The following is a 575049-nucleotide window of genomic DNA, read 5'->3' on the forward strand; positions in this document are numbered from 1 at the left end:
AATCTTAATTTCTGTTTATAAGTGAATTATTATTACAACCTGTCCATAAAAATCTTGAAGAATAAGTAAATGCTATTGATCATTTTTTTTTTTTTTTTTAAATTTATTCTCTCACAACTATTTTTCAATTCCATTATAACTATATTGATCGTAACTTTCTCATTCATATTTATCCATCAATCAATCATAAATGACAAATCTATTTGAAAAAAAAAAATTTATAAAATGTTCTTTTCCATTCAAAATTAAACGATTTCTCACAAAATTTACTTGAAACCTATTAATTTAGAAAATTCCAACAAAAAGTATACAAGAGCACGAGATATAACGTGTTACTCATGAACGTTGCTTGAATTATTTTTATAATTCACTCAAATTGAAAATTCTTTGTGATATTAGACATATATGTTACAAATACACCAAGTTTTGCATTCTCCTGGAAATTTTTTTATTTCCTTCATATCTTACACTCCAACTGATGCCTCTTTGCGTCTTGAATGCATGTCTTTCATGACAGAAGTTTTATTTCCGGAATAAATGCCATCCTTTCGTCTTTTGCCACATCCTCGCACTACCCGTGCATGCACGGGAAGAGCCCGTTGGGCGCGATCTCTCCCGGCTCACTGAATAAATTACACAATTTCCTCACTCGACCCCTCGCACACGATTCTTTTCTCCATCTCTTTCTTCCATTCTCCCTTCATTCTTCTTCCTTCGTTACGCATTGTGTCACAATCTCTATAGGGGATTCCGCGTGAATGCTAACCTACACTTTATTCCGCTGGTATACTCCGATAGAGAAACGGGAAATCTTTTTATTTCTTATTTTCTTTATCTCTCCTCAAGTACAGCAAGTCCGGCATTATACAAACGATTTAAACATGCTTGTTTATTCTGATAAACCTCATACATTATCATACTTTTTATTAATTACCAGTTTTTCTTTCTCATCAGATTATTACATATCAATTATTCAGCTTTCAAAAAGTCTTTTCAATATGCAATGACCTAATTTATTGACTGTTACTTTTGTTTTGTTGTGAAATTAAACGTATCATTGATAATTTCACACTAGCAAATGAACAAAAAATTTATTGTAATTAGGCAAAGAAAAGCAATCAAGTGCTTATTAAATGTTGTTATCTCTAATGGAAGTAAATGATAGTACTTTAGCAGGTTGTTGTCTAGTAAATCAAGACATAATGAACACTTGTCTAAAAATAAATCTAAACTTTAACTTGTTAACTGTTTTGATTCTGTTTGTGTTATTTTTAATGTTTCTACAAAATATAATTAATCCACTGGAATATGATGCTAATTATTTACTTCGTAAAAAATCGTTATCTAATTTTTATGAAGTAATAATGATTATAATATAATTATCGAAATTATCTATTCAACTTTTAGACTTTTTTCCCCTCGAATGTTTTTTCTGACAATTTTCAGAGCTTCATGGATCAATGGATCAATTCATCATTAACGCATGAATATCATCAATGAAGAATAGTCTTGTTTTTAGTAAAATCTGACTAATGAAGCAAAATACTATGTAAAATATGACTTTAGGCTTCATTATATAACGTATTAAACCTGCTTTTTAACATAAATTTTTATTTGATATAAATTTAAAAAAAAGTATCTAAAATAGTTGTTGATAAATTGCATTATAATCTATAGACTGTGATTTTTCCTGAAGTAAGATTGAAATGAATCCAATTTATCGTCAAACTATTTTTATTCGTATGGCACTATTGTTACGTCTTTTTTATCAAATAAAAATTTATGTATAAAACGCACAAGGTAAAAATATTGAATCTCCGATTTTTTTTCGTTTAATACAATTTATCTGACTCGCCACATGATAGAAAAAATACATCATTGACACGGGTAATTGTCTGTCAGCTTTCAAAAATAAAAAAGTATAAAAAAAGTTCCGATCAAATCGAATGTGGTTATATAAAGACCTGTATGGTAAAATGAATGTGAGAAATAGAGTATCGATCATATCTATAGATATTATTTAGAGTATACTCTAGTGAAAATCAATTGGAAAATAAAATTGACATTGTGTTTTATAAATAAATTAATTAATTCAAAACAATATAACAAAATTTAAACAATCAATTGTATTCAATAACTTAATTTAATAAAATTTAACCATCAAAAAAAATTGTATAAAAATATGATAAATAAAAAGCTAAAATTTATATTAAAATGATTTTCTGAATAATATTTTTCCATCCCAAAAACTGAACATTACTTCCTTTCCTGAGACTCAATTGTCTAAAATCCTTCAAATCGTTTTTCCTCTAGAAAATCATGTATGTCAACCGAGTCTCTATTTTTCTAAAAAAATATGTATTTTCCCAAACTCTATAAGTTGTTGGACGAAAAAAAAAAAAATTCATTGGAATTCCCAATCTGTTGTCATTTTTCTAGCAAAACCAATATTTTTCCTATCACGAAAGTGATGAGAAGTAAAACTAAAATGAATGAATCTTTGATTAAAAAATGAAAGCAAAAAAGAAAGGATAAAATGGAATATTCTCGCGGTATTAGAGACGAACAATTGAGCTGATAATCGTTCAAATGAATTTGACTCGTATATAGAACATCTATACACGAGTACTCTCGGGAACGGGAACAGACAACGACGCGCTGATATGCCGGAGAGCATCGTGAGATATCGATTAGCTTCATATAGATATATACATATATACGCAAACCGCTGAAGGTCCTGTGTGCATCAATGTTCAAGCTGAAATATGTAAATGATGCACACTGTAATCATTAATATATGTTTCAATTCTGCATACCAGTCTTTACTAATAATATATCTATTACAGAGATTTTTAATACTTTTATTTATTTTATTCCTTGTCATGGCTTAATGACACATGAAAAGCCGTAAGTTTCGATATGGTGAATAAAGTGAATGAAAAAAATTTCAATTATACTAATTGGCTTTATAAGTAAGTTACAGGTTACTAGAACATGGAGATTCTCCAAGAGTGAGAATATAGTAGAGGTAAAGTGATCGATGAGAATTCCTAACCTAGCCACACGCCGACATAGATCGTAGTTAACTTGAAGCAACTATTATGCAAACTAGGGAGAGACACGATTACTGCGAATAAGCTTGTGGTCTAGCTTCTATTCACAACTGACCTTCCTCATGTATATACCACCATAACAGACAAATGTGTCATTTCCCTTCCAAGGCTATATAATGATTATTTTAACATAATATACAACTCATATTGCAATCATTATTTGTGATAAGAGTTTATGTTGTTATAATGAAGGGATAGATGTTATTCATAGAAATACAAAAATAATTTTGTTGAGCTCCAAAATCAGACATCTTTCAAAAATATGTCAAATTTTATCATTTTTAAATAACAGTATTTTTCTGAAAGAAGTTATCGGATTTCGATAAATCATGATGCATTTCAAAGTTTTATTCTCTCTATTTGAATACAATATTTTGAAAACATTTTAATCAACTATTATTCTTTAATAATAAATTGTAAAAAATAGAAAAGAACTAATTGTTGATTTTTTTTATATCAATGTTTGAAAAAAACATTACAATAAAAAAAGAGCATTATTCATCTATTTTAATAATAATAATAATAACAATAACGATAATTATAGGAATATTTTTATGATATTTTATATTCCTGCGTGAAAATATTTTTATCAAAGTTTTTAGAATGAAATAAATGGGTTTGAATTACATTTTTATTAATCATAATCCGATTACTTCCATTCAATAATAACATTAATATTTCTACTTTCAAAATAATTTCCAAACCAAACTCCAACGCATATACCATCCATTACTCAAGTTATTAACCATCGGATGAATCTCATAAATATTTAATCTCATTGATTACGTATAAATCTAGTCATATATAAGCAATCGTGATGAAGACTTATTAAAAATGAAAAGTCCAAGTTCATCAACTTTCACACAACTTTCATCAACCGTTCGACTGATTTATCGTCATAGACTCGAGAGAAATAGTCAGCGAGCGAGAGAAGGTTAAATGAAAATAAAAAAACAAAAATTGAGGTCACACTTGAAGACTTTTCTTTTAAATGATGGGCACCAAGTGAATAAGCTTTGTGTATGTGTCACTTGTCTATTTTCGATCTTTCGACATTTTCAACTCCAAGTTTCAAAATAGTCGAGAGGTAACAAGTAGATTCAACGACATTGCACTTCTGTGCATCAAGGCTTCGTTTATATACGGCTCTGTTCGGGAAGTTTACGATAGAAGTTTGCTTGCCTTCAGGAGTTCTACGATCTTTTCGCTGTGCTCTACGCGACAAAAGTTTCTTCCTCGTACTTTTCCTTTTAACTAAAGTAGATTCTTGGATTCTATCGGATCCTTTTATTATATGAATAATTAAACGGAGATCATTTATTTTATTTTAATAATTATATTATATTATCAGTGAATTGATTATAGCTGTTGTTATTTATGTTTATATTGCAAATGAAATCAAGTTTATTAGAAAATGATATAATTGGTTTAATTACGTAAAAATTGAGTTCATTTGTTAGAATGGTAAAATAGAGTATTGAAAATTATTGATGCTCTGTAACTGATTGGTGTGACTGAAGGTATGACTGTCACAATAAGTATGATGTATGGATTATGGGAAATTCTCCAATAACTCTTCGAACAATCGAGGATCAACAAATGGAGTCGCTTGAATTGAATTATGTTGATGACTCCTTGCAATATATGTGACTATAATTATTCCTTGGATGTAATTAATGAGCTAGGAAGTTCTAGATAATACTAGAAGCATATATTATCTTGTAATAAATAAAATTATTTGAATCTATACATATATATGTATCAATGGGCGTTACATTTTTTCTGATAATTGTAATTTTATCTATTGGAGTAATTCATAAATAGTAATTCTAACAAATGACTGCTTTAAAACACATTTTGGAGTGACAAATTTCAGGAAAAAATTTTAAGATTGAGTTTTGAAGTAAATTGAGTGGAAAATATTTGTGATTAATTTCATCTTAAAAATATTCATGTTGAAAAATTATAATCATGAGTAAGACTGAAAGGGTGATCACGAGGTAGACAATGAAAAAGACTACGGGAGAGATCATGGAAGTGATTATGAAAGAGACTTGAAGAGAGGGAAAGAGAGACCATAAGTGAGACTACAAATCTCCCACGTAGTCTTTCTCGTTGTTCTACCTCTCAATTTTACTTGCGACCATATTTGAAAATAATAATTTCAAAAAGAAAACAATTAAAATATCTTAACTTTTGTACTCGTATAGAAATAAAAAAGAAAAATTTTTAAATAAAAATAAAAATGTTCAAATAAATTTTCTTTTAATTTATCCATCTATTTTTATCGAGTGAGTCATAATATAGAATGAACATTTTTTAAATTAGATTTTATATTCAGTTTAACTAGTGTTTATTCATTTGATATAAACATATCAATTATACTCAAATCGTAATTTATTTATTTATTTGTTTGATGATCGAAAAATGCATATCCTATTCCAAAAAATCAATCTAATATTTTTATTTTAACTTAAAAATTGCAGTCAAACTATTGTTTCATATTTTCAATTAATAAATATTTAACTTTTAGTTTTATTCGTTTTATCAAGCTGCTTTAATGAATTATGGAAATGTAAATTTGTGATGGAAAGCTGCTGACTTACATTATAATTGAGTCCATAAACGACAATTGAAGCATTTAATCATGCTATTATCCTTCTTAAATAAAAGTTTTTAGATTATTTACAAACTTGAATATTTTATCTTTTATAAAAAATCATTACTTCTTTACTTTTTTCGAAAAATATTTACATAAGCACTTTTACATATGCATTCGATCAAGACCTCAAAAAATATTGTGTATATGATTACATTGCATAATAATGTCTGCGTGAGCTACATTAAGATAAGTTTAAGTGGTGATGTAAAAAGCAAAAATTAAACAAGATATGTTTACAATTACAGTAAGAAAAAAATTTTCACTACTTTTTGTTAAAAAAAAAAAAAACTGAAAGTTAATTATTTTAATAAAATAATTAATAAAATTAGTTAAAATTACAATAATTTCATTACTGTAATTAGTTTTTATTACTTAAATCCAAATGTAATCAATAGCATCGTGTCTTCATTGATTGGAGTATTTTAAAGTCATCCTACTATTGATTCCTTTCTAAATCTGAATGCTTTGAATAATTTATAAATAAAATTATTAATACTTTCGCTGTGATCAAATGTTTTAATGGATTTTACGAATATTATATTTAATGGATTACAATTTTAAAAATAAAAGATCGAAATATTTCCAATATAAATGAAAAAAATGGAATTAATGTTCTAGCGATAATTAAATTATTTCCGAAGCTTTGTTGCGGCTATAAATGAATTTTGTGATTATATTTATTTTTTTCTACTTTACACTTGTGTATACAACGATAAAATATTACTTCTAAATTTCTTTGAACTTTCTTAGTAGCTCAGTAGGTGTGTTTGAATGGAGCTTGAAGTAGATAATAAAATAACAAAAATGTTTGAAAACTAAAAAATTATCAAATCAAATACTTGGATCAAAAAGAGCACTTCCGTGCACCAGTCTCATGAGCCGGATCTTCTATTTCTCGAATTGAGTCCAAGGCTGATACTTTCGCGCGTCAGCTAGAAGCCCCTCTCCAGTGAAACATGAAAAGAGATAGCACATTTTCTGGAGGACCGACAAGACGTTTTTCTCTTGGTACATTGGAGCAGAAAAGTGGCTATACTACTGCATCGCTTCTCAAGCAATAAACTGGGTTATCAGGGTATAAACACAAGTGTATACAAAACTATCGAATACTGTAGATCGGTCATCAATTGCAATACTAAACTTTATTCTTCGGAAAAAAATAAAGTTCAATACCCGGAAGCATTTTATTTCAGCTCTTATTATTTTTCTATTTATGTTTTTATCGACTTTGTATATTTCCAGGTATTTGGAAATAACCATTTAACGCACGCTAAGCGCCATCTTGTGTTTATATTGAAAAATAAAATTACATTTTCACAGTTGATAATAATTCAAAATGAAATTTTTTTTTTAGTTTCAAAAGAATTTATACGAATTCGTTCGATTCAATTCTATCAATTTCTGGGAACATTGAAACAAAGATAATATTTGCTTCAGTGCTAACACTTATTCCACGAAATGTTCTCAAAGTTATTTCTAATGTATGTCTCAACTGACATACAATAAGAAGACTCCGTGTATTTACGAAAATTAATATTGATGAAGATAAGAGCTGTCTATTTACACATCCTCAAGCATGTTTACAGGTACTATACCAATACAACATGATATAAGGAAATTTCTAACTAATTAATAATAATATTACAAAAAAATGGTATTTACCGGTAAGATTATTCTTAAATGACAATCTGCTCCATTATGATACTGCTTCTGATAATCCAATTAAAATAACTCATTGACACTAATTATGCACTTATCATAGATAATAACACTTTTTTTACAATACAAACTGACAAAACAAATTGCATAAAATATCATTCACTATCGGCGATCAGCCACCCCTCCATTTTTTTTTAATTAAATGCAAATGCATTGTGAACAACAAATAGCATTTAAAGCACTCTTATTATTTGATACACTTAAAAAACATACTAAATATAATCAATATATATTGATACATCTGATCAAATGAACTTTTTTATAATTAGATCATTTCAAATATGTAAAAATGGCATGGCGTCCCTCCGATGAACGCTTTGTTACTATTCATTTTAAACACTAAGTCTGAAATTTTTTATGAAAAAACACATCAATTTTCCCTTATATTATTTAGAAATATTTTGCTAATATTGGCAAATTACAATATCATTACTGACACTTATTTTTATCATGAAAACAACAATAATGCGATCGATAACAAACAATATATCCATTCACTCCGAAATCCCCGGCAAAACTGGAACGATCGAGAAGAAGCAACGTGACTATTTTTAATTCCCCACTCTCTATGCGCAAGACGATGCGCAGTGACAAAAGGACAATTATTCAAAATTACTAACTGTAATCATACTTAGTTATTTCGACAAATAATTAAAAGCACATTTAAAACAATCGAATATTTTAAATAAATTATTTCTATTGGCGAGTATTTAAATTATGGAGGAATTTAATACTAACGCTTGGATTAAAATGTCGATAGATCACCTACTGTTGAAAAACGTATAGCAAGTTTACATCTCTCGTTGCACGTTTTATAAAATATTTAAATACATGCATGTACTATTTATGTTGCAGTAATTACATTAGCTGATAAATTTAACTTTACATTCAATAAAGTTTTTACGAAAAAAAAACTAAAATTGATACCAGAATGCCAATGTAAACCGTAAAAAAAATATTTTTTTTAATTATACTGACTAAAAAAGGTGTTTTTCATATATAATTAATGAATTATGATAGATTATACAAAATTTTTAAATATTAAAATCTATTTTAAGATATATTATATATTAAATAAATTCTATTTATCTTATCTTATAGATAAAAAAAGCCGTAGTTCTTCGTTGCAGACCTACTTCAGAGGTAAAATCTCAACTTGGTTCATTGTAATAGTAGACCCAATTTCCTGCAATAATCTAATAAGGTGAACAGATGACAATGATTATCCATTAAAAGCCAAGAGTGCCATAGATAAAATCCAAAACACTTGCGAAAATGAGTAGGAATAAAATTATTATTACTGGTGTATACTTGTATTAATATGTACAACAAGTATTGGACCGATAGTATGAGACTTTCACTGCTCGAAAGTGGAAGGTGAAAAAGGAAAACTGGGGTATTAATGGATAACTCTCAAGCAAAAGATTTTAAAGGACTTTTACCATGTCGTTTACTTTCAATTGAAGGTTACTTAGAGATTAGCTTTACAACAACATCAAGTTCATGCGAAAATTACTAATCGCATTTCATACAAGAGTTATTGTCGTGCGGGAGTTGAAATGCACGACAGCGGGGATCACGTGTGGATTAGATACACGCGAGCACAATTGTGAACTGTTACTAAAGTTATTTTATCGGAAAGATAATGGCTTAATATTGTCTAGTGACGTGGTGTTCTATTTAAATGTTTGCGAATGAATTTATAAAAAAATAATTTTATTAAAATTTTATACGATCATTTTATTTTCTTTTTATTGTTATGCATAAAACATATGCCAAAAGTAGTTTGAAAGTTGTATCTTTATTTTGTGTATGAAGATCATATAATTATCGGTAAATAATGTTGAAGTGCATTAATTATTTAATGAGAAAAAAATAAAATTTGAATACTGGTATTGAACGTATAATAATAGTTTAATTATATTCCTTATTCTTGTTTTTAGAAGAAAAATTTTTTATAGGTGAATGATGAATGATTTTAATTACAAGATAACATTAGACGGTTTTTATTATAAACGTTAAAAATTGTTGAAAAATTACGATTAAAAAAGCATAAAAAAGACCGTTAGTTTCACCACATACTTTTTGTACAAAAGTTGTTGATCTTATGATAATCTTGATCTTTGTAATAATTTATGATTTTAGATTTGCCAAATTTAATAAACAAGTACGATCAAATACTGACACTATTAATATTTGAATAGACTTGAAGCTATACATTAATATTTTTTTCTCTCTTTTTTTTTAATCCGTAGCTCAAGTTTTTTGCTTCAAAGAGGAATGAAAGGATTTTTTTGTCTTTTCTTCACTAATCTTCTGAATTAATAATAATAAATGATAAACAATAATTGTAAAAAATATCAAAAATAACAAGCTTCAGAATAAAGTTTCATTGTCAATATTTCAGCAACAATAAATTTTATTTTGTCGAGTTAATTTCAAAAAATACTTTCCATCGTGTATGATCAAATAAAGTGAATTGTTTAAACTCAAGTACTCATTACTCTAATAAAAACAATTTAGACATTAACTGAATGTCTACTTCAAAGCTGTCAACGTTCGTGCTGAATGAATATAATGGATGATTGAAATAAGAATTATTTTCGCGACTATTCACAACGTATTTGCATATTCATAGTTGATTATATAACATAAATTTGTTTGTTGATGCGTTTCGATAAAATTTATAAAGAATGACGACTGTACATTTCGTAAAGAATATAATCATGTGCACGTGTTACAATCATTTGTGATGTTCTTATATAAACTACAGTAGCGTTGAGATTGAAGAGAGGGAAAAAATCGACAGATAAGGTCGGTGGAATATAAACATTCACTCCCTGAGAGTATTGCAGAAACGATTCGAACAGTTTGCCACACAGTCCGTTACATACTTTGTGCACAATAATGGATTTGCAAACATTTTTTTTCACTTTTACAACTTTGTCTATTATTTCATTGGTTCTGTTTCATTATTATGTTCATGGAAGTAGACGAGGACGTTTAGTTGATAAAATTTCCGGACCAAAATGGTATCCTATTATTGGAAATGCTCTGGATATTTTAGTACCATTAGGTAAATATCAAACTTTACTAATTATTTCGACATTTGAAGCTAGATAATTTATAACAAATTTGAGAACCATTAGTTACTATGATTAAAATTAAGAAAATAATTCTAGAGAAGCTGCTATGATAACATTTCGTGCTATTAAACGCAGCTAAAACAATCAATTTCATGATAGTTTTTTATTTTTTTCCAAAATCAATCTTTATTTCAATAACCTTGTTATCAATATTTAAATAGTTTCTTACTTTAATCATTTTTTTTCGTAAAAATTTCTACAAAGTAACTTTTCATAATTGAACAAGTAATGAATTAATAAGCTCTTTAATGCTGAGTCTTAATGGTTATGACTTCTTGAGAGTATTTATCCTCTATAAAACTGAAATAATTATTGTATTTAGAAATAAGAGTTTACATCGAAATAATTACGTACAATTATTTGTTCATTTTCAACGAAGCAGTCAATTATTATATTATATTTTTTAAAAATTCAATTAGCAATATACACTTCTTTTATTATTCCAAAAAATGAATTAAAGTAATATAATATGTCGAAAAACCTTAACTAATTATTGAAAAAGTTATTATAAATGTTCACTGTAGTAAAATAATTGTTAAAATGTAATTGCAGAAAATATATGGCACTTTCTACGTCGATCAGGTCGTGACTTCTATCCTATTTATAAATTTTGGATCGGCTCATTTCCACTCGTAAACATAATTCACCCAGATGACATTCAGGTAATTGTGTTTTTTAAAATAAAAAATAATTATAAAAATTAATAAATGCTTAAAAACAGTTTGTAAAATAATTAGATACTATTAAGCAGCAACAAAAATATTCGAAAGAGTATGTTTTATGACTTCTTGCATCCATGGTTGAAAGATGGACTTTTAACAAGTACAGGTATGTTAATTTGCATACACAAGTAATCATTAATGATCCTAATGATGTGCTATGTACAAAGATGCATATGTCTAATGAAACCCATGGAATTCATTTAATTAGGAGAAAAGTGGAGAACTAGAAGAAAAATTTTGACTCCTGCATTCCATTTGAATAATTTACAAGAATACACTGCATCCATTATTGAGCATACTAATCGATTAGTGAAGTCTCTAAAAGCTGAAGTTAAATCTGATGGTGTTGTTAAAGACCTTTCTCCGTTGATGACTAAATTTACTCTGGATACCATTTGTGGTAAGTTATATATTCATATCTTTACTTCCTCAAACTTTAAACCAAATATCTAACATTTAATTATCTCCAAAATAGCAACTTAAACTAACTTAGATTCTACTCATAATTAATTTTTAAGTTTCCTATCAACAATTTTTATTTTAGAATCTGCAATGGGAGTAACAGTATCAGAACAGAGTGAACAACAAAATAATTACAGAAAATCTGTCCATGATATAGGAAACATCTTTTATTACAGGTAACATACTGCTCTTTATTGACAGAACCTATATTTAAAATCGTCGCGTCAAATAGAAATATCAAAGTCAAACGTTAAATTATTATTAATTGTAGAGCAGTACGACCTTGGCTGATGCCTGATTGGATTTTTTCATTGACATCCAGAGGTGCTAATCAAGCAAAAGCATTAAAAACACTCCATGGGTTTTCTTCCAAAGTACTTTTTTTTCAAAACCAATCTTATCATCACACATAATTTACATCAATTTTATCTAATTCTATTTTCATTTAATAGATTATTAATGAACGTATGGAATATCATCAAGAATCCGGAGGCAAATATCTTCAAGATGTTTCATCTTCATCAAGCACTAATTCAACCAGTATTGAAGCCAATGGGAAATGTATGTTAATCATAATAGTTTAATGACAATAATCAAATAATTACCTACTTATCACATATACTATCATCAATTATTCTGTTTTGTTAAAAATAAACAGCTAAACGTCGACGATTAGCTTTCCTGGATCTATTGATAGCAGCATCAAAAAGTGGAATTGGAATTGATTCTCGAGGGATTCAAGAAGAAGTAGACACCTTCGTGTTTGAGGTAATTGAGAGTCAGAAGGTCAAGAGAAGTAAAAATAATCACTTGCTTCTAACGAAACAGAAGAACAAATATACCAAGTTAAATCAATTAATTGAAATAATATTTTCAGGGTCATGATACAACAGCAATGAGTTTAATTTTCACTATTCTTGTTTTAGCTGAACATAAAGAAATACAAGTAATGTTAAGACTGATAATTCATTAACTGATTAATGATCAAAGTATATTTTTTCTATCAAGATAATTAATTTTTAGGCACGTATAAGAGATGAAGTTGGTGATAAATTAAGAAAGAATGATGGAGAATGGTCAATGAGTGTTGTACAGCAATGTTCGTACTTAGAACAATGCATCAAAGAGTCACTTAGACTTTATCCAAGTGTTCCTGTGATAGGAAGGAAGATTGAAGAAGATTTACAATTAAGTATGTAATTTTGAAATTAATTCTTGACTTTAGATTCAATGTTAATTTTGCTTCAAACAAAATATTATTCTAAAATAATTAATTCTGAGAATTTCTCTTATTATTTACAAGATAATGAAGAAAAAATTAACTAGGGTGTAACCAAAATGTACCAATATTTATAGTAAATTACAATGTATTAAAAAATTAATTTATGAAAAAAGAAAAAATAGGTCAAGAGCATAGTTATGATAAGATCATAGATATGCACTGGTAGTTTAGCTATTTCATTATATATTAAAAAAATAAAAATGATAGCTAGAATTGTTTAATATGCAATTATAATAACTAAATTATTAACTCACTGAGCGTATAGAAAATTAATAAACTCAGGTTCAAAGTTACTTTCTTAACAGATGTATATTTACGACTATAGATAAGAATAATTAATGATTGATTGATGAAATATTTGCATTTTTTGAATTAAATTAGACTTACAATTATTTAATAAATCAAAAAGCATAAGTTCATGAAGTACAAATTTAAATAAAAACCAAGGAGAAAAAGATAATAAATCTTATTACTTGACAGAGCACGCTTTTGTACCAAAAGGATCAGTTGCAAACATTCATATATTTGATGTCCACCGTGATCCGAATTTCTGGCCAAGACCCAACGTTTTTGATCCGGATAGATTTCTCCCAGAAAATTGTGAATCTCGACATCCGTTTGCTTATGTTCCTTTCAGTGGTGGACCACGTAACTGCATTGGTAACATTTTTTTAAAATAATTACATATGAACATAATTACATCTTATCACCAATAACTGCAAATTATCTTTTTATGATAAATATGTCTACATGAGATTTCATTATTTTAGGTCAAAAGTTCGCGATGCTTGAGCTGAAAATACTAGTGGCAGGATTGTTACATAATTTCTATATCGAACCTGAAGAAGCTACTGCTGGTGTTCGTATTCTTCCAGATCTCGTCCTTAGATCCTCTCATCCAGTTTTTGCAAAATTTATACCAATTGCAACATAGAAAGTGCCCGTTAATATAAGTGTTGTTGTTATTCTCATTTAATGATTAATGTTTTTGAATTAATAATAAATTAATGACAATAAAAAAAAATTATTGATGGTGATGATGATCTGAAACTAAGTTTACAAAAACTAAATTCTTTTTAATATTTATGCTATTTAAATAAGTGTTTAACTAGATTCTAAGGTGTTTTTTTCTGCAGTGATTTCAATTAATCTTTCATATTTACATTTTACACTGTTCTATATTCATACCAATCGTGAACGAATGTTTACTCATAATCGAAGTATATCAGTTGATCTCGAAACATCAGTGTGTCAAGATTGAAGTGCTTCTGATGTATAATTGAAAACAATGTCAATAATAAATATTTTTATTTCTCTCATTTTGTTGCCTTTATTATATTTCATTTTTAAATATCTTCAAAATTTTCGAAGAATCGCTAAGCTAGTCGCTAAAGTACCTGGACCACCAGGATTACCAATTATTGGGAATACTTTGGATATTCTTCAACCTCCAGGTACATAAGAACAATTTAACGATACAAACTAGATTCAATAATATTGTTAATCTAATTAAATATGAATTTAGAGGAATTATGGCAGATGATGAGAAAATTAAGTAAAGAATATTATCCAATATACAAGCAGTGGATAGCCGATTATCCAGTTGTCCATCTTCGTCATCCAGATGATGCTGAAGTATTTAATCTGATATGCTAATTATTTTTTTATGAAGAACAATTTGATAAAAATAACAGTTTTTTAATTTTAATTTGTTATGTAGGTTTTGTTGTCAAGCCATAAAAATATAACAAAAAGTGTAGTTTATATATATTTACTTCCTTGGTTTGGGACTGGACTTTTGACAAGCTCTGGACAAAAATGGCAACACAGAAGGAAAATATTAACACCAGCTTTTCATTTTAATATTCTGAAAGAGTTTACTGATGTTTTTGATGAAGAGGGTCGTAGAATAGTGAAAGAATTAATGTCTAAAAATGATGACGTCACTGTGGACCTGATTTCATTTATTCCTAAATACACTTTGAATGCAATTTGTGGTATAATATTCAATCTTAATGAATTAATCATCAATATGAATAAGTAGATTATTATAATATATTTATTCTGATTTTTAGAAACTGCCATGGGTACATCACTAGCTAAAATGGAAAATACTAATAACAATTTCCACTCTGTTTATAGAAAAGCTGTCCATGACTTAGGAAATATCATCATCAAAAGGTAATGTTTACTTTGTATTTCTTTACTATTCTTTTCAATCATTTTTTATCGGTCATTATGAATCGCGTGTGAAACGTTGAATATTTTACAATACAAAAATCGCACATGATATAGACACAACGTCAATAATAAAGTAAGTGAAGATAGGGATACTTGAGAAAAAGAAAAGAATGATAAGATAATAAAATAAAAACAAACTAGATAACGATAAGAAAATTTCCCTTTTCAAACTTTTTAATTAAAATATGACATTTTATAGTTAATAATTAATGAATTTTTAAGAAAATTAAATGTTTCTAAAATGAAATAACAATTAATATTGATTAGAGGGAAAATTTGTTTTTTTACTACTGCCTGTTACTTGATGTATTCAATATTTATTTTGTATATAAAAAGAATTAGCATAAATTAATAATGTAGCGCAATTAAAATTAAAGAAATATTCTGAGTAAGTAATTAAATTAAAATTTCAGACTACAAAGGCCTTGGATGAGGTGGAATTTCATGTTTTATTTATTCTCAGAAGGACGATATCATGATAAATGTCTTGAAATCATTCGCAGTTTCTCGAAGAAAGTATGTAAAATATAAAAAAAATATTCACTTAAACTTTATTGAGCTTTGAAAACTTGAATAATACAATTTTCAGATCATTGGAGAACGTAAAAAGTTTCATGAAGAAACAAAAAATGTTCACCTGAATGAAGTTAACAAAATAAATTCTTATGATGAAGAAATATATTTCAAAGCATCGAAAAATAAATTAGCTATGCTTGATCTGCTTATTGCAGCAATGAAAAATGGTCACATTGATGATGACGGAATCTGGGAGGAAGTGGATACGTTCATGTTTGAGGTTTGTTTGAATCATCATTAATTGATACTTATTTTTGCTATCTAACGTTTCCACGTTATAGTGTGGTCATTATAGATTTTTTCTATTCTTATGTCACTACGTGACAGGAATTTTAAATATAATAACTTGTTTTTGCTGTATCATTAATATGATAATATTATTTTTTCTCTACATAGGGACATGATACTACTGGAATGGGTATTTGTTTTACGTTATTGCTTCTTGCAGAACATAAAGATATTCAAGTAAGTAAAAAATACTCTATTTGTCTAATTTTATTACTCATATTTTTTTAATATTGCAGTATACTTTTTATGAAGCATTTCTTAATAGACTTACTTATTGAAATAATCTATTAAATACAATGTATTTAATACAGGGCTTAAAAATTTTACTGCTCAGATATCTATGAGCACTAATAAGTTTTCTTTATTAGAATACTAATTAGTAAATAAAAAAAATAAATATGAGAAAATCATGAATGCAACTCATTTTTAATTTCTATTGATTGATAAAATTAAAAAAGATAACTCTATCGAACTTTTTCAGCAAAAAGCTAGAGAAGAAGTTGATGAAGTCTTAAACAAAACCAATGGTCATTTTGGTATATCAGAGCTCCAACAGCTCCCTTATCTCGAGCGATGTATCAAAGAAGCTTTACGGTTGTATCCAAGTGTACCACTTATCTCAAGAGCTATCACTGAAGATTTGCAACTAAGTTAGTCCAATTTCAAATAATACTAAAATATATTAATTTAAATGATAGAGTTCATTCATTATTTTTTTCATTACCTTTCAGAGAACTATTTAATTCCATCCGATGTGACGACACATTTACATATTTACGACTTGCATCGAGATCCTAATTTTTGGCCTAATCCACTGCGTTATGACCCCGACAGATTCTTGCCAGAAAATATTCAAGGTCGTCATCCTTTCTCATACATTCCATTTAGCGGAGGACCACGAAATTGCATTGGCCAGAAATTTGGCATGCTGGAGTTGAAAGCGATGATAGGACACTTGTTACATAATTTTTATTTTGAACCGGTGGATTTGGCAGCTCAGGTCAAGATCATTCCAGATTTGGTGTTGAGGCCTATGCATGGAGCTCGAATGAAATTTGTACCCCGACATTTCGAATGCACTAGACTTTAATTAAAATCATTATGGATCTTAAAAAAATTTAATCCAAGTATAAATAAAATCAGATACTGATTATCAAATTTGAAAGAAATCAATCTATAGTTTTAAAGTACTTGGAATTATTTAAAATAGTGGTGACTCGATTAAAAAATGTTAAACATGATGAAATAACTAATTAATAACTCAGTACATTATTTTCGACATATTACAGCTAATAAAAATTAAGTTTTTGAGAGCTTAGCCTATATGTAATTCAAAAAATGTAATTTCGCTCAATAAAAGTTATTTTAAATAACAACTTACTTCTTTTCATATTATATATTCTTTTTTAGTATATGCGAAATAATCTTTATTTAAAATTCATTTATTATAATCAGTTATAATAAAGAACGTCACATAAACAAGTTGAACTAGTTGATAGGTTTATGTCATTTACGTTAATTTCGTGAGAATTCATCATGGTACTAGTATAGAAATTGAAAAGTTTTTGAATTAAATATTTTTTTCTCAAAAAAACTATTATATAACATATATATAACAATTTGTTTAATCTTTTGATGAAAAAGTAAAAAGTATTTAAAGTTGAGACAGAAAATCTGCTTGTTAAAAAGTTAATCTTATAAATAATAAATCCTTTATTTCCTCGATAACCAACGAAGATAACATATAATGTGCTAAAGTCTTACAAGCTGATGTAAATTAAAACTTATTAATTATTCAATTTGTATAAATTACTACTTTTTACAATTTGATCAACATCTTGGTTATTCAAAACTTATGTTGATTCCAAAATAGACTAAATAATATTTATTTAATATTTATAATCGATAATAACAATTGAAAATACTTCTGCAAAATTTAAATTGGTCAATGAACAGACAAAATAATATTTATATTGATTAATTCAAATCTCATAATAAAATTAAATTTTTTTATACAATTATCTACCCATTAATTGTATCTAACTCTGCAATCGTAAACTTCATTAGTATTCAATCTGTGAGCAACTTTACACTTAATTAAAGTGTGCAATTCATATTTAAAGTTAATAAAAATATTCTATCAATCATTTACTGTGAATAATTTAAAAAATGTCACCATTAATTATTATATTGTTAACTTGTCTTTCGGCTGCAATTTTATATTATACAGTCTCGTTCATTTTACATCGATGCAGGTTGCAATTTTATATTGATAAAATTCCTGGACCACCATGTCTTCCAATTATCGGCAATACTTTGTTGATAATGGGTACAGCAGGTAATTAAAAAAGTTCATTATCGTTCATTTCAATTAAAATAAACCTATACCTTGAATTATTTAAAAATTAAATTACAACATTAAGCAATTAATCAGTTGATTAATTTTAATTGATGTTAGATCAACTATGGATTACTTGAAGAAGATTCAGCAAAGAATACCATCCTATTTATAGATTGTGGTTCACTAAATATGCAACTATTAATCTCTTTCATCCAAACGATGCTGAACTAATTGTTTGTGATAAATATATTCTGATTAATTAATTATTGTAGTTCATTATAAATTAACAATCTGTTTTTTAGGTTCTATTATCAAATAATCATAATATAACTAAAAATATGATTTATGAGCTTCTTCATTCTCGGTTTGGAACTGGACTATTTACAAGTACAAGTAAACTAATTTCATTACATAAAATATAAATTGTTTCTTCGTAAATTTAGAAAAATGCATGATAGTCAATAGTTTGATCGCATGTGTACTCAAGTGTATCTGAGTGGAAGTATATCATAAGGATTAAATCAATTAAATGAAATTGTAAATCAATAATAAATAATTTTAGGAAAAAAATGGCACACGAGAAGAAAAATTTTAACATCAGCATTTTAGTTAATTGGTGAACGGATCAAGTATCATCAAAAAACAAATGGTGTTCATTTGGAAGGACTCAGTGCAACTGATTTACATAATGATATATAAATCTTCAAGGCTTCCAAAAAAAAAGCTAGCTATGCTTGACCTTCTTATCAAAGCATTGAAGAATGATTATATCACTGATGATGGTGTTTGGGAAGAAGTGAATACTTTCATGTTTGAAGTGAGTTGAACTTCAATGACTATTAATTATATAATTGACTACATACAAAAGAAATAATGACATCCTTCACCTTTTAAAAGCCAACATTTATGTTCATACAAATTATAATATTTAGGGTCATGATACTACTTCAATCGGAATGTGTTTTAATCTTTTACTTTCGGCTGAACATCCAGAAATCCGAGTAAGTTATTATAATTTTCCTCATTTTTTCTGGTTTACTCATTTAAGTAAAAAAAATAATTTTAATTCTAATAAATTTGAGCATATTTGAAGAGTTATTGAACTCCCTTCCATGAAACTAATTACAGCAACGAGCTAGAGAAGAAGTGGATAAAATAATGAAGACCACTGATGATCACATGAGCATGAAAGAGCTCCAACAACTCTCTTACCTTGAACGATGCATTAAAGAAGATTTGCGGTTGTACCTAAGTGTACCTTTTATTTCACGAAAAGTCACAGAAGACATGCAACTGAGTACGTAAATTACACCACAATAACACCAACTGTTTAGAATGATCATTATCACACTAAATAAGAAACAACAATAGTAACAAATTTCCTTGGACTTTCAGAAAAATACTTGGTTCCAACTGGTTCAATAGTAAATCTACATATCTTCGACTTACATCGCAATCCAAATTTCTGGCCCGACCCAGATCGTTATGATCCTGATAGATTTCTGCCAAATAACATTCATGAACGACATCCTTACTCATATATTCCATTCAGTGGTGGACCACAAAATTGCATAGGTCAGAAGTTTGCAATGTTAGAGTTGAAAGCTATGATAGCACATCTGCTACATTATTTTTATTTCGAACCTGTAGACCGGACTACTAATGTTTGTCTCTAAGCAGATGTGGTATTAAGACCCAAACATCCCATTCGAATGAAATTCATACCTCGGAAAGGGTTATGATTTTTTTTCAGTACATTTAAATTCAATTTGATTTATCTTATCGATACAATTAACGATAATCATTGTTATTATTTTACAATAATTTTTCTAGGTGTCAATAATATTATTTATTCACTAACCAGTAAAACTTGACTGTAATCTATACTAACTGTTTATTTTTGTACAATCCTTTCCATTATTTAATAAATGATATTAAGTAATAAAGACAGCGAAACGTAAAAAACATTGATGAAGGTCACTTTAATATATTATACAGGCCGCCAAGCTCACATATTCCTAATTTGCATTGAACCCAAATTTTTGACCTTACTCACTCTTCGACATTCCACGATGTTCCATGATGTTTAAAAAAAAAATCCAAGGACAAAACTTTCGATGCCATGTACATTCTTTTCAGACCAGTGGGCTCTATAATTACATCGGACAAGAATTTAATTTCTGCAATTGAAAGCGGAATTAATAGACCACCTGTTGCATAATTTTTATCTTGGGTCTATAAAAACCACTAGGGAAATTCGTCTTTTGGTAAATTCGATAATAAAGTCAGTGAGCCCTGCAATAAAACTTTTATCTTCAAAACAACTGATAAACTACTTGACTTTTCATATTGACAATAATTATCAACTTATAATTAATAAATAGTATTAAATACTCAACTTGGTATGATGATAAAAAAAAAGTATTTTCACAACAGGGTTTGTATTTCGTACAATTCCTTTACATCAGATTATTATGTACCAATGTAATTAAAGTATTGGAAGCAATCATCATTATTATCAATAAAACGGTACATTCGTATTAATGTAATTGTTAGTAAAGCTAAAATAGCATCCATACTTGAGCCACGAAACGCTTTCCACAAAATAAAACACCCATGTAACAAAGATCGCTTACTGTCTATTTTCTAGCCGAATATTAATCATCAGCATTGGAAAATATCAGAAAATTTTTTTATGGCTTGTAAAATATTACAAAATTTGATTAAAAACCTTTAAATACAAAAGAATAAATAAAAAAATTTCGTTGAAAATACGATGGCAGTACGGATATTGATAATTCCTCGTTAAACTTAGAATCAATTGATAAATAAATAAAAACATGTGGAAACTAAAAAACGAGGATTAACAATATGGCTGTATCAAAAATAGAGAGCAAACGTTTAACAGTTCTGATATCTTTACATTTAACTTCCATCGTTTTAACTATACGAGTAAAACGCAAAAATATTTATCAAATATTTGGTTACAACGTATAGCAACGAGTATAACACGCAAACTTATCTTTGGTGACAACAGATTTTGGTATTCTTGCATAAGTTATTAGGTACTTTCAATATTATTATCATTTGTTCTTTTTTTAAATAATCTTCCTAACAAAAAGTCAATTTCGGTTGTTTTCGGCTTTTTTTTATTTAAAAATTAATTTATTCAATAATACTTTGATTTATAAAAGTAAGAATTCCGTAGAAAAATAAATCACATATCTAACTCTTTAAATATTCTATTGAATTAAAAAAAAGTATTCATAATGAACCAATATTGAAGTCTTTTTTACAAAAAATATTATAACTGCATGGAGAAAATAATTAATTTGAGTAAAAAATCATTTTCAGTCTGAAGAAATGATCAATCAGATTCTTCCTATCAAAACCGAAAATTTCCGAAATCTTTTTGGCAGACTTGGCATAAAAATGTTCCATATAAAAATTGTATGAATTGACTATTACAGAAGAATAATTTAAACAAAATGCAAGATTGTCATTGAAAATCACCTGATATGCAACATATATATCAAATTGACAAATAGAATAAAATTCTCATTACTTCTCATACATACAAATGAAATGTTACACTACAAAGCAACGATTAAAATTCAGTTGATCTATTCTATACTACATCACAATCAAAGAATTATTAATAAAACAGCTTATGATATAAATAGTATATATAACATCCTGCTAACCACTACAGCACTCTATTATTTTATTATTATTATTATAAATCATTATTATCAGCATCATCATTGTCATTGATTAACGAATTGTGTACCTATATCAGATATCACATATCTAACACAAGCACGAATAAATATTTATGATAATAATTATTATTATGACAATTATATTACTAGTCATTTGTATATGCACTTAGAATACATTTGTATAATATAGTAAGAAAAGGATCGACCTTTGGTGTGCAATGAATTATAAAATTAACCGCGTCGACTTAATTATCTGGTACAGTACAACGGGTGATTAAAATTCTCATTAAATTTTCACCACATTTTTTCATAATTAAATATCAAAGTGTATAATAAATCAAAACTCATAAAAAAAATTTATCATTAATTTAATAATTGTTGTTTTTTCATCAATATTTACTTTTTTCAGTCTTATGAAACCCTACGCTATATTAAAGATCATTATTATCATTAATACATATTTAATAAAATATGTATGAATATTATTTTTATTTTCAAAAGGCACTGAATTTTTTTTTAACAATTGTACTGACCAGTGTAAAAAGAAATTATTTGAAGGCACTGTCACCAGTAACTTTTATGAAAGAAGATAATTTTTTTTTTCTAAACAGAGACGCTGTTTTTTCGAAGAAACTTTGATACTTTGGTAATGACTAGTTTTTCCTAATTCTATGTTATTGTATATATTTGAGAAAATATCCACATAATGGCTTGTAAAATGGGAGGCCTAAAGAGAACACTTGTATCGATGAATTGATTTAACAAATCAGTATTAAAAAATACTATGATTGTTACTGTTATGGCGTGATAAAAATCAAGCGTACTAGAGCGAGACACCAATCTATTCTGAGATTCCAAATGATTATATTAATTACAAGGTTATATTTTATCCTCCAATAAATATATTATCTTTGACATCACATACTCGTCGTAAAGGGTTAAAATTGGATCCGGTAATTGCTAGGTCGTGGTATAGACCTTGCTTTAGTGGGTGGCAGTGAAGAGGTTGATGCTTCACTGCTGGCAGTACCACCAGAATCACGACCTCCACTTTTGCTACTGACTGTGCTGCCAGTACTGAGTCCACGAGAAATGCCAGATTGTTTTCTGAGTGTGGCTTTAGCATCACCATCACTGAGTCTTCCATATTCACCAATGCGACGTGATGGTGGTGGTATCAACGAACGTCCCTGCGTTTCTCGATGTTTGACATCACTAATTACAAGTTTTTTCCTTTCTATTTCACCTAGACGTTCATATTCTCCACTGGAAGGTTTTTTGAGAGTGTTATTTTGCACGAAACTGTCAGCAACTGATTTTTTCCTACGTTGACCCTTGGTGTCAAATCTTCCATACTCTAGAGTACAATTCCCTGAATCACGAGTTTTGATCCCACTATCAATAACAGGCCCTGGATCAGATTTCTTTCGAGCTTCTGTATCACTTAATCGACAATAACGAGAATTAGCAGATTTCAAAGCTCTTGGTGGACGTGGCAGAGAACTTGGTGGCAAAGAACCAGCCCTACGTGGTTGATCACCTTCCTGCATTCTTTGTCTTTGCGAAGTCCTTCCCTGTTTTTCTAATAGCATCATATCCTCCGGTTTACCATCAGACAATCGCGACACAGTACCTTTAAATCTCGCAGATGTACTAGTAAATTCGATAATTCCACCTGTAGCTTCTGCGGAGTCGTCCAACAGACGGCTCTTGCTGGAAGCAGTACTGGAACTACCTGTGCTATCTACACCCGCCAATAGTGGCTTGGATATTTTTCCTTTTCGCGACGCAGTGCCTGGATTAGAGAATCCTGGAAAACAGCAAAGTGCCCGCTGAAAAAAGAGAAAAATACCCACGTTGGATAGGACCAGGATCTGGAATAAGGTTAGTGCTCGCCACAACAGCTCATGCGCACTCGATGATTCAATTTCAGGATTGTAGGACTCATGATTCAAGGAATTAGTTGGATCACTCAAGTCAAAGAAAACGTATTAATTCACCTCAAATCAACTCTGATATCTACTCTATTATATTTCTTTAGCTAATCAACATAACAATAATTTATAAAAAAATTATGAAGATGAAATTTATTCAAGTCTACACCGTAGTTTAAAATATCAATCGAATGTTTAAAAATTTTTAGTTAAATTAAAAATTTTATTTACCTAATTTAAAAATAATTCAAGTAGATAATTCCTCGGCTTAATGAGGACTTTAATAATTAAATAAAATAATGATTAATTATGGATTCCATTATTAGAAAAAGTCTTTAAAAATTGTTATAGTGCATTCCTAATATAAAGAGTGCATTAAAAATCAAGCATTAGAATTGAGAGCAACTTAATGATAATAACAATATTATAATTGCTCTCAATCTATATAAATTTTATCACTCCACACATATGCTAAATACGATACCTTGTTATTTGACCGTTTTATTTCTCATCTGAAAAATCTAATTACCGTTGCATCTACCTATTTATCTACGAACATAACTTGCGGAGTGTTTTTTCATTATACTAGTCTACATATCTAAAAAGAAAATATCCTACTTTCGATGGCTTAATTTTTTAAACATAAAGCAACATTTAGCTTTATAAAAAATATTTATATACGATTGAAAATAATTTACAATTTTTCTTTCATGCTTTACAAATGCTCAATGCAGTGCTTTATAAATAAAAACCGTTCAATTATTTAACTATTAAAAATTCTAACTATCAATTTATTTATTCTGTATACGGAAGAAATTAACTAAAATTTTTAGTTATTGTTTAGCTACTGACACAATAAGATTGTTTTGTTTAAAAAATTATTTTCAGTTAACTTAATGGCTGAATTAATTTAAGCTTAAAATGACAATGAATTTAAAAGAATTTTATAAATAAAGATGTCGATAAAAATAAATAAGTAAATAAAAAATTAATTAAAATCCTTAAACTACTTGAATACACTACACTGTGGAGATTCTGCCTACCTTACTGAGGAGCTGGGAATCTAGTTCTTTCAGTTGATCATCAAGGCTTTTGTTGGTCTGCTCAAAACTACCTTGTTTTCGATACTTATAGTCCGTAACACCATACGTTCCTGTACTGCCATATCCACTTGTTCCACCCAATACACTGCTTACTGATGACATACGTGAAACTACCATAAGACAATGCAGATGCATCGATCGATTTCGTGTCATTAGAACAATACATACCTAATTCTGGGGTACTTGTCAAACCCGTATGATCGGCTGATGTACTTGAATGAGAGGAATGTACAGCCGGATAACTTCCCACTCCACTGCAGCTACTACTGTCTTTGTCGTATGTGTGTTTTTGGAGAACTCGGATCATTGCATCTCTTTCTGCAAGCTTTGACTCAAGATCTTTCATTCTAAAGAAAAGCATAAAATTCAATAATAAAAAAGACTCATCTTTTTATTGACGTTTATGTTTTCACATAAATACCGAGATTCAAGGTCAGCCAACTTCTTTTGAGCTGCATGAACTTCATCCATATGCCGCATTTTCTCTGATCGTGCTTCGGCAATTAACTTTTCGGCATCTTGGCTTGTCTTCTCCAAGGCTGCAATCTTGGCATCCCTGTGATTATGAGAGTAATAAATAAAAAATATTACATAATACATCAGTTATAAAAACTCAATGTTAATTCATGATAAATATTTTACTTTGGAAGACTGGCGGCATCAATAGCTGCTTGACGTAAGGCACTTTCTTCTAAATATCTCTGTTCCCATTTTGCTACATCACCTTCGAGTGACATTATTTTTTCATCTTTTTCACGTAATCGCCGTTTTAATTCGGTCAGTGTCTCGCCATTAACTGATTGCTCGTTACCATGAGCTCCATTTCCACCTTCACGTAATTCCCGTTCTAATTGACCTCGCAATTGTCGTTCAGTTTCTTCTCGTCGGTCGCTGGAAGCTTGAAGAGATGATAATGCTCGCTGTAATTGTGCAACTCGCTCTACGTACACTTGTTTTTTACGACACTAAAGAATATAAATAAAGTTGTTACGGAGGTGTGTTCTTACTTATTATGTAAAAAATGCAAATATTTTTATGAAATCATACTTCTTCTTCTAAACGAACGACGTTTCCTTGTGCATTCGTAAGCGCTGTATCCAGAATGTCAATATGTGTTCGTTGCTCTTGTAACGTTGCCCGTTGTGCAGCTAATTCGATTTCTTGTCTATCTTTAGCTGCTGCCAATTCTTTATCTATAAGCAATCAATAAAAAGTATATAAATATATTTCATTTTATTGTATCCTGTTAAAACTATTTTATCACCTACTTTGAGTAATAAGTTGTCCAATCAATAATTCTCGTTGTGTCAATTCTTTTCGCATCGATTCGGCAATTGGTGGATTGTCTGACCGTGAAGATAACAAATCAATTTGATCTCTTAATGCTCTATTCAATTCAGTCAATCTCCGACAGTCATTTTGAAGCCTTAGCCTGGCTGCTCTTTCGAGTTTTTCTCTTCTCTCACAAGAAGCAGCCAATTCCTCGTGCACACGGTGTACTTTTGATATCTCTTGTTCCAATTTTTGTGATTTTGCTACTTTATTATAACACCGCTCCAACTCAAGCTTTAACGCACTATTTTCTTGGATTAAAATTTGAACCATTTCAGATGGAGGCCATATTTCTCTTGTGCCTGTATCAATTTCTTCTCTACCTTTTGTTTGAGGTCTGCATTACAATAAAGTTTCATCAATAAATTTAATAAAAACAGATCAATTGATATTCTATAAATAAACATGAACTTATTCAAACAATTACCGGGGTGAAGTAGCAGGAGAGTCATAGCCATCATCGAGCTTTCCAATCCTAGATAAATCTGGCTGCGATCTTGACAAAGTCAATTTTTCAGTAGGTCCTAACAACCTGTGTTTACTCTTCACGGGCATCAGTATCGAATTATAAGACGTCGGCGAACGATCGTTAAAATCATTATTATTTTGTTTGCCTCGATCATTTTCTCTGACTCTGATTTCCAAATTATTTCCAGGACTGGGAATCTTACTACTATACGAAGGTTTAACTTCTTTTGCAAGATGTTTTAAAACCTGTTTAATAAATCAATTATACTGTAAGTTATATAAAAATTATTTATCATACAAATCACATTATGCATACCTGAGATTGATTAAGATAATCGTCGGGAATATCATTGATTTCTTGACATCCACCATTGTTCGATTGTTCATAAAATCTTTCATCATGAGGCAAACTCGATAGGGACTGCATTGTTGGACTATTTGAATGACCTTTGCCTCCACCTTCACAATACAAGTAACCCACGTCACCATGATCTCGTACAATACTCGATAGGCGGCCAGATGGTGACCAACCGTTTTCATCATTAGCATTATGAATAATAAGTGTATTATAAGAGCTCGTTGATATATCAAGACTACTACGATTTGAGCCTACGCTCGTTCGATTGCTTAAATTATCTTTCAAACTATTTCTGTTGGAGCCATTGATACTGTCTTTCAAACTATTTCGATTAGAGCCATTTAAGCTTTCCTTCAGGCTGTTTCTATTTGATCCATTCAAGCTATCTTTGAGACTATTCCGGTTAATCAAATTACCCTGAAAAGATCATTATCATTAAATTACATAAATACTGTTTTGAACCGAAAGAATAGCATGGTTCTCCAATTTTACTTGAATATTTGGTATATTTTCTTTATGACTGGAAGATCTTGATGGACTTTGCTGTTGATTTTCCTGACCTTGAGGTTCTTGTCTAGCAGTGTGTCTTATAACATACCTTTCTTCATTACTTAAATTTTCGTTTGATGTTGATACATCTGTATCACTGCCACTTAAACTTTGAGGTAAGCCTGTTGCAATAAAAAATCCATAATGGAAACATGATAAATAAAATATAAATTGATTTTCCAGTGTATAAAAAAAAGCATTAATCACCTTGTGTAGATAATTGTTTGCGTTGAATATTACTGCTATTATTCGTAAAAGGTAGAAATCTACCAGTTTGTTGAAGAGAGCTCATTTTATATATTCATTTGTATATTTCAATAATATCTGCAAATAATTTTGATAGTTTTTTAAATAGAACTAAAAAAACAATTACAGTAATTGTACTACAATCATAAATTTAAAATTTATGATCTTAATACTTTAAAGACAGTTTAATAGCATATAAAATAGTGTTATCAGTGTTATCACTACTAAATAAACATTCAAATACCAGAATAATCCGACATGAAATTTTTTAAATGCCTTTTCTTTCCTTTCTTTATTATCATACTAACACTATACTATGATTGATTGAACGCACGAATGAGATAAAATTCCACAGAGTAGACAAAAAAAAAGATAGAGACAGTTATATTATAAAATAGTGATGAAGCAGAAGACTCTGACAGAGGTGTCAACAGTCTGGAATTCGGATAAGCTCAAGTTATCATTATTTGATGATATTCATTTGCAGACTTGAAATTTATCAAAATAATTAATTAAGTCTTTCGAAATCATTGTTACGCAGCAAGTAAAAAAGATTTTCCGCGTAAGATTAGTATTTTTAAAACATCTAAAGTCGGGAAGTTACACAAACAAACAAAAGAGTAACATTGATGTTTCCTTAAAGTACTTCATAGATTATTTCCACTTTGAAATTAAACTAGATCACTTAAATACACTGTTTTTCACTTACTTATAATAATGTGGATGCGAATAATACGTCAAAATCCTTAATATTTTCATAAATTAGTACACTTTATCCCGTCGTGCACGAGAAATAAAAATGACTGGTTGGCACATTCCTCGTCAGAGAGCGACACATGTAAAAAGAGGGCACTCTCACGAGTCACGACGGCGACCACTGTCTTTTTTTATGTTTCACAAGATAAATTCTATCTTTTTTGTACTCAGATAAATTTGGATGTACAGAAAGAGAGGGAAAAGCAAGAACGATAAAGAAGAAAAAAACAATCACATCAATTCTACATTGTTTACACTCAATGAAAGTATTATCATAAGAATTGTAAATCTTTACAAAGTTGCTTAATATTTACATCAATTATTCATTACATTCATTCGGGCAATCTTTCATAAAATATTTTATCACTGACTTCTACTACGATGAATAATATAACCAATCGAGCTATTTATCGAATTGTTCAATTACGTGCACATTATACTTTGCCGTCCTTGAACAAATATCATAAAATTCATGGGAGATATTTGCACTTAAAAGATAACTTGTTTATCAAATATAAAACGTAAAGTGCATGAAATGTATATTCTTTATCTGTTTTTTTCACTGTTAATTTTTGTAGGCAGTAATTCACTAAATAATACACATTTGAAAGTTGAGTTTTCTACTGAACCGGATAAAATGCCAGGAGAAGGAGATCAAGCAGCTAATATTGATTTCCATAATCTTACTCAAGCTCAAAAAGATGATAGTGTTTTAATTATTGATGTCAGAGAACCATCAGAGATCAATGAAACTGGCCAGTTACCTGGAAGTATTAATATTCCTAGTAAGCTATTTAAATTATGTAAATAATTTTCTTCCATCTTGGAAATTTAATTAATCAGTTTCTCAATTATTTAATTAGTGGCTAATGTACTAACCACATTGAATTTATCAAATGAAGAATTCCAAAACCAATTTAAAAAACCTAAACCTGAAAAAAATACTAAAATTATACTTAGCTGTAGATCAGGTATGAGAAGTGGCAAAGTGCAAAAAGAATTGCAAAAAAATGGATACAATAAGTAAGAATATTTCTATATTTATATAAAAATTAGTTTATTGATTTTTTATATTATTAATGCTTATCTTTGTTTCTAGCACATTCAATTATGTTGGAGGATGGCTAGAATGGGAGAGTAAAACAAAGAAATAATCAACATCAGATTTATATAAAGATCAGAATGATTTATACAATTAATTTTCAAATTGTAAAATTCATCTATCAATTATATTTACATTTTGAAAAATTAAATAATAAAATAAAATACTTATAAATAATATATGAAAATATATACATGTGTACAGCCGTTGATTACTTTGATTGCTCTTGAGAAATTTTTTGATGCACCATCTCTCTAAACTGCCCCAATATAAGATTTTCTCTTTTTTGCCTTTCTTCTTTACTGAACATTGCCAATGCTCTCTTTTCATCAGCTGAGTAGATTTGATTTTCTTTACGAATACGTACAGCCTCCATTCGTCGATGCCTGATTAAACGAAATTTATATGAATTATTTATCAAGTTCGTTGATTTGAAAATTATCATTATAAAGATTAATGAAAAAAATATTAACCTGCTTCCACTCATTACATAACCAACAGACTCATAAGCAGCAATTTCTTCAGAAGTGAGACCAATTTCACCTCGACGTGGGATACGCTTGCCTTCGGCAATGTATGCAGCCATGGCTGCACCTTCTCCGGGTAATAATGCTTTACCAAAGTCTTTAGCAGATAGTGTGACATGCTGTTTCTGTACAGGCCCTACTACACTCTCATCTCCACTATCTTCTGATGATGATCCTTTTCTTTTTTTACTTTTTGTTGTGAAAGCAGTCTTTTCTACCCACTCGACTTTCTCTTCATCTGATGAATCATCACTGGAACTACTGTCTGACTTCTTCTTCTTCTTTTTTCTCTTTTTCTTCTCTTTTTTTGCTTTTTTCTCTTTCTTTAACTTTTTACTTTTCTGGAATGAAGTAAAAAAAATGTATTCTCATGTAATTACAATTTTTTTTTTCCATAATAAATTTAGATTTACTATTTTACCTTTTTCTTTTCCTTCTTTTTTCGTTTTCGTCCATCTGGAGAGGCTGGGACTCTAACAACTTCTTCATCATCATCTGAGCTATAAGTATAAAAACCATCATTAGAAATGATTAACAGCTTGCTCGTTAATTTTTTCGATATTTTTAGTCATATTTAATATTGTGTATAAATGTTATTAAGCTAAAGAATTTTGATATTTGAATAAAATATCCAAAATTGTTTTTAAAAATAAAAATTTATATTTATTATACGGTTTGCTACTAGAAGTGAGGTTAGTTAAATTATGTTGAATTCAGTTAGATTCTCGATGATGAAATATAATAACATATTCGGTATTAAACGTAAAAATATCTTACTCTTCAATTCTTGTTGGAGATTTTCCCCATACCCGTGGCACTCCAATAAATCCAATTTGTTCTCGTTCTCTTCGTCTTGCGTCCATTGTCATTTCATTTTTGGAGTTTGTCAACAATGTAACCGAATTGAACTTTGTCACGAAACCCGCAATCATCTGAAGTTGTCAATAACTACACTATAGCTTTGTTGCTGTTTCATGAAAACCGGAAATATAAATGGTCGTTCATGAAAATATGGCCTGACGACGATATTATGGCAGCGTTGTCGTAGTGCGAATGTACCCGGAAAAAATAGCCTGCGAGATAAGCAAATGTCTCGTGAGGAAGTAGTTTCCACTTTTTCAAGATCAAAATTAATTCCTAGATTATTTCAGTGTCGTAAAGGTTTAGATATTGAAAAATATTTAACTATTGAAGAAGAACATGTTGACGAAGACGATTCCGAATATCAGGTTACGAATCAGCGTCAAATATGTACGAATAATTATAAACCAAAGAAAAGAACTAAAAAAAATAAAACACGAATAAACCAAGTTTTAGATCTCACTGAAGACTCTTCAAAGTCTTGGGGCGGATATTGTCAATCTATTAATGGAATATATGAAATTCCGGTTACTAATAATGGCAACGACAAAAGTACAGATACTGAAACGGTGGAAGATATTGAGAAATGGTTAAAAACTCGGACTGAATCAATATCAAGCATCGAAATGGATCCAACAAAGTGTGAAGTGGACGAGGGTGTTGATAGATATTTAGAAGCTGAACTGTCACATTCATTTTTAGAAAAAGATCCAGATGGTTTGTCCATCGATATTGATTTATCTGATAAAAAATTAAGTTTAGGTTACGATCCTATTCTTCAAGAATTGCAAAGTGAAAAACTATTAGAAGTCTGTGAAAAAGATGGTTTTATACTCCCAGAATTTCAACTAGATCAACTGGATGGATTACCTATTGCACCCAATGATATGATGGTAGCTGGAGAAATTCTTCCATCCACCAGTAGTCAATCGAATTTAGCTATTAATAGCCATGCAGATATATATTCTGATAACGTAAAGAAGCATAGTAAATGTCTAGATACAGATAATATTGGTGATAAGTCTGATGATGTGAACGTTTATACTTTACCTGAAGAATTTATGAATTCTGAGATAAAACAATCTTCAAGTAATGAAAATCACGATAATTTGCATGATTTTGATGAGGAAACATCAAAAATACTTGAAGAAATAAATTCAGTCAATTCAACAGCTTCAATAATTGATTCTGAAGTTCAAAACTCATCAATCGTTGAAGAAGAATTAAAAGAAGCTCATAAATTTAAGCCCAGTATAATGAAGAAATGTCCAAAAGTACCTGAAGAAATGCATAATTTTAATAATACGGATGAAGAAATTCAAGAAGACTGCCAGAATGATGAAAAAAATAATGTTATGACTATCGTTGCTATATCCACTGATAAACGTTCAAACATGACTCAAATAGTTATTAATACAGATAAAGGAGAACAAATTTATAGAGGTAAAACATCAGAGCTGATGGAAGCCACTGGTTACTTTTCGAAGCTTCCTAAAAATAATATAACTTGGAATAATTTAACAACAAATAATGATATGAGCCCACCTTCAAGTAATCATGAAATAATTATATCAAATGCTTTAGAAGAGCTAGGATACACTGAGGATAGTTTGGTCTCTGTAATTCTTCCTGAAAATCGAAGAACGTGGATTTGTCCCAGAGAAGAATGTAGAAAAGAATTCAATAGATTGTATGCGCTTAAAAGTCATCTATTAGCTCATCATGGGATTCGTCCGTTCAAGGTTAGTTGTGTTTACTTAATTTATTAGTCATTATTTATTCATTAAAATTAATTAATTATAAATATTTTTTAGTGTGACTATGAAGGTTGTACTTGGGCATTTCATTCAGAATTCAAGTTGAAACGACACAAGGAGACGCATTTAAAACGCAAAGATTATGTTTGCCAAGTGCCAGATTGTAACAAGCGTTTTACAACAGTATACAATTTATGGACGCATGAAAAATTACATACAAGACCGAACAGAATAGTTTGCCAAGTTCCTGAATGTGACGAAAAATTTCAAACTAAACGAGCTCTTGAGTTACACATGAAAACTCATGATCAAAGTCATGCACCTTACGTATGCTTTCATGAAGGATGTGGCAAACGTTATTACAGCAGTAATGCTTTAACATCTCATCAAAGATGCCATAGTTATAAAGAAGTTGATATTAAATGTTCATGGCCAGGATGTGGAAAAATATTCGATAAGCCATGTAGATTAAAAGCACATTTGCGATCTCATACAGGATCTAAACCTTATCTCTGCGAGTTTCCAGGTTGTCCATGGGCTTTTACGTCATCTAGCAAATTGAAGAGACATGAAAAAAAACATACTAATGATCGGAAATTTGTGTGCGATGTTGATGGATGTAGCAAAGCTTTTATGCGTTCAGAGCATTTAAAAGAGCATAAATTAACACATACTGAAGGCCGTTATTTTCAATGTTATTTGTGTGATGCTCGATTTTCTGCTAAAAGTAGTCTCTATGTTCATATAAAAAAGCACCAGACAAGCAAAGAAGCTTTAGATAATGCAGCAGTACAGTCATTATTAGATGCTAAATTAAGTTTTGGAGAGAAAGACAATTTAGAAGATTTTTACAATGAATTACCAATTGAATTGGAAGCAGATCTTACTAATGAATCATCACAAGAAATATTACTGGTCAAAGCTAATGTTGAATCTACCAATGATATTTCTAATGATAATATAGGAGTTGATCACATAGCTACACCAAAATTAAAGTTTACTTGTCCTGTTGATACATGTTTACGATCCTACATGACAAAAGCATCTCTACGAACACACATGGTTAAATGTCATGGCGAACGAACAAAACAAGAAGCATCCCTAACACCACAAATGGATTACATGCTATTTACTGGTGAAGATAATGCTCAAATACCACAAATTGCTGTTGATTCTGAAATAGCTAATGTGTCGCTAGATACATCCTGTTTACCCGAGCCGAAACCACCACCGCAAAGTTCTGTGAAAAAATGCACAGTTGCTCATAGTGATATTGATCAAAAGGTTAAAAAGAATCATGGAGCAGCTAGAACAGGACTTGTTTATTCAGATATACGAAAAATGAAAAAAAATAATGCAACACTGAATTCTATTGTTGGACCATCAGATGTTGTTCTTGGTTCAGCCGATTTGGGAGAAGGTTTTTTCTTGCATGAAGAATTGACATCAATGTATTATGAAGATGATATGGTTGGAACTCCAATTTTATTGCTGGATTCAGCTGCACCAGAAACAGCCATGAATCTACGCGATCTTGAGTGACAATCGTTACTTTTATTTTAATATGTATATGTATATTAGTTAGATTTTTGACATTGCCTGTGATCAAACAATGGCATCATTTAGCCTGCATTCACATATAATCAGCTCATTATTAGTTTTAAATTGTTATTTTTTATTAATAAAACGTTGATATTTTTCCATAAATGTTGTTATTAATTTCTTTGTCAATTGATATATTTGTACATACCAATTACTTATATTAAATACATTTATACCTAAGTCTTTATTGAAAATTCATCATACTTATTTCCAAAGTCGAACACAAAAAATCAATATACTTTGGTAAATACATAATTTGTTTTTTTTAGAAAATATATAAAATTCAATCTTCTAATTAATTTTCACGGAAAATTATTATTTTTTGAATAAAAAAATACCCTAGTACCAAAAAAATTTCTTTCTAGTATAAATAACAAATAATAATACTTTCTTTGGGATTTATTCCTTCTTTGGAATGACGGAAATATTTTAACAGTAATGATATTAACATATAAATAAGTTTTAAAATTACTTATACATACAATCAACATACGACAAAATTATTCGTATCTTCACTCTATTATTATTCATGTTATTGATGTATCTATTAATTAATTATCTAATTATCATATTATAAAATGAGCATGGAAGATCTACAGAATTATTGATCAATTTCATACGATTTCTACATCTCTAGGTTTCTGTAATTGCTCATTAGTAGGTGACGTAGGTGAATTTTTCGTATATTTATTACCTTTCACAAGCATTCGATCCCATAAAGCTGCTAAATAACAAAGAAGGCAGTGAACAGCTATTAAAAAAAATATCCCACCTGCTGCAACTAAAAGAGTCATTCCTGGTTTTTTCCAGTCTAATACTTTATAAATGTAATGGTAGCCTCGTTTATCAAGGCCACCAGCCGCATAATAAATTACCGAAAAAACTAAATAAATAAGGACTATCACCACACACCACCAAAAATGTTTCAACTTAATAGGAACATTGGCAACACACAAGTCTGCTATCATCAGTAAACTATTACATACATGAAGCATAATATTAAGAGGATCTATATGATGAATCTTTGAATCATAGACAGCTGCCCAATAAGCGACAGTCACAGCGATTGCTAATGTTGAAGTAACTGTATATAAAAACCAATAAACTTTTGCTAACTTTGTCATTTCTAAATTAGTCGCATCAAATCCAACAGTCTTTTGAAGTTTCCATCGTTTAGTAACTAGAAATGCTCCAAATATTGATTGTGTGACACCAAACATCAAGTCCCAACTGGTGAGGTAAATTGCCCATTTGTGATTGTTGCCTTGAGGTTTGGCACTACCAAGTTCCCACAGGGAACAGATGACAATTGTAATCCATGAGAGACATATCATCCAGCGATATGAAAGGTACCAAGCTGCTACGTGCCTTTGACATCTTGGTTCAGAAAATGATCGTGCATGCACTACGTCTGATTTTGACTGCAGCCAAACTCGACTTATTTTTCGACATAAAATTTTGTTTACCATGGCTCGACGACCTGAAAGAGAAACCGAATTAATGACATTGAATAACATAAAAATCACTCAAATATGTTATATAATAAATTATTTAAATCACTTCACTAACAAAATCCTTGTTAACCGATTTATAAACTAATTTAACAGCTTCAATCAAATTAACTACTAAAGAGGAGTGTATAAAACGGATGAAGAAATTTCATAAATGAAATTACAACTGACTTCGAACGTGACAGGAAGTCAAGAGTTTTATTACCAGCCCGTATCATTGATACAACAATTATCATCAAAGAAAAAGATAAAACAACGTACAATTAGTATCTCTGACAATCTACAGCACAACTCAGAGTACAGTAAACTTACAAGTGCTCAGTTGGATCACCAATAGCCATAATTTCTTCAAGGACAATGGTCCTGATAATTTATAAATCATTTTGCTAAGAATTGTTCACATCAGTTTTATAGAAATATCAGTAAAAAGCCGACCAGACTAATCGATAAACAAAAAACACATTGAGATTCAGTGAAGCCCGAGTTTTATGTGATTATCAACATTCAAACAGCTGATCGCGCCTTATGCCTATGTTCATCTCCCTCTAGCACTAACCTATTATACGAAATGCATTGAGCAATAAATGGTTGAAACATTTTCATTTAATTTGTTTATGTAGGCAAAAAAATGTTTTATATTTGTAAAACTGAATTGAAAAGAATCAAAAGTGCACTTAGAATTAATAATAGATTGAAATAGAATCGTTTTTATTTGAAATATGTTGTTATGTGGGAAAATGCATCCGTTAAGGTTAGAATATTTTTTTTCAAGATATGTATTCTTGGTAATATGACGTTAACTGCGTGTCAGCAACGATAAAAAACGCGCGATTTGAAGCGTCTGTGTCATTCTTTAATCTTCAAAAACTGCATGCCGCCATTATTACGAAACTTGATTATTTCATGAATTAATTGAATCTGTCTAGCTTTCATTTGATTCTTCATATCACGTTTCTGAGTTTTTTTTAACAAAAAATGTTAATAATAGAATGAATGCCATTCGAATAAATGTAAATTCGCAACTTCTAAATGTTTTCTCAACGTCAATACACGTTTGCATTCTTAGAAATAAATCGATTCTGAAGATCAGAGAGCATTTTGAAGTGATAATATGTTTATTTCTTCGTTAGCCTAAAAAAACATATCGTTTCTTGAATGTGCACTTATATTTAGTAATTAAAAAACACCTCAATCATTCGTGATGATAATTATTAATTCAATGTTAAGTTTTTTATATAAAAAATTGTCATGATTATTTCAGATATGTCAATTGTTTTTTCGTCTTTTTTTCATATTAATAACAGTCAATACAAAGTCGATAAAGTATTCTATTTCATACAAAAGAGTTCCATAGAATTGTAATTGGAACCTGAATCAATTTTGAGTCATCAAGAAAAATTTAGCAATGATACAAAAAAACAATTATGCTGAAATATTTTAAGTAAAAGTTAAAAATTTGTCTAAGTAATCATATACAGAAATAAGATATTAAAGTGAACACAAAACGTTATTATTTTGTAAAGACTTTTCCGGAGGAAATGAATTAATAAAATGATGATAAATATCGAGTAATACTGAAATGATGCAGTGGCTACGGCTACTGTCAAAAGTAATTAACCCTGATGGTTTACGGTTGAGGTTCACACGACGAATGGCTCACGCTACCATCTGCAAAAGGTCGCGGTCATCCGGTCAATCAATCTATACTAATTTAACGTTAATTCGTAACAATCTTGTCCTATTATGTATTACCATTAAGCCGCGTGAACGCAGGTAATTCAGTAGTTCGTTAGTTTAAAAAAATTTTTAATCGAGTTCTTGTGACAATTTAGAATTATATATTTATATTTATTATCAAAATAGCATCATATCAGAGCTCCATTACTTGATAGCCCAAGCATCCATGATACAAGAAAACACCTGATCAAATTTAAAATTATCGATTTCAAAATCCTAGAAAAACATTTAAAAAACACGAATTGCCGTACTTGACTATTAATTTCTTAATATTTTTCATTTTTTAAAAATAAGTTTTACACTTTATTATAACGCAACATCATAATTATTTTATTTATTTATTTATTTTATTAATTTATTTAAATCAATGGACCCTGATTGGGACTGGTATTCAATACTTCCATTTTATTAAGAGTAATGTAAAGTTTAAATTAAATTTGATCATAAAAGTTGGTGCGTTTAAGAAGATATATTTTTTATTATAACACACTGAAATCTATGAACATTACAACAACCTTTTTTATTTTGTCTAATGATGGTCTATGACGCATTAAATAATGTAATTAATTTAAGGAAGTCATAATAAAGTTGAAGATTATTTTCATCTATCAATAAAATTTTTGCATTGAAGTAATTGTTTTTTTTTTGTTAAATAAATGAATGTTTTTATGTAGTATATAGACGCAAAGTTTAAACTATATCTTGATCGTAAAAATTGGTCTGTTTAATAGTATGTCTAAAAAAGTATTTATTACTATGATCAAACGAATGTTATTAAAGCTACAACGACATTTTTTATGCTCAACTATGACGCATGGATTGATCTTATTGATAAGTTAATTAAATAAAAATTTTTTCTCCTATTTTCACATAAAATTAAATATGTACATTTTGAAGAAGCATTTTTTTATGTCATGAAAGCTTGGATTTTTATCTTTATTATATGAATAAAGAATGGGTTTTTTAAATATACATTAATATGATTTTATGTCATTCAATAGAAGTATTCTATCGATTATAAATTTATATTTTATTAAATGATTGATTTTATTGATTGTGATAAAAAATTATATTGATAGTACATTATTAAATTAGTCAATACTTCCATTTAACACGTATTATTACTTGACTTTTGAACAATTGACACATTTACTTATTTTAGGAGTCATCATATATGACATGTGATTATTAGGATGAAGATCCACGATTTTTTGGTTAATTTAATTACTCCAAAAATGTTACCATCTTATACAACTACTCAGACTAATTCGTTTACTTGATTAATCACAAACAAAAAAATTCTATTCATTGTTTCAAACATCAAAGAATATCCACTTTTTAATGAACTATCAATATCACTTTTCAACGATTTTCAATTTTTCTAGAGAGTTAACTTTCTATACTTCTGTCTAAAAGTATCCGAAAGAACGAAAATATTGAAAATATTAACCTGATGAAATTTGGCAAAGCAAACTAACGGAAAAATAACTTTTGTTTCAGAACATACAAAAAAAACGTGCAAAACTGAGTATTTTTAATATATAAAAAATGATTTGAATGATTGATAACACCACAAACGCACCATAAAATGATTTAGAATTGCTAAAATCACTCTTCTTTTCAGCAGGAGTAATACACAACTGAATAGAACTAAACTCCGAAGCCTCAGTATTTCCAGGTGACATCTTACTGATGTAGTTGCCCTGCACGTAGACACTCCATAACTACCGGCCGGTCACAGGCTTAAGTACGAAACTTCGAACCATTAAACACATGGTCTCCACTCTACGTTAAAATCAATATCAATCCATATATTACCCCCGACATGGGTACGACCGTTGACACATGGCATCATCTCAATGCGTGTAGATTGATGTCTCATAGGTCGTCGTACTCTTGAACATGTCTACTCGTAAATTTGTAAGAATCCAGAATTTTGCATACTTTTTACCTTTTCTATCATTAAAATTTAACAATAACTTGTTTCATGACCGATAGCATTATAATTACGTATGAACTTATTTATAATGAATGATAATGTTTAATGAGCAAATTAAATGATATCAAAAACCATGTATTCTTTACAATATTATTGCTGGTCATGTTTATGCATGTTATATATACAAATAATTACTTAATTAACCTATTATTATAATTAACGATCGTTATAGTAATAATAACTTATGAACATTCAATAACACATATAATATTTAAAATCGACATATTTTCAAATTTCTCCATTTTTTCAAGGAAAAATCTAACCAAAAAATCACAACTTGAGAAAGTGAAATGATAAATTTAAAAAATTTCTTTTCTTATCTCTTAACAGAAAAAATATTATGAAATAATAATTGAAATCAAACAATCAGTCAATATAAGATTACGATATTTTCTAACAAGAATACATAAATACATACGATAAAATTTAAATTATTAGTTGTATCACTTTTGTTTACATTCTATTTCAATTATTTTTTTTCTTATGTACATACTACAAGGTCGTCTACGATCATGGTGTTTATATGACCTATAAATATTATATGAGCTATAAATAAATGAATAAATTTCAATTTTAAAAAATTCATCTTTTATTGTACAGAAAAAATATATTACAACATGTATTGCTGTTACAATAACCCAATATTGAGCGAACACGTGAAACTAGGATTTTATAAATATATCCACAGTAACCGACGTTCCGGCTTGTCTTGTGTACCAAAAATAATCAGATTTCGTTCGATGGCTGTAGCCGGTGCGGCATTAGCGAGTAGTAGAAGCAATGGAAATCATTTACAATCACACATAGTAACTTTTTGGATAAAACACGTGATATAACAGCCAGAAATAGTATTAATTAATAAATAGTTATGTGCTATCTTTCGTTAAGAATTTTGTTATTATTATTTATAGCCGGCGGGAGTCTTGCTCGAAATGGACAAATGTAAGTTTCTAATCGTCTATATTCTGACTTAATATTGATATAATTATGTACTACAAATAAACCTATTAAGAGAAATTAAAATTAAAGCCTGATTGAAATTTCTTTTGTTTCAGTGTTGATCGTTGGGCAGAGAATCTTGGTTCTGAATTATGGGAACTAGCTAATGCTGTAGCAAGACCTGATGAACTTAAAACTGTACGTATTGAATGCGTTTCAACTATTTTTACGAACAATAAGATTAAAAAGAAATTAGGGAAGATGACAAATTTCTAACTTAACTCGTTAGCTAATTCTTATAACAATTAGTTACATGATAAAATAAATAAGAAGTAAACAAAATACTTACATTCTCTGACTGACCTTAATAAAAATTGACTGAATCGTAACTTATTATAAATATGTACTGTAAAATTACCAGTTTTAACTGATTCATAGAAGACAATGTTTGAAATCATTTCTATCTATTACAATGTTGATCTTAATGGTAAATAATTTTAACAATACTGATAACAACCGTATAAAACTGACCATTTCAAGAATAAATTATCACTTATAATTTGTTGTCATTAAGTTTTCATTCATCATTTAGTCTCATTAAATCTTTTCTTCAATTTTAAAGAAATATAAACTTATGAATACTCGTGTGGAAGATAAATCTGGAGAAGAGCTTATTGACATAATAAGTGAAAGCGTAGGACGTATGCTAAGACGTAAAATGGATGCTGTGAAATGTATCCTTAAAGTAGCTGAAGAAGCTGCTGAAGAATGGAATTCTACAATTGTTACAAACATTACCTACTACTCAGGAAAGTATAGCACAGTGGTTGGAAAAAAACCTCCTACTTTACCAAAAAGTATAGAGAAAAATATGTATCGTTATAGGTAATTACGACTCTCTTTGTCATTTTTATCAGAACTTAACTCATATAATAAGAACAAAATTTACATGATTTGTTTTTAAATTAAATATTACATTTTTAATAAATCATCTAAATTGTTCAACTAATGCATATTTAAATTAAAACAAGAAAAATGTATTCTTACTTATTTTCAAGTGAAGATAATTAAATGTCATCTGAAGAAAAATGACAACTATTATATTATTCATGCTATTTTCATGTTTCCTTTTCAAACAGGCTTCACTGTTACATGTATTCATTAGAATATTAAAAGAGTATTGCAAATTTGACATGTTTAGATTGCATAAGTATCTTAAACAAATTAAATCAGAAGTTTCATTACAATTTAAGAACAACAGCCTGTCAAAATTCTTCAGAAGAAATAATTTGACGTTGATTGTCTTGCAAAACTCTATAAATCTATTTATAAAGTATTGTTACAAGGCTCTAGTAATGTTTGTATACTCCATAAACCAAAAATATGAATGAATAAATTATTAATTTTAGAGAAATGGAGCTAAACCCAGATTCTCACTTTTATAACATCCCAGTGAATACCAGCCACTCGTCGGTGCACATACCAACGAATGTTTATGATTTTGGCCCAGCAGTCGAAGAAGCTATTGGATGGTCAGAAGCATTGGATGATGTGTTTAGACAAAATTACCAGTCAGATCCAGCTTTATCCTGGCAATACTTTGGATCTATAACTGGAATGCTCCGTCAATATCCAGCAATGCAGTGGAAAACAGCCCAAAATCCTACTGATGATGCTGCTGACCTTTATGACTGTAGAATAAGAAGTTGGTTTATTGAAGCAGCAACTTGCAGCAAAGATATGATTATTCTTGTAGACTCTAGTGGCAGTATGACTGGGATGGGATACACTATTGGTAAGAATTCACTGTGTCATGCTATTTAATTCTTTAATATCTTGATGATTTGAGTGCTTATTCAGCACTCGTTGATTTTTCCGGAGTGCATCATTTTGATAATAAGCAATTTATCCAGGCTTTTCTTGCTAACATTTGATCATTTTCAAGCCAAAAGATATAAGAAATGAATTTTTTTATTGATAATAATTGAATAACTGATTTTTATTTTAGCTAAGGCAGTCGTTAACTCCATCTTAGACACGCTATCTAACAATGATTTTGTAACGGTTTTACAATACACCAATGAAACCGACGAGGTCGTACCCTGCTTCAAGGATAAATTAATTCAAGCTACTCCAGAAAATTTACAAACCTTCAGAAATATGATGGAAAAATTGGATCCATTAGAGGTCGCCAATTTGACTGATGCATTTACTAGAGCTTTTAGTATTTTAAAAACTTATAGAGAATCTAGAGGTTGTGGTCCAGATACTCCTTGTAATCAACTTATCATGTTAGTTACTGATGGAGTTGCTTCAAATATATCAGAGGTAAATTCAATTATTATAACTTTCGCTTTATTAAATTGAATTATCTAGCTGAAAAAAATATTCTACAAAAAATTCATAACGAAAATAAGTGACATTTTAGTTAAGAAATAAATGAAAACTCATCTTTAATAATATTAAATGAGCCTTACAAATGCTGCTGTGAAATTATTTACTCAAAGATTCTTTTTTTTTAATCCTAAAAGGCCTTAAGGGTAATTTAGTTAACATATTTTCTTTTTTGTAGATATTTTTCTCTAGTTATAATATTGTTCTTTTGCAAACATTTTATTATCTTCCCAGTGAGAAGTTATTTAAGAGTTAAATTATTTAAAATAATCTACATTAAAAATAATCATTTAAAAAATTAAATTTGACAAAAAAATAACTCAATTCAGTATGTAAATATTTGTCATTAACTGAACTGTAAAAATTAAAAACCTTCAAGTTTAGTTATTTGTAAACACGCAATGTTATCTAATAATTTAGTATTCACGTTAATTTAATATTCTCATTTCTCCAATAGGTTTTTGACGTGTGGAATAGACAAGAGAATGGCACAGCAATACCAGTGCGTGTCTTCACTTATCTTTTAGGTCGTGAAGTTACGAATGTCCGTGAAATTCAGCTGATGGCCTGTGAAAATCGGGGGTACTATACACATGTCCACACCCAGGAAGAAGCTCAAGAACAAGTACTCAAATATATTCCTGTTGTTGCTAGGCCTTTAGTTCTTCAAGGTTACTACCATCCAGTTGTGTGGACACACACATACACAGATGTTTCGGTAAGAAAAATGCGCTGATAAAGCGATAAAATAAACTGAAGAAATCATTTTGTCTTTTGGATCAAATGGCTTAAATTTCACATGCATAGAAGTTAAAAATCAACCATTATGAGAAGGTGTTTTATTTCAAGATATATTAATCCTTTAGCACAATGAAATTCTCTTCAAAATTAGTATTTCAATAAAGTTAACAAAATTAGCTAATGAGAGGAAAATAGTAAGAATAGGTGTAAATATTGTAGACTTAGTAATGTAAGACAAATAAATGAATCCTATTAGAACCCAGCACTTGCCTCATGGCTGTGGCTTGTGATGAACCACACAGAGCAAAAATCTCGTCTGGAGAAGTACTTTGAAGGCAAGAGTCAAGGAGTGAGAATGAATGAAGATGCTGTCTACATTAAGCAGGTTTACAATTCCCCAAAAATAATCTTTTTCTATACCCCTGTTGTATTCCTTGCATTTGTAGGTTCGCACGTTTGATGGATTAGTTTAGGTGGATTTAATTGCTAACTTTCTCGTTAGTTCCCTCTAACATTTATTTTCCTCAACCCTTGTCTTGATGTATTCATTATCTCAATTTACATATTACAATTGAGATTATTCATTGTTCATTAATCTCATTGGTCAGTTGAATTGAACGTCTGATTAATAATAATGTACTATTAAAATAAATTAATGAATATTTTGTTTCTTCTTTTACTCAGCTGGCGAAAGGCGAAGATGTACGTCAAGATCCAGGAATTTTTAATACAACTTCTTGGCAAGAATATAGACTTTTAACATCAGTGAGCATTCCAGCGTTTGACCGCAAAGGAAACCGTAATAACGAAACGAGACGTGCTAATCTCCTTGGAGTGGCTGGCACTGATGTACCCATAGAAGCTATAGAAAAGCTTACACTACCGTATAAACTTGGCGTCAACGGCTATGCATTTATTGTCTCTAACAACGGTTATGTCATCTTACATCCGGACTTACGTCCAGTTAGTGATGGAAAATTAAAACTTAATTATAATAGTGTTGATTTAACAGAAGTTGAAATATTAGATGATGGAAAAGGACCCAGGTAAACTTCAGTGTTTATAAATGTCGATGAAATACAAAATTAACTAATTTGTAAACAATAATGTAAATAAATTTTTGTATTTTATTTACAGAGATCCAGGACCAGAAGTTTTGGAATTGAGACAAGCTCTGGTAGATCATCAACATGGTAGTTTGAAAAATGTACCGGTTAAATTCCATTATGATGACAGTCGAAGAGTAATGCTAGAGAAACGAGATTATTATTATGCACCTCTTCCTGGAACTCCTTTTGGAATTGCTGTTGCTATTCCTAATTATGGAAAAACTTGGATAAAGGTAATCATTGAATCATTTATTGAAATATGTGTCTCTATATCAAAATTATTATACTATTATAAAGTGAAGTTATAAAATAACTTAATACAGTTAGTAAGAAAATAATGTATAATTTGAGATAAATTAGATTAAAACAAGTTGAGAATTAAAATAAGGATCAAATCACCTTCTAAAAATTAACTTACCATTTCTCATTTAAAAAAAACATTTTTTTCCAAGGTAACAAATGAAATAGAAAAAAACCGTCAAGCTGGAATAAACATCTCCGACTTTTTTTCCAATGACCGCTGGAGAGTCCACCCAGGCTGGGTTTATTGTAGATTTCATTACCTAGAAGGTCACGAGTTCCCAAATCCTGAAGCCGAAGTGCGTTATTTTCTTTGGAAACTCGGTCAACCTGATTGGAAATGGTCTGATCAATATATGGCATATGATATTAGTCTAGAAGATGAAGATGAACCAGACTGTGGAAGAACAGTTCTAGAACATGATGATTACTATTGCAATGAAGAATTGATGCAAGTGTTAGTTTTTGATGCTAAAGCAACAAATGAAAGTTTTGCTGGAGAGTTCAAGTATAAAGATGAATACACAGAAGGTCTTGCAAGTATCTACAAAGTTTTTCTAAGATTTGTTGCTACTCAAAGTGGATTTACTCGATGGCAATATATTGAATCTGATTTTTTGGAAGAAGTTAGAGAATCTATGGAATTTGGAGACCTTCATAGAAGAGCTGTCAATGAACCTTGGTATAAAGGAGCGATATTTCAACATCAAATTAATCCAGATAGTGTTTCATTAACTGGTAAATTTGTTCTCTTTAGAATAGTTTTATTACTTAATAGCTTATTAAATTTTTATAAGACCTAATTAGAGATAAAGAGAATACAAAGTCTCTTTAATCACATTAATAAATTATTTATTTATTTTAATTGAAAACAAGTAGAGGTCAATAGGCTTTATTGAAAACGTTAATATTATTCATTAACCAGTTAAGAGAAAAACATAAACTTTTCAGTACCCTGGAATGCTGGACCTGATGCCACAGTAACAGCTTCCATGGCGATATTCCCACGAGACGGAGGAAAAAATGCTTCAGCAGCAGTGGTTGGTTTCCAAATGCCTATGACTGCAGTTTATCAGCGATTTATTGATATTACTTCTGTAACCAGTAATCCAGAAATGGATTGTTCACACGCTTGGATGGATTGTTATTTAATTGATCAAAACGGTTTCGTGGTTTTATCAGAAGCTCACAACGACACTGGACAATTTTTAGGAACTGTTGAAGGTGCAGTAATGAAGTCAATGGTCCTTCAAGGGTATTTTAGTGCTGTAGAAATCTACGATTATCAAGGGCTGTGTAAAGATATTGTATGTATAGAACACTATATGAAGTTATTGATTAATCATTCTTAGTTAGATAAAAAAATAATTCGACAGTATTTTTAGGGGCTTGAAGGTAGTGCAAGTTTCCTTAGTACTCCCCTGCATCATCTAAAAAATTTATTTTTCTGGATCGTTGCACGGACTTTTTGGATTCTTTCACAGTTTGTGGATATTCCTGAAGTTTTATCAAGAGCACATTCAGATGATGACCTTCCAGAGAAACCTAAACCGCCAGAGGAAGTTGAAATCAGATTCGCATGTGATCAAAAAAGAACATTATATATTATGAATCAAACGATGGCGTTAAAACAAATAACTAATTCATCAATTCAATGTTCGAGGCCATTTTTTGCTCAACTAGTGAGTATATATTTATGTCAACGCTAGTATTATTTTATTTAATTCACTGATCACAAAAAAAAATCGGTAATATAGTTTTCTTTTGCAGCGATAATCGAAATTTATTGAAATTTCGATTATCGAAATTTCCAAATTTAAAATTAAATTTGAAGTATAAGCTCTGTTATCATCAATCATAATTATAAAAAACTTTATCTTGTCGCAATAAACTTATCAAGAATATTTTCAATATTTCGGAGAATTCTTAATTAGATTTTTAAAATATTTGTTTCTAAAGTTATTTTTAGATTAATTATCTAGTATATTTTTGTTCTAACGCTTAATTAATATGTTTAGCTTAAAAAAAAGTATATTCTATTTTCTTGAAGTGCTTTCAACATTGCTCCAAAAATATTTATAATATACTCTTTTGTTTAGGTACCCTACACCAATCTTCTTTTGGTCGTAGTAGATACTTTGTATCCAACATGTTATGAAAGATTAGAAGTATTACCTGTGGAAATAGATCCATCAGAGTATACTAATGATACCGAGTTAAAGCCCTGTCATAAAAAGAAATTAAATGATCTACCACGCAGACGTCTTGAAGAGTGTTTTACAGAACACCCGTTGGAAGATGAAATAGACGAATGTGGACGAGGAATAAGACTGCATAAATCAAATGCTTTATTATTTATTTTAGCAATTTTAAGGATTATTTTGTAAGCTCTAATGGTGAAATAATTATTTATACAACGTATACGACTGACTATTTAGAAATCTCCCCTTATTATCGTACATAAAAAGTATAATATATTTCCCTTTACCCCAAAACATTTGTTGTTACGTCTAAGTTGTCATCTGTGTCGTTGACGCATCAGCTGTGCACTCCAGGCCGATGGAATACGGAGCATCCTCAAAGTCTGGTGGCCAATGCGTCACGACACGCGCAAGCCCGAAAGCAACTTTGTGATCGATAATGGAGTTGGGGAGACCACATCGTGCTCATTCTATCACATCGTAGTTTTCAAGTTATATAAATATTCCAGTGATTTTTTCATCATTTAATTTATTTTATTCATTTTCGTCGTGTGCACAATAAGATTTAACTGAACGAACTTGTAGAGGGATGAAGCAATGCTTGTTATCTATTTTATTTGTTCTTGTTGTTCTTTCTACTCCAGGACAAACTAATGTCGTCTCTTATGCCACGTAAGTTTGATCTGACTTTTTTTTAGATAATGTAAAAACAAATATTTCGTTCCCATTAAGCTATAATTAAATTGTGAAAGAAATGAGTTTTTTAGTTGTAACTCAATTGACTTTTTCTTAAACCTTGTTATGAGTGAAAAAACTATAAGATTATACAACACGTGACTGGGGTGGTTTTTAAGCTGAAGATTAAAAATATCTCAATTTAACGTTTATATTACGATTTATCAGTAATTTCATGGATATTTAAATTCTTCTTAACTGATACATTTTTTTAGAAACATTTTGATTCTCTTCAAACTCAAATTTACTTTTCTTTTTCTCAATAGTGTCAAAACATGGGCACACAAACTTGGCTTCGAGCTATCACAGCTGGGAAAATACGTGACGAATGTGGAAAAATTCGAAGACAGTTACAAACAGGCCGAAGTAAAACCACGCGATGGAAGTGCTCTCGTTCACGAGATTGCCAAAGATATCAAAGCCATGATGGAATCTAAGATATCAGCCATCAAAGTAAGTACTTCAAATTGTCTAAAAAACTAATTTACTTAAATATTTTAATTATTTTTAGAGGATAATGGATATCGCAGAAACTTCAGCGTTATCAGCAAAAGACACAGTACCTGGACCAGACTTTTTGTATATTAATGCAAAAAACAATACAATTGATTTACAATTCAGTAGACATTTTGGGGGCGAAGTGAATCTCAATAAATCTGCTGTTCATGTACCAACAACAGTTTATGACCGTGCGCCGGATGTGATAAAAGCAATTAAATGGTCAGAAGAATTAGATCAAACGTTTATCAACAATTATGAACATGATCCTACGTTATCATGGCAATATTTCGGCAGTGCAACAGGATTTATGAGACAGTATCCAGCAACAACGTGGAATCCAAAGCCAGTTGATTTATTTGACTGTCGAACTCGTGGTTGGTACATTGAAGCTGCTACAAGTCCCAAGGACGTTCTTATTTTGATGGATATATCAGGCAGCATGACTGGAATGCGTAAAGAAATCGCTAGACATGTTGCTAATAATATTTTGGATACACTTGGGAATAATGATTTCGTCAATATTATAATGTTTGCAAATGAAACTCATGAAGTAGTTCCTTGCTTCAATGATACCCTTGTTCAAGCGAATCTTGCTAATGTCAGAGAATTGAAAGAGGCTATAGCAGAGATAAGCACTGACAGAATAGCTAATTTTTCTTTGGTTCTAACTCAAGCATTCAGACTTCTTGAACGTTTTCGTGTGAATAGAGAAGGTGCAGCATGCAATCAGGCAATAATGCTTATCACCGATGGAGTTCCGTATAATTACAAAGAAATATTTCAACAGTGGAATTGGAACAATACTGATGAGCCAGACAAGACTGATATGCCTGTGAGAGTGTTTACTTATCTGATTGGTCGTGAAGTAACTGATGTAAGAGAAGTTAAGTGGATGGCATGTGCTAATCGAGGATATTATGTACATTTATCGACTTTTGCTGAAGTTAGAGAACAGGTATGATCTGTTAGAAAATTATCAAGCTTTCAGAGTAATTGAAATGATAAAATGATGCTAAATAAACATCTTGTATTAATTTTAATTGATTTTTAAAGGTTCTCAATTATGTACCTGTGATGGCAAGACCTTTAGTCTTAGGGAGAACAGATCATCCCACAATCTGGACACCAGTTTATGCTGATGTAACAGATCCCAAAATGACGGACTGGTTATGGGAACAGAGAGAATGTGAAGAGCAAAAGGAAAGATTTCTTGCTTATCGTAGGGACAAGAATCTGTTTAATTCAAAAGATCAACGAGATAGACGATTTGTTCATAAACCTAAGAAGCATCATGATCATCATGATGATCTTCAAGAATATCAGTTAATGACTTCTGTCAGTATGCCTGTTTACGACAGGAGGGACAACGCGGTAAGCTCAATAAGAATTTTCAAATTTTTTTTTTATTATTTTTATTGAAGTAAGTTATGTGTGTGTAAAATCGTGGGTAGTTTTTATGTCAAATGATGCAAATGCAATCAGATAACGTTTAGTGTAAAGTTTAGAGAAGAGTGAGAGGAAATTGGAGATGGAGAGAAGAGAATGAAGATGAGAAAAATGATTATGAAGAAGTCGTTTTTGTTTGTAAGTGCGTATTTGTCCACAGAACATCACCGAGCAAGTGCTGATAAAGGAGGCCTACTGGGTGACTCAAACAAGAGAGGTTGGCTGCTAAACAAAATAAAAAGCAAGAAATAATTTTAAAAATGCATAGATTTCCCTGTCAAACCATTAAGATTTTTATTTTTCATAGCAATTTTGTGTAACCGACGAGCCTAGCTTCCAGTACATCATTTTATCATTAATTCATTTAGAAGACATTTTAAATAATAGCTATCATTTCAAAATTATTTTCTTTTAAACAAAAAAGGAATTCTGGATCGTCGGCTACTAGCGTTGGTTTTTAGGTCTACGCTCGTCTTTCTGCTATCTTTCTTATTAGTTTGTTAATTAGGTAGGTTTAGGTACGCGCTAGAAACCCTCTATCAACGTGTAGAAGGTCCTGCCCGTCTATAAATTGGATTGTGAAACAGCGAAACGCCTCGTAAAATAATTCAGAGCTCGAGCAGTGGTGACTGATAAAAAAAAAACTAAAAGCAACCAATAATAAAATATTAGAATAATTTGAATATTTATTTATTTAGTTTTTTTGATTATTATTGTTATCATTCTTATTATTATCTTAATTCTTATTATTCTGGTACTGATAAATAATCGTTGTAACTAAATAGATTATTTTTAAACAAATAGGATAGCGTGTATTGATAATTTAAATTTTTATATTGTAGTGAGTTAGCATTTATTTATGTAAATTTAGTGGATCAAGTATTTTTTTTAGCCATCATATACTGCGTCATATAATTTTGTTAATTAAACATTAGAAGTCAATTTTAGATTTCTTGTAAAAGTATTTGAATTCAAGTAGATTTGCTTTATAGCAATGGTACTTATTTATTTGGCTACAATCTTGTTAACATGTGTATATTTTTACAGACAAGAATAGCTGATCTACTTGGTGTTGCTGGGACAGATGTACCAGTACAAGAGATACAGAAACTTATGCTACCACACATGGTAAGTTTATTTATTAACAAACTTAGTGAACCAAAAAAATTTAGTTTTCTTTTAAATATTTGAATACACTTTAAACATATTTTTCAATGCGAATTCTTAGTGAAAGAAGCTTTGAGATAAACCAGAAAGTATTCAATATTCTTAAAGTAGACAAATTCTATCAAAATATTGAAAAAAACTATCTCGTATTGACAAAATATTTATCAATATATTTTTTTATCATATTTTCATGAAGCTTTATAATTCTAAATATTTCTAAAATAATCATTAATAAGATAATTATTTTTTATTTCTTAGCTGGGCGTTAATGGATATGCTTTTATTGTAACTAATAACGGCTATATCCTTACCCATCCTGACTTAAGACCAGTGGTATGAGTCGATCTAATTAATTAAATGCTATTTATAGACTATTAAAAGATACTAAAAGATATTTTTTTACAGTTTCAAGGTATTTTAAAACCATCATACAATGCTGTAGACATGGCAGAAGTAGAGTTAATGGACCTTGGAAGAGGTCCTAGAGATTTCGATGAAGGGATATTAACGGTAATGATAAACACCCTAGACCATCAGCTTAATTAAATGTAAATACATTATGTTCCATTTCTATTTTTTAGTTCAGGGATGAAGTAATTAATCAAGTTAATGGAAGTGTAATACTCCACACGAAATATCATTATGATGATATGGTAAGTTATGAATCATTAACTTCAATTTAAGCATCTACATTTAGAGTTAAAACTTTTCAACATCAATGAATAGCAAATGATTTGATAAACTCGTCAATATTAAACAACATAATATGTTGGCATTTAAAAACTGGAAATAAAATTTTAATACCTTGAACAAAGAGTAATTTAGTTTGAATTGAAATCAACGGTGAAATAGAATTTAAAAATATTACTCTCTAATGAAATAACGCTTTGATTGTTATTATTATGCTTTACTTTATTCCCTCGAATAGCTGCAATTTTATAAAGGTTTTACTGCATGCCATTGAAGAACATCATTAAAGGCTTTGTTTGAAGTTTGTTTTGTATTTTTTCAGAAACGAGTGGGAAGAGTAAAAAGAAAATATGATTACACTGGCATAGAAAACACGCCCTTTACGGTGGTAGTTTCGTTGCCTGAGCATGGTCACGGTAGTTACCGAGTCCATGCCACTGAAGAAATACATCGATCGCATGTTAATGGTTGGTTTAATTCAAATTTACGATCTATTCAAACGATACGAGTTATTTAAAGAATAAACATATATATTAATACTGATTAACAATGAATCGATTTAGTTAATGGAATTATTTAATACAGGTAAAAATGCGACAGACTACTTTGCAGATAGCAATTGGCGGGTACATCCTGATTGGACTTATTGCAAGTGAGTTTTATAGATAATATCGTATTATAGTTCGTTGCAATAAGTGGTTAAAAATATAATAAAATTTTCGTAGATATCATTACGAAGATGAGCATAAATTTAATTCCTCGGAAAAACAACTTTTGCATTTTTTGCAACGAACCCGTCAACCTGGCTGGTTTTGGAGCGATAAAAAGCTACCATCTCAGCCTCCAGAGTATTCTGTCTCTAATTCTGCCAGCGGAGGATCTCATTGTAAGTGTGATTCAATAAGATATACAATAATAAAAATATTTTAGATGTTCGAACTATATTTAGATGAGTAATAACTATCGATTGAATTTTTACTTTTCAGCAAACTCCAATACTTTGGATAAAGATTCATTTTATTGTGACAGATTACTATTTCAAAGTCTCGTTTATGATGCAAAGGTAACCGAATGGTTTGCAAACATCAATACGACCCGCGAAGAAAAAGGGTAAGAAATTAAATATTGACATTCGATTCCGTGTTGATGTCTAAAAAAATCTATAAGATTGCTTGTTTTATTTTTTAAACAAAAATTCACGTGCGTGCTTTGTTTAGATTCTAGATGTTTGATAATTTTAGTGTTTCAATAATATCATAAATACTCGTAAAAAAACACCAATTATCATCCGGAAGATTTGGAGAAGCAATCACTCGTGGATCAGCAAATAATGTAAAAAAAAACGTGCGCAAGACATAAATAGTTTATTAGATTATTTAAATAATGTTTAATGAAACATCACAAATACTGATGTCTCCTTTTTTTGTTTTTTTTTTTTTTTTTAAAGCATCACAATGTTAGCGCACGTGTCACACGCACGTTTGATGCTTTAATATGATTTTTTTATGATTCTTTTGAAATTTCCACAATCTTTACGTTTTGATGCACACTTAACAATTAACCATTACTACACCTGTTTATGTTTTACTAATATTTACCACTTTAACGCCATGCAGACTTTTAGCTAGGCTGATGAACCTCCTGCCCAGGTAACGCCATCACATCGCACCTTATGTTTTTTATATAAATAATTTTCTTATTATCTTCATCATTACCCTCTTTTAATATCCCCAATCCCCTTTTCTGACCTACTTTATTCACATATCTTCCAACCCTCTATTCTTTATTCCTCCATCCCCTATATTTTCTTATCTCTCGAGTACATGCGAATTTGCACTGAGCTTTTTAATGTTTTCGTAAATATCTCGAGATGTCGACAACAGGTTAAAGATTTATTTCTGGATTTATGATGAATATAAATCATTTTAAATGGGTTTAATTGTGGATTCTATGCTAACTTATTCAATTCAAAGACTTATCGAAGATCTACTATATATATTTCGTAATTGAAAGTTTTACAGCGAATAAGTGTTCAACTTACAAAACATAACAATATATCTACAGCATTTGATAAATATTATTTGTTACAACTAACATCAATCTAATAGATTTATTTTTGTAGGAAAGATTTTCAACAACGTTTTGGAGTTACTCTTGCATTTATGGCAACTCACAGTGGATTAACAAGGTGGCAAGACTTTCCTATTGATGATTCTCAAGAACCTATATCTCCAGAAGATCATTTTAGTAAATTATATCCACGGGCTATCGATGAAATTTGGTATAAACGTGCAGTAGAACAATATTATGTTCAACCAGAAAGCTTTGTATTCTCAGTACCTATTGATGATGAAGGAGCTGATAATGCTACTTTAGTTACTGCTAGTCGTGCTATTTTTATAGGTAAATTATTAATTATTTCAGATTATTTTATAGATTCATCAGACTAATTATTAATAGCTAATAATAAAATTGTAATGACCATAATAATTAATAATAAATTGAATTTTTGAAGGTAATGGAAAAGCTAAAGCACCAGCAGTAGTCGTTGGTTTTCAATTTCAGCATACAGCACTTCAAGGACTCTTTCAAAATATCACGTATAGTTGTGATAAAAATATCAACTGTTCGAGAGATTGTAGTGATGAATCTTTAGCTTGTTATTTGATTGACAACAATGGATATATTATTGCTGCCGAAAGTGAAATGGATGCTGGGAGATTCTTCGGTGAAGTCAGAGGCCCTGTGATGAGTAGTTTAGTTGAAGATGGGATTTATGATAAAATAAGGATATTTGACTATCAAGCGGTATGCTTTAAAAACGCCCATAGCACAAATGATGGCAGTATACTTTTTACAGTAAGTATTTTAACATGTTGACTCATCTTTTTACTATTACTAATGATATTTTAAGTATTGGTTGAATATTAAAATTAAAAATTCTTCGTAATATTTTTAGCCATGGAAAAGTATACAAAGTGCTGCTGCCTGGATTTTTACTAATTTAATGTGGACGTGGGCTAAGTTTGGACTTTGGCAGACTGATTACGCACAAGGATACGACTACTTCCCAAATGAAGAGGACGAAGGTCTTAGTGATTATCCTGATGAACGATCATTAGATGAGAAGGGAGAAAGGCTTTTTGATGATCGAGTACTAATCAACAAGACAAGACCACAATCTTGTGACCAAGAAGTAAATTCATTGCTCATCACATATCTTTTAAAATTCAAAGAAAGATTCAATATTTACTACTGATTATTATTTTCATTTACAGGTATACCTTTATTTATTGCAAAACGGTCCGTCAAAACTATATGATCGAGATTTCAATTCAAGTAAAGGATGTAATCGATCGTATGTCGTCCAACCAGTTGATTTCAGCAATATGTTATTGATCGTGGTCGATATAAATTGTCCTAACACAGCAGAACCTCCTTTGAGGGTCGAACCTGTGGAAGTAGTTAATCCGAATGCTTCTCTGGCTTGTCAGAAAGTCTATAGCAATCTCAGACGACGAAAGCCTCAATCTTGTATTCGATCACATCCTAGGGAAAGTGAAATAAAAGATCGATGCGGTATGGCATCGAGTATAGGACCTAATTCTGGTCTTCTTTTGCTACTTACTCTATTAATATGTACTATTCCAAGGCTATTACGTAACTGAATGGAATAACGAAAATAAAGTGTTTTCTCTACGACGATGGTTCAGAGCCGATGTCAAATTAACAATTTTTTATATCGTCAGAATAATTCTAACATTATTGCGTCGATCGCAGAACGAATATTAGTCGCAAAAGTTAGCTCTAAAGCTTTAAAAAAAAATATCATGATTAAAAACATAATTTATGATGTACAGTAAAATGTATAAGAATTCTCTAGTATAAAATTTATATCTTGTTGCACGTACCATGTAAAAATCTTGTGAGTACTGATTTAATTGTTAATTTTCGTACGAGAGTATATATTAAAGTAAATAATAAATTAACAAATTTTAAGTCTGTCGGATGTTAACCTGATGTTTTTGTTAAACAAAATACTATCATAATATTTAAAAAAAAAATTAATAAATAAATGAATTTTTTATCATATAGAAATTAAATGGACCATTTATGGATATTCAATGGATCAGTGTACAGAATGATTAACAAAAAGTGAACACAAATGAAAAAATAATCAGCAAATCTTATCATATGCTTATTATCAAATATTTCGACACACGATTTAATCCAAACAAATTCTTAATATTATATTAGATAGGATTTTATAACTTTATGAAAAAGACGAAAAACAAAATATACTTATTATATTCCTACGTTAATAATCTCGCTTTGTACATTATTCAACTTGAGATACTAAATTTAATATTTATAGAAAGTAAATAATGTTAATTTTGTAAATGAATGTATCATATTTAAGACAGTATGTAAGATGTGTGCCTTCCATTTAAATTATACGGCACGCAATTAAACGAAATCTTGTTGTATGTTTTTCAAATAAATTATTTAATCCTGTTATGGTCTCTTTTTTAATCAATTCAACATCCAATTTATTTTGACTTAATCAAGAACAGTAGTTGTAGAAGAAAAAATAATACTTCAAAATAACTTATTTTAATATCAATCAATAATTTATTATTCATCTTTTTTGCTGTATGTACAATATAATCATCTTTATATAACTTATTTACATTTTTCAATAGCTTCATGAAGTAGTTGTAACTGAAGTTTTTTTTGTAATCGTTCTTGTAAAATTTTTAACTCTTCACCTCCATCCAAAAAACCTTTTAAATTATGCATTGTCCCATCTGTCAATCTATGATCAGTAATTCGGTCTTGATTAAAATTATACGTTCTGATTTTTTCGTTTCTCTGACTCATTCCTCTTTGCTTTTTTTTCATAGAAGCAGTATTTTCTTTTTGATCTTTAAGTTCCATATCATAAAGCTTTGCACGAAGCTTTTGAAGTGCTAAACTCTTATTCTGTATTTGTGAACGTTGAGTTTGAGCTTCTATTGCTACGCCAGTAGGCAAATGTGTTACTCGAACAGCTGATTCTGTTTTGTTGACATTTTGACCACCTGGTGCAGATGATCTCATAGTTTCGATTTTAAGATCTTTGGGTGTAATATTAATTTCAATATCTGTAGGTTGAGGTAAAACTACTACAGAGACGGTGCTTGTATGAATTCTGCCAGATTTATCCGTAGTCGGATTCCTTTGTACTCGATGAACACCACCTTCATGTCTTAGTAATTCAAAAGCTCTTTCCCCAGAAACGAAAAAGCTAGCATGTCGAATTCCTCCTTCGCTATCTTCGTTTATTTCAGTTACATCATACGTAAAACCAATATATGAAAAATATCCTGCATACATTTTACATAGATCTGCAGTGAAAAGCATTGCTTCTTGACCACCAATGCCAGCAGTAATTTCAAAAATTATATCACGACATGGATCTCTGCCTAAATTGTCAGCTATAATTTCTAGTAACTCTTCATCAATTTTCTCTAATATATTACAGTATTCTGTATATTCTTCTTTACCTAATTTTTTCATTTCCTCATCTTGATTACCTGATAAAATAATATGAATAAATGTTAATATTCTCATAAAAATTTATTTCTATTATAATGTCAAATTAGTTGAATCGAAAATTTCTATATTCAACTGTGAAGAAAATAGTTTTAATTGTTCTAGTTACCAAGTTCTATCAAGTTGTTTATACTTTCTTCTACTTCACAGCGATGTCTCAAAAGATATGAAACTTCTTGAATTTCAATTATCGACGTGAATTCTGGGTTTTTCTTTTGAATTGTAGTTTTATATGCTTCACTGATTGATTGTATGTATTTTTTAATATTTTTATCTGGTAAAGAAAGCTCAGTCTGCGTACTATATTTACTCCAATTAAAATTATTAATATTACCTCGATTGAGGTTAACATTTGAACTCTTCCATAAATTATTTAACTCGACAATATCACGAAACCAATAATGATGGTTTTTTATCCGACGAATGAGAAAGAACATTATTTATGAATTTATTATCTTTACTAGCTTATAAATAAATAAAGAAAATTTCATTACCTAAAGAAAACAACTAGATAAGCTTGAAAGAATTGTATCAGTCTAACTTTTAACTGATTGATTTCATTTTTACTTCACTTCATCATATTCTTTATTTTTATTTTCAAATTTAAATAAATCTGTAATTACTACTCTAATTGTTTTCTGTAAAAATAAATCAAACAAGTTAGTATCAAATAAGTTTGATCTAACCACAACACATTCATATTTCAGTCCAATTCCTGCCTCCATTTTTAATTCCAAAACGCTTATTTCAGTTTTCTAAAAAGTTTACATTGCGCGCTTTTAGAATCACTTAAAAATGAAATCATCTTGATCTTTTAAATGGTTTTCATTTATCAATATAATTTTTTCAATTAATTTCTGAAATAATAAAGTATTAATAAACATATAAAACTATTCATTTATATTGTTGTATATAAAAATATCAGAAAAAAAATAATGTGTCTTTGTATCAGCTGCTACTTTGTTGCAAAATAAAGGAATCATGGAACTGAAATGGATTCAAACCTCGTTGCCGTTCGACTCACTGGTTTACAAGCGCAGAATAAATGCGCTGATCACTACAAGTGAGGTGTATAGAAAGTAAATGATAAGACAAAAACGTATTAGTGAATTTGTAGTGGATTGATCATATAACTTTTTTATTTTATAAATTTTTTGGAAATTGCCAACGATTTGTCACTTAACTCGACATTAATTAAAAAATAATAATACATATTCATTCATTTTAAATGAAAATGAAAATTGGTCCCTCTAAAATTCTTTGAGAAACAAGTTTATTCATTTGCGCTCGATGTGTATAGGTAGTGCACATAACGAAATATAATGGAACCGGGCACAAATCAAACGCAAGAGAAGATGCCTGAAGAAGGTAAGAGTGATTAAAAGTCTCTTCATTTCATAAAATTTCAATATTTATTGTTAAATTATTATATAATACCAAAATGAATTTGTTAATTCAACTTTTCGCCACTCAAATTTCTGTAACCTTGCGTTTGTAAATTATGTATAAGACTCGTTCAACTTTTGTCTGCATGATTTCGAAATTATTATGATTATTTTTTTTTTTATTAATCTCATCTAATTGGCTTTAATAAGTAGATCATGGAACGTTAATGTATAATTTATTTCTTACTCTACAATTTTATGAAGCATTTATTCATGAACAATTTTAATCATTAATAAATATATAGATATAAAAATACTTGCACTCCAAGTTCCTTTGTTTAATGAAACTTTTCTCGAAACTTTGTAGGCTTATTTCCCATCGAATAATGCATTTTACACAACGTAATATCCATGATATATTTCATTAACATTCTCAAATACTTAAATAACTCCAAAATTAATCATCAATAAAAGTTTGCATAATGAATAAATTTATTATCATAATTACCCTATAATTAATCAATTAATAAAAATTTCTAGATGATGAATTTGTTTGGCAAGATTATCTTGATGCAACAGAAAGCATCGAGGTTCCACAAATAATGTTTCCACATGTAGAATTAACACTTCAAAGTGAAATTGAAGTTGGAATGTCTCTCGAAGTTCTTACTTCAAAAACAAATCATGAGGATAACTCATATTGGATTGCTACAATTGTTGTGGCATGCGGACCTCTTTTAAGGCTTCGATATTTTGGAGGTGATAATAGATCACTGGAATTTTGGTTTAATTTAACAAAGGAAGATGCTCATGAATTGGGATGGTGTATGCGGAATAATAAAAAATTAGAGCCTCCTGAAGAAATTTTGAAACGATCTCCAGATTGTTTAGAAAAATTGCCAGCTTTTTTAATATCTGCTAAATCTATTCCACAACAGTTATTATCTGGAGTAAGTCTTTTTATAAATTTAATTTTAGCCTGATTTGTTTATTTATTTTTTCATTTATTTATTTATTTAATTTATAAACTTTTAGGAGGAATTAAGTATGAGTGACAGGATAAAAAGTGGGATTAAGGTGGAAATTAGTGATTCGCTGCATCCATACAAATTATGGATTGCTACGGTATGAAATATATTTAATAATATTAAATTAATCAATATGTAATAATTATAAATAATTAGTAATAATTAATAATTTATAGATATTAAAAAACGTGGGAGGAAGGCTTTTGTTAAGATATGATACTCCAAAAGCTTCAAAAACATTAGTTAAAGATTTTTGGATATTTTGCACCTCAGAATCCCTTCATCCTTATGGATTCTCCTCGAAATCATCAAATTCAAAGTGGTTTCTAGAACCACCAAGCTCAATCGTTGATACTCATCCTTATGAAGAATGGAGAGAACTAATCGAATCAGGAAAAAATGAAGTAACGTCATTAAATTTATTTAATCATAATGAAGATCATCCTTCACATAAATTCACGGTTGGCATGAAATTAGAAGCTGTTGTGCCATTTGATCGAACTAAAATATCACCAGCCACTGTAGTAAAAGTTTTTGATGAAATTTATTTTCTTGTTGAAATTGATGATATTAAATCTGAAAAACAAGATGATGATACTTTAACGTATATTTATGATGAAAAAACTACATGGCTTTGTACATCTAAGCATCCTTACATATTTCCAGTAGGTTGGACTGAAAAGAAAAACTTGAAACTGACTCCACCTAAGAGTTGGTCGCTCCAAAATGGAGAATTTAATTGGAAGTCATACTTACATGAAACAAACTCAAAAGCTGCTGATGAAGAATTGTTTTATGTTAGAGAATCAGCAACTGAAAGTGGGTTTGAAGTAGGCATGAGACTTGAAGCAGTTGATCCAAAGAATGAAAATATAATTTGTGCTGCTCATATTTCTAAGGTTGTTGATGATTTATTGTGGTTAATTTTAGATCATTATAAGAGTCGTCCTGAGCACATTGTTCATATGCACTCTTTAAAAATATTCCCTGTTGGCTGGTGTGAATCTAATCATTATCCTCTGAAGCCACCACGAGATTATGTAGAAGTCTGTAAAAAATTAGAGAAACCAGATAAAGATGATGTTAAAAAAAATATTTTAGATATTCCTATACCTGAACCTAGATCATCTCTCTGGTGTCCAAAAATATATTTTAATTACCGTTGTTTTACTGGACCAATGATCTCAAAAGGAAAATTGGCAACTTTACCAAAATCTGTTGGACCTGGACCAGTTACTTTAGTGATGAAAGAAGTACTTTCGATGATTGTATCTGTTGGCTACCGAAGTGCACGTATTTTAAAAGTACTTCAATGTGACTCAAAACCAGATCCTGGATACCACTTAGAAGTACTTAAAGCTAAGCATAAAAATAATACTTATCGTGCTAACGTAGCGGTTGTAACATCTGGAGATATGGTGGCTAATTTTTGTAGAAGTATATGTAAAAAGTTGATGGTTTGTCCTAATTTATTTGGTCCACTTCAAATTTCGGAAGAAGGATGCCCAGATAAGTGCTACAAAACAACTAAAACTAAATTCAGTAAGTATAATGCTTTATAAATTTTTTAAAATGTCTTAAAAATAACGAAGATTTTAGTTGTTAATTAATTTTTTATTTTTAGCTGCTCCTTTAAAAACAGGAAAACGAGGGAAGCCTAAAGGATACACAAGTATTTTAGTGCCAAAAACAAAACCTTGGGGTAAAAAACGTAGAAAGAAACGTGGCAAGTGGGCATCAACTCACAAAAATTGTCCTGTTGAATTTGACCAAGGTGAAGAGTCAGCTTATATACCATCAGTCATACCAAAGAATGAATCTGAAGAATTAGAAGATCAGAATGATCCATTTGAGGGTCGTGCACCACTTTCAGAAATTGATGTAATGATCGAGAAAGATATGCAAAAATCAGACAAATCAGATGATATTAAGAATGAAACTCCATCGAGTAATGGATCAGATGACTCTCGGAGTTCATTCAATGACCGAAAAAGCAAAGATAGTAGTCCTAATATTACAGAAAATAAAAACAACGGTACGTTTAATTCAAAGTCTATCATAAAGAAAAGAAAACGTGACAGAGAATGGGAAGACAGTGTAGAGTCTGATGGATCTGATGCTGATAGCTTAGAAAATCAAAAGAAGCAACGACGTCCGAAAACACGTAAACTTGAGTCAAATCCACTCTTCTGGTCGGTTGATGATGTATATCGATATCTTTCAAAAACTAATGATTGTAAAGATATAGCATATAGAATTAAGCAAGAGGTATAACATTTTTTAAAATTCCTAACTCATTTCCATTGATAATTATAAATAAATAACAAATAATTTTGTTTATATTTATAGGAAATTGATGGTTTGGCATTTTTATTATTAAATCTACCATCCATAACTGAACACATGAAACTACGTACAAGTATAGCATTGAGATTGTGTAGGCATGTGGAGCAAGTAAAGGTAACCTTTTTTTTGAAACACATCAATGAAGAGGAACCTGAAAAATGCTGAAAATAGTTAATTATTCAGTGATCTACTTACTCTGAAAGCAATATTTGAATTAATTTATATAAAATATTTTTTCAAAAATACTTGATCATTCCGTTATTATGTATAGAAAATGTATACATAGCTCAAAAAATACTTATCTATTTGAATTGGTTTATGTAGTATATTTATTTCGTTAACAGATATTTATTGGTTGTATACAGAATGTATATTATACTTTAGCAGATATTATCGATTGCTCACATTTATTTAGACTATACTACTACTTACAAATATTATAATTAAATTAAATTATTCCTACTGTCTATGAATTTTCAGTCATAGATGATGAATCAATGTAGATGTATTTGTGGATTGAGTTATTTATGTTTACAAAATTTGTAAATCACGATAAATAAATTTTTTAAAATGGCTTTAAAATCTTTTAATTCATCTTACAATTTTCATAGAATTTGAATGTGAATAAAATTATTGTGAAAAAATTATTGATTTTTTTTTTAAATTATTCACGAATTTAATTGGAGTATGTATTCTCATGTTTGAAGTTAAAAATTGTAGATTTATTTAAAATATATAAAAGAATTCATCAATTATTCAAAGTCTTTTATTTCTATGAATCAATGATTCTTTTATTCATAAATAAATACGTATAAAACATTCCCTCAAACCTTTGAATAAACAAGATAATTATGCATATTTCGATAAAATATTCAATCTCATGATTTATTACCATTTTTATTCAAATGCATTGTATTGTAATCTTTAAAAGTAAAAATAACTGACAAAAAAAAAAACTGAGCTGACCCAATTGATAAAAAACTTACGATATTTTCATAGAACCAGAAAAATCAGTAAAAATAATTCCAATAAAAAAATTACTCATTGAAATAAAGTAATGTTTTACGTTTAGTTCTGATGCTCCAAAAATAGAATAACAGTTCTAATTGTAAACAAGTCCCAAATTCCATGTAATAAAAAAACGCGGCAAAAAAATGACTTATTTAAAATGATTTTTTAACTTCCCACTAGAGGGATTTTATAGCGTCTAAAAAAACAAACTTCAGGGGTTAGGAGGGGCATCGCGTCTTCATGGCTGTTCATGGCGCGGCTTGAATTCTACGCATGTGTGCGTGACGGTAACGCGACTGTAGCAGTGAGGCATACAAGCCACCTATACATACTTTGTTCACACCGAACGGTACTGTTGAATGAAGACAGTGGTTTTTAACAATGACTTGGTGATAGACGGTTAATAATATTAAAAACAAAATTGATTAAAGATCGGTGAGTTTATAAAACATGTGATTAGTAATTATAATTGCCAAGTGATAAAAATAATTTTTTATTATCCGTTAATTCGGTAAATCATAGCAACTCATGACAGGATTCTCGATCAATGCTGTTCGTCGGGTGTGCCCGTTTGCCAAGCCTACTATATCACGCTCTAGAGTGTTTAATGTTGACGTAGATCAATGAAAGATAGAATTACCTGACTCCGTTATTAATATTACAGTGCTCAAATGATAAATTTCACAAATTTAGAAAAAAAAATACCAAAATAATTTAATTTATTAGTCATTTTATCCCAATGTTGTCATTTATTAACTCCAATCCCGTTTGGTGAGATCATCCAGCTACCTGTTTCAACGAATGCGCGTGCACAGCGTCAATTGCACAATCACAGCTATATATATAGACTCACTGCAGATCATCATTTCATTGCTACAAATGTGGAATAAACTATTTCCTTTAATTACTCATACATTTCTTAGAAATCATAAATCAAAAGTATCTCTTTAAATTAAAGTCATTTGAATGAATTCATCTCCACTAGCAACCAAGAGGTCGAAATAGTATTTGTAAATTAATATTAAATGTTTAATCGAAGCCGGGCTCAGTTATATAAAAGCACTCCAACAGGTCAGATATTTTGATACTCAATAATTTTTTTATTTTTTTTACAGTTTTTAAATAGAAAAGGACCATGAGGTGTTCATTATTTATTATATTGGCGTCCGCACTATGTGCGTCAGCTGTTGGTAAGCATCATTTATTCAATAATTGTTAAATTATTAAAATTAATTACATTAAAATAAATTCAATTTATACGTCTAATGCTAAGTAATCAATTTTATATGGATATTAAAATTATTTTTTCATTTATATATACTCTAAGTTTTTAGAAACATGATGTTAAATAATTTTTTTTGTTTTGGATTATAGTTCGAATACCGGGCTTAATACAAGGTGAAAGACAATTAATGACAGATGTAGATAAAGTTTTGGCTTTTAATCATCTAGATTCATTTAGAAATTGCTATAATGTCACATTAATTCAATCATATAAATGTAATCAAACCCTACGATATTAATCAAATCATGATAATCATTCAATTCATAGCTCTCCGTAATTATTATTATCATAATTATGTACTTTGTTTTTTATTAATAATCATTATCTAATTGTTACATGTGTTTCATACACTTTAATAACTAAATAAATTTTTTATAACAGTGTGGACTTGCCTTGCTGCATTATTGTCATCATCTTTATCACATTATGACATTATGAGTGTAGTTTTCAACCTTTAATCATTTGTTTAGTGGATTTTTATAGCTTTTATTCTAATTATAAATGACCGGAAATTATAAAGTTGATTATTTTACAGTTCAATCGCCACCATTAATAACGAAGCAACCACCTACAGATGAGCTCCTGTTCAAAGTGGCACAACCAGGATCTCATGAAAATGAAAAACCATTTTTAATTGAGTGTGAAGCAGAAGGCGAACCTTCAATTACGTATGTTATCATTCTATTGATTTAAGATGGTCTAGTTATTTTGAATAATAAGTTCTTAAATAAATGAGATGTGGCGAAAAATTTTAGAAGCATATGTCTTTACTATCATCAAATCTAGTATTTCAACATTTAACTTGAGTGCAGTAAAGCTCAAGTAACTGGTCTTAATCAGTTGGATGACCTCATAGTCTCGAGAGGCTATAAAATTACCACGCCCGAGTGAGAGTGAGTGAGACAAATGCTTGGTGGTTTGACCTCACTAAAATATATGACTAAAGTTTTTGTCTAATCAGCACTATCATATCCTTGTGAAAACTATTTTAATTAGCTAAAATTCTAAAATTTCTCAGCCACTTATATAGCATAGCATTTATTTAATATGTATGAAGGACAATCAATAACAGTTTCTTTTTTTCACAACAGTTATAGTTGGATTAAAAATGGAAAAGCATTTGACTATGTAGCATACGATGACCGTATCGCTCAACAACCAGGAAGAGGTACTTTGCTGATTACAAAGCCTCGCGATGAAGATTTAGGGCAATATCAATGTTTTGCTACAAATGAATGGGGCACAGCCACGTCCAATTCAGTATTTGTTAGAAAAGCAGAATTAAATGCTTTCAAAGATGAAGATCCTACACCAGTAACAGCTGAAGAAGGAAAGCCATTCAAGTTGACATGTCAACCACCTGATGGTTGGCCAAAACCTAATGTTTATTGGATGATCCAAGATACTCAAGGAATTATAAAATCTATTAATAATTCAAGAATGACACTAGATCCCGAGGGTAATTTATGGTTTAGTAATGTGACGAAAGCTGATGCGTCAGATGATTTTTACTATGCGTGTGCAGCAACTTCTTTATACAGACAAGAGTACAAAGTTGGTAATAGGAATCTGCTGAATGTGATTTCTGCAGGATCATCAACGAGTCAGAATAAGCATGAACCAGTTAAACAATATGTAAGTCGTAAAAACGAAGTAGCATTACGTGGAAAACAAATCGAATTATTTTGTATATATGGCGGGACGCCGCTGCCTGAAACGATATGGCGGAAAGATGGAGAACGAATAAAAACTTCAGATAGAGTTACACAAGGGAATTATGGTAAATCGCTGATAATAAAACATGTAAATTTTACTGACGAAGGTACTTATACTTGTGAGGTTTCAAACGGTGTTGGAAGTGCTGCCTCGCATTCAATTAATCTTAGAGTCATGGCAGTTCCTTACTTCGTTGTTGAACCGGAAATAGTTAATGCTGCTGAAGACGAGACCGCCGTAATAAAATGTGAAGCCACTGGTGAACCACAACCGGAAATTAAATGGATTCACAATGGCAAGCCAATTTCGGAATCTCCACCAAACCCGCGCCGAAAAGTTACTCTTAATACTATTACTATTGAGAAATTAAAAAAGACAGATACTGGCAATTACGGTTGTAACGCTACTAATTCTCTTGGATATGTCTACAAAGATGTTTATGTTAACGTATTAGCGTTAGAACCCGAAATAACCCAACGCCCTAATGACGAGGCAACGGTTGACGGGAAAACTATTATTATGACATGTAGAGTATTTGGTGCTCCAAAACCCGCTGTTAAATGGGTCAGAAATGGCCAAGAATTGACTGGTGGGCGTTATAGAACACTAGAATCCGGTGATTTAGAAATTAAAGATGTTACTTTCATGGATTCTGGTGTATACAGCTGTCATGCAACCAATAAGTTTGGTCAAGATAATGCAAATGCTACTCTTATCGTCAAAGAACGAACGAAAATTACTGATGGACCAGAAGATTACGAAGTTGCTGCAGGAAATACTGCAACATTCAGGTAAATTTTTTAGTTTAATTAAAATTTTTACAATGTGTTAATATGATAAACTTAATTTTATTTATATTTATTCGAAGTTTATTTTTTTTAATCAAGTTTAAGATAAAAATACGTATGTCGTTAACGTATTGAATTTCCATTATTTTAGATGTAACGCCATTGCTGACTCAACGCTGACGCTGACAATCGATTGGTGGAGGAATAACAAACCTCTTGACATTGATATCGAGCCCCGATTCGTTTTAAGCAGTGATTACTCGCTGTCTGTAACTAAGACAACTGAATTAGATTCCGGCACGTACACCTGTGTAGCAAGCACGGAATTGGATAGTGTTAATGCTTCAGCGACTTTGACTGTTCAAGATGTACCAAATTCTCCTCAATTACTTGAAACCAGATGTCATGCCGAGGAAGCACATATTCGTTGGACTCCTATGGGAGACAATCGAGCTCCCATTTTACATTATATTGTTCAGTATAATACAAGTTTTACACCTGATTCTTGGGAAGTTGTGAGCAGTAGTGTACCTGCGACAGAACAATCATATACTATCATGTTATCGCCGTGGGCTAATTATACCTTCCGTGTAATAGCTTTAAATAAAATCGGACAATCTATACCATCAGGTCACAGTGACGTTTGCACGACACTACCAGATGTTCCATACAAAAATCCATCAAATGTAATGGGGAACGGAACTGACCCTACAAATATCGTGATCTCGTGGACGACCATGCCACAAATAGAGCACAATGGTCCGAAATTCAAGTACCGTGTTTACTATAAACAAGATATACCTGGAAAACTTTGGGAGAAAGAGGACATTTCTAATTGGAAAATAAATCGTCTTCCTGTTTATAATCAGCCGACTTATCAAAGATATCAAATTAAAGTAGTGGCGATTAATGAAAAAGGTGAATCTCGAGCAGTGCCAGAAGTAGTTATTGGTTATTCTGGTGAAGATCAACCAACTCAAGCTCCTGGTAATTTCACGGTAGTTGCTGTCAAATCTAGTAGAAGTGCAATTCTCTCTTGGACACCTGTCCCACCTGAATCGGTCAGAGGGGAATTACGAGGGTATAAACTTCAAACGTGGACGGAAAAAGATGGAGAAGAAGGGATGAGAGAAATTACTATACCAGGTACTAATACGACTCAGGTGCAAGTTGATAAATTTATTCCATTCAGTACAAACGTCGTGAGAATTCTTGCCTATAATGGAAGATATAATGGTCCACCCTCTGACCGTCTGGTCTTTGAAACTCCTGAAGGAGTACCTGGAACTGTTTTGAGTTTAGATGCATATCCTATGGGATCAAGTGCTCTCTATTTGAAGTGGACCAAACCAGCCGAAGCGAACGGTATTCTCACGGGGTACAGAATTTATTATCAAGTAGTAGATGGAACATCTCTTGGTCCTTTATTAGAACGACAACCACATATAACGAACCCCGAAACTACTAGTGCTAAATTACCTCGGTTAGCTCCCAATACTAAATATCGTGTTCATATTCGTGCTACAACCAATGCCGGTGAAGGTGTTGATTTCTACATTGAAGAATCCACTCGTCATTCTCAACCACCGGATGTTCCTCAATTTAGATGGGAGATTGTCCCTAAAGAAAATGGATACGTCACTGTTAAAATAACCTGGCTACCTAATCCCAATGGATACCCAGGAAGTCACTTCTTTGCTAAATATATGTTAAAGGGAGAAACTATCTTCACTGAAACGGATCCAGAATTTCATAATGAGGACTTGGAGATTAGGGGATTATTGAGCGGAGAAGTTTATTTAGTGTCTGTTGTAGCTGTTGACGGAGATCATCTAACTGAGAGTGAACTTCAAGAGATTGAAACCAGTAGTGAAGGTCCTATTATACAACCAAAAGAAAATGTTGCTACTGCTGGATGGTTTATAGGTCAGTTATATTACAAATTTATTTAATGGTATTTATTTGATTGCAAATGAAATATTTATCAATTACAGTCAAATGTATTACTCTAAGATAGTATCGATAAAATGAAAACAAATTCATTTTAGAAATTAATATTAATCGAATAATATTTTCAGGTATGATGCTGGCAATTGCATTCCTCCTAATGGTACTAATAATCGTCTGCATAATTAAACGTAATCGCGGTGGCAAGTACGCCGTCCACGAGCGTGAACTAGCTGCAGGCCGAGTTGATTATCCAGATGAAGGTGGTTTTCATGAGTATTCTCAGCCATTAGATACCAAATCCGCTGGAGGACGTACTTCATTAGCATCATCTTCGCATCAGGATGGTAAACACCCAGAATCTGATACTGACTCTATGGCAGAGTACGGAGAAGGCGATACTGGTTAGTATCTAATCATCATCTATTTTAAACACTATGCTTCACATTAGGCTGTGATTTGAGCTTTTCTGGGTTTAGATATTTTTTTTACAATTAGTACAAGACAACATATCAAACCAAATCATTTATTTGTCATATTTTCCAATATTAATTTGAGTTCAATTCATTATCATCCCGTTTATGATTAAGTTTGCTAGAATTTTATGCACAACTAGCAGCATTCACATGATATTTATATTCTATGATTTTTCGGTACCATAATGCTCATTTTTATCCATCCATTTTTTTTGTTACGTTTCGTTGTAAAAACAGAGGGTATGAATGAAGATGGATCCTTCATTGGTCAATACGGCCGGCAAAGGAAACCTGAGCCAAACTCACAAGCATTTGCGACGTTAGTTTAAGGTAAGTATCAAAGGAAATGACCGTGTATACTAATATCGAATTTCGATGCTTCATACTAATTGGTGTGTTTTAAGTTAATTAGTATTCTTATAGCTATTAGGTTGAAACAAAAATCTTTGCACTAATTTCATACAAAATATTTCAACGTATTAAAGTAATAACCATTATCAATTAGCTTCAATAATTACCTTCAAAATCATCAATAAGTACGTTCACTTGACGTCAAAATTTTTTTATATTTTTCTATTGATAAATTCTTGCATTATTTTTTTTATCGAGATAAAAATAACTTCTTTATCTTAAATATCATAGAACATAAGGCAATAATTAGCAAAGATTTTAATAGCAACCTATAACTTGATATTTATGTATATTGATATAGGAACTGTGATATTTATAGGACGTTTCACAGAAGATGGATCTTTCATCGGTCAGTACGGACCTAAAGGTAGACCTGAAGAGACACCAACGATGCCAGCCGGTACAATGGCAACTTACGTTTAACCCTCGGGTTTGTTAACCTTCGTCGTGTGTTTTTAATTTAATCTATTAAATAATCGGAATCACATGGCCGGAAATCCTTGCCTGCCAATGCAGCTGCTAAATACACCTTGCGCCGGGCGCAACGTCCATTCTTTACTGCCAATTACACTTTTCATTTTGGGTTTTATAGGTCAACCGAGACACTGACTGATATAAAGGGAACTTTTAGTAAAGACGAGTATTTTTCCATCCAATAATTATAGAATTAGTAAATTATACAAATTAAATAGATCTTTTTATTAATTTTGAATCTCTAAATGATATTATTCTTTATTCTTATTCAATAAACATATTAATCAACGATGTATAACTGGTAAATACTTTTTTATACGGAGAATGATATTAATTATGTAGATTTAAATCCTTTCTTTATACTTAGTCATCATCATTGAACACATTGTCTCTCGTTAATTATAAAACCCAAAGGTGTTAGATTAAATTTTAGCCGGCAAAGCTATATTTACAGAGAAAAAAAAACATTACTGCTAATAATATTTAACCGGGCCAGATTGAAATGAATTGCCAGCTTTAAATAATGTATCGTTATTAACATCCGTTTTGTTAATATGAAATATGTATAATAATAATTAGTTACTCGGTTTAAAAAAATTTTACAGTATAAATAAGTTTAAAACTAAAACTATTTGTCATTGAATTAACTAAAATTTTTTCATTGATTTATATTATTGAAAGAGTTTAACAAATGGGCAAAGTTTGTAAGTTTAATGGTGGGATAATAATAATATATATCCCGTTAAACAGGGTACGTTCGTTGAATTATAATCATTTTTAAATGAATCTATTTAATAATGGAAAAAACATCTTCAGACTGCACTTATATTTTCAACGATGAAAGTATATTCGGATGGTGCATAAGTGCAATCTTGAAGATTAGGTTAAAAAATGAGTTGGCATCAAACAGTCTGGCCTAGACTGATAATAACTTTAACTGTCAGATCACAATAATTGTCATAATTCGTCGTAATTTTAATTGGTAAACAGTGTTGTGAATGAATTTACAAAAAAATTAATAGCTACGGAGGTTGTACTGTTCGTGCTGGTGATAAAAAAATGAAAAAAATTAATTTTTGAAGAAAAAATTTATTCAAAAATTGTTTTTATAAGAGCTATATTTGAAACTATGTTTACTTATTTTAAATAAATTTATGAATTTAAAATACAATAAATAGATTATAGAAAATAAAAAAATTTATAGTTTATATTTTTAGAAACTCAACGTTTAATTGTACAATAATCTTTATTATAAAACTTTTATAATACAATTTCTGTTAATAATATTTTTTCTGAATGAAATTAATTTTTTTCTACAGTATAGAAAAGAAATTTAAAAGGATAAATACACAGAGGATTAAGATATTGCTATAATATTAGAGAATATTTAAAAAGAAAATAAATTCTTCATATTCGTGATAAGTGAAGATAAAAAGGCCTCTAATTGTTGCTTTTTATATGTGAAACACGCTTTTGCTAAATTATAATGAAAAAATTAGCCTTCCTTAATTTTATTTTTATGTACGTATTTAAGTTATAATTAATTCCTCATTTGGCGCGCCATTTATAAATGTAGAGTAACGATATTGAAATATAAAAAATATATATAACTATTTAATATATTAAATCATTGAATATATAGAGATATTATATATTATTAGTTAGTGTTAGACTTTGAAAAGAAAATGATAACGAAAAGCAGCTATATTATATTTAAATTATTATCGCATTATCTCTGTACTATGAAATATTTGCGATGGAACTAAGTATATTAATTATATTTGCACCAAATGCACGTCCCTGTAGTTAATTATATTATGTTGCGGTACGTCTGTGTATAGAGGATATGACCGAAAAAAGGGTGCGAGTGAGTAAAATAATAATTATTGAAACTAATTAAAGCAGTGAATGACTCAATAAACGTGATTCATAGTCAATTCGCTTGAAATTCATCGAACTTAATATAATTCGTTGTAACGAGAGATACATTCAAATTCATTTATCAAAAGATACATCCTTAGAGAAAAACAAAAAGGATATTAAAGTTTATAATGATTAAAAAAAATAATAAAGACTTATTAAAAGCTTAAGATGAAAAATATGTCGGTACACATTTTTCGCAGTTTTTAGAATCAAAAAAGTTATAATAAATAAATCGACTTCCGAGACGTTCATTATTATCGGCATACGTATTTCCGTATATTTTTCTACCGTACTATTCTCGGAGAAAACGTAAAAAAGTAAAAAATCAAGTTTACCTTCGTCCCCGAACCTTGAATCTCAATTTAGATGAGTAATTTAGCAGTCTAAATATCCTCCGTGTAAACTTCCAGTATTTTTCTTACTTTTTGTGGGTTTTATAATTTGTAAGGCTTCCCCCTTTCTCTCTTGAAATTGTGTTGAGTACGATTACTTTACGTAATTAACAACAATATTAAAAATAATAACAACTTTGCCAATTACTTATTCTTTATTAATAACATATGCAAATGAAAATTTGCAAAATGATTTATATTACATTGTTCAATTACCGATTATTATCTTTCAGTGAGTAGAAAATTTAATGTACTCAATTTTGTAGCAATAATAATGACAGATAATTTTTTGCAATAGAGTAACTACTAAGTCTTGGAAAGTCAGGAAAAAAATGCTTAATGCTCTGTTGTAGTTAATGTAATTATTGTTTAATTAGCTTTTATATGGAGTATTGTCAAACGGCGAATGGCATACAAAATAATTTTATATTAAGTCATAAATGCAGTAACTTAATTCATTGATGGCAGTTTAAAACTAAAATATTGAAAATAAAAACATAAAAAGTGTATGCCTAATTCACCGTCAATGGTTCTCATTGTATACTGTATTAATAACAATAAGATGCAACACAAAAAAAATCTTTCACAATAATGCTTAAACGTATTTAAATTATTTATTTACGTTTATGCATTACAAGGAAATAACTGCACTAATTAGACAGTAATTTTTCTACAAAATAAACTGAATATTTGTTATCATCTTTTTTATAGATATAATTTCAGTATAACTTTATGATGAATTTGAGTACTGAAAAATAAATTTATTATTTTACTTTAGTTACGTAACGTTAAGAACAGATTTTTTATGTTTATTTTTAATTTTTTTTTTTGTCAATTTTTGTAACGCATTCCATTGTACGTCCATGTAACATCTCCCATGTGAAAAATAAAAAATGAAAACTCAATAATTATTTTTTTCATTTAATTTCATTATTAATATCATATTTTTAATTTAACTTAAAAGTTTTCATTTAAATATAATTTAAAAGAAAACAGTATTTTTATGAAAAATGATTGTAAAAGATTATTCCAAAATAAATATAATGGTCAGTTTTCATCAGAATACTGTAAATAAATTATCAAGTAACAAAAGTAGGTAGTATATATGTAAATCCTAAGTATCCAAACTAATATACATATAAGTGAGATTAATCATGAGGGTGTTGGCGTGGAAAAGGGATAACAAGGTGTCTACTGGAACCCCTGCGGTCTCCATAAGGATCTTGAATTCTGTATTGCCTTTCGAACGCAACTTCGCCTGGTCGAACAGGTCCAGAGAGTCTGGACAGAAGTCGTGCGAGATCTGACCGATAATGTAATTATGCGGGACAGGTTTTTTGTGGTGTACATGGGTCTTTGCAGCTCTTGATCTCACGGGGTTTCTCTCTCTTTAGGGCCCTTTCAACGGCAGACAAAGACAAAAATAGAAGGGAACTCGATGAGATAGAGATTAACGATGTGGATACAGAAACGTTTCTCGCGATTTGCACACATAAACTTCAACCTACAAATTAACGAAGACAACTTATTTTTAACTACTAATCGATTGACCACAATAAACAGCTATTATTCAAGCCACTTAAATCATTTGCTAGTTTTTTTGGGATATTAATATCAAAGTGGGTATTAAGTTGTTGCATAAGTTGAAGCATCATCTAGACTGTTTTACGTACAATCTGTTGGACGAGGAGACTGTAGGTGAATAGGATATTTAAAATGCTAATATGATTTATATAGGGATATCATGAAAGATTCAAAATGAGAGGAAGTGAGGAACAGAAAATTCGAAATATAACAATAAGCCATTTGTTAAGTAGTCCAACCCTTGATACTCTTAGTGAGCACAATGGACACTATTATCAACTATTCATCGAGTGTTCGTATAAACCTGTTGCTTGCGGGCGTACCCTGTGCATCATTTATTACTTCGTCTTTGATTTTTTTCAATGCTTTTTTTCACTGGTTCTGGCATGTTAATGTTTTCAAGATGAAGATATCTCTCGACTCTCCATTTCTTCGGGGTCAATAGGAGTTATTAAAAATAAATTGCGTCTCTGTGTTGTCGCTAATTGGATCGATTATTTTATTTCTTTCAAATGGTTTGAGTCTTCATACTCTTCAATGAGTAACGAACCGCCACAATTGATGAAGAGTGACTTTGCCAATTTTATTTGGTCCACGTGTGTCACCAATAGTTGTATATATGTGACCTGAAAATTATTTTTTTGCTAAGTAGCAGACTCTCACCTAATAATCGTATAGTGAACGAAGACATCGTGAGAAACAAGGTCGAGGGACTGCGATTTGTGTTGGTCGAGCAGTCTGCTCTTCCTACCGAATGCAAAGACGAAGGAGACCGAACCAAAGGTGACGTTAAAAACTGGTTCCCTCCTCTCGCATCGGTTGCTTCTCCAATAAATGCGTGAATCCACACTTCGCAATTCTGATTTTGCCGAAATCCTCTATTACACTGCTTATCTTTACCAGCCAACAGTTTAGCTGAATTTTATTTAAATTATCACGTCAAGCTTGAATTTTTTAACTAGAAACTCTTGTTTTCTCTCTTGCTGCAACCACTCCACGACTATCATAATAATCATAGTAATCATAATAATAGTATCAAAAATAAGAGTAATAAAAATGTCTTAGAGGATGGTGTGAAGCTGGAAAATTCTTGAAGAACCGCAGGTATAAATTTTTATCTCACGTGAAAAATAATGTCTCAACGTTCGACGAGGAAACTTGTCTATCTCGCGATTCAATCCTTCTGGGACAGCAGGAGTTTCGCCGGTGTGCAACGGTGTGCACACACCCTTATCCCGGTATTGGAGTTGGTAGATAGAGATCTCGCGCGGTGCGAGAGCTCGAAACAGCCTCCAGGCCTTTTCTCATTGAGTCAGTCAGTCAGTCAGTCAGTTACTTAGCCGCAGCGAACGTGTCGACACGCTCCCCATTCCTTTATCATCATCTCCTGTGGACATCTACTGTCTTATATCCCCTCCTCTGGTCATTTAACTCACGCCTCCTCGTTCACCAAGAAGTAAATAAAGCCGCCGTGTAATTTTTAATTCCACGGTAGTTGAGAGGGTCCAGGAAAAACGTTAAACAGGAGAACATCATTTAGTTGGTTCTGTAAATTACACCTGTTATCAAGAGATGCCGTGGCTTTCCCACGTCATTCTCGCGGTTGCAGCATTGTTGCTTGATCCTGTTTGGGTGACCGCAAGACATCACCGCTCTGGGAATTCTCACAAACCTGATGGTGATATTTCACTATGGATAGATCGTCAACAAATCAAAATGTTTAGTGGTATGTTTTTACTCCTTTTCTTCTATACTCCTTATCTACAAAAAATTTCAAGATGTATAAATCAGTGATGATAAACATGTTGACCTAAGTCTATAAATATTAGTGATTTTTATATCGATTTAACTGATTCAATTGTTACGGCTAATGGTTATAAACACATTCCTTTAGGTCTAGAGATGGAGATTTATGCAATCACTGAAGGAAGAGTCTTGTCTTATCTTCTCGATCCAGAATTGGAGAGTAAATTGCCAATCATACCAAGTGAAGTATCGCATGTCAATTTTACCTGGAAATCTGGGGTGAAAAAATATTATTACAACTTTTATCGATTAACATCTCTCAATGAATCGATTCTCAAGACCCCGTCAATTACGATCAAAACGCGAGGCAGAGTACCAAAAAGGCCTAAAGGTAATGAATCAACTTTTTCATGTCAATTAATTATTTTAAAAAGTTTTTACCGCTCAAGAATGTCAATTAATTTGCAGAGTTTAGCGTTTTGCTGCCTTGTTCTGGTAACAGTTCGGGGGTAGCACAATTTGGCATTGGCTTGATGATTGAAACACGCAAGGGGAAACCTTTAAACGGGACTCCCCTTCGACTTAACTTAAGAAAAGAATGCGCCGTGCGCGGTGAGTGCGTCAGTCGCGCCCAAGATCACCACTTCTCCACTCACACATACAGTTCTGTATCACCAGTAATCATCAACACCAATTCGATGCATGTTTTGATCAAAATTAACTTAGTATGATACAATGGAATAAAAAAAAATTTCTTAATTGAAAGAAATATACTAAATATTTACACACAAGTATAGTAGCACAACACGTTTATTAATTAGGCATCAATTATGCTAATAATGTTATTTATTTCAGAGTCAAATCCAGGACCATGTCCTGATGGCTATCTAGGTCCACCGCACTGTAAAAAAGCTCTTTGCTATCCGAATTGCATGAACGGCGGTAATTGTACTGCTCCAGGAGTCTGTTCTTGTCCACCAGGGTTTCAAGGACCTTACTGTGAAGGTGGTAAGTATTAAAAAAAATTTTAAACGGTTCTATACTTAAAGATATATTTTTATTATAAAGATTAATTTAATTAAAGCACTTAAAAAATACAAATTAATCCCTTCTATATACAGTCTCTTAAAGCATCATTATTGAATTAAGTCACACGACCTTAGATATTGCAATAGCGGTTTTACATCCTGTTTTGATAATGTTGGTCAATGCTTGATAAAGAGGTGCTTGTTCTGCTCCATGATCAATTCCTACATCATGATGTTCCTGCTCTTCATCACGAAATTGTTTGATAGTTTCCATTAATTCTTCATCAAAGCTTTCCTTATTCTCCATTAAAGCTCTCAACTGTTCATTGTAATGCTCGACAATTACAGTTTCTACTGCTACTGTACATGCCATCGCAGCTTTTTCTCCCAAGAGTGCGGAGCCAGCACCTAAAAGAAATCCTGCGACGTTCCAGACTGGAAGCATAGCGGTCGGCCTTGCACGATGCTTTCGAATCAACTCCTCAAATTTTTCTTTATGTTTCTTTTCTTGAGCCCACATGTGTTCGATTGTCGGCCCGACTGATGATTTACCTGTCAATAATTTATGCAAATAATTACTGACTTGTATCCCTTTATTTTCATTCAATCTTCATCTTTGTTACAACAAAGAATAAAAATATTTAATAGTAAATTATTTATGTAAAAATTGGAAGGCAACTTCAATTAAAAATTAATCATTCTTACCTAAAACTGCCATTTGACCGGCATATATTCTATCCGCTCCCAATTCTCCTGCATGATTTACGCGAATAATTGAGTCTAAAAGCTTCTTTGCTTGAGTATCACCAACTGCTGCCGATGCTGAACTGATAAACCTCACTCCACCTCTTCCTAAGTGTAGCATCTTTCCAATTCTGTAAAAGTCAATGATTCATTTATTATTAATAAATGTTTTTTTTCCAGGAATATGTACAGAAAAATGTTTGAATGGTGGTAAATGTATACAAAAAGATACTTGTGAGTGCCCCAAAGGATATTTTGGACTTCATTGTGAATTTTGTAAGTAAGAAAGTAAAATAATAAAATATTATCAATATTGCTTCATACTGTCTTTTGTGTTTACTTGCAGCAAAATGTGTGATTCCTTGCTTAAACGGTGGGAAATGTAAAGGAAATAATATATGCAGATGCCCGAATGGCTTCAAAGGTGATCATTGTGAAATTGGACGAAGATCTCCGCAAAGGTCAGCATGTACTAGAGCATGCAGAAATGGAACTTGTCAAGCAGATAATACATGTCTATGTGACTCTGGATGGTTTGGTAAATTGTGTAATAAAAATAAGCCTTGGGCTTAGCATTTTTAATAAATTAAGACGTCATAATGAACGAGAAAGACTCCAGTATTTTGTACCATCGTTTTTTTTACGAGTACAAGTAATACAGAAATTGATTATTGATGTATCTAATTTTTAATTGTTAAATTGTTGCGAGAGCAAACACACTTTTTGTGATGTTATCCTAATTCAGATGTGATATGTAAAGCTGTTTTACACAATTTAACTAATATTAAGATAAAATTATTATTCTTTTATATTGTTGAATGGATAGTTGTATAATAATAGTAGTAAAAATATTTTTGACGCAATAACTTTTTTTTAATAAGTTTATTCAGAAAATTATTATTTTATTTTTTTGTTATCATAAATTACTTTGCTAAATAAATAAATACATGAAAAAATCAATAGTTGACATTATTGTGAAAGTAATTAGATGTAAAAAAAAACTTGAAAATTGTTGACGTTTATAAATATTTGAATTGCACCATAAGTGAAATGTCGTTTTAGCGATGAATACGAAGATACAATACAAACGAATTTGAAGAATGTGAATACAATTAAATAATCAGAAATAAAAAATGCTTACTTTGGTAGTGAAAGAGTTATGGATAATATTTAAAAAGCTGCAAGACAAAACGTCCCCACATTGAGGTTTAGTCTGTATTTGGAACTAAGGTTAGGCTAGATGACTGATTAGTCAACGGCGTTCAAAGATGGCTCAAGTCTCGAGTCACGTGCTGAATAATCCAATGGGTATGCAGCTTTAAGTGACGCCATGACGCGTACCCCGATCATGTCAACCAATGAAATTATTCCAGGCCCGTATACATGTATATGGTGTTGGTGTTTCAGTGGTAGCTGGCTTATTTCTGCGCAATTCCATGAGAAATTGGTGAGTTCGTACAATTAATGTACATAAAAATAAGGAGAAAGTTGAGGTAATTGCGGTGAGTTATGACAAAAATACGAGAATAACGAGATAGGTAAGAATTTCATATGGTATGGTGGGTGTTCAACGCGCAGGCTCGCTCAAAATGGCTGACGTGCTGCCGCGTTTGTTGTGGTGGAGATGAAGGCCCGCGTAATCGATCGATACCGAAGCGGCTGGCGTAGGCAAACTGGCCATGGTGTCTGTTGTGCGCGTTGTGTCGAGAAGGTACGGCGATCCGCGTTGGAACGCGCGGTCGAGTGTTGTGGCGTGATCTTTCGCGGTGGTGTGCTGATTCTTACTTGCGAGAAATGCTCAAGACGCTGCGAACTCGTAGGGCGTGGTGAGAGAGCGCGTTGCCGCTCGCAGACGACGGCCTCTCCGCAGACGCAAACCCCCTGAGCCCTGATCGGTGTGACCACTCACGGACCACACAAGGTGCGTACGCAACTCCCGATTTACACTGGGCCTGCTCCATGGCTCCGCGGCTTCCTCGGTCATGAGCTTTGCGGCCCCCGCGATGGATCTCTTTTGCGTGTGCCCTGCGCATTTTCGTTGCCCCCCTTTCTTCGAATAAACGCGCCGTTTACTTCTACTGTGCGCGCGATCACCGTGCATCTTTTCTGCCACCAGACCGCCAACCTCCTTTGACAGCCGTCAAAACCATTCAGCACTTCAGCATTGAAGAATCATCATCATTGCTCCAATTCATCAGAACTCTATTTTCTTTCCTGCCAACAACTCTACCAGTTTATACCATCAACAGTGCTCCTTGTTAATATCCAGCATTCTCCAGTGTCTTTTATTCTTACTGTGAATTTTTCCTTACATCAGCTTCATCAGTCTCAAATCACCCTCATACCCACGCACCCTTCTATTCAACTCAACCCCTCGACTTCCTCTAATATCACTCTACCATCTTGTATTTTCGGCCTATTTTTCCCGATGGTTCATCGACCCTCACCCCCTCGATATCATCGCGTGCAGCTTTTCCTCAATCTCCCTGATATTACACTCATTCCAATATTTAGACTTCGATGCCCTTCATTCACATCCAAAACTCTATTTTTTTCAATTACCAATACTAAAACGTGATCATAATAGTATTTTTTACTATTTCATTTAGTTAATTACTCCAAAAAACATACATGCACCCCATAACTAAACAGTATCAAGTTAAAGGTACATAAAGGAGGGGTTTGCTTACCATTGGGCATATGTTAGGGGTTCTTAGAATGACTCAGAGAAACTATAGGTATCATGATTGAATACCATTAGCTTTAAATCCGTTGTAAAATTCTTTTAAAAATCAATATTTATTTCCGTTAATAATTTAGTATTGTTATTGTTATCATTTAAAAGCCAAAAACAATTGTATAACTTTATTTTTTCAAAACAGGGCCAGGTGATACAAGTTGCCAAACTTTTCTGCTGATATAAAGTTTGGTTGGGCATTGCAATATACAGGAAACGACTACGACGATATTCACAGAGAAGAAAACCATGGTCTCGTTACCAAGTACGGAGTCTGGGACAATGGAAAGAATGGATCGACTCTCAGATGACGATGATGATGAACCTAGCAGTGGATCAGAAACATATGAAGATGGAGATCTCCTTTCAGCTGCTATGGATGATGACGTGACGGCCCAGCTCGCCGCTGCAGGTTGGCAAATCAAATGCGCTAATGGTGATTTCCATTTTTTTGCTTTTTTCACCTATGATTTTTCACCTTTAATTCCGTCTAACTTGCAATCTTTGAAAATCATAGTTTGGCCATCCAAAACAATTTTACCAGGTTCCAGTTCAAAATCAGTTTGTAAACAAAATGGAAATGTTTACATTCATATTTCTTTCTATATTAATCACTAAACAATTTTTCATTTGTGTGCATTTTTAATATTTGTTTGCATATGTTGTCAAATATAATTTTTTCAAATTTTTTTAATTTAAAATTACACCTTATTATCACAAAGTTAATATTCGTTAATTATTTACAATTAGTAACATGTAATCGTGTGATATTTATTATTTCATTTGCATACAAAATTATTTCATTTTTTAATCTTACTTAAAAGAATGATTTAATTTGTAACATAATGTAATATATTAATTCAATGAATGTTTAAGCAGAAAATTTATTTTGATAATAAACAAATCGCGTGCACGTTCAACATCACTATTGCTTATGCTTTTTTATTTTCTCAAAATTATCGAGTGAAGTATTATTTTTTTTTTATTTTTGTTCACTATATTAGTGTACAAATTACTTTGTTACACTGATATATATCAAATTCAACACTATTAATAATTCATTTCCAAAAAATAACCTAGGACCTGTCGGTGTTGCTGCAGCAGCAGCTATTGTATCTGCCAAAAAACGGAAACGGCCACATAGTTTTGAAACAAATCCCAGTATCAGAAAACGTCAACAAAACAGACTATTGAGAAAGCTCAGAGTAAGAAATTTATTTTACTAATTAATTATTAATTAAAATAATTTATTAAATATTTCTATCGATTATCTAGCAAACCATAGATGAATTTGCAACACGGGTAGGTCAACAAGCAGTAGTGTTAGTTGCCACACCAGGAAAACCAAATAGTAGTTACAAAGTATTTGGAGCTAAGCCTCTTGAAGATGTAGTTAAAAATTTGAGAACAATGATTATGGAAGAATTGGAAAGTGCGTTGGCTCAACAAGCACCACCTCCTGTTCAAGATGATCCATCACTCTATGAATTACCACCACTAATTATTGATGGTATTCCAACGCCAGTGGAAAAAATGACTCAAGCTCAATTGAGGGCATTTATTCCACTTATGTTAAAGTATTCTACCGGAAGAGGAAAACCTGGATGGGGAAGAGAAAGTACACGGCCGCCCTGGTGGCCTAAAGAATTGCCTTGGGCTAATGTTCGAATGGATGCACGATCAGAAGATGAAAAACAAAAGGTGATAATTAAATTAGATTTATTTATGTAGCTAATTTAATTTGAAGAATATTATCATTATTGTTGATGATTGAATTAAATTGCAGATTTCTTGGACTCATGCATTGAGACAAATAGTTATAAATTGTTATAAATATCACGGAAGAGAAGATCTATTACCAGCGTTCAGTGAAGATGACGATAACAAACAAAATATTTTGATTCAACAACCTACACCTCATTCATCTCATACATCCTCAAGTCAAGGACAAAGTGGGCAATCACAGCAGCAACAGACGGTGGGAGTTGTTCGACTGAGCACCACGGGTTCATCTAAGGGAAACTCATCGCCACCTCAGATTATAGCCGCGTCGCCTACCGCTCTTGCCACTGCCACTCAGGTGCTAGTGGATAGAGTTAATAAATCATTCAATTCATTTTTATTGGATTTAGATTTACTCGAATTATCGGTTTAGCTTGTTTTATGTTCAAATGGTCTTTTTTTCTGAATTCAATTTTATAGTCGATCCGGTGTTTAGTTTCCCTTTCTTGAGTTTCGATAATTTATTTGTTATTTCAATTTGTCAAATTATTGACAAAGACGATGACTGTTCAATAAGTTTTACTTAAACTAATCTTGTTTTGTTGTAGATGACAACACAATACCCAACCACTGTCTTACAAACCATAACAAATCCTGATGGAACTGTTTCTATAATTCAAGTGGATCCAAGCAATCCAATTATTACATTACCAGACGGAACTACTGCGCAAGTTCAAGGCGTTGCTACCGTAAGTTATTTTTTTTTTAAATCTTCCATTCATTTATCGGCAATGAATTATTATTATTAACATAATATCGATCATTTTTAGATTCATACGAGTCAAGGAGATGTCCAAACACTCGCAGAAGTAACAGGAGGTGCAGAAGGAAGCGTTGCTGTTGACTTAAATAGTGTAACCGAAGCAACTCTCGGACAAGATGGCCAGATTATTCTCACTGGAGAAGATGGACATGGTAAAACTGTTTTCTATAGGCTCTGCACCGTCGCCGGTCAAGAACTACTTGAGCAGTGATTCACTTAAATTTGGTTCAGGACCCCTTATTATTTTGCATGCTGCCTGCAGCGCTCTATTTTAGAATGATTCAATTGATTTTCTTTTGTTACTTCGTCCGACGAAGTAATGAGTAGTCGATGTTTTTTTTTTGTACTGTATATACTACATCATAATGTTGAATTAGGAGTAAATTTTAATTTGATCTTTAAGAGTCCATTGAGTAATTAATATCCACAAGCCATCAAATGAAGAATTGATATTGTTTGAATTGTAAAATAATACCAACAGCTGGATGATACAGAAACCATTAGTAAAATTAGGATTTTATAATATTATTGAAAATATGAACTAGCATTTATTAATTTCTATCAACTTGTATATATAAATATACAATTATATAGTAAATAATTGTACTTTAATTCATAAATAAATGTTATCTGGCTTTTGTTAAGTTGCCAATAGTTTATAAATAGAACAATAAAGTATGTTATAATCAAAGTACAATAGGCTGTGGATAAATAAATGGATTCTTAAAACAATTTTACTTTTATCCAATAAAAATTAAATTGACGAAAGGAAGATATTTCGTAAGATGACAGATGGATCCTATCCTTTTCATAACATTTATTGGTAATTAATGAATGGTTACTTTTATCTGAAACAAGAGAAAAAAAAAATAAAACAGCTGTAAATAGAGTATTTTATCTTGAAGTTTTTATTTGTATTCTGATTAGTTTTTTGTAGTATGAATGATTTATTTTAATTGCATATGTTAAGGTACCAAAGAGTGTTCTAGATTACAATCAAAAATGGTTTGATTTTTTTGAAATTGATACAGCGATATTGCAACATATGAACCAAATATGATTTGGGTATACAAAATTTTTTCTCATTTGTGCATCACTTGGTTATATAATGCGTACTTTAATTTAATTAAATTTATTAATTACATATCTTTTATTTTTTTATTTTATCATTATCATTGTTATAATTATTCCTTTGTAAACTTTAATTTGATGCTCTCGCACTCAACATTGCTTATTATTATTTTATTTTCTCGTGTATTTTTTGTTTATCGGATAAATGATGTGAAATATTCATTATTATATTTAATCACGATTTTTTTTTTAATTATTGTAGACGTTTATACTATTTTTATTATTATTTTCGCATGATTTATTGTGATTACACGTCCCACACAACTGCATTTTTATTGTTTATATGGAAGACATCTCGCCTAAGCGCGCGTAAGACATAGGACGGTCATTTCGGTGTTTCAGGCTATCCAGTTTCTGTATCAGGAGTTATCACAGTACCCGTATCAGCTAGCATGTACCAAACGATGGTGGCGAATATCCAGAGTGATGGAACAATGCAAGTAGTTACACCAATGGTACAAGTACCTAAAGTTGAACCTGGAAATGGAGAGACTAGCATCGAGGCTGTTACTATTCAAGGTCATCCAATGACCATGATCAATGCTGCTGGTGAACATCAAGTTTTACAAGTTATTTCCTTGAAGGATGCCAATGCTTTGACTAAAGCCATTCAAGCTGAAGTTGTTAAAGATGAAGACAGCCAACAGCAACAACAACAACAAACCGTATCTAGCCCAGAATAAATTGAATTCGCGGATGTGTTTTAGAATAAAAATATTATTCTAGTCTGCCCAATTCAACATTGGGAATGTAAAGAAAATCACAGAAACAAAGTGAATATTGTTGAAATTTTAACAATATGAAATTTTATCGGATTGATAAAAAAAATTAGACAAAAATACATATAATTAATAAAAAAACTTTGATGAGTGTGTGGTACCGAGTGGTAGACTTTTGATCATATTATAATATTTAGAAAATGTATTATGTGTTTTAATGCTGAAAAAAAAGAATCCGAATGTTTATTACATTCGAGTAGTTTAAGATATTGTATTTTATCCATCGCTGTATTGAAAATTTTATTCTCTTTTTGTTTCGAAGACGTTTTTGGAAGTGATTGTAGTACGTTCCCAGTTATTGATAGATCATTTACTTACATAAAATAATTTGTTCTAGTCACAATTGGAACATGATACATGTGGAACATAATAACAAATATTTAGAGGCAGTGTGGAAATTAACATGAATTTCACGAATGCAGTTAATAGAGAATTCTTTCATAACATGTGGTTCAACTAAGACTAATTATAGATGACATAGGCCACTTCAATACAAGTGTATTTTACTTTAATTGAATTTTTTAACAAATTTTTTTAAGTCTCTCGATCCAGAGTACGTGAATGCCGGGAATATGTAGCAATTATTAGAATTTTCATGAGCATATAGTTACTCTGGATATAATAAATAAATTTGTTTTATTGTTTCACGTGACAGAACTTAGATTTCAATTTGAATAGTTAATAATAATAGAATAATTATAATAATTATGACATACATATTTTAGTTTACTTATAGATGAAAGATGTAACACAATTATAATGACATCTCAGTAATCTGTTTTATAGCACCGATAGGAAGACTAAGCATTTCTGACGGGTACAAATAGGATAAGATTCACTTAGTTCTCTGTTTAGAAACACATGAATCTGGAATTTTTGGTACAAATGGTTTTGTTGCTATTTATTAATGTATTTTTAATCATTTGACTGTTTTAACGGATTAAGATAATTCCTTACTATTTTGATAAAAAAATCATCGTGATTATTACGATGTTTATTTAGATTAAAATGGAACAAAAAACGTATTTTAAGGGTTTTATTCTGTGCAATCTTGTTTTTTATATTTTAAGCATCTTAGTTTGCAATTGTATGTGTCTACTAATCAATGAAACAACAACACTATTCCTTTATTAAAATGAAGGAATGAGTGTAAAACATAAATAAAATTAGATTAAATAACTTATAAATTTATTTATGATGATATAGTGAAATTTAAAGAACCTGTACATTTTAAACTATACCAAAAAAAAAAAAAACTTTTCAATAAATAGTATCCTGTGTCATTCACACTGAACATTTATATAAGAAACATTACGTATATATATATATGACTATAACTGTGTAATCTTGTAACGTAAATTGTAAATATTCGTGTGTCGCTCTTCTGCTTTCGTTATTTTTAATGTATAAATCATCATAATTATCTCAACTAAACCTTAATGAAGATATATATATCGATAGAACAGAAACAGCCAACTCAATCAATATACAGTAATTCGTTAATTTTGTCATTTTATCATCAATAATCAATGTAAAAGTAAAAGGATTATTGGAATTATTACTATATTCATACCTTCTTCACTGTATAAATTATTTTACTTATTTTTTTATTGAAATTTTAAACTCAGTGATTTTAACAAGGTACTTACATTGATTTATTTTTAATTAAACAAACTAGTTTATGATCACCAGTGCAATAATACACCGAATTTAAATAAGACTAATTATTATTTTGTTGTTTATTGAAATATTTAAGGTCTTTCAAGAGCCAATTCTGGTTTATCGTAACCCATTTCTTCTGGAGTCAGAATACCCAATTCATCCAAAGTAGGCTTTATCTCTTGTATAACATAAGGCCAGATAACTTTTGCATGTTCGCCTCCTTTGTACCTGACGACTTCGAGAAATCTGACGGCCAGTGCATAGTCATTCAATCGTCGACATGCCTTTAACGCAGCGATGATTATTCTAGGTTCTGGCACCAGATCAGAGGCTGAAAATAAGTGTTATTTTGAGTTTATTATTTTGTACATGAAATTTTTGACTGAAAAATTGTCATAATCTCTTCAAAGATAACCTCTATAAAAGAATTGATCGAAGCAAAACTTTATATGAATAACTTATATAATGATGATAAGAGTTGGAAATCATACCAGCCAAATCACCCATCGCTTTTCGGATTTCCCAATGATCAATATTTGGACGATTGAAATAATTTTCAAATCTTGCATCAAATTCCTCATCCGTCTCTTCTTTGTGTGAACTATTTCTTGCTTGAACACCAACAGTCGCAACTCTTGGAGTTGCGAGTCCGCGAACAGCTGATCCTACACGTCCTGCTACAAGCCGCAACATTTTGGAGTATTAACTTTTTATCGTTCACACAAAATTTTCTCAATTTTGCAAGATTTAGCACCGAAAAGCTCTACGGCCTATTGCGTCATAGATAGATCAGAGAGAAAACCAGGTTCTCAACTTTTCAATTTTAAGATGGGTGCGACACTATTTTAATAAATTTTCGAAGAACTACTTTGTGTAGAATTTATCGTATGTTGATAAAAAAACAAACATTGGTAGAGTTCTTCCTCTTATCTCATATATTTCCTAATTACAAGTTTTGGAGTGCCAACTGAAAAACAAAAAAACACTGATCTAGGACCCTGGATTCGAACTAAACATCAGCTTGTCTGCTTTGTGGTCTTCGAACCATCAGCAGTTTCCTCAGTTTACCAGTGTTGGTGTGTCGTTTGTAGAGGCTTCGATTGTTACGTTTAAGTTATCTTATAATCAAGTATATTTCCTGTTGATTTAAAGTCATTTTGTTTATTTTTTGTCTAATGATTAATTGTTAGTGTACAAAGTCAACAATTAGTGTTAAGTCAAATGAATATAACAAAAGGAATTTCGAACATTTTATAAACTTTTGAAACGTTGAATGGTTTAGATGAATTTGTTGTGTTTTTGATTGCCATCATCACTCAATAAAAATAGTGACACAATACTTGTTATCTAATTCAAATTACCTTTTTAATGGTTTTTTTTCGTCAAGGAAATATAATCCAGGGTTATGTTTGGTAAGATCTGAATTTTTAATTCTAATATATGCACATAATTTACTAATTATATTAATCTATTCCACACATTATACCGTATTATTATTATTAATATTAATTATTCAATTTACATCAATTAAATAACCCTTATTTAATTATTTAATTAAAATATTTAGTTGTTTTTCCATCTAATTTGATTGTCGGAAAATACATTTCGAGGCCTTGCAAGCTGTATCTTCCACGATCGATTTTTGCAGGAGCCTTAGAATCTTGTTCGTCTTATGAAACTAGTTCTAGTTAATAGTGATTACAAACTGGTTTCGGATCATTAACATTTCTGCTTCTATGGCTTGTGTAAGGGAAATATAGCCCTAAAATAAGCTTAATAACATATATAATGGCAGTTAACTCTTCTTGTATTCTAAGCAATCAAAGATCTTTTATTGCTAAAATTCTATAAATCTGTAATTATGTTGGTAAAATTTGTATTCATGTCCAGGTATCGTGTCCAAACAGCTTGCAATCACGTTGGAATATGCTCTAGAATCATTAAGAGTATCTAGAGAAATGGATAGTACAATTGGCAAAGTGCCAATTTCTCAATGGATATCTCGGAAAAGCTCGGCAAGCTTCGACTTGTCGTGTTATACAAAATTATTCCTGAAAGCTTAAAGGAAATGCCGCGCTCTTATGTACATCCTTGTCTTCCTTTTTGAAATTGTCAATGAAACGTGAGGCTGTCAGGTTTAATAGAACGTGATCAGTCTTTTTAGTACACTGGTCATGTAATTTAATATACAATTTAAAGCCGGAAAGTCTAAACAAAAGGGTCGCTAAGGGATTCGTGACAAAACAGAAAAGAAACAAGATCAAGTGAAGAGAGTCCTTGACTCGAAAGTTAAGTTAAGCCTATCGCATCTTCACTTCCCAGGTATTGATCCAACACCTGGTTTCTAACCAACAATAATTATTATTGCAAAGCTTGTTGGCTTAGTTAAAGACACAAAATGCCATAATAATAGTCGATCGATTCCACCAGTGCCACTCCCTCGTTGATCAATGTCGCCTCATGTTGCTAGCTATTCTGCTTTACTAACGACCCACGTTGTAAATCAACCTGGACCGTCGAACTGTTGGCCAGTTAAGAGAAATGGTCAGAGCTCATGGAGTGGACTGTAATGACGGTGACTCTTGCCACAGTGCCATGGTTCTCTCATCATGCATTGCCAAATACGGCGGCCTAAGGTTTTATTCTTAGACAGTCGAGTATCAGCGACGTTGTACGGACTTTGCCGAGCTCCTTGATTATATGTGTTTATAACGGTGGGTCTATAAAGAAAGGGAATTACACTTAACTTTTTGCTATCATCATATCATAATAAATTTCTTGACGAAGACAATAGACGAGCTTTTGAATGACTAAAGTGAATAAAATTTCTGGCAATTAAGTACTTTGACTTTTCTTCACTTTCTATATTCACATACATTGGTTATTGAATTCAGAATATTTATTTTATTATTAATATTAATTGCATTGATTTCGTAAGAATTTATTCTAAAGGTGGACAAGCCCACGTTACTTGCGAAAATCCATCTTATACGCTTGGAATGTCAATGAGATTTGTTGCCTTCTATGACATATATTTCTAGCGGACATTCATCCACCTACTGGTTAGTTCACTGCTCGACAATTCCATGCGCACGTGTATGAAAAAAAAAGAGTATGTAGTCCAGAAATAGGTTGCGCCCGGCCAAAGAGTTTCCTCGAGACTTGTACGAAAATACTAGCACGTGAAAATGTAGATATCTTACGCAAGATGAAGTTAGTTGTTTAGTATGAACAGAATTGAGAGAGATATTGATGGAGAAGTAGTGACTGATGATATAGGAATGGATATAATACTGCAGCTGCATCATTCTAATCACATGTTGGTTCACACGGTGCTTAAACGAATAGTTGAGTACTATTTTTAGTAGGCTCTCACATTCTAACGAGTAACATAAAGAAGGCAAAGAGGGGTAAATGAGAAGGAGGTAATGCATAGTAACAAAGTGTAATAAAACTTTTTATTATGTTGCAGATAATATGGTTGGAGATAGTAAAAATCCACGGACGATACGCAGATAGACAAGAGTGACAGTAGGCAGCTGAAAAAAAAATCGGACAATGAACGCGTCATTGTTGTTCACGCTGTCGTGGAGTAACTGGCGAGTATGTCAGTTGCTCGCTACTGTAAGTCCATATAGACATAAAGAGCTTGGAGGCCAAATTGAGTGTAATTGAAGTAAAATGGCAGCGACAGCTAAACATGAGTTAAGACAAAAGTTCCCGGGAGAGTCCTCGGGTGAAGAAGATATTGCAGCGATTGCTAAACAAATTAGTGATCATGCAGAAGCTATTTATCAAACTTGGAAAAGCCGTGGACTGGCGCCTACAGAAATATTAAATTGCCACAGCAATGCTACTGCCGCTGATAAATTTGGTAGTGCATTAACGCCTACGATGTCTCCAAACTCAAGTGCCAATGCCAAAAAGCTGGTTGAACCTCTTGAGAATATTTTGACTGTTGGTGGATCAGGACAAGCTTACAATCCACCTCCTCCACGATTGGATAATAACAATAGTCTAGAGAAACTTGTTAATAATTTTGTTGTTGAAGACAAAGCAAGACAAAGAACATCTTATTTGACAAAAAATCTTCCGTCTTCCATTCAATTTGCTTTGGAAAAGTTTGAACGTAATTCAGCACATGGACTTTCATCAAATGTTCAACAAAAACAACCGATAAGACCAAAAATAGCCACGAAATCAGCATTGTCATCGTCTCTGGCATCACCATCGTCATCACTTGGTGAAACTATTGAAAGTATTTTGCCAGCAGACTTGCCTGGATCTACTTCAAGCCAATCTAAACGCCCCCTCAGTGTTCTACTCAACACATCGTCAACTTCGCCGACCGGAGAATTGTCTAGGTCAACCCAAAGTTCGGGTTTAACGACCTGGCCTCTTAAAAATAAATTATTCACTGAGTCTTCTACCACTTCAACTCGGGTCAATGTTTCCAAGTCTAACGTAGCTTCTTCATATCTCGATGAAGTAGCTCGTGAAGAAGAAAGACTTATTAATGCTTTAAAAACAGGTGCAGTGATTGGCGAGGACACTAGTTCGCCTACGCCTGCCAAGCAAAAACCTGCAATTAAGAAGGAAAAACCTAAACTCGTAACTAATGTGTTGGAAAGAACATCACATTATTTTCAGCAAATTCAGCAAAGAGCTGAAGAATCAAAAAGTACTATTTCAGCAGAAAAAATTGAAAAGAAACAGGAAGCTGAAGAGGAACGTGAAGTTCAGGTTGTTAATTCCAAATGGGGTCCAAGAATTACTTCTCCAAGACCTAGAGTCGATCAAGTTCCTCATCCGGAACTTACAACTCAGCGAAAGCAACATATTCGTGCCACTGTAGCTGCTGTTAATGCTGCTGCTGCTACTGATACTTCTAGCACGACAGGAAGTAATATTAATCCTGTGAGACCATTTCTCACAAGAGGATCAGTTGCAGAACGAGTTTTAATTTTTGAAAAATGTCCAAGTGAACTTCTACTTGATAAACGTGGACTTCGGCAGCCTGTGAGTTTTGTTTCAAGGCTTGGCAATAACAGTGAGGGTTTTAAACCATTATCTTATGTAAAAGACAAAATTCAGGAACGACAGTCCAAAGATTTACTACCACATACTACTCTTCAGAGGCATGTAAAGGCTAATAAAAATGTTCGCATCCCAAGGTAATTTCTGAGTAATTTTTTCTGCTTCGTTATACATTTTTTCTTTAGGCTCTGTAGCTATTGTATATTCCAAGTAATTTAATATCTTCTTTCTTGCAGATTCTATTTCCCAGGAGGTAAACCTATTCCACCTACACAACGAGCGACTGTTATTGCGAAAATAAGTAAAGCCTTTGAGAGTCTCCCGGGACATCGTGCTTCACGTTCACAATTTCATATAATTGCTAAAGCTTGTGATTTACCTCTTTACTGGAAGATTCCGCTCTTCTTAGCTGCCGGTGGAGATAAAACAGCATGTATAGAAATGACTGCTTTCCTTGACTTTTGGAGAGAGTAAGTAAAATCAAATATTTAAACTTAATATTCTTCTAACGTCATTAGAAATATCCTTGAATGATGCAATCATTTTAAGAAGACTAAACAGTTATTCAATAGAAAAAAAATAATCCTATTCTGGTTAAACTTGTAAACAAATTTTTACGTAAAGACTTTAGTAATCGGATCATTGAATATAACGAGTATAATTATACTATCTTAAATTATCTTAATTTTACAATGAAAATAACTTCACTTTCAGGGCTACTAGAAATAATCATGATGCAGCCAGTACATTTATAAGGATAACAACTAGAGGATTAAGGAATTATATTCTACCTGAAGATCTCGTAGCATTGGTACAAGATGTTGTTGATACCCATCCAGGTTTGATATTTTTGAAAGAAGCAACAGAATTTCATTCTCGTTACGTTCACACTGTGATTGCAAGAATATTTTATTGTGTAAATCGAAGTTGGAGTGGAAAAATATCAATTACTGAGCTTCGAAGAAGCAACTTGTTGGAAGTTATTGGTATTCTAGAGCACGAAGAGGATATAAACCAGGTGACGTCCTACTTTAGCTATGAACACTTTTACGTTATATACTGCAAGTTCTGGGAACTGGATCGTGATCACGACTTATTTATTGACAAGATGGATCTAACTAGACACAATGATCGTGGTAGGATTATTATGATAAATTTACTGCTAATTAAACATTAAATGTTCTTCTACATTTCAAATATTTTTCTTTCAGCGTTGTCAACACGTTTGATAGAAAGAATATTCAGCGGTGCTGTAACTAGAGGCGGAGTTAAAAGTGGAGGAGTACATCAACATGAAAAAAAAATGAGCTACACTGAGTTCGTATGGTTTCTGCTCAGTGAAGAAGATAAAAATCATCCTACGGCTATTGAATATTGGTTCAGGTATAAACGCACTTTTTTATTAGGAAAAGTTTTTTTTAATATTATGACCTTCTAATAAAACTATTTTTGAATAATTAAATCAATTTGATTATCAGAGTATTATTTTTCAACAAATTTAATTTATTAATATACATATATTTCAATATATTTCAAAATATTTAATTGAATTAATTTCATGGCTGCATAAATATTATAAAATGATTCATTGATTTTTTTTCAACTTTTTCTATAGATGTATGGATTTAGATGGTGATGGATACCTTTCGATGTATGAACTAGAATACTTTTATGAAGAACAATTACATCGAATGGAGGCCATTGGATTGGAAACGTTACCATTCGAAGACTGTCTTTGTCAGGTAGATTATTATTTGTGATATTTTATGTTAGTCCTTGAATTAAAATAACTTTTTTGTTGTGAATTTATTTACATAATAATAAATTCGATGAAATGAACTATTACAGATGTTAGACATGATTAAACCAAAAATTCCTGGAAAAATATCTCTAAGTGATTTAAGAAAGTGCAAAATGACCTCAATATTTTTTGATACATTCTTCAACCTTGAAAAATACCTCGACCATGAACAAAGGGATCCATTTGCTTCAACTAGAGATCATGATGCCGAAGGCCATGAAGTAAGAATTGAAATTTTATTAATTTACCACAAAATTATCTTTGAAAATTACTTTCAGTAGACTGTACATTATTTATTTATTATTGCAGCTTTCTGATTGGGATCGATTTGCAGCTGATGAGTATGAATTATTAGTTGCGGAAGAGAGCGGAAATGAAGCAAATGATCAAATGTAAACTAAAGTTTTTTTATAATTTTATTAAGATATTTTTTATATGCTATAATTATTTGATAAGATATGGCAATGAAGTTATTTTGAATGAAATTATTAATGAATAAATTACAGCAATTAATGTAATGTTTATGTATTACAGGATGTACGATAACGGAATGGAGGAAGATTATTCCACAATAAATACCTTACCAGAAGAAACAAATGATAGTAGTAACAAAAAGGATTGCTATTCAAGAGATTATCAAGACTCTAGTGATCATCGTCGTGACCAAAAAGGTCAAAATTATGATAGTGGAGACAGCGACGATTATGCGGAGAGTGACAATTAGTTGAATGAAGATGGTATGATAATAATAGTGCCATTATTTCAAGTGCATCGTTTCGTGAAAATAAACTTGAACTCAGCATGTCTGTGTGCCATGAATAATGTTTATCGTAAAGATTTGCGGTATATAGGTAGGCTCCTCTGTCTATCATTTTGTAAATAGGATATATAAGATCGTCAATTTTTATTTTGTTTAATAATTAATTTAACTGTTAGATAAAATGAAAAAAATGCGAAAATGATGAATTAATTTATCAATTTTTAGGGTTTAGGTAATATCGAACGTGCCTCAAAATGGTGCAAAAAGGTAATGAGGCACATTTGTCAGTTGACATTATTTATTAATTATTAATTAATGGAAGTATATCAAGAGCGTCATAAAGCTCTATCATTTGTACGTGTACAATATACCATTTTAGAGTCATATATCAATTTAAAACGCCGATAACTTCTTTGCTTTTATGTATACATTATTTTTACTTATGTATACATAATTTTTCCACTTTGTTAGTCAACAATACACTGGAAAAAATTTTTCAAATATATAAATATCTCTCTTGAAGTTGTTTCATCTAATGCAAGTATTGTTAGCATGAAGTAATTAAATAAAAATCAACTTTATATTATAATTATTTTCATAAAAAAATTTTTCCAAGTGTATTGAGTTTTTTATCAGCTATTAATCAATTTTTTCAAGTTTACAAATACTATTCTAGTCTAATACGTGTTAATAACACGTATATTATCAAATCAATATATCAAATCCTGTTTATTTTTCATTAAACAGCTAAGTGGATCGAGTAAAAAAACTGTGGTTCCAATTATCGTCGCTTCTTGACAGCCAGTAATTCTGCAGTATAATCGCGTTTCATTATCTTTCCAAAGATGTAATTATAGTGCTAATATACAATACATGAGGCTTGTTATAATTTTTTCAATTAATTAATTAATTAATGCAAGTCATTGGACTTTACAATTAAGATGACTGGTGTTTTTTCACGCGAATGTTTCATTGTTGCATTTGATCGTATTTTAATTGTTATTCGTATGTATCCATTATTATATTTACGATAGATTTATTATTGTTCGAGCGTCGTTAAGTGCTATATAATGGAGTTACTTACATTTTAATGTCAATCATTAGAGCACAGTTATTAAAAAAAATTCTTTAGTGCGATCTTTTGGTTGATCTTAAAAATTATTCTCCTATTTTATCGTTATCGCCTGTCGTTGAATATTTAATATTTTTATCAGATTCTATCATTGAATTTTTGCTGTTTATTTATTTATCTAATGATATTCGCGTGTAGAAAATTGAATGAAAAATTTTCAAGTCAGTTCATAATATTTGAAATAAATTAATTATACTATTAATATAATTAAATAATCATTACAGAATAATTATTTATGATGTTCTGTTAGTTTAGATTGCATATTAAATAATTTTGTAAAAATAGTATGGTTACATTTTTCTACGAAAAATTTTATTTACGATCCCTGAAGAACGTCTGATATAACAAATTCTATTATTGTATTATTATATGATAAAAAAAAAATTTAGATCAATATTTTTATGAGGTGAATCTTTCATATATCATGTTTCAAATTAATTTAGGAAATAAATTATGATTATTATTAACTATTATATAATTATTATCAATAAATTAAATGTGCAAATAAATTATTGCGACGAAAATTGATACAGCAGCACAAACCTCTATGCGATAATAAATTCATGTTTTTGCATCATAATAATAAATATAATTACAAGAAATAATATTCATGCCCTAGTGTTTATCGATAATCCATAATTATTAAACATCTCATCTCCTTTGAAGCGAAAAAAAAGATAAACATCATAATTAAATAAAAGAAGAATAAAATTAATGTAACATGTATAAAATTGAGCAAAAAAAACAGAATTTTGAAAAATAAAACTTTAAAATTGGAAATTTTTTTAAAGATCATTGTAACATAATCCTCTTTCTTCGCTTCAATACACAAAATATATAAACTTCTCGTAAATTAGAATATTAATGAGTCTATGAATGCAAATCATTATTGATAATGTGTCACGTCAATTTTGATGATTCACAGCGATTCACTGATGCGTAAGTCAAGGTGAATGATCTTGTAGAGAAATAACGGTTCATTACATTCATTGGAATTCATAGTGCGAACCATTCGGCCGGCAATGCCAAGTTGAGTCTATTCAAGCACGTCCACTTAAAGAAAAGAGAATTTACACAGGTTCGCTTAAGTAAGAGGATCATCTGATCAGTCTTCCCCTCTTTCTCTCATCAATTCCTTCAATGATTATCCATCGTTCATCGGCTTCTCAGTAGGCGCGGCTTTACTTAGTCCTTCCACGTCTCCAAAGTCCGGTTTTAAATAAGCGGGCCAGTAGCGTATGTAAGCGACCTGACTTGGTTCTTTTCTACACATTCCATTAACACATTTTTATTCAAAATAACAGTCTTTATTTATTCTTTATATCATTTAATATATTTATTAAATTTAATATTGTTTAACACTTTTAAAATCTTCTTCTTCTTTATCTTCTGGGTCTTTCATTTTAAAACACCGGATATCTTTTCAGAATTTATCAGGCATCTAAGACGGAGTTATTGTTGTTAATAGTCTTACTATTATTTTTTTTCTGCCCTTCCCATACTCTCTTCTTCCTACTTTACTAGTTATCATTGCAATTTCCGCAAGGACCGTTACAAGTCGCATACGAAGTAATTCGTAGAGTAGAGAATTGAGCGTGGGAAATACGCGTCAGTGATCCTCGAGGATTGTTTGGGTCAAGAACCGCGTGATTATGGTAGAAAAAAGATAAGTAAATAAAATTACTCGACAAATACATAGTAACTCCAATTTGAGCAATGTTCCTTTCACAGAAAGGTGACATCGTTACATTTTTGATTTACTTTGCAGTAAATAATTATGAACATCATCATTATCATCATTAATCTTATGATTAAAATAAATATTTTTACAAGTTGGGTATTAATGGTGCTTCTGATGCTGTTATCATTGAATTCTTCGGTTTACAAACACATCCACTTTCTACGAGGACATAATCTTGGCCTGTTAGTGTAACCGGGCCCAATGGTATTACCAGAAATAAATAAGGAACATATGTTTGAGTACATTCCCCATGTACTACATCACACTCTTTGGACCTTAAAGTAAAAACGAATTTATGAGTGTCTTACTGAATACTCCATTTAAGTGGAGCATGAGCACACTTACTCGCAAACCTCGAAGACGACTTGCTGCAGTAGGTCGGGGAATTTTTGCACAATTGTAACTGGTTGCCCGCTGGTGAGACTGACCCCGTACATCGGTGCCGTGGTGTTATAGCGGGTTTTACAAAGTCTACTGGGTGATCCACAAGTCTCTTTCGAACTGAAACTTCGACCTGGAAGTATATAATACAATTATACTGTCATTAATTATCATTTAATCAGTTTACATAATTTTCTGCAACTTGTTAGTATACAGAAGCTAGAATCTATCAAGTTTTACATCCCGTTATGCCGCCAAGTAGCTGCAACAGTCGAGTTGATAACTGTATTGAATAACACTTGAGAGAACTGCTGCTTCGTGTGATCGAGCAGAGTTTACTTATGGGTTATTTGGCAATCCCGTTACGTAGAATCGAGTCATCTTGACATTGACTTACCGTTCCGGTCGTTGCTTAGAGTGTAATCATCCCGAGATACTTTATAATTATGTAAAAGGGTTTGTCTTGTCACTTCTGGATCTGTCACCCGGTTCTGAGAAAATGCCCTTCCTGTTCGACTATTTCCTGTCCATAAGCTTTTAAAGCTCCGGGTTATTGCAGCTCTGGAATTTTAATTCATCATTAATAATATAATTATCGAAAAGTAAATATTATTTTTTAATATGTGATCTAAGTAAATAAAACTTTAATTAAACTCACGAAGGATAAGGAATATTATTTGGTCCTATACAATCGCTGGAATCGGTTAGAGCATCTCCCCAAAGATATTTGAGTCCAACTCCATTTCCTTTGCATTTTTGAGAAGCTTTCACCAGATCTTGACTTATCAAAATAATCAAGAAAAAGCTAAATAAGCTTCTCACCTGTAAAAAAAAATATGATTATAAATTGAAATAACAAAAAAAACTTATATATAAATGAGTAAATAAATGTAAAGAATTAAGAAGGTAATAAAAAGTAAACACGGTAACTGATGAGCCGAGTTCTATTGAAGCGCATAGCAATAAAAGTGAAAAAACTTTTTTTCCAATAATCACGTGGTTGTAAGTAAAACGACTAACGGTACGATGCTATGCGATGATCTCGACTCGCATGAACGGTCAATGTGTTCAACTCTAACGGTATACCATCAAAAATATGTATTTTCTCATTCGTATTCATAGGCTATGGTATTTTTTCATATTGAAATGCATTTAGGTTGCATGAAAATTATTTCAAAAGAAAACCATCTTTTAATAAAAGTTTTCTGAGATTACAATACCAACTATCCCCCAAAGTCTCTGAAGAACTGATGATTCTTTTACCTTGGTATTCCCGGAATTCCCATAAACCGAAACTCAACAAGATAATTGATTTTTTTGCTATCTGATCCAAGAATTATCATAACTCAACTCAACTATTATTGTAGAAAAGAAGGTAATCATAAATATTGATAGCTGATTCAAATATTCTTTTGATAATTTAATATAGCAAAATCTTATAATTAATACATTAATAAACAAAACTCACCGTTGAATAAAGCAACATTTTGGTTAACTTATTTTGATACTTTTTATTTAAATAATTAATTAGTTAAAGTAGAACTTTACACGATAAAAAATATGTTTGAAAGATAAAAAGTGCCAAAAAAAGGCAAAAACACAAGATAAAAGTCACGAAATGCCGTTCATGTCACTACGCCGGATGCCGTGAGGTCGAGTACCTCCGTCCGTGCAGGTGGATGCTCAGAGGTTGACTGTAGGATCGGCCGTGAGTAAAAGAACACCACGGCTGGAAGCTTGGTATCTGGATAGTCGAGTGAGGGAAAAACTAAAGAGAATCCAGGTAAAAGAGGACAGATATATATCATATAGAAGGAGAATTAACAACCTTCCGTTCTTCAGCTTGGTTTGGCAGTATATAATTCCTTGTATCTTCTCCTTCATCCATTCTTAATTTATTTAGAAATCGTGTGTTTCAAATAATTAACGCGACTATTATGCGACCTGAATTGAAGGATCAACTCAGCTATTTTACTTCTGTATAAAGTAATTACACTATTAAGAATTTGAACTCAATGTTTAGAAAAAGGTGTTATTTAGAAACATTTTATAATTATAGTATTTCGGTCACTACACTTAAAAATAAATAGAGAAGGTATAATTGAAATAATCAAACACCAAATTGTGATAATATCTTATAATCTTTATTTAATGAATTGATATTTATTACCAAGGATTAAAACTTCGTTAATAAGATATTCATTCTTAAAAGTAATATTGAAATGAATGTAATTTACAATAATTGTAGTCAAACTAAGTCACACAAAAAACTTATTTTATACATTAAGAAGTAACGAAAAATACTCTCTTACTTTAAATATGTATAAAATACCTAATTAACTGCTAGCAAATATCTATATGTAATAAAACATATTTAAGTTCATCGAATTTATATTATAGATTATAAATATTTGATATTCAATAAATGAATAATTAATGCTTCATTTAAACATTATCAAAGACAATAACACTTACATATAGATGCTAAAGAAAAAATAGATTTACTATTGAGTCAAGTAAAGTGAATGATATAAAATACCGTCGGCAGTCATTTTCATTGATTAATTATTTATTATAATTAATTAATAAATATTTAAACAATTAATCTTCAAATTTAATAGAATTGACTGACATGTCAATCTGACCTCCACGATAACTACCGCGTTTCTTTTTCGTTTTTTCATGGCGAAAAGATTTGCCTCGGGTGAATTTCAAGTCTAAGTTTGCTTTTTCTCCCCATGAGCCTCTTGCACCTTTCTAAAAAATAGAATTACCAATTTAATTATATTAAAAATAATGAAATAATGTAAATATATAATTAGTGAACAATAACGAGAAAGAGTCTCAGTATTCTATCAAATATTCATGATATATTTTAGATAATTTTACCTAATTATCGAATTTGATTTTTTTATTTTGTGCTGGTGCTGAGTTAAATGAATTCTTATTATCTCCGCCTGCGAAGGAATGTCTACCACCACGGAATCCACCACCTCTACCTCCACGTTGATCACCACCAAAGGATTTTCTGAATCCACCGCCATCATTATTTCTATTATCAAAACCGCCTCGACCTCCTCTGAAACCTCCTCTACCACCACGTCCTCCTCTAAATCCTCCTCTATCACCACCACCATTCTCTCTGCGATCTCCATTAAATCCAAATCCTCCTCGTCTTCCTCTATTATTAAATCCTCCCCTTCCGCGACCACTATCATTGTGTCTTTTAAAAGTATTTGACTCTTCCTCGTTGTCCTAGAACAAAAGAGAAACAACAGGTCAATCCGTGCTATGAAAGCAAAACTTAAAGAGACAACGAATTTATTAATGTACTCATAAATATTTTTAATGAAAAAGCATTCATCGATTTTATTTTCGCTCTAATTGATGATCAATGACCTAGTAAATTACTTTCACGATGGAGTGACCTGCGTTCCTGCTTCTGTTCCTTTTCTGTTCATCTATTAAGCAAAAATTTTTTACCTTCGCTTCAAATGAATTATCAGCCAATTTAGGACTCAATAAGGAAACTTCTTCTTCACGTACTCGTCGAAAAGGTGTCTTTTTCCGAGACTAAAGAAGAGCGGAAATCAATGATCAATGCTTTCCCATGAATTGTTTGTAATTCTTTTTTTTTTTTTTTTTAATTTATCCTTACGAATATTCTTTAATCGATATATAATTTTTATCTTTTATACTACTTTTAAATTACTATTATTAAAAATAAATAAATAATCTTAATTTTGAAAGAAAATAATAAAAGGACAGATTAATGATTAAATCTATTGCTAATGGTCTGAAATTAAGATCGCTTACCTGATCATTGTTATCATTACTGGCTTTGACGAAATTATTGTAGTTTTCTGTCTTACGATTCTTTGCTGGCGTTTCTACATCATTTTTCTTATTTTTCTTGTTGTTACCATCCATTGCTTCATGTTTTCTTTTTTCAGCTTTACCAGTTACTTTAACGTTCACTTCTGGCTCTTTTTCTTCATCCGAGTCTTCTTCTGAACTAGATTTTTCTTTTTTAGCTGGTGTTTTCGTAACGGGTGTTTTAGGAGCTGGTTTTTGAGCTTCTTCTTCATCAGAAGATGACTCTTCACTTGACGATTTTTTCGCCTTAGTTGGTTTAGTCGGTTTTTTTACAATGAGTTGTTTTGGTGGTTCTTCCTCCGAATCATCTGAATCTTCACTAGATGATTTTTTAGCTGCTAATGGAGGTTTTACTGGAGGTTTTGCTATTTGTTTACTTTTCGGTTTCTCTTCTTCAGAACTATCTGAGTCTTCACTTGAAGATTTAGCCGGTTGTTTGGCTGGCTGTTTTGCTGCAGTTTTTGGAACAGGTTTGGCCTTAGTTTCTTCTTCAGAGTCATCTGAGTCTTCACTCGATGATTTAGCCGCTTTCGCTGGAGGTTTAGCTGGTGTAGCTTTCATCGGAGCAGCCTTTTTAGGTGCCTCTTCTTCACTACTACTATCTTCACTACTGCTAGGTGCTTTCGCCGGCTTTCCAGCAGGTTTCTTTTGTACAACAGGAGTAGCGGCTATTTTCTTTGTTGGTGGTTCTTCATCACTACTATCTTCACTTGATGATGACTCTTTTTTAGCTGGAGTTTTCACGAGTGCTACTTTACTTGGTGCTGGCTTAGGAGTTGGTTTTTCATCTTCTGATGAATCATCTGAATCACTAGACTCTTCTTTTTTCTTATTCGTTTGCGGTGCAACCGGCGTAATAGGCTTTTTCGGTACATTTTTGACAGGTACGTCTTCATCTTCACTGCTATCATCATCAGAACTGGACTCCTTTTTCACTTGTTTTTGTGCAGGAGTTGCTTTTGGAACTACGGCTTTTGTCTTTGATTCATTGTCATCAGAATCTGATTCAGAATCACTTGAAGATTCAGCTTTCTTTGCTGCAACTACTGGTTTAGTTTTCACGACTGCCGCTGGTTTATTTTTCGGTTTTTCATCTTCAGATGAACTTTCTTCAGAGCTTGACTGTTTCTTTGCGGGAGTTTTAGCAGGCGTAGGAGTTGGTTTTGCTGGTGTTGGAGCAGATTTTGCTTTTGGCTTTTCATCTTCATCGTCAGAGCTATCTTCTGAACTAGATTCTTTCTTGGGAGCAGTCTTAGCCGGAGCTTTTGCAGGTGTGGGAGTTGATTTTGCTGGTATTGGAGTAGATTTTGCTTTTGGCTTTTCATCTTCATCGTCAGAGCTATCTTCTGAACTGGATTCTTTCTTCGGAGCAGTCTTAGCCGGAGCTTTTGCAGGTGTGGGAGTTGATTTTGCTGGTATTGGAGTAGATTTTGCTTGTGGTTTTTCATCTTCATCGTCAGAGCTATCTTCTGAACTTGATTCGTTCTTCGGAGCAGCCTTGGCTGGAACTTTCGCAGGCGTGAGTGTTGGTTTTGCTGGTGTCGAAGTATTTTTTACTGGTTTCGACACTGGTTGATGAATTCTTGGTTTAGGTGTTTCCTCTTCATCTGAACTCGAATCCGATGATGACGAATCAGGTGTTTTGTTATTTTGTGGTTTAGGAGCTTTTCCATTCACTTGAGGTTTCTTTTCAGGCTCATTTTCACTATCTGAACTTGAATCTGATTTTGCCGTTTTTCCATTACTTTTTATACTGATCTTTTTTGGTGAATTTTTTTGAAAATGTTGCACAACATCAATTATTCGTGGAGACCCTTTCGGTAGTGGAACCTATATATAAAATATTGTTTATGTACAGGTTAAACACGGTTATTGAACACGTGGTGAATGTCAAGAATGATGTATCTAAAAAAAAAGGCGTTTTGTGTATTTAAAAAGTAAAAGCATCGATATTTATAATAAATAATATCATGAGCATCAAAAAAGAATAAATTGTTCGATATATACAAGTGAAAAAGTTTTTATATTATGAAATAATGCACTAACAACAACCACGTGGGAGTGAGAAAGTCGAGCGGCATTTTCGCGGTACTACTATCTTAAATACTGTTGCATAGTGATAAATATATAATTAAATTTATTTACATACCGCACTTGTTTTCTTCTGAAAAACTTTAGCAAGTCCAATGTCTTTCTTGAGTAAATAATCGTAAATTAGGGAAGAAACCATTAATTCGTCTGAAGATGCCATGATGGACGCGGTCAAAAGAACTCTGAAATTGTGTGAGGTTCACTGTGGCTCATGCGTAGGCTTTTAGTTATAATTCTCTCCGGTAGAGTCAAAAGTCTTCAATTCTTATCGATTGATGGTGATATTTTTGTTATAATTATCAACTGATGGTACATTACTGTCAATAGAATAACCTGCACTCTAACGACACAAGTTTCAACCATTACATCAATAAAAGCAGAGTATTTTATTGGTCGTCATTTTATTTGAAATCAGAGTTTGACGGTTTTCAAATTTAAACAGAGTCGTACATAACCTCAAAATTAATCCGTAAATAAGTCAGTAAAGCAGTATTTCCTTTTTAAGTTTTTCTTTATTTATTTTACTTGATTATTACTAAAAGTGAACAATTATCATGGAAACTCAACAAGTAGCAAAGTGTATAACCTTAAAAGGTAGTGCAGAAATTGTCAGAGAATATTTAGGTATGTACACCTCAATATAATGATGTCTACGTATTTATTTTCTTTTTTATCAGCTTTAAATAGGAGTTTAACGTATTAAACATTATTTTAATGCTATAATTTATATGAAAATTAGATTATGGAATCAATAGTATACTGTATCAACGAGGGATTTATCCCCCAGAAACATTTGAGCCTGTTGAACACTTTGGTTTGTTTATTTTGATGTCCACCGACAACAAAATCAAGGCTTTCTTAGATAAAATTCTTGGCCAAGTAGAAGAGTGGTTACTGCAGCAAAAAGTGGAGAAAATAGTTCTTGTAATTAGTAATGTTAATACTAGAGAGGTATTAGAGAAGTGGGATTTCAAGGTCGATTACGAAGGAAAGTTAAAGTCTGATGATGGCAGTAAAGCATCTGTTCTTCCTGAAGTTGGAACCAAGGACGTACAAACAATCCAAAAAGAAATACGTGAAGTCATCAGACAAATAACAGGTATAATAAGAAAAGGAATAAAATCATGTACTCATTTATTACACTTGGGATATTTTCAATATGTTTATTTATTTTATTTCGATTATAAATAGGCACTGTTAGCTTTCTACCACTTCTGGACTGTCCCTGCTCATTTGATATATTAACCTACACTGTACCAGACTGTGGAATACCACAAGAATGGGATGAAACTGAACCAGTTTTCATTGCAAACAGTCAAGAAGTGCAGTTAAGATCATTTTCAACGTCTCTACATAAAATGGATACAGTTGTGAGCTACAAAAGTACTTGAATGCACTATCATGAACTAATTATTTGATCGCTTGTACATTCTTATTCTATTAAGTGTGATTATTCATGATTATAAAATTTTTTTATACGAATATAATTTATATTTTAAATATGAATATTTTTTTATTGGATCAATTGATTGAATTTAAGGAATCTACTTGAAGCAATTTTTTCATATGCAATGGTGTTAATGGCCAAGAGGCTGGAGCCCTCGTAGTAACTGTCGGAAGTCTCGAATTACTTCGAACCATTAAGTTTATCTTGGCGCGGGCGAGAAATTCGTCGCCAAGTCTTACTTGCGGCGCCCGGCTGCTCGCCAATTTTCTTCAACAGCCCTTTGACGTCCAACCGTCCTGACAGTCTTCATCCTTTCTTCTATCTCTCTACAGTCATCCTTTTACTCTGACTCTGAAAGAAAGCATACTTTAATTTACAATTAGCCTTTTCGGCATTAAATCATTGCTGAACTTGTGACTTTTAATTTCAATAGATTAAAGCTATTAGAGTTGTAAAAAGACTAAGGCGTCGTATTTTATCGAGGTCGACGTCTTGACTCACGGTGCATCGTCCCCTTGCATGTATAATTATAACGTAACCAACTTACCTCGGTGGACTTCAACAGAGTCCGCCAACTCACTTGTAAAAGTAATGTACGAAAAATTAACATTAAAGTTATAATACTGGGCAACAGCGAAATATATATGGTCTGGAAATATTGATATTGTGTTGATAAGTAAAATTTCTTGTGATGAAAATTAAATTTCTAAGCTCCTAAAATAATCATTCATACAGATTGATTGATTAACGAAAATTGGATAGGTTTAAAAATAGTATATTAAAAATATTTTTGTGTCTATTCAATACTCGGAATGTATTTCATAGATTCATTCATTGAAATTCATTGCCAAGTTATTTCTTGGACATTGAAAAATTTACTTTTAGATTTGTCTGTAACTTATATGAGTAATTGGAGTATGACCATTGAAATCTAATCTTTGTTTTGTTGTAGTGTAAACTTTAAAAGACAAGATACATGTTAAAGAATAAACCCATGTGATTATAAAATATAGAAGCTTATTAAAACCAACTAATTTAAAACCGGACGAAGAAAAATGATTTCTATTGCTCAGTGCAATTTAATGACATGGTCATTTCAACAGTCACTGAAGCAAGAACATGCTCAACTCCTGGCAAGCTTCTTTCAATGCTCCTTCCAGCATAATACAATAAAATGACAAGCTACTAGCCATCTAAAAGCTCCATATTCTAGCTAATGTACGTATAATAAATTATTTGCTGATTCTAGAAAAATATATATTGAAATAAAATTGTTCATGAGCTCAAGCAAGTATTTAACTCACTTACAATATATAGTTCGCTATGCAAGAATTCCTGCCTAAGTGAATCAAGAGACGGCAGTAAGAGTCGCTTGAGGGCAAACGGTTTCAGTTCTATTTCCGACTCTCGTGAATCATCCGAGTTCACCTATCTTGTACGATTTTACCGTCACTGTCGTCGTTTGCCGTCAGCTGGACACAAGCATCAAAGATTGTACAAATGTATCTGTATGTGACTTGGTAGTATCTTTGAGTAATATTTTATGTAATAATTAAAGTACAATGCTGTCATAAATCATTGAGAAAATGATTTTTCAATAATATAAGCTCGCGTTCTCAATATCTTCGCGGGAGATGCTAAGTCAAAAATAGATTCAGTCGTCGAGGGACGAGCTTCAGTTGTTATTTGCACGCAATCGTCTGATCTAATAAAATTAAAACACATTAAAATTAATAATGGTAGTAGCATTAATTAAATAAAATGAAATTCAATTTAAAAATTCATTGTTACTAAGATAAAGATCATCTTTAATTACAAATTAATAAATTGATAGTTAATAATTAATAAATAAATTAAATAATTAATTTATACTTAGAAAAAAAAATTTTTTTTATAACAAAAATGAATTTTATGTGCCAATAATATCACTTATATAACATAAAAATTCATTTTTAAAAAAATCTATTGTCTCTTTTTTTTATATTCTATTTAAATATAATTTATTTATACATGTATGTTTTTAGTTCGTGAATGTATACATGTATTTACACGTAAAAATTAAATATAATGTAAAATAATAATTAAAATAGTCGTAATAGTAATAATAATTAATAACATAATAATGATAATAATAATAATAATGTATAAAACATAAATAGAATCCCGAGATAGATGTAGCCTGGCACTTTTACTCTCTCATGTTGTAGTCAAGTGGGCTGCCTTTTATTCTATTACACACTTTACTTTACGTTCGACTTCTCACGTCAACACGAACATCAAAAGCACTCAAGAACAAAAAGCAGTACATCAATTGCGAGATTAATAAAAAAAATTGGGCTGTCAATGAAATCATCGAGTTGCCCAATTATGTTTTCAGGCGAGTGGTAGTGTTTGGAAGACACTTCTTTGGTATAATTCATCGGCAAAAATAAAAAATTTATGTTATATTTATTAATTATCATTATTCTCTCTCTCTCTCTCTATATATATATATATATATATAAATAAGGAGTGTATATAACAAAAAAAAATATATTTATGCAAATTTTTTATCATTACAAAAAAAAGAAATTATGGAAATATAGGAGAGCAAGTGCCTAAAGGCTATCAACAATAATATTTAATTTAAAAAAAAATTGACAAAAAGCCAAATTGAAATTTTGATTAGATCATTTTATAATTGATGTTTACAAAATGTTTTTATAAATAAGAAAGTCATTTAAGCTTTTTGAAAACGATGTTAAAAGTTTATCCATTATAATTTTCATTTTGATTATCTTCTCCCAACTTAGTGTTAAGAGAAAAATAAATATATATTGAAGATCAAAGGAAAATTTATTAAAAATGGATGATTAAATTTTTCTCAGGTTCATCATGTTATTTAAAAATGAGTCTAACATTCTAAAAATAATTTTTGTTCAACAAAAATTATAAATAAAATATCAATTTAGCTCAAATGGCTTCTTCATCTTCGAAAACAATTTTTTCTCAGCATTCATTCAATTGCAAACATCGGGGCTAGGCATAATATTAATAGCAAATTATGTCGAAAATAGAAACAATAATAATAGTAGTGGAGAGATAAATAAAAAGGAGAAAAAGGAATAGAAAAAGTATGATGAATCGATGGAAAATATTAAAAATGGAAATAAACTGACATGAATTAAGAGATAACAACTAATTAAAATAATAATAATAATAATGATCTTAGTTGTAGTAATGAATAATTAATAATCGATAATTATAATAATTATAATAAAGATATTAATAAAGATAATAAAATATGACGTATAAAATAAGAGGGAACGCCAAAAGAAGTAGCAGCTACCAAATTGGGTTCCACGCCACTATCGTTAGCAGTAATACGAGGTCGAAAGACCCAACTTGCATGAAAATGGTGCTCTATGACGGTTGTACACACTTCCTGTGCTGATTACGTCCTTGGTCTCGCATCGTAGACCAGTAAAACCCTCGGCGCATCTGTAACACGTTTTATAATCACGTTATTATAAGATTATCAAGTGTATATATATATACGTTCATATATATTAATCAACAGGCTATGAGTTGCCTCACGAGTAGAGTCAACTCATCGGTCTCTTACGCTTACGAACAAGCTACGGAACTCGAGACGCTTCTCTGGAAAATAATTTGGTCGTTCTATTTATACTCTTTCGAAATGAGAGAGTCTCTTGGGTACGCGCGTGAGCGACGTCCTAGCATGCTAACGTTACGCCCAAGTCTCGGTAGATGTGTCGCGAAAATTTTAACATCTCTTTTTCTTGCCAATTTTACTGACTATTTTTCACGTTTTCTGCTTTATCTTGTTCCGCCATTTTCATTATGTACCAACTCTATACATGCACTTTGCTGGAATTCATCAATCCCTTTCTCTTCTGTTCTTTTTTACTTCATACTCCATTGATAGTCGACTTGTTTTCTTTCGGTCATGTTGCAGATTGATGATTTTAAAACTTAGACAACAATAATTAGAGTTTTCTTCTTAGTATTGTCATGTTGTTCTTTAGTATTGATATTATTAGAAAATGAAAACCGGTCAAGTGCAAGTGGGTACCAAAGAAAACATTTTGAAATTCTTTCTTTTTTTAGGAGGATAGAATTAGGTAGATATCTGAGAGTTTGGAATAAGTTGACTTCTTTAATATTTGAATGCAATCCTACATGCTAAGGTTGATAACTTTTTATTCCCTTTTTGATCTCCAAAAGCTCAATATCAATATTTTTATGTAAGATTTGAAGTCATTCATGTTTAAAAAAATATATAATTAAAAATAGAATTTGAATGAGTACTTTCTGAAGGATTTGAATAAACAGATGGAAAAATAATAATCCTTTGGAAATTATAAATATCAATAAACTTGGCAAGATGCCCAAAAAAATTCTACTGGTGATAATCACCAATACTCTGCTGACCCTGCCAGGTATCACTCTTGTGACTTTCTCGACATTCATCTCCAGCCGATGTTTTGACTACGTTTTGAATATTGTTGGCACATTACAAATATACTTTTATATATCTCATCACGTTGTGTATTTTGTACGATTCAATGTCGTCTAGATTATTCCAGACAAAACAATTTATTTTTTATATTTTAGTTTTTGAAAAGATTTAATATCCACCTGCATGCTGGTTCACCAACTGTCTCGAAGAAAAGACACGTTCCTCCGTTCATGCAAAAGTCACCCGCTATTGGACAGGGTTGTTCCTGCCTGGGCCATGCAACAGTTGCTGAAAAGTTCAGTACATTCATTAAAATGGAATTATCATTTGAAGCAAAAACAAGAATTTTTATTTAGTGAAAAAGGTAATTCGTTTGTGTATTTTATTTAGTAAAATGTAAATATTGATGTTTCAATCATTTATGCTTGTCATTAAAATTTAGTAGGTTTTTTATTTTTAAACAATTTATCTTTATTTATTTAGCATTAACATTCTCATAGATGGCTTAATAAGCTTATCTGTTTTGAGTTTCTGAAAAATTCTTTAAAGTAGAATAAAATAGATTCGTTCCGACACTCTACATACATAATCAATGTTTTTTTTTTTCTTGTAAGAACATGAATTGATATTTGCCATATGTGAATGATTTAACATTTCTACTGAATCGAATAAGTATAATAATATAAATAATTGTTATATTTATTGCATTAATATTTTTCAGGTCATGAAAAACTCACTTATATTTTTAGTATTAAATTGTGAATACATTTACAGTACTTCATGTTCTGAAAAAACATAAATTTGTGAGAAAAAAAATATTCATTTATTTTAAGAAAACATTCAACTATTTTCAATCTACTTTTCCAAAAGAAAATTGTTTTTTTTTCTTCTAAATTGTATTTACCCCGAACAAGTATATTTTTCACGTTTTATTGAGGAAGTGACAACTATTTTTATTATCCAAGGTTTTTAATATAAATTTTCATTTGTTGAAGAAATGTTATTTTTAAAAGTAATAATTCATGGTTTCATTAATTGGTAATTATGTTGTCATCTTCATTATAACAACTAGAATAAATCATAGTGGAAAGTGTTTGGAAACAAGTGACAGAGTTATTGTTAGATTGATGTTAGGAATTGCAAGGTTTCTCTTAATGACTTACTGGTTTCAGTAGCTTTAGTGTCATGTACGACTAGAAGTTGGGCTGCTAGAGAGGCCTGATAGCCAGAGGTACTTTGGGCAATGCATTCATACCGTCCACTGTCTTCGGGTCGTGCTGATGCGATTACCACTTTGGATCTTCTCCTGTAAATGATGGCACACGTGATATCATCATGACTTTAATACTTACAGTTAGTTATTATCTCCGCAAGTGCTTGTAGAGGCATCAGCGGAGACGTAACGAGATGAAAGGAAAGAGCGAAAAGCGGTCGAGTTGTATGAACGAGGTGGAATATATAAATAGAAATTCAAGATGAGCACGCGAGAAAGAGTGAGAGGGAGACCATGAGAGCCGAGAGTGCCGCTAGTCTAGACGGAGTGTCGATTTTTCCTCGACACCAAATTAGAAACTCTCCGACTGTCGACTGTGGTCGCCGCTTCCTTTCTTATTTTTTTCTCTCATCGCCTCTCATCTCTGCTACCTTCTCATTCTTTTACTCATTCCCCACACTTTTGCGGCGAAAAAAAAACACCAAAAAAATGTCTATAAATCCCTTAGATTCTCACCGTTTGTGCTGAATTCTCAGACCTCTCCGGGGATAAAGAGGCAGACCATCTTTCAGCCAATGGACTCGAGGTGGTGGCGATCCTCTAGTCCTACACACAAGTTTCACCCTTTCTCTCGTTCTTGCCACCGAGTCCCTGAGCTCCGATAACGTCACTTCTCGAACTGCAACAGGCATTAGTTATACTTTTTATCTTACTGTGAAATCTGCATTTTTTATTGTCAAGAAAAGACGAAGCAGAACGTGATGCTCTAGTAATTTAATTGAAATTAATTCTTTTTTCTCTTCTTTACTTAACAAAACACATTAATAACAAAAAATAATTAAACCTTGAAAGAGGAGATAATATTCTTAATGATTTTATGATGTTTTTGAAATGTTTTTTTTTTCTTTTAATGACAAAAAACTGTTGATTATGTTGAAATTGAGGTCGTAAGTTAAGGTAGGCATATTGAAAAGTAAAAATTCACACTTAATAGTACAGTGTGATATGGAGTGTCGTAGTCGTACCGATGCTGATCATCAAGCGCATCTCAGTGCTTCTATTTTCGTTTCTTGTAGATTACACACAAGTCATGGTGTGGCGTAAGTTATAATTAGACCTCGTCACTCGACGCCACCACCCTATTGTTTTAAATTCTATCAACTTGGAGTACACTCTGTCCATTTCACTTGATTAATTAAACTTTAATTACTGATTAAGGTCATGAAAATCATTAATAAGACAGTTAAATAATCACTTGGTTAATTGGGAATACAAATATACGGTATGTCGGACTGCATATCGACCATTACTACTTGGCAGCTATATTCTCTACAGTAACGAGATATATCCGACGCTTCTCGATGAATTATTTAAATAAGTAACATTGATCGCGACGCTCAGACAGATGGTGGAATTCTAGTGTGTATAGTAATGGATTTGAGAGAATTGTTATTAGAATAATGGGAAGCTGTATGGTAGCTGCAGTGATTCGACGTGGTGGGTAATCAAACACCGGATGGAAGAGCTGAGTCAAAACAAAAACGAGAGGAGAATGCCAGTTTAACTGAGAGAGAAATCATGAGCGATTGAAAGCGATATATTATGGAGGGACTTTGAGTAATTGATTATTTGTTACGATTGCTCATCGTTGCGGAATTTTCTCAGATGTAGGAGGTTTCAGAGATATTCTACCTAGTAGTAAAGTTAATTGTCATTCTAGGAGCACTTTTATAGAAGGAATAAAATAGCTCGAATTCAGACTTGTTTACTTGACTATGTAGAAAGCAATGAAATACGTCAATAGCATATACAAACTTGGAAATCTTTCACTTTGCTGTATTAATATTCATTTGAAATATATATATAGAGTTTCATCTGGTTTATAATACTTTGTTGAGCATGAAAAGAGATGAAAGTTGAACAGAATAAATCCATTTTCCTTTAGTTATTATTAATACAAAGTCATAATTGATTAAGAATTTTTCTTTCTTCATGAAAGAATTTATTTCTCAATTATTTGTGAAGACAAGTTTAAATTGATATATTTATTTTTTTCATCGTCGACATAAAAATAATTATACTTTATTTTATTGCAACGTTTTTATTATTTTTAATAATTTTTCTGGAGCTTTTTTTGAAATTAGGCCGAGAAAGTTTTTATGGTAATTGAGAGTTGCGAGTCAATTAAACTGAGACTTGTCAAGTTATCTTTTTTTCTCTCCTTCTCCTCTTTCGTCTCTCTTTTTTTTCTCATTTGTCTCATCTCGCTTGTGAAGATATAAATATAGAATTTCGAAATATAACCAATATTTTTGTCGTCGAGAAGTGAAATGAAATTCATCGGAGATAGTTATAAGTTAAGGTTTTAATATAAATTAACGATGATTAATCTAATCGGTTTAGATAAATGATGAAAGATAGATGAAAAAAAAAAAGAAAAAAAATAGTTAAAGGTGCAATGACGTCTGGCAAGCGATATGATAATTGTGCAGTTTGTTAACAATTTGTAAATTGTCACATTGGTTGGTGGGTAAAAATAAATGAACATTTGCCAGTAAGTTGTGCCAATAGTATGTTTGTTTTGACCAGGTTGAACTTACTGATAAGCGTGGCAATGTAATTTACACATGTTTCAACAAGTTTTAATGCATAAAGTGTAAGGGCTGGGTGTAGAGTGCAGTATGTATGAAGTGTATATATAGGTAAAGGAGAAATGCAACATAGTATGTAACTTAAAGAGACACTTCCGTAGTAGATGAAGCGACCAAATGAAATGGCAACACAGCGACATGATCGAGAGAGACGGAATCCCGCTGGTCATCGCCCAATCCGGCTGCTCGTTTTTCCCTTATACGATTCGGTACACCGTGAGTAAGCAGGCGAGCGTTTACTGCGTTTGCCGTTAAAGAAAGTAACGAGTTAAGCGGCTGGTAAATGCAAGCATGTGAGCGAGAAAAGGGGCATACAAGAATATGTGTAATATCAATGTGTGTATGTATATAGATTTTTTTTTTTTAAATTTTTTTTTATTTTTTCGTAATTTTTATTTTATTTAAAAATTTTTTTCTCTAAAGAAAAATCGTCATTCCAGTTGCACTTGTTCGTGTCCTTGAGTATTTCTCGAGTTCAGCTGACTATTCGCGGAGTGTTTCTCTCATATGTAGATATAAAAAAAATCGAAAAGCACGGCGCGTCTTGCTCGGAATGAATTTCGAGCGTAATACAAAGAGCAAAGCGGCGGTAAAGAGGGAGAGAAACGTCCATGATGCGAGAGATCGTGACCGGCATCTCGCATCGTGCGTCGCGAGTTCGCGGAAGAAACTTTCGAGGAAGAGAGCCGTCGGCGAGAATCCACGCTGTGGACATCAAACTCGGTTAATGTTGTTGCAAAAGATACCATCATCAATGCAAGAGATAACGACTGATAATTACACTTGCAACACTAATCCAAACATAGCTTATTTGTTATAATGATGATGGTATAAAATAAAATCGGTCAATGAGGATGATGTCGAGTATATCGTCCCATTTGCACGTCCAATAAGACGTTTAAACAGTCGCCGAGCAGTCTACTTGATCCCCTTGTCTCTCTTGCCAGTTGCTTTCGTCTCTCCCCACTTGCTTTTCGTCAATCCACACGAGTCATCTTGTCTTATCTCTGTCCTTAGGGAGCATAAGGAGCGCCGGTAGCCCGGCAACCAACACTGTGCACAATCCCAGTATGGTCACAGGCCGTACGTGCTCAGGGTACATACATGCGACTCCATATACTAGCATTAGTAGCACTGGCATTGCGTCCTCTTGGCCAACTAGATGCCGATGACAAGTGGATACGTTCTAGACGACAGACAAGAAAGTGGCAACGACTAACTTTTAACGATTAATCGCTTATTTGCCTCGATTAATTGTTCATTCTGATAATTCATCGGTACGCGACGATCATGAGCCAGAGACTCAACGAATGACGTCAGCCAATAAAGACGAGCGACGGGCCAGTGTTGATGATAATATCTTTCAGCAGAGTATGCTATGATACAATGATATGGTTGGAGTTTATTACTATTGAATAAAATTTATTTTCTGTTTCATGCATAAAACACACATCAAGTGTATCAAAAATAAAATAGAGTTGGTATTAGATATATAATGTAATGAGTATCTCGTTAGACTGACTCACCGTAATCGGGTCGAATGACCGCCTGTACCGCCTGTTCGTTTTTCTTGCTCCGTATCACCGGCTCACCCAAGATTGTAAAGTTTCTAGGTCCTACACGATTCACAAACACTAGGTACACTTTGCCACGCTTAATGTCGGCGCGCACCACTTTAGAATGATCACTCTGATGGAGTCCATACTGTTGATTCACACCAGTGTGTAACCGGTGATTCGTTGTCTGGCCGTCAGTGTCCTCGTTACGACACAATGAAGACCTTCCTCCACTGCCATTTCTCTTGTCTGATTTGTCGCGAAAATGCAGACGAACGCTGTCGTTTTTACGCAGTGGTTGGAAGCCAGCTTGACTCTTATAGACTTGCTTTACCTCAAAGGTCACTGCATAGTTGGATCCCGGTTTCCTTGACGAGGACATGCTGCGTACTTTGCCCTCAAATACCGTGGGTGCTAGGAAAGCACGATTACCAACATCCATATCAGGACACCAGTTTCTTCCTCTACAAACTCCACCTTTTTTTCGACGACAACGTTTTCGCTGTTCTCTCTTTGATTCGCTTCTTGTACGACCTCCGCCTTCACCTCCTCCACCACCACTGCCACTAGATCTACCAGCTCTAGACCTCACAGCAATTGACTGACCGGTTGCATCGTAGCCGGAAGATAACCAACCACCATGATGATGTCGTATTGACGTAGCAGCGAATGGAAACCACTTGCTCATTCGTGGATACAAATCTTCCGGTCCCTGAAGTTGTAAATTGGCTGGGGGTGCTGCTATTAGCGCGAGAGCGCACCACCAGCCGCTCAAAATTCCCAATAAAATAAAGGACGCCCGCATTATCCAACTTGCTACCCCTAAAACTCCTTCTCTCCAGCTTTTCGTCCGCGTCTCTCCTCTCCACCTCCACCACCACCACGTGGACACGAGGACGACGACGCTGACGTTTACTATGACGTTTCTCTTGACACTTGGATTCACCACTCGTATGTTGAAAACAATTACTAATCTAAATGTCCATCCCATCACCGATATTTACTCTTAGTCTTGTCTTACAGTCGCAGTCTTTATAATCCTGCGACAATTTGACTTGACTCAATTGACTTTTTTTCATTTTAACCACTCTTTTTTAACATCACATACACACATACACTTACACACTCATATAGACACACTTATCTCTTCAATCTGGGAGTCTCCGATTACTCCCAATCCGATGAGGGACTCCAAGAGTCCCCAATAGTCCTCGGATCCTTAATTTTGATCCTTTTATTATCTAAATTGTCGCAAAAAATAGCCATTCCTTTGTGATTATTTTCTTGAAGTAAATCAATTTGTTCATTTAACAAAACCAAAAAGATGCCGGTACACCATCAACAAGGTGAGCAGTAATCCAGCCTGATGAGACATTGATTCTACCAAGTTTCATTTTATCCTATTTCTGCCAAAGACACTTTTTTCCATTGCTGATAATAATAGATTCCAAGTGATGGGAATAAAGAAGGTGATGATTGTGTTGGGAATGACGTATGTATAGTTGCTTCTGAAAACAGGTGTAATCGAGTATCATCATTGTCTCATTGGTCGGTTCTCCAGACATCGATTTATAAACACAAGCGCGCACGTGGCGAGTTTCTCAGCGGCATTTCTACTTGTTCACACGCGTTTACTGTGTGCACACGCACAGTAAGATACGTTCACCAGTTTTACGATATTTTATTGAATTAACTTGATCATTTATGAAATATTATTTAGTGAATATACGTACAAAGTGGATGGAATTATATCATCCGAATTGTTATCAGTACGTCATTATTATAACATCCAAAGTAAGTTTTACATAAACGTTGAATAAATGAATTAATAAAATTCCAATTAATTGATGATAATAGTGAGTAAATATTAGTCTTTCTTGTTCTAATGTAGATTCAAATGAGCACTGAAAAGGTGAAATTCCAGAACGAGTAGAGAAGGCCTCGTGACGTTGGAGAGAGGTTCTGGGTGTCGCACAAACGCACGCGGCGGTTGAAATTAGACTGAGCAGGCTGCTCTCGCACCGCCGAGGTCGGTCACAGAGCCAGTGACTCCTCGTGGGCGCCGGTCGAGGCTCTGCGCGCGCACGTCTTGCTGGCTTTTCGCTCGCTTGCCGCGTCGCCTGTCGCGCCTGGCTTTCTTTCTCTCTCCTTTTCTATCTTGATCGTTTGGTAGTGTCTTTCTTCAACTCATATCCAGTCGGTATTAAACTACTGACTCGCCTATTCACGCGTTCCACACCCCTCTTTTGGAATCAAACTCAACCACCAAGTGTTTATGACACAGCATGAGAAGTCTGAGAAATTCCGGACGAATGAACGCCCTCGCATGCAACTGGGCCGAGTAGCATTGTGCAGTAAGCGCACCTGGCACGCGCCGTCTAGTCTACTGGCTCGGAAGAGTCGTTGGATAAGTAGAAGTGGTGGTGGAGGGCTGACCAGGCTCTCGTCTTCCGTATCGCGTGCATGCACGTGCCGTAGGCCCGCGTATTCCTTCCTCCCCACTCTGCACTTGGAGTCTTTTCTCCATAAGCTTTCGCACTTATTGGAATAATCACCAACACATTGACTCTACATGTATACAAGTGTGTACCAGTTGCAGAATTTGAAGAATAAAAGAAAAGAATATAACAACAGAGTGATCATCACCTCAACACAATGATAATGATGATGATAATAATAATAATGATGATGATGATGATGATGATGGTGGTGATGACAAGAGCAACGATCGAGTAGTTGGTCACTCTGGTTGGATGAGGGCTTGGTCCAAAATCTTTGTTTATCTTTATCTCTTTTCGTTTGGTTTGTCGGCTTGCGGCACGGCTGCACGTGATTACAGGGTAGCCGGCACTCACCTCGGAACTCGGGTGGTCCAAGGCAGGAGTTGCCTACCGCGATCGAGCAGGGACGGGGGACCACAGCCATACCGCTGTATATATGAGTACACTGGGACCAACCTCGAGTTTTTGGCGCGCGAACGTTACCCAACACACAGTCTGTGTGCAGTCTTACCAAGTTGCTGCGACGGCGGTCTGGTCTTCTGCTCCCTTGCCCCGCGGCTACTCTCTCGCACTAACTGCCTGTGTCTTATTAGCAATACAGTCCAGGCGAAAAGCTTGTCTGACTCAATCGAGTGATGAGTTAATCGTCCATCTCTACTCTCTCACCCTCTTATTTCAACCTACACGTATCTCTATACTCGATCCCCATCATGTCTGATTGTCATTCAACCGTGACAGAGTAACACTCCACTCATCGATTGTCCACTCTGTTACGCACTTTGACGCTCTATTCGCAATTCAACAACTATATGTACCACTCTCTCTTTTTAAACACATAACAAGTCATAATATAAATCCAACACACATGACTCAAATACATGTGTATACATAATACTTATCGTGGAAAATTTATTTATATTGTTGTTTGTGTATATCTATATGTATATATATATACCTTTTTATATAACACGATCAAAAGAGTCTTGGGAACTTTTAGGCAGTCGAGTAGCCGCATAAATTTATTTTGCTCCTCTTTCTCACTGAATATTTTTATCTTTTGCATTCAGGTAAAAGAGCGCCGTGTGCTGTTGCGACGGCGGCGTTCCAGTGTGGTATAGAAAGGTACGAAACGTGTAAATTCCTGCGTGTGGTCGAGAGACTCGCACGGCCCGATTTAAATATCAAAGGCGGCTTAAATCTGACCTATACCACGTTGAATCATGTTACCTGTATACTCGCGCTTCCACCAAGTCTCCTCTCTCTTTATATATACCCACACTTCATATATGTATACACCTATTTATAATAATAATATCTACCTATGTACATAATGTACCTTTAACTCACTTATAAATCCCTTTTCCTCTCTCCATCTCTTTTGTCTAGTGCATTAGACTAGATAAGCAAGCATTTAAATCATTTGAAATTAAAGAGCACGACCTTGGAATAGTAATCTGTCTATGAGACTTAGCAGCACACCACTAGCAAAAGGTCAAGTTCCCATGATTGAGCGCAAGTGCCACCTGACCTGTATATATAAACAGACACTTACTACTCGAGTGAAGGCTTTCACGACTTATAGCTCGTACTGTACCTTATTTGCCGATAATCATGAGCGGATTGGTCCTCGGGGGTAGTCAGCCCGATGGCTATTTTAGTGGGTGGAAAATTACATAGCGGCTTCCACAGGCTTTAAAATGGTTAACTCTCTCTCTCACTCTCGCCAGTTACCAACAAACTATTATAATCATTATGTTGAGAGCGCTTATATGTTATATACACTGCGAAGCTAAACGCTTCTTGTTCAGTCAACCAGTCAACATATTTACTGGCTCGTTAACGTGTCCTAGCATATCGTGCCAGCAAACGAGCGTGAGGGGCTTGGGGAAGAAAGAGCTGCAAACAAGAGAGAGGAAACAATAGTCCCAGAGAAGGCTTGTTCAGACCCTGAGAGTAAAAGACCCTCCGCGAATTTCGTTCGCTGATTTTTTACGTTTTACTTGCTTTTGATTGAGGCGCCTCGCCGGTGCGCCGTACAAGGGGATGAGAGCTATAAAGGTCTGCCGAAAAATAAAACCTACATCTTCGTATACTCTTATTTTTCTCTCATTCTTTACTTATTCTCTTCTTTTCCTTTAACGTATTGCATCTTCGTCGTCGCAGTCGTTGTCGCTCTATATATCACTATGTTACATACATACATATATGATGAGCATACACACGCGAAAAATTTTCTTTTCATTTTTATCAATTTATTAAAAAATTATACTCACATGAATTTATGCTTTCTCTCTCTTTCTCTCTTTAAGATAAAATAATGAAATAAAATTAAGCCGATGTATTTTAATTGAATATTTAAATTTTTCTTATCATAAATTAGTATCAATTTTTAGCATAAAATTATTCGTAGTAAATTTTATCAATATAATACAATAATACACATGTGTCATTATCACAGTGAGAGTGAGATAAAAAAATGTTGGAGAAAAAACATCCTGAAATAAAGTAAGAGAAAAAAAACGGGATAGAGAAGATTTTTTTGCATAATTTTTTTTTTTGAAAGATTCGAGAGAAAAAAGAAATTAAAGTAAGCGATAGAAGAGTTGACTACAAAACGGAGCAGCCAGTGTGTAATTTTGCGCCAGCTTAGGAAAACACGACGGCCACCCGCATGCCACTTGCGAATGCATTTAAAAATAGAAGTGCACGCCACAGACTGACTTGGCATTGGTATAAGAGAGATAGAAAAAGAAGAGAGACAACGTGAGATGCCCACACAGACCCTTGTATGATCGACTCATCAGTTTCATTATTCATTCGTCATTAAAACTTTATTTTCCAAGCTGTCTATACTATCCCGATAATTGATTTATAGCTTGAAACTGTTGTTCAATACCACAAAGAATAATTGAAGACTTGATAACTATAAAAAATAGTCACCTGCGGAATCTTGGGGTGGAATGTGTTCAACTCCAAAATGAGAGTTTTGTATGTGGTGTGGTGTCTCATATAATATCTATAGATAGTTAACACTACCCCGAAAGGATAAAAGTCGTGGGGGGGAACTGGCTGACAAGTGTGGAGAGCGTAGTTTGCTACCCTATACCAGTTTATGAAGCTTCTACGTGGTTTTGTCGAGTGTTTTCTTGGACACACTAGTACATCTCTCAAGAGACCTTAATATGGCGCGGGCGGGCTTAATAAGGAGGCGAATTTCGGCGTGGATCCAAGACCCGAAGGGGGATGCCAGAGGACAGGGAGGATCGTTGATACAGGAGGTCAAAAATGCACTCAAAAAATTGCCGCCAATTTGAATTGCTAATGCAGTCACTGGCGGCATTTGTGGCTCTGTTGGTCTTTCTCTGGGACTGCCACTGACACAGCTACTGCTCTGGTAGTTGCTTTTGGGTCTTCTGACGCACAACAATGGCCCTGTAGCAGTATGCTTCGTCGCAGTAGAGAGCACACCATATAAGTGGAAAGTTTCCCTGGCTTATTTACCCTCCGCCCGTCTCCGTCGACTTGACTTTTATTTTATTATTTGATGAATATACTGTCAACATGTCAAGATGAAATTCTCATAGTGGGAGTAATGAGAATGATATGAGGTATTGATGGTATACCAAACGAGTTAAGACGTGTGTACGTGGTTGCGGGCCCGCAAGGAGAAAAAGAGCGCGACATACCGAGAGCCTGCCTCTACAAGGGCTTACCTCCTTGGCGTGATCTCCGATCTGTTGTGCTGCATTTTGCGCACCAAACTTGCTAAAGAAGCTTTTCTTGTGCTCTCCAACCTATCTAACCATTTCATACCAGTCCCATGCGCTCTATATTTGTTTATCGATATTTTATTTATATATCTATATAACATGAAACTTTTTAGCCCTTTGAATATGCAATTGATGTCCTCTCTTTGCTACACAATGACGTGGACGAGAAACGTTTATAGAAAAGTTGATGCCATACTCGCTCGCGCCAGCAAGTTCAGACGCGCCTCTTCCGCCAATGGTATTGAGCCTTAAAAGGATATTTGTCCTGCTCGCTATATTGGGTAACTCGCGAGCCAACTTTGCCGGAGCAAGAAAGGGATAAAGTTACAGGGGGGGAATTAAATAAGAGAGATAGAGATTATAGAGAAAGACAAGAGTCTTTGCTACTCTTGATTCTCCTGACGCGCCGTTACGATTCCGCATGCCCTCGACTTCTGTCGCGCTGATTACCGAAGAAGAAATTGTTATCGCGACAATCAGAGTGTGGCGAATCAGTCGCACCCATCATCTACGCCCCAACATGTTATGTGGATCTAAATAAATATCTCTAGATATTCTCCAATTAGATATATACATATATATATAAAGTTCATTTATTTTGTGAGTGTACAATCTATGTGGATATATACGAGTCCACCTATAATACACTAGACAGCTATTCTCCCGCTAAACTTGCTTTGGACTTTTACGGGCGTCGGCGTCGCCGACGCGAAATCACGACGCCTGGCGTCGTCAACTCTCCGACGTCGTAAAGATTGCTGGCGCCGTCCGTTGCAATCGAGACTTTCCCAGGGGGAGAATAACTTATTTACCCTTCGAGAAAAAGCTCTCACAATGTATTACAACCCCTCCATCAACAACATCCAAGTGAAGAATAAATAAAAAATGTTTTTCTTATTTCTGTCTCATCGTTGAAAAAAGATCCATTTGATGGCTCCAATATCGTTTTCATCATTCTACAGATTCTTATTGGTTTCGAAGAAAATTTATTAAATTACCAACAAATTTCGAACTTATGTTGGTGAAATATTACAGTTAAATTGATCAAAAAATTTTATTATTATAATAAATAATAATTTTTATTTAAAAAAAATATTTGTGCTCCAAAAAACTTGATTATTTTTATAACGTGCATTCAGTTAAAAATTAAATAATTTTTTTTTCTTTTAATAAGATGAGCTCGATACGGAATGCATCTGCTCAAACGTTACGTATCTACTTTCATGAGTCAGACATGCGTATTCAACGAATCATTATTATTCTCCGCAAAAAAATACCTTCATTATAATTTACTTTCGATGCAATGATATTTTATTACACAATTGGGTTAATGGGGACTCAATATTATCATCATATTATACTCTGTTGATTGAAATGAAATTTATCATCAACCCAATAAACATTTTTTTGCTAAAAAAAAATTTTAATTAAAATTTGTCGAGTGTGATTGACAAAATAAAACTCATTTAAAATATGAAAATATTTTCTGTTTATTTCAAGGTTTAATGTTGAATTCACGACTGGTTCACCCATTGCCAGGTGTTTTTTTTTATCAACCTCAGTGACAGCCTAAACGGGAAAAGCCAAGACTTTCTTTCTCTCTCTTTCTCTCAACATGGATATTCTACCTCCTAATTGGGAAAAGAATATAAAGAGCCTACATATATATATACAAGCAACGTTTTTCCCTTATAAATGTCAAGTCAATGTATACATTCATTTCGCCCGCTGTTTTATTGTCTCTCTACTCGTACGAGATAACTTCGTGAACAACATTATCCGCAGTAGTACAAGTCAAGATTAAATGATAACTTTTTCTAGCTTGATAAATTTTCTTTTTCTCCACAGCTGTAAAGGACACTTATCTCCTTTCCTTACTCTATCAATAATTTTTTCTGCTGATTGAATTTAAAAATAAATTCATCTACTGCATGCTACAGTTTATTTTATGATGAAAAAAAATACTTTGGTCAGTGTTTCCATAAAATATCAAGCCGAATGTGAATGATGGACATCAAAGTCAAAGCTACTGTCTGATTGACCAAACGGAAATAGAGATATTTTCCCTCGTATTTCGTATTCACGTCCAATTGTATACATATGTAAATAGATTTTTTTGTTCTTTTATTTCTTGATGTGCGGTTTGATCATCGATATTGCGAGAATAATTTCCATCTTACAAAGTAAAAGAATCATTTATCAGCATATTTGATATGGTCTCGCGCACAGGCGTTATAAAAATGAAAGAATAAGTAAGCTTCATTCTTTCTTTCGGTTTATACTACTTTCTTTAGCCGCAAGGACCAACACCTCGCTTCTCGATCTCTCATCTTCCGTTCTTTCCATAGAAATAATATGCTAATCCTGTAGGGAAAGGCGGAGTTTAAAAAGTGCGCCGATAAATTCTCCAGACTTTTGACGTAATTTCACCCTCCTTCTTTCTATCTGCGAGGTAGTCAACTTTCAAAAGATTCTCCCTGCATGTCGGCAAGGAACTCCAATTCGTGACTTTCTCCGACATTAGAGTGCGAATTGGTGATATTTTATTAGTTTAATTTATCAACCTTATTCGTATAAAAGACTCGAGTCTTTTGAGTCATTCAATATTTTCATAAAGTCTTGGGGATTCGATAAGACGATGCTGGAAGATGGTTTATCGAATTTATGATTAAATTAATACATATATCACTAAACATACGTGCAAAATTTTATTAATGGAATAAAACTGTAGACATTTAAAAATTTTTTTATTTTTCTAAAAGACTATGAAGATTTTCAAGAAAAAGCAATAAAAACGAATTTCTGCACTAAAAAAAAAAATTCATACTGCTCCCTTTAGATTAACTATCTAATCTTCAACATTCATAGCAGAGCTACTGTAGCAATACTTCACTTGCTCATCCGGTCAAGATAGTTGTGGCAGCTGTCTAGATAATTATAATAGCTATCCAAATAATTAGAGTAAGCATAAGGATTGCTGTGACACCAATCTAATTCAACTATACATTGGATTGTTTCTATAACAATATTTTTTTTTAGTGACAGTTGAAAGTAAAACCCAAAAGTTTTTTATTTGCTCCAAAAATCAAAACAGTTTACCCCAACATCAATAGGTCTTTAAAATTGATGATTGTTTATTTTTAAAAATAAATTACAATTAATACTAATTAGTAAGAAGTGAATTTTCTAAAAATTTAATTTTGTTTTGTTTATAAAATTAAGCAGACTTGTTATGTAGTTGAAAAAAAAAATGTCAAGATAAAACAAAGATCGATAAATTTTTATCTTAGTGTAACAATGTATATTTAGAAGAAAGCATTGATTATATTATTATGTATATGGTTCCCCCTCGAAATATGTGGGTGACGCATACGATCATCTAGATATTTATATGCACCCACTCCAGCCACCTCAGCCTGAATGTTCTATTTGATATACATATAGATATATATATACAGTTGGGTATTATGATGAGTAAAGATGTGAGAAGGACTCGTTACATTTACTCATGGAATTCTGTCCACCCTAAACGTATTTTTTGCTTAAAGACATTGGCAAGTGGGAGTTGGCTACACATAACACTTGAACCTTCTACTCCACGTTCCTCTTTTGCCTGATTGCATCTGGCATTTGTGTCACGCTCTCAAGTGTCCAGCCGATATGCCACAACGAATAGCGAATTGGTATTCTGCACGAAATACTTCTGCTAGCCAGACGGATTTGCGAAGAAGACTATAAGACTTAAGTGGAAAAAGAGTACGGTTTAATCGTTTTCACGTTTTTATTCCAAATGAGAATATCAAGGGATTCCTTTTTCTTTGTTTATTACAAAAAAAATTTATGCTTACATAAATATTCCATTTTAAACATCAGATTTTTGTGAATTTCTGTTTATTATTTCCTGGAAAATGAAAATATGTTTAACAAATTTTGTTGGATATTTAACGTTATGGGAAAAATATTTATTTGTATGCTATAAATATGTTATTAATTACGAATAAATTTTATTTTAGTGGTTATAGTAAAATAAATATTTTACTATTATCGATAAATGTTGCCAGTCGGATGTACTCTAATAAATTACTTGACTAAATTATCGTTTATTTACAATTATTGCATTGAAAGAAAGGACATTTTTTTCAGCTTGATTGAATAAATATTTTTTTTTATGAAATTATAATATTTACATTTATACCTCTGGAAAACAAAGTAGCCCTGCAAAAACTCTAAAACATTTAAAAAAATTAATTTAATTAATTCTTTTTTATTTTATAAATAGAACACAACATGTTAGAACTCATCTGAAGGTTAGTCTCATTACTGGAATGATGGTGGAACAAATTTTGTTGGAGTCAATTTTATTTATACAAGTAATATAAGAGAACTTATCATTATAATGAATGAAGTAATATTATTTAATTCAAGTCTCAGATATCAACCCAGGAATAATAATTATAAATACCAAGGTTTCTTGGAAGGGAAGAAACCCTTGAAGACATTGAAATAACACTAGGATTAAAACGCTTCCTGCATTATAATCATCCTCCTTTTGACATTGCAATCTTATTGATATTTATCAAACAAAGATCAAGAATAATTATTTAAAACAACTTCTTTTGAAATAATAGTATATTTATAAAAAAACAAAAAAACAATGTTGAATTATTTTGCAAAGATGTCTACAAAGCTCTACACCATAATAAAACATCTACAAGTATACAAAAGTATTTGATAATTTTTTTTTTCTTCTCCAACGTCTTTATGTTCTTCGATTCTTGATGTAATTATTCCCCTGGTGAGCAAACGAGAGACAAATCACGAAACACTGAGATGGGCAAAATATAATTTTTGATTAGAGATGATTCGAGTTCGATCAGTTTTTATTGAATTGGTAGTTTTAATTGATAAAATAGTCGAGATGAGAGAAGATGATGAGGGACTAGAGTTGAAAGAGAAGTTAAGCGCAAGTCCGCACGGATTTCGGGGTTAATGGGGCTGAATCACAGATTGCGAGGTTGCTCTCACTACTGTTTTCGCTCTCCCTAACAATTTTAACAAACGACAAGCCTTTCGCGGGCGTTGGTAAACTCGTTGGGACACGCTGGTAACTGCCCCAGTAAAATAACGAATGTATATGTGAGACAAGCAGAGTGCCATTGTCTGTGCCGATAGTTATTATTATACCTACTACTTCGTAGGCGGAAGCAAAATGGCAAAATGTCCTGCTCGATCGTGTTCTGATAAATCCGCTCGCACGCCGGCGGATCTCGGGACGCAATAAATCAATTATAATATTCCACGGTTCGCTTGGGCTATCGGTTATTAGTAAAAGCCGTCGACGTCCCGGAAGGTGGTCATATATCCTGCGCTGAGTGTGTTTCTCTCGATTAGAAATTTATTACGTAGAGCCGCTGGTGCTATCAATCCCTACACACTTTTCTCCTATAGAGTAAGGTTGCCATCATTCCAAGCTTTTTTTATCTCAATAATTGATGTCTCAATAAGTTCCATCGCTAGAATCGATCCTCTCTATTAATTTATTCCACAGAGAAGTAGCATTCATTTACAGTATTCATTATTTCATCTAAAATGTTGTCTACCTGCAAAAAAATAAATTATTTATCAATAATTAGTTGCAATAAAATTTTTTTAACTTATAATTCATTAAAAGTATCATCGGAATATTTTTGGACAGTTTTAGAATTATCTTAGAGTTACCCAAAAATATTTTAATCAATAGTATTCTCATGATAAATCAATAATTGATGGATCATAGTTCCTACAAAATTCAGGTTCATTGATTATTGATCAGCCGATTATTTGTGTACAGACAACTGTCAAAGTTATTCTTCAAAATTTATAAAATTGTTATTAAGCTCTTGGGTATTAATTTAAATTCAACTCTATTCTGGTGTCCATCAACGTGGACCAGTTGATTTTTGAGATACCTAGTCTGATTCGGTACTTATGAGAATGAATTCAAGCTAAAAAAAAAGAAAATAAGGCCAAGATCATTGGGTAATGGGTAGTTTCATGTTAGTTATATTACTACCTCTTTACTACCCTTCAGCTACTCTATTACTACTATAAGGTAGTTGGAGATAGTGATAAAACTCATGAAGGAGCAAATTCAGGCCCAAAAAATGACGAAAAACCAGGACTATTTAATAATTATTTATGTAATGGGTAGTTCTATAGTAGCAATAGGGTAGTTTGGAATTATTATTATTAAATATTGGCCATATATCAGTGTTCCTCCAGCACATTTCAAACAGATGGTATAATATTTTTTATCTCAAATAATTAAATATTGCCACGACAAAATGAAATTGATTATAATGGGTATTCTCAAAAGCTACAACATGACAAGGATATATAAATCAATGTGAGATTGAAACGTTTAAAGTATGTGACCAAGATTGACCCCAAGCATCAGATGGTGACACTGACCCTAATCATGAATGCTTCAAAGAAAAAAAATAGCTTGGTTGAATCTAATCACATCTGACTGAGATCACTATTAAAAATCTCCAACTTGAATTGATTATTAGTTAAATAAACATAGATTTTTATGTTACTCTCTTCCAGAAGCATCACCCTGAATAGAATTAAAATCTTCTGCGTTGACAATATAAAAGAAAATACCATCTTATATTATATTTACTTTTATACCAACATAAGATGGGAATTTCTGTAAAAGTAGAGAAGCCTAGAAGTATACGATAGATTTGCATATTACGACGATTCGAATCGGCTCCCTGCTTGGCCGTTCCTCACCAAGCGTGACTCTCGAGTCTTTCCACCGTCTCCAATGCAAATTACAATATTCCCAGGTCGTTCTGTTCGAATATGAAAATATATGCAGCACTGCCGTCACGGCCGATAAAAATAAGCGCCAGTCTACTACTCTTCATGTCTCTCCTAGCTACCTTCCTCCTATCCCTCACCCACATCTCTTTCTCTCTTTCACGTCTATGATGCAGCTTACAGTCATTGCCAATTTTTTCTCTCATCATATTCACGTCTATACATACACCATCAAAACCTCTTTCTCCTAGCAATGTTACTCTTTCTCTTTTACTCTTTTCTCCACCTACTGTGCGATTTGCGCGTGTAAGCCGTGTATCAATTTCACGGAACAACGCCACCGCGTTGCTCTATCTCGCTAATCCCCATCGGCCCGCACGCCATCAACGTTATTGTCTCTTTTCTTCTGCATTATGACTCTGCACCACTTGCCTCGCTCTTGTCTCGCTCGATATAAAAAAACTTGCCGCAAAACGAGTACATACAATACACCATTACATTGTACTCTAGTACATAAACTTGCGCTTTTGTAAAAGTTTGTTGATGGGCGGCGCTCGCGAGCTTTCTTCCTCCATCTCTTTCACTCTTTGGATTTAGTTGGCCCCGTGGTTGGCGATCATGATTCGTGGGACAATGTTATTTTACGGCGCGATGCACTTGAGCCTCTTTCATCCGGAATACAGCTACGACGAGTGTTGATGGCGCTTGGTGTTGGGCCCAGTCCACTGTTCTTCGAAACGTTCCACTGCTGGAACCTTTAATCTCATCACTCGGCTCGGATTATTCCCCCTCTGGTTTCTCTCTTACTCTCGTTTAACCCCCCCTAACACTGTGACGGCCGCACCACAGCGTGTAAAACTGATGGATGAGGAGATCGTGGCAAAACCATTATCTGTGATTCTAATTCAATTAATACTTTTTGTAGCATCCTCTAGAGCGTTTATATGATGAATTTATATGCTCTAATATTTTTTTCCAGTGTCATTCAATGGCTCTAATGAGATTATATATATCTATTTATAAGGTTTTTTATTGCCTTTTATCACCTGTAACATCTGAATTCAATGATGGATGTGTAGAGAAAAGTGAAACCGTGAAAGATATATCGAATTGACTCGCTGGATGTCGTTGCGCATCAGTGTCTCTTTGCAATGCTGTCAAGGTCTGTCGCCCACATTTAGCTCCGAGCACTTTTTTACTTCATAACTGTCAAATGTTACATTTATTTTTCCTTTTTTATTATCTGCCCTCTTACCTTTCCTCCAAATCCATTCCATTTTCACGCTCTTGTTCATAAATGTTTCTCAAAAATATTATCATCTCAATCTGGTATTATATTTCAATGATTATTATGTTGTCAGACGAAAGTTATGTAGATTTTCCATTTTTAGCTGCTATTTTACTCGACTAAGAAGCAAGCTTTTGGGTTGATTTTGTCATGTATTTTATCGTACTCAATCTAGAGTCAACTTAAAATCAATTGGCACTGCAAAATTTTTTTCATCAGCCTACATATATGTATGTTGAAGAAACGATCAGAGAGCACTTGGTTTCCACAGCAGCTTAACTTGATTTCATGTTCCATCTGAGACTTGGAACGACATATAAGGAAAATGTCCCTCCGGTAAATAACGTCCGTCCACTTTGTCCGTCAATAAGGCAATCCGTCCGCCCGAACTGATCTATTGGTTCACGAAAGAATAGCTTTTGACGCCGGAGAAAATAAAATTTAGCGCCTCTTATATGTAAGATATATATTGCTGTATAATAAGGGGAAAGTGGTATAAGGACAGAAGGATATCTTTCGTGGGTATACATAATAAAAAAATGTGGGAATAAATGTCTAGTGTGTCACATGGGCAATTACAGATCACCTTCACGCACTATTTTTCTCTCACTTGCTTAACTGGAATTGACTGCGTTCAGGATTCTTATCTCACCATAAAACTAATCCCTTTGAAATCGCACAGGCGGCATCGTCAAGCCTGCCAGAGGGTCTAAAAAATATTTTATCGAGTGCTTATACGTTCGGACGGTCACCCCGACGGCCGCAAAAATTCAATCCAATTTTCGCGATAACATCTTTGCGCCTTAGCACTATATACTGTGACAGGACACTTCTCTGATCAGGTATTGAGTCTGGAATCCGCAAGTGTTCGATCTTCAAGCAATTTATGTATATTGGGATATTTCTTTTTTTTATGAATAAATTCCTACTATCATTTTTTCTCGTGCAATTGTATTTTATCCTGCTACAATACAGGCTTTTAACTTCTTACTTATCTCGAGCGACTTTGACAAATCAACTCTCGTGAGTGACAATGGTTTCCTTTTATTACAGTTATCCAGTCTTTATTTTTATCATAAAAATAATGTAATGAAACTAAAAGAAGACTACTTTATAATTTTCTTCCAAGTTATCTTTGTGATTAGACGATGATTAATAATAAATGTTATTTATTCTTTCAACAAAAAAAAGGTCATTTATCATTCAAGTATTCTTAAAAATATTTTCAATGTAGCATGAAAGATTTTTTGTTTTATTTAAATGAATTTTTTTCCTTCAGTATATCTTGCTGCAACATGAAGACGAACTTGAAGGTTCTCAGACTTGACTTGAAATTTACTTCAACGTCACCTTATCACTGTTCCGATTTTATTTCCACCGAGGATATTAGATTCACATATGATACATATAGAGTTGGAAGTTTTGGTAAAGTTATCAAGTTTGATTTATGTATGAATATATATAGGTGGTATGCAGGAATTCGTCGTTGCATGGATTTGGGAGGCTTTTAAATCGGCTTAACGTTCAGCCAGTGGCACTTTAAGCTGCCCAGTGAAATGATTATCGGAACTAGCCAGTCCGCGGGCCAGCTAGTTAAGTCATATAGAGACAAGGAGAACCTATAACACCTACGTGAACTATAGACAACGATGCGACTGTCGTCACTACAGTTGTTGATTAATTGTTATGCAATATGACGTCACCGGGTCCCTAGGATTAGAGCTCTATTCCTATTTCGTCCTGGGATGTATACTAGGGCGTCAAGTTTCTAGATAATCCTCGAATTTGCTCGAGCTGAACATAGGACGCTGATGAATATTGATACAGCTGGAGAAGGACGATCCTACTCGGTGAGAATCAGTGAGGATCTGCCTCTAGAATTTCCACATACTTCAACTCTATACTCATTCAGTGCTTTCGTATCTATGTACGATAATCTGGCTAATTCGACATACATCTAAAGTTTGAACAATCGAGATATTTAAATTCACACAGTTACATTTATTTGATTTTATTTGAAAATTTTACTATTAATTAAACTTAATTAGAAACGTACTCTATAAAAATGAATTAGTTATATAAAACAGTGTTCATTTAATTAATAAAAATAATTTGTTGTAATATTTGCAATAAAATGTTTTATTAAATATTAAGATTTATTTGGGATATTTGGTTCAAGATTAGGAAAAGTCTAAATACAAGTGGCATTAGATTAATTCTTACTTCCTGAGACACCAAAAAAAGGTCAATTTAATGAAACATTAGAATAAACCAATACTTAGATAATTTTATTTAAAATAATTGAACACATTAAGAATGTATTTTTTTAATGAATTATTTTTTTATTACCTCAAGTAGTCATCAGAACTGAATCTATAAAAATGTTACCATGTCAATTTCATACATTATTGAGTGACTATTCCAAATTTTGATTTCTTTAGTTGGAAAAATATCATTTGTCCACACAAAAGTTTTTTTCTCAGTGTGAAAATAATTGTATATTAGTGTATATTAACTAATTTACAGTCATAAAACCATCACTGTTTGAATTCATGCTATAATTATTACTGCAAATAGTTAATATTCATTGATCCAATTTTAAAGAGCGAAAAAAATATGTTATTAAATTAACAATTATGAGAATCACTACAATCAATTTTTTCATCTTGTAAAAAATTGATATTAAAATTTTTTGATGTGAAGTTAAAATAAAGTTATTGGATTTTTATGATATATAAAGTTTGTTATGATATTTAGACTTTTATGATCATTTTTCATCAACAACAAATTTCAGATCCAGTTGTAAATGACATAAAACCGTTAAAGCATTGAAAAATAAAATCTTCACCCTGGTTCTAAATCAGCGGAAATAATATTCTTTTATACCAATATTTTAATCAATTTTTGCCACATATGAAATATTTTTTTATCCATTCCACAAATGTATCAAATATCTGGATAAATAGTGTAGTGGTATAATTTTTATTTTATTCAAATTCAGACGTACCGAGAAAATTTATTTAAGAGATAGAATGGTTGAGTCTGTCGACTGGACAAGAGTATTATTTTGTAATTATTTAAAGAGCTTGAGGCACTCACTTCGTCAGCTATTCTATCGTAATAACCCCTGGCACCAGCCACATGCTAATACATAATGCCGATCAAACAACTGTTTAAGCAGCATCGAGTTAAGTGCACCCATTCTATTCCTTCGATGCTTCGACCGCGTTACCGCTACTCCCGCTTTATTGTGCCCCTAAATTCTAGGGGTTGCAGAAATCTTATTGTCCAATTCGTTATACTATTCTCAAAAAAAAATAGCCATCCTCATAAATTAATTTATACAGATAAAATTTTTATTTTCCTCAGATTATCAACGACATCCACTGGACTGATGATAAAAATTTTAATCTCACTGCTAAGAAGTTATTTAGGGGTAGATTAAGAAGTATAACGTATCAAGTATAGTGCTAACTTATGGTCAATAATTTTTCTCCATGCCCTAAACGTAAATCCCATTTTCGTGGCTCGCTGATTGAGGACAGATGCACGAGAAGCTGGGGCGAAGTGCACCACACAGTGTATATAGTGTATATATAGTGTGTGAGGGTACCTATACCCCAGTCATACAATGAACATTGCCACGACAATAGCTACGCACCGACTCGTCCTGTCTCACCCTCTTCTTTTTTCTTTCTTCACTACTTGTTGTCTCATTCTTCAACCCAATCTTCTTTTCTCTGTCTTATTTCATTTCTTCGTCATTTTAATTAATCTTCTTTAGACCTCGATGATGAATAATCATTAATTAAATGAATGTAAATTAATACCAATCTGAAATCTGTTTCAAGTATTGGGGAAAATGTTACGATTAAATGGTGGATTTAACAAACGAGATTAATTCAGGAGACGAGCTGATAATATCAAGTAGAATCGATGATGTACAGGAGTCAGCAGTGGATTATATGAAGAATTGCCAGCTGTTATATAAACATACACATTTTGTAATATTATCAATTAACTCAAAAATCTAAATTAATTAATAGAATAATTTTTTATAAATCTTTTAGCCATAAAAAGTTTTAAAAATTCATATCAAATAAAATAAAAAAAAAAGTTACATCGAAAAGCAAAAATAATTTCCTAGCAATTATTTTATGTCATAGCTTGGATAAAAAAAGCTTATTTCGATAACATGGACTCCCTTTTCATTGAAATCCAAAAGAATATTGAATTCATTGCTATTTAATTTAGATCCCAAACTTCAATAAAAATAAGCAATAAATCAGTATTCATGATACCAACTTTAGGATATTTTGAGGCCTAAATCTTGGTCAGGATCATACTCGTTAGCGGTGATGTCGTGGCATATGCGCGAACGGCAGACTCCATATGGGACAACTACACCAATATCTACCCCAACTAGTAGAAACACATATGCAATGTTTGATCGACTTCTCTCATCACCCTTCTCTTTTGTCATGTGTCTTGAACTAGTTCACCTGTATCTATTTCAATCTTGCTGCATCATCAATATAAACTAGCAACTTGCATCATCTCATTCAAACTTCCAGGATGTTCATAATACAATGAAGTACGTGACAAGTAAAGCTGTTAATTTATAAATAGCTTTTACATAGCAGTACCTCCATAACAGGTTGCTTTGTTAAAGTGTGGAGTTTTTGATACGCTTGGCGCTCTCACTGGATCAGCACAGATGGTCCGCTAATCTCATTGAAAACTCATGAGGACCTGGCTTCGATCACTGGGGACCAACGACCATATGTCCGACGTAGCCGCATGCCTTGTGTGTATACTATGAGTTTTTCACCCCATGCCTGTCTTTACAGATGATTCCATAGGGTTCTTTTGACCCAAATGAAAAGGAATAAGTTAAAAGAGAACTGAATAATAGCAGGTTAATTATTATTGTGTATCATGGCATGGGGTACTATCGACTGGATCACAAAGCAGGTGCACTTGTTTATTACGTAAGTCCAAGAAATAAATAGATACTTGGTTGATTACTGATGGTGTTGGCTTCTGTGATGGCTGGAGGGGCAGTGGGACATCGTCTTAATCGAGCCAACGTCTAGATATCTCCAGGGAACGCCGCAAAGAGAGAATCAAAGTCACATCTGCAACGGAAGACGTTCCAACTGAGAGAAAAGTATTCCCGATCGATTTACTTCAAGATTGATGACGACGCGAATCGAGTAGTCGTGATACGATTTCCAACGTCGCGACGTAAAAGAATCGTGTTAAGGGCATGAGAAATATTTTACTCTGTAGTCTCAGTATTAAAAAAATGATGCTCCAACATGTCTGTATTTTGATGGATCAATAGGAATGACTTTTTTTTTATTGATATAAAGAAATAGAAAATTATTTTTAAACAGAAAATATAATGGATCATTTCGAAGAATAATAAAAAAAGTTAACAGAATTTATTGATCACTTTGAACTGTTAAATTGCGGAATCATTTCAATAATGTTGTTGTTGAAATCGGATTAAAGAAAATAGTTTTTTTCCGGAATGGACTTGATATAAGTAAAGTTGTCTCGAGAGTTAATGCTCGCGGTCATGGTCGGTAAGACAAGAACACCAACGACATACACATAAAAGTGGTAGGGTGTTGCTCACCGGAGGAGAAAGATTCGCATTGCGAGCAGCCGGCATTTCGCGACGAGCGAGCTAAGTGCAGGATTATGCAAAGCACCGGCCATACAGTATAAAAATACGGAGCGACTCTACGCCATCTTTTCCGGGACATTCTAATAACTTGCAGACTCTCTCCAACCGAGGACTGAGGTTTTGGATTCTGTGTGTGAGTATACATATTTGTATTTTATACATAAAATCACTATCATCATTTCTCATATATGCCAAGTACTAAGTATTCAACTATTAATCGTTTCCATGTTCTTACGATATAACCACCAGTATGTGTGTACGTTTATATTACATTGTAATCACGCGCACGTGCCATTGCGCGTTCTCCCGTCTCGGATGCACGATTAGCTGTTACAAACCAGCTATTATGGTTCACGCAACGCATAATAATATATATCTACCACTCACAGAACAAAGATAAGATTTACCGCAACGTTCTTAATTCAACTTCCATCGTGAATATACATATTATTTAGGGTGAAGTATTCTACTTGATGAGAATTAGTAATTTCAGAAATATAATTGAAAGTCAAAAAAAATCTTAAACGAGTTATTTCTATTCAATCTGACATTTTTTTAATAAAAAATTAATTAAACAGTGATTAATGAAAGGTTTTTAAATTACAAAATGTGTTATTAATACAACTAAATAAATATATAAAGAGAAAAAAAAAATGGATAGTTATATTTTACGCGTTCAAGTCATTAAAAGTTTTTCTCTCGTTTTTCGAGACATTGATGTGTTTTCTATTCCCCAAAGAGATCGCTTTAGTCTCAGTGCTATCAAGAGAAAAAAGGAGAGAAGAAAAGTGGTCAGTGTGTTGTCTCTCTTGTGTGTGTACGCCACGAGTCAAAGTGATTGATTGGCATTAGAGTGAGATAGAAAGAGGGAAGAAGAAGGAGAGTGAATAAAGATCATCATCAGTGAAAGCTGCATTTAGTTATGCTATTAAACAGTCGATGATGACTGTAAATGTCAGTAGATTATATATAGAGAATAGCAAATACGATCGGGTTAATACGTGGTATGAAAAAAATTGGCTGGCTGGTTCAGGGTGGCTGGGAGCAACGATGAAAATATTCTCGATCGTTCGTCAGGATGAAATATGGGATCCGGCGAATGGGTACAAAACGAGAGTAAGAGAGAATTAGAAGGAGGGTTGAGAAGAATGAAGAACAAGTGAGATAGACTGAGAAATTGCCCAGTAGTTGTGTGTTTCATCGCCTAGCCGGAAGGCAGAATACGAGCGTTTCGTTGCGCAGTATAGAAAGCGCAATGAATTCCGCGAGCTGGTGGTTGCACATGTGTCGAACCTGAAATATGTAGGCGTGGTCTGCTGGAGCTAACAGACGCATCCCGACTGCTGAATATGTTCACCCCCCAACAATGCTCCACCCTCCAGTGGCTTCACTGAAGCTACTATTGGTCTAAGCCACCCTCGACCGCCTCCACCTGACGCTTCTCCAAAACCACTATCCGATGCCAAAGAGAAAGGGCCAAAGTCCCGGCTAAATACCAGCTGCGCCAGCGCGCTCCAGCATTCGAACGTGGTCCGCCCGCGACCAAACGTCGCGGAGATTTTGCGGAAGACCTTTAACTGTTACTACACGTTTTCGATCTGTCATCTTCCATCTGTTGACCCTCATCTGTTGATAACAAACAGGTAAATTCATTTTCTAATATTCATTTTATTTTTTTTTTTTCTTTTATTATATTTCTGGAATCATCAGAATAATTTATTTAATCATTTGAAATTGTTTGTGTCACAGGCCACGCATGTAACTTGTTATCACAAGTGTAGGCCTCACCATGACAATGGAAGATCGTTCGGGACCAAGCATCGATCGCGCAGACGGTGCAGCATCTGCTCACTCATGTACAACTCAAGTAAAAACTGCGACTGCTGATGGGATTCCTTCTGATGCATCTTATCCACTTCATCGGAATGGATCAAGTGCCAATAAACGTTCATTTGATGTTGCTTTTCTGGTTGCTCCAGATGAGAAACTTGCTAAACGTCAAAGTACTACATTGATTGATCAAGGAATTGAAAATCGTCAAAGTCCGGGATATAATATACCTGTATCACTTGCTGATCTTCGTCATCCAGTGATATCAATTAGTGATCGAACCAGTCCAAGTTCTCTATCAGCAAGTCCACCTGCACCAGCATTTCAAGGACTCCATCATCCATCACATCTTTCAGAACATCCCAGGCATCATATTAATCATCATCATGAAGATACACCACTTGGTCAGATTCCTAAAAGTGCTTTTACCAAAGTCAGCAGTATTAGTTTCGATGAGAATCAAGGAAGTACTCCAAGATCTTCAATATCACCTGATCGTCCAAATTATCGAAACAGTGTTAGTCCACCCAATGGACCACCAATTAAAACAGCATTAAGATATGGAACTTTTGCTGCTGCAGCGGCCGCCGCAGCTGCTGCTGTTTCAACTCCTTTTCCATTCCTCGTAAATTCTGGAAGTCCTGGAGAACCTGCAGTTCAACCAAGTATAACTACAACTGCACCTGGATTAGCAGAAAATTTAAAAATTGGACGCAAAATAAATAATGCTGCTGAATCAACAGGATTTAGAGCATCAAATGATCTTTCTCCAGCTGCTGCTGCTGCAGTGTATTCAAATCTTTCTTACTCACCGATTTCTGTGTTCCCCGCGCCAATGACTGAAGCCCTCGTGCGACCAAGACACTTTCTCGGTGTCACTGGAGTAACTGGTGTTGCTGGACTGCTACCACCATCATTCGCGTTGAGTCTACCGGCTCAGAATATTTGTGCAAAGTGCAATCTGTCATTTAGAATGACATCAGACTTGGTTTATCACATGAGATCACATCATAAAAATGAAAATTCAAGTGAAGCTGCTAGACGACGGCGAGAAGAAAAACTTAGATGTCCAGTTTGTGATGAAAGCTTTCGAGAAAGACATCATTTAACTAGGCATATGACTGCTCATCAAGACAAAGAGAGCGATGTTGTTGTTGATCAACAACAACAGCAACAAATTCCATTACCAACAATGAAGAGAACCTCCGGTGGACCGACGGTTGTTCATGGAACTGCCAAGTGACGACGTAGAGTCTCATCTTCGTTTTACATGAAACCCTAGATGACTGATCCTGAAAATAAATTTTAAAAATTTAATATCGATGGAAAATTGTATAATTCAAGTCGTATATATTATACGTTTAGTGCATAATAATTAATAGTTTTATGATGAACTGTTCCAAAGGAGCCAAACTCTCTCTCTAGTCAATATTAGATTAATAAGACTCAATAACAAATAAATACATCAAGACATAAAATAATGTAACACTTAAGATAATAATTAACTAAGTAATGGATAAGAATAATGTAATAGTCTATAATTATGAAAACAGCGAGAATCAATATATACAAAAGTCGTGTAAATTTTGAGCACCAAGTTTCCGGTGCACGCGCGCGGGACAAACTAAACAACGTAGTCGATAAATCGCTGATCGTAAAGCGTAACCGCGTCACACGTAAACCAGCCGAGCACGCATAATAGTAGGAAACAATGAATGCCATAATCGGAAACAGTGCCGGTTTGTTATCTGCCATTCGCACCCCATTTAACTTGAAACGTTGAATCGGTCGGCGCGCGCTACATTCTCGCTCTCGCGTTTTAAATACGTAGCGAAACCTCGACGACCCTGTTTGCTTGCCTGCACCCTCGCTCGTTGATCCTTTTCTCTCTCTCTTCCACTTCCAACCCTGCTGGCTATTCTCTCGACACACTCGACGTTGAGTTAATCGTGGTGGCCTATTACCTACCTAATTTATCACTTTATGTCTGTCTCTTTTCCGATCGCTGATCGCTTTGTCATCACCTCGACCAAATTATCAACATACAATCTATAATTATTGTAGCGTATGTATATTATTAAATTTTTCGTTAAATTGTTTTATATTTTATTTTATTTTTTTTTTAATGTACTATATTATGCTTAGCCACTTATTATTAATGTTAGTTATTTAAGTATTATTGTTTAGGAAAATTATTCATGAATTCCATGTAAATATTAACATTGTAAATAACCCACACTCTGTATATGTATGTAGAAATCCCATTGTTATTTAATTCAAATAAATTCAAATCTTAAAAAAAATGTTCAATGTCAATTTTTTACCTTTCATTTTTTTATTTGAAATTCTTGATGATTGTCAAAGTATTCTCTGTAAATAGCAATAAAATTTTTGTATTTTTAAATATAAACTAAAATAAACAGACTCAATTAAATATACATAGATAAATTTAAATATTTATTTTAAAGAATTTAATTAAAAAGTAAAGATAAAATAGTTATAAATTTGAACACCTTTGTTGTGCTCTAAATGATGAACATTTTTTATTGAATGTAAAATAAAATATGGCTCTAATCACAATTAAAAAGGAAGCCTGAAAAAAGATGGAGTCTAAAATCCTCCATTATTAATTAATTGTTGTACGTAACATAAATTGGATGACAAAAAAATCTTTAAAAAAAAGAAAAAATGATCTTCAACCTCAGATGGAGAGCTTGCCAAGAGAAGAAAACTACGGAAAACTCTTATACACTGTGACGACAGGTCTCTCACGAACCGTTAAATCACAAGAAATCCGATTACGTCCAAAGCAGATATTAATTTCTGACCACTCTCCATCTTCTTGGTGCCGTTTGTGGATTCTTGTCGACCTCTATAATAACAATGATATTAATAATAATAGTAGAGGAAAAAAATCTCAATCAACAATTGAAACATGGCGAGCAAAATGTGGTGAGAAAAGAGAGGAATGATAATCAATAAATTGTCACTGGAAGAGAGAATGATGATATCTCTGAATGAGGGACAAATATGAGGGTAAGAAAAGTGGTGTTAAAAAAATCCGCAAACGGATTTCACTAAACGGATATCTAATCTGGGAAGGAAAAGACCGCAACAAATGCTATAAGGATCCACCAATGTAGTACCTTTCAGTATGGAGTATATGGTCCACTTGAGCTATACTGTGGGGTAGTAAGCTTGAGCTTGGCCTCGGAGTAAGTATACTTACCCTCTGGCCGTGCTCCATAAAGATAAATAAGATCGAGTCGACCCCTCCAGTCTTTGCTACACACCCTGGCAACTGCTACTCGATGATGGCAAGTATGCTATAATAGCAGTTATATACATACATATATGTACAAACTAGCAGCAATGAGAAGAGAGCGAATTGACGACACTTTTTCCCACATCATCGTCTCTGTTGCCGACACGAACCGTATACTGGAGCGAATTGTCTCGAATCGCGCATGCTTCTTCTCTTGCCGAAATAATGACGATGTCACAGGGCCCGGCCTGGGATTTGCCACGGTCGCCTCTCAAGCCACGTGCTGAAGAGGATTGGATGCGGACATGCTAATATGGCGCCCGTTCCGAAACATTAACTTTCATACTGCACACCGTAAACTCTACAATTTGACTTTTACAAGCCAAAAACACTATTGTACATTCATGCATCTTCATGCTCCTACTCTCTATTTATATCAATCTCATCTATTTTAGGATATTTCAAATCTTCCCTTTGATATCATTTTTCATTTTAATTGCTACACTCTGTTTTAAGGTCGCTGCTCTACTGGATGGTAATACTTGATGGATCTTTACTATTAAGAATATGCTTTTTGATTTATCACTTCAGTCATTTTAATTATCATTTTGTTGATCTTTTGTTTTTTTTTTTTGTTACTTTAATTGATATTTAAAATAATAGTCAACATTATTTCAATCTCATGAGAATTGTCTTGTAATTTTTGAATATCAAAGTAACTGTGATTTAAAAAGGCGTGAAAAATTATTCAGTCACCCCTTGTAACAGAAAACTACCCCGATAGTTTTAAATGTTATTCTACTGTAAAGATATATCTTTTTTAATTTTTTTTGTTTCATGTAACATTTTTTTAAGAATAAATAAAAGAAAAAAAAAGGTTATACAAATTTATAAGATATTTTAATCCAGACAATAATTTATTGATTAAATATTCATTAAATAATGATATCAGTTAATAATTTTGTTAAAAATGATGAATCATGAAAAAAATAACTACATTTAATAAATTTAGTGTAAATAATTACAACTAGTAAACAAAATAAAAGAAATTTTATTTTTTAAAAAAGTTTAACTAATTATCACGAGATATATGCGAACGGTAACTTAATTACAAAAAGCATGTAATAATTTATGCTCATTTAGAGGTAATAATAAACTCTCGTAAAGGTGTGTAGCGACGTGCTGGTGAAGTGATTAAAAACGGAAGTGGTTGTCGCTTGCATTGGGGAGTGGACGGAAGAGCACACCTCTGCGGCAAGCACCTTGATTTACTGGACGATATTTCCTCGCTCTGTACGCGCCTGACAATGGGCTTGACGTTTCATTTCGTAGTAATATTTTGCGTGGTTATATTCCCTCACTCAGCATCATATCCCCAGTGCATTTGTTATGCCTTGAATTATTTTCATTTTCTTTTTGAATTCACGATTTTTACCAAAGACCAAAAGATTAATGAACAAATCGTAGGAGAGAGTAGTGCACGTCGTCGTGGTTGTCGTGTGAGAACTGAATATAGAGAATAACGGTCGTTGTATGACAAAAAGAGAAATACGGGCGTGAAACATCACAGGAGAGAGAAAGATAAATGAGACTGAAAAAAGCATAGAGTGAGTTTGAGCCTGCTCAAATATGTCCAACCGCGAAGGCAATAAAATACCTTTATCTTGCTCGTGCCATTACCCCTTGATTCGCCGTGAGAGGGGTGGGGGTGATGCGGTAAGAGTCATTCCAATTTACATTCCTATCGCGGGGGCTTTCGTAAAGATAAGTCCATTTAAATAAATTAGTAATGCTATCTCCGTACGCGCCTGCCATAGAAGAAGAGGGGGATTAAATGATATTTTATCAATTTTCACTGTGATTCGTTCACTTCGCCGATAAACATTGCACTTTGATTCACCTCTCAAAAATACCTCTACCTATTCCACCTCATATTTGTCTTATTTACGTTCTGAATAATGTCATTTGAGCTATAAATTTTTCACCAGAACAACAGACAATACCAACTTTAGACATTTTTATCACTGTGAATCGTAGTGTTTTATTTCGATACACTGGATGTGTTTTAAAATGACGTTACCCATTTGTTTAAAATTTTATTTACTTTGAATGCACTTAAAAGTGTTTAAGAAATAATTGTAATGTTAATTAAATAGGTGACACCATAATAAAACACATCAAGTGCATTGAAATAAAACATCTTTAAATTCAAGATTTTCAGTGTCATGTTCCTTTGTGATAAATATTGAAGAGTTTGCCATTTTTTTTGCAAAATTCATGCATATTATAACGTCCCCTGGTTTAGAATCTAAAATCTGAATCGATGTATACAGATAACCAATCTAAAATTTTTAAAAATCCCACAAAAAGTGAATAAAAGACTTGGGAGAAAAAACAATCTATTTTCCCCTTCTGAATCAGCTCGTATAAACTAGAGTGAGAGAATGGGACACGATATAATGGGGCATAACAACAGCGTTAACACGTTCCTCCTCTTCCCTCTTTAACCTCTAGACTGCTAAATAACTGCGCGGACACGAATTATACCTGCGTTCACTAATGGTCAGGTCTCTAGCATAATTAGCAGCTCAATAAGCCAGAATATCTCTATTACATGTATGTAAGAGAGATTAATAATTCATACCTGAGGCTTCAATTATTTTGTTTATTATATCATTCATTAATTATACTACATCAATAAATCCAACTAGTAAACATTAATTTCTTTCAAATAATAAAATAAAATATATAATTAGATTTATTTTTATAATCAATATAAAAAATTTTAAAAATCATTTTTTATGATTGCATATTATTTTATGTTTAAATGTAAATATTTGAATTATTTTGAGTTGTTTTCTTTCCTTTCACGACTACTTATTGAAAAGAAAAAGAATGAATAAGATTTATTTTAAATCCTTGATCAATAAAAATAGTTAATTAGTTCAATAGAGAATAATTATTTATCATGCTAAAAATGAAAAGTTAAATTAATATGCGCAGACTTTACAGAACAACAGAAAGCTGATAATTTTACGTTGAATGAGTTAAAAAATTGACGATTCCCGGTAGCAGGCGGCAAGCAAGCGGACAAGCGGTCGTGCACTCCTCCACTCCATCTCCTGCCTAATTCACATTACTTTAATTCATATGGTAATCGCGCTACAAAGGAGCGAGTTACGGGAAAACTTTGGGAACAATGCGAGGAAGCTTCGGGAAAGGAAAAGGTCTAGGGGATGAGAGGATAGACTCTCGAGTTTGGTTCTCCCTCTTTCATATGATACTTAGTCTTTGAAGAAGAAACAATGCTAGAGGCAGGACACAAGAACTATGTGTTCGAATGAGTGTGAACTGTATCGGATTTGGTTTCACGACGAATGTGCTTTTGCTTGCGTTATCGACAAATGTTCATGTCCACGGGACCGGAAGCAATTTCCACCAAAATGTCCCTTTCGTTTATATGTATACATATTAATATACATATATGTTCCATGAATATGCAGTATTGGACTGGAATAATCTTTTCATTTTATCTGGAAAAAAATATTTCAGCGATATTCATTTTTTTTGTATTTTTATCATTACTTTCAATGTGATTTTTGTAATAAATTACTTGAATGACAATGGATTAAGAAGACTGGAAAATTAATAATAGTATGTTAATAAATATTAACAGAAAAAATTAAACATACTGAATAAATTGATTCATTTATTTAAAAACAGCAGACTTAATGAGATAAAATCAAAATATATCAGATGATTGGGGCAATATAAATGAATCAAAATTCAATAAGAGATTTTTATAGCCTTTAATTAATAGAAAAAAATTAAATTCAAAACATAGAGAATTACTGTGTAGAGTATTCTGTCACTTTTTGGAGTACTCTATTGTACCCCGATGTCTCCTAAGTGATTAAAAAAATGTTACTTATTTTAAATAACAACATTTAAAGAATATATTAATGTCTAATTTTTAAAACAATCGCATTCATCAAAATCATTTATCGTCGTTTTAAAAGCATACATTTTTTGAAAATACATTAACATAAAATTATTGAAAATATTAAAAAAAGTTTGATTTTTTTTCTAAATAAGTCAATAGTAATTTTATAGAATTATCTAATCTATAATATTTCTAATAAATCTTTATAACATTGATAATAAAAATGATGCTAAAAGGAAAACTGTTCTCTATAATATACTCCCCTAGAAAACAATTTAAATATTGTCATTTTCACATACATTTTATCATGAAATAAGTACTGGGAATAATTCAAGTAAGACTAGTGATATTAACATGTATGAATATAAATATTTTATACTACTCGGAAGTCCTCTTGAATAATTTATAATTCATTATGAAATATTTATTAATTTTTTTCTGGCATATTGTATGATGGTATAATTATCTGAGACTGTTGAAATCTGTACCGACCACATATTTATCTTGACTGTAAAATTGACCATGCAGCCATATGCAGCTGCCGGAGATTCGTCGTCTCATGCCGGCACACAACAGCCGGACTATCTCCGCATTACAAATTTAATCTTACAAATGGATCCCGAAAACTTGGAAACAATGGAATATATATGTATATGATATTGATGTAGAAGCCAAGGCGCGTACGGCAATATTGTTATAGAACCGATCCATATTCTTGGCAAGGGGAAATAGAGCTGTGCCAGCTTAACGTAGAGCAGTACTACTAGCTGTAGAGTAAGTAGTAGTTTCAGTTCAAAACGACTGACGAAAAAGTTGTTAAGAGTAAGAGAGATATTCAATAGGGAGAACGAATAGAAATAAACTGTATTAGTATGAAAAATGAGGGTAGTGACGATTACGATTCTCATTTAGTCCTGACTATCATACTTATGACGCATATCTATACAGAGAGATATGTATCAATTATACATACACTGTATCATCGAACCCTGCAAATCTTTTCTGTCAAGTGTTTCGAGGTAATTGATTGCTATTACTCTTATACACTCTCGGAGGGATGTTTACCCAAAATTTATACCACATATTGATTCATGAGTAGATTTTCCAATTATTATTTATTGATTAAATCAATTATCATTATTATTGTATATTTTTTATATTTATTTTTCATTTAAAATTATACCAGTTAATTATAAAATTCCTTTTGAAAGTAAATCAATTAAATATACATTGTTTAATGATAAATATGAGAATGAAAATAATTATTTGTTTTAATTGAAACATTGAATACAACAAACTTTAAATTCAATAATAACTGATTAATCCATATGTCGATAATAAATTTTTATAACATGCTGAAATGCTGGATTAGATCATACAGTTTTTATTACTTTTTATTTTTAAAGACGATAAAATTTTGATAAACTGAAATTTTATGGGATTGGAAAAAATTACGGGTAATAATTTGAAGAAGATTTGAATATTGAGTTAAAATTTTTCTTCAAGATTTTGTGCTTCTAAATAGCAAGAAAAGACTATTAAATATTATTTCGCATCATTTTTTTGGATCTTATGTAATTTTTAATCATGCAATTTTTGATGAAGTTTGAGAATAATAAAAATTACCACCAAGGCTTGATTAAATTCCTGTTGCTAAATAAATAAGAGGTCAAATCTGACTTGGATCAAAGTATACTTGACAACCGAATAGATCTTTTGAAAAATTATTTTTGATATTAATAATAAATAATAGTTAGAAAATGAATAATGAATTGGTTTATTAATGGCATTGACTCGAGTTTGGTAATGATTATTACAGTAAAGGTGTAAAAGCTAATTGAAACTCTGGTGTCTTATCAGCAACTTCTACGCGATTGCATCGGTACCATTGGTGCAGCGAGCGCACTATGAATGGCTTATCAGTATACAAGAAGTTGTAGAAATCGACGCAGGTCAATGATTCTCGGAGTAAGAGAAATCTGTAGAGGAGAATAATCATTGGATTGTTTTCTCTTTCTCTCAATAGCATTTTCTCAGATTGAAAAGCTTTTGCTGTATGAAATATGGGTCAGAGATATGAGTAAAGCCAACCCTTCCTGCCGGTGGCTATAATGGAATTAGTATTTAATAGCTGAAGGGAGACTTGTGGATAGAAACGGAGAAGAGGGTTCTAAAAAGTAAGTGGATTCTCAGTCGATTTCACATTTTTTCATCAAACGATAAAACGATCTTTCTCTTGTAATAGTAATTGTAATAATAATAACAATAAAATTATAATAACAATCGTAATAATAAGGAATAATAATAATAGCATTATAACAATATGAATAAGAATGTTAATGATAAAATAAATAATTCCAGACGTGCAACGAGTCAAGTTGTCTCCAAGAGAGTCTGCGGCAAGCTTTACGTACTCCGGAGAGTCCGCAGGAAGCGTGTGCTTTGCTAACGATGACAAACGACGGCCGCTACACAGTGCAAGGCGGAGACGATATTTATGCTAATCTAGTCTCTCTCACACGACAAGCGACAAGCATGAGGCGCGTGCGCTTGTACCATTCTTATATATTTATCTGCCACTGTGCACACATATGAAGAAAACTATCGTCAACTTTTTATTATGCTGTGAATAATTATTCACCAAGTTAAAAGGCTATGTTTTAGATAGCCCAAGTGTCTTATTTATTTATATAAATTCCAAGAAAAGAGATAGAAATACTTGACATTTTTCATCTACATAAACATCTTAAATTAAAATTCTTCAATGAAGAAAAAAATTATATAAAAAATTAAAGCTGTTTTGGTTTGTTTGATTCTTAAACCAAAAAGTAAATCTTTGAGTTTGGATTAAATGAATTTTTTATCACACTACATGTACCCCTAAGTTAAACACATAACCAGATGTTAAGTTCTTTAGCGTCAATTGTGAACATCTCATTTGAATAAACGTTTGCTTCTGCTTATGAAAATTTCAACGATATAAATTATTTCGTTGATTTTTAATAAAAAAAATTATGTTAAGAAAATTGAAAATAAATATCAATTTATTTTTATAAAATGACAATCAGATACTTGAACTGTAAATATCTGGAGCTAGGGCTTATAGAATGTCGGAGAGATGATCGAGAGACAGGGAACAGAATAGATGGATTCAATCTCTAAAAGCCTTTAGAAGCGACGGTAGTCGTTGGTGGTAGCAACTCTTCTCTTCACTTCATCCTCTGTATCCTCAATATAATGGTTGAGTAGTACAGACAAGGTTTTAGTTATGGACATGTAGTTGGTAGCAGTCTCCAAGTAATGCCAATAATCGCAATAAAGTCATTTTCCGACGACGGCGATTTAGTATGAATCGCTTTACAACGATGCTTAGTGGTTATGACCGTGAGTTCACGATATGATACTCGACGCCACAAAACGAGCCGTGAAACTAGTTAGCCAAACTGCCTTCACTTTGAATAACGACTGCAGGCTTTATCATTTATTTTACAAGAGCTATATCAATCTACTTTGTTATTTTTCGTCGCTCGAGACAAATATCCCATTTTATATAACTTAAAAACAACATTCTTGACAAAAATCAACTCAAATGTTTTTCAAGCAATGTTTTTTCAATCAATGATGGATTAATATTAATTTTATTTGTGCACAGTGGCAATAAAAAATGTTTAATATCAATCAAATATTTAACTAAATAAAATAAATACACCAATAGATGAACAGTAAATAAAAAATTATTCTAAATAAAAGAAATATGTTTATGTAATGTGTTTCATATTTTTTAATTAACCAGATCTTACTTTAAAGGATAAAACATATGTTAGTACACTTTAATTTTGAATTATTATAGTTTCAACAATTTGTTCATCTTCTGGATGGTATTTATCTATTAGCCTATTTGCTCTAGTTGCAATTAATTTTTTTATTTCATTAGACTATTATTATTTAGCTAAAAATATTAGTTTTGAATATATTTAATCAGTGCAATAAAACTATTCTTAAGAAAATTTATTTAAAATTTGGTTTTACTGAAAAATATTTAGTTAAACAATTAAATAAAAAATTGATAAATAAATTTCTCTTTTAATCAATTGAATAATAAATTGTAACTCTTCAATGGAATATTATTACTGATATTCAATTATTATTTTCTGTCCGTCCAAGTTTTCTTCCTATTCACGATTCTCAATGTTGGATTTAATATCAATTATAGAAATCTGTTAATTAATTCATAGAATTCCCTATCATGATAAGTTTTAATTTATGAAATATTACAAAAAAGTAATCATCACTCAAAAAATGAAAAAATAATGTTGCATTGAGAAGCTTAGATAGAGAAAAGATTAAAAACAAGAAAAATTTAAATATTAATTAATACTAATTAAGACAATGAACAATTAAAAATAGTAATAGTATTTACAATTGTGTTAATAGTATTTATGTTTAATAATAATTCTATTTTTCTTTATAAATTAATAAAATAAAAATCATGAATTAAAATTATATTGCCAAATATGTGCACGTCTTTCGAACGAATAGATAATAATGTCATTCATAATACGAAGGTAAAGCAGATGACACGTTCACGTGAGTCAAGATAAGAAAGCCAATGAATATGGCCTCTTAAAGGAAGCTCTGAAGATGCAACCCGTTGGAATATTATACGAAACACGAAGGAGTAGTACAGCAATCGGGCTTTATGATCCAGCATGTGATACCAAGTAAAAGCACACTATACGCCAGACGCATAACAAGACAGAGTATCTCACTCGCGCTTGTAGAAACGTTACAAGTTTAATTAAACAGACTTGTTTCGTAATGAGTACCAAGACGCTCAAACTGCTTGTTTTGCTTCGAGCCCATGAGTTTTAATTATTTCTCATCAAGATCAAAGTCCTGATTTTTCCTTGCTATCAATTTTTATTCGCTTCGTTGTTTTTTTTCATTTTTTACTACCAAAAAACTTATGCAAACATTACGGAATATAATTTATGCATAAGTTTCTGATAATTATGATGTTCATGAAATCTTGTTTCAATTAACAATACATTTAATTTCTTACCGTTTTTATGTTTACAAAAATTCATTTAAACAGTCAAAATATGTTTAAAAAAAGAGAAATATTTTTTTCTATTTATCGAGTCGATTTTTTTACTTGAAATCAATTACAATGCAACGAAAATTAATTTTCAAAGATGAATGATTAGAATAAAATATTGCCAAGGCTTTTACAATATTTTAATATTTCTCAAGAGCCTAATACTCTGCTACACATCCATTAGCATGCAAAGTTTTCGCCTCTAGTGTAACCAAGCATTTATGGTGGCTTTTGATTTATCTATCGAATATGCCTGCATGGCGTTCAGCTCTTGCCAGAGGCAACCCTCTTTACATCACTTGTTATATAGGGCTAGTGAATCCCTCTTTTCTGTATTTACAGAAATAAAAAATAAAAAAATACAATTGTTAACATTATTTTGGTAATAGCTTACAAATAAAAATACCTGCATTAGTTTTGTATTCATGTCCACGGGTATACATAGAGTAATCATTTATACGTAATAGCCAATTTTCTTGCGGTTACGCCCGTGTTAAAATATGTATAGAGATTTTGAGTTAAACCAGCACCAACGTTGTTAATACAGCGGAAGCGCAATGCCCAGGAGGGGAAGCTGTTACTGAATCATTTGCATCGCATCGCGACAATTTCGTTAAACCTCGCAAATCTCCTCAACTCCCTCCTTCTAAATATTTCTATTTTTCTTCACACTTCAATTTTATTGTTGTTATTGATTTTTAGACAATCAAATTATATTTTAGTCATATTTTCATCATTTTTATGTAAATAATTATTTAAATTTTTAAATATTCACATCATTTTATCATTTACATTATAATGATTTAGTAAAATACTCTAAACTTGAAGCAATGATGAATATAGACAAACATGAAGAGAAAATTTTTTTTATTCAGATTTAAAAAAATTATTCAACTATCACAGAGGTTTATTTAATTGCATTGTATTGCTTCTATTGAATTTCCAGTTGCAATGTAAACTTACGTGCAAATAAATGTACACACAATAAGTACAGAAGTATTCAAATTTATCATTTTATTCGCGATAACTGACTGTCGATAATTGTAACATTATAGTTACCGACACAATCAATTTTCAGTTGGTAATTCATTCTTTTTTAATGGACCTAGGTTACCTACTGAGTTGATAATATAGATTTACATCGCATCATCACGCCACCTAGCATTCTATGAAATAAAAAAATTGAAAAAATAAAAAATGAATGAAATAAATATTTAATTCTGCAAATTAAATAAACAAGTTGGAATTTAACCAAATTATTCATTACATTTGTATGAAGTGATAAAAATAAAGGTTTTGTTATTTTTATAGTTAAGACCTTATTTTAAAAAACCATTATATGCATTCTCAATATCACTTTCTAACGTGTACATCTTCATAATTTAAAAGCTCACAATTCAAGCTCACAAATAATAAATAATGAATCGTGAGTAACAGTCATTATCTATGAATCGTAAGTAATTAACAATTACATTTATAATGATCAATAATCGTCTTAATTTTTAAAATATGTAATCTTACCTTCAGTTTTTATATTTTTCGGTTTTGGAGTAATTTTCAATATTTATCCAACATTCTTAAAAGTTGGATCCATCCATTAATATAAGAATGGTCGGAGCTTATGAAATCGATGAAGAAATAATTGAACAATTAACAAGAGGTTATGAGTCAAGTTCAATAATGTTACAAGCTATCAATTTTCGAAAAAAAATTCCATGATTGTGTAATAAATGAAAAATATATCGTTTTTGGTACGTTTTATTTATCAATATTATTTAAAATATCAATCAATAAACAGCTTTGATGTTAATAATTTATTTTCCGTTAGCTCAGCTGGAAAATCATCATATTAAAGATTTAAATCAAGTCAATAAATATGTAACGTTGCTTTAGGATTGCAACAAGTGTGATTCTGAAAATAAAACATTCCCAAGTTAATATAACTCACGAGCTGTGCTACTGGTTTAATAGATTTGGTATAAGGAATCGGTATTGTAGAATTTCAACGTGTAGTCAAAAACTAACTCATACTCATAGTTGCATCATCTATTTACTATGAAAATCTAGTAAATTGACATTTTAATTTGACGTCTGATTTAATCTGTTTGAAATTTGTTTTCTCACTGGAATAATTTTCATACAAGAAAAAAGAGAAGTTTTTGTGAAACACGACCAAAAAGTGGTGACAAAAGTGAACGTGTCAATTAGCAAGAGAAAGTTTTCAGTAATTTAAAAAATTACATACGGTATGAGGAAGTAATTCGTAAGTTGTCTGAATTAGATTAAACTGATTAAAATAAATTCAACTGATATCATTTAAATAAAATCACTAGTCTTCATTCTTTAATTTTTAGTTAGACTATACAATGCAATCATTGATTTTCATCTTTCCCCCACATGTATCTAAACATTTTATTTCTAATATGGATCGATATTTTAACTTGTGCCTTGACTGACATTTTCAGATTAAATTGGACTCTAGGCAATAAAATCTCTCAGTATTGATGTTACTGCTATATTGGAATATTTACAAATTTTGATTAGTGTTCATAAGATATACACAATGGATAACAATTTAAAATCCAACGAAATTGCTGCTGAAATAAAAAATAATATTATAAAGAAAGAACATGTTAATCAGTCAATCAGTGAAACAAATCAATCTAATGGCCATTCGAATGGCACATCAGTTCCAGATCGAAATGATAAAGTTAAAAAAACTGGAAAGTGTAATTGCAATTCATCATACGTAGAAGATAAACCTGAAGGAAGGGTTCTTGTGATTTATACTGGAGGAACAATTGGAATGATGAGGAATGAGCAAGGAGGTTAATATTTATAAATGTTGATTTTATTCTATGTTATTTATTAATTATTAATATTATCTAATCGAACTAAATTATTCTCTGTAGCTTTAGCTCCAATACCGAATAAATTTGTTAAAACACTAAAAACTTACCCACACATGCATGATCGGAATTATGCTGAAAAGAGATTTGGATTATTAGATTCATTAGTATTACCGTAAGTTTATAAATATCTTTTAATAAGTAATTAATTAGAACATTAATTTTTTACTTGAACGTCTTAACAGTACATTATTTATTCACAGAATGCGGAAAACAGATGGCAGGCGTATAATCTACAATGTTTTGGAATACTCGCCTCTTTTAGACTCTAGCAACATGACAATGGATGACTGGATTAAAATAGCTTCAGATATAAGGGTCAGTAAAATACCTTAACAATTCTATTATTATTCAATTGAGAAGAAAAAAACAGTAAATAAATTGTAATCAATTAACTAAATAATTAATGATTTTTCATAATTCTAAATAAATATAATTTTCTGACTCAACATATTCTATTTCCAGGAACACTATGAATTTTATGATGGTTTTGTTGTTCTTCATGGCACAGATACTTTGAGCTACACTGCGTCAGCACTTTCATTTATGCTTGAAGCTCTTGGTAAAACGGTGGTAATAACTGGATCCCAATTACCTATCTTTGACACAAGAAGCGATGGCCTTCATAACTTTTTAACATCTCTAGTAATTGCTGGCAATTACAATATTCCTGAGGTTTGTGTATTTTTTGACACTCATTTGATGCGTGGAAATCGAACCAGTAAAATGGCTGCTGCTTCATTTGATGCTTTTTCATCCCCTAACTGCCCACCATTAGCAATTGCAGGCATTCAAATTGAAGGTATTCTTTATGAGATAAGTTAATTGAATAAACTGTTGAAGATTTTTTTTGATTTCAGTAAATTATCAGTCAATCTTCCGACCATGTGCGTTAGAAAAATTTCATGTTCATAAAGTGTTAAATCGAAACGTGGGGCTATTAAGAATTTTTCCAAGCATCACAGCAGATTTAGTCAGAACATTTGTTCAGCCACCCATTGAAGGAGTCATTCTGCAGACATATGGAGCAGGAAATATACCAGCGAATCGTCAGGATATCTTAGATGTTCTACGTAGTGCTGCAGAACGTGGCGTTATCATTGTCAATATTACTCAATGTACAAAAGATGGTGTTACAGATATTTATGAACCAGGAAAATTACTCATCGATGCTGGTAATTTTATCATCATATAGTGTCTTTATTCAGTAATATAATTAATATTTATCGAAGGTATTGTGCAAGAATGATATAGATTTATATAGCAGTATTTTTTTAATCACATGAAATCGCTTTATAGGTGTTACTATTGGTTATGATTTAACTCCAGAAGCTGCCTTAACAAAACTAGCATATGTTTTATCTAAAACAGAATGGGATATTTGGACTAAACGAAAAATGATGAAAACTAATTTGCGAGGAGAATTAACAACAAATCATCAGGTAGATTTGCAAGATAAAGAATTATTAATGGGATGGCTTGGTCTTCATTCTGAAACTGAACTTCTTGCTTTGGCACCGACTATCTTCCCTGCATTAATGATGCAAGCTGTTTTATCTCGAGATTTAGCGAAAATTGTTTCATTAAAAAATAATGTATGTTTTTCACTTCTAAAATTTAGATGAATAATGAATTTATTAAATTAATTATAGTATTAACTTTAGGGTGCTGATGTTTCTCAATTGAATATTGATTCAAGAACAGTTTTACATATTGCTTGTTGTGAAGGTGATATCAATATGGTTAAAGCACTCTTAGAAATGGGTGCAAATGTACATATTAAAGATCGATTTGATCGCACTCCACTTACTGAGGCTGTAGAAAATGATTATCATGAGGTATATTTGAATTAAATATTCATCTTAAATTAGTAGAATATAGATATTGATAAAAAACGAATTAAATGTGTTTACATTTATATTTGTAGATAATAAAACTGTTACGGCAATGTGGTGCGCATCTTCACGAGGATCCTGTTATATTGGGTCAAAAATTATGTAATGCAGCAGCAAGTGGAAATCTTAAACGACTTCAGTCATTTCAAATTGCAGGAGCTAATCTTTCTCAAGCTGATTCTTCCGGCAGGACTGCTCTACATAATGCAGCACTTCATAATAGGCCTGGAATAGCAAGTTTCCTCTTAAAAAATGGAAGTGATGTAGAAAATATAGATTTATTGGGCCATACACCTCTTGTCCTAGCACAATTAATGAAATCAAAAGATGTTTTGAAAATTTTTGACAATTTCTACAGTAATTCAAAAATATTTGAGAATATTATCACTTAAAAGATGTATTGCGTAGATATTCAACTCTTCTAATTTAAAGTTAATGACAGGAGAAAGTAAAAATCTGACAACCCCCGATGCGTATCATGTGTTTTACATGATGGGACATTTTTTCATGCTGCGCGCATCTGGACAATGAAAGTCGATTGTCATGCTGGTTAAAAAGATTGCGAGAGTAGATGAAAAACTTAAGAATATACTGGAAACTGATGTAACAAGTTTAAAAGTAATAATAAAAATTTATTTATTTGTAAATTTCTTACAAACACTTTAGATAATTGTACAATTATTTCTTTCTTTTCTAATTTCGACCCAAAATTACAATCTCATTGTCATTGAGCAACTACAACTTATATTTTTTTAGAGTTAATAAATTCCAAGCTCATCCATTAAGGCTTGAAATACGTCTTCAGGTATTTTGCATCCTTTAAATACTATTGTGCAAGGTGCATGTTGTAGACGACCTACCTTAATAGCTTCTTCAATAGCAGTTCCATTCGTTGCACTTTTAAACCACCCTAGGCTGTCAAATAAATGTCATTATTTCATTTACTTACAAATGAACATATTCTTTATTATCTTAAAGTAGAATTATTTTAACAATAACTTAATTTATCATATAATAATTATCAAGTTTAAATAGAACGTCTTACTTTGTTAATCCGTCAATAATTTTATCACTACTCGTTGGATTTCGAAGTTTTTTAGCTTTGGCAGTCGCAATACAAACAAATTGTTGAAGACATGGAGTTATATGATTGTTTCCAAATAACAGTTCACTAATTGCTTGTCCAGCTTCTTGCAATCCCAAAACATCATCTCGGCCTGCGCTGATTTTCAATTGATCATATGCCGTTGTAACATATGAATTATTACACATTTTAAAGTCCACTATTAAATGAATTCACATAAACTTACGGTACCGATGTTCCATGTTATGAGATTTGAAAAGCAATGGAACAACAAATGTTGTAATTGCAGCTACAAGTCCTGCGACGGCAATTGATTTTAGATTAACATTTGCTAGAGGTTTTGGTCCTTCCTCTGAATCTTCTGAATTCAAAGGTATTGATATAAAAGGTACAGATAATTCCAAGTCAATCTACATTTAATAACGACAATTAATTTAGAAAAAAGTAATTTCTTTTATTTTAATTCCTTATTTAAATTACTTACGTCAATTTTACCATCTTTAGAATCAAATGAAAGAAATCGTTTGTCTCTCTTCAATATTGTAGAATGATTAGTTGAAGCAAAAACAAGCAAGATAGTTGAACTAAAGCAAACAATTGCTAATAATAGTGAATGCATAATGGTGAAATAAATTAACTTTGAGAAAGAAAATAATTCTCTAATTTGGATTTATATAAACTGGAGTATAAACTATTAATTGAATCAACAAGTTCTAAGAGCTGAAAGTGATATGAACTCTGCTAAAACTCATCAACGCTATCTATATTGCTAACACCCTCCTTCGAGACTAAGGAAATAAAACTTTTTTTGCAGAGAAAGGTGTCTGATTATTAACGACATTAACAGAATTCAAGCTGCAAAAAATTTCTATGTAATCGTAAAATGCGATTCATTAACACGAAAACCATCCTGTAAAGAATTTTCATTTCCGCTGCGATAAAGAATTCGTTTATGACTTTCATGACATTTTCTCAACCACCATGCAGAACAAATTCCTTGAAAAGTCTTGGTCGCAAATAATTTTTGCTTGTAACATTATCCAGTTTCCCTAGTTGTTTTAAATAAGTTAACAATGTTTACATTATATACAAATTGAATGATTTAAAAGAAAGTAAAAAATGCTAAAATAATATAGAAAAAGTTCATAAACAATTGAAAGTGTTAGTTATTCTAAATTAACATTAAATTAATATTATACTTTCATCTATTATTAGTCATTGCCAAGTAGGCTGGTGTCAACAATGCATGTGATTTCCATTTTTATAACTTTTACTATTCAACTTGATTGATACAATGTCTGGAGGATCTTTATTTTTTTTTTCATCAATTATTTCAATTAAATCATTATTTCATTTTCTTTCTAAAATTTTAAGTGGAATTGAAAAAAATAAAATTCTCAAATAAATTTCTATTATCTGAAATGAAACAATAGTTGTAAGATGACTTGAAAATAAAGAAACTTTTTAGGGAAAAATTAAAGATGACATGAAAGAATAGATAATAGTTTATTCAACAATTCTATTCAAGTTTTACGTAATGTATTTTGTTTTTCATTTAAACGTATTTCTATTAGCTAATTTTCTCAAACTTTCATCACTTAAAACTTTAATGCTTATGTGTTTAGAATCATCGAGAGGACGAGAGTAAAAGTCCCGGAGGGGGTGTCACGGACTACGAATCTGTTGCATGAAGATTCAACGACACGAAAGCGAAACCAAGAGCAATTATGTTTGACCGTCGTGATGACGGTGGTTCACCTATATATATATTTAGGAGTCACATAAGTCTTATCGTCTCAGTTCGAAAAGAGTTTTTCTTGGATAAACTACTTTGGAAATACTTGACTAACAGACAAGACAAAACAATCAAAGGTATAGACTAGTTGAATTCAAAATAATCTTATTCAACTAACCGGTTTACATTTTACTTTTTTTTAATAAATACAATTTTCAACATGCTTCAGATGATTCCTACAAGTGTAAAATTTGCTGTTGTGGTGGCAACGTTGATCATCAGTGTTGAGTGTGTTCCCAAATATGATATGGGAGGGTAAATATTAATTATTTTTTCACTTAAAAGTAAAGTTTTAAGTTAAAAAAAAAAATAATGATAACATCTAATTGATTGTTGAAATATTGTTTTTCAAGATTCGTTCCAAGTTCTGTAGATTATACAGACAAATCAAAAACACGTGACCAAATGGCAGTTCCATCGCAAGCTCAGCCTCATTTTAGGAATACCAATGAATCAGTTTCATCTAGAACTTCGGAATCAACTATCAGTGCTTCAGATCGCAGTCAAGAAGCTAGATTTGGATATTCTGGAGTTACTGGTGCTGGTTCTGTACGTATACTCATTTTATAAAATATAAATCATTTTTCGGAGTAACATATTTTTCTGATTACTGAAAATTTCTGATGTTGTTCAGTAATAACTAATAAATATTTAATTAAAAATACATTCAATATCTAAAATTGAATCTTAATAACATTTTCCATCTTCTAGGGCTATGGAATCTCCAGCTATGCTCCAACAAAAATGGATCTAGGTGGATTAGTTTTGGGCGCTGTTATTGGAGTTGGAACTATTTTGATCATCCCCAAGCTTCTGTACATCATTTCAGGATCTTATGGAGCATATGCAAGAAGTAAGTTTATTTACCATTAATTAATATTTGAATTAATAGTTTAAATGACATAAACTAATTATGATTGATTTGTAGGTGATGATGGAGGTTTTGTGAACTCAATGACAAAATTAGATGACATTCTCGCCCGTCACGGAATCGATACAACCACTTGTATGCAACGAGCAGTTTGTACATATGCTCAAAAAGCTTCTGAATCGATCCGTTCTGCCAATGATATTAATGATGAAGAAAAAGTATCATCATTTGATAGAATGATCGAATCGATTACAACGAATCAAGTTTTCCGAACAGCAATGCGTGGAACAGCCATTCAAGAAGCTGTGGAAGCAGGCAGGAAAGGTCAAAGTTGCATGAGAATGTATCGACAATGCGGTTTTTCAATGGAATCAATAGTTGGCCTTCTCTCCAATGTTCTTTCAACTGTAACAAACGCTGATGCACTTCCAACAGCACCTGCGGCACCACTATAAACTTCATATAATTTTATGAATAACATTATATATAGATTTTTATACTAAACAAAATGATAATTTTATCTTATCATATATTAGGATGAATAAGTGAAATCATAGAGAATGTTTCCTATGCCATTCATAGCCATCAAAAAAGTATCAAAGTATCAATAAATGCAGTGGAATATCATTTTCTTTGATTTTAATAAATTAATACATTTCCATTTTTATTATTTATCACTCAGGATGTTTTTAAACTCAGTATATTATTTTGAATTCAGTAATAAATAACAATTTATTTACGAACAATAAATATTTAAATACTACATTAATTAGTATCTAATATTCTCTATTATCTGAAAAATGTGCAAAATTTAAATTCTTTGTTACCCTTATAAAAGGTTTGCGTGTAAAATACAATGCTATAGAAAATAAAAATTTTTACAAAAGAACATTCAATTCAATAATTAATTTAGAAAGTAAATTGAGCTAATTAATTTGGAATGATTTTAATTACATTTTAATTCTATATTATTAAAATAGTTTCAACTTTTTGGAAAGTGAAAATTTAATTCAATGAAACCAGTAGAAGTAGATTTAATTATCATTTCAAACATTTAATGTTGAATTTTATTTTTTTTAAATAGTTGTAATTAATTTTACAATAAAATTTTTATTTATCTATTACTTTTTATTTCATAAATATATATATATAGATATATATACGTATGTCAATTTATATTGATTGAATTTATTTAACTCTTTAAGTAGTAAACGTACAAAAGTACGCTTTTCTTTTAAATAATGACGGTTGTAAAAATTCCAATTAGATAAGAATAAAATTCTATTCTTATGGAAGATTACAATTACTATCTATCATACTATGAGCATAAATTAATACTTTGTGCAAGTAAAATCTATGAAATATCAGTCATCACATCAACAAGTTTATTACACAAAGTGCACCATCATAATATCACACATTTTTTCAATACACAATACTGAAGAAGTCCGAGTGCGGTTATTCATCGAGTGCATGAAGAAACGAATCACTTAGATCACACTCTTGATCAAAGTCGCTGACGACAGGCGATGAGAATGCACGAATAGCTTCATCACAAGACTCATCCTCGTCGTCTAGCGAAGTCCGATACTATTTCATATGTTTACGTTTGGGCAAGAGTAATACAACACCAAAAGCCACGCAGACATGCCAGAAACTATGGACGATATGATAATTTCTTCGAGTCTGGAAGAAAGCATAGCATATGAGGCCTACGAAAACGAGGCACATACCAACTGGTAAATAAAAATTTCTGTATCTAGATGCAGGGTATCCAAAGTTTCGTTGTCTACGGCAACGAAGACCCCAGGAGAATCCAATGAGAATACATCCAGTAATAGCAGGTAATAGAAAGACCCAAAGTGCTGTACGATCAAGTTCAGCTCCAAGAGCGATAACTATAGCTCCAGATAACTGACAGAATGCTGTTAATCTTGGTCCAAACGATGCCATGGCTACCAATGTTACCCAAATTGATAGAAGGCCGTTGTAAAAATCACAGAATTGTAGGACATTTAATTTCATGATGCAAATACTCAAAACATCTTCACCTGCTTCACAAGCATGATAAAATGTTGAGAAGAACATGACGGCAGTATAAACAACAGCTTCTGTATAGTACTCTCTTCGGAAAGCCACAATTACTGATGCTAAAAAGGCCAAGTTACTTAGAGTGAGAAGTAGAAGTCGGACTAGTATTTGGCCTCCAGTAAGAACGTAAGTATCATCGGCACAATCAAATCCACGATATCCTCCAGTACAGTAACATGCAGAGAATACGAATCCACCGCTCATATAATGTAGACATCGTCCATTAGAGCTACAATGACTTTCAACACAGGGTGAAGATGAAATACTTGTTTCTACTTTTGTTGTTGTTTCGACCATGCAATTGCATGCTCTACATCCAGAAATTCTACAATTTTCTACACATTCGCATTTCGGTTTTATTTGAAATGCTCTCAGACTCAAGTGCCATGTACCAGGTTCCGGATAAGGGATGTGAATCATTGTTGGTTTTGTTTTATTGGCCCAAAGATCAGATGCAGTGATGGATATCTTTCGTACACAGCCACCACCTGAAGTAATGGTTGAATAATATCCTAAAAAAAATTTATATTTATATTAGTAAATTTGAAATAAATCAATCAAATATGATTGAAATTAAATGAAAGAAATAATAAATTATTTCCCAATGATTATAAATTGCGTGCATAACTGAAAATATCCAGTAAAATTAAATGAATTTGAAATCAATAAAACCGATCTATGTAATGGTGAATATTTTCGGTTTTTACTGGATTTAATTGGAATTAATGAAATGATTTTGATCAATCATGAATGATAAGGGAAATAAAATTTAAACAATTATATACCAACCTAATGAGATGCATCCAACAACGACAATATCAGTGGTTTTATTCACAAGCTTAAGTCCAACAGAAACCGTTCCTCCAACATCATAAACAGTTCCAACATGAAAGCTTAATACTGTTAGACTATCAATGGTAACATTAACTGGAGCGGGTTTACTAGAATTTCCAAGTAAATATTCATAGTCGAATAGAAAAAAATCTGGCAATGATTTTCTCCTCAAAGGAATTTTATTCATACTTAAAGAATTATCGTCAATAGATGAATTGTCTGATAGCATGAATGAAATATTAGTTGCATTTCCAGTTAAAAGACGAAGTGACAAAAAATGAAAATCGTTTGAGTATGGTTTGAATGATAATGTTGTGTCAGATTCATTTATCAACTGACTCTTTAGGACTTCTTTTGATATCACATTGGCAGCGATTTGACAATCTTCACCACAGGATGAAAAAAATAAAATATTTGCTGTTTGAAAAGTTTCAGGTACAAAAAATTGTATCATTGCTGTATCTAAAGTATTATTTAAAGATACTGTATAATTACTCGAAGTATCTACTAGCATAGATAATCCTACTCTCTCTACAAATAATTCTGCATCAAGTATTGTTTCACAACTTACTCCTAGGCCTGTAATAAATTATTAACAAATTAATAATTAATTTTTAAAAACTTTTTAAAAAGCTTACCTTGTTGAGTTATTTTTTCTGAGTCAGGATCAGTCCAAGAACGAAAAGCTATTGCATACCAATCACCAGCCACAGGTGTTGAAGTTCGTTTAATATATTGATTACCCCCGCTTGTGATTTCAATTTCATAAAATTTCCATCGATTTTTTAACAACTTAGCTCCGATTTTTGAACCATCTTGATTCACAAGAGGAATACTGCCCGGTTTTAAATATACAGAAACATTCCTTGGAGAACAATGACCTAAACCACCAGTCTTCTCTTCTTTTGCAGTAAATCTAAAAAAAAAATGAATTAATTTGAATTCTATTTACAAAATTGTCTTCTATTAGTGTTAAGAAACCTACTTAAAAATTGCAGTGACCACATTCTCTGGGACGTTGAAGTGGATAATAGAGATATGACGATAACCAAAGAAATCGTCGAGTATATTAGCCGGTTGCTGAGCAATTTTTTCCAGTTTATCAGAGAGAACATGATGAATAAATAATGACCAAATTAGAAAGATGATACGCTCACTTCTCAACATGATATGTCTTTAAATCCACCCACATAACAAACTGAAATATCAACACACATTAAATAAATGTTCACAGCGGCTATTTTAAATAGAGGATGTTAAATGTTATTACAAAAGTTTAATTTTTAAATTTAACTATTATACTGCAGGCTTACAAAAAGTTGTGCTGATGATTGTTACTTTAAAAATCGTGAGCCATGTACTATTTTGAATGTTAATAAAATAGACACAATAAATTCAGGCCTCTATTCATAAATTCCAGTGACTCATTCTTTACTTTTAAGAAACGTAAAGTTTTACAAACTTTTTTAGAACATTGACAGTTGTAGGTTCAATCAATCATGATAAAAATTTTCAACGATTTTTAATCAATAAATAAAATAAAAATTTATCATTTTCTCTAAATGATATGAAATTATACATGAGATTATTTTTTAACAAGATAAGAAGATAACTAAAAACTTGTTAAATATCAGAATATCTTATCAGGTGTTGAAAGAGAAAATTGTGATATTGAAGAGATAATTTCACTTCATCGGTAGGGTGTTGAATGTAAGCTATCAAGTTATGAAACTTGTGGTAGAATGAAGTTGAGTGGTTTAAAATCATACACAAATGATGTGATTATTGGCAATCAGGTGAGCAATAGTATTGTTGTTTTCATCACTGTACATGAATAATAATCAGTTATCAGTAACAGGCATATTGAACGTATCTCTTTATTCTTAATATAACGACTTGTAAAGCTTAAAATGGTTAATTAGCTCATCCGTTACGTCATAACTTGTACTTATTTAAGATATTTAGCACTTACAATCATTAAATACTCTATTTTGAAAGAAACAAATTGAAAAGATAACTTTGAATGTACATAAAAAAAAATTTTCTGATTTATTTTATATAAAAACTTATTTATATTGATAACTTATCTTGTTTTTAATCTATTTTGCCATTTCCTGATTTTTTAATTATTTCCGGCGATTATCATTCAGTGTCAATTTTTATCAAAGAAAAAACAACTCTATTTATTATTTAATCAACATAAAATATTTTAAAAATTAATACCTTTCTTAAATTCGTTGTAACACAATAAAAGTAATTGAAAAAATAATTAATCATAATGGCAAAGTTATGAACAAATGTACAGGTGAATGTCAGCTATTGATCTTATAAAACATCGCAATAAACGGGTATAAACTGGTTTACCTAAGTTAAACTGTCCCAAGCTACTTGAACATTTGTTTGATACAACACAGACTGTTTGATTGTCTACTTCTCACTGCAGCTAATATTCTTGCTGTCATTCTCTCCAGCTTCAACAAGCTTGTCGACTATCAATCAATTTTAACTCTAGTTAAACGTTCAACGGCCTTTCGTTTTATTACTTAAATTCGTGATTCAAATACTAGTATCATTGATATTTCAACGCTAACTACCAACAATATACAGCTGATCTTTCTTTGCACCTGCGCGTTTACGGATGACACTGAATGTGTTTATTTGCTGTAATATTCTATCAATCAATGAATGAAGAAGTATTTAGTTATCAATAAATGGTCATTAATATTAATTCAAAAACTGTGATAGAAGCTTAGATAACCTATGAAAATGATTGATTTCCTTTGAATTTAGAGTTGATTAAATAAATTTGCTATATGTCATTATCTAAATTCTCTAGATTTTATTTAAAAAATTATAAAATTTAAATATCTTATCAACATATATATATATATATATATATTTGTACGATTATCTAAAAGTCAAAAGTCTCATCGCCAATTTATTTAGAGTATTTAAACATTCCATCAAAATTCCCATGATTCAAGCCAGCGAAGAGAATGCATCGAACTCTCAGGATTTTCAGAAGTTGGACCATCCATTCCATAGGCCAATGGAGAAAATAAATAGAAGCTTAAAAAGAAATTAATTTATAAACATAAAATTATTAACTCCGTGGAGATTACATTAAAAATGTTTGAATATAAACCTGTAAATTGTGACAGACATGACAGTTCCAAGTATCACATGATAAAGAGTGTAGGCCAATTGTTTCGGACATAAGAAGAATATCACATCGACGATGAAGTTGAGAGTGATACCAGTAAGCATTGAATTATATAATAACGCAGGAAAATAGTGATGGAAATACAACACTCGACCCATAGCCCAAAACGGGACATAATGCAGGAGCCATCCTATAAATAGCCATCCTCCAGAGTTTTTTAGCTTTTCTTTCTTTTCAGAAATTTTAGGATCATCTTCACAACCTCTTTGTTCTCTTACTGAAGTGTATAAATATAGTAGAGCAAATATAAAAAGAAAAGCTATGTTTCCCCACCATATAATTGGATTACCAAGTAAATAAACTCTGTGATTGTTTGCTGAAAAGAATTGCCCCTGAAAGATTAATCAATAGTTTTATTAAATGATCCTTTTCTAAAATTTTAAATTAAAAAAAAATTAACATTAACGTACTCTGTAATTAATTGGCCATTGCCATGGTCTAGAAGTAATTTCTCCTTCTCTAACTTTTAATTCTGAATTTCCTTGTAACATGACAGCATGCGATTCAAAAAATCTTGCTAAAAATCCAGGTGCATATACTTGAAAACTAACATTAGGTAACTTGGAATATCTATTATCTTCAATATTCCACAAAGCATTTTTATCCCTTATATTAGGGTTACAAGATACTTCTTGCTGACTATATGCCCACTTGGGTAGAGTTTTTCCACTACACGTTAACACACAGTGATGTAAATAATGCACCAATTTCAATTTACTTGTAACTGTTTCTACTACATCTCCTTCTTTACCATTTGTAATTAAAACTTTCCAAACATCATTAGCATCACCAGTTCCATTTTCTCCATATCCTGTTACTTGATAGTGTTTTTTGGATACTGGAGCTATTTCTTTGTGCGAATGTAAATTACGACCAGTAATTACATGCTCCAGTCGAATTAAGTCTCCATGTTTAACTAATTCAGGCTCTGGAGGAATAACTTCAGTATCAAATTTTTTTACTAGCCATAAATTATTATCATCCTTATGGGAATAAGTTGTAACTTGTTGTTGACGTGCTCCAATGCCTTCAGGATATAAATGCCAATGTGAATGCAAATATCCACCACCAGTCCGATGATTTTTTAGCGTAATTGTTGCTCCATAGGCAAGTTGTCTAGGCATCGAAGCATTGTAGAGAGAATTTCCTTGAAGGAGAGATTGAAATTCGGAACTATAAAATCCGTCACCACTGCCACTTTTGTTTAGAACTTTGAGATGAATAAAGAAAAATATCATGTATAAAATAATTGGTAATATTATAAGGCACAGAACCCTTGCAAGTAGGTGTTTAATAACATTGAAGACAGGTTTGGATAAATCTCCTAGTTCTCTCCATAATTCATAAATTGTAAATAAACCAACAAGTAGGACAACAAAGAGACCTACAAATTTTACTCCTATGGTACAGGCTAGAGAAGCACCTGTAAATGCCAACCAACCCCACCATTGGTATGTGAACGGTTCATTCTTCAAAGCTTCTACTCGTGCCATTCCCCAGGTTGCACACATCATAAAACAAAGAAGAATTGGATCCAAGAGAATGTAGCGATTCAATGTTAACAAACCAACATCAAATAATATGAACATAGCAGCTAAAGCGGATGCTCGAGTTGACTTTGTTAGATCCCATACCGTGAGAAATGCTAGAGGAACTATTGTAGCTCCTAAGAATGTACAGAATATTCTCATTCCAGCATATTTGGTATCTCCAAATTTATCTCCGGGCTTTTCAAATGGAAAAGTTCCATTATATCCTGTTAAGTATCCTGAAAGAGCAATAAGCATCTGGAAAAATATAAATTATTAAGTGGATATGTTTTTACTTCACAATTAAAGTTTTTATTAATTTTCTTAATATGAAAGAATTATTATCTAAGAGTAGTTATGTAAGTACTTCATTTGCTTTGAATAAAGATATAATAAATATATAAGAACATAAACAGTGTCACTTACCTTTCCCAATGGTGGATGAACGTCAAAAAAAAAAGTTCTATTGATGTACCAACTACCCATTTTTCCAAAATGCGTTTCATCCCAGCTGTCATATTTATTTAAGTATTATTAATAAAAATCGTTAATACTATTAATTTTAAACTCTTTTTATAATTCTTACCACACATGTTGAGGTTCAGTGACATTATAGAATCTTGTAGCAAAAGTTAAAATGACAATAACTCCAAAAATACTCCACCAATTCCTACCCAATAGAATGACAACAATTGAACAAGTGTGAAATGATAATTGTAAATATTGAATTATTTGAAAACTTACACATTTTCAGACAGTTTAGAATCATTTTTCGATTGTTTCAGAGTATTTTCAGTTGTTTGTAATTTTTTGGAGCTAGTATTTGATGCAGTAGTGGTAGTCATTATGTTGTATTGACTAGTTAATTTTACAAATAGGCAAAACGAATCATTTATAATAGAATTTAGAAAACTCTAAAGACGATTTTTTTTATTCACGAAAAGATTTTCCATTTTAACGTACACACTACTACTAACGGTATATTAGGACTGGTTGAACCAATACGTGGAAGCCGCGGTTATACCAAAATACTCTGAAGTTGGCTACAGTTGACGATGACAAAAGTGAAATTGGCTTCATAATTCAAAATTAAATTATTAAATTATTGAATCGAAACTCGTTTATGATTTTTGAAAATTAAAAATTGAAATATAATTAAATGAAACTTAAAAAATAGACAATTGTTGATTAAATTACTCTTTAATATTGAAATATTTTACAAAAAGACTATAATCTCGATAATCTTTTATTCAATTCTAATTTTTAAATTTGTAAATTGTAAAATACTATTCGTACTTAAATATAAGTATCTCATGAGATTCAGAAGTTTTAGTTTAGATAGAAGTAAAAAATAATTATTTTTATACACTTTTTACAAAAAATAATATACATTACTAGTTTTCTCAAAATGTCAAATAACTTAATTTTCAATAAATAAATCGACTCACTCATTTGTGACTGAAAACTTCACAGCTCATCAAAAACTTTAAAAATTCTAATTGTTCTCTTTTCAGTCATTATTCAACTTAGACAGTATGGTTACCATGTAAAAATAGCATTTTATCAACAAGGTGAGAAGGTAAAGCTGCTCTTCGAGTGTCATAAAGAATCTGTGCCTCAGGAGAAATTCTTGAAGGTGGTGCACAACATGCTGGCACACAATTATATCGTCTGGCTAATTTACTTAAATTTGGACATTTTGCAGACATTTTAGCCCACCATTGAAGAGGACAAAAAGCTAATGGTGCTGTTGGTTCTGATTGATATTGGACCAATTCTAGATCTACCTTTTCTTCAGCAGGCATTGAATTTTTTGTTGGATAAAGACTACCCAAAAGTAATTCCATGCCTAAAAAATTTTATAATTTATTTAATAGTTAACAGATTTTTTTGTTTTTAAATTCAATTAAATAATTGTTATAGTGTTACCTGATAATCTAATTTTTTTACTAGGTTGTTCGTTTTCTTGTTTGATCTCTATAGGTTCGCAACCTTCTTCTTCAATTACTTTAACCAGCATTTCTTTTATAGGTTTTGAAGCCATATTTTTATCTTCATCTGTAGCATAAGGCAATTGTTTAAATCTGAAAAAGGAAATGATTTATTTATTTGAACATGTCAATTAATCCTCAAATGAAATAAACTTTTTCAAAGACTACAGTAAATATTGGAGTAATTATAGTTTTATGTTTTTTAATGTTAATATATGTACCTTGGATCTAAAGAAGTTGCAATCTGTAGTAATAAAGTAACAGAATGATCAGCATAACGTTCTACAAGCATATCTGACAATGATTCCTTAAAAGACCTTGCCAATTCACTATCTGAGTCTTTAGGTTTTAAATGAGAAGAAACAAGCTGCCACAGAAGAGGTTTTAAAAGAGAAATAATAGGTATTTTTTCTTCACTCAGAGTCATTATGGTTACTTTGAAAGGCTCAAGAACTGCAACAATATCTTCAATCATCTTCCAGTGGTCTGCATTTAGCTCTATACATTCATGATTTACTCCTTCAATAGAATCTATAACGGTGTTAATAATATTTTTTTTCAAGACCATTTGCTCTAGCATTCCATAAGTCGACATCCAAACCATAGGATAATCGATCATTAATACGCTTTCGTCCAGCTGTAAGTATAAATTAATTCTATTTAGTTTTTATTTACATGAATAAAATGATTTCAAAGTAAAGAGAGTAAGATTTTAAATTTTTACCTCCATCATCTGCTCTTGCATGATCAGAGTAGCAGCTGGTCCATTACCTGTGATAATTCCAACGATTGATCTACACTTAGCTAAAAGAGCAGAAACTTCAGGATTATCAAAACAAGCTTGAGCACAAACTTGTAATGTATATAATAAACAAGGAATCACTGTTAAACTTCTACTCGTCAAAGCATTTATTATTTCAGATCTTGCTGTTGCTACAACAACTGCAGTAATTTTTTCTATCCTTAAATCCCAATCTAATAATAAATTGTCAATTACACTTCCCCACTGATGTTCACCCCAATCAAGAGGTGCATGAATCGTGCTCAATATTTTTGTATCAAGAGTCGTTTCTCCAGGAATTTGATAATAAATAGAAATTGTGACAAAGTTTTCATCAGAATTAGATTTCCATTCTTCAATAGTCAACCCCATTTCAGTATTTATGCAACTTAAGTTTGTAGCGACTGATTCTCTAAATGTATCATAAACTTTAGGAATAATTTCTTCTTCTAATTTATGCTTGCTAGGAATTTCACAAGGAGATTTAAGAGTAGCTATCAATCTTTGAAACCCTCTCCCTTCGACTATTTCTGGTAATTGCATATCAATTATAATGAATTCTGTAATAGCATCTGAGACTGTTTTTTCATCGATACTTGTTTGTAAATTACTGTCATCCGTCATTACATAAGCAATCTGATTATCTTTACTAGACTCAGCTTTCGATGTTACTTTAATTGGTTGGTCTATGTTGATATCATCTTCTATGTTAGATAAACTCACATTTGGATCAGTGACGAATTGTAAATCACTGTCAATTTGAACAGTTCCATCAATATTCGTCGTATAAATATGGGAAGTAGCTTTGAGCAATTTCTTTGCTGCTCTTTTTTCCTTAGCATCTTGGGCAACATAGTCTTTTTTTGATGGCTTAGACGATTCTAATTCCATTAATTCTTGAGAATGTTTATTTTGTAAATGCATTCGTAAATTACTTGTATTTCTATTATAGGCGATTTGTGTTTTACAGAGAATGCAAACAATTTTTAGCCTAGTTAAAATATCACCATCATCAGTAGCCGGAAAACCAAAAAATTTCCAATAAATACTTCTCATAGACATTGGAACGACAAGTTTTTTATAAATATATGTATGTTTTTCCTCCATTATTTTGGATAATGATAAGTGGACATCATTTTTTTCTTCTGGTTCTTTACTTGTTGATATGATAGCTTTTAAAACGGGTGGCCTGTGACTATTCATGATTTATTATTTATCAAAATAAATTAAAATTCAAAGTAAATTGAATCAATTATTTAACCACTCGCAGAATTGTTCATAAAAATTTGATGATAAATTATACACTTGTGCATGTGAACAAAATGGAGGAATCTTGGAACATTGTTTGAAGTGCACTTATCTTAGGAACTTCATTGTCTTTATTTTTTATGGTCAACTTTAAATAAATATAATAATAATAAAAAACAAATTTTGCCGCTATTTGTTACCAGTAATCGACCCGGATCGAAGTATCTTCGATATCGAACTGCAATTCTCGTTTGAAAAACTATAATCAGTTAGTATCGACCATCAACTGACATTATTCTCGACGTCAAAGAATCGATCGGTGTCTGCTGAATACTAACCAATCAGAGAAATGGAAATTCTAGGGATTTTTTTTCACCGTATTTTGGAGTTGGACAGTTCAACAATATTGTAAACACTACACTCACTGGAAATGTGTGATTCTAACCTCCAAACTTTGAAAATTGAGATTGAACAATTATTAAGAAAATAATTCATAAAATAAGTCAATTAAAAAAATATCAATTATGAATTGTGTTACTACTTTTAATAATATGCTCCGACGAACAATTAATTCTTTATTAGTAATTCCTTCAGCTGTTCAAGTTCAACAAGCAAGGGTAAAGCTACAGTTTTTTTTATTTATTAATTTTTCGTTTAAGATTTATAATAATTATTCTGTTGTTATTTACATACAGAACACTTTCATATTGAAAAGAAGATATCCGCTTAGATCAATGAAACTGTACAGATTAAAAGATATTGCACACGAACAAGAATCTAAGATTTATGATTTAATAGAATTTAAAAGTTTAGCTGAAAATCAAAAACCAATTGATCTTATTTTAACGTCTTTTGTAGAAGAAGTAGGTGATGTTGGTGACAGAATTAGTGTACTCAGTTATGAGGCTTATGATAAATATCTCGTGCCTGGTTTAGCAGTTTATGCTACTCCAGAAAATATAAAAAAATATTCAGATTTGACTGAAACCAAATCGAAAGTAGAATATAGTTCACCTTATGTACCGAAAACTTTGAAATACTTACAAAATTATTTACTTCATGTTATTATGTCTAATGATAACCAGTGGACACTCGAAAATTGGCACATAAGGACAGCTTTTCGGATGAATAAAATTCATCTCGAGGATGACTGCATTACTTTGCCTGAACTTACGATTGCTGGACCAAATCCCGAAATGGAAAACAAAGAATTTTATGTTACTTTAACAATAAACCAACGCGAAAAAGTTAATGTACGATGTAGACTACATCTTTGGAGTGCTAACGCAAATAATAATTTAGTGGATAGTGAAACCTTTAATGATCCAGCCGAACCTTTGTATCCAGAATTCCAAGAAGTTTTAGATCAGCTACCTCTTCCTAAGGCTGTTGCTGAAAGGATGCAAACTAGAAATTAAAGTAAACCGTACTATTATTGTTTATATTAATATTTCAATAAAGTTTTGACAACTTATAACATTTTGTTCAATGTAGAATAGTTTTTTAAAAATATACTCACATTTTTTATTATTGTTATTCGCCATTATTGCTTAAGAAAAAGATGACAAACGAAGGGTTCTCAATAAGCTGGTACTTGTTGGTACAATCAATAGATAGCTACAACTTCAGCTAGTACAAATTCGGGAAATGTTAATTTTTTTTGTGATTTTTTATAAAAATTAATGATGTATTGTTTGCAATAATAGTGAAGTGAAAACTTTAAAAAATGACTATGGAGCTTAATCAAGAAAAATATTATGTTTGGGATGATTTTCATGAAAGATTGTCTGTATTAGGGTAATATAATTTGAATCAACTCTCATCGAATTTATATAACCCATTTTTTGAATAATTGTAATATAAAATTTATTTTAGAGCTGATGAAGAAGAAGAAAAGAAAATTAAAAGTCTCAAGAGAAGAAAAAAAATCAGAACTAAATCTCAGATCTATTGTCCCCATGCTTATTTAAATTTAAATTTCTTAGATATTCTAAATTCTAGTCAAAAAGTAAATGAAAAAATTCTTAAAAATATTTATTAATCTGTTACAACCATCATTCCGTTATTTTCAGATAAAATATCGAAAATATTATTATCGTAAAGTATCACCCAATGAACCTGACATTATTATTCTTCAAGACATAAAAAACCTAGTACTATATTTTCTAATAACTCCAGTTAGCCTTCAATTCATTAATTTTCTTCATCTTCCACTAGTGGATCGTTTACTTCGAGCCTTGATAATGTATTTTCAATTTTATTTACAAGTGTGGGAACAGGAAATAATGAAGAAAAAAGTAGCGACTGCAAAGAAAGCTTATAATCCACTTGCTATTGGTGCAAGATTAAAAAAAGCTCATGAACTAAAAGTTCTAAGATGTATCATAGCAAAAAAATATTGTTTACTACTACTTGGAAGTAAAGAAACTGCTAAATTTCATCATTTAATGGCTGGAATGGATTCAAAGTTAATAATTTCTCAGGGAGAAAAAGATCTTAGAATTTTTGAAACATTTATCCAAGTTGCTCATAGAATTGTTTGGATAGCTTTGGCCCGAAAGCAGTTCTCTTTAATAGGTAGTTATTTTATTTACTATTATTAAAATAAATTAACATGAGTATCAGACAACATGGACATAAAAGTAAGTAGAATTAGTCTTTTAAATAGAAAATTGATTTTTCCATAGAAGTAGAGCTTCATCGATTGTTCAGAACTGAAGCTTATAACATCGCTGACCGAAAAACGAATTACTCAATGAACCAAGGTCTTTCAGAAGAAGAATTATTGATTCTTCATGGTCCTAAAATGCCTCCAAAAAAGAAACTCTTAATGAATACTCCCCTTACTCATGAATTGCTTAATGAACCCTGTGATTACCGACTATTTATTTTAGGTATTCATGATTAATGTATAGTAGAAATTCTAACAATTTCTAATGAAATAAAATAATTTATTCAAACTGCTTTACTATAGAACTCCCTGATTTTAAATCAAAAGATCCAAGAATAAATTATCTAAAAAATGCTCTACTTGCTGATGAAGATGAATTGGAGCAACTAGGTATAAAAGTAGGAATTTTAGGTGAACCAAGAATCAATTATGATATAACACTAGTTCATATCACGATTAAAAAAGCTTCTGAGGAAGAAGAAGAAGTTGATAAAATCGTAGAACGTAGAAGACGTTCAGTATCTGAAAAAACAAAAAGATTTGTAAAGATTTTTATATTGTTTTTCGCCATGTTGAGAAAAATGAAATAATTATAAAATGTTTCAGAGCATAGAGAAACAATTTCTTGAGATGCCTTCATCTGGATCAGATTTAGAACTTCTAGAGACATTTCCTTTAAGAGAATCTCCAAGAAAACCAGGTAAATATGACAAATATCGAGAGGCTGCAAGGAAAAAATGGATATCAAGGGAATTAAATCGTAATACGTATATGGGAGACTTAAGTAATACGTATTCTGATACAATATCTCTGGCCACGAATATGGAAAATTAACGTTTAGTATTATCGTTATTATTTTCTTACAAAATTTGGATAATTAACATTTAAAGTGGCTAAAAATTGTACAATTTGTCAGGAGATCTTATATGAACTGGCTGTGGTGGGATAAATACAAGAGAGAGCACTAAAAGGCATGTAAAAAATATGCTTATTGTAATTATTACTACCTAAATATGAATAATAATTATAATCGTAATATTCATCGATTATAGTAAATAATAATTGTAATAATTAAAATGATAACTAAATAATAATAATTTATGATACAAGAACTTACAGGAAAATACAGCAATTCTATGATTTTTTTTTTATGACTTATTAGATTTTTAATTTTTTTTAATATTTCTAAATTAATTTCCCAATTTTAAAACCTATCACGTAACAAATAAAACTAGCAAACAAAATTATTTTCTCAATACAGTTTTGTGCCAGTAATTGAACAATAGTTTACAATTTTTAATTTTAATCAATTTTACATGAACAATTTCACAAGTTGCAAAATGTATCTCTAACAAATACAGTCAGTCAACATTTGGCTATTGAAAAAACTTATTAACCTTTTTTTGTGTAAAACTTACCCTCAAGACTACTAGATTACGTGTTAATATTCACAGAGTTTTTTTTTAATGCTATTTATATATTTTTTTGTATTTCTTTATATTTTTCTTCTTTTTTTTCTAATATTTCTAAGTATCTTGTTCCAAATATATAAACAGCCTAACGCAAAATTCTACACGAACGATAAAAAGTAATCGTTATCCATTCATTAATTAGATTATTAATTTAATTTACATATAATTATTGGTGATGTCTATCATCACCAGCATTATGTACAAAGCAACATTCAAATAGTTTTCAAACAAATAAAAAAAATCTATCTACGAATTTTTCAACGTCCCCTAATGAAAGAATAGTAAGAAATTTATTCTTAGTTTAATTTGATCTATTCCATACTTCTTCATCTCATCAAATAATTATTAATTGACGATGCTTCAGTTATATTTTTTACAGAAATTAAACTAGTTGATTGTTATAAACAGTCATTCTTTTCTTGCAGATTTTGTTTGATGATGTATAAATTATTATTCTATTGCATTTTTTTTACACGCTAATAAAAAATGTATGAATCCTCTCACATTCTCGTGATATTTTTTCACATGACGCAAACTTTGTTAAAATAATTACTGGATATTTTTCACTAATTACAACATCGCAAATAAAATAATAATTGGTGCTGTTAATATCTCTACGATAAATATACGAAGAAATTCTAACATTTCTATAGAAAAAAGATGAATATAAATTTCAAAGCAAACTATTTCTTATATAAGTATATATAAGAATTGCCAATTATTTTTAGACATTTTGTTTCAGTTATCATCATATTAATAAACCCATTAATATATTATTTATTATGTCTGGTATTCGATTCTTTTTTTCATTTGAAAATATTTTATGAATTATTTTGTTAAACATTACATTTATGCATTACGTCAACCAGTTCACTGTTGCATGCTGTTATTACGATCGGTAACGACTGAGGTATACATCCAAGTTATTTTCTTTGTCTATTCAAATATTATTCAACCTGATTTTACACGGTAAAATGTTTGAACCTATTCAGACAAAGGCTACGAAGCAATATCTGACATTAATTGGGCAAGAAGAGCTGGCTCTAATAGTCCATGTGTTTGGCCCATTCGTTCTAAATTTCGTACATCCTTGTCAACAGCTTCTAATGCGCGCTCTAATTCTTCTTCCTCTTCTCTTGATGGTTCATACTCGCCGTTACGACTCTCTACAATTAAATTCAATGTTACAATAATAAGTGTCATAAATAAATAAATGCTTGAACACAGATGAAAAACAATAAATCTACCTATGAATAGATCATTAAAAGCATCAGCAGGCAGAGTATTTAGAACATTTCCAAAGTCATGTTCATTTGGATCAAGTGCTGCAAAGACTTCATGATCTCCTAATTCAACTTTAAGACTACTTCCAAGTCCAAGAGATCCAAGTCCTAAGCCAAGACTTAAATTATTAGGATTGGAAGTACTCTGAGGTACAACATTGAGATTATTCAGTGTCTTTGTATCAGAATTATCATTCAATCCCATAATAGGACTTGAATAATGATTGTCTTCTTGAATAATTTTATTTTTAATTTCAACTGGTTTAACTGAAGGTGGTCGTTTTCGTTTTTTCGGCCTTGATTTGCTACTACTGCTATTACTCTTAGGTCTTGGAATGGTTGGAGATGCAGGTTTTTTACGAGTCTTTTTTGGTTTTGATTCCTGAGCTTTACGATGATAATTGTCTCGTTTACGTGCATGCTCTGGACAAAGTGGTAATTCATGAGCCACATCAAACACGGGTACACAACACTGAGTATTGTCGCTGAATTTGGCAGTGCAATGCTCAAAAAGTAATTGATCAGTGTTCATCATAATATGTCGAGAGCAATGTCGAGTGCATGGTAGAGACGTGTGACCACATCCTTCTGCAAGACAACGACCACCAACGAGAAGATGTCCATTAGATGATTTTCCATTGGTATTTGAATTATTCAAACGTCCATTTATTAATCGTTGACTTCTATAAGCAGCTTGCAAAAGACGTCTCGTACGTTTATAAAGCAATTCTTCGGCTTCTTTCCCACTTCTATGAAGTTGAATAAGACGCCTACGCAATTGTGATCTTTGTATCGACAGTTTGACTGCTCGTGGAACGTTACTAGTATCTCCTGTAAACCAATGACGTTGATAAACGCCAAGTTCATCACTACTAGAATCACTATCTGAAATTTCATCCCCTGCTCGAGGATAATAAAGTAGAGTATGATCTCTACTAGCTCGTCTAACAAGTTCTTGATTATTATTAGACTTTTCTTTACTGCGTATTCCACTATTATTGGGAACTCGCAACTCCAAGTTCTTCATGTTACCCATGTCTCCATCTATTCGTCTTGAATCTAATACAGAAATATTGTCAGGACACTTTATATGAGAATTTTCTGCTTTTATTCGTTTTTTGGAACATCTCGCTTTCGATCCACTAGTTTTCCCACTCATTAGAGAGCTCTTTGATGACTCCAAATGTTTACTTGCTGCACTGAATGGTTCAGGTTCACTGAATATATATGGATCAATGTCTTGACGTGCTTCTGTTTTAAGCAGTGCCTTCAGACGATCAGATATTTTCAGTTTATTGTCCATATTTGAATATTCCTGGACTGGGATCTTCATGGAGTGCAAACTTGATATTTTTCTTCACCTGTATCATAGAATTTTTTTAAATATTTCATTGTATAAGAGTTTATTGCTTTTATACTTAAACTTTGTCTGATAATGTAAATATTACCAGATAAATAACTTAAGAAAAATTTTTCATGTTCCAAAGCAATTATAATACATGAGAAAAATTCAAGAAAAAAGAAAATAATTCTTGCCTTGCCTAGCCATACATAGCTTCTCAATTCAATTAGTTTCTAATGTTAATCTTCTCATGTTATAAACGAAAAATTCAATAATCCTCTGATGTATGTATCCAAAAATTTCCATTAGGAACTATTTATTAGTTGACAAACACCAAGAGTTGATAAACTACGTTTTATGGTTATGTTTGCTTTGCATCCAACCTTTAAAATGTAAAATTCTCATTATAATCTCCTTGTTGAACCAATAAAATAATTGCTTAATGAAACCTTATCAATCAATGAATGTAAATGTTATCATTATTGTAGATATTATGGCAAATTTATGAAATAATTAAAAATAATTCTAAATTTTAGCTCACCAAACGAAGTCAAGTACAGAGGTTGGGTCAATTGTTTTCAGTCCACAATAATACACAAAGGCACATAGGCCGTATTAAACTTAATTTTTAGTGTATTTTATTATTTTTAATACTATTGTCTAACCTCTCGGGCCACATTAATTGTAAATAATTATTGATAATAACATTAGAAAGACATGTCAGTTGCTAAAAGCAGCAAGATGGCGGCCGCTACACACAACAATCCTTCACGCATGTAAACTAAACGTGTGACTAACACATTAACACTTGGATACTATATCAAACAAGATTTCAAGCAAGTAAATTTTATGATCACGCAATTCTTGTAAAAAATTTCTTTTATATTATCCTTCAAATACTTCAAATTACAATTAATAACTATATCCGTTTTATTATTTATATTTATAGTTCAAATTGACTCATTTTCAAGCTAACCTGTTTCAAATACATTTATACATAGTAGAAACACTTCCTCTGTTGCTTATTCCCACGCTTCAATTAACCCATGAAATACCTGGAAATTGAATCACTTTCTTTTGTTACTTAAAAACATTAATCATTTACAAATATAAAGATTATTTTAAAAAATGCAAAGAAGAATTTCAAACAATTACTGTGCTGTTTATCTTTTGTAAATGTTGAAATTGAATGAGAATTATCGAGAAAAAATACAGGAACTGTTTTTAAATTCATGCAAGTAATTGTTTGGAGCACGATTCCGTAAAAATTTCAGTTAACGGTTCGTTAAAGATGCAGACTTCTCAGGATTGTATAATAACAATTGTCTATTATTAAAAAATAAGATACGATTTTTAAGAAACATTTAATTCAGAAAAAGTATACTTTTCGCGCTTTTCATTTATTAAAAAATTATATTCAGCAATCCATTGTTCTCAACTATAGAATGAATCGGATCAATTTTTATGGCCTCAATAATTAATTTTTAAAATTAACAATTTTTGTGTTTATTAATATAAAATGAAATATAAATCGACATGAATATTTTCATTAATTATTTAAGTTTTTTTTAATTTTTGTTTTTCTATAAATATTCTATTCTAATGGAATCAGCTTTCATTTGTGAGTTAATTATTGTCAATGATTTAAATTTATCATTAAAATCATAACATATCATAATAATGTACCTTGATAAATAATTTCAATGAATAGAAATAATCAATCAGCTGATTTTGACATGTAGAACATAACCTATGAAAATTTGTTTTATATGAACTAATTTTTAAATTTTAATATTAAGTGCTTTCTATTTCAGAAATCAATATATTGAAAACTTTGAGTTACTCACATTTATATACATATACTTGTTTTCTATTTAATTAGCTAAGTAGATTGTATAAATAATAATTCTGCACTTAAACAAAATAATAATTAAATATGTACCTCAAAGGAAAGGTTGTATGATTAAATCAGAGTCTGAATTATTGTGAATATTTATCTTTCAACAAGACTCTAAACAACAAACTGTGTAAACAAACACTCTTACAAACTCACGATATGAGCATTTCACGAGTACAGAACCGTTCAAATGGTTAATTTTTATAAATTTTTTTTTTACATCAGATACAATTTTTGTGTAAAATTGAATTAAATAAAAAATCATTAATTGTATTTATTATTTATGAATTGAATTAATTGTATAAACATGCTTTTCAAGTATTGGTGGATTTTGCATTTGTTAATTATGATAGGATATAACACAATAATTGATTATCAATTATTAATTAATATTCAGTTCATATTTCTGTATGTAAAATAAGTATTGCTTTTACATTTTAGTATCAACATTAACTATTATGCACCACCTTTCAAAGCATACTAATCATCACTCCAATGTCGCGTTTGTCACAAACACTATTATTAGATGTACACAATAATTAGATTCAATGTAAAAAAATTTTTCCATTTTTGAAAATGAAATTTTGTTTAAACGTTATTCAGATTAATTCACGATTACTGTTATTGTATCGTTAATGTTACGTAGATACTTGCGAGAAACTTTTTTCTCAAACTATTTAATGTAGTCTAATGTCTATGAAAATTATTTATCTTTTCAATTTTTTTATTCTACGGACATATCCGGTTTTTTTTATTTTATTTGTAAAAAAAAAAGAAATCAGTATTCTGACGGTCTTACATTATTCTCTTTTAGTCCGTCATATTATTAGTCTCTTGTACACATTCATTTCGAGGCACACCTAGCGTTTTTATTTATTATTCCTTTTGACTTTATTTCATCACTTGAAGGGACGGTGGTTTTAATTATTAAAAAACGCCAGGAAATTGTGAATAAAGGTGCCAAGGGAGAAATGACAAAGTCTTGCCAAATATTTACATTTTAAACGGTCGTTCTTCTTTGTGGTTTTTGTCCTTTTACAACTGTCGGTCGGCCCTTGATATAGCCCTTCTTACGTTTGGCCGTCTGAAACATCAACCCCGGGCCCCCCATAATTTTAACTACGCTTGAAAGTCAGATCGTATGATCTTATTAATAACGAGAAACGATACGATAAAAACCATCAAATAAAAAAGAAAATTGTTGTAGAGAAAAATAGTGATTTTCAATCGTGATATATTGCTTAATAATAATGAAAAACATAAACTAACGAATTACTTGAAATTAAATTATTGAAAAAATTCTTCTACTCGAAACATTGTTAAAATCATGATAAATAGTTTATTTTCAATTAATATTTCTTCCTTCATTGACTATTATAACTACTTATAAATAATTTACATGAATGAATTATAATTTTCAATTCAAGAAGTTATAGCATTATTAATTTTGCACTATTTTTCTCTAATATTTTGCATTTTATATGAATTAAATACGAACCTTTTTACTGTGATAAGTATATGTTGGTCGAGTTATTGTTCGTTCAGATAATGGGATCCTGGGCCGATTAAACTCGTTTGGCTTCTTCACTCTGTAAATATTATTACGGATATTATTGGATGTGTTTTCTTTCACACTCTTATTGGATTAATAGTTAAATAATGCAGAACACAGTATACTACAATAGATAAACAATACGTCTACTAATCATTAAATCATTCATATTCTCGATCACTTTTTTAGAACAGAGACAGTATATGTAATTTCTATTAATGAAGTTAGGTTAAAATAACTTTGCTAATAAATAATTAATTATATATTAATATATGAATATATTACCTGTAAATTCTCACTAGCCAATGTTCTGTAGTATAGGCCTCCTCCAGGTACGTCAGTTTAAAATTTTTATTTCCTATTTCAGCGTGCCTTGTGCGATCAAATCCAGCAGGCATACGATAATCTAAAGCAACTTCACCGAAGCGGTAATAACTTAACTTATACATAAGACAGTTAAGAAGAGTTGGAGATCCTTCAGCATCAACTCTAAATTCTCCACGTTCAGTATAGTAATCACTCTCACGAATATCTTGAGGATGTTCTCCTTCAGCAATGCGTACCATCCACAAAAATTTATTAATATCATCACCAGTATAACCAATCATTCCTCCAAAAATCACAAGAACATAATCTACGTCTAACGAAGTCATAATTTCATACGCTTTAGGCTCAGTTGAGCTCATTGCTTTTCCTACCAGGGCAATATGTGAATTATTCCACGTATTATTATCGACTAGAGTTGTCCTAGAAAAATAAAAATATACAATATTAGATTAAATATTATATTAACTGTCATTATTTCATTTAGTTAAAGTTATTAAAAAAAATTATGTGTAGCAAACCTATTAGCCATTCCAGCAATCTGATATCCATAATCCCACCAACTCATCACTCGAGCATCTGTTGGAGTATTTTGTGCGAGCCAGTAATAAGCTTCACGGAAATCATCAAGAATACTTCTTCCTCCGTCATTAGTATACGATGCAAGGACGATGGACGGACTGGAGTAAGCATTACTAGTAACCCAGGTGCAGTGTATGGCGAACATCATAAGTAGTAAGAGTGTACCGATGACAACTCCACTACGTAGATTAGATCCAAGAGCATCACCATTACCCTTTGGTCTCTCATGTTTCATTCTTCTCAGTTTTCCTGCTTTATCATACAATCCACGGCCCGGACTACGTTCTCCTTCTGTTTCACTATCAGCTTCACTACTATCAGCATCTCTATCACCTGGTCCTCGATCGTCTTCCAACTTAAGATAAAGTTCTAAAAGACTGCTGAACGCCACTCCAGATAACATGCATACAACTGGTGTTAGTGTAAGCATTAGACGAACCATTACGCCAGCAAAGTAAACTGCACTTAGCGCGTACAAAATGATGAAAACACGTTCATCATTGATACGTTTAATGCAGTACCATAAGCCAACGGGGAAGGTAGACACAAGAATGTGTAAATCGAAGAAAAAGCTGAACCAGGTTGTTGGTTGATGTTCTGAGACAGAGGCAATTATAGGAATGTGGATTTTTGCATATCCTGCATCCCAAAGACTGTAAAATCTTCCACTCCAAGGTGCTACAACTCCTAGATTTGTCAAAATAATTAATGCTACTAAAAACACGGCTGCAATTACTGCAACAACACCTCCAAAATATTTCATTTCCGATTTGGTAAAAATTGTTCTTAAGTATCTGTAATAGCAAAAAATTCTTTTATTAGTATCAAATACTTAAACAATTTTAGAATAAAAAAAATGAACATTTTCTTACTTTAAAGTTCCTACAAAGATGAGAAGTGCAAAAACTCCTCCAGCTGCCATGTGTTCCGACGTTCTGATTGGTTGAAAACCAACAAAAGGAATTTGCATACTTAGTAAGAGTCCAAGAATATAGAAAATAGTGTAACTGACAAATAATCTGTTACTAAATCGATTCATTAGTAATAAAACAAAGACATGGAGAGGAATTAAGTTAATGATAAAAACATATCCTCCCCAAGCCGAAACCATGTAGAAGTATGAGAGGGCAGTCATTGCAGCCCAAAAAATTGATCCTTTTTTCACGGACTTCACCCATAAATAATAAGTAAATTGCAAAGCAAATATTGCTATACCCTCGTTGTCATAACTACCCGCCACTGATCTTGATATATAGCCAGGCACGATAGCGATAAAACATGCGGCAAAAAGTCCCGCGCCAGCACTCCATAATTCTTTTGTTAAGAAGTATGTGGAAATTGCTGTAAGGCCACTGAAAACTGGAGCAAGGAATACACATATGTCTCGTATGTGAACTGGAATATTCAGTGAGTGAAGAATGTAGTGGATGGACCCAGATGTTATCATAAGTCCAGGATACACAGTTCCACCAACAATTCGTCCTAATGGATACCAGGCTCGTTCGTCAAACCAGTTGAGAAAGTTATAAAATCCATGTTGAACCATATAAACAGTTGCTCGGTAGTTAAACCTGTTGAAGAAGTAAAAAATGATAAATGAAAAAAACCTCAATATAACTTGCATGCTTAGAACGAGAAATAAATCGAATTCTTACCATGGATCAAATTCATGAATTATACTTTCGAATCGGATAATAGCAAACAATCTTGAGGCAAATCCGGATATCCATGCGAGAAGAAGCACAGTAAATGTGATAAGAGAGCTGAGACCAGCAGCATTAGTCAACGTAGAAGATTTCATTTGTTTAGCGGAAGATTTTTTGTCAGGAAACATGACTTTTTTCGACCCCGTAGGATTTGCCTTGGATTGCATTTTTAATTTTTACGGGCCGAAGTAAGTATATTACCCAATTAGTTATTGTTGTAAATCATTTGCTGCACTTATGAATACCACTCATAACACCACGAGAGACACGTAGCAAATTTTATCACAACCACCACCGAACCTCCGTCGGCTGCACCAGCTAGGCTAGGACACGTCAAAAGCCGGCAAAGGCGAACTTCCTAAAGTAAAAGTCCCTAGGTTCTAGTACTTTATATTTTTTTCTTAGATTAGAAATAAATTATTTTTTAATTTGTAATGAGTTGTTTTAGGAAATGAGCTTTAATAATTGCCTTTTAATTCGTAGAATAATTAAAAATATTCACTTATAATTGTTAAAGATAAAAGAAAATATTTTTAGTTAAATTTTATAAAATGGCGCGCATTTCAAAATTACTAGTTACGACATCTATTACAAATTGGTCAATCGATCAAATTAAAATTTGAAAGTTGGAATTTAACTCATTAAGATTATCTATATAATTATTGATAAGAAATATATTTTCGAACATATTAAGAAACAGTGAAGTATTGAAAATAGAAGAATTTACATATAAATTTGATTTATTTCATAAATTAAAATACAAAATCTCCACAAAGTTATAGCTTCGATTATTTATATTAAATACAAAGTCCATTGTATACAAATTCCTTACACCTTAAATGTTTTAGCATATTTTGTAAGACATTAAATAAATTAATATCAAATAATCTAGTCGAGATTCACTGAAAAATTAATTATGATACATCTTTTTAGTAGAGACTGAAATACCCATTTGATAAGACTTAAAATAATACATACAATATCACAATTAATTTATTTTATAATCGAATATTTATACAAATTTTTGAATGGTTTCATGATTCTTGACTTTGTTTAATGATTTTAAATTATCCCACCAAACAGGCAATTCATGTGTAAGTATTAATTTGAACCATGGAGTAAGAGGAGAATTGCATTCATGGACGAATTTATTAATGTTTGCCCTAGATACCCATCTTATTTCGCTGACCTCGTCTGGATTGGGATCTAAAGTCACTTTATTTTTTTGTAAAAATAGAATATAATCTATTTCATGTTCACCCCATATATCATCATCGTTCAAAGCATGATAATGAATTCTAGTAATGTAGCAAAACTCATCAAGTTGAATTTCACTCGTAGGAATGCCAAGCTCATGTGCAAGCCTTCTACGTGCTGCACGTTTCACTCCAAGCGCATCACGTTCTTCAGCTTCACCAGGGACTTCCATTAAAGGATGGCTACAGCAAGTGTTTGTATAATAACCCGGGAACGTTATCTTCAAAATAAATAAATATCAGCTACTGTTATTTCTTCAAATGTCAATATTTTTTTTAGCTTGTTGACTTACCTTTGATTCAGATCGTTTTTGGAGTAATAAATCACCATGTTGATTAAATAAAAATACACTAAAAGCCCTGTGTAATGGAATATCTCTATCTACATTCACCTGATGACAATTTCTTTTTGATGCATAGCCTAGGGGTTTGTCAAATTCATCTACAAGAATACATCTTTCTTCTAAAGCAGCTTCTTGAACAGGAGCCACTTTCGGAGTAGCATTTCGACCAGCAGATAAAGTCAATGTTCTTACTGCACTTTTCACTCTTCCAGCAAATTTCAACATGTCTTGATTAATGTAAATTTCAATCTATTATTAACAAGATAGTAAACTTCAATGAATCTTCGGTTGAAGCTTTAAATAAACTTCTTGGCAATCTAAGTTTAAGTCTACTGAGTACAAAAAAGTTCACTATGTAGTTTGTTGTTTGAAGCTCTCAGCACATGATCCTAGTCACCTCTATCTCCATGACAATTCAGATGTTTTCAAAACACACTTGAAAGATGATGAATAACAAGTAGTATTTTTCAGAGATTAAATCCTTTTAGCTGTGAAAAAAGTATTACCAGATATTAGCGTAACAAAAAAACAATCTATTGAGTAAAAATTTCTTTTAAATACACTAAAGTTGTGCAAAAATATGCAATTCACCTTTAAGATAAGCAGTTCTAGCTGAATATTCGTCAAGGTTAGTTGATAATACGTCAGGTAACAAGGAATTTCGATGAGTGAAGGTTGTGGAATGTATGAGTATCAAGTGGGTCACAATGCTAGAATGACCAAAAGCTTATAAGCGTATCTATTTAAATCGTTTATATTGAGTTTGAAAGTAAGAGAAATTTTTTTTACACATCTTAAACCTATTAATGCATATGCACGTGAATACATGTAAATAATACGAGCCTATCAGACATGAGAATTGTTGTGATGTCACTCTTCAATCCCTCTCCATCTAACTAAAGCCATAATCATGAAACTGAGGTTATGTAGCGGAGCATTTTTTCGAAAAGTTTGTGATTATATCGTACTACATGGTTATGAGTAAACTTTTTTTAAAAAAAAAATGCAGAATTTAAACAAATTCTTAGCAAATAAATGAATGATATTTACTTGTCTATCAAGTGAAAGTGATTCGATAAATAAAATGGAGTTGTTTTATATTGAACTGTTATGTTGGATAACATAAGTGTCAAATGCGACTGTCTGTGATTGATATAATTGACACTTTTCCTGTTTGATTGTTATACATTATACCGCAGATTATCTGGGTAAGATAGTAAAATTGAAATTTTCAATGTAACTTAAGAGTTACATTCGCATTATTCACATCAGTTCTTTATGGGTAGTCAGTTGAAATAAATAACTAGGCCTTGATAATGAAAATGATCCAAGACTGGAATCGTTGGAGATAGTTTACATTTATTGTTCAGGTATGTTGATGAGTCATTTTTAAGCGAATGAGTCATGAACTTTATAATGAAGACAATTGTTTTACTAATCTAGGCTTAAATTACGCTAAAGAACAACTCGGAGATCATGTACGATACCTTCCTAGAGCAAGATGCCTGGTGTTACTGGGTTGTTTCCATAGCTGCTCTGTTATCTTTTGTTGGATTTATCGTAGCTTGTATTTGTAGCTGCAGACATAATGAAAACAAGTATGTAAAAATTATGACTAAATATCAACAATTAAAATTCGGTATTACATAATTTTATGAATCCATTGAGCGACTATTTTTTGCTATTCCAAGCATAATTATCAGTTTATTTTTTGTCATTTAAATTTTTATTTGTTACACTTTTCCTTGAATACCCTATAATTGCGTCCATTATGACGCTCTTAGTTGGACTTTATCTTTCTTCATTTATGTTTAAAAAAAAATACAAAATTATGGATTAACGTAAAGAGAAAAGCTGGATCAAGTTGATTACTATGACTCTGTAACAACAGGAGCGAGTTTCTGGGACTTGCGGGTATGGTAACAATCACCCGTGCTGAAAATGACGTTTTTGATGGACAACCAACGTTGGATATCGCCCAAGTTGTTACTCTGGATGCTGTGGATGGTGCAAAAAGGTGCCAAGCCCATGATCTGGCATGGCCGCATGACCCTTATGCCTGATGATACCATAACTAAAATCAATAACTTATTCAACATCCCTTATTAATAAATCATGAATGCTAATTAATATTTACGAATGGTCTTCGGAGACTGATCACTATTTTTCTTTTTTAACGCTTTTTCATATTTCTCTCAACTAATATTTTTAACCCAGCTCTTGTCCTTATTAACATCGACTATAATTTTGCCATCTATCACTATAAATCTTTTGTTTACCACCAATCAATATTAATTAAATAAAAATTTTTTTTTCTCAGAGCAAGTAGTGCAAACAGGAGCCTTCCAGACATTCCAAAGGATCGAAATGCTAGCGCTGATGAGAATGGCATTGGATCAGCATCGCAAGATATTATTTACGAAGCAGCAGAAATTATGGGAGATTCTTCAGAACTATATGCTACTGTTAGAGATAAAAACTCTAAACACGACAATCAACGTGCGACTCGCACAAGCTCCCAAGAAACTTCATCACTACAAGAAGATGATAGTGCTTCGCCTTACGCTAGGTTGAATTCCGTAAACTCTACGACAGATGAGCATCCTTATGCACAAGTTCAAAATGTTTCTAAATCTGAAATAAATCGACAAAACAGTTTTAGAAATGCTAGTCCACTGGATGTTAACCAGAATCCTTCAACAAGTCAAGTAAATAATCCAGTAGCTCCACCAAGAGCTCGTAGATCATCTTCGCATAATTCTTTGTTAAATATTGATGCATCAACTGGTGATATTCAAGCAGCAAATGCTATCACTGGAGGTGTTCAAGCGAATCAAGATTTACCCTATATGACACCACCAATACTGATGTCATTACCAAGACCACCACAACCTCAACATAGTGGTCCTCCTCAACATTTTAGTGGAGATTCTCAAGATTCTAAGGGATATACTAGTATCAGTGTTCGTGAACCACTTGCTAATATAATTGCACAAACTAAAGCAGCACATCAAAATCGACAAAATCCTCGACCTCCTACAGACTCACATTATGCTACAGTTTCTGATGATTCAGATGAAATGTATGCAGCAATTGATGAGCAAGAGAAAATTTATACCAGTGGTAGTGAAACTTATGCACAAATTCAGCCAATGATCAGTGAACAAAATAGACAAGTTCATGCAGAAGTTCAACCACAAGTTCATCAAGTTACTCCACGAATTAATCCTGAAGAATCATTTATATTCCCAGCTCCACAACCACCTAGTGTTGATAGTTTAAGACATGTCGCTCATGCACATTCTCGACAAGCTTCATCTTCAAGCGCTACAAGTTCAATAATTAATCCAGGATCTCCTAAACCTGAGAAACGTCAAGCCAATTCTCCTCTTCCACCTCCACCGCCTCCACTGCCACCACCGGAAGATAGCGGTGATGTTTATGCTCATGTTGATAAACATGCTAAAGTAGAGGAATATTCAAATCACCAAGGTCTTGCTTCTGGGAAGTCTGTTGAAGATATGTATGCAAAAGTAATGAAGAAAAAAAGAGATTCTGAAGAAGAATCCTGCCCTAGATCTTCTAATAACGTTCAAGGAGAAAATCCAAGCCAAGAGAAAAAAATGAATCTTGTTGAAATCAGTCGAGCATCGTGGTCTAGCCATGATTCAGTAGAAATCCATAAAAGAGAGCCTGAAGTGAACAGAACATCAAATGTTCCTATGGAAGTATTGAATACGGAATCTACTATTGAATTTAACGTTGTTGGAAGAAAATATGAGCTTGACCGTTTAACTCCTGAAGATATTTTTGAACCGATAAATAATCAGAGATCAATTGGTTCTATTGGAGCAAATGATCCAAATTATGAAATGCTACGACCGTTATTTTCAAGAGGAGAAGACTCTAAACCAATTACTCAACCAACTACAAGTATGAGAAATGGTATCGATGTCTTACCTTTTTACTCGGTGCCCTTTAAACATCGACAAGTAAGTAATGCCAGCAGTGAAGATCCAGGTTACGAGAAAGTTAGATTACGAAGACGCGTTGATCTTGATGCTGACACTGATTCCGAGCCGAATTACGAGAGCATGCCTCATGACCATGGAGAACCAAATTATGCTTCAGTTTGTCGTCCAGGGGATAGTGACACTGATCCAAATTATGAATCAGTCCACAATAGTGATCCCAATTATGAAAGTGTTCGATATATGAGCGTGACACACAAAACCAATTCAGATCCACCGTATGAGCAAGTTAATTCTTATAAGCATGATGATCAAAATATTGACGGGTATGAGAAAGTCAAACGGCAGAATGATGACTCTAATTATGAAAAAATCCAAGAAACGTCACGAGCTTTTACCGATAATACCGATACTGACGACGAACAGTATGTTCAAGTTTGAAGATTAAGATAAATATAAGGAACATGAATAGTACAAGACAACATTTAAGTTTTTGACTGCGTAATTTAAAAGATCAAAGATCAGAAAAAGTTATTGAAATAAATAAATAGATGTAATCTTGACGAAATTTTTATAGAGTATAATTATTAAATTAAATTCATTAATTTCAATAATAATTAAATTATTATTGAATAAAATAATTTATAAAAATATAACGATAATATAAAATATTCAAAAATATTTTTTAAAATATTTAATGGATATTATTTTATAAAAGTGAACATAAAATTTTTCACGTCTTCTTGTTATCTTTGCCATTTACATATAATTTCCATTAGATAAAAATACCTGGTAGAAAAAAAAAGCAAACAATAGTTTTCAGAGCATGCTACAATTTTTATAACAAATATTAATATAAGCTATAAACTATCAAAGTTTGTCATTGATTTAACCGTAATATAAAAATGGTAAAATAATGTATGCTAATAAATATAAGACTGATAAAGACTAGAAGTGAGAGAACAGCGCATCAAGTGTAAGATCAAATGCAAACAATGAACAGAAAAGAATCAATAATATAAAAAAACAATAACTAAAAACAATTGACTTTTTTGTAATAAAAAGAACTGACATTTGTAACAATACTGATTAATCAATATAATTTAAAAATGATTTATTTTTCCGTTCATCGAATTATGTAAATATATTCTTTTATCAAAGCGTATGTATACTATTTTGGTCGATAAGAAAAAGAACTAAATTATTATAACTATAATTATTTATTTATTTGAGCACGCATTCCATTTGAATACTTCAAAAAATAACATACTTCGATATTATAATGATTATTTTTTCATTTTTTTTTTTGTAAAAAAAACTTTTTATTTAAAATGCTTATACGAATTAATGAAAATTATATTATCCGATTTTTAATAAAAATAATTTTATAATAAATAAATGCTTATTAAAATTAATATAACATATATATTATATGTATAAGGCCATAAGAATTTTACAAGTGCAATCCTTTCAACGAAAAAAAAAAAAATTTTTTTTAATAATTAATATTATTTACTTATCAAATCTAACAATAATCGCGTGTATGTACAGAAGCGCATTATTTTATAAACTCATTTTGTACGTATGCAAATTATTGAGCATTTCATGAGTGTTATTATAATAAAATAATCACGATTAAAAAGTATGTGAATAAAATTTTTAAATAATAAATTTTGCAATTTTCATTAAAACTTAAAAATCATTTAAACATTGATGAAAAAATAGAAGAACAATACTTACATAACTTTCAATAAAAAGTTCATATCATAAGAACTTTATCCAGTTTTTTTTAATGAAATTGATTATTAAGATAATTACAATAAACGTCGTTATTTTAGTTAAATAATAAAAAGTGCGTATATGATCTCGTCTCGCATTTAGTTTATGTACACATACGTATGTATATATTGATAATATATACATATTACACGTAGTAAAATACGACTTATTAATATTCATTGTTACCCATTATTTAAATTATGAATTATTATTTAATTCATTAACGAACGTCGTTGTTATCGTACTATTCTTATTGAGGGCTAATAGAAAAAAACCGAGAGTCTCTTTTAGTAGACATATAAACGCCATTTACCTTTCATCATTTTTTTTTGTAAAATATTACATTGTTTAATTTTAATATGATTTTGCTGATTTGTGGTTTAGAGATTGATTTTTTCCATACATTTTACACTGTTATCTCTTTATCGTTGATACTTTACATGACGTTTTGCTTAAATTACAACGATATACTTGAATATGTATACACACATAGATTAGATAAATCTGTCCATTTTTTAGGGGTATGTTCATCTTTCTTTCTAAATTTTTTTTTTATTTACTGTATTTTCTTTTTTATTTATTTTAAGGCGCGGTGTGAGAAATATTGATTGGCATATCAGGGATGATAGGATGTAACTGTATACTTGTAAATTATAATCTTATCTTTATTTTTTCTTTTCTTTTACGATCGCAATTTTGTTAATTTTTTTCTACTACGGTCTTTTTAACATTTTGTTTTGGTTATTGATTAATTATTTGTTAATATATTTTTGTTTAAATTTGTTTTATTTTAATTCTCCACATATATAAATTGATTTCTGTAAGTGATATTTTTTGTAAATAAGTTGAAATTCGATGAACTTTTATGAGGATTTCGTTGAATTTTTCTTTTTCAATCTGAATGTTATTTATTGTCCCGCGTTTTAAAAATCTTTCGAATTGCTTAATACTGCGTGATAAAGAAATTTGTTTTTTAAATTATTTTTTATAATAATATTCACAGTGATAAATTTTTTAAATACGTGAGGCAGAATAATAAATAATTTTGAATACATACCATTTATAAATCAAACTTGAAAAAAAAAATTAAAATTAATAAATAAAACTCTTATTAACTGGGAGTACTGATACCAAGCAAATGCAATAAGGAACTGACAAAAGATCAATAAACTTTAATGTATAAGTATTCATTAAAATCGAATTTATCAGTAATATGTACATTAAGCGTGATTCATTCGGGATTATTTTTCTAATTAACTTTTTTATCATAAATAAATAATATGAAGTAACATTATGTATATTAATAAAGCTTTATCACGCAGTATAATTGATTTTTACAGATTTCTGATTATAATTAACATAAAGACGAATTCAAAAATCTATTTAATTATTTTTATTTCATCTCTTTGAGTCCACAAAAAATTTAAATAATTTTTCGCCAAACATCGACCGCCAATCTTCGAATTTAAATGTACAAAATTGCGATAGATTGTAGTTTCGCATATGTTTATTTTTTATATATTAATTACACTTGAGTTTCAATGATTTTCTTTCACTTACGTCAGTTTTAAAATTTTTTGTTTCCACTTGTTCACATAATATTATCATAACTTCACGGTCATAGTCATATGGTATTAGGAAGCACAAAATGTTATCAACAATGAGCTTCGCGGCAGTATTACGCGATGCTTAATTATCATGCCACGATTATTTTATTTTCCGTACGACTTATTTAAGAAAAAACTCGCAGAATATATAATAATATGTACAATTCGATACTTTTTCACACATCTGCTTTCCTCATATTTTTTAATAGTAATCTTATTTATTTCATCGCTGATAAGTTCATCTCATGGTGTTAATGATTTTTTTTTTTCATATTAAACCCTGTCTTTCATTAGACTCAATTTTTTAAAAACTTTGTTCGCTTTAATCTGAGCAATTGAAAAATAAAAAAATGAATAAATATTTTAAACAATTCATACTTTTTCTCATTCAGCCTAGTCGATTATTAAAATCAGCTACTCAAGCTCTATACACTTTTATTAATAATTTCTTATTGCATCAACTAATACACAACATCCACACTCACACCTCCTCCATGTTTTGCTATTTATACTAATATTACATTAAGTTATTAATATATTAATATACCTTAGATGTTGAAAAAATCGGCATCATTATATCCATTTTATGATTTTTTCTTTGTAGTTTTTTGACTTTGAATTGGTTGTTTTTTACAATCAATTTGATAAGAATCGTCACTTCTTCATAATCATTCCAGCCTCACCATTCATTTTTACAAAGAGATTTTCATCTTTTTTTTTTAAACTTCTTATCTCTCATTTTTTATAGTCCATTCACATCACAGATTAATAAAAATGCACCGCGTGATAATTGAAATGTTCATCATAGCACACTTCGATTCATTATCAAGCTTGAGACAAAAAAGCTTTGGCAAATTCGCACAGTGAGAGAACAAAAATAATAATGTAATTAGAATGTATTTAAATGACAGTTTTATAAGGAACAGTTGTGTTATACAGTTCGAATAATTGAAGTTTTTTAAAATGTCATTCAATCACACTTTAAACTCTTGAATATGTTTTTTCATGAAGAAATAGTGATGTAAGTTTTATCTATCATTCTATTTTTCATTACAGAAATTGGTTACTTGGACTGAAACATTTCTATAAAAAAATCGGAAGAATTACATAAAAACTGTAATGTTTGTGAATCTGTTATTTTTTTATTTTTACTTGAGTATGATTATCACATTATTTTTCTCTCATTCAGCAAAAAGTAATTGAACACAGTCGTTCGATATCAATAAGTCTTACTTGACAAACTGCTTGCAGCTATTTATTATATGAAGTTTTTTTTATTTTATTTCATTTATTTTTATTTAATCACTATTTCATGTTTGCTCTTTATTATTTATTAATAATTATTTAGTTTTCTTATTTAATTTCTTTTCTCTGAGTTACACTATAAAATGTGAAAATTTGCACTTAAGAAAAATGTTCAATGCGCAATGAGCAACAGATTCCAGCTTCCCCATTTTTAAATATCATACTCATAATCGTATCATTTATTTTCTGTTCTTTTAAACTGCAATAAACCTTATATCAGTCGTTAATGTTTATTCAAAATTCGTCAAATATTCAATCTTCATGGGCCCCACCAATATATATATTTTTTTATTTATCTTATAATTTCTATAAACTTATGAATTATGTTAACGTGCAAACCTACCCCTTTTACACGTTACATATTTATCGTTATTTTTAAATTTATTTATATTTTATTATTACTATTTATTTATGAATTATGCATTTTAATCTGTTTTTTCGTTTCTATATTCAGTGCGCATAAATGGTACGATTTTAATTATTTTATAGTTTAGAATATACTTTGGTATAGCTCCAATGGCAGCGATTAATGTGAAATATACATATACATACTCGAGGGTGTTATTACAGCAATATTTATCATTATTAATTATTAATAATGTTAATATTATTATTTATTAAATATTAATCATCATTGTTTTATAATTATTATTTAAATGTGTTTAATGCATTTATCTGACTTTAGAATTTAGAAGATTGGCAATCAATTTTCAATTTTACACTTTTTATCTTTTTACAAACATTTATTTGTTAATTAACTTCTTTGTCCTCTAGTATTATTGAATTTACTTATTTACGAACTGCAATAAAAATAATTGCATGACAAAGCGTAATAAATAAATGCTTTTTTATATAAATAAATTATTATTTCTAAAAAATTTTCTTCATTTAAATTCTTTTTCATGAGTATTTTTTTCAAGAGGACAATAAGAAGTATTGACAAATGCCGGTGCTTCAATTTTATTTCACCATTTCGATAAGAAAACTTCGATATCATGTACCTTAGCTGTACAAAATTGAAGATGTGCGCATTTCATACGATACTAAAATTTCAACTAAATTCCTCTACTCGTATCGCTGGAGTTTTTTTTTTAAACTTATTAATATATTCGGTCCTCAATTTTTTTCATTCAATATATCATTCCATATCAATTAATTATGAAAACTAATTATAATTATGAATAATGACTGGTCAGATGTCTGTAAATAGACCTCTTCTCTTCATTTATCTATACAAATTCTGGCTGACTATCGCCATGACAAAGTAATTCATTTCTTTAGACCCTTAACGTTAGACCAATTTATATATATTTTTTTTTACTCAATTTATTTCAATAAATGTGTCGTTTTCATCCACCATCGCGTTTATTTCTTACGTTTGCTCTGTTCCAACGCCATCGTTCAAATTTAACTACGATTAGTGGACCATTCATTCCGGATTTTTAATTTTTGATGATTTAAGGAATATATATCGCTTCGTCTTCGATTTTCTTATCATATAAAGTTTTGAAACAACGGTTTTTATCGTTCAATGTAAAATATACAGCATTTTTATTTTTTCATTTTTTTCAGTACAATGTATAAAAGGATTAAAGAACGCGTTGTTTCTACAATGATTCGCAGGTACCAGCCTACATATGAAATTCTTTTTAAAAATTGTGCAACTATTTTGTAACGTGGGCACTTAGAATGTCTTTCCTGATGTGAATAATCGAACAGTTTGTTTAGTATTTAAAGTCTGCTGCATTATATTTTATCTAAATTACGACGTTTTATATTAAAATTAATGTTATACCAAGTTTATCTACACTATATAACACATTCATGCTGAGAAATAATTTCACTTTGATCAAGAAAATATATTTGATGATGATTAACATTCCGTTAACTTTTTATACTTTTTTTTTATAATTCGACTAAAAAAATATAAATAATTTATTATTTTACAGTACTTGATAAGATTATCAATCTAAATTAGAGTTTGACTCTTAAAAAAATAAGAAAAAATACAAAATTAAGTTTTATGTAATGTTAGAATTTTTTTCCATCATTGAATCTACATATATTTCATTGATCCAACTCTGTGTTTAGTTTCGAATTGTTCCTCAGCATATTTGCACATTGATATCATAAGACCATATATAGGACACATACAAAATTTTAAAAAATGTTTAATCCAAGTCCCTGTCTGGTGTTCATCGTCGCCCACGTCCAATGATGATCCTTGAACAGGATGTAAGTGAGAACAATTTTTATTAGAAATATTGACAAAAACGATTTATTCCTTTTCATGACAATAAACTCTCCGTATGAATGGCTGTTGATGGCGTTGAATGAGCTGCTCGAATTATCATGAGCAACAATAACAACAACAATAACAGCAACAACAATTTTATTACACATTAGGCGCGATTCTATAGTCTGCGTTCCAAAGACACGCAATAACGCACATGATGCTGATCGACATAAAAGTCGATAGAGACAATGACACCAAGATGATGCTGATGATAGTCACGGGCTGTCAGGGCTATTTCTCCCTTCACCGCAAACATGCTCAATTTCACCATCACGTGGGCTCGACGGGCCCAAATGATAATGATCATTGTACTCTTCTGGAGGATTTCCTTGATCGTGAATGCTTGATGAACGAAGGTAGTAGCTATGTTGGAAAATATAATCCTCCAAATCTTCAGGCTCCGGATGATAATCATCGATATTCATCTCTTCGACGCGTCTTTTCATTTTACGATGACACAAAAGACAGATAATAAGAGCTAGAAGTACAGCTGCTGCTGCAGATCCCACTGGCACCGCGTAACTCACTGGAGGCACTGTGATTGTACCTGTAAATTACATTTTTATTATAATATTTTTTTAAAGGTTCCTCAACTTACCCAGCTTGAAAGAAATTATTTTTTTCATACACAAGTTTACAAAAATATTATTTGCTATAAAAAATATCATTATTAGAGTTAAATAAGTATTGGATTACTCTTATTTGAAAGATTAGTCATTCATATAAACTACATTATTATCTTGCAATGATTAATTAATTTATAAAATAATTTCTCCATTGGGTGATTTTTTTAAAATTATTTGTATTGAATTGATTAATTCGTGGACGTTCAATTAATTTCGCGAAATTGAATATTCCATCTTAAAATTCAATATTGCTGCTTTTATAAAATGATTAATACATCGTTATTATAAAAAAAAATGATCTAATGTCCACAATACATATTAATATTAATTGTGCAAATATGAAAAATTGTAAATGGAAGAAAAAAAAGTGAAAAGATAATTGAAAAACATTGAGATTTTGAACATGCATTATATGCTAAAAAGCAGATAAAATTTCAGTCTACAATCAGTATTTTCATGCATTCAGGTGTTTTTTGCTCAGCACATTTTGTATACCTACATCAAGAGAAAGTGATTATTCCCTTACTCCTTTCATAGAGATATTAAAATGCATAAAAAATATTATTTACGAGAGTAAATCGATTGAGAACGTCCTCGAGGTGAATAAAATCGGTGAAGTTTGTGAGTAGACTCACGTGATAAGGGAGTTCATAGCATGCCGGATCGTTTGAAGCCTCAGGAAGGCCTCAGATGGTCACGAACACAAAGCACAGAGAGAGAAGAAGCATGTCAGAGACTCCAGACAATGCTAGTGCCAGCGGGGCTGATGCTGTACCTGTGAGACACCATATAACCGGTCACCCACGCCCCAAAAAAAACCCGATTTCAAAAAACCCATCACCCTATCATTCGTTTGAGTCTTCTTTTTTATTATCAGATTCATAATTATCTCTCGTTTATCAATAAGCTATTACTATTGAAACACAGGTTGACATTTAAAGTTTAGTATTGTTTGGAAATTAAGTGTTGATTTGTTGCATAAAACTTTCCTAATTAAGGCAAAAGTATAAATTTAATTGTTAATTCAGATAATAAAGTATGCCGAATGTTAGCCTGTGCAATAGTAAGTTATAACTCTTTCTTTGGGTACCTGATGACTAATTAATGTTATTTCATGATAGCTCGGATTGTCGTGGCAATACATGCTTCGTGCAGTATCTGATCACTATACATTGATAATATAATGAAATTGTCGTTGATAGAAGATTAAAAGATTAAGATCTTTAACTTTTATCATAATACTACTTTTAATTATCTTCCTCCCTCTTTATTAATATCTCTTTCAACTTAGAATAATTTATTACCCATTTTTATGGAGAGCTTAATCATAATTAGTATTGAGTATAAAAAAAGAATTTTATTACTGAATAATATTGAATTAAGAAATGATTTATTATTAGACGAGGTGTTCACGATTTTTTTTAATACCAGAACATTTCATATCTTTAAAAAGAACATTTTAAATAATCATGACTATTGTAGGATTGTTCACAATCAAATTAAAGTTCTTAATCTATGAAAAGATAAAATGTTAGTTTATTCACATTCAATTATACAATCAATACTCATATCTTTCAGCTTTTCAAATAGCTCTATCTAATTATTTTCTTCATGTTTTCATAACTTGATACGACTTTTGTAAAACCAATTATTGTCTATTTTTTCCAAGTATTGTAGAGAATTCATTTAAAATCCTGAGTGATTGATGTGAACATTTGTGAGACTTTTTCTTAATATAGTAAAATTTTTCAATCCATGGTTGCATGAATCAGTCTCATTAAATTTATAGCCTCAACAAAGAGTATGGAAGAGTTAGTGACTGTTAGTTGACAGGAAAAAATATTTAAAAAATTCGAGAAGTGGAAAAGAGATTTATTCAAAGGCATGCTAAAGCTGCTATTCAAAAGCTCAAAGATATTTTTTTATTGAAAGTATATCCACAGTGTACTGAACGAATCATGTATTTCATATTCCAGACAAGCATGCGGTTCAGAATAAGAGATTATTATAGTGATCACACACGAAGGTAAACGAATAGTCAATCAAGGATTGAACCATTCGTCAATGAATATAAATGAAAAAAAAGGTGTGAGTAGAATAATATAAAATATATAAAATGGAAAGATTTTTAAGTTTATGCCAGATAGAGCGAAGATGTGATAGTTTCAGTGATAGTTTGGAAATGATTGGACAATTCAGTGAGACAATAAAATTCCATAGGGCGATAGAAGTTAATTAAAATATTTGTGGATGTATATATATATATATTTGATTATATATATATCATTTAGTTAAAGCTGATCTCACGATTATCAGGACTCACAGTTCTCCTCGTCAGTTGCATCTTCAGACCCACAATTCCTGACTTTGTTGCAACGTAATGTGTCTGCAATACAGTATCCTTTTTTACTGCATTGAAATTCATCTGGCTCACATTCGCTTGCCAAAGACACTTCAGTCCACACAGCTCGGAAGCCCGATTGTCCTACTGCTTTGTCAGAGGATATGAAGCTGCGATCAAGAATTTTTTTATTAATTTCTATTTTATCTGTTCTATTTACTCTTTATTTCAATTCTTTATTGCATTTTTTATAAATAACAGAAAAGTTTCTATTGGTTGACATAGTTGATTACTTGGTTTCATTTTTTTTTAGAGTAGATTTTAGGTCATTTAAACTCTGAGTTATTTACGATGATTTATTTATTGTATGTTATAATTTATTTTGAAATCCAACTACCTACAAGTGTTAAATTTTAAACGAAGCAATATACCTAAGTGCCAGAATGAAAGAGTAAAGTCAATATTTTATATTGAAAGTACAATAAAGTTTATGTCTTAACAAAGATATATTTTGTGTTATTTTATGTACTGTAAAAATGATAGCATTAAAGCTTTATTACACTTTGAAAAGATATAAAGAAGTATTGAAATGTTAAAAATAATAAAATTCTATTTATAATTTATTCATAGCCAATTATTATTTTTAAAATTGATGATAAAAATCAAATTTTATACTTTCTGACTTTTAATATAGTTTAAAAATACTATTCAATGCATGATTTAGAAAAATAAAAAAACAATGTAATAGAGAATTGATTTTACGTTGTTAAAAGATATAATTATTTTGTTTTACCTAAGCCGTATATTGTGATCATCTGACAAATAACTCCACGAAATATCGTTAGGTTTCCCACCGCACAATTCAATCGGCGTAGAGGTTTGTGAAAGCCACATCCTCAAAACGGCAGCTGGACATCCTCTGACTGAAAATTTTTTAGAAATATGGAATAAAAAAAAATCTCTTAGTAGATAATAATTCTTAAAACTTACCAGATTGTTCACCTTCCACAGAAAAATTAAAAAAATTCAATAATATCCTGTGGTAAGGACGCACACTTACAAACCAATTGCAAGTTTTGCTGGAAGCATTTCGAGATGGGCCGTCATATTTTTCAGGATAGTTTGGACTCGTTATTACTCCAGAATCGAGACTGCTAATATTTGAGCCACAATCTAGAACAACAAATTTTTCGTAAGCATCGTATCATCATCTTGAATAAATTTGATGACTATATATTTATCATCGAAACAATATAAAGGAGAAATAACAGAAGAATGTCACGGACCTCCGAAAATGGATTTAGCAACATCAAAAGTGTAACGAGCTTTAAAGCCACTATACACGTGTTCCGAGTCAGAGTGAAGAATGACTTTTAGACCAAGAGCACCGAGATTGGATTCCACAGGACCTGGCGCAGTCATTCCACAGTATCTTCCAATTAACTTCTCTGTACTATCTTGGTATATGTTGTAAATCTCTAACCAATCATCTTGGCAGGTGATTGGTCTGTTAATAAAAATTGATAGGTTTGAGCTTTCAAATGATAGTAACTCATCTAGGTACTGATTTATTACTATTAATCATATGATTTACCCATAAGATCCAACGGAATCGTTAGTCACACTCGTTCGAACTTTGAAATTATCAAAAACAAGAGTAACTTGTTCATTGCGCGTTCCCAAGAAGAGATAAGTGCAATTTGTATCGCTCGGATAATTACTTGGGTAACGTGGTGAGTTAAATTCCCCTTTTTTCCGTGAGGAACTTCGATAAGTGAATGTGCAGCTGCCGTCCGGTGCAGCGGTACCGGGTATTTTGTACTCGGTTTCAAAGCTATACCTATTGACAATTCAATTAAGAACCATTGAATTCATAGTATATATATAATACTGTTTTATTGGTTACATTGATCGATACTATAGAAACTATACTCACCTAGCTTTGAAACCCCGGCCTTGCTTGAGCTCCCCGCTGCTGAACACCATAACGAGACGAGGCCCGTCACTAACTATTTGGCTCGGATTCGTTTCATTACCGCAAAATTCATAGTCAAACTTGTCGTACGAGTCAGTTGCTTCTTGACCTTTCAGGTAGATTTTCAAGTATCCATCAGTACATGCGGATCTAGACAAAAAACATGTTATAATGAATTAAATAAAACAGCTTGTCTTTAATTGGTCGTTAAATTATGGCAATTTAGTTTTTAAAAAATTCTTGGTAACAAAACGAATATATAATTGATCACTAAATTGCAGCCATCAAGTCTTTTTAACCCTTTAAGAGTACATGAAGTGTATCATACTCCAGCTGTTTTTCATTTAAAATCGCTAATATTTCTTCAACAATTAGGGTTTAAGTACCTAACAATATTGAGGCACATCCTTTCTTTTCAACGAGGTCAATATGGATTCTCTAGTCTTTTTAGTTTACTTGTAATCGTCGCTCCAAGTAGAAGTAAAGTATAGACAATATTCAACATTTATCTTTCCCTTCTTATCCGTTAGAATCAATTTTTCAATTTAATAAATGATAAAAAAAAATTCATTTGACAGAAGGCATTTATTTATCAAGATAAAAGTCTCTCGTTTTTTTTTCTTGATCCCTCACATGCGAAAAGTTCTTCACTTTGTATGCCAAAATAAAGTTTTTCGAGAATCAATAATATTCAAGAATACTGCGTGAAAGCTCAAATCTTTATCTTTCTTGAGTGATGTGGGTTTTTTCGATATTGAATAAGAAAAGAATAAATTCGTTCATTTCACCAAATCACGAATAAAACGAATTTATTCTTCTCCTTAATCTGAAAAATAATCAAAAAGTACTCACTCTCCTTTGGCTTCTCCTTTAGATATTTCAAACATTAAGAACTCGAGTTTCACACGTTCAAGATGCTGAGAATCCTGCATACCGTAGATAAAGTAACGACACACAACCTTTGGTATGTAAGGATAAGGATAATTGGGACTGACAACAAATCCTGGCACACCTCCTTTCTTGCTCAAGATTTTCTGATCACACTCTGATCCTCGTATATGCATTCCTCCAGAATTATTTATAAAATCTAAAATAATCAACGACAGAAGATTGTTAACCTATTATCTCACTATAATTAGCTTAATTGAAATCAAAATCAAATATACCTAATTTTACAAAGCTTTCAGAAAATTCAAAAATTCCTTTAAATCCACGATTTTGTGTATTTGCAGTTCGCTGCAGTGTTACAAAGAGTACAGTAAGATTAGATTGTGAAGAATATAGCACCAAATTACGTTGCTGACCGCAATAAGTCCCAATTGTTGGGGCTGTATTATCCAATCCATCATAAACTTTTACATAGTCAAAAGGGCAGCTGTAGGTAAATTGGCAAAAAATATGGTGGTTTTAAAAATGATCGATGATAACGTGATACTTAAGTGGAAGCATCAATAACTCACTGAGGACCTCCATAAAAAAGGTCAAAGTCCCGAAACTCAAGTCGAATCCTCTGGCCAATCTTGCCGATAAACCGGTACGTACAAACAAGATCCTTCGGATAAGTCCCAGGATAAGTAGGCGATAGAATAGATCCAGTGCCTTTGACTGTTGAATTTACCAAGAAAGAACATGGTGTATAAGGCGCTGGTGTTCCGATTTCGTACTCAGCTGCAGTATTTATTAATCAATGATTAGTGACTTTAATATTGAAGAAGTGTAGCAAAAAGTTTCAGTACTTACAGGCGTTGATGAAAGCGTATCGACCGCTAAAGAGACTTGGTAACGTGATATTCTTGTCTGTATAGAAACTAAGTGCAATCCCGCGGTAGAGAGATACTCGTCTTCTCGGTGGAATAGGGCCGCAATATCGCCCACCGAAGGGTGTTTCTATCAGCTTGGTTGCATTTTCTGATCGTATCTCCGTGTAGACATCCATGTACTCATGAGCACAGCTGGAAATATCATGGAAAATTAATCAAGAGGAATATTATATTCATCACATGCCTGTCAAAGTCTTTGTGAATTATTAAAAGCTATTGGATCGATTCCAAGTTTTAAAATGGATTATTTTGGAGAACTTTGACGTGTAATTTGTAGAAAATATGGAATAATTCCAATACTAATTCACTTTTGGAGATCAGACAATTGATTGTTGTTTTTTGTAATAAATTTTGAAAGAATTTTAAGTTATGATATTCGACAAAAGAATATTTTTTCACTCTTGTTTCATGCACTACTACATCAATGTCAAACAAATTTAAACGTTTTTCCAATTGTGCATTCAAGGCTTTTCCAGTTTCCAATTTCATTCAGCTTCATGAATATTGAAACTTTCCATTTGGTCTTTTCTTCCCACTTATTTCTTTGCTGTGTTTCTCGGTGTGTAAGTAGAAAAAGTGTGATAAGATTGCATACAAGAGAGATTTCGTGATACTCACGCAGGTAATTCCCCAACAGCAGCTCCACTATGAAATTCCAAGCAGCAAACACAAATTACACATCACGTATTTACGATATTCAACACTCTTTTCACTCTTTTTTTTATGCACATAACAAATTGTTTTTTTTACCAACAACAATTTGAAGTAATGAATTAAATTCAACAAAAATCAATTCAAATATAATGATAACATAGGTGAAGCCTATTAACAAAATAAAATAGTAAATAATAATTTAAACTGAATTTCCAAAGAAAATTTAAATTCAGGATATAAAAAAATGCATTAATGCATGCGACATTGAAATGTATGGTAATATTATATGTCAACTGACTCTGGCGGAGTGCCGCGAAGGCCAAAAGTTGTAAAAACAACTTCCACCCGTTGATGAGGTGCTGCAAGGAAGGTATAGACACACTGCTGTGATTCACGTTTCGGATTAATCAAAGTAGGCGCATGAAATGTACCATTTTCCGGACCATCTTTGACACTGACAAATGTCTGGTCACACCCTGTCAAAAGAGAAACAAGACCATTGATAACAATTTTGGTTAATAGGATGAAAATATCAAAGGAACTTTGATCAGTCTAGAGTTAATATTTGTTGGCAAATAGTCAGCATCAGCAAAAAAATAACAAAAATTTGCGTAATAAATAGAACATAAAATTTACACAATAAATTATAATAATTTTTCTTGTTTTGTACGCATAAAAACGGTCCGTAGTATTTTATCACGAGAGAAAAATTTTATTTACTCCAACGGTTTTATAAAAAGTAAGTAATGTTGTGTTTTCGAAAGAAAACCACGTAACGAATTATTTTCTTTCTTCATGGGGATTCTTTTTTTAATTTAATTTGTTATGTGTAATAAGTTTCTTAGATCTTCATTGAAATTGAAAATGATTACAAAATGCAATTAGATTACATTTTCTGTTATAATGAGTTGATATTCAGTAAGTTTTTTACTATCTCAAACACCCATTCATTTAACTAAAACTATAAAACTTTGCAAATAAAAAAAATAAAAGTGAATATACTAACATTTTTCTCTATAGGATTGATAATTATTTTATAAAACAATACGGCTATTTTACATATATTAATTATTCTTAACAATATTCAACCATTTCTGTTATCTTTTTTACAAGTCAGACTCTAGATACCAATAAAATTGGAGAACAAATTGAAAAATCGTAAATTACTAGGGGAAATTTATTATTATGTTAGTCAATAACCAATAAAGTAACATTCTATAAAAACTTGAAAAAGAAATTGCCAACTTTTTTGAAACAACCAATTTATCACCTAACTAAGTTTAGCTTACTTTTGATAAAATAGACTGAAATCATTGTAATTTAGCTCGCTCTTGAATGAAATTAATTACTACCGTGCTCGCAATGTTATTTCAACAGTTTTTATAGAATATAATTATTCTAGAGCACTGATAAAAATGATAGAGTTTTTCTCGTGTATAGAGAGCAATTTACATTGATTTTTACTCCAAAGCATTGGTGGGCCGAACTGTTATCAAAGCTTCTAATCTTCATAGCTTTCTCATTTTGAAAATTGTAATCATTCACTAGCTTTCACATAACTATTTTTCAACAATGACAAGCTATGTGTAGTTTTTATCATATCAAGATTTCACAAATAAAAGCTATCTAAATTTAATTTGATAATTATCTCCATTACTTATAGTGTTATTTTTTTTCTCTTCTTTTTTAGACAATTAATAAATAATCCCATAAATGCATTGAAATATTTTTTTTCAATAAATAATTGTTGCAATATTGAATAGAAAAAATTTCAAGCGCTAACTGCTGATAACAAGGCAAAAGCAATCTACTGGTCTGACAGATCTGATAGGCCCAACTCAATTTTTCAGCACGTTACGGAATAAAGATTAAGTAAAGTCTCCAGCACGAAGAAAAATACGCTCTTTATTTATTAAAGGAGAATATTTACTAAAATTCGTCTTGCTTAAAAAATAAAACAATTTTATCAAGATTACTTATCGGGCCGTTTTTATTGCGTGACAACTTGGGCTGTTAAAAAAAAAATATAGCTCTTGTATTAACATTGAACGTGAAGATAATTAGATGTACTCACAAAGTCGAAGTTGGGCATAAAATACGTGTAATAAAATAATATAAAAAATACATAAATATATTGATAAAAATGTCAAAAGACGTACTTGGTGTTTTGGCAGTGGTGAAGGGTCCCGGTGGTGGTGGCGATAGGGATGGAACGAAGTCTTGCTGTGGCAGTGGCACATCAATTACCTCGCGGGCTGATGTTTCACGATCAAGTAGAGTCGAAGAGGTCAGAGTCGTGTGTTAAAAAGCAGAGAGAAGACACCAGGAAGAATAGTCCACCGCCACCGGGAACACACCGCACCACATTATATAATTACGTTCTTTTTTTTGTTTGTTTTTACTTAAAATAAAGTAAGGAAAAAGGAAGAGAGTTCATCAAAGATGATGACGTCCAAGCGATTGATTCGATTTGACGTCAATATTTGCATTATTTCCAACTCTCTCTATCCTTTGTCAGATTATTGACACTGACCTGTGATAGCACGTGGACAAAGTAGCAGAAAGAAGACGATGGCAGGCAAGACGAAACTACTCCCAGAGGCATGCCACAGTACCGAAGCCATACTGTGTCCTGAAATTATTATTTCAGTTTACTTTTAGAATTCAAATTAACTGATAAATTGTAAGGACTATCAATTCTCTTATCATGAATATTCGTAGAATATTGAATAACTTATGTTCGAGATCCATAAAAATTCATGAGTGTTTTAAGAAAATTATGATAGAAGAAAATGAATAATTTATATCGTCTGATGAAAATTTTGCTCTTGAACTTTTTTGCAAAGCAATGAGAACAGAATGACATCAATAATTGTTCATTAGTAATCAAACATTACACTAGAGAAAAGGGGTTGATCATAGTTGGTAATCATGTTTGCTTCAAGTTTCACCGATCAACAAATTTAACTTGTGATCAATGCATGAAATGAGTTATGCTAATTTTTGAAATTGAATTTTCAATATATTTTCTGGTGCTTAGATAGATGAAGAAAATTTTAGATTCCACTTTTTTCTATACCACTTATAATGATTAAATCCTACTGACTGATGTATTTTATTTAAGAAGGTTTTAAAATAAAATGTAAGTAAAAATATTGATGATTTGTGCTGTACTTATAGAGCTATCATTGGCTTCAGTTGCTCGACTATGGGTGCATTCACCTTAAATGATTTATTCAGTTGCATAAATCACAGATAACTGTTAATTTACTTCAGCTTTACCGAATTTATTGGAGAATTAAGAGACAATGTTTTTAATATCTAATAAAAATATGGTTATGTCAACTGAAGAAATATTAATTACATTTTTTACTTAGCTTAATAAAACTTTTTTAACTGTAATAAAAGACTTTTCTTTCAACTGTCAACAACTAAACTTCCGTCAGTTGCACAACGATGACTGAACTGTCAAAAAGTCCTTCGAATATTTGATTGCTTAGTTAATTGCATTAGCTAAGCTAATTAAAGGTTTACTATTTTCCTGTTACGAAAAGATAAATTTAATAACTACATATTGTCATACTTCACTTTGCAGGTTTCTAAATATTTTCTTCAACCACATTTCTAATGACCATAAATGAAAATTCTAATCACGTTATTTGCTAAATGAAATTTATCACTTTCTTTTTTAGAAAGTAAACAAGTCAGACAATTTATGGTATCATACATCACCTGTTATTTTGGAATAATTTTTTGTACAATTAAGGTGACTTAATTATAATATTAATTATTCTTTTAAAACAAGACGACCTTTACATTAAATGTGATTTATCATCTTGCTACTTTACCATATCGTCAGTGTCTATTCCAGGCCCAGGAAGCACGAGGAAAGTTGATCCAAGAGATCATCTAGAATACATGAATAATACTTGTTAGTATGCTAATTTAATTAAGTATAAAAAGTAACAAATAATTGATCATAGAGACTATCTTTGAATTAAATTCTTATCTCGTTAAAAAAGTATCTTAAAATAAAATCCAATTAAATTCTGATAGATAATGCCAAATATATTGCGCATATATAATCTATAAAAGTACGTGAACGTGAAGAAGAAAAAAACAACCCTTTTCAAAAACACTTAAGCCATGCATCGTAAGTTAGGGTGTAGGATTATAGAGTACCTTAACCCACCACGCCCTCCTCTGCTGTTTTATGCACGTTGTCTCTACTTGTAATCTTATCGTTAAGTACAAACACGACAAGTCACAGAGAAAATAATCTTAAACAAATATATTTTTTCACCATCTTAATATTTACTTTTAAATTTAGCATTATCTTCCTCTTTTACTTTCTTTATTATTTTCTTGATAAAATCAAGTTCTGTTGTATTGAAGTAACTATTAAATGGAAATAATTTTTTCACTTTGCACAACAAACATAATAGAGGAAATAACCTGCTTGCTACAATAATAGCAAATAATAGAAGCTAAGTCCTTACTTTAAATCAAAACGTTGTATCACAAAACAGTCAGCTTTTAAATTTACTTTGAAATGTCATATCTTGAATGTACATGAAAAAAGAATTGAATGGTTGATGAAATTTTTTTCATCTTTAACCAATTTAAAAATAAATTGCGATTTTGAGTTCAATAGACTAGTATAATTTCGCCACGCCCTAATTCTCAAAGTTCTATGATAAAATAAAATATAAAAATGAAACTTTCCAAGATAAATGGACTATTCTTCTGACTTCTTTCATTTTCTTTATAACCATTTTTCACAATTTTTTTTTTTATCAATTTGACATCTGGTTATCCCGTGGGTTCTTTCATTTTTCCAGTGACAGGAAAAACTCAGCAAAAGATATGAAAGGTAAGAAAAATCCTTGGTAAAATTTCTAGCCAACTATCAGATGGAAACATGGCCGATCCTATGGGATCACACGATGGATTGGACCATCTGTCAAGAATTCTCAACAAGTTTTGAGGTTTAAAAAAGCTCTGGGAGATGATGACGTTTGAGGTATCAAGAGACGAAAGCATGAGATAAGAAACGAAGTTATAGACGTCTGTATGTGTACAAGGATCTGCAAAGGGCGGGGTAATAGGATACGAACCGCGCCCATGCGCTTAACAAGGATGCTTTGGGATATTGGTCAATAGCTAACCATCTCTTAAAAATGTATTTAAATTCAATATAGTAATAGTTGAATCTTTTCAAAACAAATAAATATTGAATCTGTTTAAAAACAAATATTAAAATAAAAATAAAACGTACCGTGATAGTGTCCTAGGCATGTTTTTCCAAATCTTTCCTCTGCTGGAAAGAGATTGTTTTTCTAGAGCCTCGTGGTTGGTTTTTAGTCCACTGAGATATCTCGCGTGGCTGTTGTGTGTCTCACGACCACCACATTGCTACCCGTGTATTTCTGATCTGTTAATTCTCGTGCAAATTGGACAGCTTAAACCCCCAAAAATCCAAGCTAAACCATCTTGAATGCAGACGAGCGTTTGTTGGCTTGCGCACACTCCTTTCTTCTCTCTTCTACGTATCTCTCGTTTTCCCTTTTTCTGCTGCTTCCTACAACGCTAGTGAGCTGACCTCGTGTGATGATGCACTTCTTCGACTTCCGTATCCACATTCTTGACACAATAATGACGCCTCAAGGTACTCATTATTTAGTATTATTTTCAGTTATTTCAGCATCAATCTGATTGTTTTGATCATCGACTGCTGCTGCTGCTTGACACTTATTTCACCAAACGTTTGACCAAACCATCATCTATTCAAGTTGTTTATCATTATTCACTTGGCTTCTTATGGATTGTGTTGTTATTATTGAAATGTGTTCACTTTTGTTTTTGTATTTAATATACTCGTTTCAACGACTTTCCACGCAATAGATGACCTACAGAGAGAAAAAGCCCACGAACTCGTATCCACTTTGCACGTACTGGAGTCTCTCTCCCTTTAACGCAGCCTTCTTCCTTTCTGTCTCTCGAACGCGCGGGCGCTCGACTACCACCAACATGTTACATCCCCTTGCTAGAGGTCGCTAAAAACATGAGGGAGTAGAACGATCTTGAGAGTGGGAGAATCCAGCGGGAATGAGGTTCATGAACTGGGGTGGAATTTTCGTCATGGTCCACAAGGATGCAGGAATTCTTTGACTACATATTTTATTAAATTCTCTGCCAGCTACTTCAACAATTTTACTGATTTTCTTTGAATTTTATTCTTGATATATTTTGGAAAATTTTTTGACTTAAGTTACATTTTCTTTAATGCTACTAAAAGTTTAGTTATAGTAAATATTTTTTTAGAAGAATAAATGATCAAGTCTTTACAGTAAGTGGGACAGGGATGCGCAGATGATGATGCGTCTGACCACTCATTTTTCATCCTCAATACATATGCACTAATCGTGTCACAAGACTCTTTTCCTCCTTTTTATCCTTCTAACTTGATGGAGAAAATGAACTAGTGGAAGAAGACATTAATGGTAGGACAGATAATTTAAGACTTTGTTCAAATGAATGACTTTTTGATAAGGAATTTTATAAAATATTCGACTTTACACTTTTTAAAGTTTGTTTAGTGATCTCATTTTTTAAAAATTCTTTAGTCACATTTATAATAAATAGAATTTAAAATGTTCACTTAGTTACAACATGACGAAAATATATTTTTATACTTTGATCGAAAAATATTATCATTTTAATCTCTTCTCGAAGTTGACAGATTTGTCGTTGCTTTAAATGAGTTTTAGTTCAAACAAAAGCAATGTTATTAGGTCAAATTTATTTAATTATTCGAATAAAAAGTATGATGTCACTGTGGATTCTTATTATTAAAGTGCTTTTACGATAACTTCTTACATAGACTAGTTTTTTCCAAAATCAGACAACTAAATTATTTGAAAGAATTACTTGTATTAATTTTTTTCCAAGTACTGCATTATTTTTATAATGGGAGTCAATTTTTTTTTGCATAAAAAGATGCTTATAAGTTATGTGGCTTCATAAAACTTTTGTATGACTAAAGAAAGACTTTTTCTACTATAAATGTTACTTTCTTAGTGAATTGGTATATAAATTTAATGAGGGTGACTTATAATAAGATAGTGAACATCAATATATAATTAAAAAAGATAATTCACATACAACTGTTTATTGAGACATGTAGAATACATCTGGTTCATACACAAAATCTTTGACACTTTTTTTTCATTTAATTCAAGCATCTTCTAGCCCGGGACAAAAATGAAATGATGACAGGGAACGATTGTTAACAATTGTTAAATTTTATTTTGTATCTCATGTGTTTTATTATTTTTTAATATTTGACATTTTTATAATTAATATGTTTATTTTTAACTACTTCACACTAAAAATCAGAGACAACTTTTTCAATTAAATAAAAAAATTATATAAGATTGCGGCGAATTAAAAAAAGCAAAGCAATTGATATAGATGAATAATAATTAAAAGAATTAAAGAAGGAAAACAAAATATAAATTTGTGTTTAAATACAATTCATATATGCTATTATTTTCTGCGCGGAGGAATTTTAAAACATATAAGAAAAAATATTTTAGTTTAATTACGAAACTTATATAAGTTTTTTTCCTTTTTTTTTTTTAGATAATAAGAAAACATAAACTTAATAACAATATTAATATGATTATTATATATATATTGATATAAATGAGAAAATTTAATTAAATTTAATTGTAAAACTTGAGTAACGCGCATTAATTTTTTTCTAGTTTTTTATCTATCTTTATTTATCGCGAAAGAATTAACATCATGTTTCACAAAAAATGCATATTTGCAAGAATATAATATATAATATATTTATACATAATTAAAAAAACACCTCCGCCTTTTTTTTTCCTTTCCTTTCGTCCGCTCTCTTAAATTTGGGCCAAAGACTTTGATGTGTCACAATCGTTCCGACTCAATGACAACCGTTTTAATTATTTTACTTTACTAGCTCCAATTCAATAGATAGAAATTTCTTCCACAAAGATGTTCATTCTTTCAGAAATATGCCCACGCGACTTATGAAAGAGAAAGAAAGATAGGAAAAAAAAATTCATCATCTTATTAGTCTACTAATATATTATAGTATCCCAGCAGATGCGCTTGGTCGCGAGTAAATTAGGACATTTGCCAAAAATTAGAGAAAAACAATAAAGTAGAAAAAATAGAAAAGTAATAGGGCGCGCGGTCCGGGGCATCGCCAGTCACAGTGGTGCATTATCCTAAATGCGACCTTCGACCCCCTCAGGCGCTCCAAATGCTTGTATGAAATACAAATTTGTTTGCAACAAAATAGAGGACTTTGGAAGGATTCCAAGGAGGTAGGAATGATAAAGATTAAAAACTAAAAGGAACAAAGGAGGTGATTGAGGGTTGAGGTGAAAAAAAAAGAATGTAAGCATTCGAAGCGTCCGGGTTAACGGGCTAGGGTCAATATTATAACGCTAGTACCTAGATCAGTCTAAAGTCTCGTCACCGTGAGCTGCCTCAGCCTCTCGCCACTTGTGGTTTCCTTGCCCCCGCAAGTCGAACAATCTACATCATCAATAATAATTTTTAGATTTTTTTTCTATTACATTTTGCCTTTTACAATCCAACTATTAATATTTTTATACGTTTTTTTTTAGATCAATTACAATTGAATTTCTTAGTAAAGAAGGTATAATTTAATTTCAATTTTTTTTATTAATCCCTTATATGTTTGGTATCTCCTTAATTTACTGCATAAGGTATTTTTCCTCGCTTTTTTTATTTTTTAATATTGTTTATACGGAAATATTTATCATGTCACAAAAACCCACTCAGTATGATTAGCAATAGCATCCTTATTATATTGTTAATATTAATATTATTATATCCTCAATATTATGCTTTCATAAATAGGTAGGAAGGTAAAATAAAAAAAGGATTTTAGGACGTGGGTATAGTATTATTTTCACGGTCTTTTAGGTAAAATAGGTAATTATAATTAATTTAAATGAAAAAAAGAATAAATTTCACGACAATACAGATCTTGTACAATGATTATTGTTGTAAAATATGAGGCAAATAATAATTAATAAGGCAGGGATACAGGGAATTTCATTTCTTCCATCTTTGCGGGGGATTATTAATCAATCAATCATTAATATTATAATAACTAGTTGCGATCTAACCCCCTTCCATTTAATTTGATGGTATTTTTCATTATAACTTTCAATATAAAGTTAATCTATAATAATTGTGGTCGGGGGCAAACAAGATTATAATTAAGTAAAACATGAATAAAAAGTAACAAAACATGCTCATAAATAAAAAAGGGTTTGCGAGCGATTATTTTCGTTTTTTTTTTTTTAAACATTTATCGCCATATTTTTTCTTATGCTTGGATGTCAAATGCATCAATTTCTATCTACTCTTACGATGCAAATCCCATTAAGATTTAATTGTTCATTGTTAGATTATCCATGAATATTTATTAATATGTACTCAAAGTTAGTTTGATAGCCAATATTTATGATCATTATTTTTTTTTTGTTTTTTTTTTATTATTTTTTAATTTTTTTCTGTAAACTGTATACGTCCATAATTGTGCTGCATTCATTTACAAATTGTCTGATTGCATGGGGACACAAGACCAGTGAAAAGGGGGTTTCTTCATCTACTCTTTTTTTTCTTTAAACAGTTGTTAGTGCTCGGCAATTAAATTTGTTGTAAAAATAATTGATAATTAATTAATTATAATATAATAATAAACAGGGCTAATCGATTGTCAGTTGTTTCAACTCCATCTGCATTATTTTTTTGTTTTTTTTATGTTTATGTTAATTGATTGTTTTTTTTTTGTTGTCAATTTTTCTTTACATCTGAAAAATCAATTTCACTTCTCAGCGGGTGCGTGTGTCAGCGTTGCATTTTTTTTTTCTATTCCATTGATATTCCTAATATCCGTTAATTTTTTATTTTTTATTATTTTTATTTATTTAATTGCTGTCTTTCTTTTTCTCACGGCTATTATATCAGATTATCATGTAGATTAGTTTTGTATTCTTTTCGATATATTTTTTTTGTCATAATCGTTATTTTTGCATTTGCATATCCGTTTTTAGTTTGAAATATTTTTTTTGTTATCTCCAGAACAGGGGGGATGTTTGGGCTCCAGGGACAGGGACCAACTTACAACCCGCACTTACAACTCTTACTAATTAACTAACAGGCTAACAATAACAACGAGTCTCAACACTCAAAAAGTCGTGCGCTTGTATGTGTTTTTTTTTCCTTTTTTCTTAAGAATTTTTCTCATGCATAATTCCGTATACGCTTTTAAGCATCACTAATTTTTTCTCAATCTGTAACTATCATTATCAATTCGGTTGCCAGTCGAGTTCGAATTATAACAAATTCGAGACGCAATAGTCGCGCCTTTTTTTTTATCTCATTTAAAAAATATTTTGCCTTGGATTATATCCAATTTCCATCAGGCAATATTAAAAATTCATCTTAATTTTTTTATAAAAAGAAAACGCATTTTGTAAAAAAATGCGTTCAAATAAATACAGTATACAGAATATAATTTAGAGATGAATGATCTAAAAAATTTTTTTATCCATTTTTGAAATGGATACTGCCATTGAAATTCATTTTAAAATGTACAAATCACTTTTCTATATATCTCACAATTTTTTTTAGTCTCATCAATATGTGAGCAATACCATTTTTTTCTTCTCTCTTTCGCTCTCTCTCTCTTTCTTCCTTTCTCACTCTCTCTCTCCCTCTCGAACTCGAATTGATCACATCAATCGTGTATGAACTAATGTCATAATCACGATAATAAAAAATAAGAAAAAACAAAAGTTAAAGAACAATTCGCCAGTGCAAAAACATTGACAAACACTATATCGATTGTCAACGTTTTTGCAGCCGAAAACTTTCCTGACCCTTAATAATAATAGTTTCACTGACTGTACACATTATTATAGACCAACAATAGAAGGTCTAACGGCGCTTGGCGCGCACTCTTAATCTTTTTTACGACGCATACATGCACACATATCAGGGGGATGCCCTTTAATTTTTCTTATTATTCTAGACGCGCTCTTTTTTCTTGACTAACCACATATGCTTGTACAACAATTTTTCTTAGTCTTCCAAACGTCTGTTCACTAACACTCACTCATTCCTATAAATTTTAACGTTCGCTCTCTTTCACGCATTTTTACTAATCTTATCGTTCCAATCAACCCTCCCCTATCCATGCAATGAGTAGTCTTTTCTCTTTTTTGAAATAAAAAAAAAACAAACAAACAAAACATAACTCGAAAAACATTGCTACTACAACCACGAGCTATCACGCTTTTTTTTTATAACCGCTTAACTTAAATACGAACCATCACAATCCAAAATTGTTAACATATCTAATTATCACTTCAAAACATTTTTTTTCCAATTTCTTATGTTTTTCTTTTATCTCAATTAACATTTAAGCATATTTGCGCGTTTTTAATCATCCTAAATCACTCTCTCGCTTGGCAGTAAACAATGTGACAATGCAGTAGTGGTTACCTTACGATTACGATATTACAATTTATATTATTAATAATAGTACGGGGTGGGTGGGTGGTCACTCCGATGTAATAATAAAGTCCCAGTGGCACATCACTGTACATAAAAATCACAACAACTGCGCGCGGTGGACGACGGTGGTGTGGCATTTATTTTGACTCTAAATCATCTATAATTTTTTTATGTTTAAATTTTTTCGACCTCTCGCGCGCATTTACAACTCTTTTATCACCTAATATTACATTTTTACTTGACGTTTGAGAATCAAAAAGTTACATTTACAATTACTATATTAATCGCGAGATGAGAAGCAGCATCGTTGACGGATGGATGTTAAAAATTTGAAGAATCTTTTGCTCTCGCCCTTCTAAACAAAAAATTATCATTCTTTTAATTCTCTCTCTCCTTATGCAAATCTTGCGATCCTCTGAGCGAGAGGAAAACTCGCGAGTTCGGATATTAGTTTTTTTCTTTTTTTTTTTTTGAAACGATGGATCAGCGCTGTAACATATTTTTGTTCTCTATAAACATTTTTTTTATACTTTTTAAAATTTCTTTTTGTCTTTCATGAGTTTTTTGTTGCACGTAATTCGAGGCTCATTACAACGCCGGAATGCGTTAAATGTCCGTCTTTTTTTTTTTTTTTAAATTTATAATATTTAGTTTTATATTAAAATTTAATAATCAGTGTATTTCAATTCGATTAAATGAATTGGTTGCATCGCAGATAACCGGCGAAAGTTAGCTCCACGAGTTGGAAAAGTCTTGATACCACTCGTAATCATCACCGGCTGTAGCGCCTGTTGCTCCTGATCTATCCGTAAAACTGACGCCACTACCACCGCCACCGCCACCGTTTACACTCGCCAATCCGTACGTATTGCCCAGTGGTTGTTGGGCGAGGGGCTGGTTTCCCCAGCTGCTCTGGAAGCGACGTTTAGATTCCCCCTGGTTCTGGTGACCCCCGTCAAACTTTCGCTTACCTGCTATAAGAAAGAGAATAAAAAACATATGAAAACACGTTTCGTGAGAAATCACTTCAACATAACTATGCTTTACTTACTAAAGTACTAACGGTTTTAAAATGCGTACAAACTTCTTATTCTCTTTTGCTATTTATAGCTTATACCGAATTCTTCTGAGAACGGGTTGCTTTGTCATTATAATAACTAATTTATTTTGTTACTCAAATATTCAAATCTTCAACAAACTGTTCAGTCTGTCTAGAATGCTTTTATTTGGTTTTTATACATGACAGCGTCTAGACTTGATCAATTTAAAGAGACCAATGAAAAGCTAGTTTTTTAAAAGTTGCAAGTTTTTTTTAAAATGAATAATAATGAATTAGAGCAACTGTCAATGATAAAAATATTTATAGATATTTTTAAAATTGAATATACTTTAAATGAAATTCTCAATAAATTTGTTAAAGGTATTTCTTTTCAAAGGGTTATTAAGTTCAATAGTTGACGGTCCATGTTACTCTTTTTGATCTAAAGTTACTTGAATTGACTTCATTTTGATCTCTTGTAATTTAATAGCAGAAAAAATTTAATATCGATTAAAAGATTATGTTATTTACAATTAAAATACCTGGATTGTAATTTTAGCTTCTACTTTCATTTCTTCTCTTATTTTAATTTTTTTCTTTTTCAAATTTCTTCCAATAAAACTTTATTTAAATAAAAGAAATGAGCAAACAAAACTCAGTAATTCTGTTACTGAATTAGACTACTGAATTAAATAATATAAAAATAACTATATTAACAAAAGAAAACAGGATTATTGAGTTTCGTTTGTGATTATTCTTATTTAAGAATAAAAAAGTAACTCAAAATGACAATAAAAACTAGTATTTTATTCTAAACAACTGTACTTTAAATGAAACAATGACAGTAAAAGTGAACAAGAAGTTGGGGAAGATAACAAAAAAATTACAAACTAAGTGTGTGTTTCATCGTTTCTTGCCACGCAGTTCATTTGGGGTCGATGAGGAGTTTTGAAAGGGAAGTAGGAGAAGAAAGGCCGATGAAGAGGTAGAAAGTGATTTAGCATGTAAGGAAGATGACTGCTGGTCCAAGACTAAAATTATGTGTTAGGTTAATAAAAAATAGATTGTTTGAGATACAGACCATCCTCACCTGGTAAACTTCCCTTGGCGCGGACCCCCCCACGAGCGGCTGGCCGCTGGGCCCCACGGACCCCTGATGTTGCGGGGATGCGTCCCCCCCTGACTGGGCCACGGGTTTGGGGGCCACCGACCACTCGGCCACGGGCTACCGGTCCACGGCAACGGCCAGCCTATCCAAACACACCCAAATGTTACCCCATCTGCAGCTTACATATATATAATAAAACTCCTCTCATCCTTCTTTATTATTAAACCATACACAATATTGTATTTTATATCTAAATATTTTGTAAATGCTCTCTCAGTATCGTTTTATTTTATTTTTTATATGCAAAACTATGAAGAACCTTAAGCTTTCTACGCACATTGAGTTCTTCATTTTATTTTTTATTTATCTATTTATATTTAATTTATTTTAATCATTTAATATTAATAATATGTATATGTTTACTTGAATTTTAATTTAAACTCTAATGGCACGAATGAATGAATTTATTTATTTTTATTAATGATGTTAATGTCCTGTCGATTATTATTAATATGGATTAAGAAGTTTATTTGCGCGACCCATAAGCACATTTACATTGGTGGAGAATATAATAGAATAAGTAAGCAGCGGTGCGGAGAATTTGGCGCTAGGATAAAGCAAAAAATAATTAAATTACAAAAGTCATTAATAAAGCTTTAGCTTTGTAACTTCTAAACTTCTGTGATCAGTATTACTAATCGCATTAGACTTTAAGCAGGTGTTAAGCAATTTTTTTTGGTTCAATTATTAAATTATTTGGTTACTCATTTTTTCTTTGGCAAAAGCAGCGAGGATTAGTGTGTTATCCAACATGGATGACAAAATGATCAAAAGCGAGTTTATTTTGGCAGGTATTTAAGCATTACTTTCTACTGCATTGGCTGCTAAAACAAAATGTAAGTTGCGTTATAACAATAAAACAAAAAAAAAATAAATAAACAGTTAAACAAAAAAAAACAACAACAAAGCGGCACTTTAAGCAGATTTCATTTGCCAATCTATGCGCAATAAGCGTGATTATTTACTGCTGAAGCAAGCGAGAGAGCGTGGTGTGATTTGCGATTTTTTTTTGAATTAATATCCATGATATTTCCTATTTTTTACATCGCATGATTGTTCAACTCCTTTCTCATTCCTTTTTTGAAATTGTCTCCAAGTTGTACCTAATAATGTGAGTTAAAAGACTTTTCGTTAATAAAAACATCAAGGATTAATTAGTTGAAGTCTCCAAAAGATATGATAATCCCCAAGATCTTCAAGTGTTGAGCTAAATAAAATTATGAAAGACTTTTTCTGAGTCAATTTACAATAAAGACGATGAAAAAAGTTAGTTTGTAGATACATACTCATAAAGTTACTTTGTAAATAGTGAGATATTAATAAGGGAATAATGCTCAGGAAAAGTTTTTCATTTAGGGTTGAATATTAAAGACAAATACACGATGAAGCAGCTTTCTCTTGGTCATCAGGGATAATCTGAAACTTGAAACAAAAAGAGAAAGACGGAAAGAAAAAGAAAGAATAGTAGATGAAGAGTCAGTTTAAGTGCATCATATCCGAGCCACGAGACGCTCTTAATTACACTTGACTTCGTGCGTATTTAAATTAAACAAAGAAATTTAAGAGGATCTAATAATATCAATGAGATTATTTTAAATAATAAATAAATAGATTAAAAGCAAATACTTTTTAAAACTGTTAGTTAATATACCTGAGATATTCTACTCATTGTAGGATTCCAATACTTCATTTATGGGTTATAAAGCTTGATTGGAAGGATCGTAAACGGCTATTAAGCAGGTTGTGTGTATTAAGTAAGCTTCTGTTATATTTGAAGATCATATACGCAAATATGCACACATTAGGATTAAATGAAGTTCCTCTTCTGTCTAGATTTATTTCCCAAGCACAGGGAACAGCAAGATTTGAATGTTTTTAGAAGAGAGTTGCAGTCTAAATTTTCTCAGTCTCCCCTGCTTTTTTTATCTTATTTTTCTCTCGTTGAATTATTTTGTTATTAATTTTTCTTTAATATCACATTTCTTATTGCACTTCTTTTTTCCTTCTTATCATTTTCTTTTTTTGTTACTTGTTTTTCTCTAAAAGACTCTAAAGCTTTTCCCGGCTTTAATTTAGTGGACAAAATTTTGAAATGGGTCTAGAATGGCTCAGATATGATTCACGCAAGCAATTCAAAAGTGGCAGTGTGTTCGGGGGGATGTTTATTATTTTTTTTTTTGCTCTTTTAATTATGTAAGTACAGGAGACTTTGAACTGTGTATCAACTTAGTGCTTTATCGACAAAAAAACTTTTTTTTTTTAAAAATGTATGAAATTTAATTAAAAATGAATTTTAGTTAGTTAATGGAGCATTAGTTTAGCAAGGAATCGAAAAAGGAAATTTTTTAAAATATCTTCTTTCATTCTTAACTTATTTTTTCTCATTTGTTCTTAATTAAATTTTTTTTCTGCATTTGCAGATTAATTTAAATAATTCACGATTCACACAGTCTCTCTAGTTATTGTTGATATATACAATTGCATTTATTTACAGAAATTATGCGTGTAATAATTATTAATTTAAAAAAAAAAATGATTAATTAACACAAGGCGAGTGATGAGTCATCCAGCAAAATGAACAATAAAATGAATAGCATAGAATTTTATTAAGATTTAAATTAAATAATATAAAGTTATTAAACATTAATGTGTAGAATAAAATATAATACACATAAAAAATATAATTAATTAATTGAAAAATAAAAAATTAAAAAAAAAATTATTGGAAACATTTCACAATCCCTTGCGTTTTGTGTTAGTGGATTGCACGAAGCGAGCACAAATCGTTTAATTAGGCATTTTGTTAAATATTTTAATCGCGATTAAACAGGCGTGTCAGTTGTTAAATACGAAATAAGTAAGTGAATTGAAAATAGTAATAATGAAAGGAAGAAAATATGGGCGTATGAAGAGTAAAAAGTAAATAAGGATTCCGCGAACACTGTGCCACAATCAAACTACCGCTGAAGTAATTTTTAAAATTAAAAAAAAACAACAGTAATTATATCTCAAATAACAATTAATAAAAATTTTTGACTAATTTTTTGTTGTTTTTGTTGATAAAACTTGTTAAAAAAGGCGACCCACCGGTTGAGGCTGCCTGCCTCTCCCTCTGGCAGGCGGCGGAGGCGGCGCAAAATCGAAATAGTAATCTTCGTATCGATAATAGTCATCGTAATATGGATCACTGTAGCCACCTCGATAATCCCCATAACCGTAATAGTCGTAATCATAATCTATAAAAACACACATTACAAATAGACCCAAATTTAGCCACGACAGATTAATTCCAATTCAACAGGAGAAAGAAAAATAGAGATAATATAATAGTTATTACGCTCAATAATTAATTATTACTATTATTTAATTATATCAAAAATCACTTAATTTCAAACTAATAAAGATATATAATATATGTAATTAAAAACATATGCATGCCGGGAAAAGATAATTTAAATGTCGTTTAATACAATTGTAAGAAATAAATGAAGGAAAAATGAAAAAAAAATTTCTTTCGATGTTGCAAGTTATAATAAGATTTAAAAAAGAAAACGAGAGACTTTTCTTTATACATAATTTTTTACATAACAAAAGAATTTTTAAGTAACATTTTTTTTTCTCAACCTTTAACAGATAAAAATAAACGGAACAAATAATAAACCTATCACCAGTATTTAAAATGCAAGATGATTCAATTAGCATACAGATGAAATAGTAAAATATATATATATAATTTTTAGCAGAAAAATAAAATAAAATACTGGAGTAATGATTTATAGTTATATTGATGATAAAATAAATAAATAAATAGATAATGATTAATAATTAATAAATGATCTACAGCTTTGCATTCGTCAATCAATATTTGCCGCTTACCTATTTCCTTGAGAGCTGTAAAACAGATTTGTTGAATTGACGTCATATGATTTGTTTTTAATAGAATTCTAACAAAATTATCTACATACGCTCACATAAACAAAAATAAACTCAACAATAAAAACAAATAGGTAAGAAAATGAACTATTTTCATTATTCACACTACATTGAAATCCTCTCTTTTAATAAATTAATAATAATAAATGTACAAAAGGTCTATTATGTTTTCACCAAAAAAAAACCAAACATACAGGAAAAATTAAATGAAATTTACACATGCAACACTGAACCTCCGGTATTCATATAAATTATAAGACAAAGTTTATGGCCAGAAATTTTAAGTAGAGTGTAAAGTGTCAAGATGTTTTAGTGATATTGTGCTTAATCAAGACAAAAGTGCAAAGATTAATGAATTACATTTCTAAATGTTTTATCTTGATAAAAAAAAAAAGTAGAAAAAAATATTTAGAAAGAAAGTGTATTTATTTAACAGAAAATCTCGCCAATAAAAACATGAAAATGCTTTTACAGTTTTGATGATAAGTTGTGTATGGTGTGTAGTAATAAATAGATGATAAAATCTAGCCACAAAATTTTAAACTGCATAATTTAAACTTCGAACTGATTTTCCAAAGATTCGCACTTAAAAAAAAAAAGAGAAAAAAAATTCTTTCAATATTTTCATATAAAAATTAAAAAAAAAAAATTATTTGACATGCGCGAAAGCCAAAGGTTTGTAGTGAAGTAGTGAAGATTTCCCAAGAACATGCGGGATTTTAATGTTACATTAAAATTTAATCGAAAAAATTCTTTTTAAAAGAATTATTGTTAAATATATATATCATTTTCTCACTCAAATAAAATTAATTTAAAATAATGATGAAATTTTATAAATGATTATTTATGATATGTTGTTTAAAAAGCATTCACTAATCAAAAAATTTATAAAATAAATAACTAATAATATATTATGAACTGATAATAATCTCTAAATAATAATATTATAAAAAAATTCAACTTTTTTTTATGGTTCATCTTAAAAAATAAAAAATTATCACAATGATGAACTATTTAAAAACCGATACGAGAGTCTAATTGAAAACAATAACCGTTAAAAATAAAAAAATTATATCTGTAATAAATCTGTATTTAACTAATTGCCATTAATTATTCAATATAAATACCGAAAAACCATAAGGAATGCTGTACTTACTGTAATCACCGCGACCCATGGGTGGTCTCATGCTTCCGGCAGCTCCTCGAGGACCTTGACCAGATCCTCGAACTGGCATAGGTCCGCCAATCATGCTCGGATGTGATGGAGAACTTCTGTAATAAAAAGATTAACATCGTCATTGTCGTTGTTAATGAGGATTATGAAAAAAATTTACAACTAATCATGATTCGATTAATTTACCCGCCACGTCCTTGCAACATCTGCATCATTCTTCTTTCCCTTGCTCTCAGCATGTCTTCTTTTTTCTTTTTATCGAATGGTGGTTTTGCCAAAGCAACTTCTATGTGAGAGCCGCCAATTTCTTTTCCATGAAGTTCCCGCATTGCCTATCGAATTAAATTATTTTTATATTTCAATCAATTAACTAATCTTTTCTATACATCTTATTAAAAAGTCATAAAAGTTTTTTATTTACCTTAACAGCGTTATCTCTATCTTCAAAATGTACAAATGCATAATCTTTGATCTTCTTCACCCTGTCAATTTTTCCATACTGCTCGAAGCACTCCTTCAATTTTTCTTCTGAACAATCTTGTGTCAAATTTCTAACATAAAGCACTCTTACCTAAAGAAAATAATTTCATGAACATTAGTAAAACTTCTTGTTTTATTTTTGGGGTATTTTTGTTGTAGACCAAGTAAATTTAAAAGTAGTTTAAGATAGAACTTACTTTAGCCATAGTTTGTTCGTCGGGTTCCTCCTGAGGATCAGCCCAATCTACTATAATATCACAGCCCCAGACCTTGATACGACCTGTGCTGAGTCTTCTTTTCGCCAAAGAGGCTGCTTTATGAGATTCATATTCCAAAAAGCAAAATCCTCTGTTTTTCTTTTTATCATCAGGCGAACTGTAGATTATCACCTCGGTCAGGCCGGCTATATTTTGGGAAATCATAGAAAAAATATAAGCCATAGGGTTCTAAATTTTTTATAAAACGAAAAAAAATCCTGTCCTTTGATTTTTAATCTATTCATTACCACGATGCAACACGAAATAGAATTTTATACGCGGACAAAAATAATTGACTTATCTCATTCACGAATTTTTTTTTTTCAAAAACAAATTATTTTATAATTAAATAAACGAAATTGAATCATGAATAAATCATTAATTAGAGAATAGATTCTCATGACAATAATCCCGATTTTAACCAAAGCGAAAAAAATATTGAAGAATTCAATAAAAGTAGTTGAAATAAATTTGCAATTTCAAAATTAGTTTTCTTGACTTTTTAATTGATTCTAAAGTTAAATTGAGTTTGATTTCCCGTTAAAAAAAAATTGATTTCTTGTTCACTATCGACAATTCGTAGGTACACACGAGGCTGCAGAATAGCCAGGAGTTGCAAGCAGAAACGACGAGCTATTCGTCAGACAAATAAATTATTCATCAAAGTCTCAACTCAGCTAGAATCATGTTTGTAAAAAGAAAATACAAAAAACTGCTACAATAAAAGAAGCAGATCGTATGCATTTTTGCTTCGTCGTTTCTGTTTTCTTTCATCTCGTCTCTATACTGCGACTTTTGATATTCACCTCTCCTTCCTCTCAGTTTAAAAGCTATTTTGATGATTCGTCGTATCTAGTTCTTTATTCTTTATTTATTTATTTATAAATTTATATATTTCTTTACTATTTGTTTTTATTATTTAAAGTGCAACGGTTTTATCCTACTTTACTACTAACGTTCGAGTGAAGAGTAATCATATAAATGATACGAATAAGCTTCCACCAAGAAAACAAAAAAAAAAGAGGGAATAGAAAACAATCCCCGGAATAATTAACGGCTTTATGCCTGTCGTAGCAATCAAAATAACATTCTTGGCATTTCCCAAAGCTTGTTCTCTACAAAATGCACCCAAATCATTTTTGCAATCCTCATTTTGTACAAATTAAAATACTTTCTTTATACACACAGTGCACACTCCATTGTGAGAGACCAAGTGAAAAAGATATTCATAAAGTAAATATAATAAAATTGAAAAAAATAAAATTAAATAAAATCATTATAAGATAAAAAAAAACATTTTAATGACGTCCTCTCTGTGTCCAGACTCTGAGAGTTTCCATGCAAGAATAAATCCTATACATTTTAAATTACTTCGTTCGCGAACATTTCAAACTTTTAACTCTAAAATACTTGATATCATTACTAGAATAAATAATAATAAAAAAAAATTCACACTCCCAAGCAACTATTTTTTGAAAGTAACTAAAAGATAATGTGATAAATATAAAAAAAATGTCATACATTATTCTTAAGATTAAAAGAGAGTGTGTTGGAGAGAATAGAATTTGTATCAAGCAATTTTGAAGGATTAAAATTATTTACATTCAACAATTATATATTTATTCCTTTTGTTCTGAATATTAAAAGATTGATTAAGAGAAATAATTTATAAAAATGATTTTAAGAAAGTGAGAAAAGGCAAAAATGCATGTTACCACTCACGCCGGACTTGAGTAATATTTTCTACTTGGTTTTTCTTTGTAGTAAGTTTTGTTCTTGACAAAGTTATGATTATGACAAAATTTAGTAAAAGCTTCGTGTCAGATCAAAATTTTTTAGTAAAATAGATTAATATAGAAATAAAGAAAAAAAATCAATTGATGGATAAAAAATAACATATGAGGGCTGCGTGTTTTCGCCTGGCGCCCTCGTTTCCAACTGGATTTGGTTAATAAAAAAAAGCCCAATCGAAACCAAGGTCCAAGGCGAGTCTCTCTTTCATTTATCATTCATTCTTCGATCATCCTTGCTTTTTTATTCCATTTTTTTTTTCTTGCTCACAGTTGCATTCTCTTTCACCCATTTTGATTCACTCCAAGATTCATCAGCAAACACACTCAGATTTATATTCTTTCTCTCCTAAAACAATTACTTTTGCGCTCCGGTAAAACTCTCTGCCTGCAGATTTAAGGGCAATTTTCAACTTACGTGCGTGCTTTGTAAACTCTTCGAACAAGTCATCTCGGTCTCGATTCTTTGGAATATTTCCCACAAACAAGCGGTGATTGTTATAAGATACGGTAACACCAATCTTTTTGCCTTTCCGAATCTCATAATCATTCAGCTGTAAGAATAATGTGGAAGGAGAGTGCCAATTAAGCTTACTCTTTTATACTGATTCTCGCCTGCTTATTGGCTGACTCGAGCGTGTTTTTTTTTTACATTTTTTTTGTCTTTCTCATTTTCTTTTGGCAAAGGGGGGATCGCGTGAAGTGAATCTTCGAGGAATTTTTAAACTAATGAATTTGAAATGTCAGAAAGGTGGATTGAATTGTTAAGAGGCTTGTTGGAGGATCGGTAAATCCAAGATAAATAGACAACGATGGATTTGGGAATAAGAAAATTATTTAAAAGGTATTCCTTAATAATGATTATGGATATAAGAAGTGGATTTGAATTACTGACTATTAAGAATGTGAAAAAGGGTGGTTTTGGGAGTGCCTGTCCGTTTGTTAGCGAGCCACACGCCCCAGCGGTCCACACAGGTCTCCCGTACCCCCATGCTCGAGGCTTAAGTCATGAATCACATTTTTTCACATTGATTTTTTATTTTATTTTTAATTTAAACAAATTTTGGTTATTATTATGGCAGTAGCTCACGGACAATTTAAACGTATTCTCGACGAGAGGTTTTGTGATTTCTTTTTTTTTTTTCAAAAAAACTCGTATTTAATTTTTAGCATAAAAAAATAAAAGTTGTTATAAAAATAAATGGAAAATAATTATGTTTTAAAACCGGACCCATTCTCACATATCGTTATCCTATTTTTGATGTTGTTATTAATCAATATAGTAGATGAATAAATAGTAAGTCTTGCATTTATATGCAAGAAATGATACGGTAACACGAAAAGGAAATTGGTAGAAGTTAAGATTAAGTAGAATAAGTGAGTAATAATGTTGATTGTCAGAAAGAGACGAAATAAAGTAGTAGTAGCAGTAGTGAGAAGTAGTAATAGAAGGTAAAAGTCAGATCTGATAATAAATTGGTAATGATAGCTTACTAGGCATTGAATGAATAGCGCAATAGTGACAGATGTAACCGATATAAGTAAATAGCAGACCATGTAAGGAATAGAATAGTAGTGAATTAGCAGTAGTAATGGACATATCGCTAAGATAATATCCGGTTGACCGCAAGAAAATAAAATAGGTGTAAAGTTCTATAATAATAAATATAGACGAGCAATTTTTGCGTACATCGTGTAAAGCAAATAACTCATAACTCAACCTAAATATGAGAGGGAAAGAAGACTTGGACCAGAGAGGTGTTACTGTTCACTAATAAACCGAGAGGCAAGGAGGCTAACCAAGAATCGAAGGTGTCACAAATTCAATGCGATCGCGTGATCGCGTGAAGGCTCTCGATAGTTTGTTTTTTTTTTGTTCCATACCATCTACAACCACTACTTAAAAGCTACCACTCTTATATTACAACAAATGAAATAAAGTTTTTAAAAAAATAAAAATAAAAAAAAAAATAAAATAAAACAGGTAGACAGGTAGGTATAGGTAAGAGGTGTAGGTAGGTACACACGCCTCGAATTCACTTTACCTGTTAAATTACCAAATTCGTCCAAGATCTCCTCTTTGCCTTTTGACTTTGGTATGTTCCCGACGAAAAGTCGTAGATTAGGAACGCTAATGTTTACTTTCAGACTCTTGCCGGGTTTTATTTCGTAATTATCGAGCTGTGGGATGAAGAAAAACACACACATGCCTAATTTTGTTCCAATGAATGCGTTAAAATAAACAAAAACGTTGCGAATTAATTCGCGATTAATTTAGGAAAAATAAAAATTAAATAACAAAAAATTAAATTAAATTTCAAAATACGAAATTTTTAAGTATCAATTGGTTGTTACCCAGGCTCGTTTACTGGCTTTTGTATTGAGCCGGGCAAAACGTGGCATGCGATTTTGTCGCTCGATTCTTCACAATAAACCGGCATTCGCGTTTGGCATTCCTGTAAATAAATTTTTTTGCCTCCGCGAAATTTTGGTATACATTAAGTCACTGTCCAAATTGCGAACCAATTAGATTTTACCCTTAACCAATTATTATTTTTTTATTTAACTATTGCTGCCCTTTCTTAATTTTTTTTTTTTTACTCATTCTTTTTTCGTTCAGGAAGGTTCTCCACTCCCAATTTTGCCCACTGAGCAAAGAGGAGAGCTGGAAAAAGAAACTCATCCACAGGACATGATTAATAACATCTGTCACTGTTATCACGTATCTGGGAGTAATTGGAGATTGTCACTAAGTGTAATTCAAACATGAATGAATGTTTAAAAGGGAAATATGAATAGTCATGTGCAATCTATCTATATACATATTTACATTCTATGCATATAAATACAAAACACATGAATAAAAAAATATATGTGTATGTGCGTCGATTGTGTAATTTTTTGTCGATGGATCCATGGATATTGACGTTAATTACAAGTTCTAGTGTTATCAGTATTGATTAATTGAAAAATAAATTGAATAATATTTGTTTTTTGACATGGAACCATTAACAAAAGTTCATACATTCATTTCTTCGAATTGATTTCATTCAAAATTAATTTAATAAAAAGTATACTAAATTGGAAAGAATATTGATAATTATTTAAATGAATAAAATATCAAAGAAATGCATGAATGAATAATAATAATAACTTTATAATAATTATGATAAATTTTTTTGTACAACAGAAAAATAACTCAAGGATATCCAATTGGTCCGTTATGGCAATTTGTTAACTACAGGATTAAACGAAAGTTTGATAAAATGTTATGGATGAAACGTTATAAAATTAAAACCTATGGAAACTCTGATATGATAGAGGAAAGAAAGAACATACCTCTCTAACTGCTTGTTGTGCTGCTTCACGATTAGTAAAAGTAATAAAAGCATATCCTCTGTTGGTACCAGACATAGGATCCATCATAAGCCTCAAATCCCAGATTTTTCCACACTTTTCAAAAAGTGGAATTAATTCATCTTCATACATGTCTTTAGGTATTTTTCCACAGAATACCTTTTGCAAGTAGAAGAGACAAAAAATTAATTTACCATTTTTCCGTTAACTTAAAATTCATGCAATTTAAAAAAATTAGTGTGCTATTCTACCTCACAACCATTTCCAGGAGTAGGTCCTTCCCAATTTGGAGGCGGACCACCATATTTTCGTTGACCAGTGGTCACATCTAATGGGTAGCCGGTCCTTTCGAGTATCATCTATAACAAAGTAGTAAATGAGATATTTGATAATGATCCTGAAAACATATAATAGTAGAACGCATATAATTTACCTTAATTTTGTCTTCATCTGGAGCTTTGGGAGTTGTACTAGTTCCCGTACTCTGGCCTGCCCTACTTTTTTGTCTATAGGTCTTCATAACGCCACAAAGATACGCGGATTTATTTGACACATGTTCAAGATTGGATTCCAAAAACTGCGTGAGAACATGTAGCGCTCCATCAACAGGAAATTCTCTGAGGGCGTCCAGAGCTCTCTCGTCGAGGTCGACATGAGCAAGTTTACCAGTTTTATAAATTTCATCTAATTTAGCAGCCACTTTTTCGCCGAGTCCATACTGAATAAGCTTTGCGTAATCCTCCGTTCTTTCCACGTACTCCATTTCCTCCTTCGACTGCTTTTCTTCCATTTTGAGTTCCCCATTTCCTTCGGCCATAGCTATAACATACATTTTAAACGTAAAATTATTATTATTCATTCTATTTGTGTAAAAAACTGAACGTTTATCACTGGTACATTGTTATCAAAAGTAATAATTCACAACAAATAACAAGGAGATAAATAAAAAAGTGATTTAATTTCAGAAAAATATTTTAAATAAACTTTTTACTTCGTCTGACGGCAATCTGTTACTACTTTGTCTGTCGCAAATTATTAGATATGTCCGTAACTACTTTTTTTTCTCCGATGTCTCTTTTCTACTGTTAGATATTTCAACTTGTAGGTTATGGATGACTTTTTTATAATCTGAACGTCAATAGTAAATCGACGCACTTCAAGACCAAGTGCATTCACTTGCATTTTTCCGACTACAACCAACTAAATAATAATCCGATATATTTGACATCTTCACTCGATAGAAAATGAACGGAAAAACTAATACATTATTGATGTGAGATAATTCGATATTATTACAGGATGAAAATGGCTAATTATATGATTATTAGTAGCGAAAAAAAGATGTAAGTACCCCGTCGACGAACTGAGTATTTGTCTAGAGGATCGTAGACTCCCTTTCCCTCTTGCTCCTCCTTCCTTAGCTCGGACGAGCGTCACTTTTCCCGCGCTCGCGCTACGAAAGTGGGAAAAAAATCCGGTCAAACCGCGCGTCAACGAGAAAACTTAAACACACACGAGTTGGTCGGGCGCGGACTAACACCTTAACTAAACGATTATATTAAAATACATATATAGAGTAGATACGTTTAACAAAAAGCGCGATTATTGCACGACTTCAGACACTATCCCGAACAACGACGAAACATGAACAAAAAATATAACCACTATACTATTTTACCAACACACATTAAATTCAAGTATTCACGTTCGTTTTTGAAACTCACTTAAATTTAAACTAATGAAATAAATGATAAAATAAAAGTAAAAGCTCCGGACTTCTTTGTACATGCACGTTCTGTGCTTTGTTGGAATGCAATTGCACCGTGTGCACTCTCGTCTGTTGCCTCGTTGTTGCGTTTCACCTGCCTCGCCGCGCGAGCGCGTCTCCGCGAATTTCACCGGTCCTGTTGGTCTGTGAATCTGTCTGTCAATTTATCTATTGTACAAAAATTACTATATTAACGTGCAAATGTAACATAAAAAATAATAATCCCTATTACCTTAATAAACAATAAATTGCACAAATTTTACACTCCTCTCTCCGTCTCCTGCGCGGGGAAATGGCGACAGCGGAGAAGAGGAGAATGGCAACGAAGTAGATGGAGCAGAGGTGCGGCGACGTAACGGGAGAGACGTCAAAACGTGATCGCGAACTTCTACGGGGTCCACAAAACGACGCGCAAAGAGATACGCTCGAACCCAGAGGCCCCTACAGTCGACACAGCAGCCGTCGTCGCCGCCGGTTGGCCATTTTCATGTCGGCCTGCTGCCTCGTCAAGCACGCCTTCTCATTGGCCCGTGCGAAAACCCCAAGAAGAGTGCAAAAGTAAAAAAAGAGAATACTGAGCGCGTCGACCGAGCGAATATGACTGAGCAGGAGGGAACGAGGATAAAAAGAGATGAGAGTAAATTAACAGGCGCGCAACACATGCAGTCTGGGCTCTTTGCGAACAACGAACTGGGGACCCCGTCCGATGCACTCGAGGCCAAATTTCTTAGCGTATTGCATGCCGCGGTTGAACCTCTTTTTCTCTTTTCCCCTCATCCGCTTACTTCCCTTTTACCACCCTCTCACCCCCTCACGCGTCGAGACGTTTTAATGCACTTCTCTTTCTTTCTTACAACTAACCAAGCTTTGAAATTCGTTGCGTCTCTCGGGTGCAATGAAATTATCCACGATTATCACCCCGTGAGAACCAATCTCGACCTTAACGACTCTACTTTATAAAAATAAGCAAAAAAATTTTTCAAACATTTCTTAAGAAAGTGTTTCGTATTTTAATGGTAATTTTTTTTCTGAAACACAAGCTTTAATAATACTGATGTAAAAAAATTTTCAACTTTACAAGTAGTTGTTGATTTTTCGATCGCAGTACGTTGTGCTTTTTATACATAACGAACGAAAAATTATTTTAACAACAGAACTTTTATTATTTTCATTTTATTTTTATGAATTTTTCGAAATTATATGTAATGATAAAGTGCAATTTACAGAAAGTGAAAGTATTAAGTATAGATTGAAGGGTCTTGAAAGGCGAGTAAGCGTGTAGTTTAAAGCGTGCGTCGATAAACAAGAGAGTCTGAAGTAGAAAAAGACATAGCCAGACGGTGAGCGAGAAAAACGATTATTCACTCGCTCGCCGTCGTGTCGCTGACCGGACGTATTTGCACATAACCTTGCAAAAATTGCAGACGTTGGTAGGAACCGACTGTGCGAGTGAGAAAAGGAGAGGGTAAGCTAACGATAAGGATAAACGAATTCGCCAGACGGACCTCGCCACTTCTAAAATTAATGGTAAAGAATTTGTGCGCGCGCAAAAAAAAAAAATTATGCACTTTGTGTCACAAGTCAAAGTATTTAAAATAAATATACCTGATTCAGTGATAATTTATATTGCCAAAGTGGTTGAATTTTTTTTCCAGTTTTTAAAATTTTTTTTATTATTTTTGGCGGAACAAAGCACCCAAATCAACACACTGCAATGCACGATAATAGTCACGAAATTTCAAGTATTAACCGCGGTATGCGGTTCATATTAAAAACACGATCGACGATGCACTATATTTTTATATAATTTATAACTTCAAATAAACAAAAAAACTATAAACTTGAAATACTTTCAAACTTGTAGTCCTTTGGATTTTTTTCGTCCCAACTTCCTTTTTTCGTTTCCTTTGACGAATCACCAAAATAAAATGAACAAAAAAAAACACTGATTTTAACGTTGATTTATCCAGTTGACAAGTTCACTGGCACGTCGAAGAAATTAGTAAAAAAATCTTCTTATCGTTGAGTTAGAAGATGAGATGTAGTCCTCCTCTATGGTTGAACGATGTTTGATGATTTAAAACAAACTTTTGTCTAGAAGTAAAATATCCAGGCACTTGCAAAACGTCTTGATTGATAATATTGCAGTGAGTGAATGTGGCACAAAGTCCGGGGCACAGCAGTGGTGTTTTTGGGTAAATATCCTGCTCTTTCGTGTGGTGCCTACATAGCCGTGTGATGCATAAATTGGACTGTCGTCGAGAGAGCGGTGCAGCGATGCAAGCCCCCGCGAAACGAAACCAGTTTGCCCGCTTGGACTGCCACGACGAGGCCAGGAGTTGCGCCCCAATCCAATCCGATTCAACCGTTGCTTCTCTTTCGCGGTATATGCGACGAGCCCCGCCTTTGTCAGGGCCGTGCCAATCGCTTATTCGCACCTTTTAACCGCGAAAAATTCAGTCAGTCCAACCTCCTTACCCTTCCAACTTTCTTCCCTTATATCTACAACTAAAAACACTTTTTAAAAATTTCTATTGAACACTTCAAAAAATATATATTTCACTTCACACCAGGAGTTTCTTGAAAAATTTTCAACTTTTAAAACTGTGTATACTTTACTGACGATTAATAATTTGTTTAAAGGTTTTAAATAGTAGAGTAATTGGAAGAATAATATTTAGTATGAGATGATATATATTATTTGGAGTTAAAAATTGAATTTTAAGAATTATGATGTTGGGTTAAAAAAAAGAGAAAATAAAAGAGTTGAAGTGAGGAAGAGAGGGTGACGCGGAGAATTCCTGAGACAGTCTCTTTCTTTCTGTCTTTCTCTTTCTCTCTCACAGACGTGTGTACGATTCGCAGAAGCCTGACCTCGAGAATAAAAGGACCGCGTGCTCGTACTCAAACCCGCGTGTCGTTGTGTCGTCGTCGGTTAGTTCATTCCCTCTTTCATTTTTATTTCATTACATTGTTCTTGCCACGCATCCGCTTCTCGTCTCGACGGGGTTACAGAATCGCTTCTCTCATTTTAGGCAGCATACCATGTAAAATGGGTTCAAAAATCTTAGTTTTATGAATTATTGGTAAATTTTAAGCCAGCCGGTGAACGTAGAAGGGTGTAAATATGATCTACAATACGTAAGAAGGTAAAAGAAAGTCGATTGATAGCCAGACCAGGCTACAAGCGTGAGTAGTAAGAGAAACCTTAAGTAGTTACAGCCGGCGCATCTGCTCAGCCAAGACTCGAGTAAACGATACGGCCCTGGCCCCGGCCGTGAGTTTCGTCTGGTCGAGTGTGCACCCGCGTCCCTCAGAACCGAGCGTGAGAGGCGAGGAAAGAGAAAGATAGAAGGAGACCAGAAGGGGAAGAGAAAAGGAGTGGAGACCAGTGAGGAAAAGAAGTAGAAAAAGACGAAAGGAAAAGAAGTAGAAAAAGGGCGATGACGACGGCGGTGGTGCGAGCACGCTTGCAGAAACCTGTTCCCGTCTTTTCTGCTTTCCTCATGATTATTATCGCCCGTCGAATAACTCCTCCGCTGCAGCAATTTGGAGAATCGTCAAGAGTTTGGAATAGGTACTCTACTTTTATCAAAAAGTTCATATCAACACTAAAAGTGTTAGTAACTGCTGAATTTCAGATGATTCGCACGCTCACTATATGCAAACATGCATGACGCCCGGTACAATGCATTTTTTTTGCACCAAGTAAGTGCATTGTCGTGGGAGGCTGAAATTCAAACGGCCTCCAGAGCTCGAGGCTGTTTGATGCATTCTCTTTTACTATTGACTCGTTTATTCACTCTCTTTTCTCTCGTCTATTTCTCTTCACACTATAGTCAAAGTACTTGCTTAATCATTCGGCAAAATCTCTCTTGTTCTATAAAATTGTTTGATCCAACAAAGCCTAAAAAATAACTATTAAAAAGTGGAATGTTAGAGAGATGTACTGAAAATTCGGTTATGAAATTTTCAAAAAACTTACTTAGTCACACAATGAAATATGTTCTCAGAGTAAAGAATGATACAATAGTCAGATGATAAATAGTGCACGCTGGAAATTTCTTTTATCTTCTTTCTTTTCTTAGATCTCCAAAAGTAAAGAAAGCCTTTGGGAAATCATGCTCACACGGAATCGCAAAAGAATCAGCAACAGGTGTCAGTTAAGAGCACATACATAAAGAATTTAAAAGATCCGACGTGCTTCCGGCGGTAGGAGGGGTCAGTCCCCAGAGCGGGGGGCCGCACAAACTTCTACATGATAAAGAAACGCGGAGTACAGCTGTCCCCCGTATCCTCAAAAAACTCGTCTGAATTTTATACACGATGCAACGCACTGCGTTTCGTGTTACGCGTACTCTCATTCTCCCTTTTCCTTTTTCTTGGCTCTCGTCAAAATTCCCTTCTATCCGTCTGTCGAGTCGATGTGTGCGTGTGAAATTATTAAAAATAATACTTTTTAATGCCAAATTTAGTATCTAATGATCTTTTTTAGAAACTCCAAAATATCTTTAGCTAATTTAGACGTCCTCTATGCAGCCTTGTAATAAAAAGTCAAAGCTAAAAAAACAAAATAAATCAGAAAAAATAATTGTAATGAAAGAATCAATTGATTACTTACGTTTGTAATAACTGTCAAGAGATTACACAGGCGCCGTTAATCTTTTTGCGAGGCCATCGACACAAAGAAATATCTTTTCAAAAATAGATCTTCATGACGCGAATGTGTAGATTATTTCAAATTATACATTGCTATCTCTTTTACTTTCTTTTCAAATTGAATTTGATTTCGTGTTCTAATATAATTAATAGAAACGTATAGATAACATGATGGGAACTCACGTGAGAATCTGTCTCTAATTCGTATGATCTTGAAGAAAATATGGGGAGAGAGGATCGAATACATTTGTCTACAAATGCTGAAGAAATATCCGATTATATTTAAGCAAATGCACAAGAATAATATCTTCATGCCCACCTCCCAAAAGCTGTATGCCATCTGCACTTGTTTCCCACGTAAATATCATAACCCCTGAAGATACAGGAGAGACACAATGAGAGGACTTTTCTCAGGAGTTGGTGTTGTAGGCAACGGAATAATAAACAGGAACATTAGTGAAACTGGACAGACCCCCAGCAACTCGTCTCATCTTTGTTTCTTGGTTCTAAAGCTTTTTGTTGGTCACCAATATTATTGCTCTCTTTCTTGCAGGACATTCAGAACTTGTCTGTTATGTGGTGGCTATGAGAAAATTCTTCACTTCTCTTTTTTTTTTGTCTTGGTCACCTCTGGTAAACAGGGAGAGGCCATGAACCTGATGAACATCAGGAGGACAAAGGTCTGCTGCACCTCCTCCTTTTCCATAAAGGGTACGGGTGGACGATGATTATGTACATAAGAGCAAAAGAAAGATAAAAATAATAAAAAAAAATAGGGGGTTCTGATAAGGGGTCGCTAGACTAGGGTGCTATTCTCATCAGCATCACAATCACTGCTTAATGGTTATGTCCTTTCATATTAAGTCACTGCAATTATTTTCCTTTTCTTATTGTTTTTTCTTCTTCACACATCTTTGGGAACGTTTATCTACTTTTATGAGTGAAGTGTTTTAGTTTTCTTACTAGCTTTAAATATTTTTGTGGTTCGAAATAAACACGTACATGAATACTCGATTGTAAAACGAGTTCGTAGCATGTTTATAATAGGACTTCGACTTTTTTCAGTTTCCTAGGCGTAACAAAGTGTATATATTTTTCTTGTTATATTTTTTTTTGATGGATTTTAATTATACTGAAAATTACCTTTTCTATTTTAATAATTTGTAGATGTAAAATATCTATTTAATTGTGGCGGGAAATATTTATGTTAAGCATGTGTACTCAGACTAGGTTAGGTTAGACCGCCGCCACCAGTAAATAAATCGTTCAACAAATATAAGTAATTCATTGATATTGAAATACTACTCCAAAATTTATATTAACAAAAAAAATAATTTGGTTAATCATATTTAATGAGATTCATTTAAGTAATTTTGATTTTATTGATGACACATAATGAGTAATCATCAGAATTCGGGTGGGGCACTATCGACTTATCGTTCGACTAATCGAACGTTATATACTCGATTCGTAATAACTTATTAGTATTTTTCATGAATATTAATGATTTTGTAAATTAATTTAAATAAGAAAAAGTATTTTTTTATAATTCACATACTATTTTATGCATTAAAGAAATAAAATAATGATTAATTACTAAAAATTAAGTATTAAGTATATTGAATTGATTATAGTACGTTGTTGTGACCGATTACATTTTTTAGATTGATGATAGATCCACCAGGGCGTGTTTACTTGATGCGTCCACGTTCTAGTGACGCTCATATAAATATCAACAAGTGTATTTAATAAATATAAATATTTATATCAATAAATATGGTGCATAACTCAAAATGCTAGATTAATAAGTAAATATTAAAGTTAAATGTTCATTTAAACTAGGAAAAAGTGTCAAGAATTTTTAATTCCATTTAAACAATGGTGCGTTTAATTGTGACGGTAGCTTTTATCGTCACCTATTCCTGGTTGGGCGTTGTCGGACAATATGAGTGGCAAAGAAGAGATGCTTTTGATGAAATAAAAATGAAAATGGATAAAGTTACCATGGATAATTGTGAAATTCAACATCTGGAAGATCTTTTTTTGCCAGAAGATTCAGTATCTCATTTGCCTGACATTAAAGAAATCAATATCAATCCAGTGTTTCCCAATAGAACTGCTCTTCTTCATCTTCACAACATGGCTTTGAGTAGATCATTTTTTTGGAGTTATATACTTCAATCTAGATTTATCAGGCCAGCAATTAATGATACATATGATCCTGGAATGATGTACTATTTCTTGTCATCAGTAGCTGATGTGTCAGCTAATCAACATATTAATGCTTCAGCAACTTATTTTTCACCAAACATGTCTTATACTCCAAGTTATCGAGGATTCTTCAATAAAACCATGCCGAGGTTTGCACCAAGAGTTTTCAGAGCTGATGATTTTAATGATCCAGTGCATTTAGAAAGAATCTCAACAAGAAATACATTTTATATAAGAGATCTTGGTGCTTATCCTTCAGAAAGTTCTAATCAAGATTATACTCAAGAAAATTATCGAATCAACGAATGGTATTTATTTTTTTTTATATAAATAAATATAATGTTGAATGATAATTATCTACATTGATTGTTCTTAATATTTAACTTATTTCTAGGTATAGAGCTTGGTTACCAGATAATCCCAATAAAAGACATGACACTAAAACGACATATCAAGTAGAAATTCGCTATGCTAACAATACAAATGAAACATTTTCATTTCATGGACCTCCGGGTACTATAAATAAATTTTTTTACTGAAATAAAAGTATATTTAATTAGAATTGGTAGCTTTATAATTAATTATTTTAGGTGCTGATGAAATTCCTGGTCCTGTGAAATGGACAAAGCCTTATTTTGATTGCCATCGTTCGAACCGTTGGTTAGTAGCAGCAGTAGTACCTATTGCCGACATTTATCCTCGTCATACGGGTTTTCGACACATTGAGTATCCAACGTAAGTATCAATTTTTTGGGATTTTCTTTAGGGCTAGTTGTAAGCACCAGATGTTCGTTTGTCCGGGTGTGCTGGTAATGTTCTTCCCCAAGTCGAAATGAAAGATTTTTATTGCTCTGGATGTCGTTTATGTATATACGACACCGTCGTATTGATCATTCTTAATGAATTCACTGTGAAAGAGGTGGTTGCAGGGGGTCTTGTGATGGACCCTGTCTTCGCAATCCCAGTCAAACAGGTACAGGACAGACGAGTCTTTAGAGGGTAGTCAGTAAAGAGAATAAGAGATTTATAAAGAAAAGGAAGAAGGAAGAAAAAATGTCGACAGTGCGAATAATATGACTATGTGGATTAAATGCTAGGAAGGATTAAGATTTCAATGCTGATAGAAGCATTGATTATTCTTTTCGCGACTCAATTTCTTATGCCTGAAGAGCAGTCGAGTTAAATCCACTTCACTGAACCCACAAAATGAATTGACTTCAACTTTAAACCAGTTCTTGATTTTAAGCATCATTTTTGTGTCTAGATACACCGCTGTTACCGTGATGGAGATGGATTTCGAAAGAATTGATATTAATCAATGTCCGAAGGGTTTAGGAAATAGTGGTCCTAACCGTTTTGCTGGTACTGCGAAATGTAAAGAAGAAACAACTGAGGTAAACCTATTATATGCTTCTGAATATTCAATAAATTTTTTTACTGTTTTATTAATTGGAATAATTAATTTGTAGTGTGAACCAATTCATGGATGGGGTTATCGAAAAGGTGGTTATCAATGTAGGTGTAGACCAGGATTCAGATTACCTGGAGTTGTACGTCGACCTTATTTGGGTGAAATAATTGAAAGAGCTACTGAAGAACAATATTATAATGGATTTGATTGTACTAAAATAGGATGTAGGTTCTTGTGTTAACAAAAGTTAATTATTTTTTAAGGAAAAAAATTCTGAACATAACAACGAATAATTTGAATTTTTTTACTCTACATAGGGGTTCAAAAGTTACCTGTTCAATGGGAGAAAGCACCAGAATATATACGAGAAAAATATTTAGAAAGATATTATGAATATCGAAATTCTACAGAAGGTCCTGAATCTCTTCAATCTCAAAAAATAAATATTCACAACGTTATTAAGTTCATTCGAAGTGTTAATGCAAAGAATTGTGACCGGTAATTATAAAACTCTTAATTGTAATTATTTTTTATTGAACTATCAATTGTATAATGATTTTTTAATTATATATTCTAGTTATGAGAAACAACATTTGCAACTTCATGGAGATATTGGCTATGGAGCTCAGGAATTTTTCGAAAATGAAGCTAAGATGGCTGTGAGATTAGCTAATTTTATTAGTGCCTTTTTACAAATATCTGATCCTAATGAAGTTTACTCAGGTAAACGAGTACCTGATCGACCTCTTACAGAAGATCAAATGATTGGCGAAACATTAGCACTTTTATTTGGAGACACAAAAATTTGGGCAGCTGGTACTTATTGGGAGAGAAATAAGTTTACAAATAGAACATTCTTTGCTCCATATGCCTATAAGAAACAATTAAATACTAGGAAGTTTAAAGTAGAAGATCTTGCTCGTCTCAACAATACAGGTAGATTTTTTTTATTAATAATAAAAAAAAAGAAATAAAAGTAGATCCAGATGATGCAGCTAATTCATCATCACTATGATTAATTCAGGAACACTTCTTTTTTATTAAGATTTCATTAGATTTTATTAAATGCAAATGAGACAAAGATTGATCACTATCATAACTTAATATTTTGAACAGATAATTCTATGCTTTGACTCATTTACATTGTGTAAAACCTGATAAAATTTTAATAAAAAAAGAAAACATTTTTGAATTAGTCATAGTAGTGTTGAAGAGACTATAACATCAGGTTTTATTTTTTCTGATAATTTTTTATCAATGAAAAATATAAACATATATAACTTGTACTGCAATTCTAATTTTTCGTTTTAATGAAACAGATGAAGTTTATATAAATCAACCATGGTTCAAATTTTTGCAACAACGATGGGCAACCAACTTTGATGATCTTGAGAAATATTACTTGAAGCTCCACGTTCGTTTTAATGAGACAGGGGAACACAGCAAGAAATATGAACACTACCCGACTTCCTACAGGTGAGAAAAGGAAACGAAATAAAGAATAAAATAAAATTCTCAACCATTATCTCGGATATTACGAATCTTGAATACGTATAAAGAGATTATGGTTTCGAAGTAAGGGGATAGCTTTTACTTCTGTGCTGTAATTTATTTTAATGCGTTGGAACGGGCGGGTTGTCTCTGTTTAGGGCGGCAAACCTGAATCATGGACACTGGACCACTCCGTACTTTGATTGTAACGGTAAGGTGAATAACTGGGTAATTACCTATGCATCCCCATTTTTTGGCTGGGATACCTTGAAGGAGAAACTGGAATTCAAGTGAGTATTGCTATTCGTATTGGTATAAGTTGTGAGTATGATGCGTACTCGTATGTATGAAGTTGATGTGCCAGTAAATTGAGTGTGAGATAGTTTGTCGGAAACCAGTCTGCAGGGGGCATTTGAAGAAAAAATAATACAAAAACATATTTAATGCCTCGACACTTTACAGGGGCGTCGTTGCTGTAACTATGGACTTGCTTCAGTTAGATATCAACCAATGTGACGATGATTTTTACGTACCAAATGCATTCAAAAACACCCACAAATGCGATAAGAAAACATCTTATGTAAGAATTTTATCAGTCAATTTACCATAAATATGTTCTTACAATTCAAACTAATAATAAAATTTGATTATATTCATTTTCTACATCGTAAAGTTATTGTTATTAAATTGATAAAATTTTACAGTCTAATATTTTCTCATTTTTTCAGTGTGTTCCAATATTAGGAAGAGGATTTGAATCAGGTGGATACAAATGTGAGTGTAAACAGGGTTTTGAATATCAATTCGAGGATCCGATTACTTATTTTGATGGCCAAATAATGGAGTCAGAATTCATTAACGTAGTCAACAACAAAGAAACTAGGATTGATATGTTTAAATGCCGTTTAGCTGGTGCAGCTTCTATTCAATCAAGTTTGATACTCATCATTGCAGCTCTAGCATTTTTTTATCGTTATGTTCGACATTAATAATCTGAATAACAATGATCTTAAATTATAAATTTTTACTCAAAAATCCAACTCTTAAAAGAAAATTATTATGAGATTTAAAGTTGGTAAGCTTATAGCTTAAAAAAATAAGATAATTGTATATCTTACAATTTTATAATTAATATTTTCGATTTTATATTTTATATCAATATTCCGTCCATTAAGAAATAATAATTATTGTATACATTCCGACCAGTATAATTGATCTATACATGATCGAATTTGTATAGATATATTTTATAGAGTTGTACAAAATGGATCGCAATTATAACTAAGGAATCTCAACTAATGTGTCTTAAAATTATTCGTAAATAATATATAGATTTTATATTGTTTTTTTTTAAATTATAATAAAATACAATGGATAAAAAAATTTCTACAGATAGTTGAATATTTTAATATAACTTACCAATAACCCCATTTGGTGGATGATTTTCTAATTCTAATGCCATTCTTCTGAGATAATTAATTCTTGAAATTCTACTAAATTTGAAAAATATTTTCTAACTATTAAAGAAAACTGAACTTAATTATTTATTGAAGTAACTCTTTAACTTATATAGCATAAAGATTTCATTGAATCTGTTTGAGTTAATTGTCAAATAAATTTGTTGAAAAAACAAAAATAATCGTTGCTAGTCGTTTTCAGGATGTCTGACGATCATAGATATAGGACAGTATAATAAATAGTTATCTCGAAAATATATAAACCAATTAGACTCATTATTTTGAAGTGAGTATTTTAAATAAAAAAGAATTGATACAAAAATGATGTAAATGATAGAAAAAATACACGAGTAAAATAGTAAAAATCCAATCATGATTACACAATTTATGTTAATTGAACAATTTGACGGAAAATTTATGAAATCGATTGTTTGATTTTTGTTGATTTAATAAAAGAATATAGTTGACACATTTGTAATATCAGGCTAATTTTTAATCAACTCTTTTTTCGCATCATAGATAAAGATTAATGAAATAAATATAGATATGATAATGTACTATTATTCAAAACACTAACAGTTTCCAATATTTACAGTGAGATTAAATAAAACACAATTGAGTTATATCACATAATTCTAACAATTTTAGAACAGTAGATACAAAAAATATGTATCTGAATGGTGATTTGGTCGATTGGTAACAATTTGAGCATCGTAATAGCTAATTTTTTTACTCCGTTTTTGTCTTGTTATCATTTAAATAATGATAGTTGATAAATCTAAAACCTTGAACAAGTTGAGCACCTTCATTAGTGAAATGGCAAGAAAATAGAAGTAGATTTCTTGGCTGTACTTTTAGAGCAAATCGCATAAACATTGCTGAGTAGAGACAGAGAGCTGCAACATTAATTGTAAAATTTAAAAAAATTATCATTGAACTGTTTCTTAATAAGTCATAGCTTGATAAATAAATTATCAAAAATTTTTTCGCAAGTCATCTATGCAAATAAATTACAATAAACTAATGAGAGAATGAAATTTTTTTCAATAATGAGAACAAACCAAAAGTCATTTTCCCACTAATAAATTTAGGGTCTCGTTGAATATCAGCGATAGCAGCAATTGGAATTCCCCAATTTGCAATAGGTCCCCAAAAATGAGTACTAAAAATTAAAAGTCATTCATTTAATATAGTTTAAATATATTATTTTTGCATATAAATGAGTGAAAAATAATTATACTTACCTCATAAAGTACTCTCGAGTTTCTTTACTCGACAGTGATTTGATTATTTTATTCATTTTGTTGAGAATTTAGTTGGATCAATAAGTTATAGAAATAAAATATTTGTAATTGTTATCATTTATCCTATCATATAAATAAACATAAAGATTCAGGATAATATACAACGTATCCTGTCTTTTGGTATTTACAACTAATTAATTCATAAATAGAAATCAAGAGCAAGGTGTCTATTTTCATGAAATTTATCGCTCCGTTCGATCGTCATGACATCTGTAACGTCGTCTAGTCGTTCAAATATTTAAATTGATCGAACGGTGAAAAAATTTTTTGGTATGCAGAAAATGTATAAATTATTTATGTTAATTTAATGAACAATAAGCCCTTATAAAAGAATTCACTATTGTCAGCTACATCATTTTAAAAATTTATGTTAATGAGAAATATATCGTTAAGTATTGTTTGATAATAGTTTAAACCGAAGTTAATTTTTCCAGTTAAGAGTACTTTGATTTTATTATTACTGAATTTTTAGTTACAATAAAAAGTTTCATCCCGTTCTTGTTTTATAATTAGTAATTTTATCAACCAGTTATGTCTGAATAGATCCTGAATCGTTTAGTTGTTGAAATGATGCTGAGAGATTAATTGGTTAATGAGTAAGTGTTTTACTTATTTGATTGTACTTTTGATAATATATATTTTTAAATACTAAGTTGACCATCATACATTGTTAAATGTTGATAAAGGGAAAATATAATTTACAAAAAAAAGACATAAATAAGCATTAGAGATAGTTTAATTTAGAACACACATTCAAAAATATGTACATAAGATTTCTTTATATATAATAATATATTAAACCACCCTAAACTAGTTTATATTTTATGATTCTTTCATTTCATAAAATAATTACAAAGAGGGACGGGGAGCATAATAATAAAAGGAGTAAGAAGGGTAATAAAATAAACGATATAACAAAATGTACAAGTGTTAAATTTGAATTTGTCTATACATAATTCAATCAAGGGCACATAAAACTAAACAGATCTGCTTTTGCATTATAATATTTTTATCAACGTTATCATTATTCTTATTCGATAACCTGATTGTTAATTTAATTTTCTTATTCATCTATTGATTAATTGAGTATGACTTTGTCTAACTGAGCTGAGTTGATTTCTCAAATCTTGTTTAGATAAAGTAAAAAAAATGCATTGAATTCATTTAAATGAACTGATCTTAATTCATTCTCAAATCTTTAAATAATCCTTCTTTTTTGCATAGAATTAGAAATTTAAAAAAAAAAAACAATTATATAGCTGTTAAAAGATTAATTCTGATGAATGAATTGATACAGTTAATAAAAACAAAAAAGAATTAACTAAAATTCATACAAGATCATCTCATTAATTTTCTCCAGGAAAATCGTGCTAAATTCCTTTGGTACGAATGATCAATAAAAATGACAAAAAAAAGAAGAAAAAAAACAATTTAAAATGACTTTGACGTTGTTAAGTTTACAATTTATGTTGTAAATTTTTATCGACAAAATATTTGATGAATTGCATTTATTAAATATCTAAGTAATGCTTCATTAGAAAAAAAAAATCAGAAAAGTGAGAACAGATGTTAAGGCACTTTTCGTTTTATGATTTTGCACCGGTTTAACAATATATTACACACATACAACGGAAAATTTATAATAGTAGTAAGAATAGTAGTAGTGATAATAATTACGATAATAAAATAGTAATGATAATGATAATGATAGTAATAATAAAATAATAGCAATATTAATAATAAAATTATTATAATAATATTCATAATAATAATTTTAGTGACATTATTATTAATAATTATAGAAATACCAATAGTTAAACAAATACGTCTGTACATGGTACATACATTGCAATCCGTTTTATTATAAACTACCCTCAATATAATTCATTTTGATGAGCTAACGAACAAATTATGATATATGAACGCACATCAAAGATGAGTAATTGAGGTTTGTAAACTTTTAAAAAGCTTATTTTGCCTACTTCGAGGTAAAGGCACTTTATTACACATTACGAATCATTTTTCTGATCCTAGTAATTGAATCACACGTTTTGTACATGTTGAAAATATATATATATATATATATGTATGTATATATAAGTTTCGTTGTTTGCACAGGGCTTAAATAATTTTCTATAGAACACTAGTATTTTTATTATCATTAATCATTCATCATTTCATTAATCTCATCTTATATTTTTATTTAATGATTAGTTAATCATTTAATTAAGATTGTATTGCGCACTAATATTCCGCATTTGATTGTCAGTGTAGGCGGGTATTTAAATAAAATTCATATTGATGAGAGAGAAAACAAAAACCAGCTGAAAATCGATAATATTGTTTAAAAATAAATCGGTTATTACAAGTCGCGTAAAATCTAAAAAGCATGATAATTACGCGATGAACACATCACATTCATCCGAAAATAGAAAGATTCTATACAGTGATAATATTGTTCATATAATTAATGGATTGATTGACGAATGAACTATTTAATTAATTAATCGATTGAAATAATTAATAACAATAATTATACGCACATCGTTTGATATATAAAAAAAATTTAAATAAGAACCGAGTGTAATTTATAAGCCACATTATTCTAATTATCGGCAATATCACAGTACTCACTTAAACACACAAAACGCGCACTTTCTTCCTTCGATGTAATAATTCGTCTGTCCAATAATTGCTGATAAACTCACTATTCAATTTGTGTGTTTTCCACGTGCTTTTTCTTTATCCCTCAGTAATGTTTCGTTACCTCATTAAAATTACCTTTTTACTTCAACTTAATTAATTTTTTTATTTCACCACATTCTTTAACAGAGAAGTTTTCCCATTGTTTCTTCAATTTTTCTTCTTGTTTCACTTTGTCAGATGAACAAGAAGTTCATATGCGTTAAAGCAACGTGAGTAAAATTAACGTCAGAGAGACAGTAATCACTTTGTACCTACTTACAAACGATGTTATTCTTCATAGTAATTTACACATCGTTCATATATTTTTTAAGAGGGTAACTCTTAGAGCCAGTTTTAAGCCTAATGTCATACATAAACCGGGCCCTGATTATCATTGTCATCCAAACTTATTCGACTAGGATAAGGAGCTCCACCACCATCATCAAAAAATCGACGAAACGTAAATTCAAAGAACCCATGAAAAGGTTTTCCGTTGTCCAAAAGTTCATCAGATTTGTTCGAATCTGAAGTCTCGGAGTTTCGAAGTTTATCTGGATCCACGGGGTCAAAGTTACTTGTGTCTGTTGGATACTGAATGCGCGGTATGTGTGGCGCGACTTGACGACGTAAGCCCTTCTCAAAGTCAATGCTCTCGAAGAAGGGATGACTCTTCACCTCATCCGCATTCTTTCCAAGTCGACGGTCCGCACCTACACACAGCTTAAGGATTAAATCCTTGCCTTCAGGCGAAAGATTAGCCTGCTTTGGAATATGTAGAGTTGTTTCCCAATTTATAACCTACAAAATATCATTTAAAAATATCAATGCTTGATCTTCTGATAGATAATTTTTTTTTAATAGCTAACATACCTTATACTGCGTTTCAGCAGGAGAATTGGCAAGGAAAGGTGGCGATCCGACTAACATTTCATATAAAATTACCCCAACACTCCACCAATCACATAACTGAGTGTATCCCGTACGCTGCAACACTTCTGGAGCAATATAATTTGGAGTTCCAACTAAAGAATGTGCTAAACATCGTTGATGTTCTCTGTGTCGTCTTCGTTCTAAAGGTTTCAGTTGAATACAACGACACTCATTATTCCAATCATCAGCTGGGTCCATTGAATCCTGCTTACCATGACCTGTAAATAAAATTTATCAGAGGTATGATTAAAAATAATATTGTATATTTGAATCCCACTGACTAATTAATATAAAAGGAATTAAACTAACCATTTTGCTGGTAATACTTGGAATTGTGAGTCCAGCGGAATCCCGTGCACAGCCCAAAATCCGTAAGTTTAATGTGTCCATCACGATCAATAAGAATATTATCTGGTTTAATGTCTCGATGAATAAATCCCATTTTATGGACACTTTCGACAGCACAAGTAAGTTCGGCGATGTAAAACCTTGCTAACGGTTCTTTAAAAATACCATACTTGATGAGCAATGACATGAGATCACCACCTGGTATATAATCCATAACAAAATAGAGATTATCCTTGTCTTGAAATGAATAATAAAGCTTGACGACCCATTCATTGTCAGCTTCAGCGAGAATATCTCGTTCAGCTTTAACATGAGCCACTTGGTTACGATTAAGCACATCAGCTTTTCTTAATGTTTTCATAGCATAAAACTGATTAGTATCTAGTTTTCTAACTAGCGTCACTTCACCAAATGCACCAACACCAATCGGTTTTATTTTAGTAAACATTGTCTTGTCCATTTTTGCTCTTTTTAATCTAATATAATTCGATTCCTTCTGTGATAACATTTTCCTCATTTGACACTGTGCTTCAGCACTAAGGCCTATTTTCGCCATTTCCGTTTCTAACTGCAACCTCCTATAAAGTCGTTGTTTATGAGACTTGAGAACATTCTCCACGTGTTGCTCCATAAAAAATTTAAACGCTTGAGGAGAGTAATTTCGAACTTTACAATCTCTTCGCTCTTCCTCTTTCTCTTTACTCATATGCTTTCTCTCAGGAATAGGAGATTGATGCTTTATTTTATATGGTCCACCTTTGGCACTATCAGGAGACGGTGGATGATTATTATTGTTATTGTTACTATTATTATTATTGATATTATTATTGTTTCGATTAGACACTGATGTGGAAGCAGTTGGAGGAAGTGGTGGTGTATGATCTGAATGATGTTGTTGACAACTTTCCACGGGTGAGTACTTTCTTTGAAGTGGTGGATGATGAGCTACAGGGGATGATCTAGGAGCACTATTGCTTTCTACTGTTGATATCGACATAGCATCATCTGTTGGTGTTCCATATGGTGGTGGCGGAAGGGGATGATGCATACTGCGTTGAACCGCAAGAGCTTGCATTGTCGTCGCATAACTTGGAGGTTCTGTCGTAGGAACACCAACTGGTACACCCAAACCTATTGCTGTAGGATTGGCCGTAGTCGTTGGATTATTCACAGGAGGATATGCAGGTGGTAAAGGTTGTTGAGGTTGTTGTTGTTGTTGTTTTTGTTGAATCGATGAGGCATACGATGGAGGTGGTGGTGGAGACGTATTAGATGTAGAGATTGGTTGAGGAGAGGTAGGAGCAATAGCAGTTTGAAGAACAGGCTTTTGAACCTGGGTACTTTTAACAGACTGCATTATAATAGGAGGTTGAGTCTTCGCTTGTCTCGCTCCCCAAGCTTGAAGTGGTGTTGGTCTAGCCATAGATCCTTGGGTACTAGGTGGTACAGTTGATACTGTAATAGGGCTTGGTGATCCAGCGGATGTTGGCCCTGAATAAATACCTGAAGATGGACTTTTCCGATAATCTTGTGATTGAGTTGGACTTTGTCGATTTTGCATCGATGCACTGTATGAAGGTGGTTGAACTGTTCCAGCTGTCGACGATGGAACAATTGGATATGGCGGGGGAGGTTCAACTTGCGTGTTAGTTGTTGAATTATTTGACTGATAAATGCTTAATGCTTGTATTTGTTGACTTAATTGTTGTTGCACTTGTGGACCATTTTGAACAATCATAGGTTGTCTACCATTCGAAGTACTGCTAGCACTAGCAACAGGACTCGTACCACGTTGTGGAGGATTCACAGATCCTGTGACAGTAGTAGAATTTCCTGGTGTTGCTGCTGGAGCTCGAGATGGTACTACAGGTGCTGGTGACATTCGTTTGAGCATCTGTTGCATATTCGTAGGTACATTTGGTTGACTGTAAGGGGCATGCGGTGGAGGAGGTGGTGGTGGTGTCGAACTACATCTTGGTGGCGGTGGAGGTGGTGTTTCACGTTCAACAAAACTACTTGGTGAATATTGACGACTTAGTTGAGGATGTGGACTCAATTCAGTCAATCTTGGACTATCCGATCGAGAACTACCAGCGCCACTATCTAATGCTGGACTTCCTCGTTGAAGACTTAACTCTCTTTCGAGACTTGGTTTCCTTATTAACTTTGTATTAAGTTTTCCTAAACCGTTGAGAGGTTCACCTTGAGCTTGTTTTAAAACTTCTATAGCTGCATCTAAACGCCAGCCTGCTAATTTCAGGGCTCGCATCCCGATTTCCTAAAAAAATATTGAATGAAATTAATATAAAGCATATTGAAATAGTAACAATATAAATATTTTCAATGGATGATTTAACTGACCTCTGAATATCCCATTGCTAAAAGCTGAGCTAACGCTTGACGTTGTTCAGGTTTATCAACAAGAGATCCTGATGCTCCTGACAGTCCGCTAAGTCCTGAAGCTGAACTCACTCCACTAGTTGTAGAGAGAGTGGAAATTGTACTTGCGGCACTGGAACCTACTTCCCCCGTACCTCCGATATTAGCGAAAGGAAGTAGAGAATTACGAATCTCAGCTAAAGCTTTTTGGTGGTATCCAGAGCCGCGAGTGCTTGACTTGCTGACAGCAGATGGGTTCATAGTGGCCCATGCTAGGCCCTCTGGGACCTAGCTCCAATCCAACAGCAGCATTAACCTATCTGAGCCATCCATCAATCAATCAATTATTTTCATATTGTTTCAAGCAATTCATACAAAGAATAAAATGAAAATAATAACATAGCAGAATAGAAAAGATAGACATTATCAATGAAGGAATAACAAATACTTACAGAACAATTGAAATTGTTTTTTAGTCAAGCAAGCTTAGGTATTTTGAAGACATGTCTGTTTATTAATAAGTCTTTCTCTATTTCAATAATTTCAATTGTGTTTTTAACCAACAATTAAATTTATTTACAATTTCTTGTTGTTATTCTCAAGTTGATTGATTATTTTAAATTTATCATTTATTATATATCCAAGAGAATTTTTCCGACACTTTGAAGTATTCGTATAATCCATAAGTTTATGATGAAAAAATGAGTTGTGCTTTCTGTGAACAAAAAAAGAACAATTCCATGGATAAAATATTTTTAAAATGAGTCAGTTTATCATAAAAATTAGAACGAGTCATTAGAAACAAAGGTAAAAGTCTAAATACGTACAAACTATTAAGCACTATTGATGTCCCACAAAATTCACAGTCAAGAGAATAGGAATGCATTCACACATCTAACCTATTCACAGATAACTTGAATATCGAATAATTATGCTTAGAGTTGTCCAAAGTCATCGTTAAATTTAAAAATTAACTCAGATTAAGTAGAATCCACAGAATTGTGTATTATCGTGATAATATGTCCCTTTAAAGCCAAGGCGATGCCAGTGTATGGCACTCGAGCATATTCCGTTTTCACGTTTGCACAGCGGGTAAAAGACGTCCAAGTGGTTCCCATAGAACGCACCCTCCACTATTTTTCTCGTAGCAAAATTCCGCGTCTCGACGATCCTCGGCCGTAATTATACCCGCGACAACAAAGAAAGATACGGCCGTAAATTACTAAAGTAACTGGCAGCCATTTTGAAGTGCCACATTCCTACACCGACTTGACACTCTTTTTCGTAATTTACGGTGAGCATGAAACTCACCCCATCAACTAAGCTAATGGTATATCTGCAACCTCTAAATATTCTAATAATTTGACCTTTATTTACATCATTTATGAATCATATTTTATTTGTTATTCTTTTTTTTATGTTTTTCATGAGTGTTATTTTTTTAATTCAAATATATTTATGATGTCGTTTAAAGGAAAGGAGGTAACAATGTTTAACCTTCAATTATTTTTGGATTTTTTTTCTAAAAATGAAAAAAAGCTTTACATTTCCAATATTTGCTCATCAGTTTTTTTTTTTATTAATAAATACAAATTAAATTGAATTTAAAATAACAATAAAAATTTATCAACTTCAGAAGTGATTTCTACTTTGCCGACTGTTGGATAAAATTTTTTACAATAAATTTGAATTTGTTTTTTTCTTACATAAAATTATAATTTATAATATATTTGATAACGAGCAATAATACTGCGTGACATTATTTGTTCCAACTATTGAAAGTTTTTCTCCACTCATATGCATCGAAAGTTTGATGTTTCATATTCAAACTGATGCAAATCTTTCTGTTATGACCAGACAAACTAATAAGTCTGTTAAAACATCGTCAAATAGTCATCTGCATGAAGCGAGTGACAAGAATATTTTTGGTTTTATCTCCTAGCTCGAGTTTTATCGAGCTTTCAAAAATTTTTATTTTTTTCCTGGTTTGGTATTCCTTTTTGGTGGAGCACCCCATCGGAGTGCTGTTGAGTCCACAGTTAGCCGTGGTCTCTTGAATTGGTTGCTTTTTATATGTTCTTCAACTAATTTTGGCGTCACACAGATTACATGTTGGCCTTTCCAGTATTTTACCATGTTCATACTTTGTAGAGTTGATATGATATCCGTTTGTGAAATACTTGTCATTTGACTATAATAATAACCATAATTATTATTATTGAAAACTAATAATCATTATAAAAATGAGTATGTAAATGAGATGCTAAATAATATTTAAGTAAATATAATAACGTTCGTGAAAAATATTTTTATTAGACTGTTTTAATATTTACCTGAGATCTTTAATACTGAGAGTACCTCTAAAGTCTCTCAAAATTTCTAAAAGTATCCAACTCCAGTAGCTACGATAAGATAACTTTCCAAGGTCACTAAGTGGTTTTTCAGGGCTTCCAACTGTTTGTTCGATTCTACTTAATTCATAGCTAAAAGCGATAAGTAGTTTTCCATATCCTTGCCTTTGAAAAGGTGGAAGCGTTAAGATACAAGCAACATTATTACCATCAGGAGATTCTTTTTCCTGAAAGATAAAAATTTAATGATTCATCAAAACATATTTTACTATTAAAAATTTTAAAGAATAGAAATGTATATAAAAGTAAATAATTAACCTTTGAGAAATATCCAACTAAATGAGCCCCATGTTTATCAACTTCACAAAGAATGTAAAAAAGAAAGGGTTCTACATCGAAATATAATGTTTTGTGATCTAAGAATAATTTAGCCAGAAGACATAGATTTTGACAATAAATTTTATGCTCTCTTCCATCAACTTCCCATATCGACAAAGTTCCTTTACGATATATTTCTTTGCCAACTGGTTGTCTATGCGTACATTCACTCATATGATACCGATATGTTTTCTCCAATCGCATGTATTTAAGACAATATTCACATATCCATAACTTTGGCTGTTTGCCATATTCTTCAGGATACGGGCTAAAATACCATGTGTCAATTTCATATTTACCTGTGGAAAAACTTTGAAAATAATCAAATCCTTTTTGTGTCTTACAAAAGTTATATTCATATGGTAATTTGCGCTCACCTATTTGTATCCTATCAATATATTTAACTTTAGTGATAGCTTCGTGTTCTTTTTCAAGTGCTGCAGTAGTAGGATCCATTTCTGCGTATGTCTAGAATACAAATAATATTAGTAGTTTATTTTAAATCGATAATAATAATATACAATTAAATAGTTTTTGATAATTACTCACTTTTTGTATATGATTAATTTCATCGTGCCTTCTTTTTTGATTTCTTGTAATTTTTCTATCCGAGGAATCACTCAATAAGTCATTTGCTGGATTATGTTCACTGTTTTTCCATCGACTGTCACTCATATCAAATCGACTGGACATAATTCTATCTCTAGGAACCCATTCATCTAATCTCCTGTTATATCCTTCATAATGTACATAGTACTCATAATGTGCTTCTCCTTCATTAAATCGAGTTTGAATAATTTCTGCTGGATCTATAAACAATAATAATCATATTGTCATTCATCTTTTTCCCGCCTATTTTTTCTGAACCTTGTATGTTTTCAAGTTATTTTTCTGTTGTCTGTGGTTACAAATGCATTTATACTCTCAAAATATGATTTAAAAGCACAAAAATATCAAAATAAAGGAGATATTGATAAGGAAATGATTGTTTTATTATATGGTGTGGAAAAATAATTAAAAATATAACAAAGAACATTCTCAAGCTTAGATGTCTTGCAATAGTGACTAAACGTGGAACTTACGCCAAGAGTCATCAGATCGCCGAACAAGATAATGTTCTCCAATATCCAAAGGCATTTCTTCAAGACTGTCAGCATCATCTCCAGAACCTTTCCCACCATTTGTAAGTGTATTTTCTCTTTTTTCTTGTTTAACTGGAGTTTCTTTAGCATTTACAGAGTTATTATCTTTACTGCGTTGCTCCATTTCCGCCATCTTGAACTGATGCAAACTTCCTTGAACCCCGGAATCGAAATTGACAGCGCCACAAAAATGATGGACCACGCACTCTACTGTTGGAATTTCAAACTAAAATATTTACGATTAACGCCCTCTATTTAGATATGATTAAACTAAATAAAACTATTTTGCGAGGGAACGGTGAAAGATTGCAGCGATTATTTTTGCAAGAGCATAGTAACGAGTTTAATGTTGTTACTTACTTTATTTTGTTAATAACAATTAAAGGAAAGGTAAATACGATTTCTTTAATGTAGGAATTAATAATTTTTATTATTCAGTTTATAAACAAGACTAGTTATTGAAGGCTATTGTTTAAGTTAAAAGGAATTATGAAATTACGGTTAATTAAACAAAAAAAAACCGAATTTAGTTATTGAATCTTTATTGTATTTACAAACTTTATTCACATATTATCATTATAATATTAAGGAAAATTCACAACTATTTAATAAAAATCCATCTAGCGTTTCTCTGCATATATAATGACAATATTAGTCGTTATTAATTAATTTAATTACCAAATTCACTATTTTTGATAGTACTCTTTTTTCATTTGTTTTTAAATCTTAAATTACAGCAACTACACCACAAAACAATCATGTTTGACACTCTGAATTGACAGAATTATACAAAAAAGTGGAAAAAATATAATTAATTATGAAAAGTACTTGATCAAGAGACTATTTTTTCACCTAATGGCTGTGGTCTATATGGATATCCCATGCGTTTTTGTTGTTGTTCATACAATCGTCTTTCACGTTCTTTTCTTCTTTGCTCTCTTAATGCTTGAATGGGATCAACATCATCTTCTATAGTTTCTTCTTCCCAACCAACTGCATTATCCTCCCATGTTTCAAGTTCATTCTAAATTTTAAAACAAGTATTGAATTGATAGAAATAAAATTGCTTGTTTCATGTTTTATTGAGTTTATGTTATCTGGTCTATTTACCGTGGGCACTCTATCAGTAGTTACTGCAAAGTGGGAAAGATTAATGGATGAATCATCAGTCTTTGAATCTTTGATAAGGAGTTTTTTCTGTCTGGTAATCCTTGGTACCATATCCTATAAAATTAAAATACTTTTAGCATGGCAATATGTTTCTTGAATTAATAGAAATTAAAATGACAATCATTTCTACTAGTTTTTACAAATTAATTTGAAGGGAACTATCAACTGTCATAATATGCATACCTCAAAAAAGTTCACTTGAGATTCTTGTGCAGATTCTGCAGGTTTAGCAACTTGTTGTCTGTAAAGTTCTATTTTAGTTTGAATTGAATTAATGGAAGGCTTGTCTGATACTACAACTACAGGGTTTTCATCCCATTGTTCCCAATTATCTTGCTCCTAGAATAATTTAGAATAACACATTCGTTATAAATTTGAAATTAAATTTACATTTGCAACATGTTAGTGATTAAACCCACTTAATTTTAAATAATCAACATTTTATTTTGGTTTCTTACTATTTTATTGTTGACACTAGGTATTACTCCAATGGTAGCCAAGGGAATGGAATCACATGAAGATCTCCTTCTCCTTCGAAGACAGCATAAAGCACGTCTAAAGATGCTCAGGAGAAAGACAAATAAAGCTTTAAGTCTGTTTAATAAAAACTCGATTGCCATTACCATGAATTTACAATGCTCAAGTGTTCACTATGTTCTAACCTCTATTTCTAATTTTTGACGTGGATAGATAAAAAACGTAATGGCTAATTCATTTCTGTAAGTTAAATGCAAAATTTATTCTTTACAATTAATTATCACATTCTCCACAATCAATATTTATTATATTTGTCCATCAATTTAAATCGATCGTTTATTATTATTGCGAGTACTATACATAATTATATTATATTGTGATGTCAGAGTCGATTTTTATCTTTCGATTATTATCGAGATATCGTATAAATTCGAATTGGGAATTACTGGTAAATAAGTTATGTTATCGTTGGAAAAAAAAATTATTAGTCAAGGATATGTAAATAATTTATGAAATAGAAACCCAAATTTTCCAATTATTTAAATCTTTTTATTTGTCTCATATTTTACAAAATATTAGATTCTTAAAGTGTACCAATAAATTTAAAACAGAGTTTTTTAACATTTAATATATGGGATATACACATATTTTCCGTCCATTACGATTTTCACAGCATATTTTCTCATTTGGTACATAACATTCAAAATCATAAGTACATCTATCAGCATTAATTGCATCTGATATTACGTTTGGTGATGGACATTGTGGGACATTATCTGAAATGACAAAATTTTTGAATATTAAGAAAAATCGTTCTGTACTCATTATTCAAAAACTATCATTATAAAAATAAATAATACTACTTACGAGCACGACCATTTATTGTTTGAATCACAATAAATAAAGTGAGCAACACAATTAATATGTTTCCTATAAAATTATACAACATGATTATTTACAACTTTAAAAAACATTGTAAATATTAAGTTGGCTGAAAAGTTCTGTTAAACTTTTTTAAAAACTTTAGAATATGCTAGCAAAGTAACATGTTGTACATGGACCAAAGACATTGAAGACCTTTTTGATAGATGAGCCTATTATGGCTAACGGTGACAATTATATAATGCTCATTAAAATTTCTTAATGAAGATATTATTTCAAATAAACTTTTTCTCTTAATAATTAGAAAGAACTGATTAGCCAATCTAATATTTTATGCAATAATCGAATCAAATATTTTAATAAATAAATTCCTATACTTACGATTCATGTCTGTTTTCTTGGAGGTAAATTTAATAAACCTTTTTAGCTGCAAATTTTATATTAAACTACTCAGATAGATGTATAAATACATCCTCTTATGCTTTTTTTTTTATCTAACATGTATTCTTACATTTAGTTAGAAGTAAACAATTCATTTATTTTAGCCAATTGAATAAATAACGATTAAGTTGTTATATTTTTAAATGTGGCGGAACACTAAAATGTTTTATTTTTAGAGATATTTCAATTCAAATTAACATATTTAAACATGTAATATAAAAGATTGTTTCAAATTTTATTTTCTGAAAACATTTTTTTCGTCGTTAATATCTTTATTGATTAAAATACATTTTTTTGATAAATTAATATCAGAATAAAAAATATTACTTTTTAATTATGTACGCACACATTCTTCACGCTTAGTCTTAGAATTGAATATGCATTTCTCATAACGACTACATTTTCTGTTACCACAATAGGTTTCACCGTTGGAATCCTTGTATCCGTTTCCTGTATTAACTGGACTTGGTGCAGCACAAGATTTGGATCCACATCTGTTCGGACAGCATACTTGATTGAATGAGCATTGAAAGTCTGACATACAGGTAGGCATGCATTTTGATATAGTGCTTTTTAGTGGGCAAAGTCCACCTTTTGCTGAAATGTTAATATTTTGTTATTATAAATTTTACAAATTTACATGAAAAATCCGTTTTTGTCATACCCCCTCATAAAATTAGATTTTATTCCCTGCTTCGTTACAGAGGCAATAAAGTTCCACTTTTGTCTTTACATAAAATGACAAAATCTAATATTTTGTGACAATATGATAGAAAAATGTATTTTTCATCACGAGAGTAAATATAAAACACTTTAATCCGCGAGATTTTATCTTTTATCATTTTTGCTGCGGATAAAATGTTTTACTTTACTCCCTTGGTTCAAAATGTACTATTTACATGCGTAATGCAAAAATTAGTATCATATTTACTTACACAATCCTTGAACATCAATTACTCCAATAACAAGTATCACGAAGAGTAAATAGACGATGGTTTTACCTACGTAGTGTGGAAAACAATTTATTGTTAATCAAAAGTATAAATATTTTTTAATATTTAAATGTTAAGTTTTTTAGTTAAGGATTTTAATGTTTAGTAAATTATATTATTATATTATTGTAATAGTTTTCTCAACTACGCAAAATAACTAGTTTCGAAGGACATACTAACCTTCCATGATAATAGTCAAAAAGTAGAAAGTTTACTTCTTCTATTCCAATCTCAAGTTGCACCTTTCAGCTTCAGTTGATTCGTTCTGACTAGGTTCCTTATTACTGATGTACTCCCTCCAAATTTCTTATGAGTATACTACAGTTTAGTTTTCTTATTCATCCAGTTATTTTTCTAACAAACAAGGACGCCTTTGTAACAACGTAAAATAACAAGTTTTGAAAATTTTCTACGATGATGGTCACAAATTAGAAAGTTCGTTACTTTTATTTCAATCTCAAATCACACGTTCTTTTACCTTCAATTAATTTTATCTGACTAAGTCTTTTATTTGCAATGTACTCCCACCAAAACTCTGATAAGTATATTATGGATCATCTTTCTTAGTAATCAGGTTTTTAATTAAACCAAAAAATTCTTTTTTAATGCATTTTTACAATTTATGCAAATAAATGTATGAAAATAGATGGATTTAAACCAGTAAACAGGTTGACACAAAAAATTTAAAATAATTTATATAATTTTGTAATCTTTTTCTCAAGTATATGCCAGAGTATTATTTCATGATGGTAACGACTTAATATTGCTCTTGACCGCGATAAGCGGCTTATACGAATGTCAATTGACTCATTTTATGAGTAAGTGTTATTCACATCAATATTCGCACTGTATATTTTTCTGAAAATTATTGCGTGCTTATTTATAGAAAAAGGTAAAATAATACGTCAGCAAAAAATTAATTGGTTCATAACTGGATAAATAAAGAACATATTCTAGAACTTCGTATCTGAGGAAAATAAATGAACTATCGTTGAGAGGAATAAAAAACCTTCATTGATATTCAAATAAAACTTTTTTATTTAAAATTCACCCAACTGAATTCAAACAAATATTCTCGATAATAAAGTTTTGAAAAAGCCATTATTATATCCTTAATTGACAACATCATAACGATAATAATCAATTTTCCAACATCCATACACTCCATTCCTGTTCATGCAACATAACTGATTACTTCTACAATCAGAATGGTAAGTGCATGCTCTAGTATAGGAGTTGAATACAAGATTTCTAGATGGTGGACATTTTCGCCCGAAAGAAGCTAAAATAGGAAGATATTATTTGACATTTTTAATAACTATAATATAGAAGCAATGCTTTTCAACAAAAAACTGTAATCAACAAATATATTATTCTTACCATCTTGAGCTGAAATAAATTGGATGGTCATCAGGACACTCAAAATGAAGATTAATGTGTAGCCTATATAATTTTAACATAATTAAAAATTTTGAAAATATAAATATCAAGATTTTAATAAAAGTAGTTGAAGGTACTTACGGCTCATGCTGAACTTATAAATCACTATCTCTTCTCCTTCAAACTGGAATTAAAGCAATAGCTTTCGTTGATTTCTGCTTAATGATCCAAGTCCATTTTCGTCTGCTTTTATAGGACAAATTATCTTTGCTATTGGACTATTTTTATTCTAAACATGTGGATCTCTATTGTATAAAATTTAGTTGTTCAATAAACTGACCTAGTTTGTCTGTTTAATTAGTATTATAATAAAAAAAAATTTATGACGTATATTTATAGGAATAGTATACTATCAACATTTGCACGATCTGTAAAAAGATTGAATTTAAATCAATATATTGTTGTTACATTTGAGATGCCTGTTTTGATAATGATTAATAATCGAAACTTTTTAGATTTTTCATATTCCAATTGTTTGAAGTATTTGTATGAATAGAGGGTTCTAAATTATCTATTTCAATCTTACATCTGCGAGAGGTATATTACTTATTAGTTTTTATCAGTATAGATATCATTTTAGTTTTTTAGTCTTTGAACGTTATTCATTTTTACACCACTATGTACGGAATGTCAGTAGCTATCAAAAATCCCTCATCCTTGAGCTTGAAAAGGGTATGATCTATTTAGATGATTAAACATCTACTTCATGTAGACAAGGCGAATTTAAGATTAATTGAAAATATTTTTATTACTACGTAGATCATGAATTTATAGTAACAGAAAATACTTTTTTCATAATTGATTTTATTTTAATTTTACCTCATATGTTATAATACAATAATTATAAAATTAATTAATTAATTTATGTGATTTAATACATTTTTCATTAATTATTATTACAATATAAAAAATTAAACATTTCTTGATTTTATAGTGGTTAAATACTAATAATAATAAAACTCTGTGCATCCCTTCACACCGTTTCGGTTGAGACAGCATATTTGATACATGTAACAATCTCGATTGGTCCAACAAGATGATGTATAAAGTCCAAATCGAACTTCTTCTGGCGGTGGACACCGGGGTGGATTAACTGTAAAAAATTAATATTATTTAATAATTTATTAAGATATAATCATAAGATTAAATTATTATATAATATGGTAAATCATCATTTAATTTATGTAACTTCAGTTATCAGTGATGGTCTATCTATTAGAAAGTTATGACAGACGAATTTTGAAATAATTTGAATAATATAATTTTAACTCACGATTACGGGCATTTATAATTTGAATAAAAATCAATATAGTTAATCCAGTAGCAATAATTTTTCCTGAAAAATAAAATAAGAACCAATGTTCTTTATTATTGTTCATTCAAGAATTGAGTTATGAAATAAAAGATCAGCACGTACCGATCATGATGATAATGATGTCTGACTATTGCTTCTTCTTTCTTTGCTTCCAATAAACGAAATTGGACAATAACTCTAATGACTTCAACAACTTTATTTAAAACTGGAAATCTATATTATATAAAATTTGATTATCTGTTCTTTGTTTATTCATAACCTTTGGCTGACGTGTACATGTGTACCCCTTTTTTAGAGTTTATTTATATTGCTAATTGACGTAATCTTAATAACTATAACCATTAATCAAACTGTTACAGATAGCACCAGAGTGTCCAACACACTTTTTATTTTGTATACATAGGTGTAATTGATATCGATAGTAATAAAAGTAATAAATTAGATGAAAGCAATCGAATATTAATACTTCTAAAATATTCTCTTTGGAATTATCGATTAAAAATAGAAATGCTATGATAGTAGATGAAACGTCTGTTTTTGGTGAAACTCTTAGTCATGTACTTGAAGTAAAAGAAATTTATAATTATTAATTTGAATATAGAAAGAACAAAATCAACAATCAGTTTCTGGTCTTTGAAATATCAAAAAGTTTTTACATATAAGAAAAATAATATTATTTTTATGATTGAATTGTTTGATTAAAAAGCAATGATCAAAGAAAGAATAAATAATTCTATTTTTAATCATCTTTAATTCTTTATTAGAGACGAATTTAGTAGAAAAATTATTAATTTATGCAAACATTAGTTTTCGTTTGTGAGCTTTCATATACACTGAAGCATAAATCTATTTATTATGTACATTCTGAGTACCAAGGTCTTGGATTTAAACACCTTGCATTTAATCCTCTCATAAATGGTAATCATTGCTTATGAATCATACAAAAATGCATAAAATTAAGTGAACACTTTGTAAGAATACTATTTTATTTATTGATTGAAACCATACAAGTATAAATATATGTTAGAGCCTTGATAACAATAAATTAATTTCTTGGAAATAAAAATGGGTTGTTTGGATTGAACTTATGAGTTCCAGGAGAAATGTTGTTAGGCTTCGTTGTAGTATCACTTTGATTGATATGAGATTCGATGTGATTTTTAGGAGATACATTGGTTTCTTTTGGCTCAACATAAGGTAATTGACAGGTTAAAGCACCACACCGGTTTTTGCAGCATACTTTTGATCCTTGGCAGTCACTATCCGTTGTACATGTTGATGAACATGGTCGTCGACCAACAGGATTTCTAGGACAGGATCCCGATTTCCCTATAAAAATATCATTTCATTGATGATCAAATTACAGTGATTAAGTAGTCTGAAAAAACTTTTTCAATGCAGTACAACATTATCCTGAAATAATCTTCATCTTTGCTAATTTAAACTAGAGTTTTTGTATACCATTAGAGACTAAAAATATTCAGGTGTGATATTAAAAAACATGTAAACATGTAGTCCGGTTTATCAACTAGGATATTGATTCCAAAAGGAACTTGTAAATTGCAATTATGAGGTTAAAGAAATTTTCCAATCAATCACTATGTTGAGTACTATATAATTTCCATTGCTATCAAATATGATTAAGATCTTCCTATTTATTTTCTGTATTTGCATAAAAGATTGGTCACGATCTTCATACAAAAGAAAATGACAGACAACTGTTAACGATCGGATATTATTCCATTCTTGATAACAATAAAGTTTCTAGATAATTTTGTATAGGTCAATTGAAATTTTTTTAGCAATAGAAATATTTTTAAAATTGTATAAAATAACTTAAAAGCTTTTATCGTTAATAATATTTTAAAATAACAATAGGACGATAATTTTTAATGTCTCTTATGAGCCTTTAAAAGAATTGATATTGAAAATTTTTCGAATTTCACGAAAAGCTGATACAGCTTATCTTTCATATTTATCTTTTTAACTTGCTTATTACATTTCATGTTTAATATGTAATTTTCTGAAAGCAATTAATGTTATTCATTTCACTCTTAAGCTCATTAAACTTTTCCTATTATTTGAAGTTTAACATTACAAAAAAAAAATGTCATTAATTTTAGAAATATTATATTTTAGAATTAGGTGGTTTAAATTTTTTAATATTTTTTTATACGAGAAGCTAACTTTATTCTGATAAATTACTTAATTTTGTTAAAATAGTTCGGAATTCTATTGTAATTACTCACCACTCAGAGACTCGTCTCTAATTGCTGGTTTAGAACATGTAGACCCTCCACAGATTGTTGGACAACATTTCTCCATACCCTGACAATGTTCATCAACAAAACATGCTTGAGAGCAAATTTTCGTTGATAAAGGAGGAGGGCAAGATCCAGGTTTTTCTTCAAAATAAGTTAATTTAACAAACTGAGAATAAGATTGAGTCGCGATTAATGAAATTATTAGTATCTTAGCAATTATTTGAAGCATTTTTGCAAATTTGCAATCTCGTGTCTATTCGCTAAGAAAAACTCAAGAATTCACTAATCTCGCGGTATTCCTTTACCTCTTATATACACTTCCCCTCCTCCGATGGAACTTGTACTATAAATAAATAACATTGATGAAGGGAAAATTCAATTGTAATTTAATCATAATTTTATTGTATAGAATAAATATTGTACATTGTATAAAAAATACAAAGACGAAGGTTTTGTATTTTTAAACCTTTACACATAATTAATTGATATAAAATGATTTATACTTTTTCATTTAAATAATTATTTGACAGTTAGAAATATTCTTACATTCTATCAGTGTAACTTACTTAATCCTATAAAGAATTAATACATAATAGAGTATGTAAAATTTTTGAAATATTTTTCATATCTCTATTGAACATTTCAAAATCTTGGACTAAGTATGAGTCACTTGCTGATGAGTAAGAATATTTTTCATTCTATATCCTAGAATGTAAACATATAAAATATTACATTCTATTTGTGTGATGATATTAACTTATAAATAACAAATAAAATAATTAATATCTAACAATTAAATAAATTTACAATTTTTTTTTGTTGATAAAAAGTATATAATCAGTTGATTATATTTTATTTGATTGATATGGTTAATATATTATGATATATGTCCGAATTATAGTTTATTGACTTTACATTTAAATAGAGTTATTCAAATAGATGGACTGCATCATTCGGAGTAAATTTGTTCACTTTTTAGCTGCAGCAACTGTAAATAATAATAAGATAAATATTTGAATAAGTTATTTGTAATAATTTACACTTAATAAATAACATGGCCAGTTTGATTAATTCTGAAGATCTTTAAGTAAGAAGCTCAAGAATAAATAATGAAAACCAGTATGTAAATGCATCAAGTGTGCACATATTAAAAATAATAATATTCGTTAGTTATTCATTCATGTAATATGAATGGATGAAAAATTTACCGTGCTATCTCATAAAACACACCTCTTCTTTGCATTCAAAATCAATATTAGTATAGAACAAATGTCTCATGAGGACTATGGAAAGTTTCAATAGCATTCAAGGTAATAATAGAGATCTTCATTTCATGTGTGGCCAAGTTAACCTATGATATTTACCTCGTGGTGGAACAGGCGGTGCTGGTGGTTTTTTAGGAATCATCCCGACAACTTTTGGGTCTTGATCATACGGTTGAATATTCATGTATTTGTGAAGCCGTGGTGCATCTACAACGTCCACGTCCAAGGATATACTTTGTACGTGATCTGAGTTTAAATGAGTCCCTTGAAAGCTTTCAGAATCATTCTGTTCTATGATTGCTTGATTTTCGTTTATAACCTTCACAGACTCGTTATTTTGTATTTTAGAAATGTCTAAGGTCGTATCGTATTTTCCATTATTACATGGACTATCATCATTGTTATTATTATTAATATTACTATTACTATTGTTATCGTTATTTTTATTAGTATTATTAAGATTATTGTTTTGGAGATCATTTAAAGGAATATTTGCAGGTGTTATGTTAATGTAATCGAGAGGAACATGAGTAGGAGGAGATGGTGGGGTTGAGGGGATCGATAGATGATTCATTTCTTTGATTTCCTTGTGATTATCAATGTTTTCGTTGATGTTGATGTGATTTTGCTCTTTAGGAATGCTTGTAGAAGCAGGAAAAGGATGGTCGCAAGGCGAGCAGGGGGTTTTTGGTTCAATTGCTGATCCATCTGGATTGTAAGCTGCAAAATTCGTGTTCATTATTAGCAAATCGAGAGATTAAAATTGAAAGGAAAAAATAATAAAATAGAAATTTTTAATTAAACTTACAATGAATTGGCAATCCGGAAACTGGGAAAGATATATAATACTGATCAGTAGATCCAGCGGAATTATTCCGACGATGTTCTTCAGAACATTGGGAAGATGATCGTGGTGAGGGCGTATAGCGCATCGGAGAATATCTGCCAGTAAATGGTTTTGGTGCTGGTGGGATTTCGTATGCCATCATTCCACTTTTGTCTTCTCGTATATTACGAAGCTACAAATGAATATCATTAATTAGTTTTTTTATTAAATTGTCTTTATATACATAAGAAAAATCAATACTTAGAAAAAAAACTACTCACTCTTCTGTCTTCTGTGTCAGAATGAGTTCCACTGTCACCAAGGCTAGTGCCACTGCACCCACTGATAATACTCATCCGTCCAGATGATGAAGAACTTGATAAACTCTGTAAACTTAAGCTACTGATAGGTCTTCGATCACTTAGACTTTCATTAGATTTATCAGTCTTGCTATTTGTTGATGCTGTATCATCATCTTGGCTATTAGAGTCTTTAGGTTCTTTTTTAATTTTGCTGAAGAATTTTTTTACCCTCTCAAAAGGTGTTGGAGTCTTCATCTCTTCTTTTAATTTTTTTTGTATTCTTTCATACTCATCTCTCATTGCTGTTAATTGCCTTTGTTTGTCTTTAAAACTCTGTTGAACATCATTACGGTTTCTCCAATTTTCAACTAATCTTTCAACTTCACCAATTGTAAAGACATTATTCTTAAAATCATTTATTATTTCTAAGAGTTCATCCTGAGGTCCTGGTGGATCTCGAGATTTATTCCCTTGATTAGAAAGAGACCTCGGTAAACTTCCGACATTTGACGAGTTAGAGTTACTGTCTTCTCGACTGATTGTGTTATCCTTTCGCATAGATAAAGCTGATGATGGTTTCAAAGCCATTAGTGGAGCTGTCACCGGTGCTGTAATTGGATTCGGAGTTTTAGGACCTAAATTAAATAGAACTTAATTAATACCGATACAAAGAGATAAAATAAATTGTTTATTGGGCTTCTTGAGGCCAGGAATCATTATCTTACCAGCAGGATGCATTTTCAAGTAGCCCTGAAGTGGTAGATTCAAGCTATTTGCATCAAAACCTCCTAATTGATTAGTAATAGACCCAAGGACAGGAGTCGGTGGTGGTACAATTGAATAATTCATCTCGCCAGTGGTTGGCGAGGTCGGATTTGGTGGTGGCAGTTGCGGTGGTGTATTTGTTATCACAGCAGTTGTAATGACTGGTCGAGCAGCAGGTGGTACTAAGTAAGCCTCACTTAGCGGTCGTGGTTGACAATAGTCTTCTTTGTCTTGTTCGTTAGTGTCTGAATTATTTGGTGGTGTACTCTCATTATCTAAAATAAAAAACAATATCGAATATAATGGAATACTTTAATTAAAATATTTTTCAATGTAAGACAAACATAATAAAAAACTCACTCGCTCCAGAACCAGATGTGTTTTCGCTGATAACTTTTAAGTAGCTGTACATGTTCGTGAACTCATTCATTTGCTAGCTCGTAAATTAAATTTATCCAGAACATAAAAGATAAAGAAAACATTAGTTAGATTGGATAATCGATCTCGTAGGTGTAATAATATAGAATTTAAGGATTAAAAATAAATCAAGAGTATATAGATAATAAATAGATAGACGTGTACCATGTAGCCACGAAGTTGATGAGCCAATTTAGCGTGTCCAGCTTGCTCTGCTAGATCTGCTGGTGTAAACTCTGAAACATTTTTCAGGTCACAAGCTATTTCACCACCAGGACAGTCTAGTAATTGCCAAGCAAGTTTTTCTAGTCCAAAGCGAGCTGCAAAGTGGAGGAGAGTTGGATATTCTTCCGGACCTAGAAAATGAATTTATATTGGAAAAATTAAATTTCTCAATAGTTTTATAGTAAAGCTTACCCAATAATAATCCTTTACGAGATTAATAGTAAACAGAAATTTTACTGTAATAAAAATAATCATAAATTTTATAGTAAAATAAAACTTACTGATAATATTTCTTTGTAGAGGAACTGATCCACTGGGAGTAGCCAAGAGATGAAAACGTGGAGGTAAATTTTTTTGGAATGCATGGACCATCCAGTTATCTAATTGCTCTCGGTCTCCAGGATTAAACCCAAAGGTCTAATAAACAATGAGGTCAGTAATTAAAAAAGATGAATTAAATTAATGTAATGAATTATTAGATAATTATTCAACTAAAAAGCGGACATTATCAACAACTCTAGAGAAGAAATGATAAAGTAATGAGCAAGGGGAAAAAATAAGAGATTTTCTTTAATCTTTCAATTTATTTTTAGTTTTAATCTTACCTGGCACATGAACTCTAGTGGATTATCGTGTGCTCGAAGTATCTGGTCAAGTTCTCGAAGTCTACTTTCACATTTGACTTGACGGACTCCTTGAGGTTTTCCATTAATGATAACTCGCACTCCAACAAGCATTGAAACTTCTAAGCATCGTTCAGGAATCGAAAATTGAAGGGTATAGGGATTCCGTTTTTTCACTTGATTTATTTCTATTCCATCACCGCAACGATCCACAATTACGTTAATGGTATCTTCTGGTCTCAGAGGATCATTTAGGATAACGAGTATTCTGTTTTGGCCCTGAAATAAAAAATTACAAAGAAGTTGAGTGTGATTTCGTCTACCCAAACTAACAACTCTCTATTTGGTAGCCGTAATACTCCAGACCAATTTATTTATTCCTAGTTAGAATTATCGATCTTTTATAATTGAAAAAAAATACACAGTTATAAGCACAATATGAATATTGTAACTGGTTTTAGTCACGATATTTTTAATTTAAGTCATTAAGCTAATTTGATATATTTTTTATTTTTAGACTTTTAAAAAATGTGGCTAAAAATCATAACTATCAAGCGCAATCAAATTAAAAAAAAAAAGTTTTAATGCACTTATGACTTTTAAAAAGGATTATAAACACATTGGGCTCATATTTTAAATCATTTAAAGTTCTTTTTCAAATGTCACAATAAAAAAAATCTTCAAACAAATATGAAAAATATAAAGTCTTGAGCTTTTATTTATTTTATTCACAAATAAAAGCCTTGTTAACTGATGTTATTTCTACTAAATATTAAACTTCTGTTACACCATCAGTGAAAATAAAAAAGAAACTATAGAAAAAAATTCAAGGTTTTGCTTTACCATTTTAACTTTTTTCGGATGAACTGAAAATGTCGTTTTGTCACTCTTCAAAGCTGGGGCTGGAGCAGTTCCTAAAATAGCAACAGCAGCACCAAGAAATTGACCAACAAAAGTTTCATCTTGGTCCTTGACAAAGAACTTTTGCCACTGGGAGTACGAGATGAGGGCAGTCTTTTGGCTTTCAGTCAAGTGTCCATCATGAACTCCAAGCATCATAGCGAGCACACGGTCTGGTGTCAGTTGTTTAGCAAGAGTAGATGCTTGTTCAGGTTTACTGGAGGCTTTTTCAAGTAAGATCGGACAGACAATGATAATCTGCAGTCTTGCTTTGGATATTTTCTCTTGTGTTGATGATGAAATGGTAGCTGCATCTTCCACTGTTACATGTCTGACTCTGTAAGAGCAAAGAGCTTATTAATGGAATGTAAATATAAGAGCTAATGCTATGCAGACAATGCATGATTTTAAAGAGGCACATTGTTGATAAAAGCAAGAAATTGGAAGTTTGAAAAAGTATGAAAGCTTGTTATATGTTTGTAACATAAAACTGACTTGAAAGGCGGGCGTCCCTGCTGTCTGCTGATTTGCTCAAAGCAGGCGGTGAGGTAGTTGACCCAAAGCGTTGATGCTTCACTGTCTTTACTAGAAATGAATATCACATCTTCTCTTTCTTCCATGAAACTTGCATTTGTACCCTCTAGCTTTGTACCACCGCTTCTGCTTCTGGAACCTGTAGATTATAATCCACTACTGAGTAAAAATTCAACAAAAAAGAAAGATGAAAGGATAAACAAAGTGAGAGATTAAAAGCAGATTAGTCAATCTTGTAGATGACTTTAATGCTTTTATGTTTCATATTTCACTGTTTACATGCATATATGTAATCAAATTCAACTTGCATTAAATTTTTTTTCCTACATGACAAAGAAAAATTTTTCTTCTTTATAATTTACTTTATTTTTTCTTTCATATACTTAAAAGGGATATAAAGAATCATACAGGAAAGAAATGTACTGAAGACTTTTATAATATGCTTTTAATGTATTTAAAGTGATTCATACCATTGTTATTTACATAATTATTCAAGAATTCAGTATATTTATGTAGACATCTTTTCACTAATTTCTAAGGTCTTTAGTAAAGATAATAATATGACAAATGTACAAGCAATGCGTCAGAAGCGATTATCAATTCATTGAATATTTGAACAAATATTTCAACTCATAATAAGACTTTCATTTTATTTGAAATCATTGTAATGAAAAATTTTTATGTCAATATAATTGAAGAATATTATAAAAAACCAAGACAATATGAATTAAGAAATTACAAGTTAATTAATAAATCTTTTTTCCAAACTTGAAAAATAGTAATAATTCACAATTAAATTACAGATTAATTAGCACAGCTATGAGATTTCTTATCATCACAATGAATAATAAAGTAAAAAAACAGTTTGAGGAATGCTTGGGGTTGATTAATTTCTTCTGCCACTTTATCTTTCATTTTGAGGGTGAAATAAAATTCCCAACGGATATGCCACTCCCTCATAGATACACACGTTAGGTCATTTAACTTTAAGATAATTGAAACGCGTTTGCTTTTAAAAAATATTACACGGTTGTTGTCATGAAATAGATTATTTAACAAAGTTAAAAAAATAATTTTCATTAAAAAAATTCAAATAAATACTTAAATTGTTTATATTCATTAATAATTAATCTTATTATTTTTTATTAAGACAAATGATAAATTAAAGAGTATTAATGAACTAGAGAAGAATAATGAATGTTTGTTTTGGTTTTTTCATTTTTCTTTCATCTATTTTTTTATTTTAACTAGAGTTTAAATTGCTTTCTTGCTCTCTTTGCTTTTACTGTCATTCATATCAGCGGCAGATGCGTTTATTTACTTATTTCTTAACAACTGGCAGGGAAAAAATATTGTTATTTCTAGTGTGGGAGGTAAAAGATCCCCCTGGTTTCTCATGTATACATTTCACCATGACTAAACGTGCTTTTTTCCTTTTGCATATCTCATTCGTTTGTCGGATTCTTGGGAGTTAAGTGGGATTGCGATTTATCGATAATTCTAACAAAAGATTCATTGTAGTGTCTACTCTACTATACTCATTGTACAAAAAATTACTTTGCACTCTGGTTTATCATGCGGTTATAGAAATTATATGAATGGAATTATCTTTATAACAATTTTTTCAAATATAACTTAGAAGTTTGATTAATAATAAATCACTGCCGAATTTTTCGACTCAAATTCTTTATCAATGAATATATTCTTTCTTGATTTATCAATATTAATTGTGAATAAAAATATAAGAAATATTTATTAGCTCAATGAATGAGGAAGAAGATAATCACTCACGCGTTACTAGACCAGAAAGATCGAGGAAGTCCGGTCTTCTTCGTCTTCTAGATCGTGGAGTTTCACACTTAGTTATCGTTAAAATGCTTTCAGTTGATGAATTCATTGTAGGCAATTTTGTATTATTTATTTAATTAATAATTAATTAAAAAATAATTATAGTAATTTTTTTAAATTGTAAAATCACTGGTCTTAATTGATTTGATCACGTGAATCGAAAACACACCATCAGACACTGTCGTAAGATTCTTTTCGTTAAACGTTTAATCAAAAAAATGAACGAGACGTAAAGTCAACTCCGGATGCGGAGTCTCGACTGTGGTTGATGAAGACCCTGATGAGATTCCACCCGCAATCCAAGTAAGCCGTAAAATCGTGACACGGACCGTTCTCTATTGTTTGCCGAGACCAGACTGGCTACTGCGAATTGGGTGATGTCCATAATGATAAATTGAGTCGTGTGACACGCGACTGGAATAATTAATCAAACACCGGTAGTGCATGTGTCTTCTTTATGGACTTGTGTATGTCATTGGCAATGCGTCGACGACACTAATTAATTTTATTTAATAAAATACACGTCTCATATCATTATATATATGTATATATATATAGTAACGATTAAATAATAAACACTGTAGATCCCTATAATAAATATTCTAATCTTTTAAATTTTATCAAATTTTTTTAAGTGTTTTTGTGAGTGGAGTTTGCTTTTATGGTAGAGTCTAAGATCACAAATTTCCCTCTCTTCAAAACACTATCATTTATTTGTTTCCTCTATGCTTAGATTCCCTAGAATTAATTTATAAATAAATCTGTTAAATAGAAAATAACAATTTATTATTTTCCCTGTTATATTAATTTTCAAGATTTTTATCATTCATTAATAATTATCAGTAAACGTTTAATTAATAATATTTGAAATTTAAATTTTCCTGTTCAATATAATTTAATAATTTTTTTATTTTGATTGCTATTAAAAAAACTAGATATTCAGTACCAAAAATTCCATGCTCCAAAATGATTATTTGTCCTGTTAATTGTTTATTTAATTAATTCGTATTTTCGATATGATTAACTGCTTAAATAGTTAATTAAATAAATAATAATATCAGCTAAATTTACAGTATGAGAGATAATTCCAACTAAAGCAGTATATAAGATTATGTTATTAGTATTAATCTAGCTTTTGTGTCTTCAGCTGAAGATATATTTAATTTAATTAAGAGTTGATAGATTTATTTACCAAAATATGCAATGCTTCTTTCAGCATAGCGATTTTCTTCTCGCATCCGCATGTTCTCTCGCGTCACACTAGAAGACACTATGTGAAGATTTCTCTAACGATCTCTTTACTGTCTCTACTACTATCTCTCTTTCTTCAGTTTCTCTGAACTCCAATGAGCTAAGAGCTTCTGCAAACGGCTTGCATCTCTTCAATTGAAACGAAATGAGGCAATTAAAGTTCCAGTACAACAGTTGCTTTCTCTTTTATAATCACATCACTCTTTTGAGACTCTTCAAATTGCTAATTGTTAAAACATTCGCTGTTAAAATACACTGCGAAATTATTTTTGCTCATGAAAACTTTCAATTTCTTTTGACCTCCATCGGAAAACAAAGATTGATTGTTTATGTTTGAAGATATCACATAATTAAAAAAAAAATTTTTTAAATCAATTTCGATCACAGTTCTTGAAGAAAAAAAAAATAAAACCAAAAACGTCAATAATTGAATATTAATGAGATTATATTTTTCACAGAATGAACAGCCCACGCGAACGTTACACGCGGAATGAATGGCTTGAAGCACGAGGACCGAAGGGTCGAGGAAGGGCGGGAGCAATGAGGCTCTTTGAATGGATGCGTGCGCAGTTGTGAAGCTGCGCAATAGATCACTGAGTCGGTAAGTAAGTGTTTTTTCAAATATTTAAAAATTTTGACTATCATTAAGATAAGTTAAGCATGAAAAATACCAAGAATAGACTTTAAAACATACCAACAGACTAAAGAAAATAAATAATAGATACCAGATCTACTCTCTTTGCAGTAGATAAAATAATAGATTCTTCCAATTTTCCTGTCAACTCTCATCATATCACAGAAGCCTGTGCAAATATCTTTCACTGAGGATGAGTATTTTGTTTAAGTTGGAAACTTGTGAAAATGTCTCGAGACGATAATATTGTATGTTGCTAAATATTTTTATTGCTCCAATGTTTACTCAATATGAAGACCCTGGATTTAATGGAGTTAAGAATACAGTGAAACTATTGAGGTCTGCTTCAAATTCCCCTAAATATTCTCTAAACTCCTGACCATATTGGGAGATATTACTTCCTGTCGTTCTTATTACTTTAGGCAATAACGTTGAGGAACGTAAAAATGTCTGATGATACTGGACAACTGTCTCATATTTCCGCCGACTCGGCTCATCGTTTGATGCTTCGGTTCATAGCAAAGATAAGCCGAGTAGAATGTAATGAGTGAATATGTTATTTACATAAAAACAAGAAATCATAGACTTCTTTTATATTCTTTTTCATTTTATTTCTCGCGATCTGTTTTTTTCTTGATTCTTAGTTTCAGTGAGATAGGGTCCAAGGGTCAAGAACTTTAGAACTGTACGTTTGTAGACTAACTTCTCTTGTCCCTTTTGGCTTAACGCAAAAATTGGCCACGTTCAATTAGAGAATTAGACGGGTTATGAGTCACAGTCTTTGAATGTAGTCTGCGTTTTAAAGCTTAATAAAGTTATTTTTTATGTGGATTTGAAAAATGTTAGTTTTGACGTTTACAATGGTGATTAACAGTAGTTTTATGTTAGTAATAAGTTATTTACTACCTTATTATAGTTTCTTTTTTAGAGATGTGCTTTGAGAGAAATCTTTGTACAAATAGGGTCAGCAATTAAAATTGATCATGAAAAATCATGAATAATTATTTAATATTTTCAAAAATTAGTAATATAAACGGCCAAAATAATTTTTTTAAATGTCCAGTAGACTTTATCATCAAGTTTGTTTTATAGCTTTATATCACTTGGAGAAAAATTTCATTCAATTGAAATAAATAAAAATAAATATTTGACTCCAAAAGTCATAAATTTTGTGTAGTTCGTATCTTGAGGTGTAATAACTTAATTTTTTACTTAAAATAAGAGAATTGATGTTCAAGTTTATGAGAAAGTATTTCAAAAACACTTTTATTTTGAAAGCAAATTACTAGTTGAGCTACTATAAATTTTTTTTTCAATGTGTATAAACCTCAAGCGTCAACATTTAAGAGTTTCTATTCATCAAACCCTAAAAATCTAATCTTCGTGTAATTAATTAATTATCAAACTAATAACAGTCATAATGATTGAAGTGAGTACTTAATTTTTTGGAAAGTCTACTGTACCCAGTAGTCTCATAAATGAAATAATTAAATGAAACAAATTTTTTCTAAATTGTCTTAGGATTTTTTGCTGTAAAATGAGTAGGCATATGTTTCTTACGATTCATATCTGGGGATTTCTATAAATATAATTCACTCGACGTAGCTAAATATGAGCGGCAATAAAAAGGCGTATTAGCTTCGTGCTCAAGTCGACGCTCAATCTGTCGTGATTTCATCTACTCTTTTTGCTCTATAATACCCACAGTCCACTTGATACTTTTACACTATTAGATACAGTAGGCTATAACTCATATGTACACCACCATGACATGCTCAATGTGTACCTACATGAGAGCAAAACATTCCTCATGCTCATCCAGCTGAGAATGATGAAAATCTTGATATTGGCAGAGGATTTTGTTGGATTAAAATTCCTCTGTAACTGCATATCATTTTCACCAACAAAAAATTCCCATCATAACATTTATATTCATTACGACCGTTAATAAAATCAACGTCATCATCATCGTGAATAAAATGAAATAGAATGACTATGTGATGACAATATTTGTATAGAACTCGGTTAATTGCCAATTATTAATCAATTTAATGTAATGAATTAATTCATCAAATTACATAAGTGTCTAGTGAATATCATTGTGATCTAAATTTAGCAATTAATTTTTTTTTTTAGATTTTTAATTTAAAAAAAAAATCAATGCATGGTCAGTTAAAAAAATTACTACCTAGATATTTTTAAAATAACATATTCATCAGTTATTCAATTAATAATAAAATTCAATATTTTTCTGTAAATTTTACAGAGAATTCAATTTATCACTTACGAATATCGTAAATGTTATTTTAATATTAATTTCTTTACACTTTATTTTTAAAATTTTCCAAATTATTTTTCAGGTCACTAGAATTTATTATTTAATGAAAAGCATAAAAACAAATCTTCAGCTCTAATTAAATAAAAATTTTAAATTAATGCTAAAAAAGTTTTAATTAAATATTCATAATAAAAAGTTGGATAATATTCTGGTTTGGAATAAGAATACAAAATAAAAGTCATAATCAGAAGAGTGATGTAACTCGTGTTTAGATACTGTGAAAAAATATTGATATATTTATTTAGAAGTCAAGGTATGCCCCTGAAGTTGAAATATATATTTCATCTTCGTCTTATCGATTTTTGATGCTACTCAGCTTATCAGCTTATGGAATTATCTATTTTCACCGAGGTAGGTCGAGAAATCTCTCTACAATCCCCACAGATTGAACACAATTTTCCCAGCATTACTAAGTAGACAGTGCGTGGGTGGTGTTTGTCTACGCCCGATGAATAAAAATTTCAAGTGGAAAAAATAACAGAATGAAGAAAAAAGGAAGAAAAAAAAATGGAAAGATAATGAAGAAGCAAATAATAAAGACGAAAACAATAGAAAGTAAAGGTACGTCATGATTACCTTTTACCTTTATCCTACTTTTGTGTAGAATCAACAATGCTGACAATTAAAGATGTAAATTTAGATTTATACAATAAAAAATTATTTTTATTTATTTTTTTTTCATTGAGGGAAAAATAAATTTTGTTCATAGCTAATAAACAAAATATGTTGTATATAGAAAGAAAGACAGAATGATGAGTTAAAGCCATTACTGCAGCAGAAGTGATACTTAAAGTGCAACGATCGTTGTATAGTACTTTAATGGTGAGAAACGAAAAAAAAGACAGAAAAGTATAGGACACATGATGAAAAAATGATCTTGTGACATCGTGATAAAAATAATGAGTGAGCTTATAAAAAACAGAAATAGTCTAGGGTGTGTCGACTTCTGAGAGAATAAAATGGACTGAAATCTCGTGATTCACAGTCGTTTAAGACTAATATTTATGGCGAGAAAAAATTAATTTAATTTATCATTTTTTATTTTTATAAAATTTTTCTTCTGGGAATGTTGAGATTTGAGGGAACCACTTATGTAAAAATACCCCAATTCCACTCATAAAATACTACTCGTATACGTTGTATACTATTTTTTCAACGTTTTATAAATTGAAAACATTCATCAAAATGTTTGAAGAGAAATTATTACAATAAATATTTTTTTATAAATATTATTTATTCACTCTTGAAAATTTATCAACTTTTCTAAATATCATTCAAGTGAAATTTCCTTTGAAAATAATCCATTAATATTAATAATTTTTTTCAAACAAAATTAATTCTAAAAATAAAAAGAAATTAAAATGAATAAAAATAAGCGTCTGATTGCTGCGAAAATGATGTGATAAGTAAGTGCAAATGGATTTGAGTAATTGAGAGTTAACTTCCGGTTCTCCGACAAATCTCCGGTGCCGGACATCGTGGATTGAGCCATCAAAGCTTGTTACATGTTTGCGAAGTGTCCAACGATAGCTAGACATGTACTAGTTTTATTTGAATGATAACAAGGAAGAGAGCATGGTATATTATCAAGGCTTTCTTCTTTGTTGTTATCCACATTTGAATTTATTCTGGTTTCATCTCCGGAAATCATGTTTATCCGTTAAAATTGTCCTTTTAGTAGGTTGGAAGTCGTTAAACATTTTATTATTCCCTATTGCGAGATGAATTATTACTTAGAGAGGTATTGAAGAAGATTAAAGATTCCATAGACGAGACTTCCTTTAGCTCTTCAACGACGATGTGACCGGAAACTACCTTTCCATGAGGAAGTTTGCGACACGTGTCACTTTTGATATGACATTAATTATAATCATTTCACCAATTGTTAGCTTTCTCCAGTGATGATAAAAATATCTCTTATTGTCAATCAATAATCCATTTTCCTCTGCCTCTCTTTTGTTCGGAAAATCATTCGAAAAATTAACATAATTTTTATCAAGATAATTTCTAATAATGTTTCAGGTTACTTTGAATGCATAATCGATTGGTGGCCTATCCATAATTTTTAGTTATAATTCTTCACACGAGTCACGTCTACAAGAGAGGAGCATGCGATCCGATTATCCAACGGAAGTTTCTTTCGAGCGTTACCTCCAACCATCTATGGATATGCATTTCGTAACAGTTCAAACACAATTGAATTTAAATCAAGTTAATCAAACATCTATATATTTTTTCTGGATGAAATAAAATACTCTCGTTCTATTTTCCATTTCGCCGGATATGTCGTTCGCCTGTTTCATTCATGAATGTAAACATATCCACATGCACGTGGTGATTGGAGTTCTTGTACTTTCTACCCTAAACTCTTGTGCCTGGAAGTAAGAGCGGAAGTGCCAGGGTTTATAAAGTCCATAGGACGCACGTGTTACTTACGTTACACTACTGTGTTGCTTTATAACCAGAACCTGCACAGTTTCCTCTATGGTTTTTAGTAAGAATTTCAACAAACTTACTCCAATTTCTCGAATTCTCCGTGACTAATATCAGTCATAATAAACAATTATCCTCTCTATCTAAAATTAACCCCCATTCATAACTGAATTGTTTTTGAGAATAATTTTAGTTGATATTGTTGGTGGATTATATTATATTCTCAAAGTTTATTTTGCTGAGTGATAACAAAATTGTTTGATGTTGACAAAGACTCAAATGATTGACAGAATTTAATTATAGGTTTATAAAACATTCAAATTTTAATTAGCTTTTTTAATTATCTTCAGTATGAATTAATTAATCAGAACGACAGAACTTCTAATTATCTGATTAGCAATCAAGTGATTAAAAACAATAGAACAGAGTTTTTTTATGAAACTGCTCATTGACTTGTGAAAAGACTTTGCTGAATAGTTGAAATGATAGTATTATTCCTCATGGAATCAGTTTATTACTTTTTTCCAACCTTAGTTTTATAGAAGTTAACAACTTTACTTGGTAGGAAAGAGATTTGGTAATTGATTACTATTGAATTTATTTTTCAAATTATTCCACATCATTTGTGATTGAATAATTGGTTGGAATTGACTTTTATCAACTTGTTTGAGTTGAACATACCCTTTTTGAAAACTAGAATGAATATTCAAAGATCAGAAAATAATCATCTCTACATAATTATCATTCAACTCATATCAAAGCATTTCTTTGTAGTCATATAAGATTTTTGTCTATTTTATTACGTATTCCTATAGTTGAATAATTTACAAATCTTCTACAATTAAAAAAACTTAGATCTAAAATGCTTTTTCAAAAATAGTGTGATTATTAGTATCAAACCCAAGATTATTTTCTACCAACCTATCTCTCCATTTACAATTATTGTGCTATCCCCAATTTAATTAGTCTCACGGTTTTCATCACAAAGTCACTTTAGTTGAAACTCTCAGGCGAAATTCTCTCAGTACATAGGCTTAGTTTGCAATTTAATATTTAATTTATCTATTTAGATTTTCTAGAGGGTAAGACTAGGAAAGAGCAGTGGATAATAGATTGGATCGATGCTGATGGTAGTAGTGAACATTCAGTGAATACTAACGATTGAGCTTCCGGAGTTGTTAGAGATGAGAAAGAAATATTCTATACCATCCACCTTCTCCAATCATTAGAAGTGAATGCTATGTTTTATTTATGGTTCAATAAGTCAACAATCAACGTTCAATTCATTTAAATGAAAATCTTATTATTCATTGAATCCTTTTTTTCACATTTTAAATCACAAATTCTACACTCAATTGACCTGCAATTAATGATGCTTGATAACAATTGCATAAATGCGGGCTTCGACTTAAAGGTACTATGACAGAAATTGCTTCCTAAATCATGGGAACCCTCACAAAGCATAGAGTAGTAATACTGGGTCATATAGTAAGTGGGTTATCTACATGCCCATGTGATCGTCAGGGGCTTTCAGTTGTACCATAAGGGTCATCATTGAATTTAACGCTAGCACTAAGTATAATAAACTCAACTACATGCTTCAAAACTAATTCATTGATTTATTAAATTGTCGATTGAAGGTTTAGTTCTTGAAACATTGTCTTTCATAAAAGCAAGGTAAAATCACACAGAGATAAGATCAAAAGATGAGCTTGCAAAAGAATGAATAAAATTTATTTGATCAATTAAATTGAAGCTTTTAATTCTCAACAACTCTTTCTTGATGCTACATCAATTTTTTGATTGTTGGAAATGAAAATAAAAAAATATATTCATTAGAAGGTACAGTAGAAACATGAATGAGTGAAGCAATTTGTATCTTCTTAATAGCTGTACATGTATCTGATTGGACTGGGCATAAATGTATGTTTCAAGTATGATATATGTTATCTTCATGTGAAAATTTATGTTAAATATAGTTTGAAATGGATTATCAAACTTATCTTATTTTTATGAACATGGTAGTTAACGTTGTTATTAATGTTTTTAAGTATATGATCAAAATAGTATACATTTTTCATCATTTCAGTTTGCTTAACATTGGTATAATTATCGTATTCGTATACAATGTTATAAATTTCTTTAGATCAATCTTGAAAATGAGAAAAAAATTTATGCAGTGTTCATGTTTCTTTACAATTTCCTAATTACAGCTATCAACATATAGCAAATAAAATTCAGATTATTCCATTTTAAGTAATTATACGATTTTAATTCAGCTAATTTTTTTTAATATTTAATTTAGATGTAAATTCATCCTACGGGAAGTGAGGACTTGATCTTTTTGGCTTGAGTTCATCAGCTTGTATTAATGATAAAAAAATACTTCATCAGAAACAGTAATATTGTAGAATTCAATTAGTTTAATTTTATGTTTGATTATAATCTTAAAACATACAATGAATTTTAGTTTTTTTAGAATTCTCGAGTGATTTCGAATCCTTTGACAGATTTGCTTTTGAAGAATATTCAGTCAATGCAATACTTATTTATGAGTATTCAAGCAAATACTAGCAATTATAAATGAATTCTTCTTCCAATTGAAAATAAAATTGGAATTTATGATGCATAAAATTTATTAAAGTATAAAAACTTAATAATGAGTTATGATAAATATTTATTTCAAAATAATCAGTAGGTGATAAAAAAGATCACTTACCCTTCCTGGATGATGTTCTAGGCTTTTTTGCCTTCCAAGCATTTTTCGTTGGATGAACTCCATCAACTTGATCAACAGGTATAGGCGGAGCAATGGTGTCTGGTTCTTTGAGAACAGCATCATTTTGTATAACAGCCTTGGTAAAAATGACAGTACTTTGTTCCTTGCTGCAGAAGGTTCCAATTGAGTGCCTTCTGTTTCCAGATGCCCCATGGGTTGGTAGAGTAGCTGATAAGTTATAATACCTCGCATCATTAACACCCAGGAAAACTTCACCGGTATCATCATCATCATCGTCATGGTCTTTATATCCATTGACTCTGCAATTGACTGCATCCTCACCACAGAATATCATATCATTAGATAAAAGTTCGCTAGCGGATTTAAGCACCCTACGGCGAGTTGGGCAGTTTCTTCTATCATGATCTGAATGTGAGTGAGATCTATGAGGAAGATAAGGAGAAGGAGGAGCAATATCACTTGGTCTGGGGTTGCCTTTGAGAATCTGAAGTGTTCTTTCAGTCTCTGCATTAGAGCTCAAGGACCTGAAGAGACTCCGGAAGCTTCTTCTTGGACCATTCGTATTGCTCATCTGTCGAGGCAACATAGGCTCACATTCTTCTATTGAAGAAATATTCCTGTTATTTTCTTGATGAACCGTAACTGTTGTTACACCCATCGCTGAATTTGATATGCTTGTTCCCATTTTGCACGGTTTTTTCTTAAAAAAAGTTGTAAAACTCCGCGCACTACTTGTTACTGATGGTGATACTGATAGCACTGATAGCTCGGTATCATCTGAGGGCGTAATTGAACCACCCAGTAAGGAAAAGTAAGATGGATTGTCTGTAAACATAATAAATAGAAACTTCACTGAAACCGTGATATTATCATTGATTCTTATTTGATCTATTTTTTAAAAATGTATATTTTTCAAAGAAAGGTTGTTTATTTAACTTAATTATTTTTATCTTTTTCTCAGAATAGATCTTTTTGTTTATTCTAGAAGTTTACTATAGAAGTTTTATCAGGGCCAACAACTGTTGTAATCACTCAAAACTTCATGCTGTTATTGACAAAACCAACTTGTATTGTATTTATTTAAAGTTATTCACACTGCGAAAATTTTATTTGCCCTCAAGGCCTTTGTATATTAAATTTAATGAATTGTGCGTAAAGGACAACAGTAAACTGCTGCGGGTAAATATTTTAGAGGGCCTCAAGATAGTCCCTGAGGGTATGCAAGGCCGAATGTAAGATGAAACCAAGTGGGGATAGACCGGACGTTGCATTTCTGTCCCCACTAGGACATCTCTTGAATCATTGCCACATTGAAATATAACGAAATAAGTCACGAAGGAAGAAAAAATATATATAGAGTTACCGGAAATGCATTTTACCAACCCCAAGATTGCTTTTCTTCGTAGCTTGCGTTGATCGAAATATCAAGGAAGTAAGGTGATCTATTAGGGTGGAGATATTTGGTGACAAAATGAAAAATACATGAAAGTTAAGACGAGATCTTTTTCTTCAATTCGTGCGTTGAATTTTGTAGTTTTTTTTAATGGAAGGGAAATAAGAAAAATTGGTTAGAAGTTTTAAATAGAAGAGTGGAAAAGTTTAACTGATCAATTTGATCCTTGAAGAGAATTTGAGATGTAATTTAAGAAAGAGAGGGATGATGATGGAAAATCTTTGATAAAGGTCGTGTCAAAAGATTTCATCATTTTGGTCATTTTTTTTAAGTTTAGCATGTAAAGATAATATTTGAATACAAAATATTCTGAAGGGAAAAAAGTATTATTTTAGTTGAATATTTTTTATATTAAATTTTAAACTATAAAAGAAATAAATAAACTGTAATGGATACTTGTCGAAAAAAAGCTTTTCAAAGTTTTTAAAAAGTTACATTTCTTCCGAGTAATTATAAAATATTTTTAATTTCTTACAATTCAGTATTTTTCTATGGAAATAAAGTTTCGTTAAAGATTACTCAAGATTTTTCATCTTTAAATAATCCATTAATTTTTTCAGAGTCTCATATATCACGGCAAAAACAAATGTTGACAATATGTTGCAGAGAGGACAAAACCAAATCATTTGCATTGATTAATTATTCAGAGATTTTTTTGACTGTTCAGTTTACTGTTTACTTAGAAAGAAAAAAGGGAGGAATAATTTTTTTTTATTATATCGAAGGTCTGATTCGTCGTATTTACAATTTATTTATAATCTTATGGAAAGTCAAGAGTTTGCTGTTTGATATGTGAGATGCATGTAACACTGAACAAGAGGTAAATACCGACAGGTATAAGATGGAAGTGTGTTGTCAGTAGCCAATCGATGGGAAAAACATGAAGCGGGATCTTCTCAGTAGCTGCGGTTATGCGCTAGCAACGTGATTAGCATTCATAGTAGTAATTTCTTGAGCTGAGACGTGGGTGAGAATTAAATTACCAAGAATGGGAATTAAACTTACCAAGTGCCATCGTTGTTCCCCTTGATTTCTTATTCATGGGACACTTCTTCGTAATTCTGAAAGAAAAAAAGAATTTTCTTATAAATATATTCATATCAATGAACAACAAAACAATCAATTTAAGAGTGAAATTACAAGATTAATGGTATGATTGAGATGATTACATAGTTGCATTGATTTTAAAGCTATTTAAGATGGAATTCAAAGCAGATTCAAGTATATTTGATTGAATGAACACCGAGGTAGAATGAATCTTTCATTCATATCTAGAAATAGATGTAAATATTAAATTTAGCACGGATGCACAAGTGTCGCGAATGTCTCTTAGCTAGATTTGATCTAGTCCATTCACGTTTGGCACCAACTTCTCTTCCTGCTGTTCTTCCGGCTCATTCAGAATTGCTAACTGCACCCATGCATTTATCTTATTTATTTAATTATATAAATACACACTATAAAAATACTGATTTAAGAAATATAAAAATAATAAAAAAATCTTGATTACTTTGATGAAATTGTGATACGATCTAACAATAAAGATTAATATATTCAAAAATATGGTTAAGAATAGTAATTGAGAAAATCGTGCTATTTAATTATTTAAATCATGAGACTACTGAATAAGTAGACCATGCAAAATTGGATGAATTCTAAAAAATTCATTTCTTGCAATTATTGTCATTATTTCAATTACCTATCTTCCTCATTGAATTTACATAAAATTTAATCTCGAGTTAACTTAATTAATTTATTATTCGTTTACTATGTAATTTTGAATTATTGGGTTGAGGTTTAATCGAAAAATGAACTTTTTATTCAATACAGTCAAGTTAATAACTAAAATTAAATATAAATAATAAAATGAGTATACATTTATTTATAATATTCCATGTTTTGTTTAGATTGATAAAAATACTATTTATTTGCTTCAAAGAAACTTTGAAAAGGTTAATCTCAAACAAATGAATAATTGATTAAACGTCACTGAAGTTTATTCTTTTACAGCAAAAAATTTTATCTGTTAATAAGATGAGAATATTTTCTTCACGATTGTTGTTGTTGTCATTTTGGTTGACCTGAAATTCTTGAATCAACTTTGGAGTTTGTTTAAATATGTAGTGCTATGCTTTGTTTTAACAGTAAAGTTTTTCTTGATTCGTGCATTCCTGAATTAACGAAGCATTCAACAATGGACAACGGTGCACTTTTCGTTCTTGGAATTCGCTCAGGAGTGCGGTAAAGAATGTAGGTACACAAAAGTATACAAGGATAAGAAAAGAGAGCGAGAATAAAATAAAAATAAAAATAAAAAAATGTCAAATGGAAAGGGAGTTAAGCGCGTGGAACTATTTTCGGATACACGGGGCTGCTGCATATGAGAAATTGACTTTCGTTCGCATGAATGCAAATTTTGCAAACACAAACTGACTATTAAATGTTATCAAAAATAAATTAAAAAGGTTTAGTCATTAATTTAGACAGTAAAAAAAATAAATGTTTTGTGTTTATTTTATTGAATTTCTTGATTCTGGTTCTCGTTAAATTATATTTGTTTATACATCATCATGCTTGCCAATATGTTAGTCAGGTTCTATAAATAATCGTTAATAACCAATCAAAAAATTCTTCGAAATGATATTTCGTTAAAATTTTTTTTGATGAATGTCTTTTAATTTTATTTCATTATTTGCTTTCAATTGCTAATGTCTTTTCAGAACATTTGCAAATCTATTTATCATCAGAATTTTTAAAATAATCTTTACCGGCACTTCAAATATTTTTGCTATTTATTACAAGACTCTGCAATTTATTGATGTGATTATTTTATTGAACAAGTAATTTTTCAATCAATCGTAATCCTATTATGTCCTATTTAAAAATCCTATAAATACTTCACTAATAATATTTCCGTATAAAAACCCGGAAAAACTTCTCAAATTAAAATGTAATTATAGCAAAGTTCAGGAATGTAGAATCTAAATTTGAAACTTGATCTTTTTTTCCTCATTGCAATCATTACTTAACATTTTTTCGGTCCTTCACTAATGAAAAGTGGATAGATTTTGAAGGGATGTAACGGCGTGCTCAGCATGTGCTATTAATCGACGGGCGGATGCACAAAGACAAAATGAACTGGTGAAAAAAGAAAGACTAAAAAAGAATAAACAAAAAAAAAGGAAGAATGAAAGTTTTCTGACATCCGGATTGACAGGACAGAGAGAAAGTTGACTCAGGACCCTCGAGAAAGAGACTCAGAGACCAGAATATTGGACAAAGAAGGAAAGAAAACATTGCACCTGCGCTTCGGCTTCTTTTATTTTATTTTTTTATCCTCCCACTATACATATAACTTCCGGTGGAACGCGTGCCCTTATTAACTTAATTCGCGCACGCGTCATGCCTTCGTAACTTCTCCTGCATCATGATCGCGTGAACTGCAAGTCTCTACCGATTAAATTGAATCAAAAGCTTGGTGTAATTTTTATGCAATTAATTTCCTCCTCATTTCCTCTGTATTAAATCGCCAATGGTTTAATGTGACCATCAACTTTTTTCTTTAGAATAATTATTCCAATTGTTAGCTTATCTTAATTGAAGATAAATAAAAAATTGTTACTATTATCAATTACGACTTTTTGTGAAATAAAAAAATTCTCTTCAAATTCGCTTTTGAGGAATTTCCTCTCTTCTTTTCCCTAGAGAAATGATGAACGAATGTAATGGTGCAATCACGGGGAAAATTATATTTAATGGCAGAGCGATTGGATTGAAAGCGCTATACTTCAATTGAGGTAACGAGAACGCAGTCCCACGCGAATCTTCATTCAAGTTACTTTGAGTTTTATAAACTTATTAAATATTTTTCGAAATGATTGTGTAACGGTTTTTAACATTTTTCAACTAAACATTATCCTTCTGTTTTAAAAAAATGTGATTAAAAAATTAAAATAAAAATTGACATTTGGCAATTTATTTAATGATTTTTATCATTGTTTGTAAAATAATAAAATCCGTTTTATTGTACAAAAATAGTTATTTTTTTATTGTTCTTATTCAATTTATAATTTAAATTCAATTAAAACTCCAATAATTGATACAATTTGATTTAAACAAATTATTTCATAAAAAATGGTTTTAAAAATAATGTTATACTCTATTTTATAATAGAGTATAATTTTTATTATTATGAAAATATTATACTTCTAGTATTACTTGAAAAATTTAATTTAATATGTATCTCATATATTGAATATATTTCCCTCAAGCTAAAAGGCGAATTATCCAACAATCCTCTGGTTTCATTTATCCGATTCTATCGAAATTTAATAAATTTATATGCAAAAATATTTCAATTGGATTTATAAATTATTTCATTCAATCTCTGATTAATAATTTCTGAGTATTTAAAACGTTTATTTAATTCATTTTTTTTTTAAACATCAAGTAATTATTTTTATCATTATACAAAAAAGATTTCTCAATAATTTAATCCATGTTTATTAAAAAAGGATGTAATTTTTTTCATCAAGAACTAAAAATTTTATTTTATTAATTAATTCTTAATTAATAAAAGAAGAAAAAATCTATTATGAAATGACTTTTACACATAAGGTGTAGCAGAAAACGAAGATGTAAGCAAAGGAGAAGAATAAGAAGAAGAAGAAAAACGTTTGGTTCCCCTCATTTCATTCGTCTCTGGTACAATAAACATGATAACAACCTAACTGTCCCCTATAGGGAGGATGATAATCTCGTTTCAATCATGGTAAACTCTACAATAAGAAGACGAAAACACTGACAATGCAAATAAAAGTGACAAGAGGAAGACGTTTAACAACGTATACAAACGATATTAAATTAATAAATAGTGAAATTAATTTTGATTGACTTTTAACTCGTTCAATAGCATGAAATAGATTTTTTGGACTATAGAGGTGCTTATATTGCATTGGTAAACCATCTGGTTGCGTTCGACTGTCAGTTTGAATCTATTAATACACATGTGTATTCTCAAACCTTCTTCTCACTCAAATACTCGCGTGGATTAATACACTTGAAGAGTTAACTTACCTCTATCATCTGTCAGACTTAAGATTAATGAAGTCTTTTCTATAAAAAATCAAATGATCTTATCTATTTTTATCAGACTCCCAAAAATCCCGGCATTTTTTTCATGTCATTTTCATTCACTTACTTGATTACTCATGACCTTTAAACGAAGAAAAAGTATAAAAGCTTTGTTAAAGCTTTCAACTTTATGAAGCATACCAAGCACTTTTTGTATCCATTTTTATCATAATCTTCAAATTCCTTCTTTTTTACTGACTTTATTTTGTACGCAGCTTTAGACCTTTAAATTCAACAAAATAACTCTAGAAGCTTTGCTTTCTTTTAGCTTTTTAATTCCTTCATTTGCGAGACAAATAATTTTTGTTGTTATTCTTAGGATGAAAAATTTCAATTATGACAAAGTAATAAAGAAAACTAGAACTTTTAAAATTACCAGATGCTTCAAGAATATGTTTATAAACATTTGAACAAACGGTTTGGAGTGTATTTTTAATACTCCCTAAAAACAGTGAATTCCTTCTTTGTTTTCATTAAACTATTCAATACATTCACAGTGGCTTTTAAATATAACACAACAACGCTGAAAGCTTTGTTGGAACTTCTAAATTCTTTAAAAGATCAGTCAAATTTCTCACAATTATTTAAATAAACTATTTCAATCTCTATAAATAGTTAATAAATTGTTTATGTCTTTTTACAATATGAAATTGATCCAAGGCATTGTTGGAGTACCGAAGGCAAGCTAAACATCAAAGATGGTGTGTTTGGAATATCTAAGATAGAATTGTTTTTATTTTCATCAAAGTTTTTTTCGAGATTTCTCAAATTTCTAAAATACTTTTTGTTTATGTTATTAGATTCTTTGGTGGATTTTTGGGATAATGAAGCTTCAATCATACTCAAGATGTTGTGGAGTATTATTACAGAATGGAGAAGAGCAAAGAAGGTGAAGAAAACTTTCTTAAATATAGTAGAGATAAAAGGGTGTTGAAACTCACCAGTTGAGCAGTACTCTAGAGATCGAAGTTTGGAATAATCTCCTTCATTATTTCCACTTGGCCAAGTTTTGGAGTTTTAAAAACAAGTGTTGGCATCGTGTTATTGATTGCTAACACATTCAGCTAACATTGAAACAGTCAACTTTTGAAAACAGGTATTACTTTTTTTCCTCAATTGTTATAACATTTATCCAAGTATCGACTAATTTTTGGATAATATTTTGTTCTATTCATCTGCTAGGTCTAGATGAGTGTCTCGCGTGGTTGCACCAGAAGAGAATACAGGGGCACTCACGTTCACTCGGCACAGCACATGAAGAACTGACAGACGGAAGAGGAAGGGAAGCTAAAGGGAGCCAAGAGCGCGAACATATGAGAAGAGAGGATAGAAAAGACAGAGAAGAAAACGTTGTGCTTTAGACCTCTTGTTTCTGCTCTCCTTCTCACACTTTTCTGTTTCTCTTCTTTACCTTCTTCCCTTTCCTCCACCTTCTTTCGCACTCCTTCTCTTTTTAAAACTACTGACTTAAGACCGAGGGGTCTTGCAAGCATCACCGCGTGTGCCCACCCATTCACCCACGCATCTGGCATCCCAAGACCAAGACGCGCCGCCCATGCGTGGCATCATCAAGCTACCGGTCCTATAAGATACTCGATCATACATACGATCATTTAGGCGGGACGTTTCATCGACCTGTAATTAATATTTAATAATTAACAGTAATCACTATTATTATATTTTAATACTAGATCTTCATTATGTGACTCAATCTTACAGACTTTTTCTCATTGCCTTTTGTGAAGACTAATAATAGAGTTATATAATTACATGAACGGACTTAAAAAGGGTACTGTAGTTCATTGTTCAATTTTTATGGGCAAAGTGTCACTTAAAAAGTTGTTTTAAGAATTTTTGCAGTTGGATTTAGTCTTGTTTAAAACTCTCTGTATGCTAACTTATTTTAACTTTGAGTTGAGAATTTTCTAATGAACTTGATCGTAGAAGTAGTCTTTTTTTGATAAGAATATTTGGATATCAGTGATTAAGGAAATGACCTTATTCATCAAAAGTTTGGGAGTATTTTCCATTATATATTCATAAAAATGTTATGGATAATTAAATGGAATATATATTTTAATAATTTTTGTATTTTAATGATAAGATGTATAACATTTTATGGATATTTTTCATAAATATTAATTTATTTAATCTAGAATTTTTAAACTAAAAGAAAAAATAATATATAAAATTTATATTATACGAAATAAGGAAGCTACATAAATGCATAATAATTTTTTAAAGTATCTTCATTTCAAGTAAATAATATTTAAAAATATGAAAATGATTTCCTTATCAACTTCAACTTACATATTTTATAATATTTTGGTTAAAAATTATTTAATAATGAAAGAACATAAATTCCTAGAGTTAATCCACAGTAACGTGTTCTTAATTATACACATACTATGCACGCACTTACAAAAGTTAAATTGGAATCTAGTTGCAGAAGAAAATAAGCGTAACAGATTGACAAACAAGGCCAATAATAATTAATTGACCGATCTAAGAATAAAATACTATCATTTGGTATTAGCATTTGGAATAATATTTGTTTTCATTCTTTCATGTAACTTTGATGAAGATATGTGTGTCAGGAAATGTGTAAGAAGGATAAAAAATTATATATATTTCATGGGGCGAGCAAGTGTAAAAAGCGAGGGAAGGATGTTCTTGAAAATATTGGCAAGGTCGAGGGTGCATACTCATGCGTGCGTGTCTATCGTACACATGTGCATCCGCATATAACAAACTAAAGTTCTTTTAAGCGTACATCATTTATATTATTTTTTCCAACGTTTCTATTATTTCAAACTCATTTTTTAACACTTTATCTCTACCTTTGATCTATAGTAAATACATTTCTATTTATAAAATATACAGATTTAATTATTTTCTTATATGAGTAAATAAAAAATATTTATATAATAAATAGAGCTTTACCTAAAAATTCATTTTTAACTTTAATATTCGACTTAAGTAAAGCTAAATAGGGTTACTAATACGCCAGTTAGAGCTTTCAATCTTTCAACCCGTAGACAAAGTGTCTATGTGGAACCTTAAAGTGTCCAAGAATGTCCACTGTGTCTGTTGAACACGTGTCTGTCGCATGTTGGCGCGAAACTACAGCAACAAACTCTACCCTCGTGCAGCCTAGACCTCAAACACTTTTGCAGACGTCATTTTGTAACCCAGAGAAATGGTAATATTTCTTCTACAGACTTTCATTTAAATTGACAGAAGATTATATTGCTTATTCTTTTTTTTCAGATTAATTTGACGCACAGAGAAGACACAAGAATGAAGAAGAATTATTCCAGCACAGTAGATGGAATTACAGATATAACGATATTGGATAGAATTTAAATAATTGCTATTTAATTACTTGCTTCATACAAGAAATAGAGTTGTGTAAATTACACTAATAAAATTTACGACGTTTATTTTTATTTTCTTTACAGTAGCTATTGTTTTTTCATTTACTGTTTTAATTAATTATTATCATTTATTGGTTCTGGTTTATAAAAATCAATAGTCTTAGAGTATTCATAGAACTTTTTTTTTATAATAATAAACCTCAAACAGTTGATCATGTAGTATGATTTCAAAATCATACGAAAAATTGCTTTTTTATCTCCAGTACTAGTAATTTATCAAAATTTACCACATACTCTTTTCTTTATGTAGAAACTAATTTATATCGCACGGCAGGATGCAGAAATACTTCGAATTCGTAATAAGATCCTTAAAAGTAAAATAAAATGAATATGACAATTTAACGAGATTATAAATTAATTACTTTTTGTGCTTATTAATTTACGATGTTTTATTTAATCCCACTGATACGCCTACGCCACACTTTCAAAAGCATTTTTGTATCTATTATTTGCATAGAAATTATGCTAACTGTTCATTCTACTCGCTAATTTTTACGTGCTATGAATAGAAAAGGAATTAATTCAAGGTCATGGCTATTTAAATTATTGAATCATATCAATTTATTTTGTTTATTAATTTTAGTCAAATCGCAATTAGAAGAATCGTTAAATAAATATTGAATTTCAAATATGAAAACTGATATTCTTTTTTCTTATCCCATTTAACTTTTAATCAGCTTAATTTCATTTCTCATAAGTTAAGTGTATTATCCTGTAATCGAGAATGCATGAGCATTTTTTTTAATGGAGTATATACATATACTATAGTTAGAAAGCTAATTAAAATCGATTTTTAAATTATAAATTCTTTAATAAACGAGAGTATTTACGAATTCAATAAATCATTACTAATATAAAATATGATAGTAAAGAAAATATTGAAAGAGGAAATAAGTATTTGTTTGAAATTTAATTAAATATTAAATTTAAGATGAATGTAAGAAACATAAATAAAAAGAGAAAATAAAATTGAGGTAAAAGTGGATAGATTATTGCAGAAAAAGGAAAATAAATTTTGTAAAAGAAAAATTTAATAACAATGAAAATATTTTCTAGAGGGATTTTATTTTCTTTCTGATTGAGGTAGGTAAATAATATTAAAAAATTTTCCATTAATGTGATATATTTCTATGAAACTTTTTACTTTAAAATATCATACGTTAATTATAATAAATTTAATAAAAATACTTATTAATAAATTTATACGGCGTAAATAGTTAATTTAAAGCAAAATAATGTTTTTTTCAAGAAATCCAATGAAAATGTGTTATTAAGTAAAGTCAAGGTGAAAACTTCAACACTTGATTAACTCGAAAAAAAATTTTCTCCCTAACAAAAAATTTCAATAAAGTTAAAACAAATTCCGGATATTGTATAATACTTCCGGATGATTGACTTTAGATTAAAAGTGAAATGGAGACAATTTTTATCTTATAAATGATATTATCTTGATTGCTCATCATCTCAACTTTTCCACGCAATTATCTAATGGAGCGTGAAAATGAAAAGGAGTCAACGAAGTTGATCGTCCTAATTAACGTTCAATTGCATCAATAATCTCTTATAACGTTATAAGTCATCAGTCTCTTACGCAAATGGTCGTCGATTCGCTGATGATTGACCATCACATTTGTTATCATCATCTATCCATTGACTTGATGATCATATCATGCTTCACAATAAATTATTATATTCCCCCACTGTCCAATCTACTGCTTGATTTCTATTTTATTTTTCAGAGTCCCCTGGATACAAGACCAAGCGATAACAAACCACAGAGTTGCTCTCAAGGTCTATCTCTCGAAACGAACGCAAGTGAAAGTCACGTGGCAGCCAGTTCTCGTCGTCAGTTTTTCTTCAGGTGCTCATTGATGCATTCGAGTTGCTCCAGAGTGTTGTTTTACATGATTTACGTGTCTTGAAACAATATTTCATTATCACCCAAGTCAAAACCCGAACATATTGAAAGATTAGAAGAAGATCAAAGTGAGTATTAATATTTAAGTATCGATTTTAGAATCATCCAAGTTCTCTGTAATTTTCTTTTGTAATCATTGACATTATTCACATCAGCTTCTCGTCGTTTTTGATCATTGAGAGGATGTAGGATAGAAAACAGATGCTGAACTGCGCAGCTACAGGATTTAACGACTGACAAGGAGTGCGCTCGCGCATCTTGGATTTCCCGGGGAATCGGGACTTTCCGGGCCTCGAGGCGGCTTTTTCTTCATCATTTGCCACATCGCTACGTACTTGTATACGTCAAGGCAACAGGTGAAAGCTAAATTCAAGTATATTTGTACCAGAAGAGTGAAAGAAATATTTCATTATTTATAAACTTGAAAATCTATATTTTGAACGAATATCATTGATAAACTTTATTATTATCTTTGTGTTGGTGATTATTAATTACGTCATTCAGCTTTGATCAAGAAATCAAGAAATTAAAAGAATAATATAAACAAAATGAGCGTCGAGGATGCGATTAATTACAAACCAAGCGAAGAAGAGGATTTTTATAAGCTTTTGGGATGTGATGAATCAGCCACGGTTAGTTAATTTTATTTTCCTTACTTTGTGTAACTATTTAAACTGGTTTTTATTGATAATTAATTGGATGGTAGTGTTTAATGATAATGTGAATAAACTATTTTATTTGTTTCATAAGATTGAGAAATGTTGATTTTTAAAAATTTAACATTAAAGGTCGAGCAAATAACGGCAGAATATAAGGTTCGCGCCCTTCTATATCATCCAGACAAGAATGAAGGAGATAAAGAAGCAGAAGTGAAGTTTCAACAGCTCAAGGTGAGTGTTACGTGAGCATAAAAATTGACGGAATAGAAAAATATCTGTGATATAATAGAGTATACAATTTTATTTCATTTTTATTTCCACTTGATGCATAATCGTACCAATGATATCAATCTATCTCTTTGAGACTTATTACTCAAATGATCGGTAATTTAGTTCTATTTTGATTCGTTTCAGTATGCCAAGGAGATACTTTGCGACTCGGAAAAAAGGAGCAACTACGACAAGTGGCGAAATAGTGGAATTGCTATTAGCTACAAGCAATGGGTTGGAATGAAAGAACATGTTCAGCAGGTTTGATCTTTTTTCAATAAACGGAATTTTTTTTATTTCCCTTTGGTGCTAATGGGTCTAATTTCTATATATCTATATATCAAGTATACATAGAAAAAGTGTCAAGTGAAAAATGATAACAAATATTAAATTTAAAATCAACGATTCATGAAAATAGAACATTTTCAAGCTGATGTGTTGATTTTCGAGAGTATTTGATTTCATTTACTTCAATAACTTTTCTAATGAATTTTAAATTGTTGTTTGCGTCTATTATGACATTGAATTATTGTGTATCAAAATATAAAGTAAAATAATTTTTACATACGTTTTTTTAAAAAAAATGCAAAATACTATCGGACACATTTTAAAATAACATGTTATTCATGTTAATGAGAGGTTTAATTTAATTTATAGTCAATGCATTGGAGTACTCCACAAACGAAAAATCGAATGCTTCCGGATGCCGGTGGATCTCCAGGTCACGTTAGAGGTCAACCAGCTAACGCTCATAGGCGTGCATCTGAAGGTGGTGCGAATATTCATTTTGGACGTCGTCCTGACTTAAATTGGGACTCCCAGGCAAGCAGCGATGTAATCAACAAATTCCGTCATTACGAGGTCTAAAATTTAACTTAAAAAAAGCGAGCTGTTGTTTCTATCCTAGACCTAATGCTGAAATAATGGCAACGTGATTGCTCTCTAAAGCCTCCAGTTCTCCAGCCGCCAAGTGTCAAAATGTTACAATGAAACAATAGAGAAGATTACATATACAAAAACACTATTAGAAGCGAAAAAATGAAAAACTAACGGGAAAATGATTGATTAAAAAAATAAATCAAATGTTAAACATCGTTATATACATGTATATTTATCAAAACTGTGCACTCGTGTAAATTCTTGTTTTTCAAATCTCGTTTTTGCCAATGATGAATCTCAAATGGACAAAGTTATGTTGAACAAGTATTATATTATGTTGATAGAAGATGTCTATTATCGTTGTATCCTATAAAGAGTTTAAACAGAGAGATATATATACAGTTCAAAATATCTTACATCAATATTAAAAATGATCCTTGCTCACTGAGGCAAAATAATTACATGTTACATTTTAGATAATTACAGTGGACTACCCACATTTGCATTAAATTACATAAATAAATTTATCCATGTTATTTAGTGATTTAATTCAACGAGATTTAAATGTTCAATGTGTCGTAATGAAGCCACAATTACTAAATTCAATTAAATACCAAGCTCACATATAAATTTATTCATTGATTACGAAAGTCTATTGAACAATTTCTATTTAATTGAACATTTCTATTTTAATCGAAAATGTGGTTTAAAATTTATTTGAATGCTAGCATATACGAGTAGGGATCACTTTTGATACATAAGAAAAAAACTGCGTATGAAAAAATTATCAAAATATATATACACAAAAGAATATATATATATATATATAAAATAAATGTATGTATGTAAAACCATGGCTCAAAATGTATTTAAAGCCATGGTAAGACATGTCTAGTGGACCACAGTTTCACGAAGATGAAAGAATTTAATGTAAAATATCACACGGTATTCCAAAAGCTTTTATCATTTATAATGTAAAAATTATTGCTGTAATATTTTTCAAAATAGTCGCAAAAGAATTAGTTTTATATTTGGTCATGCTCTCATTTTGGTCGTTTACTCAAGTTTTTCATCTTCTTGACCTCGTCTCTTGGAGATTGACGACAGAAACGTTGCCTCAAGACAAAATCTGATTTAAAGCATTCATAGCTGGTCCTTTGCTATGATATTTAGTATGCTTCATTTCAAGATGTGAGTTTTTAAAATTAGAAAATTTGTTCTTGTCATATGATTTTTTTTAAAATCAATGATATCGATAGTGAATATCATTTTATATACATTTTAATAAGTCTATTTAATTAAGTAGCTTGTTTGATTATATGCTTAAGAGCTTTTAATTAAATTTAATATAATAGACATTTTTAATTGCAAAACACTTAGAAAGATGTCGATAAATTCTTGCTAAGTTATAATTTAATTGTGAATACCAAGCTTGAAATAGATGTTAGATGGAAAAAATGTTTCTTTTGATTAAAAGAGTACCGTGGAACTTTTGCCGTATTCATCAGAACTCAACTTCATGTATCGTATTGAAGTATGTCCCTTTGTCGTATTTGTGATTATAAATTCATACCTACATTGTCTAGACAGACAAGACCTTCATTGTTTAATTTTCCAAGCGCTATCGAAGTATACAGAAACGTTGAAGGGAGTACAAATTACTGACAATAGTTTGCTCTCTTAGTTACAAATCAATATGTGCGTCAAGATCACATGTTGTCCATTTACAAAGCTTACATTAGATATTCCCTGGAAATCAAAGTAATCAGAGCAAAACTGATATTTGAATTTTTACTTTCAAATAGCGCTTGTTTTATTGAAGATTACAATCTTAAAGTGTTATTGCAAATTGTATTTTCTTTATGAAATATTCTGTTTTATTTTAAATATGATTATAAATTTTTATCTTTTTAATATTAATTGCTGTTAAAATTTTATTTTCATGGGAATTTTGTCGATTAATTATTTATAGTAAATATATTAAATGTTTAATGTAAAAAAAAAAAAAATTGAAAAAAAATGTATAATATTTTATTAACAAAAATTCTTGCAAGTTTTCAAAATTTAATTGTTGTAGAGCAGTTTTTTTTTTTGCAATGTTCATTATAAACTCCAACAACACTTTAATCCCTCCAGAACATATCTTACTATCTACCTATAAATGTATTTTTCTAGAAAAAAATGAACACATTAAAATAAAATGGGTGGAAGAGAGTATGAAATGCAGTAGATAACAGAATAAAAAAATAGAAAAAAGGGAGGAACTTGAGTACTAACTTATCTAATGTGTCCTCGATTTTATGAGATGATCACCACCACATAATATTCATATTAAACTGCAAGAAAATTATTATAATCCACACAATTTTGTCCAATTGACTAAAAACTTGTAACAAATTGGAGATAATAATAATTTGACTCAACCTTCAGCTTCATATCATCAAGATGTCCAATTATATATTTTTTTTTAATATCTCCAAAATTTTCTTTCCACCACGTTCTTCCCTTTTTTCTCTTACTCTCTTTCTTCCAATTCTTCAGGTCCACAGCGTAAATATTTTTTTGTTAAATATTGTCCGCGGTCCAGGTATTACTCAGTGATGCGGATGACATCACACTATGTGTACTCAAAATTGAAAATCAATAAATGTGTTTAAATAACTTGTTTGGAATTTATTATAATTATTCAGGTCATAAAAATACTTTCAGGAAAAATTTGACTAACTGAAATAAAAAACAATTCAAATATTTTCCTGCCATTTAGTATTTTTCCTATTGTTTAGTATCGATTGGTATCAAGTGCGAAAAGGGTTAAGTAAATTTAGCACGCGAGAGAGAAAGAGATCTATTACGAGTTTTCTCGATAACCCGCGGTTGTTTGCTTTATACAGCCTGTTGCTTACTGATTGGGAATCGAGCCAAACAATTGTTTACGTCCCTACAGGGAATTTGTGATGGTGAATAGACTTTGCTATTGTCTGACTCTAGCATGATACATACTCCTGACAATCCTTCATGCTTCAATTTATTGAATATTCATCTGAAAAAAACTGAACATTGTACTTGTATTTATAAGTAATTATTTTTTATTTTACTCATTCGACAGATAATCCTTGAAAATATGATGGTTAAATCATAAATTTTAATGATTTTCTCTTTATAAATGGATATAAAATTTTGATAGTTTTGACATAAAATTTTATGTTTAGGTGTTCTGATGGTTTCTTAATACCTTTTTTATATTTTTATTCCTTTATTATATAAATGAAAATAGAACACATCAAAAGTACCACAAGGTCATAAAGTATCTTTATGTAATATTGTAAAATCCATCAAAGGCTTTGACAGAGTCAACATTAACTAAACGAGAAATCCTTCCTTTCCAAGGAAATTATAGAAGCAAGGACATATTCATGGAGATAGATATTCAGTCAAATTTTTTTTTCGGTATTTACTAGATTTCCATACTTAATATTCTCTTTGGAATGAAACATGGTATTATTCAGCCACAAAGTTCTATGTAGTGTTTCGATATTGAAAAGCTGCCCAGCTTCAATCTTTTTTTTTCTCTCTCTTCTGCTATTTGTCAACTGAGAAAATCCAGTGGACGAAAGGCCAAAGCTATGTCCACCTGACCTACAAAGCTATCACTCTAAAGCCGTCTATATTCCGTTATTTTATTCTGAATTGTAAAAATGAAATTATATTTGAGATAAAAAAATAGATTGCAAGACGACGCTTTAAATTGGATTTATTATTTTTAGAGAAGTTTCAAGATAAAAAATATCTCATTTGTTTTTTGATGAAAATAATGTTGCAAAAGTTATTTGTATCTTTTGAATATATAAAAATTTTTCAAGTGAACTCTTTATATTTAATTATTAAACTTGAAAATTATTTAAATACTCGCACATTTATTAAAAATAAAATATAATGCCGAATAAAAACTATTTTCTTATTTTAATCAAGTTCTTAGAAGAAGTACCAAATAAAATCAATCTCTTTTCGCTTATCTACTTCGGGTTTTTCTGGCCATATTAGACTCAATTTATCGTAAATAAAATTAATAAAGTTTAATTGTATTTCTCACTTCTATTAGTAGATACAATAATTAAATTATCCATACGCCTGCGCAAGTTCATCACATCAGTGGTAGCAGGAAATCTCTCAAACAGGTAAAAACGTTTTCATTGAAATGATATATTTCTCTAAGTATATACTCGATTCGAGGGAATTACTTTAAGTTTACTTGTGAGCAAGATGAAATAACGTTCAAAGAGAAAATCAGCTTTGTGGATACTTGAAACGTCACTTTTCAACGAAGTATGCTCGGGTTGTTTTTAGCAAGAGTATTGAAGATAGTAGCAAGTTTCCGTATTTTAACATTATGAAGATAGGCCACCTCACATATAAATTCAAATCGTCTTCTACAGTCTATCAACATTTTCTAATGAAACTCCAATTAAGTGATGCAGTCGTAATACGCTTGAATGAATCTTTCAGCTTTGTTCATGCTTGCATTCGCGTACATTGCTGTTTCCAATCAGCCTGTCGTGGTCTCTTTTCTGTACTCCAACTATATCACTTTACTATGTGTTAATATTTTGATCAAAGGAAGAAGGTGTTGGGCTGGGTCAGCCTACGTTGAATAGAGCATGGATCGATCTTCCACGTGGAATCGCATTTAGTTTCAACGTAGGCGTTAGAGTGGGTGTGGTTGCATGAACGAGTAGAGAGCACAGGTGAGCATTAAAATGCTCGCTCTTGGTCGGAAATTACAACTTGTCGTCCATTCAGTCACGCCTGGAATTAATGGAGCAAATTTTGTCCTCTTCCCTTTTATGTGATCCTGACAAACTGCATAATTTAAAGCTCAATAGTCTAGTTTCTATTCACATGATATTGTACAATTCACATTGACTCCTGGACTGAACAATGTCATTCAGTCAATATTCACTTCTTGAATCATTTTAATATTGCTATTTGTACTTTACAATATTTTTACTCTATTTTACTAGATCTATTATCTCTTTAATAGAAATTTACATTTAACATTTACATAATACATTCAGAATTCAGTTAATTCAAAAATCATTGAAATTGTTCAAAAATTCAGTACGTTAGTAGATTTTCATAGTTTCAAGAGGATTCCAGAGGATGCATATTTTAGAACTTGCTAGTTTGATTTTATGTTCATTTCAACAATGAAAAGTATGTAAACTCAATTGTTGAACGATTTAAATGGATGAAGAATAATTTTCGAATAATTGAAATATGTTGATTGGCTTTCTTGTTTAGTTTTATCTTATTAAACTAGCTTTTGAATGAGAATTAATATAGGCTTTAATTTTATGTCAACTATAAATTCTATGAGATCATTTTCTAAAGCTCCATGCCCTAGTTTTCCATTCATTCAATACGGCTTTGCTATATCCAACATTATTTCATGGAAAGTTACATGATACGAAAAAGTTATATTTGTTTCACACAGAAAATAAAATTAAATAAAAAACTACATTAGGTTAATTTAAAAATGATTTATTTTATTATATTAAGATAGTTGTACCGCTTTGCAAACTTAATAATTAATTTTTTTTTGTTAATTCTAATTAAAAATTATTAGCTGTTTTTCACTGACCTAAACATTTCCCTGGAAAATCTCATTTATCAATAATTATTCACTGGGGTTTTTACTTTATTTTTTTTTTGGTTCTTATCACTGTATCGACTAATAATCTCGATTATAACAAATAAATATAAGTCTGTCATTCATGATTATTAGTACCAGAATTTACATTTCAACTTATATATTGTCTATTAAGAATACTAAGAATACTAGAATATTATAATACAAAATGATATTTCATACAATTTCATTAAAGTAAGTCGTTGGTTCATAAAATGTGATTCAGTATACTTGAATTTTTTTCTCTTTTCTTTTTTTTCTATTTTTTTTTGTTTGTTACTATATTTGTTAACTCTTATTAATTGAATATACTAGGTACAAACGGTATGACTTTATTAGTGGCAAAACTCACTACCTTCATATCTTTCATTACAAATTACAAATAATAAACTACAAGTATGCCACAAACAAAGCCATGACGTTAAATAAATGCAGAATCCTAAGCAACTGCACTTGAAGAAGCTCATACGAGTCATTACATTTTTAAAAATTTTTTCACAGAGATATGTTCTAGTCTCCAGTATATTCAAAAATGTTTATCTCGTAAATTCACAAATGTTTATCCATTTTAAGCAAATTTTTTCTACAAAAATTTACAGTTTCTTTAGCTTTGCGATCTGTTAGTATTCCTGTCAAGTGCAAGAGTCACGTAGAAGAAAACCAGTGAGATGATAACACGAGAGACTGTGCAAAGCTTTTAATATCTGCCTACGTCGTCATCTGGGGGTTGATTCTCTAGCGTACATGGCCTCAAGAACTCTTGACCTCTCTCATGTAGCCATTTATTCGCCACTACAAACAAAATAATATTAATGATAACTATTATGACTTCAATTAATTAACTGTAGTAGTAATTATTTCAACTTATTGAAGTTAAGAAAACTTAATTATTATTCACTAATCACTATATTAAATTATTAAATCTTTACTCATTGAATCTTTTTGTAAAAAATTTTCAACTGATTGGAACATTTAGTAAACTATTCATAAAAAGTATAAATGAATATAAAGTTATTGACAAAAGAAAAAGATCTCTTGAGGATCATTTTGAATGTAATTGAGTTAATTGAATTCATTCAATATGTCTTTAAGTGAAATTAAATATAAATAAAAAAAGTGAATATGCTTAATTAAATAAACTTCGACAAGATATTTTGATTAAGGTAATTAAGACTTAATGAATAAAGGGTAGTAGAGAAAATTAATTTTACCCCATTTAGATCCAGTAAGAACTGGACAAGCTGCATGTCTAGTCTTATAATCACCCTCTCCATTTGGTTTAAGATTATACCACACAGCCGCACTACCTTTCTTAGGCCACAAGGATATATTTATCGCTGTGAATACCGTGCCACCTCCTTGCTCTACGTCACTCATCTATAAAAATTAAATTATTCATTAAATAAATATTCATAAGCATCTTTATGTTTTTTTGTTTTTAATTTGTTTTAATTCAATGCAGATTAAAGGCCATGAAACTTTCATACAGGTCATGTTTTATTTTTGCTTTTGAACCTACATGTAAGGGCTAATATCTAGAGCACTTTTTTATTTCAAACTTTTACCTACTTAAGAGCTTAAATACTAACGAAGCGCATGCATATGTAGATCCGCAAAAAATAGCAAACAATCGCTTGATGTTTTTCAATACTTTTTGGTATTTTTTTACCTCTTTTCGAAATGAAAAAAAGTAAGAGCTTGTGCACATAAAAGCTCAGTGTGAAGGTATATAATGACGTTTAGCAAGGTACAATCGATGTAAAAATTATTAAACAACTATAAAAGCATTCTTTTAGTTGCTGCCTTAATTAGCTACTCGGTTGAATGCCACATACAAAATATACTGCTTTTTAGAGTTTTTAAAAGCAACTTTTTTTCGAGTTTTTAATTCAACTTGCAGCTTTTCTTGGTAAAATTTAAATTCTTTTGTAAATAATACTCCAAGCATATATAATTCATGGCGAAAAGTATAAAAAGTCTTTGGAAAAAATATCACTTTATTTATGAAATTGTTTATTTTTTGCGGATTGCCATATGCAGTACTCCAATAATTTTCAGTTGGTTATTACTATAAATAGCAATAGTAAAGAGAAACATACGTAGTATAAAACTGTAGCAATGCGGTTGCCAGTTCCAAGACTCTTAAATGCATTGGTCTCTTCTCTCTGAAACGAAAAAACGATCAATTAGATCAATAAATTAGAGAAATAGCTATCTGCTGAGTTGATAATTGCATGAAATTGCTCACCCGAGCAAAGTCAAAGTGCGGCTCGTAATGACCTCCAATACCGTAATTGACCACCTGCAGCTCCTCAGCCGTGTCGACAGTCAGGCTAGTCATATGCTCGACTCTTCGGCTCACTGCTTGTACGTGTTTGTGCTCATATTCTTGGAGCCAGGCACTTTTGCTGATTCGGTAGTTTGCAATTTCCAGTTCACCAGTCTTGTAATTTTGTACGGTCGCACGCTTGAACTAAAATCAATAACAATTTGAATGAACGTCGTGTTGAATAGTATCACATTGGCAGAAAGAACATTCACCCAAATGAAATGCAATTAGAAAACTTAAAAGTGTGGACAGAAGTTATTTTATCAGGGTTTTAAGGATTATTTGAATGTAAATTAAAAAAAATTTTATTTGAACAAAAAATACTTATTCTCTTGAATAACAATTGAAAAAAAAAATTTCCAGCTCTAATTGAACAATTTTTTTTCATTTAACATATCATTAATTGCTCGAATTTCATTGTTTTCTCAGGGTATAGAGTATTTAAACATTTATTTAAATCAATTCAAGTGATGAATAGACTCGGATCAACTGAAAATACAAGTTAAATAATCAGTATGTAGAATTATGCATAGTTAATGAACTGAAAATGTTAGAAATCAGTATTCAATCCAAATTGATGAAACTATTTAGAAGTCATATCGTTGATTTAAATGAATGAATAAAAATTAAAAAGCACTAAACATTAATTTATTTTATAATTCAAATTATTTATTATTCTATTTATTATTTAGTATTTAATTATGAATAACTAATTATTAACTAAATATATATATACCAGTTAAAATACATAATGATATTATCCTATTACTCTATTGATTAATTTTCTGGTAAAATAATGTATACACATAATTCTATAATTCAAAATTACGTCTATAACTTCATTGTTGACCAAGATATTTACTATGAGAAAGTAAACAACTCAGTGTATACAATTTTCGTTAACAATAAACTATTATTTTAATCCTCTCGGTTGCTATGTTTATTCAAATTATCAGTGTACCGAAACTCTGCGTGTTTTACTTGTTACCTCTAGTTTATGTTGATTCAACAATTAAATATTTGAATAGATAAATGGTATACCATAAAGAACCGAATCAATGTACACGGATGAAAGTCAGTATTGATCAATAAATTGAAATATAAGATAAGTCATGTCGTTAGAGAGTGTTCTAAATAGAATAAAAAGTATCAGAAGAAATACTGCATTTTCTGATATAAAAATACTGTAATAAATTCGATGGAAATAATGAAGAAATTACTCACTCTTGGTTGTGCCAGTTTCTTTATAGTATCTATTTCTTCATCATATATAACATCATGATAAATAACAATTCGTGGATCTAAATAAGCCTCTTCTTCTTTGAATGGAGCAATCTTGAGAAAAGGTATTCCACGATCAACATAACGACATTTCAAATTCTTCTGTATTCTAGGTGATAAAGGAACTTCTCCTCTGCACAGCATTTCATACCTCTCTCGCTCAGTCATTTCCTCTATTGTTTTGACTTTCTTTTCAACCACAGTGAACTGTTGGAACAAATTATCATAGTTACATTTCTACCAAACTTTAAAGACTTTTTCATGAATTAAGTAGACAATAAACTAATTAAAATAATAGCTAATTTAATTAAAACGCTTACTTGGCTTGTAAGTGGAACATCACTTTTTCCATCCTCACCCCTGCTTTTTTTATCCAGATTCTTTTGTATTTCTTCCTGATAATACGCTCGATTGCCGAGGGCTCTTTGATGGCTGGGTACAAGTTCTAGAAGCTCATTCGTCATACTCAAGGCACGTGCTACGTTACCTGTAAAGCAAGAGAACGATATTTACTTGCAGAAAGTAAAGTAAACTTGAGAGCTATGCTTAGCCCGGGGTTCGATCAACAAATAAATTGAGTTAGGATATAGTGGGCTATTTATTCTCAGTCGTCGTGTCTTGTGAATCGGAGATGCAGTATTTCCAAGAGTAATGTCTCGCCCAGCACAGAAAATACATTTTTTATTTTTTTACCAGAACCCTTTCCGTTTGAGTTTTATACTTCGGATCTATATTGGATATGAAAAATATATTTTTCAAACAATATGTCGTACGCGTGGGATAACGGGAAATAAGGAAACCTGAGTTAAAGATTAATCTAACGATTTATTATGCATTGAGAAATAAATTGAGAAATGTTGGAATTTACTTTACACAAGTACTCTACAACTGGGTCCAATTGTAGCTTAAATTAACTTATTGTTTAATGAACCATATAGACTTGAAATGCTGTATACTTTTACTTTTATCAGAACGTTTCTGTAAGTAATATTTAATCTGATATTGAGTTTGGTTTTGAGGTTTTGTGAACAAAGTAATTCAACAAGACTCCAACTTTGATATACTTAATGAAGGATTAACATACTCTGATGTTTCAACAAAAAAACATTAGCAAAACTTTTTGTAGATGTTTTATAATTAGATAACATTTAATCAATACTTGAAATTCTTTTTTACAGATAGAAACTCACTGATAAATTATTTTTAGAAAAATTTTAAATACTAAAAGTTAGACATACACGGCATTGGTAGCTCAAAATAAAAAGTTTGAATTAACTTTTTGACATATAAAAGCGTTTATATGCTGTTCAAAAAAGTTTTAGGAAGCTTTAAAAATACTTGTTAAATATGAGAAATTATTTTTATCTTTTTTTTTTAGTAATCATTGATCAAAAAAATTTCCAACTAACAGATATGCATTATTCTACAAGATGGAAGATAAAAAAGATGAACAAAAAAATTGGAAAGAATCTTTTGGGATTTCAGTAAGTACGACATTTAATACAAACCTTGCATATAAGTAGAAAATGCAAGGTACTCAAGAATATCCGGTTTATTTGTAGTTGTTCTATTCTGTTCTTCTTGAAGTCGATTCATGGCTTCTTGCATCCACAGTACAGTGTGATAGTAGTCACCATTATTATATGACTGTCGCCCAAGCTCGAAACAGTCTCCAGCTGCAAAAACAAAAAATAAACCTATTATACTCATACAACATTCATTGTTAAAGAAACAGAGGATAGAGCAGAGTGACACTGTAAGAGAATGAAGTAAATAACATTATCTTTCTTGTTACCATGCACTCACAACTTGCTGCCTTTTATTATCAAGAATATCGCGATTCATCATCCACGTAAGGACGGTTCCTAAGGGAGTTGTTTTTTCTTTCTCCAACTAGTAGAAAAGTAAGTTGATTCGTTAATTAACTTTTGCCTTATGTCCTTCCATTTCCTCAAAGCCATATATTATTCCATTTCACTTCATTATGCAAAAGAAGGAATTGCCATAAAATAAAAATTTTTTTAAGTATTTTGGGAAGGGGCTGGAGATGAAGAATTTATTCTAGAAGGACATTAATCCTTCAGTGAGAATTTTATATTATTCTCCTTTTGAACAAAACCGAAGATGTTGATTAGATATTCAATTGTGTTAAAAATTCTTTTATTCATTTAAAATAAGGTAAATAAATTCTTTTCATCTTTCTTCCTTGAGTAAAATATAAAGAAAATGGACGTTGAAAAAGATGATAATAACCACAAGTTTAAGCTGATTCTTGTTGTGATACACCATAAAAGGAAGCTGGACTAGTTTTTATAATATTTTATGAGTCCATTTATTTACATAAATAATGATTTTAATTTCAAAAAAATTTCTTATTGAAAAAAATATCGTAATAAAATAGAGTGAATATCAACCTGATTAAAAATTAATTTATATTCCGAATTTATATATCATGATTATTTTAAGAGCACATATATTCATTTCTAATTGTAAAACAAAATGATGTCCATCATTTCAAATTCAATATCGTTAATTAAATAATTAAATGTAGTTTCAAATTATTTGAAAATTCATTCATTTATGTGCATAATAATGAGTAACTTGAAATAAGTATAGAATCTGGAAATGTTGGTCAGTATAATTAAATGAAAGCTTGGTGCCTTATATTTCCGCTGTTAATGATAATATTAAATTTATCACTTGAATGTTTATTTTTGCTCTAAGTGACAATTTATAAAACAGAAATGTAAGTTTTAAAGTCATATGCTCTTCAAATAATGAAGTGATTAAAAGTTGCTTCAACATAATATAGTGTCAATTTCTTGGGTTATTGATTATTAAAGAGCTATGAACACTTTTGAGCTACTAAACCTTTTGTTCTATCAACTGATGAGATTTCTCATCTTCAGTATAATAATGTTTGATAGGCATGAGGGATCTGAGAAAGATAAACAGGTAAGCCAATGTATTTAGAACGTGTCATGAGAAGCGAATACTGACCACTCAAGCCTGTACTGTACTGCACTCCATTGAGGACTCCTCTGGCGACATGGGATGTATCGAGTTTGTACGTGTCCTGCAGTCTTATAAGCGCTACCGCTGCACCATTTAGATCCTCATCCGTTGGAAACTTGAGGTCACTTCGAGAGTTCGTGATGTTTGCTACAAATGCTTTTCCTACATCCTCTGTTATCAACTCTTCTACCCTTTTCCAGTCTGTTGTCAGTCGTTTTACGAGCAAATACGCGTTTATTGGATTTGAAAGATACTGTTGTATGTTACGAGATGCCTCTTCGTGCTCTCTAGAGTAATCTTCCACATTCCTGTAATTTGAATAAGAACTATTTTATTAACTTGTTTTATTTTTTGATCAATAGTTTAAGTCTTAACTAGTTGTAATGATAAAGTTTTTGAAATGGGTTTTAATATAAGTGTCTTAAGTTTTTATTTAGTGAAGAAAAAAATGTAATAATTAGTTTTAGATTCACGAAAGATTTTTATTTAGACATTGTAAGCCTTGAGGCTTAAAGTACAGCTTAATTTAGGTTTGAGATACAGCTTAACTTTTTATGACAGGGGTTAACTTCAAATTGACATCCAGGGACGATTCTTGGTTGTATTATGTATACTTTTTCACTTTCTAACTTTTTATTTGCTTGAAAGAGACATCAACTTTGTTCCTTTTCAGGATTATTATTAGGGAGCAGTAAAAATAATTCTATCGAAGTATCAAAGAGATAAGATTGTTCGAAAAGAGCTAATAAATTAACATTATCAAGTACCAATTATTTTTTTATTTTACTTACAAATTTTTTCGTGAATAAAGTATGTAAATAGTTGAATATCTCAGTTCGAAACTACATGAAAAATTCCAGTGACTGCGGTTTTTATATTAGATCTAGATCTCTAAATAAGGTGTAGAAATAGCAACGTCAGTTGACAGTATAGACTTTTATGTAAATTAAATTATGATGCGATTGAAGACGAAGCAGGAAAAGAGGATGACAAAATTCGATTTCGTTTCTTCGAAGCTGTGACGACCTTTCAGATTGCTGTCCACGTAGGTACACAAGATAAAAAAGCAAAGAAAAATAAAAATAACGATTCAAATATAAGTGGCCGTCCGAGCGGAATAACGAAGGGTTATTTTATTTATTTGACTCTTTTTCGAGCTTTTCTATTTATTCTGAATAGTGATGCTACCATCGACCAGGGCAATGTCTGTCTGCCAATGATAACGGTTTCAATTTCTACGAATGCAGTAGAGTGAACGAGGTAAAGACAATTCCCAAGGTTGGCTGAAGTACTTGCAAACCAGACAAAAGGTGTGGAAGCTAAAGAAAGTTATCAATGGAAACAACAGAGTCGAGTAAATATTTCACATGAATTGCGGTGTGATTAATCTGCACCAGACATTTCCAATAAGAATATCTTTGGGGAGGAATATAAAATATTCGATGAGAAAAAAACTATTTTTTTTTCAATACCAATTCTGTTGAAAAATCATTTCCAATACTTTTTTAATGCTTTTGAATAATCTTTTTTATAAAATAATAATGGCTTTAAGTAGAAGTTAATTTATAATTTAATATATTTGTAAAAATTAATAGTTTTTGTTGATAAAAAAAAATATACATCAATTTTTATTTGAATCCTATTTGAATGATTATAAAACTCTAAAAGGTTGCATTCAATTCATGCGAAAGTTATAAATTTACCAAGTGTATGAAATAATTTTTACAAAACTGCAGTAAACAACTTTGTGTAAATTAATATTCATTTTCAAATATTTAATAAAATAAATTTTCAATTACACCTAAAGCTAATGCTGAACTTTGATGATTCTGCTAATAATTAATATTGCAAAAAATATTTATTTAGATTTGATGTATGGAAACTAATTACTTTTTTAACATCAATAATTGCACAAAAAATTCTATGTTGACTATAAAGTAAATACTTATTGATCTTCCATGCTTTTTTTTCTCCCCTTAAGCTACAAATAATAATTATTAAAAATTTCAAATGCAAATCTGCACTCGAGTTTCATAATATTGACTTGATAAATATGTTTTTATGTTTTCATTCCTATTTATTCTCTTTTTTATATTTAAGCTAAACGATAGACTGAAGACATTTAGCCTCTGGGAATTATTATCGGAAAATTTATATTTAAAAAAAAAGTAACGAGAGAATAAAAACTTGAATAAAAATTTCAACCTCAGAATCAGCTTTTAAAATTATTACTTACCAATAAAAATGAAATAATTCATTCACTAAATCAATACCATTCAATATCTAGGCTGTATTTATTATAATAAATAATTATAGATCGTCATGATCATCAACATTGAATTTTCAATAAAAAATGTTTTTCCTTAAATTGCCTAGAATGTGTTAAAAATATTTCTGTACTGAAAGTCAATAAAATGAAGGATAAAAAAAATGTATACATGACATAGAAAATGAGGAGGAAAGATTTAAAAGAGGGAGATAAAATCAACCAAGTGGAAGAGAAAGAGATAAGTTTAATTTGACTATGGATCCACAGTTATAATTAAGATGATACTTGGAGATATTTGTATGAAATTTACTGCAGATAGCATACAAACACGATCCACCAGCAGAATAACTTTGTTTACTTTTTCAATATTAATTAAAATTTTAGTATCGCGATGCTGTTAAAACTTTTTAATTTCTCTAGTCTAAAAATAAATAACGACATAGCATAAAGTTGTTGAATGAAATGAATACATGAAATAAAAAATTTTGAAAAAAAAAGAAATAATTCGAGAATAAGATATAGTTTTGAATGTTGTAGAATAAATGAATTAATTAATAGAAGACTAACAAGTGAAGAGAGAACAGAAAATTGTTATCAGTGATAACTAGTGTTGAGAAGACACTTAGTAATGTTGGGTAGAGCATTGTTAGATGCCATTGCAATATCCGATTTCGAGCGTGCACGTTTCGTTGTAAGAAGATATGAGAAACCAAGGTATGTTGTAGTACAATCGTGTTCGTTAGATATGTTTGTTCCCTTTTGTTTCAATCTTATCTTCAGTGTAAATCGAACCAACTTGTATTGAGGGTACTATGTCGATTTTACTTGAATGCACCTGATAAGCAAGTTTTAATTTGATTTTCAAATCAAGATTCGAATCTATTGGAAATTGAAGTTCTATCTTGATGATTTTAGTTCCACAACTCGGCAGTTAGAATAGACTTCGTACAGAATTGATCTTTACATGAATATATTATTCAAAATGAATTGGAAAGGGATTTCTTGGGAGCCAGAAGTACTGACAGAGTTTTTGACTTGAAATTTATTTAAATTAAAAGACATTTTTTTTATGTAATCCGATTTTTATCCTCATCGTAAATTTATTTTTTAAATTAAATAACTGAATCAATTATGATTCAACTATTAATTAGCAATTAAATTTAGTTATCAATTTTGTAGATAATAATGAATCAGTATATAATAATATATAGCCATGACATAAGAAATTTTAATATTATAAATAATGTAGAAAAATTTTTATTGATCTTATTATTAGAGTGAAATTTTTTGTTGAATGTTTAGCTAATGAAATAATATTATTTTAAATAAATTTTTAAATTAATTAAAAGAGTCCTAGCTTTATTGATAATTTGTTATTAATTTTGATTTTATTTATTATCAAATTGTTGTTTGTTAAAAATGATGACTTACATTCTGAGAGTTTCAGTTTGTTGATAGAAAAATTCAATTCGAATGTTGGAGGGAAAAGTTGTTCACGTCCATCGGTAAAGAAGATTTGATAAGTTTACTCTTACGTTAGATGGCGGAATGATATCGTTATAAACTTGACGCGTCTGCGCTGAAATATCTGAACGATATTCCTCCGCGCCGACGCCCCGCGTCATGATCGCGGCAAAATAATACCCCATCGGCGCAGCAGCCGACAACACATGATCCCTTTCTTATCTAGAAATTATCTTTAAAATCTTATTAAATAATAAATTAGTTATCTAAAGGTGTTTCGAAAACAAAATGAACAAGATCCGCATGTTTATATTAGGAAAAACCAAGTGAAAGTGGGATAAACTACTGGTGTTTTGTTGAGTGTATTTTGGAGTGAACTAAGTTTCGTGGAGTAATGGCCGACGTACGGCTCGGTGACGACGATTTAGAGACGGAGCAAGCAGTAGAAGCATTAGGGCTGAGTGATTTAATATTTCAATCTGGAGAATTCGCTCGTCGTGTTCATCATGATTGGATTCGATCACAAAATCCATTGTCTATTATGACTGACAGTGATCTTCCGAATGTCGCTATCGGCGTCAACACTGATTTAAATATACGCATTGGAACACACAAGTCAAATTGTTCTTGGACATGGAATTTCGAGATACGAACGATGGGTCGTTTATTAAGAAATTTAGCCCTATCTCTTGATTCTCATCGAGATAACTTTTCAATTAAATCTGTTCATCGAGATGGTAAAGTAATAGGTTATTGTGATGGCCAAGAATGGCATGATCCTGTATCAACAGAATTTAGAGGAGATATAATGAGTGATACAGTTGTTGCCTACCGAGTAACAATCGTTTTCGAAACAACAGAATATGGAACCTACCTCCAAAATGTACTTTTTGGTTTTGATGGCTATCCAGTTGTCAGAAGAAAAATATGCGCTGACTTGGTTCCACATAATGATTTATCACGACTCGATGAAGCAACTAAATATTTTCTCAACCAAACAGCTCATGTTTGGTCTGCAAAACAGAATAGTAAATACCATCCGTTTGAGTCACCATTTATACAAGGCAAAGATCCTTGGGAGAAAAATTTAACACAAGCTTATCCTTATCCTGGAGAATTGTTTATTCTATCTCATGCAACGTTGACAGAGGATCATTTAACATGTAAAAATTATCGTGGGCGAATGCATGAATTAATTGCTGTAGAAGAACTGGCGAGGCATGAACAAGTTGCGAGATACAATTCTATTGTTCAGTTTAACCTGCTGTCTTGTTATGTTTTGACTTCTCCTACTGATGGTTCAACCACTGCTAAATACGCTCCTCTAGGAGAGCTCTTTGCACAGGTGTGATTTATTTTCTTTTTTATAGCTTTTTTTGTCATATTCATGTGAAGCATTCATGTGAAAAGAGACCTTTTATATGTCAGTTTTTATTGTAAAAAATTTGTAAGAGTTGCGAAAATATTGAAATTATATTCTTAGAGACTTTCTAGATGACCTTTTGACCTTTAGAAATTTTTTAAAGAATTATTAAAAAGTATTTAAACTGGCAATAAAAAAAAATTTTCTCATGAATATTTGAATTTACTAACAATTAAATTAAAATGCTTTTAATTTCTTCTGTTAAGAAAAGAATACATTTATATATAATCGAATGAAAGCAAACAAAAAATTTTTTCTGATTGCACACATTCTAGAAATTACCCTGAACGTTTAGAGTACAAAAGAATATGTTTGGAGCAGTTCTCTCTAGGTCGAGGCATCTCCGAGGACATGAAAAGTGGCCGTTTGTTACTTCGAGGCTGTACCAACATCCTAATAAAATTAGTAAACACCGATTCACCATCATCACCAGCAATGTCAGAAATTTACGAAGCACACGTGGAGGATAAATGTAACTATATGATTTATGCAAGACTCTCAAAATCATGTGTTGAGCGGTTGCATCTAAAAGCTGATACTGTTGTCAAGATGCACGTCCAATTTGTTCTAAACAGAATGCCTTTCTGTGAATGGCATCGAGCTGTTGATTGTCTACCAGATGAGCGACTAGTATTTCCTGAACCCAATTTTCAATTAAACATGCGTTTACCATCTGTCCTCGAGGCTAATGAGGATTGGTCTGATCTTTTGGATCATCGGCTAAATGATCGACAGAGAGAAGCGCTTACATTAATGGTGGCACCTAATCACATTTATCTTCCTCCAATTCTTCTTTTGGGACCTTACGGAACTGGAAAGACTTTTACGATAGCTCAAGCACTTCTCATAATATTGTACCAGAATCCATCGAATAAAGTTTTGCTCTGTACTCAAAGTAACAGTGCAGCTGATCTTTATGTGAAAGAGTTTTTCGATCAATGGTATAGAACTACCCAAAAAGAAAGACTCAAGCCTATGAGGATTTACTACAAAAGACGTTTGCTAAATACGGTACGCCTTTCATTTAAATTTTACTTATATTCTCAAGACCAGCACAAGAAATCTTATTAGAAACATTTAAATATTATCTATTTATGAATAAATTTCAATTTATTTAACTTCTCCACAGATGGTTGCAAAAATCTTTGTAATATTTCCATTCATATAATGTATTGAATAAATAAACATTTGTTGTTAAACTTTTTCTTAATTAACGAAAAAGTTTAATATTACAAAGATGTTTGCAATGTAACTATACTGATGAAAAATAAAAGAAATCCATCAAAATAATATTTATTCTGGTTTAAGGTTCATCCAACAGTAAGGAAATATTGTCTAACAGATCCCAATGGATCATTTTGTGATCCCACAAAGGAAGATATAGAAAAATGTGGATTAATTGTAACAACTCTTGCTACTTCTAGTTGTCTGACAGCTTTGGAATATGAGCCAACGCACATTGTGATCGATGAAGCAGCACAGGCATTAGAATGCGAAGCAATTACTCCTCTAGCTTTGGCCGGTTCTCGAACGCGACTGATACTCTCCGGAGATCAAATGCAACTAGCCCCGGAGGTTTACAGTGATCTATCAAAGGAACGAGGATTAGGAATGAGCCTGCTCGAAAGACTGCACAATCTCTATCCGCCCAGACATCCTTGTCGTATAAACCTCTGTCAGAATTATCGTTCTCATGCAGAAATAGTACAACTAACATCAAATCTCTTCTACGGAAATGAAATACAATCGAGTGGACCACTACTTCCAGAAGTATCACACTTTAAACCTCTTATATTTTACGCCGTTGCTGGAACTGAAGTTCAGGTATTTTATCTTCATTTTCATTGATCTCTATTTTTTTTATTGTTCCGTAAGGTATATAAAGTTCTAGCATCAAAAAGTAATGAAAAATTTATACGTCTTTAACATACTGAATGTTGAACGATATTATTACAGTCTCATGTTTATGAAATGATGCATAGCATTTTAATGTATTATATTTTTTTGTGTTCTCCTTTTCCACTATTTTCGTTGAAATGTTTCCGATACTCTACTAATGTTTTTTTTTCTACTTTTTTGTTTCTTTTTGGCAGGGTGAGTGTTCTACGGGTTTTTATAATGACGAAGAAGCGGTGGAATTGGCTAAACAAATAGCGTACCTGAAATCCCGATGGCCAGTTGATGAATGGGGGCCTTTTTCCGAAGATTCAATTGGAGTTCTAGCTCACTATGCTGAACAGGTTGCAAAAATCCGTAATGAACTACGTAAACGCAAACTATTCTCTGTCTCTGTTGAACGAGTATTAAACGTTCAAGGTAAACAATTTACTGCGGTATTTATCAGCACTGTTCGAACGAGAAATTGCTGTCGATACTCAGCTGAGAATAGTTTGAGTGACTACGGTTTTCTCACTAACCCAAGACTGCTGAACACAGCAATAACACGAGCCAAAGCATTGGTTGCTGTTGTTGGTGATCCTATAGCTCTCTTGACTACTGGACCTTGTCGGTCTCTCTGGGGAAAATATTTCCAGAAGGCTAAAGTATCGGGAATACCGTATATACAACTCAAAGAGCACATGATGTACAGTTTAGCACCACCAGTTCCTCTAGGAGTACCACTTAATCCTCTTGCACGAGAATTCGTCCCACGAAACGTTTAAATTTAATTGAATTACGTTTTTTTTTGGAATTTACATTTAGCCATATATATATGAATATATTTCTTTTCAACAATGAGTTAATAAATTACCAAATTCTATGTACTGTAAAATTTAAGATTAAATAATTAAGATTTAATTGAATACATGAATACAACAGACTCTAAAAGCATGATTATAATTTTTATAAGTGAAATAATAGAGAGAAAATGAGAAATATACAAAAAAATATTATGTAAATGTCATCCTAATGTACAATAAATACTATAAAAAATATTTTTTGTATTTTATTTAAACAAAAATTTTCCTGTTTGTTTTTATTTGGTATTCAAAGAATGATAGGAAATTCAAAATGAAATTTTTGAATAAAAACTAGAGTAATAAAAAGACTGAAGTGTTCGATATTTAACAGAGTGACCGAACCAAAGTGGTTTACCATCAAAACTAGATTTTATTGGCATATATTCTTGCCGTTTGTCTCTTTTTTCTCTAATCCTATTCTTCTTTGTTTTTCCTTTTTTTACCCCTTTGATTTTTTTTCGTTTTCAACTGGCTTCCAATAACGGTCATGTTTTGTACAAAAACTAACGCGGAGGACGAAAGCCGATGAGCTTCCTTTGTATCTAAAATTACACCGTTCAGAAAATTCTTCAATTATTTTGACTATTTTTTGACTGAATATGCTACGCTAACTTTGATTGCCTATCGGGGGATCAACGCAAGCTTATTCCCTGATGCGGATATAATACGTTTAATTGTATCGACATGAATACATTCGAAGGATATGGCAAGTGATAGATACGTCCCTACTACGTCACAAGCAGATAAGCTGGTGGACATCGCTGACAATGTACGGTTCTGTAGTCGATGTACCGTGTCCATCGGGAGGATGCTGGGTCCACAAAGATATGCTGGTTGTGGTAAACAAAAGCAAATATGCAACTATCGTCATTTATCTAGCTTATCCATATTTTATATGTACATTCTCTTCTCTCTTTGAGTCTTTATGTGTTTTACTCTCTACTAATGCATAGATATTATTGATAAATTACAAATCTCTCACCAATATAACATTCACATTACTAATTAGTCATGTGCTTGTCTACGTTGAGCTTGTCAAAGCCATACGCATGGTAATTGACGTACTGGCTACTAATTCTCATTTGTTGTTTCAATGTCTTTCATTACTTTACATGCATCGTTTGTACTTCTAGATTATAACGTTGAATTATTTTTAAGTGATTGCGTCAGGTGATTGTTTGATGCATTGATTGAATATAATTCTAAAATAACAGTGTAATTAATTTCTTTTAATTGAATTAAAAAACAATTGTTGGATAATATAATATAATTGTAGTAGAAATTCATTCAAATTAGTATTATGGAGAAGTTTTACATGAAAAAAGTATTTTTAATAAGATTCATGTGGTTTGCTTTACAATATTTAAATGGATTTATAAATTATTTTTAAAATAAATTTTAACCTTTTTAATATTTTGAATTAATTTAATAATTTAAACTTAAATAAAAACTCCAATGTATAAAGTTTTTTGGAGTACTTTTTTATGATTATAATTCATATATATTTCCAATAAAAATAAATTTTTTCATGACTAAATTTGTTATAGAGAATTACAGATTAATAAAATATTTCATAAATTGATAGCAATTAGTATAGCTACTTCTTGAAGTAGTATTAGTAGTAATAGAAGTATATACGAACCCGTATTAAAGATCCAAAGTCGGAGAGAAGATGATTTTTTGACCTTAGTTTCACTTTGGATCTTTATAACTCGTGAAAAAATTATTAAATGAAAATTTTAAAGAGGTTGTTGAAAACTTCAGAATCTCAGCTAAAGATAAATATCCATATATCCATATCCAAAATTTATTTCACCCTCAAAATTGCCAAAATAGTTGGCAACTTCCCAAAAAAATGTGATTTTTTTAAATATTTTAGCAATTTTAAGGGTGCAAGAAATTTTTTAGACATTTTTTATAGATATGAATGTTTAGCTTAGATTTTAAGGTTTTCAAAACGTCCCTAAAAACGGTTATTAGACCGTCCGTTCATCAGTTATAAGGGTTTAAATTCAAGGGGATGATGATTTGTAATTTGTATTTAGTGTAACCCATTTTTAAGGGTGTTAAAGTGAATTTTCTTGGACTGTGCCCCAATTTCCCATTTCTACGTATCAAGACGAAGAGAATGAGCCCTCAATCATCAAAATCGGAGTACTTTTATTTTTTGGCCTAAAAAAATGGAAAGGGGTACCACTTGTCACTTTTAGGGGTCGAAAAATCAAAGTAGTCCGATTTTCAAGTTTGACCACTCATTCTCTTCGTCTCAATGCGTAGAATTACGGAATCAGGTCAAACATACAAAAAATCAATTTTTTCACTCCTAAAATGGGGTAAAACGAGAACTTGCGTTAATTTAAGCATTAATTATGCACCAATTATGATTTTAACTATATCGACTTTTTCCCTTTCCTCCAGATCTTTCATATGAGCCCTCGATCAACCCCTCAGCATCATTAGCATAGAAGTTATGCACATTTTCATGTTTTACAGTTTTTCAAGGAAAAATTCTCAAAAAAAAACAAATTTGGTTTCCCTATCGTTCCCCATAGTCCCGCAATTTTAAATAAGTATTCTTTCGGTATATTTTTTTTTCTCTTCATTGGCTGAAGTGCTACAATCTGAAAATTTAATCGAAGAACTCTTCAAAATAGTCATCAAAGATGGATTAAATTTTACGTTTTCGAAGTAGTCCATTAACGTTTCAATAATAGAAATGGTTGAAACATTTATGTGGACTTGTGTAATATAGAGGGCGTTTTATGATTTAAATTTTTGATGTCTATTAATAATTCATTATGCGAATATGATTACATAAAATGAATGCAATCATCTATTCTACTCCAATGTTTCGACTTAATGTCCTTTCCAGACTAGGAAAAAACTTACAGCATTCAAAACTTAAGAATTGAGTGAAAAACTTACAATATAAAAGTTTAGAAAAAAAAGTTGATTTTACAAAAAGTTTTCTATGGACAAATATTGTTCGTGTTCATTTATTTTATTATAGTTTTTCTTTTTCTCTGGAAGGAGAAAATATTCGTATACAAACGAGAAAATAAAAATAAGGAGGAAAAAAAGATTCAGTATGTACAGGATAGGAATGAAAGTTTTGAAAAATGAGTCCTCGAGACCGCATACGTTTAGAATGCAAATGTGCTTTACATCTCTTGTACTTCTAAACACAACTGCCAAGTATGATGAGGGGAGTATAGTCGTAAAACGATGAGAAAGTGTAGGGCAAAGTGATATGTAATGGAATTCAAAGCAAGCGAAGAAGAGAGATCTTGGTGTGATCAAACTTTGCACACTCAGACAGGTCTTCGTGAAACTTATAAAATTATGTCTTGGGTTGAAGCGCATAGGTCGCCAATAAATTGTTGAATGCTCCAGAGTTTCAAAACGATGCGGAAGAATAAGAGCACGAAAACAAGGACAGCTAAGAGACGAAAGAAATTCTCTCGCGAGCAATCTCTCGCTAGTGGTTTATAGTGTCACGCTCAGCGATTTCTTCGACTATATAAATTCCATCTACACTGGATCACCAATAAATTCTATTGTATCCAATTGACTTAACTTTTATCTAATAAAACTTTTTACAGCTTTTATGTATATAATCACCATTCACTGATAATATCTAGTGTATTTGTGAGCATAAATTTTTGTGTGATAAGCATCAACCTAACATGTTTTAATGGAGAACATTACTGATAACATAAAAGTTTGCTAAGTTTTTTTTATCTGTGGGGAATCATAAAAAGTTATAAATATCTTGGGATATTTTCAAGCATTTTATTGAAATATTGTTGCAATTTTGTTCCATATAAATTGAGCGTGTTTAAAATAACATGCTCCATTACCTAACACTTGTAATCAAGACTTTAGAATGATTCTATTTGAATGATAAATATCTGCAATTTTTCGAATCAACTTTCTGATTCTACCAAGTTTTTTGGTCTTTATTATTCAACAGGTATTTGAGTAGTTTTCTTATTATAATTGATAATGTGTGATATAATTATCGTTACATAAACTCTATTGCTTTGATGTTTCATAGTACCAAGTGATTTGTGTGACTCTATTGTTTGATCCTATGAATAGCATCAGAACAACATTGAAATCTGTTTATAGGGGTTCATTTCATGTTAGCTACTATACTATTTTTCCATTTACTCTGGCTGTTTTAATTGCTTGAAACTGAATTGAAATATAGAAATATCCCACAGTCATTCCAGGTGGTCGCCCTCATCCAAGTAAAGACCTTGCACTTATCCAAGAGTATTTAACTTGGTAGACCACCGAAGCCGAGAATATACCACCTCACCACCACTGTTTGTTAATTTCTCTTTGCAACAAAGTTTTTATTTTATTTCACTCTTTTTATGCTGGACTTTTAATTGTTCAAGACATTTTCATATCATCAATTTTAACAACACATTCCTAAGTTTAAATATTTTTTTTTGTATTGTAAAGATCTAAATTAAAGACTGATATTTGTACATCGATCAATGTTCTGTCGGATAAACAAATGAAAAAAGAACAAATCAAATAGCAAAGAACGAGCTTTCAAACCCTACTATAATTTATTCAAATATTTTCAACTTAACGGAGTCTTGTAAATTAACGAGAAATGAAGAAAGTTTTTTTTTTAATTCATTTGTAGTTTTCTGCATTACGGAAATGAATGATAAAAAATCAAGCTAATGGTTTTTTTTAACGTGAAAAAGACACAAAAACTCCTAGCTTTCAGATGCAGTCTAGTTTACTTGAATGTTATCATTTCCAATGCAAGTAGAGTCTTAAAAAGATTGACAATAGTTAATTCGAATCAATTTTAATTAAACTTTCTTTGTTGCAAAATAGAAAAAAAAAAGAAGAAAAAAGTTCTCTCTAGCTTAGTAATATTAAGTAAAACATAATAGGTTGTAGAGAACAAGTTTGATAGAATAAGTAGAATAACTTTTAACAATATAATTTCAAACATGAATATTTAAAATCAATAAAATATATTTCTCTTGCTACCTAAATGTCAATATTGAAAAAAGTAAATTGATTATTTCTCGTTTAATATTGTAGAGCTATTTAAAACTTTCAATTGAATAGATTTGAAATAATATACTTGAAATTATAACTTTGAACAATGAATAAAGAAGATTTTCATTCTGTATGATCTATTAGAATAACCCTGCATCAACATCAATCTTCTTGACATTGATTTGTGAATATATATATTTTTTAATACTAACTCATAACTCAACAAAAATGAATTTATTATATTTCATGAACTTGGAGAGAAAATAGAATTGAAATAAAATAATTCCTTTATATTTCAAATGTTTGAAAACTTTTGAAGAATTTTCATAATTAATAGTCCGACTCAAAGGAATGAATTTATTCTTTATTTCATGAAACTTAAAACTTCGTGGGACAGTTTTTAAAAAATGAAATTTTTTTTAGAGAAAGTTATAAGTTCCAATTGTTTAAGTTTAATATTTAAAAAAAAAAATATTTGAAATAAATTTCTTCAACAAATCATGACAATTACAGGAAGAAAAAAATGTGCCTGTTAATTACAATGAAAAACTAATTGTCTGTAATTAAAAGGAAATTTAATGAAAAAAAAATTGTCCGAGTGATTTTAACAAGGACAGTTTAAAGTAATTTAAAAATAGAAAGGACATATTGCATTATTTTTAAGAGTCATGAAAAATTCAGAGTAAAATTCTTACTAAATTTTTATCATCTGTCAAAGATTTAACTCTGATTAACCCATTAAACTTTTTGATATTTAAAATGAACTTAATTAAAAATTAAAATTTTACTAATTGATGAATGATTATATCTAAAATATTAGTAAGTATATAAAAATGAATTATTACTATCTCTCAAAGTTGATGGAATTTTAACATTATTGCACAAATGTATTCATTTGAAAGTGTAATTCATACCTCACAGAATAAAGTTATTAATACTTTATTAATTTAGCTTTCCATAATTCTACCAGAGACCCTTTTTAGCGTCTCTGGAGACTAAGTGCTTAATGCAAGAACTCGAGATATCTATAGAAGTGATGTCGATGCAAAATGGATCAGGTACAATAGCAATTATCGTAGTTTCTAAAGTGAGAAGAGGGAAGACCTCAATTATTACGTTCCAGAAATTTCATTCTCTCTCCTTGACGACGCGTTCTAGCTCTCTTTTCTGAGTGCCCTATCGACACTACGACAATTCCTCTAGGTATGCAGGCAATTGGAGATTCGCGATTATGCATTAAATGTCGTTCCGAATGTCGCACGCGCAGTTCCCGAATCTCCAAGTTAGATTCCATTCCGGTGTTGACTGCCCCTCCGTTCGATCTATTATTCGGCAACTTTGAATGGCTGTCTACCAGTCGCCGTCCTCCAGAGACCAAAGCAGAGAATATCGTCTAACGATTGAATCAATGGCTAACATGTAACGAACAAACTTTTCCCTTTCAATAGACCTTTTCAGCACTCTTTCCACTCACCCTAACTGTGACTGCAGGAGCTCCACTTATTTCTCTTTCTTTTTCTAACTTTGTTTGCACGCTTTTCAATCATTCAGACAGCTGTGGCAAACATTTTTCTCAGTTTATTGATTGATTATTAGTAAGAGTAATTAAGTAAAGATGCCTAATAGTATCCGTGATCTTAATTTTATATTCCTCATTATCTAATAAACTTCCAAGTTGATCAACAGTGAACCTCGATGCACCAAGAGTAAACTTACTAAATTATATTCCATTAAATATCACGTTTCATGCTCCTTAGTAAGTTTTACTTATTGTTAAGAAAAATAGATTCTTTAGATAATAGATGAATATATGCTGATATAATTAGAAAAAGTTTTTCACCTACCAACTTGTAAAGATCAAATCTATCAAGAAATCTTAACTACCTGCGTTATAAAAGGCTTTAGTTGTCAAAAAAAAAACCCTTAAGTTTACCCTTATTAAATCTTGTCAGATTAAACTATTTTTAGTTAGGCTGACTGAGTTTGAGTGTCAAGTAAAAGAAAAAATTTGTCATCATGAGGGAAATGATTTTCTTCATTACGGTTTCAGTTTTACAAAGAAAAAAAAAAATAAGTGAAAGTCTAGATTTGGGGCTCCAGACTAAGTGTATTGGGAAAACAAATATAAGCATTCTATTCTTTCATTTAGATTGTAAAAGGGACAGTAGAAAGGGGGAGGGGAAGCCACGAAAAGACGAGTACAGTCACGATTAATAGGAGAATTTACACGAGTTCGGGATAGCTTAGTTGGTAGAGCGTCCAGCGCGTAACTGGAAGGTCCGGGTTCAACCCCTGGTCCCAGCTGTGTATTTTTTTTTGAAAAAATTGTCCTATACAAGTTGTGGAGTCGTTGAATTGTGTGTCTGGTGTGGAGCCCCAATTCAAAACAATTACCAAAAAATATTTTCGAATAATTATAAAACAATAACATGAGCTTTGATATTTTTAAAAATTTTTCTTTATCATTTTCTATTGAATATAATATCAATTTACCATAAAAGAAACTACGAATTTTTAGTGAACCGATATCGGTTGCAGGTATGCTTTTGTTTACCAAACATATCGGAACAACAGTATTTTGTTATTTTAAGAAACAAAAAACCTTATTTAAACAAAAAGCTTTTCTCCAGAACTATCCCACTAAATTGTAAATTTTTATCAGAATTAATTTTTTTTACCAAAAAGAGAAAAAATGAAAATATAATACAGTATTTTTTGTCAGCAACGTTGTCTTATGAAAATAAAAATAAATAGATCTTACCTTCTTAAAGTATCTAATCGTTGTTCTTGAGCTTTAATATATCCGTGGAGAGTATCAATAAGCACTGATTCTGTTTCGAGTAGTTCTTCCATATCCGCAAGAGCAGTATAGAGTTCTCCATTTCCAGTTGAAAGGAAAGAATAAATAACTAAAATGACTGAAACGAGTTTCAGAAATGATGCCATCGTCTTAGTACATCCACCGTTTCTTTATTAAATTTCTGAAAGCAAACAAAAACGTTTTTCATTAGATGAGGCGAATTCATTTTAATTAAAACTATGAATGTTTTGTCAAGTTTAATAGAAAGTATATTGTTGTAGAAATAAATATAAAACTAAAATTTCATTGAATTAGTGAAATAGAATTTAACAGCATCTAAAGTAAGTTTTGACGATGTATTGAAAAGAAGCTAACGAGAAATCATCATGTTTTAGGTGGGTTTGAAACGTTTACGATGCATTTTATCCAGTTCCCCCTTTTCGCTGTCCTTGTGTAATTTACGTATACTTCCTTCCTGTGAACTCCAGTTGAAAGTTTTCCATGACGAGGCGTTGTACCGTTGGTAAGGGGTAAGTCTGAAGTCCGTTGAGGCAGGAGGAAAACCTTCCTTCCTAGCTAAAGTTTCTGACAAGGAGGAGGAGAAGTGAACAGCACGAGGGGAATCCAGCCAAGAAACATCCTGTACAAGGGACAGAGTGTGTTCCCCTCGTGGCCACCAAACTCATCCTACTCTAAAGGGAGACTTAAACTTCCTAAGCCGTTTCTTTTAGCGCCCAACTAGGCAACTGCACCGTTGCAAATTAAGAAAAAATCCTATAATCGAGTTTCCGGAAGTGCTGCTACTAACACACCAAAAGATGCCAACCGTACAAGTGCAAGTAAGAAAGAAGAAGATCACTGCCAGACGAACTGAGTATCCTCGGGCTTCCCAGTGCCAGAGAAAAACTTTTCGTGAGATTAAAGTCCACAACTATAATGGTCGGACAATGACCTGACTGACCCAACTAATTAAAAGCCCCACCTCACTTTCATCCTTTGATTTATTTCCTTCTTTTTTTATTGCTCTTTTTTCACTTCACTCTGATTTGTTTTATTCCGTTGTCTGATTTCCGCATCTGATCTGCTTGTTTGCCATCAGACACTATTAATTTGTCATTAACAGCAGCACACAAGAGCTTGGAATACGTCGTTTTATCTTGGGGAAATTTTTAAAATTAATTAATGTGAAGTAATTAAATGAGCAAAGAGGAAATTATCTGGATATCGAGAATAAATGAGCAAATAACTGATAACTGATTATTTCCAGATTCTCCAACGTTCAATAAACTCTTCTGATACTAAAATTGTGTTGGTAAAATAACTTAATAATAAAGGAAAGTAGTTTCAAGTATCAGTTTAAATTATCGTCGCATGCTAAATGATTTCTTCAATCGACTTTTGCGATAATTAAGCCACAAGTAATTTTTCAACTAAATATAAATTGATCAGATTGCAACATAAAGAAGATTGTGATATTAAAACAAATTTTTCTATAAGAATATTCCAAGTTTTGAATCACTTTAAGAATTACATATAAATATGTAAATTTAAATTTAAAAAATCAGAGTGAGTTGATTACCTATTGACACATCCTCTTTCCCAGTGTCATCTTAAATTAGAATTAATAAGAGTGAGCAGGAAAGAGTCAATAATTGGAGTTAAAATGATAAAAATTGGTTAGTATATCTGACAATGGAAATATCAACTAAGAGGAATATAATTGTCGGCAAAAAATATTAATTGTGTGAAAAAAATTCAATGTTTAATTTAGTTTGTAGCTCTGAGTATATAATTACTAGAATCAATAAAAATTATATTGATCCAATTAGAGAATTCTGTTCAACAGTCTCACTAAAGCATTTATTTGAAATGAAAAGAAAAATTATTTTAATTTTTCAGTCAGTTATTTTATGATAGATTTTTTTTTTAATTGAAAATCATTTACTTTGAATGTGCTTTAGCAATTAATGAATAATTTAATGATGAACAATTCAGTGAGATTATTGGTAATAAAAATTATTTTAAAATTTCAAAAGGTTTTTTTGTTGTTCATAATTGGAGAAAAATATTTAAAAAATAATGATTTGTACAAAAATGAATTAAAACTCTAATTAAATTCGACTGACTTTGTAAATGATTTTTAAAATGTAATTTAAATTGTAAATGTACTTATTGTTGAACAATAATTTCTATTATAGTATTTAACTTTCATTGATTAAAACAATAAATTTATTACCTAGTGCTCTATACACAATTTGTTATCTCCCATTGGTATAATAATGCCACTATATGATTATTGGAATTATGATTGTTTTAATGAGATGCAGCTTACAAAAGTATGTGAAATTTTATAATAGAAATGCAAGTAATAACGTCAACCTGCGGGTTAGTAACCAATGAAATGTTGTGTGAAATGTATTTTCCAATAATCAGTAATGCCATTTGCTTTAATCGCTAGGATCGTTTATACATAGACGTGTATTTATATACTTATTCATGTCGAGATACAATTATGCAGAAACAATTGTGTCTGGATCAACACTCGTTTATATATATCAAATTTATTCAAACAAATACCATCAGCTTAATATCACACTCATGAGATTTTGAATCATTTAATGTTTTTTAATTGGAGTTGGCTGTTTGCCAACAACGATGAGTATTTTCATCACTTCATATTTCTTGGTATAAATGAATTTGAAAAAAATTCATATAAATACTGTATAATTGAACAGTTGAATTTTCATGAGTTGAAGATTTGAGTGAAAATAAAGAATTGGTTGCATGTTTGTGGACGATTCTGTTCACATTCACAATAGCTTGGATTTAAAACTTTTTTTAAATTATTCATGTTGAATTGATAAAATTGTTGAATCATTTTTAAACAGGCGTTTATTACCGACAAAAAGAAAAATTTTTTATTGATTATCAAATGTAAAGAGGTACATATCTCCACCAAGTCTAGGGAAATTTAATTTAACTCTACATAAGTAGAAACAAAAGTTTGGTTTCTTTTTAGCCCCACATCACCATGAATCTAAATGTTTAATTAATTCAAATAGTAAATGTTTTTAATGCTCAATACTTATATTCACACTTAGATTAAATCAAAGTTAAATAAATTGGTTCAATATTGGTCTAGAAATGGACCAATGTTCAGTTCTGCTAAGGTCATTCAAAAAATTCCTGATAGTTTTGATCAGACATTTGCTGAATAAAGAGCTAAAATATAAACTGGAACGTGGGTATTGTTGATCAGTAAAAATGAATAAATTAAAACAAATTGTAAAAATTGCCAAGGAGATGATAGAAATAATGATAAAAGTTTGTTGATTGTTTCTAAATTTCCGAGAAAAACTTGATAATTTTATTCTCACTCTTGAACAAAGCTCAATCAGCTCATTCAAGTAAAATCTATTTCTTCTTGTTCATCATTGTTAAACGACCGACCGAACTTTGACTCGAACATTCGTAACTGATAAAGAATTGGAAACAATAGGAATCAAAAAAGTTTAAAATTGAGTGAAGGAGTAAAAGGATGTATTTGAGAAGATTGGCGACTTATTCCGTAACGCAATGAATTCTTGAGAACACCATTGACGTAAGTAGTTAAAGTTCTTGATAAAAAGAACACTAGTACAAGCGCTAGCAGTCCTAGAGAATGTTCCTGGAAAAGTCAAAGGACTTGGGTGATTCAAGAGTGGGAAGAAAGAGTCAGGCAACTGGGGAAGAGAAATGTAAGAGACGACGAAGTCACTGTTGGAAACTCTTAAGAGTGGTGCTAATTAAGCGGCACCTTAGAGAATGGGTTTCGCCCTCAGAACAGTCTTAACAAGACTGCTAACGCGATTATCAAGGGGAGAGGATACTGCAGGACCGCAGTAGCAGCAGCTGAAAAAGGAACTAAAAGAGATGGGGCAGACTTAAAGTACTTAGAAAACAAGCCCTGCCTATTTATGCTTTGCATATACATCCCGCATGTACTTGCGACCAAGTTATGTACTCCCCTTTAAAACGAAGCACACAGAGAACCCGGGTTAAATGTTCCTGGTGCTCTTTGACAATCTTGCTGAACACGCTCGTTTTTCATCCAGGGGATACGGGTCATAAACCTGAGGATAGTCACAGAATCCCAGATCGGACTCTTGATCGCTAAAATGTGCTAAGTAAGTTCGAAAAATACCATCAAGATAATACTGTTTGATTTATTAATCAAGAATTACTGGTGAGAGATCAGCAATAAATGTTTATTTAAGTAAATTTATTTTTCAAGGTGAAAGCTGGGGAAACAAGGAAAATTGTATTTGCATTTTGAAAAATTCAATAGAGCTATGAAAATCAAATTCTGTTTTAGTAATAAAAAAAATTGCATTTGGTAAGAAATTATGTTAAATGAAAGAAGATTTACTGATGATGAAGTTTCTGTAGTTTAAAATATTATTTAGATATTTAAAATAGTCGTTAAATAATTTTAAAAAGTTATATAAAGTTACTTAGAACGTTTTTTTAAAGATTAATGAAGTTAAAGAAGGAAAAAATTAATGAGAAATATTCATCCTGATGTAAAAGAAAGTTGTTGTGTTTTATTTTTTTTTGTTGTAATTAATTTTAAAATATTCTTTTTAATTAAAGTTTTAATTTAACTTGAGAAATAAAATTATACTGATATTTTTTGAGACTTTTTTATCTTGATAACTTGAAGAAATCTTATAGTACGGATTCAGAATTTTATTTGAACTACAGTTTCATTATTGTAAATTTAATATGGTTGGTAGAAGTTGGTAAAGATTCACAGTAAATGAATGTTTCTTTATTAATCTCTAGTCTATAGTATTATCGGTACTTCAATTACGGGGTTTCTCTTCCTTCGTTATGGAAACCTTCAAAGTATAAAACTCTTTAAGAATCCAAATTTCCAAGTTAAAATCCTACTAACGTAACATTTATAAGACCACCAGAGAATAAAGTGTCAATAAATGCTTCCTTAATATAAGACAGATCGTTTTTGATGAAGAATTGTAATAAAACTTCACTGAAGCTTTAAAGAGTAAGATTACTATTAAAGTAAAATTAAAGAATCTTAGTGACTTTCAAGAGGTTCATCTTGGATGGATATAATTAGATAAGAATGACTCGAAAATTGTTTTTTTGTGCTTCCACAGGTTTTTACATTTATTGAATGAAAATAAAAATTTCCAATATTCCTATAACTTTTGTACATCCAATAAAAAAGCTTTCTGAAAATCTATAGCTATTGAACTATCTCCATGGAGTAGTTGGAGTAAAGTCAAAGCTATTTTTCATGTTCTATGTGAATAAAAAATACCATAAATTGTCAGTAACATGGTAAAAAAATTTCCTTATTTAAAAGATCATTGCTTGGCTTGATATTATTCATGTTAATCGAGGAAGCTTAATTGAAAGTCTAAAAAATTCTTCAATATGAAGTATTAGAAGAAAACATCCTCTGAAAGGTGTAATTAATTTACCAGACAATCGATTACTGTTTTTCTAAACTCTTGATAATTTCGTCTATCATTTTCATCAATCATTAGCTCGAAAAATATCCTAATTAACTTCTGCATTTTATGAATGAACTTCATTGATTCAAGTGGTTGAAAAATAAGTGGTTTTCTCATTAAAAATTTTTATTTGCTACTACTGAAATTTGTTTATTATTATTATCATTATTTTTATGTCTATTGAATTAAATTATATTTGATACTTCCAAAACTTGAAAAAAATTATTAGGTATGATAGAATTTTAAAAAAAAATATATATTTTTAATTTCAATATAATATTTATAAATTACTTGGTATCTGTAATTTTTTGTGCATATTAAATTTTCAATAGTACTGATAATTTAATCACAAAAAATAGTGAATAGAAATTATTAAAAAATTTCTCGTTACAGAGTTTAAATGTTTGAAATAAAAAATTTAATTTCTATGATAAACACTGTCGAAAAAAATTTGCAATATTTGCATTCAAGTCATGCAACAGTTAAACTCTGTTCTTGTCTAGATGATTCCAAGTTATTATTACGCCAATTTGAGTAAGATTAGGCTTAGAATGAGACTAACTTTTGATGTCATAGCGATAGATGTTATTAAATGATCGAGATAAGCCAAGACTAGCACAAAATTTGATTGTCCGAGTGCAAACGTGGAATAATTAAAACAATGCGTTCGGCTGCATGAATTATATCCGGTAAACTAGTGAAGGATGAAACGTGTTCTCTTGGGAAGTCAGTGTACAGCATAGAGGGGTTCTGATAAATAGAGGGGGGTAAAGTGAGAAGATTAGATAAAGGGAGAAGGGTAAGTACAGCGCGACCGGTTTGCCTTTTGTCCTCTGAGGCTTTGAGATAATCCTCTATACCACTGCATGTCGGGTGTCCGGTTCCGTTTTGGACGTCCTCTCATGTATCCATTCAAATTTGACTATAGCACCCACGATATTCCTCAGAGGATTTCGATCATCTGTCACAGTTTGTCCCTTTCTCGTGTTGCGTTCATTTGTATTACACTCGCTAACAATATTTTTAACTCCTTTATACAACAGAACACCGGTCGAAAAAAAATGATACTCGACAGGCAATAAAACAAAGTGACTGATCGATGGAGCGAAACATTTTATTGTGAAAGTGAACTCGCTCGTGAATTCGTCTTCGCGGTGATCGTTTACAAGCCTGAATGCATCCATTTGTCCTACAGATCCAACTGTTGTATGTTTTATCAGTCCGATAGAATCGCAGATGTAAACACGACTGAAGTAACCATTGAACAAATTATCGGGCCTTCACGCACTATCCTATTGAAAAAATGTTGTATCAATTGATAGTTTTTTTTTATTTGTCTCTTACGGATTACAGAATACAACACAAGTTCACGGTTTGTTTTTCTATTTAAATGCAGATAATTTTTTTTTTTACAAGAGAAAGCTCATTCTCTTTAAATGTATTCAATTTTTTTTTTTGTTTGTAAAATAAATAATTGAGGGAATATTTATACTGTGATGACATTGTGGAATTTTTTTTATTCGATTGAAATAGAGGAAACATTGGATTTCGATTTAATTATATTTTTCATCAAAAACATCCCTAGGGGAAATGGTCTTCTGATGATTTAATATTGAAAAAATTTTTCATATCGAAATTCAAATTTCTACATTTTTTTTTAGAAGATAAAATAGACGGAAATAAATTAATTGTATTCAGAAATAAACAATTTGCGTCAATAAATAGAGACAATTAAAAACTAAAACAAATAATAACATAAATATTTTAGTAAGCTAAATTTGAATAATTTAAAGTTTAACCCAAAATAATGATAATAATTATTTCAGTGATAAAACGATAATTTAATTTCCTACTTATAATAAAATTTTCAATAGCAAATAATCATTCTTTGGATATTTATGACAATATAATGAATAATGAACGTGTGCTAATTAGAGCTCATTATTTCTACATATATCTTCAATTTTTAGAAAACATTTATCATCTTTTGCAACTTTTCAATCAATAGTTATGTGAATATAATTTAATATCAATTAGTTATAATAAAAAAATGTATTAAAAGAACAATTGTAATTATTTATAATTTAAAATTGAGGTAGAAATTGAAAAAAAAAATGAATAAAAAATGTAAAACACTAAGGTTAACTTACATGTCTTATCATCAATAATTTATCATGCCTTTATATTCAAAAACCACCAATTCAAAGGTTCTCCCTTCAATTTCCATTCCTATCAAATATTAAATACCAAATATTTGAGGAAAAAAACCTTGATGTCCGACTATTTAATAAAAAATTCACCGAGCGTAAATATTTCTTCTTTATTTTAATAAAAACTCCAGAGGTAGTAATTATTATTCTCTCAAAATACCACACAAAATATTGTAGTAATTAATCGCATTAAATACTCGATAAAACGAAAATTATTCGCAATAACTCAAACAAAAATTGGGATTAAAATGGGTCGTTTTCACAGTTCCACATGACAGATAATTCAGTAAGTGTACGCACATTGAGGGATGAGAATAACTGTGCATGTGCTCTCCTTGCGTTCAGGCGATCCTCATATATGAATTATCTGCAAGGGGTGCGTGTTCATGTGGCTTTCCATTACTACACACTAACGTCACCCCTTTCATTCGCGCTATTCCTCTTATAGGATATATAGTAAACTCTGATTGTTACAGCTACGCTAGTGGGTAGCACACGTTGCTATACGTGACGCAGGATAATTTATTCGTCCGCGTCATAATTGCGATATCGCATGCTATGTCGATATATTGTGGTCTCAACTGTGCTGCACCGGAGCTCTAACCAAGTATCATTTGGCGAAAATCGAACGAATTAATATTTAATCAGCGATAGTACCTGTGTACCATGCATTGTGGCTGTACTCTATGAATGGTCCTATTGAGAAAGAATTTTGATAATGGATATCAATAGGTCCTTTGTTCGAATTACTCATCATTTTATTGTGTATATTTACATGACATCTTTTACCTATTCTGAACTCATTAATATCTGTTATTAATTTGAAACAATGCTAATGGGTTGCAAAAAAATGTTTTAGTTTTTCTATTACACATTATTTAATTTATAAAAATGATTTTTATTGTTAATAATTTTAAATATTCAATCTACTCTGAATTTTTTGTTTCAACTTGACCATTTTTATTTGAAAAATAATGAAACATGAAAATATCGTAAAAATCGAAATCACTTGTAAACATATACTGAAGGTTAAAAAAATAATGAAGGTTCATTTATTACCACTTAAATGCACTTGATTATAGATCTAACTACACTTTTGATGATTTATGAGAACATATAATGGACTTACAGGCGTAGAAAATTTATTTTTCTCTTAAAATTCGCTTTTGTCGTTTTCCAAACTAAACAACCAACCATTTTTGCATTGTGTCTTTTATTGACAAATTGTCACATTAAATCTGTTGAAACTTGATTAAAAAAATTTATAATTTTACGTTTATAATATCACCTTTAATTTATGTTTATTATTTCCACTTAAAAATTCCTATAAAATGTCTGATCAAATAATTATATAATAAGAATAATATTTGGAAAATACTCGATAATACTGAAAGAATAAAGTTTTAAATTGAATTTTTTTATCATTTGATTTTTGAATAAAGTAAATAAACCATTAGATGAAGAATTTGAAAGATGAATAGTTAAAGTAAAAATGAGTGGAGTGTAAATAATAACAATTGCTCAACCTTGTGTTATCATGAAAAGCATAATTATCACAATGCAAAGTATTTTTAATTAATTAACTAATTAATTAAGATAAAAATATTTGTCTTGAATGCTGCTCTTCTAGATACATTTTTGTATTCTTTAGCATTTTCACAAAACAACTAGAATTTCTTTTCTCAAATAATTTTTACAGAATTAATTAGTCTCAAGATAAATTTGTTTATGAAAAAAAATGTTGAAACCATAAATTACATTATAGATTCAAATCACCATCTTTCTAGTTATTTAATAAAATTATGAATAATATGAAAAATTGCAATCTAGATTTTGGGATGTTCCTTTATGTGAAAGTATTAAAGTGGAAAAGGTAAAATGGTTGAGGCAAAGATAGGAATAAAGATAACAGAGTAGAGCAGGTATAAAGAGGCTATCGATTAGATCACGCTATAGGGGATTGGATATCGACGGGTGTTCAGGCGGGCGGAAGTCATTCCTTATGATAACATCTTTATCTGTTGGAGAAAACGCGAGAGGAAAAGAGGATGAAGGAAATTCGCGTACTCTTGGATTAGGTACGCAGTATGCTCTGAAGATACTAAGATTACTATGGTATCTTTTGGCATTTTGCCTTCATAAATTTTCGATAAAAGCGTCCAGCGTATTTATGGTGATAGATTTTGGGCAAAAAAATATCGATCACTCTCACGCTGACATCAATGCAGGAAATCGGAGGTTGGATAAGAGCGAACGAATGCCAATGAGGGGAGAAGAAAAAAGTGAAAATGTGAAAAGGAAGAGTTTATTTTAAAAACGAGCGTCATTTGGAATTCCTTCAACACGAAATGTGGATATTGCCATGATCAAAAAACAGACAATATTTACTTAGAGAAGAAAAAGTATTTCAACTGGGATTTTTCGTTCAACTTACCTCGTTTAAAAATTTCATCTTACTTTAAGTGAACGTTATAGAGAGTTTTCAATAAATACATTTTAATTCATTTTACTGATTTAATAATGAAGTCCAAGTGAAAAATATTTTAGTTAATTTATTTTTAAATTTTTAACAAAAAACTCAATTGAATTGGGTCACGATTAATCGAAATAATTTCATTATAATATCGTTCATAAATAAATTATTTTCTCATTTCCTCTGTCATATTTTTTAATCAAGTCCAGAGTAAATAATGAAAACAATACTTGAATATAAATATGAAATTAGCAGTATTTGCCACAACAGGAATGTGTGAAAATTCAATGATAATAAATTCTCTAGAGACTGCATGAAAATAAACATGAGTTATTATTCATCATACAACTGTTTTTTACTTTAATCCTATATCTAGCTTATCAGTATCACGTTAAGACGACTAATGAGAATCGAGAGCTATCAGGATCCTCGTCTATTAATTAATCCGCAAATCAATCGATAGTGTTAATGCTTGAGTCATGATACTTGAAATGGAATCTCTAGCATTCACACGGATTGAGGGCTTAAGTATGGAATATCAAAGGGGTTAAAAGGTTTTTTTGTCATGACTTCAAGTCACAGGTGCGGTTCTTATTAACAAGAATTAAGTACATAAGCATTGTCTTGGTCGTGTGCTGTTAGCTGGCATCAGTGAAGATTTATAATGCTGCTGAAGGTTCCGGTATCATCTAAGGTCTCGAAGAACCGTTGGAGGTCATGAAGAGAACGTGGTATGTAAGAGAAACCTATAGAGGGAGTTAACTCTATCACGAAAGCTCTACATTTATCAATAAATTACTATGTCAGATCCACGAGAAAGTAATCTGTTAAATTACTTAAAGATTTGAATCAACTCTCAGCTTTATTGAGGAGAGTATATGGTGTTGGTGTGGCTGGTCATGCTGGCTAAGACTTGATTGATCCTTCAGAGCCGTTAATAAACCAAAGGTCCTATGGGTGTACAAGTAATGTTGCTATTATTTTATTTAGAGAATCTATTGTATTATCCAATGTGAGTCTGCGTTGATAAAATTCCCTGGTGCCTGGTAATTGATTCAACAATTGTTTATCGCAAATTTGGATCCACTGTATGATCAGTTGGCTATTGGTTTATGTTAAATAAAATAGATGAAAATGAGGAGGATAAAGAAAGCTATGTAAAAAAGGTAAATGAGTTTAAAATAGGATGAGGTTTATTGTTATAGAACGAGCTTCATTTGGAATTTTTTTGAAAAGAGATCTTAAAGCAACATCAACAGTCAACGTTGAGGAAGATAAAAAAAAGGATAAAGACTACGGAAATGCATAAATGCAGAGGAGGAGTCACAAGTCGTTGTGGAAGTTTGCAATGGAAGTATAGGAGTAGATGGAGAGCTGTAGGTTGAAAACGACTAAGGCGGTAAGAAGCGGACGGTACCGATGAATAATGTATTTTACGGTTGCAAGAGCGATACATTATGCCGAATCGCGTGGAGCTAGACAAAAGCTTGGACTGGCAATAATAACGACGACTACTTGAACGAGAATTGTAAGTGAAAGAGATGATTAAGTCAATAAGTCAAGTAAAACAAAAAAAAGTCATTCCTAAGTAACACTTTGGAATGAGTAACTTATGTATTATTAGTATAATAACTTCCTAATGAATCTCGCATAATTGAACTCTTGAAATTAGACAAAGTCATTACCTAGAATAATGAACTTTATAACTGATACAGAAATAAAACTCTATAGGAAGAAAAATCAATTATTGAAAGACATGATAATTAATTAAAAAAGTGAGCTGAATAATTTAGATAATAATTAAAATAAAAAAGGATTGATTAACAAGTTGGAGGGAAATTCTACACCACAAATGGACTTATGAATAGTCCACGGAGTTGGTGAATTCGGTCGTTCGTCTGTGGTTCGAGGTTTGCCCTGATCGATCCCACAAATGGTGAATCGCAGCCTATGAAATACAGGAATTTAGAAGTGAGATATTATTGAAATTGAGGGAGCAAGATGGAGAAATAGAGAAAGAGAGATAAAGTGTGGTGAAAAGCTTCATACTACTCCAAGTCGCAGAACTCAATACCAAAAGCGGTAGTGTTTATGCATATATAACCTCTGAGAGTTGCTGTACACATATCCTCTCTCATTGGCACTACGGAACTACGTTTGCATTCACCTACATGATTATAAGTCCATCAAAGCAAAGCTTAACTGTCGTCCTATATAGAAATTTCGCTTCTACATTCATGTCGACTAATGAGTTAGATGTCATGTAATAATTACACTTCAAAGAACCAAGGTACTTACAATAAATATTGTTTATAATTTAATAAATCAAACAAAAGACTGTTTTATTAGATAACTAAAGACAAAATAATCGATTTTTAATAACATTAAAACTCTTTCCATTTCGTTGGTAATAACAAAAGTTTCATAATTATCTTGAAGTCCTTTTTTGCTTTTGATTGATTCTGAATGTAAACATTAATTGAGTTTTGTAATTGTTCATAGAAATATTCTTCTTCTAATACAAAATGAAATTCAGGACTTTTTTTATTTTAATTTAATGATGTAAAGTTTGATGTAATTAGACTTTTTAAAAAATTTTAAACATAGAATGCTATCACTTGACTTTTGTTTATAAATAGAATTATAAGAATATCATTATCATGTAATGCCTTTATTATTTATTTTTTTCAGAGAGTAGTTTATATTTTACATAATCACATAATAAATATTCCCAAAAATTCCATTATTAATCTTATGTAAATCAACCATTTTAAAATTGCAAATTTTCAGTGAATCCATTAGCTTTTGAAGCACCCAATAACTTTATATCATTAATTCCTGAATGTTATTCTCATGTAAGTTCTCCAGAAAAATAAACATTCTTAAAGGGAGCGTAAGAAACAACAATATATAAAAAGTTTAACTCAATAATTATATTAAGAATTATTCAATTACAAGTTCACATGACAGGTTGTGTGACAAACTCTTGGTCTTTCTTCTTTCCAACTGTCAACTTCTATTCAAGTTTATCGGAGCTTTTTCCCTTCAGGTAGTGCATTAACATGTTATTTATTCATTAACATATCAAGACACAAAAGTCAAGGAATAAAATTTTCATCCTAAGATTAAGTTCCAAGGCGTTTTATTTAGCAACAAATATGAGAGAAAAAGTTGATAAAAGTCGAACAGTGAAAAGCTATCTTTACAGTAAAATTAAAAAAAATGTCTAACACAAACTCTGACAGTGATTCTTGGAACAAGATAAATGAATAAATCTAAAGTAATTACCTTATTTGTATAACTCACGAAAAGTAGTTAAAGATGAAAGTCTGAATCTCTTGAAGACTGTCGATTTAAGTAATTAAGATGTGAAGTATTAGAAAAAAGAAAGAAAGAACATTGAAGGAGAGAGAGAGAGAGAGTTATCTCGTGTTCTCGTAAACGAGAAAAGTTTGGCGTATTAAATTACGGATAGAGAAACAAGTTAATCCATCTGGGAATTGATATCTTTGAATGGGTGAGAACGAATTCTCCAAGGAATTAATGCGATACAGAATGCAAGAAGCCATGAAGAAGAGGGACAGGAGGATAACGAAAGGGAAAAGGATTTGAGAGGAAATGAAAATCAGAGGCGAGACATGGAATGGGTAAATGTAATTAATTTTCCTTACGCGTGCTGGAATATCTAGTGGTAAAAGGAAGATAAAGACACCGTAAGAAAGAGAAAGAAAGATAGTGAATGGTAAGTCTATGTATTACATGCACATCCGCGCATCGCGGATTCACTAGTGCGTCTTATTCTAGTCTTAGGGAGCTTATCCTCTTGCTAAATCCACGTCTCAGGAACCAGACTTGAAGAGAACACGCTTGGTTTCGTCAAACGTGACCTTTGCTCAACCACATCCACCAAACTCAGTTTGGAGATGTGTTTAAGATGGCTGTGAGAACATGAGGTGAAAGGGCGATCAAGAGATACGACGGACACTCACGATAATGGTCCGGAAACGAGGTCATCGAGGTAACCAGAGTCAACTAACCCAATTAACCCTCAACTCTACATTCCCATGCTTCTTAAGATTGTATTCATCAAATCAAATACTAATGCGTCCAGGAAATTTCAACTGCTCATCTGCTGGAATTGGAAACTGACTAATGGTTCATTCTGAAAATTACTTGTACTTTTAGTCATCTGTTTGTAAAAGATAGATAGATGCATATTTCAAATTAGTGGTAAGCATGATGAGAAAGCTAATGTTGGAAAAGAATACCTAGATGACTTTGACATCAATCATTATTTTCTAAATGTTGAATAAGACCAAGATGTGTCATCAAGGGAACTTTTGAAAGCTGAATGTTAAAGTTAATAATTAATCAACACTAGAAAATATTAAATAAATATTTTGGTATCTTGGTGAAAAATATTTTATATTTTTTTATATAACTTGATGAAGAACAATTTGATAGTATGAAAAAAATCATTTAACATGAGAGCAAATTTTGCTGGGAAAATAAAAAATGTCATTTTACTGTCAATGTTGCTTTTCAAGTATTGATAAATATTGAGTTAATAATTAAGATCTATTTACAGTTGTCAATCAACTGTATTTTTATCTAAAAAACACTTTTATTAAACAACATGTACTAATAAATTTTCCAAACCTCATCCATACACTCAAAAAACAAATCTCCTAGGCTAGAGAATCTCTCAAATAATTGATTTATTTCAGCGATAAATTCCATGTCCCAGTATCTAAATAAAAGACCTATCAATTGTTAATAAATATTATTAACTACCATAGCATTATTTACCGATGTCGATCTTAAAACCTCTTCAACAAAAAAAAAGTAATAATTTGCTTTGGAAAAAAAAGTATCACGTGATGCTAATTTACTTCTTTACATCATAATTCATGAAATTAGTTAAATTTAATTCTGAAATAATTTAATTATAATTTAAGTATGACCAAGTAATTAGAGTTTATAATTTACTTTTACAGGTAAAAATTTTTAATAACACGAGAAAAATTATTAAATATTAACGTTATTAAATGAAAATTTACGTATTCATGTTCTCTTATTTTTTTTCGACATCAAAACTACCAGGTAGATACTGATTAAGAGTTTTAATTAAATAAATTATTAGATAAGAACACACTTTCTTTCAGGAAAAAGAAAAAAATTTCAGACCAATTTAATCTTTTTAAATCCAAGTTAATAATGTGAAGACTCTCAAAGCATAATTAAAAAATAAAAATTATCTTCAATTTATTTTTTACTAAAGACTTGAAGGCAAATCAACTTTTATAATAATATATTAACTTAGAAGGGAGTACTTAAAAGATGATTAAAACATGTTTAATAGATAATTAAAGTATTGATTCCATTGTTAATGAGATAGTATAAATATAAATGAGTGTTGACATTGGTAGATGAAAATACGTGATCGTGCAAATGAAAATTCCATTACCCATGAAATGAAGAATCCTTTATAGAGAAATAAAGTGACATAGAGCGATCGGGCTATACATATATATACAGTATTTGCCCATTCGTCTAAGAGAGGCCTTGTGAGTCATGTCACCTGCCAATTTCATGTCCTATCCTTCGAAGGCACAGAGAGCGCAGAAGTGCCTCAAGGATCGCAATACGAAGAGAGAATTCTCTGGTGGTATACAAAGACTCTAGACTCCAGACTCCACTAGACAGTGGAACAGGAAGAAAAGAAAGCGCCAAGACTTGTCGCCGTTACGATACGTGACGTTTTGCACGTGATTCTTGGCAGTTGAATCTTATAAGGAATGGGGACGGATGTCGTGTGGCTTTCAAGAGTTCTGTTTGAGCTCTTGGGGACATAAGAAACAGAGCAACGATTTGTTTGATTTAGAATGTATATAAAACATTTTAGACTAATTTTGTTTACTCATTTTCACCACTTATAATTTTGTTCAGATCATTTTTGCGGTTTTCCATTTTTTTGTGATAGCTTTGATAAAATTTCTTGGATTTGTGTTATTTATCAATATTCAACAGATGAGTTGAAAAAAATGCTGGATAAAGGATTGAATATCAATGATGTCAACATGGAAAAAATATTGAAAAAATTGTATGCAGTATTTTTTTTATCATAATTGAATTTATTTAATATTGAAAAAATATTAGAAAAATTGAAATTTATTTCCTCTCTTGTATATTCTAGTTTTTATCTGATACTAAATGAATAATCAAGATATTGATCTCTTTAAAAATATAATTCATCAGATTATTTTATGATTTTGATTTTAAAAAAATTGATTTGATTGCCATTAAAAGAAATAAGAAACTTTAAAAGTAGCTGGTGGTGTAAATAAATTTTTTTTTTTAACAAAAAATTGCTTGTTAATTTTCTGAATCATGAAACTTTGCAATAAAAACCTCTTCCATGAAAAAATTTCTTTTTCAATTGCGCAAGTATAGAATACCAATATCGTACTTGGGAAGAGAAAAAAATTCCAAAGTGAAGAATCAAGTTAAAAAAATTAAATTTACAAGTGAATAGAAACCACTATTACTACAAGTTTTAAGTTAAAAAATTCTGCAATATTCCTCTCATCGATATTCCATTGCTGCTAAAAAATACTCTAAAAGCATGACATGTTAATTTAACTTGAAGATTGCTAGGGCAAAAAACGTAAGAAAAACTAAAGAACACGACAGAAGCTTCAGGCGAATCGAGAAAAGGAAAATAAGATAGAAAAAATAGGAATATATAGATGAGGATCGGAAAGTTTAGAATGCATTAACGTATTCTGAACGAGCCAATAAGATGTTTCTTTACGGTTTTTTTTCCTCTTAGATCTTGTATTGAGAACAAGTATCAACATTTCTTTCTCTCGGTACTAACTAGGTAAAGAAATAGCTTTGAATATTTCTGAAAGAAAAAAAAGAAATAGATTTGGATAAAAATGCTAAAGGCAACTTTTATGACAAATAAATTCTTTGTTGGTATTCAACCTCTGATAAACTGACAAGTCTGGATACAAATCGGGAATGCGACATTTGCAGAAGGGAATGTTTACTCGAGATACGTCCGAGCATGACTTTGATATGGGTTTACGACTTCTAGATTGACTCTCCCACGTCGCTTCAAAAGGACATTCTTTGTGAAGGACTTTTTTAGTATGTTTGTTTTATAAAACTTGCGCTATACTAAACTTTAAGAGTTGACAAGTCATTGCTAGTACAGTGATCGCCAAGTTTTTCAATCTCAATTTCCAATGTTAACTTTCCTACCAGATTGAATATGATGCTAGCAGCAATACTACCAACAACATACGTCTGTAAAATTTTTATTACTGGTACTGTCGTATTTCAAAGTATGATGTGAGTAATGCCCCATAAATGTTGTTTAGAGTTTTAGATACATTACTTTTAACTCAATGAAATAAGTGGAAATGTTACGATTTTATGGTTCAAGTTAAGAATGATGCAAGGTTGATTTGATTTTCAGGCATTCCCTCTAAAAACAATTTCACTCCATAAGTAGCTATGATTTATTGTTTTACATTTTTAATTTTTTTTTAACTTAAAAAATAAAAAACTAATTAATTTTTTTATAATACCTGAAAGTTGATATCAATGATCAATATGATGTAATACTTGAAAGTGATAAGAAATGAAGGTAACTAGGAAAATACAAGATATCAAGTGCAAAATGGGAAAAATATCGAATATTCATTTCACTACAGGAGATTGCTATAATACGAAGAGAACACAAAAATAAAACTAGTTGAAAATATTGGATTAGTGAGGAAGTAATAAACGCATTTGAGTAGAAAATTATTAGGGAAGCTTGTAATATTAATTCAGGTTCTAATTGAAATTTGATTGAAAATAGGAAATCACTGTCAGAATCGGATTATTTTTCTCACAGTTTTCTATCTACATATTTATATAAAAAAATAAATTCATAAATATTTTCGTTGATTTATTTCCTAAAAAATTTGAGTAGTTGAAATTCAAAGTTTATCAGCATGTAGAAAAATTTTATCAACCAAAACATCAAGAGGATATAATATTTTTAAAATTAATAACGAATTTAGTTGATAAGTAACATGGCAAAAATGAGTAGTGGGATTAATTTTCAAAATGAAAGTACTTGCTGATGCATGCACATATAATGAAGTTTATTGAATACTTTAAAAGCATGTAAGTTAACGATGAAATGTATAAAAGTGTTGCAGGAAATCTATTAAACTCCTAGAGAAACATCGAGTGAGAACAGGAAATGGCTCGTCAAGAAACTGATCACTTTTTTCTCTTTCTCTTCTCTTTTATCCAGCCACAACTTTTTAATCTGGTTCAAAACTTACTGAGAGCTTTCGTTTTTCCTCTTACGCTCAACATAACGATTGCTATCTAACATTTTCTGCACTAAGCACTCTGTCGATTCGCATGGAATACGGTAGCTAGACGCGGATGAACAGAAAAACGAGAATGAAAGAAACCGAATGAAAAAAAGAAATGTTCTAAAGCGTGGAGTAGTTTTCAAGTCGTGGTGAACGCAAGTGAACCTCCGAGAATTGCTGGAAGCTTTTCGACCTTCCGGAAATTTTAATTGAACGTCAGTACAGAAAAAAAATATCCCAAACTATTTGATTTGTTCAGTACAAAGTCTAGCAGGATTCAATTTACTACTTGTCCGCCTTTTTTTCTTTCCTTTTTTATCATTCTTATATTGAGTACAATCGGATTTTAGTCTCAAGGAATGTTAAAAGGAAAGAAGCAGTCAACAAACAAATACTAGGTTGCTTCAACATTCAGAGATATCATTTTCTATGCAGACAACAGATAAGCATTCAAATGTTTGCGAGAATTCATTTTCTATTCAAAATTACTTTGATAATTAGTATCATCTGTTAATTAATACTAAATTACTTTTAATGAATTTTTTTCTAGCAAGTTTATTCTGCAAGGAATTCATTGATGGGATAAAAAAAAATAATTATAAATTGAAAATATCAATCTTCTACCACATGAATAATTTCGTATCAGAAATAACATTATATAGGTATAAATGAATTTTATCCATTCATCAGTTTCATACATTTTTTAGCTGCTAATATGAAACTTCAACTATAGATAATTAATTAAAATTTTTTAAAAGTCATGTTTATACAATGCAATAAAAAATTAACAACATCCGTTGAGAATTAATACTATAGAGAGTTAAAATATAATTTTTTTAGTTACTTAAATCTTACTTTGTAATTTGAGATTATGCCTTAGAGATGTTTAGGTAGAGATTAAATGGCTTTTAAAACCTCTTGAAGTTTCCAATCCCTCAAGGATTTTCCAAAAATATCTGCAAAAAAAATTTCATCAGCAAAATACATTTCAAATGAAGTTAATTAAGTTAAGATCAACTAAAAACTAAATTTATCCGTTTATTTGTTTAATTATTTATTGAAGTATGTTTTGACAAGTTATTTATGTAATTGTTTCATCATTATGACAATGACCTGTTTGATTTCATGTATTCTTTACTTCTACTAAAATGAAGACCAAGAGTACTTTTACGTGATCCTTTAATAGCGTAAGCTACTTTCAATGAGAATTAACAACGACTGAAAATAAATTCATTACATCATTGTAATTTCCAACAATTAAGTCTAATCTAAAATACTTAAATTTGAGGTATTTAATTACCATCCAAATCTTTTTAAAGTAATTTTGGTTTATAAGATAATTTAAAGTATGTGGAAAATACAATACAAGTTATGAATAAACATAACTTAATCCTGATGAAATTAAAAAATTATAAAAGGCATCAATTTTTGTTTTGAAAACAAAAGATTGAGTATTAGAAGTGAATGAAATATAAGTAGATAATTGTCCACTCGAAGTCAAAGGATATAATCCTGCAATTCATCTTGCTGTCAAGCTTTGAGATAAAGTGACCCACTTTTTTCAAATATTTTTTGCTCGGTCTTTTTTTAATTTTTTCCATACATTCAGAGCAAAAACTCTCTTATCACGCTGGGAATTCGAGGGCTGTGAGGATCGTTGAAACAGCAAAAACTTCTACCAAACCTCGTCTCATTTTAGCTTTCACTTCCATCGTCTATGTCATTGATGGTTTTTTGCTAACTACTGCACTGGCTATCGTCTTTTATCTCCATTTACTAATATGAGTTTGCGACGAATTTTACTTCTAAAAAGTACACAAGGAGACTCAAGCTGATATTGAAAAAAAAGTGTTGGATTATTGGGCGAGAACAAGAACTGTGTAGGGAAGATATGAAGCTCAGTTTTTACAATTCCGTGTGCACTTGCGATTTTCATATGAGAATATAATGAAATTTTATGCAAAAGGCTTCGGTACGAAGTGGGTGAGAAAAAAATAACAAAAGGAATGTGGAAACGAGCGAATTGTTTTATAAAGATGTAATGAAAAAAAATTTTTTTTCATATAAACAGATGTAAATTCAACAAAATTAATGTACGAACGATGAGGTAAAAATAGTGTATATATATATATATATATATATATATATATATATATATATTTCAGAGAAAATAAAATAAATAGAATGCAAATTCTAGTGTGTAAATAAAATTGGAAAAGAGTGTTGTGAAATAACCGAAAAAAATTTTTCCCACAAAAATAAAGTATTACAAATGGTAGCTGATTGGATTGTCATTTAAAGGGTGCTCGTTGGATCGTCAAAATTGATCGTTAGCGAAGCACACAGTTTGAAATGGTCTATAAAAATTTTTTTGTCTTTTTTTCCACCCTTATTCCTCGTGACTGGAGTTTTAGCCTCCCACCAGTTTGCTCTTTCGCAACAATATTCTCATTCGCAAGTTAAACGATTCTAGGTGGAAGATAGGGGGATTTGATTGCACATCGGTTGAAAGTCGGTAATGAACCTCGATCGTTGGGACGATCGTGCAGGCGTTGGCAATTTGTGAAAAAGTTAAGAAAATCAACGATAAATGCTTTAGCAGGGTGAAACCATGTACATCTGTAGTCTATGAAAAATGTACGTAATATCGAAAAAATAGAGTGTAACTAGAATATATATATATATATCGATCAAAGTACGAAGTACGAGTAGAACCATTCATGCATTTATATGAGTGTATATATAGTCACCTATTTTTGGAGCAAACGAAATGCTGAATCGGTAATGGCTTATCTCGACGTTGAGAAGGGAACCGAGCAGTTGGGGGAATCGTGAAACGACCAGAGAAAAGGGTTGTTCGTGTCGCAAGCGAATGAAATCAACGAGAGGAATATTATTCGATAGAGGAAGTTCGTTAAAAGCAGAACCGTCAACGAATCGATGTCGATCTATGTCATCCGTTTTGCATGAAACTTGAGACTTGATTTCACTATTTTAATGAAATCATATCATATCACAGGATTTTTTCTGTTCTTTTTTGTTTTTTTTGTGAGGAAAAGACATGAATATTAATTCAGCTATTCTTTTAATATGGCAGCGGTTGGAATTGAAGGATCGGTAGAACAAGAAAAAAATTATTGATTTTTCAACAGATGTGCTAGGAATAAAATAATGCGATTTTTATCACCTCAAAAAAAACACCTTTAGAACAAAATTTACAAGCATGAAGATAGTTTATACTGATTTTTTTTTTGGAGATAATTTTTCTTAATTTAGATACGTTATTGAGTTTCACATAAAATGGAGAATTTATTGTTCCCATAATTTAAAAAAAGGAAAAATATCTCATCGATGAAAATTTCTAGGTTCAAAAATTATTTCTCAGTGAAAAACAAATACCAATGCTGATATTTGATTATAATTTACTCCCGCGAGTTTGGCTATGATTTACGAAGCAAAAAATATCCTATAGCAGAGATAATTAATCAAATATTCTTTGGAAAAAATATGATCTCATTTCAATGCATTATTCAAATAACGCAAGCTCTAGTAACTTTATAGATTTTAATTAAAGCAATGTTTACATAATAAACATATCTACTATAGAAATATTAGTTTTAGAATAAATGTTAATAATATAATAAGCAAAATAACAGAAGAATAATTTACATCGAGGATAATGCTTACCCTTCCAATATTCATTATTAGGCTTATAAATTAATTTTCATTGAAATTTTTATTAACGAAATTTAATATATTTATCGTTTTTTTGAGGGAATCCTTATTATTATCTTTTTACATGGTTCATTGATGAAAAAAATTACAACAAAAGTTTATGTGAAAAATATTTTAATAAATAAAATTCCATCACCAACTTTGAATATTAATCATTATTTTCGGGGTAAACAAAGTTTTAATAAGTGTATTTCTCATTATTATTAAAAGAAAAAAACACCTTACTAAATACTGAAATTAAAGTTCAACTTTAATTATGAAGTATGATGAAAAAAGGCGGAAAAATAGATGTCAACGAGATAGGGATAAAAAAACGCGACATTTACATGGTAATATATCATGGAAAACATGTAAAAGACAGAAAAATTGTTAGGGCAATAAACAGGGGGAGAAAGTAATGAGAGTATGTAGGAGGACTTTTGTACGATGCATGTGTAGTACACATGTCAGTGGTGCTAAGAGTAACTGTGTGTATGGCTGACAGAAAATTGAGCTCGACCACTAGGTAAGTTAATCTAGTCTTGTGGGTGCATTTACTTGGTTAACGAGAATACATTATCATTTTTCAAAATAAAACAAAAACCAAATTTGTGACTATCTAAAATCTCTTGAAGAATTTCGTTTTCATTAAATATTCTCATTTTACACTTCTACCAAAACAATTTATGCTAATGAAAAATTTCTTACATTTTTTTAATAAATTTATTGAGAATTTATGGCTAATTTTTCTTCTTTGCTTTGAATTCATTAATCAACATTTTTTTCAACAAATAGCCAGTGATTTTCAGCGTTGGGTAGCGGCAGTATTTTATAAATATTTATGTACTCATGAGGTAAAATAGTATAAATTCCTATCCAGAAGATTAAAAAAAAATACAACGATTATTTTTGAATGAGAAAATACTTGTTTAAAAATATTTAAGCGATGCATAATGATGCAAGACGAAAAATTGAAACTTAGAAGTATGTTTTAATATACTCTGGCATACTTGCAAAAAGTCTGTATATTTAATTATAAAATTGCTACAGTTCTAAAAATTTTTATAAATTCAAGTAAGAAATAAAATATAGTTATTAGAGTTTAATGACATAATTACTTAATAATAAATCCTTTATTATGACTTTTAGAATTATATTGAAAAAATTTAATCACGGATGTGACCTTATATAATACTGAAATATTTTTACAATAAAATTTTTTTGAAATAAAAATAAAATAACTATTCAATAATATTAAATAAATATCCGAATATATGAAAATGTAAATAAATATCTGTGGAAGATACATTTCCATTTCCAGTGTGAATAAATGCTAACAAAGAGTCTTTGGCGTGTGCATAAAGTGGTGCAATGACGTGTAGTGTCCAAATAGCAAAGTAAAGTGGAAAGTATAAAAAGAATAAATTTTGAAAGCTCTTCTTTTTATACATTTTTTTCCACTTTTACTCTTGCTCTGGCTCTCGCGTCGTTCAAGGATCCAATTAGCGCCTTTCCCTAGCATTTGATTTCTCCCGTTTCGACGAGCTCGAATAATGAATCGCTCCAGAGTCGTGCCTTTTAATTTGAACCTCAAATGCTGAGAGAAAATTTTATGAAGTACCAAAGAAACGATTTCTCACAATCTCGTTTGACAAATTTGCTAGGCAACGAATTGGAAAGTTTAACTTACGCGGAAATTAATCGGATATTTTAGTGTCATTTTATTTTATTAATGACGCCTTTAATTTATATTTCAAATATTTATTCTTTTTATTTATTTAAAAGCAACTGTGAAGTTAAAGCTGGGAAAGAATTAAAGCTTATTCAAAACTATTTGATCGATCAAGGAATGCAAAGACAAATATTCAAATATAATATTTTATAGAGTTTTGAGTTGCAAAAAAATGTTTAATGTATTGGCAAATGTATATTAAAACATTTATTTTAATCAATACTCTTTGGAATAATAAATTGATTATAAATAATGCTATCAATTTTAAAAGCAATTTTTTTCCAATAACATGAACCAATGAGATGATCAATAATTCCTCTCAATGGTAATATAGAAAATGTATTCCTTTAACATTTTCAAAATTGCCTGCGCTTGACAAATCGATTGGAATCATTTTATGACAATTCATTATTAAGTAAAAACAAAAATCAGTCAATAAAATAATATTTGTTATTATTTAGAGTAATCTCGTGATTTAAATTCAAGTAATCAGAATGACATAGACTGTTGCATCTTGTCATTCAATGTCTTTCAAGATGTTTCTATAAATGGAATTTCGTATAGAACACACATCTGGAGTATAAACCTATCGAAAAGTAAGATTTCATATTGATTTACTTATTCTATTCTTATTTCTCCTTACACTCTATATTCATAGATATGTACATGTGTTATGTATTCTGAACATCGATGACAGATGATATTCGCACAGTTATTCAAAAGCCCTGACGCTTTTACTATAGCAATTACCCAAGACCACATTTATATCATTTGCAGCTGGTACAGCACCAGATTTACCGGATAGGAAAAGGAAGATTTTACCTCAAACGATCTTGAAATTTATTTTCACTCATCATTTGATGAGTTTCAACAGACATATGAAATTACTTTTGTAGTAAAAGTTTCAACTACATTAATTTCAAGCTTAAATAAGTTTGAGAAAATATAGAGTTGAATAAATTATCCTCTTGGTATGAAACAAACTGTCAGTTAACTGACCCTAGAAGGTGAGACCTGGAATTTCTCACATGTCTATAAACTTTCAACAACGATATCTTGAACATGGTTCGACTGATATTGTTCAGTCAAGTACTCAATCAGCTTACTTTGTCGTACTTTTGAATTAGATAAATTCTAAGAGCAATCACTTGAACTGGTGCTAAGTTATTTGAGGAAATATGGTAATTTTTCATGTTGAAAAGTGTACATTTCTTCCAGGTAGACAGCTGATGTAATTGAAACTGAAATCTAAATCTGCTTTGGAAGATGCTGACTTAAAGAGATGGATAAAATTTATTTTTACATTTTAATTCAATCATTTTTTTTTATTCTAACTAGGATAATACCAATACTTTGTGGCAGAGGATCTTATAAATTGTTGAGTAAAAAATTGTTTCAATTCAATTTTGAATAGAAACGATTGGAATAAAGTAGCTGAAGTTGTGATCGACCCTTGAAGCTCACAAAATTATAAAAAATCTTGTATTAATAGTCAGTGGCTTTGAACCAAGATTAAATTGTGGGGAAAAATTTGAAATACAATTACATTAATGTGTGCAGTGATAACCATAGCATTAATTGAAATGGAATTGAAGTACATACTGTTTTGTACAGTGATTTTCACTAATTTATTTTTAGAGAGATTGAAGACCAATAAGTTATCACATAAATATCAAAAAATGATGTAAAACTAGTTTTATAATGCACTTTACTCTCTATTTGAATAGTAAGAAATAAGAAAAGTATCCATAGTTTTGATCTTTTACAACTTTTAAAGAAATTCATGCAGTTGAACGAGCAAGAATGCGATAATCCAAAATTCCAATTTTATTCCAACACGTAGTAAGAATGAAAATCGAGAAACATCAGAAAAAGCGTGAAATAAAAAGGCAAAAGGAGTACTCCTTTTCTTGACAAAAGATACGACTCTTTCCTATTCGTCTGTATTTTTTTTCTAGAACCCTCGTTATTACCCTTGAGCTATTTCAAATCCTACAGGGTCGGCTTTCATGAGCAACGACACGCAACGGTGACTGCAGTACTGTCATCGTTCCCCAAGAGACAGTCATGTTGCTCGTTTGCATGCACGTTGGACACGTGCGAGCGACTAGACCTTTACCATCGGATTTTTCAAATGAATTTTGTCTGAACTGAACGTTGAAGCTTTCTCTCACTCTTTGGAGCTTGTCTCGGCATTCTCCGCGGCTTTTGCGACTCGCATATTCCACTGGGACCACGTTGAGATCACTTGCTTGAGGAAAAACCAGACTACGCTCGTGAAAAAGTAATTTCGTTTTCTGTAGAGGAAAAAACAGCCGGGCGAAAAAAATGTACACATAGGTAAATATGAAATGACATTGAGAAATTAAAGTCACAAGTGACAATAGTGAATCACGAGTTTTTTAATTAAATTTCTCATACTTATTACATTTATTATATTTTTTATATCCTTTCACTTTTGTGATATAACATATTGTCATTTCCGCATTCAGGGGCACCAACCCTTTCCACTTAACACACATAAAGGGGACTTCAATTAGATATTTACAAACCAAATTGCCAAGAAGATTAAAATCTTTCATATCAATAATTTTAATCATGTTTTTTAATTTTTATTAGCACATATTTTAGGGGCTTATTAATAAAAATGCTAATTTCTGGTTATCTTTAGTAAGCAAAAAAGTTTTTTGCATTAAATGAATTTGAGTTTTAAAATGAAAAAAGTTTTTTATCAATACAGATATGATTTTAATATTTAATATAATTGAAAATAAATAGTTAAAATTAATTAACTTCTTATTTAATAAAAAGATATAAAATTAAATATTTATCAGTTTTAAAAATATCGTGAATTTCAAAATAATAATTTCATTATATATTGCAAAAATTTCCATAAAAATAATTTATTTTTTCATCTATAAATAAATCATGATTGCTTTTTCTATAAATTCTACGCCAGTACCATCATCTAAATTCATAAAAAAGTTTTATTTTTCGCACTTATTTACTTCGCACTTGTTAGAAACACTTTATTTAACTTTTAAATGAAAAAAAAAATCTGCTAAACAAAAAGTCATAACATCTTTTTTTTCATTAAAATGAAAAATTAAATAAATAAATACAAGTTGTGGAGCAATGGAGTTAGTATCCAAAATGAGCTTGTGCTACTTTGGACTCTTATTAGTTTGTAGTGAGTGGTTACCTGTTTTTTTATTCCCTTATTTTCTTTACATCTTGTTCAAACATTAAAGATTTCCCAAGTGAATCATTTCATTCGTTTCCTTTCCAATATAGTTAGAACCCAAGAGCAACGCAAGTCGCGAATGAAATTTTTTCCAAGTTAGTTAGTAGAGCATCCCTTATCTTTCTGAGTCACGAACGTTTTACGGCTTCTTGTTGTATTCTCTGTACCCTTTTTTTTTATTTTTATTTTACTTTTTTTCGATGTCTCAAGCAACTGGAAACTATAAGGACAAGATCGCCTCTCCATTCTTTTCTGTGTGGATGTTTCTACCATTTTCCATCCCCCTACTCTCTCTCTCTCTCTTTTACCTGTGTTGCTTCTTTAACTCTAGATCCGATACGATTCTGTTCAACCCGCACGAACTTTGTCTCTACTAGTTCGTGGATAAGTAACGAGAATGGAGAACAAGAAAAAACTTGCTTCTAAATGTATTCCCTCGAGCTTATTTAAGCTTTCAGCTATACTCTACATTTAATCTAGAACATATTTTCTTCATTTTTACACAAAAGTTCTCCACTGTAATAATATTAACATTAGCATGATTGCGTTTGTAAAGAAGAAAATTTTTATTGTTTCTTTTCCTGCAAATCGTAGCTTACGTAGGCAGCTTTTTTTTTTCATTTATTATGCTTCGTTGTTTAATTATTACAAGTGTGTCTACATATTAATATTACCAAGTGAATGTAATTATTCAAAATCTCTCGCTGTTAATCCTATTATGATGGTTATGTAAAGAGGTCCACTATAATTAAATCATTGTAACAAAAAAATTATCCAGAAAGAAAAATGTAATTTTATCTAAAATTAAAATTACATCTGTTACAAAAGATGACTATTTTTTTATTTATTATTTATTAAATTAAAAATTATTTAAATCATTCTTTGATTATCATTTACATAGATTGATTATTTCTCTGGCAATAACAAAGAGAATACATTTAACGATTAATTAATTAATTTTAACAATGCAACATAATATAAAATAAATGTTGATTATTGATTTCAATTTGTTTGTTGTTGACTCATTACTCAACATTTCCATTACAATTTTTATTTTAAATATTTTTGTTTTAAATTTCTTGTCATTAAATTAATTGGGAATAAAAAAAAACTAAAAATATAATCAATCAATACTTTTTATCTATTATTCAGGAATTTTTTTATATGCATAAAAGATATATCACTCTAGTAGAGACTCTCACAATTTTTTACAATTTTCATTGCATCCCAACATATCACTTTACATTGGTTTTTCCCATTTCCTTTCAGTTGAAATGTAACTCTTTTATTCATACTTGAGGGATAATTTTCTTTCCATTATTTTTTCTTCACGTAAAAACAAAAAAAAAAAAGAATAATGAATTTCTGTTAGCAACACATGTGGAATAAAATTCTTAAGAAGAATTCAATACATTTTCGGGTTGATACGAATTTCAACTGTCTGTTGATTTGCAGAGTCACTGGTGCAGAAAATTGCTCGGAGACATATCAATAGGAGGAAACAAGTGTACGTGTACAGAAAAGAAAGTATAAGAGAGAGAACAAAAAATGAGAACTCTCATGATGGGAGACCATGAAAAATGGGAAATACTCTGCTAACTAGTCGACCGAGGATGCACCCAACTCGCATTATAGAAGCTTTTACTCCTTCCCTTCGTATTCACCATCATCATGGTGCTTCACTCGTGTGGCAAGATTATAGCAGAGACTGAAATAGTTCGCCTGAGAAATCCTTACATACGGATTAACAAAGTCAGAATGAAAAAATATATACACACGTTTGCTTTTCCACATCGTTTTACCAAACTGACATCCTTGAATTTAAGCCGATTATTTATCATCATTTTTTTCCTTCAGACTTATCTGTGCTACTGCACTGTACTTTAATGTAATCAGATAAAGCTCCAGGAAAATCTTGTAAAAACTACATTTCAAAATTTATCGTCAAAATAATAGTTGAAAAAAATGATACAACTTTTATTATTTATTTCCAACTGTGGAATTCGTCCGGATCTTGGCACTGACTTGGTGAAAATTGAATCGGATTTCGGTAGCGACGGGAGACAGGAAGTGCGTTTATATGAAGTACTAGACGTGAAGTGAGTATTCTAGGTATGATGCCAAACTGGGCAATGAGAAGAGAGAGAATGTGTAGTGTGAGGAGGAGGCAGATGAGATGATGGTTAAGTGTAGGTGTCCTGGCACAGAGAAGCTGAGGGAATCATTCCACAAGCCATGTAGAGTTGGGAATGTGGATAATATCCAACTCTAACTGGCTGGGATGCGAGTAGATCTCACTGGCACACGACTCGTATTACCTACCTCCAACTAGTACGGACGTTCTAAAATGCTGCTCCGGGCACAAAACAGTTCGCTTGGGAAATCTTTATGCGTGGATTAGAGTTCTGGCAACGCAATTGTTTCACTGCTTTCTTGTTTCTGTAACTCTTTCTCCATCTGCTAATTTCAATTTTCTTCTCACTGTCTACTTTTTGCCACTTTTATTGCAAAGTAATACCTTGGAGTAAGTGAAATTAATTCTATCATTAATTTTTTTTTCTTATTTTTGTTTGGAAATTTTTTTTTTCGTCTCAAATATTCGCAAGTTTTTTTCATTATCGTGATACCAAACAGCTGTAAGTAATTAGTTTGAAGTAAGAACTTATTTCAACTATAGAATAAATTTTTTTTTTCCAATAATTTAATAATTTTTTGTAATAGTTGAAATACTAGTATTTTTGTGCTAAAATAAAATCAATTAATTTTCAGTTGACACTATAGTAGTCTACAACTTTTTTGCATTTTTATTGAGAGTCAGACTAGTTTAATTTTCTAACAGCACTTTAATTATAATTAAAATTCCAACATATGAAGAACCGGACTTTTTCTCACTTTGACATCTAATATTGTGAGGTATTTAAAACATTGGGATAGTACAAAAAATAATTACTCATTTTTTAGTGAGATTACATTTTTTATTACACTCTAGAAAAATCTAAATTTCTTTATCAAACTCTTGTTGATAAAACTTTAAGTATTGTTAACTATTATTTAATTGGAAAAAATTGTATTATTTATTCAAAAGTTAATAAAAGAAAAAATATTTCAAAATTATTGTTAAAAGTTGATTTTTCTAATTTGAATAAATTTGATTGAAACTGTAAACAAAGAAGGAGGATAAAAATCTCATATAATTCACTTGTTTCCTGGTTGTCAGAGAAAATAAATGTATTCATTTTAGAAATAGATATCTTTATTCATAATCAATGATACGATGTTTCACTCAACATAGATAAATCTCTCTTCAATCCAATAATGCGAAAATAATGTGAAACTTAGTATAAAGACAACAAAGAAGGTTAAATATTTTCTTACACAAATTTCATAATTCATAATTTCATTTTGTCACAACTCAGCACTTTTTTTTAGATTTTAAATATACACACTTTCGAGGCGAAGACCATTTTTGCGAGCTATCAATCAAACGCGTTACGAATAATGCACCATGCTATTATATGCGGATGATTTATGGTTCAGTTAATCGATGGCCGAGATTGCTCACTAAAAAGTGTCATCAGGACTCTTAAAAATAATGGTGACGATAAAGGATCACTTTAGTACCTTTTCATGTTACTTTTTTTTTTCAAGTCAATCCTTTTTTTCTAAAACGAGTTTTACGATATAAAAAATTTATCACAAGGATTCACAAATAATTCTCTGCGCCAAAACGGATGTTGATACACTTGGAGTAAAGAGAAAAGCTAGGAATAAATACATACACATATATATTCAAAAAGGAGCCTCTGACTACGAGGTGGCAATGAGAAAGCTAAATGTCTGGATATCTTTCCACTCACTTGGCGGGTTGTAAAACCGAAGAAGATTGGAGATATCTCTTTTCTCGTTTTTTCGCAATCATTTCAACGACAAAGTACGACACGGGATGATGAGAAAAAGGTTTAAACTGGCAGACGGACGAGGGTTGTATTATTCAAATTCTCACGAGATTTATTTTATTTAATCGTTTATCTATGAAATTTAATGCGATTCGACTGATGAATTTGATTTGGACATAAAATAGTTCTGACTCTATAATAGTAAATCAAATTGAACATGGTGTATTCAAGCATCTTCTTCTCTTTCTCTTGGTAACAGTAAAAAAATTTAATATCTCAACCAAAGAGTTTCTGTCGATTATTCGATTCTTGATTCAACATCAGCACTCTCGTTGGCCTGTTGAGCCTTCGTCAGCCCTCAACTATTGGAGATTATACCTTACACGAATACATACAGACAGCATTGAACTCGATCGACCTCTTGAAAATCCGTCGCCGAAACTCCAGACCGCATCAATTTTTCAAGCTTTCCCATCTTCTCTTCTCTCATGCCTGACTCGTTTCTCTTCGTTCTAGACTCCTATAATACAACGTATACTCGCCGACTTCTGAATTGCAAGTGGTAAAAAATGGCTGCCGATCGAAGCACTCTACAATATATGAATTCGCACTTGTACGTTGTTTTATTTATATTTTATTTTCATTTTTATATATTTTCCGTGCGAGACTTAAACCAAAATAAATATCATCAATAATTGAACGATTTTTTTTACACGTTCATACTTGGATTTCGCCATTCTCAATTGCTAACACGTTTTATCTCATTTTTCAGTATCTTCGCTACCTCGTACGTAACTCTTAACACATTTACATTACCTACAGGATTTTTACCTTCGAGATTCATTCGTATTCTTGGTGGAAACATGACTTTACGATAATTCGATGTCCTCCCACCGAAACACGAGGTCAGACTCTGTTGTACGCGTGCGCTTCGAGTACGTGACTTCCGACACGTTGTGGAAAGATGCGTCTGCTTCGAAATTGTCCACCAGACTTTTAGAAATATAATTAATATAAATTAGTGAGTAACTTCTCGGATAAAACTTTATTAAAATAGCTTTGAATTTATTAAATATAACCACTAAACTCTCAACACTTCATTTGTGAATTCTTTTTTCATTTATTTAAGCAATTTGTAAGTGCAAATACTTATTATCGTATTAATTGTATAAGATTAATTATTGTTCATTAAATAATATTGAACATAAAGTGACTAATATTTGTAGAATAGAATAACGAAATAATACATACATAATTTAATTGCTTCAATTATTTAAAAATAAATTGAAATTTTTACTGCGAAAATGTGAATGTAATTCGTTGAAAAAAAATACAATGTAGATTGGAATTTTCATTCATTTTTTAACTGAAAATAATGAAAATTTATTATTGCTGAATTTTTTAGATAAAAACGGTGTTTCATGGTATAATAAAAAAACTCTTAAAAGATAATAACCTCGGTAATAAACTTCTAAATTTTATAGATTGTTACTTTATGATTAAATATTATTGAAATGTCCAGTGAATGTACAAAGTATGAATTGAAAAATGTTCATTTCACTGACCCGTGAAAAAAAAACCTCTCGAATAATTGGGTATTCAAAAAGAAAATGATTTATCAATGAGACTATTAGTTAAAAAAAAAAAAAAAGGTAATTTTATTTTAATTTTGCAGCAACACTGTTAAGAGCATTCATGCATAAATTTACGAGTGAATAATTAATTGGCCATTGTTAATTCAAAGATAGAATATTATCAAAAAAATCGAATTACATTTGAAACTGAATTTCAAGGATCGAATAAAAAATGTATTACTGAATTTAAAAAATTAATGAATACTGCAACTGCACATTATGGCCAAGTTTTAAAAGTATTAAAAATGATTAACAAATTCAATTGTTTTTTTATGAAGTTTTAATAAAATGATAAATATTAAAAGGTTGATTATATTTAATTAATAATATATATATACGTATATCATGAATATATATATCATGAAAGTACAGTGAAAATTCATGAGGACATAAATAAACTTGATGAAAATAGTATTTAAGCCATCAAATGCTTGGAGTTTATTTTAAGAGTTAGTTTATCTCGAGAGCATGTGCTATTACTTCATAACAATGTAAATTTTATGTAGATGATTCATCAAGAGTGTAAGAAGTCATAAAAGAAGATGTAAACTTAAATCAAAAGTCTATGATGGACAACAACCCGTAAAGAGTTTTCTGAATGTTCAATTCTCGAGCTTATGGCCGAAGTCTAGTCGTAGAAAATTCTTTACGCTCCACAGCGCTGTAAGGCTCAATATCCTGTACACACTTGTGCTTTCTACCAAGCACTTCGCAAGCTTCGTGACCTTTACGATCTTTCCATTCGACTTGTTTGCTCTCGTTGACTCGTAATTTTATGACTCTAGATGTACATTTTCTCTAGCCCTTAAATGCTGTTATATTTATCTCATTTTAACTTTGTTTTCCCTCTTTTTTATTATCCTCCTAATAATATATACTGTGTTTCACTTACATTTATACTTTTCAAATTTTTTACTGCTGATTACATTGATTTTTATATTTTTTTAATTACACAACTTTATTTGATTACAATTATTTTATTTGTACTTTAACATAAAAAATTACATTAAAATAATTGTGTAGTAAAAAATTTATGTAATAAACAGAAAAATTATTGATATTAGATGTTAAAAAAATTTAATGCTTTGGTTATATTTGACCAGAACCAATATTTTTTTGTAATTTTTAATTTTTGTTTTGAATTCTTGTGAATAGGGTGGTCTACTTTGATCTAAGAGCGACAAATCAAAAATTTCCTGCTCTAACAAAAACAAACATTTTTTCTTTTTTCTTACCGTTGGCTTTTCTCGAATAAATTTTTTAATAAACTCTCCAATAAAAACCATCGTAAATTTTACAACTTAGTACATTTATTTAAGAGTAATTTTTTTCTTTTCTTACAAAAAATTTCTGGTATGCTGAAACTGCTTAATTTGGCGAATCTAATGTAAGGAAATTTCATTCAGGTATCGACATCATTGTAAATCAGAATTATTTTCATTGTCACTGCAATTGTGATTATTTTTCTGTTTGAACTCAGTACTTCTCATTGAAAGAAAATAAGACGAAAATTCGCAAAAGGTGGATACTTTAGAAAAAGAACAAAAAATATTCCAAGACAAAGAGATGAAAAGAAACTAATCTTGAATTGAAATTTTTTTTTTATTTTACTTCGAATAAATCCTCAAAGTTTTTTTTTTTTTATAATTATTTTCTATCAATGCATATTGTTCTTTCCCATGTATATTTCATTCGAATTATTCTAAACAAAGCCAGGACCTGATTAAACTTGCCATAGCCCTAGGATAAACCTAAAATACTGAAAATTTCTCGAGTACTGAACATATAGTTATTGTTATAACAGTAAGAGCTTAGTTGATTCAGCACAACTCCCAAATACACTTTAACTAAAACATTCCCTAATTTGGCTTAACCACTTCTTAACTTGCAAAGAGATTTTTATTTTATAGTTTATATTTCAAACGAGTGTTTATCTCTAATTCATGGCTATATTCAATGGGGGTACAAAAAAAATACAGGTGATTCAAGAGATAAAGTAAATAATGAAATGATAAAAGGTTGAAATAAACAAAAACAACAATTTTTAACTTTATTTTTAAATACACTGCAGGCTTTCTACATTTACTAATTTGCTCTCTCGTTCCAGTTAGTAAAAACGAGTTTTATTATCCATGAAGTTTATCATCTCTTCCTACATAGTGTAGATCCGTAACTGAGAAAAAAACTTTAAAACTCTGCCAAACAAAACTGACGACATATAATAAATTTCAAAAAATTTTATAGATGTCCATTTGGAATGAAAAAAAGTTCATGGAATGTAAAAGAATGAATTCAACGAACCACTTATATGAAATACTCGAGGTTTATGAGAAAAACGATGTAATGTTTAGAGCTATTTCTCTAGTTTTTTTTTTCCAGCGAGATTTTAAAAATTAGCAATATAAATCATGCCGTGCAATAAAAATATTTATTTGAGTTTTTAAAAATTTTCTTGTCATGTATCTAAGCCTTTGGACTATTATGTACTTATTTAGGAATAAAAATAAATCTTCTTTAAAGTGATTAGTGTTCCAGTAAACTTGATTAATTAAAATTAATTATTTGGACAAATACATTTTTAGGCTCAATTTCATATTTTTGAGAATTATTTTTATTTAATTTTATTTTTTCTCAGTAGAAAAAATTAAAATTAATTTAAAACCAACTGCTCTACCAGACTGTCCATAAAAACGAGTTTAATCCAAAAAAGCTATTTTTCTTGTGACGATGTTATGCTTTGTATACCTAGGGGATGTAAAAAAAAATTAATCGATTCAGTAAAAATATTGAATATTGAAATACATAACATAAGATTTCATTTCGAGCGAAATGACTGCACGTCCCAGATGGGTTGTTTAGAAAATCATAAATTTGTAGGTCTTGACACTTGCAGTAGATATCAAAAGTAATGGATAAAAAAAGGTTAGCAGGCTATCAGGAAACTTTTGTTATATGACCAACGTGTGGTTTGTCTGCACATATGTTTCATCTCTGGCAGTACCTACTCTCAATCACACAGTAGCCCCTGCACATGGAAGGAGACCACAGTGTGTGCTTGTATGTATCTCTGGTAGTTTGGAAACATTAACGAGTGGTGTGTACGAGCAGAAGAGTGGTTTTAGCACACAATCAAGTGTGTGGACGATCGCACCGGGTGTTTGAACAAACTCGATTAAAATATGGTGCTAGAGGTCTAGAGGGGGTGACGTGGAAGGAATGCATATGTGTGATGATGAATTCTATATTTGAGTTACTATGTATTGTTTCATAGTTTCCATACCTGTCGTTATCGTGGCTTGGCCCAAACGAGTAACCAACAAAACTGGTTAGAATGAAACAGGATTCATCCAAGTGCTAGTATGTGAACTGCAATAGTAATAGCCCAAACAAGTGATCCAACCATTCACTCAGAACCGTACATTCAATAATTGTGGAAAGAGAATATCAACGATGAGAGTAGCAAACCTTGGTATCTAGCAAGGATGCTCATTAGTCAGTTACGCTACACATGCTTGTTATGTGCGTTGATGCGTTGTACTGATGATACGTCATGGAGATATAACGTATCCAATGCTCGATAGATCAATAAGCACGTTGTGGTTCTTCGGATGACTCTCTCATTCCACTGTTTAAATACCAACTCTTGTTTTGTTACAAAGTTTATTCCTCTGTAATACACCAATGCATTTCACCAAATTTTCATCACTGGAAATTTGAATAAAAGCTATGTCAAATTATATTTACTCGTGTGTCCAATGAAAATAACCACAATTGACAGAGAAAAAATATTCGAAGCATCAGAATAAAAGATTCGATTATTTCACTGTTGATGTGGTTAACAGCAAGGTATCATTGTATTCAAGAGTTGTACAGTGGAAATTTTAGAAATGTCAATATGGTGGATAGATCAAGATATCAAGTGATTTTTTTGAATTTTATAGTGAAAAATATGAATACATCGATTTAATAGGTAACCCTAAGGAGAAATAAATTTGAACAGCTTGGAAAGGATTCAGCTAAAGTTATATTATATTGTTAAAGGTGGTAACATGTTGGGAAAAAGAAATACATGCAAGTACCAAGCACTTTAAATGTATTATTGAGAATATTGATTTTTATTTAGTGAAGTTGGTACTAATAAAAAAGAAAAAAAAAGAACAAGTGGATATAGTTTTACTGCTAAATATTTTGGCAAAGCAAGAATTCTCAGTAACTTTTAGATCAATATTCTCAAAAATGCTTTCTAAAACTCAGTTAAATTTGTTTACAAAGGCTCAACAGTAAATGCTAAAATTCTTTATAATTTTTTATTTACTGATGTTTAATGGTAATTTTACAACAGTTACATATTTACTTTAAGAATGCAATATTTATTTATTCAAAACTATTTACTTGGAAAAAATTATTATTTTTCTAAAAAAAAGCAATCTCTCTCAACAAATATAATTATATTTACAATGTGTATTAACTGCTAATGATAAATTTGAACTTGGTAATAAATTACGTATCATCAAATTGTATTTGATAAAATGAAATTAATCATCAGCTATTCAGAAATCAAACACTAGAATTTGCAACACAATATTCATACTGCAAGGTTGAGTTAAAACTACACGTGGATGAATATTATCTAGAATAAATTGAAAAATATGAGATTACCAGAAGGGTCGTCACAGAGTCAGCGTGATGCACATGGTATATTCTCGTTAGCAACCACTCTAAAGCGGGCCCGTAGGTCCACCCTTGAGAGTCGAGGGTGGCTTGGACGCCCTGCAAGATTTACGAGGTGCGGACGTGCAACTGAGAGAGACTCGAAAAGACTGCACACGTGCGAGCTTTGTGTTGTTGTTACTCTTCTCTATGCCTAGTAATTTTCCTCTTTTTTTGCCATTCACTATTTCCATTTTTCCTCCTTTTAATATATTTTCCTTTTCCCCTCTTACTTTGCGCGTTGTCAGACGTAGCTTTTTTTGTCTTTGTTTATGCTTCAGTAGTCGTGAGAAATATTTTACATTTCCCGACGACGAATGAGAGACCTCTTAATCGAAAATGCAAAGCTTTAGGTAGAGCTCAGAGGTACGACGCGATTTAGCTTTGAAATGAACGACATGCATCCTTCTTACATTATTCACGCATCAATTGAGGTTTCGTTCTTAGTCTTAACCTTTATCTTGCTTTTCCCTCTTGCGAAATAAATTTAACGTGCATATAACCATATGTAGATGCTCAACGCGTGTAATGCGCATGCATCTATTTATTATACAAAGCGTTGCGGTCGCGGTTATCGTGGCTGTACGCTTCTGCATTCTCGCTGCCTGTACTTGGTCACCAACCAGCTCGTAGAAGTTAATTTTCCGCTCATACGAAGGCTACTACAACAGTCCTGAATTGGTCTTCAAATGAGGTCTTATGAATTTTTTATTTTTTAATTGTTCACGTGCTACATAATCCAATGACTCTGTTGATTGAATTGTAAATTTTGATTTTAATTTATTTTTGAAAATTTCTTGGTTTTAATTATTTATTAGGAAATTATCTTCATCAGAGAATGCATATACATACTGAATTTGCATTGTAAGGAGTCATTAATGATTGCTATTAATATTCACATATTTTAAGATGAATTAATATTTGAATAACATTTTCCCATCATGAAAATGACTCTCAGTCAAAGAACTTATAAGTAGATAGATAACTTAGATAAATATAAATAAAATATTTTAAATCTTTTCGACATCTTAGAAAATTAATTCTATGTAAAGATTTATTTACAGTTTGATGAATTTCCTAGACTTAAACAAATTATTAGAATATTGTATTGATTATGAAAAAGAGAAACATTTTACTGAAATACTTTAGACAAATAGCTATTTGGTGTAATGGAATGTATTGGTGTTAAAATTGCTCAAAACTGTCCTAAAACTACCTTAAAACTTGTAAACGTTGAAAAAAAAACATGCGTGGTTATTTTCAAATTATTTAAATAATTTTGTATTCTTTATTATCTAACATTCAATTTCAGTTAACAACTTTTCCGTTTATTTGATTTAAAACTATTCTAACCTGTCATTTATACACTGTTATACTTCTCTTTACATCGTATTTTCTTCAATCTAAAGGGAGCAACACTTGAAATAATGATTTCACTCATGCACAGATTTTCAGATAAAAAAAACTTGTATAGCAAAAATAATTCTTTTCATAAACCTAATAAATTTAATTAAAAAATTGAAAAAAATTTTATTTTTAATAAACCTTAAGTGCATAATATGAAAAATAATATAACATGACGTAAATTTTTCAGGTTTAACATTCAAAATTATTCAAATAACCTTTCCGTCGTAAATCTGTGATATGAAAATTATGCAAAATTGATTGGCACAAAATTGGTACAGATATTTCCTGAAAACCACACAATGTCCACAAAAATTTGTACGTACAATGTAATTTATTAATGGAATATATTTAAATGATTCAATCAAATTATGAGATTTATTATTCATTTCCGATGAATAAAATAGTGATAGCATAGATGTTAAGTTCGATTAGCTGAACGCTTTCTAGCGTATTTTATCTGGTAGTAAATATTAATCTAGCTAGAAATGGAATTCTCGTTGGTCGAATGGGTGAGACCATCAGATGAGCTTTTAACGCGCTTATATGGAGAACCGAGGATGATATCTATTCTAGTTTAATCGTGAAAACTATTTGGGGAAAAAATCGAAGAAAGGGGAGAAGGAAAATAGAAAAAAAAAAAATCTGTAGTTGGCTCTCGCATAATAGAACATATGATTCGTAGGTATGTGATAAAGGATAGAAAAGAGGTACCATAATCGCATTAACGAGATTGAACGAGCGAACAATTCTATCGAGATGAAGAAAAAGCTTTGTAACCGCACTTGAACGTCTTACTCTTGCACTATATTCTATTCTTATAATTTTTTCTTCGTACTTTTTTCTCTATCTGTCATGGACGATTATAATGCCAGACGGTCGTAGGTTTATCGCAATCCCAGGAAGAGCTAAGCGAGATAATTCGCTGTGAATTACGTTAAGCTTCTAGAAAGACAATCATATTTTCGAGGATCATGTAGTCATAAATGTTCCGTTATTTTTCACTTTTCTTGTTAAGGAAAAACTTGTTATCATAATTAAATTTTTTGTCCGAAAAAATGTAACAATTTTTTATTTATATTTTTTTAATTTACTTGAGTATTTGTTCATTGGGCAGAAGAATTTTTCTTTCATATGATAGATATTTTATTTGCTTTGATTTAGTAATAATATTCAATTTATTCCAACCGTAAATTTTTATTCCACTCTACATTACAAATGCATCACATTCATTGGGTTTAATGAAATATTTTTCTACTTAAAAATAATCACATAATTTTTTCATGAAATTGATTACATAAATCGATGGAAATTACTTGAAAAAATTTTGATTTTGAAATAGAAAAACATTAGAGTAATGACAAATATTTAATTTGCTTCATTTTCATTAGTTAAAAAGGAAAGGATGAAATAATTCACTATTCTAATTAATTTTTTTTTTCTAAAAGCACAAAAGAGGTTGGAACAATGATTCAGAGAAATTAAAAAGTACTAGTTCATGGTCTATAATAGAACTGGGTAAATTACAAGAACGTTTGATTATTTCTACTGAAGCGAGTATCGTATCTGGCATCCCTGTCAAGCTGCCGTCATCTCCACATTTCATGATGACGGTTGGAAAATCAACTCACCCTTGAATCTCTTGGCACAGTCTTTGGGCTTTCTGTTGAAACGCGTCGTTGCGCGTGTCTCTAACCCCTCGTCTGTGCTTATGCACCCTCATCACTGAATCCATAGTAAGGTCGAGGGTGGTGTGCAAAACGTACGGGTGCACAAGCAGGGTGAGAAGCCTAAAAAGGATCCCGGAGAGACAGTAGACACCGAGAGATAGACAAGGAATGAAGGAAAATGTCGGACAGAACGCGAACGGAAGACATAATGGACCTAGGGGTTGTGAATTTCGTGCTCTTTCTCCGTCGCCCTCAAAAGCCGTACACGATTTCGATATTTCTCGCCTACACAATACCTCTCATTTGCATTTTCCTGCAAAGGCTATTGCAGACCACTGTAGAGGACGCGAATGAAGAGAAAGAGAAGACCTTGCTTTTGGAGAGGTACAAATTGCGAAAATTATGGAGATTTCAGTGCTAGCTAACGACTACCTCAACGAATTGTTGAAATTTCAAGTGGCCAAAAGTGCATTCGTGAAAAAAAATATTCTTGCTGCATGCAATGCAGCCAACATGAATCAGATAATTTTCTATCTTTTCTATTTTTTGTCTGTTCAGCCTACTACTTTTTTGCACTTATTATGCTTGATTTCATGCTGATAACACTGAATATTCAATCACCAAGGAACGATTTTATTTTTAAAGCTCTAGATCATTAACATGATTTAAAGCCCGAAATCATCAACAATAATTTCAAGTTACTGAATATTTTAGGGAAATAACATTTTTAAATAATATTTCACTATGCATATAAATATAACCATATATATTTTCAGTTGGAAGATAATTGTTTTTTTTTAATATTTAATACTCATTTTAAAATACTTCTGGAAATTTAATTTAAATATTTACATTAATTCATTAAATATTAATGGAATGTATTCTTGAACAATAAAAAAAATTATAATACAACACATTATCTGAAAACCTTTTAAAATAACAAAATGATGAATATAAAGTTTTTAATTGAAATAAATATTTAATAATTAAGTATCTATGAGGATATTTATAAATATTTTTATTTCAATAAATTTAAAAATTTTCCTGTTACTATAGAGAATTTTTTTTATTTTTCATCATATTTGGATTCTCACGCAATCAGAATAATTTATCTTCAACCTCCCTGGCGAGACTCCCGAAGCGTATTCCGAAACGAACTATATCCCATAACAAAGAGATTATTTTTATTGTCTGGTGAATGAATGTTTCTCTCCTTCATACATATATGGACTAACAGAGTTCCACATATCATTTTTCATTGCTAACTTCTTCTATCCTGTCCAGAATGCCTCGAATCACTTTGTTCATTTTCCTCAAGTGCTCACACCCAATAACAAATTATTCCAAATGTAGTACATTTTAAATTTCATCTAAATTCTATTTAGTTGCAAATGTTAGTCACGCCTAATTATATCAGATGACTTCACAAAGAATATCTAGTAAGCTTTGATGCATTTTTAAAAAATTCCCATATCTTTATTTGGTATGCCGCTTGTTGTTACCATACTAGACGACTCTATGTGTCTCTCATCCTGTTTTGGGTGTACATCTCTAGAGACTTATACGCAATACCGTGTATATTCTCTCAACAACATATGGACACGCTCTGAAGTATTGAATATTCAATGAGAGAGTACTGAGGAGAATGAGTAAAATACAAAAAATATCTTTTTTTAAACTTTTTAGTTTATACATTTTATCTCGGTTTCAAAAAACTGAATATTCTTTCTAAAAGAAAAATTCTATAATTACACTTTATATATTTCCTTTATAAAGCATTTTTATTCTTTACAAGAATTATTGTCATTGAAACATTCGCTAACTATGTAGATTTGAAAAATGAGATAAAATAATTTTTTTTATTGCACTGCATCTGCATTATTTGAGATAACTTTTTTTTTTTTACTATTAAGCAAGATTAAGTCACAAAGGGGAACAGGTCATTGTGCTGCCTAAGGGGTGACACCTGCCAATAAATTCACACAAATGTAACCCTCAATTCACGTCAATCATTCGTGGATTTATACAGATTTTACTACATTTTTTTGCATATAAAAGTGATGTGTCATTCGAATATTTTTCATTGATTTAACTTTATTTTTTGAAATTATAATAGCTCATATGTTTACAGTTCGTTCTGAGTATCAGAGTGAAATTCAGCTTTAAATGAATTTTAAAATCAATTCAACTATCAACTATTTTTTTTATTTATCCTTGTCATGGCAATATTTTAAGTTATTTAAAAAATGATTCCAAACATTTTCATCAATCTATTTACAAAATTTCAAAATTTTTTCTAGATAGATTAAAAAGTATTTTCAACATTCTATCAATTTTTAAACATTTCTAGGTAATCCAATGGATTTTGGATTAATTTAATTTCTCTACAACTAATTCAATTATTTAAAAATTCCCAATATTTTTCAAATTTAAAATAAAAAGGTAAAATATATGTTTTTTACACTGAATAAAATTAAAATCAATTAAACACAGATATTTAAAGGTGCAAAATATTAAATAATTAATCCTCAAAACCTGTCTTCATTTGATTGATTCAAAGCATTATTACATCATAAGTCAATCAATAATTTCCACTAATAGAAATTTCTCTAGAAACATTTCACAATAATCAGCAATTGATTATGATTGATAATGAACTCAATAATTTAATAAGTTCCTATATAAATTTTATCAGCTAAAGTTATTGATTTTTTCTTCACACATTAACAGTTATACACACTTATTTTGAGACAGAATGTTGGACATATGATAATTTAAATATCCCTTGAACAGATAATTAAATTTTTTCTAGATATCTTTTTTCGCCAGAAAAGCGTGAACATAATTCAATGAATTTTTTTACATTAATTAGTGAAGTTCAATTCCACTAAAAAATTTCTATAATTGACAACCATCACAAAGAGTAGTGCATTAAGGCGAGGAGAAAAAGGAGGAGTTGGTGGATTGGACATACGCGAAAACCAAGTCCGTCGCTCTAATGGGCGACATGGCACTGGCGCAGCTGTGGCCGCAAGTGTGATAAATGGTTACGGGGGATGCAAACCTATATATATATCTATATATATATACATATACAGATATATATGTATAACTCTCTGGCGACGCTAAGCCGCGTCGTAGCGTTCTATCAGGGCGCCTAGTCAACCTCGATGTCTGATATTCATTGCAGATCATTCCTATACATCTATATTCTCTATAGGTATATATTAATACATACGTTTATTGGTCATTAGTCATCTCACACGAGTAACGTTTATTCGGATAATAAGTGAGCTTAACCGATCGCAAATGTCAAACGTTTAATCTATACGTGATTTCACAAAAGCTCTATTTTATTTGCTCTTTTACTCGTTGTCTAGCTTTATGATTTTATCAGGGAGAAGAATCGACGTTGGTGTTTGCTGGAAATTGATACTTTATGAAATTTTCTAGACATGCAATGTTCTCTGGGTCTTCAATTACTTTTATTCAATATCATCATTCAGAATAGTATGAAAAACGTCGTAACTTCTTGGAGTGGCTGGCATCAATGCACATGTATAAAGTGATTGTTACGACACTGATAATGAATATAACTATTGAATTTATTTTTAATTATTCTGAAGAGAAATATTGTAAATCTTCGAAGAGGTTTTTTCAACAATAAAAGAAATAAATATATTTTTATAACTTTAATCAAGAAAAGTGCAATTAAACTTTTATATATTTTTTTTTTAGATGTTCTAGGGAAAATATATCACTTGACTTCATGTAAACGAGAAATAATTAATGTCTATAAATTTATTTGCTCTTGTAGACTTGATATTTTATTTTTAGTCAAGAGAAATAGAAAATTCGTCGAAATGTAGTTATTTTATGAATACTTCTAAAAAAAGATTTTTAAATTATAATAATGAATAATAATAGGTACACGGTAAAATTATTACATGAAAAATTACAATGGATTTTTAGTACTAGTGAACTATTTCTAAAGTTTCCGTAAATTTGATGAAATACAATTTAAAAAATTCTTTGGTCATTATTAAATTCTGAAATTATTAAATCACTTCATAGTAAAATTTCATTTAAATCTGCAGAAAAAATATCCGTATAGATAAAATTAAGTTCCAGGTCATATTAATATAAATTTAAATATTTTGTAATACAATTATAAAATTGCCATTTATATTTCCAGTACTGTTAATTCGATTTAACTTAGTGGAATTCCGGTTCTTTTAAAAAAGAAAGAAAAATTAAAACTCAACATTTCTCACACACATCTCTTCAACCACTTGTTCACTAAATAATAAATGAGATATTTTAAATTTACATGAAATTTGAAATTGATAGGAAATAAAATCCATTGTCAGTAACTCGAGCTTATCAAGTACAATAGACCCGAATCTCGGTATTTAACGAGATTATTTAATAAATTAATTAATTCAATAAGCAAAATTTATGCAGCTTCAATTATTAAAATGGTTTCCAGTAAATCCATTAAACTAATCATATATTAAAATATTATATTTTTCAAAAGAATCTTTTTTTTATCCCAACTGTAAGTATGATAAGCAATAAAAAAAGTATTGAATGTAATACAGCTTCGGAAACAATTCAAGAAGTTTATGGAAAATATTGAGAAACTTTATAAGTACAGCAAACGATAAATAGAAATGAAAATATATTACAGAATTATCAGGAAATATGACAGGAACGAGGGGTTTGTTGTTGGAACTCTAGTTTTTCTTTTCTCTCTTTTTCCAAGTCTGCAACTTGGCCTATAAAATAAAGGAATGATAATAAAGGTGTACGTATGTACATTTCACATATGTACATTTGAACGGGACAGACATTAGGTTCTGTCGGTCGGATTCCACGAGAAGTGGCCACTCCTACCCTCTAGAAAAGCTCTCATTTTACTATACCCACACCAAGTACCAAGCTAGATCACATGTCTTTCCTCTTTTCTCACTCTATCTGTGCTCCCTCTCACATCGTCTGTTCTCGTTTCCGCTTTGCCATTCCCGTTCATGTATACACCACTGAATGTTATCTGCCTATTCCCTTCAACAATTCGCTCTCCGTTCCTCTTTTCCACTCTACCCCTATCACTTCTACTCGAAGGAACGCGTAGAAGAGACTAGTAAATGCTACGAATTCCACGACTTCCAGAGGCTAAAGCGCAAGCATGAGAAAAGAGTCAGAGAAACGTATGCATCAAGCAATGTCTTTCCACATCTCACATGTATAGAAAATAGATAGGGGAAGAAGAATGTTACGCTGAGATACTAATGACGATACATTTCATGACAGCTACCGTAAGACAATGCTTTGTTTTAATGCCGATAAATCTGTGGTATATATAGAGCTCAAGGGGCTTTGGAATACATTACAAAGAGATGTTGATTTTTATTTTAAGATATCTGATGGGTTCGAAAAATATCCAGACAAATAAATGTGTTTTGGAGTAAATATTACTCCAAATAACGTTTACTCCAAAACATGAAATATCTATAAACCATACATGATGAAGTCGCATTGGCTAATTAATTCATCTGTGCTAATTACTTGGAAATGTTTATTTTTATTAAATTAAACAAATACTTGATACATACACACAAAGAGTGTTACATAAAATCTATGGGAAAAAAGGTTTAAAAAAAGTTAGTGATTTAAATTTCTTATTGCCAAGAGAGTTTAATTTTTATATTATTCTATTGATAATTTATATTACTGGTAAACGAGTGATTGATATGATATTCAATAATAATTATAAATAATTACATATTGAATTTTTTGTTATCATTATAATTAATCTTTAATAATATTTACGTTAGTTATACTAATATACATGAATTTTATAGAAAAATTTCCCATTTATTTAACATTAATTTGAATGCTTTAAAATCCATTTCAAATTCAGTCTGTTGAAAGAACAATTACTCTTCATTCAATGAATAGCGCAAGTAATGAATGAAAAAAAATTTTTTTAAATTCACTATGTTTAAATGAAATTCCCTATAAAGTCAATATTTATATTTGCGCAATAAAAAAAATGTATTTTAAAATGAATAAATTTTTTATCTATCATTTATAATTTAATTTTCTTTTATGTAAAATGATTGCAACAAAACAAAATTGTCAGCAAGAATAGTTAATTTTAATATATAATAAATGAATATTGAAAATGAAAATAATCAAATTAAAAAAAAATTAATTTTGTTAATAAAACCTTTTTGTAATATTTTTCCCATTTTTAGCAACAATAATACATCCTTTATTATTCAATAGTTCCAATGGTCCCGTCAATTTAATGTCAAAATGTTAAACTTGTTTGGTTTCAACAGAAAAAAGTTTAATTTTCATAAATACGAAAATAAAAAATAAATTATCAAATATTTCATAAAAAATACAACTCCTAATTAGATGAAAAAAATCGAATAATTTAAAGTACAAAGCTTTCAATGAATTTAATTATAAACTTTCAGAGTAAAATTCCTTTCTTAACGTGATAAATCCTAATTCTTTCAAAGAAAAAATAAACTGATAAATTCTAATAAAAATCATTTCCATTTTACCCAATTAAACAATTTACAAAATTTCTCTTGAAATCGTCATCCCACTATCAATTAAACAACATCATAATAGAAAACTTTTTATAGAGTCACGTATTAAAACGACAATTTAATGTGTAAATTTCATGCATGTTACTTTCTCATAAAGCGTTAATAATCAGGTGAGCGGACACAATTAAATCTAATAAAAAAAATCAATAATTCATGTTTGTTAGGCATGACTTTTTAAAACAATAATAAATGTATAAAAATTGATGACGATTGTAATCTTTACTCCGGATATTTTAAAGTCATTGAACTCGCTGAACCATTATTTATATTACAGTTGATATTTTTATTATATTCCTCTCAACGCTTGTGTGGGTTAAAGATGGTTGGTCGACCCGGACACTCGAGTTTGTGTATCGAGGTCGACGTGCCGGTCGCCACGTGGTGTCGTTCATGTGTGGGAGCGATATCAAAACCAAAGTATACCACTCTTTGGTTGCTAGGAATCCTCTTTGCTATTTTAATACGCAGAGTAGGTAAACAGATTTATCCAGAATCCATGATAAAGCATCAGGAGAAAAAATATATTGAGACATGTGCATAAATAGATTTGAGAATAAATAATTTCCAATCGATAGGAGGCGTACAAGACATGTGTATGTTTTAAATAGCTGTGAGACTTGGAGAAAGAATAAAAATAAAATTCAATTGGTAGAATAAATTAGGATAGAATGAGAAACATCAATAAAATGTAAAAGGTCAATGACCTCATTATTTATATCACGTGGACGAACGAAATGCATTAGTTACTTCTTCATCTGTCGTATAAAGAAAAAAGTAATGTTTAAAAGTATCGAAGAACACTCCTGCATGTAAGACCTTTAATAAATATTTTAAATGTCACTTTGTTCAATTGACTTTACTTGTAAGTGGGTCCCTTCAATGAGGAAATAGAAAAAGTCTCGAAGCAATACAGCACGCGATTAAGAAGAGACAAGAGTTGAGGCAGGTCGGGACGATGAATCGCACTACTAGACTACTTTACAGTGAGAAACGGCAAAGTACGATACTTGGGCTCTACTTAGTCGCCTGCCACGTTTCTTTCTCGTGACGTAATGCCTTCGAGGGACCGCATCGCGCCTGCTGAACGCACTACGGACACTAGGATTGTGTGAGGGAATACAAACAGTATCAAGAGACTTCTCAGAACTTGGTTTCTCTCAATTCGTTGACCCGTATTTTTCTCCTTTGATCCACACTCAATCGAGTTGATATATTGTATTGTTAGTAATACACTTTATTTCTTAAGCTCTATTACATTGTATATCAAATGTTAATATTTATTTTCATCATTTATTTGTCAATCACTCCAAAACATTCTTCGCTATTTCAATGTCGATAAATGTTTTTCCAAAGAATTCATTTCCTAGAATTCGCTCGACTCTAATAATTTCAAGAAATTCTACACGAGTTAGTTTTATTGTTTTTGTTTAATAAAAATACTAAATAATATAAAATAAATGATAGCATGCAGAACATGTTTGTCGAAAAAACTTACCAGAAAGATCCAGAAAAATTTTATCCAAATAAAAAGTTGACGAAAAAAAAATTCTTGATCACTTGAAAGTTGTTCAAAGTAGTTAAAAACTTTTCATTAAACTAAAAGTTTCATTATTGAAATAAATTCACAGTGAAAAACATTAAAAGTACAACAGTTTGACAGCTGATAGTGTCCACGAGACGAGAGTATAATGAGAAGAACTAACATAGACGAGACCAACTATTCGCCACGAAGTTTCGCGGCAGACTGAAGCGTCAGTGCGACATACAAACCCCCCTTAGCAATGCGAGGCAACACAGTGTGGTGATGCGCGCCGGCACGCTGCTAAATGCTGCAAGCAGCGTGGCAGCCGGATGCGTGGGTAGCTCCGCCGCGCAGACGTTTCCCCTTCTACACTCTTCTTAGCAAGTAATTCTGGAAATTAAATAATTCATACGATTATCAAGTATAGAAAAATAAACCGGTAAAAGTAAGTAAGTGTAAAACTGCATTTTGATCAACAGTTCGACTTAGGTTATTAATAATAGTATGTATATTTCATATTTAATTTAATTCAGAGACAGCTAGGAACTTGAATGATGGATAAAAAATAAAAACAAAAGCATAAAATAATAATAAAAAATCAGAGGATATAAAGTTTCTTTGAGATGAGGGAGAAGAAGAGTATTTCACGAGAGGTTATACATCATGTCAGACTCCACATAATAAAATTCAAAACCCGGTGAATCCCAAGAGGAATGATGTTACTATACACTAGGACACATGACGACAGTTGAAATTGATTCGAGCTGTCATTGATACGACAAAGAGTGAGATGAATTCTTGAGGATGTTTCAAGAGACTTTTAGTTGGGTTGCTATATTTTTACTCTTTATATCCAGCCACCCATCATTGCTTGGTGGAGACTTATTCAGAAGTGTGTCATCATTTATTCTCTCATTTTAGTAAACTTTATTTTTCGTTCGCGGAGTTATGAGATTTAGATTTGATGGCTCTATTATCGTTAAATTTTTATGCTACTTGTTGAGAAAGAGATAATGGAAAGATTTCATGTAGGAAGTTTTTACAAATATCTTTGAAGATGATTTTTTATGATAAGTATGTTTTGATAAATTTTTTTATCGCAAATGTTCTTTGGGGTTTAAAAATAAATCAATATTTCATTGTTTTTACGTGTGAATTTTTCTACTATTTCATTTTTTTATTCATACTCCATTGAACGAGTTCATGAAACTAAAAATTTCACACTCAATTAGTTCTTTTTTGCTCTGGAAAAATTTATTATTAGGTTTTTAATCGGACAATGAAGTATAGAAGCACCTAAATTTAATAGCTATCAACTTGACTCTGTTATATATGTCTTAATCTATTTTCAAGACTCAGCCTAATTCGTTATTTAATACACACAAAAAACTAAATGCTATCACAAAAAGTTGATGCATCACAACGAGAAGAGCTTTCAACTAAAAATAACATTCTAATTTGTTTTTGTTTTTAAATAAGTAATAATAAAGATTTGCAACTAATAAATGATAATTTTTGGCTTGAAAATGTTTTTTTTTTTAACAAATAAAACAGAACTTGATGAATCGAAAGAATACATCGACAACAATAAAACAACCAATTTATTTACTTCCAGGACTTTGATCATAACAGATGAATGTTCAGACGAATTTTTTTTCTCATTTTTCATATGAAAAAAAGAAAAATGAAAAATTTAATACCGAAAAATTTACAAGTTTCTAAAGAAAAGTGTTAGTCTATGGAAGACATTTTCAGTTTCCTTTGGGGGAAGCCTATAAAAAAACGTCATACTCTACACTAGGAAGTTTGCCCAGTCGGAAAGTTTTATCGTTTTTTTCGTAGCTCGATAAGTCCGCGGTATGCGATCGCTTCTTTTCTTCCTTCAGTTTCCTTCCGTTTTCTCTTTTTCTTCTTCTTCCTATTCTTCTTTGACTTTTCACCCTTTTTCAAGGTTATTTCTCGGGGCACTTCTGATCCAAAGTAAAACTGACAACAGAAGATGAGATGTGTGACGCATATTTAGCGCTTACTATCGAGATGAAAGCCAGCCTGAGCTCATAAACAATGAATCGAGAGTAGGTAGAGATGGCTTGAGGGATGATGAAACTGACGGGAGATTAGCCGCGACGTCATGCGTTGTTGCTGATGCGAATTCTGGCGCCGCCGGGTTAACGTTCCCCTAGTGCCTCGTCTGACTTCGTTCGGCCAGTGTCGATGGAAAATTGCAATTCAACAAAGCCCGTTTTCTCATAAAATATCATATCGAGGACGTGATAAAGAAAATATTACAGAAAGACGTATGGAAGATGATGTTGAATAAATTATATTCTTCGTGACGGTCGATCTATTTACTTTTTCAGGATATTGCAACAATGTTGTTATATTTATCGACACCGTAAAAAATTCTTGGAAAAATATTTCATCAATTTTATTATTTTTTTTTTTTTTTTTTTTTTTTGATAAATGAAAAAATAATATTGTAAATTGATAAATAGCGGAGTGAATCTATATTTTTTTAATGTTTTTTTTCGATAAAATATTGTTGAGTATATTTTTTAAAATATTTTTTCTCGAGAAGAGTTTTATTTTTCTTTTAAATTAATTGCTAACTGTACCATTGATAATTATATCGTAGAATAGAAAGTTATGATATATTGAATTGTGAACATTGCAGTTTATTATTTAAAAATTTTTTTCAAATGAAAAATCGCAATGAATTGTTTTTAGATGTAAACTTTTTGATAGTTTATTGGAGAAATTGGAATTTTTTTTAGTAAAAATTTTTTGTATGACAATTTTTTTTGTCTAAGCAAAAAATGTCTATTGAATGTAAAAAAAATTGTATGCAATAGTAGTGATAGATCGAATGATCTTGATAGAAAAATATTTCAATCAATTGTAATTCCGTTAAATTTTCTTTAGAACAAAATTAATTTCAAACCCAATGATTAAATAAACATAGGGATGAAAATTTTTTTTGTTCTTCAAAATAAATCTTTCTGACAGCAACCAAAAAAGCCTCTTAACTCTTTTTTTTCCATCAAACGCTTTTTGATAGAATCATTATCAAACATAATGCCGGAAGGCTCTATTAAGTCTCATGTCCCCCAATCAATTTTTCCATTATATCATATTTAATCATATATTTTGTAAAAACTGAGTCACGTGAAAGATAATTTTTTTTACAAATTCTCTTTTAAAAATGTTTACAACATTTTTCCAGCGTCAATGATAGCACGGTTGACGTATGGAAAAATTCATTTAAAAGTTCACTTTGAGCTCTGAACCTATCAAAAGTGTAATCGATATTCTTTAGCATAAATAAAATAACAGGTTAAAAAAAAAAGCTAGAATATGAGATAAAAGGATAAAGAATTAGTGAGCATATTATTTACAGTTTAAGATGAACTAGTAGCTGATGATGCATTTAAATGCAATAAGAGTATAAAAATTAGAAAAAATATGAGGATCTACGAAAGCAATTTACGACATTTTGGTGGCGCCTTTTAAAGAGAATTTTCTCAAAGAACCCTCAAGACTGCTGCTCATTAATTGCGGTATTATACTGGCTGCAAAGAAGACATCACTAAAGAAACTCCCGAGCAGTCAAGCTTCATAATAAAAACAAAAGGAAAAAAATGATTATGAGCATAGTAAAGATGAGGAACTAAAATGCAGTAGGAAGAAAATAAAGATGAGTAAAAGCGGAGTAAAGAGATAGAAAAGGAGAAAAAAATGAAAACAAAATTAAAACGATGGTTTAATAATAAGAGAGACATCGTATTGTTACAGGATTGCCGGATAAAGCCTCATGTTTTCTCCCACTATCACCACAAAATACTTTTCTTTCCACGTCGGTGCGCCTTTTACACCAAGGTATACCAATGTGATATGTCTCTCTTTTCCTTCCGTGATTAACGCCCGACCGCGTGCTGTCCTCATGGATGAATCGTCGTGCTTTTCCGGAAATGAAGAGCGTCCGCGTGCTGTGTGCTTTTTTCAGCTTTTATTCTACGCCGCCGGTGCAGCAGTGTTATTCTCAGCTATCGTGTGGGGTTCTCAAATGTTGTATGACGTTGAATGTGCACTGCTGAAGGCCACGAGAAGCATAACAATGCCACTACTTCAATCATAAAGCTTACATTTCTTTACCATTCCTATTTCACCTCGCGAATGACTTTTCAATTTCTACTAAATGAAACCCTCCAAATTTACGCCTTTTTTATTACTTTTACGTTGCATGGAAAACCTTTTTACTCATTACATCTACTCCTAACAGATGATGTATCAAATAAAGTACATTCATCATATTTTAATTTTTTGCAATATCTTCTTTTTTTCATAATTGAAAACCATTTTATTAGAGTATTTTAAAAAGAGTTTCCAATCTTGTTGTGATCTTAAGAATAACATGTAAATTATACTTTAAAGAAGAATTTTTAACAATCAAATTCTTTAATAATTTATCAACTGTAAGACTTAGTTGTCAATTTGACTAATAACCCACTGCTTTTTTTACCATTTCATTTTGTTAAATTTAAATCTCTATTGTCAGTAGTTGATTATGACAGTGAAATATCGTACAGTTTATTGTTTTTTGCTAATTAGAATTCAGATATTGGTTTTTTTTATTTCGAAAATTCTTATCAATATAATTATTCAACAATGACATTTCAATTTTTATCTTAATGAAGGTTTACTATAAATTGATGAAATATTTGTTATTGAAAAACCAATAAATATCATTAATGATATAAAAATGTAAGAAAAGATAAGTTCGATAAAACTTCTTCTTCAGCTATTATCGAAAAAAGTTTCGGGTGAATGTAAAGAAAATGGGCAACATTTCAAGAGTAGAAGAGGGTTATGAAATCTGATAAATTGCTATGAGAATACTGTTTTTATTCAGATGGCTAAATTCATTGTCGATGAATTGAGTGAGAATGAAAAACAGAACAATAAGATGCAATAAATAGATTTTAATGACAATCAACTATTCAAGAATTTCTTTTAACAAAAAAAAATTACGAATGATTTCATTAATTACATAATTTTCTCCTGTACAAATCACACTTACAATAATTTATAAAATTTAAAACATCAACATGACGTTGATTAACATCTCAAAAAAATTAATTGGAAAATTTCTCTATTATTTTAGATGTCATACAAACTACAAACATCAAAATGTCATTATCATGAAATAATTTTAATTAATTTTTTTATACTAAGGTAAGAAAAGTAATAAAGTTTAATTTATGTATAAAATAATATAAAAAAACGACAACATAAAACCAATCTTCGTAACATTGCAACTTTACACTGTCAACATGTGCTCCGAATATTAAAACTTATAATTAAAACTCCATATCTGGTGACACATATTTACACTATATAAAAACAATATACCAAGCGCGTTGTTTTCATTGCACAATTTAGATTAAAGGTCAACTCAGTTCACCGACAAAAAAAAATATCAATCGACCAAACCCGAATGATTATATTAAATAATGAAAATACATAAACGAATAATTATCAGAAAAACGAGTAATTGCTATCTTTGGGGATGAAGCTAGTGGCTTTAATCCTCAACGGAGCATCTGCATAGCAAATAGTCCAATAAAACTTTCATTCTCGAAAGCGCCGCAAGGGAAAAGTCAGTGGTATAAAGCGAACAACCGGACAGTAGGAGCAGTCTGATAGAGTATAACAAAAAAAGCATAAGACAGATTACGAAGAGAGAGAAAATGACAAAAAAGAATATGAAATAACTAGAAAAAATGATTAAAAAGTGGAGGGAAATAAAAGTTTAGGTTAATAACGAGTTCGCGTGTACTTGAAAAAAGACCTTTCCTTCATTCCCCTTTTCACTGGTGAACAACAATCTATTGGACCTACTACTATTGCTGTATAAAGCTTACGATGCTGCTGTGTGGTTGTGTGCTTCGTTGTTCCTGCACTTCCGCACTCCCTATTCTCTGCGTTGCACTCACGAACGCATCCGTTTTCCTTCCGTGATGAACGAGACGTCCAACTCCGCCGTGACCACGATGGATCGTCGCGATTTACCGTTGCCTAAACGAACGACAACCCATGGCGAATTAACATGACCTAGGGACGAATGTTCTACAGCTATAGACAATTGTTCGAGCTATTTTATCATGAGATTACTATCTCTGCTTTTTTTAAAGCATTAGATCGATGTTATAGGTAATCACAAACCATCCATTTATGTCTCTAGATGTCGTGACAGAAATCATTTTTTCTATTTCCAACATTTTTTAATACTAACTCCTGTCGGTGTAATTACACTTGATAGAGATATCGAAATGATTTATTCAACGAATGAAATAATAAATAACACAAAAATGAAGTTGAGATGCAAATAATTTATCGATAAAGTGTTTTTCTTTTCAGTTTTTTATGCTTGAAAATAATTGTTTTTAAATGAATGTAAGTGACATACAATTAACGGAAGGAAGATGTAAAGTTAGAAGTAAGTGATAAATGCGAATGAACAGTGAATTAGTCAACAATTAATTCTAAACTTTGGCTACACTATAGATCTATTGGTTTTGTACAATCACATTTGGGTTTTCTATCCTGAGCAAAGCCCTTAGGTAGAGTTAGCAAATAGATAAACAAGCTTGGTAAGTGTAGTGGTGATGCCACGTGGTCTAGAATTCCCTCTTGTAATCAGATGCAGCTTGGATGTGTTCGATTGCCCTAGAACTCCCCAGGCAACAATACGATCAATGTATCTATATATTAAATTTTTTTATTATTTATTTACCGATTGAAAGAGTTTCTAATCAGTTATATCAAATTTGTATCGATAAAATGTTATGATTCTTGACATTTATATGGAAATAGGAAAAAATTATCTATTATTCAGTTATATTTATTATTAAATTATACTTGCAGTATATTTTATCGAGCCAAAATGAATTTTTATTATTTAAATTAGTGTAATAATTGAAATAATAATATTTCTTAAGCCAATTATGCTGAAAAATGAATAAATTTTACATAAATACTGTTAACAAAAATTTGTTTTGGTTTTTTTTTATTGCTATTACTTATGTGAAATATGTGAAAGATAATAGACTAATTAAACTCAATTAATTTTTAATCACTGATAAATAAGAGAAACGAAACAAAAGTATAGAATACTTTTGGTTTAAACAGAAAGAAGTTGGTAATTGAGTACCGGTAATTACATTGAGATTTCTTTTCATGAGCGTTCCTCTTTAACTCTTTAGACTTTTTGCAAAAGCCAATTTTTTATTTTTCTGGTAATCCCTTCAACACGATCTAGGCACTCTCGAGGGATTTCAAGGAGCTACTCGAAATCATACCGTTTACTACTCGAGTGTAATTTAGAGATCATATGACATGTCATGACGTGACGAGAGATCGCGTGATCTCCTAAATAGGTAAATATTGTAGCCTAGAAAAAATTCTTCGAGGAAATTATCGAATTGAGACTACATTTCAACGCTATTTTAAAACTCTGTTACTTCATCAAGAGTTTAATTACTTGTCTCTCTGAATAATTCGATAATTTCATTTCCAATTTTTTAATCAATAAAGAATATATTGATCTCCAAACTCAATAAAATTAATTATAAATTTGAAATTAATTGCTAAAATTTTTCAACATAAGTAATCCTTTTCTATTGATTTTCTCTTTAGAATTAAAGGGCATACTGAAATATTCTTTTCGTTTAATTTTTTGCAATGTGATCTTAAAAAGAATGGAAGAAAAACGAGAATTATAAAGAGGGGAAGTAAAAAAAATAATAGCTTTATTAAAGTAGTCGAATGTGAATAAAATGCAATATGATTCGATTCGTCATTAAATATAAGGTCTGAAGAATCATTAGCAGAAGCCACAGTCGTTACAGTGTCTATATAATGAACAAAAACTTTTTTACCCCCCAAAAAAATCGATAAAACGCCTGAAGAACTTTTATAAATGATTTTTTCGGGGCGTAACACTAACCCACGGGTGGTATTTTTCATATTAAGTGTGTTCATGATAGATGACAAACCCACCATTATAGAATCTTGAAGTCTATTCATTTCTGTTTTGTATAGAAGTGAATGACACTGACTACACCCACCTGGACCAAAAGAAATTGGATAAAATAAATATATTAAAACTTGATAATGACGTTAAAAAGATTTTGATAAAAACTTGACATTGGAGAATTATTATAAGCAATAACTAGAAATAACTCAATAACAAATTAGACCAAGCTTTTAAGTATGAAGGAATTTTTAGTGGATGCTTGAGATTTGAATGAAAACAAATAAAAATGAATACGAATTAATTAATGAAATAAAGTTTAGTATCTTTTAATAATTTAATGTAATGGAGATTAAGAGATACATCAGTAACTTCATTAAGCCCAAGTTTTCTTCATGACTTTCAGCTTTTTTCAATTCATGTTTCAATTTCAATCTTTTTCTTGGCTGTTGTTGATCAATTAAAGCATATCCTGGATGTTATCAAATCTAAACTTGCTGTTAAATAATTAGCGAGTTCAAACTGATAATAAATAGAGTCAAATCAAAACGAGTGTGTTAAACCATTGATACAAAATAAATAGAAAACGAAACTCAACAGAGGGAATTCAGGCTGTATAGAAATTGGCAAACTAATGAGACTGACCACATTGAAACGTTGCAAGCACGAGAGATTCTATGCGACATAGATATTGTACATTGGTTTACAGCCGCGCTCGTTACTGTTATACTGCTGCTGTTGCTACTGTCATTTGGAGCACGTTCTATATGCGACATTGGTGCGTCGTGACCTCTTGCTTGTTAGCTATGCGGTTTGTGTAGGTGCGTTCACGAAGCGACAATGCAACTGTCAATACTCGTGTGATTTGTCACTTGGAGAGGTGAACACTTGGAGAGAAATGTTCCATTGGTGAAAAGGAAAATCACGTCAAGGGAAATGTTAAATTCACGAGGTTCTTGTAGGTCTAGTACACGTGTGCTTTGTGAAATGTAACTTTGGAGCTTGGGGCTTCAAATTATTTATGTTTTATAACCTCGATTTGTAGCACTTGAAAATAAGATAAAATCATATAAACTAAATTTATTTTTGCAATAAAAAATGTACCACTGGATGTATTGATGTTGGTAGCTACCTATAGGTAGTTATTTTGGTTTATCTATTTGATCAAAATTTATTTTTATGCTTATTTATGAGTTAAACTTAATTGTATATATTTATAAAAGAGAAGTTGATGTGTTATGTTAGATGCCAAGCATGATGGATGATAAATAAATTAGTAGTATGAAGAATTGATTTAGTAACCAAGAATAAACAACTAAGACAAGTTTGGATAGGGGAGCTTAATAAAGAATAATTTTTAGATACGGATACTTCAATTGTGAGTAATTCGTTATTGAATGGGTGCAGCAGTAAAATTTTATGGTTAAGCCTGGCACCAGCATCATACATGATTGCATATATTTTTCAATTTATTTTTTATAGGAAGAGAATGGTAAATATCTTGGGTTTTATTTTTAGCACATTTTATATAGTGATATTGGAAAACTTCCTGATCAATAAAATCAATTTGAACATGTTGGCGTTTGCTAATTTCAAAACTGGGTTAAACTGAACCACTTAAAAGCCCTTTAATGTCGTTTGACAATAATAATAGAGAAATAATTAATTTAAAAATGCTAGATGATTTTTAATTGATTAGATGTTCAGTAATTAAATAAAATTTAACTTTTATTCAACAAAAAAAAATTTCTATAGAGAATGTCATTTTTTCCGAGGTAATATTAAAGTAAATTGATTATTGAATTATTCTGATGTATTTTTACAGCATAATAATGATATGCATTGTTTGATACAATTGATATTGATGGATACTTTCCATGAAAAAAATATCTCTTGAGTTTTTTTCCAAGGATGTGTACAGCTAAACGAATAAAATAGTAATAAAATGGTGTAGTAAGTTAATTATAAGAATAAAAAGGTAATTATGTGGAAAACGTTTATAAGAATGCAAATTAGTACAGAGTAAATTCAAATGTCTACAAAATAAATATTAAAAACAACTTTTGTACAATGTATAATATGAGGATTTCATTAAATGGTTTTCTTATTTTCTTTTTGTTGCTAGTACGATGTGGAGAAGAATGTAAGCAAGTTAATTGGTGCTAACGAGAAAACGTCGCGTACACGACAAAAAGAAAAAGGTCTTTATCAAGTATTTTTTTCCTTTTATCTACTAAACTAAGTGGTATTGCTGTTAGCCCTTTGAAAGTCTTTCACCTAAGTTCTGGTTAGTAAACTGCAACCGAAAAGAGAAAGTAATCAGTGGAGGATTCGTTGGTTTTTCTTCAATCTCGTGGCTAGCCACGAAACCTGGACCAGCTTCTATCGTGATGCATGAGCCCCAAAGTTGCTAACATTATTCTTTTTTCTTATTTTATTTTCATGAGTATTTTATCATGCTGCTGATAGTGAAAGACAAATAAAGATTGTTGATGGTCCAATGTCACAGGTGGTGATAATACATCTATGTCAGTCGACTCGTTCATTCAATTGACACTCTCATCGCTTGGCTCTTTATACCCGGAAACAATTTTCCCAGACCTTCTGCGTTGATTTAACATAGAGTTGGTGGAAATGAATCTACCGGTCTAGGAAAAATAACCACAAGGAAAGTAAATGCGTTTCGAGTCGACGCGACTGGAGCTACGTTTCTACAACTACCACTGGTCGTGGAATTGACTGGCAGTGGTCCAAGCTCTGATTGCTAAAGCGTGAGAGAATCGAAGAAAAGAAAAATAAAAAGAGAAAAAAATGACGGTGATGGCTAAAATGTGCATCGGAGAATAAAAATGAAGAAAGTTCTGACAAATTACAAAAGCAAAAAATTCTTTTTTTTATCAGCTAAATTTCTTCCAAGTTTTGCACTTAGTTACCTGAATATGAGCTTTTAATGCTTTCAAGTTTGTTTGTTGGTTTAGTGTGAATCAATGAATATAAAAAGAATGATGTAACAAGAAATTTTTAATAAAATTCTTTATTTTTTTTATTTTTGTCGACCGATATGACCAACGAATGTGATTGAAATCTTTGCCCAGTCTGGCTTCAGTCGTATGGAAAAATTGAAGGAACAAAATATAAAAAAGGAGGAAAAATTGTTTGGAATTATATGTATATTAGAAAATGGAAAAATAGAAAAAAAAGAAGTTATTTTAATCATGACGACAGGAAATTTGTTCGAGTGGAATTTGATTAAAACTTTAAGTTGAGGTAAATATTAATATTAATAATAACAAAAATTAATTAAGAAGATTATTGGGGGTAACAATGCTATTGATAATTAAATTAAACATAATTACAAATCCATCATACGTTGATTCAATTATGGAACATAATAATATTGTAAGAGATTACTAATATTATTTTATGGTGATGAGGTGCATTCCAAATCATTGATGAATTGTTGGAATGGAATGAATGTCATAAATTAATGATATTACAATGCAGCTTTGAAAAAATTTTTAATTCATTCCATTAGTAATCGCTTGTTATAATAATTAATTGTATTTAATTTGCAGATGTTTGAAAATTTTAAATGAACAATTGACCATTTTTTTCGGCTTAATGGATGATTTTTTATTAATTAAATAGCTGCATTAAAAAATTTTTGATGGAAAAAAAAACTTCTGCAGTCAATATTTCATTCAAATATTTTGTGATTTGATTAAAAAAATATTTTCTGTTCATTTTTCGATTCTGATTAATAAAAAAAACCTTCAATATTATGAGAAATGTTTGCTTGAATTGAAAGAAGATAAATCTTGATTGATTATTTTTTGATGACACTTGAATTGGTATCCATTCATTCATTATTCCAAAAATAAGTCAGTGAATATTCATCATTTGCAGTACTAATAAAGATACTGATTCAGTGATGATGATATAACTTGAAAACAGATTGTTATGCAGTGATTATCATGGTTTCTTTTTTCGAGAGTAATAATTATTGGTGTAACTAACAGTAGAGATGTGGATCTAAGATCCAACACGGATTCAAACACCTCAAGAAGTCAGTTTGCAAATGTTCTTTCACAAGCGGAAGTGCAGAAATAGCGATACACTGGAATAATGTAAAACATACGGTCGAAAGCGCTTGAATTCACCCAAGGAGTTCATATCCTGTCGAGACATTACCATATAATATATTCTCCAGCGAATTCGTTGGATTTCAAAGGAATTAGTCGACATAGTGGATAGATGGTGTGAGAGATAAAATGGAATGAAAAACAGTGTCGACGATTGGAACAATCATGAATCCAGAATTGCTTTCTCGCGGAAAAGAAGATTCAAGCCACGATATTATTCAACCTGTTAATATAAATTTTGTTGCAAGATACTCATATATAAATTAAAGAATTCTTTTTTTTTCTGCCTATTATTACTTAACTTCAGATGATTAAACATTGTGGCATCAGTAGAAATGAAACCAAGTTTTTTTATTAATTCTGTCATCATGTCAATTACAGGTATTCCGTTCTAATATATTGCGTAAAGTAACAGTTGTATAATTTACTTTTAAATAAGGAAAAGTAAAGGGATCTTCGAGATAAAAAATAATTAAAGAGGATCTGAAGCAACTGTGAAGACTATTTAGGACAGTTAGTTTATTTTTATTCAAAAGGAATAGTTTTTACAGACTTAATATTCTATTTATAGAATTGCTATTGATTTATTTATTTTTATAGTAAAAAAACTTGACTTATTGACTGTCGTTTTAGAGTTTTTTTTATAAAAAAAATTTTTCTTGCATTTTTTATCGAAAATATAAATTTTTAATTGAAAAATGTGTTTATTTTTTCTCAAGTTGTTATAGGATATTGTAAATCTTATTCGGTAACAACCTCTCACCTTCATCTATTGCTTCCACTTATTTCTATTTAAATTTTATGACTTTTTTTTTTAGTTTATTCACTAGTTACTAGTTATTTAACAAGAAAAATAATAAAAAAAATGTTGATTGAACTTTTTTCATTGAAAATCTAATTTCAAGTTTCCTCCAAGACTTGATAAGATAAGATACAGAAGCAAAGAGTGGAATTTTTACAACGAAAACAAAAAAATAAAAGTGCGAAAGTGTTGGTATACTAACGAATCAAATCCATATGCTTACTTGACATAAAGAATTGCGGTTCTATTCAGTGGCTTCAGATAATACACACGTGTATTTATTTGTCTGTTTTACTTCCAAGTTCACAACACATCGCGTCATGTCACACGACTTCAGCTAAACTTGCACGCGAGATGTCTACGAAAAGTCATATAACGTGTCAGTCTATAGAACTGTCTCATCTTGCATCTTTTACCTTGTTAGTAGACTACAGAAATTTATATGTTGATGTCTGTAATGTCGTTTTCATGTGGTACGAGAGTAGTCAAATTAATATAATTTGTGTATGCAAGACGATGGCATAAAGACACTTGCCAACTCTTTAATTTAGAGTTCTTCTATAAACTATCCTTGTACAGGAAAAAGATTAAACTTCATATTAACATTGCAAAATGATATAATTATGACGAAAACGTTCGAATAAATGAATATAAAAAATTCTTTGAAGCTCAAAGTGGTTTATAAAGGAGAAAGATGCTGTGAAGATACATCTAAAACATTTCACACGAAAATATAATTAATAATGAAAATACTATTAAAGTATAGAACAACTAAATCATAAAGAATAGATAAAAAAATAGTCTAGACTAGAGTGCAATATAAGCAGAGTTGGAAAGAAAAAGTTTCTAGAATCAAGATTGCAGAAAGTGTAATAATAAAGAGTAAAGCATTCAGCACTTTTTATGATATAGCAGAAAAAGGTATTTTTAGAAAAAACACTAAAAAGCAAAGATAAAAATTCTTTGGAGACTGTAAATAATAGTGAATGATGTTTATTGATTACTAGTGTAATCAATATCATTAATAAAAAATATGTGCTTTTTGTTGATAGAAAAAAAAACGAACTTAAAATTATTAAAGGTACAAAATAACGATATTGACTTTAGTTATTTACTACTAAGCTCCAAGGTATCGCAATATTTATGTCACGACAGAACCTTTTTAGCAAGACTCTCTTAGACTAACGATATCTTAGCCATCTACCTCTTACAATAATGCCAAGAGTTCACAAGTGATTTTCGATAAATTCTTGATCATTTTTATTTTAAATCAATAGAGCTTTTATCTAAAAACAAATGTACCACGTCAATGGTATGGAAAAAGAATAGCACAATATCGAGCGGGTTTGCCAAGTTCTATTTACAAAATACTGATGAAAGATTTAGAATTTTTTTAGCACACATCAAATGATACCTTGAATTATTTTTGTCACATTTTATGTACTTGCATGAATGAATTCCATTTTATCACAATGTAGCAGCATAAAAATTTTTAAGAAAATTATAAATAATTATTTTTCAAGATATATATAAAAACTAAAGGTTAAAGAGATTCTTAAGAGTTTTTTATTTGAGAATTTATAGTAACTATAAAAACCATAAGATTCTATAGTTTGCTCCACTTTTAATCAATTTTAAATATATTCATATAATATTTTTCTTGCTAGATAGTTTGATATTTTATACCATTTTACGATCATCTATATTATATGGAAACCTTTCAACTCTATTCAACAATAATAAATTGTTACAAGAGCTTTTTTTTATACTCTAGAATACCAATTGCTATTGAAAGAACTCTAAGCTCATTTATGTAGTTTTGTAAATGCACGATAAATTCAATTAAAATAACTACTTCATGAGAATTATCTTACAATGATGTATAAAAATTTTAATGATCTCGGAAGAAAAAAGGGCAAGAAGAAAAATTTGAATGGATATTAAAATAATTTTGCAAAATATAAACATGAGTGAGAATGTCAGAATAAATGTCAAAAAAAGCACAAAGTATTAAGGAAAAAATTTAAGTAACGTTGAGCTTTTCTCAAAGGCAAAGACATTTCAAAGATTGAAAAAAAAAAAAAGAAAAATCTGAAAAAGACATTCTCGAGAGAAAAAAAAGACATAAAAATGTTTGTCATGTAAAAACTCAAAAGGTAATACAAGAAAACATAAAATTCTCTGGAGATCGTATTAAAGTTGTCCTATGTGTAACGAACTCGTTTTTCCAAAAGCAAGGAAGAATAACGGAATAGGAATGAGGTGAATGATACAAAAGTTGGCGAAAACTAAAATAGTGCTGAATGCAACCAAAAAAAAAAAGAAGAAAATTTCTCAACAAAAATCGAATGTATTGTCTTTTTTACTCGCATATTCAGAATTTTGTGTTGCTCGCAATTCGTACTCACGTATTTCCCTGGATATTGGAACGAAATATGCCACACCAGACTTGCGAAAATATTGCAAGCTTTAGGGAAATGCCAAGAGGCTTTAGAAGGTTTGAAATATACGTTTTCCTAGTGACGATATTTCCGTCAAAAATTCTCAACAAATAAACAGATGGTTTTTTTTCACTGCAACCCACTTAAGCAGCTTTTCATTATTTCTTATTCCTTCTCTTTACTCCAATAAGTCTGCGAGGTGTTCTCCAGTGTCTTGACATGCAACAGTTCAATTATAAAACACACAAAGTTCTCGATCTTTGCCAGTTCGTTAACGTTTTGCTGAACACGCTCGTCCGTGATATCGCGAGTGATAGGGTCAGCTCTAATTAAGCATACACAGTTAAACATACATCGTATATGTATCTCTCTTTCTTCGTCTTTCAACGAGCATATGAGGTCTATAGCTACACGTGCATGTATGCTCATGCCTGACCAAACGGGCAAGCCCTCAACGTTGCGTCGAGGGAATACTTTATCGTGCATGAATAATGTATCCTACGAGCCGATAGCGTGTCCTGGCGTTTAGGCAGCCACGAATAAACGATATTGAGCCAAGCGGGAGCTTTCCATAGTCTCTCCGCACTCTCGTTGTTGCTCTGCAGCCTTCAACCGATTTTACGGCTCAACTCGTGACCCGCGGGATCAAACCAACCACTACGTTGTTACTCCTCCATTATTCTGATGTGTGTCTTTCAGTTAACGCTTTATTTTCCATACCTGCTATCTTGCTAATCTTACTCCTTTTTCATTTACTTTCCATAAATTTTCTCCCTCAGAGGATAAATCATCAAAACCTTTGTCCTGAGATGCAATCTATTCATTCTCTTCGGTGCTATACGCTTGTTTATTATTATTTTTTTATTCACCTTTTTAGTATTTTTCAATATTTTTTTTCAGCAAAAAAATTTTTCAGTTGATAAATTATTTGTTTTACTTTTAGAGATTAAAAGAAAGCTTCGAGTAATCTCTGGTAAAAAAAATACTTTTATGTTAAAATATTGAATAACTTATCGCTTTTATAAATAACGTAAAGTTCATATAATACTATTAAATGAATATTAATGATGTAAAATATGTACAAATTGTTTAATATTTAATTCTGATTTGTTTTTTTACCAAATAGAAATGAAGTTACGAGCAATTTAAAATTTACACGTAATTCTACATATGAAGAGAATGAAATGATTATATTAATTAAATAAATCATTTAGTTAAATTATTGTGTAAATCAGGTCAACTGTAAAATTTAAATATTATTTATTCACTACATTGAATAAAATTTAATAAAATTTTTGAATAATAATATGACGATACAATAAAATAAATAATATTTTAAAAAATATTGATTTTAGATTGAAGACTATTCTGAATTCTCTGTGTAATATTTTATTCTTATTTCCTTTTTCTTCTGTTTTTCAAGTTTTCCATAAACCGGTAAATCCTATTGGAGGAATAAATAAAAATAAAGAGAAAAAAATCGGTGATGGAAAGAAATATCTTTTGTATACGGTGATTTCATGATAAAAGATTGTGAAAAAGTTAATCGATATTTAAGAGCTGAGAAAGAAAGAAATACTTTCCTTCTATTATCCAAAGGTATCCGATTAATTCGGCTTCTCCAGTCTAGTAATTACTAATTATCGATTGACAGAGATAGTCTAGAAATATTCGCCCTCGTGCTGGCCTGTAACACCTCGGCTAGTCTGGTATATAGTTGGTGAACTTTGTATTCTCTAATTAGATTTTCTCTTTCTCTTGGTGTAACTCCCTTGAAAGTCACCAACGAACTACTGGTACTCATTCATTGAGGCGGACTTGACACACTGGTCGCCTATTTAATCTTCACGCTCGTTGAATTCGCGTATGTCCTTGTCTCTGAGTAAAATAAAAGTCAGGAATTAATTTTGTCAATGTTGGTTCCTTTTTATTTTCACTCTCTTATACTTTTTGCCATTCTTCTTCGCACTTCCTCGGGATCCTTTTTCTGTTTTATTGCTCCATAAAACATGAGGAGATTCGTTAATTCTTACATTACTGCTTGAATTATTGTATAAAGTAATGAAAGGATTTTTTTATTTCTGACGAGTTATAAATAACCCACGTTGTCGGAATAAACATTATATCCTTTGCATGACTCTTTTTTTCACAGCCACGGTTTTTGTATGTTTTACTAATACTCTATTGGATTAAAAGACTCGTGTATTTGTACTCTGTTACAGAACAACATTTTGCCTCTTTTTTTAATCGCAGGTATTTTTAATATTCTATACGATTGTCGTGAACTGTACCGGTAAATAATTTTTTTACAATCAGTTTTATTTTCTAGTCTGAAGGCTAAAAAATATTTATCGTGTTCTAAGGATTTGCAATTTATTTTTATCAACAGTTCAATATATTATCGAAACAACCTATTACTTTGCAATCGTTGTAGAATCAAAAATAATGATGAATTTTTTACATAAAATAAAAACAAAAATGTCCTTTATTTTAAAAGTTTAATCAATGTTTTAAAAGGTTTGTATTTTTTTTCTTTTTTAATCCGAAAATTTTGCTTCAACTTCCTGACAAGCATAAAGCAATTTCCTCTTACATGATCAAACTACTACATTTACACGATGCAGGTGCATGCCAAGTGTTCTAAGACACTTAGACAAGCCCTTTAAACTCATACATCAGAATACTAATATGATATAAACGTTCTAAAAATTCCTTGAAACATTATTTAGTTGCAAGAAACTGATATTCTTGGAGATGATTCAAGATGATATTCTCTTCTGTGAAAATAAATTTCTTCATTCAAACCCTTTCACTTCAATCTTCTAAGATCTATTGTTTGCTAACTAAATAGAAATTAAAAAACAATAAAATTGAATAAAAATGATTGTCAGCCAATAATCTCCAATCGACTGTATTATCACAATAAATTTTGTTATATCATCAACTGTATTGTAGATGTGATAAAATCTCGATTAAATTTCTGATGTTTAACCTTTTGTAGAGAATCTCACAAAGGTTGAAAGAATCACTGACAACATAGATATCGCGTAATAGTCAGATGAATACGTATAGGTATTATGTAGAGGTGATAAAGTCAACGACACTGCTAGACATACGACCATGATAATGCATTTAAATTCTCTTCACATACTTTCTATACTACTAATTTATCGACTTTGTCTGTAAAATACCTAATGGCTAAGAAACTGTATTTTTATCCTTATTTTAATATCAAAATAAATCAAAAGTGTTTTTGATACACTGAAAAATGTTTAGAGTAAAAATTACTCTTATATTAAGAGTTGACTAAAGATAATAAAATTGAAGTAGTAAAAAAATCCTTCATTTATAATACAAATAATTTAAATTTAAAATAAAAATTGAATCAAATTAAGATGTTTGCCTTAAATTTAATAATGTTTACCACAAATTAGATTTTTTCCCCTTTATTTAATTAGCTTTCGGTTTACCCTAACTACAAGAATAATTTTTACCCAACAACTTTGTTAGTATCATGCATAAATGTTCCAGCCAATTATTCATCATAAGACTCATGTGGATGTGATCCGATTAGAGCAATAGCCTGAATACTCATGAAATAGTTTTAATATTTGAAACCGTAGATAAATTGGGTTTTTTATTTCTGGGTATAAATGTTTTGATCCAATTTACAGTAGCACAGATGAATGGATCCATTTAACAAACAAAAAGATTCCGAAGATTAAAGAAAGAATATAAAACACCAACAGTTGGGATTTAATGAAATTATGTATTTTAAAATAATAATGAAGGTAAATGGTAAGAAAACCAAAGCTAATTAGAATGTTGTGGAAAATCCATTGAAAATTTACGGTTGAAATTACTCTCGTGGAATACCCTAACGAGTGTCTGAGCAGATGCTACGATGAACTCGGCATTCTCTCATGTGTGCTGAGTCTTGTTGAGAAATAAATATATATATATATATACGTATCTAACGTACGGTCGAGATTCGCGTGAACAAGTCTGAAACTACATTATTCTCAATTTCTCGAATTCTCTAGAGTATGCCGCGCACTTCACAGTTGAGAATACTGAGACATCTCTCAAAAATATTCCAAGTACTATTTTGTTTGGATCGTATTTTTTTTTAATTGTATTTCTCTATTATTTTATTCATAATAAAATCATGAAAAATAGTCTGCAATAAATAATGGCCGAAATTGGTCCATTGTTGTATTTGGGTAAGAGCCCATATGGTATGTTGAATTCGATAAATGTTTTGTGCAAGATAAAAAAATATGATGTTTCGCCATTTGAAGATATAAAAAAATACAAAAAGAGAAAAAAAATTTAATTTAGGAATATTTTTTGCCAATATACGTGATGTTGAAAGGGGCGCGCTTCAAGCCCGTGAACACACACGCGTGTCTCGAATGAAAGTCTTTGAGTCTTTGGTAAGTCTTACGGGTTTTAGATGTGAAAACTTTTCATTCGCGTCGCAAGACTGCTCGTCCGTGACTGGACAGAAACTTAGGTAGACATATAGAGACCGATGCCACAAGAACTGTTGCGATAAGGGCGACAAGGACAAGGATGTAGGGCTGGTGAATTTTATTCGATTCTCGCCTCTCGAACTCCCTGAACGAACGATCGAACTAGCGTGACTAGCTTTTCTAAACGACGCCAAACTTGCTCGTCCTTTTTATATTTATTTCATGCTTTTTTTATGCTTTTTTTATTTTTACGTAATTCCAAGCAAATAGTAAATTTATATCTTCTGAAGAATTTTATCGGTATTCCTGCGAGTAATGAAATTTCATTGTACTTACATGGAATAATTGCCATTTGTTTATAACATTCACACACCAAGTATTACATTATTTTTTGTTTGTAGTTAAATACAATGAATCAATTGTTTCTATCAATATTTGAAATAATTCTCGTTTCAAGGAGTTTTCTCTACTTCATTTGTCATGTATGTCTAAAAAAAATAACTAGTAACTTACGACCACGTTTATTTTGCAAGAGTAAAAGAATATTTTTATAGAACAGATTTCCCGGAAAAGCTTTTTATTCTTTTAATGTATAAAAAAAAATGGTAATTAATGAACCCATCGTAAATTCAAAAAAAAAAAAATTTTCTGTATTTGTCGGAAGAACAAAAAGTACCCTACTATGCTAAAAAATTTTTCTATAGAAATGATTTTTTTTAAAATTCCATGATACTAAAAAATTTTTTGTTGTATTTACGATTGTTTTTTTTTATTTGTTTTCGAAACAATCTAAATTTTCCTGAGTATTTATTCTACGAAATAGTCAAGTATTTTTTTTATTCAGATTAAAAAAGATGAAAACATCACTTCAAACGCTGAAAGATATATAAATAACACGCAAAATAATAATTAATCATCAACTTACCCAATATCCAGTATGTAGATAACGTGGATCTCCAAATTATTTTATTAAATCAACATCAAAAGGATTGGAAGTTTATGACCTTCAATAATCCGCTTTCATAGCAACGAGGACGTGATGGTTTTACTAGATGTCAGGGATTCGCTTGAATGCTCTTCTTGGGCAGCATTGAGGCTAACTCCAGTTGAAGGCTTAGTGGTATATCGAGTTTAAAAGCGTGAACGTCGTCACGAAGAAGACGTTTTATCACTCTTAGGGAAATATCGCGTAACGAATAGATGGGCAATGTGATAAAAACTTGGACTCTCTCAATCCTTTGAGGCCGTTGATTCTCTGGCATACCTACGTAACGAGCAAACCAGGGTTGTGGCAAGAAAACATTTTTGCCCTCGACCATAAATCTAAAACATATCAGACCTTACACTATTTTTACGACAATAGTAAATGATAAGATACATGTTCATGTATCTTTTATTTATGTTACATTTTTAAACAAATTGATTGTTGGAACCATTTTTCAAACTCATTTCAATAAAGTTCATTTTATATTGATGAATAAATTCTACAAAATATCATCAAGATTAATATTTTATTACTTCAGATATATCAGTAGACATACTATGTACAATTGCTACTAGTTTTATGATCATTTATTTTATCTTTCATGTTTATATCTAGGCTCTGACCTCTTTCGTGTTGCTCTGAATCGATCTAACAGTCAGTGAAATTCATGAAATAAAATCTAAATTGCTGACAAGTCGCTGAAAAAAATGCCGTGTCTAAGTTTTCAGCTTTTAGCACAGAAATTTTTTACGCCATTTAGATTTTTATTATAAAAATTATTCTCACTCTATTTATTTTATTATTCAGCACTTTTACAAATTTTCCACCGTAAAGTAAAACTTGAAAATCGTTTGAGGTCTCGTCAAATAGCAAATTTGGGGTCAAATCTTTAAGAAGATTTATTATCAAAGGTATCATTAAAAGGAGATCAATAAAATGTAGAAAAATTTAATTACACATTGCAACTTTTATAATTGATTACTCTCCAATTCTGCGACCTTTCATTTTTAGAAGTTATTACTTATTCAATAAAGCTTTCAATTGACTTTAAAAGGAGTTTAAAAAATGGTACCTCAAGTATTTACCTGTCTTTCGTTTCTTCTTCGACAAAAATCCATGGGTGAGTGACAAAAGTATTGATATTTAATGAAGCTGATCGTGGTAGAATACCATATGATACAGTTTGACCTTCGTAGTTAACCCAATAAACTTCGACGTTGTAACTTGTTGTATTTATAAATTGCACATACGATCTTACACGGTTATGAATAGATTTCAGTTGTGATTCTTCAGATGAGTCCATTTAAATAATTTCTCATCAATTAGGAAGAATGGAACACTACATCAGTGCTATTTATTCCAATCATAAAAGATGCATTACTTTGTACAGAATGATTGATCTGAAAAAGAAAAAATACAATAATTAATTGGTAAAGTGGAATGGATTTAAAAAAAAACTGATAAATATATGAAATTTTTTTTTGGTTTATTTTAGAGTTGTCAATGCATTAATTGGTTTTTGTTTTACAATAGAATAAAAAATTGCATTAAAAATAAACGATATCACTAAATATATGACATACTTTTGTCACTTTATGATTTATCGAATAAACTTTTGTTTCAAATAAAATCAATAAATAATTATTTATAAATGGTTTTATTTTTATTGTTAAGTTATTTTAATTAATTTTTTTTGCAAAAAGCTCAATTTCCCATGTGAGATTTTATTATGACAATATACTATAAAATAAATGAAATTACCTCAACCAACTTTAAAGGGAAAAGTGATCCCTGATGAGAGTGGGAATGCATTTGAAATAAAAAAAGTATCAATAAATCATGAATCGACTTGAAAACTTTAATTACAAAATAAACTTCAATCATTTAACTTGTAGAATCGAATGGAATTTTTTCTCGAGTTTTTATTTTTCAATCGAAATCAATCTTATCGATATCAACTTGGTTTCAAAACAAAAAAAGTGAATAAAGAATATAGAAAGTATTCGATTCATACCGAAGCACAACTTGATCGTTTTATCTCTAACAATGTTTTGTATTATTTCATCACAAAATGCGTACCCTTCCGGGTGCAACAGAGTAAATATCGGGCATTCAGAGTGGTACCAATATTGAGAGCCTGAGCTTTCATCGGCTTATATAAAGAAGAACAGTTGGAAAAACGGTGAAACTCCATTACTGCTTTTTTTGTCCTACCATTTTGAGAGAACGCCCACAGGGACTTTTGTAAAGCATAAATCTCTTTTCCCACATTTATTTATTCCTTCTATTTTCTGTTTCTCATTTCCTGCTTTTCCATATCATAAAGACATCCCACTGGAGTATAAGCGACAGTATCTTCATGAGTAAGCAGTATGGTATTATTACATAAATCATTTTTTCATTTTTTTAGTATATCCAACAAACATTTGTTTACAACAGTATTCGTTCATATTATTTTTTTATTATTATTATTGTATTCCAGTATCTCTAACTATGCTTTACATTATTTCATTTTTATTTATGTAATTAACTTTATTGCGAATGATGAAGCTCGTCAAAATTACCATTGTTCCATAATAAGTTTGAACCGACATGAATGCATTGTTTTTATTAGCATTCTGAAACACAATATATTCTATTCAATGGATTTTTAATGAATTTCCGGAGTAAATTAAATAATAGTCGAATAATTTTCTAGAGAGCAATATAAAAAAATAAAAATTCTTGTTATTCTAAATTGTTTTATTACCCTTTTTTTAAATAAAAGTAATCCTCAATAATTATTTTAATAATGAATTATTTGTATATTTTTTTCAATACATCAACAACACATCTAATAATACTTTTTATCTACAGAACGTTTTCTTTAATTATTTAGTAATAAATTATTTACTAAAAAATTTTAATAAATAATTGGATTATAAATTTCGTGAATAAATAAATGAATTTAGTGCATAAAGAACAGATGCAATTTCAAAAAATAAAAGTTATTTTAAAATTTTTTCCTAGTTCTTAACCCCTTGCATAATTCAGCGAAAATAATCCTCGCCTTCAGTAATCATGTGGCATAACAGTAATATTTCACGACAGAAAAAAAAAGAAAAACAACCTCATTCTTCTAACGCAAAAGCTGACAGATAGACAGGAAAAAGGTTCACTTCAAAGTTTCGCCGAGAATGAATTCAAAAAAGTTCACACCAAGCAAAATAAAAGATCATTATAAAAAAACTTGATAAAAATAGCAAATACACTTTTAATGAGGGAATTTCGACCAATTCTAATCAACATCAAGCCAAGTATTTTATTTACCAAGGTAGACGTTTTTTGTTTTTTCTCATTAAGGCAGTTCTTATTGGACTTTTTGCATCAGTCTAATGAAAGCATCGGTCCAATAATCGTACCTTTATTTCTCCACTTGAGTCACACTCAATTTTATTTTTATTTTTATATTCCAGTCGTTAAATAAAAATGGCATATGACTGAATAAAGTTAAGTATTTTAAAGTGAGGATAACGCGACGATTACAGAAACTTTCGTGCGTATATCAACGCTCATACATTGAACTCTAAAAGCCTTTAGCATTGCACAAGGATCTAGTATCAACGTAGAGTGTTGGTGGTGACGGGGCGCGATAATCGTGCAACTGTGGTTTTGCTGTATTATCCAGGAAAAAGTTTAGCTTGTTGTATTTCTCGCGCTAGGGGCTTTCATTACTGAAATTACACTCGAATATACGGTTGTGAAGAGCTCCGTTGGTTGGCAGAAAAGCCCGGTGGGCTACGCGAACCATGAAGAGAGAACGGATGAGATAGAAAGGGATAGTGGGAAAGCTAGAGAGGCAAAATGGCAAACAGCTAATAGCAAAGCGGATAAGGGATTTCATCATTGCGGTGGCACAACAAACAAAAGCTATTCGAATATATTTACCTGAAAGCTATCCATCTCACTATTATGCATTAATTCTTAATTATTATAAATTGAAGAACATAAATGGTATGTTTCTTTTTGCAATAGTGACTTTTAAATCATTTTTATCATGATAGAAATTGCTTGTAGTTTAGATAATGAGGTTCCTCAGAGTATTAATGCTGTCTTTATAACTCAATTTGTGTGCAACAAAAAAATATGATATGCATTTTTAACTCTTTTAAAATGGCTGCTGCTACATAGGCAGTGAAGATTGATATTTTTGTATGCAGAAAGAGGAAATTAATTGATAAAAAAGACAATTTTTATATAATTGTGTTTTTTTTAGTACAGCTTTCTTTGAGTTAATCATTATCTCATTTAGAAAGTGATGAAAAATTATGTGTAGATAATTTTTTTTTCAAGGTGCTGTACTTGAAAATGAACAAATTACACGGATAGTAATTTAAATCTGGCCATATTCTGAAGTCTTGAATATGGCCCATTTTATTCTTGAGAAACTTTGTCTGATATGGCACTTGAAGAGGAAATGAAACCAGAGACATTTAATAATTATTTATTTAATGGGTAGTTCTATGGTAGTAATAAGGTAGCTGGAGGGTAGTAGTAGGAGAGTAACATTATAGTATACACTGAAAAAACGATACTCCTGCATCAAGAATAATCTCATTTTTGATCGTTATATTTTTAAATAAAACAATAATACTAGGATAACATAACATGATGCAGAATAGTGACAGAAATGATCTTAGCATTTCCTCCAGTTGTACTCGTACTTATCCACTTCTTTAATATTTCATTAATTTTATGTTACTTATAATTCCTCATTACTCGTTTAATCTTGACGAATATAAATCTCCCCTAACGAAGATTTATTCCAAAAATCCCTACTACTGTAATAAGGAGGCTGTAATAAGGATTTTATTGGAAACCAACTACTCTAATTTGAAGGGTATTATTATTACCTTGGGATTTTGTTTCTCTTATTAAATGTATTATCAAAAGTAATAATTTATTTTAACGAAAATAATTAACTTCATCTTCATAACAATGCAGGAAGTATAATTTTCACAAAAAAACTCTGTTCAGCAGAATATTTTGTTAAAATTTTGCTCTTAATTTTTTGAAGTAAAAAACTTTTTCAATTAATTTCCTGTAGAAAAAGGTAAGCTGTTATTTTCGGAAATGACTTTAATTCATATACTTTAGCCGAAGAGTCATGTGACATTTCTGACGCTCTTAACTTAAGCCTGACTTGGCTCTCCCGCATAGTGTTGTAATTTGTGCTATAATCACGGGGTTACCAAGAAGCGTCTCCTTCGTTCCACCGGGTGTACGGAGGACGAGAAAGCGAATTATCCACCAAGTGCACACGTAACCATCATCTTGTCTACTTTCTACAGAATTATTTAAGAGACAAGTACACCGACTAAAATGAACAAATAATTTCAGAGATTATACACGTATGAATCTTTCTAATTAATTTAATTGACCAAATTGCCATTTGATGGCCGGATTATTAACAACTTCATTTTTCTCAGGGTTTTATTTTAATGAGTATATTAGACTCATGTTAGATGACACTTTCGCTCAATTTCTATTCCGTAATTACATCCTCTAGAGCTTTCTCATAGTTTAATGAATGTACGACAGAAAAGATATTTACATAAAAAATTGAAAGCATAATGAAGTCGTGGACGAATTTGGTTTTTAATTTTTTTTACGAAAAATGAACAAATAAGTTCTCGGTAAAAGTATGATAATAGTTAAATAAAGAAGATCTAATAAAATGTGGCGAATTAATAAAAATGAATACAATTAATACGAAAGTATGTTAAAATTTTAATTTAAATGATACATGAATTATCTCAAATTTTATGTAATAATTTTAAAACAATTTTTTAATAAATTTCTAAATAATAATCTCAATATTAAAAAACTATGTCCTTATCAACTTGAAATATTTCAATTAACTATCAAGTAAAATTGGAGAGAAAAAAATGCAATGTTTCACACATCAGCAACCATATTCTTTCATAATAACTTCCAGTTTTATTATTTTTTTTTTTCTCTGTGATGCACTCATCTTTATTCGCTCTCATTATTTCGATTCTATCTTTTCCACTAGAAGTCAAACCTTGTTATCAACCAATTTGTATTCTGGAAATTTTTATACAATTTTCGAAATCTTTCATTTAAATGTATAAGAAGACAGTAATCATTGTTATGATCAGACAAGACTATCATCAACAACACCACGGATGCATTAATGCTAGCACATTTAGATCTATCCATATGCAAGAGTGTATATCATGGTGCAAATTTACTCCAACACTTCTACAAGAGTGAGTGTCAACATTCATACCTTAACAAAACTGATGTTCATGCTCTTGCTAACATTTAAGATAAATCCTTGGATGTTCTTGACAACGAGATTCTGAATCGTGCGCACGTATACACTTATCCAAGACTATATAAAAGAGAGAATGTAATGATGACACCAGGTACACCTGAATGAATTAACATCCTTCCAGTCACGAGTACCCAACTCTTATTTGCTCATTCCTGTCCTCTACTACTCTTCAACCACCCTACTAGTGTTATACAGTACTTGCCCGAGGAATTTATTCGCTCCCCTTAAAGAAGTTTACTTATAAATGCAAGTGGAGACTGTGAAAATAAAAAAAAAACCAAGAGAAAAAAATTACACTTTAAGCAGTACCATCAAGACAGCCATTAACGACATTTATATTTCAAGAGTCTCGTTTATACCTAGTGAAAAAAATGTAAAAATAATAGAGTGTGTAATCTAAAAACCTACTTGCGGACATCCGTAACTCGTTTCATTCACTTGGTAGAATGGATTCAACTAGAGAAAGAAGTTGAAAACATGGAAATATTTGAAAAAGAGATAGAAAGGGGTTTGAGGAAAGAAAAGAGATAAACTAAAGAATAATAATTTTAATCATAATTCTTCAATCTCTTCTATTGTTAATCTTCTTAGCTGACAATAGAGAGCTAATGGATTGAGCGCGAGGAAGATGAGATTTAATAACTTGATATTAAAAGCACATAGTACCTACGAAATAGCAGCTGAAAATGAAAAGCAGAATCAGGTGAATTTGTGTTGGATGCTGAAATACGAAGAAAAAAAAATGAAAATGACTTCGAGATTGGAAATACTTGGAAAATTCTGCAACTGGCTGGAAGTAATAGCTTTTCTCTCGAGAAACACATACATACAAATACTATTACAGATACCATGAAAGAGGAAATGAGGGTGTCCAAGCATGCCTAGAGCAAAAAGGTGATTGCATCGTAACGTACTACTTATGTATGTATAGTGGATAAACTGAAAGAATATGGTCCACTTCCGGTTGTCAGACTACTGAATAATTCAGGCTATATTTTCGAAGAAATCTTAAAAGTTATGGGTTTTTAAACTTTGGATAAAATAACCTAGAAATTGAGATTTATTTTGTAAAGGAAAGGTTGGAGATGTTCTTGAAGTTAAACTACAATTTTTATTTTATTCGTTGGTTAATATTTCGAATGATTTAATAAAATGATAAAAAAACGGAGTACTTTGAATTGAATTGAAATTATAAAAAATAATTGTTTGAGAGAGAAAAAATAGGAAAATGTGTTCTGAAATTATTTCAAACTTTTTTTAAAACATTCAGAAAGAAGGAAAGCCTGGTAAAGTATATCTTTGAATTTTTTTTGAGCATCTAAATAAAACATTAACACCTCTCTAGTGTTAATTTTCATATTGCATAAGGTTACAAATTCATTAGACTATATTTTAGATACAGATTGTAGATGGAGTCATTTCATGTTATGAATAATTTCAGAGGTGAGTAGCATGAATTAAGTTCAAGCTTATATATTTTTTTGACTTTTTTAAAAAAAGGTAGATTAACATTAGAAGTAACTCATCTGGGATTGGAAAATGTCTTTTTCTATCAAGAATCCTAGACAATCAATTAATTAAACCCACAAATTAGAACTAATTGAATAATAGATTCTAACAAAAGCATGGTTGTTGAGCTTTGGAGACAAAGTCTTTTTTCAAGATTTGCATACTCATGCATACTATTAGGTTTGTTTTGTCCATCGTTTGCAAGAGGTAGTTAATAGTTAGTTAAGAGACGGTGGATATTTGCAACTCAAAGCATTCCTGTACCTTAAAGAGTGCTTGCAAAAGGACCTAGATGTGGATACATAATGATCACGATAAGAAATGCAATAGGTACCAAGAGAACTCGAGTAAAGAGTGATTAAGCTCTTGATTAGAACGCCTGAGGTATCTTCGATCTTCTCAGTGATGTTGCGGTTGATGTAGTCAAGTTGTCAGCGCAATAGCTTTATCAAATGGAACCATGTAAGCTCTTTGAACCAAGTTAATGATAGCTTAACTACTCCAAATCGGCTTGAGGTACTTGTGACGTTCGTCATTGGGCTATAAGGAACAAGAAAAGCAACACACTCGTTAAGGATAAAAGCCAAGTTTCGTACTATTGGTGCCAGGCTGACTGAGTTACGATCTAAAACTAGAGAACTCTTGTCATGATAAACCGTTCCGACATGAATATTCAAAGGAACCTCATGATTCATTTTGATCGATTGGTGATTCACATACTTTACTCTAGTACTATCAGTACTTGAGGAAAATGAATCTGTTGTTTGATTTGTTTTTTTAATCATTTTCATTATAATGATTGAGCAAATACTCGAGTGAATAATTGATGTAATACATCGTGTCATATTGACATGACATTTGTCATTGTTATGCTTCAATGCAGATTGGTGCTGTCTTGACGAATGGATTCAAAAATACCATCCTGAAATTTGATATTTACTAGAAAAAAAATTTATTTAGCAACTTGAATATTTAAACGTAAATATTTTTTTATCAATATACATTGAATAAATCTTTAATCCCTTGATATCAACAAATTATTATTGTAATTTTATAATCTTCATTTCGAAAGAAAAAAACATTAATAATAATTATTTAAATTGCACTCAACTCATTATTATAATAGCGAGTTGAGTGATCCTATAGGATCAGTTCATTATCTCCTGATGCAAAAATTATTAATGAAACTTGAAAAGCAAAAAAACCGTTTATGTGCCACCAACCAACAGTATATGAGTTTATGAGCTTTTGTAATACGAAATTTAATTTAATTCAATAATAAATATTATATTAAATAAAATACATGAAAATATTATTTTGAAGAAAATTCGATATATAAAAATGATATTCCAATTTATTTGTCATTATTCATTTATGTCGACAACAAGATATAAATCGCTTTATTATAAGATCTGGACTTGGAAGAATTACAAGCACGTTGGAGAATACAACTGTACAAAACAAAGATGTAACCTTTTATTTAATCAAAACTATCGTATTGAAAGAGGTAAGTTGTTTTACGAAGTCGAGACGGTATCAATGATGATTGATCTTTAATACCAGCCTCTTCTCCATGGTCGTGACGCATGATCCGATCCAAGTGATTTAAACACTCTGTGGGTGGCCTCAAGAAAGATTACCTCTATTTCTGACGGAGAAGATCCGTTTATGTCCATGCCTGTTAAGGTGTACCTTTCAGTACTTGGTCGTCTGTCAAATTCATCTTTTGCAACTCTCATCCGGCTTCGCTTCAGGTGGTCTTCTACTTCCGTCTTTCAAAAACAGTGTTCGAAATTACTTCAATACATCGACCATGTCATTTTCCTCGTAATATCTTTCGTAATAAAAAAGTCAGACACACAGTATTTTCAAGAAAGCTCTTTTCAATAAATTAAATAGAAATAAAAGAGAAAATAAAAAATAATTGCTGAACAAAATTATTCACAAAGATTGAATTTAAAAAAATGAATTTTCTAGAATTATCAATAATATCTGTCTATTTATAAATCTAAATTCTAGAAAATATTTTAAAAAATCACTGAACTGACATATCAGATTAAAAGAGGAATTTTGCTTATTGAAATATTTTTTATTAATTAAAAAAATAATTTGAAAACAATTGAAACATGTATTCTAGGAAAACAAATGAAACTCAACTAATGATATTTTTTATGAGTATTGTATGATGAAGTTGCGTTATTTTTTAAAAAAAAACCTATTGATTTTCAAGGTAAAATAATTAAAAATCTCACGAATAAATCACTTCATTCACTTGTTTACTTCCCACAAAAACTCTTTTTCAGCAGTTACTTCCAATTTACTAAAAATTCCACAAAACCTACAACATGTTCAACCCTCTTCTCTCCCTAAACACCTTCAAAAAAAAATAATAGATCACCAAAGTTGGCACTTGAAACTGTTTAGAGCTAGAGATAACTGTTACCCAATGTAACTTAATAAAAATAGCAATTAATCTATTTGGCAACTTGAAAGTTTTCATACGAAGTTTGTCTTCTCAATTTTGGCTAAAGAGTTAAAACTTTGGTTTTACTTAAGTTGAGAAGCTTGAATGCGATACTAAATACAAGGCTATCAAGTATAAAGACTAGACAGCTCTTCAATCAACACGTATCAACTAAATATCCTTCTTGATGGACTTGAGAAAAAGTTTCTGTTCACTCATCGTTAGTTCTAACTTGCACTCCGCCTCACGCTTTAGGTTCTCTAATTGGTCTGTGAACTTAACTTCCGCTTCTACCAGCAAACGTTTCCTCTACCTCTCTTCAACTTGAAAGGGGATTACAGTTGTTGAAGCAAGCATGAACCCAGCAGGACAAACTTTTCTAACGTGATACCCTTCGGACGTACCTAAGCCGTTATATTAGTTTATTAGAAACTATCTATTCAATTACTACCATGATTTATAAATTAAATAACGCATTTATGTACTTAATAACCCACTATATTAATATAAAGCATTTTATTACAACCAAATCAATAACATCTAGCATCAATAATTAATATATTGTGATTTCATCCGTATTTTTTTTGTCTTTAAAATTAATTTAGTAGAGAGTTTATTAATTCTATTTGTTTTATAGATAAAAAATTTTCAATCAATTCTTCATTAAGAGTGATTGCGTATGATGCAGATTGATGGTTGACAGCAATTCGTGAATCACAATAAATGATCAATTTTGATGAAAAAAAAATTATTTATCAATTTCTGTGAATTCCAGTGATTTTAATGTCATGGATTTGAGGAAAGAATTTCATTTTGTGCTATTAAAGGCTCTTGTTGTTCATTTTAATATGTATAAAATGAATAAATTTCAAAGGTTTCAAATTTTCTTCCTGATTGGTACATGTAAAGTCAAGTGATCTCGATATGATTGTTATTGTATTTCAATTTATTACATACAGAAAAATTGAAATCCATGTGGAGTATTATGAATTTTATGGAATTGTCCTTTTAGTCCAAATCGTTAAATTTAATAAATCGTTTAAACATTGCTGGAAAATAAAGATAATCCGTCCTAAATGCATAGTGAGCTACAATAAAAATAAATCAGCCAGAATGTTTTTATCTGTATGTGATGACTTCACTTTTCAGCTCTTTAATAATATATAATAGATAATTATTAAATATTTTATTGAACCATTCTGGCTAATTTTTATAAATTTTTGAAATACTTTATTGAAAATATTTAAATAATTAATAAATAAAACCTATCAAAATTTTAAAAAAATGAACAATGATGCGTTATTTACTGAATTTTTCTCCAAAAATATTTTTTTGTAAAAACTTTATGGATTGAAGTAACGATATTTTTTATTTTAAATGTTCTAGTCTGTTTCAATGATGTATTCATCCTTCTTTTTCTACAAAAAGAGCTCTTTAGTGAACTGAGATTCAAGTACAGATCAACATGGTGAATACCAAAAAACTTTATAAAAGAGATGCCAATCCCTATCCACCGAGTCTTTTTTCTAGGGCGTAGATACATTATCCGCTCGAGTAGCCTTTGCGTATTTTTCTGACTTTTTTCAGATTATTGAACTTGACCTATATTTGTATCTACAAGTTATTAACCTATTAACGATATTCAATCATAACTTTTCATTTCAAATTGACATACTGGATGATTGTCTAGACAATTCAACCTCGTTCAGCGTACACTATAATGGACTACATAATAGACTATGCAGGTGTAATCAAGAGAATGATAATTGCTGATAAAACGGGGATTCTATTTTGTCATATCATAATAATAATTTCCACAAAATAAATATTAATGAATGTATTAATTATTATGTCATTTATTGAATTAGTCAGAAAAATTAATGCATGCATAAATAAATATGCTTTATGGGTGAACTTATAAATTAGAAATTATTAGTCATCAAATACTCATTATGTGATAATTAAAAGTCAGTTTGAAATAAATCTAATCAATTCAGATACTTATTTTATCGAAGTGATTTATATTTATTATGACAGTTTAGATCAAAGTTGTATAGTATAAAAAAATTGTTATTAAAATCAATTTTATTGACTTTTATACAGCTGAACCATTAGTCAAATTGAAAATTAATCCCTCAAAAAATATTTTTCCAAATGATTAAATACAGAAAATTTAATAAATAAATTGAATAAAATGCAAGTATTTGTTTAAATCTCGATTTGCAAAAAAAAATTTTTTTATTATGTATAAGATAATTTAATCAAGTCAACTTAAAGTGTAATTAGCATTCGATCACATGAAAGTTGATGATACTAACATTCTTTATATTTGCATATGAAAGAGATACATGAATTTTATGATAAATTAGGGAGAATAATATCCTTAAATGTGAAGGAGCGTTTCCTCATATGAGGAAAAATTTTAAGACAGTTCAACTTTATCATAAAAGCTATCTCCTACATCTGTGGTCTGTAGGTTACTGCACTATAAGTAAAATATACTAGTTGTCTCACTAAAACATACGAGGTTTAAGTAATTATCATTACTATTACTTAAGATAATTAATTAAAGAAATAGTTAATTGGCTTAAGCAGTATTCAAGTCTTATTAGTTTAATAATAGAGACATTAAATCATGAAAAGCATCTTAGACTTATAAATGAGTAATTTAATTAATTACTTATTAATAATAAGCAGTAAAGAATTCATCACCAGTTTGTCCAATAAATTTAATTAAAAATTTTTTATGTACTTATTTTACTTATTGAGTTTGTACTCTAATTATTACTAATATTTAAGACAACCTTTTCTTAACTCTTATCTCTCAATTGCCCACATTCTCACTATAACTTCAAAAGTTTTATCATCTAAAATAATTTAATTTTGATATTTCATAAATAAAACTGAATTATTTTATAATTAAATTGTTCAAATTGATTGAATCATTTCTAATTAGCAGATTCAGGAGGAATTCAAATAACAAATAATACTTAAAAGTAAATATTAATGATACAAAAACAAGCATTGGGAATATCAGAGCTATGATTCCATTCATGCGAATAGCTGCAGACATATTCTGGGTATTTCAGAGAAGGGTGTATACATATGTCTGTTCGTCAAGCTGAAATCGCTTGGCTAGCGAAACGACCCTCTCAGACATTCGTAAGAGTAGGGGAGGGAAGACCAAACACAAGTAGACAGAAAACAGGACAAAGGAGACATACAGTAGTCAAAGAGCCTGAGGCTGGGCGTTGGACATTGCGAGTATAGGAATACAAGTGGGGAAAGTAAAGGTCCATGGAGAAGACGAGAACTCAAGTTAATCCACGACAAAGCCATAGAACGTCTACTTCGAAGAACACACACCAGTTGTTTCTGACTTGCCTGACTTGGCTAAAATTTCTCCTTTCTCCTTCTGCTGTCATGTTCTCAATCCGTTTTTTGACCCCCCAAGCTATCTTTTCTTCGCTTCTTCATCTATAGTCGCACATCAAACAAAAATATTTAATACAGTTGAGGTATCTGAGAACATCTAGAATACAAAATATATAATTAGTTATGTTGACAATGTATTCATTCTTCTTGATATGATTAAAGATTTGGGTAGTTTTGTCTCATCAACTTGGTGGAATATTTATAACATTCCACATCAAATTTTGGCGCTCATAAAAGAATGATAAAAAAGCTGGATGTTTGTAGAGTACACATTTAATATAGACCTAGAATATTCTGATTATTTTCATGAAAATATTGTGAAAATGCGGTAGGGTAGTTGTTAGTGGTAAATATGCAATCTTGGAGTTCTCAGTGTACAAACATCGCCACTAATAACATTCTCGTCTTTTACTGCAAGACAAGACTCTAGTGGCTGGTGGCTTTCATCAACAACCTAAACTATAATGTTTCAAATACTCTTTCACCGTAATTAAATGGTCTAGAGTATCACATTCATCAAAAGAGTCAACGAATAATTACTATCACATTTTGCTAGATAAATATATCTTACAATTTATACTTTATTAAATGAAATAGTTATTTTCCAGTATGTTATAGAGTCTCTCGTCAATAAGAACTTGATATGTATACAAGCATACTAACCAGTATCATTTTTTGTAGAAATAAATTGTTCTGAAGTAACTTTGAAAAAGTTTTTCAGTTGGACAAAAGAAAAGTTTTTTGGAGTTTGAACAAAAGCTTTTGGATTATCAGATCACCATCATTTTTTCAAGCTCTAATTTCTCAGAGTTTTCCTAATTTTTTGTTGGAAATAAATACAATTATTTTAATAATTTTTAATACTGAAAATAATAATAATAGTTCAATAATAATAACATACTTTATAGTAAGTAATTTTATTATTAATACATTCTATCAGCTTTCGATAGAGTTTATTGATTGTTAATAAACCATTTTTGTATAAATATTTGATACATCTTCGAAAATGTTTCTTTGGAGTAGTGAAATAAATTTATTCCTCTCAAGCTCGATATAATAATAATAAATATCAAAATGTTCTAGGTAGTAACTATTATCTATAAAAATAAAAAAGTGTTTGGGTATAATATATGTCTGTGAAATTTAAACATATTGCTGATAAAAGAGGATTCCATGTAATATGATGATCAGTTTTCTTTTATCATGTTACTAAAATTCTTATGTTATATTATATTTACAGAATAAAAGTGAATAATATTCAGAAAACATTAAATACTATCCGAGAAAATTCTCATTAACAAGAAAGTCTTCAATCCAATCGTGATAGAATTAATGCCATCAGGTCAATTATAAATTAATCGAACAAACAGATAATAGCTAAAAAATGATTTACATTAAATTAATAAACAAAATTGAAATTTATAAAATTAGCATAATAATTTTTGTTAATAATATCTCTATTTTACATAGAATTTGATCATCTCCATTTATCCGATTATAAAATTAATTAGTCAGAACACCTGAAATCTAAATGAAGATAATTAAATTGTAGATATATAGATGCATTACATTACAAAGCTTTGATAGCAGCTTCAGGCATATTGCAACTTTATTATACTAAATAATAGTGCTTCACTTGTACACATTTAGACTATATATAGATGTTTACATAGGTACCATAATGATGGCAATGGTGACAGTGGTTGTCGAGTACAGCAAGTGCACATTGGTCTACATGTTAGGGAAATGGAACACATCTCTGTGGTAAACCACTGAATCCACATTTTGTAACTCAATTAATCCAAATTGATCCACTGATTCAGTTTATATTTTATATACATTTTTCTTATCAATATTATTTCACAATATCCTCTATCTATATCAATTAAAATTTCCCCTTTCCAAGTTTCGATTAATTAATATCTTTCAAGCTCCTAGAGCTCTATGATAGAGTAACTAAATATTGAAAGCTTCGATTAAAGAGCTCAGCCTATCTCCTCTGATCTCTATTGCAACTTACAGCATCTCTTGCTTTAAATAGATTATTCAAGATTAGCCGATAATTGAAATCTAATTGCTTCAAAGATATTTCAATTAAATTTCTTTAACATTAAGTATTATAAGTAGAGAATATAAGAAGAGTCTAGTGAGCTAAAATTTTATGAAAATTGTCAAAAGCCAACTACATCCATTTCAATTTATAATTTTGTTATTTAATGATACATTCATCACTAATACGAAAAAACATTAAATACAGAAATTGATTAATTGTTAAACCATTTTTGATTAATTGAGATAAATAATTGGAGAAAATAATGTTCACAAACAGAAATTGTAAACAACTGATGTATCAATATTATAATGATCAAGAGAAAATAAAATTGAAGTCAAAATATTTACGAAGCAACAAAGATTAACTAAAAAAAAAATTTCCAAGGTTTTTCAAAGAATAAAATGGAAAAATATTGACAAATACGAAAATTGAAAATAAAAGAACTTTATAAAATAATTTTTAATTTGAATAATAAAGAAGTGTTTCAATTTATTATTTACCCAAAAGAAATATTTCATTCACTAAAGTAACTACTATATTACTATTTTTTTCGTTATAGTTTAAATTTTTAGTAATCTATTCTATCTGCCTAAACTACAAAAAATCGCGGAGCTTGTTTTGCCCCAGGGATCTACACATACCCCTCAGTACCAGTCCACCACACTGATGTTCTCCACTCCCTGGTGGTTTTGGACAGAGAATATTTCCTATACAATCTATAGCATTAAATATTTTTTTTTTAATATATCAAAAGACGAATAGAAATAAAATTGAATTTTATGAACAATTATTGTGCTTAGGCTGTACCTCAATTAATTATTATATCTCTTTGATTGCTCGTGTTTGTAACAGTACACTATGTTGCATGATTTTAAAAGAGTGCAAAAAAATGAAATAAAGTAAAAAAGGACAAGCTGTCGATAGCAGTTACTCGTTTATTCCTCTGGGTAGTCAAGATACGAGGAATGGGCGAACAGGCTAATAACAAAGCTGGCTCACATAACGAAGCATCGACAACGTCTGTGAGTATTGCGAAGGGTAGTAAAACCCTCTCAACTCTCACCCTCCTCAGTCTGCGTCCCATGTTCCTGGTGACACAAACGTGCTAATTTGCCACCGACCGTAAGTTTTTCCAATACAATAGGAAAAAAAGGAATGGTACTAGGGAAGAGAGAGAAAATGAAAATAAATTGGAGGGTGAGACTTGAAATTATTCTATGTACAAGCTCCACGAAATATTGGAATTTTCCAACGCAATATTTTCAGCATAAAATATAACAGTATATTTGTAAATTTTTTTTGTTTGAATTTGAGATTGGGTGGACAGGTGATAATGCCAGAGAAAAATGTGTATATTTTCCTTCTTTATGATTCATAATATAAATTCTCTGGTTGATTAGCACATTGGCACCACAATGCTACTGACAATAATTCCATAAAATTAAAACTGAAATACTCATTTAACTTTACTACTAGTAATACACATTGTGGTTTATTTCTTTGTGTTTATACCAATATTGAATATAAAAATATTTCCAAGTTATTAAATTTTAATTATTTAAAGGAAACAATTCGATCTAGTTGCAATAACAGCAAAGGTTACAAATTCTACACCAATATCAAATTTCATTTTTAAATGGCTTGTGAGTATTTTGATGAAATGATTGTTATTCATCAAACGTGGAAATTGAAGAATTGTACCTACAGAGATAATGTAGCGAGTAAAAAAAGCCCTTGAGGGATGATAAAATATGCCTGAACTTTTTAATTGATCTTGACGTTCAGCTACAAGTAATTTACAAATGGCTGTCAGCTGTAAAACCACGTTCACCATTCCATCAAGTTCAGTTTACATTTATAATCTTTATTTCGGTTATCCATGCAATTATGAAATCAAAGGGAAATTTATTTCAATTTAATCTCCTATAATTCTCGTTCTATAAATTACTAATTATCAAGTTCATTCAATTATTATGATTCAGGATACTTTTAAAGTTACCTGATCATTAAAAAACCTTATAGTGAGTTACTTCAAGTATCATCATTCAAGAAAGTGTCAATAAATAGTGACATTATTATCCCACAAATATTTTTCATTAATCTACAATGAAAATTTTGTCTCTACTATTACTGAGTAATGAGATTTCATGGCAGTTAAGCACTGGACTAATGTCCAATCAATGCTTTAATTAAATCCAGAAATACCTTGAAAACATTAACCACCTAATGCATCTTGTAGTGATAATGACTAACTCTAACTAGAAAATAATGATTAAATGATCCTTTAAAATTTAAATAACAAGCAGAGATAGAATAATTATATAATAATCTATTTAAAATATTCTAATTAATTTGCTAGATAAAATGAACAAAGAAAATTGAATATTCATCAGTATGTTCGTCAAGATTATCATGAAAATAGATTTTGAATGACATAAAAATCAATATATAATTTTAGCTAAAACTTTTGACATCCATAAATTAATTAAAATCTTGTTAACATTTCAATATCAAGCTAAAATAACTGATGACATTTGATTTTAATACTGCCAAAAATTGGACGTGTTTCAATTTTATTATGTTCTAATCAATAACTGATATCACACTTCTATAAGAACGGAAAGGGTAGGTTCATTTGCCAAGCGTTGGATATAAATTGCGTGAAGCAATGGCAAATCGAAATAGCAATTAATTTAATATTCACCAGAGGTGTTGGATATATATACAGAGGGTTAAAGAGCAAGAGAGACTAGCAGAGAAAGAAGATATGATTTATAGAAATGATGGAGTACGTATACACGCATTCACACCGGAGTTATTCCCTGCGTTGTTTGCCTCAGGCCGATGACAATTGAGGGGTAAAATTGATGTATTTATTGAGGATGCTTTGAAGGAAATCTTTTGCTCTCTTTCTGGTTAACACTTGGATTAGTAATTACATTAACAATACTATCAATATGATAGTTATTGATCAATAAGGATGAAAAAATGAGTAAGTACTAAACATAAAAATTATTTCGCCAATTATTTGTGTTGATGACTAAATATATGTTCAGATATTCACGTGATTTGGACCATTAAATAATAAATGAATTGCCTGCGTACAGATCAAATATCGGATATTTACATTTAACAATGATAATTTTGAACAGCCGGAAGTGTTGGGATACGATAAAATACAAAAAAAAACTAACAAAGCTGGAATAATAGTGGTTCATGGAATTTACTGATGAATAATTATATGAAGTTTAAATATACATAATTTAAAAATATAAATTGAGTGATAATTGCACAAGAATTATTAGTATTTACAAAAAATAATTACTCTTCTGAGAAATATATATATATTTATTATTACAAAATAACATTTTTCTCTTATTTTAAAAAATAAAATTAAATATTCTGATAAAAAAAAGTTATTTTTAAAAAATTCCAGTCAATTTATCAAGCTTTTACTTCTCCATAGAGGTCTATACCAAGTACAGAATATTATTGTTGTAACACAAAAAATTAATTCATTGACATTTAATTATTTTATTTTAATCACATTAGATTTTTAAAAATCCTTCTTCTTTCACTATTTACGGTAATTTGCATAAATTTAAAGTCTAGTCCAGAGTTACATTTCCAATTCAAAGTTACTTTAATTAGCTAAACCCATAAAGTATTATTATACTAAAACTACACTGTTCGAAATACAAATTAATAATAATAAATAAATAATTATTTAAGTTCATTTCAAATGTATCAATAAAATAAATATTTAAAATTTATTTATAGATTAAACAAAAAAATGAAAATCTCTTTTCATGTTATCTAGCAAACGATCCTCTGTGTTAAAATTATACGATGTGGGATAAAAATTCATTTGTTTCCATGCTAAGCATCAATATGTTCAAAGTTCTTTTGACTGTTTTCACAGCTAAAATTTAAATAATAGCGTTGTGATATTCAATTAAAACATACCGAGCTCAACAAACTTTTAATTAACAGGTATATTTTATTGGGTTTCACTATATCATGTGATGTTTTCTACATGAAAATGATTAAATAATCGACAAAGAACAAAGAAAGTCACATAACAAAAAGCTTTGAAAAAATCAAACTAGTTTATTATGATTTTTTATTAAATTTTAAGATAAATTTTTGTTTTTAATATCTAAAAAATATTTTTTGTGAATTTATCTTGAAAAACTATTCAATTTAAGTTTGATATTTTAATTGAATTAATAAAGGCTTGAACTAATTTTTTGAATAATTAAATTTTTGGTTGAAAAGAAAAGTGTCCGAGTAGCCATAAAAATTAAATTACTTCAAAATAAACCTTTCAAAGGCACTTCCGCTACACAATTTTATTTGTTACATGGAACCAATAGATACACAAAAGTGTATTCAACATGTTGCAAAATTTATTTGAATTTAAATTTAACAAATTCTAAAGCTGAAATGAAAGATATTTTATGATTTTGAAATTTACTTCTAGTCAAAAGTGAAAAATTTAGTACGATGACAAAAATAAATTTAGTGAAATCGATAAGTTTCACGAAGAATGGTTTTGAGACGCATTGAACGAGGCAATAAACTTTCTCAATCTACTCTCATGTTCTTCTCTCTACCCCTTTCTTCTTCATTTTTGTTGTCTATTTTCTCTCTCAATCCTCCAACAAAGATTTCTGTAGAGTCAGCCGTTCATAATACAACCGTCGATCAGAAAAGCTTGCTCGTTAATTTTTAAACTTGCACTACTCCCGCAACGAAAACACTCGAGTATTTTTCACCTCAGTAACCCTCAATCAATGCTCACGTAAAAAAAATATCATTAAAATTAAAAAAAAATTTCTGATTGAGTAAAAAAAGAAAACGAAAACAATAAATCAACTCAACCTGAAAAATCACCAATGAAGAGGCTGTTTCACTTTCATGATTCATGGAAAATTCGTCAGCAGTTTGTATTGCAACAAACCACCTACTTTCGTATTTTATAGTAAAAACAAAAAAAAAATAGAAGCAAAAGAATAATGCAAAATAGGTAGGAAAAATTGAAGAAGCAGTAAAGAAGAAGCGTATGCTCTTGTACTAGCGTGGACGTGTTTGGCATATTTATCGCTAGTAAAAGAGGAGCAGAAAGTGCAGAGGTGAGAAAGCATCCTGGCAAGAAGGGTGGCTTTTTGTCTCGTGTCCGTTTGCCACCTTGACTTTTCTTTTTCCTTCCTCTTTAGTCTTTGTCCGTCCCTTTGAAATGCCCAAAAGCCCACTTCTGTTTTTGTTTACACAACATCAATACCGTGTGGTTGGTTGGAAAATGCACATGCCAATGCTTTTTTAGCATTTTTTGCTTTCTTCTTCTCTCTATTCTTCTCTATGCAGCTATTCCTCTCCAATACATGCTCTTTACTCTGTCTTAATTATTATCCAAGTATAAAATACAATAAATAAAGTTGTAACACAACGTTAAATATCCATTTAATGTGATATTGAATTATTAATAATAGGTAGGCGAGTAAAAATTATAGATGATTTTTTTCCGTGCTATCGTGTGGTAGAGACGCATTGGAGTTTAAAGCAAACGAATGTGATCGCAGTAAAAATTTGTAAGGGAGTAAGAAAAATTGTACGCGATGTAGAAAATAGTACAGAGCAAGACATACGAAATACCCGCAATTTGTACGTCTTATGGTCTATCGATTCCGGTCTTGTGGTTTCTCTTCTCAGTTACTTCCGGAAAAGGAAAACCATTCGAGCGATTCAAATATTTTAATGCAAGAATTTCCGATCGTTTCATCGATTTATTTTCCGCCATGTAAATAAACTTGTCGGTTTTAGCTTAAAAGAAACTACATCACAACACTTTTATGTCTTTGCTCCGTTAATGTATACAAGATAAAGGATTTTAGAAACAAATACCGAGTTTATTTACAACTATAAAAAACCATTAATCTCTCCACCTGATTTATTATTTTTTATTCCAGTTCATTATGATAGTTAATTAACTCTTTCAATATTTTATTTGATGTAATGTACTTTTTTAAAATAATTAATATTCATAAATAAATAAATAAAAACTATTTATTTATAAAAGTATTCCAATGTTATTTATTTATTCAATATGTCTGTTAATTTTATACGATTTAAGGATCATTACAAGAATTTCCGATTATTGGTATTTTTCAAATTACTGTATAGGGGTAGATTAAAATTGGTTGACTATAGGGGTAAGTAGAGTCATTGCGGTTAAATTGAATGCAATGAGTCTGAATACCCCTATAGTCAAGTAGTTCCGGTTTGCTCTATCATTGCGAAAAATGATCGGATTTCGTTGGTATAAAAACCGATTTTGAGCTTATTTTTAAATTTCGTTCTAAAAATAAATTTTGTGAAGTTGATTTTTTTTTTACTATACCACTGACTATTCAACTTAATCAAGCATTATAAATTGAAGAAAAGAAATAAATAAAAATAGGGTCCAATTCAGTCCAATTTTTTTTTATAAACCGTAAAAAATTAAATTAAATAATATTTTTATGGAAAAAAATTTATTTCTTCATTGTGATAAATTTTCTTATGGATAGTTAACAAACAATGTTTAAGATAAATTTGATTGTCAACATGTAGAGATAGCAATAGAGAATGTAATTTATGTGGGGTATAGAAAGCTGCCTTAATAAATACAATTTAAATTCGTATTTAACATTTTTACTTTTTATCGCTTCTCGTAGAAGATTTGTCGAATTCTACTAGCCTTCCGGCTCGTTACGAATCGTAAAAGAAAGAATGGAAAAATACGTTGGGCGCATAAAATGGCAATAAAATGCAAATAAGTGCAAGTAGAGAGGAATGAGAAAAACACGAAAAGAGGGCTATGAGCATAGAAGGGAGGCAATAGCAGGTAGTAGGGTAAAGCAACTGCAATCATCGAGTTTTACGATGCTTCAGCGTGTCTTTGCAGTCGCAGAATCCTTTCCCTTTTTCATCCCCCTCAAAGAAGTCGGAAACCAGGATTTACGAATTAAATGTCGCCAGTACCAGGGCTCCTTCGTATCTCTTTTTCTTATTCTACATCAACTAAGATGCCGTAGGATTTCAAGGGAGAACGGAGGAAACGAACGGGAAGTAGAGATTGAAAGCATCGGAAGCATTAAAGTATCTGAACGTAAAATGCAATTTAATTTTCCAATGGTAGAAAATCGGGTTTAAGTTCTAATTTCATCTCTTTTCATGTTCATATAATCATATCAATTCGATTGCACCAATTCGATGTCTCATTACAGACATAATTAACTCTTCATTTAATCTATAAACATATTATATTTTATTGAAGAAAACTCTTTAATAGAATCATTATTTTATTCTTCAACTAAAAAAATTTCATTTTCTTTTCAGTTGTCGTTTAATGATTTTTAAAAATTTTTTTTAACAAAATAGTGAATAATTTTTTTTCTCATTCAGCTGAACATAAATGAAATAAAAAGAATCAAAAGAAAAAATATCGTGCATTAAACAGTTCTTTTCTTTTTTTTTTGCACTTCTCTAAAACTTTTAGTGTCTCATGAATTTCTATCAAATTTATTATTTAATGAAAACGGCGTAATAAAAATATTAAAAACGCGAAGAAAATAAAAAAAAAAGTGATAAACTTAAGTTAAACTTGAAGCATAAAAATTTGTATACAAAACTTTTCACTGGTTGATAATTGGCTTTTATGAACATAATTAGTTTCAATATTGTTATCAACTTTGTTAATTAATAATAACATTAACTAGAAAAATTAAAAACTTTTTTAAAAATTTCTAACTATTCATTATCTAATAAATAAAATACTAATGCTTCTAATTCATGATAAAATCAAAAATAAAATTCATATTTATATTTACTTCAAAATTAAATATAAATATTAGTAACTCTTAAAAAGTCTTTAATTTAATCTTATAAAGAATTACGAATTTTAAAAAATAAATTTAAAAATTCTCTTGAAACCACTTTAATAAAAATAACATTCTAGATATTTTTTTTTTCTCTTTCTCTATAACAATAAAATTAAAAGTAAGTAGCATTTTCTAAATGACGACTAATTTAATAGTCACAATTCTCTCTTAAAAACCCCATCTCTCATGAATTATGGAAAAGATGAAAATAAAGATCACTGAAACTAAACTCTTATTTTCCCTAAAAGTCATACTAATAAGGATCATTAATATTTAATTGTAAACCCATATTCTGGGATAATGAGACCAGTTCAGCAGCTTGTACTTCTTCTAGCAAGCAAAATTGGAATGTCAACGACTACAGCCTAGAGGGGAAAATGAAAATCATCTACAGAACTCAACCAAGTGCATTTTTATATCAGCTCAATCAACACTTGTGTTATTCGACTCATTTTCTTTTTATCGAATTTTTTATTTCCATGGAATAATATTCAAATGCTAGTATAAAGAAACTCCTTTTAATAATTTGACAGCTAAATTGATCAAAGATTTAAGAATAAAAAAGAACTCTACATTTAATGTTGATGTAAATTCTGTTATCACATAATCGAAACTAATTCAGCAGCTGTATTTTTTATACTTTGATAGAAACGGAATTTTCAATGTAAATAAAAAGAAGTGAAAACAACTTTTACGAAGTTGGTATGGTGCAGATATATCGAGAGTCAAAGGAAAAAATAAATAGAACAAAAATTGAAGACACTTAATCGAGTTGCAAGTTTCTCAGACTATCCAAAGCTTGATACAGCAGCGCGTTTCAAGAATAGAAAACGTTTCAGAAGAGGAAAGAAAAGAAAGATGAGGGCCAGCGTAAAGAGAGACTGCTCAGGAAAACGGCTTTTGTCGTCAAGTCTTTCTTTACAAAACGACAACAGATACTTCGTCTGATACCATTGTTTTTTGCGGGTAATCGTAGAAACCATGATGAGAAGGGTCGTAGAAACAATAGAGAAAACAGAAAGAAGGGATGAAAAATATGTAGAATGAATGAGAAAGAGAGAAAAAATAAAGTAACCATGTAAATAAGAAAGTGGAAAGAAAAAAATATAAAAATGTAAAGAAATATAAAAGTACAGCTGTGGATGTTGCAAGGTGTTGGCTGAGATCAATATTGAATACCCCAAGGAATATTTGTTTGCAGTTTGATTCTGAGAGGTGAAGGACACGATGAAAAAGCCCACAAGAGTGTCTATATAGGCAACACTATAGTGGTAGCTGCTACAGACATTGTTCAAGACTGTACAAAGAAGAGTAGATTTTCTGGCTGTGGTTTGGTGACACTTGGCGTAGACGTTATAACTTTGTTTAGAAAATACTCCTCTTTGCTCGAGACTTCGATCATTTTTTATTCAAGTTTCCGTCAGAACATCTAAATAATTAACTAGCTTTTAAAAGAAAATTTGTTCCAAATTTTTAATGAATTCTCTTACAATGCCAATGGAAGAAGTTTAACTTGGACTTCTATTAAATATTTGTAAAATAAAGTTTGTGAAATTAATATTTTGTATGAATAGAAGTAATGAGAAATACTTTTAAATTGAAACAAAAAAAAATTAAGTTGGAGAAATTTTTTTTTTAGCATAAGTTGGCTGTGGATAATAATGATTACGTGATTTGATATAAATTTCATTACTCTAGAGTTTGGTATAGTGTTTAATATCACGGTAATATGGTGCTGCTAAAGACGTGCTACAAGTTTTTTATCCTACACAAGATTTTGATACGATAATCAAAATTGGTTATTATTTAGAAATTATGTTTTTCGTGTATTACTGAAGTTTGGTACAGAAGCTCAAGTTTCTTAATATTATTAAACTTGATTCTCAAAAAAATAAACTCATCAATGCAAATTATTTAGCAAGATTAAGAATAAAAAAATTATGGATCAAATATTTGAATATTAATTTGGCAAATAATTTTTCTAGCTTATAAGTTAATTATTTCAATTAAAAATTAGAAAATAATTTTAAAAAAAATTAAAAGAAGTGTTTAAATGGAGAAAATTCATTTTTTTCCAAACATATGAAATTCAATCTGATAAATGATAATACTAAAGAGAAAAAAAAATGGAGGAAATTATACGAAACTGAAACCTTACGTGAATATACTCATTTCAAATCATGCAAGGGGTAGTTTTCTTGTAAGAAAAAATATTAGCATGAAAAATAAAAGAAAATAATAGCTTCCGCAATGAGGTAATAACGATCTGTAATAGCATTCTTCAGCTCTGGACAAGAGAAATATTTGCTTTTTATTTTTAATCATTATTTTTTTATTACAGAAAAAATTTTACATTACGATAAATCAGATAAAAGCATAGAAAAAAAAATAAACATTGATAATATAATCTGAATAGCTTTTTAATATACACATTGCACTTTATCATTTCTCTCAATAGCAAATATGTTTCCACATAACACTCTGAGTTTCTACCTAAACATCAAATAGAATGAACAATTGAATGCAGAGATACCAAATCTGTTTAAATTGAAAGCTTGAAACTTATACGTGTATGAAGATATTTCAACATCGCTACTAATCACTCAATTAGAAATTCTGGTAAGCTACATACCGACATAATCATCACTTCATATGTTACTATCTGATTAATAGCTTCACATCTATGTTAATAGCTGTGAATTTATATAATAACAGATATTAGACAGAAACTAATGATAGAATTTAAGATAAGATGGCCGATTGAAGAAAATTGAATTTAAATATTTTAAGTCTCATTATCTTCAAGTAACCATGAAAGTGGAGAAATCAGGACACTTTTGAAACATGATCACTTGTTATTATCCTACACTTTTTCAATGTTTAAAGAATAACATAAAAGTAAGAATAATTCATTTTTTATCCTAAGATCACTCTCATTAATTTCAAATATTAATGGATTTGATTAAACTTTTTTTCTTCAAATAACTAAGCTATTGTTTAGGTATTCACCATTGTAGCATGTGAAAAAATGTCTGTTCATTATATAACAATAGAAAATGTTAATTAAATCATTCAGAGTTTTATTCATGAGAATTAGTGAGATATATTTTTTTTAAATTCTTAGTTTACCCTTCAATCACTAATGTTATTCCTGAAGCTTATGTAAATGAGAAAGGGAATATGTGAAGAGATTACATTCTTCTAGCTACGAATTGATCAAATACTCTTAATAAAACAATTATTCTTGTACACTAAATTTATTTTAAAAATTTATATCATCATCAAGTATTAACTTGGTAATCAAAATGTTAAAAATTTACTTAAGTACAGAGAAAAATTTACATCAAACATAACTGGAAGGTAATTTGTGAAAAATTCTACATACTTTTTATTTTACTTTGAATTTCAAAGAGTACTAAATACACATGATGAATACTGATAACACAAGGTAACAGCCGAAACAATGTTTTTGATAAAAATAATTCTGGTCAATTTTAAAGTGTTAAACATAAATTTGTCATAAAAATTTCCATGTTAACTATAACAGTTCATTTGAAACAAATTCTATTTTATTTTAAATGTAAAAAAGAGCTATAAAAAATCTCAGTACTTTCCTTTACTATCTATCAAATCAATGAGAAACTGAAACTGAACTGAAAGTCGATAAAACAAAGATTTGATTTCTATCAAAAAATTCATTGAGTTCTGGTTAAGTTATTTGAAGTGATAGAAAAGAATGTTTTAGATGTTAATAATATTGACTGAAAGATAAAAGATAATAATTTTTAAAAATGACCAGAATTCGACTTCAGATTTCAACGTAAATAATATCTTTCAACACTGTAAGCGGCGTGATCGTAAATCTTGTAGCCACTAGAAATAAAAAAAAATGGTAGAAATGTAGAAGCAAAACAAAGAAAAAAAAAGAATGCGAGAAGAGGAAAGTGTGCGAAAGCTCTTTCTAGCTCAACCATGAAAGCCCAGATTACTTTTTTCTTCCAACTTCTTCGTCACAACTTTTTCCTTAGCCTTCCTTACCTCCTTCACGCCTGGAGTTTCTTGCAGAAATCATTTATTGGATCCAACATACACTAGTTTGAATGCTATATAACAGAGCATTTTGTCTGGAAAATCAATTTAAATTGGACTATATTATTGAGAGAAACTTGTTGGGAACAAGTGAATTAATGCGGCTTCTCTATCGTTCTTCGCCGTTAGTACTTCCTTCTTCCGCCAAATCCAGTTGCACACACCCTCCGGAAAGCATAGAACGTACGTGCACGGATTCCACTCATGGATTTAACGTTATGCCGTTTACCACGGATGGTGGAATTTACTCGAGAATGGCCAAGTGCCTCTGAAGCTTCTATGGCTCTCTTTACTGCAACCTCCTTTACACTTGGCCCCTGCACCCACTCCCGTAAGCTCTCGACGATATTACTAGGGTGACGCAAAGCTTATCGTAAAGTCCAATTTCGAACTGGTTGGATTCCAGCCGACCCTTCATAAAATGAACCCCCACCAGAAAAGCCTAGTTTTCGCCTCCAACATGCTATTGTTTCACCCTCCAAGCACCCACTAAGCACCATACAAGCTATAAGTGTGATTAATCATGCTAAATTCTTGCTTAATACATTTATGTTAATTTTTCAAACCCCATGCGTTATTTATTAATTATCGCTTGCATGTATTTGTCAGCGGTAATTTCAAGAACTTGAGTAATTCACGCAAATAAGTTTGTGAAACGATATGTCACGTTACATGCAACCTATGGAAATTATTACAGGGCCATGCAAGCATGCACATGACAGAAACCAGGTGAGAATTCACAGAGGGTTACATTTTGAAAAATAACCCACCAATTTGACTAAATTTCATTCATCATGCGTTGCTCCATTTTTATCACATTTAGAAAAAAAAAATTTTTTTCTGCTTATCAAATATGATAAAGTGTGCGAAATTTATTGCCCTCATCAGTTGGTAAAACTCCCACTATTTGTGTGTGTATATATAACTTTATTTGTTGATTTTTTTTCGTATTTGTGATTTACAAATGGAACTATTCAAATAGTAAGTTGTGATTGATTCTAGCATCATCCATCATTTTCTTTTAAATTTATTATTTGTTGTTGAATCAGTTTTTTTTATTGCATTAAAAAAGAATACGGATGATAAATGAATAACTCTAACCCAAAAATGGAATGGTGAAATTTGAAAAAAACTTTTTACAAAATATTTTTAACCCTCTTACATATTTTATTTAAACTTTTACATATTTAATTAATTAATGCATTACACATTTTTTTATCTCTAATATCCATTATCGAAGAGAATGAAAATTCATGCCATTTTTTTTAACAAAAAAATATTATAAATATTTCCAAATTATGTTAATAGTATAACAAAATACACTTTAATGAGAATAGAATTTTTCCATCCCAACCGAATAATAATATTCTATCGTGAGACATATGCGTATTTTATTTCATTCTTCTTCCTTTTTTTACAACGCATTTTAGTTGAACGAGTCGATAAAATGTGAAACAAATTTCCACCATATGAATTTGAGTTGAGATAACATGCATATGTACTGCTAAAATTTTCTTTTTATTCTCCAACACAAGTGAAATATTTTTTCACAGCACTAGAATAAATAGACGAATATTGTGACGCGAAAATTCAATGTATAGGGAGGGAGCGAGAGAGTATGAATGTACGATTATATTTCATTCCGTGTGCTAAAGGGGCTGTAAGGGAATATGGGAGATGGGGCAAGTTTCGTATCGCATGCTCATTTGTTTATCATTAAATGCTAATAATAGCGATAGCGAAGATAATGGAAGCACTTGTCGCACGATTGGCAATTTCCCTTCGGGATACATGATTCCTATCTATGGCCTTGTATGGTACTCAGCATTTTCAACAGATACCAACAATACCATACATTGCATTTTCTCTTCAGTTTAATTAGAGTCTATTAGGATATTTGAATACCACTTAATTTATTGTGCTAATCACACAGTATTATAATAATGTATTCAAATCAATCACTAAGTCATGAGAATGCCTATATTTCATTATCAAATTCAAACTATCTCAATAAATTATCGTCTGAAATTAACTCATAGAGCTAAATAATGTTAATAATTTAATAAAAAAAAAAAAAAAATTATTATAATGAAAAAAAAAAAAATTTCCTTCGAGCCGGATTTGAACCAGCGACCTATGGATATCTTCTAGTATATTCAAGCCAACTACAGTCCACCGCTCTACCAACTGAGCTATCGAAGGATATGAAAAAGTATCTCTTCTTTTCAAACACTAGTTAGTTGTAACCTCATTTTTAACTTTTCGATTAAAATTATCAAATAAGAATAAACACATTCATTAAAATTGTTTTATAGATGAATGATAATTCGAATCTGTAAAATGACTGAAATATGAGTGTGTCGATTGCTTTTCGGAAACTGTACAAATAAAAGAGCGATAAAAAGATATAAATTCGAAACAAACATTTATATCCGGAAATCAAATAAAGATTTTGATTAAAGGTAAACAAACGTTTGATAAAAGCCGATGAATGAAGATTATAACCTCAAACGCTAGTAATTAAATAATAAACAATGACAGAATGAACGAGAAAACAATTGATATAGACGAATTCTAGTGATAACTGATATTTTTAACTGTATGCAATGATTAGATTCACTCACCGGATGCTGCTGATTATTAAAATCGGGACAAAAATTCTTTTAACGCCTTCAGAAACATTCATCACATTACCACTATCATATTATTTGTTTTTAAACTTTTGATTGTCATTCCCACACAACTTACACTTTAATATGATAGAATTTTGTTATTAAAAAATGTTATTCACACTTTTATAAATTACTTTTATTCATTTTAGAATTTAATCAAAACATGACACGCAAAATAACACCGGAACAATACACACTCGAAATAAATTAGAACAACTAGAATCAGATGATTAAAATGAACTGTACTGACATCTTTAAGCACTGATTGTTTTCTTAACTGTTTTTAGAGTTTGGTAGCAGATGTCACTGTTTAGCTCAATCAGTACAATTATTTTCATCTTTATCACCATTTAATCTGCATTTGTTTTACTGACCTCATTTATTAAAAGCTGAAAAAGTAGAGTTTAGGGATATCAAATACAGAGGGCATGACATCCGTCCCTAATTCACCCCTCCCGAGCAATTTTCCTAACCGCGAAATTCAAAACCACTAATGTGTAACGTTCAAATTACATATTTTTGATTTTTTGCACTCTATTTATTTATATTCAAATTTTATATTCTTCATCAAAAATGCATTTCTCTACATGATTTTTTTATTAGTTAATATTACAAAAATCTTCCTAATTGAGTAAAGATTATCTTTCCATCAACTATAATTGTTTTTACCAATTACCAATGAGAAATATAAGAAATAAATTATTTTTACAGTTGATAATTGCTTATTGAATATTATCGAGTGTTTTCAAACTCTTTTATGTTAACTCACCCAAATTACAGCAGATGGACTGAGCCAAATTTAAATTTTTTCAATTTTGAAACATAGTCCACCATCTTTTGTCATTAAACAAAACTTTTTAACAAAGAATTCAACAATAGCGCTGTCGTCACAGTGCTAGCGTCAGTATTGAATCGAATATTGAACCGAGCATTTCGTTTATCTTGAAGAAAATCAATCCGTCTTTTGGTAATGATTCAATTATCTTGAAATCAGTAAAATTTGTAAATATAATTTGTCTGTTATTGTAGAAATAAATAACTGTAAATATAGGGCGAAGGTTGAAATACCATCAACATGAAAAAATTGCACTTTCGCGTGGAAATCATAGACTTTATTTTTAGAATAATCTGAGTATCATTAAACAACGTAAACATTCACAACAAATGGGCTTAGGGGTGTTACTTCGTAATTTTAATAATGAGAATAATAAGATATTATATAATTGTAATTAATTATTATGTATATATCATCACGATGTATTTGGTAATTGATGTATAAGTGAAATTTATTTTATTTATTCTCATTTTAATAATTATTCGCCGTATTACGACGATAATGGTCAATAGTAATAATGATGATGATAAATTTATTTAATCATACGATAATCATTATTATTCACATAGATATATGTGATACATGTAACTGTACATGTGCGTGAGATAGGATTTATTCTTTTTATTTTATTATATTTGCTAAAACAATTTACGCAATGCATTTAGCACTTTGGCGTTTCTCTTACCTAAATCATTACTTTTAATGTATTTCCTCGCTCTTTTCTTTTTTTATTTTATTTTAAAATCTTAGCTTCGATTAAGTCGAATAATTCAAGGTCTTATGAAGTAAGTCGATAACAGTACTATAGTAAATAAGTAATAGTAAACGCACGTTTATTTACAGTTTAATTCTTATCGCGTCTCTGAGAAGATAATTAGCAACTCAGGATATTTCCATTATTAAATGTATTCTTTTGCTGTAACGAAATTGATAAAAAGAGCTGAGGCAATGGAAGAGAGAAAGTGATTGTATCATTTCATATCAAATATCATATCAATTAATTCATTACAAAAGAACATTGATTTCAAAAAATATTACTTTCAATGAAAGAATTCCAATAAGCAAATAGAATTGAAAGATAAAAATTCTTAAAAGTTTAAATGTTAAAAATTCTTCTTGAAAAATATATATTATATAAATATTAAACACTTGAGTACAATAGAAAATTAACTAACTTTTTCCATAATTTTTTGTGCAATGATAGAAAAGATAAACGATTTTTATGCATTTATATATCACCAAGATCATTTTTTTTAATGAAGTATTTGTAAAAATATTGTTATTTATTCCACCTCTAACATTTAAACTCTTAAAAATTTTAATCTTGCCATTCTTTCTTGTAGTTTTTCTTTAAATTTTCTCCACAATTGATCACTCACTCTCTCCCTAAAATGAACTGATGTTCTTTCATGTCCTGTACTGAATTAATGATTAACGATATCTATTATATCATGATGAGTTGCCTCGCCATTAAATTCAATAAATGAATAAACCCTAAATATTTTCTTCACATCATCCGTCGTTTAATGTTAACAGGGAGATCAACGGTCCAACCTTCGTCCTTACTTTCAAAGAGGAATAGTACTAAACGTCGGAGAAGGAATAATGGTACGCTGAACTCTCTGTGAGTAATCACCAAAAATACAATATAATTATATTTAGTAGTAATTCATCAATCAAGTAATTATTTAATTAATAAGTTTATACGTGATTATGTAAGAATACATATCACTAAATTAGTTAGGTATTTATTCATGAGATGAGACGAAAGTAGCTTAAACAGGATATTATCTTACTTTTTCCATACATAATAGTTTTACTGAATTATGAGAATTTAGATTTTGGACGTGTGAGTTATACGCGCGTTAATGAATTTTGCAAGTGAATTTTTTAAAAGTGATTTTTTTAAGTAAATATGATTTTATTATAGGTATATAGAGTGAGTAGAATTATTAAAAGTTGCACGTACGACTCTTATTTGCAGGAGAAAATATTTTAAAATTTGAAGACTCATGATTATATGCAATATCGGAGATATGATATACAGACTGGTTAAATTTATCATAAAATTCATTCATGAACAATTAAAGCTGACAATAATATTGATGACAGTATCTGTATAAATAAAAATAACACACAGAACAAATAACTGATAGACAAGCATAGGTGAAAAAAAATTTTAGTAATTATCAATATATTTGTAAACATTGTGCGTATTTTTCACCATTTGTCATTGAATAACAAATATAATAATTAATAATGATATAGTTAACCAATCTGTATATTGTACAGCTACATTACTATTTAATTTTTCTAAACGTATGTTTTTATGTAAGAGTCACAGAAAAGTACACTACAAATTTTTTTAAAAGATCTGACTCGCTCATATTCCGAAAATTATTGCACAAGTATTATTAATACCCGTACTTTATGAATAACAATCCATGATTGATTAATTGCGAGAGATACTAGCGCAAGAATTGTCGAATTTTAAGCACATCAGTCTGAGAGAAAGGCGCCGGGACTTTTTCCCCTGTTTCTACACGCAATCATTCATTATTGATGATAGCTAGGTCATCAATACACACGTTTTTTCCAATTAAAAAATTAATATGATATATTAGTTTACTTCAAACGTTAGTTGGAGAAGAAAATTACATTGAAGAACGAAATAAGACTTGTATTTTAAGTAATTAAATATATATTTTTATGAAGAAAAAGATTGAAATGGCTATTTGATAAAATTGATAATGAATTAGAGTATTGACATATTTCTAATTTTTCAAAGAAACTTTCTTCTCAGCATGTAGATTCAAGTAAAAAATTTGAAGTCGAATTATGTACAGTTAATTGATGTGAGTATTTTTTCTACAGAGGAAAAAAGGTTTAACAGAATACAATATAGGATATTACATTTAAATAATAATAATAACAACAATTAAATCATTATATAATTTACAAGAAAACGATTATATTTGAATTAAAAATTCCAGAGTTCCAAAAAAAAAAAAAATTGAAAATGATTAAGGGCAAGAATAATTAACAATCAAAAAAATACGATGCACAGATTAAAAAAATGAATAAATATATATCTATATAATAATGATAATATTAATAAGAAAAAAAATAAAAAATAAACATAAAATAAAAAGGAACATACGTCTTTTCGCCATCACATGACAATTACATTTCCTCATTCATGTACACAACTATTTATAAGTTACATCATTACATTGATTTATTTAACAATTTATGATTTTTGTAGCTTTACACACGGAGAAGAATTATTCAAAATTTTATTCGCATACCTTCTGGTATTTAATTAATTCATCAGTTTTTTTATTTTCTTCATTAATATATTTTTTTTTTTTTTTTAAATCAATAACATTCCTATCAATTTCACTCTCCACCTCGCACAACGTCGTATGACCAGTGTTAACCACATTTGTGTCCAAATTAGGACAATAATGTGTTAATTAAAAATGATGCATATACGATTTATCACGAAATTCATTCATGCTCTCTATTCGTTATTTTTGTTTTCGATAGTGATATCAATGAATAGTAATGATAATTAATTATTAATAGGTAATTTATATTTTATGATATACGCGCGTATACATACAATATGTGTATATACAATATACACACACGTATGCCGATAAATTGCATGGCTGCAAGTATTATTTATATTTTTATTTGTATAATTATATTATGTATTTATCATTTAATATTATTAATATTATTATTTAACACATTTTTGTACAAGTAAATTAATTAAGAATAAGTACAACTTGGTAGCAAAGAGAGATAGAATTATTATATCCATTATAATTATCATAGTGAATTGAGAGAGATAGAGAAAGAGAGAGAGAGAGAGAGAGTGAGAGATATTTATTTTTATAATAATTAATATTTAATTCATTTAAAATTTCTATTTTGTTTTTTGTTTCATATATGATTTTCGTTTGTTACGCCGCATTTGACATGAAAGGGCTCTTTGCTTCTGTTTTTTTTTTATTAAATTGCTGTAATATTCCCTCATTATTTATTTGCATTCATATTTATATAACTCAGGCAAGAGTAACATGGATTAAAAATGAGGGAATGTAATCATTCACTCAGCACGTGTGGAATAAATGGAATAATTATATGGTCGATATTTGTTAATCTTTACAATATTGCATAGAGGGAATAAAATAGTTTCAGACTTATCTAATAATTTTAATCTTAATTTTATTTTAGTTTCATTTTTTTCTTTATTTGCGGATATTTATTTAGATTAATATATTTTTGGCAAAGAGTCCACTTTCAGTGCAAGTAAATTCAAATGACACTCGATAGTGCAGTGCCCATATTAATTTTCGATAACAAGAACACACATTAAAAATCATAAAAGATCAACACTATTATTATTTCATTATTTTTTGTCACTTTCACCATGCGATAATTAACTCGATCCCATTTTTTGAAATTCAGTTTGTAACATAAAAGTATATTACTTAAATCAATGATTATTTTGGTTAAATGAACATATATAGCACGGCGTAGGTTTTTTATTTTTTTTTCATAATTTTTGTAAGTTTTAAATACTCTCCCTTCTCGATCGCTGGAGTGCAAACATAAATTTAATGCATCTCCCGAGCAAGAAATCGCACTATTGAATAAAAGGGATCGATGTGTCATGGCTTAATATTATAAACCTATTTTTTATCCTCCCATTTTTTATTTTATATTGAATATTTTACTTATAATCACGAGATTCTTTTTTTTTATCGTTTTCGCCGTTTAGAGACTCGAATTGTTGAGGTAATATTACATTTATCAATAAAACAATTAAGAGAATAATAAAAAAAAGAACAAAAAATGTAAGTAAAATAATGCAATCCAGTGGAGGAGTAACCTGAGATTCAACTTGTGGTTGTATTGCACTTTGTGAGAAAAAACATTGGGAACTAGCGCAGACTAGAATGACTAGATCTCAATGGGGATCTTATTTTCCTTCAATGTTATGGTATACAAAATTTTTCATGGCAAGACAATTTATGTTCCATTTACTAAATAAATTGTATTTAGGGCAGCAATGACTGTGTGGTAGTGGCCTAGTTTTGGTGGTCTGCCAAGTGCAATAAGTACTTGGATTGTTGACTTTTTTGTTAGACCCCTGACTCACACAAAAATAAGTGTCTAGTCCCAAAGGTCTACTAGCTGAAAAGTACTGCATTAGTCTCGTCACAATGACAAAATAGTACAGTACGAATCAGGTAGTAGATTACATAGTTAAAGAAAATTATTGGAGCTTTTAAGAAAACTTGAGGGATAATTTTGTAGTATAAAAATGTAATAAAGCTCATTATAATTGATATCGATAGGTACACACAAGCAAAAAACATTGATCATTTTTCATTAAAACGTTCACATCTTAGTATAAATATTTGATAATTTTTAGAAGACACTCAGATATGATAATGAATTTTTAAAGAAAAAAAATAATTCAATTAATTACTTTATTATAAATAAATGTAAGAAAAATTCTTAGACATTTTCAATGAATTCATTACAACAATTCATATCTTTTAAATCTTTAGCTCCTATAATTAGATTATTAATGCAAGGACTAAAACATCGCAAAAAAAATGCCCAAGAGAGCTTTTTCCCCATTCATTAATTATTATTCTCCATAAGTTTAAAGACAAAAAAACGAGGAAAGACAAAATGACTGAGCTCCAAACGGCGTATAATAATAATAATGAATTAATGTGAAAATTCGATTGGCATATATATTGTAACCTATGTTAAGGTGTACACATAATTCCCTTATTTCGGTGTGAATGGAAATATTTAGTTTATTAAATATTAAATAATTAGTTTTTATTATTTTTGTTTAGTATTTAAGCTTGAGATTAGAAAATCCATCACCGATGACAGACCAGCTGTCAGCTAGCGGTGTACTTTTTAAATGGATCCTTTTACCATACACTATTATGTCATTGGCATTTTCGTGTCACACAGATGTACATAAGGTGTGTATCATGCGTCTCTTGGGAACGGCTATTTTGATGCTTCCAAAATGTACATTAGGTAAACGTTGTGTTAAAGGATAAACAAAAATTAATCGAAACTTGGTCTTGGGTGTGTTCTCTTGCATGTACATCAAGGTATTTCTTGTCTAGCTATGCTCACACCTGTATTATGTGGGCGTTGTTCATTGTTCTAGCGCTTGTCTTCACGCACGCGTGCAAGAATTATGCATTCATGTACATTCATGTACATTTGATGCATATATTCTTGGCTATGGTGTGTTTTATAATTCACCACGATATTATATACTTTTAATACAATTCTTGCGCATATTTTATACTTAAAATTACGACAATCGGTTTTTATTTTTTAAAATGATAAACAAGATGATACGTAACGTATGATCTTTTCTATTTTTCGGTATTTTCATTTTTCATATTTTCTACTTCATTTACTTTCTCCATACTGCTTAATTATTCTTTGAGACTCCTTGTTGTATTTTTTTGTTTGTTACTCATTCTTTTAGCTCAATAAAATATTTTTAATCCGGGAGAGACGAGCAGTTGCTATGTAGATTGGCGACTAAATTAAGAGTAGTATCTCGTTTTTGTCACCTGAAAAAAAGACTTGATTAATTTATCTGACTGAGTAGCACGTCAGTAATAAAAGTTGTTTTTTTTTTTTATTATTCAAAAAGTTATTTAAACAAACGGAATATTTTACCTTGAATTGAACGCTTATGAGACTCACGAATGAGGTTGAGGCGTGCACTGGTCTCGCTTCTCGCCCGTAGGAGTACATGGTTTTATCACTGGTTTTTCCTCATTTGCTGGTGTTGGTGGTGCGTCCTTTCGTGGTGGCATCCTTTCATTTATTGCGTCTAGTCCCTTTGCCTCGGCAAACGACGTAATTTTGTGGTTCGGCGAGAAACCTTGGAGCGCTATAAAAGTTGAATTTTTTCTCACGTCAATATCTATCTTTTCAAGTTCTCATCCGAGTTAAATTGTTTGCGCAATCTTTATACGGTTTTTTATCTTACCATTTTTAAGAGATGTCTTTCCACCTGATAAAGCTCCCAAGGGCAAAGCACCCGTAGGTGTAAGACCTTTAAGCTGCAGGACACTCTCGCTCTCCTCTCTATAAAATTTGAATACCAATTTAAAAATCAGGCATTATTTTTTATGTCACCCTAGGGATCAAACTCTACGCTTGTGTGATTATTATCTTCTTTTAAATAGTGTATCTCTTGGAAATTTTATGACTAAAAGATTTACAAATGTTGATAGTAAAAATGCACTTTAAATTATCATTAATTTCCCTTATCTTCATCAAGATATTTTTATTTAATTTTTAATGCTGATAGATTGAGGCTAATCAATTTCCTCATTTACACAAAAATTGAAAAATTACTTTGATAATCTTTTTTTTTACCAAGAAACTGATAGAGTTTTTGATACAAAAATTGAACAAATAATGAATAATGTATTACAAACACATTTTACTGATCATTGTTTTTCTTTTTTTCTTAACTTGTAATAAATTATAAAGAAACTTCTCCACTCTACAACTTTGTTTTTGTAATCCCTTTTATATTATATAAAAACAAAAGTAATTCATTTTCATTAAAAGTTAACTTTGTCGTCATTTATTTAGTTATTCGAATGTGCAAGATGTTTTTTATTTTTGCATGAAATTCTAACATAAAAATCAACAAAAAGTAATGAGTATTTTTTTGTTGTCTTTGAAATGAAACATTTTCAAAACTTTAGTATTTAAAACTCATCTAGAAAAAGTCATTAATAATGTAGATGACTATGTGTTCTAGTATACAGATATTCATCAGAAACGAGAATCAATAAAATACAACTGCTATGAAAAAATATTCTTTCTTTTAATATACATATATTATTATTATTTAATATGTAAAGAGACATAGAAAAATTAAAAAGTTGATTCTTTACTTATGTAATTAATTATAATTTTATTAAATATACCTTTGACGTTTTATCAAACGATTATTTATTTAATAATTACTTCACAATAGATAAAAGTTACTATTGATTATTTAATTAACAGCACAACAGAGATGTACTAAAAAAAATTAATTTAATTATTTTAGATGATTTTTTACATCAACTAAATTAAATTGACTCTTAATAAATTAATTTTTTCTATAAAATCGATTTCATCAAATTAATTTTACTAATCAAACAGTCATTTATTAATTGGTTTCAACATCTTAGTTTAATCAAAATTCACAAGTAAGCTTGAATTTTTTTTTATATCCATTAAAAAAGTCATTTCTTGATAATTTTTTTAGAAAGAATATTTTTTTTAAAAATAAAATAAGATTATAATTGACATTCTGAGATATTAATTGTATAAATAATATAATAAATTAACCTGAGGACGGAGAATACTCGGGCCATTTTTCCAATTGCCCTTATCTTGTTCCTGATAACTTCCTTGCGTAGATTTGCTGCTGCACCTGCTCCAAGAGAATAAACAATTAAATTTTGATTACATTAAAAGACACAGAAATAAATTCTGTGCCATGAACTTGAGGCAATTTATCGACAGTGATAAATTTTTCACATTAATTTATCTACATCAATCGAGTGAATAGAAATATTCTATTCAATTTCAACTATTATTTGTTAATTTTTTGCTAAATTCACTGACGATAAATTACCGGATATTTGTGTATACTATTTAATATATAACATTTTCATTGTTCAATCTCGATTCCATCCATATCACACATCAGCGTGATATCGACGTACTACATGTTAAAATACGATTGGCGTCAATCGCCGCAAAAATTTTTGCGTGCATCAAAAGCTGCACTCGCTGAGTGTTTTACAGATGCATTATACAAAACATGCACATGCAGTTAGGGGGACACTTTTCATTATTATCATTTTCCGTCACTTTCTATTTTTATACATCTATATTTTTTTTTGTCATACTGCACTTTTTATTTTCTTTCTATTTTATCATTTATCTTTATGTTTAAATTTCTTTTGCTACATTTTTAGTAGTTATTTATAATACTAAACTAAAAAAAAAATTCAAAATTTTTTCTGGAAAGTTATTTAATTTCATTACAACTACTTTAATGATTTAACAAACTAATACTTTTTGCGTATCAACTTAAACGATAGTATCTGAAACAAATTGTGTTACTTTTAATCGATTTTGAGCAAAAAGACACTTTCGGAAACGTGGTCGAACGTTGTTATAAAAAGGGAGATAGCAATGAGTGTACAAAAGTGGGGAAGGTTGACCATATCCGACGAGAGTTCCGGTAAAAGTCATATCCTAAATTATCGTACATTTTATCAATCGAAATTTGATATCTATTATTTAATTCGATAATAATCGATAACCTTGTATTCACGCATTGAGTTGATGGGATTTGAAGAAATATGTTGCTACTAATATCAACTCAAATGTGTAGTAAACCGTCAAGTGCAACTACATTATCTATTTTACTCAACTGCTACACTTTATGAAGGAAAAAAAAAATTATTATATGATCTATAATTAATTCTCTACAACTATTACACTAGAATTATTTAAATAGAGAAAGATAAAAAATAGAATATTGAATTTTTATTTATACTAATAAAAAAAAGCTTAGAATTTGAAATAAATATTTGATAAAGCATTTTTTTCGATATGGCAAGCATTTTTATATCAATTAAACTCTTTAGTATGAACTAAAAATAAATTTTACATCATAAAAACCGGTCTATAAAAATTGTTGTAAAATTTAATGACTTTTTATTTTCACTATTCTCTAAACAACTATGCATTCTCTGTGCTTAATTGTCATGCGTCACTACATGTGTATACTATTTCATATCTATATATAAAAATATACATAAATATATATATAGTCGATATGGTAATCTTCTTAAAACTGAAAATATTTTATATGTTTACGTCTAAAAATATTTCCGGATTAACAATTAATACTAGAGGATGGTGGGCGGATATTCGAGAAATACGAAACGTTACAGAGATCAAAACCCCCTTTTTCTCTATTTTTAAAAATTTTAAATAATAGTACCAATTATTTTATTAAAATTCATGAGTATTTATTAAATAGATAAAAATAAAAGCAATTAAGTTATGATCTTCGAACGATTCGTCGAATTCTTAATTGAATATCGCCTCTCACGTACAGTTAAATGCTCATTAAATTAATTATTGAGAAAATAAATAACAAAAACTCACCGTACGCGGTTATTATTGGGGTAGTATTCGGGTTGGACCACGTTGGGTTACCATTGGACCACGTAGGTGTTTATACGGTCGGTTATCGACGGTGACGGCAACGGCAAGTCGTGAGTTAAAGGACAGAAGTACCAAGAATGTGAGAGCAGCACCAATTGCGCCCATGTTTTTCATTTGATAGTTGGTGAGGTTTATTTTTCGATTTAGGGTGATGGTGGTATCAATGGTGAACGTGATGGTGGAGTAGTAGTTTCAGCGGCGAATATCAGTAGTAATAGAGCGAAGGTAGTAGAAGTGAAGTGGAAAGAAAACAACACATAGAACAGACAAAAAAATATGTGCACAGCATAAGTAGCATTCTCAAGCTAGTGCAATTAAATATTATTTCAGGGAGCAGCAAAAATATTTATTCTCTTCTATTTTTGTTACATTGCCTTAGAAATTCTAAGTTAGAGAAGTCAAAATAAATGAAAAATAATTATGTTTATTTTTATAGTTTCATTACAAAGAGTTGCTCCATTTTTGTTGCTAATATTCCTTTTTTTGCCAATTATTAAGTTGCTTGCATTTAATAACTTTCTCTAAAATATCCTTGAAAATAATTTCACGAAAAACAAACTTGTTGATTTCGCTTCTCAAAAATAAAATAACTTTGTACAAGAGAATGTAATTTATTAAAGATGTTCTAATTATGAATTTCTCAGAGAATTGTTTAGCTGTGATATTTCAACCAGAAATCCAAAGAAGATGATTCTATAGTCTAGACAGTCACTCATCTTTAAATGGAAGTAAACTTGAGCTGAAGTAACACCAAACATTGCCCTCTAAATAAGCTACAACTGTTTTAACCACCATTTGGAGTTCAATAATTAAAGTCAGAGTAGTGGTTTTAATTAATATCCAATTTGGATAAAACTTTTACCATCTGGTTTACCAAATATTATGTTACTGAATGTAAGTTTACATATTACATACAAACAAATAATCAATCTAGCTATTAGCATTAAAGTTTAAAGATCTCAAAATATTTTAATACATATTATGTAATTAAACTATTCATTCATGTTATTACATATCATATTTACTAGTATGATTAAAATTCAAAATTGTTCTGAATCTAGGCAACAGGTGCACCCTATTTTGATTTAATTCTTCATGTTATTTAAGCCTACAGCAATTTTAATTGGCAAGTTACTTGTTGATCTCTGTATTTTACAGTTCAAATTGAGTTGTCTAAAATCTGATGCTCTCAAAATCAGAATGATTGACAATAGCTTATCTCAAAGAAATTTTCAGGATATTAAAGTCTTTTTTGAAGTTAATAAATGCAAGAACCATTTTGATGTTTAAAATGAATATTTATCAGCCAAGATTTGTATTTATTTGGCTTTCTATGTCGAATAGAATTTACTTAACAAGTAGAGATTCTGAAAACGTTAATGATTACAAACTGAAAGCACAGAAGTATTTCATTAGTGTGAGGATTAATTTTAAAATCGAACAAGTTGTCTGCAGTAAATAGTGAATATTCCTTTGAATTAATAAATGTGGATTTAATTGTAGTATTTAATAATAGAAATTCAGTGGATAATACTACAATTGCTACATTTATTCTACCTTGAATTTACCCTTTTAAGTTTTAGTTATCAATTAATTTCATTAATTGTTGATAAACTACCACAGACAAACTTGGTAAAATTCTGCACGATTAAAAATGGAGTTTACTCAGAGACTGTTGTCTGATAAATAATGAATTTAAGAGAAACATTGAAATAAAGTCTATAAATATTTCATTGTTTTGATGTATTTTTATTCATCAGACGACTGGTCTTAGATTTAAAATTCTCAGAGCTGTGCATATTCCAGGACACCTATATAGAAGCTTCCTGTAAAAAATTCTCAAAAGAGAAAACTTGATTAATAAAAAAATGTTCAAATACGTTGAGGGTCGTCATATTCAAGTGCAGGTAACATTTTAGTGATGTTAGAAAAGTATTTTATTGTGAATTGTCACATTTTCTTTCTTCAAGACTTATATTCCTTTAGACTACTCGCCAAGAGGAAACGAGTTGCTCTTCCGACCCTCGACGTTCTTGACTAAAGAAGAGAAAACTACTGCTCTCGAATCAAGTGACTCGTGTATCCTACAAGGATTATTCGTGCGCAAAGAAAAACTCGTAAATCAAAAATGGTACATCGGGTGACATTAAGTTGGAGATGGTACAAAGAGAAAACTTCTTGCACAAGCTTACGAGGTCGTAACGAGCATCAGGAATAAATTTGCTAATGAATAAGGGATATTTACATTTTATTTGAGTTACTAAGTTACGTGCAACTTGATTAATAAATTTTCTATCAACGCGATTACTTTGTAAATGAAAAAAGAAAAAGTAGTAAAATTATAATTATGGTGAAGCTAGTTATGAATGTATGTCATAATTAAAACTTCATTTTACCTAGTATGTACAAGATTAAAACTACTTCTGAAAACTCACTAGATTTTGTATTATTTATGAGCTGTAATTTTAATTGGATTAAAAACAAGATAGAAATGTGAATTAATAAGATAAGGAAATGGAAATAAGAAACGATCAAGAATTTTTGATTCACGACGTACAATTTGTTGAAGAAAAATGAATTTCAATTTTCTCTTATTCTTATTATTAGAAAAAAAAATGTTTACAAATTATTTTTATAAATAAACTAATGGGAATTTTTTAAAAGTAACTTTTGAAGTTTTAATCAATTGAAATATAAAAAAAAATCCAATTATCTGTTGTTAATATTTGAAGTCATACTTGCACAAAGTTGCTAATGTAATTTTCAAGCGATATGAATTGATAGTTCTATCAGAATCCCATCTGATTCCAATTGCTTTTTAATGTCAACTTTTGTATCAAAATTGGAATCTCCATTTAGTTTCTAATCAAAAGCCATTGCTATATAATCTATTAGCTTTTTGTACTTAAATATTTTTCGACGCAGAAACAGTTTTTAATTATCCGTGGAAATTACCAAGAATATAGAACAAATCTTTCTATTTTATAATCCAAAATAAAATCAAGTTTGTGCGAGTTTAATCAACTAAAAAGTTTGAATGCAAATAATTCAAAAGTAGATAAAAAATCAAACTCATTTTTCTTCATGTACGGTTCTAGCCCGGGCATATCCAGAGCAAAGAGATTAAGGAGGGATGACAGCACAGCCTCGGTGGGGATGGTTTAGACGCACCGAGTCGTTTAGTAGTAGATGGAGGGGACACAAACCCGGGATTCAAAGGGGTTGATCGATGCCCGCGGCTTTCTCTTATCTTCAGAAACACTGAGTTGTATTGGTTTCATCGATTAGGATACGCGTCCCCGGACCAGACCTGTGTACACCTGGTGGTTTTCCAGAAAGCTACTCAAGTGCGAATAACTTGCGGCTGTCCACTATAGTTTGTTCTCAGTCAAATAAGTCGTTATAACACGGTATTCTAAGTAAGAAAATCAATGTCACACGAGCTTTTGCAATACGTACCTCTATAGAAAATAAAATATCTCTAGAATTCGTTAGAAAATATTTTTTGTTTTTTGTTATTCATAAAAATCAATTTTGTGGTTCTGTAGAGAAACTGATATTTAGATTATAAGGTTGAGAATTTAGGTAAAGAAATTTAGTAAAAATAATTTAAATATATTCATGATTAAAAACCACCCTGAAAGACTCTTAATTACTTTCTTTAAGTTTTATTCGTGAGAAATGGTTTGTAGAGTTATCTAGAACGATCAACTTTTTTAACTTATTCGAATTTAAGGTATCTTCTCTTTTTAATTTAAATTTATTGTATTCTGATTTAATTGTGATAAGTTTTTTTTTTTAATTTGGAACAAGATAAAGTTATTTATAAAAAAATTTTATTCTTAAAAAAAATAATTATTCTAAAGATTACTATTCATGTTTCGGTTTTTTTTTTAAATTTCCAATAATATGAAACCCTTTAAACATTTTTCAAATATTACTACCCTAATATTTGATTATCTCAAGTCAACATCTGATAGAAATCTACTTATAATATTCTTGAATATTCATGAAGTATTACCTTACATTAATAACAAATAATTCATTACAAAACCATAACATTAATTTTTCGTACAAAAAATATTTTCTCTATATTCTGATGATATATTTACTTTCCCTGAGAATCTTGAATATTTAATAATTTCACAAAAGCATTAAAAACAAAGAAAAAAATCAAACTCTATTTATCAACACGACAAACGAGGTTAGTGGACTAAAAAAAAAACTCAAACGAAAAAAAAAAATTCAAAAACTATTTATCTTTTAGTTTTGTCAGTTTTGTTTTTAAACAAATCCATTATTTGTCACTAATTAGGTAATTTTAACGTTCAAAGATAACGGAATTAAATAAAAACATAATACAAATATGTTTTTTTTCATCATCGGACGAATTTAAATATTGTGAGACACATTGTGAGTAAGTGAACATGTAAACGCGTGCAACGTGGACACGATTCAGTGCCTGTACGATAATTAATGCGATAAAAAAATAAATAAATAAATAAATGAAAAGAGATTATTCAAACTCGATTTACTGGAATGATTAAAAAATATCTCTAAACGATATATAAGTTCGTTATCGATAAAAAAAAAGAAAAAAAACAACAAACAAATTTTATATTCGCGTGAAACGTTCGTGACGAAGTCGCACTACTGGTACCGCGTTTATTCCGTTTATATACATTAATAATATTGTGCCCACGATTTATAAAACAGGAATCAGATTATTTATATCTTTGAATCCAAATGAAATATAAAAAAAGTAATATAACTATAGAGAAAATAAATATAAAACAAAATTTAATACAAAATTGATACAAATACAGAGAGAAAGGAGAGTTGATGAATTGCAAATGAAAAATTTTGCATAAATATTCTAGAATACAGACAAATGTCATATATATATATTTTATAAGCAAACAATAATGAATTTTAAAAATGGCGCAAATAATAAATATGCGTTAAAACTGATGTGAAAATAGACAGTAATTGATATATAAAAAAGTGTCAATTTATGTGAAATAAATAATTAAGTATTTGATCAATAAAAAAATACAGCAACAAAGCAGTTGGGTCCGACAGCAATGATCTGATTAGCGACAACGACACGAAACGTGAACACGCGTTTCTTAGTCTGATATTCAAACACGTCTCGATTGAATTATTATTTTTGATCATTGTATTTAGTAGCTGGTGTTTTAATTTGTCTTTTCATGAAATATTACGAATACTTCTAAATCACGTTTTTGCGTTAATTTGCATCAATGTAAGTCTTCCAAGCGGACTTACCATTCTTTTTTTGGACAACGACTTTGGCTGCGACTTAATGGGGTTGGAGTTTGCCGTATCAACGGAGTATTGAGTGGTAGTAGTAGAAGTAGTAGAGGTAGTAGTAGCATAGTGTCGTGCCGATATAGGAGGAGTCCAAGGCCAGTGTGATTGACACAAATATAATAAAGAAGGAGTACGATAAAAGACAATCAGTGCAAATCTGGGCGTGTATAATTTTTAACTTTGCATTTTTCTCAATTTTCTTTTTTTTTTATTATCATAATTATTCAAAAAAATGAATATCTTTGATACTTTGATAAACATTCTTTCACCCAAGTCTAAATTGAACGCGTTAAATAATCTAATTAATGAAATGTTAGTTTTTAATTAATTCACTAGAATTGAATACAATAATTGAAGAATAGATTTGTTTTGCAAAATTTATTTAGAAAAAATAAAAGAAGAAATGACGAAAGAATTTGTATTGGAGAAGATTGAATACAAACAATTAGAAAAATAGTTAATTGTATCCACGCAGTCGTTGACGAAATGTGCAAACGAAAGCGTGTCATAAACGTGCAAAAAATATGAGAAGAGCATAAAACTCGCTGTGGAAGTAAAAGGGTCACTTCAATTATAGCAGGTATAAAGGGAGAAGTAGGAACGAGCATTAAACTGAATCATTTCTAATAATTTATCCCTTTTTTCTATAACAATGTCCATGGTTTGCACTAACGATAAAGAAAGATGACAATTTCTTTTTTAATAAACAGTTTTACAATACATATAGTCACAAAAATAATATACTTGCGATTGCAAAATAAATATCGAAATGAAAATTGATGGAGAAAATTCTATAGTAATATACATATATTATATCATAATATATACAGAGATATTTATTTATTTTCATCGATTATTTCTAAAGTTTTATAGTTTAAATATAATGAAATAAATATGAGTAAAAAAATATGGTTGAAATGCTATACAAGTGTCGAGCACCCAGGAGCCCAAAGGCTTACTTTGATACACAAAGCATATCATTTAGAAGGAATATGTATATAGATAAAAAATAGATTGAGAGATAATATATATGATGAAGAAGAAGAAGAAGAGATAAAATAGCAAGAGCGATACATCGGAAAAATGTATGTGCATGAGCGCATATCCAAAATTTATGATGTGTTTACATACAAAAAAATGAAAGAAAAAAAGTCAATCGATGCATTCATACGATCTATGGATGCTAAATAGTAATGATATGTAATGAGATGATCAATGATTAATGGTAAGCTGTTGATAATGATGTGATAAATAGACACAGTCGAGAATAACGTTTTCTTACCATCTGTCCATGCCAGCAGATAATATGGAAAAAGAGAATTATTATCGTTTTAGAATTGATGGTGTTTATCTATTTTTACTTCATTTATGATTAAATTATTATTTTAAAACTTAAAATTTATTTGATCAGTAATAGTGATATTACTCAATGACAGCTTTTGAAGTAGTATTTAAATATATTTATGGAAACATTTATGTTTGTCATCCTGTATGATGATGAAGGAATTCAAACAGATTTGCTGGTATAGAGATTGCAAATGGGTCATGAATTCTCTTCAAAATTTAATCATAGTAAATGGTAATATCTGATTTGCTGCAATTTCGACGTTAGTTATCAGCATTATTTCTTGTTTACAAAATGTCAACAATTTTTATTTTGGAAACATTTGCTATTTCTATTTTGTGGGTTTGGGTAAACTGATCAATACATTAAGAGAGGTCTTCAATTGATAGTTAAAATTTTCTAAATAAAAAATACATCTCCCAATGCGGAATTGATGAATAAATCCAGTTGATAAATTAGAAAAAAATTCCACAAAATTTAATGAATGAATAAAAAAAAATAAAATCTACTTATCTTATTTCTGAGATATTCAATAAGCTCATTAGAAAATAAAAAAAAAAAACATTGACTATTCTTAGTTTACTTAATTTTTGTCAAGAAGTTATGATGACTCTAATAGTAAAAATGTGCACTTCATTAAATTTTTATTAATCTTAATGGAAAACCTTGTTTTTTGTATTTGAATTAGAACATTGTAAGATGATACTTTTACGTAGCCATCTACAAATGAATTCCACAAATAGAAATAATTAATGTAAAGTAGAAAATAAATATGTTTAATAACTATGATCAAACACTCTGAGATTACAATTTGAAATGAAACTTTTCTCTAATTTACATGGTTTATTTATCTACTGGATCGTATTCATCTATTGATCTGTTCACTCCAGCTTCAGATAATTTCCAGTTTGCACAAAGAGCATCAAGTATTTGAACTCGTTTAAAAATTGATAGGAATACTATAAAATAAATAACAAAAAATGTCTTAAAATAAAATGACAACGTATATTACCTTCTTCGAGGGCGTCGTCTCCATCGCTCATGAGCTCATCGTCCGAGCAAATATTCAGTACGTTAACGAGCATCTCTGTGACTGTGGATCAAATAAAAGGTGTTTTATAACTGGTTATTCATTTGGAAGTTTAACGATAAGCTAGATAGAGGTAAAAAGGGTAATCTTGACTTTACATCCGGTTAATCGATTAATAAACTAGGATGTTATGTATAAGAGTTATATAGATGATGTATGAAACCAGTGAACTTTTCATCCGGTTTTTCTTGAATCCACAATGATGATACGACTGAATAGTTGGAGTTTTTTACAAAGTGTCATTGAAAAATCGTCTCTTACCTTTTTCTCCGACAAATGGTAGAGACCACGTGAATACATCCATAAAGTTCGGCAGCCAGTATGGATGTGGCGAGCAGTTGAATTGTCTGATATTCATCACGTTGTTCTCGTACTTGAGCACGGCCGCCTGATGGAAAGAGTCAAGAATAAAGAATGACAAGTCTTTGCTTTGTTTTTTCTGCTTTTTTTTTGTATGAAAAAACCGTATTCTACTTTTAGATGTTTAGAACGAGATAAATGGCAAATGAATTAGTAAATCGTTTGTTCTTCAAGTTGTTACTTAAATACTCTTGATTATTAATCACCACAATTAATATCATCAAAAATTCAACAAAAAGAAAAATAATTTTTCATTATACATAAACAAAGTTATTAATAATGAAATGTTTTATCAAAGGATTGTTAATGAAAATTGGATATTAATTAAACTATATTCTTTGAATTTAATTTATTAAAAATTTTTAATATCATTCATTCATAGGATTCAAATAAAAAGAAGAAAAAGATAAAACTGGTAATGTTATACTAATTAAATTCGTCATCAGTTACATGAATATGAATTTAAGTTGATGCAAATTTCTGTAACATAATTATTCATTATTGATTTAGCATGAGTATTCATGAATGGAACGAATAGTTGGTTATGTTGTATTTTTGACATAGAGAGAAGTAGAATGATTAAAAGTTTAATAGCATACCTTATTGTTGTATACATCGAGGTAGTTGGGTGCACTGAAGATAGTGATGAGCGATGGGAAGCCTGTCGTTTGGGATTTACGGTACATACGGTAACCAGCGTCCTGCGCCTCGTGCGCCCTTATGATGCTCAAGAGACTGTTGTTTTGTAGAAAGTCGCAACACGCTGCATAGCTATTTGGATAAAACATTTTAATTTTAACAACTTTATATACAAATGTTCTTCAGGATTATGGAAATTTCATGCTTAAAATTATATTCTACATGAATTACTCCATTCTTGTTTTTATCTTTATTTTTTAGAGCAAATTAATTTAATGATAAACGAACAGTACAACTTTAACCATTGAAAATAAACATTTTTCATTTAATAATTCAATTTAAACAACAGACTTCTAAAAAAGAAATCTTTCAATAAATTCTTGAAAACACAAATGAAATTAATTGAATGAATGTCAAAACTTTTCTTTGATGTTGGGAATATTTTTAATAATTTAATTGAGTTGATTAAATAAAATATTCATATTTGATTAAAATTCTTCGAGTGTAATGTAATAATTCCATTTTTAAAAATATTAATTAACTATTTGTAAACAACTAATTAATGAATTGGATTAAAACTATGCAAAAAATTAATTAAATTAAAAGATCATTTTAAAAACAAAAATGTAAGCTTGTGAATGTCGATATTTAGTTGTTCAAGGTCTGCGAATGATAACACGAGATTAAAAAAAAACAGCAAAGAGGACTAGATGAATCTTTTGCAATAGATTGACGTAAAAATATTGCTCTCATCGTAGCTCGCAAGTTTTCCCGATCCGAGCGGGATTTAAGATGGTAAGACTGTCAGTAGTGTAGATCCACATTCAATCGGACTCGTAACTCAACCATTCGTGTCTTCTTTTTGTAGCCAATTACACGGAGGATATTGTGATAAAATAGAACCATTAATATTGCTTGGAAAGCTGAAAATACCTTGAGGCTGACATTTGTTCAATTATTACAAGCTTCCTTACAAAATATTTTTCTTTAGTAAACCTCAATTATTTGTAAGGTAATTAGTAAATTGTCATTAGATTTATATTCTTTCTTGCTTCTCTGCCTACCTATAGGCAACCGGAAGGTATTTGTGTTACTAATAAAGTGATCTTAATGATAAAAATGCAATTTTTTTATTCATTTGAAAATCAATAGTTGGCTTTTAATAAATGGATTATTTTTCAGTAATTAAAATACCATCTAGGTCATTTATTATTTTTGAAAGAGTTGATTTATGATTTTTTGCGTCGAGAATATTATATTGTCTCATATGCAGCTTTCTCATGGCTGTGTTATATTTTTCTAGTTAATTAAATAGATAACGTGAAATGGAAATAATTCAATTCCCTGTTTTGATACTCCTTAAATTTATTAAATTAAAAATTTTCATTACTTCAATTTTCAAATAAAAAAAAATTTTTCTTTTCGGAAGAACTTTTATGTTTGAATTGAAAAAAAAATTAATGTAATTTTTAGTTCAAAAACTTTTTGAGAAAGAATTTTTTTTACAGAAAATACTTCCCCAATATTATTAAAAACGGTATAAACTTTCAAATTCAACAAATAAAAACGTATAAAAAAATTGAATAAACTTTTTCATATCATAAGAAAAATATAAAAAAATATTTTTCTAATTTAATTAAAGTTTATGGTTTTAATTCTGTCAAATTTTTTGAATAAGTTAATTCAGTTTTAACGTTGGGAGAAAACTATTATAAACTTTGTTATTTATTTAACTTAAATTTTGCATAAAATTTTTAATTGCTACTTGATGGTTCCAGAGGAAAATCTCAAAAATTTACAAAATATAATTAAAATGAATAAACTTTTGTTCATGTGTTACTGTACTAAATTTCAATTTCCTATTATTGCGATCTATAAGAGAACAATGTAATATTGATACAAATTACCCCTAATAGAAATTAAAATGATATTAGTCAATATTATACAATCTATACGTGCCATTTTGATTCTATTAAACGAGAAAATTAATGCTTTAATTTATTAAAATTAATTACATGCGTGAAGTTTAATTTCATCTCTAACAAGCCAAAACACGCACAAAAACACCTAAGGGAATGCATTTTTTATTTTTAATTTCCCCAGAGACTCGAGTTGTACCTCGGTTGAGACTCTTTCTTTCATCTCCTTTACGTGTACTGATTCCCTTATGAATCTTTTTTCGGATCTTATTTTCACAGTAATGAATCAATCGATACTGATTCTAATAAATTGTAAAAATATCCCCATCGATGCATTTCTATAATCATCATCATTTTTATCTTCTTTCAGATTCCTTTTTTCAAAATCACATTTGTCACTTCCTATCTAATTTCCATGTTTATTTTTCAAAGTTGGAATCATCGTTTTCAGATAATTTGAGCTTGCAAAAAAAGCTTCTTTACCAGAATTATAAAATTAGATTTTATGACGCCAGTATAGAGAGCATAAATTATTATAATAAGTATGTTGAATGAGTTGCAAGCACGTACATTGTTAAATAACTTACTATTCTACAAAAATAGGGTTTTCCTCAGATCTTTACGGATTTAAGATCCTTAAAGCATTTATAGAATTTTCTAGAAAAATTCCCATGTGTGTATGAGAAAATATGTATGTAAATAAATCTTTCTTGAATTCTAAATTATCGACAGCTTTTATAATAAATAACTTTATTATTCATCTCAAATTCATATCAGTCATATTATTAAAAATTCTATCAATCAGAAACTTTAATAATCCAAATCATTAATATTTTTAAAAATATTCCAAATTTACAAAAATGTATACTTTGATAAAAAAATCTATTTTCTTGTATGAATAATATTTTTTCTATACACACATCATTAAAATAGAGGATGAAAGAAGAATTTAAATTCTCCTAAAATTGATATAAATATTGTTTACTAATTTCCATTGAAATTCAAACGATTCATTCATTCGTGAAATGTTAATTGTTCAATTTAAGCTTGAAATATATAGATATATACATATACATTAGCAACTCTCAGTGTTGAACTTGTCCATTGTAAACAAGTGTGAGTAAAAATAAAAATGAATTTCGTTTTTAGCTGGCCTTTAAAAATAAATAGACAAAAATAGTTATTTATAATGAACAAATTAAATTCTTCTCAAGTAGTAATTTACCAACGATTATGATTCGTCAAGGTGTATTATAATTTACAAACACTTGAGCAACCTGAGTCCTCTTATCGCTTCGGGGTAAAATTAACCCACTCATGTTATCGTGCCAGTAACTTTTCCGTCGGATGACCTCGCATGCTGCGCAAGCCCTGGCTTTATACACTGGAACTTGGAGCTAATTATTCTAATCTCTAAGATTTTCACGTATGCAAAATCATGCAAATGGTACCTATGCTTATTAAACATGCTTAACGCATTTTAAACACTCTATTGTTATACACAGCTCACCTGTAAAAGTACGAACAACCCCGTACACTATTATGAGAAAAGTGTTCAGCATTCTTCTCATTTCCAAAGTCTTCTAAAGGATCAGACCACAGTAAATCGCACATTGGTCCATAAGCAGGTGGTTCTTTGAACCTATCCAACTGAAAAGGAAATAATATCAATTTAGAATTTGTTTTCTTAATAATTATCATAATATATCTAAAATTGTATTGATTAATCCCAAATTCAGATTGATGCGTAGGATATATAACAATTTACTGCTTTATTTGATAAAGATTCAGAGAAAATGGCGTGCAAAATAAAACAGGAAATAATTTTATGTTTTTTCCTTTTGCCTAAAGCAAACGTAATTCAACTCACATTTATCTTATTTAGCTAATGGAATGTTCTTTATTCCATCAAATTTTTTCTACGGTCTTTGTTTATCTTTGTGATCAAATATTTCCGACCATTTATTTTAGACCTCATTTTTACTGAATTAATTTTTTATCTCACTCATAGTCTACCAATTTATTTAACGCAAACTTTTCTTCATCACCATTTTTTAGACTTCATGTGATATCCTTAATTAATTAAAAGTTTAATAGATTTTTAATTTTTCATTTCATTTTAAAATCAATCATTTACTCTTTTTCTTTTCTCTTCTATCGAACATTTAAAATGTTTTACTAATTAATTTCTTGATTAAATCAAAGAAAATAAAATAAAAATAGCCAATTATATAAATATTATTAATAATAAAGAGAAAGAAAAAATATTTCATTGAAATCCATGATAATTCCTCTATTGAAAAAGACTCTAATGAATCATATCTTGACGTTAAATAAACCTACAATATTGCATCAGTATAAAATACCATTGAGTAGATTTTAGTTTGAATATTTATTAACAGTTCACTAATCGGATCTTAATATTCAGGCAAGCTGTTAATAAACGATATTACATATAATTGAAATGAATTTATAGCAGTTGATAGAAAACAATGGTAGTTAATAACAAAAAATGTAATACATTTATTCTAATTATATTCTAAACCTATTATCTTATCAAGGATAACTAGAACAAAAAGCCCCCCTAGGGTTTCAAATGATTTATAGAAAAATTAATAACAATTCTTCTTTATTATAACTACACTAAAAAATAATATTTCCAGATCACGAATTATTTCATTCATAATTATAATGACACTGACACCAGTGTAATGTCAATATCATTATGATGAGGAATTAAATTACTTTTAATTTAGGAATACTGATTTTTCAGTGCAGGGCAAATAGACTAATAGATGAACGCCATCCAAAAGGTGGGCAAATCGTTCAGATTATAAAAGAATAAAGATTTAAACTCATTACGACATTTTTTTATCTCAAAATTAAGACATTAAGATGAAAAAATATTCAACTCTTTTAATATAGATTGATTTTATATTAATACTAATTTTTTGTTTTACCCATTATTTAGTCTTAATTGTCCATCTACTAGTATGTTAACCCAATATGAAAAATACAAACATTATTCAGTATTATGGTACATAATAATATCTAAATTTGAAAATTATTTTCATAAAAATGAATTTAAAACAGTACTGATTACCATCTATTGCAGCAACTGTAAAAGTTCTGCACAGTAACTGATACAGTGTTAACAATTATCGTCCATGTTTAAACTCATTTCTATGAAAGGAATATTTAAATTAATATATTATTGCTTAGCAAAGTACTTAGTCATGTTTTCTTCTTCGCGTGTGTGACTCTTCTCTCTAACAATGCAAAACTAAAAATAATATTTTGAAAATATTATTCAATAACAGTAATTTACATAGTATTAACTTAATAAGATAATCAATAGCTACACAGGTAACAGGTAGAATAAAGCTTATAATTATGTATATTAAATCGATAATTGTTATTAAGCAATTTCTATGTGTGCCGAATGTAAAGGTATGAAATTATAACGTAAGCATGTCACTAGAACGAAATTTGGAGGCAAATAACGCCCCAGTAGACCATTAGGTCATTTCGTACCCAATTTCGTATTCATATCACTTCAACGGGCCAGTGAAGCTGACTCTTAGACACGAGCGTAAGGAATAATATATGCTTATATAACATTGAAGGAAGAAGAGGTCTCTTCCTCCTCATTCTCTTTGTTCCTTTTACATGTATATTGTATTTTCCGGCATTCATCGGTTATCTTTATTCCCCCATGATACATTCCACTGTCTCTTGGGTTAGATCTATCTTCCCTTTTTGAATAAAGTTCAAATAAATTTGTCACGTATAAGGATTATATACGATAGCATTTAGATAAACCACTAGATGATGTGGATTTTTCTATATCTTTAGATACTTAATTCTTGTCCCGATGTGTTTTTAATATGTCAATATTTTTTTATTGTGTGTTATGATAGGAATTCATGGAGATAGAAAAGGTCTAAAGATTTTATGTCACGTGGGAAAAGATTTATTTCCGATTCCCAATGAATTGTATATTTTAATGAAAAGCTTATATTGTCTGGGTAATGCACTTCTGAGCAGATAACATTTTTTTACATTCTGTATGCTTTTGAAATGTGAATAAGAACTGAGAGGAATTAAGGGCTTATTATTCATACAAATGGAAGAATTTTCGTTGCTTGTATGGAAATTTATTCATCTTATTTGAGTTTAATGAAAGAAGTAGATTTTTAATAATAAATACGCCTGAAGCTTTTGCTCTTGGATTTAAATTTTTATTTAGTCAAGATTTTTCTTGTTCACTTGTCTACTGTGATGTTAAATTAACATTATTATCAGATTAAATGGTCTTGAGCTACTTAACAATTAAATGTCAGAAACAGATGGAAATGATAATATACTTCTTTTAAAGAGCCAAGTAAATTTTGATTTGAACATAAAATGTTTGTTTGGCATTGCATCAATGTTATGAGCCAAAGAGTTTTGATTATTGACGGATAGTTTGACATGCATCTACCACAGAAGCATTCAAGGAAGTCATAACAAAAAAAAATAAAAAAAATTATGAACTGATGTAAAAATAAACCTCAAGATTCGCCAGTGTTTCATCAGAAGCGGGTATCAAGTCCAAGTATTCGTTTTATGTATAGTATGGAAAAGATTCACAGATCAGAGCACGTATCTCGAGTAGGAGGAAAAATATCAATGGAAAATGTTATCTTGCACTATCCTTTCGATATATGCAATGTGAATGAGGCCAAGGGACTTAGCTGCACATTTCCGGAATGCGATAAGTATCCCATTCGATGCTACTATGAGATTTTTTATCCGAACATAAAATAGAGAAAAATGCGAAAAAGTATTTCCGCGACAATAAGCATGAAAATAGCTAAGTTGACGACCGAACTTTTAACTATTTTATGTCTTTCTTTACATATACGCAATTTCACCAAGCAGACTTTAGAATTACATAAAAAAAAATCAGGTCAACGAGAAAAATTAGTTAAAAATTTATTTTCAGATAATTCAGTTTTTCTAACTTTATGAAACTCCTCTATTTTATGATCACCAATTCAATTCTTTATGTTCACATGCTCCAATTAAGTTTATAAGCATACCAAAATTTTTGAATAAACAGAAAATTCAATACAAAAGAAGAATATTTACCGGAAAAGATTGACAAAAACTTTTTTCTCTTTTTTTTTTTAGTACAAAAGAGTCGCTTTAAAATTCGAGGAAACCAATTCTTAACCATATTTTATTTAAATAAAAAATCAGAGATAAAAAAAAATAATTTTGTCTGAAAAAAACCCTCATTAAACAAGCAAAATCTTCATTACATCGATCTGATGTAATAAAAAAATATGCACAGATTTTTTTTCTTGTAATGACATTTTTCTTGCTTCTTAAAATCTAAAAAGCTTTTAAATTCGAAAATTTTATTTTTTTCTATGCACACTCAAGATGAAATAATAATATGAGTACTCAAAGACATGTAACTTCAATCTACTCTGATAATAAAAAATTTTATGTTGCAAAAGTAACATTTAAATTTCGTGCATGAAAAGGGTATTGTTATATAGAACATAAAAAATTGTTAGAGCCAAGAAAGTAAGGGAAAATATTCAATAAAATACTGAGTCAATTCCAGAGGTAGAAAAAGAAAATGGGAAATTTTTTCTTATTCTCTTAAGCAATGTAAAGTATCCGTAAGAATTAAATGCAGATAGTTAATGAATAGCTTTGAAACGTAGATAAAAAAAACCTGGGATTACTTTAAGCGGAAAATTTTGACAAGGGTCAAAGGATTTACAGTGTTAGAATGACACAGAGTTCGTTAATTCTATTGGCAAAAATCCTGATATCATGAACAACTGAATTTGTGTTGAATAAAAATGAATACATAACAGATAAGCATGAAGAGGAATGTATTTGTGTTGGTGGTGTGCATGAAAGGTAGCGTAGGTAGACGATCGATAGAGCAGGTGGCAGCACATTGGGTTAGCTTCCTGGTTCACTTCCGTTTCTGTACTTTAGCTTGCATAGTATTTTAATAGATCAACCAATTACTCGTCAATCGTTTCATTTAAAATGAGGAAAATACTAGAGATCATTTATCGGGCTGATATTAAGTAGGATACCTATTTAATTCACGACTATTAATTGGCAATATTATATAGAGTAGTTGTAGGTGATGGACAAATGGCTTGTGGTTTCGAGGTGGATCAAGCTTACCTTCCGGATGTCTTCTAAACGATGAATTTCTGGAGATAAACCACCATGAACACACAGGAACTGTTGGTTCATTAGGGCGGCTAGTGGTAAGCAGTCAAAAGCATCCATACACGCATCGTACACTCTCTCCGAGTATTTTATTTTGCCTGAAATCATTGAATTATTCAGTTCATTAATTAGTCCTGGTGGAAATGCTCCAAATAGACTTGATTTTTCGCATTGCAGATTAGTGCAATAAAGACGTTTGAAGTCGAGAAAGAGATTTAAAATAAGTTTAAAAAGAAAACCCCGACGTTCTTGTGAAATAGCTTACGGTGCAAAGAAATTATATCACAAAGCGAAAATAAAATTTTTTAACTTCAAAGTAATAAATAAGAGAAAACTTTGAAATTTTCAGCTAAATATTAAAGAGACTAATTGCTTTTATGGAGAAAAAAAATTTTAAAAAATAACTTGAGTGATTAACTTTTTTATTTTTACATTTTATCTTTATGAGTAGCGTTTTTTTTTTCTTCATTTTCTATTTCTTATTTTTACTATCGATGTCTATTGACATGTGACAACTGAGAAGAAAAAAAATAGACATAAAAAAGAACTGAAACGCGCGTAAATTTCTCAGTCAGCAAGTGACGTTCGGGAGAATTTGTCGTCAATAAAACAGACACCAAATAGGCCGTACCGATTGATGAATGGGATTTGACAAAACACAAGAAATAGAAGAGATATGAAATTGTCATGTTAGTGTGATTTTATATTGTTTAGTATTATTTTCAGATATTTTATTCGTTCAGATGATGCTGTTCGACTTTCGATATGAAAACTCCTACTCATTTGATCTTATATAATAGAACAATTAGTTTTTCAAATTATTTATATGTATATTATAAAAAGAAGTTGTACATATTCATATAGATAGTTATTTTGATCGTTGAATTGAGTACAATATTTCAAAATGAACTATAAAGTCATTCTTCATCCGTGACTAAATTTCCTATGTCTCTAGTTGTGCAGTAGCTTGGGTGTGAACAATAGTTTTTGGCTTCAAAATTCGAGAATTGTGAAATAGTCTTTTCAAACCTACACCAACACACGTTTCTTTGGCGTAAATCCAACGTATTTGTATTGTAAACATAAAAACTGTTGAGCATATTTTCTGTACAGTGATGCCAACGTGTTTAGCATTTAATAAAAATAATAATAAACAATAGAATATAAGATAAAATAAAAATATTTCCATAAGTGAAGAGGAAAAAGAATGGTAAATAAACTATCGAAAATGGATGAAAATTTCCGTATTCAATTATATCTCAATAAAATTTCAATTTTACTTTAAACAAAGGTAACCAAATAAAGCATTAAATAAATATTGATTTTAAGGTACTTTTTTTCTGTTAAAAAGCATAAAACTTTTTCCTTTAAAAAGATTGTATTTTTTTATTTTTATAAATAATTTGTTTTTTCAACGTGAATTCCAATAAAAATTCACATAAAATAAGTAAATACAATATACAATGACTACAGCAATAAACTTTATGTGTGCTTCGATAGGTATTTAAAAAAGCACTCAACAACAAGAATTGAAAGTTTTTGAAATAACCAGATGTTGGAAAAGTTTTCGCAGTGAATCAGAATGAGATTTATGGATAATTTCTCTTCCCTAACTTCCACAAAAAAAAAATCTTGTGAGGGATCAATTCTGAAATTTGAATAAACTCATATATAAGCAGCTTTAAAAATACTAAAATAATCATCATATTTAGTATTTTTAGATTGTCACATTCATGGTTTATTTTTATCCAAGCTACGTAATTGATAGTAATCAAAATATTACTCACAATACTTCCTAGAGACATATATGGATACTATAATTATTTTAATTAATTATGTAGTGAACTAGCTTAATTTTTAAAGGGCAGCTATCATTTAAAGTTATTATAAAGAAGAATATCTAGACAAAATTTTTAAAAAATTGTAGAAAGTTCTTTAATATTTAGAATAATTTTAATAAAATATGATTATCTACAATGTTCCAAAGAGCATCAGAGAATATTAAACATAAATATTAGATTTGAAAGATATATTTTTGTTTAAAAAATCTTATTATATTAAATCACTGCATTAACATGCTCTAATTATGATAACATTTAGAAAAGGGCTTGGTAATATTTAACAATTTTTAAAAGGATTTTTCTGTTAACAATGAAAAGAATTGATTAAGCAACAATAAATATGCAAGTGTGAGCATAAAAAATTTTTTTTAATTTCTTGTTGATATATGAAGTAATTAATAATTAAAGAATTGTTCAAACTAATTTTTTTATTTATTAGCAATAGCAAGAATCTGATATTTTTTTTGCAATATTTGTTAACTAATACAAAATCCTTCTCTATTTATTATCATCGACTTTATCATTTAAATGGCATATCTATGTATTTACGAAAGTAGTACGATAATGCTAATAACAAATGATAATACTTACATTCTTGTTTAAATGTGAAATATTCTGTAAGATGCCGGCACTCATGGTTGCCTCTGAGTAGGAACAGTGTAGTTGGATGGCACAATTTCAATGCCCACAGGTACAATACGCACTGTAACAAATAGAAGACAAGCCAATTAGACTGTAGTCACAAGGTTTTGTGACAATTGACAAAGTGTCTGTTCATTCTAAACATTTTTCACTGAATCATTCTGCAACACAACAACGATATGCTGTCGTGAATTTTGTTGGCAAGGGCTAGTGTTGTGGTATATTTGTTGATAATGTCTCGAAAGTTCACAAAAGCTCGACAGTAAATTCGATAGTACAAGATTCTAGTTTGTTTATGGTAGATAGACAGGTTTTCATATGACGGTGAAGTGCAATTTCACTCGTAAAATGACAGAAAATATGTCGAAAGCCAATCTAGTCACAACACTTCTATTCAAATGTCAAGCAATGTCTTTACTTTAAGTGATTTGAGCTTTAAAGGCTTTTCGAGGATGACAAGATGTAATTTGCATCCTTATTGAAGATAAAATAATCCAAAAGATGATGCTAAGAATTTTTTTTTGATGGATTTTAATAAAAAAATTCTCACGAGACAGTTTCCAGTTCAAATATTATCAAATATTATTTTATAAAAAAAGTAAATTTTTATTTATGATTTTTTAAATACTCTACCTATTTGCTTTATGCATTAAACATTATGTACCGAGTTAGCATACAGTGCTTGAAAAAAATGTATACTGTCGGTAGAGAAAACTGTAACCCTTCCGGCTAAAATAATAATAATAATAATGCCTTGTGTATGTAAATGAATTGTTGTTGCTTCAAGCATAACAAAAAAAATAATCATTATTCCGTATAAAAATACAAACTTTATTCAGCTAATGCAATTTCCTCCAGCATCAAATATCGTTTGTGTGACATTAAATGGGCTTCAATAATTTTAGTATAGAAGTTAATTGATGACATCCTTTATTTTCATTAAATAAATATTAAATCGAGCAGAAGATTTAACTGAACTCAATAGGATTACATGAGAAAAGGAGAGAATGAGTAATAAAAGTACAAAGAAAAATCAAAAATCTCTGGTGGAACATTAATTCCTATGTGCATTCAGCCTTGATCTCAATACCAGTTAACTTTCCTATGCTTTTATTGTGTTTCTATGAAAGCTTAAAATGAGGATCATCACAGTAAGTGCTTAAAGGATCATAAATATAAGCTGGTGTTTGAAATACTATCAACATTTTTAACAACTTTCCAATACTCAATATCACTGTTAATTTTTTAAATTTCTTAACAAGTGATTTATTCAATTTCAATGTGATAGAGGATGATGTACATCAGTGATTGAAGAGAAACCCAAATTTACCAGTATTGATTTTTTTACTGAAGAATTTAGTTAACTTTTTTTGATAAAAAAAATACTGTAATGTAAAGACGATTACATATCTCATTCAATGTTGGATAAAGATTTTTTTTGAATTCACTGGCAATAAAATTTGGAATTGCTGTTACTGGATTATCAAGCACAGTGATAAAAACTCCATGTAACAATTATTGGATCGATGATACAATAAAAACAATAATAAAAATTAATTAGTTAGATCTAAATAGTTAACTTTACCCTAATCTTATTGGATCAATTATTCATAAATACCAAAGTTTATCAACAACAGTAAAATACAACTAATCACTAATCAATAATGAAGATGCTTCTTGGATATACATAGCTAAAAAAGAGCAATCAAAATTTATTGAACAACGTCAAGTGATAATGAAGAAAAGAAGAATATTTTAAACAAAGCAAATTTGTCAAGAATAAATAATCACTATAATTACAATAAATTATAATAAAACAGATTTCATCACTGTAATTTGAGAGTTTTCATTGCCAACATGGTAACAGGTGAAGTGTGTAAAGCGTGTGACTTGGCATGATCATCAGCAACATTTATTGTCCCACCTACATTTATTCCCAGATTTATTGTAAACTTATTCTCAAGTTCCTTGATCTACTTTCATACTTTTTGAACAATGATTCAGCACATTCCTGAATTTTTTTATTATTCTTCATCATGATATGGACATAATGTTGGATAAATGAATAATATAGATAGCTACATTAATATACAATACAATAGGAGAGTTGATTAACTGATGATGGTTTATTTTAGCAACAAAGTTTTGATTACTAATTCATTGAGTGATTGATTATTCTTAACATAACATTCTAATCAGTCCAATAACATAAAAAATAATCTGACTGAAAATAAAAATAGATGCAATATGTCTAAAAATAATAAGATAATCGAGCAATATAATGATGATGTTGAAAAACATACCTCGATACTGAAGTAACCCCTGTCTACGTAATCACCAAGAAAAAGGTATTTTGTCGTAGAGGGTGGGCCTCCGACCTCAAATAATTTCATGAGGTCATAGAACTGTCCATGAATGTCCCCACAAACTGCAAAAGAAAAAAAACCATACGTTACTTAAATAAAAAATAACATTACCTTTTTTCATGCTTGGAACTTTTTACATTAGCTTGACTAAAACGCAACGATTTTGAAAAACCCTAAAGGTATTTTCACTTTCATGTCTTCCCGTTTCTTTCTAAATGTATCAGTCAACCATATGATTTTCTTTGAAAAACTCTTGGGTATATACAAGCTCAAAGCATTATCATCATAAAGCCTCAAAGAAAGCGCTTTTTTCTCCCATTACTCTGAGGAAATGCTTTTTACGAGATGTAAGAGTGACAGTTAAAAACGAAGGACGTGGTGCATCTATTGACCTGTATATTTTACCCTCAAAATAAATCACTTGGTATGTAATCAAGTTGCGCGTCGCTGAACTTCCTGCTTGCTCATTTGCTAATTAATTTGATAATAAATTGTTTCTACTTACAAGTCATGCATTCAAACTATTATTGTTCAGTATATCATTGATAATCTATTACGTTAAAGACATTTTTAGTGTGCTCCGTATTTACCTTGATGGGATCTAATTATTTTTTTGGGTAATAGATTATAAAATGATCGTAATAAAAACGATAAATATTGCTTTGATGTCGTAAGGAATCGCTCATAAAACTTCAAGATGGGATTAAACAACTTATGAACGCCATGATGTTAGATATATATCAGTTAAGTAAATATCATAATGTTGAGAATGATCCTCAATGATATCAAGAAAATATGATATATTTCTAATCAGCAAAACAATCTTGCATATATGTAGATTTATTTTCATACTTTTTGTTGATAATTCCTATCATCTAATCATTAAATTTTAAAAAAAAATGAAGACAATTGATTCTTTTGAATTTATCGCGATGATTTTCAGGTGAATATTATTAATTCCTGGAATATCAAATGATAAATTATTTAATGCCTCATGTGATCATTAAATATAAATATCATAGAAATAATAATAACTAAATACTATAATACTATTTTCATTTCTATTATTAAATAATATACTATTGACTGTTTTTTTGATCACACTATGGCCAGCATAATTGATGAGATGGCTTAAGTTATTAGTTTGTCGTTATATAATGAAAGGATGAATATTTTTTTTCAAACTGATAATTTTCCCATTCATATGCTAAATGTTTATACAAATAACACGAATTCAAGTATTTATTTTTTCTTGATTATTAAAAATGATAGTAAAACTTGAAATAAAGATGATGAAAGAGTTTAGAGTTGACGAAATTTTTTGATTCAAATTATAATTAATTTCATGAATACAAATGATAAATAGTTTTTTAAAACAACGACTTAGTAATATTTTTAATTGATTGATTTATTAAATTGTAGAATTTAACACACTCTAAAATGAGTAAAAAGTGACTACAAAATGCAATAATTTGTATATAGAGTTTTAACATTAAATACACTAAATGTGAATTATTTTAATTTACTGGAATTTGCAGTGTATAGACAAACCAACAGGTCTAATCAATACGATTTTCATGAAATATTAAAACAACGATCGACTGAATGATTACACTGATTAATATAATGAATAACTTGATGTGTTATTTGCCATGTATTTAATTAGTTGGATTAATAAATAAAATCAAAATTACATAAAACATTGAAATAAGAAACTAAGAAATGTATTTTTTTTTTAAATTGTAAAGTATTGAAAAAAGATTATGTTCTATTGACGTGCATCTATTGAATTAATTCAGGGTTTTATAATTGAGGTATTAGAGTTATAAGTAGACTCAATAATTGATGAGTTCAATAAATTCCAGATATCATGAAACTGAATAATACCATGTTATCATCGAAAACATCATGAAATGTGTGGATGATCAATATATAGTATAGTAACCCGTTTTCGTTATATTTATCTTCTCGCCAGTAATTTCAATTCACGCGATAGCAGAATGACAAATACAAGAGGATAGGAACTTCATGGTTGTACAGATAGCCAGCCTACTCTCACTTGGCAATCGACATTGGTGGTGCATACATCAGTCATCAACTGAGCGTATTGTGGTCAGTCAATGTCATTCCTTCGATTGCACACTAGTGTTGATTTGTTTGCAGCAATGCTATGAATGATGTACATACACCATGATGGAGAATCGTTGATATTTGTTATTGTTATAGTTGTTTGAGGACTAATAAAATTTTTATACAACTTTAATGTCTCAAGTGTTATGATTCGGGCTGATTTTATTTCAATGATGATCTATCTATTGTATTCAATTTATGTACATATCAATACACCGAAGCGGAGGAAAGAGAAAAATTGTTAACATGAGTTACTTCAAAGTATCTCAACATGTTCACTAAAGTTTGGACAGTTTACTCCTGCATATATCAAACATAGTGAAGTGCATCACGCTATAACTTTCCTAAAAGCAGGTCATTTGTCGCGAATCGTGAGAGTTACTTTACACAAATTGAAGTGGCCGACAAGGAGGAAGATTGTGAATATTTCAACTACAACATTACATCCCTCTTCAACCGCAATGAATATCCTAGACAGTTTTCAAGAACGTCTTGACACTATGACTAATCCATTTCATATCGTTATGCTTTACTAATGAGATGTGCATTAACTTGATGAGAAGAAGAACTACTGCTATGATAACTACGTGCAGTTTATTAATATATAATATAATTATTTCCATTAATTATTGAACTTATTTTGGAATTATTTAGAGGGTTTAAAACTTGAGGACAAACTTCAAAAGTACTCTTTTAAACTCACTCAAAATTATTAACACATTTTTTGGTATTCTAACTAGAGTCAGGATATTATTCTGGATATTATTTAACAATGAAAATAGTGTTTAATTAATTTCTAAAATCAACAGAAAGTTATATGACTAGATTACATCCTTGTTGCTTCTTGACTCTGTTGAAGTTGTTATTCAGTAGTAATTATTTGCTCAATTATGAAAAAATAATATAATTTATGAGCTGAAGTTTAATTCAGTAAAATCTAATTATGAATTTGAATAATAAAAAAAAATAAATAAATAAACTTTCGTATTCCTTTAGGAATAGAAGAGAGAAAAATTGACAAACTGACTGAATTTTCTTCGAAATCGTTTTCTCGTTTTAGATTTTATACGGTTCAAGAAAGAAAAATTGTGCAACGATGAGGTTTTAGATTAAACCAATATTTTTCTTATCATCAAGACGATGAAAAGTAGAAATTTCTGAAGCGAAAATATGTTTTTCATTGAACATTTTTAATAAAATATTTCTTTTAGTCGAAGGATATTCTCGCCTTTTAGCAGTAAATTGTTCGCAAAGAAAATATTTTCTAGTCTTTTTTAGAATAACAAATTGAGTAAATATTTTGACCTCCTAACACGACATTTCATGCATCTGATCTGTGTTTTCACTAAATACAAAGCTGATTTTGAAATAATATTGTGTTTAAAATAAGCATTTGTTCAATCAACTAACTATTTTATTGTTTTCATTCAGGGTTTAGAATAAAATATCACAAGTTTGAAACAAGCTTAAAGTTTTACAACTGACAATGTAGGTCAAATACTCATTTAACGTATAAAATGCAATATAAGAAAATCAGTTGAAGTTTTGTTGATTAATGAAAGTCATTGACTAATTAAAATATTATCAACAGATTGATTCCAAGTTGATGACTTTAGGAGAAACAATAAAAAAATAAAAAAAACTCCATTAATATCATCAAAAATTTCCAAAAAAATATCGGAAATAAATAAAAAAAATATCCTGATTAATTCATCTCAAATTGATTGATTGCTATTTTTTTAACATCTGAAAAGTTTAAAGAATATATTAAATTTCAAAGTTTGAATGGAATGAAACTCATTCAAAAAGTTTATGACCTACTTCTATTCCAGCTGCTATCCTGCCTAAAAAAATTTCCGCACTTATTTCTGTTGAGTAAGGATTTCTCCCTTAAAAAACACTGCAGAAAATTTGCACCATTTTGAGCTAATTTATTAAAAAAACATGATAACATGATTGTAGTACTGGAAGTGGAATGAAAATAGTCAGAAGTCAGACGTGTACAGAATGAAAAAAGATTTGATTCAACTTGTTCTTCGATAGAGGAATTTAAAATTCGATGTATTTCAACTTGGAAGAGACTTGAAGTAGCATAAGTGTCTTGAAGTTGATTTTAGCATGCATAGCTTGTTCTCAATCTTTGAGGAGGAATGCTACGTGTATGCCTTGTACTTGGGGTTGGAGCATCCCAGGTGTGGTTTGGATGGGTCAAGTTAACAGATGAGAACAAACCAGTACACCCAGAGAGACTTGGGGAGAAGATTATTCGAGCAAATAGCTCGTTAGCAAACTTCAATTATGCTGGTAGGTAATTGATTGGATAATGTAAATACTGACAAGTATTTTTGTTTTATTGAAATTTACCACAGCTATGGTTTCATGTTGAGCTGTATTTTAGCGGATAATTCTAGGCTTTAGGATCATACTAAGATAGCAGATGTAATCAAAAGCTTTGTTTCTGGTTGCTTCACCTGCCTCCAAGCTATAGAATATTTCATTAAATGTTGTATTATAACACTGTACACGCTCTAAGCTTGAAAACTACTGAAATTATTGATTCATTTTGGTAGATAATATTTCTTACGACACCCGAAACCTGTCATTTGCAGCAGGAAGCTTCTCTTTAGCTCCTGCAGTGAATAAGATTCGATATAAAGAACAGTTAGAAAAATGTAGGTCACGTATATTCTTAAAAAAGGGGAATTTTTTTAATTTTTTCTAGATTTAGGAATAACGTAAAAGCTCGCGTAATGGATTGTTAATAAAAAAAAAGAAAATAAAAATCAAGGGAAATAGAAAACATCGGAAAATTACAAAATGGTAACTGCAAATTGCCATCTGTAAATCTCAGTTAATTACATCAATGGCAAAATAATTAATACGAATGGCTTGGTGTTTTTAAAGTTGATATGTCCAGTGAACACGAAAGCCCATTTTTTCTCTTAAATCAAGGAAATAAAAAAGGGTAGATCAAAGGTGGTAGGTATTAAAAAGAAAAGAATATTGAAAATTGCTTGGTGGAAAATGATTGAATTAGTTTTGTATTGATTTTGAATGAAAGAGCAAGCATGGAATTTCAAACTTTTCATTGGCTAATGAAACTTTAACTTTCTATCATATTCGACTTCGTTTATTTCTCAATATTCGAGTTTATTCCAATTTGTGGTCACTTCAAGTTCTTATTAAACTTCATTTTATATTATCTAATAATACTTGAAGCGTATTAAAAAATAATAACTATGAAAATTAAAGTACTGGTGATGTAACTTGATTAGAAGAGATTTAGATAAAAGAAAGAATTCTGTCGGTGGTCATTTGAGTAGATGAGATTTTTTTTTTTATCAATACTTTTTAAAAGTGAGTCTTTTATTGTTGGATTAAGAGGATTCTATGTAATCCAGTTTAAAGTAAATTAGTTTGAATTTACATAAACTGATATTTATTGTCAAATAGATCAATGTCCCTTTTGTAAAAGGTTCAATGGAGTCTGCTAATAAGAATTGAGAATAAATAAAAAAAGGAATTAGAAAACAAATCATTTCTAAATAAAAGTATTTTTTGTGCTTAATCACAATTAAACTGATTCAATTCAACTTTATTTCATTTACTTTAAATACCATTCCCTTGATTTATTTATCGTCATGTAACAATTGCTTTTCTAGCATCAAAAGCTCTAGACTTGCAGCACAAAAAAAAAGATATCTTTGTACTTGATAATATTTTCTTCTTGAAGAGACGAGTTATTAATTCAAAAATAGAGTAATTATAGCATGTTGTATAGCATACACGTCGACTAGTGTAATTTGCTGGCACGTGACAACAATCGATCGGTGTAAATGAGCCGGAAGACATAGAAGTGAACAGTTAACGTGCATATGCTTGGCATATGTAGCTATGTATTCATTACACTGATACACATTTATACGTATGTATATTTCATCTATATGTATATACACGAACATCGAATGGTTGAAGTTTAATGCGTGCGTTCTAAGGCCTGTTAACATATCTTGACTAAAGATCTCACTCCAACCAATATTTGTATAGAAGTTTCGATTGGATATATGTTTACCATGAACACAGAAATGGAAAAGAATTTAATCTTATCAAAACACCCATGCTTGTTTCTATCAAGGTTTATTCAAGCTCTCGTTGTACCGAACGGACATTTCAAGTATAAATTTTAATGCAATCGAGATTAATCTTGAGAAATTTCTTGGTCAAATATTTACTAGGTGCTTGGGAGATGAGTAGAGAAACTCACGTGAGTGTGTGTACTTATGTCAAGTCAATGAGGGAATTATTCAGAATGAAAAATTAGGGTGCAGCTTATTAAAGAAAGAAGGAAAAAAAAATAAAAATGGTAATCATACAGAGAGCTTCAATAATAAAAATAAAGATAACTTGCTTTTCATAATGTTGACGATGAATAAAAATGAATAGCGATCAGAGTATAAATGGGAATAAGCTCAACGGTGATTTACTACGGTCGAAACACATCAGCAACAAGGTCGCAATATAGAGGGTTGGGTGTGCCACACTGCGCACGAAACTGTTGCGGCGCACCCTACATCATCCTCAGGCTAGAATCCTAACGTTCTTATATATAATGATATAATATTCTGTATATTTATTGTGTAGTATTTTTTATAACATATGTTTAAATATTACGACTGTGTAGTAATTCTTGTGATAAGAAAAAAAAAATAGCCCTCGTTTTTCATCGCAAATATTAGTTTCAGTTATTATAATGATCATTAAAGGGTTTATACTAGGAAATAAAAGCTGTATAGTAAATTAGATATGTTTTTTTCCTACAATGTACATGGAATGACAATTATTTTATATTAAATCGCAATTTATACGTGACTGTTTACACGTGCAATCTACCCCACATGACATTTGTTGCGTGTTTAGAGTACTAAAAAATATGATTTTATTTTTACGCAAGATATAGCGTATTTTTCTGAAAACATTAAACAATAAAAGCAATATGTTAGTATGAATATTTTTCATAGAAAATTTTTAAATGAATAATGGGTAAATATGTAGTGAGACAGTGGTATATTACTGTTGCATTAAATCAATGCGTTTCTTGAGACTATTTCATGTTGGTAGTTTAAGTTTCTGATTTAGATTTAAAGTTAGAATGAATAGCATTACTTCTGAGAGACCAATTTTCAGAAACAATTGTTTGTATTTTCTTTTCCATAAATAATCAGTAATAGCTAGTGTAATGAAATAAATTGATCAGATAATAGAAAATTATATCTATTAATAAATAATGAATAGCATTAAAGAATGAATACATACTTTTTAACTCAAAGAACATAATGAATTAATTATAAGATGAGAAAAGAAAATTAGATTGTTAAATTTAAGCTTTATGAATCATCGTAGTAGACTGTTATTTGCTAATTAAGTATTTTAATATGACGTCATCTATTTGATTAACATGCATTAAACACTTTAAAGTGCATTTGAAATAAACACTAGGATTTGCAGTGTTCTTTAAATTGAAACTAAATAAAAAATTCCTCTGTTATTAAAGAATTTATTTCTATTATTAAATTAAGTATTTTTAGAAACAATTCTTCATAGCCCAAACAAGTTTTATTTTGTCTGATTGTTGGAGTATTCTCATAAACGGTTTTGGAGCAAATTTTGTTTTTCCATGTATATTTAAAGGAAACTACTGATATTCAATTTAAAGATAAGAGCTAAAAATATTGCCATATATATTGAGATCAATTTCATTTTATTTTCACAATAAAAATTCTGTTAAGTAAAATATAGTTTGCTCAAATGATACTTTAATAGGTTCAAGACTGTTTATTTACATTGGTTTCAACTTATACTCAACCAATATCATGATCTGACACAAAAAGCTGAATAGAATGTTTGTATTTTTCTAAACCAGTTGTAACAGAATTTCCCTGAAATCAAATCCGTTATCAAAAAGTAACAGAAGAGCAAAATAAATGATCAAACCCATTGGGTAAAAAGTGAAAATCTGAAAACATGTGTAGCATAAAAGAGGTAGCATTGACATGGTATATAGGGATGAAGTAGAAACATCCAAGTGAAGGTTGAATGCAAAATAAAGTTAAAAGAAATTGGTATTGCAAACATATGCATATCAAGTGTGTTATTTTACTAGTTTAATCAAATCTAAAAACCTCTAACTCTCAATTGTTCTTTCAAGTCATGAAAATTTTAATTAAAATTATTTTCCACATCAAGATACAAATATATTACTATTTTTTGAATTAAAAAAAAACGATCAACCAAATGATTGTTAGTAACAGAGTAAGCAGCTCCCAAGATTTACACACAGAAAGTCAGTATAATCCCTAGGGCGACCTGAACCTATTTCTAGAGAGATTTTACTACGTTTACGCGGCCTACCTTTTTTATTACTCTTCAATGTTTATCGCCAAGCATCAACGGAAGGTATAAGAAATTCGAAAAAGATCCTCTGAGAATAAACTAGATTTGAAACGTATTACACATTGAATCACATGATTTTTCCACTTTCATTTTCTTTGTTTGATTTCTTTTCGTCAAGATTGTAGTATACATAAAGACACAAATACTTGATAGAATATTGACTTTAACTTTTCTACCAAAATTCATTTGGGTTTGACATTGTTTCTAGAATTATTCTACTGTTTATTGGAATTACAAATGTCTTTTTGAAGTTGTGGATTTTACCCTTGTTCAAAAGCCAACATCTTTATTCGTTATCGAAAGTAATTTTTATTTAAATAAAATTTCCAATAAATAAATACTGAGAAAATTTGAAATACAATTAGATTTATTGAATTTTTCAATTGAATAATGTGATTCAAAGCTAATGATGAAAATAGATGGCTTATGTACCTAGAGCTTAGCTATATTAGTTACTAACTTTCAAACAAAGAATCAGGGTTAGGAACTTTGAAATAGTTGACAGTTGGTCCTCAGCCTTAAAGTAGAACACATCTGATATATTCAACCTTGGATTTATCATTAAATCTATCTCTTTTTCAAAATAATTGACTGAAATTTTTACTCCAAAAATAATCTACTTGATATTCCAACAAAAAATAACCCATTACATGTTGTTGATTTTTTGTTTTGAACCAGCAAAGAGGGATTGGCTAGGGGAACGTGAGGCAGGTTTGATCATTGGGTATTTTTTGTATAGACTCAAGGGTGTTATTGAATAGGTAATTAGCAAAAGAATACTATTTATCAAAAAGAAAAAAAAACAAAATATAAAAAAGTCTCTTGTTAAGCTGTCTAGTGAGACAGAATACCTATTATATCAAGATTTTTGATAAACTCCCGGAGTGTGACAAACTGTAGATCCGGAACAAAAGCGGAAAGAACATTTTTTATATTTTTTTCCTTACTTACCACACGTTCTTCCTGTTAATTCGTTTATCTTGGTGTGGTGGATATAAAAAAAAGTCTTAGGAAATACAGTAACAATAAAGCTTATATGGAGAAATAAAAGAAAACCGTAGTCACGTTGATATCGATACGTTTTTACAAAATTCTTACTGGGTTCAGTACTTCCGATATAATATGGGCTCTTGACGAATTGCTAAGGAGGGATGAACAAGCTTAGGTCTTCTTTATTACCTAGACCGTGGTAAAACGATCGATTCGAGTGACACGTACGAATGGAAGACATTTCACATCGCGGACTGTAATAACACTACCTGATACTTCATTTCATCCACAAACTATAGCCACTATATGAATGAATATATAGGACATTTTATTATTACATTTATCATTCTACTAACTTCTTCCAATATTTTATTATTACTATTATTTATGTTTAATCGACAGTGAAGAAAAAAAAGTATTTTAAGTGTAAAGATTTCTTCTATAAAAAAATCCAATAACCATATTTTTCCAGTTTAACGATCACTTCATTTTTCCCACTTGAACATTTGTTAATACAATCAATTCTTTGCTCTGAAAACAGGTAATTGAAAAATAAAAGCATTAATTTTTTTTTATTTATTTATTTAGAATGAAAATTTCTTTTCTACTAATAAAAAAAAAAACAAAATTATACGAGATGAAGTAAATTAAAAAAAGCTCTCGTGTCTAACGAAAATAAGAAAATTATTTTCAATAAAAATAAATTTTTTACTGTTTCTTAGAAAAGTAATATCTATAAATCCATAAATATTTACTAACAGAACCAAGTTTTAGTACATTTAATAATAATTGACTTGAAAAATCAATAAATATTTTCTTCTCAGAGACTAGAAATTTTTTTTTTTTAAATAAAAAAGAAAATAACGATTATTAACCAATTTAGAAGCTAATTATTTAAAAAAACAACTATTCATGATAATAAAAAAAGACTTGTTAAAAAATAATTTAATTGGATCTATACATAGTAAATAAATGTCTTATACTTTTTTATATTCCATCCAATTATTTTTTATAATATGGTAATAGTTGTTTTGCACACTTTTATCTTAGTTGGTAGTATCTTGAAAATACTGTAAGCACATGCACCCTCGCGTGTCAGTTTAATGTGACCCTTGAGTGCGCGGTGAAGATCGAAAAATAGATTACTGTTGCACGAAAAGAGGGATGAGGATAAGCAACGATGCATTTCTACCTAGCATGTTTCTTATGTCTTTTAATTATTGTTTATGTACCGAAAACTCAAACTCATCTGACATGTGTTTGAATCATTTATGATGTGACAAAAAAAAATTTCAATGACAATAAGCTAATTATCATTCATAATAAATTAATACTGTTGGAAGAGCTTAGTGCAAACTCTATGTTTCGCAACCATCTCAACGTTCAACTTGAGTAATTATTTAATTTTTGGTATGATTAAGTAATAAGAGATTTAAAATTCAAGATGATCGGTTAAGAGGTTGTACTTGGTACAATACTGTACATTTATTAATAGTTCGGAATTTTGCGCGACGCGTCTAAATATTCTATTATTAAACCAGGCTACTGGGCGTCACTAAAAGTTACGTAAAGTAAATTGAGAGGGAGCGATTAGCAATTCTTATGCCATCGCGCGACTTTTGCACTTGGGTTAATCTATGCTCCATTCTCCATAGAGTTTTCTAACTGTTACATACACACACACTACTCCACTTTACCAACTCTTCATTCTTGTTTCTCATTTCGTATGGAAACATAACTATTTTTAATGAAATTTAAATATTTTATATGCTAATTCTATTAGGAATTTTGAGGAAGTAGTATGTAGAATTTTTGTTATTTAACCTCATTTAAATATATTTTTTGTTAATATATATTTGAATATTTTGAAGTTGATTCTACACTACAAATTTTAAATATATAGAAGTGTTTTATTTTAATGCAGAAAAATGTTTTAATATGACATCACGTTTAAAACACTTTCAAGTGCACTAGAAGTAACGAAAATGTTAATTAAATAAAATAAGTAATATTAAAATATTTCTAGTGCGTTAAAATAAAACATTACAATTTGCAATGATGTTTAAATATCTCTTTTGTTAAAATATATTCATTATTTAATGAATCTTAACTACTATGATCAACAATTTATTTCCCTGGTACTATAATTAAAAAAATAATAGAAATTATCTTCATGAGATTAAACTTTTAAACAACATTATTTTACCAACACACACTTTTTTTATTACAGAAATATTTTATTTTTACTTTCAGTGAGATTTTCTCCATTTTTTAGTATCTCTTGTTTCTTTTTTTTGTTCTTCATTTCCGGTGAAAAATTCTCCGAGACTTGTGTGCTTTTTGCGCAACATTATGCTTATGTCATAAGATTTAATCCATTGCACTACTCCAAAAGGCATTAGAACTTTGCAGTTGGAAGACTTCTAAGCTACATGAACGAGTATAAAACACACTTTAGCCGTCTCATTAAGAACATAACACTCATGATATATTGCATAGATTGCTTTAATCTAATTAAAGAACATTAAACTCATTGAAAAATTAATACGTCCATGTGCTTATTGTTATTTATAATGTGATTGTTATTTTTATTATTCTTTTAAAGTAATAACACAGAATTTAATGTCTTTAAAAGAAATAGTATTGTGCTTTAAGAGATTTTCGAGTAGACACTCGATTGAATTTATTGTTTTCTCAAAAGAACTTCAATCTGTTGCTATACACGTATACATACATAGTAAAGTCAACTTTAACCTTTCATCATATAATTAATTCAAAAGAAAATTTTTCCCTGCTAAATTCTTGCATTAAAATTCAAAAAAGGTAAAAATTAAATAAATTATACTAAAAGGATACTAATAAAAAATTTTTTCACTCAAATAATTAATATTTTCTCAACAAACTGTTTTTATAATGAAGAATAAATTTTTGTTTAAATTAAAAAAAAATAAAAATATTTTTATTAAAAAAACTTTTAATCCCATAAATTTTTTAATCTCATTTTTTTCTTTTACTTATGAATATTTAAATTTTAATTGGATATTTGATATTCCTTTAATTAAATAATTACAAGTACTTGTAATATATAAATAACATCACAATTTATAAATTATATTTATTGGAGATATTTACAAATAATTAAGAATGACCGAAACTGTCATTGCCTGTCACAAGCAGTTACAACAAATGCCTTAATCCCTACACATACGAACTAACATCTCACTAGGTGTAGTACACAAATAAAAAGAAAATATTTCTGAATGACTCTAATAAATATGTATTATATCAAATAAAATATTTTCTCAGTTGATATTTCTTTGTGGTGTATTAACACCAGGAGGACAGACAAACATGACACCAATATTTTTCGGATATAAGGTAATATCCTGCGACAGAATAGGACACGATCAGGAGTAAAATTTTTCATGTACGAAAAGGAATATTTTATGGCGTGTATTAAATAACTTATTAAAAGCGACATATTTAAATAAAATGTTGGCTATATATTGTGCATATGGAAAAGATAAAAAAGAGTTTATGAGTATGCATAGCTGTTTCATATAAAAAAATATGCATCCTCTACACGACACATTTATACATTTTTCATATCTTTAAACATTAATGTTCTACCCAAAAAAACAATTGAATAAATTTACCAATTTTTTTTCTACAACTCGTCATATTAAACAATTTATTTTTATCACTAAAAATTCAATGTCTCTTCTAATCTTTTAATTCAGACCTCAAAAAAATACATTAATATTAACAATTTATTTTTATTGTTGCGGTAATATTAATTAACATCAAAAAGTAACTATCAAGTTGGCTCATAACATTACTTTTTAACGAGTTCAATTAAAAATTCAAGTATAACTAAAAGGTGTTGCTTTATTTCTTATCCAACTTTTCTATTTTATGAGCTTGTCAAAGTATGAATCTGCTAATTTATCAAATGAATTTTATTATTCTTTATAAAGAAAAATATCGATTGTTTATCAAATATATATTGTTTATTAAAATCTACGACTTGTTGCAAAAGTATGAATGCTACGTGTGTAGAACTCTTGGATTTTTACTGAAGATGTTGAGCAGTTAAATTAACGAACGTTAAAAAAACGGTGTTTTCATAATTGGATTCTTATATAACCAATAAAAATAACTTAATTAACATAAAAAGCTACAATTGTTTTTATGTTGATATTCAAGAATTTTAGTGTTTCTTTTATTTCCATTCTTTACGAGGTAATTTTGACTCTTGAATTGGACCGATTGCTCGGTTGTACATTAAAGTAGCAATTTTCTCGCGTATTTCGAAGTGCGAGTTGAAGCGTCTTGAAATAGTGAGAAATAAAACGAAAGTATTTTAGGAGAAAAGAAAATGTTCGTATTACCTTGGAAAATAGAAAGTTCTCACTAAAGGTTTATATACGACATAAGGGGTGAGTCAGAGGTTCGACAAGTGAAGCCAACGGTATGGTTGGCTGGGAATGAGAAAGATAGCACATGACTATCCTTCTTTCCCTTAGAACAACGGAAACACTTCCCTAGAGAGTTGTCTGCTTATTCGACCGATCTTACGTGCCCTCTGGATTCGAACGTTGACTGTTGAAGAGAAAACGAGAGAAGAGCTTTCATCCCTCTTTCAACTGTTGTCGACCTCGATACAAAGTCAAAGACACTGCCTAGCTCAATGTTTACTTAACCCGTGTAAATTCCCGACGCAAATATTTCGCCTGGAGCTAACGACTTTTCATTTACCACAGCGAGTTTCAACTTCTAGGTATTGGCTGATCCAACACTGCCATTTCCACTGTCCCCCAGCATCCGAAGTTATGTGATAAATAACAATTTCACGTTTTCTTTTTCAATTTATGCACTTAGTGCTCATCAATCAACAATAAAGTTTGTTGGGTCGGTACTATTCAAGGGAAAATTGAATAAAAAGGCGAAAGATGATAAAGGTTTGGGGGGGTAAAGAAAGAATTCGAGTGCATCTGATGGATTTTTGCTACTTCAAACCAAGGTGGAACTAAAAAGCGTGACCTAGTTTGAGCACCAGTGTGCCATTATGTACACTAGCTTCGTGTTCACCCTCTCATACCCGCGCCGACGCTTTCTTCGCCCTTTCACTACCATTGCGCGCGCGTCTGCTATATGTACATATAGAATATATTGTATACGTGCACGCACATCCCATACTATCTTGCTATTTCACTGCCACTTAATTTTTTTTTTTATCTAGATTATAAGTTAAATGAGATTGCATGCATGGCAAATAGATGCTGACCATTAATTTATTCATACATATTAACGCGAAGTTATAAGCTTGATATTTATCTAGGGATATATATTTTTCAGGGGATTTATTTTTTTTTCGTAGATAGCATAAGCTTTCAGTGCAACACCAGGCTTATTACTAGCAGGAAATGTTGAGGAAAGAGGTTGAGTGGTAGAAGGTGCCAAGTAGACGAAGAAAAGTGGAGACGAAATAGAAAAATAATGAAGAAAAAGAAGTCGTGTTTATTTTTCGCATTAGTATCTCTGTTTCACCTTAAGAAAACTTGCGCCACTTGGGCTATACTCTTATTTGTGTTGGATTAGCGCCATTGATGAAGCTTTTTAAATGCATTGAGTCAAGTCTAAACAATCATTTACTTCAATGGACTATTTTTTATCAAGAAGCATAAAAATTACTATCAACCGCAATTTAAAAAAATGCAATATTTAAAGTGATTAGATGAGAAAATATTAAGACTAAAAAACAAAATATTTGACTTTTAACAATGAGATTATCGGCTTATTTTACGTTTAAGATGAATAAGTATGCTCTTACTTCAATGATATTTTTGTTTAAATATTTGACAATTTATTATGCTTTGATAGTGCTATCTTCAGCTATAAATATGTCGTTGTAATCCGCTCAAAAAATATTGACTTATCAATTTTTAATCGTTATTTATATTTATCTTTTTTAAAATATTACTTTTTTATAGATTAAAAAATTACTTCAAGTTCGAAGCATATATTGATTTATGTTTACATAGAAATATTATAACATGAAAAATATTTTTATTATTTCTTATTAAGTCTTAAACAATTTTTCTACTAAACAACATTCTTCTTTTGGTCTCATTCCCGAATAGTTTATTGATTACCAAAATTACTTCAAAATTATAGATTCTCTTCCACTCATGAGTTATTAATTATTCAGTTAATGAGTTCTGGAATAAAATTAATAAGGCGTCGTGGTTTTATTATAAAGCAAAATTAACTTTAGATTAAAAATTAATACTTAAAAATAATATCAACACAAGAATTTAACTGTTAAGAATAAACTATTAATTTATAAATTTCCTAGCATGATAATTTATGATAAATATTGACTTGATTTGGAGTCAAGGACTTTACTTTTCAAGTAAAATTTATCAATGATAAAATATATATATCACTTTAGATTAACACAATTTTTTATTTTGAATTTGATAAATTCTATTTTCTTGAAACACGTTTTCACCAATCAATAGTTGATTCTTTTCCCAACTGACTTTGCTGTCTGACAACTTATCACAAAAGTGTTTCTATTGTAGAAGAGAACAAGTAAAACATGAGCTTTGCAATGTTTAATATTTAAATATTTCAAGAAAAAGAAAAAAATATTTATGTAAAAATTCAAAGTAATATGTCTAAAATTGAATTCTGCAACTAGAATTCAGGTAAATTTTTTCCAAAGCCATCGAAACTCTCAAAAGTATTTTTTAAATAAAAAAAACTTCATAAGATACAATAAAATATAACTTCATTGAAGTTAAATCTTCTAGAAAAGTAATACAGGTAATATGAAAAAATCTCGATATATCTTATCGAAGAAAATTTTTCAACATCTATTTGTTATTAATTTAAACTCTTTCTCTTTTCCCTTTTGAAAATTGGGAATAAATTTTTAAAGATAGTTTCAAATAAATGATTGGGAGTCCATCAATATTAATTCTGGAAAGAGATAACTTGCCTAACTTTTGTTAAAGATGTCAGAAACTACGAGAATGATATTGACAAAAGGCTGGATAAATTTTGTCACAGAAATCCCGATGGGAAGGACGTTATTGAAGCGAGAATCTAGCGTACGCTTGGTCGGATTATCAATAGAATATGCGGAGCTCGGGACGCGTTTATAATCAGTGTCATTTATGGCATGACACTCATTGCAGCTTGTCCTTCGTTGTTAATCGAAGTGAGGATAATAAAAAAGGGACATTGGGTTCAAGAGTAAAAACATAAGTAGTCACGTCCTTTTAACTCAGACTGGATTAAGTATCGGCTAATTGTTTGCTCAATAATCAAATAACGCCAGGTTTATTTCTTGGATGCCGGGTGTTTCATAATCATTAAAGACTTGGTAAAATTCTATAATAAGTATTCGATAAATATTACCTGTGACGGGTGCTTCAATATCGATCATAGTTTTTTCAGATCGAAGAAGAGCAGCGCCATCATTGACGATGCGCAGAGCGGCAGCCTCATCAATTCTGCCTTCAAGGACAAAGTGATTCTTGAGGACATCGGGTCGTGGTTTCCTAGTTTGCGTATCGAAGACCTCTGCCACTGTCAGTTTATGCGATGGTGGAAATGGCACACCTGTCAAACGAAAATATTATCATTAATTTCATTATCACTTTCTATCTAAAACTTTGGTGGTTTAAAAACTTGATTAAATTCATTGCTCTAAAAACAAGTATCAACACTCTATTTAATTCGAATTTATCTTTCAAATTCAATATTATCACCCTCAACAAGTACTTTTTTCTATTAAATATTTTTTTTAAAGTTATTTTTATCGAGAATAGAAAACTCATTATTTGATAAAAATGACATTTTTTAACAGAAAAAATTTTTAACAATAAAGATGAATTAAATCTTGATATTGCAAACACCTAATGGACGTTCATGCTTCTTTCGTTCACGTCTTCTTGTCGTTTTAATGTATATTGGACTATCATCGGAATCAGAAGTAGTGAATTTTATTTCACTATCACTAAAACGTCTTTTTGGAGGCAATGGTTTTCTGAAAATATTTTTTAAAAGACTTTGTCCATGGCGGCTCTTTGATTCAGAAGTTCCATGAGAAGATGTACTTGGAGGAGTCTTCATAACTTCGGAAGTCCCAGAAGATGTATTGTCCAAGTCTTCTAATGCATCGAAATAATTTGTTATCTCAGCTGTTGTACAACTTGTTATGGAACTATCCAGGGTGATAACAGATTTTTCTCCTTCATTTGAATTATTTTCATCATCATCTACATTAAAAGTTGTGTCTAATAAATCAATAACCTCCGGAATAACATCCAATATGCTTGGCTTTAGTGAATCACAATCAGCAGAATTTTCATCTTGATCTGATTGTTGATCAGTTCGAGATTCATTGATTGTAGTAGTTCGTGGTGTTGGTGAATTTATTAGAGAATTTTTTGAATCCGTGAACGGCATCCAAGGATCATCAGCAGTCTCAGCATCACTTTCATCAATAGGTTGGAGATTAGAGCATTCGAAAGATGTGGATCGATAAAATGTTTCATCAAATACACTCATACTTTCTAAATCATTCGCTTCCGCGACCATGCTCGATAGTAAAGATGGTTGGTAAGGGAAAATCTCATCAACTTTTCTTCCTTCCAATAGGTCAGCTGGTTTAATTTTAAACCTTCCAGCATTTTTCAAATGAGTTAAACTCCTTGATGCTTTGAGAGGACTCTCTTTCAACTGAGTAACTGTTTCGGATTTTAATTCAGCACAGTCTGATTCAGATTTATTCCTTCTTAAACTTGACGAGGTTGGAGCTTGGAAAATGTTATAATCATCACGTGTAGAATATATGGGTTTAATATCTTGATGTTGCTCATCGAGAGACTCTTCTGGATTGCTTTCTTTATAGAGTTGCTCCAAAAAACTTTTATAAACTATCTCCTGTTCACGAGGACTTACAAGATGCCCAACATTATCTTTTACTGCTTGACGTAAAATATCTTCACCAAGATCTTGCGACTGTTCACCACTTGTTTCTCTTTTTCCACTTTGCACTTTATGTTTTTTCATACGGTTTTTATTAGTTAACGTGAGAAGATACATCACTTCTGAAACTTGGTGCAGACTTTTATCCAAGACTGATTCTTCTGTTTCTTCCACCTGGCAACACAGCAAGGATCTTTCAGCTTGACTTTTTGTTTCACTTTTTGATTCACCAAAGTCTTCAGATGTTCTTTCATTGTCCTTCGGTAAAATAGTATGAATGTATTTATCAATTGATTTCTCATCAGTGAGAGTAGGTGGAGATGTGTTGGCTAGTCTTTGTAAAGTATCTTGATTAACTTCACGTGAGCTTTGAGCTAATCTCCCAATAGTTTGTGGGCTTATATCAATCAAATATTTTTCAGAAGCAATAGTTGTCAACACTTTACGCTCCCCCCTCTCACGAGCTGCTTTAATTTCGGCAGGTAAACAACTTTTATACCGATTGTGAGCACGATTCAAAGCATCTTTTAGTTGTTGCTCGTTAACATCAATCACTTGGGAATCATCAGTCGGCATATTTGAGAAACTGAATCTATCAGATAAATTCATTCGAGCATTAATGTTTGCTTCACTATCACCGCTGGAACTTTCCTCTCCACGCCCTAGGTAACTTAAACGAGTAGATTGCGAAGGATTTGAAGCAGAACTGGATACAGGAGTGCTCAAACCCATACTACTCATTCTCTGAATTAACATGTTCATTGCTGGACTCATTCCAGATGTACATTTAGCCTTTTCAGTACTCTGTGGAGTTCCTATACCTTCATTTATTCTTCGAGGTCGCTGAGGCGTATCTGTCTCATCTATAACAGGAGGTACTTGACGATATGCCATGATTTATTGTTCTATTAAATTTTTAAATGTCTGTAACACGGCTTTATGAGAATGTCTTTTCGAGTAACTTTATAGAGAATTCAATACACTAACTCCCGTACGCACTTTAGAATAACTATCAAAAGCCATTTACTACAACAGACGTTTCACATCATACTACGATCGTAATGGCTTTCTTACTGACTACGGTTTCACATTTTACTCGAAACTATTACCAACTTTCAGGATATTATACTATAAGGATACACTACGGTGATGACATCGATTATAGATTTTCTATTTAGTGGAATAGTTAATGACGGTTAATATGACAAAATAAGTTTAATGCTTTCATATAATTTAAGAAAATATATTTATTGAAGAGTAAAAATTGATGGCCATATCAATTTCTATATTACTATTGACATTCTTAAACATTAATGATTAGAGTCTGCTTCTTTACTATTATTCATCTTGTATCGAGATGGAGATATTTTTCTTTCTACAAAAAAAATACAATAATTAGTTAATGAATTTTTTCTTTAGCTAAAATAAATATTAATAAGTATTTTAATGAACCTGCTAAATCAAATAAACGCTTAGGCATTGTATAATATCCTAGGGCATAATATTTAGAAAATTTTTTTGTAAGTTTCTTCTTTGTTGATGATTTAGCTTCAGATCCCTCACATCCAAGAAGCTGTCGCTCGAAACGAGCTTTTATTTCTGAGAATTTTCCAGCACAACTTTCCACAATAACTCCACTTTTTGAAGGTGTACTTGGGGCTGGTAAAGCGCTCTTGGAAACTCGATTGACTTTGTTCAATTTACGACGAACCTGACTGTAGAGTGGCTCGTTTGAAGATTCTAAGCTCATGGTCTCACATATGCTTGGAAGAATCTTGAAAGATTGTGATTCATTTGATGAAGATGTTTCATCAGAATCTTCAATTGGTGTTTTTGCACTCATTTTCCAATTTATTGCTGTATTTTATTGTTTCTCTTTATTTTCAAAGTGACTAAATTATTCACTGTTCCTGACAGTTACAATATAAGTAAGGACTACTTTGAAAGTGTAAATAATGTGAATATAATCAACAGGTAAAGTATTAGAATGAAAATAAATTCCCTAACAGACAGTTTGATTTATATATAGTACGTGAGAACCCCATATAAAATAATAGAGTCTACAAAAGTTTTAAAGAAATTCTTTACTAAAAGTTTTGGATTGGGGACTGAGATAATTTTTTTATTAACTTTTTTTTCTGCTTGAAGTTTTTTAAAAATTATTTTTAGAATAAACAATGTACGTTAAATATTTTTAAGCATTAAGATAAATTATTTTAAAGCTCCTTAGTAAATAAAAGCACAGTTTAATGGAAAAGTACATTTTACAGAATTTTTTGCATAACATGAACTGCTACAAAAATTTATACTCGTTGCTTGCATGTATTAAAAAAATTGTTTTTTTTTTTTAATTTAACGCATAAGCCTTGTTAAATAAAAAACATCATTACTTTTAGTAAATTGCGGATTTTACAATAAAATTAGTTACAATTATACCAACAGGATGATTTTTACTTTTAGATTTCAACATATAAACGGTAACGAACGGGCTGTATTGATTGACATATCAATGAGACTTGGATGTATGGAGCAGATCAAAACCTTTAATACATTTAGTAGAAAAAACTTATAAGAATAATTCTATAAAAAAATATAAAAACGGAGTGGAAGTAGGAAAAGCTAATGGCAAAAGAGCAATCAAAGTAAGCAAAAAAATTAATTAAAACTTTTCATAAAAAATTACAACATCGGATAAACTTGTAAAATGAAATTAAATAGTTAAAATGTAGAATTAATTTTTAAATAAAAAAAAAAATAAAATATAAAATGAAATCGATAGTATAAAAGTGTTAAAAAAAATTTTCAACTTGCTTGTATTGTCACTAAAGTTTTATGACCTAAATTCGCACTATAATTTAATTATGTAGACACAAACTAATTGAATTAAGTGAAGATTGAAATGACATTCGAATATCGAAACATTCTTAAATCTAACTAAATCGGTAATTAATTTGACAATTAACTACTGAAATTAACAAGGTGTTGAGAAATTTGTCTTAACGATAAATTTAATAACTGAACCAACCTCATAGAATGTCAAACAAACTTCAAGCATAAATATTCATATCCAATAGTTAGTTGAAAATATTAAAATTTATTATAAGTCATTATAAAAATGAGGTTGATTTAATTTTTAAATTTATTTACATCGACTGAAAATTAATATCAAAGAGTTTACTTTGATATTACAACTTATTCAACTATACTAAGAATCATTATTCAATCATAAATAATTTACTCTTCGTGATCAATTGATTTCTAACAATGATACAAAATTTATATGTCGTAATTTAATGTGATTTTCAATCATTAAAGCGAATTACTGAGTAAAAGACAAAATTAGTCGATGTCTGTAATCTTTATGAACCTGATATTTTATAGATAGAAACATTGACAGTGAAATTTATAGATATCGGAAACTAAATGTTAGCAATTGCAACCCAACACAATTCCTTTGGAGAGATAACAATCGTGTAAATTGTGTTAACAGTTAGAATTAAATGAGTGACTATTGGATTCACTTTGTCGTCACTATTACGTTTCCCACATTATCCTAATATCAAACGATCAATTCACCTCCAAATTTTGCTTAACTTTTATTCATTTCCGTTGATGAAAAATACTATTTGAAGATCTCTTTGAAAGAAATGCAAATATTTCTAGTTCAAATTAATTGATTATAAAAATAATAACAAAAAATTTAGATTAAGAGGTATTTACAGTAATAACAAAAGTCATAGATAAAATAAAAATTTTCTGAAAATAAAATTAACAAATAACATTTCACTTTCCTCGAATATTTTCGAATATTCTCGATATGTAACAAATATTATTTTTTCTATTTATCACTCTTTCATTTCCAAACTATCCTATTCTTCGCTATTATCCTCTTATCCAACATTACTGTATCTCTGGTGTATAATCGTTTTCCGGTATCAAGATATTCCGGTCGACGCGTTAGTTACCTTCGATCCGCTGGCTTTCTTTTGTAAACCTGTGCACAGAGAAATATACAGTACAATAAGCACTAAAATAATAGCAAACCAAACATATTCACAAGGACAGAGAGATAAAAATAAAATTAGAATAAAACTTGAAAAAGAAACCTGATCATCATTAAATTTCAAAAAATAAAAAGACAACTTATAAACTGATCTTTACTGCAAGTAAATTCGAGTTTGATGGTCGTGCCAAAAATCAAATATAAATAGAAATCGTGACAAAAACATCACATTAAAATTCAACTTAATTATTTCAATTCTTTCCATTTTTTTTCGTTATGATAATTAGCTTTATTTAATATACATATAATATGTATATTTAAATATGAATATTTTTTTTAATACTTACGTATCAATTTTCGATATTAACAACAGTTAAAATTTTAGCCAATTAATAAACCCATTACAGCTTCCAATGATCATTAACGAATTGACGTTGAATCAGGAAAGTTCATTAATCCATTAAATACTAATTTCCAATGAAACAGTTGATTTTTTTTTGTATAATTTTAACACTCTGTAAATAAAAAGCATGTAAATTTACATGTTTGATAAATAATCTAAAAATGAGCGCAGAAACTCGTAAATATTGAATTTTCCGCTCTAAATTTTGACGTATTAAATAGCTTGAAAAAAAAAAATTCTTCTCTTACAAATACACATCCATGTACATACTCATATTCGACGTTATGAAATAATAAGTAGACTCAGATAAACCGTTCAGTAAATAAAATACAATAGAACAAGGTCGAGGCTTGGTGGTTGTGTCGTCGTTAGTGTAAACACGTGTGAGACTCACCATTGAAATCATTCCAACTTTTCGACCACATCTTCTTGAAATAAAATTTTATATTCATATAAAAAAATTTATTGACTTCTATTTCATTTTTCTTTTTTGTGACTCTTTTTTTCTTTATTAAAATATAGAATGATAGTGTATTTAATCAATAATTCAAGAGATTCTGAACTCATTCTTGTAAAATAAAACCAATTCATTTTATATTCCATGCAACAAGAATTTAAAATTAAAGAAATATGTTTTATGATTGATTAATCAAATGATACTTACGCAGTGTTATTCTATTAAAAATCACTAATTTATCAAATTATTGAATATGTAAAAATGTTTCTTAGGTTCCACAGTTGAAATAATTTTCCATGTAAATTATTTTGATAGACACATGTTATCATTTTACTTGTAGGCCTGATGTAATAAGAGGAAAAATGCACAGAGACACGCAATCAACACGTTTTCGATAAGATGTCGCCATTAACGACAGTAAAAAGAATTTTAAAATGCGGTTTGAAGCTCAAAATTATCATTATGATTATTCCTATTGCAGACGTAATATTTATTTAGTCAATTAGTTAATGTGAAAATTTAATTCTCAGTATTTTAGTACGTACCAATACTGAGTGGAATGCGAAATTTGTTAAGCACATTCTGCGAGTATATATGTATTTATATACGGAAATATATATGTCTGAATGAGAGATTGACCGATACAAAATCGTCAGAAATATTGGCTGTCGGCCAGTCCACTACGCTCCGTTACTACTTTGGCTCCCCTGCGGTAAGTTGAGCCTAACGTATTATCAATCGTTAGACAAGTGATCCAATAGGTGGCAGCTTAGCTAATCAAGTACTCGCAAAGAGTTTGATGAATGAAATAATTTGGTCATTTTTAGGTTAATTTCATTATTTGCTGTTCATCAAGATACAACGGTATAAAATATTATAAGAAAAAAAAACAATAAATAATATGGGAAGTCATACAAAATGTATAAGAACGTAACCCAGTTAGTACACTCAACTCTACATACTCTCTACTTCATTCTGATCACAAGTATTAATAATTGAACGTGATGTTTCCGAGTTCAGTGATCGCCCAATTTCCTCTTAATTTTCGAATACGAGAGTACTAATAATATTGATTTTTAATGGAATTATCATTTATATTATTTCTGTCTTGAAAGAATTTTATTAAAAATCAATCAGTTTTATTGAGAATAATATTTTCATGCATCTCTTGAGATGAAAGAATTTTTTCATCATTATTTAAAATTATTCTTCTCTTATTTCATTTTAAATCCAATAATTAAAAGAAAATTTTATGAGAAAGAATTATTTTATAATTATTAGAAATAGTTTTTTTTTTCATTAATATATTGTTTGAATTAAATTTTATAATATTCAACGTAATTGAGTTTGAATATTTATAACATAAACATTTTTTCTTGATATTTTACATGTTTTGTTGAAACAAAAAAAGTTTATTGCAACTATTTTAAAAAAAAAATCAGCATGAAAAATACTATTTTATTCGATTTTAAAAATATCAGTTACAAAGTATATTTAATAAAAAGCATGATAAAAATTTACGTAAAAAAAATAGAAAAGAAAAAGAAACTTAAAACCCAACAATGAAAAACCAAAAAAAAAGTTGTATTTTAATTACTTGGCCACTTAAGTTCTTTAGATCCTTTGTAAATACCGTATTTTTTCATTGTTTTTTTTATCAAAATAAATTTCCTGTTTTATTATTAATTTTTTCAACTAAAAAAAAAAATTTTCGACTTCAATATTTATAACATAATAATCAAAATCTGCTTCTAGCTGTCATCAAAGAAATATGTCGAAAGAGTTATTAATGAACGGAAAAAAAAGAAATATTTTAATGAGATGTCTTTTCATCATGAGATTGTAGAGAGCCACCGTGTATAAATTCTCTTTGTCCGGCAAGTGATATCGAACGACGGAAAGCCGCAAGGGTATGCGAGCAGAGAGGTCATAAAGCCCCAGAGAAATTTCCAAAGCACAAAGTTCAGAATTTACCAAATGCATTTCACATTACTCTTCTACTGTATGTTCTAATTTCATAGTATGAGTTATGTCATACTAGTATTCGAAAATCATATGTTAAACTCATCCTTATATACTAATATATGTATAGTCTATATTATCACGTCCACTCTTACCTATCATTGTTTGACCGCATCAATAATACTAAATTCCACTGATAATTTCGGTTTCAATATTAATTAACTTCTGTGTAATCAACTAAATAACTTCCATAATTCATGATAAATTTTTAACCATTTTTCCGCGTAAATTTTTTAGTAATTTTATTGTTAAAATTAACTGAATATTTTTCATTTAATGACGAACCAGAACATTGTTTTAATATGAAATATTCCATGCAAATATAACAAGTATTATTATCAAATTGATACCAACATTAATGAAATTATATTTCAATGTTTCAAGTATTCGAAATAAAAAATTCATTAATAATGTTATGAAAAATTGGAAAAAGTTTTATCATCACTAATAAGTGAATAAATATTTTTTTTTTATTCAAAGGGGGAATCATGATTGTTGAAGTTAAATTAAAGAGTGCCCTTTATTTACATTTCAACAAAACAATGGGTGGTTGGTAATCGTATTGTACCTAAGTAAATCGCAAAGAGGAAGAAGAACAACATGAATATCTCAAGTATTCAACAAATTTGTGAAATATTAATGAATGTAAAAAGTACAATTAAATATGACTTTAAAAGAATTTATTAAATATTATATTTTCCTTAATACACAATAAAACTTTTATAAATCTGCACAACTTTTCAGTGTAATTGAAGTGCAGAAAATCAATTAATCATAGTTCTCATTTATATTAACGTATCTAAAGAAAAAGTTGGAGAATAATAAGAAATTTTTTGTCTCTATTTATGAAAGCATTTTTATTAAAATTTATCGTTACATCCAGTAAAAAAGAATCTTTTATTATTTGTTAATTAAATAATAATAACTTAATTGAACTCAGAGTTAAATTTTTTCATCCGTAATAAATAAATAACTAAACAGGAATATTGTTTGAATTAAAAAATAACAATACTTTTTATATTATTATCATTATCATCATCAAATATGAAGCGTCAAAATATTGGTAAACACGACAAGGACTCGAATGATGTGATAACCGATAAATCAAATTATATTTGTAATTATTCACCAACAATTAAACAATGTTTCATTATATTTATCCATTAATTTCATATTTTCCTTTCAAATAAATAAAAACAAACAATGTTTTTCAACTAAAAAATCAAAGAAAATAAATTAAAATAACTTTCTATTAATTAATTAAATATTCTTTGGCCCATAATTTCTCATTACTATCCAAATGTTCATTCTCAGCATCATTCACTTGACTAATTTACATACTTCCCAAAGCCAATAAAAAATATCTTCAATATTAAAAGCCTTTTTCCACAAATTCTGAAAGAGTTAATTATTAAACAAATATCTACAGTTTGACGATAAAATTCTAAAAAGTATTCCAAAAGCATTTTTATATCCTCGGCTTTATGTAAAGAAGATAAAAGAAGGCGAACATAAAAAATTCCGCATGAATTTCACGATTGCACAAGCAAGTATAAGGTTTTTAAGTAAGGGTTAACTCTGAGAGATGATCGTTGGGTGAAAAAGAATAGCGATAGAAGGGGAGAGATAGCACCTAAGAGGGAAAGAGAGATATGGGTCAGAGGATGGACCGGACAGAATATTGATCCGCGAGTAGCGACGCGGATAGCTATCTATGCCGTTGCTACTTCTCCATACTACAGGCTAACGGATACGTCGCTAAACATGCTTGTACTAACGCATCCTCTCTCTCTTTCTCTCTCCTTCAACCTTCCACCCTTTCTACATGACAGAATAGTAGTGTAATGTCGATATAACGCTTAGCCACACATCACATATGCATTTGTGCTCATTGCTCTCACCGATGACACGCTCCGTACTCGCTGACACACAATTATTCGATGAGACACTCGCTACACGTGTCCTTGCCTCTCATTTCTGACTGCCAAATTAAAATATTGACATTGCTAACATTTATTTGTTGGTCATACTTCATCAGCACATTATCACTTGACAAATCGTTATTGTTTCGTTTGAGTTTTGTGTAAGAAAAAAATTTAACAGATTTTTTTTATCTGAACTTTTTTGATATAAATGAATTATTTTTCTGAGAATTTGTTTTTTTTTATATGTTCTTGATGTTGATGACTGAAGGAACAATTGATTATTTTTTTAGTTAGATTGGTGATATCGTTGTAATTAGAGTAATAATGACATAAATTGAAATTGGCTATTATGTTTATTAACTGATAACAAATCTTTTTTGTTTAATGAAACGACTCTCTTGCAGCAGAAAGAAAGAATTTTAATTGATTTTTAGATCAATCGAATTTAATGTGATATAAATTCCAGAGAATGGTTGATTTAGTCTATTGTTCTTTTTATTAAAAGAATAGTCTAGTAGAAATTGCCAATATTAACAAAAAGATCAATTGTGGTCTAATATTGGACCAATCACAGCTTATATTAAAACCACCAGTTTTTTTCATCATTTTCGATAAATTTTTTAATTAAAATCAACTAACGAATTTTTAAAATATCATTTTCAGTTGTTAAACTAAATTCTTTAAAATTCATTCTTTTTTTCCTTTGAAAAATAAGCTTACAGAGTAGATTTTTTATTCGATTTCAAAAATTTTTGCAATGGTAATTTATTGTTTTATTCAGTCAAATATTTATCAGAATTGATTTTATTAAATATTAAACCGTCAATGTCCCATTGGATTATTACTGAATATCAATAGATACCTAAAAATTTCATATCATGATTATTTATAGATATTTCTGCACTTTTTCAATATCAGAACTGTCATATTCAATAATATCAGATATTTTTAATCAAAAATTTTAATTGAAATAATGTTTCTTTGAAGTATCCATGCAATGTTCATTCACAGAACTCATTATTCTTTCACTATGTACTTATATACAGAACAAAAAAATTTTAATAGCATAAAAAAAATTAAAGAATCATACAACATAATGATTATAAAGAAATGAAGGAAAAAAGTATCGTAGTATTTTTAAAAAAAAACCTGCTCTTTATACTGTTCATTTAAAATAACTCCGATAAATTAACTTTCATCTTTTATTATTTTATAAAAGAATATTCATCTCTAACTAAAAAAAAAAAAAAAAATTAAATAATCTTTCTATACACAACCATTCATAATTATAACGAAGAATACCAAATTATAATTCAGAAAAAAAAACTGCATCTTTGCTTAAAAAAAATATAATTCATTAATTTTTATTTTTATGATTTAAAGTACATTGTGAGTACGCTTTGTTTGGGTTTATGAGTCAGACATAACATCAATCGAATGTTTATCCTTGAGAATCGCTGAGAGATTTCATGATATGAATGAGACTCACGCAGCCAAGTTCTCTGAAGGCTTCCAGTTATTATCGAATCAAGACAATTAAGTTCGACGAACTCATGCGTTAATATTTTCGCGTTCAGCTATTACATTCGACCAGTCGTTATCTAGACATTACCAATACAACCACATGTACGCACATAACAGTATACTTTGAGCAATAATGTTTCAATGTTTCCTATAGCTTAACATTGATAATAGTTGGCGATAGCTTAGCAAAGTCACGTTCGAGGTCGTCATTGTAATTCGTTTAGAATCCAACTAATTTTTATTGTTTTTACTTTTATATCGAATGTTTGCTTTTTAGTTTTCAACTTGATTTTATCATTTATTATTTGATATTTATTCCAGTAATTTGATTCACTCTGATAAAAATAATTTGTTTGAAAAATATTTTTTCAAATACATCCTTTTTAGTATAGTTGTTTATTTAGTGCTATTAAAGAGACAACTATGCTCGCCATTAAAAGTATCACTTGTGTGTAATATAAATATAAAACAATAAAATATTTTAAACTGTTTTTTTTGGTTTTTTTTTTTTTTTTTTTGGATATGATAACCATTTAATTTAATAGATTTAATATTATTTTTACCAATAGTCTGCTTGGTAGTTTTCAATTTTTTATTTCATGTAGTCAACTAATAAAAAGCGTCATTTTAAATTGAAATTGATGATAAAAATGTTTTTTTTTTTTTCTTTATTTCGAATAATAAAATTTAAAATATCATGACTAATGTGGGAAATTACGGTAATTGAGTTGCAAATTCTCATGCACAGTAGGAAAAAAAATGATCTAAAATTGAAATAATTCCATGCAATGAAGCAGCAAAAATGACATATATGTGATTAATCACATTTTAACACACTTAAGTTTAGTAAATTTTTGTTTTCAATTTTAGATTTATAACTGAAGTGTAAAAATATTCCATTCAATTTACAAGAATAAATATATTTCTTCATTTTATTGGCATTTTATTTTATAGCTCTCTCATTGCAATAAAAATTTTTTTCTGACATTTGACTAGTAGAAACCTCTTCCTCTATTTCTTTCTGTACATTCAATTTCAATCGTCTCTCACATATGATAATTCAATAATAACATGTCATGGTTTGAATCAATTATTTTGTTAATAAAATATTTTTTACCCTTTTAAATTTTATAATTTTTTTTTAAATTAATAATTTCGTAGAAAAACAAATGAAAAATTTTTTGTCATGATTATTTGCATAATAAGTCCAATTGCAATGTCATATGAAAACAGCTCATCTTTATTAAATAAAATTTTTATATTTCATTGGCTAAGCTATTTTCCACTCTTTCATGTTCTGAGTATATCAGTTCAGCAAGAGAACATCAAATTTAGGGTACGAATAGAACATTCCTGATTCTCAAAGTAAAACAAAACCTCGATTCAAGTGAGGTTGAAACTTTGATATAATACTCTCGTCACACGACAAGCGTGCGAATGCCACGCGAGTTTTGCACACAGACACGCGGATAGTGAGATTGCAAACCATCAGTGCTTTCAAGTACCCAATATACATAACAGGTATATATATACACGTAAAAGAAACGTAAAGATGAGATATAAATAGTGTCGCTCAGCATTGTCGACATTAGGTCTACAAAGTCAACGCCGCGAGAAATTGGAGATTGACTTCCTTCTTTGCTTTGTATTGCTTCTAGCATCTCTATTGAGTCAAATAGAAGTTTGAAAGGGCAGTATGAAGTGATGAGTAACCAAAGGCAGATGTTTGCCGGTCGTTTCAAAAAACAAAGCTATTTCTATACTTTGACATTTCTTCTCCTATACATACACATACACTCTGTCGACAATGTATTTATGTTTTCTATTTTTGTTTTTCTCTATGCATCGACATCGTTCGAACTTATGATTCAATGAACATAAAGATTTTATCGTTTATAATACCTACAGGAAGTATGAAATTCCTTTTAGATACTTTACACGAAAAAGAGCGGTGATGATAAATACAAATGTCCATGGGAGATTTGTCATATCTAATGGATTGGTCGTTAATAATATTTTTATTTTGAATACTTTGAATAATGTGAAGATCAGGTGTTGATTTATGGATGTATTTTCATTTTGGTAAGGTAGAAATAAAGTTGATGATTGAATTGAGTTTTTAACTTTGTTGGTTAGTATTATTATTGACTTGTGAATGACAGACATCACGAATGGACGTTTTTTAAAATATTTTTTAACGTGTACATCGTGTTGTAACTTACGCTTTAGCTGTCAAAAATCGAAATAACGTTGGAAACAAGGGATTGTTGTTGGATTCAGACTCGTTGAAAAAAAATTTTTTTTTATTTCAGATCAATTGACTATAATCCATTTTAAAAAATTTTTCATTTAGTTATTTTTAACTTTTTATGATTTTTCAAATCCATTTTTGAAAAAAAGCATGGCTATTTTTATGAAAAAAATGGATGCTCTTTCAATTTTTAGATTAAAGAGAATTATATTTAGTGTCAATGTGATGTGTACGAATTAGAATAAATATTAAATTGCAATAACACTTTTTATCAACCACAATTTTTTAATAGTGGTTATTTCTCTCGCTTTTAAATCAGAGACAATTATCTTGTTACACGAATGTGTCTTCTTTCTTGGTTTTAATTCAAACATTACGTATTACATTTCTATTTTGAATGACATAATACCTTGTATATACTAGTGTTGTAACAAGAAATGTCATAAACAAAAGCCAACCATAACACAACAAAATTTTTTTATTATTCAAATGCATGTTGTACTATGTTGAAATATGACAAAAAAAATATCCCACGAATTTCATATTAAAATGAGATTTCGTAATTCTATTTTGCAAATCAATCGACAGTAAGATACCACAATTTGTAAAAATTCAAGAATTATAATCAATAAGTCTTGATAAATTTATTCAATCGAATGTTCTATTCGGATCGATAAATAGATATTTCCAAGAAATCCTTGAATAGAAATACATATCTAACCATTTTCACCTTAGAATTCAAAACAAAATTTGCCTGTGATTGTGGCTGTTAAATATTTTCTTATCAACTAAAGTTTACTTCGCTGTTTTTTTTATCATGTTTTGTTATGATAAAGGCTGCACAAAAAGTTATATAACAATCTGGTTTACGTGTAGTAAAACGCTTAAACAATATTTTGCCGAGTGGAGAAACAGATATGAAACCAATTTTTTTTCTGCCACAATAAATGCCATCCTCAATGCAGTCATAATAAAAGAACACTTCGATAAAAATGTACTGCTATGTGATAACTATTCAATTACCTCAGCACCATGAAAACTAGATAATCTCTTGTGCTGTTTCTATGTAGTTTTATTGTTGACTCCTGGCAAAGAGCAGAGAAATTTCTATGATTTTTTTCATGACTCATGCTGATCGATGTACCATTTGTGTCGAACAACAAACGGAAGCATCAACGTACGAGGTGTTTTTAGATTACCACACCTCTCATTCATAAATCAACGGTACTCACAAAAAAGCTCAACAATGAAGCTTTTTCAGTGAGTATACGATTCATCTCTGTCCTGAAGATGCATTTTTATTGTACCTTGTCCGAAATATCAAATACTAATGTAACTTACTTTCGAGCCACTCGATCTTACTATTTGTATTGTTTTCATCAACTTTCAACGTAACATTCTAATTTGGTTGTCATTACCAATACAAATGGAACCGGGAAAATGCTTACCTGCAACAGGAAAAAAATAATTTATTACAATTAGTTTTTTTTTTTATTCTTAAAAATTATTTCAAACTACATGATTTGTTTAATTGATTTACTTAATGAGTATTCGTGAACAAAAATAATGAATTATATTTATCATTAAATAATTATATGGGTGGATAAATGATAACTTAAGAAGGCAGAGTTAATGGTAATGAGGAATTTTTAATGTTTGTCAACAAAAGTAATGCACCAGAAAAGATCAGTAATTACAACCGCGACCTACTTTGATAAGTTATTTCATTAAAGTAATAAAATCTTAAACCTGTAAGAAAACTTTTTTTTACAATAATATCAGGATGGTCTGTTTTATGAGAATGTATATTAAAAAAAAATCATAATTTTTTAATGGGTAATAAAAATGTTGTATAGCTTGCTGAACCTTACCAAACTGTTAATATCTATTTTTACAAAGGGATAAACTATTTTGCTCATAAAAACATTGATGTAAAAAAATGGAGATCTGTCTAAAAATGACATGTACACTATTTCTTATTTCATTACTTGAATATACATTGAATCACTGTTCATCATATTTTAATCAATAATTTTCATTTGAATATTTTAATTAGACAAATAAATGTTTGAAATCGTACTTAAATTATGGAAAAGACTTTTTTCTTTATTGATATTTTCATAAAAAACATTACCGTAAACGAAGTAAAAGAGTTTTAATAATTTATGTGTACATTCTTCAATCATCGAAATCATTAAGAGAAGAGAAAAAAAAATAATATAGCGACAGAAGCTAAAATAGAGTAAAATGCAAATATGATTTATCTTATTACTGTGACTAGAGTATTGGAAAATATAACTATTGAACAAATTTTTGTAAAGTGTATTCAAACTTTATCGAAGGAGAAATGACATCAAGTTACTTTTTGTCGTGAAGTAAACTATGTTAATCTCAAACTCGAAGGTAAGAGCACGGAAATTCAGAACTATATATCTCAAACTATATAATGTACAAAGTCCAAACATAATTTTTATAAGATACATATTGCTCTAGAGTTGATGGAACGCTTTCAAGATGTGCATCTGTTGAGGGAAAAAAGGTGGGAATCAAAGAAAGTGCAGCTGAGAAAGGGGTAAAAAAAAAATAGAAGTTATCCAAAGCAAGAATGGATTTGGTCGACGCACGCGCGAATACATCGATTGGTTAGGATGTAGAGTCACGATGTAGGATACAGAATCGCATAGAGACTTAGTCGGCTGTTGAAAGTCGACCGATATTCAATGTTGTTCACTACAATATTATTTAAAGCAAAGAAAAAAAAATCCTCTCGATTTAGGCCTTTCTCACTCTCAACTACATTCGATTGAGTCAACTCGTCTGATATATAAATTGAATAATTTTTATCTTACAAAGATGAAACTTTTTGAACTTTTTACGAGTGGAGGAAAAACTTGAGTTATTACAGGTTTTTTAAACGAATTTTTTTCCTCAAGACCAAGCTTCAAAAGTTTAAGTGACTCGTAAGAGAAGAAGAAGAGTCATCTCTCTAACGACATCAAGACGTCTTTAATAGTTAATTTTATAAAGACAAAATTATCTTTCTACTTTAATTGGCATTTTAATCTGCATATTTACAATAATAAGTTTAAGAAAAAATGATTAAAATTATTCATTATTATATAAACTAAAGTTTCAAACAATTTTATATAAATATAAAAAAAAAAAAGGAATTGAATAAAAAACAATACTGATAAAACAAATAAAAATTGAATGGTCAATAAATCAATAGTTTATGTGAAAGACGAAGAATTGAGGAAAAAATTGAATAAAAAAGCTTAAAGTATGTAAATGGATGAAACAATGTACACGCAGTAATAAATAAGGTAATTTAAATGTTAGGTTGCCAGTGGTATATTGATCCGACTGCAAGCTCCATCTCTCCGTAAAAAGCAACCATTTTATCTGCATTATTTTTTTTTATACTCTATTAATATTGCATACACCATTTTATCATAATTAAGTCATTTACGTTGACCTCATTTTCACTATTTCAAATACTCTTATTTCCTACTTCTAAAATTTGTAAAACGTTCTTTGTAGTCCACCAAAAATTGACTCTACAGTTTCAAACGTCCTTGCATTACCAACTTAACTGATTCACCTGTTGATGCGTGCCCAAGGACTTAGATAGTCCCAAGGACAAGACTATACCTCATACATGAGTATATCTTATTTTAGATTATGATAAAAAAAATATCTGTTTATAATAAATCTGATGATTAAAATACTTTTTTACTTACTATATTTATTTAATTAAATTATCAACTATTTTTTATGGAATATTTTAGAAAGTTTTTTTTTTTAATTCTTATCTATAATTCAATTGTTTAATTATTGATTAGTTGGAAAGGAAAAATATTAAAAGACTTTCAAGATGCTCTATATATTTGTATGGAGTATAAAATTGAATTTTTAATTCGAGTGAAATTGAACGAAATGTATTTAAATCATTTATTTGGTTGATTAATTTTGAAAAAATCAATATCTTCATTGGTTAGTAAATAGAGGAGTAATTAGAAGAAAATTAATAGAGACTCGGTTTTTTTATTGGCTCAGTGAAGCCTTGGTAAAATCGACAGAATCATTTCTATTGAATTTTTAATTTCATTTTAATAAATAAGTAATTTAATCATTTTTATAAAAAAAAAAAAAATAAGTGTATCTCTAGAAATGATATTACATCAAAAATGATATTTGATACTTGTTCGCCATGTAGCATATGATGTTTCGTGACAGTAAAAAAGATGTGTCTGTTTTTTGCCAGAGCTTGCAAGAAGATTGATAGGATAGAAGGAGAGAAAGGTCTACAGCACTAAGGTCTGTTTCAAAATGAATTTTGTAATAAAATTTACAAGTCATTCACGTTGGGGAAAAAAATTCAATAAAAATCTAGTCTTCAACAACTTTTTCATCAGAATGATTAGAATTTTTCATTGATTAAATGAATGAAGTAATGAAAATTTATTAGATGAACTTTAATAAAGTTATTTATCAAAATAAATAATCCAAGATAAACAAACGCTTTCAAACGGTGCTGAACTTTCTTCATCAAACAATAAATTCTTGAAATTCTTTATTAAATTTTCTCAACAACAAGAGAGAAATGGAGAAATTTTGCAAACAAGTAAACGGAGCTTCCGCACATATTACTATCAAAAACTTGTAACATCTAACACAAATAACTATACAATTATATCACTCAGAGTCAAGTCTAACTACACCAGTTTACTAGAGATGTAGAACAGTTAAGCGGAACGTTTTTGACAACCTCCTAAACTTGTACGAAAGCTCAAATCCTCAAAGTTAGTACAGTCAACGTTCATTGGAGGATTCAACTGAGTAACGATACGGAATTCATCGTTATAACTTTATACATTTGGCAGCTCTAAGAACTCTTTGACATTATTTGAATTAAACTCAAAATATATTGGCATATAAATGCCTGGAGTCATTGAAGACCAGTTATAAAGCTTGAACAAGATAAGTAGTTGATTCAAATGTTCATGATAATAAATGTACGGTTGTTGAATTAAAGAAAAACGGTATGGAGTTTGGTCCATTGGCCGATAGTTGATGCCACGTTTAAGCAGTAATTGGGGAACCGGCCAAATGTAGTTGGCTATCTGGCCAAATGAGTTTGTTTGTGTCTATTATTATACTCCAGCCGGCCGTGAGGTACGGTCTACTACTACTAGGAAAATCAAACACGACAGACAGCTAGTGGAGCTGTTAGCTCTTTCACCAGGAGGAGATGCCCCAATGACTAGGAAGTTCGGCCGTTTAACACGTTTGATAACTCGAATAAAAAGAGACACATTCTTGTCTTATCTTTCCTATATATATATATATATATCATTTCCTTTACACTTTTTATATCTCATTGTCACGGTTATTTTCTCAGACACATTAGTTGACAATGATTTTCTTCACGATCGTTTTACATTCATTTATTTAGCGGACACACCACGTCCAAATTACACTGCTTTCAGTGGTGATTTATTACTGTAATCAAAATAACAATCCCATTACTTTGTTAATAATGAAATCTGCAAAAAACGAGTGTGTGGTTTTTTTCATTTAGATAATTAAATTACATTTAATCATTGCGTTTTTTCATGAGATTACATACTCTTTTTTTAGAAGCTTAATCGTATTAAAACAATATTTATTTAGTTCTACTTTTTTCCATGTTTTTTGTACTGATACCTATCTTATCGTTTCATTTATCTTGGATACTTTTTTTCAGGATTCAAATCCTTGCTTTTAAAATGCTCCAATTGTAAAATAAAGAAAAGTTATTGTTGTTAATAATTCATTGACTTTACTGGAGATAAAAAAATTACAAGTCTCTATTATTATGCTAAAAATGGTAAAAAAATTATTAACAAGTAATTTATTTATTTATTTATTATGTAAAAAAAAAGTTAAAGTCTATAGCATATTATTCATTCACCCTTGACTGTATTTTATTTTAAGCAAAAAAAAATTAATTTTATCATCAAGGACTGTAAATGAAGTTCTCCATGAGTTATTCAGTTATTTAGACTAAGTAGGTCATTCATGAAATTAAGAAAACAATAAAGTGAAAAACAAAAAAAGTAACAAAATGATGTAAAAGTAAAATTAATTAAAATATAACATCATCATTTAGTGATAAAAGACTGAGCTGCAGACGTTTGCATTGAGAAGTCGTTCGCACCACATCTGTCTTTCCACATGTGCTACTCACGTGGTCTAACTAACGTCATCCCACGCATGATTTTATGTGACCAAGTGGTTCATTTATAAAGAAGACGAATTAATGAGCTCTCAAGTTTTTTTAACAAGTGTTAAAAGAATTAATCATACGTTAGAGTCATGAAAAGATGTCTTACTTCAAATCCATCAAACATACTTTGTCAATATGCTTATAAGAAGGCTTCATTAGCATTTTTCATTGTCATGCTATGTTTATTAAGAGAATATGTAAATAGCAGAGAGGTAATGAAAATATTGTAAGATATTTTAAATAAGTTTTTTGACTCAATTTAATTATTATGAATAATCATAATACAGAAAAAAAAAATTACCTAACTAGAAATTCATTTTCTAAGTTGATAATATTTATTGATGTATTTATTTATTGAGTTATTTACTTTCCTCCCTTTCGTACTTAATTTTTTTCATTTCTATTTGAGTTATTTACTAATGTGTAAATATAATTTTAGGTTCAAGCTACTCCACAAATACTCTAATTCTAATATCATTATTTTTCTGTAACATAATTAAATTTTGTCTTTCATTGCTTCTAATATATTTATTAACAAATCAAGCAAATACTCATGAATAAAATGTTCCCTCTACCTCATTAAATGAAGCAATTCTTCAATAAATTACAAAGCTTTTAAAATTATTAGAGTTATTGTGCTTTCTCTCATTATTTCTTTCATTAAAATTTCAAGTAATTTCCTATCATAATTAAAGAGGCAATTATTCTAGAATGTAATAAAAGCTTAAATACAAATTTGCAAAATACTATTCCTTCAAAATTTCTTAGGAAGTAGGTTTATAGGTAAGATTGCTTTACAAGTAACCTACTACTCTAGTTTAAATGGTAGCATGTATTTCTAAATTTCTCTATCTCCTTGGAGTGCCACCAGTTTGTCATTTGGCAGCTTTAGCTACACCCATTAATGTCAACCACCACGACCATCTTGATTATTTACTCAAAATTTTACACTTTTCAAGTTTATTTTAAAATTTGTTTGAATAATAATTCATGTAATTAACAACTAAGATATGGAATTTCAAGAAGTTGTAAAGTTGAAGAACAAACATTGAGAATTAAAGGGTGATAAATAATGTATTGGAACTGGAGCATATACTATTCTTCTTTAAAAGAAGTGGTACTTTCGTTACTGCGGTTGAATTATAAAAGATTGCCCAGCTGCGACCAGCTGCACTGGAATACTGCAGTCATTTATTGCACTACAGTAAATCAAAAGGCTGACTATAAATATGAGCATTTTTAATTTTATTTTTATAGGTGTTGTTGAAAGAAAACCGAATCAGCTATTATATTTATTGTGATAAAATTTTGATTCATTGAGATTTATCAACGTACTCGTGTATTTAAAACTTTTTGCTCTAATCTCTTTCTCGCAATAAGCTAAGACAAAGAGCATAGTAAATATGAGTTTTAATTGTGAAAGAAAAAATTATAAAAACAAGTTAAACTGCTTACTATTTTTTGTTATTCAAAATGTGTATTTAATTAATATTTATAATTCATTTGTCTGTGGTAAGGAGTAAAATTGCTCCACAAAATTCAAGTTATTACTCAAAATGTTGGCTAAATTTCAGTTATGAATTTCATGATTTTTTGGAAAATATGGCAGAGGTGTGTTTTAATTAATCACTTGGTATTAATTAATTCTATTAAATTTTGTTGGCAAATTTTCAAATTACTAACATGCAATTTATTGAAGAGTGCAAGGTTTTAATAGTTTCAAGCTGTTTTAAGAATCAATTCTGAAAATATATCAATAATTATTCTAATAATGAAAGTAGTTTTAATAATAATTCAATTTAAAGCTAAAAAAAAATTTCATTTAATTCTATTATCAATAATTTTATCCAGTAATTCGCAATAGCTATTTTGGAAACAATTGTTTTTAAAGTAATTCATCACTTCATGTCACTCTCGGGGTAATGGTTGATATTTATTATTTTTTTTTTACTATTCATTAATTAAATAACGAATTAAAAACAAGTTGAAATAACTACAATTTCTTCATAGTGGAAATGTGTTTCCAGGTCTCTCATTGTCAAAAAATGATTAATGTGATCTCTGCTAAAAATAAATGAAATAATGATGAAAATAGATGTTCTTCATTGTTTGTCTTAGCTAATGAGCATCAAACATAAACAATAATTGAATATTAGCTTCAAAATAGTAGATCCATTATCAACAATGAATTTGCAACTCAAAACACTTATTCAAGAGTCTTATTAATATTTTAATTGACTGATTATATCTTGTAAATTCGATGCATCGAATAGACATGAGCACGTGTTAAAGAGTTTTTTGATTAGTCAGATGTCATAATCCACGACTTAACCTCAAGTTCTTCTATTATTACAGTTGTCACATTAATTTGACTACGTAAATAGTTACTAGTATTTATTTATCAATGACGACATAAACTGGTGACATAAATTATTAATATTATACTTGTTATGTTTATGATATAGTAATGTTGTTAGAGAGCTGTTTTTAAAAAAAAACAATCACTAATTACCACATTGCATCAATATAATCCGAGAAAACTATTTTAATAAATTTTCAACAAATAACATTCCATTGGAAGATGAGAAATTTGAATAAATTGAAAATATTCAGAAAATAAAATGAATGATAAAAATATGAAGAGAATATTTCTATTATATTGGATTGTATGTACAATTGATTTAATTTTCAAGATAATTTAACGGAACTTCAAAATTGTTTAAAATGACAAGGGATAAATTTTTAGTATTTGTAGCAACAGCAAATCATATTACACCCACGTGGCGTTTCCGTTGTCCCGGAATAGAGGCTTGAGCAGCTTACTTTTACTCAAGTCGACAGCAGAGAGAATTAAAACTGTCGAAATGTTATTTTTTTATCGTTGAATGTCAAACAAACCTTGTTGTCTGTAATTTTTAGACATTTCGCAATGCATAAATATAAACAATTTATGTAAAAAATAAAATAAGATTCCGTAACACTTATTTAATAATGCCTGAATATCAATCAACTGGAGAAGTGTCTGATGAATTAAAGTTGAAGAAGTCACATATATTTGTAGGTCAAATAGTAGGAGTTGTTATTTAATATTTTCATGAAGCCAAGTGAGAATGAAGGAAGGACAAACAAGAAAGAAAAAAAATAAGGAAAATAAGAGAAGTGATGAAATGAAAATGATGTAGAATATTGTAGTATGGAAAATTAAAGGGAGCAGAACTAGACACAAGACGACAGTCTCGGAGAACGGAAAAGCGTGACTCGAGGACCGCTGGTGGTCGATAGCAATGGCGCCGCGACCCCGCGGAGAAAATCAATCTCAGCTTGACGCCGGTCGGCCTTGTTTTCATACGGCAGTTCTTGTTGAACGAGACGACCAAACCACTTGCAGCAACATTATAGAAACAAAGATATTTTTTAATGCCGGACAATATGACAGAAAAAGCTCTAGTGGTCTAGTAGGTGTGAGCTTTCACAAAATAGACACACGGAACACTGGAGTACCGACCGAGCAGCTTCTAAAGAAATAGTAATATATATACAAAAAGGAACGATGTGGAAGAAGGAACAGATAAAAAAGCAGATAAGGGAATAAATTAGAATAAAAAAGAGATGAAGAAGAAACGATGACTCCAAAAATAGAGGAAATGAATACATAAATCTTCTTAGCGGATTCCCTTACTTTTGATGACTCGTTCGGTGGTGGAGACCTTCTGTGAGTTATTGGAGGTCATACTGGATGATGTCCGGTGGTAGTTTGGTTAGGCGGCTGGCACCAGCCGCACACCTTATCTCACTGCTGTCACTGCTGTCACTGACTTTCACACGACGGCGAAGCTACACCACTCAGGGTATAGCAGAGGGATTGAGTGTGTGAGCTAAGGATAGGAATGGGAGGACTGATGGCTGTGGGGATTCTGGGGAACAGCACCAGGGGGGAAATGGGAGGATAAGTATCTTGACCGTCTAGACCCGTCACGTTATGGCGCGAGTAACCCACAAGCGATGATGGTGGCAGCTGCAGGCTGCGCTAAATATTATCGCTCGTGATGAAACATGAGAGAGGCTCAAACACTATTTTTATTAAATTTTATCCTCTCCTCCTTCTCTCCTCTTTCACCGTTGACCTCTCGTCACCACAATTAGTTTGCGCTCAAGGGCTTCGTCTGTATACACACGAGCTAGCGACACTCGACGGTGTACGTCAACGATACAACGTTAAAGATTGACCCGATGCTAGTTTAATTATTGTTCTATAATCGTTTAATTGTTGAGTTTGTATTCAAACAGCTTATTTCTAAGCTGCGCTGACTACTGTACTCACTATTCAGTCGTGTGTTGTGCGCTATGACTGATTATTGCACCGCACGCTTCACAAAATATGCTGGTGACTGAGCTTAGCTTGTTGAAAACACACTTTTGATTACACGAAGGAGGGCTTTTAAAGCCAACCAAACGCACAGACACGGGTATCGGACACGACGGGCACACGGTGCTCTCACGACCGACACCACCGTAACCACCACGACGCACCGCGACTCGACACCCACGGTCGACCACGCCGCTAAATTCTACTACAAGATGTCTGTTCTGCTCCGTACTGTGATCACTGACGATCCGCCACTCATTGCGCGCATCCTCCATTGCGCAACAATCATTCGAGGTCATGCTTCGACCTTTTTCAGCATTCGCGGCGCTACTTGGCTGTTTACATATTGGCTTTGCGTTGAATAGTTTGCGCCACCTGTCATATTCGTTTATTGATAATAAAGAACTTCTGTTTTATTATCTATTGTATCAAATCAGTTATCATTGGAGTCAATGTTATCAATTTAATCGAAAGAGTACGCGCTATTCGAATTCCACAAAAAAGTGGCACAACAAAATATCTATTTCAAAATATCCCTATTCTTAATAATCCTTATTGTTCCATATATCTATGTTTAAATATTTTTATTTATAATACGTGTTTATTTCTAATATATTTTTATTCTCAAATTTCTCTAATCTCTTCTTCAATATTACAATTCATGTACATCTCTATTTTTAAATATCAATATTCTTGAATATTTTTGTTCTTAAATATTTCTATTTTTAATTATCTCTATTACATTCTCACAAAAAAACTCTATTTCCATTTATCTCTATTCCTGCAAGTAGATTGTGTCCTGAGGGATACCTTAAAATAAATAGAAGTTCTACACTAAAAGGAAGATCAATCTTTTAATGATCTTACATTAACAATGTTAAAATCAGTGTTTTATTTATTTATTTATTATTAAAGTAAAATAGTTTATATAATTATAAAAAACATTGTTAATAAATTACATTTTTTTCGACGGTTTTATGCATAACTTAAATATTTAGATTGAAGTATGTATTACCATAGTATTCACAGTGTGGCGAAAAGAATTGAAGCTATAATTCAGATTCTGTTTTTTTTTTAATAAATTATCAGGTAATAATTAAAAAAATCGTAAGTTTTTCGAATAACGAATAAGTTAACTAACGGATACATATTACAATATGAAATTTCTAAAGAAGATTGACTGTTGACAATATGTATTGCAGCGGATGATTTTACCATGCTTATTGCTTCTGGAGAGCTGAAAATGTAAAATAATGGCAATGTCTGTAAATTACAATTGTAATTCTAATATAAAAAAATTTACTCAAAAAACGTGATTTTTATTACTTTCAATACATACAAAAAAGAACAATAATGAATGATAAAAAAAGTTAGACAAATGATGATAATTTTTTGAATGTAGATGTTATATTTTTCAAAAGTAATTCTGAAAATGAAAGAGTCGTCTTAAAAACAATGAATAGTTTTTTAAAAGTATTTTTATTATAAGATATTTCAGTTGGAATGTATTAAAAAAACTTATGTTATAAATGTTAAGTCATAAACAATCTGATGATATCTCAATACTTAAAATTCTAATTTAGGTCGTTTATCAACCCATACTTTAATTTGAGGAATAGATAATACTTTCTCTCTAATACTCTGAAGATTGGGTCTGTTTTCTGTAATATTCACTTCGCAAACATTCTGAATGGAATCATGGATTGCAACAAAGAAGAGATCAGCATAACTCAGCTGAAAAAGTAGTAATAATAAATGAAGTTATTTCTTTTAATTTCAAATACTAATTTTTTTAATTATTTATAATATTAGAACTTACTTTGCCATCATGGAAATAGCCTTTATTTTTTGCTGCAATATTTTCAAACTTTTCCAAATAGAAGGGCAATGTATTCTTAATAAGTTCTGCTTTTTTAGTGGCCTTTATCGCCGAATCAGTCTCTAAATAGAATAAAGCAACCTCTGGAACGATATTTAAATTATTAGAATAACTTTCTTCTCGTTAATATGATGTATTATACAATAGATCAATTTGATAATAATAACCAGATACGTACGTTTTCTTAGATCATGAAGAGCATGAGCAACACAACCAATTTCTAAATCATCAACGTCCGTTTTACCATTTAAATCTAATTCTTTTGCCAGAAAACGGCAGATAGGTAGTGTTTGGCCATATGGCTTTCCATCGATTTCTAAAACTGGTAGTTGTCCAAAAGGTGTGCCTGAAAAGATTTTATGAATATTATGAACCAAAATGTTATTTCTTTTAAAAAGTAACTTATAAAACAATTCAAGAGAAATCATAATTATTTCAATTAAAATTATAAGCATTTAAAATGACATACTTGCTTTCATTTTCGGCCACTCTTCACGTGCAATTCGAATATCTTCAAATTTATATCCACCGTAACTCAGCAAGAATCGTATGGGTTCTCCCAGACCCATGACATTAAAGTAGGTCAACTTATACGTCCGCATCATTTTGTCTGAAACACAACGAAAAATCCACTTAAAATCTTTTATTTTATGCACTCCTTTAAAATTCAATGTTTAGATAAATTTATTTATAGAATTATTTAACTTTCAATGACTAGCTACTAGACATAAATATAAAATTATACAATGAACTCATACATTTAACTGATCACTGCTGACTGCTGTCTATCAATGAACTTTCTTATGCTACTATACTTTTATCTGATATCTCCCACCATTTTGCTCATTCTTATGTCCACTCTATACTCTTCTTTATATCTTTAGTTTATTTTTTGTTATCATACTTCAATTAAAAAATTGGGAAGATACAATTTTTATAATTAAACATTAGTAAAAAGTTATGCTAGTAAGAGATAAGATTTGTGAAAATTTAATAATGCAAATATGTTGTTTTTTATTATGAAAATTATCATATCTACACACGAGGATTGCCAATTTGATTGAATGATCATGCAACCAACAGAAGCTTGGTTTCGACAACCAACATTATTTTTATCAATATTTCTCCAATAACGTTAACTTATACATTCATATATCATTTTTTTCAGTACTGATTATGCTAATTTTAATCATCATTCGACTTCAGTCTGTTATTAGTTGTACAAAATAATTTTTCTTCCAGTTACTCAATTTAATTAGTTGTCATTTCAATAATGCAATCGCACGTCCTTTGTACTGTAGTAGTTAATTGGAACAAATCAAATTATACAATAGTTGCATCTTATTCACCTACAAATAATTCTGAACATAGGCGCATTTTACTTGATGCTATTAAAAAATTATCAACTGTTGAAGATGAAAAAATCAGCGTTATCTTTGATAAGTATGAATTCATATTTCTTTTATTATTTCAGTAAATAACTTATTTACATAGTAGGTACATTGTCCATATTCTGATTGGAGAACTTCTGTATTATGCTTGTTTGACATCAATTCATTATTCTCCGACAGAAGCAAAAAAAGTTTCAATTTTTGCTCAAAAATTTTTGGATCGAGTTAGGAATGTCTATCGAGAGTTACCACTTATTGCAGATCTTACTCAAGATTTAGATAATTATTTTACTACTAACGTTTCCACACCTCTTAAAAAAATATGTGTAAGTTAAAATACATCAATTATTATTGTATATATCTATATATATTTTATTTATTTATTAATAACTTTTTTCCTCAATAAATCACCCAATACATTAGGTATAATACGAACTTATTTAATAATATAATATGATTTTGATTATTTTTAATTGTCTACTTCAAAAAAGTGTACTCAAAAAGCTTTTTTTTGTCTTATGCATTTTATAAATATCTTAGACATCCCAGCAGTATCAAGATACGAGTTCTTTGCCGATAATCCACGGTGAACTTGCTGAAGTACGTAAGATTTTGCTTGATTCAGTGCAGAAGCTCATCGATCGAGGCCAGAAGCTCGATGAACTAGTAAAGAAAACACAGTCATTAGAAATTATGGTATATACTTTTTATTTATGTTAATCAAGTGTTAATAATTAATATTATATGAATAAAAAAATTTCCAGGTACATAAAGATTTTATATTATCATCAAGATCAACGAAGAAGAAAAAAGGTATATTTGTAGCAATTTTTTTATCAAGTATTATGCTATTATCGAGCTTAGTATTTGGTATTCTTTTTTACATTGAAGCTATGTGAAAAAATATTAATAAGTTTAAATAAACAAAATGAAAAAAAAAATTGGTACTCTCACAGTTTGTCTACATTATATCAGTATTAAATTCCAATAAATCAGAAATTTTATGTCGTTAAAAATACAATGTCGAGATAATATTGATTCTGGAGTTAGTTTTGAAAAATTTATTTTTATGACAATGGATATTGTATCTCACTAATTTGTAATAAAATAAATTAAACAGTTATCTAAGCCGTTTTGTTAATATTTTGTTGAATGAACATATCCCAAAAAAACATCAGATAATCTTTTCATTATGAAATAAAATTTAAAACTGTTTTTATTAGAAAGAAAATTGTCTATTGAAAGATAAAATTTTCTAAAATTATTTTTGCTATTGAATTCAGCTTCCAGCTCAATTCAAAATGAAGTTATTGTTCGGATTTTTTTTTTTAAATATGAGAAAAAAAAATTCGTAAGAATTTGAATTTCTTTATCAGCAAGAATGATGCTAAATTTGGTATTTCATAAAATCATGAATCTCAACTCAGCATTTTTCTATAAAATCTTTATCAAATATTTTTATCGATTGAAATTTATTTCTTTTTTTCATAAACTAGTTTCTATTGAGAATTCTGGACAAGTAATTTTACACGGTATAAGGTCAATATAGCTTTTCTACAATAGTTACCGACAATAAAAATCAATTTCCTTCAGTCTGACATTGACTTCCGTGAGTGAAACTTGTCTAAGTTTTTTAGTTTTTTAGTCAACAGTTTTTGAGAAGAAAATTTTTAAAATGGTTAATTAAAAATATGAGAATTGGTGATATATTTTTGTGTGTTCGTGTAGTAGTTTCTGAAGAAAAAATTTAAGATGTGGTTGCTATCGTTTCTACAATCATCGATTCTCATTGAAGCATCATAATGAGCAACAATCAGCTAATTTTTGCTAGCAAGTATTGACTCTTTTGTAATTAATAAAAATTCTTATTTGATTCAATTTTTAATTACCTTCATAACTAAAAATTTTATGACAGGTAAAATAAATTTTACTAGACTTTATGGAGTTATTTATACAATAAAAATTCATTTAAGATAATTAAATGAATGAGTGATAAATTATTTATAGTCAATACTGAAGATGAAAAGAAAACGATTGTAGTTGACTGCGTAAAACATACTTACCTGTAGAGTTTGAAACCGGAGCTCTCCGTAAAAACAAGTACTGTACTATCAACAAGTCAAAAATCCATTGATTGCTTCCTTGTTTTAGAGTATTAAGATCAAATTTTTGTAAATATATTTGATGCTGTCAAATAAATCTCTTCCGATCACTCCACTGAATAATTATTGTTTTTTAGTATTTTCCTTCCATATAAATTTTTATATTCAAAATCTGCAAGCAAATATAGTAATAGTTATGAATGTTTAATTATAAGTTCATCAATTGTCAACATTCAGAGTACAATGTGCCGAACCATAACATATTCAAATTGAACCCCCTTGAATGCTTTTCAAAACAATTGAATTAATAATAAAGGTATACGAGCTTATACTTTGTTAATGTCAATATTAATATGCAATGAAAATTATTGCAGCCACAAACAGAACAATGAACGTAGGTAGAATTTTATACTTTGAATAGCACCCCCCATATCATTCTACATGACATTTAATATACAAAAGTTGCCAATTTCCATTCCATCGTTAATAGTAAAGACTCATGAACATAAAGTAAATGAATTCAATGATTGACACTCCATATTTGCAACATGACAGGTCGATTAATTATTATGGTTGGAACTATTGTGGCAAAATAAAAAAATTTTAATTTATCTACTCATTCCAAATAACGAGTTAATGTAAACGTTAATTTAATTCTAATTGTAATAATTAAAAAATATAACAGAACAATTGAGTAAGATCTATGTTCGAATTGTCTAATACTCTTTTTTTTAATTTTTCTTTAACCATTTATCTGAATCGCCTTGACATTCTGAAGTCCTTATTTCCGGACTATCTGGTCTTTTAATACATAATTTTTTACTATACATTCTCAATTATAGTTATTTCAAAGTTATGATGAGATAGTACACCATATTTCTCAGATTACAAAAATTTCTAAATCTTATGAACAAAAGAAGTCAAATGCTTAATAAAAGTACTGGTAAAAATTTTTTACTATATACTGGAATTTTTGGGTATCATCTAATTATATTAAGACATAACAAAATTAAGCAATAATTTAATCTGGCAATATTGAATTCAATTTAATGTTTTTTAAAGTTGTCAAGACATACTTCACTCTCCTACTTTCCACGTAAAAAGACAAAGCTTTATAGTATTATTGTTTTTTTTAATCAAAAGTAGTCTATCATATTATCATAGAATAGTATTATTTATTTGACACAAATTTTTGTATCTTTTATTTAAATGAATCTAGTTAAGTAAAATAAACAATTTATTAGACACACTTCTTACTTTAAGCAAAATTTTGAAAAATAATTTCGATGACTTGTCAATTATTGACACAAATGTTTTGATAAATTTTTAATTATTATTTCATACATAAGAATTAGACCCAAAGATCAACTAAGATTGAAATTAATGGATGAGTCAATTTTAATATTTGCAGCGTTTATGCACTTACCCAAATATTATAGGATATATCCAATGCCACTAAATTCATTGTCAGTAGATGAAGACGAGTCAATTCTTTCTAGTTTCCTCTACTTCAAGATAGAAAAGAAATTTCCTTTTTCTGCTAAGTTGATACATTCCTTATACGATTGTCAAGATAGAAATAATTTTCATAAAATGCACCATTTTTCAAGTTATAAAACCTCTCAGTCGTCATCAGTTTCACTAGAACACCTAATTTACTCTATTCGTAATCTGAAAATAAATAACAGTTTTAATTCAATAATCAGTTGCATAGTATACATTTTGTTCAAGTCTAAAGTAAATCATTTATTTTTTACCACTCAAGGAAAATTACATTAACAACTAACCCTTCTTAAATGCTCTTCCAAATAATTGGATCAATAGAAAAGATATAAAGCAAAGCATATACGTAATGTAAGAGCAATTTTAATAGTTAATACAATAAATGAAGGAGAAGTGTAAAAATAGGATATAAGTAACATTATATTCTTTGAATCATGTATTCATATCATAATTTACACCAATTTTCGTCATTATTTCATCAGAAGAAATAATCTTCCCGTCATTGAAAATTATGTTATCACCGTCAGTTGAAAATAGATTTATAATCACCATGAATCTGTAAAATATAACAATCAAGCAGGTCAGTTGATGTCTTTACTATTATTACAAACGTTAGTCATTTCAAGAGTCAATAATAAAATGGAGTTATTTTCTAATCCACGGTATCGGGTTAATATTATTTTATTACGGGTTTTAGGACAGTGGCCATTCCAACCAAAAATTGAACGATTTCTAGTAACATTATTATGGAGTACTATAATTTCAAGTCTACTAGTACCACAAGTAATGTTATATTTTTTAAAAAAAAGAAGATTTCAATGTATTATTGAAACCTGAAGTAACCGAATCGTCATTGTGTTTTTCGAATTTATTACTAGATTCACCGGTGTGTGATTGAACCGACTGAAGAGATTTTAATGTCAAATATTCCACCTCTTATTACAGTCAGTTTGAGTATGGCAAAAATGATCAACAGCATTTTTAATGGGAATAAAGTAATAATATGAATAAAATAATTACTCGTCATGTAACAATCGTTGCAGAAAATAAATCCAATTTTTGTCATTAGATTCGGCAATTATTAATGCTGATGAACGATGAATGGGCGAAAATGAAACCTGGACCCAGTTTTGACATCATGCAAAAATATGCTAATGATGGATATAAATACACAGTATTTTATTGCTGTAAATATAAATTCTCTAAATATTTAACAGTTTATTAAATACCGAAAATTTCAAGAGAATCACCGAATTGATTCAATTTAAATATTTTAGTTTTGATGTACAATTCCATGGTTGTATTTCTTCTTCTTCCAATGCGGCCGAAATTAATGGTCTGGTTAGGTCTATCAGATGTTGAGGCCGAATTTTTATTACCGTTTCCTACAGATTATTGGATTAATGATGATAAATATTTCATTTTTATTGTAATGCATGTATATTTTGGCACAACATTTGTGATAACTGCTATCGCTGGTCCCGATGTTTTATACATGGTTTTTGTCCAACATGTATGTGGAATGTTTGCTGAAGTAAGGTAGTGCAATATAACTATTATCAATGAACATAAATTATCATTTATTCTAATAATGACTTTGTAATTGTATCAAACTTAGCTATCGGCTGGAGAATGTACCAACCAAGCCATTGTCAGACGTCGATCTTTATGTTGATAAAAGAGACGATGAAGCATTCTTAATTATTTCTGATTGTATTAGGCAACATAATAGAGCAATCGAGTAAGATAATGTTTTTTTTTAATATTTTCTAATTGATTACTATCCATATTCAGTCCGTATCTCAATTATCTTTCGTTTATCAGTTTTTCCGTTCGTCTTGAAAAAACATACAGCTGGTTATTTTTGTATGTAGTCTGCGTTAATACATTGGTCTTAACTTTTTCGGGAGTTCAGGTAATGTTTCTATGCTAATATACTCAATGCTATTGAAAATACATATTTATTTAATGATAAAACTAATTTTGTCATTAGATGATGACTCATCTTGATGATGTGGATGAATTATTCCGATACATTCCGTTTGCTGGTAGTCAATTGATGCATATTTTCGTTGAAAGTATCGTTGCACAACAATTAATGGAGCACAGTAGTCACGTAGATTATGCCATGTAAATAATTATCACAGAAAATAGCTGTGTATTTTAAATATTGTATCATTTAACTCAAATCATTTCTTAGAATAGTAAAGTCTATCATTGATAATATTTATTTCAGAACCATGATGAGATGGTACGCCATATCTCTTAGATCACAGAAACTTCTGAATCTTATGACCATAAGAAGTCGAGTACTCAATAAAATTACTGCTGGAAAAATTTTCGTCTTATCATTGGAATTTTTCGGCACTGTATGATTATATAAACACATTAAATTAAGCAACAGTTTAATTTGGCAATATTGAATTCGATTAAATTTTTTTTCAAGGTTGTCAAGACATCAATGACATACTTTACACTCTTACGTTCGATGCAGGAAGAAGAGGTTTGATAGAATAATGATCATATTTATAGAGAAAAATTGTTTGAATCATCATAGTATAGTATAAATACGTTTAGGAATTCATAAATTCATATCATTTAAATCTCTCAAACCATCAAGGTAGTTAAGATTTTTTGTACTGTTCGTTGAAATAAATTTAGTTGAGCAAATATAATTGTTTATTGAATAGGTTCTCTACATCTTGTGAATTCTAGTGATAAGAGATTATGGTAAGTTGAAAATTATTCTTTTACATATCAAAACAAAAATAAAATATTTTAATGGGATTTATACTGATAAATAGTTCTATTTTAATGTTTACAGCATCATACTCACTTGCCAATGACTACGAGATGCATCCAACGCAAAAGAATGTTCTGATGAGAAATCTTTCCAGTTTCATTTTTTCCATCTTCACAAAAACGTTTTCTCCTTTCACTGAGTTTATCTATCATTGACACAGTCGATGAGGTAGAAATAGTTTCTATAAAATGCACCATTTGGTCTAAAAAATTTTTTTCTGCACATTATAGAGCCTTTTATTTATCTTTAACCCCATGAAAGATTTGTAGTCATCCATCTTGTACTCTACAAAAAAATAACAGCTTCAATTCAATAATCAGTTGTACAGTATACATTTTGTTCAAGTATAGAATAAGAATCATTTATTTTCTATCACGTGAGGAAAATTACATTAACAACCAACCCTTCTTAAATGTTCTTCCAAATAATTAAATCAATACAAAAGATATAAAGCAAAGCATATGCGTAAGGGAACAGCAATTTTAATAATTAATGCAATAAATGTCGGCAAAGCACACAAGTAGGATATAAGTAACATCCTATTCTTTGTATCAGGTATTACCATACCATAATTTACGACATTTTCTATCATTATTTCATCAGCAGAAATAATTGTCACGTCATTGAAAATTACTTTTTCGTTGTCTGCTGAGAATAGGTTCATAATAATAGATAATAAGTAAAACTTAACAATCAAGACGTTCAGTTGATGTTCTCACTATGATTACAAGTGATAGTAATATGAAAAATAAAATGGAATTATTTTCTCTACCACGATATCGAATATGCGTATTTTTAATACGAATCCTAGGGCATTGGCCTTATCAGTCCAAAGTTGAGAGTATTTTTCTAATAATACTATGGAGTGTTATCATTTTAAGCTTAGTTATACCGCAAGTAAATTTGAATTTAAAAAAATTATCATAAAGTTAATGATTTTTTTTTAAATAATAACTTCGAAAATTAAAATAAATATCATGTGAACACAAATTGATCATTAGGTTCATGCGTGTATAGCCGAACCTACTGAGGAAGTCATAATATCCAATACTCCACCATTAATCTGCGTTAGTATATCAACCGCAAAAATGTTAAATTGCTTTTTCAATGTTCACAAGGTAAATATATCTGTCCATAGATGATGAAATACACTAAATCTTTTGCAAATACAATGAACAATGTTTGATTAGGTACGTCAATTATTGATATTGATGCAAGATGAGTGGACAAGATTAAAGCCTGGACCTGGTTATGACATTATGCTAAAATATGCTAATGATGGCTACAAGTATACAATGCTTTATTGTGGTAAATAGTAATCAATTCAATTGGTTGCTGAAGTTCTCGTACCAAAAAATCTACAGTCCAAATCATTGGCTTTCAGGGTTGATTTATAATTCTATGGTCGTTTTTCTTCTTCTTCCAATGCGACCAAAAGTGTTGGTTTGGCTAGGTTTATCAAATGCTGATGCAGATTATCAGCTACCATTTCCTACCAATTACTGGGTGGACACTGATCAGTACTTTTTCTACATTGCGGCTCACGTCTACTTGGGGACAGTTTTTGTTATAACTGCTGTAGTTGGTCCAGATGTTCTGTTCTTTATGTTTGTGCAACATGTTTGTGGATTATTCGCTGTAGTATGGTAATTATTCTTAGCCATTTCAATGTTTTATATGATAAAAATATCTGATAAAGTCCGAATTTTTTAAAGTGATCAATTGGAAAATATTCCAATTAGAGGAATGTCAAGATCTAATCTATACATTGAAAAATCGAAAGATCAATCATTTTTTATTATTTCTGATTGTATTAGACAACACAATAAAGCAATTGAGTGAGTATCTGTTTGCCCTTAATGCACATTAAGTTTTTGATTTATTGCCAATAATCAAATAAGTTTATTTATTATTTCTTTTTTTCGGTGGTAATATTTAATGAAAAATTAATTCGCCTGTCATAAATATTTATAACATTTAAAAAATCTTGATAATTTATTAGACTTTGTTCATCAGGTTTGCTGCTCTTGTGGATGACACATTTTGTTGGTCATTTTTCTTTAGTGTTGGCATGAATACCCTGATCATGACCTTTTCAGGAATTCAGGTAACTAGTATTCACTTCTGTTTCAATTTTTTTTATCAATAAATTGATTTGTAAATTATCTCATTAGCTTGTGACTCACTTGGATGATGTAGATGAATTATTTCGGTATGGACCATTTGCTGTTGGTCAAATGATCCATATTCTTGTTGAAAGTATTATCTCTCAACGATTGATGGATCATAGTGGTCAAGTAGATAATTCAATGTAAATCTTTGAGAGCATTTAATGAATTATTTTTATGTTTTTGTATTAAATAAATAGTATTAATTTTAGAATAATGATGAAATGGTACGCTATATCTCTTAGATCACAAAAATTATTAAACCTGATGACTATGAGAAGTAGAGTATTGACCAAAATATCAGCAGGAAGAATTTTTATTTTATCCATTGAATTTTTCGGGGTTGTATGATCAATTTCTATTTCTATAACAAGTTTGTTTAAAACTAATAATAATAATTTCAATTTTTTATAGGTTGTAAAAACATCAATGTCTTATTTTACGCTTTTACGATCAGTAAAAGAAAATGGATATTATGACGAATAAAAATATTATCCAACTCTCTAGACAAGAAGCTGAAATCTTTGTTTCATGAATTATGATAGAAATTATTTTTTTATGCTTGTAGAAAGAATTTAAAAAATTAAAATAATTTTACTTATGTTGCAAAAATGATTTATCTTAAAATTGTAATTTTTTAATTTTTATCACTTTTTTTTTAAATTAATTAAACTCACTTTTATGTTAGAAATATCCGAACTAACTTGCAAAATAATTGCAAATCCAGCATAATAATTAATCAATTTCTGTTACCATGTTATTACTATAATGCAACACAGTATTTTCCTTTTCTCCGTAAATAATTATTTGCAAAAAACCATGTGAGTTGAAAAGCACTTAAGGTTCTACATCGACCCTAAGAACTGTCAATATTTAATGAAATTTATAAGAGTACAATAGAAAACATAGAATTATAAATATTTAATAACTCGAGACATTAAAAAGAAGCAATTTTCACGTCATTCATTTTATTATCAAGATTTTCAGAAGATTGATAACGTATGTATCTAGCGGATTAAAGTAGTCAGTTCGTCTTTTCAACTGTGAACAAAGAAAAGCAATATGAATTTATATTCATTGCCTCGGTATCAGCTTAATGTATTTTTGCTTAAAATTTTGGGAGTATGGCCTTATCAACCAAAATATCTACGACAATTAATAATATCAACATGGATATTAATTCTAATAACCACACTATCAGCAGAAGTAAAATTCGATTTTCATACTAGCTATCAAGAATAGTATATTACACACTAAGCGAAGAAAGGTAGGTTGACTTACGAGTACTTATAGTTCATTTTCTTCTCTTGGTGTAAAATATACTATTCCTTTCAATAGAATCAACTTTATGATTAGTAACATTGTTGCCTACTGAGTACCATAAAACTATCAAAAGTTTACTAAATAGGAAACAATGTTAATAAATAAATCATTACATCTGATTGTTTAATTTGAAATTATTGTTTTCATTTTTTCCAAAATATTTTAAAAATTAACCAATAGGTTCATCGTATTATAGTTGACCCAAGTGAAGAAGTAATCATTCTTGATTTTACTTGTTGTATGACATCTACTATAGCTATATCCAAATGGCTGAACAGTATATTTAATCAAAATAATGTAAATAATGATTTTTACCAATTGTTTAATACACGATCATTTGAAATAATTGTTTGATTTATCATTAGATTCAACTGTTATTAGATCTTATGCAAGACACATGGTCAAATCTTAAACCTGGTCGTGAGACTGATATCATGACAAAGTATGCTGAAGATGGGAAAAAATATTGTTTCTATTATTGCAGTAAATAATAGTTGCTATTTCAATGAAAATAATAACTTATAATAACCATTAATCTGTTGATCTATTGAATTATTTTAGTGATGTTTTATGTTTCTATGGTGATTTTTCTACTACTTCCAATGCGAGATAAGTTGATGGTATTACTGGGTCTATCAGATGGTCCAGCAGAATGGGCATTTCCGTATTTCGTTGACTACTGGATCGATGAACAAAAATATTTCTTCTGGATTGAATTACATATGAGTATCGGTTCTGCTTTTACAATAACTGCTATCGCTGGTCCAGATTTAATTTTTTTGGTTTTTATGCAACACACTTGTGGAATGTTTGCTGTAATTTGGTAATTAACTTCATCATGATATCATTAAAAACAGTAAAATAAAAATGATAAATGATCGTTTTTATAATTAGTGATAAATTGGAAAATATACCAAAAGCGAATAATCCTTATGTGTCGAAAGAAAATGATGAAGCCTTTTGGATACTTGCTGATTGTATCAAAAAACATAACATGGCTATTGAGTAATTATTCTTCAATTTTACTATTTTCATCATTGTTCGATTATTTGAAAATAATTGAAATAAATTTAATTAGTTTTGCAGTACTTCTTGAAGATACTTTTTGTTGGGTAATTTTTATAACTGTGTGTTTAAATACATTAATGTTAACGTTGTCTGGAATTCAGGTAATATTTTTCTATTTATTTTATGTAATCAATAATTAATGTATTAATTTATTAGATACTGACTAACTTACATAATTTAACTGAAATTATTCGATATGGTCCGTTTATGGTTGGCCAAGTAATTCACATATTTGTTGAAAATATTATTGGTCAACAGTTAGTAGATTACAGCAGTAAAGTAGACATTTCGATGTAAATATTTATTACAATTTAATTATTAACGAATAAATATTTATTGGCCGTAATATTTTGAAATAAATATTTCAGACAAATGATGAATTGGTGTGACATATCTCTTAGATCACAGAAACTTTTGAATCTCATGACCATCAGAAGCCGAGTAGTAACTAAAATTACTGCTGGAAAAATTTTCGTTATGTCTGTGCAATTCTTCGGCAGTGTATGATTAAATTTATCAAAAATTACTTTTTATCATCATTCAGTAATGACGTCATTCGATCATCTAATAATTTTCTCTTCATGCTCATACACGTCATACGTACGACCAAAAAAATTAACTCAACTGTGATTAACAATAATCATTCACTTAGTGATATTAAATTTACTAAATATTTCTATGAATTGTTGTGAATAATGAAATTTAATTTTTTTTCAAAGGTTATCAAGACGTCAATGACATACTTTACACTTTTGCGTTCTTTGAATGAAGAGTAAGACATATGCCTTAGTACTGTATAAAGTCAACAACTATCATAGTAATTTCTATTTTATCTAAAAACAAAAGATTATCATTTTGAATATTACAAATAATATTATGAAATTCAATTGGTTTACTTTTTTTTATAATTATTTCCCAAAGTATTTGTATATAAAAAATCTCACCACTCATTAGGTTTTCATTCACCTTGATATTGTTGATAAAAGCTACTTTATTATTTACTGAACGAGAACAATAGAATTTGCATACAACATTTTGTTGAAGCCTCTATTTTCTTCAAATAATGTTACAATAAGAACTGCTATTGGTAATCGTGGATATAGAGGAACATTGATCTATTATGATAATAGCTAAAAGTTAAATAACCCTTTATGATTTTCAAAGAATGAAGAGTAGTGTCAGAGAAACTTATTGTATTGTCGCGTCATATGCCTATCTTTTATGTAAGACATAAATCACATATGATATTTCGTTTAAGCGTATTCCTTACTTTATTATTAATTCAAGAATTGAAGAATTGACTTTATCAGAATAAATAATGTGCATATACAACATTACTTTGACTCCTACAATTCAGCAGTTTAGTTGATAAAGTTAATTTGAACAACCAATATGGATTTTTTCAATCATAACCGTTACCGTTTAATCATTATTTGCTTAAGTGTTTTTGGAGGATGGCCATTTCAAAGTAGAACAGAAAAATTGTTTATGGGTATATCTTGGGGATTGATCGTTGGACCTTCAATATTATCAATGGTATTTCTCATTTTCATGATTGTAACTCTCAAAAATTTATCACATTTTTTTTTGAACGAATAGTGAATAATTATTGCACCTTATTTTTTTTAAGATATATATCGTTTTTGTTGATTTTCAATTGCAAACAATAATAACTTTGGTTCCAATTCATATTTACACATATTTGTGTTTATCCAAATTATTAAATCACTTCTTGAGAATGAATAAGGTACGGATTACTATTATTTTTAAAAATTTCTGTTTTAGAATAAAACATTTATACTTTAATATTCTAATTCATTTTAGATTGAAACGTTATTAACACACATTTGCAAAGAATGGTCATTGCTCAGATCAGGTCCTGAATTTGATATTATGCTGAAATATGCCGATCAGGGATGTGAATATACTTTTTGGATTTTAAGTAAAATTTGATTAATTTATCTCTTCTAAATATTTTTATCTTAATAATTAATGTGAATGTTATTTTAGCATTGTACTTAAGCGCAATAATGGTATACATAACGTTACCGAATCGAGCTAAAATACTGGAATGGTTAGGATTATCTGATCAACCAGCAAAGATTGAGTTTCCTTATCCTTTATATTTTCCAATAATTGATATGGAAAAATATTTCTATTTTCTTGAAGCTCATGTTATGCTAACTTGTACTATGGTAATTATGTCTATTATAACACTTGATTCTTTATTTGTAGTCTTTATTCAACATGTTTGTGGACTATTTGCCGTTATAAGGTAATAAAATGATTTTTCAATTTTCATATGGTAATGGAATATTTCTAATTAACCATATTTTATTATTATCATACAGTATATGTTATTACTTATAGCTATCAATTAGAACATTTATCTGACATTGGATCCTTAGAAATTAATCTATATCCTAAAAAACAAGTCGATAGAGAATTTCGGGTATTATCCGAATGCATTCGACGACATAATCGAGCTTATGAGTAAGAAACATTGTAAATTAACTGAGCTTTATCTAAATTGTTAATATCAATTAATTTAATTTCTATCTATGTTTTGTGAAAAAAGATTTGTGAAAATTCTTGATGATACTTTTTGTTGGATTACACTTAACACGATCGGCATGGAAGTATTAACTATGACTTTTTCAGGATTTTGGGTAAAATTAGAATATGAAAATATTTTTTTTTGCTTATTTTAAAAATATTAATATTTCAGTTAATGACACATCGAGATAATGTGGACGAAATCCTGCGATATGGAGCATTTTTGCTTGGACAAATAATGCATGTATTCATTCAAAGTGCTTTTCCACAACAACTAATGGATCATTCTGCACAAATCGCTGAAGCTGTGTAATTATTATTAATTTATTTAAACTTAGGAGGGCTGATTATAGCCCAGGCTTTATATTGGTAGGACTGTAATAGCTATGGAAATTTTTTTTTATATTAATATTAAATATTACCTTCAAGTCCAATTTAAAATATATCACTGTTGTGTTGTTGTAGAATCATGTGTAAATGGTACTCTTTATCAATGAGAACACGAAAATTGCTGATTTTAATTTCGATGAGAAGTAAAATAGTGGCCCGTATTACTGCTGGAAGAATGTTTACATTATCCTTGGAGTTTTACTGTGCTGTATGTGTTTATCATTTTCAATATCTGAAAATAATTTTATAACGTCAGTACAATGATAATTAAAAAATTGTATTTCTTTCAGGTATTAAAATCAACAATGTCATATTTTACACTTTTGAATTCTGTCCAAGAAATCTAATCAACTATTGAATCATATTTTTATTAAACTATGAATGATTATTGATGGTCAGCTATTAAATTTTTGCCAAAATGGAAAAATTTATTAAAATCTACATCAACTTGCTTTAATTTAATATTTGTTATTTTAGCTTAATGTATTAAATATATATTGCATATAATATTTCCGTCAATTTGTGGCATAACATAATTTATATTTAATATCGTCGGCAAAGAAGAGGAAAATTGTATCACAAATTTTATTTTTGTTAATTTAAATGTTAAAATAGATTTTCTAATTTGAAGACAAAAAACTTTTAATTCATTTTTGTTAATAATTTGAATTGATAAAATTCTTGTTTGTCTCATTATCACTTTTCTGTACACAGAAGAACTAATCGTTAACTGATAGACGATTTGATATCATAACATCTGACTAAAGGGCAAGCTCGTTCGATCTATTATTCATATTTTAACGATCGAAACTTCTTAAATGCTGGTGCATTCTTCAATAATCCTTTGCATATCATGTAATAATTAACGAAGCTCATTGAAACGTCTATCAATATGCCGTGGGAAGAAATTTTACATTCTGAAACTTCATATTAAGTTTGAAGGAAAACTTGATTGACTCTAGCTATTGTAGTTCAAATTCCACGTTTGTTATTATAAAACATGAACACTGATATAGATTTTTTTGATCAAAGAAACTATAAAATTAGTAAATTCTTTGCTTCTGTTATCGGTACATGGCCATACCATAGTAAACTACGAAATAGATTAATCATTTTTTTGTTTATTGTTTTCTTCATTGTTGAAGGAATTCCAAAAGTAAATTTCAAATGTATATGTAAATGCACAATAATTGTTTCTTGATTTCAATCTTCAGTATATAAATAAATCTTTTTAGGTTTTAGCCTTAATAGTTCATGCTAATGATTCAAGAGTTATGTTGGAAGCAATCTCTAATTGGGCAGCCAATGTGATGAGTAGTGTTAAATTCATGAATATGATATTTCGTGAGAAAAAGGTACGTAAAATTAACCTGATTATTTAACGTTAGATATCTATTAATTAAAAATGTTTTTAATTAATGTTGAATTTAGCTGAAAAAACTTTTTGAAAGAATGAAATCTGATTGGAATACTTTGCTGAATGATCAAGAAAGAAGTATATTGGAAAGTTATGCAGATACAGGAAGAGTGTTGGCTACAGGATATGCAGGTACAATAAATTAATTGCAATTTCGAAAATACAATAACTAAATTTTAGATAATAATTGAATTTTGTTTGTTTAACTAAACAATTAAACTTAATTTTCAGCGTCTGTTTTAGCAACTACCTTGATGTTTGTACTAGAGCCAGCTATACCTCAACTTCAAACTTTACTGTTCAATGCTACAAAAGAACCAGTCAAGTTTGCTATTCCTTTGGAATATATCATAATTGATAAAGAAAAATATTATTGGATTTTATTAAGTGTTTCTAGTACGTGCATTATGGGCATAGTTACTTGTATTGTATCGTCAGATGTTGTTTTTATTGTATTCCTACAACATGCCTGTGGATTATTTGCAGTTGTAGGGTAAGATATTATTAGATTGTTAAAAATAATTGATATTAGTGTAATGATAATACTAGAAGTTCCCAAATGGCAAATAAAGTTGATACCTGGATTATTTTTTTATTATTTTTCAAATGTGTTTAAAGTAGATGAAACAAAGCAAATGTTTTATCAAATGATATGATGGATTTATTAAATTTCAGCCATCGACTTGAAAACTTTGAAAAAAATGAAACCTATGATGAAAGAGAACGTGAGTCTTCTGCTTCAAAAAGGAGAGATTACGAAGCTGAACATGCTGCCAAATGTATTGTAAGCCACCATGAAGCATTAAAGTATGCACACCAACTTCTCAGAAATTATAGTCACAATGATGTTACATAATAATATCATGTTAAAGATTTGCGGAAATTCTTGAAGCAACCTATATTTGGTGTTTTGGCATCGTTGTTTTGGCAAGCTTACCAATGTTGAGTGTGACAGCAGTTCAGGTATCCAAATCAGTTTTAAATTCTTTCTATGACATCTTTAAATATAAAAAGACATTTTTAATAAAAGTTTGGAATTTTATTGTAGGTAATGGCACCAGGAAATACTGTTCAAGAGTTGATGAAATATGCAATGTATGCAGGTGTTCAATTGCTACATCTATTTTTCGATTGTTTTTTATCACAAAAACTGACTGATCACAGTTTAAACATTCAGGAACGAATGTATGTAAATAAAAATTTGTGCAAAAAGTTCATTTTTCCATTTTAACATGGAGAACTTTCTGTACCAATGTGGTAATAGATTTATTTTAGAAAAATAATTAATCATACGCTTATAGAGCTTATGGGCGATGGTACAACAATTCAATAAAATCTAAAAAAATTTTGGTATTCATAACGATGAGGAGTCAATTGCCATGTTATTTAACTGCTGGAAAAGTGATTATTTTATCAATCGAAAATTACGCAAAGGTAATATTTACGTATGATTTACACTTTTTATATAAAACACTTTATAATAACTTTTTTTTTTTTAATTTTGTAAAAGATGGTCAAAACTGCTGCATCATATTTTACGGTCTTAGTATCAACGCAATGAATAATATTTTTCAACAATAGTGTATATAAATCTAAATAAAATTAGTTTGTAATAACAGATCAACTGAACAAATATTTCTAACTTGTTTATCAATATTTTTTCTGGTGTTATAATATTTTTCCATACTATAATAGTTATCACTATTTTAATTCTTAGAATTTTATTTAAAATATTTGAGATATTTTTTAAAATTTTAAAAGTAAAGGTAGCTATTTTTATGGATTTATGAATCATCTTTAATTAGAACAAGATAAAAAGGTAATAGAAAGAGTTTATATAAAAATAAATACATATTTTCTGGTAACACTGTCTCTAACAATCCACAAAAGATATTGAAGATACACATGTAAGTATATAAATTTAATAAAAATAAACATTATAAAAACTGAATTATTTTCAATTTTATTAAATTCGTTGTATTTTGAACACTTTTTGTAGTGAATTTAATTTTCAACAACCACGGTGACGAATTTGTTGATCTTCACCAATATTTTTAACATATTACTCCAAAATTCAGATTATGCGATCATAGTTGTTACTCCAATGACTTTGCTTTTGTTTCATTCATTATTTTCTATCCTACAAACATAACTACTCCAATCTTCCACATTAAAACGATCGAAACTTTTCAAATATTCTTTGCATCTCACAACGGTCTTTATGCGTAATCAATTAATCATAACGGACTATTAATATGTCTATCAACGTGTCACTTTTACTATTATTAGAGATATTGTATCCTTTGAAACCACATGTCAAGTGTAAAAAAATTGCTTTATGATTGACTTTCACTATTATAGCTAAAGTTCCACGTCTTGTACCTTCAGTAGATATGGATTTTTTCGATCAAAGACATTACAAAATTTGTAAAAGTTATGCTTATCATGTCGGTTTATGGCCATACAGGAGTAAATCGGAAACAACTGCTATTAATATAATAATCTTTGTCATATTTATAGTGCAAACAATTCCAAAAGTAAATCAACCAAAGACAATGTTTCAGATAAATTTTCAATACTTTTTCTGTATATTAATACGATACTTGTAGATAATAGCCATGACAGTTTATTCTGATGATGCTGAAAAATTATTGGATGTATTTCCTCTTTTTGCTGTAGATGTAATAGCTGCATCAAAATATATCAATTTATTATACCGCATGAATATGGTATGTAAAATTTTTATCCTCACATATTTATTTTATATTAAGATTAATTTTTTTTTAATGATTTGATGCATTTTTAGATTAAAAAAATTTTAGAAAGAATAAAAAGTGATTGGAAAACATTATTAAATGAAGATGAACACAACATTTTATTAAGTTACGCAGAAATTGGGCGAATGATTGCAATTGGATATGCTGGTAAGTTGATTTATCAACTTCTTAGTAGAGTGAAATTATAGTAATGAGTCCAAAAATCGAAATTGGCAATAAACTTTTGGAAAATTTAAATGAGATTTGAGTCCCATCATCGTTATCATCATTATTGCTGTATATAGTAATAGTTAATCGCATAATTTGATTTTAATTACAGTAGTGAGTTTTACTGCAACGACAACTTTCATCCTGGATCCTCTAACTCCTAAACTCTACAGCTTTATTACTAAGACAAATATTACAACTGATGATTTAGAGTTTGTTGTCCCCATGGAATATTATTTTTTCGATAAAAAAAATTATTACTGGACTTGTACATTGATCACTGATATATTTATTCTTTTTGTCGTCACTTCAAATACTGCTGCAGATATTCTTTTTATTCTAATTTTACAGCATGCTTGTGGATTATTTGCAGTCGTTGGGTAAATTCAGTCAAATTTTATCACTTAATAAGTCTATTTTCATTAATATATTTAATAATTATTTGTTTTTGTGTAGACATCGTCTAGAACATTCTGATAAAAGTAAAATAAATAATGATAATCCACACTATGCATCGATTACCTGCAAAGATCCTGATGTTAGGCATGTCATAACATGTATCAAGAGCCACAGTGAAGCAATACAGTAAATCAATAGATATTTGATATTCATTTATAATTCAACTACTAAATATTCGAATATTATATGATATCATAGATTTGCCGTGCTTTTGGAATCAACATACATGTGGTGTTTTGCTTTTGTTATTTTGGCTAATTTTCCTATGATGAGTGTGACTGCTTATCAGGTATGTAAATAAGTATCCATCATTTGGAACAGTATTTGTCATAATTATTACTATAGTATAAACTTTTTTCCATTAACAATATTCTATTGATTCAATTTTATAAAAATTAATTTAACATAAGGACTTTTGTAGTTGCTCTTACCAGATAATACACTGGAAGAGAGGATAAAATATGCCGCATTTTCAGTGACTCAATTGATACATTTGCTATTTGATTGTTATTTATCACAACAATTAATGGATCAAAGCTCACTTATACGAGAACGAATGTCTGTATAAAATTTTAATTTCAAAACTCAGCTACTACAGAACTTATGATTGAATAATTAAATGTAAATCCGCAGAATGAATGGAAATTGGTACGATTTTTCTTTGGAAGCAAAAAAACTATTGATCTTCATGACAATGCAGACTCAATATCCATGCTATCTTACTGCAGGAAAATTTATCATTTTATCCATCGAAACTTATGCTATGGTAACATTAACATATTATTTTAAGTCTGAAGGTCTAGATATTTTTTTTCAACTAAAAATTATTCTTTTTAAGCTCATTAAAACTACTGCGTCCTACATGACAGTTCTAGCATCAACGTAGTCATTTTTACAGATATTTTACTAGTGTAAATTAATTCAAAGAATAAATATATTTTTATGATATTTTAAATCTTTAATTTTTCAACAGTTATTTTGGAAATTTTTTATTCCGTGCATAATTTTAGTAGTTGGTTGTTGACAATTTTACTCATTACTTATTTATGTTGTAACTCACTCGTCGAGGTACAGTAAATCGAGTAATTAAATACCGAAAAACTATCCAGTATTAATTACTGTGTTCTATTAAAATTTCTATCAGTCTGCCACTTTTTCTGTACTGTTAGATATTTTTTGATTCGGTGTCAATACAAGCAACGATAGTACTATAATTGTTGTAGTATTGATAATTTTAACTCTACGTCTTGTGAAGTGAGTTCGATTGTGAGTATGGATTTTTTTGATCAAAGATATTGTTAGTTTATTAAAACTTTCGTTGCTGCGGTCGGCCGTTGGCCTTATTGTTGCAAATTATGGAACAAAACAATGAGCATGATTTTTGTATGCCCGTATAAAAAAATTGCGTTCGTCAAACGTTCCCCATAGTCCCACAAGAGGAACATTCGGGGAACGAAATTTTTTTTTCGGGTGCTTATATCTCGAGTGATGCCAAAAGTACTTTTTAAAAATATTATAATAAAAACATAGATCATGATATTAATTTGATTTTATTTGTGAATAAAATGTCTGCAGGTATTTTGTTTGATACTTTATTACAACAACTCTACTGTGGTACTGAACTTAGTTAGTCCCTTTGCAACAGAAGCAATTGGTGTAATAAAGTATGTTAATGTGATGATTAAAAAACCTGCGGTATTTAATAATTCCAAATTTTCTATTTGTGAGTGCACTATTTTGCAATTTAGAAAATAGAGACCGCTTTGGTACTGTATGAACTTTTCTTAGTCACTTTACTGCAAATAGTAAGCAATAGTGAACATCGTAGTGTTTTAAATTATAACACTACAATTCGATCATGGTGAATGCATTAGCGAGCACATGTATGAATAATTTAATTTCTTTGAAATGTATTGTAAGATAGAGAAATTGAACACAAGAGAATACGTACCAATAGATGAAAAGTAGATTGTTTCCCTAAATATAATGTAGTATTGTTCAATCGTACTCCTTTAGTGTGTGATGTCCTTTTTTATCAATATTAATTTTTTTTGTTCTTCATTTTCTGAAAAAAAAATTCGTATGAATCACATGTTACATTAAAATTATCAATTAAGAATTTTGGCAAAGTAAGATTTATTTTTTTATAAATAAAATTATTCATTGGTCAATTAACTAATGTAATTTTTTTTATTTAAACTCATCAAATCGGCTGTCTCTTACTTTATGGTTATATTATTTACACGATGAATAATTGCAGTTTCAAAATCTAGTGAATAATACTCAAAGTATTTAAAAATTTTAAAACAATTAATTACCATGAATAATCATATCAAATTTTTTTATTCTTCATCCCTGAATTTTACCTTTTTGAAACAAATCTTTACACATATAAATTTTTAAATTATTATGTTTTTAGTTATAAAATTCTTACTACTTATAGCAGTTTGATAGTTAATTAATGAAAATGATAATAATTATTTAATATATGCTTTATAAATTATTTGTTCCGAGAATTTAACCTTTACTTTTATCAGCCAAATATGTCAAAAAAGCTATTCAAATGTCGATCAAACTATCATTATTTCAACACTGTCAAAAATATATATTGAACACTAGAATTGTTTAAATATTTACTGTTCAACATTACGACTTTAGAGCAGCAATGCACCTATAAAAAAGGTTTTTAATTCATATTTAACTTTTTTAGAAGCACAAAACACATGAATACTCTTAATTATTTGAAGTAATTATTTTCTTTCACCATTATTATATAACTACTATAGTTCAAAAATATTTAAAGTCTTCAACTACTCAATAAGACATTTGTTATTGATATCCTTTGATTTACAGTGTTAAAAAAACGAATCGATAAAAACTTTTATTATTGATTCCATTTATCATAATTTACTTTGGTCGAACTCTAACTAAGACTTGTATATTAATGTTTCTTAAAAAATAATGTGGTAACTCGTCGACGCAGCATGAATCGAATAATTAAATATTCAATAACACTCCAGTATTAATTACTGTATTCTGATTCTTTTATTAATTCTTTATGAAGCAGCTTGGATTTTTTAGAGAACTACCACCAACCACCTCTTTTGTCTTATAGTGTAATATTTATAAAAAGCTATTAAGATGTCCATCAAGCTGTCACTTTTCCTGTGGTGCTAGAAATTTTTTGATTTGATGTCACTACAAGCAACGATAGGACTTTAATTACTGTAGTATTTATAGTTTTAATTCCACGTCTCACGCAGTGAGTTCGGTCGTGAATATGGATTTTTTTGATCAAAGATATTATCGGTTTACTAAATCTGTTGTTATCTCAGTTGGCCGATGGCCTTATCATGATGGAACATGGTGGAATACATTAATGAAGGGGGTTTATTACTTCATGTTTTTAGCTCAAGTGATGCCAAAAGTAATTTTTGAAAATATTATCATAAATAAATGCATTGTAAAATTAATTTTGTTAGTAAATCATATATCCGTAGGTATTTTGTATCATGCTCTACAGTGATGATGGTGATATGATGCTAAATTTAGTGGCTCCTTTTGCAACAGATCTAATGAGTATAGTAAAATATACTAATTTGATATTAAAGAGACCTGCGGTATGTAAATATGAAAATTTTTTATTACATGAATAATAAGCTGCATTCGTAATTGAAAATCGGTTCACTGATTAATAAAAAATATATATTGTTCAATTAAGTATCTTGCGCTATTAGAAGAACTAAGAAAAGATTGGAAAACATTGCTAAATGAAGAGGAAAAACAAATTCTGTCGAAATATGCAGAAACAGGAAGATTACTAGTGATTGGATATGTATGTACGTATGGAATTTTTGATAATTGTCTTATTAACTTTCTGTATCAACTACATTTACTTTACATGAATATTTGAACCTTGAATCTTTTTCTAGGGGCAGCGATCATTACAACATTTTTGTTCGTTATCGAACCTATGATTCCGAAATTCCAGAGTATGATTTTTCGTACAAATTTATCAGATGAAGATAATTACAAATTTGCTGTTCCTATGGAATTTTTAATAATAGATCAAGAGAAATATTATTGGCCACTAGTGACTTTCTCTGGAGTGTGCATTTTCATGATCATTTTTGGAATAGTGTCTTCGGATGTTATATTTACTATATGCTTGCAACATGTTTGTGGATTATTTGCAGTTGTAGGGTAATAAAAACTATATTTCAAAATATTTTTAATTTTCCAGTGGAACGTTAAGTAGTAATGGGTCCGATTTTACGAATCCTGAATTTTGGCATATCTCCATGTTTCAAGGTCCCCAAAGTCGAAATTATTTTTCGTCTCGATTACCTCGAGAAAAAAATATGATATTGACGTGGGACCAATTGCATTTGACGCATAATGGCGTAATTTAGAACTTTACGCCATATTTAGAACTTATGGTTTTCAGCAAAATCGGTCCAGCCACTTTTTTCCACTGGGAAGTTAATAGTGTAGACCTTTCGAGTCGCACCCAGACTACTGAAGAGCACTTATATTTAAACGTTTGTTTATAATAAATATTCTGAGAAATCTGTTTGTTCATACAGCCATCGGTTAGAGCACTTTGAACTTGAAGAAACTAATCCTGAAAACGTTAAATATTATCCACCAATGGAGCACAAAGATCGTGATTTTCAACGTATGACAAAAAGCATTGAAACTCACACTCATGCCATCAGGTATGTTTTTCTTTTTTTTTTGTTTTAATATAATCAATTTACGTATAGTTTAAACTAATGTTTAAGATATTCGGAAGCAATTGAAGAAACATTCAAGTGGTGTTTTGCTGTTTTGGTTTTGGCCAATATGCCAAATCTCAGTGTTACAGCAGTGATGGTATTCCCTGAGTAAATTCAACGTGGTATTTTATTTTTGAAATATTTACTTTTCATTATTTTTAGCTCATGGAACCAGGGATTTCAACCCAACTAGCCATGAAATACATTACTTTTATACTTGCTCAAATGTTACATCTGTTCTACGATTTTTACTTATCAGAACAGTTGATGGATCACAGTGGACGGATAACCGAATATATGTATGAATAATTTAATTACTTTATGTTTATACTTTTAAATTAATTAAATAACATAGTACATTACGTACCAATAAAAGAAAGTAAGTTTACTAATCAAAGATGATGTTAGGCTCAATGGTCCTTTCTTGGTGTGTAACGTACTATTTTCATCATTATCCATTCTGTTGTTGTTCATTTTCTGAAAAAGAAATATTAATTAAAATATATTTTAATTTAAAGCACACATGGAAAATGGTACGATCAATCTAAGAATACGAAGAACTTGTTACGATTTATGATGATGCGAAGTGAACGTGTTTGTTATTTGACTACTGGAAAGATCTTTGTTTTATCTATTGAAAACTACGGCAAAGTAAGTATTATTTTCTCACCATTAAAATTATTGGCCAATGAACTAACAAAAATCTTTAATTCAAGTTTATCAAAACGGCTGTCTCTTACTTCACGGTTATATTATCTACACGATGAATAAATGTAATTACATTTTTATAATCTAGTAATTAATACTCAAAGAACTTTAAAATTCCAAAAAAAAATAAATTGAAAGAATTAATCATATCAAAGTTTTTATTTTTTCTTCCTCAACGTTATTATTTCGTCAATTATTCAATTTATTTTTACTTCATATTTGTAACACTTACATTTTTGGGATGTCAAGTTAATAAGAAATCTTCTTAAACACATTTGATGTGAATTGGAGAATAAAATTATTTTAATTCATAATGCCTTCCATTATATTCTCTCTCATATACTATAATTCATTTACTGAAAAATTCATTATGAAAAATATGCAAAAATAAATACTATCTCAAGTTTATTGATTTCATATATAGCAAATTAAATTTTAAAGTACTCATAAGGCACTATTGATACGTCAATCATCCGATCGTTGTTCTGCATTGATGTTAATTTACATGTCCTTCCAACTTGTATGTTCACACAGGGAAAGATAATTTATCATAATATTGCATGATTAGTCTATACTTAGTTCTTGAATATGGCTGTAAATATGGATTTCTTTGATCAGAAGTATTACCGTTTTACTAAAAGTTTCATTTCTCTTGTTGGCCAATGGCCATTCCAACCAAAATCCAGTGGTCGTCTGTTTTCTTCAATATACATTTTTTTATTTATAATTCAATTTATTCCCAAAGTAAATTTAAAAATTTTCTATAGTCTTTAATGTAGAGCGGGAGGGAAGAATCATCGTGAGAAGTTAAAATTTCCTTTGTTATGGAGTTAGAAAGATGACGGATAAAAGAAAAAACGTCACTTTCGTTCACCGAAACAAAAAGGGAAACTTCAACTTTTCGCGGTGATGTGACAACAAATAAATGTGATCTAAATATATTGTTCTTTTAAATAAAAAAAATTGTAGGTTTTGGCTGTTATTGTTCATTCCAATGATATTTCTCTATTATTAGAAACAGTTGCTCCTTTTGCTGGAAATATAATAAGCCTAGTGAAGTTTTTTAATATGGTGTATCGTAAAGAAGCGGTGTGTAGTTTTTTTTTATGTTTTCATTTTAATTGTTTAATTAACACATCTTCAATGTTCCCAATAAAATTCAGCTTACTATTCTATTACTAAGAATGGAAAGGGATTGGAAGACGTTAATAAACGAAGATGAAATAAATATTCTCAAAGAATATGCAGAAACTGGAAGAAAATTAGTTTTGGCATATACAGGTATGTATTAATTTGAATATTATTTCATTGAATTGCTCCTCTAACTTTGATGGATAATTTTTAAAAATTTTCATTATTCACTTACAGCTGGTTGTTACATTACAGTATTGTTGTATGTATCAGAACCTGTTATTCCGAAATTTCAACAAATACTGTTTGGAAAGAATATAACACCAGAAGAGGATTTCAAGTTTGCTACTCCAATGGAATTTATATTAATAGATAAAGAAAAATATTACTGGATATTAATAACTATTTCTAGTTTTTGTATTGCAGCTATTATTGCTGCATTAATAAGTTCAGATTTGATGTTTATAGTATTTTTGCAACATGTTTGTGCATTATTTGCTATTGTTGGGTAAAAATAGCTAATTCTATTGCCTCTACAATATTTTTTTAGGTTTTGTCATAAACATTTCATTAATAATCATTTATTAATGCAGGCATCGACTAGAAAATTTTGACAATGAAGAAACACTTCCAGATAATATCAAATATTATCCTCCAATGGAACATAAGGATACCGATATGCAACGCATCACGAAATGTGTTGTGAGTCACAATGAAGCATTCAAGTATGTACTCTTATTCCTGAAAAAATCATGAATGATTTTAATATAACTGAATCACATAATATTGAAGATTTGCACACCTACTTGAAGAAACATACATTTGGTGTTTTGGAATTGTTGTAATGATGGAATTGCCAATGTTAAGTGTTGCTGCTGTAATGGTATAAATATAATAAATCAAATTTTTATTTAGTAAATTGATAGATTTAATATAGGGTTATTGTAGAAGAAGTTGTGATAGACTACGATTTTATATTTTTAGTTAATGAAACCGAATAATACAATTCAGCAGTATATAAAACATGGTACATTTGTGTTGGCTCAATTGTCTCATCTATTTTTCGATTTTTATTTATCACAAAAATTGATGGATCACAGTGCACGTTTACAAGATTTATTGTGCGTAAAAATACATAAATACTTACCGTTGAATAAATGGAGAAAAACAATTGATGTAATGTTCTATACTTACAGATTCAATGGAAAATGGTACAATCTATCGAATAAGTTGAAAATGTTGTTGTTGTTTATTATAATGCGAAGTCAAATTCCTCTTTACCTTACAGCAGGCAAATTTCTTATATTATCCATCGAAAATTATGGAGCGGTAACATTTAAAATTCTTTTCTTGGAACAGATTATCGTTAAATCCCAACTAATTTAATACTTTTTGTTTAAGTTCATCAAAACATCTGCATCCTACTTTACCGTTATTCTCTCGACGCAATAAGTCATATTGAAATCTTCTAAAAATTAGTATGTATAGAGTCGTATGTAAATAGAAAGACAAAAATTGTATTTATTAAAAAATCTATCTCATTTTATTATCTATTTATTTCGCATGTAGCATCAACTTTCGGTTTCCATTTATCACACAAAAATTAGTCGAACATACCCCTGAAAGAAAGTTTACTCTTCTTTTTGAGGCGGGATAAAATTTTCGTCATAGATATATCGGAAATAATATTTAGCTTCAGGTGGAATGATTAGTTTTTAATCGAAAGGATTTTTTTTCGATAAAAGTTTCATTAGAATGCATGCCAGCAGTCTTATTTTTTTACAGAGTCAATTTTACCTAAAGTGTTTATTTTGTTGAAGAACCTCAACAAAACAATTCCCATAAATAATATGACTCAAGTCTATTGATATATAAGAATATAGGGGTGTGACAAAAAGGGATGGTATCGCTGCCTTGTTGTCACCATTAAAACAAAACGTGCAAAAATGATTAATTTCGATGAAATAAAAAAGGATTTTCTGCAGTTGTATGTTTACAGTATCGACTGACAAGATCTTTTTCTTAATAATATAATTAATCCATCGAATAATATTTGACAAGTGTCTATGTATAGTTTTACCAGTTAATACTTTGTGTTAACAATGAAGAAGGTAATTACATTTCTTATTTTAAATTATCTTTATACAACATATATCCATTTGTTGTATCATTTTAAATATATTCCTTACCATCTAAAGATTTCTTTACAATAATTATTCTACTTTTAGCTAAATTGTACTAGAATCTAACAATTTTCGCGTCTTTGGAGTTGCTTAAATAAATAACACTTACACTTTTTATTATTTCTACTCTTTTAATACTCAATTATTTACTGACACTGCATAAACAATGTTGCAAGATATAAATGTAAAGATGCAAAATAATATTTAGTATTATAAATTCGTGAAACCTTACTAACCAATGAAGAATATCAATTCACAAATTCAGTAATATACTACACCTGATTTTACTAGTTTTTTCAGATCATATTAAATTTATAAAGAATTTTAAATAAAGAAAGAATAAAATGCTGTGAAAAGTTTTTTTTCGAACAGGCTAGTATTATAAAACTTCTACCATACATGATCTGCCATCAATCATACGTCATTCTGTACCTAAAGTGATCAATAATAATGAACCTCTAAATATTTCATAAAAAAATAAGCAGAAAGAAAGTATCAGCCAACGGAAATGAAAGACTTAGAGCAATGAAAATTATCAATATACTATATACAATGGATTTTTACGATCAACACTGTTACAGAGTTTGCAAATTTTGTGCATCAATTGTTGGAATCTGGCCTTACCAAAGTCATAAAGTCATATATATTGCTTGTGGCATGTGGGCTTTCATTTTTTCGGTGCAAATTACACCACAAGTATAAGAATAGTAAAAAGAATTAATCGGCTACTTTTTTTATTTTATATTAACAGTCTACGTTTTTTATTTCTAGATAGTATATTTATATAAGCATTATACTGATAAAGATGTTATATTTTCATCAGTCCTGCCCTTTATTGTAGATGCATTTGGCATATTAAATCATGTTACTGCATTAATATACAGAAAAGAGGTATTTCAAAAATCATACTATCTTTTCTTTAAAGAAGTAATTTACGATAATAATAAGTCATCCTTTCCAGCTACGTCATTTATATAATCGAATAAAATTTGATTGGAGTTTATTAAATGATAAAGAAAAAGAAACTTTGCGAACCTACGCCAATACTGGAATGATAATGGGATCAGTATATTTAGGTAATTGATTCATAATATTTGTTTCAAATAAAGATTGTTCTATTAATGAAAATAATATTCAAAACTTTTACATAATCTTCTAGTGTTTGCATATGCAGCACTTTCTATATATTTATCAGAGCCTTGCATTCCAAAAATAATTGGATATCTTCAAAATAATGATTCAATTCCTGGTAGATTTCTTGCTCCTATGGATTACATGATTATTGATCAAGAGAAATATTATTGGAGTTTATTCGTATTATCCAATTTGTGTGTTACTTCTTTAGTTACAGTTGTTTTTAACAGTGATGTTATGTTTATCAGTTTGTTGCAACATGTTTGTGGATTATTTGATATTTTAGGGTAATGTCATTAGTTTTCTTCAAAGCATATTCCATGGTAACAAAAAATTTAATCGAACAATGATATTTAGAGAACGGATCAAACAGGAATCTATGGAAATCAATAAATCGATCAATCTCATCAAGCTGAATCATCTTAAAGTATCTGATGATATAGAATTTGAGCATTATGTTCAATGCATATTGATGCATAAACGAGCAATAGAGTATGTTTGCTGTTTCTTTTTAATAGCAAGATGTAATGTTATATTTGGTCACAATCCTTATAAACATCTTTTACAGATTTTCTCAAATACTCGAGTATGTATATTGCAAATGTTTTGGTTTTACGTTGATAATGAATTTAGCACTTGCTAGTCTTACGGCATTACAGGCTAGTACTCCAAATACCACAGTTCAAAATAAATTCAACAATGTTTTCAAGTAATAAATGATCTCTGCATAATTAAATTTAATTTTACAGATGATAGCTGAATTAGATAGCATTCAGTCGGTGGTAAAAAATGTTACATTTTCAATTGGCCAAATGTTTCATCTTTTTTTCTACTGTTTTTTATCTCAACAGTTAATGGACAAGAGCTTTGAATTTCAAAGACATATGTATGTTCAACAAAATAAATAAATAAAAGAAAATAAAATTTTATTATAGACTCATCATATTTTCATAGTGCCTTTAGAGCGTGGTATTCTAATTCATTGAAAGCACAAAAATTGTTAATAATGATGACTTTACGCAGTCAAACACCATGTATTCTGACAGGAGCAAAATTGGTTGTTATGTCTCTGGAGACGTTTATCCAGGTAAAGAAAATTATTTGAATTTTTATGGTACGCAAATTATTCTTTTTGAATAAATCATAAATAAATACTTGTTTTTATCAAGATGGTAAAAACTGCAGTATCGTATGGTACCTTTTTATTACAAATGCAAGACTCTTAAAAGGTATTTTAAACGGAAAATAATATAAACATTAAAATGTTGTAGAACTGAAAATTGTCAATAGTACAAATAAGAACTTTGATATGTTGAATAACAAATATACTATAAGAGTGATAACTCTAGATTGTTCTAATCTTGTACTAATTATTTATAACAATTATTGTTTTAATTTATGCATCAATTGAAACAATCTAATTATAAGTAAAATAAGAAAATATCTATTTAAATGTTAGTCAACATGATTTAGCATTCATATCACGATGAAACATAAAGTGGATTATCATGAAGAGTAATGATCATAATTTTGATTTAATAAAATAGCAAAAAGAACTCACCATATTAAAAAGTAGTTCAAAACGATGTCATTACACACTGCTATCTAGTTACTATGATAGCCAATAGTGACAGATTAGATTTCTCACTTCATTTACACAGCATATCTAAACGCTCATACAGCATGATAAATAATCTTGCACATCTCCTCAGCATGCTTGTATTTAGTTGCATCTGAAACAAATTGAGAATTAAGATAATGATAATATAAAATCTTTCTTTTTCAAATGAAACAAAGTCAGCAAATAACAATAATAGTAAAGGTGTTGATATTTTTCTCGTTTATACAAATGTGAGATGTAGCAAAATATTTTCTATCGATTAGGAATACCAAGAATAAAGTCTTCTTTAAACCGAAGGTAATGCATGTTTTATTTTACACCTTTCCGTTAAACTTTTTTCCAAGTAAGTTGGCAGTACACTATCTAAAATGTATACCATCAATGTCAATCACTCACAATCACACGAGTTTTCACACATAATTTTTAGATGAAAAAAAAAAGAGACTTTGTGATGCTCCGAGAATAAATCATCAGTTAGTAGATTTTTAAAAAATGGCTCAATTACTTGATGATGAAAAATATTTTAGAGAAATAAAATTTTTATCGATCATAACAGGAAAATGGCCTTTTCAACCGAAAAAACAAAAATATTTTTTCATGTTTCTTCTTTTTATGTTTACTGTAACCGAAGTTATTGGTGAAGTAAAGAGAACGTTTATAAGACAAGAGAACAATTTTAATTGACAGTGTGCTAATGTTTATTTGTTTCATCTAGATAACTGCCATTGTGAAATTTTATGATGATAAAGAACTTGTATTAGAATCCGTGTCGCCACTTATAGTGACTGCAGCAGCGTTTTCCATATATTTCAGTCATATATGTAACACAAAAGCCGTATGCTTCATTTTGTACTTTTAAAAAATATGCATGATTACTTACTCATACTTAAAACCTGCTTGTTATTTTTGTCTCAATTCAAATTATCATTATTCACGAACTAATTATATTCATATTTCATGACAGTTCACACGTATATTGGTGGAAATGAGAGAAACTTGGCGTTTTCATTCATCTCCGTCTGAGCAAAAAATTCTTCGTGAATATTCAGACATAGGAAAATTATGTTCGTGGATGGCGATCAGTTAGAATCAGATATACTTACTCGAAAACTTTAATATATTTCTGTCACCTTTGACTTTAAAAGAAAATCTAATTTTAATTATTTTTTCAGTTGGATCAGCAGGAACAACCTTCTTATTCACAGCAGAACCGTTATTTCCAAGAGTTGTAAATTTTTTGTTTAATAAGAATGAAACAATACCCAATAGATATCCCGTTCCTGTATATTGGATGGGAATCGGTATGGATGAAAATTATTATTTGCCATTAAGTTTTTCAATACTGTGCATATGGATCATAATAAATGTGGAAGTGACTGTAGATTCTACGTTTATCGTTATGACGCAACACGCAGTTGCACTTTTTGCACTTACTGGGTAATTCTTAATAATTATTGTGTGTTCTAATTATAATTCAGCCACTCTTTTCTAAACAACACGTTAATGATGAAAAGCAGATATTCGGGGTTATAGAAAAAAATGAAAAAATTCATTTCATGAAGTAACAGAACAATATTTCGATAACCTAATATTATATGTTTAAATTTGATATTATTTAATACTCTTGAAACAAATTAATAATATCCAAAGTACAATTTATAGTGTTTAGTGACAATTATGTTTGTTACGATAATAAATAGCAGTGCTCTTTAGTAGTCTGAGTGCGATCTGGAAGACCCACACGACTAACTTCTCAGTGAAAAGGATGAAAAGATTTTTTTTTCTAATCAATCATTGTTGTTATAATTATTATTATTAAGAGATCAGACGTTGAAGTTTGGCCTAAATTGCAAAATACCCAAAATTTATCATTTTTTTAAGTTTTTTGATTCTGCGCAAAATAAATCAGAAGTTCGTCGTCAGGACAAGTGCGTGCAGACTCATTTTTGTTATTGCAACACGTAAGCAAAAATAAAAAAGTATACGCATCAAGCCGGGAAACCCGAATATAATCAAATAGTCTAAATTATACTTTGTGCAATTGTCTTTAAACTCATTGTCTTACAATTATTTAGTCTAAACCGAAATATCTTTAGGCATATATTAGAAAATATTCCAACTGAAGAAGATTATCAGAGAGAACAACAGAATAAGAAGAGTATATCTTTGGATGATCTACGACATCAGCATTACCTAAAATGCATAAAAAGTCATAAAAGAGCAATACAGTTAATATTACATGGAAATATTATACGAGATTCTATTCTACTGCCGCATATGCATATTTTGAATTGCTTCATTTTTGTAGATTTGCCAAAGATTTAGAAACAGTTAACGTGTGGGGTTTCGGCATAGTAATTGCTCTCCACATACCAATAATGAGTGTCACAGCAGCTCAAGTAAAAAACAGAATTATTTTTATAAATTCAAACTTAAATAAATGAGTAACTCATGTCTAATTATTTTAATTAGATCACAACGCAAGCCCAAAATATTCAGCAATTTCTTAAATATTCTACCTTTGCATCTATTCAGCTATTTCATTGCTTTGCTGTTTGTCTCTTCTCCCATCAATTGATAACGAATAGTACACTCATTCAAAAATCTGTGTAAGGTTTATTATATTTATCAAAACTACCTGGCTTAATTTATGGTTACTATGTAATGAATGTTTTTATAGAATTGAAGGTTTGTGGTATGAATGCGATCCTAAAATTCAAAAGCTCCTGACACTCGTGATAATGAGAAGTCAACGAGAATGTCAATTAACTGCTGGCAAAATGGTATCAATATCAATGGACACTTTCACAGTGGTAATGTTACATTTAAAAGAAACAATTCATTTATAATAATAATGAAAATTACTGGTTTCTCTTTTTAGATTGTCAAAACAGCAGCGTCGTATTTCACTATGTTGGCACAAACCCGTCAAAGCTAAAGCTTACCTATGTGCAGTGGAAGCGATAAACAATTAGTGATCCTTAATGACCATATATTTTTAATAGATACGATTGAAAATTACTAGAATTGATATCATTTCAACTATTACTGTCATAATTCCAAATTAATTTTTCTGTTTCATGGCAATCTCTACGAGGTGGTATAAAGTACAAACTAATTGTTGTTATTCAATTAAATTGTCAATAATTTATCACCAAGCTTTAATTTTTATTATGGTTTTCTTTTTTTTTTGTTTTATTACCGCCGTACGTTGAAATAATTGTCTTCTATTTCACGGTTAAAATTTAACACTTTAAAATTTTTTATACTTCTTTCGACTACACTAAGGAAGTTACTGAGTACATTTTGCTCTCAAAATTAGAGTAAAATTTACTTTGGTAATCTAGAAAAATTTAGAAAAAAGTAATAAAAAGTATTATTTTAAAAAAAAAGTTTAACGATGGGAACTTTTTATGAATTTGATAATTTAAGTAAAGTAGGTAAATTACTTTCTTTAATGATTCTTCTACAATAAGACGTGACATTCGTTTGCCTAATCAGAGAAAAAGTGTTATGGACTATTCAAGTGAAATAATATTTCAATGTTATTACAACAACAAGATGTACGAAGGTAACAAAAAAATCATACCATATTTATCGGTGATTCATGAGAGGGTCATTACACAATGCTATCTGGTTACTATGATGGCCAATAGTGACAGATTAGATTTCTCACTTCATTTACACAGCATATCTAAACGCTCATACAGCATGATAAATAATCTTGCACATCTCCTCAGCATGCTTGTATTTAGTTGCATCTGAAACAAATTGAGAATTAAGATAATGATAATATAAAATCTTTCTTTTTCAAATGAAACAAAGTCAGCAAATAACAATAATAGTAAAGGTGTTGATATTTTTCTCGTTTATACAAATATGAGATGTAGCAAAATATTTTCTATCGATTGGGAATACCAAGAATAAAGTCGTCTTTAAACCGAAGGTAATGCATGTTTTATTTTACACCTTTCCGTTAAACTTTTTTCCAAGTAAGTTGGCAGTACACTATCTAAAATGTATACCATCAATGTCAATCACTCACAATCACACGAGTTTTCACACATAATTTTTAGATGAAAAAAAAAGAGACTTTGTGATGATCTGAGAATAGATCATCAGTTAGTAGGTTTTTAAAAAATGGCTCAATTACTTGATGGTGAAAAATATTTTAGAGAATTAAAATTTTTATCGATCATAACAGGAAAATGGCCTTTTCAACCGAAAAAACAAAAATATTTTTTCATGTTTCTTCTTTTTATGTTTACTGTAACCGAAGTTATTGGTGAAGTAAAGAGAACGTTTATAAGACAAGAGAACAATTTTAATTGACAGTGTGCTAATGTTTATTTGTTTCATCTAGATAACTGCCATTGTGAAATTTTATGATGATAAAGAACTTGTATTAGAATCCGTGTCACCAATTATTATTACAATAGGGGCGTACTCCAAATATTTCAGTCATATGTTTAACACAAAATCAGTACGCTTTATTTTGTACTTTCAAAAAATATGCATGATTAATCATCCTTCAAATCTACTTATCAGTAGTGCCATAATTAAGGAGCATCTGTTCAAACAATTCAATTTGTTTCATACTTAAAAGTGATTGTTTCTTGCAGTTTATACTATTTATCACGAATTCTATCAACTCGCGATCTGTATTCTGTCTCTAAAAAGCTGTATGATAAGCTTGACTTTAAGTGATTAAGACATGAAACCGATCATCCAAAAATTCCCTTTAGTTTTTTCATTTTCTGAGCCGTTTAGAAATGTGTACAAATAACCTCTTAAACAGATACTCCTTAATTATAATTATTATTCTTAATGTTTATTAATGTTTTTATTGTATGACAGTTTACACGAATATTAGAGAAAATGAAAGAAACTTGGCGTTTCCATTCATCTCCATCTGAGCAGAAAATTCTTCGTGAATATTCAGACACGGGAAGATTATACACATGGATACTGATAAGTTGGAATCAAATATATTGATATTTTTTTATATAGCTCTGATCATTTTTAGAGAGAATACATTTCTAATTATTGTTTCAGTCGGAGCAATTGCAACGACTTTCTTATTTACAGCGGAACCGTTATTTCCAAGAGTTGTAAATTTTTTGTTCAATAAGAATGAAACAGTACCCAATAGGTATCCCGTTCCCGTGTATTGGGTCGGTGTTGGCATGGAAGAAAATTATTATCTCCCATTAAGTTATTCGACACTGTGCATATGGATCATAATAAATGTAGAAGTGACTGTGGATACTACCTTTATTGTTATGACACAACATGCTGTTGCACTATTTGCAGTTACTGGGTAATTAAGGATAATTATTATATCTTTAAATTTGCCAAAAATACCCGAATATAATCAAATAGACGAGATTATATATAACCTCGTCCATTAAAAGAATTACAAAATATACTTTGTATAATTTTTTTTCAAACTCTTTCCATTATAATCGTTTATTCTAAACCGAAATATCTTCAGGCATATATTAGAAAATATTCCAACTGAAGAAGATTATCAGAAAGACCAAAGGCATAATAAGGATATATCTTTGGATGATCTACGACATCAGCATTACCTAAAATGCATAAAAAGTCATAAAAGAGCAATACAGTTAGTATCAAATAGAAATTTTATGCGAAATTCTATTGGTTTCGGTGACCCTACAATGTAATGATGGATTGTTGTACAATAACAAATCATTCAATTATGGGGTCACAACAATTACAACATACACATATTTATAATTACCCTATTTTTACAGATTTGCAAAATATTTAGAAACAGTTAACGTATGGGGTTTCGCTGTAGTCATTGCTCTCCACATACCAATAATGAGTGTCACAGCAGCTCAAGTAAAAAAACAGAATTATTTTTATAAATTCAAACTTAAATAAATGAGTAACTCATGTCTAATTATTTTAATTAGATCACAACGCAAGCCCAAAATATTCAGCAATTTCTTAAATATTCTACCTTTGCATCTATTCAGCTATTTCATTGCTTTGCTGTTTGTCTCTTCTCCCATCAATTGATAACGAATAGTACACTCATTCAAAAATCTGTGTAAGGTTTATTATATTTATCAAAACTACCTGGCTTAATTTATGGTTACTATGTAATGAATGTTTTTTATAGAATTGAAGGTTTGTGGTATGAATGCGATCCTAAAATTCAAAAGCTCCTGACACTCGTGATAATGAGAAGTCAACGAGAATGTCAATTAACTGCTGGCAAAATGGTATCAATATCAATGGACACTTTCACAGTGGTAATGTTACATTTGAAAGAAACAATTCATTCATAATAATAATGAAAATTACTGGTTTCTCTTTTTAGATTGTCAAAACAGCAGCGTCGTATTTCACTATGTTGACACAAACCCGTCAAAGCTAAAGCTTACCTATGTGCAGTGGAAACGATAAACAATTAGTGATCCTTAATGACCATATATGTTGAAATAGATATAGTTAATAATTACTAAATATTCTTATCATTTCAATAACTCAATATCTGCTCCGAAATATGCATAATTTTAAATTAATTACCCTTTTCTCTGTATACATCGAAGTACTAACAGGTGATATTAAGTACAATCCAACATCTTCTTTGTTTGATTTAATTTATCAATATCTATAACTAAGTTTCTATTTTATTTCTGCACTTTTTTTTCTTCTATTATTCATAAATGTATGAGAAATTTGCAACATTTGACATATATAATCGCCTAACGTCTATAAGTTCCCCTAACAAATCGAAACCTTTATAAGATATTACACATTATTATTATCATACATTGACGAGTAATTGACGTTAGCAATTTAAACGTCTATCAAAAATAATATCAAGTAGATATTTGTCAGAGAAAAAAATTAAATGTAAAAGAAAAAAAACAGAGAAAATCTTTGTTAAGAAAAATACTATTTAATATGGATTTCTTTGATAGAAGTTATTACAAACTAATAAAAATAGTAACTTCCTTCATAGGAAGATGGTCATTTCAAAGTTTACCAAGCCGGTTATTTTTTACTAGTGTATGTGTTTCCGCTCCTTTATTTCAAATGACTGGTGAGGTAAATTGATATAACAAAATTAGGTAGAATATTCCACCTATTATCAATATTGCTACAATAATAATTACTAATATCTTAAACTTATCGTTGATTTAGATATCTGCTGTTATAGTTTACTTTGATGATAAAAACCGCGTATTAGAATCTATTCCTCCACTCATTACTGATACGATTGGTGTTGTAAAATATATAAACAACGTCATCAACTCAAACTTAGTTCAGTTTCAAAACATTTTATGTACACAATATTATTTATTGTTATATAACTTAAAATTTTTGTAACAAAGTGTAGATTAGAGAATTGTTTGAACAAATGAAAGAAAATTGGTTCATCTATACGGGTAAAGTTGAACAAGATATTCTTCACAGTTACTCCAACTATGCCAAAAAATTTTGCTATGGATATGTAGGTACATAACATCATTTAATTCCTTTATTTTTGTTCTTACTTTCAATTATGCGTTTACTAGAGGACTGTACGTATTTATTATAAAATGTATTTTAGGATTAGGATATACGACGACAGCTCTATTTCTCATAGAACCAATTTTACCTAGAGTATTAGCTTCTTTGATGAACCTCAACGAAACAATTCCCATCCGATATGCAACACCAGTCTATTGGTATGGATTTGATATAGAAGAACATTACTACTATTTAGTACCTCTTTCAAATCTCGGAGTAATTTTTATACTTGTAAGCAACTCAACAATGGATATCCTTTTTATCACATTGATGCAGCATGCCGCTGCCTTGTTTGTTATTACTGGGTAGTATTGAACCAAATTATTTTATTCATTTTATATTGTTTTTTAACTCCATTGTCATCTAGGTACATGATGGAAAATGTTCCAACTGAAACAAACATGGATAATGAAAATAATGATGGAGATGATTACCTGGAAAATATTCAATATAAATATTATGTGAAGTGTATTAAAAGTCATATACGAGCTATCAAGTATGTACTTTATATGTTCATTTAGATATTTTCAATACTAAATAAGTAAATTTTTTCTAATGATAAAATAAAAACATAATAAATAACTTTGGTAATTACCTAAAAGTGAAGTTGTATTCTGATTATCTCACGAATAAACATGTTGAGATTCTAAACACTTGAATCCAAATTCAGAAAATGTATTGTTTCTACCAAATTCTCATCAAAGAATTAAAATTAAAGTTGAGTCCCACTTACTAGGTAATCACCACAATTGTTTATATTGTAATAATTTATGACAATTGATTGATTTATCGATATTCAAGATTTGCTGAAGATCTTGAAGCTGTTAATGTTTGGTGTTTGGGCATAATTATAACTTTAAACGTGATAATGTTGAGCGTTACTGCAACTCAGGTGCACAATTGTCAATAAATTTTGCTTAAAGTAGGTAAAACAAATAATTATAAATAAAATTCATAAATTTTAAAGGTTGCTACCCAAGCTCAATCTTCAGAAGAACTAGTAAAGTACGGTATATTTGCAGTGGCTCAATTGCTTCATATATTTATATTTTGTTTTTTTTCACAACGATTGATGAACACTAGTGCAAATATTCAACAATGCATGTATGAGTTCATTCACTAATCAAGTAACAAAACAATGTTTTTTTATATTAAAGAAAATTAAAAAGATAAAATAACAATTATAGATGTAATGGATCATGGTATAAATGTACACCTAGAACCCAAAAACTCTTGACATTAGTAACACTTAGAAGCCAACTACCATGCAAACTCACTGCTGGAAAAGTAGCAGTATTATCTATGGAAACTTTCACTGTGGTAAGTAATTTAAAATTATCTTTCATTCTAATATCTAAGATTTTTAATGTTCAAAAGATCGTCAAAACATCTGCTTCATACTTTACGGTGTTGATGTCAATGCAATAATGTGAATATATTCCAATAAAAATAGTACCTCAATCACAAATAGATATATAACACGTCTTGATATTTATTAAAGGTTTGTATTTTTTTGAAATGTTATACTTAAAAGAAATATAGTAAATAAAACTATGTCCAGTTGAATTAAAAATGATTTTTTCTGGAGTTTTGTATTGACAACACTCGACTTCAACAATATAATTTCGTTATTTTCACAAGGCAAAAATTAATGTATTAACGATTTTACTTTAATTCCACATATGATATTTCCTCTTCTTTTTAAATAATTTGACATATGTTGTACCGTCTTTATATAACAATTACCCTGGTATAGAATGTCCTTTTTAACCCACATTTTTCCCATTGCTATAATTATTCCACTTTGTGTTACAAAGAAGCTACCGTCCATGCAACTTCCATCTTAAGTGGATAATTAATGTGTACGCAATTAGTGAATATGATACGATTGATCATTTTCTTTCCATTCATTTTAATTATATGTATATTTGACAATTATACATGTATAGTTCTACTTATTATTACTTTGTGCTAGCAATGAAGAAGGTAATTACGTTTCCTATTTCAAATTATCTACATACATATGCCATTAAAATTATCTTTGTGTACAATTTTGACATGTGCTGTGTTACTCTGTGATATACATTTCTTACCGATCGAAGTTGTGTTTCCAACTATTATTCTACTTCTAACTGAAGCGTAATTAAATTTAGCAATTTTCACGTCCATCAAATATCATACAATACTCCCAATAGTTGTAAGAACTGAAAACTTAATAATCAACTGCAGAACATTCACTTGTTTAGTGTAAATAAGAGAACTCGAAACAATCATACATACTACCATGAATTTCTTGAAAAATAATGACAGTTATGGAGCTGTGAAAATTCTAACTTATATGATGGGTTTTTGGCCTTATCAAAATTCTGCAGAAAGATATTTTTGTGGTGCTTTATCAACTCTTGTTTGTTGTGTGGTTTATGTGCCTGAGGTAAAATTGTTATTAAGTCTATAAAAACATATTGAACAAAATTTGTCTAAATACTATATGTTCTATTTCTTTTATTAGATCTTCGCTGCAATTGAATTTTACGATGATCGAGAAGTCATTCTAGAATTAATCGCACCTTTCATGACAAACATCGTTTCGATTACTAAATTCATAGTCAACATGTACAATCAAAATTTAGTAAATGTCCCTCTACTTTTTTTATTTACCAACTTAAACAAATAGTTTAGCTAATGTGATTCGTTGCAAATAATTCAAATTGGTTAATCAATATTTATTTAATATTTTTTTCAAACCAGATAAAGTCTCTCTTCGATCAAATAAAAATAGATCTCAAAAGTTATCCAAACGAGAATGAATGTGCCATTATTCAAAGTCATACCAGATTTGGAAAATTATTGGCCCATGGATATATAGGTTTGGATAAAGACTTATCGTTATTCATCATTGTGGATGTTAAAAAATCTGTTAACAAAATTTTTTAGGCGCAATATTCACCGGAGCATCAATTTTTACATTAGAACCGTTAATCCCTAGAGTGTTGAATTTTCTGCTGAACAATAATAACACCATCCCATTAAAATTTTCAGTGCCAATATACATACATGGAGTAGACATGGAAAAACATTATTACTTAATCATGTTTTTCATAGGCATTAGCATTTTAACAGTAATTAATGTAACTGTAGCTTCAGATATCATGTTCATCGTATTATTACATCACGCAGCTGGGTTATTTGCAGTCACTGGGTAATTTTTACCCATTCTTTAAATAATAAGTTAGCATAGTTAAACTTATTTTGCAGTATCTATTATTTAGGTATATGATGAATCATATTCCAACTAAGGAAGATTTGGATCACAGAACTGTACGGAAAAGTTCCTTAACACTTGAAAAAATTCAATATAATCATTACATAAGGTGTATTAAAAATCATAAAAAAGCAATTAAGTAAGTTTATTCGAAACAAAAATAAAAAATGATTGGAAGATAGTCTGTAATATTTTATTCAAAAAAAACTTTAGATATGCTGAAGACTTGGAAAGAGTATATGGATGGTGTTTTGGCATTGTTATTCTTATTAATGTACCGATAATGAGCGTTACAGCGATTCAGGTAATAAATAATAAATTTTAATTAATATCTTAATAGCAGGCAGTGCTTAAGAATAATTTTTCGATAGGTTACTACTCAAGCTCATAATGTAGAACAGATTTTGAAATATGGTGTATTTATTATTTCCCAATTAATTCATTTATTTTTTGATTGCTATTTATCCCAACAATTGATAAATTGCAGCTTGAAAATTCAAGAATATGTGTAAGTTAATCATTTTTTATGATGAAATAAATACAATAGAACGAATAATTTTAAAAAAGTTCGAAAAATATTTTTAAAAAATAATAAAAACTTCTTTTGTACAGAATGGCTGGACAATGGTACATAACTTCACCAAGAGTTCAAAAACTCGTAACGTTGGTAACTCTAAGAAGCCAGCTTCCATGCAAACTTACAGCCGGAAAAATAATGGTACTGTCACTTGAAACGTTTACTTCAGTAAGTATATTATAAAAATTTTCATTAAAACATATAAATATTAAATTTAATGAATGACCTTTTTTAATGATGATTTACAATTTTTAAGTTTGTAAAAACGGCTGGTTCATACTTTACAGTAATGAGTTCAATGCAATGAATGAAAAATCATCTTTGTAGTCATTGCTCTGTTATAATAAATTAAAGTCTAAATAAAAACAAACTCATTAACTTTGTTGTATACCACAAATAATTAGTTGATTATTTATCCTGCTGTTAATCTTATTTCCCCCAATAAGTTTGTTTAGCATAACTCACATCCATTACTACAAACATAGTATAACTGTTCAACATCGTTGTTCTGTTGAGGGAAAAATTGTATAGAAACTCTACACGTAGATAACTAGTCTAATTATACGGATGAATTTTGAAAGGCTTTTCATATCACCCTGACATGTGTTTGGCTACCCTTGTGTCATAATGACGTGTTATGAAACTTCTTTACCGATCATAATTTTCTATAATGCAATTATTTTCTATAAGCTGGAGTATAATTGAAAGCAGTTATTTGTACGTCCATCAACATTATTATACCACCATTATTTTAAAAATCAAAGAACGAAGTGAAAATGAATAAGACTATTGAGAACATTCATGGCATTACTTAAATAGAGAAACATTCATAAATTCAAAATACTACAATGAACTTTTTTAATGTCAATAAAAAAGAATTTGGTTTTATAAAATATATGGCTTCTGCTGTTGGTATCTGGCCATATTATAGTCCAATAAAACGTTGGCTTTATTGCTGTACACTTACAATGATTATTTCTATCTGTCTTTTTACACCAGAGGTAAAATATAAAAATTAAAAGAGCATTTTGAGGCTTCTACTTTTTTTTGTAATAATTTTTTATAGTTCCTTGCTATTTGGGCCTATCGTGATAATAAACAAGTCGTTTTAGAATGCTTTGCTCCTTATCTTATTAACTTTTATACAACTGCAAAATTTCTTACTAATGTTTGTAACCATGAACAAGTGAGTGTTAATTATTAATGGGTATTTAAAATAAATCATCATTAAATAAAGTTCACTTTTTTTGATAGATTAGAAAACTGATTGATCAAGCAAAATTTAATTTACAAAACTGTAAAACTAAAGGAGAATATGATATTCTTCAGTACTACTCGGAGATTGGAAATGTACTTGCTGCTGGATGGGCAGGTTTGGAGATTAATCATTGTTTCTTCTACTCCTTTATTAATAAAAATAATATTTTTAATTGCTTCTTTTTTAGGAGTAGTATACATAGGAACTTTTTGTTACGTTTTTGAACCACTAACACCGCTAGTCTTAAGCTTCATTTTTAATTTTAATAACACAGCTCCTTTAGAATTTTCGATTCCATTGTATTTTTTTGGAATCAATGCGCAGAAATACTATTTTGAAATTCTTCTTTCAACTGGATTTTTTATTTTTATATTAATGAATATTACCATTGCTTCTGATTCTATATTCATCATTCTATTAGTGCATGTTTCTGGATTATTTGCAGCTACAGGGTAATTTTTATCTCTATATTACATGATTTAGTCTTTAGTTGAATTATTTTTAATTACTTAGGTATTTGATGAGCCATATTCCAACTCAAGAAGACATTAAAAACGGAACTTTACCATTCGACATAGACGTTCCGCTTACATTGGAGAATATTCAATATAAGCATTTTGTTCATTGCATTAAAAAACATAAAGAAGCTATAAAGTAAAATTTATTTTTAATTTTTATTATTAAGGGTAGTAAAAATTTATTTAATTGTAACTATAGGTATGCAGAAGATTTGGAGAAAATATATGTATGGTGCTTTGCCGCGGTAGTATGTTTAAATGTACCCCTTCTAAGTATAACAGCTATGCAGGTAAACCATTTTGATGTCTTTTGAAAATGTTGTTAGATAGTAACAAAAATGATTTGATATATTATTCATTATCACAGATTACTCTTGAGACAACTACTGTCCAAAAACTTGTAAAATATCTTGTATTTGGTGGTGCTCAAATAATACATCTTTTTTTTGACTGTGCTTTATCTCAAAAACTCATAGACTTCAGCACAAATATTCAAGAATATTTGTAAGCAATATAAATTTAATATTATAGTGATCGTCTGTTGAATAATTAATCAAATTAATACATAGAGCAACTGGATTGTGGTATGATACTCCCAAAAAAGTTCAAAAACTCATAGTATTGGTAACTTTGAGAAGTCAACTTGCATGTAAACTGACTGCTGGCAAGATTTTGGTATTGTCACTAGAAACTTTTACAACGGTAAGAAAATTAGCATAAGAAATTCTGAGAAAATAGTTGAACATTAATTGAATTATCTAAACAAATTTTTATTTTTTTCCATGATTATTCTTACTTATAAAGTTTGTGAAGACAGCTGCGTCTTATTTCACAGTTTTAGCATCGATGCAGTGAATGATGACAATTATTTTATTTTTCTAAGTAAAAAAATTTATTTTTATAATCATTCTTGACATCTAAAGAATATTGTACCGTCAAATTTGTAATGATATATATTTCATATATATAGAAATTTAATAAAATAGCAAATTTATTAAGTATAATCATTGCTGCACTAATTTTGAAAAAATGAATTTAAAAAGTTATAAATATTATCATTTTCAGTTCACCTACAATGATTTAGCATTTAGATTTGATTTATTAAAAAAATATTATCATCATTATACTAAATTTTATAAATTTATTCTTAGATTTCTTGTGCGATCGTGCATTTTCACAATCGAAAAGTTAGAAATAAATTACTTGGATCATTTTTGATGAATGTTATTTCAATTGCCAAATATATCTTTTATACTTGTAATTGTAAAAAAAGAGTAAGTATTTAAATAATTTACTGAGCATCTTGTCTTATAATAGATATAAGTTTGATGAAAAAATATGTATTGAATATAGATGAGAATCCTCTTCGATCAATTAAAAAAAGATTTGAAGGAAGATGAGACTAAAAAAAATTTTTACATCTTTTTTTGGATGATCCACATAATCATGACAACTATAATTACAATAGAACCACTATTTCCACGATTACTATATCATTATCGAAATACGAATAAAACTCTTCCACTGAAATTTTCAGTCCCAATACATTGCTTCAAAATTAATTTTATTATGGGTTTTTTTAGCAATAAGATGAGAAATATTTCTGTATCAGGAGACGAAAATAACGCAGAAGAATTGAATCCTTTATCAACGTTCAAAATACTTCAATATTCTCACTATTTGAAATCAATTACAAAATATAAACGTGCTATAAGGTGAGTGCTTTTGTATTAATTTATGAAAAGTAAAAATTTGGTGACTAATAACAATAATAAAAGTTACAGATTTGCAGAAGATCTAGAGTCTATTTATATTTGGTGTTTTGAGGTAGTAATTGTTCTAAATATACCATTTGTCAGTGTACCAGCAACCTAGGTAATCAAACAAGAAGCCGCAAACAAATAAGATATCCTGCTAGTTAATTTTATACATGCCGTATGTATTTAAAAATTCTGTTCGTATCATTCTGACATGTAGCATATACTCTAGTGCCATATTTGACATACCATGAATTTTTTTTCAATTCAAATTTTCCCTGCACAATATTGCTCTATACCTGTCATAACGTACAGTGCATTTAAACTTGTGCCTGGAATAGTAAATAGTGAATATTGCACTATTCAATAGAATGCATAGACTGCATAGTTAAATATAGACAACTATTTAAAAGCAGTAATTTACCCGTCTATCAATTCTGTTATGTCACGATCTACCAGTAGCAATCTAGGATATAAAATAACAATATAAGCTTTTTTATCAATATCTCTTATATTGTTAAGCAAACAAGCATTTAATAATATTATTGAATAATTAATTGTAAAATTGAATAACCATCTTAATTTTTGAATAAAAAATTGACAGCTCAAAAAGAACCAATTGAGTTGAGAATTATCACTAATAATGTGAAATAAATGAGATCAAAATATACATTTTTCTATGAATAAAAAAATTAATTTGCTTACTCACCTATACTTCTCGCTACAGCCGAAAATTCTTTATTATATTCCCACTGCTTTTTTTCTTCAATTAAATTCTCCATTATTCCAACGTACCGAACATTTTCACAGTTATATTTTTGTGAATTATCAAACACTTTACTCCTAATTAAATAAACTGCGTACTCGGCTCTTTTTTGTTATTTAGTGTCTCTTGAATTCTGTAAAATAAATCAAAAAAATTACCGAATTATCTAATAAACATTTTAAAAGTAAATTAAATGTTTAAATATCAGATTCAACTAGGCGACATATTTAGTATTCAAGGCGATTGTAAAATTGAGTAAACCACGAAATATAACAATGAAACTTGACAGAAACTAAAATTGTTTTCAGATCTGTTTTTTCTTTTCAAATGCTTTAGATAGAAATTCTGTCAGCTCTCTGAAGTTTTTAGTAACAAAAGTATTCAGAGCTCTTTGTGATCATAAATTCAAATTCATGCAATTTTGCAATACACGTATTGTTCAAAAACTCGACAGTTTTGTCACCAAGAGAATACGTAACTACAATCGATTACTAGCACAAAGGTTCTTGAAAGCATTACATTCATTGCAGTAAAACATTGGTATTTGTCACGAAAAATGACTTGTGAAACAACACCATATCATAAAATAAATAAGCTTTTTTTGACTATCATTGGACAATGGCCATATCAATCATCTCTGTCCAAGCGCATTAGCTACATCATCATGCTTTTCTTCACTACTACTCACGGCTATTTGCAGGTGATCTTTATTGTTTAGTTACATTAAAAGTCTCAATTTTATTTTAAATTCATCTAAAGAAACTTTAATCATTGTCCCACAATGATTTAATTCTGATCAAGCATTGTATTATATAATACATCCATTTTAAATAGTATTAGTTAAATGTTTCTTTAATTTCGAGTTTTCTAAACGTCTGTACTTCCTATAATTCGTGATAGACTGCTGGGATGATAGCTGCTAGGATCGACATCGATGTTTTTCTGGAAGCTCTTCCAACTGTTTTAGCAGATGTAGTTTGTGGAGTAAAAATGATTAATTTTTTCTGTAATGCAGTCAAGGTATTGTCATTATTATTAAAAAAAAAAAAAAATATTTCATATAGTCGAGCGATCTTTAATGTTTCAACTTTACAGATGAAAAAACTTTTAATGCTGATGGAAAAAGATTGGAAAACTTTTTCAACAGACAAAGAGAATGAAATTTTGAACGAATATGCTCATTTTGGCTATAAAGTTACGATATATTATGCTGGTTAGTCATCAATATAATTAAGCAACGAATTATCAATATTAATTGAAGTCTCAAGAAACTTCTTTTTAAATATTTCTCAATTTAGGTGCGCTTTATGGAACTGTGGTGCCGATGATGTTGGTACCATTAGCTCCTCTTATTCTAAACATCGTAGCTCCTATGAACGAAAGCTATCCAAAGCATTTGATGTTTCAACAAATCGAATTCTTATTTGATTTTGAGAAATATTTTTATCCTTTGTTAATTCATGGCTACTTGGGTACCTTTGCATATTTAACTATTCTTATTGCTATTGATACAATGTTTATGGTTTACATTCAACATGCCTGTGCCAAGTTTCTAATCGTTGGGTAATACAATATGAAATATTTTTTATGTTGAATAAAATTGAGTAAAATAATAATATTTTTATTTTGCAATAGTTTATCATTAAACCGTGTGGCTGAAGATGACAATATTAATTCGCAATGCACGAAAAGTCATAATATTGATTATCAGAAAATGATCAACTGCCTTACATATCATAATGAAGCTATCGAGTATGTATTGAAGAATTACAAGCTTAAGCTTAATTAATAATTATTAATTAAAAAATAAGTAAAGATTTAATACAGAAAATTAAAAATAACTATTAACAATTTTATATAAAAGAAATAATTCTTTTTATTTTATACCAACCTCAGATTTGCGAATCTTATTGAAGAAAGCAATTATTTTTCTTTCATTTTCGTTATTGGCATCAATATGCTCATGATGACTGCTTCAGGTTTAGTGGTAAGATTCACTCTTAAGGTCATAGTCTTTTCCAAAATGATATATTACTTTGATAATTCAAAAAATTGCTTCTAGGCTGTTTTTAAGATGAATGAACCTAATGTGGCGATGAAATTTGCAGCTTTTACTTTAGGAGAGGTATTCCACCTCTTTTATAGTAGTTGGCAAGGAGAATTATTGCTGGAACACAGTGCATCTATATTTTACACTGCGTTAGTACATTCCTCTGAAAAAAAAATCCACCAGAATTAATAGAATATCTTATATAAATAATTTTATTAATTTAGTTATCAAGCTAATTGGAACAACACGTCATTAAGTTCTCAACGACTTTTCATTCCTTTATTACTAAGAAGTGCAACTCCTTGTAAGCTTACTGCAGGCAAAATGTACACTATGTCATTGAAAAGCTTTAGTTTGGTAAGTAAAAAAACTTTGTATTGAAAATAACGAATATAAAAATTTTATTCTTTGTTTTAAGGTTGTAAAAACTTCATTCTCATATCTCACCGTATTTATGACAATGCATGTTTAATTTTTGATGTAAAAAAAAATGCCAAGAGCTATTTTAGCATGGTTATCGTGCTAAATAACCATATTTTATTGTAATAAATAATGATATTGTGTAAGTAAGCTTTAATCAAAGATATACATAAGCATTATTGCCAATAATTTTTGGTACTTGATTTCGAACAAAGACTAACTATCTAATATTTCCATTTTATATTAATTATAAAATAATTTTTATTACTTTTTTTTAATCATAAAGCTTGAGCAGATAAATGGTAATCTACATTTTGTATTCGTATTTTTGATGTATAATCAAGTAAGACTGTATACATACATTTATGTTTAAAAAGTGATAAATAAAACTGAATCAATTAATTTCGATGAAATATTAGAAAGGCAGTTCTAATTTTTTTCAGTTTTTCACTTTAGTTGGATTAATTCTCAATATTGATAACTTTTCTAAATTCCGTTTTTTCTTAATAATAACAGACATAATTTCAATAAATAAAATTTTCAATTTAATAAACATAATCTATTGATTATCAAAAAACTCCCCTGTCAAATCAAAAATTTTCTATGAAGAAAATAATAGCAGAAACAAATTAAATTAAATTATTTTCCATAAAAATATGATTGACACCGTACGATACTAATAAAATACACTGCCATTAGTTTTATTATTGACGTTCCTTTTTCTTATGACCCTAAAAGATATAATATTGAAAAGATATCACCTGTAAATTTTCTGTAATTTACTATTTTTCGAAATATAATCACACAAAATTGAATAACAACAGAGCAGAGCTTTCAGACCTGTCAAACATCCATTAACTTTTCAAAAGTTTGCATCGACAGACATGCGAATAATATCATATGTGCTCATGGGTCATTTTTTTATACCCTATATACTATACATATGATAATGAAAAATGACTTTCGAGTGTATTCAAGCAGTCTGCTTTTACACTTCTTGGAGTTTGAGAAGTTATTAAGATATTTAACCATGGAAAAATCGGAAGGAGCAAAATTTTTTTCTGATCCTGCCTACGATGTACAAGTTAAAATCTTAGGTCACGTAGGAGTATGGTTTTATCAGTCTAAAAAAGTAAAACGTATATGGAAATTTATTTATGTATTTGTTCACGTCAGTGGTCTTATTCCTGTGGTAATTATCTCAAATTTAAACTATTCATTGATTATCTGCAGTAATAATTATTCACTTTTTAATAATATAGATGCATGCTACTTATGTAGACCATTCGGCTCATTCTCTTTTTTCATCACTTCCACTCTATATTGTTATTTTTGTATCCGTTACTAAGTACACCAACGTTCATCTGCAATGGGATAAAGTATGTATTTATCATAACTATTATAATTAATTAATATTATAAGTTGTTTTGTTATAGCTTATGGCAATATTAAATTCATTGCAATACGAATGGAAAGTATTACCAGAGGGCCCTTGCAAAGATATTATGAGACGACATGCCTATAAACAGAGAAAAATAGCCCAAGTTTTCTTAATGATTTTTGCTATTTCAGTACTTATTTATGTCTCATTTCCTATGGCACCGAAAATATTCGATGTTCTTGGATTCATAGATGGTCCTACTAGACTTGAATTTCCATATCCTGTTGATTACTGGTGTGATGATCAAGAAAACTACTATTGGATTCTAGCACATCTCTGTTTTTGTGCTTTTGTAGTAATGAGCATGCTCACAGGGAATGACACAATAGCGATAATGTTGCTTCAACATGTTTGTGCAGTTTATGAAACTATAAAGTAAATATGCATACGATTTATAGCAAACGAAATAATCATTACGGTGATGTATAATTATAATTTTATTTTTATTTCCCAGTTATCGTTTAGAAACTTTGACAAGTGGAGAAAATCTTAATATAGATCTCAACCCTCCTAAATCGCAAGACAAACCGTATTACATTGTTATAGATTGCATCAAAACTCACAATAGAATTATTGAGTAAAGCAATTAATATTTTTTTGTACAATTCATAAAGCATCTTATTGGAGATTTCTAAAAAAGCAATTTTTTTTTATTGAAGATATTGTAAGATGTTGGAGGAATTTTATCGATGGGAGCTTTTCGTTGTGATAAGTGCTGAAACATTCTTAATGACATTTACAGGAATACGAGTAAGTTGTTATAGCTAGATGAAAAATAATCAACAGTTACGAATTATTACTATTACGAACTATGCTTTTTTTTAATGTAAATTTCATAAGCTCGTACTGGACCTGGGTGAACCTTTTGAAGCAGCACGTTACATCGTTTTTGTCGTGACTCAAGCTATCCATGTATTTTTTTTAAGTCAATTGTCACAAATTATGATTGACTGCAGTACTGGAATAAGGGAATCTATGTAATACATTAATTGTTTTTGTTTTCATTCAAGTAAGTGACAATTACTGTTATTATATTGAAGTTATTACTTTTGTTTTAGAATTGGAATAAAGTGGTATGCACTCTCTACAAGAACTAGAAAGCTTTTGAATTTGATTATAATAAGAAGTTCTGTACCTAATTATCTAACAGTTGGAAAAATCTTTGTTTTATCACTAGAGTTTTTCATCGCGGTATGTTCAAACTTTATTTCACATTTAAATAATTCAGAGACTAATTGTGGAATTTATTTTAAAGATAATAAAAACTTCAATGTCATACTTCACCCTACTCCGATCTGTTCAAGAAGAAGACTAGATTAAATACAAAAGTTTATTGGTGTTACAGTTCAATTAGCATTACTAAAAAGATTAAATTATTTTTTTTTCACTGACTATAAATATATGAAGAATTCTTATTTGGAACAAAAATAATGAAAATAAATTGTTAATGTAACATTATTTCTTACATGTATTCTGAGCACTGAACAAGAATTAATTAAAATAAGTTAACTAGAGGTAATACAGATGATTGAAAAAAAATAAGGCTCCCTACACAAAGCAGTAGAACAACTTGATTACAAATCAACTAAAGGAGTAGACATCCTTTTAATTTAACATTTGCGTGACATAACAGTAAAAAGTTTCCCCGAATTTTAAAAACCATTCTAGCCCATTAAAAAGAACCTTTGTGCTCTAAAGACAGAGTCTGATGAGGTATACATACTTTAGTAGCTCTAGTAGTTTGGCGACACGAGATACATCGAAGAGAATTTTTAATGAAAATCGATGTTACCTACGAGCTCGTTATTACGTTTAGTATATCGATGTTTAACACTACTGTCAAAACTAACTAGCTACTAGGCAAGTTAAACAGTACTCACTAGTTATGGAAAAGTTAGAAACTCAACATCATCAAACTTATAAGAAGATATTTGACTACAATTATAAAACAACATTATCATTCTTTGGACAATGGCCTACCCAATCATTTTTCCGGAGAAATATTATAAGATCACTAATATTTCTAAATGTCTTAAGTATTTTTACTCCAAAGGTATATAATGAATATTATTAGTGATTTATTCGTAATTGTAATATATTATTTTTGGCAGGTGATTAAATTTTGTGAATCAACAAATGATGTTGACGTATTCTTCGAATGCATTCCTATGCTAGGGCTTCATTTACTGAGTTTATCAAAACTTATAACATGGTCAATAAATTTTGAAAAGGTGATTATAGATTCAATATATGAAGAAAGAATTATATAAATACTTTTTCAGACGAAGACTTTGTTAGATTTTATGAATCACGATAGACGTCATTTACGATTGGAGAGAGATTTAAAAATAATGCAAGATAGAATAAATCGTGACAAAGTAATTACGGCAGCGTATTCAAGTATGATTTATTTAATGAAAAAATATATTACTAAAAATTATAAATTATTTATTCAAGAATATTATTTCATATTTAAAAATTTATACATCTACTGATCAGCTGCCATGTTTTCAATTTTGATTTTGTACCTTGCATCACCGGCAGTTCCAAAAATATTAGACATGATAAAGCCGCTTAATACTTCAAGAAATTTAATATTTTTATATCAAACGGAGTATTTTGTTGATCAACATCAATATTATATTCCAATTTTATTACATGCATATTTGACTGTCCCTTTTTCGGTATCTATCATTGTTTTTTTTGATAATGTGCTAGCAATGTATGTTACCCATGCACGAGGAATGTTTTCGATTCTGAGGTGAGCAAATCATTTTTTAATCCATTTTCATTGAGTTTTATTTGGACATGATTTCCTTATCGATTTCAATTCTAGTTCATATTTAAATAAAATACATCTCAACATGAAAAATTCCAAATTACGATATAAAGATGCTGATGAAATTTATGGTAACATTGTTCAATGTATTGATATTCATAAACAAGCTATAAAGTACGTGTATATTTTTATTTAAGCTGTAGAATTTTTAGCACTAAACTATATTGTTATTGATTTTCAATCATTGATCAGTTTTACTGAAATATCATTGAAGTGTTAAAAATAATACAGCTTAATTCATTGAAAATAGTTTTAAAAAAGATTTTTACACCATTCGAATTACTTGATTATTTAAGATTTTCTAACCTTATGGAATCTTTTTACTCTGCTGAATACATTTTTATATTACTCGTAAATCTTTTTATAATTACACTCACGGGGATTGTGGTATGTAATTGATAAACTTTTCTTTTTTTTATTTCTATCAACAAAATTGTTGAATTATTATTATTATAAATAGGCCGTGATAAAACTTGATCAAATTAATGAATGCCTGAAGTATTGTGCATTCTGTATAGGTGGAATTTTTCATCTTTTATATTGTAGCTACCAAGGGCAAGGGCTCATTGAAGAGAGCGAAAGAGTTTTTACTTCACTGTAAGTATATTATGGAGTATAGAAATGGATTAGGATTTTATATAAAATGTTTTTTATTACAGTTACTTTTCAGAATGGTACGCAATTCCTCCCCAACTTCAAAAGCTTCTGATACCAATAATGATGCGAAGCATTACTCCCTGTGAAATTACTGCTGGAAAATTGGTGCCCATTTCTATGGAAACCTTCAGTGTAGTGAGTGTATTAATTTCACGTTTGTAATCTTTTTCAAATAATTTTCTAAGCAAAAAAATAATTAACTAGGTCCTCAGAAATGCTATGTCTTTTTTTACTGTATTATCATCAGTACGGAATTGATTGAAATGAACGATATTTTATCGAAACAAATTCCAATGAAGTAAAAAGAAAATTGAATAAGTAGATAAAATCGTAGTTTTTATAAAATAAATTTTAACTCCAAAAAAATATATTTTAATAAATTGCTGTACTTAAAATTCATAAAATTTTTTTAGAATTTATACTCACTTGTAAAATAGTTATTTATTAATAATCCATATTTTTACTCTTCATCAACGTCTCGGTAACCTTTAGAACCCATTTTCAGTCACAGAATCCTGAAACAATAAGATTATTAATTTTGAAAATTTTACAGTGAAAAAGCTTTGTATTGATAATGATTAATAGTTGCTACTAAATCTTTAGTATCATTATTAAATTATTGTTCCATAATAAAATACTATTCACTTATGAATGAACTTGTCATTGATAATTGTACACTTAAAACAACCACTTTCTTCTTCATCATGTAAAATTTCCATAATGAAACTTGTCTACTATAAATCAGAAATATTTTATAAAATGAACTACTTAGAAAGAACTCAAATAAGAAGTAAATGAATAACTTTATTATGAACCAAGTAAAGAAAGAAGAAACCTTTCAAGTTCAGGTTTGCGTGACAGATATTTTCTTTAATTCTTCGAATTATAGAAACGTTTGGAATGATTCTTTCCTTTGTACTCTTTAGACAGACAATCATGAAACATTTATTCTTTAATAACCCTAACGATTTAGTGACAATAGATACATCGAAGAGAATTTTTAATGAGAACAGAAACTACCTACTCTCTTATCTATTGCTGAATACTATTTCAAAAAAATCCTTTATGTCATGTAAACAGTCTCATAATGAAGGTGCTACAAACTCAATATAATCAAAATTTTAAGTTCATATTGTGTATTTTTGGATCATGGCCTTTACAATCGTTTGCCAAACGACAGTGTTTACGATTTTTAATTTTACTGAACGTTCTAAGTATTTTTACACCTAAGGTACATTTATATAACTTTAGTGAATTTAATAATGGCTGTTTTTTTTTTTTTCAACAGATTATTAAATTTTTTGAATCAACAAATGACATAGATATATTTCTTGAATGTATACCAATGTTAGGTCTTCATCTTGGCAGTATATCAAAATACATCACTTGGATAGTTAATTTTAAAAAAGTAATTATTGAAAATAATTCATTCCTGAAAGAAATTTTCTAAGATCTATCTAAAAATTTTGCCAATAAAATCAATAAAACTTTAAAAATAAATGCAATAAAATGATGGACTACAAAAGTATTAACAATAAGTTTTATAAACAATTGTTTGAGATTTTCAGATAGGAATATTAATGGATTTTATGGAAGAAGATAGAAAAGCTTTACGATTAGAAAAAGATATTCAAATAATGGTATATTTTAGAGAACGTGGACAAATAATCACTTCAGCATACTCAAGTATGATTTATTTATTTGTGCTACCTGTAAAAGATCTATTTTGAAAATATATTTATTATCTACGAATATCATTCCCTATCTAAACAATCATTGCGTCTACTGATCAGCTGCTATGTACGCAATTTTAATACTATATCTTGCATCACCGGCAGTACCAATAATTCTGGATATAGTACAACCACTCAATACTTCGAGAGAATTAATTTTTTTATATCAAACAGAGTACTTTGTTGATCAACATCAATACTATGTCCCGATTTTAATACATGCATACGTAACTGTTCCTGTATCTCTAGCAATTATTGTTTTTTTTGATAATTTACTTGCATTACACATCCATCACGCCTGTGCGATGTGTTCAATTCTGAGGTTAAAAAAAGTTTAGTTTATTTAAAAAAAAAATTATTTACGTTAATCAAATCATATTAAATTTATATTATTTTTAATTTGTTTGCAGATCATATTTAGAAAGATTACACTTGGATACAAATAACAAACCATACACAGATAAAAATAAAGATCTCATTCATAAAAATATCATCCAGTGTGTCCAAATGCATAGACGTATTTTAGAGTACGTAGATAACTTTGTTAAAACTAGACTAAACTAGCATTGTCAAACAATTTTATATAATTAATTTCATTTGTTATAATCAACGACTAATTTTTAAAATTAATATACTGTATGTGACTTTTTAAATTATTCAAGGTTTGCCGATATAATGGAATCATTGTACAGTTACGAATACATTTTTCTATTGATTCTAAATCTTTTTGTGATAACACTCACGGGAATTGTGGTATATAAATGGTTATTTATGTTACGTAGTTTTCTATAAAATGATAATAATTATTTTTCATGATTCTAAATATAGGCCGTGATAAAACTTGATCAAATTAATGAATGCCTGAAGTATTGTGCATTCTGTATAGGTGGAATTTTTCATCTTTTATATTGTAGTTATCAAGGACAAGAACTTATAGAAGAAAGTGAAAGAATTTTTACAGCAGCGTTAGTATATTAATTACCACAAATTATAAACTGTTAATAGACATTAGAAATGGGCATGCTTTTGGTAATTTTACTGATCAAATGAATGAATACTGCACCAACTAGTATTGCATTATTAAAGACTGCCTATCTCTGATCTGCATCGAACCACTCTAATCATTTAATTAATGATCTTTTTTACAGTTATTCTTCGGAATGGTATACATTTCCCCCTTGGCTACAAAAACTTCTAATACCAATAATGATGAGAAGTGTTAATCCGAGTGAAATTACTGCTGGAAAACTGGTGCCTATTTCCATGGATACATTCAGCATAGTAAGCACAACATTTTACTGATGTTTTGAGAACTTATTTTTATAACATTCAAAATTTTCAAGGTTCTCAAAAATTCAATGTCTTTTTTTACTGTTCTATCGTCAATGCGATAAATTATTGAAACATACCTACAGAATATCTCCAATAAATGTAAGTTATGATATTTACAACGTAACACATTGTCCACATCCACAAACGAAGAATCTGAAAAATAAAAATATTTTATTAACATTTAAATAATTGTTACATGTATAACTAAAACTCAATAAAATATAGTGACTATTATTGTAAAACATCGCTACATAAGTTTTATAATTTTCATGTTTAAGTTCAAAGTAACTTTTTCATACAGCATAGAATTTAAATTTATCAGAATGAAGAAGATTAATATTGCGTATAAAATTATAAGATAGCGTGACGTTTAAACACTACTATCAAACGAATACTATAAACAACGGCTTATTGTTTTTGAAATCTGACATACAAAAACTTTAGATGTTAAAAAGCCTATTATTGTTTCATTAGCTTTAAAAACTTCTAAAAGAATTTTTAATCGAGTGAAAACATCGATTCAATAACCATAATAATAGTATTGTGCTCAAGAAACATGTTCGTGACTTAAACGTTGTCATAACAAAACGACTAAAGAACAATGAATATACTACAAACACCACATTTTCAAAATTATAAGCTTCTATTAACTCTATTCGGGCAGTGGCCTACTCAGCCTACTTTTCAAAGGAGACTCATACGATGTATTATTACATTAATCATTTTGAGCATATTTATTCCTAAGGTATAATTTTATTTTTTCGTACATCAAATTATTCATCGTTTTTTTTTCACCATTGTAATAGTTGATAAAATTGGTGGAATCGATAAATGATATTGACATTGTTATTGAAGCTGTACCTAATATTGGTCTTCATTTAGCAAGTCTATGTAAATATTTTTTTTGGACGATTAACTTTGATAAGGTAATTTATACTGTCATGCATTATTTTAATGGACAATTAAACATGATTTTCTAAAATATAAACATCAAACTTTAGATAAAAAAATTAATTTTTTTAATTGACGATGACGGGAAAACATTAAAAGGTGAACCTGACATAACAATAATGCAAAAGTTTTTAGATCGTGTACGTACTGTGACATCAGCTTATACAGGTACGGATAAGGAATAATTTTATTAAATAAGTTGATTTAGATTTAATGTGAGTAAATTTGAATCGAATATAAATAACAACTTTTCACTTGAGAATTTTCTTATCTATTGGATAGTTATCGTGTATACTGTTCTGGTGGTATTTTGTTCAACACCACTGGTGCCCAAAATTTTGGATATTGTTAAACCACTTAACACTTCTAGACCTAATATATATTTGTACCAAACAGAGTATTTTGTTGATCGAGATGAATATTATACAGCTATTTTATTACATACGTATTTAACTATGCCAATTTCATTGGGAGTTGTCACCATTTTTGATAATATGTTTGCTACATATATTCATCACACTTGTGGAATGCTTTCCGTTTTAAGGTAAATAGAATATATTAGTCTTATACAGCTCATGATGATATGTTCTTCTAATATAACATTATACTTTCAGACATTATTTAGAATCAATGAACTACGATATGTATAATCAAGATGATAAAAAATTGGACACAAAAAAGATTAGTCAACATATTATAAAATGTATTAAAATTCATAAAAACTCTATACAGTATGTACTTATGTGCATACCTTTGAAATTCTACTTTATGCACCATTATCACTATTGCCATTAACAAAATAATAAATTCTTTTTAAGATTTACCAACATTTTGGAGTCATGCTGTACAATTGCTTTTATGATTGTAGGTCTAATGAATCTTTTTGTAATCACTATTAACGGAATGGCCGTATGTATAATATAATCAAAAATTTTTGCTATATCTAAAGAATGAAATAATTAAATATTTATTTATTCAGACAGTTATGAAACTTGACCAGTTTAACGAGGCAATCAGATTTGCACTATTCACTTTTGGATCAACTTTTCATCTTTTTTACACTAATTACCAAGGACAGATACTTATCGAACATAGTGAGATGATTTTAAATGCAGTGTTAGTATCAAAATTTCATCAATGAATAAATTTACTGAATACGAGATAAAGGAAAATTTCTATTCTATCATACTAAACAGTAAGTGATTTTCAGTTATTCATCTAATTGGTACTCTGTTCCTCCTAAACTTCGTAAACTTCTCATACCAATGATGATGAAAAGTTGTTTACCATGCAAAATTACCGCGGGTAAAGTGGTTGTTTTATCTATGGACTCATTTAGCACAGTAAGAATTTTTTCGATAATTTAAATTAAAACTTTTTGTCAAAATATTTTATATATTTACATAACTGAAATCCTTCTTTTGAGGTGCTTAAAAATTCAATATCCTTTTTTACTGTGTTTTCTTCACTCCAATAAATATTTTTTTGAAGACGGAACTGGTAATGTAATATCAATTATTTTAATAAAGTAAATTCATAAAAATAAAATTTCATATAATCAAAACAGTAATTATTGAAAATAAAATAAGAATATTTTCTTAAATACAAAAGAACAAATTTTGCACTCACTATCTGATAGCATAAAAAATAAGTATTATATATTAGTATGCACAAGTTCAACAACTTTATCACAAATGACAAAGAAATGGATTTTGTTTCAAGTCAGAAAGTTGCGTGACTACTTCCGTTCTCAACATTTTAAAGCCTATGAAATCATTCTCTTTGTACTTCAGGTAAATGAAAATATACCTCCAAGTAGATACTGAAAAATTTATGACTCGTGATGTCTATCTGTATTAAAAAATACTTCTTAGAGAATTTTTAATTAAGATAATGTTATTGTTTGACAATTTTTCTTTATGTTTCGGTTCTATGACTTTATAGTTTATATCATCATAACTTTTCAACAATAATGAAGATTCTTGAAGATCGTCATTTGCAAAATTATAAATTTATTTTAACTTTTCTTGGACAGTGGCCTTATCAATCGCTATTTCAACAAAAATGTATTCGATGTGTTATCATACTTAATGTTTTTAGCATTCTTATACCAAAGGTATGAATTAAATATATCTATTAAATAGATTTTTTAGTCATTTTTTTCCATTAGTTGATTAAATTTTTTGAATCGACTGATGATATTGATATATTCATTGAATGCATACCAATGATATGTCTGCATTTCGTGTCTTTGTCTAAATATTTTGGATGGATAATTAATTTTGAGAAGGTATTTTATTTGAATTAATTTTCAAATTAATAATTTGTATGTTGCATTTTAATTATTGGTATGATATGAAAATTATCAACTTGTAGATGAAAACTTTGCTATATCTCATTGAAGAAAATGGAGACAATATACGTACAGAAAAAGATATTAAGATAATGCAAAATTTTCTAGAACAAGGACGAGTTACTACAAAAATGTACTCAAGTATGATTAAACCATAAAAAATTTGAAAAATATGTACCTGAGATTCATCTTGAATTTAATAATTTTTATATCCACTAATCAGCTTCAATATTCACAATCCTGATTTTATGCCTCTTAACTCCTGCATTTCCAAAACTTTTGGATATTGTGCAGCCACTTAATACTTCGAGAGATTTGATATTTTTATATCAAACTGAATACTTTGTTGATCAGCATACATATTATGTTCCAATTTTACTGCATGCTTTCCTGACTGTTCCTGTGTCTGTAGCAATCATCGTCTATTATGATAATGTACTTGCGACATACATCCATTACACCTGCGGAATATTTACAATTATTGGGTAAATACAGATTGAATTTAAAAATTACTGAAGTGTTTATTAGAAAGGCATATTTTAGAAGTTTTGTTGATTTTTGTTTTAGAATTATACCATGCAAATGAATAAGCTAAATCAGCAATCTACATGAAAAAAATTATGTAGCATACTTAGTTATACCTGATAAATTTTTTTTAAACGCTTTTATTTCTATACTTTTTTACTGAATATATTAAAAATCTTTTTTGTATTAATTTTATAATGCACAAACAAATTGAAAGACCAAAATAATAACATGATTATTATTGATGCTAAAATTTTTTTATTTCAACTTATATTTTAGATCATATCTAAGAACATTACATCTTGACTTGACTAATGTATCATCGGAACGTAATCGAACTAATCAAATTTATCAAAACATAGTTCGTTGTGTCAATATTCATAAACACGCAATAGAGTATGTAGATATTTTAAAAAAAAAAAACTTCAATTTGATTTATTTTTATAATTTATATAATGTGTTGGTTACCTAAGATTTTCTGATATTTTGGAATCCTTCTATTCTACTCCATTTTTAATCATATTATTGCTCAATATGTTTATTATTGCATTATCTGGAATAGTGGTATGTAACAATCGAATTACAAAAAGTTAATATCAATCATTTGAAAAAAAAAAAAATATATATATAAGTGTATCAAATATCGATTAATATAGGCAGTGATAATGATCGATAACATTGATGAGGCATATAGATATTTTGCATGTGGTATTGGTGGAATTGGTCATCTTTTATATATTAGTTATCAAGGACAAAAACTAATAGAGAAAAGTGAAATGGTGTTTACAGATACGTATGAAATAATAAACTATATTTGTGCTATAAACCAATCATTTGAGTTAACTTCTTACATGGTGATAATATTTTTCAGTTATTTATCAAAATGGTATGAGTTCCCTCCACGTCTACAACGGCTTCTTATTCCAATAATGATGAGGAGTATTAAACCTTGTCAAATCACTGCTGGCAAATTTGCTGTAATGTCCATGGACACTTTCAGTATTGTAAGTATCCATAAAAAATAATTATCCAATTCATTAGTATAGAAGTGAAAAGTAAATAACATGATAGTATTAAATTTTTGAAGGTCCTCAAAGACTCTTTATCCTTTTTTACTGTACTATCATCAGTAAAATAATTGTCCATATCATAATTAGTATTAACAAAATTCTGCTGTACAAATAGCTCATGTTATTTAAGTAGTAATTGTTGAGATGAAACTATTAAATAAAATTGAAATATTTATACTGGACATTAAATGGTGTTAATTATTGCTATTCAAAATGTAATTTAAATAATTTGTCAAAAAGAAATGAAGCAAAAACTGTAATATGTTAAGTTTCATTATCATATTGAATATAATTTCGACGTATTATACTATAAAAATTCATAGTACTAACCCCTGGGGACAAAACTTATTCAAGAAATAATGGAGTTAATAATACTATTAGCTTTTCGACTTTGTGATATTTAAAAAAACCTCACAAAACTGGAGAATATTGTCGATATTATCGTGAAGAATATAAATAACGTTATAATAAGCTGGTAGAGAGATGGATATCGTTTCGAATCTAAGAGTTTGCGTGACTTTAATGTTGCTTTTATCATAATATAAAAGACTTTTGACTCCTTCATTTTTTCGGAGTATTTTCTTTTGTCAAAAGTACATTTTCATATTTTATTCAAACTCCTGTAGCCTTACACATGTCCAAGCGACACCGGAAATTTCTAAGAGAATTTTTAATGAGAGCTAAAATCACAGCTCATCAATAGTGTAATGTCTTCATCAACACCCCAAACTTTAGCTAGTATTAAGCTAGCAGTGAACGATAATGAATATATTTGGTCACCGTCACTATCGAAACTATAGAATTATACTGTCTGTTCTTGGACAATGGCCTGGTCAATCTCAATCACAGCGAATTGCCTGTCGAATGACTATTACCCTACTCATTATAAGTATAGCAGTGCCCAGTGTATGTATATTTATAATCTTTTAAAATTATTTCATTTTAATCTCGGAAATATAATAAGTATTTGTATAATAGACGATTAAATTTGTTAACTCTACGGATAATCTTGATATTTTTTTTGAATGCATTCCTATGCTCTGTCTTCACTATGGAGCGCTTTTTAAGTACATGGTTTGGGTACTCAATTTTGATAAGGTAATTCAGCATATATACTACAGAAAAAATTTACATACTTAATGTTTGCACTTTTGTTTTAAATAAACTTTTTTATCATGGGCTCATTTGATTTTTTACCATTGGATTATTTTTTACTTTCAAAAATAGTGCATGTTATTTAATGCTGATAAAAGATATATTGGTAAATTTTTTCTTGTTAGATTAAACAATTATTTGATCACATGAAAGAAGATGGAAAGTTTTTAACATTAACAAAAGACATTAGCATAATGCAAAGTTACATCGGGCGTGCGTATTCAATTACAACAACATACACAAGTAAGTATACATTGTTCTAAAAAAAGAGAATTTTTAATTAAAAAGAAAAAAATATGTGATGCTATTAAAATTGTAATTTTAATTACAACGTTTTAATTAATAATATAACTTCTAATTTAATTGAATACATGTTTCTAAGTACCGCTTCCAACCTGAGAATTTTCGCATGTACTGACTAGCAATCATGTTTTCAATCCTGATAATATATCTATCATCACCGGCAGTACCAAAAATTCTGGATATAATAATGCCACTAAAAAATGGAACCAGAAATCTGATATATTTATATCAAACTGAGTATTTTGTTGATCCTGATGAATACTACGTACATATTTTAATTCATTCATACATGACAGTTCCATTTACGGTGGGGATTCTCGTGTTTTTTGACAATTTACTCGCAACTTATATCCAGCATGTCTGCGGAATGTTTATGATTTTAAGGCCAGTACTGGATTGTTATAATAACTTTATCTTATTAAATATTGTCTTTATATTTTACAAAATAAGCTTCATTTAATTTTTGAACTTTTGATTATATATTATTTCTTTCAATTTTAGAACATATTTAGAAACGCTACACCTAAGTTTGGGAAGTGAAGAAACACCAACTGAAATTGACAAAAATAATGTTTACAATCGAATTGTTCAATGCATTTTTATTCATAGAAGTGCTATTACGTATGAATTTTAATTTTTAATCATTAATGGCATAATTGTTTGAACAAACAAAAAAAATTATTTTTAATTAAAGATTTGCAAATACTTTGGAATCATGGTGCACAAGAGCTTACATGGCAATATTAATGATCAACCTCTTCGTAATTACTCTTACTGGCATGGTGGTAAGTATTTAATTTATTACAACATATCATTCATTATAAATAAATATCAAATACTACTCTGTGGATTTACTGATACAGACATTAATGAAGTTGGATGAATTTAATGAAGCATTCAAGTTTGGAACATTTACTGTAGGCTCAATTTTCCATCTTTATTATACTTGCTGTCAAGGAGAAGAGCTGATAGAGCATAGTGAAGCAATATTCGTTGCATCGTTAGTTTATTTATTGTACTTTTTTAAAAAGTATTTTTAAATTATCATTGCAAATAGATAAAAAATTCATTAACTTTTCAATATAGCTATACATCAGAATGGTATCGGATACCTCGAGAGCTTCAGAAGTTGTTAATACCAATAATGTTGAGAAGTATGACTTCATGTAAAATCACTGCAGGCAATATTGCAGCTATATCAATGGAAACTTTCAGTTTAGTAAGTATTAAGCTCTGATCTCAAACTTCTTTTCTTTGCCCTTTTTGTTAAAAAAAACTTTTCCATTATTAATAAACTTTGTTTTTTAAGGTTTTGAGAAATTCCATGTCATTTTTTGCTGTTCTATCATCATGTCGATGAGCTTGAACATCACACATACTTGCTAAAAAACTGATACATATTTTTGTGAAAAATTACAACTGTTGATCGATCATTTTAGTTTTATTTTATAAATAACTCAAATTATTTTTAAATTGATAAATAAACAAATAACTTTTCGTGTTTAGTTAATAAAACTTCCATTGAGATATAAACAATTAAATTTCGTTCGTTTTCACCAGACAGTAACTGTAATGTACTTGTCTAGTTCTATTAAGGTAATTCTATAAAATTCTACAATTACGTAAATAATAATAATAATAACGTTTAAGTCAACATGCGTGACTATGAAAGGAAAATTTCTTAAAAGAGAATTATGAATTATTTTATTCTCGTGAATTCTGAAGAGTTTTTCTATAGAGAACTATCAAACAAAGCTAAAGAAAACTAACGAAGAAATAATGATAAGAAAAATAATCAAACAATATGCTTGACTTCTGAAAGAATAATTAATTAGAATATAACTTACTCGATAAAGTTGATGGCACGCAAGCGTCTTGTCACATCAAACGTGAGCAGAACGAAGACATTCGAAGATGGAAACGACTCCAGATTACCATTACAGATATAATCGATTTTTTCTCACTTCGATTGGGCAATGGCCCTATCTGAGTCCCATTTATAAAGTATCTAATCTCATCTTAACTATTTTTTTTATTGGTTCCCTAGGATATCTCCAGGTATGGTAGTTTGATATATTTTCTTGCACCGGATACCACTAAAACAATTAAAACAGCAATGATATAAATATTAATCCTATATCCTATGTAAATATGAAACACTTCAACAAAAATGAGCATTATTATGCACACAATTTATGCTAAATAATTGATTGTATTGTCTTTTCGTAATATTTTAAAAATCACTGGACGTTATTTTCCTATGTTATTTATTCAAATCCAACATTTTAAATATCACTTGAGATAACTTTTTATTCAAGATTGGTGGAATGATAACAGCATGGATTGACGTTCCAGTTTTTTTAGAATCTGTACCTCCAACTTTAATTGATTTGATGTGTTATGTGAAATTGGCAAATTTTATATACAATGCTGATAAGGTTTGTAAAGACGAATACAATCAACACAACAATTAATCATATTAGACAAACATTAAAAAATTACTATTTTAGATGAAAAAACTCTTAGATTTAATTTATGATGACTGGAATACCTTCAATGATAAAAAAGAAAGAGAAATTTTAAATGAATGGGCAGAGAATAGCAAAAAAAATACAATTTTTTATGCAGGTATTTTTGCACAGATAATGAAAAGTAATAGTTAAGAGTGTAATCTTTATATTTTCACTTTTTCAGGTGCTCTTTATGGATCTATGGCGGTATTCATGTTAGGGCCTTTACTACCTATGTTTATGAAGCTAATGCCAGAAGGATTGTTACCACTTGATGCTAATTTTACAGAGACTAAGTTATTAATGTTCAATGTTAAATACATAGTGGACACCGAAAAGTACTATTATTCATTATTAATACACTCCTATTTTGGTGCATTGGGATATCTTACCGTTGCCGTTGCTATAGACTCGATGTTCATGGTTTATGTACAACATGCCTGTGCTGTTTTCTGTATTATTGGGTATGATTAAATGCAATTATCAATTATCGAATTTTCATTGAAGATTTTTGATCTATCAATTAAAAATAAAACATGACTATTTTTAATTAACAGTATGAATGAAAAATTCTAATAATTTTTCTAATCAAAAATTCATAAATTGATTTCATTTCAAAAATAGATATCGATTAAAACAACTGGTCGATAATGATAACGTGGATATTAATTTCTATCCATCAATCCAAAATGACAAATCATACCATCGAATTGTTGAATGTATTGTCACTCATACCAAAGTTCTTCAGTTAGTAAATATCATCATCAATAATAAAAATCAATCGAGAAAATACTAATTGATGAAATTGTGTGGGTACAGATATGCACAACTTATTGAGTCTGCCAACTCCCTTTCATTTCTATTTCAACTTGGTCTCAACATGGTTTGCATAAGCTTTACAGGTTTTCAGGTAAATTCATCTTGATATTAAATAATTAATCAATCTTTACTATGAATGAAAATAAATGAAAAAATCCTTGTTTGAAGTTGATATCTCTAGCGTTGTTTGGTTATATTTTTAAAATTCATGAAAAAGATGATTGTAAGCAGTGTATAGTTATTTTTATATTTTCAATTAAATCGTTATTGTTTAATATTAGATATAAACCTAAACAACACATAAAAATATTGTTATTAATTAGTGAATTCTTACCATTTCGAGATTTTGAATTTCTTAGCGTCCTTATTTGTATTGCGCATCAGCATTCAATTGTTCTGTGATTGTGCGCATAAAAGCTTGTTAAAATAGGATGTTACATTATCAACTAAATGTAGACAGTCGATAATATTGTAACTCAATTTACCTGAAAACAATAATAATTATTAATAACGACTGTTTTACCAACTACCGTTTATTAATTTAAATTTAAATTGAAAAAATTTTTTTTTTTCAATCATTTTCATGAAATAATTAAACATTATAATGATTCAAGATTCATTTTCCTCCAGGCTAGAATAAAAGTCCAAAAGAAAAGTTATAGTTATTTGCTTTTAATTTAATTCGAGCGTTAAAGTATCTATTATTTATAGAGTTGTCATTCAAAAACAGCAATATAAAGTGTGTATACAATCAAGAGAAGTTGTAAAATTTTTTCTAGCTTTTGTAAAAAAAAATTTATTAAAATTTATATCATTGGTTAATTTATGGTTACATCTTGATGAGTTGTTGAATAGAATTACATTTACATTTATAGTAACCATAAATAAAAATGTTCACCAATGACTTCATAAATACTAAATAAAAATTGAACGAAAATGAGTTTAAAAAAAAAAAAAAAATTGAATAAACTATATTTTTAATGAAATAATAAAATCACTCCTCTATTAAACTGAATCAAGAGTCTTGATCTAATTTAAATATATAATAGAATAGATATAAATTTAAATTGCTATCAGATGGCTGACAGACTTTTAATAATGAAATACTACCTATCTATAATATTTATTTATTTAGGCATCTACAAAATTGGATCGGCCCGAAGAAGCAGTGAGGTTTGCAAGTTTTACAGTTACTCAATTATTTCACCTGTTCTTTGAAAGCTGGCCATCGCAACGACTAGCTGATGAAAGCATTCGAATTAGTGAATACTTGTAAGCTATCGTTTAAAATATTTTCTATCTATTCTGATATAACCAATCCAGTACATCCATCTGAAACAAAAGAAAAAAAAAAACATTTTTTGATCAGATTCATCATTTTACTTGCAGAACCGAATCTCACTGGTATTTAACTTCTATCAAATCGAGAAAACTGCTTCAAATTTTCATACTTAAAACCACTCAACCTTGTGTGCTAACTGCAGGCAGCTTATACATTTTAAACCTAGAAAATTTCAGCGCGGTAAAGTATATTATGCAATAATTTTTTAAATTTACACTTCATATAAATGATATTTAAGAAATGTATAAAAATTGTTTCATCAAGGTGGTACGTACATCAATGTCATACTTCACGGTCTTATGTTCAATGCAGTAAACTAGTGATTATGATTTTAATGTCATACTCATCTACTTATTGATATTGAATTTTCATAATATAAAATTCGATTATTAGCAACAGTTTTATACTTTTAATTATGTGACATGAATAAGCTTTATTGATATATCCTTTGATATCCATTCTTTTTTTTTAAATTAAAAAATAAGAAAACTTTATAAAAATTATGTCATTAAATTTGTTGTTCTTTTTCTGATGATTAAAATTTCTAAATGAGGTTTTCATTTTCGATGATACTCCAAAAATTTCAATTATCAGGAAAATGATCAAAGTCATACCTGCTGTTTAGGACTTGGAGATATCGAAAAGAAAATTTTGACATCTCATGTTCGATCTTTGATTTTAAAGTTCGATAGTTACTTTTTCCGGAGAGGGTTCGAGGTCGCGTGCCACTCAAGGCTTCCGTCTGGACATTCAATATATGAAGAGTTCCGTTGTGCCCGGCGTCATTAAGGCGGATGCACCGACATTATTTCTCTGTGGTATTCTCTATTGTAAAAGCATCTGTCGTTCGACAGAAAACTGGACAGTGAAAGCCACGCAAAGTGCCGACAGGAGAGTCTATCAAGGGCGGGAAATCGGAAATTGAAAATTAATTTTTCACTATTTATTATATACAACGTCAGCAGTATCCTTTCTTCGGTTCGATTATGATTTTTTTCACTTTCCATTTTTATTGAATGAAACCGAAACGTTAGGGCAGGCATGATACTCGAAGTGAAACTGGTCCGTGAGGACTCTGAAAAAGCGTTACATGATTATAATACTTTTTTACGATATCAAAAACTTTTTTTACATGTAATAATATTGAAAATAACTGCAAACATTTTTAATTATTAAATTAATAAAAAATAAACAATTAATTAATTTAATAGTCCAACATGATTTGTTTTGTGTTTTATGATTACTGTAATTCTAATTTTTTTATCTCTGTATTTTCAAAAAAACATAATTTTAAAAGTAATAAATTTATTTTCAAAAAAATTATCAAGATATCAACAGTAATCTAAGTAAGTATAAAACAACCTTTTACAATGGCAATAACAAGATTCTCACCACTAAGAAAGAGACGGTAATAATTCACTAACCAATTGAAAATAAATCATATACAATATCGCTTCAACCTGTGCTTCCCCTGAGTGATCTGATAAAGGCGCGAATCCTCAATATTTACAAAGCCATCAGCTGGCACCCGGTCTCTTTTTTTCAGACTCATCAGTCCCTTTAAAATATCACCCCTCCTTCATTATATCCTTCAGCCCTATACACTTCCTTCTTGTCTTATAATTTTTTCTTACTTATTCTTGCCGCTATCTCTAGATACGTGTGCAGGTATGCGAGACGAAGCAATGTCCAAGAGGGAGGAAAGTGGCACTTGCACCGAGGTAGTAGGGGAGCAAGAGTCTCCCTCGCTACTCTAGAAAACCAGACCAGGAGCACCAGGTGCACCTTATCTAGGGATAAACAGGGAATGAAGTGGGACCATATGTTGATGCACTGGAGAACGCCCTGGCACGCGCCACACTTAAACGCGAACCTTTGCTCTGTAAAGACGAACTCTTGAGTCTCTTTACTTCCGAAATTTATAGCGACATCAAAGTCTAAATTGATTGATAACAAGTAGTGATGTTGACGTTGTTATTTGATATCCATTCATATTCAATAATATAACCATTTACCTGCACCAAATTAGTGATTTCTCTTTATTTATGTGACGTGTCTTCATCAAAATTTAAAACCCACCCGGAGGACTATCTTCGCGGGGGTATAGTTTGATGTGAAGAAATAGAAAATTCTTAAAAGTGAATACTAAAAAATTACCAGGAATTATTTTGAAGAAAATTTACCATGGCTCTACTGTCAAATCACCAGGGAATGTATCAATCTTCGTCATCAGAAATGTTAACTTCAGCTTATCCAACTCCCGGAAGATCATATGATCCTCTTTATCCGTCACCCTATAATTCACCCAATTACGAAACTTTGCCAAATAACTACAGAGATCATCATTACGTTGCTGATGTTGGAATAACCCCTCAAAGAAATCTAAAGAGTGGTGATAATTATACTATTCCTTGTCAAGACTATGCGAAGACTCCTGAAGAATATGATCGAGAATCTTATGGAGTTTTGACTCCATTAACACCACAAAGGTATGTTGGATACAATAAAAAAAAACTCATCAAAGTTTATTTAAATCAGAATAAAATGATAACTAATTGTGCTATAATAAAACCTCTTTACAGGTTTATAGTTCATGGACCTGTAGATCATTTAGCATCACCTCGATCAACTCTATACGATGAAACTTCTGTAGACTGCCATCAAGTGCCTGTTTATTGCTATGAAACTCCACCACAAGAGCCGAGATATTTAATTGAAAGCGATGAGTGTCAAAAAAATATTGCAAGTACTCCAAAAGGGTACTGGGAACCAGTTGCGAACATGCAGGTACTAATTTTACATGATCACTACTTATTATCATAATTAATCATGTTTGTAACAGAGAAGAGAAGAGTAATTTAAAATAATAAAAAGTGATAATTATATCGGTTTATCGATATTATTACTTGAAAAGCTATTTTTTGCTAAAAAAAGATTTCAAAGTGTTCAAAACAAAAATAAATTAATTAGAGAGGTAGTGAAGAAAATTGTAGTAGCTGTTTTTTATTATTTTCATAGACTCAAGTCTCACCAACAACCAGTCCCCGCAGAGGAAGACGAAGATCTCGTGACGTACCACCATCACCAAGTATTCTGAAGCGAAGACGATTAGCTGCAAATGCCCGAGAAAGAAGAAGGATGAATGGACTTAACGATGCCTTTGATAAACTACGTGAAGTCGTGCCTAATTTAGGAGCTGATCATAAACTTAGTAAATTCGAAACCCTTCAAATGGCTCAGGCTTACATTACATCTCTATGTGAACTTCTTGAGCAGCATGATAGTAAAAATTAATCAAAAATATATATTTTAGTAATGCAAATATATTTATAGAAATAATTGAATTAGCATAATTCTGCATGCTAATATTTTAAGACTTCTATTTTATATAAATTTATTTTTCCAGAAAACAAAAAAAAAATTGTAATTTAAGAAATCATGAAAGACAGCTAAAAGTCCAAAGATTCATTTATGAAAATTACAGTACGAAGGAGCACTAAAAGTCTCCTGATTGTCTGAATCATTTCATATCAAATGAATTTTTTTTTAATTATTTAGATTTGTAACTTAAGTAAAAAATTCATACAGCGCTTGAGACCAAAAATTTCGGTTTAAAATTCAATTTCTTTTGGAAATAGAATCGTGGTATTTTTAAGTAATGTTACGCCCACTATCTTTAATGAAGAATGAGAAAAAAAATTATTACAATTTAAATTTATCGAGTAAGTTAAACTTAATTAGATTAATTAGATAATTGTTTATAGCATAGTATATTTGCTTATTAATTGAAACTAATTGTTTTTTATCAATGCTATATTATACGTTAATAAGCTATAGAATTAATTTTTTTAACACATTTATTGTTAGCTTAATCAAAAGGAGAAGAAAAAATGTATGAGAATTTTTTTATGTTCGTTTTCTAGTCAATTGCTATATTATATATAAAATTATATGCTTTGAATGTTTTTGAATTAAATAAAATATAATAAAAACGTGACTGAAGTAGACAATACTACCTATTAATTGTTATATATGTATGATGAGTATATATTAAGGCATCCAAAGAAATTGTAAATAATTATTTTCATAATAAGCATGTTTATAATAGTTATCAATTAATAGCTATATTACGTATATAATTGTGAATTGTCAATTGAATAAAGTTTTTTTTTACCCAATAAAGAAAAGATATTTTGTTCTTTTTATAAAAGATTATGTTCCACTGTTAAAATATCGTTACTGAATAGAAGATATAAATTATAGTAATTTAAATGTAAGATAAGCATTCATAACTTTTCCAGTTCCACCAAAGTACAAAAAATACTATGTTCATTACTCCTTTTCTCTACTTCCTTCTTTCCTCTTTCTATAAAACGGAACCGTATAGTGTGTACCGCATTGGCGAACCACGAGTTCCGGCAATGAAAGCCACAATTTTACAGAAATTATTCACAATGTTCAAATCATCGGAAGTTGCTGTTGTTAATCAAAACCTGAAGTATACATCAAAAACAGAGAAATGAAGACCAGTTGTCGAACAACGTTGACAGTGATCAGACAACATTCCGTTCTGGTGGAACGTGCAAGACAGAGATATCCATGGGGTCTATGACACTGACAACGATGATGAAAGGAACGTGTACAACAGACATTTATGGATTGACTTTTTGCCATTGCAATTTTGTGAATAATACATCAGAATGTTTTGATAGTGAATATGTAAATACAGAAAAGCCATAAAATAAAATTTTTATTTTACAGATCCAATGGATTTAATTCTCTAAGACTAACTAGACACCTTGAAGGCTTGTTCACTTTATGTCTACATCAACTCAACAATAGATTCATCAACGTCCCATTGTGATTGAAGTCACCCAAGTTCAACACAAAGTGCTCACCAGTCATTGATATACGATGATGGAAGGACAAAAATTCTTATAGTTTAGCTTGAAATATTTTGGAAAACACTCAGAAGGGATAACAAAGACAAAAGTGTGTAAAATAGGGATGAAAGTGTGCATAAGAATTAGAAAAAGAAAGTTCTAACATCTAGATATACTCTGGATTCTAGAGAAAAATGGATTGGACATCGACCCCTGTGACTTGAGCGGTCATTTTTGGGTCAAAAGACAAACCGAAAAGAGCAATCCTTCAAAGGGATCAACCAGCAGATCTATTTGAGATGTAATTGGCGCTGACCACTAGTCAGTCCGCCCCTAATACTAGAAAACAAATTGAGTGCTTTCTATGAAGAAAACAAGATCGCGATACCTGTCATTTTTGTTACAGAGAAATTTGTGTCACAAAGGTAATGTTTCGATTTCAAATCCGATTATATTTTACTAAAGAGATTTAAAAGATTAATTTTACTATTATGTTTTCATTCTGTTTCAGACCTCCCTGAAGCACATTATATTACAACAAATAACAACCAAACACTTGAATAAAAAAAACAAACAACAGTTGAAATGATGGAAAAATCATAAAACTTAATTTTTGAAATCTAAATTGTGAGTTTCAGTAATAAATGAAATTTTCATTAAGCAAGGAAAAATAACTTGAGATATTTTTGATGAAAATTTGCATCTTCAAAGTCTCCTATAATTAATAAAACAAATATAAAGTCGTAAAACAATAAAAAATAAGCTAGAAAGTATGATGATCTAATCAACTTAGATCTAATTGACACATTTCTAAAGTCACTCTTTATATGTTTTCCCGGATTTCCACATTTTATCATTTTAGTAGACAAGGTATTCCACCTTAGAAAGAGCAGCTGATGAAATAAAAAAAGTTCCCCCAACCTGGTAGTATTATTAATTGGATTGAAGAATAATGGTAAGTTTGCTATTGAATGATTTCATTTCTATAAGAGTCAATGGACGTTTCTATTAATTTGTTTTTTCAGCCACTCCTTTTGAATTCGTCTTCCGGCACACTTACACTGTCTTTTCAACTGGTTTAGACCCTCTAAGCTGCAGGTAAAGAAAAAGGAGTAAAACTCGCTGTCCTTATGGTGTCAAAGGTGTTGATCTAACACGTGCTACATTACCGATTTACCACCTGACAGCTTGACACGTGGATGATTTTATTCACTGGAAAAATTTACTCTCCATCTATAGTTACTTATATAAATATATATTAATAATTATCAAGGAATGAAAATTATAAATTTCCAGACATCTCCAATAATATCAAAAATAATTGAATTTGATGGAAGAATTTTTTAATCGCAAATCGCACATATAAAAGTAACTAAATGCCAATTGTTGATCAATTTTTCAGATGATTCTACTTTTACTGTTGGATTGATCGGTATGATGAGAGGATCAAAAAAGATTATTTATTGACAGAAGTATTTGATAAACCCATAGATCTTTCGAAAACTAAACTCAATTTACTATCAAGATCTCTTCATTATGTGATTTAATAAATGAAAAAAATGTAACAGACGTCTCCGACATCTCGGAGACCGGTTCAATAAATCAAAGTCTTTTTTGACGGTAGACTTGCTGCCTCCCTTGATGCTGTAATATTAAATCCTCCTCTCTGAATTGACTTTTCAATTATATCATAATTTTTAATTACAATTGTTTTATTTATTATTGATTAATTTTACAAAAAAAAAGTATTGCTAATTGATTGGGACTGGCATTTCGAGAAGAATCTTTTGCGGTATAAAGGACTAGAAATAGTTTTTAGAAATTCGATTGAATGATTGTAACTTCACCCTTTGAATTTTGGAGTATATGAAAGATATATAATTTAAAGAAAAAGAAGCTCAATATTGTGGCGTATAAATAAAATAGTAAAATACGCATGAAGAAGGCACGCGCCTTTGTCGAAAATATGGCGAACAGGTGAACGGAATAACCCCCATTGGAGCTTTGCGGTACAATCTACCGTAATTCAGTTCTATGTATAATAAACAGAAAAGAATATCACGAAATTTGAACGAAAAGTACATGTTGCGAAGGATGTTTCGTGAATCGCGATCCATCCCAACCCAGATGACGGTGCCAATATATGCTACTTCTCTTTTTAATCATAGTCTTTAACAACCTTAATTTTATCAATAATGTTTACAGACGTGTTTTGGTGTTACGTAAGCACTGGAAAATTTCTATCTATCAGAAGTCATGAAGAAATTTACACAGGAGTAAAACAATCCAAGGATTTGTGTTCTTACATCATCTCATACTAAAAACACTTTTTCTCCAATATTTCAAGTAAATAACATTTTAACTATTAAATTAAAATAAACCAATTCTTCTTTCAGATATCTAATCATCAAATGGAAGAGGAAAATAATTCTAAAAAATGTATCAAATACTAATTAATATTCTGCTTCACATGACGTTGATGTTTGTCACTAATACCATGAAGAATTGGATAAAATTTACGATGAATATTAATCATTTCAATTAACCTTAGTAATTTAACTACTGAATTTTTTATCGAGGAAAATAATTTTAAAACTTCCCTAATATATTGTTGAAGCGCTTACTTGAACCTTCCATCGTTCATATGTAATTAACTGATCTAAATATCAATGCACGACTATGACGCATCACATAAATTACGCAGTCATTAGAGTCTCATTTGTAGATAAAAAATGAAACAAAGAAAAAAATTAATTCTTCCCCTTTTCTAGTTATTATAAACCAATTGCAGTTCGTGTTCAAAGTAACTTCAGTTCAAGCATTGAGCCTGCCACGCTTCAACGCGCGGGACGACTAACCGAAGCAACAGATGACACTGCCCTGTCTATCTTTTTTTCAAACAATAATCCTCACAACAGAGGCACGAACGATCCCTCATTAAGGGGCGTAGCGGCTCGTGCCATGTGGTATGATGCCGCCGTCGCGGGTCCTAAAGTGAACCCCTCGATGCCGATTCCACCCCCGTCGAGTCATCGAGATGCTTAATTTACTGCTAGACAGGAAAACCACTCCTTCACATCAGAAAAATCATCTAGCCTATTTTCTATGAATCTTTCAAACCGTTTCATTTTTTTAATCGAAATTTTTACTCAGAAATATATTTTATTTATGTCGAAAAAAGTTTCCCCAATTCCTTCCAGTTTGAAAGAAAAAATTATTTTCAATAAAAATAAAAAAACTCTGAAATATAATGCTTAAATAAGCTTCACAAATTTAGCTTAACTATCCAAGAGTAAATTAGAGGTCCACCTTTCTCTACATGTATCTATCAACAAAGACTTATCAACCACATGGATATAGGTACTTAAGTAATAAGTACTTTTCAATTCATGCTTCTGTTATGTTCCAATTTTTGTATTAACACTTGCTCCAGAAGATAAACAATATCTTTTTCTAAAACCGCAGACACCTTGAGAATAGCTTTTTTTTTTATTTCACTTAAATTTACATTATCTTCTATACACCTTTAGAACTATTATTTTTTTCTCTTTTAAGCTAAATTTCATTTTGTTGAAATAATAAAATTCACTAATAAAATAAAGAGATCTAAGTTAATAAAATCGATTTAGAAAGCTATAATATGACTTTAGAAAAAGAAAAGAAAAAAAAAGAAATATAAAGTCAAGTGAATCAACATACACATGATATTTACAGATGATGATTGGGTTTAAAGTGTTCGCGTGGCGGTCGCGTGTAGTGGCTGAAGATACGAGAAGCGCTGTCAGTGAGTTGGTTTAATATCCCAAGACTAAGAGAGAAAGAAACATCAAAGAGAGAGAGAACGGAACAGAAGGGAGAGCGTGGTAATGCTGTATTCCAGTCGTGTCATGTGCGAGATATCGTTGGACCCATGGGAGCGCAACGGCACGCGACACACAATTACCCTTCTTTGAATTTCATACGACCCTTTCAAACTGACCCCAGTTTGACTTTATAATACCTGCACTCAACAAATGTCCATCCTTTTTGTCAAAAAATCCAGAGATTCTGGTCGTTGTAGATTTCTATTTTTTCTTTGTCTCCATGATCTATAACAAAGAACAAATATTGATGTAAAAAAGAGAATAAATTATTAAAAATTTTCATAAATCAAACAATAAAACATCTATTTTCTTTAGATTAAAAATTAGAGAAGTCAAAGTATATCAAAAATTATAAATGAATTGAATTAAATAATTTGATGAACTCCAAAAATTGGAGAAAAAACATAGATTGGAGTAATGTTTTTCATTCAAAATTTAAATCGTTCATTTTCCAAGTATAAATAAATATATATTATATTGCAAAATTTTTGCATCTTATGCTAATTGAAAAGTATCCTACTCCATTTGAACTACAATTGAAATATCATCAGAGTAGAGAGCCGACATGTATCTTCGATTAATGTGAACAAAGAAATGATTAATGAAATATACACATTAGGAAGTGCCATTGAAAACGTGAATACGTCATTGATACAAGTACCCAGTAACGGTGAACAAATAGCGAAGTACATATAGCATGACTTGAACGTTTTATAGCTCTATGACATATCTATATTTTCATATTATCTAGCTTTAACTTCTAACGTTTGATTCACCTGATCGTGTCGAGTACTACTTATTTTAATGATGAAATAGTCGATCAACAGACAAGTAATTTCATTTGGAGAATAAATAATATCATTTTTCCCATTTCCTGACAACCAATAGCTAAAAAGCTTTGTATTTATCTAATTCACAATATTTATGGAATTGGGGAACTGATGAAAGTTTAATTATTGGCTTTGTAGCATGAAAAAAATGAAAAAGAAGGAGAGAATATCTATTATTTTCCTTCCAAATTGCTT

General features: G+C 30.1%; 65 protein-coding genes, 4 long non-coding RNA genes and 1 other non-coding gene across 140 annotated transcripts; 38 read left to right on the plus strand and 32 right to left on the minus strand.

Moving 5' to 3' along the window:
• The first annotated feature begins 10161 nt into the window (after positions 1-10161).
• Positions 10162-20294, plus strand: LOC118066493 (uncharacterized). The gene is given in 24 exon segments (XM_035082561.1): positions 10162-10570; positions 11193-11302; positions 11378-11468; positions 11571-11762; positions 11907-12000; positions 12096-12198; positions 12277-12385; positions 12483-12592; positions 12702-12770; positions 12848-13016; positions 13587-13766; positions 13877-14038; positions 14387-14560; positions 14632-14741; positions 14827-15287; positions 15761-15863; positions 15937-16143; positions 16320-16388; positions 16693-16861; positions 16943-17292; positions 19217-19369; positions 19485-19553; positions 19681-19849; positions 19948-20294. Coding segments are annotated over 24 exon segments (3939 nt in total). The 5' UTR covers positions 10162-10401.
• Positions 20295-20974: 680 nt separating this feature from the next.
• LOC118066488 (uncharacterized) lies at positions 20975-29372 on the minus strand. Of its 3 annotated transcripts, none has more exons than XM_035082553.1 (12): positions 28974-29372; positions 28226-28342; positions 27962-28140; positions 27428-27886; positions 27071-27357; positions 26580-26980; positions 26359-26504; positions 25954-26276; positions 25733-25867; positions 25480-25658; positions 25252-25403; positions 20975-24106 (listed from the first exon to the last, which is right to left on the minus strand). In XM_035082553.1, the coding sequence occupies exons 2-12, from the start codon at positions 28308-28310 to the stop codon at positions 23213-23215; spliced, it is 3240 nt and encodes a 1079-aa protein (XP_034938444.1). In that variant the 5' UTR covers positions 28311-28342; positions 28974-29372; the 3' UTR covers positions 20975-23212. The 3 variants fall into 3 exon arrangements, with proteins under 3 accessions (XP_034938444.1, XP_034938441.1, XP_034938443.1); XM_035082550.1 differs by having other exon boundaries at positions 25252-25421; XM_035082552.1 differs by lacking the exon at positions 28974-29372 and adding an exon at positions 28509-28712 and having other exon boundaries at positions 25252-25421.
• Positions 27341-30296, plus strand: LOC118066491 (rhodanese domain-containing protein CG4456-like). Of its 5 annotated transcripts, none has more exons than XM_035082560.1 (4): positions 27341-27380; positions 29599-29805; positions 29884-30043; positions 30120-30296. In XM_035082560.1, the coding sequence occupies exons 2-4, from the start codon at positions 29658-29660 to the stop codon at positions 30172-30174; spliced, it is 363 nt and encodes a 120-aa protein (XP_034938451.1). In that variant the 5' UTR covers positions 27341-27380; positions 29599-29657; the 3' UTR covers positions 30175-30296. The 5 variants fall into 5 exon arrangements, with proteins under 5 accessions (XP_034938451.1, XP_034938448.1, XP_034938450.1 ...); XM_035082557.1 differs by lacking the exon at positions 27341-27380 and adding an exon at positions 28848-29286; XM_035082559.1 differs by lacking the exon at positions 27341-27380 and adding an exon at positions 29147-29282.
• Positions 30172-31624, minus strand: LOC118066490 (NKAP family protein CG6066). The gene is made up of 4 exons (XM_035082555.1): positions 31427-31624; positions 31071-31149; positions 30596-30990; positions 30172-30508 (listed from the first exon to the last, which is right to left on the minus strand). The coding sequence occupies exons 1-4, from the start codon at positions 31579-31581 to the stop codon at positions 30334-30336; spliced, it is 804 nt and encodes a 267-aa protein (XP_034938446.1). The 5' UTR covers positions 31582-31624; the 3' UTR covers positions 30172-30333.
• Positions 31625-31678: 54 nt separating this feature from the next.
• On the plus strand, positions 31679-34974 carry LOC118066489 (zinc finger Y-chromosomal protein 2-like). The gene is made up of 2 exons (XM_035082554.1): positions 31679-33252; positions 33325-34974. Exons 1-2 carry the CDS (start codon positions 31738-31740, stop codon positions 34807-34809), a joined length of 3000 nt encoding a protein of 999 aa, XP_034938445.1. The 5' UTR covers positions 31679-31737; the 3' UTR covers positions 34810-34974.
• A 206-nt stretch (positions 34975-35180) lies between these two features.
• Positions 35181-39885, minus strand: LOC118066438 (protein rolling stone-like). 5 transcript variants are annotated; one of them, XM_035082476.1, is made up of 2 exons: positions 39700-39885; positions 35181-36349 (listed from the first exon to the last, which is right to left on the minus strand). In XM_035082476.1, the coding sequence occupies exons 1-2, from the start codon at positions 39800-39802 to the stop codon at positions 35484-35486; spliced, it is 969 nt and encodes a 322-aa protein (XP_034938367.1). In that variant the 5' UTR covers positions 39803-39885; the 3' UTR covers positions 35181-35483. The 5 variants fall into 5 exon arrangements, with proteins under 5 accessions (XP_034938367.1, XP_034938371.1, XP_034938368.1 ...); XM_035082480.1 differs by lacking the exon at positions 39700-39885 and adding an exon at positions 39568-39680; XM_035082477.1 differs by lacking the exon at positions 39700-39885 and adding an exon at positions 36693-37108.
• A 929-nt stretch (positions 39886-40814) lies between these two features.
• On the plus strand, positions 40815-48020 carry Ca-Ma2d (Ca[2+] channel Muscle-specific alpha2/delta subunit). Of its 2 annotated transcripts, XM_035082474.1 has the most exons (13): positions 40815-41058; positions 41172-41253; positions 41678-41940; positions 42465-42850; positions 43064-43383; positions 43907-44167; positions 44447-44575; positions 44875-45236; positions 45328-45532; positions 45752-46337; positions 46551-46906; positions 46985-47281; positions 47699-48020. In XM_035082474.1, the coding sequence occupies exons 1-13, from the start codon at positions 40985-40987 to the stop codon at positions 47984-47986; spliced, it is 3609 nt and encodes a 1202-aa protein (XP_034938365.1). In that variant the 5' UTR covers positions 40815-40984; the 3' UTR covers positions 47987-48020. The 2 variants fall into 2 exon arrangements, with proteins under 2 accessions (XP_034938365.1, XP_034938366.1); XM_035082475.1 differs by lacking the exon at positions 44447-44575.
• A 175-nt stretch (positions 48021-48195) lies between these two features.
• On the plus strand, positions 48196-56848 carry stj (straightjacket). 4 transcript variants are annotated; one of them, XM_035082470.1, is made up of 18 exons: positions 48196-48472; positions 48802-48988; positions 49047-49991; positions 50090-50407; positions 50643-50699; positions 51530-51610; positions 51908-51982; positions 52055-52159; positions 52231-52302; positions 52662-52806; positions 52925-52991; positions 53065-53225; positions 53326-53449; positions 53956-53988; positions 54462-54742; positions 54855-55198; positions 55299-55535; positions 55618-56848. In XM_035082470.1, the coding sequence occupies exons 1-18, from the start codon at positions 48390-48392 to the stop codon at positions 56005-56007; spliced, it is 3705 nt and encodes a 1234-aa protein (XP_034938361.1). In that variant the 5' UTR covers positions 48196-48389; the 3' UTR covers positions 56008-56848. The 4 variants fall into 4 exon arrangements, with proteins under 4 accessions (XP_034938361.1, XP_034938362.1, XP_034938363.1 ...); XM_035082471.1 differs by lacking the exon at positions 53956-53988; XM_035082472.1 differs by lacking the exon at positions 50643-50699.
• Positions 56849-56948: 100 nt separating this feature from the next.
• mRF1 (mitochondrial translation release factor 1) lies at positions 56949-58646 on the minus strand. The gene is made up of 2 exons (XM_035082467.1): positions 58044-58646; positions 56949-57915 (listed from the first exon to the last, which is right to left on the minus strand). Exons 1-2 carry the CDS (start codon positions 58369-58371, stop codon positions 57023-57025), a joined length of 1221 nt encoding a protein of 406 aa, XP_034938358.1. The 5' UTR covers positions 58372-58646; the 3' UTR covers positions 56949-57022.
• Positions 58647-58950: 304 nt separating this feature from the next.
• Positions 58951-63128, plus strand: LOC118066469 (scm-like with four MBT domains protein 1). Its single transcript, XM_035082518.1, has 6 exons — positions 58951-59302; positions 59860-60269; positions 60355-60444; positions 60524-61889; positions 61972-62615; positions 62697-63128. The coding sequence occupies exons 1-6, from the start codon at positions 59257-59259 to the stop codon at positions 62856-62858; spliced, it is 2718 nt and encodes a 905-aa protein (XP_034938409.1). The 5' UTR covers positions 58951-59256; the 3' UTR covers positions 62859-63128.
• Positions 63129-63994: 866 nt separating this feature from the next.
• Nrg (Neuroglian) lies at positions 63995-71816 on the plus strand. 2 transcript variants are annotated; one of them, XM_035082424.1, is made up of 8 exons: positions 63995-64139; positions 64820-64894; positions 65525-65657; positions 66081-67496; positions 67645-69419; positions 69572-69844; positions 70154-70246; positions 70647-71816. In XM_035082424.1, exons 2-7 carry the CDS (start codon positions 64840-64842, stop codon positions 70243-70245), a joined length of 3744 nt encoding a protein of 1247 aa, XP_034938315.1. In that variant the 5' UTR covers positions 63995-64139; positions 64820-64839; the 3' UTR covers position 70246; positions 70647-71816. The 2 variants fall into 2 exon arrangements, with proteins under 2 accessions (XP_034938315.1, XP_034938314.1); XM_035082423.1 differs by lacking the exon at positions 70154-70246.
• Positions 71817-76041: 4225 nt separating this feature from the next.
• On the plus strand, positions 76042-79071 carry shf (shifted). Of its 2 annotated transcripts, none has more exons than XM_035082536.1 (6): positions 76042-76426; positions 76595-76837; positions 76915-77109; positions 77302-77454; positions 78399-78494; positions 78565-79071. In XM_035082536.1, exons 1-6 carry the CDS (start codon positions 76273-76275, stop codon positions 78789-78791), a joined length of 1068 nt encoding a protein of 355 aa, XP_034938427.1. In that variant the 5' UTR covers positions 76042-76272; the 3' UTR covers positions 78792-79071. The 2 variants fall into 2 exon arrangements, with proteins under 2 accessions (XP_034938427.1, XP_034938428.1); XM_035082537.1 differs by having other exon boundaries at positions 76915-77058.
• On the minus strand, positions 77485-80210 carry Coq7 (ubiquinone biosynthesis protein COQ7, mitochondrial). 2 transcript variants are annotated; one of them, XM_035082540.1, is made up of 4 exons: positions 80004-80158; positions 79360-79642; positions 78180-78349; positions 77485-78026 (listed from the first exon to the last, which is right to left on the minus strand). In XM_035082540.1, exons 3-4 carry the CDS (start codon positions 78337-78339, stop codon positions 77596-77598), a joined length of 591 nt encoding a protein of 196 aa, XP_034938431.1. In that variant the 5' UTR covers positions 78340-78349; positions 79360-79642; positions 80004-80158; the 3' UTR covers positions 77485-77595. The 2 variants fall into 2 exon arrangements, with proteins under 2 accessions (XP_034938431.1, XP_034938429.1); XM_035082538.1 differs by lacking the exon at positions 79360-79642 and having other exon boundaries at positions 80004-80210.
• Positions 79543-86551, plus strand: ewg (DNA-binding protein Ewg). Of its 5 annotated transcripts, none has more exons than XM_035082534.1 (8): positions 79543-79665; positions 81101-81367; positions 82036-82160; positions 82231-82656; positions 82742-83035; positions 83286-83426; positions 83508-83652; positions 84974-86551. In XM_035082534.1, the coding sequence occupies exons 2-8, from the start codon at positions 81205-81207 to the stop codon at positions 85312-85314; spliced, it is 1635 nt and encodes a 544-aa protein (XP_034938425.1). In that variant the 5' UTR covers positions 79543-79665; positions 81101-81204; the 3' UTR covers positions 85315-86551. The 5 variants fall into 5 exon arrangements, with proteins under 5 accessions (XP_034938425.1, XP_034938422.1, XP_034938426.1 ...); XM_035082531.1 differs by having other exon boundaries at positions 81101-81391; positions 84974-86545; XM_035082535.1 differs by having other exon boundaries at positions 81101-81391; positions 82742-82933; positions 84974-86529.
• Positions 86552-87000: 449 nt separating this feature from the next.
• Positions 87001-87922, minus strand: COX5A (Cytochrome c oxidase subunit 5A). The gene is made up of 2 exons (XM_035082541.1): positions 87564-87922; positions 87001-87403 (listed from the first exon to the last, which is right to left on the minus strand). The coding sequence occupies exons 1-2, from the start codon at positions 87763-87765 to the stop codon at positions 87162-87164; spliced, it is 444 nt and encodes a 147-aa protein (XP_034938432.1). The 5' UTR covers positions 87766-87922; the 3' UTR covers positions 87001-87161.
• A 193-nt stretch (positions 87923-88115) lies between these two features.
• On the plus strand, positions 88116-94872 carry LOC118066476 (serine/threonine-protein phosphatase 2A regulatory subunit B'' subunit alpha-like). Of its 2 annotated transcripts, none has more exons than XM_035082527.1 (9): positions 88116-88484; positions 90545-92246; positions 92346-92579; positions 92824-93245; positions 93321-93492; positions 93725-93851; positions 93958-94131; positions 94220-94302; positions 94445-94872. In XM_035082527.1, the coding sequence occupies exons 2-9, from the start codon at positions 90754-90756 to the stop codon at positions 94632-94634; spliced, it is 2895 nt and encodes a 964-aa protein (XP_034938418.1). In that variant the 5' UTR covers positions 88116-88484; positions 90545-90753; the 3' UTR covers positions 94635-94872. The 2 variants fall into 2 exon arrangements, with proteins under 2 accessions (XP_034938418.1, XP_034938421.1); XM_035082530.1 differs by lacking the exon at positions 88116-88484 and adding an exon at positions 90297-90419.
• A 1447-nt stretch (positions 94873-96319) lies between these two features.
• LOC118066472 (uncharacterized) lies at positions 96320-99706 on the minus strand. Its single transcript, XM_035082520.1, has 5 exons — positions 99393-99706; positions 98583-98746; positions 98322-98485; positions 97889-98057; positions 96320-97818 (listed from the first exon to the last, which is right to left on the minus strand). The coding sequence occupies exons 1-5, from the start codon at positions 99408-99410 to the stop codon at positions 97629-97631; spliced, it is 705 nt and encodes a 234-aa protein (XP_034938411.1). The 5' UTR covers positions 99411-99706; the 3' UTR covers positions 96320-97628.
• Positions 99707-100235: 529 nt separating this feature from the next.
• On the minus strand, positions 100236-104083 carry Nopp140 (nucleolar and coiled-body phosphoprotein 1). Of its 2 annotated transcripts, none has more exons than XM_035082499.1 (4): positions 103950-104083; positions 101741-103630; positions 101408-101497; positions 100236-100681 (listed from the first exon to the last, which is right to left on the minus strand). In XM_035082499.1, the coding sequence occupies exons 1-4, from the start codon at positions 104049-104051 to the stop codon at positions 100526-100528; spliced, it is 2238 nt and encodes a 745-aa protein (XP_034938390.1). In that variant the 5' UTR covers positions 104052-104083; the 3' UTR covers positions 100236-100525. The 2 variants fall into 2 exon arrangements, with proteins under 2 accessions (XP_034938390.1, XP_034938389.1); XM_035082498.1 differs by lacking the exon at positions 101408-101497 and adding an exon at positions 100814-101179 and having other exon boundaries at positions 100541-100681.
• A 188-nt stretch (positions 104084-104271) lies between these two features.
• mad2 (mitotic arrest deficient 2) lies at positions 104272-105412 on the plus strand. Its single transcript, XM_035082514.1, has 3 exons — positions 104272-104515; positions 104631-104990; positions 105083-105412. Exons 1-3 carry the CDS (start codon positions 104446-104448, stop codon positions 105280-105282), a joined length of 630 nt encoding a protein of 209 aa, XP_034938405.1. The 5' UTR covers positions 104272-104445; the 3' UTR covers positions 105283-105412.
• A 78-nt stretch (positions 105413-105490) lies between these two features.
• Positions 105491-117228, minus strand: vn (membrane-bound neuregulin protein vein). 2 transcript variants are annotated; one of them, XM_035082512.1, is made up of 6 exons: positions 115191-117228; positions 111530-111692; positions 110964-111106; positions 109980-110088; positions 108760-108818; positions 105491-105689 (listed from the first exon to the last, which is right to left on the minus strand). In XM_035082512.1, exons 1-6 carry the CDS (start codon positions 116209-116211, stop codon positions 105679-105681), a joined length of 1506 nt encoding a protein of 501 aa, XP_034938403.1. In that variant the 5' UTR covers positions 116212-117228; the 3' UTR covers positions 105491-105678. The 2 variants fall into 2 exon arrangements, with proteins under 2 accessions (XP_034938403.1, XP_034938402.1); XM_035082511.1 differs by lacking the exon at positions 105491-105689 and having other exon boundaries at positions 108546-108818.
• Positions 117229-136816: 19588 nt separating this feature from the next.
• On the plus strand, positions 136817-138354 carry LOC118066440 (Krueppel-like factor 10). Its single transcript, XM_035082481.1, has 2 exons — positions 136817-136924; positions 137031-138354. The coding sequence occupies exon 2, from the start codon at positions 137071-137073 to the stop codon at positions 138352-138354; it is 1284 nt and encodes a 427-aa protein (XP_034938372.1). The 5' UTR covers positions 136817-136924; positions 137031-137070.
• A 12415-nt stretch (positions 138355-150769) lies between these two features.
• Positions 150770-154868, plus strand: LOC118066474 (L-asparaginase 1-like). Of its 4 annotated transcripts, none has more exons than XM_035082522.1 (11): positions 150770-150870; positions 150945-151168; positions 151246-151680; positions 151883-152245; positions 152330-152441; positions 152530-152644; positions 152792-153128; positions 153187-153501; positions 153626-153921; positions 153991-154164; positions 154254-154868. In XM_035082522.1, the coding sequence occupies exons 4-11, from the start codon at positions 151981-151983 to the stop codon at positions 154611-154613; spliced, it is 1974 nt and encodes a 657-aa protein (XP_034938413.1). In that variant the 5' UTR covers positions 150770-150870; positions 150945-151168; positions 151246-151680; positions 151883-151980; the 3' UTR covers positions 154614-154868. The 4 variants fall into 4 exon arrangements, with proteins under 4 accessions (XP_034938413.1, XP_034938412.1, XP_034938415.1 ...); XM_035082521.1 differs by having other exon boundaries at positions 150771-150870; positions 150969-151168; XM_035082524.1 differs by having other exon boundaries at positions 150771-150870; positions 150969-151168; positions 151251-151680.
• A 111-nt stretch (positions 154869-154979) lies between these two features.
• On the minus strand, positions 154980-155924 carry LOC118066441 (uncharacterized). The gene is made up of 4 exons (XM_035082483.1): positions 155790-155924; positions 155532-155715; positions 155267-155438; positions 154980-155136 (listed from the first exon to the last, which is right to left on the minus strand). Exons 1-4 carry the CDS (start codon positions 155922-155924, stop codon positions 154980-154982), a joined length of 648 nt encoding a protein of 215 aa, XP_034938374.1.
• Positions 155925-157115: 1191 nt separating this feature from the next.
• LOC118066470 (uncharacterized) lies at positions 157116-158426 on the plus strand. Its single transcript, XM_035082519.1, has 5 exons — positions 157116-157177; positions 157270-157355; positions 157454-157649; positions 157812-157953; positions 158029-158426. The coding sequence occupies exons 2-5, from the start codon at positions 157270-157272 to the stop codon at positions 158424-158426; spliced, it is 822 nt and encodes a 273-aa protein (XP_034938410.1). The 5' UTR covers positions 157116-157177.
• Positions 158427-159174: 748 nt separating this feature from the next.
• LOC118066460 (transmembrane protein 8B-like) lies at positions 159175-163706 on the minus strand. Of its 3 annotated transcripts, none has more exons than XM_035082504.1 (5): positions 163120-163706; positions 161882-162094; positions 161535-161812; positions 160852-161475; positions 159175-160574 (listed from the first exon to the last, which is right to left on the minus strand). In XM_035082504.1, exons 2-5 carry the CDS (start codon positions 162061-162063, stop codon positions 159562-159564), a joined length of 2097 nt encoding a protein of 698 aa, XP_034938395.1. In that variant the 5' UTR covers positions 162064-162094; positions 163120-163706; the 3' UTR covers positions 159175-159561. The 3 variants fall into 3 exon arrangements, with proteins under 3 accessions (XP_034938395.1, XP_034938394.1, XP_034938396.1); XM_035082503.1 differs by having other exon boundaries at positions 163261-163704; XM_035082505.1 differs by lacking the exon at positions 163120-163706 and adding an exon at positions 162210-162358.
• A 4-nt stretch (positions 163707-163710) lies between these two features.
• twisted (Protein O-mannosyl-transferase 2) lies at positions 163711-166654 on the minus strand. Its single transcript, XM_035082502.1, has 6 exons — positions 166393-166654; positions 166235-166318; positions 166075-166159; positions 164530-165906; positions 164042-164451; positions 163711-163965 (listed from the first exon to the last, which is right to left on the minus strand). The coding sequence occupies exons 1-6, from the start codon at positions 166491-166493 to the stop codon at positions 163860-163862; spliced, it is 2163 nt and encodes a 720-aa protein (XP_034938393.1). The 5' UTR covers positions 166494-166654; the 3' UTR covers positions 163711-163859.
• Positions 166655-166975: 321 nt separating this feature from the next.
• Positions 166976-169994, minus strand: LOC118066483 (zinc finger BED domain-containing protein 1-like). Its single transcript, XM_035082544.1, has 4 exons — positions 168364-169994; positions 167861-168276; positions 167578-167732; positions 166976-167497 (listed from the first exon to the last, which is right to left on the minus strand). The coding sequence occupies exons 1-4, from the start codon at positions 169621-169623 to the stop codon at positions 167175-167177; spliced, it is 2154 nt and encodes a 717-aa protein (XP_034938435.1). The 5' UTR covers positions 169624-169994; the 3' UTR covers positions 166976-167174.
• Positions 169995-170054: 60 nt separating this feature from the next.
• mRpL9 (mitochondrial ribosomal protein L9) lies at positions 170055-171150 on the plus strand. The gene is made up of 2 exons (XM_035082549.1): positions 170055-170285; positions 170364-171150. Exons 1-2 carry the CDS (start codon positions 170193-170195, stop codon positions 171084-171086), a joined length of 816 nt encoding a protein of 271 aa, XP_034938440.1. The 5' UTR covers positions 170055-170192; the 3' UTR covers positions 171087-171150.
• Positions 171151-171231: 81 nt separating this feature from the next.
• On the plus strand, positions 171232-173433 carry LOC118066486 (protein phosphatase 1 regulatory subunit 36-like). The gene is made up of 6 exons (XM_035082548.1): positions 171232-171465; positions 171544-171676; positions 171741-172245; positions 172356-172562; positions 172643-172881; positions 172946-173433. The coding sequence occupies exons 1-6, from the start codon at positions 171395-171397 to the stop codon at positions 173171-173173; spliced, it is 1383 nt and encodes a 460-aa protein (XP_034938439.1). The 5' UTR covers positions 171232-171394; the 3' UTR covers positions 173174-173433.
• A 192-nt stretch (positions 173434-173625) lies between these two features.
• Positions 173626-178285, minus strand: l(3)L1231 (lethal (3) L1231). 3 transcript variants are annotated; one of them, XM_035082547.1, is made up of 5 exons: positions 178123-178285; positions 176978-177491; positions 176636-176819; positions 175059-176455; positions 173626-174977 (listed from the first exon to the last, which is right to left on the minus strand). In XM_035082547.1, the coding sequence occupies exons 4-5, from the start codon at positions 176425-176427 to the stop codon at positions 174811-174813; spliced, it is 1536 nt and encodes a 511-aa protein (XP_034938438.1). In that variant the 5' UTR covers positions 176428-176455; positions 176636-176819; positions 176978-177491; positions 178123-178285; the 3' UTR covers positions 173626-174810. The 3 variants fall into 3 exon arrangements, with proteins under 3 accessions (XP_034938438.1, XP_034938436.1, XP_034938437.1); XM_035082545.1 differs by having other exon boundaries at positions 176631-176819; XM_035082546.1 differs by lacking the exon at positions 178123-178285 and having other exon boundaries at positions 176631-176819; positions 176978-177838.
• A 131-nt stretch (positions 178286-178416) lies between these two features.
• Positions 178417-182822, minus strand: Stt3B (catalytic subunit 3B of the oligosaccharyltransferase complex). Of its 2 annotated transcripts, none has more exons than XM_035082542.1 (6): positions 182447-182822; positions 181664-182362; positions 180731-181585; positions 180171-180632; positions 179832-179922; positions 178417-179417 (listed from the first exon to the last, which is right to left on the minus strand). In XM_035082542.1, the coding sequence occupies exons 1-6, from the start codon at positions 182662-182664 to the stop codon at positions 179334-179336; spliced, it is 2409 nt and encodes an 802-aa protein (XP_034938433.1). In that variant the 5' UTR covers positions 182665-182822; the 3' UTR covers positions 178417-179333. The 2 variants fall into 2 exon arrangements, with proteins under 2 accessions (XP_034938433.1, XP_034938434.1); XM_035082543.1 differs by having other exon boundaries at positions 178417-179452.
• Positions 182823-183472: 650 nt separating this feature from the next.
• On the minus strand, positions 183473-184807 carry Idi (Isopentenyl-diphosphate delta isomerase). The gene is made up of 3 exons (XM_035082452.1): positions 184689-184807; positions 184047-184585; positions 183473-183974 (listed from the first exon to the last, which is right to left on the minus strand). Exons 2-3 carry the CDS (start codon positions 184320-184322, stop codon positions 183510-183512), a joined length of 741 nt encoding a protein of 246 aa, XP_034938343.1. The 5' UTR covers positions 184323-184585; positions 184689-184807; the 3' UTR covers positions 183473-183509.
• Positions 184790-189300, plus strand: LOC118066422 (uncharacterized). Of its 2 annotated transcripts, XM_035082450.1 has the most exons (5): positions 184790-185305; positions 185384-185467; positions 185541-185695; positions 185989-186114; positions 186418-189300. In XM_035082450.1, exons 3-5 carry the CDS (start codon positions 185574-185576, stop codon positions 188507-188509), a joined length of 2340 nt encoding a protein of 779 aa, XP_034938341.1. In that variant the 5' UTR covers positions 184790-185305; positions 185384-185467; positions 185541-185573; the 3' UTR covers positions 188510-189300. The 2 variants fall into 2 exon arrangements, with proteins under 2 accessions (XP_034938341.1, XP_034938342.1); XM_035082451.1 differs by lacking the exon at positions 185989-186114 and having other exon boundaries at positions 184790-185467.
• Positions 189301-194321: 5021 nt separating this feature from the next.
• Positions 194322-208476, minus strand: LOC118066463 (dorsal-ventral patterning tolloid-like protein 1). 4 transcript variants are annotated; one of them, XR_004690253.1, is made up of 18 exons: positions 207750-208476; positions 206320-206380; positions 205005-205103; positions 204631-204726; positions 202770-202947; positions 202436-202462; positions 201738-201949; positions 201458-201665; positions 201164-201372; positions 200850-201084; positions 199959-200147; positions 199617-199862; positions 199309-199529; positions 199013-199195; positions 198816-198945; positions 198005-198192; positions 196317-196456; positions 195468-195602 (listed from the first exon to the last, which is right to left on the minus strand). XR_004690253.1 is itself a non-coding variant. In XM_035082508.1 (17 exons), the coding sequence occupies exons 3-17, from the start codon at positions 205093-205095 to the stop codon at positions 195271-195273; spliced, it is 2745 nt and encodes a 914-aa protein (XP_034938399.1). In that variant the 5' UTR covers positions 205096-205103; positions 206320-206380; positions 207750-208476; the 3' UTR covers positions 194322-195270. The 4 variants fall into 4 exon arrangements, 3 of the variants coding, with proteins under 3 accessions (XP_034938399.1, XP_034938400.1, XP_034938401.1); XM_035082508.1 differs by lacking the exon at positions 196317-196456 and having other exon boundaries at positions 194322-195602; XM_035082510.1 differs by lacking the exon at positions 195468-195602 and having other exon boundaries at positions 196168-196456.
• Positions 208477-210444: 1968 nt separating this feature from the next.
• On the minus strand, positions 210445-240357 carry LOC118066420 (heterogeneous nuclear ribonucleoprotein R-like). 19 transcript variants are annotated; one of them, XM_035082435.1, is made up of 14 exons: positions 229268-229426; positions 228992-229203; positions 227701-228086; positions 227519-227626; positions 227250-227426; positions 224329-224464; positions 222061-222266; positions 221805-221954; positions 221570-221715; positions 221366-221481; positions 220153-220167; positions 219364-219512; positions 216199-216358; positions 210445-215043 (listed from the first exon to the last, which is right to left on the minus strand). In XM_035082435.1, the coding sequence occupies exons 2-14, from the start codon at positions 229053-229055 to the stop codon at positions 214799-214801; spliced, it is 2058 nt and encodes a 685-aa protein (XP_034938326.1). In that variant the 5' UTR covers positions 229056-229203; positions 229268-229426; the 3' UTR covers positions 210445-214798. The 19 variants fall into 19 exon arrangements, with proteins under 19 accessions (XP_034938326.1, XP_034938324.1, XP_034938320.1 ...); XM_035082433.1 differs by having other exon boundaries at positions 210445-215040; positions 216190-216358; XM_035082429.1 differs by having other exon boundaries at positions 216190-216358.
• On the plus strand, positions 235360-240192 carry LOC118066418 (uncharacterized). The gene is made up of 11 exons (XM_035082428.1): positions 235360-236213; positions 236300-236418; positions 236496-236640; positions 237170-237299; positions 237375-237540; positions 237634-237814; positions 237894-238252; positions 238636-238792; positions 238966-239097; positions 239270-239387; positions 239536-240192. Exons 1-11 carry the CDS (start codon positions 235573-235575, stop codon positions 239794-239796), a joined length of 2409 nt encoding a protein of 802 aa, XP_034938319.1. The 5' UTR covers positions 235360-235572; the 3' UTR covers positions 239797-240192.
• Positions 240358-240805: 448 nt separating the features above from the next.
• Mpc1 (mitochondrial pyruvate carrier) lies at positions 240806-241700 on the minus strand. Its single transcript, XM_035082500.1, has 3 exons — positions 241509-241700; positions 241326-241426; positions 240806-241160 (listed from the first exon to the last, which is right to left on the minus strand). Exons 1-3 carry the CDS (start codon positions 241562-241564, stop codon positions 240994-240996), a joined length of 324 nt encoding a protein of 107 aa, XP_034938391.1. The 5' UTR covers positions 241565-241700; the 3' UTR covers positions 240806-240993.
• A 677-nt stretch (positions 241701-242377) lies between these two features.
• wts (serine/threonine-protein kinase warts) lies at positions 242378-249228 on the minus strand. 2 transcript variants are annotated; one of them, XM_035082426.1, is made up of 6 exons: positions 248738-249228; positions 248363-248625; positions 247893-248226; positions 245493-247809; positions 245124-245401; positions 242378-245051 (listed from the first exon to the last, which is right to left on the minus strand). In XM_035082426.1, exons 3-6 carry the CDS (start codon positions 248169-248171, stop codon positions 244620-244622), a joined length of 3306 nt encoding a protein of 1101 aa, XP_034938317.1. In that variant the 5' UTR covers positions 248172-248226; positions 248363-248625; positions 248738-249228; the 3' UTR covers positions 242378-244619. The 2 variants fall into 2 exon arrangements, with proteins under 2 accessions (XP_034938317.1, XP_034938316.1); XM_035082425.1 differs by having other exon boundaries at positions 247893-248230.
• Positions 249229-249874: 646 nt separating this feature from the next.
• mof (males absent on the first) lies at positions 249875-251945 on the minus strand. Its single transcript, XM_035082427.1, has 6 exons — positions 251722-251945; positions 251189-251448; positions 251017-251107; positions 250580-250938; positions 250244-250488; positions 249875-250101 (listed from the first exon to the last, which is right to left on the minus strand). The coding sequence occupies exons 1-6, from the start codon at positions 251912-251914 to the stop codon at positions 249882-249884; spliced, it is 1368 nt and encodes a 455-aa protein (XP_034938318.1). The 5' UTR covers positions 251915-251945; the 3' UTR covers positions 249875-249881.
• Positions 251946-252343: 398 nt separating this feature from the next.
• On the minus strand, positions 252344-253799 carry LOC118066435 (receptor-binding cancer antigen expressed on SiSo cells). The gene is made up of 4 exons (XM_035082469.1): positions 253410-253799; positions 253135-253290; positions 252892-253005; positions 252344-252805 (listed from the first exon to the last, which is right to left on the minus strand). Exons 1-4 carry the CDS (start codon positions 253575-253577, stop codon positions 252614-252616), a joined length of 630 nt encoding a protein of 209 aa, XP_034938360.1. The 5' UTR covers positions 253578-253799; the 3' UTR covers positions 252344-252613.
• Positions 253800-253991: 192 nt separating this feature from the next.
• Positions 253992-254850, minus strand: LOC118066471 (uncharacterized). Its single transcript, XR_004690255.1, has 3 exons — positions 254692-254850; positions 254296-254358; positions 253992-254204 (listed from the first exon to the last, which is right to left on the minus strand). It is a non-coding gene; the product is annotated as an uncharacterized lncRNA (long non-coding RNA).
• Positions 254851-255002: 152 nt separating this feature from the next.
• On the minus strand, positions 255003-256530 carry LOC118066475 (waprin-Thr1-like). The gene is made up of 3 exons (XM_035082526.1): positions 255924-256530; positions 255687-255752; positions 255003-255348 (listed from the first exon to the last, which is right to left on the minus strand). The coding sequence occupies exons 1-3, from the start codon at positions 255928-255930 to the stop codon at positions 255086-255088; spliced, it is 336 nt and encodes a 111-aa protein (XP_034938417.1). The 5' UTR covers positions 255931-256530; the 3' UTR covers positions 255003-255085.
• A 2940-nt stretch (positions 256531-259470) lies between these two features.
• Positions 259471-261028, minus strand: LOC118066461 (waprin-Phi1-like). Its single transcript, XM_035082506.1, has 2 exons — positions 260748-261028; positions 259471-259827 (listed from the first exon to the last, which is right to left on the minus strand). Exons 1-2 carry the CDS (start codon positions 260989-260991, stop codon positions 259544-259546), a joined length of 528 nt encoding a protein of 175 aa, XP_034938397.1. The 5' UTR covers positions 260992-261028; the 3' UTR covers positions 259471-259543.
• Positions 261029-261314: 286 nt separating this feature from the next.
• Positions 261315-285697, minus strand: stumps (DBB domain-containing protein stumps). Of its 3 annotated transcripts, XM_035082515.1 has the most exons (14): positions 285391-285697; positions 280322-280377; positions 277843-278688; positions 266581-266758; positions 266029-266422; positions 265168-265464; positions 264844-264979; positions 264503-264693; positions 264281-264353; positions 263881-264195; positions 263135-263790; positions 262836-263046; positions 262127-262747; positions 261315-261750 (listed from the first exon to the last, which is right to left on the minus strand). In XM_035082515.1, exons 2-14 carry the CDS (start codon positions 280356-280358, stop codon positions 261731-261733), a joined length of 3975 nt encoding a protein of 1324 aa, XP_034938406.1. In that variant the 5' UTR covers positions 280359-280377; positions 285391-285697; the 3' UTR covers positions 261315-261730. The 3 variants fall into 3 exon arrangements, with proteins under 3 accessions (XP_034938406.1, XP_034938408.1, XP_034938407.1); XM_035082517.1 differs by lacking the exons at positions 277843-278688; positions 280322-280377; positions 285391-285697 and adding an exon at positions 269660-270193 and having other exon boundaries at positions 261320-261750; XM_035082516.1 differs by lacking the exons at positions 277843-278688; positions 280322-280377; positions 285391-285697 and adding an exon at positions 268411-268751 and having other exon boundaries at positions 261320-261750.
• Positions 264876-285760, plus strand: LOC118066468 (uncharacterized). Its single transcript, XR_004690254.1, has 4 exons — positions 264876-264994; positions 270177-270319; positions 285250-285545; positions 285632-285760. It is a non-coding gene; the product is annotated as an uncharacterized lncRNA (long non-coding RNA).
• Positions 285761-289636: 3876 nt separating this feature from the next.
• jdp (DnaJ domain-containing protein) lies at positions 289637-292005 on the plus strand. Its single transcript, XM_035082507.1, has 6 exons — positions 289637-289872; positions 289960-290160; positions 290309-290436; positions 290593-290694; positions 290878-290994; positions 291391-292005. The coding sequence occupies exons 3-6, from the start codon at positions 290353-290355 to the stop codon at positions 291598-291600; spliced, it is 513 nt and encodes a 170-aa protein (XP_034938398.1). The 5' UTR covers positions 289637-289872; positions 289960-290160; positions 290309-290352; the 3' UTR covers positions 291601-292005.
• A 5129-nt stretch (positions 292006-297134) lies between these two features.
• Positions 297135-419978, minus strand: PH4alphaEFB (prolyl 4-hydroxylase subunit alpha-1). 6 transcript variants are annotated; one of them, XM_035082416.1, is made up of 12 exons: positions 389213-389346; positions 368369-368785; positions 339099-339199; positions 319616-319835; positions 303909-304231; positions 302417-302584; positions 301229-301395; positions 300852-301115; positions 299547-299771; positions 299398-299463; positions 298510-298675; positions 297135-298090 (listed from the first exon to the last, which is right to left on the minus strand). In XM_035082416.1, the coding sequence occupies exons 4-12, from the start codon at positions 319798-319800 to the stop codon at positions 297996-297998; spliced, it is 1659 nt and encodes a 552-aa protein (XP_034938307.1). In that variant the 5' UTR covers positions 319801-319835; positions 339099-339199; positions 368369-368785; positions 389213-389346; the 3' UTR covers positions 297135-297995. The 6 variants fall into 6 exon arrangements, with proteins under 6 accessions (XP_034938307.1, XP_034938309.1, XP_034938310.1 ...); XM_035082418.1 differs by lacking the exons at positions 368369-368785; positions 389213-389346 and adding an exon at positions 419709-419978; XM_035082419.1 differs by lacking the exon at positions 339099-339199.
• Positions 307808-312015, plus strand: Helz (Helicase with zinc finger). Its single transcript, XM_035082415.1, has 4 exons — positions 307808-309001; positions 309401-310090; positions 310388-310903; positions 311173-312015. The coding sequence occupies exons 1-4, from the start codon at positions 308051-308053 to the stop codon at positions 311740-311742; spliced, it is 2727 nt and encodes a 908-aa protein (XP_034938306.1). The 5' UTR covers positions 307808-308050; the 3' UTR covers positions 311743-312015.
• TRNAY-GUA (transfer RNA tyrosine (anticodon GUA)) lies at positions 419191-419286 on the minus strand. Its single transcript has 2 exons — positions 419250-419286; positions 419191-419226 (listed from the first exon to the last, which is right to left on the minus strand). It is a non-coding gene; the product is annotated as a tRNA-Tyr (tRNA).
• Positions 419979-420674: 696 nt separating the features above from the next.
• On the plus strand, positions 420675-473775 carry LOC118066433 (uncharacterized). 2 transcript variants are annotated; one of them, XR_004690252.1, is made up of 3 exons: positions 420675-420723; positions 422128-422215; positions 434013-434580. It is a non-coding gene; the product is annotated as an uncharacterized lncRNA (long non-coding RNA). The 2 variants fall into 2 exon arrangements; XR_004690251.1 differs by lacking the exon at positions 434013-434580 and adding an exon at positions 473733-473775 and having other exon boundaries at positions 420681-420723.
• Positions 423784-472355, minus strand: LOC118066424 (uncharacterized). Of its 6 annotated transcripts, XM_035082453.1 has the most exons (15): positions 470198-472355; positions 469698-469901; positions 452637-452761; positions 450283-450394; positions 447803-447948; positions 443112-443251; positions 439643-439814; positions 438945-439071; positions 438606-438686; positions 437531-437533; positions 436204-436236; positions 429016-429100; positions 427652-427749; positions 427336-427552; positions 423784-427226 (listed from the first exon to the last, which is right to left on the minus strand). In XM_035082453.1, the coding sequence occupies exons 1-14, from the start codon at positions 472164-472166 to the stop codon at positions 427359-427361; spliced, it is 3489 nt and encodes a 1162-aa protein (XP_034938344.1). In that variant the 5' UTR covers positions 472167-472355; the 3' UTR covers positions 423784-427226; positions 427336-427358. The 6 variants fall into 6 exon arrangements, with proteins under 6 accessions (XP_034938344.1, XP_034938345.1, XP_034938346.1 ...); XM_035082454.1 differs by lacking the exon at positions 437531-437533; XM_035082455.1 differs by lacking the exon at positions 436204-436236 and having other exon boundaries at positions 429016-429094.
• LOC118066428 (uncharacterized) lies at positions 472502-473233 on the minus strand. The gene is made up of 2 exons (XM_035082464.1): positions 472725-473233; positions 472502-472647 (listed from the first exon to the last, which is right to left on the minus strand). Exons 1-2 carry the CDS (start codon positions 473113-473115, stop codon positions 472583-472585), a joined length of 456 nt encoding a protein of 151 aa, XP_034938355.1. The 5' UTR covers positions 473116-473233; the 3' UTR covers positions 472502-472582.
• Positions 473776-474523: 748 nt separating the features above from the next.
• Positions 474524-476984, minus strand: LOC118066432 (uncharacterized). 2 transcript variants are annotated; one of them, XR_004690250.1, is made up of 4 exons: positions 476681-476984; positions 476343-476607; positions 475623-475790; positions 474524-475266 (listed from the first exon to the last, which is right to left on the minus strand). It is a non-coding gene; the product is annotated as an uncharacterized lncRNA (long non-coding RNA). The 2 variants fall into 2 exon arrangements; XR_004690249.1 differs by having other exon boundaries at positions 476343-476984.
• An 18953-nt stretch (positions 476985-495937) lies between these two features.
• Positions 495938-497230, minus strand: LOC118066427 (glutathione S-transferase-like). 2 transcript variants are annotated; one of them, XM_035082462.1, is made up of 5 exons: positions 497129-497230; positions 496840-496980; positions 496549-496716; positions 496311-496453; positions 496058-496225 (listed from the first exon to the last, which is right to left on the minus strand). In XM_035082462.1, the coding sequence occupies exons 2-5, from the start codon at positions 496973-496975 to the stop codon at positions 496058-496060; spliced, it is 615 nt and encodes a 204-aa protein (XP_034938353.1). In that variant the 5' UTR covers positions 496976-496980; positions 497129-497230. The 2 variants fall into 2 exon arrangements, with proteins under 2 accessions (XP_034938354.1, XP_034938353.1); XM_035082463.1 differs by lacking the exon at positions 497129-497230 and having other exon boundaries at positions 495938-496225; positions 496840-496975.
• A 357-nt stretch (positions 497231-497587) lies between these two features.
• LOC118066426 (vesicle-associated membrane protein 7B-like) lies at positions 497588-498660 on the plus strand. Its single transcript, XM_035082461.1, has 4 exons — positions 497588-497813; positions 497865-498087; positions 498302-498457; positions 498526-498660. Exons 1-4 carry the CDS (start codon positions 497644-497646, stop codon positions 498658-498660), a joined length of 684 nt encoding a protein of 227 aa, XP_034938352.1. The 5' UTR covers positions 497588-497643.
• A 3345-nt stretch (positions 498661-502005) lies between these two features.
• Positions 502006-506851, plus strand: LOC118066442 (uncharacterized). Its single transcript, XM_035082484.1, has 17 exons — positions 502006-502149; positions 502245-502361; positions 502436-502553; positions 502644-502905; positions 502985-503107; positions 503161-503281; positions 503360-503496; positions 503603-503735; positions 503813-503869; positions 505171-505287; positions 505360-505477; positions 505554-505815; positions 505885-506007; positions 506186-506276; positions 506344-506480; positions 506550-506682; positions 506752-506851. Exons 1-17 carry the CDS (start codon positions 502006-502008, stop codon positions 506821-506823), a joined length of 2265 nt encoding a protein of 754 aa, XP_034938375.1. The 3' UTR covers positions 506824-506851.
• Positions 506852-507461: 610 nt separating this feature from the next.
• On the plus strand, positions 507462-508487 carry LOC118066443 (uncharacterized). The gene is made up of 4 exons (XM_035082485.1): positions 507462-507543; positions 507857-507957; positions 508026-508143; positions 508222-508487. Exons 1-4 carry the CDS (start codon positions 507462-507464, stop codon positions 508485-508487), a joined length of 567 nt encoding a protein of 188 aa, XP_034938376.1.
• Positions 508488-508553: 66 nt separating this feature from the next.
• LOC118066429 (uncharacterized) lies at positions 508554-509535 on the plus strand. Its single transcript, XM_035082465.1, has 5 exons — positions 508554-508665; positions 508739-508829; positions 508885-509021; positions 509097-509229; positions 509448-509535. Exons 1-5 carry the CDS (start codon positions 508655-508657, stop codon positions 509502-509504), a joined length of 429 nt encoding a protein of 142 aa, XP_034938356.1. The 5' UTR covers positions 508554-508654; the 3' UTR covers positions 509505-509535.
• Positions 509536-510466: 931 nt separating this feature from the next.
• LOC118066444 (uncharacterized) lies at positions 510467-512102 on the plus strand. The gene is made up of 8 exons (XM_035082486.1): positions 510467-510475; positions 510553-510670; positions 510739-510915; positions 511080-511221; positions 511307-511397; positions 511457-511593; positions 511750-511882; positions 511965-512102. Exons 1-8 carry the CDS (start codon positions 510467-510469, stop codon positions 512019-512021), a joined length of 864 nt encoding a protein of 287 aa, XP_034938377.1. The 3' UTR covers positions 512022-512102.
• Positions 512103-512674: 572 nt separating this feature from the next.
• Positions 512675-514652, plus strand: LOC118066445 (uncharacterized). The gene is made up of 9 exons (XM_035082487.1): positions 512675-512830; positions 512910-513029; positions 513106-513223; positions 513323-513584; positions 513767-513898; positions 513964-514054; positions 514140-514276; positions 514393-514525; positions 514602-514652. The coding sequence occupies exons 1-9, from the start codon at positions 512675-512677 to the stop codon at positions 514650-514652; spliced, it is 1200 nt and encodes a 399-aa protein (XP_034938378.1).
• An 832-nt stretch (positions 514653-515484) lies between these two features.
• LOC118066446 (uncharacterized) lies at positions 515485-524603 on the plus strand. Its single transcript, XM_035082488.1, has 23 exons — positions 515485-515628; positions 515701-515820; positions 516427-516455; positions 516532-516660; positions 516733-516823; positions 519749-519961; positions 520035-520154; positions 520256-520373; positions 520467-520737; positions 521121-521252; positions 521319-521409; positions 521475-521611; positions 521831-521963; positions 522029-522058; positions 522990-523109; positions 523184-523301; positions 523389-523491; positions 523564-523659; positions 523745-523876; positions 523944-524034; positions 524136-524272; positions 524348-524480; positions 524553-524603. Exons 1-23 carry the CDS (start codon positions 515485-515487, stop codon positions 524601-524603), a joined length of 2739 nt encoding a protein of 912 aa, XP_034938379.1.
• Positions 524604-528581: 3978 nt separating this feature from the next.
• Positions 528582-531075, plus strand: LOC118066447 (uncharacterized). The gene is made up of 9 exons (XM_035082489.1): positions 528582-528731; positions 528805-528924; positions 529054-529153; positions 529262-529526; positions 530186-530317; positions 530398-530488; positions 530562-530698; positions 530770-530902; positions 530971-531075. Exons 1-9 carry the CDS (start codon positions 528582-528584, stop codon positions 531025-531027), a joined length of 1185 nt encoding a protein of 394 aa, XP_034938380.1. The 3' UTR covers positions 531028-531075.
• Positions 531076-532291: 1216 nt separating this feature from the next.
• LOC118066449 (uncharacterized) lies at positions 532292-537068 on the plus strand. The gene is made up of 16 exons (XM_035082491.1): positions 532292-532379; positions 532453-532572; positions 532947-533064; positions 533145-533409; positions 533584-533715; positions 533867-533957; positions 534032-534168; positions 534241-534373; positions 535272-535355; positions 535468-535585; positions 535681-535930; positions 536008-536136; positions 536442-536532; positions 536608-536744; positions 536828-536960; positions 537018-537068. Exons 1-16 carry the CDS (start codon positions 532335-532337, stop codon positions 537066-537068), a joined length of 2034 nt encoding a protein of 677 aa, XP_034938382.1. The 5' UTR covers positions 532292-532334.
• Positions 537069-537924: 856 nt separating this feature from the next.
• Positions 537925-542160, plus strand: LOC118066450 (uncharacterized). Its single transcript, XM_035082492.1, has 12 exons — positions 537925-538071; positions 538150-538269; positions 538389-538506; positions 538743-538839; positions 539515-539647; positions 540546-540665; positions 540734-540851; positions 540925-541189; positions 541251-541356; positions 541623-541759; positions 541825-541957; positions 542060-542160. The coding sequence occupies exons 1-12, from the start codon at positions 537925-537927 to the stop codon at positions 542108-542110; spliced, it is 1545 nt and encodes a 514-aa protein (XP_034938383.1). The 3' UTR covers positions 542111-542160.
• Positions 542161-544334: 2174 nt separating this feature from the next.
• On the plus strand, positions 544335-549136 carry LOC118066451 (uncharacterized). The gene is made up of 18 exons (XM_035082493.1): positions 544335-544478; positions 544679-544798; positions 544874-544991; positions 545077-545341; positions 545414-545530; positions 545675-545765; positions 545841-545977; positions 546053-546185; positions 546247-546294; positions 547073-547160; positions 547217-547440; positions 547511-547627; positions 547685-548064; positions 548144-548266; positions 548349-548439; positions 548530-548666; positions 548748-548880; positions 548945-549136. The coding sequence occupies exons 1-18, from the start codon at positions 544335-544337 to the stop codon at positions 549002-549004; spliced, it is 2526 nt and encodes an 841-aa protein (XP_034938384.1). The 3' UTR covers positions 549005-549136.
• Positions 549137-549574: 438 nt separating this feature from the next.
• LOC118066452 (odorant receptor 4-like) lies at positions 549575-554403 on the plus strand. The gene is made up of 9 exons (XM_035082494.1): positions 549575-549742; positions 549801-549920; positions 549972-550089; positions 550189-550450; positions 553329-553445; positions 553581-553671; positions 553747-553883; positions 554067-554199; positions 554262-554403. The coding sequence occupies exons 1-9, from the start codon at positions 549575-549577 to the stop codon at positions 554310-554312; spliced, it is 1197 nt and encodes a 398-aa protein (XP_034938385.1). The 3' UTR covers positions 554313-554403.
• A 2770-nt stretch (positions 554404-557173) lies between these two features.
• On the plus strand, positions 557174-562033 carry LOC118066453 (uncharacterized). Its single transcript, XM_035082495.1, has 11 exons — positions 557174-557317; positions 557578-557687; positions 558951-559083; positions 560128-560247; positions 560430-560547; positions 560727-560995; positions 561104-561228; positions 561302-561392; positions 561471-561607; positions 561694-561826; positions 561917-562033. Exons 1-11 carry the CDS (start codon positions 557174-557176, stop codon positions 561965-561967), a joined length of 1431 nt encoding a protein of 476 aa, XP_034938386.1. The 3' UTR covers positions 561968-562033.
• On the plus strand, positions 557635-558215 carry LOC118066430 (uncharacterized). Its single transcript, XM_035082466.1, has 3 exons — positions 557635-557695; positions 557778-558039; positions 558122-558215. The coding sequence occupies exons 1-3, from the start codon at positions 557647-557649 to the stop codon at positions 558138-558140; spliced, it is 330 nt and encodes a 109-aa protein (XP_034938357.1). The 5' UTR covers positions 557635-557646; the 3' UTR covers positions 558141-558215.
• A 477-nt stretch (positions 562034-562510) lies between the features above and the next one.
• On the plus strand, positions 562511-565672 carry LOC118066425 (odorant receptor 9a-like). Its single transcript, XM_035082460.1, has 9 exons — positions 562511-562665; positions 562926-563045; positions 563118-563235; positions 563302-563581; positions 563742-563864; positions 563937-564027; positions 565072-565208; positions 565326-565458; positions 565543-565672. The coding sequence occupies exons 1-9, from the start codon at positions 562522-562524 to the stop codon at positions 565591-565593; spliced, it is 1197 nt and encodes a 398-aa protein (XP_034938351.1). The 5' UTR covers positions 562511-562521; the 3' UTR covers positions 565594-565672.
• Positions 565673-567152: 1480 nt separating this feature from the next.
• LOC118066454 (protein atonal homolog 1-like) lies at positions 567153-568572 on the plus strand. Its single transcript, XM_035082496.1, has 3 exons — positions 567153-567767; positions 567861-568065; positions 568297-568572. The coding sequence occupies exons 1-3, from the start codon at positions 567463-567465 to the stop codon at positions 568570-568572; spliced, it is 786 nt and encodes a 261-aa protein (XP_034938387.1). The 5' UTR covers positions 567153-567462.
• Positions 568573-575049: the final 6477 nt, after the last annotated feature.

The sequence above is a fragment of the Chelonus insularis genome, unplaced genomic scaffold, assembly GCF_013357705.1.
Source record: "Chelonus insularis isolate UGA/USDA-ARS -01 unplaced genomic scaffold, ASM1335770v1 contig_346_pilon, whole genome shotgun sequence".
Classification (NCBI taxonomy): domain Eukaryota; kingdom Metazoa; phylum Arthropoda; class Insecta; order Hymenoptera; family Braconidae; genus Chelonus; species Chelonus insularis.

Bases quoted from the DNA above. Each gene is read 5' to 3' on its own strand.
- LOC118066488 (XM_035082550.1), bottom strand. From the start codon at position 28,310: ATGAGCTCTCTTCAACAAACTGGTAGATTTCTACCTTTTACGAATAAT. The intron at 27,358-27,427 runs GTATGCATAATG...TTTATTAAACAG, and splicing joins ATTATCTTAATCAATCTCAG to GTTTTAAAACATCTTGCAAA. The intron at 25,422-25,479 runs GTATGTATTGTT...GTCTTATGGTAG, and splicing joins GACAAGTACCCCAGAATTAG to TTTCACGTATGTCATCAGTA.
- LOC118066491 (XM_035082556.1), top strand. From the start codon at position 29,402: ATGAATAATATAACCAATCGAGCTATTTATCGAATTGTTCAATTACGT. The intron at 29,542-29,602 runs GTAAAGTGCATG...TTTTGTAGGCAG, and splicing joins TTGTTTATCAAATATAAAAC to TAATTCACTAAATAATACAC. The intron at 30,044-30,119 runs GTAAGAATATTT...CTTTGTTTCTAG, and splicing joins CAAAAAAATGGATACAATAA to CACATTCAATTATGTTGGAG.
- LOC118066490 (XM_035082555.1), bottom strand. From the start codon at position 31,581: ATGATTGCGGGTTTCGTGACAAAGTTCAATTCGGTTACATTGTTGACA. The intron at 30,991-31,070 runs GTAAAATAGTAA...ACTTCATTCCAG, and splicing joins AAAAGAAGGAAAAGAAAAAG to AAAAGTAAAAAGTTAAAGAA. The intron at 30,509-30,595 runs GTTAATATTTTT...TCGTTTAATCAG, and splicing joins TATGTAATGAGTGGAAGCAG to GCATCGACGAATGGAGGCTG.
- LOC118066489 (XM_035082554.1), top strand. From the start codon at position 31,738: ATGTCTCGTGAGGAAGTAGTTTCCACTTTTTCAAGATCAAAATTAATT. The intron at 33,253-33,324 runs GTTAGTTGTGTT...AATATTTTTTAG, and splicing joins ATGGGATTCGTCCGTTCAAG to TGTGACTATGAAGGTTGTAC.
- LOC118066438 (XM_035082476.1), bottom strand. From the start codon at position 39,802: ATGTCACCTGGAAATACTGAGGCTTCGGAGTTTAGTTCTATTCAGTTG. The intron at 36,350-39,699 runs GTGCGTTTGTGG...TTTCTCTTTCAG, and splicing joins CAATTCTAAATCATTTTATG to GTCGTCGAGCCATGGTAAAC.
- Ca-Ma2d (XM_035082474.1), top strand. From the start codon at position 40,985: ATGTGCTATCTTTCGTTAAGAATTTTGTTATTATTATTTATAGCCGGC. The intron at 43,384-43,906 runs GTAAATTCAATT...TTTCTCCAATAG, and splicing joins TTGCTTCAAATATATCAGAG to GTTTTTGACGTGTGGAATAG. The intron at 47,282-47,698 runs GTGAGTATATAT...TCTTTTGTTTAG, and splicing joins GGCCATTTTTTGCTCAACTA to GTACCCTACACCAATCTTCT.
- stj (XM_035082470.1), top strand. From the start codon at position 48,390: ATGAAGCAATGCTTGTTATCTATTTTATTTGTTCTTGTTGTTCTTTCT. The intron at 51,611-51,907 runs GTAAGTTTATTT...TTTATTTCTTAG, and splicing joins AACTTATGCTACCACACATG to CTGGGCGTTAATGGATATGC. The intron at 52,992-53,064 runs GTGAGTTTTATA...AAATTTTCGTAG, and splicing joins CCTGATTGGACTTATTGCAA to ATATCATTACGAAGATGAGC.
- mRF1 (XM_035082467.1), bottom strand. From the start codon at position 58,371: ATGTTCTTTCTCATTCGTCGGATAAAAAACCATCATTATTGGTTTCGT. The intron at 57,916-58,043 runs GTAACTAGAACA...TTATTTTATCAG, and splicing joins AAACAACTTGATAGAACTTG to GTAATCAAGATGAGGAAATG.
- LOC118066469 (XM_035082518.1), top strand. From the start codon at position 59,257: ATGGAACCGGGCACAAATCAAACGCAAGAGAAGATGCCTGAAGAAG. The intron at 60,270-60,354 runs GTAAGTCTTTTT...ATAAACTTTTAG, and splicing joins CACAACAGTTATTATCTGGA to GAGGAATTAAGTATGAGTGA. The intron at 60,445-60,523 runs GTATGAAATATA...AATAATTTATAG, and splicing joins ACAAATTATGGATTGCTACG to ATATTAAAAAACGTGGGAGG.
- Nrg (XM_035082423.1), top strand. From the start codon at position 64,840: ATGAGGTGTTCATTATTTATTATATTGGCGTCCGCACTATGTGCGTCA. The intron at 65,658-66,080 runs GTATGTTATCAT...TTTTCACAACAG, and splicing joins GAAGGCGAACCTTCAATTAC to TTATAGTTGGATTAAAAATG. The intron at 69,845-70,646 runs GTTAGTATCTAA...TGATATTTATAG, and splicing joins GTACGGAGAAGGCGATACTG to GACGTTTCACAGAAGATGGA.
- shf (XM_035082536.1), top strand. From the start codon at position 76,273: ATGCCGTGGCTTTCCCACGTCATTCTCGCGGTTGCAGCATTGTTGCTT. The intron at 77,110-77,301 runs GTTCTGTATCAC...TATTTATTTCAG, and splicing joins CTTCTCCACTCACACATACA to AGTCAAATCCAGGACCATGT. The intron at 78,495-78,564 runs GTAAGTAAGAAA...GTTTACTTGCAG, and splicing joins TGGACTTCATTGTGAATTTT to CAAAATGTGTGATTCCTTGC.
- Coq7 (XM_035082538.1), bottom strand. From the start codon at position 80,179: ATGGAGCAGGCCCAGTGTAAATCGGGAGTTGCGTACGCACCTTGTGTG. The intron at 78,350-80,003 runs GTAAGAATCAGC...TGACTTTTACAG, and splicing joins GTCTTGAGCATTTCTCGCAA to AATTGGAAAGATGCTACACT. The intron at 78,027-78,179 runs GTAAGAATGATT...AATTATTGACAG, and splicing joins CGGTCAAATGGCAGTTTTAG to GTAAATCATCAGTCGGGCCG.
- ewg (XM_035082531.1), top strand. From the start codon at position 81,205: ATGGTCTCGTTACCAAGTACGGAGTCTGGGACAATGGAAAGAATGGAT. The intron at 83,427-83,507 runs GTAAGTTATTTT...GATCATTTTTAG, and splicing joins AAGTTCAAGGCGTTGCTACC to ATTCATACGAGTCAAGGAGA. The intron at 83,653-84,973 runs GTAAAACTGTTT...TCGGTGTTTCAG, and splicing joins CACTGGAGAAGATGGACATG to GCTATCCAGTTTCTGTATCA.
- COX5A (XM_035082541.1), bottom strand. From the start codon at position 87,765: ATGTTGCGGCTTGTAGCAGGACGTGTAGGATCAGCTGTTCGCGGACTC. The intron at 87,404-87,563 runs GTATGATTTCCA...ACTTATTTTCAG, and splicing joins AGCGATGGGTGATTTGGCTG to CCTCTGATCTGGTGCCAGAA.
- LOC118066476 (XM_035082527.1), top strand. From the start codon at position 90,754: ATGGCAGCGACAGCTAAACATGAGTTAAGACAAAAGTTCCCGGGAGAG. The intron at 92,580-92,823 runs GTAAGTAAAATC...CTTCACTTTCAG, and splicing joins TTCCTTGACTTTTGGAGAGA to GGCTACTAGAAATAATCATG. The intron at 93,852-93,957 runs GTAGATTATTAT...GAACTATTACAG, and splicing joins TCGAAGACTGTCTTTGTCAG to ATGTTAGACATGATTAAACC.
- LOC118066472 (XM_035082520.1), bottom strand. The intron at 98,058-98,321 runs GTAAGTCAATGT...ATATACTTCCAG, and splicing joins TCTAAGCAACGACCGGAACG to GTCGAAGTTTCAGTTCGAAA. The intron at 97,819-97,888 runs GTAAGTGTGCTC...TTTTACTTTAAG, and splicing joins GTCGTCTTCGAGGTTTGCGA to GTCCAAAGAGTGTGATGTAG.
- Nopp140 (XM_035082498.1), bottom strand. From the start codon at position 104,051: ATGGCATCTTCAGACGAATTAATGGTTTCTTCCCTAATTTACGATTAT. The intron at 103,631-103,949 runs GTATGTAAATAA...TTTTATATATAG, and splicing joins TTCAGAAGAAAACAAGTGCG to GTTCCACTACCGAAAGGGTC. The intron at 101,180-101,740 runs GTAAGCGATCTT...CTTTTGTTCTAG, and splicing joins GTAATGATAACAATGATCAG to GACAACGAGGAAGAGTCAAA.
- mad2 (XM_035082514.1), top strand. From the start codon at position 104,446: ATGGAAACTCAACAAGTAGCAAAGTGTATAACCTTAAAAGGTAGTGCA. The intron at 104,516-104,630 runs GTATGTACACCT...TATGAAAATTAG, and splicing joins AATTGTCAGAGAATATTTAG to ATTATGGAATCAATAGTATA. The intron at 104,991-105,082 runs GTATAATAAGAA...GATTATAAATAG, and splicing joins AGTCATCAGACAAATAACAG to GCACTGTTAGCTTTCTACCA.
- vn (XM_035082511.1), bottom strand. From the start codon at position 116,211: ATGGGATGGACATTTAGATTAGTAATTGTTTTCAACATACGAGTGGTG. The intron at 111,693-115,190 runs GTGAGTCAGTCT...TGCCTGTTGCAG, and splicing joins GGTCATTCGACCCGATTACG to TTCGAGAAGTGACGTTATCG. The intron at 108,819-109,979 runs GTGGATATTAAA...AACGTGTTACAG, and splicing joins GTTGGTGAACCAGCATGCAG to ATGCGCCGAGGGTTTTACTG.
- LOC118066440 (XM_035082481.1), top strand. From the start codon at position 137,071: ATGACAATGGAAGATCGTTCGGGACCAAGCATCGATCGCGCAGACGGT.
- LOC118066474 (XM_035082522.1), top strand. From the start codon at position 151,981: ATGGATAACAATTTAAAATCCAACGAAATTGCTGCTGAAATAAAAAAT. The intron at 152,246-152,329 runs GTTAATATTTAT...TATTCTCTGTAG, and splicing joins GATGAGGAATGAGCAAGGAG to CTTTAGCTCCAATACCGAAT. The intron at 153,922-153,990 runs GTATGTTTTTCA...TATTAACTTTAG, and splicing joins TTGTTTCATTAAAAAATAAT to GGTGCTGATGTTTCTCAATT.
- LOC118066441 (XM_035082483.1), bottom strand. From the start codon at position 155,924: ATGCATTCACTATTATTAGCAATTGTTTGCTTTAGTTCAACTATCTTG. The intron at 155,439-155,531 runs GTAAGTTTATGT...AAATCAGCGCAG, and splicing joins TAACATGGAACATCGGTACC to GCCGAGATGATGTTTTGGGA. The intron at 155,137-155,266 runs GTAAGACGTTCT...TTTATTTGACAG, and splicing joins ATTATTGACGGATTAACAAA to CCTAGGGTGGTTTAAAAGTG.
- LOC118066470 (XM_035082519.1), top strand. From the start codon at position 157,270: ATGATTCCTACAAGTGTAAAATTTGCTGTTGTGGTGGCAACGTTGATC. The intron at 157,356-157,453 runs GTAAATATTAAT...TTGTTTTTCAAG, and splicing joins CCCAAATATGATATGGGAGG to ATTCGTTCCAAGTTCTGTAG. The intron at 157,650-157,811 runs GTACGTATACTC...TCCATCTTCTAG, and splicing joins GAGTTACTGGTGCTGGTTCT to GGCTATGGAATCTCCAGCTA.
- LOC118066460 (XM_035082504.1), bottom strand. From the start codon at position 162,063: ATGTTGAGAAGTGAGCGTATCATCTTTCTAATTTGGTCATTATTTATT. The intron at 161,813-161,881 runs GTAGGTTTCTTA...TTTTTTTTTTAG, and splicing joins GTGGTCACTGCAATTTTTAA to ATTTACTGCAAAAGAAGAGA. The intron at 161,476-161,534 runs GTAAGCTTTTTA...AATTTATTACAG, and splicing joins AGAAAAAATAACTCAACAAG to GCCTAGGAGTAAGTTGTGAA.
- twisted (XM_035082502.1), bottom strand. From the start codon at position 166,493: ATGACTACCACTACTGCATCAAATACTAGCTCCAAAAAATTACAAACA. The intron at 166,319-166,392 runs GTAAGTTTTCAA...TCTATTGGGTAG, and splicing joins TCTAAACTGTCTGAAAATGT to GAATTGGTGGAGTATTTTTG. The intron at 165,907-166,074 runs GTAAGTGACACT...ATATTTTTCCAG, and splicing joins TTCATCCACCATTGGGAAAG to ATGCTTATTGCTCTTTCAGG.
- LOC118066483 (XM_035082544.1), bottom strand. From the start codon at position 169,623: ATGAATAGTCACAGGCCACCCGTTTTAAAAGCTATCATATCAACAAGT. The intron at 167,733-167,860 runs GTACATATATTA...TTCCTTTTTCAG, and splicing joins GCAACTTCTTTAGATCCAAG to ATTTAAACAATTGCCTTATG. The intron at 167,498-167,577 runs GTAACACTATAA...AAAATTTTTTAG, and splicing joins TAAAAAAATTAGATTATCAG to GCATGGAATTACTTTTGGGT.
- mRpL9 (XM_035082549.1), top strand. From the start codon at position 170,193: ATGAATTGTGTTACTACTTTTAATAATATGCTCCGACGAACAATTAAT. The intron at 170,286-170,363 runs GTAAAGCTACAG...ATTTACATACAG, and splicing joins TTCAAGTTCAACAAGCAAGG to AACACTTTCATATTGAAAAG.
- LOC118066486 (XM_035082548.1), top strand. From the start codon at position 171,395: ATGACTATGGAGCTTAATCAAGAAAAATATTATGTTTGGGATGATTTT. The intron at 172,563-172,642 runs GTATTCATGATT...GCTTTACTATAG, and splicing joins TTACCGACTATTTATTTTAG to AACTCCCTGATTTTAAATCA. The intron at 172,882-172,945 runs GTAAAGATTTTT...AAAATGTTTCAG, and splicing joins CTGAAAAAACAAAAAGATTT to AGCATAGAGAAACAATTTCT.
- Stt3B (XM_035082542.1), bottom strand. From the start codon at position 182,664: ATGCAATCCAAGGCAAATCCTACGGGGTCGAAAAAAGTCATGTTTCCT. The intron at 181,586-181,663 runs GTAAGAAAATGT...TTGCTATTACAG, and splicing joins ATCTTTGTAGGAACTTTAAA to ATACTTAAGAACAATTTTTA. The intron at 179,923-180,170 runs GTAATATATTCA...TAATATTTACAG, and splicing joins TGGCTAGTGAGAATTTACAG to AGTGAAGAAGCCAAACGAGT.
- Idi (XM_035082452.1), bottom strand. From the start codon at position 184,322: ATGTTGAAATTTGCTGGAAGAGTGAAAAGTGCAGTAAGAACATTGACT. The intron at 183,975-184,046 runs GTAAGTCAACAA...TTTATTTTGAAG, and splicing joins AAAAACGATCTGAATCAAAG to ATAACGTTCCCGGGTTATTA.
- LOC118066422 (XM_035082450.1), top strand. From the start codon at position 185,574: ATGTACGATACCTTCCTAGAGCAAGATGCCTGGTGTTACTGGGTTGTT. The intron at 185,696-185,988 runs GTATGTAAAAAT...CTGTAACAACAG, and splicing joins TGCAGACATAATGAAAACAA to GAGCGAGTTTCTGGGACTTG. The intron at 186,115-186,417 runs GTGCCAAGCCCA...TTTTTTTCTCAG, and splicing joins GCTGTGGATGGTGCAAAAAG to AGCAAGTAGTGCAAACAGGA.
- LOC118066463 (XM_035082508.1), bottom strand. From the start codon at position 205,095: ATGGCTTCGGTACTGTGGCATGCCTCTGGGAGTAGTTTCGTCTTGCCT. The intron at 201,666-201,737 runs GTAAGTACTGAA...TAAATACTGCAG, and splicing joins ATACGCTTTCATCAACGCCT to CTGAGTACGAAATCGGAACA. The intron at 200,148-200,849 runs GTGAGTACTTTT...TTTTTTGTCTAG, and splicing joins AAAGGAGAAGCCAAAGGAGA to ATCCGCATGTACTGATGGAT.
- LOC118066420 (XM_035082429.1), bottom strand. From the start codon at position 229,055: ATGTACAAAGAAGTCCGGAGCTTTTACTTTTATTTTATCATTTATTTC. The intron at 227,427-227,518 runs GTAGAATAGCAC...TACTTGCAAAAG, and splicing joins CTCCTGGAAATGGTTGTGAG to GTATTCTGTGGAAAAATACC. The intron at 221,482-221,569 runs GTAAATTAATCG...TTTTTATTACAG, and splicing joins ATGTTGCAAGGACGTGGCGG to AAGTTCTCCATCACATCCGA.
- LOC118066418 (XM_035082428.1), top strand. From the start codon at position 235,573: ATGGTGCGTTTAATTGTGACGGTAGCTTTTATCGTCACCTATTCCTGG. The intron at 236,641-237,169 runs GTAAGTATCAAT...TTTTGTGTCTAG, and splicing joins CGACACATTGAGTATCCAAC to ATACACCGCTGTTACCGTGA. The intron at 238,253-238,635 runs GTAGATTTTTTT...TTAATGAAACAG, and splicing joins TGCTCGTCTCAACAATACAG to ATGAAGTTTATATAAATCAA.
- Mpc1 (XM_035082500.1), bottom strand. From the start codon at position 241,564: ATGAATAAAATAATCAAATCACTGTCGAGTAAAGAAACTCGAGAGTAC. The intron at 241,427-241,508 runs GTAAGTATAATT...TTTAATTTTTAG, and splicing joins ACTCGAGAGTACTTTATGAG to TACTCATTTTTGGGGACCTA. The intron at 241,161-241,325 runs GTTTGTTCTCAT...TTAATGTTGCAG, and splicing joins TAGTGGGAAAATGACTTTTG to CTCTCTGTCTCTACTCAGCA.
- wts (XM_035082426.1), bottom strand. From the start codon at position 248,171: ATGAACCCATCTGCTGTCAGCAAGTCAAGCACTCGCGGCTCTGGATAC. The intron at 245,402-245,492 runs GTTAGTTTAATT...TTTTATTTACAG, and splicing joins CAAGTATTACCAGCAAAATG to GTCATGGTAAGCAGGATTCA. The intron at 245,052-245,123 runs GTATGTTAGCTA...GATATTTTGTAG, and splicing joins CTGCTGAAACGCAGTATAAG to GTTATAAATTGGGAAACAAC.
- mof (XM_035082427.1), bottom strand. From the start codon at position 251,914: ATGGCGGAAATGGAGCAACGCAGTAAAGATAATAACTCTGTAAATGCT. The intron at 251,449-251,721 runs GTAAGTTCCACG...TATTGTTTATAG, and splicing joins GCGATCTGATGACTCTTGGC to ATCCAGCAGAAATTATTCAA. The intron at 250,489-250,579 runs GTTAATTATTTA...TTTATCTTTCAG, and splicing joins TAGTTGGATATTTCTCAAAG to GAAAAAGAATCTCCTGATGG.
- LOC118066435 (XM_035082469.1), bottom strand. From the start codon at position 253,577: ATGGTAATGGCAATCGAGTTTTTATTAAACAGACTTAAAGCTTTATTT. The intron at 253,006-253,134 runs GTATGCATATTA...TTAATTTTATAG, and splicing joins CTCAAGTGAACTTTTTTGAG to GATATGGTACCAAGGATTAC. The intron at 252,806-252,891 runs GTAAATAGACCA...TTTAAAATTTAG, and splicing joins CTACTGATAGAGTGCCCACG to AATGAACTTGAAACATGGGA.
- LOC118066475 (XM_035082526.1), bottom strand. The intron at 255,349-255,686 runs GTAAGTAAATAT...TTAACATTTCAG, and splicing joins AATTGATGTTCAAGGATTGT to CAAAAGGTGGACTTTGCCCA.
- LOC118066461 (XM_035082506.1), bottom strand. From the start codon at position 260,991: ATGCTTCAAATAATTGCTAAGATACTAATAATTTCATTAATCGCGACT. The intron at 259,828-260,747 runs GTGAGTAATTAC...ATATTTTTATAG, and splicing joins TAGAGACGAGTCTCTGAGTG to GGAAATCGGGATCCTGTCCT.
- stumps (XM_035082515.1), bottom strand. From the start codon at position 280,358: ATGAATAAGAAATCAAGGGGAACAACGATGGCACTTG. The intron at 264,694-264,843 runs GTAAGTTTTATT...TTCATTTTCTAG, and splicing joins TCTACAAAGAAATATTATCA to GTCCGGAAGAATATCCAACT. The intron at 263,791-263,880 runs GTAAGATAATGA...TATTTAATTTAG, and splicing joins CTTGAAAATGCATCCTGCTG to GTCCTAAAACTCCGAATCCA.
- jdp (XM_035082507.1), top strand. From the start codon at position 290,353: ATGAGCGTCGAGGATGCGATTAATTACAAACCAAGCGAAGAAGAGGAT. The intron at 290,437-290,592 runs GTTAGTTAATTT...TTAACATTAAAG, and splicing joins GATGTGATGAATCAGCCACG to GTCGAGCAAATAACGGCAGA. The intron at 290,695-290,877 runs GTGAGTGTTACG...GATTCGTTTCAG, and splicing joins TGAAGTTTCAACAGCTCAAG to TATGCCAAGGAGATACTTTG.
- Helz (XM_035082415.1), top strand. From the start codon at position 308,051: ATGGCCGACGTACGGCTCGGTGACGACGATTTAGAGACGGAGCAAGCA. The intron at 309,002-309,400 runs GTGTGATTTATT...TGTTTGGAGCAG, and splicing joins TAGGAGAGCTCTTTGCACAG to TTCTCTCTAGGTCGAGGCAT. The intron at 310,904-311,172 runs GTATTTTATCTT...TCTTTTTGGCAG, and splicing joins TTGCTGGAACTGAAGTTCAG to GGTGAGTGTTCTACGGGTTT.
- PH4alphaEFB (XM_035082421.1), bottom strand. From the start codon at position 319,800: ATGGCATCATTTCTGAAACTCGTTTCAGTCATTTTAGTTATTTATTCT. The intron at 304,232-319,615 runs GTAAGATCTATT...TTCAAATTACAG, and splicing joins CGATTAGATACTTTAAGAAG to GAATGTGGAAGATTACTCTA. The intron at 299,772-300,851 runs GTGAGTAATTTC...TATTGATTTTAG, and splicing joins AGAAACTGGCACAACCAAGA to TTCAAGCGTGCGACCGTACA.
- LOC118066424 (XM_035082453.1), bottom strand. From the start codon at position 472,166: ATGGCATATCGTCAAGTACCTCCTGTTATAGATGAGACAGATACGCCT. The intron at 439,072-439,642 runs GTATGCTATTAA...TCTTTCCATCAG, and splicing joins TCGATGTATACAACAATAAG to GCGGCCGTGCTCAAGTACGA. The intron at 427,750-429,015 runs GTTAATTTATTA...CAAATTTTATAG, and splicing joins CGAGTATTCTCCGTCCTCAG to AGAGGAGAGCGAGAGTGTCC.
- LOC118066428 (XM_035082464.1), bottom strand. From the start codon at position 473,115: ATGAGTGCAAAAACACCAATTGAAGATTCTGATGAAACATCTTCATCA. The intron at 472,648-472,724 runs GTTCATTAAAAT...TTTTTTTTGTAG, and splicing joins GCGTTTATTTGATTTAGCAG to AAAGAAAAATATCTCCATCT.
- LOC118066427 (XM_035082463.1), bottom strand. From the start codon at position 496,975: ATGATGCGGACGTATAAGTTGACCTACTTTAATGTCATGGGTCTGGGA. The intron at 496,717-496,839 runs GTATGTCATTTT...AAATCTTTTCAG, and splicing joins GTGGCCGAAAATGAAAGCAA to GCACACCTTTTGGACAACTA. The intron at 496,454-496,548 runs GTACGTATCTGG...ATATCGTTCCAG, and splicing joins TCTTCATGATCTAAGAAAAC to AGGTTGCTTTATTCTATTTA.
- LOC118066426 (XM_035082461.1), top strand. From the start codon at position 497,644: ATGCAATCGCACGTCCTTTGTACTGTAGTAGTTAATTGGAACAAATCA. The intron at 497,814-497,864 runs GTATGAATTCAT...TTATTTACATAG, and splicing joins ATCAGCGTTATCTTTGATAA to TAGGTACATTGTCCATATTC. The intron at 498,088-498,301 runs GTAAGTTAAAAT...TAAATATCTTAG, and splicing joins CACCTCTTAAAAAAATATGT to ACATCCCAGCAGTATCAAGA.
- LOC118066442 (XM_035082484.1), top strand. From the start codon at position 502,006: ATGGAGTTATTTTCTAATCCACGGTATCGGGTTAATATTATTTTATTA. The intron at 502,362-502,435 runs GTAATAATATGA...TTTTGTCATTAG, and splicing joins GCATTTTTAATGGGAATAAA to ATTCGGCAATTATTAATGCT. The intron at 506,277-506,343 runs GTAACTAGTATT...TTATCTCATTAG, and splicing joins TGACCTTTTCAGGAATTCAG to CTTGTGACTCACTTGGATGA.
- LOC118066443 (XM_035082485.1), top strand. From the start codon at position 507,462: ATGGCCTTATCAACCAAAATATCTACGACAATTAATAATATCAACATG. The intron at 507,958-508,025 runs GTAAATAATGAT...ATTTATCATTAG, and splicing joins GTATATTTAATCAAAATAAT to ATTCAACTGTTATTAGATCT. The intron at 508,144-508,221 runs GTAAATAATAGT...GAATTATTTTAG, and splicing joins ATATTGTTTCTATTATTGCA to TGATGTTTTATGTTTCTATG.
- LOC118066429 (XM_035082465.1), top strand. The intron at 508,830-508,884 runs GTAATATTTTTC...TTAATTTATTAG, and splicing joins TAACGTTGTCTGGAATTCAG to ATACTGACTAACTTACATAA. The intron at 509,230-509,447 runs GTATGATTAAAT...TTTTTTTCAAAG, and splicing joins CTGTGCAATTCTTCGGCAGT to GTTATCAAGACGTCAATGAC.
- LOC118066444 (XM_035082486.1), top strand. The intron at 511,398-511,456 runs GTAAAATTAGAA...TTAATATTTCAG, and splicing joins TGACTTTTTCAGGATTTTGG to TTAATGACACATCGAGATAA. The intron at 511,594-511,749 runs GTAATTATTATT...GTGTTGTTGTAG, and splicing joins GCACAAATCGCTGAAGCTGT to AATCATGTGTAAATGGTACT.
- LOC118066445 (XM_035082487.1), top strand. From the start codon at position 512,675: ATGAACACTGATATAGATTTTTTTGATCAAAGAAACTATAAAATTAGT. The intron at 512,831-512,909 runs GTAAATTTCAAA...AAATCTTTTTAG, and splicing joins TTGTTGAAGGAATTCCAAAA to GTTTTAGCCTTAATAGTTCA. The intron at 513,899-513,963 runs GTATGCACACCA...ATCATGTTAAAG, and splicing joins AGCCACCATGAAGCATTAAA to ATTTGCGGAAATTCTTGAAG.
- LOC118066446 (XM_035082488.1), top strand. From the start codon at position 515,485: ATGGATTTTTTCGATCAAAGACATTACAAAATTTGTAAAAGTTATGCT. The intron at 520,155-520,255 runs GTATGTAAATAT...TGTTCAATTAAG, and splicing joins TGATATTAAAGAGACCTGCG to TATCTTGCGCTATTAGAAGA. The intron at 523,302-523,388 runs GTATGTATTAAT...ATTCACTTACAG, and splicing joins ATTAGTTTTGGCATATACAG to CTGGTTGTTACATTACAGTA.
- LOC118066447 (XM_035082489.1), top strand. From the start codon at position 528,582: ATGGCTCAATTACTTGATGATGAAAAATATTTTAGAGAAATAAAATTT. The intron at 529,527-530,185 runs GTAATTCTTAAT...AAATATCTTTAG, and splicing joins GCACTTTTTGCACTTACTGG to GCATATATTAGAAAATATTC. The intron at 530,489-530,561 runs GTAAAAAACAGA...TATTTTAATTAG, and splicing joins TGAGTGTCACAGCAGCTCAA to ATCACAACGCAAGCCCAAAA.
- LOC118066449 (XM_035082491.1), top strand. From the start codon at position 532,335: ATGTTTCTTCTTTTTATGTTTACTGTAACCGAAGTTATTGGTGAA. The intron at 533,065-533,144 runs GTTGGAATCAAA...TTATTGTTTCAG, and splicing joins ATACACATGGATACTGATAA to TCGGAGCAATTGCAACGACT. The intron at 535,356-535,467 runs GTAAAATATATA...AACAAAGTGTAG, and splicing joins TTACTGATACGATTGGTGTT to ATTAGAGAATTGTTTGAACA.
- LOC118066450 (XM_035082492.1), top strand. From the start codon at position 537,925: ATGAATTTCTTGAAAAATAATGACAGTTATGGAGCTGTGAAAATTCTA. The intron at 540,666-540,733 runs GTGAGTGTTAAT...TTTTTTTGATAG, and splicing joins ATGTTTGTAACCATGAACAA to ATTAGAAAACTGATTGATCA. The intron at 541,357-541,622 runs GTTCATTGCATT...TCATTATCACAG, and splicing joins ATATTCAATATAAGCATTTT to ATTACTCTTGAGACAACTAC.
- LOC118066451 (XM_035082493.1), top strand. From the start codon at position 544,335: ATGACTTGTGAAACAACACCATATCATAAAATAAATAAGCTTTTTTTG. The intron at 544,479-544,678 runs GTGATCTTTATT...AATTCGTGATAG, and splicing joins CTACTCACGGCTATTTGCAG to ACTGCTGGGATGATAGCTGC. The intron at 548,267-548,348 runs GTAAAGCAATTA...TTTTTATTGAAG, and splicing joins ACTCACAATAGAATTATTGA to ATATTGTAAGATGTTGGAGG.
- LOC118066452 (XM_035082494.1), top strand. From the start codon at position 549,575: ATGGAAAAGTTAGAAACTCAACATCATCAAACTTATAAGAAGATATTT. The intron at 553,446-553,580 runs GTACGTAGATAA...AAATTATTCAAG, and splicing joins ATGCATAGACGTATTTTAGA to GTTTGCCGATATAATGGAAT. The intron at 553,884-554,066 runs GTTAGTATATTA...TCTTTTTTACAG, and splicing joins GAAAGAATTTTTACAGCAGC to TTATTCTTCGGAATGGTATA.
- LOC118066453 (XM_035082495.1), top strand. From the start codon at position 557,174: ATGAAGATTCTTGAAGATCGTCATTTGCAAAATTATAAATTTATTTTA. The intron at 560,996-561,103 runs GTACTGGATTGT...ATTTCTTTCAAT, and splicing joins TGTTTATGATTTTAAGGCCA to TTTAGAACATATTTAGAAAC. The intron at 561,393-561,470 runs GTAAGTATTTAA...TTACTGATACAG, and splicing joins TTACTCTTACTGGCATGGTG to ACATTAATGAAGTTGGATGA.
- LOC118066430 (XM_035082466.1), top strand. From the start codon at position 557,647: ATGCAAAATTTTCTAGAACAAGGACGAGTTACTACAAAAATGTACTCA. The intron at 557,696-557,777 runs GTATGATTAAAC...TCCACTAATCAG, and splicing joins TACTACAAAAATGTACTCAA to CTTCAATATTCACAATCCTG.
- LOC118066425 (XM_035082460.1), top strand. From the start codon at position 562,522: ATGGAAACGACTCCAGATTACCATTACAGATATAATCGATTTTTTCTC. The intron at 563,865-563,936 runs GTTAGTAAATAT...GTGTGGGTACAG, and splicing joins ACTCATACCAAAGTTCTTCA to ATATGCACAACTTATTGAGT. The intron at 564,028-565,071 runs GTAAATTCATCT...TTATTTATTTAG, and splicing joins TAAGCTTTACAGGTTTTCAG to GCATCTACAAAATTGGATCG.
- LOC118066454 (XM_035082496.1), top strand. From the start codon at position 567,463: ATGGCTCTACTGTCAAATCACCAGGGAATGTATCAATCTTCGTCATCA. The intron at 567,768-567,860 runs GTATGTTGGATA...ACCTCTTTACAG, and splicing joins ACTCCATTAACACCACAAAG to GTTTATAGTTCATGGACCTG. The intron at 568,066-568,296 runs GTACTAATTTTA...TTATTTTCATAG, and splicing joins AACCAGTTGCGAACATGCAG to ACTCAAGTCTCACCAACAAC.